This window comes from Macaca mulatta, chromosome 6, assembly GCF_049350105.2.
Source record: "Macaca mulatta isolate MMU2019108-1 chromosome 6, T2T-MMU8v2.0, whole genome shotgun sequence".
NCBI classification, from domain to species: Eukaryota; Metazoa; Chordata; class Mammalia; order Primates; family Cercopithecidae; genus Macaca; species Macaca mulatta.
In genome coordinates, this window is record NC_133411.1 from 81,636,345 (window position 1) to 82,213,060 (window position 576,716).

Sequence of the window (576,716 nt, forward strand, 5' to 3'; positions counted from 1 at the left end):
CCCTTTAATCCCTTGACAGCCTCTTTTCAAGTGTCCCCTGAGGTAGACAAACAGATAATGTTTATCAGAAGTTTTAGCTCTCAACTAATCTCAGTGATGTATTTTGTATTTTTTTTTCTCTCAACAACTCTTCGGTTACCTGAAATACAGATAGATTATGCAGGAAAGGCAGGATAGATGCTTTATTTTTTCCCCTTTTATCAGTTTTTAGAATAATAGTAATGCCTAGCAACCTCCAAAAGTAGTAAATTGTGTTTTAATGAAGTACTAGAATTTTATATATTTGATGTGTTTCAGTCTAGTTGAACATTTTTAATTCAAGCTAATTCAAAACAAAGCCAAGTGAGCTTCCACTTGCCAAGTGAGAAGGTTCAAGAAAAGACCAAGTTGTTTTCCCATAGCAAGCGTTTAGTATTCACCTTGGAGTCTCCAGCATCTGGCACATATGAAGTCTTAAGTTTTGTCATAAATGGATGGAGCTAGAGATTTCTGACTTCCCAATTCATTGCCCTTTTCACTTTATGGAGTAGCTTTGCCATTATTAATATTTTGTGTTTTTACTATTTATATTTAAGCCACTGCTATTTAAAATACTTGATTGGTGATTATCTTCTAAACTTAACTTGAGGCTGGGGGTGGTGGCTCATACCTGTAACCTCAATGCTTTGGAGGCTGAGGCAGGAGGATTGCTTGAGACTACAAGTTCAAGACCAGCCTGGGCAACATAGTGAGACCCCTATCTCTACAAAAAATTTGTTTTAATTAGCAGGGCATGGTAGCATGGGCCTGTAGTCCCTGTTACTCAGGAGGTTGAGGCAGGGGATCGCTTGAGCCCAGGAGTTTGAGGTTCTGATGAGCTATGATTGAGCAAACGCACTCCAGCCTGAGCAATAGAGTCATACCATGTCTCAAAAAACAAAAAATAAAAAATAAATAAACTTACTTGAATAAGTAACTTACTTAAATAAAATTCCTCACCTCAACTCCGTAAATTAGGCAGAACAGTAATAATATGCAAAGAATTAGACCTGGGGTTTGTTTTTTTTTTTTTTTACAATAGTCCATTTATGCCCTCCATGTCTAAATCAGACCTAAATTCCTGTCACCTTTCCTGCTCACCCACTGTTTAATTAATTCATTAGTTCATTCTTCTATGTTGCTCAAGCTGGTCTCCAACTCCTGAGCTCAAGCTGTCCTCCCACCTCACCCTCCCAAATAGCTGGAACTACGGTTTCATGCCACTATGCCCACTTCACCCATTCTTTTTAATTATCCAGCTCTGCCTTCACAGGAATTGGGGGATGCATATCCAGTAAATGGTGGTGAGTGGCTCCATTTGCCCCAGAGGGAAAGATGACTCCACCAGTAACAGCACTTGCTCCAAACAGCTGATAACAAGCTAAGTACAATAAGTCCTCACTTAATGTCTGTCAGTAGGTTCTTGGAAACTGCGACTTTAAGCAAAATGACTTACAAGAAAACCAATTTTACCATGATCTAATTGATATATATGAGAGTTAAGTTCTTATAACATATTTCTGGTCACAAAAACATTGCCAAACTTACAAATAAACACCAAAACACCTTTAATATTAAACATTGAAATAACTGTGAGCTCTATATATATTAAATATATATATTTAAGAAATGTCTTAAATATATATTTAATAAATATATATAGGAAATGCCATATATATTTAAGAAAGATTAATAAAAATATGTATTTAAGAAAGACTAATAAAAACAAATAAGATAATTATTTACCTAATCATTCCAGTTCAGGGTTGAGGGTGGCTGGAGCCTGTCCTGGCAGCTCAGGGCTCAAGGCAGGAGCCAGCCCCGCACAGGAGGCCGTTCCATTGAAGAGCGTGCTTACTCACACACACACACTCACTCATTCTGAGACCATTTAGATAGGCCAATGAGCCTAACATACACATCTTTGGGATGTGAGAGGAAACTGAAATACTTGGAGGAAACTCCACGCTGACATGGGGAGAACATGAAAACTCCACATACACAGCGGCTCTGGCTGGGAAGTATAATAATTTTCTTTCCTCATCAGTGTTGAAACACCATTGAAAGAAATGTTATTCGAGGATCTGCTATAGATAACCTTCTGGGCCTGAAATTCACATTCTTTTTAAAAACGCTTTCTCCTTTGGTGGAAAAAAGTCAGCTATTTTTGCATCATCTATTCTCCTTTTATTCAAGAGAGTTGCTATGATTCAAAGAATGAAAAATAAATGGCAGAGATGAGCCTCATAAATGCCAGTGTGATTTTAAATAAACCTTTTTTTGTTTGTTTTTATAAAATCCAAAGTTTCAGTGCAGGACAGAGGTGGAAAAATGGACAGAAGATCTGTTTTTAGGAATCTAGGCTGCAGTACAATTCAAACTGGTTTAAGCAGGTTGAGTTGAATCATGTAACTGAACCAAGGAGAGGTTTCCCAGGTATTTCAGGAATGACAGGAATCAGGTACTGAAACTGTTTCAAAGGAAATAGAGCTCAGCTTTCTTTCAAATTAGTTTGAATTTTCAAATAGATTAAAACATTGCCGAATATGTAAAAGCCTGTAAACATTATTGTTAAAAAATAATAATTGGCTACTTTTGGAGGTTGCTAGACACCATTTATTATTCTAAAATTAATAATGAAAAAAAACTTTATCCTGCCTTTCCTACACAATTTATATTCAGAATAACCATAGTTGATGAGGGGAAAAAAAAATTTTTTTTTTTTTGAGACAGAGTTTCGCTCTTGTTGCCCAGGCTGGAGTGCTATAGTGCGATCTTGGCTCACTGCAACCTCCCACCTCCCGGGTTCAAGTGATTCTCCTGCTTCAGCCTCCCGAGATTACAGCTGGGATTACAGGCATGTGCCACCTCACCCGGCTAATTTTGTATTTTTAGTAGAGACGGGGTTTCTCCATTTTGGTCATGCTGACCTCGAACTCCTGACCTCAGGTGATTCAGCCACCTCGGCCTCCCAAAGTGCTGGGATTACAGGCCTGAGCCACCACACCTGGCCATAATTTTTAAGAAATATAATTAAATTTTACTTGCTCTACTCCATTTAGGCTATAATCTTACAAGAAAAAAGTCCTCTTGGGGAATTCTTGTTGTAAAGGTGAATTAAAAATTTTTTTTTGATGATTAAAAAGAAAAAGAAGGCTCATTGTTTTGTGATTACACAATATATTTTGCTTTTATAATTAAGATTCTTCCCTGCCTATAGCTTCATATTATTTATTTCCTATCCAGGTTACTTCAGATCCTAGAACTGTAAGAGATGAGACTTTCATGGAAGATTCGATTTATCATAACACAACATGAATCTCTAAGAGACTAAATCCAACAGCCACTTTTCACCTTAGTAATATTTCTCCCCAAAATAAAGCTATATGAGGTATATCACCAAGTATTCCATAAGTATTTTAAAATACAGTTGCCCGACAGGGTACAATGGTTCATATTTGTAATCCCAGTACTTTGGGAGGCAGAGATGGGAGGATCACTTGAGCTGAGGAGCCTGGGCAACATAGACCCCCATCTCTACAAAAATAAAAATAAATTAGCCAGAATTGGTGGCGCACATTTGACCCAGCTACTCAGGAGGTTGAAGCAGGAGGATCCCTTGAGCCCAGGAGTCGCAGTGAGCTATGATTGCACCACTGCACTCCAGCCTGGATGACAGAGTGAGGCCCTATCAAAAAAAAAAAAAAAAAAAAAACTTTCCAAAAGAATAATTTTCTCAAAGACTTAGACTTCTTTGTTAAACAAAAGTAAGTTACTAATCCATTAACCCAAGCAATTCACATGTTTGGCACAAATTAAAACTGTCATGTAAACTTTTTTAATGGATGGGAATAAGTATGTAACTGAAAAATCAGGATATGTGAAATTGTAAAGGTAAACTGAGGCCAGAGCCGAACTGGGAATGAAGACACAAGGCAAATGGCAGTGAGAATAGCCTTTATTAGGGCTTGTGGGCGAGGTTCCTTGGTCCAAAGGTGCAGGCCGAGGAAGTCGCACTGAGGGAGGAGGGTAAGGACCTTTTATAGCTTGAGCGATGGGGAAGTTCATTGTGCAAAACAAGTCCTGGGGGGTCTTGAAACTGCAATGTCATGAGGAAGGGGTCTTTGGAAACTGTTTAACTGAAACGGCTGTTTACAACCTTGTGAAATGCAGGTGAGCTGCGGGTCATGGGGGAATGTGGTTGCCCAACCAGAACTCTGACGAATGTAAGTCTGCGGGTGTGTACAAGGGTGAAGGGAGTCTTTAACAAAAGGCCTGCTACGCCGGATAACGCCACCATGTTGGGTCTAGATTCCTGCCTAACAAATCTTTTCTCAAAAACTGCAAAATGTTGGAGCACACAAAGACAAGTTTAGACATGATTAAGTGTTGGTTCAGTACCTAAATTTGTTTTTATATTTATTTATTTATGAGATGGAGTTCCACTTTTGTTGCCCAGGCTGGAGCACAATGGTGCGATCTCGGCTCACTGCAACCTCCGTCTCCCAGGTTCAAGCAATTCTCCTGCATCAGCCTCCCACATAGCTGGGATTACAGGCGTGTGCCACCACGCCTGGCTAATTTTTGTATTTTTTTAGTAGAGACGGGGCTTTGCCATGTTGGCCAGGCTGGTCTCAAACTCCTGACCTCAGGTGATTCACCCGCCTCAGCCTCCCAAAGTGCTAAGACTACAGGGGTAAGCTACAGCACCCGGCCCTAAATTTGTTTTTTAGCGATTATTATAGCTGATTCCTATGTGTGGGGATATGTCAACCACAACTCCTATAGGCTGTCCCTTCTTAGTGCAGAATTTAATACATTCAATTTTAATTTAAAATGGCATGAAATAGATATAAAACACTTCAGAAAGTTAGAAGTACTGTAACCACCCAATGGGTTCTCCTTGCCTGCTGCCTAGACAGAGCCAATTTATCAAGACAGGGGAAGAGAGGGGAATTGCAATGAGAGTAATTCACGCAGAGCCTGCTATGCAGGAGACCAAAGTTTTGTTATTACTCAAATCACTCTTGCCGAGCATTCAGGGATCAGAGTTTTGAAAGATAATTTGGCGGTAAGGGCTTGGGTAGTGGGGAGTGCTGATTGGTCAGGTTGGAGATGGAATCATAGCAGGTGGAAGTTAGGTTTTCTTGCTGTCTTGTGTTCCTGAGTGGATGGCAGAACTGGTTGAGCCGGCTTAATCGGTCTGGGTGGTGTCAGCTGATCCATCAAGCTCAGGGTCTGCAAAATATCTCAGGCACTGATTTTAGGTTTTACAATAGTGATGTTATACCCAGGAGCAATTTGGGGAGGTTCAGACTCTTTAAGCCAAAGGCTACATGACCTCCAAATTGTAATTTCTAATCTTGTAGCTAACTTGTTAGTCCTGAAAAGACAGACTGGTCCCAGGCAAGAAGGGGGTCTTTTCAGGAAAGGGGTATTTTCAATTTTGTTTCAGAGTCAAACCATGGACTGAACTCCTTCCCAAAGTTAGTTTGGCCTATACCCGGGAATGAACAAGGACAGCTGAAAGGTTAGAAGCAAGATGAAGTTGATTAGGTTGGATTTCTTTCACTGTCACAATTTCCTAAGTTATAATTTTGCAAAGGTGGTTTCAGTACTGTGAAATTTCAGATGATAGCCTGTATATAATTAGTATTTCCAAGATGAAAAACCTCTGAAGAATCACTAATGGCATCTGTTATTCTGGCAATTGATTAAAAGGTATATTATAATGAAGCCCATAAAATCAGCAGAGGATGATTGAAAAAACACTTGGCATTTCACAAAGGAGAATCAGAGGACTAGACACACCTAGAGGTAAATTATAACAACCCTCCCAACCCATTGCTCCAGATGCCTGCAAGATGTTGTTGCTATTCTATGTGGTCTCTACTATTACAGTTATTCATTGTTTAGTCTATTAGACTATAAATAATGTTTCTTCAGAAGCAGAAAGGGTTAATTGTTAAGGGGCAATAGTTATACACTGATCTTCTGTCTCAGAAGAAATACCTTACAACATTGTATAATTTATTATGATGTGAAAAAAACAATATTGGAACACAGACAATAAATGATTATTATGTATCATCAAGATTTTTTAAGGATTCTTAGATTACTTTCTCCTTAGAAACACAATGTAATGTTGGCATCAAAAATTGGCAAAGTAATAAGGCCATGACAGAGTCAAAAAGAATTACAGACTCAAATGCAACAGCCTAGAGAACATGACATTGGCTTTGTCAACTAGTTTAACAAGTTTGACAGCTTCCTCCTTGTCTGCTTGTCCAGACAAGTGATACTCATTGATGGCCCAAATGCTAAGAAGTCTGTATTTCAAAGTCTTTCCATTTCTGTTCCTCCCCACATCTGGTCTTTTTCTGTGATAGTAACTGATTAAAACATTGGATTTTAAAACATACTTAACCTAAGTCATAATTAAAGAAATAAACATTAAAACAACCAATGACACATTTATTGGTTTATTTTATCTATTAGTCTGGCAAGGATTTTTAAAAAAGATTGATAATGCTCAGCACTGGCAATGATTGGGGAAAATAGGTGTTCTCCTATACTCATAGAGGGAGAACAGATGAGTTCAATCTTTTTTGGAGAGCAGTTTGGCAACATCTATCAAAGTGTTTCACATGGGCCGGGCACGGTGGCTCACGCCTATAATCCCAGCAGTTTGGGAGGCTGAGGCGGGTGGATCATTTGAGGTCAGGAGTTTAAGAGCAGCCTGGCCAACATGGTGAAAACCTGTCTTTACTAAAAATACAAAACCTAGAAGGGCATAGTGGCACATGCCTGTAGTCCCAGCTACTTGGGAGACTGAGGCAGGATAATCGTGTGAACCTGGGAGGCAGAGGTTCCAGTGAGCCGAGATTGTACCACTGCACTCCAGCCTGGGCAACAGAGAGATACTCTCTTAAAAAAAAAAAAAAAAGTTTTATATGTATATACCCCTAGAGATAGCCTTTCCACTTTTAGCAATTTATTCCTATATTACCAATATGCTTGCGCCAACTGCAATTTTGAAAAGTTGGAAACAAAGTAAGTGTTCATCATTAGGGGATTATGCTGTGAAATACTCTGCTGTCATTACAAAGAATGAAATACAGCTGTGTATTAGGACTGTCTATACAGCTAGAGATAACTGCTTACATAGCATATTTGTGGCTTTATCTTCGATTCTGTGTTTATTTGTGGTTATTTAGGAAGGTTAAAGAGATAAGAAGGTATAAATAAAGCCCTCCACACATACCAAGACACCACCTGATCCTGATACTGCAGAACAACACAATTTTTTAATTTCTTCTTTTATTGAGGTATAATGGACATACAGTGAAATACACAAATCTTATGTGTTCAGTTCAATGTGTTTTCTGAGCCATAATATTTCTATATTTATTTTGTTTAACAGCATACTCAACTCTAAAGGAAGAGAATGGGAGTTGTAGGTGGGAAAAAAAGGCAATACACAAGCAATAGCTTGAATCTTAAAAGTATAATTTACATGAATAACACATAATAAAAAGAGAAATTTTAATAACTTCTGGACTGATAAGATTGCCAAATAAATACATGATAATGGGATCTTCTTTGTGTAGACCTGAGACAGCCATATAAATAGATTTAGACTAACGTATTAGTAGGTCTGCCACTGTAGAAAAAAATACCAGCTATACCCACAAAAACTCCCAGCCACAAGAGGTTAATCAGAATCTTCACATAGTAAAAGAATGCAGTTCAATGATTTTTGACTCTCTCTTTGTGCATGCACACACACACAGAGACACACACACACTCAACCACCTAAGTACTTAAAACAAGATCAAGAATATTTCCATCACTCCTGCCTGCCCTGTCCTCAAAATCCACCTACAAATAATAGTTTTTCATATAAATGAAATCACCCTGTATGCACCTTTTCTTTTACTTAGTTTTATGTTTTCGAGATTCACCCACATTGTTTGCACCAGGTCATTCCTTTTTGTTGCTGAGCATTGTTTTATTACACAAATAGACCGAATTTGTTCAGTGCATTCTCTTGTTAATGGACATGAGTTATTTTCAGTTTGGACACTGTAATGAATAAGATTGCTATCAACATTCCTGTTGAAACCTTTTTGTGGGTGTATGGTTTCATTTCTCTTTGGGTACATAAATACCTGATGAGCAAAATCTCTGGTCATATGATAGGTATATGTTTAACTTTATTAAAAAACTACCTTATAGTTCTCCAAAGAGAGTACCACTCCCAACAGCAACATATGCAAGTTCCCTTTGCGTCATATCTTCACGATCATTTGGTATTGTCAGTCTTTTATGTGCCAGCCATTTCAATGGATATGAAATAGTATCTCACTGTGGTATTAATTTGCATTTCCCTCATGCCTAATAATACTAGCAAATTTTTGTGTGCTTGTTGGCCGTCTACACACCTTTTGGGAAGTGTCTATTCAGATTTCTTGCACACTTTTCCATTGGGCTGTTTGTATTTTTATTATCAATTTCTAACATTCCTTTACATATTCTGGATATGAGGCCTTTATCAAATATCTGTATCATGAATATTTTTTATTAGTCTCTGGCTTGTCTATGTTTTTTTTTAACAGATGGGGTCTCCCTTTGTCACCCAGGCTGCTGAAGTGCAGTGACAATGAACATGACTCACTGCAGCCTCCACTTCCTGGGCTCAAGTGATCCTTCCACCTCAGCCCCCTCCACCCTTCCAAGTGGCTGAGACTACAGGCACACACCACCATGCCTGGCTAATTTTTTTATTTTTTGTAGAGACAGGGTTTTGTCATGTTGACCAGGCTGGTTTGGAACTCCTGGGCTTAAGCAATCTGCCCATCTAGGACTCTCAAACTGCTGGAATTAGGTTTGTGCCACCACACCTGGCCTCTTAATAGTGTCTTTTGATGAGTAAAAAGGTTTTAATTAGGATACTTTCCAATTTATCAGTTTTTTTTCTTTTATGATCAGTGCAGGTATTAGTTTCCTAAGGCTGTAATTAACAAATTGCCACAAACTGGATGGCTTAAAACAACAGATATTTATTTTTTATTTATTTATGTATTTGTTTTTTAAGACAGAGTTTCACTCTGTCACCAGGCTAGAGTGCAGTGATGCAATCTCGGCTTACTGCAACCTCTGCCTCCCGGGTTCAAGCATTTCTCCTGCCTCAGCCTCCTGAGTAGCTGGGATTACAGGCACACGCCACCACACCCAGCTAGTTTTTGTATTTTTAGTAGAGACAGGGTTTCACCGTGTTGGCCAGGATGGTCTTGGTCTCCTGACCTCATGATCCACCTGCCTCAGCCTCCCAAAGTGCTGGGATTACAGGCATGAGCCACTGTGCCCGGCCAACAATGAGATTTGTTATCTCACCCTTCTGGAGGCCAGCAATCTAAAATCAGGATGTGGATGGGGCCATGCTCTCTCTGAAGGTTGTAGAGAACAATCTGTTCCATGCCTTTCTCTTAGCTTCTGACCTTGGCCACAATTCGTGGCATTCCTTTGCTTGTAGATGCATCACTCCAATCTCTGCCTTCATCATGACCTGGTGTTCTTGTCTGTTTTTGTCTCTGGGTCTCTTCTCTTCTTATAAGGACACCAATCGTATTGGATTAAGGTCCACCTTGCTCCAATATAAACTCACCTTAACTAATTACAATTGCAATGACTTTATTTCCAAATACAGTCACATTTTTTTTTTTTTTTTTTTTGGTGGTCAGAACAGAGTCTTGTTCTGTCACCCAGACTGGAGTCTAGTGGCACAATCTCAGGTCACTGCAACCTCCTCCTCCCAAGTTCAAGCGATTGTCCTGCCACAGCCTCCCAAGTAGCTGGGATTACAGGCATCTGCCACCACACCCAGCTAATTTTTGAATTTTTAGTAGAGATGGAGTTTTGCCATGTTAGCCAGACTGGTCTCGAACTCCTGACCTCAGGTGATCCACCCACCTCAACCTCCCAACGTTCTGGGACTACATGCATGAGCCACTGCATCTGGCCAAATACAGCCACATTCAGAGGCTTTGCAAAGGAAATAAATTTTGGGGGGATACTATCAAACCCAGTATAGTGTTTTTTGTGTCTTGGGTTAGAAATCTTTGCTTAAGCCAAAGTCATGAGGATATTCTCTTATTCTCTTTTGTTTTCTCCTGGAAGCACTATGGTTCTAACTTTACATTGAGTTCTGTTTATCTCAGTTTTTTTGTGTATGTAATGAGGTAAGGAACAAAGTTTATTTTTTTTCCATATTGTTACAACACCTTGGGTTAAAAAGATTAGCCTTGGGCGACTGGCAAGATGGCCAAATAGGAACAGCTCCGGTCTGCAGCTCCCAGCGAGATCAACGCAGAAGGAGGGTGATTTCTGCATTTCTAAGTGAGGTACCTAGCTCATCTCACTGTGACTGGTTAGAGAGTGGGTGCAGCTCACAGAGGGTGAGCAGAAGCAGGGTGGGGTGTCATCTCTCCCAGGAAGGGCAAAGGGTCAGGGAACTCCCTCCCCTAGCCAAGAGAAGCCATGAAGGACTGTGCCTTGAGGGATGGTGCTATTCAGCCTAGATACTACTTTTTTCCCATGGTCTTTCCAACCCACAGACAGGAGATACCCTCGGGTGCCTACACCAGCAGGGCACTGGGTTTCAAGCACAAAACTGGGCAGCCGTTTGGGCAGACACTGAGCTAGCTGCAGGAGTGTTTTTTCATACGCCAGTAGCACCTGAATGCCAGCAAGACAGAACCATTCACTCCCCTGGAAAGGGAGCTAAAGCCAGGGAGCCAAGTGGTCTGTCTCAACGGATCCCACCCCTATGGAACCCAACAAGCTAAGATCCACTGGCTTGAAATTCTCGCTGCCAGCACAACAGTCTGAAGTTGACCTGAAATGCTCCAGATTGGTGAGGGGAGGGGCATCTGCCATTACTGAGGCTGGGTTGCTGAAGAGCAACCCAAAAGTACATAATTGTCAGATTCACCAAGGTTGAAATGATGGGAAAAATGTTATGGGCAGCCAGAGAGAAAGGTCAGATTACCGACAAAGGGAAGCCCATCAAACTAATAGCAGATCTCTCTGCAGAAATCCTACAAGCCAGAAGAGAGTGGAGGCCAATGTTTGACATTCTTAAAGAAACGAATTTTCAACCCAGAATTTCATATCCAGCCAAACTAACCTTCATAAGCGAAGGAGAAATAAAATTCTTTACAGACAAGCAAAAAATGCTGAGGAATTTTGTCACCACCAGGCCTGCCTTACAAGAGCTCCTGAAGGAGGCACTAATATGTAAAGGAAAAACTGGTACCAGCCACTGCAAAAACATACCAAAATGTAAAGACCATTGACATGGTGAAGAAACTGCATTAACTAATGTGCAAAGTAACCAGCTAGTATCATAATGACAGGATCAAATTCACATATAGCAATATTAACCTTAAATGTAAAAGGGATATATGCCACAAATAAAAGACACTAACCAGCAAATTGGATAAAGGGTAAGGACCCATTGGTGTGTTGTATTCAGAAAATCCGTATCAGTGCAAAGACACACATAGGCTCAAAATAAAGGGATTCAGCAATATTTACTAAGCAAATGGAAAGAAAAAAAAAACCAGGGGTTGCAATCCTAGTTTCTGATAAAACAGACTTTAAACCAACAAAGATCAAAAAAGACAAAGAAGGGCATTACATAATGGTAAAGGGATTAATGCAAAAAGAAGAGCTAACTTTCCTAAATATATATGCATCTATTACAGGAGCACCCAGATTCGTAAAGCAAGTTCTTAGCAACCTACAAAGAGACTTAGACTCCCACACAGTAATATTGGGAGACTTTAACACCCCACTTTCAATATTAGACAGATCAATGAGACAGAAAATTAACAAGGATATTCAGGACTTGAACTCAACTTTGGACCAAGCAGACCTAATAGACATCTACAGAACTCTCCACCTCAAATCAACAGAATATACATTATTCTCACCACATCACACTTATTCTAAAACTGACCACATAATTGGAAGTAAAATACTTCTCAGCATGCAAAAGAATGGAAATCATAACAAACAGTCTCTCAGACCACGGTGCAATCAAATTATAACTCAGGATTAAGAAACTCACTCAAAACCACACACCTACATGGAATCTGAACAACCTGCTCTTGAATGACTACTAGGTAAATAACAAAATTAAGGCAGAAATAAATAAGTTCTTTGAAAACAATGAGAACAAAGACACAATGTACCAGAGTCTCTGGGACACAGCTAAAGCAGTGTTTAGAGGGAAATTTATAGCACTAAATGCCCACAGGAGAAAGCGGAAAAGGTCTAAAACCAACACCCTAACATCACAGTTAAAAGAACTAGAGAAGGAAGATCTAACAAATTCTAAGGCTAGCAGAAGACAAGAAATAACTAAGATCAGAACAGAACTGAAGAAGATAGAAACATGAAAAACCCTCCAAAAAATCAGTGAATCCAGCAGCTGGTTTTTTGAAAAGATTAAAAAATAGACCACTAGCCAGACTAATAAAGAAGAAAAGAGAGAAGAATCAAATAGACACAATATAAAATGGTAAAGGGGATATCACCACTGATCCCACAGAAATACAAACTACCATCAGAGAATAATATAAACACCTCTACACAAATAAACTAGAAAATCTAGAAGAAATGGATAAATTCCTGGACACATACACCTTCCCAACTCTAAACCAAGAAGAAGTCGAATCCCTGAAAAGACCAATAACAAGTTCTAAAATTGAGACAGTAATTAATAGCCTACCAACCAAAAAAAAGCCCAGGACCAGACAGATTCACAGCTGAATTCTACCAGAGGTACAAAGAGGAGCTGCTACCATTCCTTCTGAAACTATTCCAAACAATAGAAAAAGAGGGACTTCTCCCTAACTCATTGTATAAGGCCAGCATCATCCTGATACCAAAACCTGGCAGACACACAACAAAAAGAGAAAATTTCAGGTCAATATCCCTGATGAAGATAGATATGAAAATCCTCTATAAACTACTGTCAAGCCGAATCCAGCAGCACATCAAAAAGCTTATCCACCACGATCAAGTTGGCTTCATCCCTAGGACGCAAGGCTGTTTCAACATACACAAATCAATAAACATACTCCATCACATAAACAGAAACAATGATAAAAATTACATGATTATCTCAATAGATGCAGAAAATGCCTTCGATAAAATTCAACACCACTTCATGCTCAAAAACACTAAATAAACTAGGTATTGATGGAACGTATTTCAAATAATAACAGCTATTTATGACAAATCCACAGCTAATATAATACTGAATGGGCAAAAACTGGAAGCATTCCCTTTGAAAACCAGCACGAGACAAGGATGCCCTCTCTCACCACTCCTATTCAACATAGTATTGGAAGTTCTGGCCAGGGCAATCAGGCAAGAGAAAGAAATAAAGAGTATTCAGATAGGAAGGGAGGAAGCCAGACTGTCTCTGTTAGCAGATGACAAGATTGTATATTTAGAAAACCCCATCATCTTAGCCCAAAAACTCCTTAAGTTGATAAGCAACTTCAGCGAAGTCTCAGGATACAAAATCAATGTGCAAAAAATCACAAGCATTTCTATACATCAATAATAGAGAGCCAAATCATGAGTAAACTCCCATTCACAATTGCTACAAGGAGAATAAAATACCTAGGAATACACCTTACAAGGGACATGAAGGACCTCTTCAAGTAGAACTACAAACCACTGCTCAAGGAAATAAGAGAAGACAAACAAATGGAAAAACATTCCATGCTCATGGATAGAAAGAATCAATATCGTGAAAATGGCCATACTTCCCAGAGTAATTTATAGATTCAATGCTTTTCCCATCAAGCTACCGTTGACTTTCTTCACAGGATTAGAAAAAACTACTTTAAATTTCATGTGCTACCAAAAAAGACCTAGTATAGCCAAGACAATCCTAAGCAAAAAGAACAAAGCTGGAGACATCATGCTGCCTGACTTCAAACTATACTGCAAAGCTACAATAACCAAAACAGCACGATACTGGTACCAAAACAGATATATAGACCAGTGGAACAGAACAGAGGCCTCAGAAATAATGCCACACATATACAACCATCTGATCTTTGACACACCTGACAAATACAAGCAATGGGGAAAGGAGTCCCTATTTAATAAATAGTGTTGGGAAAACTGACTAGCCATATGCAGAAAACTGAAACTGGATACCTTCCTTACACCTTATACAAAAATTAACTCAAGATGGATTAAAGACTTAAATGTAAGACCTAAAAATCATAAAAACCCTAGAAGAAAACCTAGGCAATACCATTCAGGACATAGGTATGGGCAAAGACTTCATGACTGCAACACCAAAAGCAATTGCAACAAAAGCCAAAATTGACAAATGGAATCTGATTAAACTAAAGAGCTTCTGCACAGCAAAAGAAACTATTATCAGAGTGAACAGGCAACCTACAGAATGGGAGAAAAATTTTGCAATCTATTCATCTGACAAAGGGCTAATATCCAGAATCTACAAAGAACTTAAACAAATTTACAAGAAAAAAACAACCCCATCAAAAAGTGGGCAAAGTATAAGCACAGACACTTCTCAAAAGAAGGCATTTATGCAGCCAACACACACATGAAAAAAAGTTCATCATCACTGGTCATTAGAGAAATGCAAATCAAAACCACAATGAGATACCATCTCACACCAGTTAGAATGGCAATCATTAAAAAGTCAGGAAGCAACAGATGCTGGAGAGGATGTAGAGAAGTAGGACTGCTTTTACACTGTTGGTGGGAGTGTAAATTAGTTCTACCATTGTGGAAGACAGTGTGGTGATTCCTCAAGGATCTAGAACCAGAATTACCATTTGACCCAGCAATCCCATTACTGGGTATATACCCAAAGGATTATTAATTATTCTACTATAAAGACACATGTACACATATGTTTATTGCAGCACTGTTCACAATAGCAAAGACCTGGAACCAACCCAAATGCCCATCAATGATAGACTGGATAAAGAAAATGTGGCACATATACACCTTGGAATACTATGCAGCCATAAAAAAAGTTGAGTTCATGTCCTTTTCAGGGACATGGATGAAGGTGGAAACCATCATTCTCAGCAAACTAACACAGAAACAGAAAACCAAACACTGCATGTTCTCACTCATAAGTGGGAGTTGAACAATGAGAACACATGACACAGGGAGGGGAACATCATACACCGGGGCCTGTAGGGGTGTGGGGGCTAAGGGAAGGATAGCATTAGGAGAAATACCTAATGTAGGTGACAGGTTGATGGGTGCAGCAAACTACCATGGCACATGTATACCTATGGAACAAACCTGCATGTTCCACACATGTATCCCAGAACTTAAAGTATTAAAAAAAAAAAAAAAAAAAAAAAGCCTTTCCTCATTTAATTGACTTAGTGCCTCCACTTACTTTAAAAACAGTCACACATGTTTCCTGACAGATGACAGCTGTCAGAGTTAATTATTGATGAAATATAATTAGACTATATTGTGGATGTCAGTCTCATATTGTCTGCATTAGGAAAAAATGTGAATGTGTGTTCTTTAGTTTAAAACATCACGTGATAGAAAATGATTATGAAAGTGGAGATGTGGCTCAGTCAAGGAAAGCATTAAACAAAATGAGAGAAGATTGAAGGAGTAGTTTTCTAGACAAAGAAGAAAGAAAGGCCACACTGGGTATAAAGATTAACCACCATGGCACAGGCACTGAATGACGTAAAACCAAAGCTGGCTCTTCATTTGGAAGTGCATCCTAGCAAAGAGAAGAAGAATGTGATTTCTTTATGGCAGTTCAAAGTTGAGTCCTAGTTAATTATTATACAAGCAGTGAAGCAGTAGTCAGCCAATGCTGTCTGCAGTAACCGAGGTGGGTTATGCATAGGCAATGCAATCACAACTAACATAAGCCCAAGTAGAGTAGGCATTATTTTGTTTTGTCTCCTTTCTTCTTCAACCTTCTTTTTTATTCTTTCTTTCTTTTTTTCTTTTTTAAACCAAGTCTCATTCTGTGGTCCAGGCTGGAGTGCAGTGGCACAATCTCGGCTCACTGCAACCTCTGCCTCCTGGGTTCAAGTGATTCTCCTGCCTCAGCCTCCCAAGTAGCTGGGATTACAGGCATGCACCACCACTCCCAGCTAATTTTTGTAGTTTTAGTATAGACAGAGTTTCACCATGTTGGCCAGGCTGGTCTCGAACTCCTGACCTCCAGTGATCCGACTGCCTTGGCCTCCCAAAGTGCTGGGGTTACAGGCATGGGCCACCGGGCCTGGCCATCAACATACATTTTATCTTGTCTTTCTTTCTTACTGCCCTCCTCCAACTGTCCACCTTTTACATGGTTCTCTAATATAATGTCTATATTGTTGAATGAAGGACTAACTCACGCTCCTTCAAGTAGGGCTCTCAGAGAACTGAGATTGCTAAAACTTATTCTACATATTATTATTTATTCTTTCCTGGTTCTCCTTCTCCTTTTAGCTAATCACGAAGTCTGACCCTTTTAGTATTGGAGTGTGGGGAGGACAGAAAGATGGAGAGAGAGAGGAAGAAAAGTTCTGACTAGATTAGTGTCAATGGTGTACTGGAACCAGCTCCTACTAGCTTGTAAGAACTAATTATTAAACTTTCAGGAATTTTCAATTCAGTTATTACATACAGCCATTAATGTATATAAAATTAAATTAAATAACTTGTATTTAAAATAAATGCAATAAATACTAAAAACTCATCACTTCCTAATTATTTTGCTACATTTTACTCTGGGGTCAGAGGAGGATGAGAGCCAGGAAAGAAACAAATAATAATGTAAGGAAAGAATTTTAGAATATTTACACCACAAATAACTTACAAACCAGGGCTATCCTGACAAAGATTCTTTGCTTAGCCAAACCTTAGTCAGGAGCCTTCCCCTGGGTCCATCTGAGAGAGACATCGTAAAATCCAGTTTTAGCAAAGAGCCCTGCTATGTCAGTTTAGCGAGAACTTTTCAGTCTTAATATCTGATCACCCTTGATGTCTGATGAGGTTCCTCACCCTCCACTATACCCCCAGGCGAGGTCTGATCACACTGGCCTGTCTTTAGCAAGAATATTGTTAGGTTGGCTTAGCCAGAATCTTACCCTTGATGTTTTACCTCTTAGTAATTTTCAATCCACTGACCCCACCCTACTCCTTGGCTATAAATGCCCACTTGCGCATGCTGTGTTCTGGGGTTGAGCCCAAGCTCTGTCCCCCACTACGAGACCTTATTGCAGTGATCCTGAACAAAGTCTTCCTTACTGTGCTATAACACGTGTCACTGAACAATTTTTTTTTTTTAACAACCTCCCCCTGGTTGTTAAACATTTACCAGCACACAGCTGAGTAGTATTGTTCTAAGGCAGTTTCACACCTTCTGAGTATGGCATTGATTTAAATTTGACTCTATCATAAGGAATTCTGTAATGCCTTTAGAGACCTGACCCACCATTGGTAGGTAATCCTTCATATTCAGTTCACTTGATCTGGGAGAATGTAAATTCTTTTTTTTTTTTTTTCTTTGAGACATAGGTTAGCTCTTGTTGCTCAGGCTGGAGTGAAATGGCACGCTCTCAGCTCACCACAACCTCTGCCTCCCGGGTTCATGTGGTTCTCCTGCCTCAGCCTCCCGAGTAGCTGAGATTACAGGCATGCACCACCATGTCCAGCTAATTTTGTATTTTTAGTAGAGACGGGGTTTCTCCATGTTGTTCAGGCTGGTCTCGAACTCCCGACCTCAGGTGGTCCACCTGCCTCAGCCTCCCAAAGGGCTGGGATTACAGGTATGAGCCACTGTGCCCAGCCAAGGAGAGACTTCTTAAACAAGATACAAAATCCATCATACACACACAAGAGTCAAGACTGATTAATTGCACACAAATCATGTGGTAATATTATGCCCTCCTGGGCCAGGTCTAAGCCATGACAGACAATTCGTTTTTTTTTTAAATTAATATTTATTTTTAAAAAATAAAAAAATGATAAATTGTACAACATGAAAATTAAGAACTTCTGTTTATCGAAAGACATCATTCTCTTTTCCAATTAGAAGATACTTAAAACACATATAACTAGGAAAAGATTAAAATCCAGAATATATAAAGAATACATAGCCAGGCGGGATAGCTCATCCCTGTAATCCCAGCACTTTGTGAGGCCAAGGCAGGTGGACTGCTTGAGCCCAGGAGTTCCAGACCAGCCTGGGCAACACAGTAAGATCCCATCTCTACAAAAATTACAAAAAATTATCCGGGGATAGTGGTGCATATCTGTAGTCCTAGCTATTTGGGTGGCTAAAGTGGGAGGATTGCATGAGCCAGGAAGGTTGAGGCTGCAGTGAACCATGACTGTGCCACTACACTCCAGCTAGAGTGAGAGTGAGACCCTGCCTAAAAAAAAAAAAAAAGAATATCTGTACATCAACATCAATAAGAAAAAGATGAACAACCCAGTAAAAATTGGGCAAAAGCCTTAAATAGGCATTTCAAAGAAGAAAAGACACATATGACTAATATCATATTAAAAGGTTAAATCGGCCGGGCACAGTGGCTCACACCTGTAATCCCAGCACTTTGGGAGGCCGAGGCAGATGGATCATCTGAGGTCGGGAGTTTGGGGCCAGCCTGGTCAACATGGCAAAACCCCATCTCTACTAAAAATACAAAAACTAGCCGGGCATCGTGGAGCATGCCTGTAATCCCACCTACTCGGGAAGCTGAGGCATAAGAATCGCTTGAACTCGGGAGGTGGAGGATGCAGTGAGGTGAGATTATGCCACTGCACTCCAGCCTGGGCGACAGAGTGAGACTCCATCTCAAAAATAAGAAAATAAAAGATGAAATCATAGAAATGTGAATTAACACCATAATAAGAGGCAATTTCATAATTAGCAGATTGACAACAATTTAAAAGTCCAAGAACACCAAGTGCTGGTCGGGTCACAGAACAGCAGGAACTCTTACACACCACTAGCAGGAATATAAAGTGATGCGAGCACTGTGGGAGCAGTTAGGCAACATTTCCTAAATTGAACATGCATCCTACAACCTAGTAATTCCACTCCTAGAAAAATCCCTACAGGACACCAGGACACATGCACAACATTTTAAAATAGCTAAAAAGTAGAAACAACCCAATTGTCCTTACATGGAAGGAACAGATCTAAATATTCATCAAGAGGAGAATGGACACATAAATTGCAGTACTTTATATGACAGGGTATCTTATGACTGAGAAAATGAGTGAAGATATCAACGTGGATGAATTTTAGAAACCATTCTTACAAAGTTTAAAAACAAAAAAAAACTAAATAATATGTTATTTAGGACCCATTTATTTGTGGTAAAACTTGAAATAAAAGGAATAAATTATAAACAAAATTTAGAGTAGCAATTACTTCTTGGGAGAGGCAGATAAATGGTATGGGGAAGAAGCCTCAGAGGACTCCAAAACATTAGTAATGCCCTCCATCTTGAGTGGTATTGTGCATCACAGATGGGTTTTTTTGTTATTATTATTCATTGCTTCCACAGGATGAAGATATAATATATAATTAATATGTTATTATGTATGTTAATTGTAAAGTACATAACCGTATATAATTTATACTACATAATTAATACTAATATACTATATATAATGAATATATACTATATAAATTAACATATTGTATATTAGTATTAATTATATAGTATATTATATAAGTCATCCTGAGTGGTGGGGTTCTACATTGTAATTTTCTTTTTTTTTTTTTTTTTTTTTTTTTGAGACGGAGTCTGGCTCTGTCGCCTGGGCTAGAGTGCAGTGGCCGGATCTCAGCTCACTGCAAGCTCCGCCCCCCGGGTTTACGCCATTCTCCTGCCTCAGCCTCCCGAGTAGCTAGGACTACAGGCGCCCACCGTCTCGCCCGGCTAGTTTTTTGTATTTTTTAGTAGAGATGGGGTTTCACCGTGTTCGCCAGGATGGTCTCGATCTCCTGACCTAGTGATCCGCCCGTCTCGGCCTCCCAAAGTGCTGGGATTACAGGCTTGAGCCACCGCGCCCGGCCTACATTGTAATTTTCTACATTTCCCATGGGCCGGGCATGGTGGCTCACACTTGTAATCCCAGCACTTTGGGAGGCCGAAGTGGCCAGACCACTTGAAGTCAGGAGTTTGAGACCAGCCTGGCCAACAGGGCGAAACCCCATCTCTACTAAAAATACAAAAAATTAGCTGGGCATGGTGGCACACACCTGTAATCCCAACTACTCAGGAGGGTGAAGCAGCAGAATCGCTTAAACCTGGGAGACAAAGGTTGCAGTGAGCTGAGCTCGAGCCACTGCACTCCAGCCTGCGGGGACAGAGCACAACTCTGTCTCAAAATAATAATAATAATAATAATTTTCTACATTTCCCTAATTGCTTTAATATTAATGCAATACTTTCATGATCAAAAGATCGTGTTTTTTAATAATGTCTAGAGTGTTTGCACGTTTTTTGAAATTTGATCTGAACCTTCAGTCTAGTTTCATGCTGTGGGAGGGATAATCTCTAAAGATTTGACATTGCTATCTAGTTGACAAATAGGTGTCAAAATGCTAATGCACAAATTTCAGCTATGCCAACATTGCCTTTACTTATTTAATTTCTTTAGTCAGAATCTCACTCTGTCACCCAGGCTGGAGTGCAGTGGCATAATCTCAGCTCACTGCAACCTCCGCCTCCTGGGTTCAAGCGATTCACCCTACCTCAGCCTCCCAAATAGCTGGGATTACAGGCATATGCCACCATGCCCGGATAATTCTTGTATTTTTAGTAGAGAGGGTTTCACCATGTTGGCCTGGCTAGTCCCGAACTCCTGACCTCAGGTGGTCCACCTGCCTCAGCCTCCCAAAGTGCTGGGATTACAGGCATGAGCTGCCGTGCCCAGCCACTAACGTTGCCTTTAAACATTCAGTATTCCTTAGTCAGTATTACTTCCTTCCTATCTTTTGAAGATATACTTCCCATTTTTATGTTGAGGCTTTTATCCTTCATATTTCCAACATCTCTAAAGTTCTCTTGAACTCTGAAATTCAGTGACTCAGAAGCCTTGGATGAAAACTAAGACTCTTTTTTTCCCCTAGCCCTTTAGCAACATCTAGTGGGTATTTAGAGACAGGACAAGACAAACTTTTTCCTACATAAGGATCAACTGTATAGATGGCAAATTTGACTTAGCAAAAAAAAAAAAAAAAAAAAAAAACAGCCTTAAGTCTTCAAACAAAATCTCTCCTGTGATTAAGTAATTTGCTACATGCATGGGTGTGTATGTAAACACTTAAGATAAGTCCAGCTGACATTTCCTCATTTAGCCTGCTGTAAACATAGACAAGAGTTGTTACTACATGAGTTGTTACTACATTACATCATGTAGAACCTCATGAAAGGTCTGAAGCAAGAGTACCAGCACAGTGTGTAAACCTCCAAAAGCCAAAAGGAAGAACTTGCATAGAATGGCATCTTTCAGGAACAGAAGTCTCTAGGCATAGAAGCAGAGAGTAACAGAGGAGAGAGAGCAGGAGGGGTGGGTTAGGGAGGGAGCACAAGAAGAAAAGAATAAAGCAAAATCACTGGGACAGATAGATTTATAGAATCCAGAGTTCTTATCCTAAGATAACTGCAGCCCAGTCATCGCTCGCTTAACCAAAAGTAGGTTTCTCTTCATCCTTCAAGCCTGCTCCCCCAAAGAACTTTACCATCTTTCACTTTGACTTGCTTCATTACCTATCTCATCTCACTTTCACTGGAGGTTCTGGTCCTAGGTAGATGACGGCTGATAGCTGATGACTGAGAGAAAAGAAGCTCCTAACTTCTGTCTATAGAAGTAAATAAACTATGACTGCAACCTCTCCTATTCCCACCAATACTTGAGTCCTAACAAAAGCAGCTCTTTTCCTAGAAAGCTGGTAACACATTCCTAAAATTAGTTTGCATTCTGACCTTTACAACATAGGTGGAGACTCTGTCAACATTATCCAGTTATAAGAAGGGGATGGCCTGAGAGTCAGACACCCTGGGCTCTTTAGCCTCATTACTTTTTAACCCTATTATCATAGACACTTTATCTAATCTCTCTGTGTCTCAATTTCTCTATCTACAAATTAGATATGATTAATCATATCCTTGCAATTTTCATAGACAGTTCTCCATGATCAATTAACATTTATGAAAATGCTTTCCCCATAGAAAAAAATCCATGAAGCCTAGGTAATAGTATCAGCATTCCCATGAACACCTATGAAACAAATACCTGTTTATGGCTATCAACATATGGTGCTGGGCTGAGCTCCACACAAGTTAGGTAAACCCAGTTTTGCAATCTAGGACTATGTTGTTCCAATTTGGCTTATGACAGGAGAACATAGAACATTGTGGAGGAATTTTTGAGGCAGAATGTTGGGGAGTCAGCAAATGTGAGTTAGGGGAAGGGAGGACTTGTCCTATCAGATATTAAAATACATTTTAAAGCTCTGTTGGTTAAAATATCATAATATACTGGATCAGGGATACACAGATAGCTCACTGAAAGGTAATGGGGACCCCATAAACAGATCTATACATGTATGAAAATGCTTGGCAATGTAGATCAATAGGGAAAGGAGGAAATATTTAAGACACAATGTTGGAACCATTAGTTATTTGTGTATGAAAAATTGATTCTGGATCCATACCTCAAACTGCACACAAACTCAATTCCAGATGGATCAATGAAAAAGCCAAATTTTTTTAAATTGGAAGAAAACACAAAATATCTTTATATAATCTCAAGATAGAGAAGGATTTCATAAACCAGACACAAAAAACAAAATCCATGAAGAAATGATTGATAAGCTTTGCTCCATAGAAATTAAGAATTGTGTTCTTTGTTGTTGTTGATGTTGTTTGAGATGGAGTCTCTCTCTGTCGCCCAGGCTGGAGTGCAGTGGCATGAGCTCACTGCAGCCTCTGTCCACTGGGTTCAAGTAATTCTCATGCCTCAGCCTCCCAAGTAGTTGGGATTACAGGCATGTGCCACCACACCCAGCTAATTTTTGTATTTTTAGTAGAGACGGGATTTTGCCATGTTGACCATGCTAGTTTCAAACTCCTGACCTCAAGTGATCTGCCGCCCTCCGTCTCCCAAATTTCTGGGATTACAGGAGTAAGCAACACGCCAGCAAGAATTGTGTTTTTTGAAAAGACAAGGAGAGAGTAAAAAGGGCAATGCATAAACTGGCAGAAAATATTGCAGAACATATAACCAGGAAATTAATTTAGGTTATATAAAGAACTCTACTAAATCAGTAAGAAATCAAACAAACCAATAAAAAAAAGGGGCAAAGATTATGAACAGGCATTTCTCACAAGAGAAAGTATGAATAGTGGGCAAAATACAAGAGAGGATGTTCAACTTTATTTTCAATGAGCAAAATGTAAACTGAAATTATAAGTAACATCATTCCACATTTACATATACCTAGATATATTCCCTTGGAAGCTTTTATACAGGCACATTAAGAGACAAGTTCAGAATATTCACCAGAGCCTTTTTTTGTTAACAAAAACTGGAAAAAAGTTTATTAACAGAAGAATAAATAATAAATTGTGATATGTTAATATAATATAACAGCTAAAATAAATGAACTGCAGTTGTATCAATATAAGTGACTTGAAAACATAAAGTTCAGCCAAAAGGAAGGTATGGAAGAACGTACCCATTTATATAACCTTCAGAAAAAAATAAGACAAAGCTTCTCAAAATATATTGCCTAGGTCGGGAGCCACCAGTGGCTCAAGCCTATAATCCCAGCACTTTGGGAAGCCAAGGCAGGCAGATCACCTGAGGTCAGGAGTTCGAGACCAGCCTGGCCAACACTGTGAAACGCTGTCTCTACTAAAAATACAAAAATTAGACAGGCACATTGGTGCACATCTGTAATCCCAGCTACTTGGGAGGCTGGGGCAGGAGAATCACTTGAACCCGGGAGGCAGAGGTTGTAGTGAGCCAAGATTGCACTGCTGCACCCCAGCCCAGGCGACAGAGCAAGACTCCATCTCAAAAAGATTTATACATATATATAGGCTAAAAATACATAGATCTTGGTAATATTATAGAGAAAAGCAAGGTGATAGCAGTGACAGTAGCACAATTTTTCAGTCTCTACAAACGCCTACATAAAACAGATAAACTAGATGTTAAAACCAAAAACTCGTTGGCAACATTTGCAACACAGCCAGGTGACAAGGTCTCTCTACAAACCTCAAAACACAAGTTGGTGAAGATAGGCACAGCCACAGACCTGTTTGGTCTCAGGGTGTATGTAGGAGGAAGATGAGGAAAACAGTGGAGTGTCTAGTAGCCCTGAGAACAGGAAAACTCTAAAATAGTCAAGAATATTCACTGGACAGAATGGTGGGCCAATTCCAGAACAGCTGCTAAACTAAGATGAGTATTGTCCAATTCAATAAAGGTTAAATATAAAGGTCTTTGGTAAAGTCTTTAAAAAGCTCAAGTAGTCTGGGTCACATGAACTTGTAAAGACATCAAGCAAAACTGCCTTTCAAGACAAAGTTCCATATGGTGGAGCAACTGCTGAAAATAGAAAAGAATAGAAATTCAGAATGCATCTAATAATGTAAAAATGCTGTTTGAGAAAGCTTATTGTTTCAGTTTTTATATGTGTGTATTGCTAAAATATAAAGTTTACTTTCTTACAGTTGGTCATGAGCAAAAGTTTGAAACCATACTGCGATGGCTTTCCCAAGTCGTCATCATCTTCTTCTTGTTTTTTTAAGACAGGATCTTGCTCTGTTGCCCAGGCTGGAGTGCAATGGTGTGAACATGGCTCACTGCAGCCTCAACCTCCTGGGCTCAAGTGATCCTCCTGCCCCAGCCTCCCATGTAGTTGGGACCACAGGCACTCACCACCACACTGGCTGACTTTTTCATTTTTTGTAGAGATGGGATCTAACTTTGTTGCCTTGATGTCTCTTTGTTGCCTTGGCTGGTCTCAAACTCCTGGACTCAAGCAATCCTCCTGCCTCAGCCTCCCAAAGCGTTGAGCTTAAAGGCATGAGCCATGGTGCCAGGCCCCAAAGTCTTCTTTTTTTTTTTTTTTTTTTTTTTTGAGACAGAGTCTCGCTCTGTCCCCCAGGCTGGAGTATGGTGGCATGATCTCAGCTCACCTGCACCCTCTGCTTCCCAGGTTTAAGTGATTCTCTTGCCTCAGCCTCCCGAGTAGCTGGGACTACAGGCACCTGCTACTATGCCTGACTAATTTTTATGTTTTTAGTAGAGGTAGGGTTTCACCATGTTGGCCAGGCTGGTCTCGAACTCCTGACTGCAAATGATCCACCCACCTCAGACTTATGAAGTGCTGGGATTACAGGCGTGAGCTACCACGCCAGCCCCAAAGTCTTCTTAACTCCAATCTTTCTTACTCTGCCTTCAGAATTATGTTCCTAAAACTCTCATCTGGTCTTTTGCTTATCTCCTGCCACGGTCTGAGTGTGTCCTGAAAGTGTTCATGCATTAGAAACTTAATTCCTCAATGTGGCAGTGTTGGAAGGTGTAGCCTCATGGGAGGTGTCTGAGGGTTCCACTATCATAAAGGGATTCATGAAGTTCTCACAGGACTGTGTTAGGCCTTGAGAGTGGGTTTTCATAAAACAGGTCACATTGCCTGCTTTGACTCCCCTCTTTCCCATATGCTTGCCTGCTCTTCTGCGTTTCTACCATGTTTTGATGCAGTATGAAAGCCCTTGCCAGAAACTGCTGCCATGCCCTTGGACTTCTCAGCCTCTAGAATTGCAAACCAAATTAACTTCTCTTCTTTATAAATTACCCAGTCTCAGGCATTCTGTTATAAAGACAGAAAATGAACTAAGCCATCTACCTACATATTTTCAGGCCACTATTTCTCTAAGTGAGATCCTGTGCACAAAAATCACTGGGGATGCTCTGTTACAAATTCAAAAAACTCAGGCCTCTTCCTAGACCTACTAAATCAACATCTGGGGGTGTGATGCAGGAATCTACATATTAAACAATTCTCCCCACATATTCTTGGGCACAACTAAAGTTGGAGAACATTTAAGTCCTGTTAACTTAAGCATGACCCAAATAGGCCCCTACCTCTACTCACCAGGGATGCAGACACCATTAGATACAGGACAAAGATGTTTCTGTAGGAGATGGCAGGGGGAAGATAGGAAGAATTAGGGGTTATTTGTTGGTCTTCTCAACTAAATTTTGGGTACCACTTCTTTAAAATGGATCTAGGTCAAATTAAATACATCAGAGAACTTTTTGGTTTGAGCAATAGATCCTGACGACAATGCAGATTCAGTTTCTATTTGTTCTGGCTTAGATCTACTCGTAGACACCATAACATATATCCCTCTATTTAGGGAGAGGTGCTGTGATAATCAAGTGTCCCAAGTTTGAAAGAAATGGGAATTTAAGGAACCAATGCAGAAATGCCAAGTAGCTTTTTAATACATTAGCCGAGAAATGTTGTAGAAAATAGTGAACAATCTTGTCCTGAGACCAAGAGGGGTGAGAGACATTCCCTCTCCCCGTCTTTCCATGTTAAGATATCACACAAGTGAAGATAATTTTGAGTCTTTGAGGGAGGGTGAATGGTAGGGAGAAATGGTATTTTTCTTGAGTCCTTTCAGTGGGTTCCTGGTGCCTTCTATCAGTGCAGCTTGCATGACCAACCCCAGTTATGACATCCACTTTTGTATTTTGGTAAAGCACTTAAAAATGTATAATTAGTTCTGATATGTCAACTAACAAGAACTAATCACTCAGGAAAGATGCTCAACAATTTGAATTTTTAGCAAGCATTCCATAATGATTTTATCATCATGGAAAAATCATCATTTTATTAATTTTTATTATCAGTTTAGGAGACTCTGGCCTAAAAATGGAAAAGCTGATTAAGAGAATAACCAATGTATATTTTTTACTTTCAACATTTATCCAGATCAAAGTGAAGGCAGGTGTCCAAGTTGCCATTGTACCATAGATTTGTACAGTTTGTGTGAAGTTCACAGGTCAGATTTATTGCATGATAAAGGAAGTGGCAGTGATGTGCTTATGAGTATTTGTATCTTTATCTGGTGCCAGCTAATGGTGAAACTCATCTTCTCCAAGTCACACCAGCTAGGAGCACGGCCAAGCAGGAGTCTTCCACTTAGCTCCTTCTGGCAAATTGTGTGAACGATACCCCCCACCATCAGTTAAAATCCCTTTGAAATAATAAAGGAAGTCACTGGTGTTCTTTGACACAGTGCGACAGACGGTGGCTTAACAACAGGCATTTACTCTCCCCCAGTTCTGGAGGCACCAGAAGTCCAGGATCAAGGGTTGTGAGGACAACGCAGGCTCTGGGACTCTGGGCAGGATCTTCCTGGCATCTTCACACTTCTGCGGGCGGCCAGCAATCCTTGCAAACCTCACTATTTTCTTTATCTGTCTCTGCTGTTGGCTGAAGGATCCTAGGCCACTGTTTGATGTTGCCTGTCACTGTGTGGGTTCTACCCTAGATTTCTGAGGCCTTCTCAGGCTCCCGGTGTTGACTGCATAGATCTCCCCCAACCACAGATTGGCATATCCTCTGCCTTTGACAGCCCCCAAATGTCACTTCACCCTCATTATATTTCATAGATTTGAGAGTGGTATTGAAGGTAAAGTAGCACACTTTTTTTTTCTTCACCAGTTTTCTGCAAATCCTTAGAAAAAGTGAGGTCAGCACATTTCCTGCTGATATGGAAATTGCTGATCAATCCAACAGGCTCAATCTTTTAAGACCAAGCTCAGGTGCCCTAATCCCTTAGGTTGAAGATGAGTTATTTTCCAAGAACTTCAATTTCTTAAGGTCCTGTGCCCCACCACACTAGGATTTGCTTGAACCTGCACGATAAACACAGCTTATACTCACACTCTGGGGCTCCCACTGTATGGAAAGTCTTGAAGAAGTTGAAGCAGAGGAGAGGTGTCATTTGTTGAAAGCTGTCAAACAGCCAGATTATAGAAAATTCTGAAGATATTTATCAGGAATATTCTAAGATACTGCTACAAACAACACTATGTATTAAACACGAATATGCCAGTGGTTTTACATATATTCAACCTTACAATAATCAGGCTAGGTAAATCATCTGATTTTACAGATGAGGAAAGAGGTTCAGAGAAGTTAAGCAGCTTGCCCCAAGTCATAGAAACAGAATTCCAAATACAGAACTCAAGAATTAAAAGGACTTTCCAGTCAGTACTGCAATACTGTAGTGCCCTTTCCCCTCAACCCCTCCACATTTACCCCACCCTCCAACAAACATATGAGTGAAGGAAAAGGGAAGGGCAGAATTTATGTGTCTAATGGACAGCTTCCTTTCAAGAGGCAGAGGGTGTTGCTAAGCTGATCATGGCCAGTTTTTGCTTCCCAATCCTGCCAATCTACTAGGTCATCCCTTCTTTTCTGGAAAAGAGCAAAGGAGGGACAGAAAGAGTTGGGAGTGTTATACTCGCAAAGCCATCTACACAGGGAAGGACATATCAGGAATAAAGAAAAGTACTTATCTCACCTCCCCAACAGATCTATTCATCTAATATATATGCACACAAGTTACATTCATATGCAAAAGCTTTTAAAATAATACTGTAAATACGTTAGAAGAAAATATAGAAAAATATTTTTATAAATTAATCATGGGAGAGGTTTCCTGGAGCATAAATAAAAACAGAAACCATAAAAGACTAATCCAAATTTCTGCTTTTCTCCTTATAAGGAAATGGAAATCAGAATTTTAACTGGGTATACCCTGTGAGATAATAATTATCCAATTATTTATTTATTTATTTGGATAGGCTATTGGACATTGAAGAACTACAGTGAGAGAGAACTTTTTGAATGTTAAAAGAAATGTGGCTTTATATTATACACCAAATTAGATAAGCAGAGCCTTACAATTCTAGAAACAGTCTCATTATCGACATCCACAGATATGGTGTCAATAAAATAACACCTCTAATGAAAGTATTTGTCATATCTGAATTACAATTACACTCATTTTTAGGCATCTTCATAATTAGGCATCAATGAGAGTAATTCACATAAGTTCTAGGGATCAATATTATTTTTGTGAGATCCAACCTGATATTTAGATTTCCTCTTCTTACTCTATCAGTTCGTTATTATCTATAATCAGTAACAATTGCTATCAATTACCACTGACACATGACAAAAAGCATCATTAACAATTGGAATTCCCTGGGCTCCTCCCCACTCCTTAGTGGCCTCTTCTTTGTGCTCTTTCTCCATACCCACTGTGGTAGGCAGACTTGGGTATGGAGCCAGACAGGGTGACTCATGCCTGTAATCCCAGCACTTTGGGAGGCCGAGGCAGGAGGATTGCTTGAGCCCAGGAGTTTGAGAACAGTCCCGGCAACATAGTGAGACCGTCTCTCCACAAAAAAGAAAAATATTAGCTGGGAGGCCAGGCGTGGTGGCTCACGCCTGTAAATCCAGCACTTTGGGAGGCCAAGGCGGGCGGATCACGAGGTCAGGAGATCGAGACCACGGTGAAACCCCGTCTCTACTAAAAATACAAAATTTAGCCGAGTGTGGTGGCAGGCGCCTGTAGTCCCAGCTACTCCGGAGGTTGAGGCAGGAGAACGGCGTGAACCCGGCAGGCGAAGCCTGCAGTTAGCCGAGATCACGCCACTGCACTCCAGCCTGGGCGACAGAGCGAGACTCAGTCTATACATATATATTAGCTGGGCATGGTGGCACGTGCCTGTAGCCCGAGCTATTTGGGAGGCTGAGGTGGGAGAATCACTTGAGCCTGGGGGTTTCAGGCTGCAGTGAGCTGTGATCATACCACTACACTCCAGCCTGAGCAGCAGAGCAAGACCCTGTCTCAAAAAAAAAGATGACCCTCAATAATCCCCAATTCCTGGTACTCATAAATGTCCTCCCTTTGAGTATGGGCTGAATCTCCTTGAGTGTGACTTGTTTCTAATGGATAAGATATGGCACAAGCAAAGGTATGTCATTTTCATGATTAGACTTCTATCCTGCCAGCACTATCTCTTGCTCTCTTGGTTGGCTCACTTTGATAACATCGATGTCACATTGGGAAATGCTCTATGGAGATGCCCATATGACAAGGAATTGTGGGAAGCCTCCTGCCAACAGTTCTGGGGAACTGAGGCCTCAAACCAACAGTTGGAGATAACTCAAATGTTGCCAACAACCACAAGTGTGCTTGGAAGTAGCTCCTCCCAGCCAAGCCTCGGAATGACTAAACCCAGCTGACGCCTTGACTGAAGCATTGGGAAAGAACCTGAAGCAGAGGTCACAATATAATTGTAGTGGCATCATCGGAGTAGCTACCAGCTGCCCTGCCTGCCTCAGCTAAGATATTGTTTGCAAAGCCATTTTGTTAATTTCCAAAGAGCTGTAATTCTTATGAGAAGTGACAGTCTGTAGTTATAACATGTGAATGTGCAATAATCTGTCTTGGAAAATTACAGGCAGGAATACAAACAGTCTAAGTAAGTGAAAACCCAGCTTAGAGTTAACACACCTGTGAACAAAAGAAAATTGTGCAACTCTAAAAAAATCTAGGTGGCCCATCTCATCTAGTATAAACCCAGAGTCACACTTTTAAAAAGCCATTTAAGTAGCCAAACATAATTAATAAGAGATTCCATTATTTGCTCCAGATGCTTGAAGAAAATTATAGGACACAATGCATAATATATATTGACTGTTAACTCTCTCCTCTGTGGAATTTCTTGCATCCTGAGAAAGTTCAGAACTTCCCACACACTTAATTTCCACTTTCTTCAGGCTTAGCTCTGAATAAATTTTATTTTCCCTCTTTTCATGGCGCCACTGTTTTCTTTCCTTTATTATTTAGATAACATTAGCTTTTTAACCAACAAACAATAACCCTTTTTGGTTTTATTGAGAAAGAAGGTAAATAAGAGGAAGAAAACTGAAGAATAGTGGGTTCTCCTGAGCTGCAGGTTAACAATAAAATGTCAAAAAATTTTGTCTTTTGGAAGCAACACTGATACTTTGTCCTGCTTCCATCATGGAAAAAGGTGGAAGGCATGTTTTACATTCAGGGGAAGAGTTTGCACCCTAGGACAAACCAAAACAGACAACAACAACAAAAAAATAGGAATACCCTGTCTGGTTCTTGAAACCTTGAGCCATTCTGGTAAGTTACTGACTCACTACTAAAACCTTATTGGCCTGGGCACCATGACTCACACGAGAGGATCACTTGAGTCTAGGAGTTCGAGACCAACCTGAACAACATAGCAAGATCCCATCTCTACAAAAAAATTTAAAACTTAGTCCAGCATGGTTGTGCATGCTTGTAGTCCTAGCTACTCAGGAGGCTGTGGTGGGAGGATCACTTGAGCCCAGAAGGTCAAGGCTGTAGTGAGCTATAATAAACCACTGCACCCTAGTCTGGGGAACAAAGCAAGATCCCGTCTCTTAAAAAGTTAAGTAAAATAAAAATAACTTTATTTATTCTTGGCATTTTCAATTCTGATGTATGAAATTATACAACTATTATTAATCTATTGCCTCTCAGCTTGCTGTCCTTTGAGTAGACGTTCATTTCCTTGTTTGAATAACCTGTAATAATTCTATCTGAAGCAGTTGCCTGGCAAGGGATGTCCATTCTCCTCAAGATCTGTTCCCACTACTTGTTACCACAAGACCCACTCTGGCGTTAGGTTTCAGATTGTATCAGGAAGACAAATTGAAAGCTTGACACAAGAGGAAACAGCTTACTCTCCAAAGTCATTGCAAAATTTTGCTGTTTTATATTGGAAGAAACCCAGTGAATATGTATGTGAATGGGTTATAAGGGCATTTGACAAGAACAAAATGTAACACTGGGTAAGGTTAACTATATTGATATTAGTGTACTGACCATTGATTCTGAATTTAATAAATTAACTCATACTACTAAAAGTTACTTTAACAGTTCACTGGATTTGTTGACTAAAATTTCAACTCAAGTCTGGCCTATGTATAATGAGGTTGAGACGCTGGAACTGCCCTGAGATAATGTAAGTGAAAGCATTCAAAGGATTGGAGAAATTTGTTGAAGTAAATTATCACATGCAAAATTAATCCCTCCCTTTTCCCTCTTCATCCACTGAGAGGACCCAGAGGATGCACAATTTAATAAGCCACTGAGAAGTAGATTAGCGAGGGGAGCACAAGCATCATGGAAAAGGAAGTGTTATCCTTTGTAGGTCAGTTAGAATGATAGAAGATGGTACTGTTGAGATAGGTATCTTGATTCAATGAGGATAATGGATCCCAGAGCAGCACAGGTCAAGTGGCAGCACTTAATAGCCAAACACAAGGTGTTCGCTATCTGTGCATCAGGGAGGAAGTGGTATTAAAATGTTCTGACCTACAAGAACCTTTGATGATGGTTAGTTGATCCCAGTAGGTAGGAATAAAATAGCCTATGAACATAGTCCTTGTTCCATGTAACATGAAAAACTTCAGATCTGATGACCGGAGACCTGATCTGAGAGGGAAGTAAAGTACTAGGAGCAGACAGAGGATAAACTATGAAAGGCAGAATTCTGAGATGATCCCAATGTTTCTGCCCTCTAGCATACATGTTTTGTATAAACCTTTAAGCGCAAGAATCTGTGACTATTATGGGATACCACTCCATGACAATGTTATCATAATATGGTAAAATTAATTTTTCCAATGTAATTAAGATTCCTAAGCAGTTGACTTTGAGTTCATCAAGATGGAGATCACCTTGCATGAATCTGAGTAGATCAGACAAATTGAAAGAAGGTCCAACAGAGCTGGAAGAAAGCAGAGAGATCTTAAGCTGCAGCAAATACCCTTGCTCGTCTTAAAGAAGCAAAGTCCATGTTATATAAAGAGCCACATGGCAGCGAATGGCAGGCAGGCCTTAGAAGCTGAGAATGGCCTCAGTTGACAGCCAGAAGGAAAGCCGGAACCCCATTCCTACAACCCCAAGGGATTGAATTCTTCCACTTTGAATGAGCTTGAAATGGTACTATACACTATAGATAAGAGCACAACCATGGTTAATTCTTTGATTTTAGACTTATGAGACCCCAAAGGGAGAATGCAGTTGAGCCTAATGCAGACTTCTGACCTATAGACTGTGAGATAATAAATGGGCTTCAAAGCTTAGTGGCAGCTCAGCCTTGGGTCTCAATCCTGCTGTTTGTGAGTTTGCTCCTGGTGGTCTAATGGCTAGAAATATTTTATTCTTCTAACCATAAATGTAATATAGATTTCTAATTTTAAAACATTCAATTATTATAGAAAATATCACTTAGAAAGTCAGAGTCTCTCATAATTCAATCACAGATAAAAGCTGACAATTGTGTATATATAAATTAGATATATACAATTTTTAAATTTAGAAATGGGAGCATACTATATTATACTGTTCTGAAACTTAGCCAGGCATGGTAGCACATGCCTATAGTCCTACCTACTTGGGAGGTAGGGGCGGGAGGATCACTTGAACCTGGGAGTTCAAGACCAGCCTGGGCAACATGGCATGGCCCATCTCTACTAAAAATAGTTTTTACAAAATAGCCAGGTGTAGTGGCATACACCTGTAATCCCAGCTACTCAGGAGGCTAAGATGGTAAGATTTCTTGAGCCCAGGAGTTAAAAGTTACAGTGAGCTATGATTGTGCACTGTACTCCAGCCTAGGCAACAGAGTGAGACCTTGTCTCAAAAAAAAAAAAAAGAAAGAAAAAAAAAGAGTTGGCCAGGTGCAGTGGTGGCTCACACCTGTAATCCCAGCACTTTGGGAGGCCAAGGCAGGCAGATCACCTGAGATCAGGAATTTGAGACCAGCCTGGCCAACATGGTGAAACCCTGTCTCTATTAAAAATACAAAAATTAGCCAGGTGTGGTGGTGGACACCTGTAGTCACAGCTACTCAAGAGGCTGAGGCACAAGAATTGCTTGAACTGGGGAGATGGAGGTTGCAATGAGCCGAGATTGTGCCACTGCACTCCAGCCTGGGCAACAGAGCAAGACCCTGACTCAAAAAAGAAAAAAAAAGAGTATACCACAGTAGACAAGAAAATGAAGCCCTTTCATGAACTTTGTCTATGAAAAGGAGGAAGGAGGGTAGTGTAGGAAAGAAATGTAGGGTAAGGAAACATATTATATCTATATAAATTTTAGAATGGTATCATGCTATATATATGTTCTATATGTTTGTATATGTATATCTATATAAGAAATTGTCTTCCTGTCACCACTGCCCCAGTATGCCCAGTTCCCCACAAAAATAAATAGTAACAGCTAATGATTTATGTATCTTTCCAAAGTTTCTTTATGAATATACAAGATAATATATATTATATTTCTCCCTATTTTACACAATATATACTATATAAATTTTCTGGGTTTTTTCAAATAATATATCTTGGAACTTTTTTTATACCAGCCCATAGAGGACTTGCCCACCTTTTAAAGTTGCACAGTATTCCACTGCATGGATGGACCACATCTATTTAACTAGTCACCTATTGATGACCACTTTTGCTATTGTGAATGACACTGTGATATATCATTTTGCCCACATGAAAGCAAGGCCACTGCTAGTCCATCAGTGCTGTGTTGAGTAATCCTTCACTCCACTTTCTGCCCTGCAGACACTGAGATGAGGACTTGGGTACAGTTAGTTTATTGAGAGGTGGTTCCAGGAAACAGGAGTGAAGGAGTAGGGAGAGTGAGACAGCAAGGAAGGAGAAGCCAAGAAGAAGGTGGGTTTTAGAAGTTGTCTGGACCACCCCAAGAACTATATAGAACACCCCAGAATTGTTCAATGAAGGACAAAAGACTGAAGCATTTTTCCAGGTTGCTCCTAGATGCATTAGTTCTCCCAGACTTCCACCCTGAATTTCACCCTAGGGAAAGCTCAAGGAAGACTACTGTCAGCTGATGTGAGCCTGAGCAACCGTGAAACTGTCCACTGCAATATGTCTGAGATCCACGGTGGGCTGAAGTATCTGATAGGGTGACCGGTCTTTGTGAAAATTAGAGAAAGGTGCCCCATCTGAGCAGAAGTAATGTTGCATTCTCAGAGTTTGGTGGTAGATAGCATCTCTGTGTGAAGTTTAGAAAGGTTACTTTCTCTAAGCTCTTTACATCCCTGCCCCAGGGACAGGATATGCAGCTAGAAAAGAGCACAGACTGGATTTCAGCGTCTTGGCCAAAAGCATTCAAGCAATGAGCACAACCATACTGAGTGCCCCTGGGTGCACATGCGTCAGAGGACACATTTCTAAAATGTGTCACAGGTATGATTCTTTCCTCTACTCAGGACTTCCTCACATGTTTGCACTGATCAGGACTCAGTTAAACTTGGGAACTCCACTGCAGATCTCGAGGCTCTCTCTCTCTCTACTTCCTTCTCTCTGGTACTCTGCCTGCAAATTCTACCTACTTTTGCCTCCCCAAATTCCCACATTCTTCAACTCAAGACCACTGGGCTCTGTCTGGGTTTCTCCTTCCTGTGTCAAGCACCGACTCTGTTCTCATGCAGTGAGCTGGGACACTCAAAGGATTTACCTTTCTTGTTCCATGTGTCTTCCGGATCACCGTTCTTTGCTGCCTGATGGTCAGTGCCTTGAAAATTACTGTTTTATGTATTTGATCCAGATTTACAGCTAAGAAGTGAAGGTAATTAGAGTACCAGATATTTCTTCTTGACCTGAAGTAGAAACCTCTACGTGTGCATTTTTTTTATTATTTAATAAGTACTCCCCAGATTACTTTGCACACAGGCTATACCAATTTTCACTTCAATTAGCAATGTATAAAAGTGCTCAAGTCTTCACATGCCAGGCACAAGGCAAAATGTCATCAAAACTTGTTCATACCCTGGGCCAGAAGGGAACCCTCCGCCTTGAAGGGAAGGACCCAGTTCTGCAGGATTCATCACCTCCTGATTAAAGAGCCCTGGGGCCTTGAATAAACATCAGCGATAACCAGGCAGTACTTGCCTCAGGCCTTGGGTAAGACCGTGCCATGCCGACTTCAGGTGTGACCCATCACCTTCCCAGCTGTGGTGGCCACCGGGAGAAACTCCTTCTGCTTGAGGAAAGGGGAGGGAAGAGTAAACGGGGCTTTGTTTTGCTGCTTGGATACCAGCTTAGTCACAGTGAGGTAGAGCACCAAGCAGGCTCCTGGGCTTCTCGATTTCTGGATGGCATTTCCAGACCCACTCTATGCCAGAGGGGAGGCCATAGCCCTGAAGGGCGAGAACCAGGCCTGGTAGCATTTACCACAAGCTGACTGAAGAGCCCTTGAGCCTTTTGGGCAGCCAGGCAGTGCTTGCCACAGCTTGGCATGGTGGTAGCCATGGAGAGAGACTCATCTGCTTGAGGAAAGGAGAGGGAAGAGTGGGAAGGACTTTCTCCTGTGGCTTCGGTGCCAGCTCAGCTGCAGTAGAATGGATAGAGCACCAAGTAGATTCCTAAGGATCCTGACTCCAGGCCCTGGCCCCTGGACAGCATTTCTGGACCCACCCCTGGCCAAGGGAGTGCTCACTACCCTGAAGGGAAGGACGTAAGCCTGGCTGGATTTGCCACCTGATGACAGGCAACTCAGCATGGAGCGAGGGACTCCATTTGTTTGGGGGAAAGTAAAGGATAAGAATAAGAGTCTCTGACTACGAATCCAGGGAATTCTCTTGAATCTTACCTAAGACCAGCAAGGCGGTACTTCTATGAGTCTGCAAGAACCACAGTGTTACTAGGTTTGGGGTGCTCCCTAATGCAGATATTGCTGCAGTGACCAGACAATTAGATCACAATACTTAATTTCCTTTGAATACTTGGAAAGCCTTCCCAAGAAAGACAAGTACAAACAAACCCAGACTGCAAAGACTGCAATAAATACCAAACTCTTCAATGCCCAGATATTGAAAAACATCCACAGAATCAAGACCATCCAGGAAAACACGGTCTCACCAAACGAACCAAATTAGGCACCCGTGACCAATCCTGGAGAGACAGAGACATGTGACCTTTCAGGCAGAATTTAATATAGTTGTTTTGAGGAAGCTCAGTGAAATTAAAGATAACATAGAGAAGGAATTCAGAATCGCATCATATAAATTTAACAAAGAGATTGAAATAATTTAAAAATCCAAGCAGAAATTCTGGAACTGAAAAGGTCAATTGAAATGCTGAAGAATGCATCAGTCTCTCAACAGCAAAACTGACCAAGCAGAAGAAAGAATCAGCAAGCTTAGAGACAGACTGTTTGAAAATACACAGTCAGAGAAGACAAAAAAAAATTATAAAAAAATGAAGCACACCTACAAGATCTGGAAAATAGCCTCCGAAGGGCAAATCTACGAGTTACTGGCCTTAAAGAGGAGATAGAGAGATCAGGGTAAAAAGTTTATTCAAAGGGATAATAACAGAGAGCTTCCCAAACCTACAAAAATATATCAGTATTCAAGTTTAAGAAGGTCATAGAACACAAAGATTTAAACCGAATAAGACTAACTCAAGACATGTAATGATCAAATTATCAAAGTCCAAGGGTGAAGAAAGGATCCCTAAAAGCAGGAAGAAAAAAGAAACAAATAACATACAAAGGAGCTCCAATACTTGTGGCTGCAAACTTCTTAGTTGAAACCTTACAGACCAGGAGAGAGTGGCATGACATATTTAAAGTGTTGAAGGAAAAAAAAGCTTTTATCGTAGAAAAGTATGTCTGGTGAAAATATCCTTCAAACATGAAGAAAATGTGAAAGAAAAATATCTTGTGCCCCCAAAATCACTTAGCTAAAGTGAAAAGTCAAACTGGGAACCGCTTAGGGCAAATCTAACTCCCATTCTATTCAAAGTCACCCCTCTGCTTACCGAGACAAATGCATATATGGGCCGGTTGAGGTGGCTCACGTCTGTAATTCCAGCACTTTGGGAGGCTGAGGTGGGTGGATCACGAGGTCAGGAGATCGAGACCATCCTGGCTAACACAGTGAAACCCCATCTCTACTAAAAATACAAAAAATTAGCCGGGCGTGGTGGCAGGCGCCTGTGGTCCTAGCTACTTGGGAGGCTGAGGCAGGCGAAGGGTGTGAACCTGGGAGGCGGAGCTTGCAGTAAGCGAAGATCACGCCACTGTACTCCAGCCTGGGCGACAAAGCGAGACTCTGTCTCAAAAAAAAAAAAAAAAGCATAAATGCGTATCTGATTGCCTCCTTTGGAGAGGCTAATTAGAAACTCAAAAGAATGCAAACATTTGTCTCTTATGTACCTATGACCTGGTAGCCCCCTTCCAGCTTTGAGTTGTCCTGCCTTTCCAGACTGAACCAATGTTCATCTTACATATGTCGATTGATGTCTCATGTATCCCTAAAATGTATACAACCAAACTATGCTCTGACCTCCTTGTGCACATATTGTCAGGACCTCCTGAGGCTGTGTCATGGGCACGTCATCAACCTCGGCAAAATGAACTTACTAAATTAACTGAGACTTGTCTCAGGTTTTCAGGGTTTGCATTTTGGTAACCATGAAGGGATTCTGAGTGGAGGTGCCCCTGACTGTTGACAAATCCCCTATTGGTGCTTGGTACCAACATGAGCTAACTTTATGGCTCAAACCAATAGGATAATTTGCTGAGGCCTGAGAGCACCTGCTCCAGAGAATTCCTGATCTCCCAAAATTTGATTGAAATCTAAAGTTTATTTTGCCTTACAACTCTTTTTTTTTTTTTCTTCCATGGTGATGGAAGGCAGGTAACTCCTTTATGAATTATGAGCTCACTTCCAAAGGGGAGATGAAAATTTGGTTTTTGTTTGCTTGTTTGTTTGTTTGTTTTTCCTGCTTCTAGGATGGTAGAGAGCAGTCTTCAGCCTGAAATCCATCCTTAGGTAAGTAACTGAATTGAGGGTTGTCTTGGATAAAGCTAAGATTAACAGACAGCTGGTCTTAATTTCTCCTTACCATTAGAACACTCAGTAATCATGTAAGTTGTGCAATCATTTGTTTTGCTTAACATTTTTTCTTACTGTTGTTTGTTTCTGTTTCTGTTGTTGTTTCAATCTTTTTCCCATTGGGTTTGATCAACTCTATCCAACTCGATCAAATCCAAAGGAAGTTCTAAATTATGGGGAAAGAGGCCTCTGAGGTGGCTAAATTTCCAAACACACAAAAAAAGGGTAGTGTGGTGGGGGGAGAAAAATGGCCAGCAAAAGGATAAAAAGAGAGGAAAAAAAATTTTATTTTGACTGCTAAGGGGCTTTATTTAGATAACAAGGCCACCTTTTTGCTAGCCAGGCCAGACTGAAGAGCAGTGGCTGTACTTCTGAAATAGCAGCAATTTTTTCTAGCTGAAATATGGTAATGAGATTTAAAAAAATCTTTTTGAAAGAGCTCAGTGGTTAAAAGTCAGCTTAATTGAAAGCGAACATCCAAGGAGTGTGTGTGTGTGTGTGTACGCGCGCGTGCATATGTGTGCGTTTGTATTTAAAAGGCCTTCATGCTTTTGTTTTTCTCCTACGACCTCATCTTTTTTTTTTTTTTTTTTTGTAGCAAAAGTTTTTCCTTCTCAGTTGACTGGATTCTCCTTTTTTTTTTAGACAGGGTCTCTCTTTTGTTACCTACACTGTAGTGCAATGGCGTGATCTCAGCTCACTGCAACCTCCACGTCCTTCAAGCGATTCTCCTGCGTCAGCCTCCCGAGTGGCTGGGACTACAGGCACATGCTGCCACAACCCACTAATTTTTGGTGTTTTTAGTAGAGACAGGTTTTCATCTTGTTAGGTAGGATGGTCTTGAGCTCCTGACCTGGTGATCCACCCTCCTGACCTGGAGATCCACCCTGACCTGGTGATCTGCCCACCTGACCTGGAATTCCTGACCTCATGATCCTCTTTTGCTATGCGGAAGCTCTTTAGTTTAATCAGATTCCATTTGTCAATTTTGGCTTTTGTTGCAATTGCTTTTGGTGTTGTAGTCATGAAGTCTTTGCCCATACCTATGTCCTGAATGGTATTGACTAGGTTTTCTTCTAGGGTTTTTATGGTTTTAGGTCTTGTATTTAATCCATCTTGAGTTAATTTTTGTCTAAGGTGCAAGGAAGGTGTCCAGTTTCAGTTTTCTGCATATGGCTAGCCAGTTTTCCCAACACTATTTATTAAATAGGGACTCCTTTCCCCATTGCTTGTATTTGTCAGGTTTGTCAAAGATCAGATGGTTGTACATGTGTGGCACTATTTCTGAGGCCTCTGTTCTGTTCCATTGGTCTATATATCTGTTTTGGTACCAGTGCCATGTTGTTTTGGTTACTATAGCCTTATAGTATAGCTTGAAGTCAGGCAGCGTGATGCCTCCAGCTTTGTTCTTTTTGCTTAGGATTGTCTTGGCTATGTGTTCTCTTTTTTGGTTCCATATGAAATTTAAAGTAGTTTTTTCTAATTCTTTTTTTTTTTTTCCCAGACAGTCTCACACTGTCACCTGGGCTGGAGTGTAATGGTACAATCTCAGCTCAGTGCAACCTCCACCTTCTGGGTTAATGAGATTCTCCTGCCTCAGCCTCCCAAGTAGCTGGGATTACAGGTGCACTCCATCACACTCAGCTAATTTTTCTGTATTTTTAGTAGAGACGTGGTTTCACTATGTTGGCCAGACTGGTCTCAAACTCCTGACCTCACGATCTGCCCGCCTTGGCCTCCCAAGGTGCTGGGATTACAGGCATGAGCCACCACACCCAGCCATTTTTTGTAATTATGTGAAGAAAATCAATGGTAGCTTGATGGGGATAGCACTGAATCTATAAATTACTTTGGGCAGTATTGCCACTTTCATGATATTGATTCTTCCTATCCATGAGCATGGAATGTTTTTCCATTTGTTTATGTCCCCTCTTATTTCCTTGAGCAATGATTTGTAGTTCTCCTTCAAGAGGTCTTTTACATCCATTGTAAGTTGTATTCCAAGGTATTTTATTCTCTTTGTAGCAATTGTGAATGGAAATTCACTCATGAATTGGCTTTCTGTCTATTATTGGTGTGTAGGAATGCTTGTAATTTTTGCACATCGATTTTGTATCCTGAGACTTTGCCAAACTTGCTTATCAACTTAATGACTTTTTGAGCTGAGATGATGGAGTTTTCTAAATATACATAAATATAAATTATGTAATCTGCAAGCAGAGACAATTTGACTTCCTCTCTTCCTGTTTGAAAACCCTTTATTTCTTTCTCTTGCCTGATTGCCCTGGCCAGAACTTCCAATATTATGTTGCATATGAGTGGTGAGAGAGGGCATCTTTGTCTTGTGCTGGTTTTGAAAGGAAATGCTTCCCACTTTTGCCGATTCAGTATGATATTGGCAGTGGGTTTGTCATAAATAGCTCTTATTATTTTGATATACGTTCCACCAATACCTAGTTTATTGAGAGTTTTTATCATAAAGGGGAGTTGAATTTTATCAAAGGCCTTTTCTGCATCTATTGAAATAATCATATGGTTTTTGTCATTGGTTCTGTCTATGTGATGGATTATGTTTATTGATTTGCATATGTTAAACCAGCCTTGCATCCCAGGGATGAAGCCAACTTGGTCATGGTAAATAAGCTTTTTCAAGTGCTGCTGGATTCAATTTGCCTGTATTTTATTGAGGATATTGGCAATGATGTTCCTCAGGGATATTGGCCTGAAATTTTCTTTTTTTGCTGTGTCTCTGCCAGGTTTTTGTATCAGAATGATTCTGGCCTCATAAAATGAGTTGTGGAGGAGTCCCCTCTTTTTCCATTGTTTAGAATAGTTTCAGAAGGAATGGTACTAGCTCCTCTTTGTACCTCTGGTAGAATTCGGCTGTGAATCCATCTGGCCCTGGGCCTTTTTGCTTGGTAGGATATTAATTACTTCCTCGATTTCAAAACTTGTTATTGGTCCATTTGCTCATTAGTTGATGCAGTTTCTTCCTAGCATCGATGGTCTTTACATTTTGACATGTTTTTGCAATGGCTGGTACCGGTTGTTCCTTTCCATGTTTAGTGCTTCCTTCAGGGTCGCTTGTAAGGCAGGCCTGGTGGTGAAAAAATATCTAAGCATATGCTTATCTGTAAAGGATTTTCTTTCTCCTTCACTTATGAAACTTAGTTTGGCTGGATATGAAATTCTGGGTTGAAAATTCATGTCTTTAAGACTGTTGATTATTGGCCCGACTCTCTTCTGACTTGTAGAGTTTCTGCTGAAAGATCTGCTGTTAGTCTGATGGGCTTCCCTTTGTGGGTAGCCCGACCTTTCTCTCTGTCTGCCCTTAACAGTTTTTCCTTCATTTCAACTTTGGTGAATCTGACAATTATGTGTATTGGAGTTGCTCTTCTCGAGGAGTATCTTTGTGGTGTTCTCTGTATTTCCTGAATTTGAATGCTGGCCTGCCTTACTAGGTTGAGGAAGTTCTCCTGGATGATATCCTGCAGAGTGTTTTCCAACTTGGTTCCATTTTCCCCGTCACTTTCAGGCACCCCAATCATACGTAGATTTGGTCTTTTCACATAATCCCATACTTCTTGAAGGCTTTGTTCATTTCTTTTTCTTATTTTTTCTTTAGACTTCTCTTCTCACTTCATTTCATTCATCTGATCCTCAATCGCCGATACTCTTTCTTCCAGTTGATCGAGTCGGTTACTGAAGCTTGTGCATTTGTCACGTAATTCTCGTGTCGTGGTTTTTATCTCTGTCAGTTCGTTTATGGCCTTCTCTCCATTGATTATTCTAGTTATCCATTCTTCCATTCTTTTTTCAAGATTTTTAGTTTCTTTGCGCTGGGTACGTAATTCCTCCTTCAGCTCTGAGAAGTTTGATGAACTGAAGCCTTCTTCTCTCAACTTGTCAAAGTCATTCTCCGTCCAGCTTTGCTCCTTCTCCGTCCAGCTTTGATCCATTGCTGGCGATGAGCTGCATTCCTTTGGAGGGGGAGATGTGCTCTTATTTTTTGAATTTCCAGCTTTTCTGCCCTGCTTTTTCCCCATCTTTGTGGTTTTATCTGCCTTTGGTCTTTGATGATGGTGATGTACTGATGGGGTTTTGGTGTGGGTGTCTTTCCTGTTTGTTAGTTTTCCTTCTAACAGTCAGGACCTTCAGCTGTAGGTCTGTTGGAGATTGCTTGAGGTCCACTCCAGACCCTGTTTGCCTGGGTATCAGCAGCAGAGGCTGAAGATAGAATATTGCTGAACAGCAAGTGTACCTGTTTGATTTTTGCTTTGGAAGGTTCATCTCAGGGGTGTACCCCACCGTGTGAGGTGTGGGGTGTTGGTCTGTACCTAGCGGGGGATGTCTCCCAGTTAGGCTACTCAGGGGTCAGGGACCCACTTGAGCAGGCAGTCTGTCCGTTCTCAGATCTCAGCCTCCATGTTGGGAGATCCACTGCTCACTTCAAAGCTGTCAGACAGAGTCGTTTGCGTCTGCAAAGGTTTCTGCTTCTTTTTGTTTGTTTGTTTAGCTGTGCCCTGTCCCCAGAGGTGGAGTATACAGAGACAGGCAGGCCTCCTTGAGCTGCTGTGGGCTCCACCCAGTTTGAGCTTCCCAGCGGCTTTGTTTACCTACTTAAGCCTCAGTAATGGTGGGTGCCCCTCCCCCAGGCTCGCTACTGCCTTGCAGTTAGATCACAGGCTGCTGTGCTAGCAATGAGGGAGGCTCCATGGGTATGGGACCCGCCCTGCCAGGTGTGGGATATAATCTCCTGGTGTGCCATTTGCTAAGACCCTTGGTAAAGCGCAGTATTGGGGTGGGAGTTACCTGATTTTCTAGGTGTCTCAGTTTCCCTGGCTAGGAAAAGGAATTCCCTTCCCCCTTGTGCTTCCCAGGTGAGGCTGTGGCTCACCCTGATTCAGCTCTTGCTGGTCGGGCTGCAGCAGCTGACCAGCACCGATTATCTGGCACTGCCTAGTGAGATGAACCCGGTACCTCATTTGAAAATGCAGAAATCACCTGTCTTCTGTGTCGCTCGCACTGGGAGCTGGAGACTGGAGCTGTTCCTATTCGGCCATCTTGCTCTGCACCCCGAAAAACTATCTTTCAAAAATTATAGTACTACTATTGTTAAATTCTAGTCTTGCCTAATGTTTTTGAATTTTTATTATTTTCTACAGTTTGGACCAAATTCTAATTTTTCTTAGCTACAAGTCTTCAAAATAATGTTTTCCATTTTTTTCTTCCTTTTTTCCTCATTTTTCCTAATTTGGAGTCACTGAAAACTAAACCATGCTTTCATAAAGCCCTACAAACTGAAGCTAGACAACTTAAACCTCAGAAGAAAATAACAGCAACCAATTTACATATATAAGCCACTTTCATACCTACCTAATGATGTATGGACTTCAGAATAATGTGGCCTAATAGATTTTCTAGGATTGTTCTTTGTTTGTTGTTGTTTTTCTCCCTTCCTCACCATATTTTCTCTTCATAGGACATGCAACTTCACAACCTTCTAAAAATGAGCTTTCCTAATAACTTGGAACTGACTAGTCTAGGAATAAGCCGTCCTAGCTATGAGAGATCAGAGAAAACTTGAGGGAAGTGACTCAATTTCTTCTCAAATGCTTTCTCCAAAAGAGTTCAAAAAAGAAACGGGGGGAGCACCCAAAATGGCCGAATAAGAAGAGCTCCAGACTCCAGCTCCCCACATGAGCGACACAGAAGATGGGTGATTTCTGCATTTTCAACTGAGGTACCGGGTTCATCTCACTGGGGCATGTTGGACAGTTGGCACTGGTCCATGGGTGCAGCCTGAACAGCAAGAGCTGAAGCAGGGCAAGGCATCACCTCACCTGGGAAGTGCAAGGGGGAAGGGAATTCCTTTTCCTAGCCAAAGGAAATTGAGACACACAACCCCTGGAAAATCGGGTAACTCCCACCCTAATACTGTGCTTTACCAAGGGTCTTAGCAAATGGCACACCAGGAGATTATATCCCACACCTGGCCCAGAGGGTCCCACACCCTCGGAGCCTCCCTCATTGCTAGCACAGCAGTCTGAGATCTAACTGCAAGGCAGCAGCGAGGCTGGGGGAGGGGCATCCGCCATTGCTGACGCTTAAGTAGGTAAACAAAGCTGCCCGAAAGCTCGGATTGGGTGGAGCCTACCACAACTCAAGGAGGCTGGCCTGCCTCTGGCATAACTAAACAAAAAGCAGCAGAAACCTCGGCAGAGGTAAATGCCCCTGTCTGACAGCTTTGAAGAGAGCAGTGGATCTCCCAACACGGAGGCTGAGATCTGAGAACGGACAGACTGCCTGCTCAAGTGGGTCCCTGACCCCTGAGTAGCCTAACTGGGAGACATCCCCCACTAGGTGCAGACCGACACGCCACACCTCACATGGTGGGGTACACACGTGAGACGAAGCTTCCAGAGCAAGAATCAGACAGCAATACTCGCTGTTCAGCAATATTCTATCTTCTGCAGCCTCTGCTGCTGATACCCAGGCAAACAGCATCTGGAGTGGACCTCAGCAAACTCTAACAGACCTACAGCTGAGGGTCCTGACTGTTAGAAGGAAAACTAACAAACAGAAAGGACACCCACACCAAAACCCCATCAGTTTGTCACCATCATCAAAGACCAACGGCAGATAAAAACCACAAAGATGGGGAAAAAGCAGGGCAGAAAAGCTGGAAATTCAGTAAATAAGAGCGCATCTCCCCCTCCAAAGGAACACAGCTCATCGCCAGCAATGGAACAAAGCTGGATGGAGGATGACTTTGATGAGTTGAGAGAAGAAGGCTTCAGTTGATCAAACTTCTCAGAGCTAAAGGAGGAACTACGGAACCAGCACAAAGAAACTAAAAACCTTGAAAAAAGAGTGGATGAATGGATAACTAGAATAATCAATGCAGAGAAGACCTTAAAAGAACTGATAGAGATGAAAACCATAACATGAGAACTACGTGACAAATGCACAAGCTTTAGTAACCAACTCGGTCAACTGGAAGAAAGAGTATCAGCTATTGAGGATCAAATGAATGAAATGAAGCAAGAAGAGAAGTGTAGAGAAAAAGAAATGAACACAGCCTCCAAGAAATATGGGATTATGTGAAAAGACCAAATCTACATATGATTGATGTGCCTGAAAGTGACGGGGAAAATGGAACCAAGTTGGAAAACACTCTGCAGGATATCATCCAGGAGAATTTCCTCAACCTAGTAAGGCAGGCCAACATTCAAATTCAGGAAATAGAACGCCACAAAATACTCCTCAAGAAGAGCAACTCCAAGACATATAATTGTCAGATTCATCAAAGTTGAAAGGAAGGAAAAAATGTTAAGGGCAGCCAAAGAGAAAGGTAGGGTTACACACAAAGGGAAGCCCATCAGACTAACAGCAGATCTTTCAGCAGAAACTCTACAAGTCAGAAGAGAGTGGGGGCGAATATTCAACATTCTTAAAGACATGAATTTTCAACCCAGAATTTCATATCCAGCCAAACTAAGTTTCATAAGTGAAGGAGAAATAAAATCCTTTACAGACAAGCAAATGCTGAGAGATTTTTGTCACTACCAGGCCTGCCCTACAAGAGATCCTGAAGGAAGCACTAAACATGGAAAGGAAAAACAGGTACTAGCCATTGCAAAAACATGTCAAAATGTAAAGTCTGTCGATGGCAGGAAGAAACTGCATCAACTAGTGAGCAAAATAACCAGCTAATATCATAATGACAGGATCAAGTTCACACATAACAATATTAACCCTAAATGTAAATGGACTAAATGATCCAATTAAAAGACATAGACTGGCAAATTGGATAAAGAGTCAAGACCCATCAGTTTGCTGTATTCAGGAGACCCATCTCAGATGCAGAGACACACATAGGCTCAAAACAAAGGGATGGGGAAAGATCTACCAAGCAAATGGAAAACAAAAAAAGCAGGGTTTGCAATCCTAGTCGCTGATAAAACAGACTTTAAACCATCCAAGATCAAAAGAGACAAAGAAGGCCATTATATAATGGTAAGGGATCAATTCATCAGGAAAAGCTAACTATCCTAAATATATATGCACCCAATACAGGAGCACCCAGATTCATAAAGCAAGTCCTTAGAGACTTAGGAAGAGACTTAGACTCCCATACAAAAATAGTGGGAGAGCTTAACACCCCATTGTCAACATTAGACAGATCAATGAGACAAAAAGTTAACAAGGATATCCAGGAATGGAATTCAACTCTGCACCAAGTGGACCTAATAGACATCTACAGACCTCTCCACCCCAAATCAACAAAATATACATTCTTCTCAGCACCACATTGCACTTATTCCAAAAGTGACCACATAGTTGGAAGTAAAGCACTCCTCAGCAAGTGTAAAAGAACAGAAATTATAACAAACTGTTTTTCAGACCACAGTGTAATCAAACTAGAACTCAGGACTAAGAAACTCAATCAAAACCGCTCAACTACATGGAAACTGAACAACCTGCTCCTGAATGACTACTGGGTACGTAACGAATTGAAGGCAGAAATAAAGATGTTCTTTGAAACCAATGAGAACAAAGACACAACATACCAGAATCTCTGGGACACATTTAAAGCACTATGTAGAGGGAAATTTATAGCACTAAATGCCCACAAGAGAAAGCAGGAAAGATCTAAAATTGACACCCTAACATTACAATCAAAAGAACTAGAGAAGCAAGAGCAACCACATTCAAAAGCTAGCAGAAGGCAAGAAATAACTAAGATCAGAGCAGAACTGAAGGAGATAGAGACACAAAAAACCCTCCAAAAAATCAATGAATCCAGGAGCTGGTTTTTTGAAAAGATCAACAAAATTGATAGACCGCTAGCAAGACTATTTAATAAAGAAGAAAAGAGAGAAGAATCAAATAGACACAATAAAAAATGATAAAGGGGATATCACCATCTACCCCACAGAAATACAAACTACCATCAGAGAATACTATAAACACCTTTACGCAAATAAACTAGAAAACCTAGAAGAAATGGATAATTTCCTGGACACTTACAGTCTCCCAAGACTAAACCAGGAAGAAGTTGAATCCCTGAATAGACCAATAGTAGGCTCTGAAATTGAGGCAATAATTAATAGCCTACCAACTAAAAAAAGTCCAGGACCAGACGGATTCACAGCCAAATTCTACCAGAGGTACAAGGAGGAGTTGATACCATTACTTCTGAAACTATTCCAATCAACAGAAAAAGAGGGAATCCTCCCTAATTCATTTTACAAGGCCAACATCATCCTGATACCAAAGTCTGGCAGAGACACAACAAAGAAAGAGAATTTTAGGCCAATATCCCTGATGAACATCGATGCAAAATCCTCAGTAAAATACTGGTAAACCAAATCCAGCAGCACATCAAAAAGCTTATCCATCATGATCAAGTTGGCTTCATCCCTGGGATGCAAGCCTGGTTCAACATATGCAAATCAGTAAACGTAATCCAGCATATAAACAGAACCAAAGACAAAAACCACATGATTATCTCAATAGATGCAGAAAAGGCCTTTGACAAAATTCAACAGCCCTTCATGCTAAAAACTATCAATGAATTCCATATTGATGTGACATATCTCAAAATAATAAGAGCTATTTATGACAAACCCACAGCCAACATTATACTGAATGGGAAAAAACTGGAAGCATTCCCTTTGAAAACTGGCACAAGATAGGGATGCCCTCTCTCACCACTCCTATTCAACATAGTGTTGGAAGTTCTGGCCAGGGCAATCAGGCAGGAGAAAGAAATAAAGGGTATTCAATTAGGAAAAGAAGAAGTCAAATTGTCCCTTTTTTGCAGATGATATGATTGTATATTTAGAAAACCCCACCATCTCAGCCCAAAATCTCCTTAAGTTGATAAGCAACTTCAGCAAAGTCTCAGGATACAAAATCAATATGCAAAAATCACAAGCATTCTTATACAGCAGTAACAGACAAACAGAGAGCCAAATCATGAATGAAATCCCATTCACAATAGCTTCAAAGAGAATAAAATACCTAGGAATCCAACTTACAAGGGATGTAAAAGACCTCTTCAAGGAGAACTACAAACCACTGCTCAGTGAAATAAAAGAGGACACAAATGGAAGAACATACCATGCTCATGGATAGGAAGAATCAATATTGTGAAAATGGCTATATGCCCAAGGTAATTTATAGATTCAGTGCCATCCCCATTAAGCTAACAATGACTTTCTTCACAGAATTGTAAAAAACTGCTTTAAAGTTCATATGGAACCAAAAAAGACCCCGCATTGCCAAGACAATCCTAAGCCAAAAGAACAAAGCTGGAGGCATCACACTACCTGACTTCAAACTATATGACAAGGCTACAGTAACCAAAACAGCATGGTACTGGTACCAAAACAGAGATATCAACCAATGGAACAGAACAGAGCCCTCAGAAATAATGCCACACATCTACAGCCATCTGATCTTTGACAAACCTGACAAAAACAAGAAATGGGGAAAGGATTCCCTATTTAATAAATGGTGCTAGGAAAATTGGCTAGCCATAAGTAGAAAGCTGAAACTGGATCCTTTCCTTACTCCTTATACGAAAATTAATTCAAGATGGATTCGAGACTTAAATGTTAGACCTAATACCATAAAAACCCTAGAAGAAAACCTAGGTAATACCATTCAGGACTTAGGCATGGGCAAGGACTTCATGTCTAAAACACCAAAAGCAACGGCAACAAAACCCAAAATTGACAAATGGGATCTCATTAAACTAAAGAGCTTCTGCACAGCAAAAGAAACTACCATCAGAGTGAACAGGCAACCTACAGAATGGGAGAAAATTTTTGCAATCTACTCATCTGACAGAAAGCTAATATCCAGAACCTACAAAGAACTCAATCAAATTTACAAGAAAAAAACAAACAACCCCATCAAAAAGTGGGCAAAGGATATGAACAGACACTTCTCAAAAGAAGACATTCATACAGCCAACAGACACATGAAAAAATGCTCATCATCACTCGCCATCAGAGAAATGCAAATCAAAATCACAATGAGATACCATCTCACACCAGTTAGAATGGCGATCATTAAAAAATCAGGAAACGACAGGTGCCGGAGAGGATGTGGAGAAATAGGAACACTTTTACACTGCTGCTGGGACTGTAAACTAGTTCAACCATTGTGGAAAACAGTGTGGTGATTCCTCAAGGATCTAGAACTAGAAATACCATTTGACCCAGCCATCCCATTACTGGGGATATACCCAAAGTATTACAAGTCATGCTACTATAAAGACACATGCAGACGTATGTTTATTGTGGCACTATTCACAATAACAAAGACTTGGAATCAACCCAAATGTCCATCAGTGACAGACTGGATTAAGAAAATGTGGCACATATACACCATGGAATACTATGCAGCCATAAAAAAGGAAGAGTTTATGTCCTTTGTAGGGACATGGATGCAGCTGGAAACCATCATTCTCAGCAAACTATCACAAGAACAGAAAACCAAATACTGCATGTTCTCACGCATAGGTGGGAATTGAACAATGAGATCACTTGGACACAGGAAGGGGAACATCACACACCAGGTCTTATTGGGGGAGTTGGGGGAGAGATAGCATTAGGAGATATACCTAATGTAAATGATGAGTTAATGGGTGCAGCCCACCAACATGGCACATGTATACATATGTAACAAACCTCCACATTGTGCATATGTACCCTAGAACTTAAAGTATAATAATAATAAAAAAAAGAAGAAAGAAAGAAAAAGAAAAGGGGGAGAAATGTGAAAGGAAAATATATTGGGCCCGAAAGTCTCTAAGCTAAACTGAAAAGTCAAGCTGGGGAACTGCTTAGGGAAAACCTGCCTCCCATTCTATTCAAAGTCATCCCTCTGCTCACTGAGATAAATGCATATCTGATTGCCTCCTTTGAAGAGGCGAATCAGAAACTCAAAAGAATGCAACCATTTATATCTTAACTACATATGATCTGGAAGCCCCCTCCCACTTCAAGTTGTCTCACCTTTCCAGAATGAACCAATGTTCATCTTACATATGTTGATTGATGTCTCATGTGTCCCTAAAATGTATAAAACCAAAGTATGCTCTGACCACCTTGGGCGCATGTCATTGGGACCTCCTCAGACTGTGTCATGGGGGCATGTCCTCAACCTTGCCAAAATAAACTTTCTAAATTAACTGGGACCTGTCTCCGATTTTCAGGGTTCACAGAGAAATAAAGACTTTCCAAGACAAAAGCTGAGGGTTTTTATCCATGCTAGACCTGGTCTACAAGAAATGCTAAAGGGAGTTCTTCAACCTGAAAGAAAAGGATGTCAACTAGGAATAAGAAACCATCCAAAGTTTAAAACAAAGTTATAAAACCATCCAAAGTTTAAAACAAAGTTATAAAACCATCCAAAGTTATAAAACTCACACAGAGAATATTATAACACTGTCATTGTAAAGTGTAAACTCATATCTTGAATGGAAAGGCTAAAAGGAAAAACTATCAAAAGTAATAACTACAACAACTTTACAGGACAAAGATAGAAAACTATTATGTAAATAGAAACAGCCAAAAAGCAGTGGGATGAAATTAAAGTGTAGAGTTATTAGTTTTCTCTTTGCTGTTTCTTAGTATGTTTGTTTTTGAAATCAATGTTAAGTCATCATCAGTTTAAAATAATGGGTTATAAGATGTTATTTTCAAGCCTCATAACCTCAAAAAGCCTACAACAGACACAGAAAAAAAAAAAGCAAGAAAGTAAAACACTGCCAGAGAAAATCATCTTCACATAAAGGAAGACAGGAAGGAAGGAAGGCAGAGAAGGCCACAAAACAACTAGAAAACAAATAACAAAATGGCAGGAGTAAATTTTTACTTGTCTATAATAATATTGAATATATATGGACTAAATTCTCCAATCAAAAGACAAAATGGCTGAATGGATTAAAAACAAAAAACAGAAACCAAGACCTATCAATGTGTTGCCTACAAGAAACAGATTTCACTCTTCATAGTATCCAAAAGCCCTATCATTTTCAATGCTTTGAAAAAGAAAACTCAATATCTATGAGATAAGGTGGCTAGAAGGAGAAAAGAGTCAGATATAGACAAAACACATTAAAATTTTATGTTTAAGTTCCACCAGAGTCTATTTAAGTATACTTTTTAGCTAGCTAAGGTTGTACCTATTATTACAGACAAAAAAGAAAATTAAAATAGTAAGTATATCATGCTTCAGAAATGTCTAATAGAAAAGCTTTAGCAGCTGAACAAAGTCTCTCTGAAAGTTTTTTTTATTGACCTGTGTTAGAATAATAGTATCAATATTCATTTTCCGGGTGTGGTATAGAGTAATAGTTAAGAGCAGGGTTTTTGGAATCAGACAACACTTTATTATAATATTTAAAAAATTATTTAAACTATCTAATAAACTTTCAGAATCTCAAATTCCTTCTTTGAAAAATGCACAATTATAGATTTTTAATGACGATTAAATGAGACAATATATGTAAAGCACATAACAGTATTCCATGCATGTAAATAATAAGTGAGGGTAAGTTTTTTTAAAATAAATTCTATGGCCTAATGCACTGAGAATTTTTTTTCATGGATTTGGATCTATGAATTTTTTAAAATGTGCCTTCCTTTCATCAGCTTCGTTGGCCAACGCTATGTGGACTCCCTGCTCTTGCTTGCCCACTGGAACTAATAAAGAAAATGGTGTTAATTTGAATAGACTGGGAAAAAAATTGTCTTTGCCAGCCTGATATATGAAAATTGTATCTTATAGTAGTTTTAATTTATATTTGTACTCTGAGTGATATTGAGATTGTTTTAAGACATTAAGAACCATTTGCATTTTCTTTCTTGTGAACTCTTTATTTATATCTTTTGCCCATTTTTGCTGAGTCATTAGTCTTTTCCTTAATGATTTGTAGGAATATTTACAAATTGACCTCCATTATTTCAAAAGTCACATTACAAGTTTAAGTTCATGCCAAGTCAGAGGACAATGCTGACATTGTGGTGCATTCCACAATTGATGTTATATTTATGACATATACGAAGTAAATATTTTAGGCTTTATCTTAGCATTTCTCAAGCAAAATATGAAACTAAAAAAATCCTTCCTGATAGCCATAGTAATGATCTCAATACATGAGAACACACATATCTGAAACACATTTTCAAATAGGTACTTCAAATATAGGCCCGGCACAGTGGCTCATGCCTGTAATCCAGCACTTTGAGAGGCTGCAGTGGGCAGGTCACTTGAGGCAAAGAGTTCGAGACCAGCCTAGCCAACATGGTGAAACCCCGTCTCTACTAAAAATACAAAAAATTAGCCAGGAGGCCGGGCGCGGTGGCTCAAGCCTGTAATCCCAGCACTTTGGGAGGCCGAGACGGGCGGATCACGAGGTCAGGAGATCAAGACCATCCTGGCTAACCCGGTGAAACCCCGTCTCTACTAAAAAGTACAAAAAACTAGCCGGGCGAGGTGGCGGGCGCCTGTAGTCCCAGCTACTCAGGAGGCTGAGGCAGGAGAATGGCGGGAACCCGGGAGGCGGAGCTTGCAGTGAGCTGAGATCTGGCCACTGCACCCCAGCCTGGGCGACAGAGCGAGACTCTGTCTCAAAAAAAAAAAAAAAAAAAAAAAAAAAAAAAAAAAAAAAAAATTAGCCAGGAATAGTGTCACGTGCCTGTAATCTCAGCTACTCAGGAGGCTGAGGCAGGAGAATCGCTTGAACCTGGGAGGCAGAGGTTGCAGTGAGCCAAGTCTGCGCCACTGCACTCCATCCTGGGCAAAAGAGAAAGACTGTCTCAAAAAAACAAAAGTAAACAAAACAAAAAACAAGTATAAATACATGTATTACTCTCTGTAAGCACCTTGAGAGTAGGGACTAGATCTTATTTTTATAGTGGAAGTTCCTTGAATTTTTTAGGATCTCAATATATGTATTGATAAATACAAGCTAAATATGTGTTTTCTTTTAAGACATTTTTCTCTGCTATGTCACTCCATAACTGAAATCCCAGGTTGTTCTTTTATTTTTATAATTTTGTCTTCTGTTTTTTGTTTTATTTCTTATTTATTTATTAAATTTCATCTTTTATTTTCAATTCAGGGGATACATGTGCAGGTTTGATACATGGGGTACAGTGTGATGCTGAGGTTTGTGGTATGATTGAACCCATCAGCCAGGTAGTGAGCAATGTTCAATTTGATGGATACTCATAGTTGCATCCATGATCTCAATATGGACCCATGAAGGCCAGAGGGTGAGCAGGTTTGACTTCTTTGCTTGGAAGGGAGGAAGGCCCTCTCCTACCCTTTCTGGTAAAAAAGCCCCCAGTCCCTCTGTATGTTGCAACTGGCATACAAGTTTTGGGGAACTCGGACCTTCTCTTTCTCACTCTAAATTCTCCTGTAAAGACAGTCAGATCTCTTTCTCCACATGTTCCCAAAACAGGTGATTTCAAGTGACCTCACAACAGTGAGTCTTCCCTTACCCTCCTGCTCTCCTAGGCTGGCACCAGGCTAAATTATTCCTTTACCCCTTTTCCTCATACCTGGGCTGATCACTGTGTAACTGCTTACATGGATTGGCCATTCAGCATGTGGCCCTGGAATCAAGAGGTTTTTTCTAGTGAGAAACATGGGACGCCCCTTTAGAAAGTGCACTCAAGTGCCTCAGTGAACATGAGTGGAACCCTTTTCCTTAGCACTATGCCCCAAGAGAAAATGTGGTTTGTGTCCCCAGTGGACATTAGTCCCCAGCAGCTCATCATTTTCCAGTCCTACCATGAGACAACCCTGTCTATTCCTTCAGATTCACCTCTGGGTTGCATTTTAAAGCACTGGGATAAATTCTCAGGCTCTCAAAAGGAAACATGTAATTTTCTTGTAAAATACAGCATGACCCATATGCAGAAAATCCTCAAATTAGCCTCCTCAGCCTTTTAAAACTAAGCAGAATAAAGAGGACAGGGCTAAGGAGAAAGAAAAACACAAGGACAAGAGGCAGGCTCTAGCGTTGGCTGCTTTACAAGCCCTCAGCCCCCTCCAGCTTGCTCTAAGGACACTCCTTCAGGTAACTGCTACTGGTGCAGAAGGCCAGGCCATTGAAAAGTAAACTGCCTTAATGAAATAAATGGGGAAAAGCCCCACACAGTTTCCCCTCACTCTGCCACAAGCTTGGCCACTGGAAACAGGACTGCCCTGAGGGCTAAAGGGACTCTGGGACAGTATCCCAATCCCTGATGGTCTTGAGCTAAAGGGGCTCTCTGCTCCAGCTGGCTTTCAAATCAGACACTGTCATCAACAGGACAAAGCCAAAGGCACTCTGGAGAGGACAAATGAAATTATAAATTTCCCTTTTGAGTTCAAACACTGCCTACTCTGCACTAATCTTCCCTGAGCAACTGTCCTCAAAATCCTGTTGGGTAATGAAGGCAAATGGCATCCCCTCCCTCCAAAAAGAAAAAATTCACATCCCTTTATATTACTTAAGGGACCAATGGCCATTCTCCCACCAGTTTCTGATAACTAAATACCTCACACCCTTTTAGGGCAAAAATATGCTTTCCAAGATAGGTACCTGCTTAATATTTACCCAACCTCTGAATTCATCTCTCCCTCTAATAGCCCTGTTTCTCCTGGGAAAACTGCCTAAATTTTTAACCAATAATTTCAACGTAAACAGCCCTACTTCAAGGGTTTAAAATAGCCCACACTTATTCAGACAAACCCTAATAAAAACATAATAATCTCTTGTGGGAAGATAACTTCTACAGTATGTAGAAAACCTCCTCATTTGCTCCCCCTTCACAGAACTTGCTCAGCAACATGCAGTACAAATCTTAACTTCCTAACAAAAGGAAAATAATTTTTGTCTAATTCAAAGGTTATTTAAAGATTATATATAAAACAAGGTACAAGGAACCAGGAAATAAAAGAGACATAAGTAAGGTTATAAAGGCAAAGAGGTATTTTCGGTAAGGAAGGTTATAAAGTAAAGAAATTTTATATGAGAAAATATATTGTATGGCAAATTCTTGTCAAAAAATAAAATAACTTTTTTTTAAAGAAAGAGGTGGGCAACCCCCTTTGGGTTCCCTCCCATTTTATGGGAGTTCTGTTTTCTCTCTATTAAATCTTGCAACCGCGCACTCTTCTGGTCCGTGTTTGTTATGGCTTGAGCTGAGTTTTCGCTTGCCATCCACCACCACTGTTTGCTGCCGTCACAGACCCGCCGCTGACTTCCACCCCTCCAGATCTGGCAGAGTGTCCGCTGCGCTCCTGATCCAGCAAGGTGCCCATTGCCACCCCTGATTGGGCTAAAGGCTTGCCATTGTTCCTGCATGGCTAAGTGCCCCGGTTCTTCCTAATCAGGCTGAACACTAGTCAATGGGTTCCATGGTTCTCTTCTGTGACCCATGGCTTCTAAGAGAGCTATAACACTCACCGCATGGCCCAAGATTCCATTCCTTGGAATCCGTGAGGCCAAGAATCCCAGGTCAGAGAACAAGAGGCTTGCTGCCATTTTGAGAGCAGCTGCCACCATCTTGGGAGCTCTAAGAAAAAGGACCCCCCCCCACCCCCAGCCTGCTGCCACCGGTAATGTTTTGGCAACCACGAAGGGACCTCCAAAGTGGTGAGTAATATTGAACCACTTTCACTTGCTATCCTGTCCTATCCTTCCTTAGAATTGGAGGACAATACTGGGCACCTGTCAGCCGGTGAGAAACTGTTAGTGTGGCCACCGGACTTAAGACTCAGGTGTGAGGCTGTCTGGGAAAGGGCTTTCTAAAAATCCCAACCTTTCTGGATTGGGAGCGTGGTCTGCCTGGAACCAGCTTCCACTTTCAGTTTTCCTGGGGAAGCTAAGGGTCGACTAGAGGCAGAAAACTGTCACCCTGAATTCCTGGCATTAGCCAGTTGAGATTATGGCACAGCCAGAAGTCTCTACTCAACAATCGCCCATGAGTGTGCCCCTGCCTTTCCTTCTGACCCATACCTCCTGGGTCCTGACCACTAATTTCTTGAAAGTGTGGCCCCAAAATTCTCCTTACCTCTGAATCTACTTCCTCTGATCCCTGCCTCCTAGATACTAATGCTTCAGACTTTCACTTCCTCTCCCAAGTATTAGAACAGGTTGTATCTCCAAAGGGATCTAAGGAAGCTCTAAGCTGCAACCTTAGGCCCCTAGGCTATGAACCCAGGGAGTCTTGTCCCTGGTGTCCCACCCAATTTAGGCATACAGCTTTCGACATGGTCAGTTATGTGGGACCCGTTCCCCACCACCCTTGCCAGGGCCTTAGAACTGATAACCCAGTACTGTAACAACTGGAACTGGGTCTACAACAACGTAATAGATCAGGATGAAAGCAAATTGAATAAATAAAAGGGAGGCACATATTCCTATAGTGGCAAATGGGGGCAACGAGTGAACATCCTTCCACTGTGTTTCCAAAAATCCATCTACAAAGACAGAAAGAAGAAAGAGAGAAAGAGAAAGATAGAAGTAGTAAAGAAAAAACAGTGTACCCTATTTCTTTAAAAGCCAGGGTAAATTCAAAACCTGTAATTGATAACTGAAGGTTTTCTCCGTGACCTTATAACACTCCAATACCACTTTGTTGTCAGTGTAAATAAGGGCGTAATCCGAAAGCACTGAGGCCACTGACAACCAGTAGCCTTCCTATCAAAAATCCTTAACTCAGGAACCCGTGGGTGGCCCAAATGCATTCAATCTGTAGTGGCAACTACTTTGCTAACAGAAGAAACTAGAAAATTAGCCTTTAGAGGAAACCTCATTGTGAGCACATCAGAACTATCCTAAGTCAAAAAAGCAAAAAGGTAGCTTACTAACTTAAAAATCTTAAAGTATGGGGCTGTTCTGTTTGACAAAGATAATTTAACATTAACCACTGAAAATTCCCTTAACCCAGCAGACTTCCTAACAGGGAATTTAAATCTTAATTACCATACAAAGGTCCAACCAGACCTAGGAGGAACTCCCTTCAGGACAGGACAATAGACCTTCCTCCCAGGTGATTGAGAAAAAAACACAATGGGTATTCAATAATTGAGGGAAACTTGTAGAAGCAGAGTTAAGAAAATTGCCTAATAATTGGTCTGCTCAAAGTTCGAGCTGTTTGCACTTAGCCAAGCCTTAAAGTACTTACAGAATCAAAAAACTCTTATCTCAATCCTGACTCAAAAGGTTACCCACACCCTCTCTGAAATGAATTTGCATAAGAACTGTTGTTTGTAGGAACGCATCTGGATGGGGCAACTGGGTTACTGTGAAATACTCAGAAACCCAGCCCAGCTCTAGAACTCACGCCTGAGTGCAAAGGCAATGTCGAGCACGCTAGTAAAGGACCACTAGAATCCAGGAGCCTAGACCCCTTTCTTTGTGGTTAAGAAAGGTGGGAAAACAGGTGCAGGACTGCTACATCAGTGAATGTAACTAATCCAATAAGCAGAGGTCCATGGATGGTTATGCACCCCGGAAAGGAGTAAGTATTAGGACCATAGAGGACTCTCTAATACTAATGTTCATCAGAAAATGACTAGGGGTGCTGGCATCCCTATGTTCTTTTTTCAGATGGGAAATCTTCCCCCCAAGGCAAAAATGCCCCTAATATGTATTCTGGAGAATTCGGCCCAGCCAGAGTGTATGTACCTTTTTCCCCCTCAGACTTGAAGCAAATTAAAATAGACCTAGGTAAATTCTCAGATAACCCTGATGGCTATATTGATGTTTTACAAAGGTTAGGACAATCCTTTGATCTGACATGAAGAGATATAATGTTACTGCTAAACCAGACACTAACCTGAGATGACAGAAGTGCCACCATAACTGCATCCCGAGAGTCTGGAGATCTGTGGTATCTCAGTCAGGTCAGTGATAGGATGACAACAGAGTAAAGAGAACAATTCCCCACAGGCCAGCAGGCAGTTCCCAGTGTAGACCCTCACTGGGACACAGAATCAGGACATGGAGATTGGTGCCACAGATATTTGTTAACTTGCGTGCTCGGAAGCAGCCTATGAATTATTCAATGATGTCCACTATAACACAGGGAAAGGAAGAAAATCCTACTGCCTTCTGGGGAGACTAAGGGAGGCATTGAGGAAGCATACCTCTCTGTCACCTCACTCTATTGAAGGTCAACTAATCTTAAAGGATAAGTTTATCACTCAGTCAGCTGCAGACATTAGAAAAACCTTCAAAAGTACGCCTTAGGCCTGGAGCAAAACTTAAGAATCCTATTGAACTTGGCAACCTCAGTATTTAATAATAGAGATCAGGAGGAGCAGGCGGAATGGGGACAAACGAGATAAGAAAAAGGCCACTGCTTTAGTCATGGCCCTCAGGCAAGCAGACTTTGGAGGCTCTGGAACAGGGAAAGCCTGGGCAAATCGAATGCATAATAGGGCTTGTTTCCAGTGCAGTCTACAAGGACACTTTAAAAATGATTGCCTAAATAGAAATAAGCCACCCCCTCGTCTATGTCCCTTATGTCAAGGGAATCACTGGAAGGCCCACTGCCCCAGGGGACGAAGGTCCTCTGAGTCAGAAGCCAGTAACCAGATGATCCAGCAGCAGGACTGAGGGTGCCTGGGGCAAGCGCCAGCCCATGCCATCACCTTCACGGAGCCCTGGGTGTGCTTGACCATTGAGGGCCAGGAAGTTAACTGTCTCCTGGACACTGGCGCAGCCTCCTCAGTCTTACTCTCCTGTCCCAGACAACTGTCCCCCAGATCTGTCACTATCCAAGGGATCCTAGGACAGACAGTCACTAGATACTTCTCCCAGCCACTAAGGTGTGACTGGGGAACTTTACTCTTTTCACATGCTTTTCTAATTATGCCTGAAAGCCCGACTCCCTTGTTAGGGAGAGACATTCTAGCAAAAGCAGGGGCTATTATACACCTGAACATAGGAGAAGGAACACCCGTTTGTTGTCCCCTCCTTGAGGAACGAATCAATCCTGAAGTCTGGGCAACAGAAGCACAATATGGATGAGCAAGTTACCCTATCCTGTTCAAGTTATCCTAAAGGATTTCGCCTCCTTTCCCTACCAAAGGCAGTACCGCCTTAGACCCGAGGACCAACAAGGACTCCAAAAGATTGTTAAGGGCCTAAAAGCTGAAGGCCTGGTAAAACCATGCAATACCCCTGCAATACTCCAATTTTAGGAGTACAGAAACCCAATGGACAGTGGAGGTTAGTGCAAGATCTCAGGATTATCAGTGAGGCCGTTGTCCGCCTATACCCAGCTGTACCTAACCGTTACACTCTGCTTTCCCAAATACCAGAGCAAGCAGGGTGGTTTACAGTCCTGGACCTTAAGGATGCCTTTTTCTGCATCCCTATACATCCTGACCCTCAATTCTTGTTTGCCTTTGAAGATCCTTCGTACCCAATGTCTCAACTCACCTGGACTGTTTTACCCCAAGGGTTCAGGGATGGCCCCCATCCATTTGGCCAGGCTTTAACCCAAGACTTGAGCCAGTTCTCATACCTGGACACTCTTGTCCTTCAGTACATGGATGATTTACTTTTAGCCACCTGTTCAGAAACCTTGTGCCATCAAGCCACCCAAACGCTCTTAAATTTCCTCACCACCTGTGGCTACAAGGTTTCCAAACCAAAGGCTCAGCTCTGCTCACAGCAGGTTAAATACTTAGGGCTAAAATTATCCAAAGGCACCAGGGCCCTCAGTGAGGAACGTATCCAGCCCATACTGGCTTATCCTCATCCCCAAACCCTAAAGCAACTAAGAAGCTTCCTTGGCATAACAGGCTTCTGCCGAATCTGGATTCCCAGGTACGGTGAAAGAGCCAGGCCATTATATACAATTAAGAAAACTCAGAAAGTCAATACCCATTTAGTAAGATGGACATCTGAAGCCAAAGTGGCTTTCCAGGCCCTAAAGAAGGCCCTAACCCAAGCCCCAGTGTTAAGCTTGCCAACGAGGCAAGACTTTCTTTAAATGTCACAGAAAAAACAGGAATAGCTCCAGGAGTCCTTACACACATCCGAGGGACCAGCTTGTAACCTGTGGCATACCTGAGTAAAGAAATTGATGTAGTGGCAAAGGGTTGGCCTCATTGTTTACGGGTAGTGGCAACAGTAGCAGTCTTAGTATCTGAAGCAGTTAAAACGATACAGGGAAGAGATCTTACTGTGTGGGCATCTCATGATGTGAATGGCATACTCACTGCTAAAGGAGACTTGTGGCTGTCAGACAATCGTTTGCTTAAATATCAGGCTCTATTACTTGAAGGACCAGTGCCGTGACTGCGCACTTGTACAACTCTTAATCCAGTCACATTTCTTCCAGACAATGAAGAAAAACTAGAACATAACCGTCAACAAGTAATTGCTCAAACCTACGCCACTCGAAGGGACCTTCTAAAGGTTCCCTAGACTGATCCTGACCTCAACTTGTATACTGATGGAAGTTCCTTTGTAGAAAAAGGACTTTGAAAAGCAGGGTATGCAGTGGTCAGTGATAATGGAATACTTGAAAGTAATCCCCTCACTCCAGGAACTAGTGTTCAGCTGGCAGAACTAATAGCCCTCACTTGGGCACTAGAATTAGGAGAAGGAAAAAGGGTAAATCTATATACAGATTCTAAGTATGCTTACCAAGTCCTCCATGCCCAAGCAGCAATATGGAGAGAAAGGGAATTCCTAACTTCCGAGGGAATACCTATCAAACATCAGGAAGCCATTAGGAGATTATTATTGGCTGTACAGAAACCTAAAGAGGTGGCAGTCTTACATTGCTGGGTCATCAGAAAGGAAAGGAAAGGGAAATAGAAGGGAACTGCCAAGCGGATATTGAAGCCAAAAGAGCCGCAAGGCAAGACCTTCCATTAGAAATGCTTCCAGAAGGACCCCTAGTATGGGGTAATCCCCTCCAGGAAACCAAACCCCAGTACTCAGCAGGAGAAATAGAATGGGGAACCTCATGAGGACATAGTTTCCTCCCCTCAGGATGGCTAGCCACCGAAGAAGGAAAAATACTTTTGCCTGCAGCTAACCAAAGGAAATTACTTAAAACCCTTCACCAAACCTTTCACTTAGGCATTGATAGCACCCATTAGATGGCCAAATTATTATTTACTGGACCAGGCCTTTTCAAAACTATCAAACAGATAGTCAAGGCCTGTGAAGTGTGCCAAAGAAATAAGCCCCTGCATGCAGGCCATACATTTCAACCCCTGTATCTTTAACCTCCTTGTTAAGTTTGTCTCTTCCAGAATCGAAGCTGTAAAACTACAAATCATTCTTCAAATGGAGCCCCATATGTAGTCCACGATGAAGTTCTACCACGGACCCCTGGACCAGCCTGCTAGCCCATGCTCCAATGTTGATGACATCAAAGGCACCCCTCCTGAGGATATCTCAACTGCACAACCCCCACTATGCCCCAATTCAGCAGGAAGCAGTTAGAGCAGTCATCAGCCAAACTCCCCAACAGCATTTGGATTTTCCTATCGAGAAGGGGGACTGAGAGACAGGACTATCTGGATTTCCTAGGCAGACTAAGAATCCCTAAGCCTAGCTGGGAAGGTGACCGCATCCACCTTTAAACATGGGACTTGCAACTTAGCTCACACCTGACCAATCAGGTAGTACAGAGAGCTCACTAAAATGCTAATTAGGTTAAAACAGGAGGTAAAGAAATGGCCAATCATCTATCGTCTGAAAGCACAGGGGGAGGGACAATGACCGGGATATAAACCCAGGCATTCGAGCCGGCAATGGGTACCCCCTTTGGGTCCCCTCCCTTTGCATGGGAGCTCTGTTTTCACTCTATTAAATCTTGCAACTGCAAAAAAAAATTAAAAAAGGAAAGAAAGAGAGATGTTTAGGACAAGTCAGAAAGTCCGAGAATGTCATAGATGGTCTGTGTAGGTCATGAGAAAATTCATGAAAGGAAATTTATAAAAGGAATGTTGTATGTAATTAAGATATAATCTTTTCTAACATTGGTCTCCTATGTTAAAACAAGATTTTCTTAAGGTATTAATCTGCTCTTAATAAAATTGCAAGAAGTTTTACTTTCAATTTTCTAAATGTTTCTTTTAAAAAAAACTTCTCAGAATCATATCTCAGAAGTTCAACTTTTTCTGTGTTCTGCTGCCTTCAGCTTTTTCTCCCCTGAAGAAGGCCTATGATAATAACTCTCTCTTTCACCTTTTGTCAGGTTCTGCAACTTTTTCCTCCAGTTCTAACTGTTATTATGGCCTAATGCTAAAATATTTCATCTTGAAGGTCAAAAATTTAAGCAATGCTTACCTCAGGCGTAACTTAATTCTGTACCCTTGGCTTTTCTTGATATGTCTAAATCCTCAATGTAATAAAAAAAATTCTCATGCTGTTTCTAAGAGTCATGTATTCCCCTGCTCTACTCATAATCCTGAACACACTCTTCCTGTGTCTAATGAAATTCAAACACTTTTTGTTGAGTTTAACTTCCAAGTTATCTAAATGAGCTTCCAATGGCAAAACAGGCACACTGAAAAAGGGTTTTCTTTGCCTTTTTAGCAACTGGCTTAAAAACAATTTTTTTTTGGTCCAGGTGCAGTGGCTTACGCCTGTAATCCCAGCACTTTGGGAGGCTGATGTGGGTGGATCACCTGAGGTCAGGAGTTTGAGACTAGCCTGGCCAACATGGCAAAAGCCCATCTCTACTAAAAATACAAAAATTAGCTGGGTGGAGTGATGGTTGCCTGTAATCCCAGCTACTCAGGAGGCTGAGGCAGGAGAATCACTTGAACCTGGGAGGTGGAGGTTGCAGTGAGCCAAGATCATGCCATTGCACTCCAGCCTGGGTGCCAAAAACGAAACTCTGTCTCAAAAAAAAAAAAAAAAAAAAAAAATTATCTTCCAGAACTCAATAGTTTTACCTTGAAATGATGCTGTGAACAGGAGGATATCAGTCTCTCCCCAATGATGCCTGCTTCCTTTACGAATTTCCTCTGGATTCAACTGGACACCAGTTTTGCCATGACATGCTCCCCTTCTCCGATGAGTCCCTTCCTCTGGTAAGATCCAATATTGTAAGTCCCACAATCTGGGACAATGATCCACAGGGTCTCCTGACAGACTAACAACCATAGGTAGGATTAACTCTATACCCCAGGCCAGTGGGACATAGTTGGAAGATGAGACCTCTGCCCCAATACTAAAGATTTGTTATTGTTGGTCTGTCAGGGGGAGAATATGGAGTGCTGATAGATGAGTAAGCAGCAAGGAAGGGGCCCCACATTGAAGAGGTCCCCCATTGGGGAAGAACAATGAGCAATTTGTTCAGAGAAACAGCTACCCATAAACAGCCCACAGGCAAAACAACCTCATTCTGGGGGCACAATGACCTCATTTCACATGTAGCCCCCTCCAGCATGACCCTATAAAACTTCCCTCCAGCCCCCATCTCTTTCCAGACAGCTGCTATGCTGCCCATTGAAGTCTTGTAATGTATTTTCATATTTTCTCTAAAAAATATGCTCTTCTTTACCTACAACTGTCTTGGTAAATCCCTTTACTGCCCATGAAGCAGGCCTCAGCCAGTTGTACCCATGACAATCCCCTCCAATGTAGCAGGAAAAGCAATAATCTTGATAAATGTTTATAAAATATTAAATAAATAAATAAATAAAACTTACACTATCAGCCCACCATGGAAACAATATGCAATACCAAAAATTCCTATATTTTTCTTTTAACACTGGCAAATGAGGAAATAGCTGGGTGGAGTTTAGAATTACGTAAGAAGGTATGGTGGTATTCTATATGGAACAAAGGAGAAATAGACAATTTAGCTGAAAGCTCCATCTTGCTTTGGAGCATTATGGTTTCTCTTCATTTCACCATTTTACCTTTTTTAAAATCCAAAATAAATTGTTGTGTTTCCTTAATGATTTGGTTTTGAAATTGTTATTGTTCAGACTTGTACTTCTGTGAGGACATCTACCCAGCAACTGCCTGTCCAACCTTGACTGATGCCACTCTTATTACTGCTCCTTGTAGCCAGGGATAATGGTATCAAAACAATTGTGTAATCCCCCTCATTTTTTTCTTTAAAAACTTTTGTCTTCCTTTGACAACCACTGTCCTGAATACATCCACCATATTTCCATTGCAATGCTTACTCCCAAATAAATATAATTTTCTTTCAGAGAACCTCTCTCTGTGTCTGTTATTTAGGTTAACAATAGATAGATAGATAGATAGATAGATAGATAGATAGATAGATAGATAGATAAATAGATAGATAGATGGATGGCATCAAAGTCTTGAATGATTGTTTTTTTCAATACCTAACCCTTGATCCCCAATCATTTATTTAATAATTTATTTCTTTCCTATTGAGTTACAGTGTATATTAAATCATTGTTGTATATTATAATAATTATTTATGTAAAGGTCTATTTGGTGGCTTTTTTCTGATCCATTAATTTTTATATTCTTGCATTGTCTATAAACCTTTTATTATTGTGATTTATTTTGATACCTGGGAGTCCTAGTCTTCCTAGCTGTTCTTCTTTGTAAAATTTTCCTTGCCATTCTTACAAGTTTTTCTGTATTAATTTTAGGATAATTTTGTTAAGCACTCCCCTCTCCAAACAATTCCTGTTGGGAATTTAAAAGGGGTCACATTAAATCCACATACTACTTTGGGCTGAATTTGACATGTTTATATCCCTAAGTCTCCTCATCCAAGGATATCAATAGGATTTGTTTACAAGAAATGAAGATTTCCGCCGGGCGCGGTGGCTCAAGCCTGTAATCCCAGCACTTTGGGAGGCTGAGTCGGGCAGATAACGAGGTCAGGAGATCGAGACCATCCTGGCGAACACGGTGAAACCTCGTCTGTACTAAAAAAATACAAAAAACTAGCCGGGTAAGTTGGCGGGCACCTGTAGTCCCAGCTACTCAGGAGGCTGAGGCAGGAGAATGGCGTGAACCCGGGAGGCGGAGTTTGCAGTGAGCTGAGATTGGGCCACCGCACTCCAGCCTGGGCGACAGAGCGAGACTCTGTCTCAAAAAATAAAAAATAAAAAAATTTAAAAATGAAGATTTCCTCACATTATCTTGGAAAATTAGGCCTATCATACTCAGTTTCTGCTCACTCATGGCTCTGTACACTGTCTTCTATCTTTTGGATTCTGCACCTGCCAACTGCTTGACTCTTTCCTCTTTCCTACAGTTTAAGTTTCCTAGAAAGAGAATTGGCCTAGCCAAACATTGTCCCTATTGGAATAGAGTTTTCTTTTTACTATCATAAGAAGTAACATTTATTTGAATTCTGCGTGTATTTCTAAAGTTTGCTGTTTTCTTCATATTCTTGTTGACACATTTTTATTTTTCTTTCCTTCTTTTTTTGAGACAAGACCTTGCTCTGTTGCCCAGGCTGGAGTGCAGTGGTTTGATCTCAGCTCACTGCAACTACTGTCTCCCAGACTCAAGCAATCCTCCCACCTCAGCCTCCCAAGTAGCTGGGACTATAGGCACATGCCACTGCACCTGGCTACTTTTTTTATTTTTAGTAGAGACGAGGTTTTACCATATTGGCCATGCTGGCTTTGAACTCCTGAGCTCAAGCGATCCACCAATGTGCCTGACCACATTTCTCTTTTAAAAATAATTGCTGGGTACGGTGGCTCACGCCTATAATCCCAGCCCTTTGGGAAGCCGAGGGAGGCGGATCATGAGGTCAGGAGGTCAAGACCATCCTGGCTAACACGGTAAAACCACATCTCTACTAAAAATACAAAAAAAAAAAAAATTAGCCGGGCGTGGTGGCGGGCACCTGTAGTCTCAGCTACTCGGGAGGCTGAGGTGGGAGAATCAGGTTACAGTGAGCCAAGATTGTGTCACTGCACTCCAGCTTGGGTGACAGAGTGAGACTTTGTCTCAAAAAAATAAAAATAAAAATAAAAGATAAAGTTACGTATGATATTTCAGATATGTTGGCTGCTCATGAATAGGATTATGTTTCCTTTATGTTTTCTATAAAGAAAAGCTATTTTTAAAAAAGATGTTTTATTATATTCAACCACTTTACCATGTGCTATTATTTCTAAGTTTTTCCATTGATTCTTTTAAGGTTTCTATGTAAAAAAGAAAAAAATTTCTTTTCAAATAATGCCTGTCAAATCCTTTCATAAATTTACTTTTTAAAATTACCACTGTGGAGGCAGCATGCAAAATGGGAAAGTAGGCCTGGAAATCAGATGAGAAATTATGGTGCTTAGGAGTTATGCAGGATAGATAATAAGAGTTGAAAGGAGAGGGTGGATTTAAGAGAAATTCCAAAAGGTAGAACACGCAGGACTCTGCGATGCGGGGCAACGGACTGGGAGGAATAAAGGATGACTTCCAGGCTTCAGCGTTGCATGACTATGTAGAGAGATAGTTCATTAAGCAATTTTCATGGAAGACAGTAGTCACTCAGATTACAGCTAAGAGATTAGCAGATTATTGTATTCACAAGTAAAAATAAGGACACCAGGATTGCTGGGCTATAAGAGTAAGAATAACTTAGAGACTTAAGTCAGCTAAGGCTCCAAAGCATAAACCAGTTGTCCTTGTTGTTGTGGCAGCTCCATGGGCCCTTGTGTTTATGGTGACGGCATCTCTCTGTCCCCATCTTATTATCACCCATCAATCATTTCATCCTTTTCCTCAGGTCTATCATACTAATAGTTTCTGCTCACTCATGGCTTTGTATGCTGTCTTCTGAGTATCTTTTGGATTCTGCTCCTGCCAACTGCTTGACTCTTTCCTCAGACTTACAGTTTAAATTTCCTAGGAAGAGAGTTGGCCTAACCAAACGCTGTCCCTGTTGGAATAGAGTTTTCTTATCAGGGACTTAGCCAGCAGCGGGTTGGTTTCTGAAATGGCTGCCTTGAGGCAGGTATTCACTCTGTATCCAGTTGTGTGAGACAACCAACAGATCAGGGTAACACCGAGGGCCTCTGCAGTCAGCACAGTCTTTGCAGGGGGGACTCACTCTCACAATTTAGAAGCCTATGGACATAGCCACAAGCTGTACTTGTTCTGGCTGCACTACAACAAGAAGGAAGGGCAGGTTGTGGGAGTGGGAGGCAAGGGGACACAAGTTAAGTTCTGGTCATGTTTCATCAGAGTTGCTTACAGTATGTCCCCACAGATAGGTCCTGCAGGTGGTGGGAAATTCTGGCCCAAGGTTGGGAGCCTCTGCAGCATTTTTCAGGTCCCTCTTGTAGTACCTACTATATTATAATCTAAATTTACTTGTTTCAAAACACCAGATCATTAGCTCCTTGAAGCCAAGGCTTTGGTCCAATTCACCTTTTTGTCCTCAGTGCCTGACACACAGTAAATGCTTAGTAAATATTTGCTGAATGAATAAATGGATGAATGATTGTGGTTTGGAGACAGTTAAATTGGTAGAGATAATAATAAGCTATTTTCTCCATTTTGTACTTGAAAAATATTAGAAGGAAAAAGACATTCATTCTAATTTTGACATCTTTCCATATATATGTACAATTTACATAACTTCAATTCAACAAATTCTTTAATTTACATTATCTTTACATATTGTTCTTTTTTATGTAACATTATTTTGTACATGGATTTCCAAATATTGATGTATCCACATAATCGTTATTTTTATGAGTTTCCATTGTTTTTGTCTACTTACCCATATCCTATTTGTTGCATATTGGGAAACATAATGTCTGACAGCATAAAGACTGGTGTATATGTATAAATTAACTTTAATCTCACCAAGAGGTAATCGGTTAACATTTAAAGTACTCAGATCAGGAATCCACACTCCCCTTTCACTCCTGTTCTAATAAATTTCTTTTATTTTTGTCTTATTATAAAAATAATCGACAATCATGGTAGAAAGTATGGAAGTCACAGAAAATTACAAAGAAACAGATTTTTAAAAATCTGTTGCCTCTGGGTAATCTAACTACCCAGAGGCAAGTACTGGCATCATTTTGAAGTATTTCCTTTAGTCTCTTTTGCTTCTCTATGGTGACTTTCCACTTTCTCCACACTTGTTCTTCCCTGCATGCCATCAGTGTGTCTTTTATTTGTTTGTTTGTTTACTTGCTTTTGTTTTTGTTTTTTGAGACAGGGTCTTGTCCTGTTGCCTAGGCTGAAGTGCAGTGGCACACCATAGTTTATTGCAGCCTCAAACTCCTGGGCTCAAGTGATGATCTTCCCAACTCAGCCTCACAGGTAGCTAGGACTACAGGTGTGTGCCACAATGCCTGATGATATCGTTTGAATCTGTGTCCCCCATCCAAGTCTTATATCAAAATGTAATCCCCAGTGCTGAAGGTGGGGCTGGTTGGGAGGTGAGTTCTCATGAGATCTGGATGTGTGTAACACCTCCTTTCTTTTCTCTCTCTTGCTTCTGCTCCGGCCATGTAAGACACGCCTGCTTCCCCTTTGCCTTCCGCGATGAATAAAAGTTTCCTGAGGCCTCCACAGAAGCCGAGCAGATGCCAGCACCATGCTTCCTACACAGCCTGCAGCACCATGAATCAATTATACCTCTCTTCTTTGTAAATTCCCAGTCTCAGGTATTTCTTTATAGCAATGCAAGTATGGACTAAAACACCCAGCTAATCTTTCTCTCTCTTCCTTCCTTCCTTCCTTCCTTTTTCTTTTTCTTTCTTTCTTTCTCTTTCTTTTTCTTTCTTTTTATTTTTTTATTTATTTTTTAGCAGAGACGGGGTCCCACTGTGTTGCCCAGGCTAGTCTGGAACTCCTGGGCTCAAGTGATCCTCTCACCTTGGCCTTCCAAAGTGCTAGGATTACAGATGTGAGTCACTGTGCCTTCAGTGCATCTTGTTTGACACCTCCCAAGACACTTCCCAAGATAGTTACACAAGCATTTTAAATACAGTATCTTGCTGAAATCTGTATAAGAGTTTGTTAACTAGCTAGGGGATATTAGATATAATTTTTCATTGGCTCAAAATAGACTGTGCAGACATCGCTGCCCTTGCATGAACAATTGTAAGAATCCAGCAAGCTCCACAAGTGGTCTAAGATCTAGAGCTCTACTTTATCCAGTAGCTGTCACTTCATTAAGGAGTCTATTTCTTGAACCAACCATAGTATTGGCAGCTCCTGAGTCCTCAGAGTGAACCTCTCAGGTTAGAGAAAGAGTGCCTGAAGCCGGGATCTTCCCTGAGTTTAGAAGATCTTGTTATGTGATTGCTTGTACTTATTTTATTATTTTATTTTATTTTATCTATTAGAGACAAAGTCTTGCTCTGTCACTCAGGCTAGAGTGCAGTGGTGTGATCACAGCTCACTATAACTTTGAACTCCTGGCCTAAAGTGATCCTCCTTCCTCGGCCTCCTGAGGTGCTGGGATTACAGACACGAGCCACTGCACCTGGCCTGCTTTCTTACAAATGTGGTTTGGCAGAATTTGTTTTATGATTTGCCTTTATCATAACCTTGCTTACCACCTGGAAACAAGATTGTGAGGCAGAGGCACATAGATACTCCACCTAACCTTAATGGCCAGGTTACTGACTTTTACCTGACAATTATAGAACAAATTGGCTTATGTTGGTTCAAAATAAACTGCTTGCAAATGTTTCCTGTCATAAACAGCTGACTAGAATGATATTTTTTTGAGACAGTCTCTCACTCAGGCTGGAGTGCAGTAGCACAGTCACAGCTCACTGAAGCCTCAACCTCCCAGGCTCAAGCCATCCTCCTACCTCGGCCTCCTAAGTAGGTGGGACTACGGGTCTGTGCTACCATGCTCAGCTAATTTTTTTATTTTTTGAAGAGACAGGTTTTACCATGTTTCCCAGGATGATCTCAAACTCCTGGGCTCAAATGATCCTACTGCCTTAGCCTCTGAAAGAGCTGGGATTACAGAAGTGAGCCACCACACTTGGCCTCAAATGACAGTTTTTGGTAGGAAAGCACAATACTCTGAGATTAAAGTACAATCTACGCATATAAGTAAACTGAGGTCTCTAAAGTTAAGTGATTTGTTCAAGACTCACACAACTTGTTAGGGCAGGGCTGAGACTAAACCACAGAGTCTCATAGCCTAAAACAGTGAAAACACACATCTTCTTCCATCTTTCCAGGGTCATCCAAGTTTTTTCAACAATGGGCTATGTGGTGATTCTGAGGGTTACATGAAGGTTTAGTTGGTTAAAATCTGTGTCAAGAAGTTCCAAAGTTGGCATATGAGGGTCTGAGTTATTTGAAGTCTATGTGTATAATTTGGAGGTTTTATAAATGCTTATTTTTCTTTTCAAGTTCATTAACCTGCATCATCTCAATTTCATGGTCTAATTTTAACACTAAATTAGAACAGGATAAAGTCATCTAATTATGTTCAACTTCAATTATCATTACTGATCAGTCCAGACTGCTACCATGATTACTGGCTCTAATCAGTTACACAGCAGTTAATGCCCCCTGTGCCCTAAACTATTAATGTGAGTTACTTTACTGGATAGTTCTGAAGGTCTCATATACTTCAGATAAGCCACACATTAGATACCCAGACACTATACAATGCTCATTTTTATAATATGTCTACTAATTACATCCCAGCTGAGTCCTTGCATGAGATGTGTTTTTAGTCTGGCTCCTTTCATTAATCTGGCTGACCTTGTTTGAGTCATTTAACCTCTCTGAACTTTCTATTGAGAGAATGCAGGTAGACAATCTCTAAGAGCAATTCAAAACTACCCTTCACTTTTCACAATTTAGGAACCCTTACATTCATATTTACTTCCAAAAGGGTGCTCTAAATCCCTGCCTTCTTTCCAACTTGGCTTGAGTCTTTTGGAAGGAAACCTGAACATCTCCCTTACCATTTCCTTTGATTCTACCACCAGCCCTCAAAAGCCCCAAACTCTTTAAAGCCAAAGGCACAAATAAGGAAAAGAAAATCTTCTCCTTTCTCATCCAGTGTCTAAATCACTACACTAGTCAAGTTACTTCTTCCCGCACCCTCCAGTTTTTCTGGGATTGTAATTTTTTTTACACTTTTGAAACAAAACATATTTCTCTGTAAATGTTTTCTGCTTCTAAGGAAAGAAGAAAACAGCTACCATCTCTGCCCAAAAGGGCAGGTTTATTCCAAACTTTAACCAATTTTTAAATCTTTCTTACTGGTTTGCACTCTTTAATTCCTGTTCTGTTTAATTAAATTTATTTTATTTTGTCTCATTATAAAAATAATTAACAATCATGGTAGAAAATATGAAAGTTATGGAATACTGCAAACAAGGAGATTTTTTAAAAAAGTGATAATCTAACTACCCAGAGGCAACCACGGACAATGTTTTGACATATTTCCTCTAGTCTCTTTTGCTTCTCTGCATTGACTTTTCCACCTTGTCTCCTTACTTGTTCTTCCCTGCATGTCTTCAATGTCTGAGAACTCTCCACCTACCCAAGTAAGCAGACGAAAAGATTCAAGAACTTGGAGGGAAACTGTACTCTGGAATATGCTGGAATATGCAGAACAATTCCTTCTTTTTCAGACCATGCTTCCTCCCTAATTTTTTTGTTACAAACATTTCTGAACACACAAAAAAGTTGAAATGGTGATAAAATGAAGATCTGGGCCAGGCGCGGTGGCTCACGCCTGTAATCCCAGCACTTTGGGAGGCCGAGGTGGGTGGATCACCTGAGGTCAGGAGTTCAAGACCAGCGTGGCCAACATGGCAAAACCCCATCTCTATTAAAAATACAAAAAATTAGCCAGGTGTGGTGGCACGCGCCTGTAATTCCAGCCACTCAGGAGACTGAGGTAGAGACAATCGCTTGAACCTGGGAGGCGGAGGTTGCAGTGAGCCTAGATCGTGCTATTGCACTCCAGCCTGAACGACAGAGTGAGACTCTGTCTCAAAAAAAAAAAAGTATCATAAAGACCCCCACCATGATTATGAATTTATCTGTTTCTCCACTTAGTTGTTTCCAGTATTTTTCCTTTATCCGGTTGGAGCTATAGTATGGCATGCACAAAGATTTAGGGTTCTGTTTTCTTCCTATTGTATTGACTACTTTATCATTATGAAATGCCCCTCTTTTATCTGGTAATCCTTAATTTGCTAATGTAATGCATCGTATCTAGTAATGCTTCTAGAAGCATAATACGTTATATTTAGTAATGTTTTTGTTCTGATATTACTATAGTCATATCTACTTGCTTTTGGAAAGCATTTACTTGATATAACTTCTTTCATTCTTTTACTTATATTTAACCTTTCTTGTCCTTATATTTAAAGTAGGTCTATGATAAATAACATATGCTTGGGCTTTTAAATTCAATCTGACAGTCCTAGTCTTTTACTTGAATTTCCATGTAGTATAGCTAATGATATGATTTAATTTATATCTTCCATCTCACTATTTTTGTTTTTAATCAACCGATTTTATTTTCCTTTTTAATTCTCTTTTGCCTTCTTCTGAATGAATCAATTAGTTTTATTATTCCATTTTCCCTCTACAAACTTTTTATTTATTTATTTACTTTTTGAGACAAGGTCTTGCTCTGTCATCCAGGCTGGAGTGTAGTAGCATGATCTCAACTCACTGCAGCCTCTCCATGTCCCCGGTTCAAGTGATTCTCATGCCTCAGATTACAGGCGCCCACCACTGTGCCTGGCTAACTTTTGTATTTTTAGTAGAGATGGGGTTCCACCATATTGCCCGGGCTGGTCTCCAACTCCTAGCCTCAAGTGATCCACCCTCCTTGACCTCTCAAAGTGCTGGGATTACAGATGTGAGCCACCGTGCCTGGTCACCTCTAATAACTTTTCAGTTATACGCTTTTTTTTTCTTGAGACAGCGTTTTGCTCTTGCCCAGGCTGGAATTCAGTGGTGCGATCTCAGCTCACTGCAACCTCTGCCTCCTGGCCGGGTTCGAGTGATTCTCCTGCGTCAGCCTCCCAAGTAGCTGGGATTACGGGTACATACTACCATGCCCAGCTAATTTTGTATTTTCAATAGAGACAGGGTTTCACCTCAAATGATCCACTCAATTCAGCCTCCCAAAGTGCTGGGATTACAGGCGTGAGCCACTGCGCCAGGCCAGTTATACACTCTTTTACTAGAGATTACCACATGCCTCCTTTAATTAGTATAGTCTAACACAAATTATTGCTTTCAGTTCTTAGTTGGTAATGCAGAACCCTAGAACATATTAACTCTGTTTACATCCTCCTGCTTTTTACCTTATTGATGTCAGGCATTTTCATTTTACATATATTTTAAATTCCACACACACTACTAGTATTATTTTGTACAGTCGATTTTAATTTATATTAGCCACATACTTAGCATTTCTGTTGCTCTTCATGCTTTCCCACAGCTCCATGTGTACATCTGGGATTACTTTCCTTATGCCTATAGAACTTTCTTTGGTATTTATTCTAATGCAGCCCTGCTGGTGATGAATTCTTTCAGCCTTCATTTTGTATATGTCTCAAAACATCCTTATTTGGCCGGGCACAGTGGCTCATGCCTTTAATCCCAGCACTTTGGGAGGGCGAGGCGGGTGGATCACCTGAGGTCAGGAGTTTGAGAACAGCCAAGCCAACATGGCAAAACCCCATTTCTACTAAAAATATAAATATTAGCTGGGCATGGTGGTGGGCGCCTGTAATCCCAGCTACTCAGGAGGCTGAGGCAGGAGAACTGCTTGAACTCCAGAGGCGGAGGTTTCAGCGAGCCGGGATCGCGCCACTGCACTCTAGCCTGGATGACCAGAGTGAAACTCCGTCTCAAAAAAAGAAAAAGAAAAAAATTCGTTATTTAATCTTCGTTTTATAAGACTATTGTGCTTGACATAGAAATCTAAATTGGTAGTTGTTTTCTTTCGGCCATTTGATTATGTCATTTCATTTTTTTCTGTCTGCTATCATTTTTGTTGAAAAGTTAATTTTTTGTTAATAAATGTCAGGCACATATAGTCAAACAGGTGAAAACCAAAGACAAAATGAAATCCTGAAAGGACCTGGAATACAAAAGACTGAATTCCTTCAAAGGAGCAACCATAAGGCTGTTTTTCTGATTATTTATCTTTATTGGTAGTAAGTGTTCTTGGGGTTCACAGCTGGGGTTCACTGAACTTCCTAAACCTGTGGATTAGTGGTGTTTGTTTGTTTTCAGACAAAGTCTCGCTCTGTTGCCAGGCTGGAGTGCAGTGGTGCAATCTTGGCTCACTGCAACCTCTGCCTCCTGGGTTCAAGCGATTCTCCTGCCTCAGCCTCCTGAGTAGCTGGGACTACAGGTGTGCGTCACCACACCCTGTTAATTTTTGTATTTTTGATAGAGATGAGATCTCACCATGTTGGCCAGGATGGTCTCGATTTCTTGACCTCATGATCCGCCTACCTTGGCCTCCCAAAGTGCTGGGATTACAGGTGTGAGCCACCACACCTGGCCTGGTGTTTTTTTTTTTAATCAGGATTGAAAATTCTTGACCAAAAGATTTTCAAATATTATTTCAAACTCATTCTCTTGTTTAACTTTTGAGTCTCTAATTTGCATGTATGTAGACCTTTAATTTGCATGTATGTAGACCTTTAGATTGTATCTGAATTTATCTTAATCTGTTTTTTCCCATGTGATTTAGTGTGGAATGTTTCTGTAGATTCATCTTCCAGTTCAGTAATCCTGTCTTCAGCTGTAACCAAAACACTGTTAACACATCTATCAAGTTCTTAATTTCAGATAGTGTATTTTTCATCTGTAGAATGCCCATTTGATTTTTAATAGGTTCCTTTAATTATCCATTTTTAATTAAAATTTTTTCATTTATTTTCTTGACTATATTAATCATAGATACTTTAGAGTCTTTATCTGCTGACTCTAAGGGTGATCTGGATCACCTATATGTCTATTTATTGCTACTTTTTCTCTTGGTTATCTGTCACATGATTTTCACATGGCTAATAATTTGTATTGAATTCTGGACACGTATATAAAAACTGTAGTGGCTTCTAAAGATGCCATTTACCACCAAAGAATTTCACCTTTTCCTTTACTAGACAGAGTAGGAGCCAATTCCATTAATCTAATAATGAATGAGCTGTATTGAGCTAGTGTCACATTTTTAGTAAGACTTAATTTACCATGAGTTTTCTCTTATTCCTGGGAGGGACTCCCGAAGGCCTTCAATGGAAGCCCTGGAGGGTTTCATGTCTCACCAAGGAGAGAGAGTGGAAAAATTCACTCTACTTTTCAGAGGATTTTGCCTTAGTTCCCAGATAGTATACCATGACCAACTCTCATTTTGTTGGATGTATATTCTTAATAAATTGTTTTATAATAACGAAGAGTTGGGGGAAAATTTACTTCTTTTTCCTTGAGTTATATTTTTCTTTGAGAGTAGATTCATTATCATCTTTAGTTTGTTAGCTCCCTTTCTTTAATTCTTTTATTTTCTGAATATAGTATGTTTATCAAGTTGCCATGTTATTTCTTTCCTTGTAGCTCATAGAAGCAGTGGGCTGTTGTGTCTAGATTCTAGAGCAGTGGTTCTCAACTTAGGGTAATTTTGTCCCTAGACAACATTTGGTAATGTCTGAAGACATTTTTGGGTGTCTCAACTGTGGTGATAGGGGTGTTGCTACTGGCATTGAGTAGGTACAGATTAGGGATGCCACTAAATATTCTACAAGTCATAGGATGCCCCCTTCCCTCACCACACAAATACACACTCAAAAGAATTATCTGGCCCCAAATGTCAAGTGCTCAAGTTGAGAAACCCTGTTCTAGGACCTTCTGTTTATATGATGTATTACATGGAGAAATTGTTCTTATTATGATTCCCATACTAGAGACCTATTTGCCTTCCTCTAAGAACAAAAACTTTCAAGCTGAATGCTGAGTTCTATTCAATATTGAGGACACTGAAATGGAGAGTTCTTTTGGCACTACATTCACCTGTTACTATGTCACCTGGGCTTTGCTCTATTTTCTGAGATTTCTTATACCCAGGAAGCCTCCACCTGATTGGAGCAGGCTTCAGATTACTTCTGTAATTCAGGCCACTTTCCTAATTCAGCATGAACATAGAAAATGGTGATCCCTGGCCGTTCTTTCTGTCTTTGCTGACATGCTGTGGGTGCTATTGGCCTCTCTCCTGGGTTTCTTTGACTTTTCCCTAGGCTGTCTACTGGCTACCTCGGTTTATTTCTCTCCTAAGTGGGAGTTGTTAAGGAACGCTGGATCAAATTCCCTAATTTCTCTGTCTTGATTAATGGGAAAAGGCAGGGGTAGGTTTAAGAAGAGGTTAGAGGTAAAAAATCTCCTGTTTGGTTCCTTGAGCAATGCTTTTTAAGGCTTATGACACAACATTATACTTCTCCCCTTGCTTTGTGGCTACAAGTGAAATTTTTGCCTCTGTCTCACTATCTTTTGAAGATTTTGTCAGGTAGTGAGGAAAGGAAACTTTTGTGTCCAGCCTGTCATTTTATCCCAAATATTGTAGTAGGTATTAAAATATTACAGACCCAGCATTTTATTACCCTAATATTACCGTATTATTGATCTTAGATGGCTCTAAAATTAGGCCAACCAGGAAGCACTAGGTCTGGGAATTTACCCATGGATAACAGTGACGGGGTGCGGGGCAGAGGGGGGCTATAAGCAAGGAATCATGATCATGTGGAAAGTTTATGTTTTTTATTTGAGACAGGGTCTCACTCTGTCACCCTATCTGAAGTGCAGTGGCACAATCACAGCTTACTGCAGCTTTGAATTCCTGGGCTCAAGTGATCTTCCTACCTTAGCCTCTCAAGTAGCTAGGACTACGGATGCACACCACACGCCTGGTTTGTTTGTTTGTTTGTTTCTTTCTTTCTTTCTTTTTTCTTTCCTTCCTTCCCTCTTCCCTCTTCCCTGTTTCTTCCTTCCTTCCTTCCTCTCTCCCTTCCTTCCTTCCTTCCTTCCTTCCTTCCTTTCTTTTTCTTTCTTTCTTTCTTTCTTTCTTTCTTTCTTTCTTTCTTTCTTTCTTTCTTTCTTTCTTTCTTTCTTTCTCTCTTTATTTTTCTTTCCTTCCTTCCTTCCCTCTTCCCCCTTCCTTCCTTCCTTCTTTTCTTCCTTCCTTCCTTCCTTCCTTCCTTCCTTCCTTCCTTCCTTCCTTCCTTCCTTCCTTCCTTCCTCTCTCTCTCTCTCTCTCTCTCTCTGTCTCATGTGGTCTCACTATGTTGCCCAGGCTGGTCTTGAACCCCTGGGCTCAAGTGATCCTCCTGCCTCAGCCTCCCAAAGTGTTGGGATTACAGGCATGTACCACTGTGCCTGGCCTAATATTTTTTTACTTTTTGTGGAGGTGAGGACTCACTATGTTGCTGTGGAGGAAAAGTTAAATATTAAATTTGAATTCAATTGAACATGGACACAAACAATGGTCACCAGGTCCCAGAATAGGCTGTGTGAGTCCCTTGAGGCATTCATCCAGCACTGTTTCGGAGAAATCTCTATTTCAATCGATTCCCATACATTAGTTACTGAAAAACAACAGACAATCACAAAAACAGGTTGACCTTTTTGTGTTCCTTGAGCCCAGTCGCCAAGAACCCTCGTGACTGGGCCTCATGCCAAATAACTTGTTACAAAAAGTTAGGGTCCCAGAGTGCGCCGAAGCTTCATGAGACCTCTCATCATCTGTACATGGATGAGTGGCCGACTCTGGAGCCCAGGCTGTTGCTTCCCGGTCTAGTGGTGAATCCTCCATAGTCTGGTGAATGTAAATATCTTTTCCCTTCTCTTCCCATTGCAATTTGCTGATTATACCAATCTCCTTATTATATCATTTGCTTATTATATCTGCATTGCCATTTACATGGGATAAAGGTTGTTTACCCTTAAAGGTATTGTGTGTGTGTGTCTTTTCTTCTCCCCTCGCACGTTTCCTACACGTTGCCTAGGCTGATCTTGAACTTCTGGCCTCAAGCAGTCTTCCTGCCTTGGCCTCTTAAAGTGCTGGGATTACAAATGCAAGCCACCGTGCCTGACTGGAAGTTTTTTAGAAGAGGCTTGTAAATACCACATAACTAGGAAGAAATGGGAAAAGTCAATCTAGAAATAGACAAGTCAGATGGAATTCCTGTCCAATAAGTCAGGCAAATCAGGGTGAGAAATAGGGTCTTGAGGGTTTGACCCTCAGATTATAGCTGCTCAGGAGATTGCTCTCCTCACATACCTGTAATCAGTTTTCCTTCCTTTGGAGCACATGACACCTCTTCCTCTAATCCAGTTTACCTCCTCTTTATTTATTTATTTATTTATTTTTTGAGATGGAGTCTTGCTCTGTCACCCAGGCTGGAGTGCAGTGGCACAATCTCTGCTCACTGCAACTTCCGTCACCAAAGTTCAAGTGATTCTCCTGCCTCCACCTCCCCAGTAAGCAGGGATTACAGGCGCCTGCCACCACACCCGGCTAATTTTTGTATTTTTAGTAGAGACAAGGTTTCACCATGTTGGCCAGGTTGGTTTTGAACTCATAGCCTCAAGTGATCTACCTGCCTCAGCCTCCCAAAGTGCTGGGATTACAGGCGTGAGCCTCCACGCCCAGCATCAGTTTACTTCTCAGACCATTCCAGTCTAATTCTATCTAGCTTTCTTAGCTATTTTTAGAAAAAGAACACTGGCTTAGAAGAAGGGGAGAGATGTGTAAGTTTTCTTGCAAGTCCAGCTTTCCTACCTTGCTCCTAATTAGGTTTTCTGTTTCTGTGGCTGTGACTTCTCTACCTCCAGCTTGCTGTGTTTACTTCTCCCAAACAACAGCTCAGTATACTTACTTCTCAAATATAGTTTTCAAAACACATGGAGGAATCCACAAACCTCTGTGCATCAGAGTCCAATTTTCCTGCCCTCAAAAAGGCACACAGCTGTATACACAGCATGTTTTGATCACTGGCAAGAGCTTTCTACCTGCCAAACACTTAAATTCATTAACATTTACTGAGAATGGCAGGATGTAGGGTACCGTTTGTCAATAGCCACAGTCTTCCCATCTTCTCACCACCCTAGGAAAGAAGGCTGAGGAGAGAGATTTCTCACACAGATGACCCCAGTCAAGAGCCAAAATACCTTGGCAAGAAGCAGCCAAAAAAACACTCCACTCCCTGTAAGTTCTGCATTTGGAGTTTCTCTGCAGTTTGCTAGACTGAGTAAATAGAGCTGGCAGCCAGAAATAAATATCTGTTTTTCACAGCCAGAAGAGGGACAGCTCCACGAGCGTTCATCTGTGTCTGCCTTTGGCTCACTGGTTTTGTTTCCACAGCTTTGGTTCATGAGTGGACATCGCACGGGCCTAATGCAGGTGGAGACACTTCTGGAGGTGCGGGCCTAGGGAGGAGAGGTGAAGAGCAGGAAACGCATCAGCACTTTTTCTTCTAAGCGCTTTATGTCCCCAGAAGGCTCTGAAAATTTCAAGAAATTTTGTGAATTTCTTAATCTGTGGTCATCGCTATGTAAGCGGCCACAAGTTGAAGGGGAAGTAATTTTGCAATTAGGTGTTTCTTGAAGTTCAAGTGACTAGCCCACTTAAGGTACGCTGAGAAGATTTGGCCATATCAGATGATCAGATCCAAAATATACAAGAACTGGTTTCTAAAATTAGGAATCTGACCCTGACACTCCTGCAGATTTGTTTAAGGTGTTTGAATGTTTTTCAACAAATTGGTCAATTTGGCAAACTGACTTTTGAAGAAATTACTTTCAGAGATATGACAGAGCCCACTTTTCTCCTTGACACTGGATCCTCATTACCTCCTCGGACCCTTAGTATGACCCCATCCTGGGGTCTGACTCTGCCAAACCACTCCAGCTTTCAGTCTACTTCTCAGGCCTCTGACCTCAGCTGTACAGTTGGCCAAAAACACCTACCTCAGAGCCATTTATCAACTTGCTTGCCATGCCTTAAGCCCTTGTAACTCTTTATCCATAGCTGTCATTTTTGGTCTTTCTGAATCATGCTCTCTTTCTTAAAGCTCACTGTTGTTCTGGATTCCATGGCCACTGTCTCTGACTCACTCTTCCAAATCAAGGCTCCTATCCTCAGGCTGAGTAAGCTGGGAGGAGGCCTCTGCTGTCGCAGTGGGAGGCCTCCAGGGTCATTCTGACTCATCCTCTCTTATTTTGCTTTGTTGGTATCTATCTGTGTGCTGCTTTCACTCACAAAACTTTTGACAGCAAATGCGTGGTATCTTTTCCAACATCACTTCACCAAATTTCCAACACCACCTGGGTGTTCTACAATTCAATTCAATTCTAATACTATTTATCTGGAATTAGCTTCAGATCCCACAAGTTAATGAAGTGTAACCAAACGCAGTTTCAGCCACGTGCCGCTTACAAAGTCAAATAACAAGGACAAGGAATGGTGGAAGGAAAGTGACTTTATTCCAGAGCTAGCAGTGGGAAAATGGCCAAGCTTTGTGCCTTACAGAAACCATTTCAGGTAGGGTTCAGTGGCTCACGCCTGTAATCCCAGCACTTTGGAAGGCCAAGGCAGGCGGATTGCTTTAGCCCAGGAGTTTGAGACAAGACTGGCAACATGGTGAAATTCCATCTCTACAAAAAATACAAAAATTAGCCAGGTGCAGCGGCATGAGCCTCGAGTCCCAGCTACTCGGGAGACTGAGGGAGAAAGATCGCTTGAACCTGGGAGGTCAAGGCTTCATTAGAGAGAGGCCCTATCTCAAAAATAATAATAATAATAATAATTCAAATTTTGGACAGAATGCAAGGGGTTAAAAAGGGAAGCTTGCTATGGGTGGAGTGGGGGGTGGGGGCAGGCATGCTGAAGGGGCATGTTATTTTTTGGTCTTTTTTTTGTTTGTTTTTTCATACAGAGTCTTGTTCTGTTTCCCAGGCTGGAGTGCAATGGTGTGATCCCGGCTCACCACAACCTCCACCTCCCGGGTTCAAGTGATTCTCCCCGGTAGCTGGGATTACAGGTACCCACCACCATGCCCACCTAATTTTTGTATTTTTAGTAGAGACAGGGTTTCACCATGTTGGCCAAGCTGGTTTCAAACTCCTGACTTCAAGTGATCTGCTTGCCTCAGCCTCCCAAAGTGCTAAGATTATAGGCGTGAGCCACCATACCCAGCCGGCCGGAAGTATGAGTCTGTTACAGGACTTGCTCTGATGACTTATCTTGGATTATTGCCCCCTATGGTGGTGAATGGGCTGGTGCCATCTCCACCACAATTGGGTTGTAAACTCACTGCAACCTTGAGGTAATCTCCTGGTGGGGAGAATTCGGTAGGTGACTGGATTGTTTTAAGATTCAGTTCCTGGAATTTATAAGCAAGCATAAAAATTGATAAGGGGACACTATGCTTGGTGGAAAGAAAGAGGGCAAAGGTTACCATTTTATTCTTAAGAAGTTATACACTAGTCGAGTGCGGTGGCTCATGTCTATAATCCCAGCACTTTGGGAGGCCAAGGGGGTGCGTATCACCTGAGGTTGGGGGTTTGAGACCAGCCTAGCCAGCATGGTGAAACCCTGTCTCTACTAAAAATACAAAAATTAGCCTGGTGTGATGGCACGTGCCTGTAATCCCAGCTACTTGGGAGGCTAAGGCAAGAAAATAGCTTGAACCTGGGAGGCGGGGGTTGCAGTGAGCCGAGATCATGCCACTGCACTCCAGCCTGGATGACAGAGCAAGACTCTGTCCCCCCCAAAAAAAAAAAAAAAAAAAAAAAAAAGTTAAACATACAGTAAGCAAGGAGGAAAAAGGAAATAAAAAGAGAGAAAGAAAAAAAAGTTTTTAATAGGGTAATTTGGTGGCAGGATCAGTCCAACAAGACTACTACCACTTCAGATGCCAGCCACAAGTTCCAGATTGTCACTGGTACTTCTCTCTATCTGGCTATGAATTTGTGGCTTTCCACAACTTCCTCCTGAGGTTTGATAATTTGCTAGAACATCACAGAACTCAGGAAAGTGCTTTACTTGCCATTACTCATTTATTATGAGGGATACAACAAGCAAACAGAGGAGATGCAGAGGACAAGGTAGGGATTTGGAGCTTCCATGCACTCTGGGCACACCATTCTCCCAGCACCTCACGGTGTTTACCAACCCAGAACTTTTCTAAACCCCAATGTTTAGTGGTTTTAATGAAGTGTTCATTAAGTAGGCACAATGGATTAAATAATTGGTCATTAGTGATTAACCCCATCTCCACCTTCTCCTTCCTCCCTGGAGGTTGGAGTGTTGGCCTAAAAATTCCAACCATCTAATCATGCCTAATCATGGTCTTTCTGGTGACCAGCTCCCACCCTAACACTATCTAGGTGTCCCCAGTTGCCAGTCATCTCATTAGTACATAAAAGATGCTAGTAGGCTAGGGCAGTAGCTCATGCCTATAATCCTAGCACAGGGGGAGGCCAAGGTGGGAGGATTGCTTGAGCCTGGGAGATCGAGACCAGCCTCCTCAACATAGTGAGAACCTCATCTCTACAAACTTTTTTTTTTTTTTCTTTTTGAGATAGAGTCTTGCTCTGTCACCCAGGCTGGAGTACAGTGGCATGATCTTGGCTCACTACAACCTCTGCCTCCCAGGTTCAAGTGATTCTCTTGCCTCAGCCTCCCAAGTAGCTGGGACTACAGGTGCATACCACCACGTCTGGCTAATTTTTTGTACTTTCTTTTTGTAGTAGAGAACAGGTTTCACTGTGTTTGCCAGGATGGCCTCGATATCCTGACCTCAAGTGATCCGCCTGCCTTGGCCTCCCAAAGTGCTGGGATTACAGGCATGAGCCACTGCGCCTGGCCAATTTTTTTTTTTTTTAAATTAGCTGAGCGTAGTGGTGCGCACCTATAGTCCCAGCTACTTGGGTGGCTGAGGTGGGAGAATTGCTTGAGCATGTAAGGTTGAGGCTGCAGTGAGCTCTGGTTGTGCTATTGTACTCCAGCATGGGCAACAGAGCAAGACCTTGTTTCAAAAAAAAAAAGAAAAAGAAAAAAAAAAGCCAGTATCATTCCAAGGGATTCCAAAAGTTTTAGTTTAGGAGCTGTGTATCAGGGACCAGGAACAAAGACTAAATTTTCTTTTTAGTATGTCGTAGTATCCTACAAAAACTAACAAACTCATCACTTGCTAAATTTCTGAAACTGGGGATACATACACAACACTATTTAAAAGGGCAGTTGTCTTCTCTGGGTTTCTGGATCTGACAACGTACAACCAGTTATCACATATTAACATACCAAATTGCTTAAAATTGTATGTTATTTATACTTAATGTAAACTAAAATGTGCCATCCCTTTGCTCCAGCATCTCCATCTCCAGGGATAATCCCTATGCCGCCCTCAGGCTGGCACTGCATGACCTGACCCCTCCTGTTCCCTGACTAGGAGTGGGCGGTTAACCCACACTGACCCACTTGGCCTCTCACACATGCATTTGAGTTGAGGGACAGAGAGCAGGAGCTGGAAGCTGCAGGCTATTAACAGCAGAGCTCTAAGGGGAAGATCCCCAAACTCATGCATCAAGGTCCCTTTCCTCCCTGAATCCTGCTTATTTAACTTTTGTTTAGACTTCATGAGACCTAGTGCTCTGTTTCAGACTTGTACCATTCTAGGCATTGTTTGCAGCAAACATAAATGAGATATGTACTTCAATGTTGCAGATTCATTGGTTGGCTCTTCCCACTATCTCTTCCTTGCTGTTTTTCCCAACAGAGGTTAGAAAACATCAATATTCTATTTCTCTGCTTCTCTTGCCTTTAAGGGTGCTAGAGTTCTGGTCAAGGACACATACATTTCTATGTATGTCTTCGGAAGAAGTTTAGGGAAAGGATTTTTATGATAAATGAATCAGGTGCAGCTGGTATGCCTCTTCACCTTATTCTCACTTTGAACTAACATGTAATACTAGGAGCCTCAGCACCCACCTTGAGGCTATGTGGGAAAGGCCAACTGAATTGTAGAGGTGCTGTCCCTGACACTGTGGAGCTGCTAAACCAATGCCAGTAACCACCAACCTCCAGATTTCTTGATATAGAAGGGAAAAAATGTTTAAGCCACTGTGAGTTAGGTTCTCCATTGCCTGCTGCTGAAATGAAGAGTTCAAAAGCAATTCTGCCATGAAGACTGATTGCCCTCGTACAAAGAAATACTTCCTGCTATTTAGGCAGTAACTCAAAAAGTAAAATTCACTAGTTCTATGCTGCCTGCAATTATTTTCTAATCATTCCACATGCACTTGCACAAATTGAACTTCTTAATCATGGGAACTAAATCATCTACCTTATTCAAAATTTCCACAATCTCTGAGCAGGCTGGACAATCGGAAAAATGCTTTTAAAATTCTTTCCATGAGGCACTAGGGCTCTAAATAAAGTACATCCCCCGAGTCAGTAAGCAGTTTCAGAAAGTAGTACCTTTGGAACTAAACAAACCAAAACAAACCAAAACAAAACAAAACAAAAAAAAACCTTGTGATTCACTACAGGCAGAAGAGTTTCATACTGAGAGAGACCTTATAAACGTGTGGCTGCAGAGAACAGTGTTTTATGTATGAAAACAAGGATAAAACCACTTGGCAAAAGATAATATTGGATTTACACCTCGTACCAGAAGAATAGACTACAAAAGGATCAGAAATGTTAATGTAAAGAATGAAATCAAACAAGAACTAAAAGAAAACACAGATACATTTTTTATAACTTAGGTGTGGTGAAAGGCTAAGTAAAACTCAATATATAGATGCAATAAAAGGAAATACTACATATTTTTAAAACCACAAGTTTTTGTATGGCAAACACCACCATAAATAAGAAAAATCAAAAAACAAATGATAAACTAGAAGAAATATTTGCAAAATACATCACAACAACAAGCAAATCTCAAATCTAATAGCATATAGAGGAGTAACAGTGATACAGATTAGAGCAACCTTGTAGGCAAGTAAAAATATATATTAACACCACTTACCCAGCTCCCATTCATTTTAGGATTTATTTTACTTATTAATTTTAATTTTAATATTTTGAGATGGAGTCTTGCTCTGTCGCCCAGGCTGGAGTGCAGTGGCACGATCTCTGCTCACTGCAACCTCCGCCTCCCCGGTTCAAGTAATTCTCGTGCCTCAGCCTCCTGAGTAGCTAGGATTACAGGCACCTGCCACCATACACAGCTAATTTTTATATTTTTAGTAGAGATGGGGTTTCACCACTTTGGCCAGGCTGGTCTCGAACTCCTGACCTCAAGTGATCTGCCCGGCTTGACTTCTCAAAGTGCTGGGCTTACAGGTTTGAGCCACCATGTCTGGCCACCATTTTAGGATTTAATAGTGAAATATTAAAGGCAGAAATGTTGGAACACTTAACTATTTATGATAGACTCCTTCCAATAGTCAGGAAGTTTCCAACTTAGTGTGTATAACAATTTTTGTCAAAGCTGTAAAAACAAAAATTGCATACTGTATTTTAAGAAATATAAAGAGATTTAAATGGTATTTTTGACTCTGACATTTTTCCTCCTCATTGTTTTTAAGGCCTTGAGATCCTGTTGGAGTTAATTTTTCTTTTTGCATTGATTTTAGAACGAACCTAACTCTCACAAATAATATGCCTCCTCTGTCTGACAAAATGAGATATTAGATATTGGAAACATAGTCACCACCTATCTGTCAAAACTTCAAAAATTCCTACTTAACTACCCATTAACTCTCTTGTTCTTTCTTTGAAATACTTACTGAAAGAAATATCTGATGGTTTCACTTGGCTTGAGAAAGTCCTGCTTAATAGTATTTATAAAAAGAGTCAGAATTTCACTAATGTTAAGACCATCAACAAACGTACATATTGATCACTTTCTATGCATTATAATCCATGCTTACTTGCAAGTTTAAAAACATTGAAGGCTCTCTGTTTCTCTGTTATTGGTGTGTAAGAATGCTTGTGATTTTTGCGTATTGATTTTATATCCTGAGACTTTGCTGAAGTTGCTTATCAGCTTAAGGAGATTTTGGGCTGAGACGATGGGGTTTTCTAAATATACAATCATGTCATCTGCAAACAGGGACAATTTGACTTCCTCTTTTCCTAATTGAATACCCTTTATTTCTTTCTCCTGCCTGATTGCCCTGGCCAGAACTTCCAACACTATGTTGAATAGGAGTGGTGAGAGAGGGCATCCCTGTCTTGTGCCAGTTTTCAAAGGGAATGCTTCCAGTTTTTGCCCATTCAGTATGATATTGGCTGTAGGTTTGTCATAAAAAGCTCTTATTATTTTAAGATATGTCACATCAATATGGAATTCATTGATAGTTTTTAGCATGAAGGGCTATTGAATTTTGTCAAAGGCCTTTTCTGCGTCTATTGAGATAATCATGTGGTTTTTGTCTTTGGTTCTGTTTATATGATGGATTATGTTTATTGATTTGCATATGTCGAACCAGCCTTGCATCCCAGGAATGAAACCCACTTGATCGTGGTGGATAAGCTTTGTGATGTGCTGCTGGATGCGGTTTGCCAGTATTTTATTGAGGATTTTTGGATCGATGTTCATCAGGGATATTGGTCTAAAATTCTCTTTTTTTGTTGTGTCTCTGCCAGGCTTTGGTATTAGGATGATGTTGGCTTCATAAAATGAGTTAGGGAGGATTCCCTCTTTTTCTATTGATTGGAATAGTTTCAGAAGGAATGGTACCAGCTCCTCCTTGTACCTCTGGTAGAATTCAGCTGTGAATCCAACTGGTCCTAGACTTTTTTTGTTTGGTAGGCTACTAATTATTGCCTCAATTTCAGAGCCTGTTATTGGTCTATTCAGGGATTCAACTTCTTCCTGGTTTAGTCTTGGGAGGGTGTATGTGTCCAGGAATTTATCCATTTCTTCTAGGTTTTCTAGTTTATTTGCATAGAAGTGTTTATAGTATTCTCTGGTGGTAGTTTGTATTTCTGTGGGGTCAGTGGTGATATCCCGTTTATCATTTTTTTATTGCATCTATTTGATTCTTCTCTATTTTCTTCTTCATTAGTCTTGCTAGCGGTCTATCAATTTTGTTGATTTTTTCAAAAAACCAGCTCCTGGATTCATTGATTCACAATTGCTTCAAACAGAATAAAAAAACCTAGGAATCCAACTTAAAATGGATGTGAAGGACCTCTTCAAGGAGAACTACAAACCACTGCTCAATGAAATAAAAGAGGACACAAACAAATGGAAGAACATACCATGCTCATGGATAGGAAGAATCAATATCATGAAAATGGCCATACTGCCCAAGGTAATTTATAGATTCAGTGCCATCCCCATTAAGCTACCAATGCCTTTCTTCACAGAATTGGAAGAAACTACTTTAAAGTTCATTGGAACCAAAAAAGACCCCACATTGCCAAGACAATCCTAAGCCAAAAGAACAAAACTGGAGGCATCACGCTACCTGACTTCAAACTATACGGCAAGGCTACAGTAACGAAAACAGCATGGTACTGCTACCAAAACAGAGATATAGACCAATGGAACAGAACAGAGCTCCCAGAAATAATACCACACATCTACAGCCATCTGATCTTTGACAAACCTGAGAAAAACAAGAAATGGGGAAAAGATTCCCTATTTAATAAATGGTGCTGGGAAAACTGGCTAGCCATATGTAGAAAGCTGAAATTGGATCCCTTCCTTACACCTTATACGAAAGTTAATTCAAGATAGATTAGAGACTTAAATGTTAGACCTAAAACCATAAAAACCCTAGAAGAAAACCTAGGCAATACCATTCAGGCCATAGGCATGGGCAAGGACTTCATGTCTAAAACACCAAAAGGAATGATAACGAAAGCCAAAACTGACAAATGGGATCTAATTAAACTAAAGAGCTTCTGCACAGCAAAATAAACTACCATCAAAGTGAACAGGCAAACTACAAAATCAGAGAAAATTTTGCAATCTACTCATTTGACAAAGGGCTAATATCCAGAACCTACAAAGAACTCAAACAAATTTACAAGAAAGAAACAGACAACCCCATCAAAAAGTGGGCAAAGGATATGAACAGACACTTCTCAAAAGAAGACATTTATGCAGCCAACAGACACTTGAAAAAATGCTCATCATCACTTGCCATCAGAGAAATGCAAATCAAAACCACAATGGGATACCATCTCAACCAGTTAGAATGACAATCATTCAAAAGTCAGGAAACAACAGGTGCTAGGAAGGATGTGGAGAAATAAGAACGCTTTTACACTGTTGGTGGGACTTTAAACTAGTTCAACCATTATGGAAGACAGTGTGGCGATTCCTCAAGGATCTAGAACTAGAAATACCATTTGACCCAGCCATCCCATTACTGGGTATATACCCGAAGGATTATAAATCATGCTGCTATAAAGACACATGCACATGTATGTTTATTGTGGCACTATTCACAAGAGCAAAGACTTGGAACCAACCCAAATGTCCATCAATGACAGACTGGATTAAGGAAATATGGCACATATACACCATGGAATACTATGCAGCCATAAAAAGGATGAGTTCATGTCCTTTGTAGAGACATGGATGCAGCTGGAAACCATCATTCTCAGCAAACTATTGCAAGAACAGAAAACCAAACACTGCATGTTCTCACTCACAGGTGGGAATTGAACAATGAGAACACTTGGACACAGGAAGGGGAACATCACACACTGGGGCCCGTTGTGGAGTTGGGGTAGCAGGGGAGGCACAGCATTAGGAGATACACCTAATGTAAAAGACGAGTTAATGGGTGCAGCACAACAACATGGCACACGTATACATATGTGACAAACGTGCACGTTATGCACATGTACCTTAGAACTTAAAGTATAATTTAAAAATAAATAAATAAAAAATAAAAAATGTTGAAGGCTACCAGGTATAGAGACCAGGCCTATTCAGAGGCCAAGGACAACCAGAGTGAGAAGAGAGGCCTTTAGAATGTGGTCTGTGAATGAAATACTATTGTCCAAGCTTTAGGAAGGAATTACAAAAGTCTCAGTGGGAACAGGGCTTCTAAAACAACTTACGGCTTGCCATCTAAAGAGGCCAAATGGGAAAGTAAAAGGAAAGAAATTCTGGTACAGCAGCCCATAATGCATTCCTTATAGCAGACAGAGTACTCTGCTACATTTCCTGGCCATACCTCCCCTTGAGCTGCAGGTGTGGTAGAGTCTGCCAGGTAGACAGTTCCTGGCAAGCTGAAGGCTTCCCTGCTCAAGTGCCATCTTTCACCTTTCCTGCCTCAAGGCTTTTCTAAAGCCTAGATATTTCAGTCCTTGCACACACAAAGCTGGCAATGTTTCTTAGAGGGCATTTCTCAGTCAAAGAGGGACTGGAGTTGATGAATAAATGTCTCACGTCACATCCACCCCCATCCTTCAGGGGTGCATTCTACACTTTTTTTAGAGGGTCCCCAGCAGTATTAAGCCCAGTTGCCCACAATGGTAACTAGCTAAATAATACATCCGTCGATGGTCTTTCCTTCTTCCCTGTTAACCTTTCTTTTTATTCTTATTCTGACTTCCTGGGATCATCCCCCAAAGATACTATTACACTCCAGTTTTTTACTCAGTCCTTGTTCTGGGGTTCCCAAACCAAGACAGTCCCACTCATGGTAGAGGAGGAATAAGATGAACTGAAGAGGCTGGTCACAGTGGCTCATACTTGTACTCCCAGCACTTTTGGAGCCCAAGGCGGGTGGATCATGAGGTCAGGGGTTTGAGACCAGCCAGACCAACATGGTGAAACCCCGTCTCTACTAAAAATGTAAAACTTACCCGGCGTGGTGGTGCACGCCTGTAATCCCAGCTACTCCGGAGGCTGAGGCAGGAGAATTGCTTGAACCCGGGAGACGGAGGTTGCAGTGAGCCAAGATAGTGCCACTGCACTCCAGCTTGGGCGACATAGCAAGACTCTGTCTCAAAAAAAAAAAAAAAAAAAATCAACTGAAGAAACAGGGTGAAGTTTCAGACTCAGTTTGCCCTTCTTGAAAAGAAGAATGAAACCAAGAGAAGTAGGTATATCTACCTATGCAGAGAAAGAGTGGAAAGGAGTGCTTCTGCTGTATTTAAGTCCTGCCTTAAGGCAGGATGGCTTCCTTCTCTGTACAAAACTATATTCTTTTTCTTTTTATTTCTAGAGGCAGAGATCAAACTCTTTCACTCTCTTCATGCCGTATTAAATACATTGTTAAGCAATGGACAGATATTACCATCTGTGCTTTGAGCTCTCTACCAAAATTGGGATTATCTGGTGATCTAAGCAGTCTTAGATTCCAAAAGGTAGTTGGTTTCCTTGCTAAGCGCTAGGGTAGAGACAGAAGATTTTGATCATAGCCTATGGCCAAGCTCCAGTAGGATTTCCAAAGCAACTGTTTAAATAAATGGCTGGGCAAGAAGAGAGGCTGTCCTGGCTGCTTTCATTATCTTCTTTAGGGAAAAAATTATTGGCCCTTGGTGACACCACTTATAAATTTTTAAGTTTCCTTGGTGTACATGGGTCAAATTTCTTCCTAAATTATTTATAGTGACATATATATGTGCATGTGTGTATGTATCTGTATCCACATATGTATACCTCAAAAGAAAAGCAAGCAGGAGTTCTCAACAGAGAGGCATTGAGCAGAGACTTTGCAGGCATTTGGTGTTCTTTTCCTTTGGGGAAGATATGCAGCCTATCTTTCTGGAAGAAGCACAGACACCTTGGTAATATCTTGCTTGAGAAATATGGATAGTTTGTTAATCCATTTCCTTTTCATGAGAAGGTAAAAATTAGCTTTAGGAGTGTTGAGACCTAACTAGGGAGATTTTACCAAGAGTATCTCATAACATGCTGTCATTGAAGTAGCATGAGTTACCCAAAGTCTGGAAAGCACAAAGTAAGGGGGAAAAGTAAGATTTTAGGGATAAATCCAGCCAGAAAACTTATCAGGGTTCCTTGTGCCCCCAAATGCATGGGCTTTGGAAGCACTAATAACTGCAGCTTTGGTTCAGTGCAGCTGGGACAAATATGGAAAGAACTGGAAGCCTTCTCTGGGAGGCAGGACTCATAGGCCTAAGAAATTTCAGAGTGGGAGGCAGCCTATGATACAGGGTCAAAGAAGCACTGAGAACTTGCTGGGTATTAACAAAAATGCAAAAGAAAAAGCAAGGAATCTGGATCAGAGGGAAATCAAGACCACAAATTGCTTGGGAAGTTGCTGTAATTCATTCATTCTTGACTGTTAATAGGTACTGGAGATATAGCAAAGAATAAGACCAGTGATGCCCTTTTTTTTTTTCTATTTTAAGAGAGAGAATATTTTGTTAGTTCCCCAGATTATTTATGGTGGACCATTTGTAACGTTATACATTGATAGATTTAGCTAAAAGTCAAGTCTCAGTGTTATTAAGAATTCCATTGACATTTCAAGCTAATGTTTATAAAATAATACATCTTTGATATTAGAGTTATGTCCTTTCCTATGCCCCCAAAATCTTGATGGTAAAATTGTTTCCTGTTTTTGAGTTAGGTGATCAACAAATGTATTGTGTACTTACTATGTGCTCACCCAGTATGTGAATAGCATGGAAGATGCTTTCTTCAGTTTTGAGCTGGGCATATTGTTGCGAAAAATAAAGATTACATTTCCAGCTTCCTTGTACTTAGGTATGACCTTGTAGTTCTGGACACTGAGATATAAAATGTGAATATAAAATGAGATATAAAAAAACAGCTAAGAAGGGCTGGTGTTTTCTTCCCCCCCGCCCTTTTGTCTTTAACCTGTTCCTTCCAGAGGGACTGAAATGCAGATATGAAGGTTGGAGCTCCAGTTGCCATCTTGGACCACAAGTGACCCTGGAGATGGAAGCTGCATGCTGAGCATGGTGGAGCAGAGAGACAGGAGGGTCCCTGAAAACATCATGGGTTGCCACGCTAGTCTTGGATTATCTATATCCAGTTTCCTTTACCTGAGAAATAAATAAATGCTTATCTTTTAAAGCTTCTTTTATTTTGAGTTCTCTGTTACTTGTAGCCAAATTTGTTGCAATTTGCAGCAGATATAGAGTTCTGTAGCTTGTTTTGGCCATTTTTACTTATAGGTGACAGTAACTTTGCATTAAAAGATTGCCTAGCTAGGTATTGCCCTGAGCAATTGCTGTTAGGCTTCTCTTTCAATAGGGTTGCTCAGAAAAGCTGAGGCAGGTCCCCTTGGATGGTTATCCTTCTGTCTTGCCTGGTAGGATCTTAACCAGCTCTTTTCCAAGCTCTTCCTTACCTCCTCCCTCCATTTTCATTTCCTTCTGGTCTCTCTCAATTGATTTTGCTATCTAGGAGCTTTTTTAAAGCTAGGAATGAGCCAGGCGTGGTGGCACACACCTGTAATCCCAGCACTTTGGGAGGCCAAGGCAGGTAGATCACCTGAGGTCAGGCGTTCGAGACTAGCCTGGCCAACATGGTGAAACCCCATCTCTACTAAAAAAAAAATACAAAAATTAGCTGGGCAAGGTGGTGGGCACCTGTAATCCCAGTTACTCGGGAGGCTGAGGCAGGAGAATTGCTTGAACCCGGGAGGCAGAGGTTGCAATCCTCCTGGCTCAGACTCCCAAAGTGCTGGGATTACAGGCATGAGCCACTGTGGCTGGCTCAATGTTTGCTCTTGAGGGAGAAGTGGTGCTCATACTTGGGTCACAATTAGTTCTAATTAGTTTTTCTTTGTTTCGTTCCTTTTTTCTTTTGTTTTTTTTTTTTTTTTTGAGAGAGTCTCACTCTGTGGCCCAGGCTGGAGTACAGTGGTATGATCTCAGCTTACTGCAACCTCTGCCTCCCAGGCTCCAGGTATTCTCCTGCCTCAGCCTACCTAGTAGTTGGGACTACAGGTGCGCACCACCACACTCAGCTAATGTTTGTGTTTTTAGTAGACATGGGGTTTCTCTATGTTGGCCAGGCTGGTCTTGAACTCCTGATCCCGGGTGATCCACCCACCTCGGCCTCCCAAAGTGCTGAGATTACAGGCGTGAGCCACACACCCAGTCTGTTTCATTCTTTCTTGATCTTTCATTGACTTCTTTGTGAACCAGTCACCTTGGCCAAAAATCCCTAAGACTCTCAGATATGGACACTTACGCATTATCATAGTTATACTGTTTCTACATTATGAAGTGTTTCCCAGAGGAAAATAAATTCCTTTAAAACAAACAAACAAAAATTATTCTAATACAATTTGTTACTACTACCCAACCTATTCTACAAAGCTAGGGCAAGGTCTATAGAGAGGAATGGAGAAAACAAACAGGACCAGTTAAACAGTGAAAGCAGGCTCAGTGGACAGCAGAAATCTTTGTGTGTACTCACTCTTGTAGAGACGTTTCTTCCCAATGTCAAGAGAGGCTTCACCTATTCATTTCGTTTTTGGGAAGTTTTAGGAACAAAGAAGCAGTATTTTTAGTTTTGTTATTGAGAAGCAGGCAGCTGAGACTTTCAGTGCATGTACAATATCACCACTAGGGACTTTGAGATCTTCTGCCAACCTGCTCATGACTTCCTTACCTTTTAAATTTCTTGTATTCTATAGTACTTTAAGATTTCTACCCAATTAAATTTTCTTGTATATCTACATCACCTCCATTCTCATGCTAACAATACTAGCCTTTGTGCCTAGAATAGACTTCAAACCATTTCCTCCTCTTGTTCAAAACACAACCCAAACTTTTCTCACTGGACCCTGTGTATACCTCACTCAGAACACTGACCATGTTATCTGGGAAGGGTTTGTTTGTATATATTTTCCTATTTAACTCTCTGCCTTGAGGGCCTAACCCTTTGCCTATCACAGAGTAAGGCCCTCAGTGAATATCTCCCAACCTTTGGCAGAAGTGGTAATCAGTCATCATATCTGCCAAGAGCTATGTGTGGGCAATTATCATTTGCAATAAGCTAGTCTAAAGAAATTATCCTGAAATTTAAAATTACAAAACAAAAAAAACATTGTGCAGGACAAAGAGAAAGAAAACTGCCAAAGGCTGGAAAATACAAATTTGAACACAGCTGGGAGCTGTAAAGGGAAACAAATAAGTACAACTCTTCATTGATATTATGAAAAGTCTTTTGTAATGAAGCATCAGCAAATTAAACAATCACATAATATGTACTAATATAAAATAGTGCATATTATGCTAATACAAAAAATAAGACAGTGGAGTGGTTTAGTGTATATGCTTGGGAGCCACATTTCAAAGTTTATATTCTGGCTCTGCTACTTTCAAGCTATGTGGATTTAGGCAAATTACTTAACTTCTCTGTTTCTGTAGCTTCATCATTTGTAAAATGCAGATTCTACTATTGTTTTCCTCAGTGGACTTTTAATAAAAGGAGTTAATATATCAAAAGCACTTAGACAAGTGGCTGACATAGAAACAGCAATGTAAATATTTGTTTTAGTATTATTGCTGCTGTTATAATTCCCCATCTTTAAGCAAGACTCATGACGACTAAAACCAAAAATGTGAAGGTTGGAAGCCTAACATATTTATGTATGTAAACGGTAAAGGTGATGGATTAAGATGGCAATGCGGGTCATTCATTACTTTTAAAGGGGCTCTTAACATTATACTTTTAGGGGGGGTGCGGTAGTTCACACCTGTAATCCCAGCACTTTGGAAAGCTGAGGCGGGCGGGTCTCTTGAGGTCAGGAGCTGAGACCAGCCTGGCCAACATGGTGAAACATCGTCTCTACTAAAACTACAAAAAATTAGCCGGGCGTGGTGGTGGGCGCCTGTAGTCCTAGCTAGTCGTGAGGCTGAGGCAGGAGAATGGCGTGAACCCAGGAGGCGGAGCTTGCAGTGAGCCGAGATCACGCCACTGCACTCCAGCCTGGGTGACAGAGCAAGACTCTGTCTCAAAAAAAAAAAAAAAAAAAAAAAAATATATATATATATATATATAAATATACAAATTTTATATATATATGTGTGTGTGTGTGTGTGTGTGTGTGTGTGTAAGCTGGGCTTGGTGGTGCACCCGTGTAATCCCAGCTATCCAGGAGGCTGAGGCAAGAGAATCGCTGAACCCAGAAGGCAGAGGTTTCAGTGAGCTAAGATCGTGTCACTGCACACCAACCTGGGCTCTGTCTCAAAAAATAAAAATAAAAAAATTATACTTTTATAAACTCTTTGTTTGAATGGTTAAATACATACGAGGAAGCGGCGCATAGACTTCCTTGGCGCCTACCCCACCCTCCCTTTCTAAGTTGTGTCCATACCAAATTTTGTGATTTATCACTAAGTACAAATTATTAGTAAAGTGCTATAAAGATTCCTTTGAAATACCTTTTGGGAATGATATAGAATTTATTTTAAGACCATAAAACTAGACAACTGGCGTTTCTTTATTGCTTGCTTTTGAACTCATATTACTATTGGAGTTCTCAATTAGGCAGTTTGGGAATGAAAATTTCTAAATCTTGGGCTAAAGCCTGTTTTGGTAACAGCTTTATAGTCCTTATTTGAATTACATTAGTAGGCATGTGTACATTCAGTAACTTCTGAGATATTTGGCCCTTGAGACTTGTAGCAGCATTAAAAATATGACAGCTTCTAGGCTCTTGGTACTTATACACTTTTCTCTCTCTCTCTCTCTCTCTCTTTTGACAAGGCTGCTAAGAGAACACTGCAATCTTCGGGTAGTTCACCTGTTCTCTTTACTGTGCAAGGTTCATAAAGGCAGGCACCATATCTGTCATGTTTGTCACTATATCTCCCATGCCAACCACAGTGTAATCCACATAATGAGCATTTCAAAGGCACAACATTTGGTAAAGAGATATGAATGAAGGTCTTACACGGAAGCAGTGGGGAACAGTAGAACCAGCGTAAGCATTAGATCTGGGTTCAAATTCCAGTTTTACTCATTATGTGATCCACAGCAAGTTGCTTGACAAACTTTAATTTTTACTGTTTTGTAAAATGGGAATAATACCTATTATATAAGGATTATAACAATCTATAATCATTTATTAAAACTAGGGAGTGTTTAGTGTTTTCCTGGTACTGTTTCAAAATATGGGCTTTAAAAATTGAGTGAAATACTATTCCTGTCCTTAATACATTTCCACATACGATAGTAAGGCAAGTCAAAAAATATTACGGAAATTTTATGGGTTTTCAAGGTCGGCAGTGATGATGTGTTTGAGGGAATTAGAAAAGGAGGTGGTATATGAAAAAGCCCTTAAGGGATATTTAGGATCTCAAGTTTAAATGGGTAGGCATATCCAAGGTAAACAAAGAGAACATAAGCAGGGAGGTAAAAAGGTACTGAGTGTGACTGAAGAAGGGCCAGTTACTCCTGGTTGAACTGTAAGGTTCGCACAGGAAAGTAGAGATACGTCAGAAATGTATGGTGGGGCCATATTAGTGGTGACAGGTTCTTTCTTTAATCCAGTAGACAATGAGAAACGCTGATCTGGGTCTATGGCATAATAGGAAGTAGTATGCCACATACTGCGTGTGGGAGTTGTGCAAGAGAGGTTGGAAAGTGAATGCGTCCAAGACTGGGAAGACCAGTTTGGAGAGGCTATTGCACTGTTTTAAGTAAGAGATAATAAAGCCCTGCACCAGGTGGAGAGCAGAAGGAACGCAGAGAAGACGCAGGAGAGGCACATTTCAGAGAGAATCCAGCATGCAATGGATGTCCTACACGAGACAGAGAGATGCAGGTAACCGGAGCCATTTACACTAACGGGTAAATCTCGGGAAACCGCTGGTTTCGGCTACCGGCCAGTTATAGGTTTGAGGTGCCCGTCGCTGCCACCTTCCCTTTTTTATACTCCTCTTTTTTTCATGGCCGCCTCCACTTCCCTCCATCTCTCCCGCGCTAGTAACTGAGCTTTCAGTCATCGACCTGACCCTGCGTTTTCCCTCACGCTCAATTCTGCTTCCTATAACTGCCTCCCACTGTACTCTCACAGCCAGGACGACCACGGGTCAGGCCCTGGGGCTGTGGGACACTCCACCCGCCAGGTCCCCTATCGCCTTCGCCTAGGCAGCTGCCATGCTTGCGCCCCCACGGCTCTAGGGCCAATAGGCAGGCCCTACTGCTGGGACTCGAACGGCTATTGGTTGGCCGGGCCGTGGTGAGAGATGGTGCGGTGCCTGTTCTTGGCCCTGCAGAGAGCTGTGGGCGGTTGTTAAGGCGACCGTTCGTGACGTAGCGCCGTCAGGCCGAGCAGCCCCCAGGCGATTGGCTAGACAATCGAACGATCCTCTTTTATTGGTCGAAGGCTCGTCCGGCTCCACGCGTGCGTAAGGCGAGTGTTCCTTCCGCTCCGTGTCTCCGTTGACTGGAGACGGGCGGAGCACCGGCGCCGGGGTTTGGTGGCCTCTAGTGAGATCTGGAGGTGAGGCGGGTGGTGGCCGAGAAGCGGGGCCGGGGCGGCGGGGAGCGGGGCGAGATGGGTGGGAGCGGGGTTTGGGCTATTTTGGTGGCAATTCTGGAGCTTCCCTCGGCCCTGGGAAGTGGCTGCCGGCAGCTCCTGCGGACCTGGAGGGTGCTGCGGTTGCGCTTTGTTGGTGTGGCGGCCCGGACCCGCGGGGACTGCAAGGAATGTCCTTGAGGCCCGGCAGGCCGAGCGGCGACCGGCACCAGTGCCGGAGGAACCCAGGGTCCCGAACTGGGCTTGAGAGGCGGGCGGCGGTCTGGCCTCTTGGTGACTGCGGTCATCATCTGTGGACCCGCGGGGCGTAGCCGCGTTCATCGGCCGTGTTCAAAGTAGGCAGTGCTGGCTGCATTGTCGCGATAATCGGGGCAGAAAGGGTGTCAGGCAGGGTGACCTCGGAGGCCCCTGGATTCGAGAAATGCTAGGGGTCTGTGGGGCTTCTGGGTTGGCAGCTCGCAGGGCAGACGGGAGAAGCGCGCCTGCTGGATCCGGGCATTCACGCCCAGGAGCTGCTGTTCGTTAGCTCCTTTCTTTTACGTGACGGGAAAGATCTCTGTAAATGCTGCTAACTAACTTAGAGCCATAAAGAACCGTGGATTGGTGTAGATGTGTCCGGTTATTTACAGGAGAACGGCTTGAGAGGATGCGGAACCCAACGTGGGGATTCGCACAAGGACTCAAAAGATTCTTCTTCTTTTTTTTTTTTTTGGTAAGGGGCGTAGTCTCCTTGGTGCTGATGTTCTTTTAGGAAAACTGTATCTTGGAGATAAAAATATAGAACAGTTAATTTCTGCAGTAGGAGGAGGTCGATGTACTTCATTCTTAAGTAGTCGTTTGAAATATTTCAGGATTTGAGGATATGCCTTCTTAGACATGGTCCTGCAGAGTCCTAGGAAACATTTATTTCTGGGCTATACTAAATGTGCATGTTTTCGGCGTCCCACAAGGTAGAGAATGTACTTTTTGTTTACTTATGAATTTATTTTCGTCTCCATGCAATGAAAGGCATTTTGCAATTTAGAGATAATCTAGCAAAGGCCTGGACATTACTTTGGGCATAGACTGGATTTTGCAGGCCTGCTTTGTTGTAGTGTTCTTCCAGAACTTACGATAAACTTGGTGGTCAAGACAAATGGGAATTAGTAACATGAAGGTTAAACAAAATTGCACATAGGTTACAGCATTAACATGAAAATTGTCAGGTGTTTGGGATAACCATTTCAAGATAAGTGAGTATGCCTGCATGCACACACTCTTTGTATTATTCCTTTATGGTCTAGTTTCTAGACTATAGATAGCCACATTATGGAATCACATGGTCTACTTAGGTTGACCCATGTGAAATTGCCAGTATTTAAAATTCAGCTAACCTACAAAAATAGCAGTTTCGTATGATTCCATTTAATACTTTGTCAGAGAACTTTGGAGCTCTAGCTTCATAAGTGAATGAAGAGAAGAGAGATGACATAAAAACAGCATGTAATAGAATGTGAGCTAATTGGGTATAGAATCCAGGTTTCCTGATTGCCAGTGCAAGATTTTTTTTTTTTTCCTTCTTTCTGGAATACCAGCTTGAGCAGCAGAATGCTAGATCCTCTTGGGATTGAAAATGACTGCCATATAAGACGCAGTTCTTGCCTTCAAAGAGACAAAATGTACACATTTAATTAATTTGAGAACACTGTAAGACAGTATATAATCAAATACTGGAATGTGCAATGCAGGCGGAGTGCTGAGTAGGAGGAAGTAGGATGCCAGAACATCCTTTTCTGCAGTTGGTCATGGTAGGTGGTTTCTGTAGCAGATTGGATTGACATTTAAGAATTATCCATTCTTTTAAAGAATCTGTAAAATGTTTGGAGCATACTTTTTAGTCTGAATAAGTAAGGCATACCTTGCCTATTTGTTTTGTTTCTTTAAGTGAAATTAATTTTTATTGCAGTGTTGCATAAATACTGTCAACTCAATTTGCAGGAGCTATCCTGTAGCCTGCTTGTTCCATTTGCAACTGCTGATGAAGGAAGATTGGATTCTATGGCATGTAAATGCTTTGCATAATCACAGGGCAATGGGGAGGATGTTCATGAGAAATGAGATTGTTTATAATTATGGTTGCTTTTGACACACCCTTATAAGATTGCTCTGTTTGTTTCCAAATAGGTGGGGTTTTCTGTGTTTAGGGGTGGCTGACAGGGTCATGTGTAATTTTTTTCCTTGAATATTGCAGAGATGACTTTACACCTGGGAAAAAAGTCCCAGAATTACAATGCCACATAAAATCTTTTGAGGGAATACATAATGTGTCTAATGTATAATTATGGGTTTATGATGTTAAACCAATTTGTTCACAAGTTAGTGTTCCTACAGGGTTGCAGCTAAGATTTTAATTCAAATGAATTAACTTTTTAATAATAATGGAATCTGATTGGCATAATGAGGAAAAATCTGAGCTGAAGTGTTTTTTTGCAGGGAAAGAGAGTTAGAAATAATTTTGACCTAATTTTGAAACACATAGTTAATTTACTTTCTGGAACTTCGATGCTAGTTGATCCTGTAGAACACTTGGTAGAGTTGTGTTTTAAATGTAAGACAGAAATTATGTGATAGAATACCATCATGAAAATCTAGCCTTTTACTTTTAGTGAGTCTTTTGGTTATAATTAAGTAGAGTTCAAATCTAAGATTTGATTAAAGATTTCCAATATTTTAAGTCCAAGTACCTGCTAATTTAATAGAAAGTATTTTGTTGCTGTTGTACGTTTTCCAGGATAGTTCCAAGTTGACTGTCTCTAATCTGAAGATCTGAAATCCAAAATGCTCCAAAATCTGAAATTTCCTGAGCACCAACCTGACACTCAAAGGAAATGCTCATTGCAGCATTTGGAATTTGGATTTTGGATTTTGGATTAGGGATGCTAAGCTAGTAAATGTAATGCAGATATTACAAAATTTGAAAACATCCCAAATCTAAAACACTTCTGGTCCCAAGCATTTTGGATAAGGGATACTCAACCTGTATGTAAAATGTTTCTCCTTCCCATACCCCATTAATATATTCCCTGAATGCTCTGCATTTAGCCTTAAACTAGAGGGCATGGGTTACATCCATATCTAGGTGCCTTAAAAAAAAGTCATCTTTAGATCTGTTTCAAGATGTGTCATAAAACACATGCTACTATAGTTTAAGAATTTAAGCCATCATTTGTTGAGCAATGCTATGTGTGAGTGCAAGGTGCTGGAGGGTAAATTGATGAATAAGACTCAGGGTGGAAGGCTGAAAAAGCATGAGTAAACACAGGCAGGTACATGCCACATTTATATTCCTTTAGGTACTGCCAGCTTTTTAAAACTGACCCACGGTAGGAAATACATGTTAATTTAAAAGCCAGACACACACTTATATATGGATAGTTTCTTGAAACATAGTTTTAAGAAATAATACCTACCCATACTACCTGGCTTACCCAACAGCTATTTTTTATAATACTGTTTTCTATTTAATTTTATTTAAAAATGTTTGTTCTTATTGACGAAATTGATGTCATGATCTAATTGATCCAGTTGTTGTGGATCAACGGTTTGAAAACTATTCAGCTAGTGGCGTGGTATGGCTGAAATGTAGAGAACATGGAGTGATGCAGTGAGAGATGACACTTGATACTTTGCTTTGGTTCCTTAAAGCTACTCTTTTTTTTTTTGGTCTTTCCCCAACCCTTTATAAATAGATAAATGCTTTCTTTCTCTTACTTGATTGCCTTTTTATAGTCTGTCTTCAACAGATGAATCACTTTCTTAGTTATTACTAAATGTGAGATTCATTTGAATTCTTGCTAGTGTGGCAGTTAATGAGCTTACTTTTAAAGTCTTTTTGTTGATTTTTGCGGGTTACTAATATGCTTTATCACAGGCATTAATTTCAGTGAAAGAAGTAAGACTTGTAGGTTTATTTGTGGAGACCAATGGTAATATAAGATTTTTTCAAAATAGAATATCAGAATTAGTATTTAGCAAACAGGAAATTTAGTCATGGTAGTCACTAGATCAAAATCTTCTATGTGTTCTATTGGGAATTTTTTTGAATGCCATATACAGATACTTCAGCCAGTCATCCTCTTCTACTACTGTTCTAGCTTTTGATTAGTTGTGAAAGTTGGGAGCTTTTCATGTCTAATGCTTTTCTACTGGTCTTCTAGCACTATTGTTGATGATTCTGCTAGAAGAAAAGCAGCCACCACAGCAAAATTCTTACCCTGTTTTATTAATGTAGAAACATCTATCAGAAAAGACTTTTTCTGTTGACAGCAATGTTAGGAAGGTTTTATTAAACATCCTTTTGCTAGTGACATTCTGCCATATGTTTTATGGAATGAAAAAGTACAAGAGGTCCCTGCCCTTGAGGATCTTATAAACTAACATGATTTATAGCAGGACACTCAACAAGTAGATTCTTTGGTGTTTACCTTTTGTGTAATCAGAATGTAGATGATGAAGAAGATACTTAACATGCATTTTATATTTTGGTAATTAGAAAATGTGAATAGCTGTTTCTCACTTGTGTTTTCTGCTTGATTGCTCCTCTACTTGCAAGGCTCAGGTAATAAGGTCAAGTTTATCTTAAATGTTTGAATTCATATAATTTTAAAGAAATGGCTGCTTTAAAGTTGGTTGCCAGTGAGTAGTAAAGGATTTATTGTTTGAGTGAAGAAGTAATAACATAGTTCTCTTAATTTTATAATTATTTTCCAGAATTATAAGGAACAGTATCAAATAGTCATATGTATAGGACACTGTGCATACAAAGCAGGGTTTATAGCATACTTTTCCTTAAAATCTTTTCCTAAAACTACAGTGAGCTGTATAGCACACTCTTCCTTAAAATCTTTTCCTAAAAATACAATGAGCTGTATACTAAGTGTTCACACTTGATATTCCTTCCAGGATCCACGGATTCTGTATCTACAATGTTGTCAAGACTTTTTCGAATGCATGGCCTCTTCGTGGCCTCCCATCCCTGGGAAGTCATAGTGGGAACAGTGACACTGACCATCTGCATGATGTCCATGAACATGTTTACTGGTAACAATAAGATCTGTGGTTGGAATTATGAATGTCCAAAGTTTGAAGAGGTTAGTGAAGTTAATTTGATATTGACTAAAGTAAATTACATTTTCAATTTCTAAAGAGCCCTTAAGTCCTTATATGGTCCCTTTAGGGACCACATAATTTTTAAAAGTTATGAGTAAAATATATTTTTTTTTTTTGAGAGGGAGTCTCCCTCTGTCGCCCAGGCTGGAGTTCAGTGGCACGATCTCGGCTCACTGCAAGCTCCGCCTCCCGGGTTCATGCCATTCTCCTGCCTCAGCCTCCAGAGTAGCTGGGACTATAGGCGCCCGCCACCACACCTGGCTAATTTTTTGTATTTTTAATAGAGACGAGGTTTCACCGTGTTAGCCAGGATGGTTTCGATCTCCTGACCTCATGATCCCCCCGCCTCGGCCTCCCAAAGTGCTGGGATTACAGGCGTGAGCCACCGCGCTCGGCCGAGTAAAATCTTTAGTATGTAGGAACTTACCTCAAATTTCTGTTTATATGGAATGCACTGGAAATACTATTATTTTGCGTTCTCTTCACAAATGAGTGTAATTGACTTTATTTGAGAAATACATCTTTTATAAGTAACTAATAGTCAAAAATGAGTGTGGGCCAGGTATAGTGACTCATGCCTGTAATCCCAACACTTTTGGAGGCCAAAGCAGGAGAATTGTTTGAGCCCAGGAGTTCAAGACCAGCCTGGACAACCTGGGCAACATAGTAAGACCAAGTCTTTAAAAAAAATTAAAGGCTGGGCGCAGTGGCTCACGCCTGTAATCCCAGCACTTTGGGAGGCCAAGGCAGGTGGATCACGAGGTCAGGGGATCGAGACCATCCTGGCTAACACGGTGAAACCCGTGTCTCTACTAAAAAATACAAAAAACTAGCCGGGTGTGGTGGCGGCGCCTGTAATCCCAGCTACTTGGGAGGCTGAGGCAGGAGAATGGCGTGAACCCGGGAGGCGGAGCTTGCAGTAAGCTGAGATCGCGCCACTGTACTCCAGCCTGGGCAACAGAGCCAGACTCCGTCTCAAAAAAAAAAAAAATTAAAAAATTATCTGGATGTAGTAGCATGCACCTGTAGTCCTGCCAGTTTGGAGGCCATGGCAGGAGGATCCCTTGAACCTGGGAGGTTGAGGCTGCAGTGAGCTGTGATTGCACCACTGTACTCCAGCCTGGGTAACAGCATGTAACCCTGTCTCAAAAAAAAAAAAAAAAATTGCAGTGATGTATTGACTTACCACAGTGGTTTGATTAAAAGTTGGATTTAATTTTTGATTTGCATGTTTGATATTTTTATTGGACTTGTATTGTGCTTACATTTATGTTCTCATGACAATATATAAATGAATTGCACATGCAAAATAAAAATTCTTAGTTTTGATTGCTTATTTTAAAAGTCAGAGCTATTGGAATTTCCTTTTCTTTCTCTCCTATTAGGATGTTTTGAGCAGTGACATTATAATTCTGACAATAACACGATGCATAGCAATCCTGTATATTTACTTCCAGTTCCAGAATTTACGTCAACTTGGATCAAAATACATTTTGGGTAATAGTTTTACATGTTTAACTTCTGGTGTCATGAGATTTTTGATGTGCTGTAGAAATAAACCTGTTCATTCAAATCATGTATTTGGAAATATGTGTGTTGCTGAAAGTGTGCTGCATGCATTTAATAGTTTCCTTATTATTGGCAGTTAGACATTCTGAAACTTGAGACCTTAATAATTTGGAGAAAACTAGTATTATCTCAGAATACTGTGTGAGACTGTTATTATTTGTGTAGTAAAGGATAAAAGTTTTTCAGTATTGAACTTTTGTCATTTTAGGTATTGCTGGCCTCTTCACAATTTTCTCAAGCTTTGTATTCAGTACAGTTGTCATTCACTTCTTAGACAAAGAATTGACAGGCTTGAAGTAAGTATTTAAAACCTAAATATACTTTCTGTCAAAATACATTTTAAAAAACTTTTCTTCCCCATGCTGCTAAAGCACACATTTTCAAAAGTTAAGAAAATAAGGGGAATTTTTTTGTATAATTTTACTATTAGCTAATTTTCTTAACTATTAACATTTTGGCATATATCCTTTTCTACTGTTTTTATACTTAAAGAAAATATCTGACATCATATATATTATTTTATAATTTCTTTATGCATAATAATAGTTTATCAACATCTTTCCCTGTCCTTTTTTGTTTGAGACGGAGTTTCGCTCTCATCACCCAGTCTGGAGTGTAATGGCATGATCCTGGCTCACTGCAACCTCCACCTCCTGGGTTCAAGCAGTTCTCCTGCCTCAGCCTCCTGAGTAGCTGGGATTACAGGCACCTGCCACCATGCCCATCTAATTTTTGTATTTTTAGTAGAGACTGTTTTTCGCCATGTTGGTCAGGCTGGTCTCCAACTCCTGACCTCAAGTGATCTGCCCGCCTTGGCCTCCTAAAGTGCTAGGATTATAGACGTGAGCCATTGTGCCCGGCCTCCGTGTCCTTAATGTTAAACTAAATTGTTTGTAATGGCTATATGTATTCTCTTCTGTCTAAACATCTTGTAGTTTATTAATCATCTAATGTTGGACTGTTAGGTTATTTAATTTTTTTCATTAATAACAACTGTGATGAATGTTTTTGTAACTACATTTTTGTTCATATTCATAATCATTTTCTTCAGATACATTCCTAGGAGTGAGACAGTGGTTTTGCTTTTTTTAGAGCTTTGCTTTTTTTTTTTTTTTTTTAAGAGCTTTTTAGTGCTGTCATTGCCAATTTAGTTTCCAGAGAGTTTGTTTAGTTTATCCTTCCACAGGTGGTGATTAATGAAAATTTTTATATATTCTACTTTTTTTCCCTAATGGTAATCCAAGGAGGTACTTTTTACCAAGGATGATCTTTTGATACAAAATTACCAAAAGGTGTTTAAATGTAAATATACTTACATTTTAACATTAAAAATATTTTTAACAAATATTTTGAGCAACTGTTATGTTTAGCTTTGAGGATACCAAAGAAATATAGGGTATACCTTTTTGTCTGCAGAAAGGTACACATACTACAGGATCATACAATATAGAGGGGGAAAGGTTTTGTTCTAAAAAGAATTTTTTTAAAATCATACTTTTTCTCATTAAATTTATCTGATCATTTTGTTCTTTTCCAGTGAAGCTTTGCCCTTTTTCCTACTTCTGATTGACCTTTCCAGAGCAAGTGCATTAGCAAAGTTTGCCCTCAGTTCCAACTCACAGGTAAGTATTATTTATAAGATAGCAGTGTGAATAGTATTCTTTTTTTCAGTTTACATTAATAGGAAGGATTAATAGTTTCTTCATAGTCCAGGATTTAAGAATTGCCCAAAGTTTTAAGTTTAATTCTCAAGTCCCAAGACTGGTCTCTGTAAGTGCCCCAGGAACAGTCCCCTTTATCTAACAACTCAATTATGATTCTGTAGCTACTGGAATTTTGAATTGCCTCCATTTTTCTTTTTGAAAGTTTTCAAAAATTATGGTAATAATTTTTGGGTAAATAAGAGTATTTTCCTAGTGAAACACATCAGAGAGCAGAACAGGATCTAATGGAAGAGAACCCCAGGGCTGATTGATTGATTGATTGATTGATTTGAGTTGTAGTCTCACTGTCGCCCAGGCTGGAGTGCAGTGGCGAGATCGTGGCTCACCGCAACCTTCTCCTGGGTTCAAGGGAGTCTTCAGAGCCTCAGCCACCTGAGTAGCTGGTATTACAGGTGTGCACCACCATCCCCGGCTAATTTTTGTGTTTTTAGTAGAGACGGAGTTTTGCCATGTTGGCCGGGCTGGTCTTTAATTCCTGACCTCAAGTGATCCACCCACCTCGGCCTCCCAAAGTGCTGGGATTAAAGACGTGAGCCACCGTGCCTGGTCAGACTTATTTTTAAACCCCTTAAATTAACACTAGCGTTATTTCCTATTTTAAGTTTCTTCTTAATGTTCATTAGTCACTTTGAAGAACCTAACCTTTTTAACAATATTATATCAGAGCATTTTGAGTATAAAATAGTACACAATTCTGCCCTGATCATTTATTGATAAATGTGTATGGTCATTTGAACATGTTAACAAGGAAATGAGTTTGGTTTTATTAATACTAATATGATCTCATAAAAAATTTGCAACTAAGCTTCTGCCATGGTAGGCAAAAATATAGAATGTTGTAGGGTTTAATTATGTGGGATTTAAATGACAGAGTTAATGCGCGACCTCAAAGGAATATTCCTAAGAAATATCTTATTCAGTGGAAAGGGAATCAGGGCACTATATGTTCTTCTTTAAAAATTTGGCTGGGTGCAGTGGCTCACCCCTGTAATCCCAGCACTTCGGGAGGCCGAGGCAGGCAGATCACCTGAGGTCAGGAGTTTGAGATCAGCCTGGCCAACGTGGTGAAACCCTGTCTCTACTAAAAATACAAAAATTAGCTGGGCATGGTGGTGGGTGCCTGTAATCCCAGCTACTCGGGAGGCTGAGGCAGGAGAATCGCTTGAACCCAGGAGGCGGAGGTTGCAGTGAACCAAGATCGAGCCATTGCATGTTGCACTCCAGCCTGGGAAACAAAGTGAGACTCCATTTCAAAAAAGAAAAAAAAAATTCATTTTTAAATCCGTCATAATACCATCACACTTTCTATCTTGAATACCTGTTAGTTTTATCATATTGTATATTTTACTCTTTGAATAGTAATTTGATATTAATATAAGCCATAGGATGCTCTAACATTTAAAAAAGTTATTTTGTCCCTTGCCCTCATTGATATGTTTGATCCGTTTTAGGATGAAGTAAGGGAAAATATTGCTCGTGGAATGGCAATTTTAGGTCCAACGTTTACCCTCGATGCTCTTGTTGAATGTCTTGTGATTGGAGTTGGTACCATGTCAGGTTTGTAAGCAATTTTTGCCATATTTTAAAATAGGTATGTCACTAAAGAGGAAAAAGAACATCTTGGATTTGTATTATTTATTGTTAAATTCTGACTTTTAAATTACTCTTAAAATTTTTAATTATATTTGTGATATTTTTGTTCATTTGCTTTCTTTTGTTTGGTTTTTTAACCAACATTGCATTCCAAGGTTGGTCTGGAAGACACCTTCCAGGCCCTGCTGTTACTTAGACTCAACTGGTGACTTGGTTTTTTGTGTTTTAATTATCATGTAGGGAGAAAAGAGTCAGGAATTGGACAGATCTGAGTAAGATTCACCTAATAAGGTGATTGGAAATATTAATCCAGTAGTAAGCAGTACATCTCAGCAAGCACCCAGCATTAGCTTCAACACATGTTTCTTCATTCTTAATTTGGATAGTAGAGAATTAGATACTAATATCAAACATAGGACTTCATTATGTAGAATAAAAATTACAGCCTGGCATGGAAATTTGCCAGAAGGAATATATTATGGTGTGTGAAGGTCTCCTAATCATTAGGACCATATTTTATGACTTTCTCGTAAAGACCATACTTAGTTAACTACTGTGTATTTCCTGGTACCTTAGAGCCCTCAGTGAGATGCCTCATTCTTTCAGAAGTAATCTAACTTTTAAGGGTGTAAATTACTGTCATTAGTTTAGGCCTTTTCAGTGGATAGTATTTTAAAAATGTAATATTGCTTCTAACTTTCTGAGAGTAAATTATTATTTAGTTATTTCTTTTATTCAACAAAGATTTTATTTAGCAGATAAAATATTTTTTAATTTTAAAAATTTACTTACCTTAAAATTTACTTTTGGGAGTACAATTTTATGAGTTTTGATAATGACATAGCCATGTAACCAGCACTACACTCAAGAAAAAATGTTGATCAGGTGAAAATGTACTTGTATGATTTTATTCAAACAAAAGAATATATGAGAAGAGGATTCGCCAGGAAGTAATAGTTGGGCCATGAAACCACGGGGTTATTCATTGAAATAATAATGATGTGAAAAGCAGTTGGGCGATGAGTTTTGTCATGATATGGTCAGAAAAGTAGACAAAGGAAGTGATTAGATTTGTGGTTGGAGAAGGCAGTGAGACATTTACAGCTATACAGAAATGGTGTAAATAGAGATTTGGGTTAGGGTAGAAAAGGACAGATTTAATACATATTAACTTGGAAGTAACCCTTTGAAAAAGCCAGTACAAAAAGTAGAAAGTCTTAGCTTCTTGGATGCATGTGGATTGGTGCTGTTTCTTTGTGTATAGAGAGACTTATCTGGGGACAAAGTAAGGAAGAATGCCTGGAGAGCATATGGCAACAACATGAGTGAATATTGTGCAGAGAGAAATAGTAGATAGTCAAGTCAGGAAAGCATTGGTCAAGTATGGTTTCGATGGCCTCAAGTTTGAAAAGATTATATTCAGCTACCGTTTAAAATGTAGTTTGATTTATAATGCTTTTGTTATTGTGATTGTGTAGCCTCTTGAATTTCCACATTTGAGGGTAATTGTGGAATTAAAAATATACAATATATGCTTGTTCTAGTCAGTCAAATGATATCTTAAAATTTAGGAAATAAAATACAACTTTGAGTTTTTGTGAGCAGTTTTTATAGGACAATTTAAATTTATGTTTCAAAGCATTGTTATGTTTGACATCAGAAATATGTTTTTTATTATGCTCAAGGTTATTTGTAAAGTGAGAGAGAAGGATTTGGTGGTAATCTAAGGTATCTTCTAGCCTCTATAATTCGGTTGTTTTCTATTTGAGATTACCAAATGATACCTTAAGCATTTTGTAGTGGATTATGTTTGTTAATTTTTAATCTTGAGTTGCCATTTTGTATTATATCATTTTCCAAACAGATCAATGAAATAACCAAAATTATAAGAACTTCAGTAGCCATCATAGAGGTTATATTGAAATTAGAGTTTGTTGGTACACAAAAAATAATTATTTTGATCTTATATCAGGACTGGCATAACTGGCAGGATATTCTACTTATATAAAAAATCCTTGGTTAATTGGCAAATTGCTTTTCTCCTAACAAGTGGGATTAAATCAATAGTGTAACTGGGGTTTTGCTCCGTTAGAGTAGCCTGCACGCTCCATATTTCATAACAAGGCACTACTGCTTGACAAAAAGGAGTTGGAAACACATATGTTTATCAGTTGTGTATTAAACACTATGATTCTCCCTGGCATTGTGATATTGGGGACATGGGAGAAGGCAAGAGCTTTGCCCTTGAGGGACTTACAGTTCTGTGGTTATTCCTGCTGTTCCCTAAGGCTTGGCATCACCTCTGAGTTGCTAATTCTATTTCCAGTAAATGGCAAGGAGCTTAGTGTATTGATATTTTCATGTATTTGTCTGCCTGCAGGAAGACAAATATATCCTTGTGATACATGCAGCATCAAAAATACACACACTTTACTAGTTATATCTTTAATTTTTCTCTAACCAGGGGTTCGTCAGCTTGAAATTATGTGCTGCTTTGGCTGCATGTCAGTTCTTGCCAACTACTTCGTGTTCATGACTTTCTTCCCAGCTTGTGTGTCCTTGGTATTAGAGGTAAGACCAGTTCTTACATATGGCACTAGTAGAAGAGTAATATTTCTGCTTACCTCAGTTTACCTGAACAGAATCAGTACCTTCTAATGTCACACTGACTTAATTTGTAGCTTTCTCGGGAAAGCCGCGAGGGTCGTCCAATTTGGCAGCTCAGCCATTTTGCCCGAGTTTTAGAAGAAGAAGAAAATAAGCCAAATCCTGTAACTCAGAGGGTCAAGATGATTATGGTAATGACATAGTTTTCTTCTCCTTTTAGTATCCTCACTTCCAATCTCATTCTTTTAAGATTTCTTATTTTCTACAATTTTTGGCCCATTCGATGATATTGCACCCCCTTCTTCCTTTTTTTCTTAATGTGTTCATTTCTTTGAGGCTCCTGGTCTTTATTAGCCCCTCTCTCCTAAGCAAACTTTTTAAGTTCCTCCACCTTATCTCCCTTTGAAAGCCTGTTCTTTGGGATGTTTTCAGTAGTTCAGTGGGGTCACTACTTTATTTAGTTGCATAGCAAGCTTGGGGCTTTCTTTTTCATGGTAAGAGGAAGCTATGAGAGATAATGTCTGGTTGTCCATTTGCTAGGGATAAGAAATTTAAGTTCTGTTGATATGCAGAGGATACATTATTTTTAAAATTTTATTTCAGTCTCTAGGCTTGGTTCTTGTTCATGCTCACAGTCGCTGGATAGCTGATCCTTCTCCTCAAAACAGTACAGCAGATACTTCTAAGGTTTCTTTAGGACTGGATGAAAATGTGTCTAAGAGAATTGAACCAAGTGTTTCCCTCTGGCAATTTTATCTCTCTAAGTAAGTTAACTGATATCTACTTTGTGATATATTAATCATAGTACTCTATGCTAATATAAGTTCAGATTGTGTCCTTTACATTTCTGAATAATATTTTAATTTGCTTTCTTTTATTTAGAATGATCAGCATGGATATTGAACAAGTTATTACCCTAAGTTTAGCTCTCCTTCTGGCTGTCAAGTACATCTTCTTTGAACAAGCAGAGACAGAATCTACACTCTCGTTAAAAAACCCTATCACATCTCCTGTAGTGACACAAAAGAAAGTCCCAGACAACTGTTGTAGACGTGAACCTGTGCTGGTCAGAAATAACCAGAAGTGTGATTCAATAGAGGAAGAGACAGGGATAAACCGAGAAAGAAAAGGTAACTTGTTATTCTCTTCACTTTCAGTCCTTCATTGCTTCTTCAAAAAATAATCTGTTTTCAAAATTTTGTGCCGTGTTGTGAGATTTCTTTTGATCTCTTGAACAGTTGAGGTTATAAAACCCTTAGTGGCTGAAACAGATACCCCAAACAAAGCTACATTTGTGGTTGGTAATGCCTCCTTACTCGATACTTCGTCAGTACTGGTGACACAGGAACCTGAAATTGAGCTTCCCGGGGAACCTCGGCCTAACGAAGAATGTCTGCAGATACTTGGGAATGCAGAGGTGAGGATGATACATAAACTCCAACGTGGCAGTTTTCATTACAAAGGAGCTTTTTCAAGGAAGAAAAATCTTGCTGTGTATCTGCTGAACACTACAGCTAAGTTCTGGGCACCGTGTAACATAACTAACAGATACTATCTTCTTTCTTTATTTCCCACAATCTTGAGAGGTAGGTAGAATTATCTGTTTTCTCGATGAGAACGTTGAGGTTCCAGTATGTTTAATTTCCCCAAGTAGTACATCTAGGAAATGGTAAAGCTGATAGCAGGGTCCAAGATTTTCTGACTCCAGAGTCAAAACTCTTTCTAGTTTATTACTGTTTTATCATAGAGATGAGCGACTACTGTATTCTCATAGGTGTGTTGAGGCCTAGAAAGAGTTTAACACAGAGACAAGTTTCAAAGATACAAGAAAGTTTTTGTTTTATTTTGTAAGCTTGATACCCATGAGGAAGCTTGCTTTTTTTTCTGAGATTTGAACAGGGTCTTCTACCTACATGACCATATCAGTCTACTCATGCTTTCATGCAAATAATCATGTTCCATCCATGTCTGCTTAATATGGTTAATTCTTTCTTTTAAATATATTTTAATACGTTTATTGGTAAAATGCAATTTTTCACCAGTTTTATTGAGGTATACTTGACAAATGAAATTTTATTTTATTATTATTATTATTTTGGGAGACAGAGTGTCATTCTGTCACCCAGGCTGGAGTATAGTGGCACCATCTTGGCTCACTGCAACCTCCACCTCCCAGGTTCAAGTGATTCTTGTGTATCAGCCTCCTGAGTAACTGGGATTACAGGCATGTGCCACCATGTCTGGCTAGTTTTTGTATTTTTAGCAGAGATGGGGTTTCACTGTGTTGGCCAGGCTGGTCTCAAACTCCTGGCCTCAAGTGGTCTGTCTGCCTTGGCCTCCCAAAGTGCTGGGATTACAGGCATGAGCCACTGCACGCCCGGCCTGCATTCTTTAATCATATACTTTTTAGCTGAATTTAGTCATTGTTCTTTAAACGCAGTTCCCAACTCTGGGTTTCTATTGTTTTTGTCATCTGACATGCCTCCCCATCTCCAGGTGTTCACACCTTCAGGGCAAATGCTAGCATCTATGAAATCTATCTCAATTCCGCCAAACAGAAGTAACCTTTCTTTTCTGAAGCATCCTTTATATAGAGACTGTGCATTTTTAATGGCAGTTGTACTTTGTTGCTTATATCATATTTACATGAATATCTCCATTATTAGACATCAGGCTCTTAGAAGGCTAAGTCCATGTCTTGAGAAGGCTTTGGATTTCATAGGTGCTCAGTAAACTTTAAGAGAATGAATGAATTTTCATTGACAATACATACACCAGCTAATGTTTATCTTACTATTCTTTTGAAAAATTAGACTAATATTAGTGTTTGCAAAGAAGATCCTTGAATAAATCCACAGGTAGTAGTCACAAAATTGAATTACTGGTACCAGTTTTGTGGAAGGTGGTGACTGTGAATGTGTGTGTATATATGTATGTATGCATATGTATGTATATCACCACCACAAGCAGAGTCAAGAGACAGCTAATAAACCAAGAGAAAATATTGGCAATTTATGTTTAAGGCTAAAGGGCTAATCTCTAATATATAAAAAGCTCCTGCAAACTGATGAGACTAAATTTTTATCTAATTTTTTAAAAGCAGATAATATAATCAGTCTATTGTCAGGAAAAAAGTACATGTGGCTCTTAAAAATGTGAAAAGGTGATTAACTTCATCCTAAGAGAACTGCAAATTAAAATTGTACTTGAGATATTTTCACTCATCAGATTGGCAGTAATCCCAGGGTTTAATAACATACTCTATTGAGGTTGTCGGGAAAAGTCTTTTCTTGTTTTTTTTTTTTGTTGTTGTTGTTGTTTGTTTCTTTTGAGAAGGAGTTTTGCTGTTGTTGCCCAGGCTGGAGTGCAGTGGCGTGATCTTGACTCACCGCAACCTCTGCCTCCCAGGTTCAGTTGATTCTCCTGCCTCAGCCTCCCAAGTAGCTGGGATTGCAGGCATGTGCCACCACGCCTGGCTAATTTTTTATTTTTAGTAGAGACGGGGTTTCTCCATGTTTGTCAGGCTGGTCTCGAACTCTGGACCTCGGGTGATCTGCCCATCTTGGCCTCCCAAGGTGCTGGGATTATAGGCGTGAGCCACTGCCCCCAACCTGGAAAGGTCTTTTCTTACATTGGTGGTGAGAAGGCAATTGGACAGTGTTAATTCAAATTAATAAAGTTGTAAAAATTATAAAAATGTATAAGATTATAAATGTTCATACCCTTTGGCCCAACACTTGTGTGAATTTATACCCATATATACGCGTGCGTGTGTGTGTGTGTGTGTGTGTGTATTTATAATCATGCATAAAAAAGTCTGGATGGATACACAATAAAATAGCGGTACCTATTTATGTGTAGTTAGCAAAGAACTGGGCAGATGGTAGACAGAGATGGGATGAAGACTTTTTGTTATATCTCTTTTAATATTTAGTTTTTGTTTTTTTTTTTTTGAGACGGAGTCTCGCTCTGTCGCCCAGGCTGGAGTGCAGTGGCCAGATCTCAGCTCACTGCAAGCTCCGCCTCCCGGGTTCCCGCCATTCTCCTGCCTCAGCCTCCCGAGTAGCTGGGACCACAGGCGCTGCCACCTCGCCCGGCTAATTTTTGTGTGTGTGTGTGTGTTTTTAGTAGAGACGGGGTTTCGCCGTGTTAGCCAGGATGGTCTCGATCTCCTGACCTTGTGATCCGCCCGTCTCGGCCTCCCAAAGTGCTGGGATTACAGGCTTGAGCCACCGCGCCCGGCCAATATTTAGTTTTTAAACCATGTGAATATCTTGCCTGTTCAGGATATTAAAAATAGAAAGTTTACTAGAGTTTAAACAATAGCTGTTACATCTGACACACACTTGAAACCTTGCTAAATTCACATTTATTTTTCTTTTTACTGTGTATTAGTGCAAGCCTGTCTTTGTATTGTAAAATCTAATGATATGGTATTTATATTATTTTTGTTTGGCATTTTTTGTATTAAATGAATTGTTATTTTGCGGAGGTATCTTTTTTTTGTTTTGTTTTGTTTTGTTTTGAGAGAGTCTCGCTCTGTTGCCCAGGCTGGAGTGCAGTGGCCGGATCTCAGCTCACTGCAAGCTCCGCCTCCCGGGTTTACGCCGTTCTCCTGCCTCAGCCTCCCGAGTAGCTGGGACTACAGGCGCCCGCTACCTCGCCCGGCTAGTTTTTTGTATTTTTTAGTAGAGACGAGGTTTCACCGTGTTAGCCAGGATGGTCTTGATCTCCTGACCTCGTGATCCGCCCGTCTCGGCCTCCCAAAGTGCTGGGATTACAGGCTTGAGCCACCGCGCCCGGCCCCGGAGGTTATCTTTTAATTAAAAACTACAGTGATTTAATTTAAAAATTACATTATTTTAACTTAGCATTGTTTGTATTAAATGGTTTATAACATGAACTATAGTCTTTCAAGCCTTCTGTTTCATCTCTCTCTCTAACCCCGATTTCATTTTTTTCTCCATTTCTTTAGAAAGGTGCAAAATTCCTTAGTGATGCTGAGATCATCCAGTTAGTCAATGCTAAGCATATCCCAGCCTACAAGTTGGAAACTCTGATGGAAACTCATGAGCGTGGTGTATCTATTCGCAGACAGTTACTTTCCAAAAAGCTTTCAGAACCTTCTTCTCTCCAGTACCTACCTTACAGGGATTATAATTACTCCTTGGTATGTTGTTTTCTTGATTAAGAGAGGTTTGCTTTGTATGTTTTTAATCTTTTTCTTTTCTTGATTAGTTTCGTATATGTACATAGTTTTATAAAACATTTTCCTTTTAAATCATTTTACCCTAATTTTTTATTCTGCTCATGATGTAGGTCATAGAAAACAAAAATATTTTTCCTGTTTTTACAGTCATTACTCAAAGATTTTAGTATTTTAAACACTTTTTAAAGGTAAATTAAAAATTTTGTTTAAAAAGAATACATACTAAAGGATTATGTTTGAAGATAGTTATTAATGACAAGCTGAGATGAGTTTTTGTGCATTTTACTATATAGATTTTCATTTGGTGCCTGACTTTACCTTGTAGGTGATGGGAGCTTGTTGTGAGAATGTTATTGGATATATGCCCATCCCTGTTGGAGTAGCAGGACCCCTTTGCTTGGATGGAAAAGAATTTCAGGTTCCAATGGCAACAACAGAAGGTTGTCTTGTGGCCAGCACCAATAGAGGCTGCAGAGCAATAGGTGTAAGTTGGCATTTATATATTTGCCAGTTTTAAAATACATCATGGGCAAGGCAATGAGAAGAGTTTTAAGGACAATTAGTTGATACCTTTTGGGTCAAGCATGAGCGTTTTTGGGTAACATGTGCTTGCTTCTCTAACATATACTGTGTAGCTTGGTGGAGGTGCCAGCAGCCGAGTCCTTGCAGATGGGATGACTCGTGGCCCAGTTGTGCGTCTTCCACGTGCTTGTGACTCTGCAGAAGTGAAAGCCTGGCTCGAAACATCTGAAGGGTTCGCAGTGATAAAGGAGGCATTTGACAGCACTAGCAGGTGTGTGAGTGGATTTGTATGTACATTTATATCTATTTATTTTAGAACCAGTGTCATTTTCTGTGATTACCAAACATAATTGTTAACATATTACCTCCTTAAGAGCACATAACAGAATATCAACTTTAAAGCTATTCATTTAAAATAAGTAATATTTATGCTTGGTTGGGGGGGAAAAAAGAATCTTGATTCAAATGAATAGCTCCACAGAGGTAAATTAGTAAGAAAAAAAAAGTGTGAGCTAGTAATTTTGATTAGACTGTTACTTTGCCTAGGAGAGAACTGTCTTAGAAAAAAAGATTTTCCAGATAGGAGAGAAGTATTAGTATAATAGACTTACTTTAAATAAAGAAAATTAAATTTATAAAGTAGCATAATCAATACAAATGATAACCACAATATAGTTCAAGCTAACACATTTGTTTTTATGTGAACTGTGTAAGTTTAAGAAATAATTGTGACTGGGCGCAGTGGCTCATGCCTGTAAGCCCAGCACTTTGGGAGGCCAAGGCAGGCAGATCACTTGAGGCCAGGAGTTCGAGACCAGCCTGACTGACATGGCGAAACCCTGTCTCTATTCAAAATACAAAAATTGGCTGGGCATGGTGGCCCGCGCCTGTAATCCCAGCTACTCAGGAGGCTAAGGCAGGAGAATTTCTTGAACCTGGGAGGTGGATGTTGCAGTGAGCTGAGACCACGCCATTGCACTCCAGCCTGGGTGACAGAGCGAGACTCCATCTCAGAAAAATAAATAAATAAATAAAGAATAAAATACAATCTTTGCATCTTTTATTTATAGATTTGCACGTCTACAGAAACTTCATACAAGTATAGCTGGACGCAACCTTTATATCCGTTTCCAGTCCAGGTCAGGGGATGCCATGGGGATGAACATGATTTCAAAGGTAAGTGTAGGCAGAGTATCTGAAAGTACTTTTATTAAAAGGTAAATATTGATTGATATAACTCATGTTATATCAATCAGGCATTTGTTGATTGGTATTCCTTACATTTGATAGATTTAATTTAGACTTGGCATTACACATATCCTGAGTTTACTCAGGACTGGGAACAGTCTTAGTGTTGACATTTCAAAACTTTATCTAGTCAAGAGACCACCTTTGAAGCTGACCTCTTCCAGAGACTTCAAGATTCGTCTTTAAGAACAGCAATATAATCCCAGTACTTTGGGAGGCCAAGGCAAGGAGATTGCTTGGGGTCTGGAGTTTAAGACCAGCCTGGGCAACACAATGACATGCCATCTCTACAAGCAATAAAAAAAAATAGCTGGGCATAGTGGCACATACCTGTGGTCCTCACTACATGGTAGGCTGAGGCGGGAAGTTAGCTTGAGCCTAGGAGCTTGAGGCCAGCTTGGGCAATGTAGCAAGACCCTGACTCCATTCATCCATCTGTCTGCCCGTCCGTTCGTCTGTCCGTTTTGAATTTAGGATATTTTCTACTTATGTGGGGTTTACAGTCTAATAAACCTATCAAAAGTCAAGGAGCATTGCCAATAAACAGTATGGCAGTTCAACAACTTAAAAATAGAATTACCATATGATCCAGCAGTTGCACTTCTGGGCGTATACCCAAAAGAACTGAAAGCAGTTCTCAAAGAGATATTTGTACACCTATGTTTGTAGCAGCATTTTTCATAATAGCCATGAACTGGAATCAACCTAAGTGTTCATTGTTGGATGAATGGACAACAAATTAGATGTATTTGTATGTGTGTGTATGTATATGTCTATATAAAATGGAATATTACTCAGCTTTAAAAAGGGAGGAAATTATAGCACATGATACAACATGGATAAACGTTGATGACTTTATGCTAAATGAAATAAACCAGTCACAAAAAGACAAATACTATATCATTCCACTTGAATCAGGTGTCCAGAATAGTCAAATTCATAGAGACAGAAAGTAGAATGGTGGTTATCATGGGTTTGGGGAAGGGGAAAATGGGTGGTTGTTATTTAGTAAGTACAGAGTTTTTGTTTTATGAGATGAAAAGAGTTCTGGGAGCAAAGACATGGAACCGGCCCAAATGCCCATCAATGATAAACTGGATAAAGAAAATGTGGCACATATACACCATGGAATACCATGCAGCCATAAAAAAGGAATGAGATCATGTCCTTTGCAGGGACATGGATGAGCCTGGAAACCATCATCCTCAGCAAACTAACACAGGAACAGAAAACCAAACACCACACCTTCTCACTTGTAAGTGGGAGTTGAACAGTGAGAACACACGAACACAGGGAGGGGAACAACACACACCGAGGCATGTCGGGGGGTTGGGGGCAAGGGGAAGAGCATTAGCACAAATACCTAATGCATGTGGGGCTTAAAATCTATATGACAGGTTGATGGGTGCAGCAAACCACCATGGCACATGTATACCCATGTAACAAACCTGCACATTCTGTGCATATATCCCAAAACTTTAAAAAAAAAAAGAGTGCTGGGTATTTGTTGCATCGCAGTGTGAATATACTTACCACTGTATACCTAAAAATGGGTAGGATGGTAAATTTTATGTGTTTTACCACAATAAAATTATTTTTTAAATTGCCAATAAGTATGTTTTGGGTTATTGAGGTATGAGTCGTTAATTGAATTAATTCTATTTAATTGGAAGTCATTGGAAAGCTTATTTGTGTTTTATGTAATATTAAAGCTCAATGACTTTCCACCTCACAAGATCAACTCTTATGACTCACTTCTCTTTACAGACTGCATTACTTGGGGTTTTAGGTAACAGCTGAATAATTAGAAGATGGAATTTATTACTCATTCCCCAGTGACATATAAATATAAGTATCCTTATTGAGTATTTTTAACATTATCATTTTTTATCTACATCCTATTCAACAATGACTACAAAGAACTTGGTTTTCTTACCGAGAAAGAAACACATTAGGAATCTATACCTGACCAAGAAAGTAATTGTGATGGTTAATAAAACAGCTGTTACTTTTGTGCTCAGTTTCTTTGAAGCATAGTTATTACACTTAGAAATATATCATAGATACAAATAAATTCTTCTCATAAGGATGAATATTTCATGCATTTTAATATGTGTGTGTTTTGCGTTCTTGTTAACAGGGTACAGAGAAAGCACTTTCAAAACTTCATGAGTATTTCCCTGAAATGCAGATTCTAGCTGTTAGTGGTAACTATTGTACTGACAAGAAACCTGCTGCTATAAACTGGATAGAGGGAAGAGGAAAATCTGTTGTTTGTGAAGCTGTCATTCCAGCCAAGGTTGTCAGAGAAGTGAGTGACTGGATAGATAACTTATCTTTTTTATTTTGTAATCATCTTTAATTGTATTTAAAACTAGGGTAAAGGAGTATTAACATTTTAAATAAAGTTAAATATATGGGACAGTGTTTTCCATCAAAGATGGCTGTTGTACCTTGCCACCTGCCTATGTGTATCTAATCCATAGGAACAAACTTTACTGATTTTTTTTTAATTATTATTTTTTAATGGAGGACAGAACTTGAATGGGGCCACATCTAAACTTTGTTTTCTGGAGGTGCAGAAAGATAGATTTGGGTGACATTCCCCTGAACCTTCTAGAGGAACATCTAAATGTACACAGCTCTGTTTTCTAGGTATTAAAGACTACCACAGACGCTATGATTGAGGTCAACATTAACAAGAATTTAGTGGGCTCTGCCATGGCTGGGAGCATAGGAGGCTACAACGCCCATGCAGCAAACATTGTCACTGCCATCTACATTGCCTGTGGACAGGTGAGCTCTTCAGCCTCCACTTCCCTTGTTACGTCTTTCTGAGTGAAAGAAGTATATTGTAGATTTTTTCTTTTCTTTTTTCCAGGATGCAGCACAGAATGTTGGTAGTTCAAACTGTATTACTTTAATGGAAGCAAGTGGCCCCACAAATGAAGATTTATATATCAGCTGCACCATGCCATCTATAGAGATAGGAACGGTGGGCGGTGGGACCAACCTGCTACCTCAGCAAGCCTGTTTGCAGGTATGATGTATCAGGCAGAGTCCACACGCCTAGTTCCAACTCTGGGTTTCTCTTTCTAGCTGAGACTGTGTATCACTCACCTCTATATTTTAATTGGTCTTTTCAAAACTCTTTTGTCATATCAGCCTAATCCATTGTGTCCAAATAGGCATGTTTCAGCTTATGCTTAGATAAGAAAGTAGATGAAGAGAGCAGATGAATGTTCATCTACTGAGTAAAGGGTACTGCCAGTGAGGCTGTGAATATGATGTTAGCTATGGTGTTATGCACTGTCAGTCGTGGCTGTCAAGTCTTGGAAAGTTAGTACGTCCAGTGGAGTCTAGTTCTATTCTAATGCCATTTATAGTTGCCCTGTTTTTAGTTGATTGAGTAAGAAATTGTTCATGATTTTAAGGGTGAATCTTGCTGTGTCTCTCTCTGGCTACAGATGCTAGGTGTTCAAGGAGCATGCAAAGATAATCCTGGGGAAAATGCCCGGCAGCTTGCCCGAATTGTGTGCGGGACCGTAATGGCTGGGGAATTGTCACTTATGGCAGCATTGGCAGCAGGACATCTTGTCAAAAGTCATATGATTCACAACAGGTAATACCTAAAGATATATTTAACATGTTTTCCCTATATTTCAAAAAATATGCAGTGTAAAAACTTACTACTCAGCTACTGTAGTCCCAAGTTAAAATTCTACATTCCTGATGTTTATATATTGCTACTTTGTCATTTTCTACCATAGGTCGAAGATCAATTTACAAGACCTCCAAGGAGCTTGCACTAAGAAGACAGCTTGAATAGCTTGACAGTTCTGAACTGGAACACGGGCATTGGGTTCGAAAGGACTAACATAAAATCTGTGAATTAAAAAAGCTCAATGCATTGGCTTGTTGAGGATGAATAGATGTGATCACTGAGACAACCACTTGGTTTTTGACTCTTTCAGAGAGGTCTCAGGTTCTTTCCATGCAGATTCCTCAGATCTGAACACAGTGTAGTGCTTTACATGCTGTGCTCTTTGGAAAGATTTCAACAAGAATATTGTACGTTAAAGCATCAAAGATGGTAATCTACAGCTCACCTCTGAAGGCAAATACAAGCTGGGAAAAAAGTTTTGATGAAATTCTTGAAGTTCATGGTGATCAGTGCAATTGACTTTCTCCCTCACCCCTGCCGATTGAAAATGGATTTTAAAATTATACTATAGCTGACGAAACTCCTGATTTTGTAGTTAATTTATTAAGTCTGGGATGTAGAACTTCAAGAAGTAAGAGCTAAGTTCATATTTGTAAATTAATTCTTCATTTGGTGCTGGTCTATTTTGATTTTGGGGGGTAATCAGCATTATTCTTCAGAAGGGGACCTGTTTTCTTCAAGGGAAGAAACACTTATTCCCACACTACAGAATAATGTGTTAAACGTGCTAAATAGTTCTGTCAGGAAAACAAATCACTGCATTTATCTCCGCAGGCTATTTGTTCAGAGAGGCCTTTTGTTTAAATATAAATGTTTGTCTAGATTGGCTATAACATGTCTTTCAGCATTAGGCTTTTAAGAAACACAGGGTTTTGTATTCATTACTAAAGATATCAGAGCTCTTAAATGTTGCTTAGATGAGGGTGAGTGTCAAATGCAAGCAAGACTGGGACCTTAGAAATCAATGGAGAAACACAGTTTTGAAAGAAAAATACCATTTCTCTAAGCCAACTTTAATTGCTTAAGAGACATTTTTATTTAGTTGAAAAATCTAGCTTTTTTTTTTTGTAAACTGTATCAAATCTGTATATGTTGTAATAAACCTTCTTATGCTAGTTTATTGGAAGTGTTCAAGAAATAAAAATCAACTTGTGTACTGATAAAATACTCTAGCTTGGGCCAGAGAAGATAATGTTCTTTAAGGTTGTCCAGGAAACCCTGGCTTGCTTGCGGAGCCCAATGAAGGGGAAAGTCAACTTTCAGAGCCAGTGAAGGAGCCACGTGAATGGCCTAGTTCCTGTGGCCAGGAGGTTGGTGACTGAAACATTTACAGAGGGCTCTTTGATGGACCCATGAACGCTCTTAGCTTCCTCAGGGGATCAGCAGAGTTATTGAATCTTAATTTTTTTTTAATGTACAAGTTTTGTATAAATAATAAAGAACTCCTTATTTTGTATTACATCTAATGCTTCAAGTGTTGGTCTTGGAAAGCTGATGATGTCTCTTGTAGAAGATGGACTCTGAAGAACATTCCAGTAAACCACGGCAGCATGGAGAGCCTCTTAGTGATTGCGTCTGCAGTGTTATTGTGGAAGATTTACCTTTTCCGTTGTACGTAAAGCCTAAATTGTTTTTGTTGTGACTTTTTAGCCAGTGACTCTTTTTCTGAGCTTTTCATGGAAGTGGCAGTGAAAAATATGTTGAGTGTTCATTTTAGGACTGTAATTAATATCTTGCTAAATTAATGTTTTGTACAATTACTATATTGTATACATTTTGTTATAGAATACTTTTTTTCTAGTTTTAGTAAATAATGAAAAGGAAGTTAATACCAATAAGTGTAAGCAGTAACCTTTTTTTCTTTGGATTAATCCTAGCCCTGCCTGAGGTCTGGAAGTTTGTAAAGTCTGGTCATAGTAGTAACCTGTAATTCATGCGAGGAGTCACATGACCATTCTCAAACTCTAAAACATTGATAGCAGTATTCTATTGCATTAAAATCAGCTTTCTTAGAGCATTTGATTAGTTCAGATTTATGTCAACTAGACATCTTTTGGATAGTGAGAGTGGGAAGGCTAGTTAAGGAGAAGACGGGCAACCACAACCAAAGAGCCATTGCAAGCATTTAAGCTGTGTGAGCTGAATTGGAGAGGGGAATTTGTACAGCTTAGCATAGCTGAGGATGGCCTCTTTAGAAATTATTGTGAGTCAATAATTTACATAAAATGATAGACTACACTTTTGCTGTAGTTAGAGGTAAAAAGGTATGTATGAGCCACTAAGAAAGAACCAAGGCCCAGATACTAGAGGATCAGTTTGAGTTTTTCTCTGAAATGACCTGTGGTCACCTGTATGCTCAGCCCTCTTCAGGGTGGAACAGGCTGGACAGAAGAGAGTGAAGGATCTTCAAACCTGCTTTCCGCCTGGGTGATAAACTGAGCAATGAGATGCATGTGGCAGGACAGGATATTTGATTTCAGGAGACAATACAGGATTAAATCCAAGGGGCACATCTCACACTGAAGGATCTGAGTTTAGATAAGAGGACAAAGAACAGCAAAACACATCAATACCAATCTCCTGAGCATTATGTTCATTGTGGAGTGTTTTTCCATGACCAGTGTTTCTCGAAGTATGCTCCTGTGCTAGGTAAGTCTTGAATTTATTAATTACTTTGCCCAGTTAGCAAAAATAATGGGTAACCTCTACACTGGAAGCCGAGAGAAGATGGCAGATGATTTAGTTTGCAATTATGTGTTTAAAGCTTAACGGAGTGCATTTTTCATTTTGGTGTGCCTGGAACACAGCCCTCCTACCCCCCGTCCCTGCTGCTGTTTTCCATCGTGTGCGAGTTTGAGAGCTGCCGGGGGAGATATGGGCACTCTTGCATCAGGATGTGAGTTTTCTAACAGCTGCTCCCTAAGGCCAAAAGAAGAGCCTCACACTAACACTGGGGTTAGGAGGCTGAATGCAAAAGATGGCTTTAATACTGTGCTCTCAAATGAGTGTGCATCCACCCAGAGGACCTGCTTCAACAGACTGCTGGGCCCCGCCCCAGCGATTTCCTGTTCTCATGTTCTGGGGTGGGGCCAGAACTTTGGCAGTTAACAGGTGCTGCTGCTGCACGAATAGGTTAGAATTTCAATATGAGGTACCTGGTGGGGCTGTGAATGAATGGTTTTACAAAACTGTTTATTCAGTAGCACAAGGTTGGAAAACACCCGGGGAGTGACCAAGTGTTGGCTAATAAAAATTCAATTGGAATTAACCCAAGAGAGATGTAATAACTAACTAGAAAATGTTACTTGGATTTGGTGCTCCTCATACACCCCCTTCCTGTCCCAGAACAACAATGAAGGTCTTCTCCACCTCTTCAACCTGTGGAGTGACTGCCCCAGAGAGAAGCACTTGCCACCACCTATTCCCTTCACCCTCCTGCTTGTTCCCTGCACTCTGCTGCAAAGGGCCAGATAGGGGGAAAAATTGAGCCCCTTTTAGAGGTATGTATCACTGTCCACTCCCCATCCTCACCCCGCCTGCACTATGAAGTTTGACTACTTTGAACTGTAATGTTCCAGGATTGTAGCACTGGAGCAGGATTAGTCCCAGGCAACAGCATTCCAGTTGGCTAATTCTGAAGCCACTTGGCAGGGAGCGTAAAAGTAGGAGGGCCTTGTGCCAGCTGCTAAGCATACAGGGTGTGTATATGTGTGTGCGCCAACTGCTAACTAAGCATACGGGGTGTGTGTGTGTGTGTGTGTGATGGAAGGAAAGCATCAGGAAGTAATCCAAACTAGAAGGGCTCCGGTCATCCCCCCTGTGTTGATTATGGAAGTACTTTGCTTTCATGTCACTTGCAAATTTGAAGTGGGCTGGAGTGGAGGTGGGGGGCAGTTGAGGGGGCAATTCTGTCTCCACTCTAAAATCAGCTGGGATTGTACTAAGTAGAAGCCTTGCACACAATAAAGTGAATATAGAGCTTTGTTAGCCCTGCATGATGTGTGATGTTCTCTTGTAGCCCTGAAGCTCACAAAGGAATTAACAGAGGAGCTTCTACCTTCCTGCCCATTTCACTGTCTAGACTTGGGCTATAACCTCAAAGGGCTCTTACAATGAAATCAAGCTTTGGTGCACTTCCTCAGTCTTTTCTCATCGAGGACATAACCTGTGAGCTCTCGTTCTTAAAACTTTCATCCTCTAGCAACAAAAGGTACTCAGATCTGTGTGGAGAGCTTGCCTACCTCAGGCCAAGCCTCTTTCAACACATCTGGATGCTCTTACCCAGTGGTCCCCAACCTTTTTTGGCACCAGGGATCAGTTTCGTGGAAGACGATTTTTCTACGGATGGGGTGGGGTTGGGAGGGTGATTTTGGGATGAAACAGTTCCACCTCAGATCAGGCATTAGATTCTCATAAGTGTGCAACCTATGTCCCTCACATGCAGTTCACAATAGGGTTCTTGCTCCTATGAGAATGTAATGCTGCTGATCTGACAGGAGGCGGAGCTCAGGCTAATGCTCGCTCTCCTGCTGCTCACCTCCTGCTGTGCGGCCTGGTTCCTAACAGGCCAGGGACCAGTACCTTATTCAACTGTACAACAGTTAAATAACTGAGGCTTGCTGGTACATACCAGGAGGATGGTAATTTTAAATGGAAAGTTCTTGGGGTAAAAGCCATTTTTAACTTGCTCAGGACAGCACTTACCTATGCCAGTAGAACTCAAACCTTGAACACCCCATCAGAAAAAGTTTTGGAAACGCACCTCCAATAATTTTTTGTTTTTTGAGACAGAGTCTCACTCTGTCACCCAGGCTGGAGTGCAGTGACACAATCTCAGCTCACTGCAACCTCCGTCTCCCAGGTTCAAGTGATTCTCCTGCCTCAAGCCTCCCAAGTAGCTGGGATTACAGGCATGTACCACCGCCTGGCTAATTTTTCTATTTTTAGTAGAGACGGAGTTTCACCATGTTGGCCAGGCTGTTAATATTTATTTCTTGAGGAATTACATACATTATCAAACAAAAAATTAAATGATAAAAACATGTTTAAAAAAAGCCAAAGATTTTTTAATTCTGTACTGCAGAGATAAATCTTGCCCACATTTTTCTCCAGACTGAGGTCTCTGATGGGCAGGGACTATGTCTTTTCTTGTTACCTTCAACAAGTGCCTTACATTAAAAGGTCCTCTAAGTTTGTTGAATGGCCGAGGCAACAAGTCAATATACTTAGCACTCATACCAAACAGAAAACAGTCACAACAGAGGCAGGAAGTGTTGAGGGAGCTGGAAATCCAGAGACCTCCATTGCAGTCCTTGCTGTGAGACTTTATGCTATTCATTTCCTATCTTGTCTTCAGTTTCCTTAATTGTGAAATGAGACAGTTGGCTTCGCTGGCTTCTAAGAAGGTATCTAGCTCTACGTAGTCTATGAAATGCCATATTTATGGTGTCCTCATATAAACACAGAATCAGTTTATCATCCAAAGACGGAAACATGATACATTTTTATAGTGGATGATATGAATCTCATGTGTATTGATACTTCAGGGAAGAGCCCAGTACCTTCCACAGAGCACCACAGGGATTGTTAGCAGAGGTGACTCAGTCAATCTTTGTTTCCATCATCGCTCCTCAGCAGCTGCACAGCTAACTATCCATAACCCTTTGCAGCCCAGACCTGCTGTGGGCTCCTGGCATTTCTTTTGACTCTGCTCATCTGCCACTATCTCTGGCTGGGAGAGTTGGCATCTCTTTATAAAGCTTAAGTCCTAGGGGAAAAGAAGATAATGGTGTTCCTTTTCCCGGATCTCATCCTTGCACCTTCTCATTGAAGTTAAAATCTCTTCTGCCCCTCCAGTTTCATTTGCTCCTTCTATTCACAACCTATCCATATATATTTTTTCACTTTTTTGCCACCTTAAACATACACTCTATTGAAACTGCTCTCTGACTTTAGGTGGGGCCTTGTGTTCTACTGGTCAGTTGAGTTGATAAGCTAGAGCCTAGCTTATTAGCAGAGTTTCTAGACTAATACAACAAGCAATATCATAGTAGTTATATAATCCAAATACAAAGGAAAAGGACATACAATAGAACTGAATAGCAGTTGAGGGGGTTGATATAAGTAAGTTCAGAAGTTGGGACCCTGAAGTAGGTTTTAGCTATTGACTAAGGGGAGGATAGCAGGCATTTCCTTAGAAGGTAAGCATGGATTGCTGAGTGACACAGTAAATCTACCTGGCTGTGACAATTTATCTGTATAGAGGACCAAGGAGTCAGGCTGGTAAGATGGAGTAAGGCCAAACTACTAAAAGATGCCTTTGATATGAGACTGAAGTCAAGGAGTGTGGACTCACTCTTGGAGATAAGGGCACTATTGAAACATTTAGCAAGAGGCTGAGGCAGGACAATCGCTTGAACCCGGGAGGCGGAGGTTGCGGTGAGCCGAGATCATGCCATTGTACTCTGGCCTGGGTAACAAGAGCAAAAAACCACCTCAAAACAACAACAACAAAACCATCAGGCTGGGCACGGTGGCTTATGTTGTAATCCCAGCATTTTGGGAGGCTGAGGCAGGTGGATCACTTGAGGCCAGGAGTTCAAGACCAGCCTGGCCAACATGGAGAAACCCCCGTCTCTACTAAAAATAAAAAAATTAGTCTGGCATGGTGGTGCATGCCTTTAATCCCAGCTACTCGGGAGGCTGAGGCACGAGAACCACTTGAACCAGGGAGGCGGAGGTTGCAGTGGAAGATCACGCCTCCAGCCTGGATGACAAAGCGAGACTCTGTATCAAAAAAACAAAACCCAAATCATTTGACTTATTCCCTATTCAAACGAAACCAGGCAGCAAGACCCACAGATATTTCTAAAATGTGTACAATAATAATGCTCCAAAAAGTCCTTCAGTGTCTCCCACTGCTGGCAGAACAAAGATCAAACTTTATAGACTTCAAGGTTTTCAACCAACTGCCTGTGCCTCTCCCCCTAGTCTTCTCCCTTACTGGTTATGTCCTGGAGGTAGACTAAACCCCAGACAAGCCAAGTAACTTACGGTTCTGCTCAAAGCCCCCAAATGTTTGCAACTTGTCATTATTCCTGTCTCTTGCTCATTTTCCTATTTCTACCATTCAAAACCCAGCACCTAGCACATATTTGCAGTTGTGTATTTCCTTAATATTTGCATAGTGCTTTAAAATACATTATCTTGCTCTTCCCCAAACAACCCTGTGATGCAGCCATAGTAGGTGGCTTTGTATAATTTTATAGAAGATTACAATAGACTTAGACACATTAAAATGATTTGCCCAAGATAAAAGCTGTTCAAGTGAGAGAGCAAGAGAACCTCTGGTCTTCCTAAGTCTCATTCTTTCTCAGTATGTTGAATACATGGTACCAGGGACTTGGAAATTTACTTAGAAATAACAACAAAAAACCTACTGGATGCTAGGAATGAAAAGTGAGTCACAGACTATAAATTGTAGTTTTAAATTAAAATGAAGACCATTAATATGGTGCTATCAATGTACAGAGGCTGGTGAACTTAAAACACAGCAACAACCCATTTCCTATCTACCTTTTGAGAACTGAGAACCAAGAATTAAAAACACTTCTGTACATCTCAACTGTGGCCAAGTCACAATGTAAGTTCAATGTACCTTATTCAAATGCTTCTGATCTCAAAGCCTATTTCCTTTATTTTTTTGAGACACGGTCTTGCCCCATCGCCCAGGCTGGAGTACAATGGTGCAATCTTGGCTCATTGTAACCTCTGCCTCCTGGGTTCAAACAATTCTCCTGCCGCAGCCTCCCGAGTAGCTGGGATTACGGTGCTCACCACCACGCCCAGCTAACTTTTGTATTTTTAGTAGAGATGGGGTTTCACCATGTTGGCCAGGCTGGTCTCGAACTCCTGACCTCTTGGCCTCCCAAAGTGCTGGGATTACAGGTGTGAGCCACCATGCCCGGCCCAGCCTATTTCCTTTAACTTTGGATACATTTCTTAAAAGCTTGGTTATGACAAAAACAATGAAGGCTACATGCTCGTTATTGCTGTATCTCCAATCCTTTATGGCATGTAGTAGTTCAATAAATTCTTGTTTTGGGAACTGTTTTAGGGTGCTGGGGAATTACTGATATCCAATTTGCTAAAGTGTTTTGTACATTGACTACACCTTGATTTAGCTGCTGCACACAGATTCCCTGCTGCTGGACCCAGTTACCATTTAAACCTCTCAATCCTAACAATAATACAGAAAAGAACCACAGTAAACCAAGTTACAGTGAATCCAAAGCTTGGTTTATTTCCTCAGTGATCATTCTGTGGTAGGCAGCCAACAAAACAGTGATAGTTATATTGCAGCTCATCCTTGGGTTGAAAATCTGGGATAAAATCCTTGGGCTTGTTTGTAGTAATGTTTTATGACTCAGTTTCCTGTTTCATCTGAGCTGGAGGACAGGAAGAAAGTTTAAGCACCAAATCGTGATCAAATTTCATCTTTACTGACCTCCTTTCTGTATCTGGTGGGATTTTATAAGACACATCGTTACAAAAGCTCCTTGTGATGGGACCACATATTGATAAGCCCCACTGCAAGTTGAAAATAAGTTAAAATAATAACGCATTTCGACAGAAGCACCTCGACTTATGATGTGGCTATGTACTGATAAGCCCATTCCAAGTTGAAAATACCGTAAGCTGAAAACTTTTTTTTTTTTGAGACAGAGTCTTGCTGTGTCACCCAAGCTGGAGTACAGTGGTACAGTCTCAGCTCACTGCAACATCCACCTCCCGGGATCAAGCAATTCTCCTGCCTCAGTCTCCTGAGTAGCTGGGATTACAGGTGTGTGCCACCACACCCAGCTAACTTTTTTATTTTTAGTAGAGACAGGGTTTCATTATGTTGGACAGGCTGGTCTCCAACTCCTGAGTTCAGGTGATCCACCCGCTTCAGTCTCCCAAAGTTCTGGGATTACAGGTGTGAGCCACTGCCCCTGGCTGAAAATGTACTTTTGACTTACAGTATTTTCCGCATATGATTGGTTTACTGGAACACAGCCCCATGGCAAGTTGAAGTGTACTGTATTTGTAGTGCTTTGTATAAAGTCAAACAATCATAAATCGAACCATTGTTAAGGAACCACGTGTATTTGGAATTTTGTGAAGCCAATATTGAAGTGTGGGACTAAGACCCATACACCAAAATTGCTAGTCTTCAAGCATGTTGGTTCTTTCCAGTCCATCAAACACTATATTCTAGATATTACACACAGGCATTAAAAAGTAAAGTCTAATGGGAAGAAAACAAACTTGAGTCAATCAGTAGGTTTGGAACCCCAACCTGTTCCCTCCTCTGTAAAAGAGGGGTGGTATCACCAATCACCACTATCACCTCACTGGACTGCTGAGTGGGGAGGAGTCAGAAAAAGCAGGCACAGTGCCTGGTACAGACACGACGGAGATACCCTCACACAACACCTCATCAACCACAGAGCCTGGGTGACAGGAACATCGTGGTTTGGCATCTTCTAATAACTTCAGAGGTATTAAAGATTTGTTCTAGTACTAACCTCACAGAACTCTATACAAAGAAAGAATGAAGAGGCCAAATAAACTAGCTTCACTTATGATATCTGTGCAAGGCTATTCAAAGGATACAGATGTGGAAAGTTCACAGAAAATGTGTCTTAATAGGCAGACAATGTAAATGATAGTATGAACTCTGTAGTAACCAAGTTCAAATAATGGCAAGAAAATCTGGAAGAGCCTATAAAAGCAACCCCATTTGAAACTGCTAGGTAGAACTACACCTTATTAGCAGGTTATATTCCAAAGTCAAGCCTAAAGCAAAACCTGCAGTTAAAACTGCCCTAGAAAATCCCTCTAGGAATGAGGACCACATATTTCTCTGTCAACAAATTCAACACAAGTCAGATTTTCCCTCCAGCATCCCACCAGATTAAGTAGTTGGTTTTTATTTACAGATTACATTGTTTGGATGTCATGTATTTTTGAACACTAGGAAAGAAATATGCTCAGTGCCTTTCAATACGAATCCACTGGCTGAGTGAACTGCAAGTTCACACTTCCCATTTCATGGTTGTTCTAGGGCATAAATTCCCTGAGTGCAACAAGTGGAGCTGAGATTATTTAAATGAGATTTAAATAAATGAGATGATTTATTTATGGTTAAGTGCATACAGATCAATTACAAAATAAATGTGTATCATTCGCCAGCGCTGTGCTTCCATTTTAGAAACACCCAAGTGAATATAGCTTAATTCTCTAGCAATCTTTTAAAACTTCTGGACGTGATCCACAGTAAGAAATTCATTGTAAACTGTAACCCACTACACACATATGTATAATACATATGACAAAATACATACAAAATATTTATTACATGTCATATACTTGATATATTCCACTGTTATATTTTGTTAAAAAAAAAATCGGGCTGGGCACTGGCTCATGTCTGTAATCCCAGCATTTTGGGAGGCCCAGGTTGGTGGATCATCTGAGGTCAGGAGTTCGAGACCATCCTGGCCAACATGGCGAAACCCTGTCTCTACTAAAAATACAACAAGTAGCCGGGCGTAGTGCCTCACGCCTGTGATCACAGCCACTTGGGAGGCTGAGGCACAAGAATCGCTTAAACCTGCGAGATGGAGGTTGCAGTGAGCCAAGATCGTGCCATTGCACTCAAAGCCTAGGTGACAGAGCAAGACTCTGTCTCAAAAAAAAAAATAAAAAATAAAAATAAAAATGTCGGCTGCAACTTTGTTTTCTTGATCCCTAACTGGGTTACAGGAAGAACACTGAATTTCAAGCTCTTAACTACTCAGAGTAGGGCAATATCTCAGGGTTAAGGAAAACAAATCAAGCCAGCATATTTGTCCATAATATTTTAATACTTTTCCACTTTAAATACTGGTTTTAATTTTGTGATTGTAACATGGAAGATCCAACTTTATTATGTTTAAAAAACATCATCAGGATCATAAAGCTATTATAGAAGTTACTCTACACACTCCCAAGGTACTTTAAAATGATTATGTTTTGAGTCTGTAGATGAACCATGACAAAATCCAAATACATCGTCTGTACAACTCGGACTAAATACTGGTGAAAAGTGTTTAATTGGACAAATAACTGATAAGCTTAAAGATAACCAGCACAATTTCACAAGAGAACCAGCTCAGCCCAACTAAAAATTTCTTAATAGCAATTGACACTGACGTTGTATTAGGTGTATAAATTAGTTGATGAAACTGAACAAAGAGAAAACCCATTCCTCCTTTTCCTTATTTTGCCTTCTTACACCTCCCTTGCAGATATAACCCTCCTTTGGTTTAGCTACCCCTGTGGCAATACCAAACCAAGTACTGCAGTGATCATCCTCTACCTCAAAACCAGGAGTCCTGAATTCCAACGGAAACACTGTGCTCTCTTGTCCTGTGCAGTGGCAGTCAGGGATAAAACCCCACATCACCAATAGATTTCAAGTTTCTAACATAGCACAAAAGATAAACTGAGTAGAAAAGAGAGTAAAGGGTAGTTTTTTCTTTTGGTTTGGAGGAAGACAAATTATCTGTAGATGAGAAAACATGAATATTCAGGATGTAGGAATCAGCTTAATGAAAATAATTCTAGAGGATCTAAATGTTGTCCAGAAGGCCAGTACCTCTCCAAATTCTGACCTCTTTTGGACTCTTTCCATATTCACCAATTTATTTCTCAATCTGATTGGGTGGAATTAACTCTAGTGAAGTAAAAGTGCAGTTATCTAAAGGTAAAATGTTATCTTTTCTTCTCTTAATACAAATATTTTAGTGTAATCATTTTATTTACAGAATCAATTGCAAAAGTATATCATCACATTTAGTCCAAATGCAACTAGTGATAATTAGATTTAGATATTGCTTTGTAAACTTTCCATACTTCTGTAAAATAAAGCTATCCAATTTAGTAATGAAAGAGTTAACTGTCTGTGTTCATGACAGTTACCAGAAATGGCAAACAGAGAAACATTTATAGTGAGCATACAGAATTTTTTTGAAGATTCTTATCAGTGGCTATGGTGAATAAACCTGCCCTCCCCAACCCTCCCATTCTCCCATCCCAACCCCATAACCCACAGCTGATTGTAAAATAAAATACACATTTGAGGTATAAACTTTTCTTTTTTAAACATCACAATATAAAATGTTAACTGGTGATGTAGTAAACCAACATGATAATTTGTCTTATTTGCCTTACTAGCATTACCACCATATAGGCACTTTTCCACGTAGTCAAATTATGAACAGCATTTTTCTATAAGGCATATTCCATGCACATCATTTACAGAAAGGTAAATTAAAAAATAGAAAAGATTATGGAGCGTGAAATCTGCGTGCATGTAATGTAAGCATATGTTTTATATGTATTTTTCTCTCTGTACAGAATAATAAATATCACTATATCTGATGCAAGTAATTCACTTCCAGGATTGTGCATATTAAGCGATCAGACTAATCCCATCATTAAATTATTATCTTGCACTTATCATTAAGACTCCATTACCATGTATGTGATATATACAGGACATGTTCCATGTGACATGACTTTCTGCTTTACAAAATGGGTCCGATTTCTGTGTTTTTACAGAGCTGAACAAGTCAGCGAAGCATCTACAAAATGCCTCTGATTTGTATAAATACACTGGTGTGTAAACACAATGAAGATTTTGAAGTGGGCAGTCATTTCAACTTCAGTGAGCCCTATTCCTTGCCTCATCTCCATGCTTCAATGTTGTTCACAAGACTTAAACTGAAAAGGGTATTTTACATTTTAAGTTCATATAGCAACAAAGAAATGCATTTCAGTTTGAATCATGTGGAATCTTTACTGCTCTGCTGAAGTTTCTGATCAAGAGGCAGAGAGGCATTGCTCACATTTTCCATGTATACTTTGCAACCTATCTTTTAAACTGACCCAAACTGGAAGAACAAACATATATACCCGTTACTGAATACCAGAAATATTGAATTAAATGTCAAACTCAGTCTGATTTGCTTTAAACAAGTTATACCATATACTACCTTAGAAATTTAAAGAAAACATGAATTTATCTTGACCATTTTCCAGAAAGTAGTCTATACCAACAAGATTTGTACAGATATTTCTGTTTGGAGACAGGCAGAACCAATTTAGGGATTACCAAATTGTGTTTGTAATAAACTGAAAAAAATGTCTAGCACACAGTACACAACTAAAAAATATAATAGAAATATAAAGATATCTGGGGGAAGAAATAAAGCTTTTCACTTTCTCCATCAGAACCAAAGTTCTTCATGGGAGTAAGACTATAGAAAAGGCAAAATCACAGGTTATTGACAGCCCTCAGTTATTAAGACACACACAACATGAATCATTATAGAAATCAGCAGCAACGAATTCTATGATTATACAAAGCAAAAAAGTCAAAAAATTCTGGACACAGATTTGACTGTAGGCCTGAAAAAAGAACCTCATCCAGATTATTTGCTGCACAGAAAGCACATGCCCCATGTGCGTTCAACTTTTGTGCTTTTCTTTTGTGCACAAAACCTGATACAACAGAGGATCTTAGGCCGGACCATAGTAAATTAAAAATTCTGAAAAAGTATCCAAAAATTAAAGCATCAATTCCTAGTTGTGATTCAAAGTTGATTTTTTTTTCTCTTCTAGGAGCAAGCAAATAAAAATATAGCCATATACATGTAATTTTACATGTATTTATAGTTATATGCTGAGCAAGGAGATCTAGCAGGAGATAGCTAGTGTTAGATGTTCAGCTTTGCTATTGCAATATTTTGTCATTTTTGTACACAAGGCCAAGGTCTTGGGCCACAGACAAGGCTATAGATCCTACGTTCCAGCTTAGAGCATTCAGCTTTTTTTTTTTCTTTTTTTCTCCAACATGGAATGTCACACAGCCTTGCTTCAGTCACTGAAGGAAAAAAAAAAGACAAGTAAAAAACTCAGCAGTATGTTTGTTACTAACAGCTGCAAGACTACCAGAACACAGTTCTCCCACCCTCCATATTCATGGAATGCACAGAATCTCTATTAAAATTTATCATTATGAATGCAAAATTATTAACCTTACAAATTTGAACTTATCCTATCAGCAAGGAATCGAAGGTATATGGAATTTTTCAAAAGTTAGGGGAATAGTCCTCTCTACGGTCTGGGCCTCCAAGATGACAAAGAAAAGAAGGAACAATGGTTGTGCCAAAAAGGGCCGCTGCCACGTGCAGCCTGTTTGCTGCACCAACTGCGCCCTATGCGTGCTCAAGGACAACGCCATTAAGAAATTCGTCATTTGATACACAGTGAAGGCCACAGCAGTCAGGGACATTTCCGAAGCAAGCGTCTGTGATGTCTATGTGCTTCCCAAGCTGTATGTGAAGCTACATTACTGTGTGAGTTGTGCAATTCACAACAAAGTAGTCAGGAATTGATCTCATGGAGAAGAATCAAATACCTCCACCCCAGTTTAGATCTGTGGGTGCTGCCCCTTGACCCCCACCAAAGCCCATGTAAGGAGCTGCGTCCTTAAAGACTGAAGATGGACTATTCTCTGGAGAAAAATAAAATGGAAAGTGTACTTAATATTGCATGCTCAGTGTATTTGTGCCACATAGGGTGAGAATTTTTTGTGTGTGTCAGACCAAGTGTGAAGTGACACAGTGTATTTTCATGAGGGAGAAAGCTTATTTATGTAAATCAAATCTTAACTGTTTGTAGTCACATCCTCGGCCTCACAATTTGCATAGGTGTGTGAAATAAAGGGGGTTAGGCATCTGAAAAAAAAAAAAGGGCAATATAGGCAAGCAGAGGGGATCAGTGAAAGGTCTCCTGATTTTTACCCCACAACATGGCATTTCTTTTCTTAGCCTGCAATAAAAATTATGACATACAATACTATTTATCAAGAATTTAAAAAATGTATTCAAGCTATGAGAGAGACGCTTGCCTTATTTAATCAACAAACATGCTCTGAACTCTTTGTCAAATGAGTTTAAAAGTTTTTACTGGCTGGGCTAGTGGCCCACGCCTGTAATCCCAGCACTTTGGGAGGTTGAGGCAGGCGGATTGCCTGAGCTCAGGAGTTTGAGACCAGCCTGGGAAACATGGTGAAACCCCAACTCTACTAAAAGTACAAAAAATTAGCCGGGCATGGTGGTGTGTGCCTGTAGTCCCAGCTACTCAGGAGGCTGAGGTAGGAGGAACACCTGAACTTGGAAAGTTGAGGCTGCAGTGAGCTGAGATTGCTCCAGTGCACTCCAGCCTGGGCGACAGGAGTGAGACGCTGTCTTTAAAAAAAAATCTATATATATATATAGTTTTTACTGTTAAACAACTTTGGATCTTATTAACTCTTTACAGAACTTTATCTAAAGGTGATATACACACTATTTAATGTTACTATTTTTTCCATCACCAAAATTAAGAATGTTCGCTTTCCTAGGGTTTCAATGCTGGGTTTGACTTCATACATTTATCTTCCATAATTATTGTAAGAAAAAAAAAAATCATGTTACAGTAACAAAGATTTTTTCACATTAAGGTTTGAATTTGGATCTTTGTTAGAAAGAAACTCAATCTGGACTCAAAAAGCCAGATTTGAGTTTGGGCCAATGAATCTTTTCAGTTGTATCTTTGCACACATATACACGTATCCACAAACAATAGACCTCTCTTCCCCAGAGACGTTTTTAAGATTCCAAGCTCCTCCCTCCTAGGTCCATAAATGAAAAATCTGTGCACATATACATACACACACACAGACAGTCAATAAAACACTGCTCTAAATCCAACAGTCTAGATGCAAATGCTGCTAATATCCTACCATGTATCTTTCAAATGTTTCAAAAAGTTATTCTTCTCAAATATAATTGAGAGCATGTTTTACACAGAACTGCATTCTGATTTCTTTTGCTTTAATACAAAGTTATATTTTCTGTCTTGTTTAGTTGAATATCTGAGCCCCTTTGGTAAGGAAGTCATATAAAGCATCAAGAGGGAGGCTGTTTCAGCGAGGTCATGGTGAAGAGAGAAGACAGAGTGAAACAAAATCTGGTCTTGGATAGAGTGAAACAGCACCACTTTAAAAACCTAGTGGCTATGGCAAACAGACATATCACTAAGCAGGGTGATAAGCCTGTTTCTGTCACGTGCCATCAGTTTTCTGGTTTATTTAATAAATATGGCACAGACTCAGAAACAATAAGAAGTAATGCATCCAGATCTAGCTATAACAATTCTAAAGTACAAGATACTATAAAAATCGTGAGCACACTTAATGCAGTGCACATGTGCCTGAGGAGAGAATCCCTAAAGAGTCAGGCTATATTACAAAACACTATTTTCAAATACCCTTTTTCCTGGGAAAAAGCTAAATAAGACATCAATGTAATACACCTTATGTTAATATGGGATATTAGTTAGTATCGGACAATAAATTTAGCCTTTGCATTTTTTTAAAAGAAAGACATACTATAAACATCATTAGAAATCAGATTTGTTTAACATTATTTCATTATATAATTGACTATTATTTTTAGCTAAAGAAAAGGACTCAAGAATATACATTTCTCAGCCAATTACTTAACATTCAGTATAGGTGAGAATGAGAAGATATTCACGTGTTACTGCTTACCATTTGTGTATCACAATTGGCAATACCTAGTAATATTTTAAATATTACAAAATAGAATTTATAGAAATAGTATTATACAAAAGATTCTCAATGGACCAAAGCAGGCTTAAACTCGGTCATAAGAAGAATACAATTAAAACTACACTGACAGAGTATTTTTCACCTAATGAGTTGGGAAAGTTACAAAGTTTTGTTTTACACATTGTATGAAAAATTATGGGACACAGGCACTGCAATTCATTATTGCTGTTGAGATGGTCAATTACTATAACCTCTATGAAAAGTAGTATCTAAATTATAAATGCACAAACCCCTAGCAGGGCCAGTAGTACCACATCTATTAATTTTTCCCACATATAAACTTGCAAGTACAAAATGACATATGGATACAATTAAAACACTGTTCTAGCAAAAATTGGAAACTGTAATATTCACCAATGCAGAACTGATTAAACAAATTATGTGTATCTACACAATGGACTACTGTATAACCATCAAAATGAGGAAGCTCCTTATAAATATGTGAGACCTTCAAGATAAAATGCGAATATAAGATGTTGAATAGTGTTTACAGTATGCTGCTGCTTCTCTAACAACAAAAAAAGTGTATGTGTGTAGAAAATACACTAGTATTTGTTCATTCAAGCATTAAAAACTTTCTGGAAAAAACTAGTAATAGCATATAGTAATAGTTAATAGTATATGGCAAATGCAAGACAGGATAAATTTTACTGTGTAACTTTTTCATACTTCTTTTTTGAGATGGAGTCTCGCTCTGCTGCCCAGGCTGAAGTGCACTGGCTAAATTTCACCTCACTGCAAGCTCCACCTCCCGGGTTTATGCCATTCTCCTGCCTCACCCTCCCGAGTAGCTGGGACTACAGCTGCCCGCCACCTCGCCCGGCTAGTTTTCTGTATTTTTTAGTAGAGACGGGGTTTCACCAGGTTAGCCAGGATGGTCTCAATCTCCTGACCTCGTGATCCGCCCATCTCAGAACTTTTTCATACTTCTGACTTTTTTTTTTTAAGAGACATTACCTGTCCAGGCTGGAGTGCAGTCGTATAACCACAGCTCACTGCAGCCTAAAACTCCCGGACAAAGCGATCTTCCTGCTTCAGCCTCCCAAGTAACTAGGACTATACGTGTATGCCACCACGCCTAATTTTTTTTTTTGTCAAGATGGAACCTTGCTGTGTTACCCAGGCTAGACTTGAACTCCTGGCCTCAAGCCATTCTCCCACCTTGGTCTCCCAAAAAGTGATGGGATTACAGGTGTGACCCACTGCGCCTGGTCACTTTTGACTTTTAATCATGTTAATGTATCACTTACTTTAAAAAGTTAAAGATTCTGGGCCGGGTGCAGTGGCTCACGCCTGTAAACCCAGCAATTTGGGAGGCCCAGGAGAGCAGGTCACCTGAGGTCAGAGTTCGAGACCAGCCTGGCCAACACGGCGAAACCCCGTCTCTACTAAAAATACAAAAATAGGCTGGGCATGGTGGTGGACGCCTGTAATCCCAGCTACTCAGGAGGCTGAGGCAGGAGAATCGCTTGAACCTGGGAGGCAGAGGTTGCAGTGAGCTGAGATTGCGCCACTGCACCCCAGCCTGGGCAGCAAGAGAGAAATGTTGTCTCAACAACAACAAAAAAGGTTAAAGATTCTACCTCTTTGCATAGAGGTGTTCAGTGCTGTACTGGTTGACAGTAAAAATACGGAACCAACTCAGACATTAATGTGGGACTAGTTAATAAATTCTGCAACACGCATGTAACAGATGTTAAAAGAATGAGATATTTTACACATCTAATGTCTTATAAATATAGAAAGATAGTCAAGATACATTAAGTGAAAAAAAACAGGCTATAAAACAAGAATTTTGTTATAATAGTAAGTATAAACATTTTAACTCTCAAAAATATGTCAGTATATACGAAGAAAAATCTGGAAGATTATACAACAAAAATAACAGTTTCGAGGAAAGGAAAGAATACATACAGGAAGTTTGCCCTTCTGCAATTCTACAGTTCTATAATATCAAAATTTCTTTACATAAGCATTAGAAGAAAAAGGAAACAATAAAAAAATTAAGTTTTAAAGGCTATAAACTGCAATTCCCAAGGCCAGGCATGGTGGCTCATGTCTGTAATCCCAGCACTTTGGGAGACTGAGGCAGGATGATTGTTTGAGGCCAGGAGTTCAAGACCAACTTGGGTAACATAGCAAGACCCTTATCTCTACAAAAAAAAAAAATTAGCTGAGTGTGGTGGCACATGCCTGCGGGGACTTCCAGCTACTGTGAAGGCTGAGATGAGAGGATCGCTTGATGCCAGAGGTCGAGGTTGCAGTGAGCTGTGATGATGTCACTGCACTCCAGTTTAGGCAACAGAGCAAGACCCTGTTTAAAACAACAACAATGACAACAACAAAAACCAACAAAACAATACTCTATAGGGGAACATCAAAAAACACAGCAAATACTTTCAACAACTAAATTTTGGTATCGACAGAGTCATATTAGTCAAATAAAGTTAAAAAAAAAAAAAGGTAAAACATATCTTCTAGTACCTGTTAATACTAGAACAAAATAGGCTTTCCTGCAGTTTTTTCTTGGACGTAAGAAGTAAAACGTTTTAGAAATTTAGGATACTCTCGCTTTGCCACTGCCCTTAACACTGAGGCTGGTGCCCATCCACCAGGGTTCACTGTAAGATAAAGGAAAATTAAAATGTATTAAGATACAATTCTCCAAACATATGTGAAGCACTTAATTTGTTCCCTTGCTTTTAAAATATTCCTCACATTGGACCAATTTGCATCTTCTTTTTTTCTTTTTTTTTTTTCGAGACAGAGTCTCGCTCTGTTGCCAGGGTGGAGTGCAGTGGTGTGATCTTGGCTCATTGCAACCTCCGCCTCTGGGGTTCAAGTGAATTCTCTTGCCTCAGCCTCCTGAGTAGCTGGGATTACAGGTGCACACCACCATGCCCAGCTAATTTTTGTAGTTTTAGTAGAGACAGGGTTTCACCATGTTGGCCAGGATGGTCTCGAACTCTTGACCTCATGATCCGCCCGTCTCAGCCTCCCAAGGTGCTGGGATTACAGGCATAAGTCACTGTACCTGGCCGGACTAATTAGCATTTTTTAAGTCCCAACCTTTCATTCCTTAACACTATCCATCAGACATAATCAGACAGCAAATAAGAAAGCATTTATAACCTTTCTACAATGTTCTTGGTTCCCGAAATTACCTGTAAAAATTACTATAGCACCACTTAAGGTTATTTAAGGCAGATTTATTCATAACTCTGTACTGTAATTAAATAGTAACTTACTCAGGTACAACTGTTTCTTTAAACATACTAGCAGTTATGGCCCTATATAAAGAAGGCTTGACTTTTGATGAGAGAGGTTGCAATGATTACTGCAGGTGCAAAGTAGGTAAAGCAAGGACCCAAAGCAAGCAATGAAAAGGCCTATTCAAAGCGAAAGAAATAGGTAACTAGCAACTAATAAGGACTAGGGAAGCGCTGACTCAGAAAACAAAAAGCCTGACAATGAATGCCAAAGAGAAATAAATATGTAACTAGCAACAAATAAGGTTAGGGGAGCCCTGATTCAGAAAGTTAAAAAGGCTGACAATGAGTAAAAGAACTCTTAATTTCCTTCCCCACTGTTGCTTATATTCCTAATTATAAACACATTCTATTAGGCAAATATCTAAGAAAATGGTGCTTAAAAATGAAGGCTAGGCCGGGTGCAGTGGCTCACGCCTGGAATCCCAGCACTCTGGGAGGCCAAGGTGTGTGGATCACGAGGTCAGGAGTTCAAGACCAGCCTTGCCAAGATGGTGAAACCCTGTCTCTACTAAAAATACAAAAAATTAGCTGGGCATGGTGGTGGGCACCTGTAATCCCAGCTACTGGGGAGGCTGAGGCAGAGAAACGCTCGAACCTGGGAGGCGGAAGTTGCAGTGAGCTGAGATTGCACCATTGCACTCCAGCCTGGGCAACATAGCGAGACTCCATCTCAGAAAAAAAAAAAAAAAGAAGGGTATATGACAGTGACCTAGGGATAAAGTTTTAAAATTTACTTATCCACCTCTAGCTTCAGAAATACTCATATAGTAGTAGCTCCAGGGTGAAATTCAGACATCTGTATTTTCAAAGATTCTCTAGTAATTCTGATATACCTTTCTCCAAATTAAAATTCAGTAAACTAATGGATAAGAAAAAGGCATTTGTCCAAACTGTTGTCATATAGGTCATGATTAAGAACAGCCACATTATCAAAGAGCAAAAGCAATAAAATACATACCATTAGCTACATATGTAATCTTGCATAGAATGTTATCCCTGCTAATTTCCTGGTTTCCCTCTGGTGGGCTTACCAAGGTTTGACAAATCATAGCAACATTTATTTTGGCACGGACACATCGGTTGTTTAGCTGCCAAAACAAAAAACAAAGCATCAGTAGATACCCAGTATTTTGTAAACTCTGCTGGTCTAGTCTCATATTAGGTTAACCAAAATCATAACTCTTAAAAACTATCTCCAGTGAAATCTTATAAGCACCAAGCTGATATGACACCAGGATTCCTCCCCACCCACTTTTTTCGGGGACAGGGTCTTGCTCTGTTGCCCACTCTGGAGTGCAGTGGCGCCATCATAGTTCACTGCAGCCTCAAACTCCTGGGCTCAAGCAATCCTCCTGCCTCAACCTCCAGAGTAGCTGGGACCACAGGTACACATCACCAGGCCTGGCTAATTAAAAAAAAAAGAAAAACAAAATTTTTCTTTAATAGAGATGGGGTCTAACCATGTTGCCCAGGCTTCCCTCCTCTTAAGTGGTAAATGGAGCTAAATTGTGGTAAACCACAGAGGTTTGGCTGGTAGTTGATAATGGCTTAAGAGATAACTGTGGGAAGTAGCCTATTGCCCAGGGTACGTACTGCCCTTTTGGCTGTTTCACCAAACCTTAGAAGGAAAGGTAAATGGCCCTGGTGGAATGTTCATAGCCATGACTGTTGCCCTCAGACAACACATGGGCTATACTATTGCTAGCAGTCAATCTAACACAATAAGAAGCATTATCAAATCAAGTATTGTGTGTGGGATGTGTTTATCGTCTTTATCCTGCATTGTGTATTTAGCTTTATATTGTTTAATTATACACATTTATATATATTGTACTTACAGGAGCACTGTCATGATCCACAGAAAAATTACAAACTATCCAAGTTTCAGGGTCATTTTCAGTCAAGGCTGATATCTTTCGAATGGCAGAAAGATATAATACGTCTCGCTGAGAAGCAGGCCACACCCTCTGTGGAGAAGTAAAAATCTTCTGAAAAACAGATCTAACATGGAACTAACAGGACAAACAAATGTAATGCCAATAAATGTCTTAATTGAAGGTAAAATCTCTCAAATTTTAAACAGAAAGCATCTGAGGATATCTACCAAATGATTAATTATGAACAGAGTTAACAGCTTTGCAGAACAATATAATAAAAGGAATAATGTTCTATTTTTTAAATTATAGTAAAATATATACACATATAATTTGCCATTTTAACTAATTTTTAAGGTACAATTCAGGGACATTAATTACATTCACAGTGCTGTGTAACCATACGGCTATCTCTGAAATTTATCATCATCCCAAACAGAAACTCTGTACCCATTAAGCAACAACTTTCCATTCCTCTCTCCTCATACTCCATGATTATGGTCCGCTTAGATTCAAAGATTTAAAGAAAAAAGACTTCTTTGAATCAAATCACATTAGAAAGAATTCTAAGTCACTTAGATTGAGTATTTCAATATTAAGGTATGCAAGGGGAAACATATACTCTGGGAATGACATGGAGCCTAGGTCTTCAATAAATGGGACTCCTTTAAATGAGAAAAAAACAAAAACAAAAAAAAACCAACACAAATCTTTTATCCTGTTTGTTACTTCTGTTTTGGTTATCTCATATATGTACCTGGACTAGTCCTTATTATGCAGTGTCATTCTTGATTACTGAGAGTAATAAATAGCATACAATACAAATCATTTGCAAGATGAAATGATTCATTTTTTAAAGATACAAAATTTCATGCAGTTGACGAACACAATGTTGGGCAAATTGTGTGGGGACAGTAATACATGAAGATTTGGCAAATTTAGACCTAATGAATACAAATCCACAGGATGATAAGATAGAAATTTAAAGAATGAGAATGACTTAAACATCAAGAGACCAGTAGCCCTCTTTTAAGACCATACTGTAAAAGAAGTCAAATTTAAAGGGAAAAATATTGTAGTGTAAATAACACTATAGACTTTGAGTCTAAGCAGAACATTATCATGGAATGTGAGGAGAGGGGAATGGAGAGTTGTTGCTTAAATGAGTACGGAGTTTCTGTCTGGGGTGATGATAAATTTCAGATATAGTGTTAGTGGTATGGTCACATACATTGTGAATGTAATGTGATTTTCTTGGAAAAATTATTCCAGGACAATTTGTTTATTCCAAGAATTGGCAAATAATTATAACTAACACATTTTGTTACATATAAGATTTTAATAATTTTTAGTTTTATTTTTCAATCCTGATACAACTTATATGATCCTCTCTCCATCTACTATTTATCTAGTAGAATACCTTCAGCAGATTGTTTTCCATGATGGATTATTTTCAGATAATAAGGCTCTTTTGGTTCTAAATTATTGGTTATTTATCTTCATTCCCAATTATAGGGCGACTTATTAATATTCTGACATTTACTAAATTTTAGATTTCAAATTAGACTTCAAAATTTGTATGCTAAAACAGAATCTTAACTGTTATGCATTTCTGAGCAGCTATCATGTAAAATTAAGTATGCCTCCTAATTATTAGATACAAGATGTCTCAGATGACAAGACTGAGCTTAATACAAAACAGACTAATGTTTTCATACAATGCACTCAAAAACCATTTAAAAAAGAAAAATGAAGTACTCACTGAATTGGAAAAACAAAGTATCTATTAAATCATTATATTTCTTTTATAATGTTTAATATTGTTTTTGGTGGATCTCTCCAAAATTTTAATTCCTTTTATTATGATATACACATTATGTTATTGGGCAGTTTTCAGAAAAGAAACAGCAGAATAAGGCAAGAGAAATATTAATTCTATAATTTTAAATATCAAGAATAGCAGAAGAAGGCCGGGCGCGGTGGCTCAAGCCTGTAATCCCAGCACTTTGGGAGGCCGAGACGGGCGGATCACGAGGTCAGGAGTTCGAGACCATCCTGGCTAACACGGTGAAACCCCGTCTCTACTAAAAAATACAAAAAACTAGCCGGGCGAGGTGGCGGGCGCCTGTAGTCCCGGCTACTCAGGAGGCTGAGGCAGGAGAATGGCGTAAAAACCCGGGAGGCAGAGCTTGCAGTGAGCTGAGATCCGGCCACTGCACTCCAGCCTGGGCGACACAGCGAGACTCCGTCTCAAAAAAAAAAAAAAAGAATAGCGGAAGAAGAAATAAGGTGAAAGGGAACTAATTTATATTTCTGTGTGCTCTGGTGTATGACTAACCTCTCAAGTCATGCTCTGCGATTTTTCTTTGCCTTCAGATAATCCACTTACTTTTATATCTATTAGTCTTAACATAGGCTAATACCATACTAGCCATTACCCTTATTGTTGTTGTCACAGGAAGCTATAATTCACATTCATATTTGGTAACTATCATTTACCTCTTAATAGAGACTAGATACTAGAAAGGTATTTAAATGTATTTCAGTATTTCAGAAGGCTCTTTTCTAGACTTAAAATGTATATAAAGAAAGCTGAGAGCGTGGCATACACCTATAGTTCCAATTACTTGGGAGGCTGAGGCAGGAGGATCACTTGAGCTCAGGAGTTTGAGCCTAGCCTGGGAAACATAGCAAGACCCTGTCTCTTCAAAAATAAAAACCGCATCAAGGGAACTAACTGTTGATCTTTATCAAGCACTCTATTTCTAGATTGTCTCTCTCAGATTCTTGCCTGCACACATTTCTGCTCTGAACAGGTTGATACACCTTTCAAATATATGACATTCATGAATCATTAATAAAGTCTTTGGATTTTTGTGCCTTTTAATAACCTCCCCAATTTTACTTTAGGGAATCTGCATGTCTGTGTTTGAACTACATTGAAGTCCTTTTAGGATGAATGAAGAGATCTTTACCTTGTGTGTTTGATAAATGATGATTGCATTATCAGCTAATGTTTCCACCACATGAAAGTTTTCTATAGTTGCTGAAATGAAGAGAATAATAAAAAGATAAATTATCTTTTCCTAGAATGTGATCAATTAACTTATGATGAAAGTCACGTACGAATGGACAGTATGGTCAATTGAACAAGATCCTGCCCTATCTAGGCTACGTCCAAATGGAAGGTAGCTAACACTTAGCATTGTGGTTACAGATGAGGGATGTGAGCTCTGATCACCAGGAAGCCTCATTTTCTTTGGCCCAATATCTATCTCCCACAGCAAGAAAGCAATTCTAATCACTACTGCATCACTCAGGCACAAATAGTTCCCTAACACTAAAACTGTTCCCTTTTTCCCTAATTTATTGATGTTAAATAAATTGTTATATCTAATCTTAGGTGGCTATTTCTGTGAAAAAGGGATGTCAGACTGCCAATGATAAACATGATGTTGAGAAGTATCTATACTTAGGAGATTGTGTGTCTAAGGGGAATACACACTAAGAGTAACTCTAGGCTGGGCGCGGTGGCTCATGTCTGTAATCCCAGCACTTTGGGAGGCCGAGGCGGGTGGATCACCTCAGGTAAGGAGTTCGAGACTAGCCTGGCCAACATGGTGAAACCCTGTCTCTACTAAAAAATGCAAAAATTAGCTGGGCGTGATGGTGTACACCTGTAATCCCAGCTACTTGGGAGGCTGAGGCAGAAGAATCACTTGAACTGGGGAGGTAAAGGTTGCAGGGAGCTGAGATCACGTCATTGTACTCCAGCCTGGGCAACAAGAGCAAAACTCCGTCTAAAAAAAATTAATAATTCTAAAGTAATCACAAAAGGATTCACCTAGGATTTACCATGGAAACAGTTTAGGAAAAAGTAGATGATGAAACAGAAATCTTCAATTTCAGTCTTGGCTTCTCCACCTTGTTGCCTTTGACAAGTCACTCTGCCTATCTGAATTTTACTTAATTTGTATGTAAAATAAGCAATAATAACTACTTATCATTGTAGGATTACTGAGGTTATTGGATCAAATTACATAGTAGGAAGCATTTTGTATACTGAAAAGTTCCACATAAATGTATTGTTAGTCCTCTACATGATTTTCCAAATACTTTCTAAGTTGATTTTGTGAACTATGTATGAGATGCAGAAAACTAGGCTGGATTTGATATTAAATTCAAAATAATAATTAGATTAAAATATATTAATAATGACAGCTTACTTTCCCAGTCATTGCGAACGTCAACATTCCAGAAATAATTGCAGACCTCATGTCCTGTGACGCCTTTAACTGCATGGGTAGCTTTTAAAGGATCCAGAACAATCCCATTTTCTTCTACTTCTCTTCTGTATACCTAAAGATAACATAATTCCAAAACTGTTTGAAAATTAAAAATCAAGTCCATAAAAGCATGAAAACATGCTTTTAAATATGGCTGCTCTTTAGATTTTTATGAAAATCTATTTATAGAACATATTCTGCTAAAAGAAAATTAAAAATTTCAAATTAACAAAAAGTACTGAAAATTATAAATCCAAGGTAAACTTCATAAAAAACATGCGTATGTGATAAATAACTTACTGTGAGTTGTTTAAAAATAAATGTATCAATTTGAATTAGGCATTATTTACCAAACATTCTCAAAGACTGTTTAACATGGCTAAGAAAACCAAATAAACCTGGCTAGAATATATTCTCCTTAAAGATACTAAATTAAGGTTGCTTTGTTCAATGCTGTATCCCAACATCTAGAATAGATGTATCTGAAACACAGTAGGCACTCGGTTATTTGTTAAATCAATGGCTGAAAGCTAAGATGGCAAAAACATAAATAACAGATCTATCTTACTTTAAATACTGAGGTTATATACCTTAAATGCTAAGTAAAATTAATTATTTTAAAATTATAGTTTGCTACTTTAGATAATTATGTGATAAATACTTTTGAGAAATGAAGAAACATGTATCATGGGGGAGAACCAAGTGCCAATTTATGAAGGACCTATGGGGCTAGACATTTCACATAGTTTCTATTACAGCATCTCTCAACAGACTACCTTCCCCTACAGATTTATTACTCATATCATTGGGACCACCGTTTTCCCAGCTACCCAAACTAGAAACTCTAGACTTTTGATTCCTCCCTTTACAGTTCACACAGCTAGTAAGCTTTTTACTATTCTTCTTCTTTTTTTTTTTTGAGATGGAGTTTCGCTCTTCTTGCCCAGGCTGGAGTGCAATGGCGCCATCTTGGCTCACTGCAACCTCCGCCTCCCAGGTTCAAACGATTCTCCTGTCTCAGCTTCCTGAGTAGCTGGGATTACAGGCGCCAGCCACTATGTCCAGCTATCACTTTGTGCCTGACTCTTTTAAGTAGTCTGCTTGTTCTCCAGTTTCTTCCCTATCAGCTTGATCTTCTTAAAATTATACTTTTCTATCCCAGCACTTTGGGAGGCTGAGGTGGGCGTATCACCTGAGGTCAGGAGTTTGAAACCAGCCAAGCCAATACGGTGAAACCCCATCTCTACTAAAAATACAAAAACTAGCCCAGCATAGTGGTGGGTGCCTGTAATCCCAGTTAGTCGGGATTACCAAAAAAAAAAAAAAAAAAAAAAAGATACTTTTCATACAGTGGCTAATCTACTGTTACAGACAATTGTTATAGACAATGACTATTCTCTTTAGAGAGTAACTTTATGCTTCCCATAATCTAGGTCCAATTTCTCTAACACTGTGGGCTGTAGGAGTACTTATTTTCTATTCCTCGTTCCAGCTGGAGAGACTTCATCTAGACCATCACTCCTGGCTTCTCTTCAGTGCTTCACTTCCTCCTCCTTAGAGGTAGGTGACTCTACCGTGACTGAATGATGACTACAGAACAAATAAGGCAAGTGTGGCTCAACCCTTTCTTCCACAAAGAGCATACATCCTGGCCTGCTTCTGTAGTGAAGGTTTGTGATTATCCAGCAATGCCAGGAACATGCTTAATTCTGGAATAACAAGACCCTGTAGCAGCTGTTCTCAAACTATTTTCTACAATCACCTTATCAGAATTATAGCTAACATTCTGGTAACTCATTTATCTGTCTCTTTTATTTTATGTCTTAATTTGTTCCTTATTCAAGATGAGAGGAGATCTCAGCATCTAATATTATATCTTATTTGCTAGAATAATTCTGGTCAACACAGATTATGCAAAAATCCCGACTAAAAAGTTTGCTTTCAAGTTTTTGCTCATATCATTATTAATAAATTAATAAAAACAATTTTGTTATTATTTCCAGATGCAGTTCAAATGCTTCTCTGCATTGTAAAACAATCTAATTGTTTCAAATCACAGAGATCTTTCTTTTCTGATTTTCTCCACCACTCATCTGTACTCTTCACTCAGTACGTTATCAGATGGGGCCAAGTAATAGCATGCATACACACATATATATATATATACTATTTTTTTAGACAGGGTCTTAGTTTGTCACCCAGGCTAGAGTGCAGTGGCACAAATGTGGCTCATTGCAGCCCTGACCTCCCTGGCTCAAGGGATCTTTCGCCTCAGCCTCCTGAGTAGCTAGGACCACAGGTGTGTGGCACTGCACCTGGCTAATTTTTGTATTTTTTGTAGAGATGGGGTTTCACCGTGTTGCCCAGGTTTGACTTGAACCCCTGAGCTCAAGTAATCCACCTGCCATGTCCTCCTAAAGTGCTGGGATTACGGGTATGAGCCACTGTGCCTGGCCAATAGTACCTTTTAAATGTCAATATTCTTTTTCTTCTCTCATTCCTTGCTCTTATTTTCCGTCCCTGTGTTTAGGGATGTAAACAAGATTAACTGACCAATGTCTGAACATCAAATAAAGGTGCAGTAAGAGAAAAGAAAAGGAGGGTATAGACCAAAAAGGGAGAGAAACAAAGTGTCATCTAGGCACAACATTCAGTATGTTAAAAAAAAAAAAACAAAAGGAAATATCCAAATACAGGACCATCAGCTAATTGTGACCTTTCATATCTAATTCTCCAAATTTTATTTTCTTCATGGCCCAGTCAAAACAGAAAGGTTTAATCATATATTTATATTACAATCATAAAGAAATTTTAGTAAAGGCAAAGCCAGAAAAGCAAAAAGACATTCTATTACTCCATATATGATACTGCTTTGATCACATGTAATAATTTGTTTTAAAGGTAAGTTGAAAGTGCTATCCTTATTCATATCAATAGTAATGATAATATGACTGAAACAGAGATGCCTTTGGCAATATACAACATTTCAGGGGGAATTACCTTCATTTCTCCTTCTTCTACAACCAACTGCCAATTGGCATCTCCGCCTACATCCTGTAATGAGTAAGTCATGTGGTTCTGCACCATCTCTTCAACCTTGTGAGGGGAGGAAAAAGGCATGAGAATCCAATAGGTATGTCATAATCTCTAAAACAGAATGGTATTCAGTTAACTTCAGTTCAGAAATGGTGCTCTTAGTAGCTGAGCAACCAAATGGACAAAGGTGAGGAGGTTTTACATAGCGTTTGAAGAGTTTGGTCCACATTCCAGATATCCAGGTTAATGACAGGAGACAGAAATGAAAAGAAGGAAGATGGGTCACTCAAGTAACACATATTGGCCTAATGTGTATCAAGTGACCAATAAGCATTTTCTGGAAAAAAGAAATATTCCATTCTATATCATAAAACAGAGATAATGTGTTAAAGTATAAAATACTGGAACAGTATAGATAAAAGGGGCACAGAGATCATCCCGTCCAATGTTTCTATATTTAAGACTATGTAGAGATATCAGGAAGGTCTGATATGAACAAAGACATATATAGAGAGAGCACATCTTTGCTCTCATATGAGCAAAGATTAGCAAAGATATACATGTATATGTTAAAGATTTCAATACAAAAAAGGTGAAAAACCTTCCTTATGCCACCGATAAACCTCTGTTTTACAATGGAATATAAGCCAATTTAAAAATAATCAAACCCTTATTTATTTGATTCCAATTTCTTTGTTCTAAATTCTTTCAGGGACAATGCTAATATTCATATATTCAAGCATTTACACATAATCACCTTTTAGTTTATTTTAAAATTTCTAACAATTTCCTTTAAAAAATTTTAAATTTGAATTTATAACAACTTTTTACTGATATTTAAATGTAACTCTTAACTATCACAAATTGTCCTTATACATTTTATGTAAATAAGCAAAGTTGAATATTTCACACTACCAGAATTCTCAGATTTATTGGAGAACTGAAGTGATACAAAGTGGAAACAAAGTAATTTCATTTTATGTAATAAATATATTAGAAGACAGAAGAGCTGGAAAATATATATATATACACACACACATATATAACATACTTCCATTAAATTTTATCCTAAAGTTCGTTTGTTTTATATAAAGTCTATTCTGTTCATTAGGAATATAGAACAGGAATCAGTTTTGAACATATTTCAAAGTAAATAATCAACTCCCCACCCCCCACCCAAGAGACAGGGTTATTCTGTCACACAGGTTGGAGTGCAGCGGCACAATCATAACTCACTGTAATCTTGAACTTCTGGACTCAAGTGATCCTCCTGCCTCAGCCTCGTAAGTAGCTAAAACTACAGGCCTATGCCACCATGCCCAGCTAATTTTTTTTTTTTTTTTTAAGAGACAGGGTCTCACTTCGTGGCCCAGACTGGAGTACAGTAATATGATCATAGCTCACTGCCACTACAATTTCCTGGGCTCAGGGGATCCTCCTGCCTCAGACTCTGAGTAGGTGGGATTACAGGAGTACACCACCACACCCAGTTAATTTTTTGTAGAGACAGGGTCTCGCCATCTTGCCCAGGCTGGTCTTGAAGTCATCTTCCCACCTTGGCCTCATTAACGGTTTTAAAAAAGAAACTCACTCTGGGAATATAATTTTCTATACCAAAGGATGTTATCAATATGTTATAGTGATGTATACTTCTGCTACCTCGAGTTTGTACATCTTAAATGCATTTTTGATTACTGAAAGCAGATATGGCCTTAAGTGTCTCCTGATACATCAACCATCACAAAGAATATTTTTGATAAAAATGCTGAGATTCTATAATCTACTTTTGTACTAAATAAACACTAACAATATTTTATTCCTTTATTCATAATTCTCAAAACAGTGTGAGTTACTGATTCGACAGAAATTTAACAGGACATTCTACAATTTTACAAAGCCTTGGAAAATATAACTTTCAGTGTTGCATGGAGAAACTGTGCACCTTTATAATTTCAACATCTGCTTTGAGAGAGCAAGGATAACTAATGCAGGATTCCAAGTTACTAATACATACAAAATGTATCTGATTTCCAAAAAGAAAAGTCCCAATTACTATGCATAAATAAAAGTAGCATTGGCTTGATTCATTTGTCTGTGTCACACTGTGATTAGGAGAAATGTTTACACTCTTCAGATTCCAAAATCTTAAAAATCTTTAGATTTGAGTATGTGCTTTGAGGTAGGAAACTAGCAGTTAAGCACACCTGTATTTATTATGAGATAAGAGACAGAAAGAAATGCTTCCCCCAAATAAACCCTACTTTCAATACGTTACTTGTGAAAGAAGAAAGTGAAGAACAGAAGAATTTTATTCTGTTAAAAAACAGAATCGGGTTCAAAAAAAAATTTTTTTTTTTTTTTGGAGATGGAGTCTTGCACTGTTGCCCAGGCTGGAGTGCAGTGGCGTGATCTTGGCTCACTGCAAGCTCCGCCTCCTGGGCCCAAGCCATTCTCCTGCCTCAGTCTCCCAAGTAGCTGGGACTACAGGCACCCACCATCACAACTGGCTAATTTTTTGTAGTTTTAATAGAGACAGGGTTTCACCGCGTTAGCCAGGATAGTCTCGATCTACTGACCTCATGATCCACCCGCCTCGGCCTCCCAAAGTGCTGGGATTACAGGCGTGAGCCACCGTGCCTGGCCTAAAATAATTTTTTAATGCTACTTAGCTCTTTTGTCAAAAACAACGCAGGTAGTTGTGTTTCTGTTGGGGAGATTATTCTGAATTAGGGATTTCAAATGCCTAAGAAATGAGGTGTTTTTGATTTGTGGTTTTGTCCAAAAGAAACCAGATTCCACAAACATAAACGCACAGTAGGTAGCACAAGTCAAAAAATATATAGAAAGCATATTTAACATTGTCTTTCTAGGTAGGCAAAAAATGCTATTCCTTCAACGGTAGGCCATGAGGCAGGTCCAGGTTCAATTTTCAGCCATGCTGTATAAAAATGTTTTAAAAATAATATTCCTGTAATAGCTACACTGCATCAATGGAAAACCAGTTTTCAAAAGGTTCAACAAAGAAACAAACATTCAGTGCTATGCTCCTAAAAAACTAAAGATCTAATGAAGTACTAAATTACTGTAATAAACTCTGCAAAGCTTTCATCATGGAATCTTCATTCATTATAATATCTTCCTTGAGGTAATAACATTAAAGTTAAGAAGAGAGGTATACAGGTAAAAATCTCACTATAACAAATTTTAATGTTTGCTGTAGGAAAATATGAAGTAACCAATATTACCATAGGGGCAGTGACTTGGGCACTGGTGACCAGACTGACACTTCAGATCTAACCTAATAATCTGCTCACTTTACTGTTCAGTTATGACACTACATATTAAAAAGAAGTGGGAAGCTGGGCGTGGTGGCTCACACCTGTAATCCCAGCACTTTGGGAGGCCAAGGCCGGCAGATCACAAGGTCACAAATTCGAGACCATCCTGCCTAACACGATGAAACCCCGTCTCTACTAAAAATACAAAAAAATTAGCCGGGCGTTGTGGCGGGCACCTGTAGTCACAGCCACTCGGGAGGCTGAGGCAGGAGAATGGCATGAACCTGGGAGACAGAGCTTGCAGTGAGCCGAGATCACACCACTGCACTCCAGCCTGGGCGACAGAGCAAGACTCTGTCTCCAAAAAAAAAAGAAAATGAAGTGGGAAACAAGCAAATACTGTTTCATAAAACAAACAAACAATAAACAAATATAGCCAAATTTACCATGCTGTTAGGCTCAAAATTTGACATTCTAGGAAATAATATTATAGTAACACCTCCTGTCACTTATAAATGAAAAAGACTCAGTCAAAAACATTGAAGAAGGTGAACAGTGTTTCTAAGTTTTATTTAGGCTAAGTGTAATTTCAGAAATCATGCCCTTGATTTTTCCAGACCTAGAGTTGAAAATGATTAGCTGACATACAAAGCATCTTCAAATTAATAAACTATGAAACAACATGGAGATAAAATACATTTGATACAGAAAATTAGCTGGGCGTGGTGGCGGGCACCTGTGGTCCCAGCTACTCAGGAGGCTGAGGCAGGAGAATGATGTGAACCTGGGAGGCGCGAGCTTGCAGTGAGCCGAGATTGCGCCACTGCACTCCAGCCTGGGCTACAGACCGAGACTCCGTCTCAAAAAAAAAAAAAAAAAAAAAAAAAAAAATTGAGATAGGGGGACATTTGCTCCAATTCTAACCTTTTCTTCCATCTCATATCTAAATCACTCAGTATGATGCCATTTCTGAAGGCTACCAAGCAGGATTTTTCTAACACTATTACCCAGAAATCTGAAAAGAAAATTGCCTTTTGATAGCACAATAAAAGTCTAAGTTGGGCATGGTGGTTCATGCCCGTAGTCGCAGCAGCTTGGGAGGATCGCTTGGGCCCAGTAGTTTGAGGTTAGTCTTGGCAACATAGCAAGACCTCATCTACTTAAAAAAAAAAAAAGAGTCTAGAAGGGCTCAAAAACAGCTCAGATCTCTTTCTCTTATGCACGTAAAAGAAATACAACTATGTTGGTCAGGCACGGTGGCTCATGCCTGTAATCACAGCACTTTGGGAGGCCGAGGTGGGTGGATCATGTGGTCAGGAGATCGAGACCATCCTGGATTGGATAATACAGTGAACCCCCCTCTCTACTAAAAATACAAAAAATTAGCCAGGCATTGTGGTGCATGCCTGTAGTCTTAGCTACTCAGGAGGCTGAGGCAGGAGAATCATTTGAACCCGGGAGGTGGAGTGTGCAGTGAGCTGAGATCGCGCCACTGCACTCCAGCCTGGGCAACATAGTGAGACTCTACCTCAAAAAAAGAAAAAAAATACAACTACGCTTACTACAAACTCACAAAACCATAGAGGGGCTTGTTAGATAGAACAATTATTAATAACAAATTAATAGTGTACTGTTAACCCAAAAGAGAGATGGTTAAGAACATAGCACTTTTAGTCTACCATACTGACAAAAGTTAACTGAATTACAATATTCAGTGCTACTATATCAATAGAAAACTGACCTGGGAACGTAAGCTGGTTCAACTTTTCTAATTAAGAGTTTGGCAGTAAAAATTTTTAAAACTTGGCTGAGGCCTGTGGCGTGTAATCCTAGCACTTTGGGAGGCTGAGGTGGGAAGATCACTTGAGGCTAGGGGTTCAAGACCAGCCTAGGCAACACAGTGAGACTCCCGTATCTACAAAAAATAAAAAATCAGCTGAGAATGGTAGCCCATACCTGTAGTCCCAGCTACTCAAGAGGCTGAGGCAAAGATCACTTGAGGCTTCAATGAGCTATGATCGTGCCACTGCATTCCAGCCTGGATGACAGAATGAGACCTTATCTCTTAAAAAATAAATAAAATACCAGCCTGGGCAACATAGTGAGACCTCATCTCTGTTACAAATAAAAAAATTAGCTGGGCATGGGGGCGTGTGCCTGTAGTCCTCAGTTCCAGCTACTCAGGAGACTGAGGTAGGTGGATCGCTTGAGTCCAGGATCAAGGTGCAGTGACTGTGATCTCACCACTGCACTCCAGTCTGAGGAACAAAGCAAAACCCTGTATTAAAATTAATAAAAATAAAATAATATAATATAATAAACACTTGAAAATGTGCATGGCCTTCGTTCCCACAATTATGCTTCTAGGAATACATTCTAAGGAAATAATTAGAAAAGGGTGCAAAGATGTATATAAAAGGATGCTCACTGTAGCACTATATACAACAAAGAAAAATCAAAAATAAGCTAAATGTTCAATATTAGGTGAGTAGGTAAATTCAGCCATGCATATGCATAGACAAAGACATATAGACTTATATTTACTGATGGGAAGATGGGCCTATATATAAGTTTAAAATAAAGATTATAAAACAGTTTATATAGAGTTACCTATTTTGGTAGAAGATTTTTAAAAATCTGGCACATATGGATAATTACATACACCTTAATATTTATCTCATATACATGACAGAAGATAAATGGAATATTAGTAAACTATTATTTTAATTTTTTTAATTCTACTTTCAAATTCTGCTAAAATTAGCATGCATCACTTGTACACTAAAAAAGTGAGAGGGGTGAAATAATTACCACAACAATAATGTGCTCCTACGGACAAAAGGTGGGAAAAAGCCTCACACAGAACCATTTTTTTGCAATGATGCTCCCTATAGATTAAGCTGCAAATGTACTGTACATCCTTTGATTTCTTTCTTTTTCAACTGAGGATGATGTTCTTCCCCCTTTGATTTCTAAGGTGACACCTTTAAATGTGAACTGTTATGCAAATAAATGTGACCAAAATGATCAATTTATGAATCTAAATTCTTTCTATTCTCTGTACACCTGAAAATTATTTTCTGGTTTGTGGCTACAGTCATTATTTCAAGAACTTGCCAGCCTGGGCAACACAGCAAGGCCCTGTCTCTACAAAAAATAAAAACAATTAGTTGGGTGTGGTGGAATGCCTGTAGTCCCAGCTACTTGGGAGGCTGAGAGACAGGAGGATCACTTGTGTCCAGGAGGTCAGAGGTCAGGTTACAGAGCTATGATTGTGCCACTGCACTCAGCCTGGACAACAGGTGAGACCTTGTCTCCTTAAAAAAATAAAAATGAAAATAAAAAAGGCTGGGCATGGTGTCCCAGGCCTGTAATCCCAACACTTTGGGAGGCTGAGACGGGCAGATCACTTGAGGTCAGCAGTTCAAGACCAGCCTGGCTAACATGGTGAAATCCTGTCTCTACTAAAAATACAAAAATTAGCTGGGTATGATAGCGTGTGCCTGTAATCCCAGCTGAGACAGGAGAATCGCTTGAACCTGGGAGGTGGAGGTTGCAATGAGTCAAGATCGTGTCACTGCACTACAGCCTGGGTGACAGAGTGAGACTGTCTCAAAAAACCCAAAAAAACAAAAATGAAAAAACAAACAAACAACAACAACAACAACAAAACACAGAACCTGTAGTCCTTTACAACTTTAATTTCTCAGATCTGGAGTGACTTTGTTCCTAGTATCTGCCCATCAGACAGATTCATGTGTTGGTACTAATTTCCTGGTAGATTTATATATTTTATTTTAAGCTATTTTCAGGGCATCTCTGAGTTGTACACTTGATTATTTCAGCCAATTCAAGACTATAAAATACCATTTCAACAAGAACAAGGTAGTCATGAGCCAACACTTACGTAAACAGCAAAGTGAAATTACCAGAGATTTAGAAGGCTTCTGTATGGGAGCTGATATAAATGATCAAGAAACTAGGTATGATACATGTATCTGGACTTTTAAAGTTTGTTGGAGTAAATAAGGATTATATTATGCTTATATAATATTTTGGCAAATTATTAAAGGTGATTAAAAATGCTGACTTGGTTTATAAATTAATTATGAAGATCTTACAAAACAAAGAATTTGGCTACTTCCAATATTTCAAGTGTTGTAGAGCAACTGATGTGTATTTGTGTATTAAGAACAATGTAGGCCAGGTGTGGTGGCTCACGCCTGTAATCTCAGCACTTTGGGAGGCCGAGGCAGGCAGATTACCTGAGGTCAGGAGTTCGACACCAGCCTGGCCAATATGGTGAAACTCCGTCTCTACTAAAAATGCAAAAAATTTAGCTGGGCGTGGTGGCAGGCGCCTGTAATCCCAGTTACTCAGGTGGCTGAGGCAAGAGAATCGCTTGAACCCAGTGGGTGGAGGGTGCAGTGAGCCAAGATTGCACCATTGCACTCCAGCCTGGGCGACAAAAGCTAAACTCCATCTCAAAAAAAATAAAATAAAATAAAACAAAAATAAAAATAAAAAATCGATGTAATATAACAAGTGTTTCTAATGTTAATGAATAACCTTTGAGCCTCTTACTTTGCTTAATACAAAAGTCTCTGTAGGGTGTGAGAACTGTAAAATGTAACACTACTGCATAGTCACTACTATAATTTTACACTGTGTTGAACTAGAAGAGTTTTCCAGATAACACAATGTTTCTCAGCTAATATTAACTTCAGATCTACATCCAATGCTATATTCTCAAGTGTGACTGTACAGAATCAACTTGCTAGATCCTTTGATAATGGGTGATAAGGCAGTGTAACATCCTCTGAAACAGAAACTCTTACAATTGGGAATTAGTCATCTATTCTAAAGGAACTGCCAAACATAAGGTACACAATTTAATCACAATAGTTAACTGCTAGAGTCCATATCTGCTAATGACAACTAATGCTTTAGCAAGGACAGTAAATACTTGAAGACCTTAATGTAATTTTCTTCATTTTTACCTCTGCTGGCATACAAAACAGTACATAATCAAAAGTTAAAACAGGATCGGATCAATCATGTGCAAAATATATTAGAAAAAAAATTCAGCAAGATTTCTCTTGTTACATATGTGAGCTTTACAAAAAGTTAATATTATGAAGAAGTAAGCTGTAATTCAGCAAAATTTTGTAAAAATATAGGCACCTGCTTTCTCAGTGATATAGTTACCTGTACTTAAAGGCAATTCAGCTGTTCTACAGCACTACCATGAGGGCCCTGGTTTGGGTTCTGAACCCCTAATTCTTAGGCATTCTTTATTACTGGTTACATTCTTTCCTTGCTGTCATTATATTTTTTTTCATTTATAGCCTATGTATGCCTATATTCTTGATTAGTCTGTGATATTATTTTAATGCAATGTAGAGCTTAGCATAATAAACCAAAGTCTCCTAGTATTATGTAGTTTTGTCACAGATTCATTATGAATGGATCTCTTTTTAAAAAAATATGTGGAGCCAGGCACGGTGGTTCACACCTGTAATCCCAGCACTTTGGGAGGCCAAGGTGGGCACATCACGAGGTCAGGAGTGTGAGACCAAGCTGGCCTACATGGTGAAACCCCGTCTTTACTAAGAATACAAAAATTAGCGAGGCGTAGTGGCATGTGCCTAAAATCCCAGCTACTTGTGAAGATGAGGCAGGAGAATTGCTCGAACCTGGGAGGTGGAGGTTGCAGTGAACCCAGATCATGCCACTGCACTCCAGCCTGGGCAACAGAGCAAGACCCTGTCTCGAAAATAAATAAGTAAAATTAAAAAAAAAAATGCATAAATGGACAGGCAAAAGGTAAAATAAACTGTAGTACATTTGGTTATGGATGATTTCTGATCCAGAGTTGCTAAATCTTTTTCTTAAAAGTATTCAAGGAGAAAAAAGCTGTACAAGTCAGAAAAACACCATGCCATATTCTTCTCTATGGCAGGTTAAAAACTAATGTAAACTTTATTTATATACATAAAAATAATAGAAATCTCTTTTGACTTTTAAAAACTTTTATAGCAATACTCTCATAGAGTAAAAATAATGATGTAAACTTTTATTAGCTCAAATAAATTATGTTATAATAGCAATAAAAGCTAACATTTATTGAGCACTTATTATGTGTCAGGTTCTAGCTAAATCACAAAAATGAAGCACAAAAAAGTTAGAAAACTTACTGGGATCATACAGCTAACCAGGATTTAAACTTAGTCATTCCAACTAGAATGCTCAGGTCTTTAATATAGGATTAACATAATATAATCTAATCCAATAAAATGCAATAACCAGAAAGATAAAAAGTTGAATGGCAAAGATGTGAAGATTAAGAAAATTAAAAAAAGAACCAATGCTGACACTAAAAAAAACTTCCTCCAATGGTAATTTGATTTTATTTTGAGGGTAGAGACTGCAAGCATCCAGCTTCCTGTCTTAAATTCCCAAACCCTTACCAATGTTAAAAATTAAAACAAATTTCCATAGATTTAGCATATGAACAGAAATATTCATTTATAATACCCAAAGGTAATTTGTATAAGGAAAACACAATCTGCTCAATGGAGCTTAGTATTATAATGGAAATGAAACATATTATTAAAAAGTGATTTCTTTGCTGAATATAATTTGGAGATACTTTAAATTAGCTTAAAAGTGAGACTGCTGAAATCTGCTTTTCTGCTATAACATATCATATAGACCACATCCATCAAAACTGCTAAATCCTGACTGAAGAAACAGATATTACATGATACCAAAACCCAGTATCTTCTATTTGTTTCAATTCAGTTTGAAAATCTTTCTGGAGTACCTCCTATATGACAAAATTCCAAGCTGTGAATAGTAAAGGACACATGCAAACCTGACAGAGAAACTATTTAGTAGACAAGGAAGACCTTTTTAATGCTTAATGTTACTATTTAAAATTCAAAACTAAAATCAGTGGCCTAACCAAAAGATTTCTAGGAACTGGGAAAGCAGGCTGAAATATAGCACAGAAAGACTCAAGTCCACTCTATACATTCATACAGTACCTGGGAGCTGAATCTGTGAACATCATCAGAGGCACTGACTAGATCAATGGAAGACATGGAGGAAGAGCGACTATAGGGCTACCAGAGACAGACAAAGAAAAAACCAAGTAATCAGAACAAAGGCACAACAGAGCATTCAGTACCAACTTCCAAACACAAGATAAAGGGAAAAGAAAACAAAGCACTATATGAAACAAGCACAGCAGCAACTGCTGACTTCATGCACCTATTATGTATTATGTTCCAAAATCATTCCAAAAAAGAATGCAGTGCTTCCACTAATACAAAGAAATACCATTTAATCCCAAAGAAGAGAGAGATTTAGTATAACTGGATATATTTCTGGTTAACTATTTTGGATTAGCCACTCCTAATTTGCCCACCCCCCACTTTCCCCTTAAATAAAAATGAAAGAACTTTATTTTCAGAACAAGATTTCTAACTGTTTTGGAGGATGTATATGGAATACAATATATAAAATCAAAAACAATCTCATTACTTAAATTCATGAAAAAGGGAGAAAACTTATACTACAAGATATTTCTGGCTGGGCATGGTGGCTCACGCCTGTAATCCCAGCACTTTGGGAGGCCGAGGTGGGCGGATCACAAGGTCAGGAGATCAAGACCATCCTGGCCAACGTGGGGAAACCCTGACTCTACTAAAAATACAAAAATTAGCTGGGTGTGGTGGCGCATGCCTGTAATCCCAGCTACTAGGGAGGCTGAGGCACGAGAATCTCTTGAGCCCAGGAGGCAGAGACTGTAGTGAGCCGAGATAGCGCCACTGCACTCCAGTCTGGCGACAGAGCGAGACTCCATCTCAAATAAAATATATTTCCACCAACAGTGAAGAACAATACAAGGTGTACTTTTAGTAAACTCTGACATTAGCTTACCTTTTGGACAAATCTATGTGTCCCCACAGAAGAAAAGGCATCTCCAGATGGCAAGGATGTAGGCCAATGTAATCTCACCTTTTCACTCTGTGACTAAAAAAACATATGTTAAGATGGGAAGGTTTTAAAGTGTATTTTGCAATTGAAGAATGGATAATATAACCTGGAACTACCAACATTCGATTAGTGAACGCCTTAGTGCTTATAACCATTAGAATTATGAAACTACTTTACAGACATGGCAAATCCTGATACTTGCCTCAGATATCCCAACCTCTTCTTTCTAATTCCGCAGATACTATGTCAGGCAAGGGATAAGTTCTTTGATTTTGCTCCTAGTCAGACTCCCTGCTACCTGCATAGCATTATTTATTATAGGTCAATCTTAACACTGCTGCCAATTCTCTCCTATCCAAACCCTGGCCAAATCATTCCAATGACTACCTTATAAGGCCCCTGGAGGGCTGACCCATAGGTTTATATATAAATTGAAAATAATATCACTGTTTGCTTCAGTCATGTTCCTAAGAACATAGGTATATCACTTTGCTTCCTCTCCATGAAGGTATTCTGCCCTTCATCTCATCATCTTACTCCTGTTAAGATGCCACTTGACCTCCTTCTTCCTCTTCAGTTTGCCTTGGTTGTTCTCATTTATTTCAACCAACTGCTAAGATCTCATTTCACATGCACCAGCATGTATCTTTCCTTCCCTATGTTTGCAAATAACGTAAACTCAAAAATGTGTGATATGTCACCTGGAGAGTATCTATTTAATGGCTGTGTTGTTCAGAGATCTGTGCAATATATACTGAGTATGAAGAGGGAAATGATCTAAATCTATGGAACTGATTTTATGGATTTCTGAAGCTCTCACTACTCTATAGAATATTACCACACTGTATCTTTGTCATATCAACATGCCTGGCTATTAGGCAACAAAAACAACGCACTGTTCAATGACTATTTTGCACAGCATCTAGAACAGTGTCAAGAATAGAATGAAGTTGATTGGATGGCCCCATGAATATTTCTTTTTCTAAAGCTTACAGAAGGGTTCATCAATTCTCTCAAACCCAACTCAATTACTGCACTGATACTCAGTAGAGTAGCATTTTAGAGAGAAGAGATGTTTTGAATCATCTTGTCTACTTTGTTTCACAGATTAGAAAACCAAGGCCCAGAGAATTCAGTGATAAGTTCATAGCTACAAAGTTAGTTAGAGGTAAAACTAAGAGTAAGACTGATGTCTTGACCCATTGACTACTTTTTCCCCAAACAGCACATCCTAGACAAAAAACGAAGGGAAACAAATAAATAATGCTGCTTCGGGTAGTACTTTAGGTTTCCAAAAGTAGAGCCCATTTAGGAACTGAAAGTTCCCACTCTTCTTGAGTGGTACATAGTATCTTTTGGGTATTAAAAAAAAATGAGCAATAAGCTTTACAAATTAATGTGACACGAACTTTTTATCAGTAATTTTTTAAAAATAATGAAAGATACACATGAGAAGCAGTTACTACTGTAGGTGATTTACCCTTAGCTAGGTAGACCAATAAGAGCATAGTAGCCATGTACTGCCTTAGCAAGGACAGGAAATGAACAAGCTAACTTTTCCATGCAAATTCATTTGTACTATAAAACTGACACATACATGATTATTTGGCAAGATACTCTGTAGCCACAGTTTATTAATACTTTCCCCCCAAAAAGGTTAAGTTTCCACTATAAGGAGCATAGCTTAAACAAAGGGAGGAAATAACAAAATTCATCCTTAAGTACCATCTAGTGGTAACATACAGTAACTGTATTGTTGCCAAATTAAAGAAGACAAAGTATCAAGTTAATCTTGAAGCTAGAGTTAATGGGTTTAAGAAATACTTTTCTTTAATTTCCACAGCAGCTAGGTGTAACTACTGTAAATTCAATAATGATGACAAAACACGGAACAAAGTAAAAGTGAGAAGGAAACTGAAGGTGAAGTAGTGAAGGCAATAAAGGGGTTAATAAAAACAATGATACTAATATAGATGAAAAAACCTTAAGTTTTTGGTTATCTTCCTTTTCATTTCATACTTGGTGAAGAAAAATTCAAAGAAGCTTTTTACTTAAATATATGCTTTATATTAAAAGAATGGTTTAAGTTGGACACTTAAAAGGAAAAAAGCAAAAAGAACATTTCTATTTAAGTTCATGTTAATTATGCATGATACCTTTTAACAATTATTGGTTTTCTTTCTACTGCTTGGAAATTCACATATAAAGGAACTGACTTATAATGATTATTTTACTGCCGGTACCATGGCTCACGCCTGTAATCAATCCCAGCACTTCGGGAGGCTGAGGCAGGTGGATCATGAGGTCTAGAGTTCGAGACCAGCCTGGCCAATATGGTAAAACACCACCTCTACTAAAAATACAAAAAAAATTTAGTCAGGCTTGGTGGCGTGCACCTGTAGTCCCAGCTACTCGGGAGGCTGAGGCAGAAGAATCGCTTGAACCCAGGAGATGGAAGTTGCAGTAAGCTGAGATCGCGCCACTGCACTCTAGCCTGGGTGACAGAGCGAGACTCCGTCTCAAAAAAAATATATATATATATTTTACATTTGTGACTCAATATATTCACAGTTAAGTTTGTCGGTTACTAAGTTCACAATGTTCAAATTCTATTTACATGAAATAATATACATCAAGGAATGCCTATAGTGTTAAAATAAATCTCAGCTTAGAATTTTCAATAATAGATATACCTGTTCTTCTATTTTATCTTGTCTGTCAAGAGCAGCTTCAACAGCATCAAAGAACTCTTCTTCATTAATCAGACTGTTAGGGCCTTCCTATTCCAACACACGGGGAAAAAAGCAGTTTATTTAAAGAAACGGAAAACTCTGATAACTCTGGTACTAACTTGAGGTTGAAAATTGACCTAATAAACATTTATAGAACACATATTTACAAACCAGTCAGTAACTAGATCATATGTATGCTCTGTGTAAAATCACAAGTGTTATAATTAATTCACTTAGTACTCATATATTTACTTACTGTATATTGACCAATATTATGTTGGGATAATAGTCTAGAGCAGGGATTGGCAAAAACTGTGGCCCACAGGCCAGATCCAGTCTGCCGCTTACTTTTGTATAGCCTGTGAGCTAAGAATTTCATTTTTAAATGGCTGGAAAAAATAAAAGTAATAATATGACATGTGGGGATTACTTGAAATTAAAAGTTTGGTGTCCCTAAAGTTTTATTGGAAAACAGTGATGCTCATTCAACTATATATTATCTAGGGCTTCTTTAGTAGCATAGTTGAGACTTATGACAGAGACAACAGAGATATAAAATTGCAATGAGGTAAGTCAAAATGTGCACAAGAACTACAGCTAATAAGTATGGCTAGGCATTCAGAGGGGGATCTTCCTAAGCAGGGGTAATTGTTTCATGAGGAAATAAAAGTTGAGTTGACGCCTGATAGTCTGGCTAGATGGCAGAATAATGGCCATCAATCACTTGGGGAATTGTGTGGGAGATCTCTTACAATGAAAATTCCCAGGCCTCCATGCCCAGAAATTATTTCTCAGTAGGTCTTCAGTGGAGCCTTGGAATATACATGTTTAATAATTCCCCCAAGTGATTTCCATGTAAGTGGAACCTCAGCAGCACCAGACAATAAACATATAAAGAATAAGAAAATGTAAACAATCAACATATGTTCCTGCTGTGATGAACCAAGTAAGTGGGCAGTAAGTGGAACAACAGCTTTGTATTATGATAAAAGTAGAGGCTAAAAGGTAGGCTTGGGTTTAGAATTTCTTAAATGTTAAAATATATAAAATAAGACACATGAACAATTGGTGAAATCTTCCCAGTTAAACTCATAACGCCAAGTCATCATTAGTCCATTAAAAAATATCTAACAACATCATCCTAACCCCACCATAACCTGGAACCATACTGGAAGGGTGGGAGGTATGGGGTAACGTTCTTGTCATTTGGCATATAAGAAAAATTGACTTAATGGAGTTCTTCTTTTAGGGTTATGAGGACTCAGTCCCCTACAACCTACTTCATAAAAAACAAAAACAAACAAAAAAAAACCACCACCACAACAACAAAAACACCTTTCTATTCAGATACAACAAACATACAGAACAGTGCATATCTCAGTGAAGTATCATACAGTGAATATAACCATCTAATGACCATCTGGGACAAGAGGGTCATGAAAAAAATAGTAACAACACTTTAGAGGCCTTCCTCCTTCAGGATTCTGTTTATAAAGTCAAAACATTTCAAAGACAGTAAAACGACAGCAGGATAACTTTGCTCTCTGTTGATCAGAGAAAACACAAAATATCCAAACTCAAGTATATTTTCTAATGATTTTAAAAACTATTTAACCACATCTACATTTAAAAAATATTACCATTCATTCACTCTACAGTGATTTAGTACACGTGGATTTCTAGTCCTTAAACAATCATGTCAGAGCCTCAAGAGTCTAACTGAAAACTAAAGCATTTAAAAATTCTGGCCAGGTGTGGTGGCTCATGCCTGTAATCCCAGCACTTGGGGAGATCGAGGAGGGCAGATCACATGAGGCCAGGAGCTCTAGACCAGACTGGCCAACATGAAGAAAACCTGTCTCTATTAAAAATACAAAAATTAGCTGGGTGTGGTGGTGCACGTCTATAAACCTAGCTACCTGGGAGGATGAGGCATAATAATTGCTTGAACCTGGTAGGCGGAAGTTGCAGAGGTTGCAGTGAGCCAAGATCGCACCACTGCACTCCAGTCTAGGCAACAGAGCGAGTCTCTGCCTCAAAAATAAATAAATAAATAAATAAACAAATAAAAATAAAAATTGTATTTTGCCAAATGAAATGGTTTTTCCTTTAATGGCAAACCTTTGGGAGAAGAACTAAAGTAACTGGCATAAATTTTCTTTATTAAAAGAGACTTAAAAAAACTCCTTTTATCTCATCATGCTTACTAAGGGCAGGAGCTACTTATCTGCCCTTTAGCACAGCATTTCTTATGTTAACAACTCTCCTTGACGAGTTCTCTGACTATAAAGATCAACAAGAATTTGTTCACATCCTGAGACAACAGGTTTTAATCAAGAAAATGACATTTTCAGATTTGCAGTTTAGAAAAGTCATTCTCCCTGCAGTAGAAAGAATGGATTGAAGGTAACAATTGTGACTGGGCACTTGGACACTTTTTGTATAATAGAGATGAGAGTTGAAGGTGGCCTAAATTAGAGCCAAAGCAGGAGGAATAGAGAGGCAATGACAAATTAGATATAGTAATCCCCCCGTATCAGTGGTTGGGGGGCTCCTTTGTAGGTTTCCCCTTCTCTGCCTGTCCTTTAAATGTTGGTGTTCCTCAGGGTTCCATACTTGCTCTAAACACAGTATTCTTACTTATATACAATGCTTCAGTCATCCTTTGATGACTCTTAAATTCACAGCCAGACCACCTCTCTTCTAAGGGTTAGATCTTTGTATCTAACATAGAAGACTTCCTCATTTGACTCACCTCTTCTCTGATCTCCACACCTATCTGCAGAAACCTGGGCCTAATCTTGGATTCCTTCCTTTTCCCTCATTCAATCATCACACCCTTCAATTCTACTTTCCAAATACAATAGTCTCCCCTCTCTGTTGTTTTGTTTTCTGTGGTTTATATACAATAAGATACTTTGAGAGAGAAAGAGACTACATTCATGTAACTTTTTACTATAATACAGTATTACAATTCTATTTTGTTGTTAAAATAAAAATTAAACTTTATCACAGGTACACATGTATAGGAAAAAACACAGTACATATAGGAAAAAACATAGTGTATACAGGATTCAGTACTATTTGCAGTTACTGGGGGGGTCTTGTAATGTATTCCCCCAACCACTGATACGGGGTGATTACTATATCTAATTTGTCATTGCCTCTCTATTCCTCCTGCTTTAGCTCTAATTTAGGCCACCTTCAACTCTCATCTCTGTTATACAGAAAGTGTCCAAGTGCCCAGTCACAATTGTTACCTTCAATCCATTCTTTCTACTGCAGGGAGAATGACTTTTCTAAATTGCAAATCTGAAAATGTCATTTTCTTGATTAAAACCTATTATCTCAGGATCTGAACTAATTCTTGTTGATCTTTACAGTCAGTCTCTTAACCATTCTTTCCTGTCAATTTGTGGAGGCTCTACCTTCCAAAGAGAACTACTTTCAGTTGCCTGAGGAAAAATACTCTTTGGCTTCTGACTTCTGGAAAACACTCTCTACTCAATTTACTCATTCTTAAGGTTTCTGCTAAGAGGTTCTTTTCTCTGGAAAGACATCTCTGATTCAACACCTTCCCTGCTTTAAGTGTTTCATGACATGCGTTATGATAATTGTCTATTAGTCTTTGTTCCCATTATGCATTCAGGTAGGGCCCTTAGGCAGGATCCTTATAAGCCTTGTTTCTTGTTGTATTCTCCAAGCCTAGTGCAGTACCCTATATTATGGTAAGTCTTTTTTTTTTTTTTTTTTTTTTTTTTTTTTTTAGATGGAGTCTGTCCATCGCCCAGACTGGAGTGCAGGAGTAAGGTCTCAGCTCACTGCAGCTTCCACCTGCTGGTTCAAGCAATTCCCCTGCTTCAAACTTCTGAGTAGCTGGGACTACAGGTGCACACCACCATGCCCGCCTAATTTTTGTATTTTTAGTAGAGATGGGGTTTCACCATGTTGGCCAGGCTGGTCTTGAACTCCTGACCCCAGGTGGTCTCCCCGCCTCGGCCTTCCAAAGTGCTGGGATTACAGATGTGAGCTACCGCGCCCAGTCACATTATGGTAAGTCTTACAGAATAAATTCAAGATTATAAAGTAATTTCTGAGGCTACAGAAGTCAGAAACACTTAAATCTTTTTTTATAATTAGAACATCATGAATGTCTGATTATAACCAAAAAGAGTCATAGTTTGAAATAAGTGTCTAAAACCCATACGACTATAAAACCAATAACAAGAAAAGATAGATGATTCAAAACTCCAAAAGGAAGAAGGGGAAGTGTAAAAACAGTTCCCAGTTTACATAAGAATTGTAAATTTAACTTAGTGAGAAAAAAATAAAGTACCCTTAACCAGTTTCTTCACTAAGAAAGAGTAAAGTGCATTTCAAATAGGTGAATAAAGGATGTTTATTCAACAAATGCTAGTGGAATAAAATAGGTTTCTACATTGTACCATTATTTTAAAAACTCCAGATGTATTAATATATGTAGAAGAGACCACTGGAAAATAAAAAAATGAGAAAATATAAATAACGATTTGAAGTAGAAAATGCCCTTCTAAGCATGATACCAAATGTGGAAAAAAGTGGATCAAAGGACTGAGGAGTTAATTACACGAAGGTTTAAAACTTTTATATGGCAAAATCTACCAAACTTTTTAAGTTATGAAAGAAAAAAATAAAATTAAAAAAAGGCAAATTCTATACATCTTCTAAATCAATAGGAAAAAACCCCCCCAAAACCACTAAAGGACATGGACAAGTTATTCATTAAAAAAGAAATGTGGCAGCCATAAAAAAGAATGAAATCGTATCCTCTGCAGCAACATGGATGGAGCTGGAGGCCATTATCCAAAGTGAACTTCTCACAGGCCAGGTCTCACTAACAACTGTTTCAGTACTGACTGTTTAAGTTAAATATTAAAAGCCAGTGCCCTTAAACAAAGGCTGGCATGTAACAAAAGTCCATCACGAGTTTTGCCTAGGCCTTTCCTGGGCCTTAAAGCGTGACAAAATAATGAAGGAATTCTTAATAGGACCCACTTAGGATTAAACAAGTTTTACCGTGGGTCTGAAGAAACTCCCCAGTCCTCCACAAACAAGTTTATTAGCGGTCTGAAAGAACTCCTCAAATCTACATGATTTAGTAGGAGATATGATAAGGGTAATCACCCTAGTACTTTTCCAAGGCTCCAAAGGAAGGTCTTCAGGACTCAGATCTTAATTATAGATTAAAAGAAGTTAATAACTTAGGTCTTTAGATGAATGCACACTTACAGGTAGACATATAGCTTAGAAGGTATATAAGCTCTGGAAAACTTTGTAATTTGGAGTTGGTCTGCTGATGATGTACAGGCCTTCTCCCTGTAACCAGTTACAGAAATAACTCTCTTCCTCTCTAGTTCATCTGCATCTTGCTATTGGGCCGCAGAAATAGCAACCCGACCCTCAGTTTGGTCCCGGAACAAATTAACTCAGAAACAGAAAATCAAATACTGCATGTTCTCATTTATGAATGGGAGCTAAATAATAGGTACACACAGACATAAAGATGGAAATGACAGACACTAGGGACTCTAAAAGAAGGAAGGGTGGGAGGGAGGGGTGAGAGTTAAAAAATTAGCTATTTGGTATAATGTTCACTATTTGGGTAATGGGCACACTAGAAGCCCAATCTCTACCAGTACACAATATACTCATGTAACAAACATCTGTGTGTACTTCCAATGTAAAATAAAATTAAAAAATAAAAAAAAGAATGTCTGATAAACATAAGTTTTAAAATGCTCAATCACATACATAAAGCAATTTTTTGGCTTTGAAACTAGTAAATGAATGTACCTAGCACAAGGCCCCTCTTCCCTCCACCCCGTCCTCTCCCCCTGGGAAAAAAAAAAAACAAACAAACCTGTGTTGATCGAAGCAGAGATAAATATGTATACAAATTATACTTACATACTACTGGTAGATGATAAACTGTACAACTATTGTTAAATTTAAAACATGGGCTTTATTGGCTTATTTGTATAATCTTCCTATAATGAATATACATTTTATTTATAATATTAAAAAATAAGGTACTTTAAAAAGTTGGTATTTCTTCCAAAATAATAATCCTAAAATAGCAAAATAATTTGTTTAGTTTCAGAATAAAAATAATCATTATAATACCTCATATTAAAACCTCAGAGGATAGCTAATTATGTAATTTTAATACATTTTAGAAGGGATAAATTGAGAACAATTAAAAAATATTGCAATTTAAGTCTCATCAGAATGTACTATCACAGTTGGAAATTGATTCCAATATAAAACAATTCAGCAACAGCAGAGCAGCTGTTTAGTTTTCCTTTCTAGAGCAAAAGTAGCAAGAAATTTTTCTTCTGTTTTCATAAATATAACTACAACTACTTTATTCTTCTATTCCACCTCAATGATACTCCTTGATATCCCATTTTTAACTGCTCATTTCAGAAACAGCAACACTTTTTTTTTTTTGAGACGGAGTCTCGCTCTGTTGCCCAGGCTGGAGTACAGCGGCACAATCTCGGCTCACTGCAACCTCTGTCTCCTGGGTTTAAGTGATTCTCCTGCCTCAGCTTCCAGAGTAGCTGGGATGACAGTCACTTGCCACCACGCCTGGCTAATTTTTGTATTTTTTTAGTAGGGATGGAGTTTCACCATATTGGCCAGGCTGGTCTTGAGCTCTTGATCTTGTGATCCCCTAGCCCCGGCCTCCCAAAGTGCTGGGACTACAGGCGTGACCCACCCGTGCTGGCCAACACTTTTTTTTTTAAGAGACAAAGTCTTGCTCTGTCACCCAGCCTGGAGTGGAGTGGTGCAATCACAGCTCACTGCAGTCTTGGGCTCCTCAGTAGCTGGGACTACAGGCATGTGCCACTACACCCAGATAATTTTTATATTTTATTTTGTAGAGATGAGGTCTTGCTATGCTGTCCAGGTTGGTCTTGAACTTCTGGCCTCAAGTAATCCTCCTGCCTTGGCCTCTCAAAGTGCTGGGATTACAGACGTAAGCCAGTGCACCTAGTCTTAACGTTGTTTAATGGCAATTACCAAATATATTTCTTACACATTTTTTTCTCTTAATATAGAAAGATAGCTTATAAGATTTTAACATATGTGTGTATATACATGGAGAAGGAGATTTTATTACCTGTTTAACAAATAAACACAAGGAGAAAAAAGCTGGCATCAGATATTTTCAAACAAAGACAATAAGAACAGTTTATGTTCAGCTATGGATAAGATCTCACAGTATAGTACAGACTAAAATCTTTTGTCTGCAAAGCACTCAGAGTTTTCCTTTATAGTTTCCTTTTATGTTAAAAAAAAAGTAGATAACATTAAAAATGATCTTTACAGGGAGATACAAATTTGTCTTATGAAGTGAACAGGCCTAATACTAAGCCTTTTAAAGCCTAAACTTTGTAGGCAATAAGAAATATATATTTGAGTATGCCTGGCATTTATATATCACGAAATATACACTGAATTAACATAAACACTGAGGAAAAAATTATATATTTAGAATAAAGTTACAAAACTATTATTAAAAAATCACTTTTGTGATAGACATGACCTATGTGTTTCTCTAAGATCAAAATATAAATTCATACTTCATAATCTGGTCCTCCAAAGTGGGATTTTTTCTTAAGTTCTGTCATTGCATTTTTATATGCTTCCTCTGTTCTTCTTTTCTTCTCAGTTTCCTATTAAAAAGAAGTGAAAATTTGTAATTTGAGGCAGGTATTTTAATTACAATGAAGTCTTTTAGGTGGAATTCCTCTACATTTCACTGAAATTTTATAATTTGACACAAAAAAATTACACTCCTGTGAAAAATAGAGAGTATTATTCTGCCCAAGAAAACATTTTTCTCTAGGCTATAAATCACTTACAACCTACTATGTATGTATGTATGGATGTATGTATTTTTTGAGATGGAGTCTCACTTTGTCACCCAGGCTGGAGTGCAATGGCATGGTCTCGGCCCACTGCAACCTCTGCCTCCTGGGTTCCAGCATCTCTCGTGCCTCAGCCTCCCAAGTAGCTGGGATTACAGGCGCGTGCCACCACACCCAGGTAACTTTGCTATTTTTAGTGGAGATGGGGTTTCACTATGTTTGCCAGGCTTTTCTCGAACTCCTGACCTCGTGATCCACCCTTCTCAGCCTCCCAAAGTGCTGGGATTACAGGTGTGAGCCACTGCACCTGGCCACAACCTACAATTTAAATCATCACTAAGATCATCTTAAAAGTAGATTATGTGTTTAAATGGTTAAGTCACTGCATGTATACTTAAGAAAAAAAAAAACCCAGGTAAATTAGCATCAGAAATATCTATTATACATTCTTATATTTCCCCTTCCCACCAACCCCAGTAAGAGATACATTTATTTTGGTATGAAGAAAAACAGCAAGTAATACCAGAAAAGAACTCAGTAGGTGGGATCAATGAATTCTAAAAAGATATTCTAAGAAAGAAAACCTTATACTTTCTCACTGCTGCTTAAGACTGTATTTTGGAGTTGAAAAATACTTCAGGTCTATTTTAACACTCTCCTTTTAATGATAGGGTCTATAGCTCTAAAAGGTTAAAAGACCCAAGGTCAACACTTAAAATAACAAAGGCTGGTGCCATATAAAACTTATTTCCACAACAATGGAGTTCACTGGGTCAAAACTGATACTGGAGTCCATTATGTTTGTAAATAATCTAATGCTTTTATTCCCTCAAGTACAGTCATATGGCTTTTTTCTTTTCTTTCTTTCTTTCTTTTTTTTTTAACCTTGCCCAAATTCCATTTTCTAAAAGACTGATTTGCTTGGTCCCCCTATTGGCTAATCTAAGCATGACACTTCTGAAAGTGAAAGGGAATGTCAGTAATAATTTTGCTGAATTAAGAACTGCCTTGGTCAAACCAGGATTCATGGACACTCTGGCAATAGGAAATGTCAACAGCTCTTCCTATTTCCCCTTATTCCCAAAAAAACACTACTCTGAAGAGTATGATCATCAAAAATCATAACAGATTATGCTTGTTATCTAAAGTAGGCTGATGAAAGCCACATGAATTTACTGTCACGTGTTACTTCACCACGGGGATACGGTCTGAGAAATGTGTCACTGACGACTTAATTCTTGTACAGACATCATAGAGTGTACTTATATACACCTAGATGGTATAGCCTACCTACACATCTAGGCTATAAACATTTACAGCATGTGACTGCCCTGAATACTGTAGGCAATTTTAACATGATGGTAAGTATTTGTGAATCTAAACAGAAAAGGCACAGGAAAAATATGATATAAAGGATAAAAAACAGTATACTTGTATAGGGCACTTATGAATGGAGCTTGCAGGATTTGAAGTTCCTCTGGGTGAGTCAGTGAGTGAACAGTGAATGAATGTGAAGGCACAGGACATTACTGCACACCACTATAAACTTTTAAACACTGCATACTTAGGCTACACTAAATTTATTTAACAATGTTCCTTCTTCAATAATAACCTTAGCTTACTGTAACTTTTACTTTATGAACTTAATTTTTTAAACTTTTTGAGTCTTTTGTAGTAAGATAACTTAACACATAAACATATTGTACAGCAGCACAAAAATATTTTCTTTCTTTATACTGTATTCTACAAGCATTTTTCTACAATTTAAACTTTTTTGTTATAAACTAAGAGACAACACAAACATTAGCCTAGGCCTACACAGGGTCAGGATCATCAAGAAGTCACTAGGCAAGAGGAATTTTTCAGCTCCATTATCATATTATGGGACCACAGTTGTATATGTGGTCCATCACTGATGGAAATGTCGTTATGCAGTGTATAACTATACTTAATGGCTAAATTAAAGTCTAAACTGAACTCACAAAAAGCATACTACTTCTAAATACCACATCAGCATTAAAGACAGTGGAAATCAATGAATCGATGGGTTCATTGGACCCAAAGATTTCATTAATTGATTTTTTTGTACTAAAGAAAAAATGGGACTACAGATCCACCAGAATGACTAAGCCAGGTGCAGTGGCATGTGCTTGTAGTCCTGCTCATTCAGGAGGCTGAGGCAGGAGGATCACCCGAGCCCTGGAGTTCAAGGCTCAGTGTGCTAATGGCTGTGCCTGTGAATAGTCATTGCACTCCAGCCTGGACAACACAGTGAGACCCTGTCTCTCAAAAAAAGAAAGACTCTCCCCAAAATCAAACACCACCAACACCACACACACATACACACAGACACACACACACAATACCAAGTACAGTCAAGAGTGAACATCAACAACACCCATACACCCACACATCCCTAACAATACCAAGTGCTGTCAAGAATTAAAAGTAATTGGAATCCTCACCCATTGCTGGTAGAAATATTAATTTAATCACTTTGGAAAATCATTAGTATTCACTAAAGTTAAGCATATACCCCCATGGATAAATAAGTCTACTCCAAGGTATAAGAAATATACCTAAAGATATGCCCCAAGAACTCTCATAGCAGTTTTATTCATGATAGCCAAAAAATGAAAAAAACCTAAATGTCCACCAACAGGAAAAGCGATAAGCAAATTGAAGTCATACAATAAAAAGTTATCATATAATAAAATACTGTATAGCAATAAAAAAGAATAAACTACTATTAAATATAACAACATGAATGACTCTCACAGCCAATGTTGAGGGAAAGAGAAGGCCTGACTCAAAAGTATATTGTATGATTCAATTTATATGTTGTCCCAGAACAGGCAAAACTAATCTATAATGACATAGGTTAAAACCATATGATCACCTATTGGGGTGGTGGTATGATATGGAATAGGAAGGAGCATGAAGTTACCTTCTAGGGTGCTAGAAAAGTTACATATCTTGATCTGACTATGGTTAAAGGGGTGTATACAAACATTAAAAAAATCAAGTAGTATACTTAAGATTGGTACATTTCCTTCTATGTATGTAATACATTTTAAATGAATAAAACAAAAATGCACAGCACAGCAATAAAGACTTACAGGAAAATATTAAAGACTTACAGGAAAGTGAAAATGTCTGTAAAATTACACACCTGTAAGTCTAATAACGTAAGCAAATGTATCTTCAATGAACAGGTTATCTCTCCTTAACATTGTTAACCATAATTGCCTAATTTTAGAATTTTTGGTCTTCCTGGACATGACTGGCTAACAATTAAGTACACTTCTTCTACAGTAGAAAGGATTATTATTATAGGTAACCAATAAAAATCATCACTACAAAATAGTATTTTCAATTAGCTGAAAGAATCCTGGAACTGACATTATAAGTCTACATAAGAGTATAATATAGACAATTCTACTATTAAATAGTAGAATTTAATAGTAGCTGTTATTATCACCGATTTAATTGTTCTCATTAGATTTTAAGCCCCTAAAGAGACTATTTCCTGCTCATCACTGTTTTCCCATTCCTAGCTTAGAGTCAAGCACACAGCACCTGAATGAAACAATTTCAGTGAAACCATATTGCTATCATTGTACTTTCTTTCTCAATTCTAAGAATTACCTGAAAGACATATTTGTTGATAAACAACTTTCTCTATTCAAGGACTTTCTAGTCTTTAGTGTGTATATATATACACACACACACACTACATACAAAAGATTAGAAAGTTCTTGAATAGAGTTGATTACCAATAAATACACACATACCCTGCATATATTTTTTTTATATATATATATATATATATGAACACACACATACTGTGTGTACACACATGTGCAAATACACACACACTTACATTCCATGTAAAATGTAACTGGGATCCAGTTATTTCAACCTTGAGAAAAAATTACAGTGGAAAAAGTTAATAAAATTTGACATCAGATAGATTTGTAAGAAGACTATAAAACACAGTAGTGTCCAGATTTTAACCAATACTGCCATATTTTCTGGCTGTTCTTTGGTGAAGAGTGTTGCATGGAGAAGCAATAAAAATAGTTTTTTTCTGCAGATCTTTGGTTTGCTCTGCTCATTGCTACCCAATAAAGAAAGGGAACTGGTAAGATAAACAATGCTGAAAGCAATCAAAAATCTATCTCCCCTTTTCAACATGGCAAATAAACTTGAATGCTAAAAAAATCAGGAAGTCGTGTTATATAACGTGCAAAGGTTTAAAAAAATTTATTTTAGGCAATGTGGTTAGAGTATGTGACCAAATAATACAATCTCTTAGTGAAGGAAAAAGAGACTAAAGAGAGAGAAAGTTGCCAAAAAGTTGGAAATAAGCTAGTCTGGAGAAGTTGAATGATACTCTTGAACCATCAGTCTAATGTATTCAGGCATCAGTCTAATGTTTTTCAACACATTGTTTTTTTGTGTGAACAGGGACTCTTCTAATAATTCAATTTGATACACACTGAGTACAGAGTTGAAATCTTCGAAGATATAATAGTCTGGCTCCAGGATGATAATAAATTTTCTATACTTTAAAAGGATGTTTTCATTGCCTGTTTTAAAAGAAGACATATTCCTAATCAAAATGGCTTACTCTCACCTGCACTTGTGCATTCTGAACTGTTCTCTTTTCTTCTAAAACATGGGAACCTTCCTAAACACATACTGCTAACACTGCTTTCCTCAGTGTCCTGATCAAATTCAAAGGCCTTCAAACTCTGCAAGCAATATAACTCAGAATGAATACGATTCTGGCTGATATCTAATCTGGTATCCAGAGCTGATATATAAATATAGAGAAAAATGCCTCTAACTCTGTTACTTTTCACCTTTTGACAAGCCTCTGGGCCTCAATTCCTTCTTCTATAAAATGATGGCATTGGACTGGAACTTTAAGGTATGTTTCAATTCTAATATTTTACTATGTTTCTAAAGCTGAATTATAAATAGAAGTTTTCCTACTTAACAAATCCACTGAGCCATACTTCACACTAGAAACTAAAGAGTCATACTGTAATATTATCAGTGCTGCAGTTTAAACAAAGGTGGGAAAATGTGAACATAGGGCAAATGCTCAAACAACATAATGTATGTGAAATGATATCACTGACCATGGAAAAAACACATGAGTATTATTGTAATAAGTAAATGTTTAACTTTGTAAATTGGCATATAAGTTAGTTCGTATGCCTTAAATGCAGTTTCATACATCATACACTTGAAGGTGGGTAATGTTAAATGGCTCAACACTTCTATTCCAAATCATTACTAACATCATCACAAAAACTTTTATAGCAAATCTTTCAAGAAAGCATACTGTATAGTAATTAAACAAGTAACTGGTGAATCTTGTTAGGCAAACGAGTTTAAGATGCCCATAAAGCTTCAGAGTACTAGTATCACCTGCTATTTCTATCAACCCAAGATTTTTCCCTAAGAAGTTAGCTTGGTTTACATATTCAAACAATACATAAAACTTAAAGTGTGATTATTTTTAAAAGAAAAAAAACCTTAGTCTTACCTTATCCAGTCTCTTCTGCCAGCTGTCCTCACGTTTAACCATTAGTTCAATACAATGAGAAAGTGTTGCAAGGATTCCGGCAGTAGTTGCTTTAAAAGTTATCGCTTCCCCTTTAAAGTCTATACCATTAATTCCTTTTGGTGTCACATGTGGAAATACTGAAAATGAAAGTTATTCACTGAAAATATTTCTAATGAAGAAATAATTCATCACAATTTAAGATTAGAAAATGTTTAGAAAATTAGCAAGTCAGAGCAGATTTTGGGATTTTAATTTTCCTCCTGTAGGCCAACATTTAAAAATCTCCTATGCAAGCTCTATGAGCAAAGAAGCTTTGTGGCAGCATATGTACTTTCAAGTCCTTTTTTTTTCTAGATTCTGTTTCCTGAAATTTATTTGCTGTGCTGCACCCAATTAATCAAATGGTAGGAGGAGCAATACTTTAACAATAACATTCTGACAGCTTAGAGTAGGACCTAATTATGGCAAGAACTACCTTATATTTTGAAAAACCTAGAACTTAAAAAATATCTGAAGATAAACTAAAGAACCTAATAAAATAATATACAATTTAAAAATAAACATACAAATTTAAATCAGGACCAATGCACTTACTTAAACTCAATGCCTTTTATGTTTCAATTTTATCATTTTAATTCATGGTTAGTTTTTGAATTAAACAAAAAATCTTAAAACTCAAAGATGCAAACAAGAAAGTGTAATATTCTATAGTTAATAAGAAATCATTTTAGTAGAATCCTTATAAATGAAATGACACTTTTGACTTTAAAAACTATTAGAGAGATGACAGTAAAGGTATAACCCATTAAAGAACAAATTGTCAAACCTCATCAAAATGTAAAATTTCTGCTCTTGAAAATACTCTTAAGAGGATAAAGAGATAAGCCACAAACTGGGAGAAAATCTTGTGTGGCGTATGTTTAATAAAGGACTTCTATCCAGAATTATGAAGTAAACTCAAAGCTCACTAATAATGAACAACAGCCGGACGCGGTGGCTCACGCCTGTAATCCCAGCACTTTGGGAGGCCAAGGTGGGCGGATCACCTGAAGCTGGGAGTTTGAGACCAGCCTGACAAACATGCAGAAACTCCGTCTCCACTAAAAATACAAAATTAGCCGGGTGTGGTGGTGTATGCCTATAATCCCAGCTACTCAAGAGGCTGAAGCAGGAGAATCGCTTGAAACCAGGAGGCGGAGGGTGCAGTGAGCCGAGATCACCCCACTGCACTCCAGCCTGGGCAACAAGAGCAAAACTCCGTCTCAAAAAAAAAATAAAAAACAAAAAATAATAATAAACACCAACCCCAACATGAGCAAAAAATGTGAACACACACTTCACCGAAGAGAAGATATAAATGGCAAATAAAAACATGAAAAGATGCTTAATATCACTAGTTAGTATGGAAATGCAAATTAAAACCACAATGACATATCCCTACACACCTATTAGAATGACTGAAATTTGAAGACTGACCATACTAAGTGCCGGTGGGGATGTGGAGGAACTGGAACTCTCATATGTGGCTGGTAAAAAACAGTTCGGCAGTTTCTTTAAAAATTAAACACATATATATCTGCCATACGATGAGAACATTCTACTCCTAGGTATTTACCCAAAATAAATAAAATAAATTTCCATGAAAAGAACTGTATATGAATGCTCATAGCAGTTTTATTTGTAACAGTCAAAACTGTAACTGACCCAAATATCTACCAGTGAATGACTAGATACACAAACTATGGTATATCTATACAATAAAACACTACTGAGCAATGAGAAGAACTGATTGTGTTGATAGTTTTATGAAAATATCCAAATTTGTCAAATAATACACTTTAAATGGTATGTCAATTATATTTCAATAAAGCTTTTTTAAAGCTTGTATTTTCTTAATAAGAATAGACACGTACATCAACTCACCAGAATTGAGCGTGCAGAAATAAACACTCGCATTTATAGCCTATCAGTTTTTCACAAAGGTGCCAAGACAAGGGAAAAAAAAATTGTCCTTTCAGCAAATGATGTTGGGACAGCTGGACATCCATATGTAAATGTCACCATTATTACATAATGTCAGAATGTGATTTTTACCTACATGTCTTGGAAGCTATTTTCACTTGGATTCCAGCAGTTCTATTGCTTTTATAAAAATTAATCAATCAGGTAATTATTCTTTGTGAGTTGTTACATAACTTCTGAAAGTATACTTTATCCAGCTGAGGGGAAAAATGTATTACTTACACTTTTCTTTATTGCCGTTGGTATTATGCAAGAAGTCGCCATCAGAACGCGTTGTAGGAAAGTCATCTTCATCATCTTCTACCACTAAATAAAATATATTTAAGGAAATTAGGATGAAAAGAAACAGAAATTAATGTCTATTCTTATGTTCAACTGAGTCATTTTACTCTGGATTCTGATTTTGTGAGTATGAAGTCTTACTCATCTTTGTATTTTCACTGGTAATCAAGGTATGCTCAATAAATATGTGGTGGAATGTCTTTAGATACATTATTTTTAAACCACATTCATTCTCATTTGTGTAAGGGAAGGTTACTGAGTTATGAATTATTTCACCCTGTAGTCTTCCTATATCTTGCTCCCTTACATGGGGCCATTTCAACTCTGTAACAGGACCAGAAGGACTGAGCAGGACTATAAAAGGTACCTTCTATGCAGAAGACACCTTAGCTTGCCTCTGAGAGTTCTTTTTTGTAGATGGAGTCTCACTCTGTCACCCAGGCTGGAGTGCAGTGGCATGGTCTCCACTCACTGCAACCTCTGCCTCCCAGGTTCAAGCAATTCTCCTGTCTCAGTCTCCCAAGTAGCTAGGACTACAGGTGTGTGCCACCACAGCCAGCCAGTATTTTTGTATTTTTAGTAGAGAAGGGGTTTCACTATGTTGGCCAGGCTGGTCTCAAACTCCTGAACTCGTGATCTGCCCGCCTCAGCCCCCCGATGTGCTGGGATTATAGGCGTGAGTGACCACACCCAGCCGAGAGTTCTTAAATATACTATTTCTGGATGTGCAGGGAAAATATAATGACTTGCAGATATCAATTTTCATTCATCCCAGTGTATATCTGTACCTGGACATCCCTTTTAGCTTCTCTAATTGCAGAAAAAACAGAATCTCTTTTGTTCTACTTTAACATACCTCTTTCTTCTACGTGCTATCCCTTCTACTACCTCACATACTTTAATTCTCTGTACTATGCATCCAATCATAATGCAAATTCCTGCATCTTAGCTCCCAACATTATTTCCTGCTTTTATCAAGCTTTTCACGGCTTCTTCTTCTTCTTGTTTGTGAGACAGTGTCTGGCTCTGTTGCCCAGGCTGGAGTGCAGTGGCACGATCTCAGCTCACTGCAACCTCCACCTCCCGGGTTTAAGCAATCCAGCCTCGCACACCACCAGCCCAGCTAATTTTTGTAGAGACGAGGTTTCACCATGTTGCCCAGGCCGGTTTCGAACTCCTGAGCTCAAGCAATCTGCCCACCTCTGACTCTAAAAATGCTGGGATTACAGGTGTAAGCCGCTGCACCCAGCCTACATGGCTCCTTTATCTATCTTTTGAGGAACTCCCTTTATAAAGAAGGAATCTACATTTTAAACTAATGTCTTACTTACTGCCTTTATCTTTTTACCTCAGGAGCACCATGGCTCTATAAGGAACATCTCATCTATCTTAGCTGTCTTTTTTATGGATGCAGAGCCCAATTTGATACCTTATTTCCCTCCTTCGATTAAATGGTAGGAATCACCATAGAAAATCTTCTGTACTGCCATTTTCTAATTACTGGACTATTTCGTTTTTTAATAATCACTTGAAAATGTTGCCAATCATCTATAACAACTTTTACAAATCATAAACTGCTATTATCTATTAATACCTTGTATTCATTTCTACCTGGCTGTGATCTCAATATTCAATTCTTTGTCTTTTCCATTTCCATCATTCCTATAGACTTCAATATGAGCATACCTTGATTACCAGTGAAAATACAAAGATGAGTAAGATCTGATATGCTCAATAAATATGCTGTGGAATGTCTTTAGATACATTATTTTTAAACCATATTCAGATAAAAAACCATGCTGACCATCAGCTGAAGTTACAATACGACTATTCCTAAATTAGTCCCCTGGCATAATCCCATAAAGATGACCTTCAAGTACCTTTTGAGATCCTTACTTCCCGGGGCCTTCTCAAATTTCCCTACTTTTTTTGCATCATATCAATGAAAAATTAAAGCAGTTTGTTACTCACTCTTCAATTCTACCTTCATGCATTCTTTTCTACAGTAGCAGCAGATATTTTGTTTGCTCTAGATTTGACCTATTCTCCCAATTTGAAGGACTTGTTTTCTTGGAAAACTCAAAAGCCTTCTATATAGCATTTGTTTTCCGCTTTCTGCTGTGCTTTCCTTCTGCCTTCAGAAGGCTTGTTTATAATGCTAGCTCATAACTAGAGAGGGTATCCACGTATCAAGGAACTTTTGGTTATCTACCTATTAAGGAACTTTTAAAGAACAAAACCTTAATCTCTCTCTCTCCCCTTAACCCCTGAATATTCTGGTTTAGTTGAGACTACGGTGAAGGGTATGATACAATTATTTCTTTTTTAAAGCTTCCCGAGATGATTACAATATCAGCCAAACTACTATTTATTTTTGCCACCCAAATATTTCTCAGCCACCAGCACATTAAATCTTCCTCTACCCCTTTACCGTAACCCTCCACCCCCAAAACAGATACAGAATAGTTTTTTCAGGCTGGGCGTGGTGGCTCAAGCCTGTAATCCCAGCACTTTCGGAGGCCTAAGTGGGAGGATCACTTGACGTCAGGAGTTTGAGACCAGTCTGGGAAACAGCAAGACCTCATCTCTACAAAACAGCCCAGGAGTTGGAGACTGCAGCTATGAGTGCACCACTGCACTCCACTCTGGGCGATAGAACAAGACTCTGTCTCAAAGAAAAAACAAAAACAAAAACAAAAGGTTTTTCAAAGGTTAACTACTGTTTAATAAAATCTGTTTTTATGGTTTGCTCCCATCTCTTTCTTGACGCCTATGCTGTATTTGACACTGCTCATGCTTACATGTCAAATTTCTACTTGACAAGACCAAACAGCCTTGATGATTCTCACATCTTGCTAACATGACCCTATATTATGTTCGTTTTAAAAATTAAATTTCCCTTTACTCTTTAGCTGTGGGCAAACTTCAAGTCTCCTTCCTCAGATATTTATCCTTCTACCCCATGGGCATTTATTCACTGTTATGACTCCAACTATTTTTATGCTAATGACTCCTTATTTTCCTGTGACTTCTTATACTAACACTAGGTTCACATCTCCTATACAATTTCTCTAAAGAAATGTCTATTACTAAAAGTAGTTCCGTAAACAAACCAGCTATGCTAACATTGTTGATTAGCTTCTCTGTGCAGTTCTCTCGTCTATAAAAAGGGATTAATACTTATACCTACATAAGGTTATTATAAAATTATATTCAGATAATTAAAGTATTTAACATAGTACATGGGGAATACTATAAAACATTACAAAAATTAATCATGGTAACTCCCCTCTAATGGATTTCCTCTATTCTTCATGCTTATCTAGGGGCTCATTTACAGATGTTTACATTGCTACAATTGGTTACCACATAATTTTCCCCTATCTAAAGTCTTTCACCATTCTAATCTATGTTACAATTACCTACAATGATTAATGTTTTAAAAATATTAACTTCAACTTATATCCTTGCCTAAACAGTAACTTTTCAAATTACCAATGTGAACATTATTTTTTAGATTAAATCGCAACTGTTTCTGTGTTCAATATTCTCCACCTAATAGCCTACCAGCATCAAACAGCGATTTTCAGCTTTTTAAAGCTTTTTAAAAGATATTTTTAAGGCCAGTAATATATAAAAATGATGAAAATAAGCTAAAAGAGTGGACTTCCCTTTTTTTCCCCGAAAGAACTCCTTGTGCATCCTTGAGGCAACTTTACAGAACTCTTAGGGATATCTCACATGGTTTGAAACCATCATCCTAATACAAAGTTCCTCCATTCCAGTCACACTGGCCTCCCTTACCAACATTCAAGTCTGTTAGGCTAAATCCCACCTTTGGATCTTGTACATTTCTGCTTCCTGTCACCCCAGCAATAATCCAAATTAACTATATTAGTAACAGCTATTATTTGAGTTTTTGCTTTTAAACACAGTGCTAACATATACATTATCATTTAATTCTCACAATCACAGGTGCTAGATATAATAACCATTTTATAGCTGAGGAAACAGGTGTTGAGAAATGTTGAGAAATCTACTTCAAGTCATTAAACAATAAATAGAAGAGTAAGATTAGAAGAAATTTTACTTTTAATGTGGTATATATGTATTGTTTTTAAAATTAAACAATGTGTTTAGGTAAGAGGTGATGTCTGCCACTTCTGTAATCCCCAGAGTATCTAGACTTAAAATGTTAATTAAATCTTACTGAATGATATACATAAAGACAGACAGTGATTCTTAAAATTATTTAAGTCATAAACTTAGTTTTAATAATTTAATGACAGTATATCCACAGAGATCGTTTAAACTCAGGTCAGCAACTCTGCTCTGCCAAGTAGGAAATTATGGTCCATGTCCTTATACCCAGCATATATTCTTAAAAACATCAGTATTTCAGGCTTAGCAGGTGGCTCACACTTGTAAGCAGATTGCTTGAGCTCAGGAGTCTGAGACCAGCCTGGGCAACATGGCAAAACCCTGTCTCTACAAAAAATACAACAATTAGCTGGGTGTGGTGGTGCACGCCTGTAGTCCTAACCACTTGGGGAAGCTGAGGCGGGAGGACTGCTTGGGCCTGGGGGGTGGAGGTTGCAGTGAGCCGAGATTGTGCCACTGCACTCCAGCCTGGGTGACAGAGGGAGACCATGTCTCAAATAAAAATCAAAGGATCAATCAATCAGTTGGTATCTCATAAATAACATTTGTAGGGAAATCAATTGTTATGGGCTGAATTGTGTCTCAGAAATTCATATGTTGAAGTCCTTAATCTCCAGTACCTTAGAATATGGCTATTTGGAGCCAAGGTTTGTAAAGCAGTAATTAAGTTAAAATGGGGTCATTAGGATGGGCACTAATCCACTATGACTGTACAATATGCAGAGGAAATTTGGACATAGATACATACAAAGGGAAAGATGATGATGTGAAGATATAGGGAGAAGCTGGCTACCTATAAGCCAAGAAGAGAGGCCTGGAACAGGTTTTTCCCTCATGGCCCTCTGAAGAAACCAACCCTGCCAATACCTTTATCTCAGAACTGTGAGAAAATAAATCTGTTGTTTAAGCCACCCAGTCTGTGGTACTTTGATATGGCAGCCCTAGCAAACTAATACATCAGTCTACATTTTGCTGTTTATTTAAACATGTAGCAGAAAAGATTCAGTGTAATGTCTAATATTTTTTAAGTCATCTACACAACCTGGTTATCACTGCATCCCAACTTCTACTTTTTCACCATCACTTTTGTCCTTCTAATACTATACACTATTGGTATGGACCATTAAGATAAACACTGGCCGGGCGCAGTGGCTCACACCTGTAATCCCAGCACTTTGGGAGGCCGAGGCGGGCGGATCATTTGAAGTCGGGAGTTTGAGACCAGCCTGACCAACATGGAGAAACTCTGTCTTTACTAAAAATACAAAATTGGCCAGGTGTGGTGGAACATGCCTATAATCCCAGCTACCAGGGAGGCTGAGGCAGAAGAATCGCTTGAATCTGGGAAGCGGAGGTTGCGGTGAGCCGAGATTGTGCCATTGCACTCCAGCCTAGGCAACAAGAATGAAACTCCGTCTCAAAAAAAAAAAAAAAAAAGATAAACAAGGCATCATATTCTATATGTGCCCTGTTTTTGATTAAAGGACTACTTGCAAGTATAATAAAGCTAATCTGTAACATTTAAATTGATTAAAAGGTATTCTCTTTTAATGAAGGAGAAACAGAAGTTCAGGTGTTTTTTATTTTTAGAGGGGGAAAAAGTCACACATTAATGAACCAAAACCTTTAATAAAAGTTTTTATATTAACAAATAGAAAGGACTTCAAGGCCAGGCGCAATAGCTCAAGCCTGTAATTCCAGTACTTTGGGCAGGTGAGGTGGGAGAATCCCTTGAGGCTGGGAGTTTAAAGACCAGCCTGGGCCACATAGCAAGACCTCGTCGCTACAAAAAATTTAAAAATTAACCAGATGTGATGGTATATGCCTGTAGTCCTAGCCAGTTGGGAGGTTGAGGTAGGAGGATCACTTGAGCCCAGGAGTTTGAGGTCACAGGGCGCTATGAACATTCCACTGCACTCTAGCTTGGGCAACAGAAGGAGACTGTCTACAAAATAAATAAATAAACAAACAAATAAATAAAAACAGAAAATAACTTCCAGGCTACTAAATGTACACAAAATTGAGAAACTTTAAAAGGAATACAGATTTCTGCTTCTGTTCGAGATGAAATAACCAGGATTGAATTTACTCTCTAGCATAAAAGTAAAAACTGGACAAAATATATGAAACAATGCTTTTCAAGACACTGGCTATCAGGCAAAAAAGGACAGTGATCCTTAATAGTTGGGGAACAAATGAAGTGAACTCTATGTCTGCTCTAGCTCATTGTTTTAGGAGTTTCCAAACTGTACAGTAAGGACAGGAAACCCAGGAGGAGCCTTCTGGATTCCCTGAAATGAGATGAAGCTGAGCACCCAGAGACAAAGGCAACTAGCAATAGTTCACAAGGCAGAGTACTGGAGAGGAGAGAACTGGACAGACAGAGAACACTGGAGAATGGCAGAAGGCTACCCCTGAGTACTCTGCAGAGTACTGATAGCACATGCAAGTGAGCAAACTATAAAGGCAAGGGATAGAACCTTCTTAAAGGATTCCAAGAAACAGCACTTGAAGCTTACATGGGAGCAGGGAAAATTATCTGCTTTATAATGCAGACTGGAAAACCTTGTAATTCACAGGGAATTGGTGAGAACTCAGAAGATTCTTGCCTCAGGAGTGAGGACAAAGAAATACATTATTGGAAGGTTCTGATACTACACATAAAGTGGTATATTACTTGAAGGTAGACTGAGGTAAGTTAAATATGCAAACTATAAACCTTAAAGTAGCCAATAAAATAATAAAACCATGAGTTATAGCTAAGAAGCCAACAAAGGAGATAAAGTGGAATTTTATATATATATAAAAACTTCATCCAAAGGCGGCAGAAAAAGGGAATATAGAATAGACAAAAAGAACTTGGATCCAGATCAAACACATTTAATAAGAAAGAGAAATGAAACCATGTCAAGCCACTTAGTTATACTGGGAATGAACTTAGTCCTATTTGGTAATAATGGTAAAGTAGTTCACAATAAATTAAGTGAAAAGCTGAAGAACAATGTTGACATCAGCAGCATTTTCAGCACTAACAAAGGAAAGTTAAACTATAAACCTAACACTAAAAGTTAATTGAAGATATCTTGTTTCTTTTAAATAAAAACAATAAAATTATTTTTAAATGTATATACAATTATTATTTTGGTTTCTATTACTGATTTCTTCTTCTATGAGAAAAAGGGTAGAGAAAGGGAGAGATTGAGAGAGAGAGGAGGCCAAGCGCAGTGGCTCACACCTGTAATCCCAGCACTTTGGACGGCCGAGGTGGACAGATCACGAGGTCAGGAGATTAAGACCATTCTGGCCAATACGGTGAAACCCAGTCTCTACTAAAAATACAAAAATTAGCTGGGCATGGTGGTGCGTGCCTGTAATCCCAGCTACTTGGGAGGCTGAGGCAGGAGAATCGCGTGAACCAGGGAGTCGGAGGTTGCAGTGAGCTGAGATCACGCCACTGCACTCCAGCCTGGTGACAGAGCGAGACTCCGTCTCAGAAAAAAAAAAAAAGAGAGAGAGAGGAAAAGACAAAAAGAAAGGAAAGGGGAGAAAAAGAGAAACGAGAGGAAGAAGGAGAAAGAGATCAACTGGCTGATTTCAGACCTGAAGGATTTAACATATACTTATCTCCTCTAAGACTCATCATGGGGTAAATTTATCAGACATAATAATAATGTGAAATGCTCCATATTACCAAGATGATACCATTTTTTAATGGAATAAAGAGTATCATTTGAAAATCTCTGCCTGGTGTAGTGGCTCACACCTATAATTCCAGCACTTTGGGAGGCCAAGGTGGGAAGACTATTTGAGGCCAGGAGTTTAAGACCAACCTGACCAACATAGTGAGACCTCCATCTCTATAAAAAATAGAAAAATAAATTAGCTGGGTGTGGTGACGCACACCTGTAGTCCTAGCTACTTGGGTGGCTGAGGTAGGAGGATTGCTTGAGGCCAAGAGTTCGAGGCTGCAGTAAGCTACGATCGTGCCACTGCACTCCAGCCTGGGCTATAGAATGAGACCATGTCTCAACAAAAAATAAATAAATAAAATAAAGGTCTTCAATGGCATCTGGTATGGATGATCAAAATGAATTAGTATGTGTAACTGAAGTACCCAAGTTACAAGGACACTGAAATCTGTTTCACTGGGGGTTTGCAGCAAAAAATGACTATAGATACCTTTATCACTTAAAGACATTACCCTTTGAGATCAAGAGGCTTTTAATCCATTCATTTTCCAAGTAAAAATAGTGGTAATAGCCTAATTAACCTTTATCCCTTTGAAGTTCATCCTTAGAGACAGCATCAGCACAGGCATCAAAGTACTTCTGTAGCGTGTCAACTTGTCTACATAAGATGTCTCTAAATGTTTCCATTTCAGCCAACTTCTCACGTAAACTGTGGCCTTTCTGCAAAACACAAAATAGGGAGATGTAATTCAAGTAAAACAAAACTGGATTTTATTTGGTCCTATGGTATTTCATCAACTTTTAAGGTCTGCACCTTATAACTGAGGGCATGGGATAAGGAGAGCTGTCTAGTTCAATATAATACTTCTAGGAATAGGCTTGAAACTGACTAATCTATTGGCTTGATAGTGATAAGTCACTTAGGAGTGATAACCTTGCAAGTGATATCACTTATAAAAAAGCCTTATTTTTTATAGAAAATAAGAAAGTATTATTTATTTCTTATTAATAATAAATAATAAATAATATATAAATAATAAATAATAAATAAATAATAAATTGCAAACACCTGACAGTTTGCAAATATAACATTTGATATTTTCAAATTAAACAAAATTGTGAGGAACAACTGTGAAAGACTTTGAAATGGGCAAAAATATTACTAGTGTCCTTTCAAAGTAATGGTGAGCTGTCATTTATGGTACCCTTGGGAAAGTACTGTTTGATCATACAGACACTTTTGCCTTTCACTGCATTTGAGCTATTTTACAACTCTTCTAGTAAAAAACTGAGTAGTATAAATAATTCTTGTTCATAGAGATGCAAATGAATTTTGTCTGGTGCAGAAGCACTGATTATTAATCTGTGGATATTGACCAGTTTTGCACACATTTGCAAATCGTTTCAGTTCTTCAGATTTTCCTTTGAACCAGTTTTTTTATGTTTTACCTAATAAATGAATGAAATAAAATCAGTGACGTGTTCATTTGTATGAGTTATTATTTTATACCTTAAGTTTTTCTTTAATAAGTTCAAATAAATTATATTATTAAAAAGCTTGTTCAAAAATTATCAAGTATATTCTGTTCACAACATCCAATACTAAGCTCAATTTATGTTGGTTTAACTTAAGGCATCCATTAACTATACACCTTGAATGAAGAGGTGGATGTTGCAGAGTAGCCACTTGCTCCAGACACCAGGGACACCATTGAGCCATGTCGACGCAAGCTGGATTCAGATCCATATCCAGATTCAGTCTAAAAAAAAGATAAACTATGTGAAAAGAATTTAAATAAAAAATACTTGAGAAAACAAAAGGTTTTCTATGAATTAACAAGGTTATTATAACAATAATTGGCAGTTTGGGTACATATAAAATATATAGTCAATCCACTGACATAAGCAATGCCTTTCAATTCCTAAATGCCATTTAATTTAGAAATTTATGGAATACCTACTATGTGCTGGGCTAGTGGTCACAAAGACTGTTTAATAATAGGAAAACTAAAGTAGTCAAGTTCATAGACAGAAAGTAGAATAGCTGTTACCAGAAGCAGGGAAAAGAAGAACGGGTAGTTATTATTTAATGGACACAGAGTTTCAGCTGGGGAAGATAAAAAAGTTCTGAAGATGGATGATGGTGATGGTTGAACAATAGTGTGAATGTACTTAATAACATAGAACTGTATACTTAATAGTGGTCAAAATGGTAAATTTTACGTATTCTCACCTATTCTTAACACAACACAATTACAGCATTTACTACTCACAATAGTTTGTGTTTTGTTATTACTACTGGACTTGGATCTTTTTGGAAGCAGCTTGTATCTTTTTGATCTTTGTAACCACTTCAACAGTTGAAGGCACAAAGTTTCCAATTTTGCTAGTCTGTTAAGTTAGCATCCCATGGAAGATAACTGATGGGGATGATACTCTTCAGAGCATCGATTTTATATTTTACCTTCTCTAATACAAATGCAATATAACAATACAGACAAAGGAATAGAACATTTGAACTTCAAAGTAATTAAAACCAGGTATTTTGGATCTCTGATTATTTTCTACTGTTACTTTTAAAAAGTACAGTGAATTAGGCCAGGCACGGTGGCTCACGCACACCTGTAATACCAGCACTTTGGGAGGCCGAGATGGGTGGATCGCTTGAGGTCAGGAGTTTGACACCATCCTGGCCAACATGGTGAAACCCTGTCTCTACTAAAAATACAAAAATTAGCCAGGCATGGTGGCAGGCACCTATAATCCCAGCTACTCAGAAGGCTGAGGCAGGAGAATCGCCTGAACCCGGGAAGTGGAGGTTGCTGTGCGCTGAGATCACACTGCTGCACTCCAGCCTGGGTGACACAGTAAGACTCAGTCTCAAAAAAAAAAAAAAAAAAAAAAAGTACAGTGAATTCATAAGCTTGTGTGGAAAAACCAAGGCATCTGTATTATATCCTTTGACAATGTGTCATATCTATTATGGTTTGATTGATTTCAATCCTGCTCCTCTGTACTATTATGGTTCTAGATAAGTATTTATATTGAACAGTTTTCCTTCATTTGAATGGGGGAAAAAATCCCTAGGTTTAGTAAACATTATTTTTTTTAATACTTAGAGACCAATACTGAAAACAAAGGAACAAAAAGCTACATTGTATTTAATTTTAATTCTACTCAATAAACTTAAGTGGTAAAATAATATCTAATTATTTTTAGTGTCAAACCTATGGTTACAATGAAAAATTATTTAAAGTTACACAAATTTCAAGATCAATATTAGGAAACAAAATTACATACAATGTGTTATAGAAAATATACCCATTGACATTTTATAGCCTCTGTGGTCTAATTCCTGAAAATCCATTACATTTCCTATATAGCTGTTGGTTTACCCATGATATTATTCTAATTGTAAAATATTCTTTTTAGCTATAAGAATACTAAGCTTCTATAGTTTAATAAATAAAATTTTTATGTTCTCATTTTTATGTAAGTGATATCAGCACTAGTTTAAAACATTTTCCAGTTAGTATCATTTCATTTACCTTAACTTTAATATTCTAGGATCTCAGAAAAGCTATCAGAAACTAGATAAGTTTATCCAAATGTAAGAAAAAATGAAAAAGAAAAGCAAGGGTAAAAAGAATAGTAGAGATTAGAAGTGGCAGTAACAATGGCAAGGAATGGCAACAAAGAGGGACAATTCTGCTGAAGGTACAACAGCAACAATCTCAAAGGAAGAGCAAACTTGTCCCCACCCCCAACCAACATCAATAATCAGATGGATATGGTTAAAATGGGGGAAAAAAAAAAGACGACTAGAGGAGGAAAGGAATCTGTAACCAAAATAACAAAACTCCTCATGAAAAAAGAGATGGACATCTTCAGGCAGACACTAGGAATTTATTCATATCAAAACAAGTAGCCTCCTAAATTTCAAACTTCTAACACCTACCAGCTGTCAAAGTAAAATGGTCACATTTTTTAATAATGCTTGCTTATAAAACATTCCATCTATAAAAAGTACTTCAATACATTCTCAACTCTTAATTAACTAACAAATTACATATAATTTTAAGAGAAGGTGGAATCAAAGCTCTTCTCCAAGACTTTACATGACTCCACATCTTAAAGCAATATCTTAGTGATGAAGGAAAATAAATGTTCTGGAGTCAGGAAAACGATTAATGAAAAGGTAAACAAAAGCATGTACTTTATGGTATGCAAATTATGCCTCAAGAAAACGGATTTTTAAAAAAGACAAAACTAATCTATGACAAACAAGAGCAGGCCAGAGTACAACAAGGGCACTGAACACAAAGAGGTAGAAGAAAATGTGGGAAGTGTAGACTACATTTGTCAAAACTCAAACTGTACAATTAAAATGGGTACTTTTTAAGAATGTAAATGTAAATTGTACTCCAATAAAGATAAAGAAAAAAATGTAACCTTGTTTCAACATAACAGAATCACAGCAAAATAGAATTCTAATTACAGCAATCAGTTCACAAAAAAAGGAGTCCTTGACTAGGTGCATTACTAGGCTCATGCCTGTAATCCCAGCACTTTGGAGGCCAAGGCAGGAGGACTGCTTAATCCCAGGAGTTCAAGAACAGCCTGAGCAATAAAGCAAGACACCATCTCTACAAATTTTTTTTAAAAGTTAGCGGGGCGTTGTGGTGTGCTCCTGTAGTTCCAGTTACTTGGAAGGCTGAGGCAGGAGGATCCCTTGCATCCAGAAGTTCGAGATAGCACTGAGCTAGGATTGTGCCACTGCACTCCAGCCTGGGTGACACAGAGAGACTATCTCAAACAAAAGACTTACTGTTTTTCAATTTTAATTTTAGGTTCAGGCAGTACATGTGCAGGTTTGTTACATGGGTAAATTGCGTGCTGCTGGAGTTTGTTGTAAAATAATTTCATCACCTAGGATGTGAGCATAGTACCTGATAGGTATTTTTTTGTCCCTTGCCCTCCTCCCATCCTCCACCCTCAAGTAGGGTCCGGTGTCTATTGTTTCCCTCTTTGTGTCCGTGTGTACTGAATGTTTACCTCCCACTTTTAAGTGAGAACATGTGGTATTTGGTTTTCTGTTCCTGTGTTAATTCACTTAGGACAATGGCCCCCAGCTGCATCCATTTCATGAAGAAGCGAATTAGCACCCATTCCAGACTCACTACACTGAAGAGGTGGTCTAGCGGGCAGAGGGAACTCAAGAAGCACTTTGGATGAACCATGCTTCAGTGGCCCTATGTGAGCCCTGCCATGGCAGGAACTTTTGGCATCACCCATCTGATTCCCTCCCTGTGTTATGGGGTTGGAAATGAACTAATTAGAACTAATGTTGGACATAAACTTATTAGATAAGCTCCATGATTTGGCCCACGTGTTCTCATTATTTCGCTCTCACTTATAAATGAAAATGTGCAGTATTTGTTTTTCTGTTCCTGCATTAGTTTACTAAGGATAATGGCCACTAGTTCCATCCATGTTGCTGCAAAGGACATGACCTCACTCCTTTTTATGGTTGTGTAGTATTCCATGGGGGTATATGTGCCACATTTTATTATCCAGTCTATTGTTGATGGGCATTTAGGTTCATTCCATGGTTTTGCTATTGCAAACAGTGTTGTGATGAACATACACATGCATGTGGTCTTTATGGAGGAATAATTTATATTCCTCTGGGTGTATACACAGTAATGAGATTGCTGGCCAAATGGTAGTTCTGTTTTAAGTTGTTTGAGAAATCACCAAACTACATTCCACAGTGGCTGAACTAATTTACATTCCCACCCGCTGTGTATAAGCATTCCTTTTTTTTGAGATACAGACTTGCTCTGTCGCCCAGGCTGCAGTACAGGGGTGCAATCTCAGCTCACTGCAAGCTCACTGCAAGCTCCACCTCCAGGGTTCACACCATTCTCCCGCCTCAGCCTCCTGAATAGCTGGGACTACAGGCACCAGCCACCACACCCGGCTAATTTTTTGTATTTTTAGTAGAGACAGGGTTTTGCCATGTTAGCCAGGATGGTGTTGATCTCCTGACCTTGTAATCCGCCTGCCTCGGCCTCCCAAAGTACTGGGATTACAGGCGTGAGCCACCGCGCTTGGCCAAGCATTCCCTTTTCTCTGCAACCTCACCAACATCTGTTATTTTCTGAATTTTTAATAATAGACATTCTGATTGGTGAGATGGTATCACACTGTGGTTCTGACTTACATTTCTCTAATGAACAGTGATGTTGAACACTTTTTCATATGCTTAATGGCACAGCATGGATGTCTTTTGAGAAGTGTCTGTTCTTGTCCTTTGCCCATTGTTTAATGGGGTTGTTTGGGTTTTGCTTGATTTAAGTTCCTTATATTCTGGATATCAGACCTTTGTTGGATGCATAGTTGGCAAATACTTTCTTTCTGTAGGTTGTCTGTTTACTCTGTTGATAGTTTCTTTTGCTTTGCAAATGCTCTTCAATTAGGTTTTACTTGTCAATTTTTGTTTTAGTTGCAATTGCTTTTGGAGACTTCATGAAATCTTCACCAAGGTCTATGCCTAGAACAGTATGTCCTAGATTTTCTACTTGGGTTTTTATGGTTTTAGAACTTACATTTAAGTCTTTAATCCATCTTGAGTTAATTTTTGTACAAGATGAGAGGAAGGCATCCAGTTTCAATCTTCTGCATATGCCCAGCCTGTTACACCAGCACCATGTATTAAATAGGGAGCCTTTTCCCTATTGCTTATTTTTGTCAGCTTTTTCGAAGAACAGATGTTTGTGGTTGTGAGGCTTTATTTCTGGGTGATCTAACCTATTCCACTGGTCATGTGTCTGTTTGTGTACCAGTACCATGCTGTTTTGGTTATGGTAGCATTGTAATACAGTTTAAAATTAGGTAGTGTGATACCTCTGGCTTTGTTCTTTTTGCTGAGGATTGTTCTATTTGGGACTTTATTGGTACCATATGAATTTTAAAATAGTTTTTTCTTATTCTGTGAAAAAAGACATTAGTAGTTTGATAGAAATGACAATGAATCTGTAAACTGCTTTGGGTACTACATAAGCACGGAATGTTTTTCCATTTGTTTGTGTCATCTCCAATTTCCTTCAGCAGTGTTTTATAATTCTCATTGTAGAGATCTTTCACACTTACCTGGTTAGCTGTATTCCTGGGTATTTAATTCATTTTGTGGTTACTGTGAATGGGACTGCACTCCTGATTTGACTCTCAGCTTGGACGTTATTGGTGTATAGAAATGGTACTGACTTTTGTTTTATCGAGATAGGGTCTTGTGCTGTCACCCAGGCTGGAGTGCAGTGGCGTGATCATGGCTCACTGCAACCTCCATCTCCTAGGCTCCCGTGGTCCTCCTCCCTCAGCCTCCAAAGTAGCTGGGACTACAAGTGCATGCCACTACACCCAGGTAATTTTTTGAGTTGTTGTAGAGATGGGATCTCACTCTTTTTGCCCAATCTAGTCTCCAACTCCTGGGCTCAAGTGATCCTTCTGCTTCAGCTTCCCAAAGGGCTGGGATTACAGGCATGAGCCATGGTGCTTGGCTTGTGGTACTGATTTTGTACATTGATATTATACCCTGAATTTGTTTATTGCTTCTAGGAGCCTTTGGACAGAGACTATGGGGTTTTCTAGGAATAGAATAATATTTATTGTCCGTGAAGATAGTCTGACTTCCTCTTTTCCAATCCAGATGCCTGTTATTTTTTTTCTCTTGCCTCATTGTTCTAAGAACTTCCAGTATTATGTTCAATAGGAGTGGTGAGGGTGGACATCCTTGTCTTTTCCTGGTTATCACAAGGGGTACTTCCAGCTTTTGCCTGTTCAGCATTACACTGGCTGTGGGTTTCTCAAAGATGGCTTATATTGTTTTGAGGTATGTTCCTTCAATGCCTAGTTTGTTGAGGTTTTTTTTTTCTTTTCCGTTTTTTTTTTTTTTTTTAAATCATGAGGGGATGTTAAATTTTATCTAAGCCCTTTCCTGTGTCTACTGAGATGATCATGCGTTTTTGTTTCTAGTTCTGTTTATCTGATGAATCACATTTATTCATTTGCATATGGTGAAACAACCTTACATTCCAGGAATAAAGCCTACTTGATTGTGGTGGTGTTTTGACATGCTGCTATATTCAATTTGCTAATATTTTGCTGAGGATTTTTGCATCTAAGTTCATCAGGGATATCTGCTTGAAGTTTTTGTTTTTTTGTTGTCTCTCTGCCACGTTTTGGTATAAGAATGATGCTGACCTCACAGAATGAGTTAGGGAGGAATATGTACTCCTTGATATTTTTCAGAATAATTTCAGTAGCATTGGTATCAATTCTTCTTTATATGTCTGGTAGAATAGAGCTATAAATCTATGTGGTCCACGGCTTTTTCTGATTGGTAGGTTTTTTGTTTTTTTAAATTACTGATTCCATTTCTGAACTTATTATTGGTCTGTTCAGGATTTCATATACTTCCTGGTCAAACCTTGGAAGGTTTTGTTTCCAGGAATTCACCATTTTCTAGTTTTTGTGCACAGAGGTGTTTAATCTCTGAAGGTTTTTTGTATTTCTGTGGGATGGGTGGTAATGTCACCTTTGTCATTTCTAAGTGTGTTTATTTGGATCTCTTTTTCTTCATTAGTAGTCTAGCTAGCAGTCCATCAATCTTACTCTTCCAAAGAACCAAGTTTTCATTTTGTTGATTTTCTGCATAGATTACATGTCTCAGTTTCATTCAGATCAGCTCTCATTTTATTTGATTTCTCCTGCTAGCTTTGGGGTTGGTCTTGTTTTTCTAGTTCATCATGGTGATGTTAGGTTATAAATTTGTGATCATTCTAACTTCTTGATGTAGGCATATTTTTTGGAGGTTTTGTTCATTATCTAAAATTCTATCTCTTTTATTTTTGTCTCTCTGCACTGATTCAAAGGAGTGGTCTCCAAGCTCTGAGATTTTTTCTTCAGCTTGGTCTTTTCTGCTATTAATACTTCCACTGTGTTCTGAAATTCCTGTGGTGAATTTTTCATTTCCAGAAGTTCTGTTTGGTTCTTTCCTAAAATGGCTATGTCATCTTTCCACCCTTGGACTGTTTTACTGTGCTCCTTGGACTGCATTTCAACCTTCTCTTGTTTGTCAACGAGCTTCCTTGCCATCCAGATTCTGAATTCTCTATCTGTCATTTCAGTCTGGTTCAGAGCCATTGCTGGGGAGCTAGTGTGGTCATCTGGAGGTAAGAAGACACTGGCTTTTAGAGTTGCTAGACTTCTTGTGCTAATTCTTTCTCAACTCTGTGGGCTGGTGTTCCTTTAACCTTTGAAGCTGCTGTCTTTTGGATTGGGCTTTCTTTTTTTATATTGTTTGAGGCTCTTGAGGAATTGGCTATGGTATAAGTTGGATTTAGTTGATTGGTTTCGTTTTTGGTCACTTTAAGGGGGCCAAGGCTTAGTTCAGCACTCCTTAGCGATGTGTTCTAATCTTGGGGGACTGAGATCAGGATTACTAGCCGCTGTACTGGAGGGATAAGGTGTTCCCAGTCTGCTGGTAAGAACACTCTGATGGGGGCTGCTGGCAAAAGCACTCTGGTAGGGTGGTGGTGGCTCCCTCACCCTGCACATATGCACAGGCGGGGCGGTGGGGGTCCTCACTTGTGTGCACACCAGCAGGGTACCTGCAGGTGTCCTCATATATTTGTGTACCTGTAGGGGTCTTTGCATGCATGCATGCCAGCTGGGGCAGCAGCAAGTCCCTGTGTGAAAAATTCTTATGAAAGAATGAGGTGTATTAAAATCCTAGAGCAAAGGTATCATGTTAGGTCCTTTACCTAAAATGGCTCTAGTTTCTTTTCTGAGACACAATGTTAACTTTGTAAGTGTAGTACTCTATTTCTTATACTGGTTTTGGTAAAGGTTTCTCTCTCTCCTTCCTTCTTTCCTTTTCTTCCTTCCCTTCCTTCCTTCCCTTCCCCTCTTTTCTTTTTTTTCCTTCTTTTACTAAATATGGGAGACTACAATTAAAAATAAGAATCTCTCTGGAACAGATGAAAATATAAGGTATTTCAGAAATTACTTAGACACCTTTGTGTGATTGATTTCTAAGCAAAATCTGGATTGTTCTTTTAAATATAATAATATCCCCTACAACTTATAATCCGTATTTCATACTATTAAACACACATTTTGGACATTTATTCGAAAATATTTAAAACTCAACAGTTTGAATATACATATTTTTTCTTTTGAGACAGGGCATCACTCTGTTACCCAGGCTGGAGTGCAGTGGTAGTCATGGCTCACTGCAGCCTCGATCTCCCAGGCTCAGACAATCCTCCCACCTCAGCCTCCCAAGTATGCTGTATGCTGGGACTAATGGCATGCAGCAAGATGCCCTGCTAATTTATTTTTATTTTTTACTTTTATAAAGACGGGTCTTATTACATTGTCGAGGCTGGTCTCAAACTGTTGGGCTCAAGTGATCCTCCTACCTTGGCCTCTCAAAGTCCTGGGATTACAGGCAGGAGCCACTGTACCTGGCCCAGTATGAAGTTTAAATCCAAATGAATCCACCCTATTCATGTCCAGTATCAATGAGTCTTAAACAGAGCAAGTCAAAACTACTGATTTTTTAAATGATCTTAAAACAAAATATAAACATTAAATACTTTACTAACGGTGTCTTCACTATATGTCTTATACCCTTATGTATTTCTTCAAGTTCAGTATTTCAAAACAAGTAACATCATCTTACAACAAAGACATGATAAAACAAGACTCCATTTCAGCCAAATCGATGCAACACATTTTAAGTGATAGGTAACAGATAAATGTGGAGGCTACAAGTTTAGTACACTTACACTTCTAAGTCTAATAAAATTTCATTTACATAAGTTTCATTATAGATTTTATAAATAATTGCAATGAAAAAGAAAACAGGTCAGGCGTGGTGGCTCACACTTGTAATCCCAGCACTTTGGGAGGCCAAGGTGGGTGGATTACTTGAGGTCAGGAGTTTTGAGACCAGCCTGGTCAACATGGCAAAACCCAGTCTCTACTAAAAATATAAAAACTAGCTGGGTGCGGTGGTGCACGTCTATCATCCCAGCTACTTGGGAGGCTGAGGCAGGAGACTCGCTTGAACCCGAGAGGCGGAGGTTGCAGTGAGCCAGAATCGCACCACTGCACTCCAGCCTGCGCAAGAGAGTGAGACTCTGTCTCAGAAAAAAAAAAAAAAAAAGAAAAGATAATATACTCATGAATCCTACTTCCATTGTTATTCAATTTAATAATGAGGGTTCATTATTCCAGTAACTACAATAACTACTAATATAAAAATTTTGAGTTTTTAACAAATACACATAGACACACAAATATACCCTCATTGTTTAAAAATTAGTCATTCTGGTAATGTCTACAATTGTGCTAATGATCCTGTCATTGAGTGAAATTTCCTGAATGGTCCTACCATAACCATATTGAGAGCAATTCATTACACAAAATAGAGCTATTTCAAATCATTTTGGTGATTTTAGAATAAAAATTAAAGAAAAGTCTCATTATATTAAAGGAAGAGCTTAAGTTGATTGTATTTATATGACACGGCTCTGAATTAGTTTTCAATTTCTCTCAAAAATCAAATCTATCATCAAAGATATCAGTACCTTTAAAAAGTATGATAGGGAACAAAAATAGTTCTAAAAGATAAGTTATCAAACTATTCTAAAAAGTGATAAAAATTTGTTAACACATCTCTTTGGCTTCCCAAGATACCCACTTTGAAAAATGACAGTTTTTATTTGCATTTATAATGTCTGCTTTTTGAGAGTGAAGCAGGGTTAAGGAAGTAAGGATGAAAATGAGAAGACATTACTTAGTGGTCATAACTGATACAGTGTTAAATGTTCTTAAAACTTGTAACATGCTTTCAAAATCCCAATGGCACGAGTTGTGGGGACAATATTTTAAAGGCCTGCTGGCTTTTTCTTAATTCCACTTACTCTTCCACAAGAAAAAAGAAGGTGAACTCATTTACAACCTCTAATCACCAATCCATTATTTTGAAAACACCAAATTCTATGAAAATTAATAATCTGGAATTCAAATATAGTTACTATAGGAGTATTTTCCCATTTCAATATATCCACTTTAAGATCCCTCATACAAACTGTTTTGCAAAAAAATTGCTTCCCAAATTTGTTAGTGTTTGTAAGCAGTATTCCTCAGCATGTTCTACATAGATGAAAAATAACATCTTGGGTCAATGAAGCACTTACTGAAACACCTCCTACATAGACCAAGGTTTACTACTTCTGAATACTACAGTAATGAGACCACAACTTTGTTATATTAGGACATAACTTTTTTTTTTTTTTTAAACAGCAATACTAGCCTGAACATTTTTTTTAAATGGCAATCTTTTGGCCACTAGAGGAGGTCAGTAATATTTTTCAGTATGAAAGCTAATATGAAGGTTACCACTGGTCAAAAAAAAAAATAGTAAACTTTAGACTGAATCCAATATATATACCTTTATGCTTTAGACTTTGATGTTTTGAGAACATTTAAAAGCATTTCAAATTAAATAACATTAGTTCAAAGTTATCAATTAAAATACCAGCAATGCTTAAAAACTGATTTGAACAAAAAGAAAAAGCCAAAAAACCTCCTTAAAGTTGCAACTAAATTTGGTAGCTTGGTTTAATTATATGGAAGATAAACTCGTACATTACCATCCTGCACAGTTTGTTCATCAGTCTATCTACCCTCCAAATAAAGTGGTATAAAATATAGTAAAAAGGTTGGCTTTAAAAAAACAAATAGCACCTGCCTTTTGAAAACCTTCTTCCTTTTCCTAATAACACTCTGTAGCAAGAAGCACAGCAAAGGAATTGAGAGAGAAATTAAGTAACTTCCTCATGGTGTCAAAAATTACCTAGTTATTAATGTCATAGTTCCTCACTCCCACTCCCTCCACTTAAACTACACTGTCTCTGTCTCTCTCTATTTTAATTACGGAAAATGAGAAAATACAAGATTAAATGTTAACATAAGCACAATAAAGGATTTTTCTGAAAATAAAATTCTGAAACCCATAATAAAATCAAACAAGCTAACTGTGTTGTGAGCATCCATACATTTAACTTCAATATTACTATTTTAAAACAAACCACATGAGAAGCCAGATACAATATCTAAGAGAGCAATTTAATCAATAAAATTGTAATTTAAAATACGCAATGGAAACAATTTTAGCTTGTCCAGGTCAATATAAATATATTATCTGAGATAAAATTTAGCATGACAATTTCATGCTCATTAATATTAAAATTTATTTAGGCTTTCAAATACTTATGGGTCCCCCACTAGAGAAGTTGCAGTCTGTAGCAAAAACCCCACAAGGATATGAGTGAGAAAAATGGGCTTTTGAATCACTGTAACAGATAATTAGACACATTACTTATTACCTTCCCTGGGCTTCATTTTATCTTTAAAATGGTATGGCTAGTCCAGAAGTGTAATTCTCTATACTAAACCTAAATACCAAAACTCAGGCTAAAAATGTACATATACAGTGGAAATCAAGTTAAGACAGTCCCTTGCGGATCCAGTTGGAGAGAGAAAATATACAATTCATCAAGAAAACTAACTTTATAAGAAAAGGCTCAACTGACAATGATTTCCAGGAACTGAACCACTCACTCATGAATCAAAAAAATTTTAAAACATATATTTTCAAATAGTATTAAACAGGATTTTTATCATATTTCAATGGTCTAAAACCTAGGTACAGTACAATTAACTTCAATGAGCGCACTATTTGCTTACCCTCAAGATACTTTTCTCAAATCACGCTGAAAATCAGAACATTTGTAAAAATTAGCCCATAAACTACCACGGGAGAGCTTTTTCAAATCCTAGTCATTCCTGCATCATAATTTAAAAACTAGTATCAAATACAGCAACTCATTTGAAGGTCATTTATGGGAGTTGGTTATTCATTTGGCATTTTCTTTTACTAAACTAGAACATGCGATAAACTTTCCTTTACAGAAATATCTGAATAGGCAAAATGCTGAAGTGAGAAGAAGCTGGAAAAATTAACCAGGGCCTATCATACACCCTAGTTCCTGTGTCTTAAGCAATGACTTACCTAACTCAGGACTAAAAAGCTGAGTGTTACAAGTTTACTAGAGGGGAAGAAGAGAGTAAGACATTGCTTATGACCATCCAAAGCAAAAAAAAAGCCCAAATATAACATGGTACCATAGAAGTAGAGGGCTATAACAGCTGCCCCCACTCTCTGCTTGGTTTCAATCTTCTTTTCTTACACTTATAATTCAGGGCTTCTGATTCCATGATATCATATACCTGCATCCATGGCTCCTGTTTCTCTTAGGATCAAGTCCATGCATTGCTAATAAGGTCTTGGTAGAGGTAGAAATACAATTACACTTAAGGTCTTGGTAGAGGTAGAAATACAATTACACTTAACTATCAGCCTCTATATTCATTTAGTATCCAATATTTAAAATATGTCACAACAGTATTGGCGTATAACAGTGTTTTGTTCCAGCACGTACAATCATGCACTGCATAATGTTTTTGTCAATGACAGACCACATATATGATGGTGGTCCCATAGGATTATAATAGCATATTTTCATTGTACCTTTTCTATGTTTTGACACACAAATAATTACCACTGTGTTACAACTGTCTACAATATTCAGTACAATAGCATGTTATACAGGTTTGTAGCCTAGGAGCAATATGCTCTATCATATAGCCTAAGTGTGTAATAGACTATACCATCTATATATAAGTTCACTCTATGATGTTTGCACAACAACAAAATCGCGAAACTATGCTTTTCTCAGAATGTATTCCTATTGTTAAGAATGTGGGTATTTGTTATAAGGCTATATTACGTTGTGAAACAGTGGAACTATCTTAACCATTAAGACTGCAGTTCAGTAGTATTAAGTATATCCACTTTATTGTACAATTAATCTCCAAAACTTTTTCAGCTTATAAAAACGGAAACTCTATATCCATTAAACAGCAACATTCCATTTTTCACTCCCCCTGTCCCTGGCAACCACCATTCTACTTTCTGTCTCTATGAATTTGACTACTCTATGCACCCAATATGAGTGGAATCATACAGTATTTATCTTTTGGTGACTGGCTTCACTTAGCATAGTGTCCTCACACTTCAGGAGCATGTGGCAGAATTTCCTTATTTTTTAAGGTTGAGTGATATTCCACTCAATGGACATACCACATTTTGCTTATATATTTGTCTATGTACACATAGGTCGCTTCCATGTTTCTGCAACTGTGAATCATACCAGGAACATGGGTATACAACTCTCTTCAAGATCCTTATTTCATTGCTTTTAGGTAAATACCCAGAAGTGGTAGATCATATGTTAATTCAATTTTTCATTTTTTGAGGAACTGCCATACTATTTTCCACACTGGCTGTACTATTTTATATTCCTATCAACAGGGCACAAGGGTTCCAATTTCTTCACATCCTTCCCAACACTTGTTATTTATTTGATAATAGCCACCCTAATGGGTTTAAGGTGGCATCTCATTATACTATTAATTTGACTCTGTCACTCAGGCTGGAGTGCAGTGGCATAATCTCAGCTCATTGCAACCTCTGCCTCCCATGCTCAAGCAATACTCACAGCTTAGCCTCTCAAAAAGATGGGACTACAGGTGCACACCACCACATCCAGCTAATTTTTGTATTTTTTGTAGAGATGGGGTCTCAATATGTTGCCCAGGCTGGTCTTAAACTCCTGGGTTCAAGCGATCCACCTGCCACTGCCTCCCAAAGTGCTGGGATTACAGGCAACAGCCACTGTGCCCAGCCTTTCTGATTTAGTCTTGGTCAGTGTTGTGTTTCTAGGAATTTGTCCATTTCATCTAGGTTACTCGATCTTATGGCATACAATTTTTCATAATGTCTTACAATTTTTATTTTGTATAGTCAGTAGTACAGTAATCCTCTCTTTTCCATGGTTTCATGTGCATAGATTCAGTTACTTGTGGGAAATTCTGATCCAAAAATAGGTGAGTATAGTACAGTAACATATTTTGAGGGGAGGGGGGAACAGGGGGAGAGAAGAGAAGAGAGAACAAGAGCCAGAGTGAGCATGCACATGTGCTCACATTCATATAACTTTTTCTACAGTATACTGTTATAATCATTCTATTTTATTATTTGTCATTGTTGGTAATCTTACTGTGCCAAATTTCTAAAATAAACTTTATTGTAAGTATGTATGCATAGGAAAAAAATGTATATATATACATAGAGAGTTCGGTACCATCTGTGGTGTTTCAGGCATCCACTGGGGGTCTTGGAATATATCCCCTTGTGAATAAGGCAGGACTCCTATAACATCCCTACATTAATTCCTGATGTTAGTAATTTGAGTGTTCTTTTTTTCCTTCGTCCATCTAGCTAAAGGTTGGTCAAATTTCTTGATCTTTTAAATCAAGTTTTAGTTTCAATGATTTTCTCTATTGTTTTTCTAATCTCATTTTGTTGATTTCAGCTCACATCTCTATTATTTCCTTCCTTCTGCTAGCTTTGGCTTTACATTATTTTCCTTTTTAATTTGTAAAGCTATGTTGTTGATCTGAGGTCTTGTTTACTAATGTAGTGTTTATAGCTATAGTTCCCCCTTAGCATTGCTTTCGCTGCATCCCCTAAGTTTTGGTATGTTTTTATTCAACTCTTAGCATTTTCTAATTTCCCTTGTAATTTCTTCTTTGCTCCACTAGAAGTTATTCCATGATCCTGTAAATTTTCCAGTTTTACTTATTACTAATTTCTCAAGTCACCCAGCTGTGGTCAGAGAGGACACTTTATATGGTATTTATCTTTCGAAATGGAATAAGATTTAATCTGTGTCCTAATATATGATCTATCCCAGAAAATGTCCCATGTGTACTTGAGAAAAATGTATATATTATAGTTTGGTACAGTGTTCTGCATATGTCTTTTAGGCCTAGTTGGTATACTGCGTTAAGTTCACTGTTTCTTAATTCTGTCTGGTCTATTACTGTAAAGGGGCATTAAATTATTATTGTAGAACTGTCTATTTCTCCTTTCAATTCTGTTTTTGTTTCATATTATTTTGATGGTCTGTCTTAGTATGTAAATGTTTTTAACTGTTACAGTCTTCTTGCTGCAGTGATTTTTATTAATACACAATGTCCTTATTTGTCTCTTAAAATCTTCTCTAACTTAAAGTCTATTTTCTCTGATATTACTATAACTAACCCTGCTCTCTTTTGGTTGCTATATGCATGAATATTTTCTTCTGTTCTTTCACTTTCAATCTGTTTGTTGTCTTTGGATCTAAAGGCTCATATAGACAGCATGTAGTTGATCATGTTTTTTATTTTGCTGTCAACCAGGCAGGAGTGCAGTGGTGCAATCTTGGCTCACTGCAACCTCTGCGGCCCAGGTTCAAGCAAGTCTCCTGCCTCAGCCTCCCGAGTAGCTGGGATTACAGGCACCTGCCACCGTGCACAGCTAATATTCATAGTTTTAGTAGAGGTGAAGTTTTACCATCTTGGCCAGGCTGGTCGTGAACTCCTGACTTCGTGATCCATCAGCCTCAGCCTCCCAAAGTGCTGGGATTACAAATGCGAGCCACTGCGCCTGGCCTGATCATGTATTTTTAATTCATTCTGTCAGTCTCTATCTTTCAATTGAAGAATTTGATTCATTTACATTTAAAGTAATGACTGATAAGGAAGAACTTACTTCTTTTCACTATTTTCTATGTGCTTTATTAGCATTTTTGTCCCTCATTTCTTGCATCACTGTCTAGTTTATCATGGTTTAATTAATTTTTCTTTTTCTTTTTTTTTTTTTTTTTGAGACAGTCTCTCACTCTGTCACCAGGCTGGAGTGCAGTGGTGTAATCTTGGCTCACTGTAACCTCCACCTCCTGGGTTCAAGAGATTCTCCTGCCTCAGCCTCCCGAGTAGATGGGACTACAGGCCCACGTGAGCAGGCCCAGCTAATTTTTGTATTTTTAGTAGAGACTGGGTTTCACCATGTTGGCCAGGGTGGTCTTGATCTCTTGACCTCGTGAGACGCCCGCCTCGGCCTCCTGAAGTGCTGGGATTACAGGTGTGAGCCACTGCGCCCGGCCTAGTTGATTTTTCATAGTGAAATGTTTGATTTTTTTTCATATTTCCTTTTCTGTATTTCTATAGCTATTTTTTTGTGGTTATCATCTGGATGATATCCTGAAGTTATAACACTATAATCTGAACTTACACTAGCTTAACTTCAGTAACATACAAAAACTCTATTCTTTTGCAGCTCTGTCTTCACCCCTTTCAGTTGCTGATGTCACAAAATTACATCTTTATATTCTATATGACCAAAAAAATGAGCAAATATTCTTTGAAATCCATTAGTCTACAGAAAAATCTACAATTACAAACCAGTTACAATGCTACTAGCTTTTAGGCTAACTGTGTTCTTAAACATGTATCGTTTTCTTAAATCATGTAGAAAACAAAAAGCAGAATTACAAACTGTTACAATAATTCTAATTTTTATAATTGCTCATGCATTGACTTTTACTAAGATTTGTATTTCTTCATACAGCTTAGAGGTATTGTCCAGTATGCTGACAGTTCACTTCAGAGGATTCCCTTAAGCATTTCTTGCAGTGCAGGTCTAGTGGTAAATAGCAAAGCTAACTCCCTTAGCTTTTGTTTACTTGGGTATGTTTAAATTTCTCCCTCACTTTATCCCCTCTTTTTACTGCTGGAAAACTAATTTTTTTTCTTTCTTTCTTTAAGAGACAAGGACTTGGTATTTTGCCAGGCTGAATTTAAACTCCTGCACTCAAGTGACTCTCCTGCCTCAGCCTTCCAAGTAGCTAGGACTACAGGCACACACCATCACACCTGCTAATTCCTTCTCTTTTGAAGGACACTTTTGTCAGACATAGGATTGGGTTTTTACTGAGATGAGGTCTTGTTATGTTGCCAAGGTTGGTCTCAAACTTCTGGCTTCAAATGATCCACCTGCCCCAGCCTCCTGAATGGCTGAGATTACAGGTGCAATGCCACCATGCCTGGTTCCACAAATACGGGAATCTTGGTTGACAGTTCTTTCCTTTTAGCGCTTTGAATATATTGGCCCAACACCTTCTGGCTTCTAAAGTTTCTGACAAGAAATCTGTTGATAATTATATTGAGGATTCCTTTTATATGATAAGCTGCTTCTGATTGCTTTCAGGATACTCTATAAGTCTTTTGAAAGTTGATTATATCTGTGAATCTCACTGATTTTATCTTATTTGGAGTTCGTTAAACTTCTCACATTTATATTCATGTCTTTCATCAAATTTGGGAAGTTTTCGGCCATTATCTCTTTGATTATTCTCTCTGCTCTTTTTTTCTCCTGGCACTCTCAAAATGTGTATTGAGGTCCCCCTGATGTGTCCCACAGTTCTCTTAGGCTCTGTTCACTTCAATCTTTTTTCTTTCTGTTCTTCAAACTCAATCATATCCACTGTCCTATATTTAAGTTCACTGACTGTTCTGTTTGTGAAAATCTACCTTTGAATCCCTCTAGTGAATTTTTCATTTCAGTTACTAAAGTTTCTAGCTCCATAATTTCTTTTTGGCTTCTTTTCAGGTTTTCTATTTCTTCATTGATATTTCTATTTTGTTCACTTATCTTTTTCTTAACTTTCCCCACATCTTCCTTTAGTTATTTGAGTATCATTAAGGTAGTTGCTTTAAAGTCTTTGTGTAGTAGATCAGCCATCAAGTCTTTTTCAGGGACAGTTCCTGTTGATCTACATTTTTCCCTTGAAAAGGCCACATTTTCCTGTCTCCTTCTATGCCTTTTGTTTTTTTGTTGAAAACTGGACCTTTGAATTTACTAGTGTGGTAACTCAGGAAATCAGGTTCTTTTTTTCCTCATAGTTTGTTATTTGTTATTTTTTATTGTTGTAGGCTATTTCTGTGTCAAGGATCCAGCCTGAGGTGGAAAGGTAAGGTCTTCTTAGGGTCTTTTCTAGCCTTGCACCTTTCCCTGAGCATGCACAGTCATCACTTTCTAATTTTTCCTGTATATGCAGTTGTTTATGCATGTCCTAGTCTTTAATGTCTTGCTCCCAAAAGGAAAAAGAGAAAAGTTAAGGAGAAAGAGGGCACTGGCCCTTCAAGTCCCCTGGAAATCACTACAGCCAGAGGGGAAGGGACTTGCAACAACAATGGTCACCCACTTTTTATCTGCCCCTCTGTGATAAGAAGCCATAATTGGCAGTCAGAGAATCCTTTGTGCTCACTCTGGCTCCCACAAGTTGTGTATGGATTGCTCTAGGAACACATGTACAGCTGCCTGCCATGCGGCTTGGATGGGTAGAGGTATAGGAAGCTACTACTGTGTTAAGAGCTGAAATTAACAGCAATTTATCACTCAAGCCTTCCCTGGAACTTGCAAGCCTTTAGTAGACTCAAGAGTTTCAAAACAGTTATATTAGACATATCTGGCTAGTGTAATTGTTGTCTAGGTGGGGAGACAGATTCTTGGTGCTTCCAGCTCTGCCATCTTCCCCAAATCCTATCTCCATCCATAATGTTTTTGAAGGAAAAGGTACCCAGAAGAGAAAAATACACCATTGTCTGGATTATAAGACTGAAGGTAGTTTTTACATTTTCTTCCTTTTTTTTTTTTTTTTTTTTTTGTTAAAGAGACAGGGTCTCATTGTGTTACCCAGGTTAAAGTGCAACAATGTAATCACAGCTCACTGTAGCCTCAAACTCCAGGCTCAAATGATCCTCCTGACTCAGGTTGCCCAGTAGATGGGACTACAGGCATGTGCCACCATGCCCAGCTTGTATTTTCTTACTTTATAATTAACAAATATTACTTTAAAAAACCATGGTTGGTCGGGCGCGGTGGCTCACGCCTGTAATTCCAGCACTTTGGGAGGCCGAGGCGGGTGGATCACGAGGTCAGGAGATCGAGACCATCCTGGCTAACACGGTGAAACCCCGTCTCTACTAAAAAATACAAAAAATTAGCCGGGCGCGGTGGCGAGCGCCTGTAGTCCCAGCTGCTCGGGAGGCTGAGGCAGGAGAATGGCATGAATCCGGGAGGCGGAGCTTGCAGTGAGCCAAGATCACACCACTGAACTCCAGTCTGGACCACAGAGCCAGACTCCGTCTCAAAAAACAAACAAAAAAACAAACAAAAAAAAAACCATGGTTGAGGAGTCAATAACATTTATGTAATACAACAATTTGCAGAAATAGTTTTAAGACTTGATAAGCATTGTTAGAGCTAACTGTATGAGTATTTTAGGTTGCTGCTCTTGAAATAATAATGTTACCACATACCAATCAATAATCAATGTTCTCATAATCCATTCAATTTCATTTTTTATGTAAAATGGGGGCTTCTGGGAGAATTAAATAACACATTAAAGTGCTGAATTATTCTTCCTATCCCTCTATAGATTAGAGGAGTACTATTAAGAAGAACAAGGGGCTAAGAACTGAACAGTAATATAAGCATTCCTATATTAATCATTATTTGCCTATGAAGTACATGGAGTTCCCGTGTGACTGAACTGTTTTCAGCTAGGGTAATATTTTAACCTATGGGATACTAATTTACTTTGCTATCTATTTTTTATTATTCCTACCCCAATGTTGTTTTTCATTCTCAGTACCAGACAAGGTGAGAATATGTACCAAGCAATAAAGATAATATAATACTTTTATTAAAAAGATTTATTTGATGAAAAAGAGCAGTTCTATGTAGAATTTAGGAAACATTTTCTCCCAGCTAATGTCCTAATACTCAGCAAGTAAAACTGGAAAACAGTTTATATTGCTGTCAATATGTATAAGCCATGTCTCCCACCATTACTTTTCCATATTAAATATAGAAAAAAGCAGAATCCCATGTGTCCCAGTGACTGTCAGAAATCTTCCCTCTTCATTAAATAAAAATTTAAATACCACATTAGGGCATTGTACAGAAATAACTTCTGCAGTATATAATCTCATTTTCTTTAATATCTTCTGTAAGAATTATATGGAACAGTTATTCGACTCTAGATTAACTTTTTTTTATAACTTGTTACCTAAATAAATATTTCACAAATTACAGATGAAAAAAGGATAGAGAATTAAGCTGAAAATCTAGTAACAGTAACCTAAATTGTTAGTGGTAAACATGTAGTAAACATTATAAAAACTTGAAAATCTGGTAAACTCTATGCAAAATTATAAAATGCATTTTCAGGACATTATACTTGCATAACTGCCAATCCTACCCCTTCCTTTAAACTTTCTTTAACAACAAATAATTAACAAATTCATAGTAATGTGGTGTGAAATGCAAGTAGACTTTTTTTTTTCTTTTTACTTTGGGACATACTAAGAGATTAAGGCAGTTAGGGGTTGAAATCAAAAGACAGAAAAATGACAAACCGAGGAAACAGAAACTAAGAATAGGATAGGAGAGCAAAAGTTATGAATAAACAGGAATTTCAAAAAGGAGAAAAGAAATAATAGGATGAAACAGATATATTAACTGTAGCTGAGGGCATGTGATTGGAGTTTTGTTAACAATAAGAGCACTTGGGTTAAGTACACAATTCCACCTTTCCTTGCAGGTAGCGTATTCTAAATTTTCTTGGTTGCTGGGAATTTTCCCATTTCTCAAGGGAATACAGGCTGGCCTCCAGTCCCTATAACCTAAACAGCTTAATTAAAATGAATGGACCTATGACATCAATACTTGTGAGAGCTTCAAATTTTCAATATGCATCTGAGGCAGAGGGGATATCTATGCTCAGCTGTAGTAGATATTGAAAAATGGTTTTCCAAGTGTGTGCACAATTTACAACTTACATCAGCAATGTATGAGATTACTTGTTGCTCCATGTCCTCACCAACACTTGGTGTTTTTTTTTTCTTTTTTTTTTTTTTTAAAGCCATTCTGGTGGGTATATGGTGGTATCTCACTGAGGTTTAAATTTGCACTTCTCTGATGATTAATAGCATGAAGTACCTTTATTTATGTTTATTACCCATCTGAGCATCCTACTATGAAGTAGCAGTCAAATCTTCTGGCTTTTTCCCCCTTAATTGAACTTCCTAAACTTTTTGTATTGATTTGTAACAATCTCCCTGTCTTTTTGACATAGTATCTCGTTAAATTACATCTCTTCGATTGGTTATATTAGTTAATACGATTAGCTATCTAAATATCTTCTTCCTTCACTATTCAATGTACAATCTTCCCAATCCTTTTACCATCTTGGTAAAAGTTAAGCACCTTCTCAGACAGAAGAATCCACCTGAAAAATCACTGACCTTTCCTCTCTCTCCAAGATTTATTTTTTGAAGTATTTAGGTGTAAACCAAAAATGAAATTCTAGGCGCCCCACCAACTGGCTGAATGTACCCTCCTCCTGGCCAAGGGGACCCAACTAAACCTGAAAAACTAGTTCAGACCATGACTGGAAGAGAGGTGGGTCAGGCATGCCTCATTATACTATCCTCCCTTGGGAGTTCAGGCACAGAGCTGACCAGCATAACATTAAAATAGAGATTCTAAGACTAACAGAACAGACTCTACAGCAAGAAGATACCAAATTCCAGCCTGACTCTAGTATAGTATAGTAGGGCCCTGAAAGAAACCAAAGTATTTTACACCAAAACATATTTCTTTGACATATTTTGAAATGGCCCCGCAAAACTGTCTCTTATAGGGGAAACTTACTTCCTATAGAGAATAGAGAGCCTTTCCCTATCCAGGTCTTTTTCTGATCCTGAAGAGACTGAGTTTAGAACATTTTCAGGATCTGTATAGGAAAGGTTTGCCTTCTACTGCCTCTGGTGGGGCAGCCACCCATGAGACTTCATTTACCTAAGAAGTAACCCTGGTCTCCACAATCCCTTATCTTAACCCAACCACTTCTTTCTATTGATTCTAAGCCTTTAGATAATAACTCAACAAACTGCCAATCAGAAAATCTTTGAATCTCCCAATGACCTTGTAAGCTTCCCACCCCTTCCAAGTTTTCCTGCTTTTCTGGACTGAACTAACGTATGCCTCACATGTACTGTTGATGTTTTATGTCTCCTAAAACATAACCCAAGCTGTAACCCAACAACTTTGGGCACATGTTCTCAGGACCTCCTAGGGCTGTGTCATGGGTCATGATCCATAACCTTGACAAAATAAACTTCTAACGTCTCAGATACCAGTTTTCAAATACTGCAGGCAGGAAAAAATGACAAATACGAAGTTACTTATAAACGCTTGACAACTGAATTATTTTTATTCCAGAAGACTATAAAAACTAAAGGGGGCTGGTTGGTATCTTGTTTTCCTCTTTGATTTCACCAACCTCAAAAATGCTGGTAGTTTGATACTACCCACATTGCGGTGTTTTAAAAAAATTTACTAATGGTGTGTGGATTACTGCATGCAATTTGGCAGTTAATTCCCATTACTAGGAACCAAATTCTTGATTTTAATGACTGAAACATCCAGAGACAACATGAAGTTTCTTTGCTGGTTAATAAAAGTCAGTTGTGATTCTATGTACTTATTTTTCTACAACTTGAGAAAATGGCAGAGCCCTGACTACTGTGAGAACTATATATTCGTCCTTCCCTCAAAATTTAAAACTCTTGAATGTAAAGAGGAAGTAAAATTTGATCCTCTGTCATCATCATATGATGCAAATAGGTAAATGAAGACTTGGTTCTAATACACTCATGAAATTACTTATATGAAGTAAACACTCAAAATAATAAGTTATATTTGCATTCTTAAACACTTCCCAGTTAAATCATATTCAAATGTGAAGCTAAGTTTTATATAATTTATAAAGCAGATGAGTATAGAAAGGGTATCTGTTAAAATCTAATACTGATTTAAAATGGCACACACCAACAGTACGACTTTATATAACCTTGTTATTTAAAAACTACTAAGAGTTAATAATTCTGCCATCTAGCTATTTTAGAAGTTTCCTAAGATTATGTCAAATTTAAGACAAAAAAATGAAAGTGTCAACTAAGTAGAAATTGCTCCTAAAATTAGAAAAAAAAAAAAGCAGCAAATCAAACTTACTCTGACAGAGCACAGGGGAAATATTTCATTATGGTAAAAGCAACAAAATTTTTAAAAGATCTCTAAAGTAGGTCTTGAGCTTCACTTAGATGGCTCAATAATGGGTTTCTCTTGGTAAAAGACTTTTTTCACACTTCATTTTATTTCAAGTAAAATATATGTTCCCTTCAAAAAGTGTTTTCCATATAATTTTCTCAAAAAGAAATCTCTGAGCTTCTCAGGTTGTGAATGAACCTTTCAAAGTTCATTGATGCTTCACACATGAATTCGGCCTTCTAAAAGGGTAACAACAATTCCACAAATATTAAATGACAAGACAATTGCCTCTAGATTCCCACTACAGAAAATCAACATCTCCAAAAATTACCATTTGGATTCTTCCTCCCTAATTTTATATTTTCATATGAATCTTTGTGTCATGGATAATTTCCACAATGTGAGGAAAGTCTGTGTGGCCCACAGGCACCAACATTTTAGGATCTACTAAGGTAGATCCTAAATCTTACGGACATAAGAATGTCATATGATTACCATAAACTCTGTCAGAGGCAAGAAACTTAACTTTTTCAAGATGATTTTTAAATCTGCTAGTGTCAGGAAAGCCTTCTTGGTAGTTTAAGGGATTTGAGGGGTTGAAGTGGGGGAGTACATTTTTTTCATAGTAAGCAGAAACTTTGTTTAATCAAAATCACATGTATTCTAGTTGTAGAAGATTCTGAAAATAATCCTATAATTAAAAAAATATCAAAAGATGGTTTATTATTTATCTTTGATAAATTATATAGAAAATGCTCACAGAGCCCTTTGACAATAGGCACCTCTTTACTACAAAAATGTTAGCTTAACTTTATACAATCTTAACTTTAATTCATACAGCTTTCAGTTTTTTTAAAGAACTTTTACAAACACTATCTCATCTGAACTCAAGATAGCATGAAAGATGGCTAAGATATTTAAAACAAAACCCTATCTTTAAAAATAATTTAGTGTTGTCTCAAAATCATAAGGAGAAATGCAGAATATTAATGGACTCCACAGAATAAAGCCAGCATATTATTCCTAAATAAAATTACTGGTCTGGTATACATATGTCCTTTTCTATGTTATAAATTGAAATAGAATTTTTGAATTTAAGAATGACTTGGGAATAACTTTTTTTCTGCAGGGGCTGCTGTATAACGTCACATTGAATTACGTGATTTCTAATACATTGCGAATATTTAAATCATACAGTCATTTCGTTAAAACTTTTCTTGTAGTGAGCAAGCCATTCTAGAATGGATACCAAGGAGGTCAAAACAGTAAAGCTAGACAGAAAGTATTCTGTTAGTAATCACTGTAATACAAACCATGAGGATTTTAAGGGTAAAAAGCCTTCAAATATCACAAATTTCTCCCATAAAATCTGTTTTACAATACTGTAAATTATTTCAAATAAAAAATTTGCATGCCCAATGCTTTGCTGATTCCTACAAAGAAGTTTAATTAGAATATGTCTGAGTCTTCAAGAAGTTATGGTCTAAATAATATAGTTGTGAGGAACAAACAGAAAATATGAGAATATCGTGATTCAAGAAGCCCATGATTTATGTCAACAAATCATAATTCACAGAAATACATACTTAAAGCACAGAATTGCGTGCTGGTCAAAAGCCCTGGTTCTGGGTCAGAAAAGACCTAGGTCTGAATGCTGGCTTCCTCACTAACTAGTTGATTGACCTTGGACAAATTACTTCACCTCTCTATGCTCCAATTTCCTAATCTGTAAAAACAGGATAATAATGCTAATCTCATAAAAGTGAGGAAAAAAATGAGATAATATATATAAAAGAGTTTATTATATTAGGCATACATAAATCCTCAAAAATGTTAGCTATCTTCATCACCATTACTATTGTTTAGAAGTCTTGTAAAATAAAACTCATTTTGCTTGCACACGTGTATGTATGAGAAAGCGAGCGAGCAAGTGGAGGGTGCGTGAATGTGCATGGGTGTAATAGATCAATACAAAGAATTTATCATCAGCGTAAGGGTCTCCTGGGAAGGAAGGAAAAGAAACCCCCAACCTCTTCCTCCAGATGTTGAAAATAACTGAAATGTTCCAGGTAAGCCCTAACAAAAGGCCAACAAGAAAAGGTATTAAAAGCCCATCCAATGGCATCAGAACAGAAAAGTACAGGTCTACTAATAGCAAGTGGTGCACTGATGAAGTAACTGTGAAATGAACTGAATAAACTGGCTAACCACTAAGTATAATACTCTTGGTTTATCATGGATAGGTTATTTTGTTTGCTTATTTTTGTCGGGGGTGCTGAGGGTATGGTAACGCATACCGTAAACTATCATTTTTTCCTCCTCTAAATAACTTACCAAGGCCATTCAGCTAGTATTAGGTTGGTGCTAATGTAATTGCAGGTTTTGCATTGTTGAAATTTGCTGTTTGATACTGGATTACATTCTTAAATAAATGTGGTTATATTATACATTATTTTAATGTGCATTTCTTGCTTTATGTTTTTTGCTAATGTTATTACTTGCTGTTTATATCTATTTTAGACTATGAAAATTGATGTTAGACAAAAAGCAAATAAAGCAAATTCAAATGATTTTCTTATTTGAGTGCAAAATGGGTCATAAGGCAGCGGAGACAACTTGCAACATCAACAACGCATTTGGCCCAGGAACTGCTAACGAACGTACAGGGCAGTGGTGTTTCAAGAAATATGCAAAGGAGATGAGAGCCTTCAAGATGAGGAGCGTAGTAGCTGGCCATCAGAAGTTGACAACGACCAACTAAGACCAATGATGGAAGCTGATCCTCTTACAACTACACAAGAAGTTGCCGAAGAACTCAATGTCGACCATTCTACAGTTGTTTGGGATTTGAAGCTAATTGGAAAGGTGAAAAAACTCGATTAAGTGGGTGCCTCATGAGCTGAGTGAAAATTTAAAAAATCACAGTTTTGAAGTGTCATCTTCTCTTATTCTACGCAACAATAAAGAACCACTTCTCGATCAGATTGTGACATGTGACGAAAGTGGATTTTATACAGTAACTGGTGACCACTAGCTTAGTGGCTGGACCAAGAAGTTCCAAAGCACTTCCCAGAGCCAAACTTGCACCAAAAAAAGGTGCCAGTCTGATCCACTACAGCTTTCTGAATCCCGGTGAAACTACTCCATCTGAAAAGTATGCTCAGCAAATAGATGAGATGCACAGAAAACTGCAATGCCTACAGCCAGCACTGGTCAATAGAAAGGGCCCAATTCTTCTTCCCAATGTCTGACTGTACGTTGCACAACCAATGTTTCAAAAGTTGAACAAACTGGGCTACAAAGTTTTGCCTCATCCGCAATATTCACCTGACCTCTTGCCAACTGACTACCACTTCTTCAAGCAACTTGACAACTTTTTGCAGGGAAAATGCTTCCACAACCAGCAGGATGCAGAAAATGCTTTCCAAGTGTTTGAGAATCCCAAAGCACAGATTTTTATGCTACAGGAATAAACAAACTTATTTCTTATTGGCAAAAATGTGTTGATTGTAATGGTTCCTATTTTGATTAATAGAGATGTGTTTTAGCCTAGTTAAAATGATTTAAAAATCATGGTCCAAAACCACAGTTACTTTTGCACTAATCTAATATACAGTAGTGCCAGGATTCAAATCCACATTTGCCAGACTCCAGAATCCAGTACTGAAACAGTTACCAATATAATACACTGTCCTGTTTGACAATCCATAGGCAAAAAGAAAAATGAGCTTATATTTATCTTGCATAGGTATAGCAGAACTCAGATTATACACCATAATTTGCAGGAGGTGAACTCATGGGAATTGTTCATAAAAAATCAGTTTATTAATGGTAACAGATAGACAAGTGAATTAACACAAAATCAAATACTCAGAAATCATGAACTAAAAGACAGTACAGTCTCAGGCAAATTCCTTAATTTTAATGTAAACTTGTTTCCTCATCTGCAAAATAATACTCTATTTTTCAGGATAGCAGGGAGAAAATAAAACACACAAAGCACTGAATACAATGATTACTACTTGGTGATTCTCAGTAAGGGGTAGCTCCTATCATTATCATCATTATGCCTGTACAGTTTTATATAGAGTATCAAGACAGTAATGCATACTTAAATAGTAAAATTACTAAACTTAGCTTCTACAGTCAATATTCCTTAATGATACTGAAGAATGAATCAAGAAACATCTCACTAGCCCTGGTCTATGGGGGAAAAAAAACAATGATAACATTTGAAATTTCTCCCTCTTACATATTAAATGACTCAATAATTTACTTTTAGAATTCATATTCTAAATATGAATTCACTTAAATATTCACTAATAGGCTGCTCAGTTGGCATACATCACATATTTTACTTCAGTACATTAAATAATATTAACAACAATTAACAAAGATTTCTCCTTGTCTACGAATAAACTATCTTTAAAAATAAGAAAGGGTGGCTGTGTGCAAGGCTGACACCTGTAATCCCAGCATTTTGGGAAGCTGACGCGGGCAGAACACTTGAGTTCAGGGGTTCAAGATCAGCCTGGGCAACATGGCAAAACTCTTGTCTCTACTGAAAATACAAAAAATTAATTAGCCAGGCATGGTGGTGCATGCCTGTAGTCCCAGCTATTTGGGAGGCTAAGGTGAGAGGATCATTTGAGCCCAGGAGGCAGAGGCTGAAGTGAACCGAGATCACACTCCATGCTGGGTGACGGAGTGACCTCATCTCAAAAAAAAAAAAAAAAGAATGAAACGGCAAGCTTGTACAAGGCATCACAACCCTGCAGTTGAGTATTTTTTTCAAGAACTAAAAATCACTCGAAAATTGTTATCTCAGCTTAAATCCCACTGTTCTGAGAGAGACCCAAAGATTAAATCTATCCATTGTTCAAAGATGTAAAGAAATCAACAGTAGAGGAGAAATATATGCTTCATGCATTAATCTTCACTAAAGGAAGAAAACACAAAACAGGAACCTTGCAAAGGAACTGTCATTGGACTTAACAGAGAAAAGTGAGCAAAATAAAATATGTTTAATTAAAACAGAAAAAAACTTGCCCTGTAATAAAAATCAACTGATTAAGCCCTTAAAGGTCATCTCCATTAAAAATATAGAAATTAATTCTACTTAATAACATCTTTAATCACTAGTGAGATGGCTGGCCTTGATTAAATAACATGAAACAGGATGTTCTCCTTATATGCACATTTAGCTTCTCTCACCTAATGTAAAACTCTTCATCCAGAAACAAGATGGTATAATTTAGTGAATTTAGTTGGGACTCCAAATCTCTTGCTTTTCCTATATGCCATAAATGGGCAAATATATCAGTCATTCTGGTAAGAAACTTTGCATATTATCTCATTTATGTCTTACTACAACTTTGAGAAGTACCAACATTGACAGCTGAGAATAAACACTAAGAAGAGGTTAATTACCATGGCCAAGCTCACACATGTCATACATGGCAGAGGCTGTATGTATGGCCTGGCTCCAGAGCATTGAGATTTTTTGAATACTAGCTCATTTCTCTTTTAAATAATAGAAAAACAATAATTTTTTTCCACATTTAGACTTTTCTGAAGTAACATTACCAAGATAACTAAGACTTAGAAAATGTTTTAAAAACTTAACACTAAAGTTTAAATATATAGCCCTAAAGCTAAAACAAAAAAAGACAGGTAACAGTCAATTTTATTTAGGCTGGTAGAAATCTTAATAAACCAAGAAAGAAAAGCTAATACGATTGGATAAAGAAGTATGCAATCTCAGGTGAGACTGGTTTTTCTTGGGTGTATGGGTGTAGGGGTGTGTGTGTGTGTGTGTGTGTGTGTTGTGTTTTGCGCTTGTTAAAAATAACCAAAACAGTACCAGAGATTTCACAATCGCATACTTCTTTATCAATTGTGTTAGTTTTTCTTTTTCAGGCCAGACTGGTTTTTCTTGGGTGTATGGGTGTAGGGGTGTGTGTGTGTGTGTTTTGTGCCTGTTAAAAATAACCAAAACAGTTGTAGTGTTTCAACTACAACTCTGTGAAACTCAAACGAACAAGTACAGGCAAGTATGTAAACAAGCAAAACTTCTCTAAAGTCATACTCAAGAATGACATGGTGGATTTAGAACTTTCTCTGTTCTTTGTTTTATCATGGTATTACTGAATTAGCTAATAATACATATTTATTAATGTATTTCTTCAGTCTACTTAATATTTATTAACAAAAGTCAAAAACAAGCTTTAAATTATATGAATGTACCTTATATATTTATATAATAATACTTTCTACAGGTTTATCATTAGATAGCCTCACATTTACAAAGAATAACCGATTTACAAATGTTCATACTAAGAATTTACCCAAAGAGTTATAACAAAAATAAACATTGAAGCTTTTACAAGTTAGGGTTTTACAATCCAATGTTATTTCAAAAATCCTTTTCTTTAGATCATAAAAAAGGTATTTATTATGAAGCAAATCATAAATAAAAAATCGAAATATGTTTTATGAAAAAGAGCATATTTTTGTTTTAGTTAACAATGAACAATATTTTATCTTTTCTTTTTTTGAGACGGAGTCTTGCTCTGTCGCCCAGGCTGGAGTGCAGTAGTGCAATCTCGGCTCACTGAAACCTCCGCCTCCCAAATTCAAGCAATTCTACTGCCTCAGCCTCCTGAGTAGGTGGGATTACTGGTGCTCACCACTAAGCACAGCTAATTTTTGTATTTTTAGTAGAAAGGGGGTTTCACCATGTTGGCCAGGCTGGTCTTGAACTCCTGACCTCAGTTGATCCACCTGCCCTGGCCTCCCAAAGTGCTGGGAACACAGGCGTGAGCCACCACGCCCAGTCAAATAATATTTATCATAGTAAATACCCTTAGTACAACTAAAGCGTTAAAAATAAAATTATTTCAAAAATTTACATATGAACTGCTTTAATCTTTACCACTCAAGTAATGTTCAATGTTTCAGTAACTAATGTCACATGTCAATATTTTTTTAAGGCACTGTCAACAATCTCTTACCTAGTCCTCCATGGACAGGTAAACATCAGGGATCTTACCTTGTGCTGTTCAATGGCATCTATCCATTGCTGTCTATGATCTGGATCCTGAGCACGAAGATACCAAACACTATCATTTACACTAATATCAAATCGACATTCATCAAAATCATGAGGCTGTGGAGAAAAAGTAGAAAATGAAAAGCAAAGCTAATTATATCCTTAGACGTGTTATACCCCAAAGCCAAAACATGAACATACTCATTCTGTGGTGGGAGACTTGTTACTTTTTATTTTTCTATTCAAATAACTTATCTGAAGATGTCTCAGATAAGAATGTACAAAGGCACAGTTACCAAAAGCCATTTTTCACTCACTACTCTTACAAAAGAGTTGTCACATATGCTACAAACATCTACTTCTAAAATACAGCTAATATTTTCATCAAATGCTTTGAGTTAACTAGTGAGAACACCATGAAAAGGATAACTTTTTATTTACTTTTGAGGTGAGGGTCTTGCTCTATTGCCCACATTGGAGTGCAATGGCAGGAACAAAGGCTCACTCCAGCCTCAAACTCTGGGGCTCAGGTGATCCTCACGCTTCCCAACTGGGACTGTTGGCACACACCACCATGTCCTGCTAAATTTTTAAAATTTTTTAAAGATGGAGCCTTGCTGGCCAGGTGTGGTGGCTCACACATGTAATCCCAGCACTTTGGGAGGCCAAGGCAGGTGGATCACGAGGTCAGGATTCACGACCAGCCCAGCCAAGATGGTGAAACCCTGTCTCTATTAAAAATACAAAAATTAGCTGGGCATGGTGATGGGTGTCTGTAATCCCATCTGCTTGGGAGGCTGAGGCAGAGAATTGCTTAAACCCGGGAGGCTGAGGTTTCAGTAAGCCAAGATTGCGCCGCTCTCCAGCCCAGGTGACAGAGCGAGACCTATGTCTCAAAAAAAAAAAAGAAAAAAAGGAAAAAAAATGGAGCCTTGCTATGTTGTCCAGGCTGGTCTCAAACTCCTGGCCTCAAACAATCCCACCTTGGCCTCTCATGTTGCTGCAGTTACAGGCACGAGCTACTGTGCCGAGCTAAAAGCAGAATTTTTTTTAAGGCCAAAATAAGTTTTAGAATATAGATTTACTACTTTTTTCTTACTTCATTATTCAAGAGTAAATGCCCATTAATAATTTTATTTCATTATTCTTGATATCTTATTTATCAAATCTTATGAAATTTAACAAAGCAAGATAAAAATAATGTTAACATTTCCCTTTAAGTATCTAAAATTAACTTCCAGGCTTTTACATGTCTTTGATAGTAACAACCAAGAGCACTTCCAGCTAAAGGAAAAAATAAAATGAATATTACATAAGATCTATGTGAGCTATCTACAGAATACTCTGCACCAAAGGTGTAAACATTTAGTGAAAATGTCAACTTTTTGATTCAGTGCTCTTGACTCTTAAGAATATATAAAATGAGTGTTTTACATCCTTGTTTTTAATCTCAACAAATGAATTAAAATATGACAGGAATACATCACATTTACCACCTCTTTTTCCATCAGATACCGTAGAGAGAGACAATCAATATCCTCTCCTGAAAGATTCTTAACCTTGGAGGGAAAAGAATCCGCTCTGGGCAACACAACAGTGAACTTATTTGCTCAACAGAATTTACATCTTGTACTTCTTCCAGTGTTTATTGTTTATTCTCTCCCTCCCTTAACAACATCCACTTTTTATCTCGTCAGTTTATTTAGCAAAAACAATATAAACTAACTCTACCATTTTCTTTAGGCTATGAAACAACTTCTCTTTTAAGATTAAGATAAGAAATCATGGTTCTGACTGATTAAAGGATTCAAGTTAAATTTCCTGAATCAGTATGTGCTAGACAATAATAAGACTATAGTGAGAAGTAGAGTGCGCTAGAAAGAAGCAAAAGGGAAAAACAATGCATATCCTGCTTCAGTAATTATAAATACAGAAAGACATAAGCAATAACGAGCAACATTCATAAATAATGATCATAAATTTAACTTAATTCTAAATATCCGGGCATCTTAAGAATCAAGTCTAATTATTGAGAATAGCATCTTGGAGGAAACGAAACATATGCTGTGTAAAGCAGGAGTCCTCAAACTCTGGGTCACAAACCAGTACCAGTCCATGGACTGTTGGTAACTGGGCCACACAGCAGGAGGTAAGCAGCAGGCAAGCAAGCATTACCACCTGAGCTCTGCCTCCTGTCAGATCAGCAGCAGCATTAGATCCTCATAGGAGCATGAACCCTACAATGAACTGTGCATACAAAGGATCTAGGTTGCTTGCTTGCTCCTTATGAGAATCTAACGGCTGATGATCTGAGGTGGAAGAGTTTCATTCCAAAACCATCCCCACTTCCACGAAACTGGTCCCTGGTGCCAAAAAGATTGGGAAATGCTGATCTAAAGAACCAAATAAAGAAAGTAAAGCAGATGATCTGTCTCTTGCTATAAGTAGCACAGGAGTTTTAAACTTTTACTCCATGATCATTCCCATTATATTTCCAGCCAGTATTTCTCAAAATGTTTCACATTTTGTACTGTTAAATATCCTTATTAAAGCTTTAGAAAAATAAAAGAACATACAGCTCACAATTCACCATTTTCTCTGGCAAACACCTTCCTATGCAGACAAGGGAGCCATTTCTACCATCAATGATCTGAAGCATAGGTGGCACAGAAGAGAAAAGCATGAATTGTAAGTGGTGTAGAAAGTCTGTGAATAACACAGTAGTTTTACATCTCAACAAAGTGGAAAAAAAACGAGAGAAGAGTCTGCAGGGCAAAGGAAATGACAGATTTGGTTAAGAGGATGTGTTACGCAATAAAGCTCACATCACTGTATTACACACACGTATGTGCCCCAAACTTATAACAGATTGTTTCATTCAATAACCAATCCTATCTTTATTAAAAATTTTGATATTCTGCTCATTACACAGTAATTTAGTCCTTTAAAAAATATTGCAATAAAATATTTATCTTGATTATTGAGCTTTTTCTTGCTTCCTTAAATTTTGTGATTGAGGTAAGTCCCTCACTGGTCTTATCCTCCTTGCCTTGGTGCTGACAGGTAATTATCAGAAAGAAACAAATGTAGGATAGAGGCCAAAATTAGACGGAACACAATGAGAGGTGATAAATATAAGATATGACCTAAGGCAGAATCCACAAACTTTTTGGCCTCAGGGATCGGCTTCATGGAAGACAGTTTTTCCACAGACAGGTTGCGGGGAATGGTTTCGGGATGAAACTGTTCCACCTTGATCATCAGGCATTAGATTCTCATAAGGAGTGTGCGACCTAGATCCCTTGCATACACAGTTCACGATAGGGTTCGCACTCCTATGAGTATCTAATGTTGCTGCTGATCTGACAGGAGGCAGAGTTCAGGAGGTAATGTTGGCTTGTCTGCCACTCATCTTCTGCTGTGCGGTCTGGTTCCATGGACTGGTACTGGTCTGTGGCCTGGGGTTTGGGGACCCCTCATCTAAAGGAAAAAAAGACTAAAAAGTTTAAAGAAGAACTAAGGTGACAAGTGATGAAAAGAGGGCTGACAGAGCTAAGTTAAAAAACAAAACAAAACAAAACAAAAAACAGAGTTAAAAATGGGGGAAGCAGGTTTAAAAAGTCATGGATGGCTCACGCCTGTAATCTCAGCACTTTGGGAGGCCGAGGTGGGCAGATCACGAGGTCAAGAGATCGAGACCATCTTGTACAACATGGTGAAACCCCATCTCTACTAAAAATACAAAAATTAGCCAGGCGTGGTGGCGGGCACCTGTAGTCCCAGTTACTCAGGAGGCTGAGGCAGGAGAATGGCGTGAACCCGGGAGGCGGTGCTTGCAGTGAGCCGAGATCATGCCACTTGCACTCCAGCCTGGGCGACAGAGCAAGACTGTCTCAAAAAAAAAAAAAAAAAAAGGAATGGACATGTTAAACAGATTTGAGAAAAGCACAAAATGAAAGAAATATAATAATGTAGAGTATCAAAGGAGATAAAGCAGATAAAATAACTTTAGCTGGTGTTTTCAAACATGAGAATATAACACACATAACAGAAAGACACACTATGCCCAGGAAAAAACAGACACAGAAAGATCAATGCGAATATATATTCTGTAAGGTTAATTAATTTCAAGAATAAAGGAAATGCTGTAGGACACTGTTTCTCAAGCTTTTTGCATTACCACACCCTGTACCCCAAAATTAAATACTAAGGATAAGATTTTTGTCCATTAGAATTTTGGGGGCCATAAACCATTGTTTTATCTAAGATTTCACCCCTTCTCAAGAACCAAGTATCACCACCACTAAGAATGCATGCTACAGGAAAAAGACATCTATAAAAAGGTGGGTTCCATATTTTCTCATGTCAACATTCACTGTTAAGGACAAAAAAATTTCAAAAGGTGAATAAATCCATGGCACTTATATCCATTCCCTACCAAAATAACCTTATAGAAACAAGAGAGACATAAATGTCCAAAAGAAAAAGAAAAAACTTATCAGCAAAATTCACAGTTGGAATGTGGTAAATGACTTAAAAGGTGTTACCAAAATACCAGGGGTTTGGTCTAGGTCCTGCTGCTCACAACACAGCAAGCCAATCACTGAGACAATGATTACTGCCAGGGAAGAAGGCTTTAATAGGGTGCTAAAGTTGAGATGGGAGGTCTCAAATCCATCTCCCTGACTAACTAAAATTAGGGGTCTATAGAGCAGGGAAGAAATATAACCATGTGTGGAAACATAAGAATTAGGGAGGGGTAAGGAAAAGGAGTTGCTCAACAGGAAGCAGATGGTTGGTTAGGCACTCATGCCAGGTAAGAGTTCTGGCATTTCATTGTCCAGATGCAGTGATCTGGTAAGTTTTCGGTTCTTTGATACCACCTGGGAGGCCTGATGGTTGGCTTCCTGAGAAAGGAATTCAGATAAGACAAATGTAATTTTCTCAAGTTTCAAAACTAGAAAGGTCAAGTGCTAGGTTTATGCAAAAGAAACCATAAACATCAGTTCTATAGGAAAACTGGATCAGTTTCACAGGCCTGAGAAAACTGAAAATTAAAAATCTACAAGGGAAAAGAAGACAAAAGAATCAAGCCAATTTGCACACAACATTGGAGAAGTAAAGGAACTGGGGGCATGAGGTAGCACTAGAGGTTAAGGCATGGATGGAGCTGAGACCAGAATTGATTGAGTCATTAAAAGGTGCAACTAGACCCCTGAAACTCTACATGCCCATCCCAAGCACTGGTGACTACTCACCTACCGCCACATGGTAACACTAGAGGCCCCACTCTCCACCCTCCAGACAGACTGAATCAGACATTCTTACACAGAATAGGGTACAGGGTGCTATGGGGGATGGGGGTGAAGGGAAGCAGATAAACAAAAGTCTTCATATTAAAGGCCTCTTTCCCCTTCTTGGCACCCAGAAGGCTAGGGCTCAAAAGGTCTGGTGAAGACTTGAGCAGTGTTTTTTTTTTCCTTTTTTTTTTTTTTCTTTTTTTGTTTGTTTTTTTTTGGACAGTGTCTCACTTTGTCACCTAGGCTGGAGTAGTGCAATCTTGGCTCACTGCAACTTCTACCTCCTGGGCTCACATGATCCTCCCACCTCAGTCTCTGGAGTAGCTGAGACCACAGATGCATGCTACTACACCTGGATAATTTCTGTAATTTTTGTAGAAACAAGGTCTTGCCAGGTTGCCTAGGCACTGGTCTCAAGCTCCTGGACTCATACAACCCACCTGCCTCGACCTCCCAAAGTGCTGGGACTACAGGTGGTAAGCCACTGCATGTGGCTCAGTTTTATACTTAGAATTTTAGGTTCTCTTTCTCTGGCACTATAATTTGGGATTATCTCCTTACTATCTAGGTTCTTTTGCCTGGTTCCTACAGCTAAAATGATGGCAGGTTTTCTTTAACGGAGTTTTAGCTCTCTCACATCTCTGCCATGATGGACAGTGACTGAGATCATGGTTCAGACTGCTCTCAGTGAGGTGCACACAAGCGTGGTTCAGGAGTCAGCAAGAGACTTGGAGAGTTTATATATACAATTTTGAGATCCCTTCTTCTAGCTCTCCCTTTTTTCGAATTTTCAACTTGCTTTCTAATAGCCTTGGTTATAGCAAGTAACTTTCCCAGGTTCTACCAGTCAGAAAAATGGTTGGCTGATTTTTCTGTTAGAGTTATAGATACCTAGCACCACCATCACAATGGAGATTTGACCCGATTCTACCCTGACAGTAGGATATCTGATAATTTCCAAATATCCTGCCAAACACTTGTGAAGGCCAAAGACTTAAAACCATCCAAGTCTAGCATCTCTCTTTTCTGTTTTTACAAATAAACACAAAGCATTAGAATTTCTTTATTCAACGAGACAGTTAAATAAATCCTATTAGGTTCAAACAAGATGAATCAATCAGTGCTCTAAATTGTAAGCCACAGAAATTGATTCTTGCTCACTTAAGAAAAGGAATTCATTTAGAAGTTATTAGGCAGTTCACATTGCTAAGAAATACAAAGAACTAGATCAGAAAATGGAAAGGAGCCAGGGTAGACTAGGCAACAAAACTCCTGCTGGGACTGCACCACAGGTGTCATTTGTATGGACAGGGCTGCTTCCACTTCTGGACCTTGTAAGCCACTACTGGCACTGCTTCTACTGGAAACTGCATGCTCCTGCTGCCAGCACTATAAGAAGAAAAACTTCCTGTCTCTTGATTCTCTGTATTGGTCCTGTTACAGAATCAAAGTAAGGCTGGAGAGGAAAACAAGGAAAAGCGGGGTGGGGGGTAGAGAAGGACAGCGCAACTGTCTGATAGGTTAGGCCTAATTCATATGCCCATATGCCCTAACTAAGGGGAGTTAACAAGATAGGAGACTGTAGGATGGAGGAAGCAATTAAGTACCTGGTCTTTATAGATCATTTGAAGGAGACCTTCCACTCATATCATGGGGAATTCCTCAAAAGCAAAAAGAGAATTTTGATAAGAATGCCACTTAACAACCTATGATCTCTCTTAAATCCACCCTTCTATACTGTTTTGTCCTACTGGAACTGGGATGCTGCAAACTATATTTCTCCTTTGCCAGCCCCCTTTTATTAGGTTCTGTCAGTGTGGGACATTAGATAAGGATTAGAAGCCAGGAACAAGATAGAAGGAACTTGCACATTGCTGTACTGTTTCCATCAATATCTGCCCCGCAAAAGTCCTTAGCCCTGGCAGTGGCAGTCAGTTCCACTCAAAAGATTCTTTTAAAACTCCCTGGACCAGCTTCATCTAGACACCTCAGAGGTTCCAGTACCAGCTACTCATGGGCCACTTCTTAATTGTATGAGGTGTCGCTCCCAAGATTTCCTTTACAGATGAGTGGGATATTAGAGTATAAGTTACACAAGCTATAATTCCCCTTCTAGATGTCTGAGACCCAGCTGCACCAAGCATTTCCTTTAAGCTTCTGAGATAACAGCAGATAAAGAGCAACCCTCTCCAGCCGAGCCTCAACTCTTCAGAGATCCTTTCTCTGAGTTTCAAAAGTACTCATCAGCTAGGTGGCCTTTTCAGCTCAGAGGTTTATTAAGTCTCATTCCAGGAGGGTCCTAAGGTAATGGTACAAACACCAGCAGGCAGCAACTTTTCTCCTGAGTCCCACCTCTGCAGGACTATCCCTCCAGACTTATGGGTTCTGATAACCCAAACCACTTCCCTTTGTTCCTGTAGTCTAAGAAGTAGAAGCTGGTCCTTGCAATTATCACTTCTATATTACCTCAATGTTTTTCTTTTATTATTTCACTTCTCCCACAACTGTTTGAATAATTTCCTATATTAAACACTTTCTGCTAAAATACCTAATGTGGTTTTTGGTTCCAGGTGACCCTCTTTATTGAATGCTGAGCATAACATTCAGAAAACTAATGTCCACACAAAAACATACAGAAAAATATTCATAAAAGCTTTATTTGTAACAGCCCCAAACTGGAAACAACCCAAATGTCCTTCAATTGGTGAATGCCTAAACTGTGGTATAGAGATGGAATACTACTCAGCAATAAAAAGGAACCAATTATTGATACATTCAACAACTTAGTGGATTCTCAAGGAAATTATGCTGAGTGAAATAAGCCAATCTCAAAAAGCTATATACTGTATGATTCCACTTTTATAAAATCCTCAACATAATAAAATCACAGGACTGCAGAACAGCTTAGTGGTTTCCAGTGGTTAGGGATTAGAGAGTAGAATGAAGGTAGAAAGTTGTAACTATAAAGAGGTAGCATAAGAAGCTGGACGTGGTAGCTCACACTTGTAATCCTAGCACTTTGGGAGGCTGAGGCAGGCAGATTGCTTGAGTTCAGGAGTTCAAGACTAGCCTGGTCAACATGGCGAAACCCCATCTCTACCAAAAATACAAAAATTAGCTGGGCATGGTGGTGCATGCCTGTAGTCCCAGCAACTTGGGAGGCTGAGGCCAGAGGACCGCTTGAACCAGAGAGGCAGAGGCTGCAGTGAGCCAAGATTGTGCCATAGCACTCCAGCCTGGGCAACAGAGTGAGACCCTATCTCAAAAAAAAAAAAAAGGTAGCATAAGAAATTTCTGGGGCGATAAAACAGTTCTGTAATTTGATTGTGATTGTTACAAGAATCTAAGTGATAAAATTGCACAGAACTACACAGATGCACAGATGAGTATATGTAAAAGTGGTTAAAATATAAATTAAAGTGAGTTGTACCAATGTTAATGTCCTGTTTTTGATATTTTACTATAGCTATGTAAAATCAGACCATAGATAGAAACTGGATGAATAAATGGAACCAATTTATTCCATTTTTACAATATTTTAACAATGTACAATTACTTCAAAATTTTACAAAATTTTAAGTGAAAAACTTAAAAATTCAACAAAATGCAAAAAGCGGTTGGCCCTTAGTGTCAGAATTACAAGTGGTTTTCTTCTTTAGAAATTTTTATATTTGGTAAGAGTTTGATAATGGATAGGCATTACTTTTGTAATGAAACAAATTAATATTACAAGAAGGCAGAGCCAGATGGAGAAAGAGGACTCTCCAGTGATCATCCCCTCAAGAAACATCATTTTGAACAACTATCCATGCATGAAAACATCTTCAAAAGAGCTAAGAAAACCAAGTGAAAGTTCATAATACCTGTTTATGGCATACTAATAGAAAATACCCATTGAAGAGGGTAGAAACAATAATTTTACAGTATCTGTGTCAACCCTCCCACAATCCTACTCAGCAGAACGCAGAGATATCTCCTCTGCCTGGGGAAAAAAAGAGAAGTGTAGGATTTTCCCTTGGTCCCTAATACTGGGCCTGACACAGTAAAAATCCAGTGCCGGGCAGACTCCCCATGCTGACTGAATCCAGGTTGGTATCTGTGAATTGAATCTTCTCACCTATCCCAGTGACGGGTGGTAAACTGTAGCCCTCACAAAATGTACTCAATCTCTGGCTCCCATCACTGCTGGATGATGACAGCAGCCTCAGATTTCAGTTAAACCTCAGTAACAAGTAGGCCTCATGATTTTCAGATGCACCCCAGAGCTGTGCCAGCCATGGTAACAACAGATTCTAGTCTCTTGTTATGTTGACCATGGTAATTCTGGGTGCAGAAAGCCTAATGCTGTAACAGTTGCAATGGTCATGGGCTTAGAGATCATACCAGATGACGTGCCCAGGATCTAACAACAGGCTTACTGATAAAGAGCCAGATAAAGCCAGGCTGCAAACATTCCAGTAAGTACCTACTTCTTCAACATGCAGATATAGATGCACAACAGCAAGGATTAAGAACAATCAGGGAAACATGACCTTATCAAATAGACAAAATAAACTTCCAATGACAAACCTAAAAGAGATGGAGATGTCTCAAAAGTCTGACAAATAATTCAAATAGCTATTTTAAGGAAGTTCAATGAACTTCAAGAAAATACACAGAAACACTGAACAAAATGAGGAAAATAGTAAATGACCAGAATGAGAAAATTAATGGATTGAAATAATAATTAAAAGAAAACCAAACAGAAATACTGGAGCTGAAAAATACAATGAATAAAATGAAAAATGTGATAAAGAACATCAATAGCAAAATCAAAGCAGCAAAGAATCTGTGAACTTGAAGGCAGGTTATTTGAAAATATATGGTCAGGAAAAAAAGACGTAGGATTGAAAAGGAATAAAAGAAAGCTTACAGAATTTATGAGATAGCATTAAAAGAGCAAATTTTTGAGTCATTAGAGTTCAAGAGGGAGTAGAGAAAGGCAAACAGGTAGAAAGGTTATTCAAAGAATAAGAACAGAAAACTCTGCAAACCTGGATTCAAAATTTGGTAAAGAATATGCAATAATGATGTAAATTGTAACATCAAAAATTCAAAACATTGAGGGACAGTGTAGTAAAAAGAGTTTATTTTTCAGTTGTTATCAGTTTAAAATAATAATGTTTTTTGTAAACCTTATGGTAATTACAAAGCAAAAACCTGCAATAAATACAAAAAATAAATATAAAGCAAGGAATCAAATGTACTATTAGAGAAAATCACTTAGCCACAATGACAGTAAGAATGGAAAACAATTAGGAAACAAGTGGCAGCAGTTAAGTCCTTACCTATCAATACATAAATACCTTATATATAAATGGATGAAATTATCCAATCAAAAGATACAGAGTGATTGGTTGGATTTTTAAAAAGACCCATCTATATATTGCCTATAAGGGACTCATTTCAACATATACATACTGAAAGAAAAGAGATTGAAAAAGATATTCTATGCAACTCAAACCAAAAGACAGCAGGAATAGCTATACTTCTATTAAGATAAAATAGACTTTAAGTAAAAAACTGTAAAAAAGAGATAAAGGTCATTATATGTTGATAATTCAGCAAGATGATATCACAATTATAAATACAATATGCATCCAACATTGGAACATCTAAATATATAAAGCATATATTAACAGATCTGGAAGGACTACACACAATAGTAGGGGAATTCAACACCTCACTTTCAGCAATGGACAGATCATCTAGAGAGAAAATTAACAAGAAAATATCAGAATTAAACTATATTCTGGACCAAATGGGCCTAACACATATATACAGAACATTTTAGTTGCAGAATATATTATTCTTCTTAACTACATATGGGACATTCCTCACAATAGATCATATGCTAGACCACAAAACAAATCTTAACAAATTTAAGAAAACTGAAATCATATAGAGTATCTTTTCTGACCACAATAGTATAAACCTAGAAGTCAATAAAAGGAAGAGCTTTGGAAAATTCACAAATACATGGAAATTAAACATCGTGATCAAGGGATGCAATGATTCAACAATGGTTCAACACAAATCAATAAATGTAGTACATCACATTAACAGAATTGATGGACAAAAATCATATGATCAATAGATGCAAAAAAGCACTTGACAAAATTCAACATTCTTTCATGATAAAAACACTCAACAAATTAGTTATAGAAGAAATGTACCTCAACACAATAAAGGCCATATGCAACAACTCACAGCTAATACACGGAACAGGGCAAAGTTGAGCTTTTCCTCCAAGATCCTGAACAAGACAAGAATGCTGACTCTTACAACTTCTATTCAGCGTAGTACTAGAAGTCCTAGCCAGACCGATTAGGCAAGACAAAGAAATAAATTGTCCCTGTCTGCAGATTACATGATCCTTATATATAGAAAACCCTAAAGACTCCACCAAATTACTGTCAGAATTAATAAATGAATTCAGTAACCTTGCAGGGAATAAAGTCAACATAAAAAAATCATTAGTGTTTCTATACACTAACAGTGAACTATCTGGGGAAAAAAATGAAGAAAATAATCCCATTTAGAATAGTTACAAAAAGAAAATAAAATACTTAGGAATAAATTTAACCAAGGAAGTGAAAGATCTCTACACTGAAAACTATATAACATTCAAGAAAGAAACAGAAGACAAAAATAAATGGAGCGAGATCCCATGTTCATGAATTAGAAGAATTTATACAGTCTTGTGTCACTTGGCAATGGGAATATGTTCTGAGAAATATGCTGTTTGGTGATTCTGTCAGCTACACATATCTAGATGGTATAGCCTACTACTCACCTAAGCTACACAGTATAGCTTATTGCTTCCAAGCTACAAACCTGGATGGCAGGTTACTATACTGCATACTGTAGACAATAATTATACAAGGGAAAATATTTGTGTATCTAAAAATAGAAATCGTTATGCATTAAGCTGTGGTCTTATGATGGCTACATCACCATTAAGTAATAGAAAATGTTCAGCCCCATTATGACCTTATGAGACTATTGGCTTAGAAGTGGTATGCTGGGCGGACGTGGTGGCTCATGCCTGTAATCCCAGCACTTTGGGAGGCTGATGCCGGCAGATCATGAGGTCAAGAGACCAAGACCATCCTGGCCAACATGGTGAAACCCCATCTCCACTGAAAATACAATAATTAGCTGGGCATGGTGGCACACACCTGTAGTCCCAGCTACTTGGGAGGCTGAGGTAGGAGAATTGCTTGAACCCAGGAGGTGGAGGTTGCAGTGAGCCGAGATTGGACCACTGCACTCCAGCCTTGTGACAGAGTGAGACTTTGTCTCAAAAAAAAAAAAAAAAAAAAAAGAAGTGGTATGCTGATGACTGAAACATCACTGTGTGAAATATGATTGTACTGTTAAAATGTCTACACTACCCAAAGCAATCTACAGATTCAATGCAATCCTTCTTAAGATACCAATGACATTTTTCATAAAAACAGAAAAGGTAATCCTAAAATTGATGTGGAACCACAAAAGACTCCAAATAGCCAAAGGAATCTTGATCAAGAAGAACAATGCTGGAGGGGGTCACACTACCTGACTTCAAAATATATTACACAAAACTATAGGAATCAAATCAACAAGTAACTAGCATAAAAATAGACACATAGACCAATATAATAGAATAGAGCCCGGAAATAAATCCGTGCATTTACAACCAACTAATTTTTGACCGAGATGTGAAAAACACACATTGGGGAAAGGATAGTCTCTTTAACAAACAGTGTTAGGAAAACTGGATATCCACATGCAGAAGAATGAAATTAAATGCTTATTTCTCACCATATGCAAAATTCAATTGAAAGTGAATTAAAATCTGAAATATAAGACCTAAAACTATGAAACTAGTAGAAAGCATAGGAGCAATGCTCCATGACATTGGTCTGGCAAGAATTTTTTGACTGAAACCTCAAAAGCATAGGCAATAAAATAAAAAATAGATGAGATTTCAACAAATTTGCTGCACAGCAAAAGAAGCAATCAACAAAGTGAAGAGAAAACCCACAGAATGGGAGAAAATATATGCAAACTATATATCTGATAAGGGATTAATATCTGAAAAATATCCGGAACTCAACTCAATAACAAGAAAACAAATAACCCAATTAAAAAAATGCACAAATACCTGAACAAACATTTCTCAGAAGAAAACATACAAATTATCAACAGGTATATGAAAAAATGCTTAATGTCATAAATCATCAAGCAAATGCAAATGAAAACCATAATGAGATATTATCTCACTCCTGTTGGAATGGCTATTAGCAAAAAGACAAAATAGAGTAAGTGTTGGCAAGAGTGGAGAAAAGGGAATCCTCCTACACTTGTTGGTAATGTGAATTAGTAGAGCCACTAAGGAAAACACTATGGAGGTTCCTTGAAAAATTAAAAATAGAACTACCATATCATTCAGTAATGCCACTGCTCGGTATACATCTAAAGTAAATAAAATCCACATGGTGAAGAGACATCTGTACTTCCTACTTTCATTATAGCTCTATTCACAACAGCCAAGGTACGGAATCAACCTCAGTGTCCATTAACAGATGAACGGATAAAGAAAATATAGTATATGAACAGAATGGAATACTATGCAGCCATTTTTGTTGTTGTTGTTGTTTTAAGACACAGGGTCTTGCTCTGTTGCCCAGGCTGGAGTGCAGTGGCATGATCATAGCTCACTGCAACCTTGACCTCTTGAGGTGAAGTGATTCTCCCGCCCCACCTCAGTAGCTAGGACTGCAGGCGCATTCTACCATGCCTAGCTCATTTTTTACATTTTTTGTAGGGACAGGGTCTTGCTATGCTATGCTACTCAGGCTGTCTTGAACTCCTGGCTTCAAGTGATCCTCCTGTCTGGACCTCCCAAAGTGCTGGAATTATAGGCATGAGCCATCAAATCTGACTGATTCAGGAATTTAAAAGAAAAAAATACTGCCATTTTTGACAATATAAATGAATCTGGAGAGCATTAAATGAAATAAGCCTGGCACAGAGAGACAAATAACACATTATTTCCCTCATATGTAGAATCTTAAAAAAGTTGATCTCCTGGAAGTAGAGAGTAGAATGGTAGTTACCAGAGTTTGGAGTGTTTAGCAGGTGAGGAGGGTTAGCGAGATGTTGGTTAAAGGACACATACTTATAGTTTATATAGGAGGATTAAGTTTAAGAGATCAATTGTACAACATGATGACTATAGTTAATGATTACATACTATGTTCTTGAAAAATGCTGAGAGTGGATGCTCAGTATTCTCACTGCAAAAATGACAACTATGTGAGGTAATATATTTGTTAGCTAGACTTAACCATTTCACAATGCATATATACTTCAAAAAAGCATGTTGTATATAATAAATACATGTTACATGTCAACTTTAAAAATTAATAGATTTTTTAAAAATGTAAAAAAAAAATGTTACTTTAAAATAAAAGGGCTGGCTGTCAATCTTAATCATTGTTATAGTTTGGTGAAATAAAGTTGTAATGAAAATACCTGACAGTAGAACCCATACCTTAATCAAGTAGAAGAGCTGTTCTCTTAGTACATCACGAAAGTCAGTTAAAAATAAATGATTTTTGGCACTAATCCAATCTGAAGAATAACGAATTTAGCCTGCCCAGTGGATGACAGTCTCATGTAGTATATTAGATTCCCTCTACTAGAGGAGACCTCTAGTAGAGTCTTATAATCTCATGTAGTCTATTTGAGGGAGTCTAATAGACCACATGACATTATCATCCACTGGGCAGGCTAATGACACAATAAAGACTGTGGTGTTAAAGGAGGCCAACTAGCTATATCCAGTACTTAACATACATGGTATGATCTTGGGAAAATACCCATAGTCCAAGGCATGTAAACAAAGTTTTGCAAATCTAGAAACTAGATCTTGTCCGTGCCCCAGAAATAGAGAGATTCTTAAGTCTAACCTACGATGCTTCTATGAGATTTAGGAATGCATCAATGAACATACCATACTGACAATTTAATGATTTATAGCAAGGAACAAATGCCATGATAACCAGACATTTCAATTTTCTGGTAAATGTGCTCCTTGTAAGAATCCTATCCAGAAAAATCAAACATAAAAGTTTCAGCATGGGATAAAAATAGAGAGAGTGAAAAGACTTTTAGTGACCAGTAGCACCAAATTTAGTGTAATGTCTTTCCAATTTCCATTTTAAGTGACAGAACCCTATCTGCTGCTGCCCCACCTTCCCAAATCTTAACTTTAATACCTATATATTGTTTACATGTATGGGAATGGGGAAGGAAAGAAGAGCCCTACCGTTTTCTTTTCCCCTCAAGATCATTGCCACTCTCACCAAATGGCTCCTGAGGCATTTTCACAAAACAGGGTGAAAAACCACAATTAACATATCCTTTGACAATTATACTGTTCCTGGGGTGCCTTTTCTTAAACTTGCCAAAGGTCTGTTCTTCCAGATACTTGTTTTACTGCTTGGGAGCTTAATATTAGCCTTTCGGTTTTTTTTTCTTTTTTCAACAATTACTAATTTAGCTTTCCTTGGAATCAGTATATTCATATACAGAACTCGCTTATGTTACTCTCCAGTCTATCAAAGGTCAGAGATGGTATATAAACTTTGGTAACCTTAGGCAATTTACTTAAACTCTCCGAAGTTCCAATTCCTTATCTATGAATGTAGGGGTAACAATAAAATTTATTTCACTGGATTTCTGAGAGGACAGAATGTGATAATCCACATTTTGTATGTGCAAATAGTGAAAACATTTTGAGCAATGTTTGGAATAGCAAAAGCACTCAAATGTCAGCTATATACTTTTAAAAACCTATTTTTTATTCAATTTAAAAAACCAAGTTAAAAAAACACTAGTTTTGAAACAATACAAGCTTCTCTAAAACATCTGTCTCTATCAATTCATAGGGATTATTTATTTAACATAAAAACACAAACACAGGTGGAAAAAAGAAACATGTTTTAGATAATCTGGCAGCATAAAACATTTTAAGTTGTAGATGAATTAAATGGTAAGTTAAAGAGGTTTTTTTCTTGATTCCAATTTGTAACACTGGGCTTCAGATAACTGTATCCCAACTCTGTTAAGATATAAGAAGAGCATAGAAATCATGATTTTTTTTTTTTTGCACCTATCACTACCTATTACCATGTATTTAGTATACATAACAGAATGATTATTAAAAGGAAAACCAAATCATGTCACTCCTCTCTTCAAAGTCCTTCAATGCTCTCCATGACAAATTCTATACCCCTGACTTAACCTCAGAGTCGCTCTTTCCTCTTCCTAGAACACTCTCCTCCAAATATATCCATTGTTTAGCTGTTACTTCCTTAAGGTCTTGACTCAAGTGAATCCCTTCCTTTGCCACCTTGTCTAAAATTTCAATCTCTAACTCCCACCTATTCACACATGCTTACCATCCGATTTAAAGGCTTGAAAATAAGAAACTAGAACAAAGGTAGTTAGGTAATCAAAATGGTAACTTGTCGGATATATCAAAACCATAAAAACTGGATAATAAAATACTTCTGCTAGTCAGGGAAATCCCTACCCTAAACAACACTGGAAACAGTGAAAACTACTTAGGTTTTTCTTTTCCATGTATAATGCCCTTCCTTGGAGGCAAAACTGATGCCTTCTTCTGTGTAATTATGGAAAAGCCTGCACATTACATTCAAAAGTCAAGGGGAAAAATACTGTGTACTCTGGGATGGGGAAAAAAAATCCAGTCAATTTACTTAGTTTTAAAGTGCCCCGAATTCCCAAATTAACAAAACCTTGAGCTGTTCCTTTAACTACTGACTCCCTATGTCAGTAGTGAAGTAAGTCCCCCATTACTTAATGACTCCCTAACAACCCCTTTATCCTTGACTTCTGCAAAGGTGTTATCTGAAGATACATGATGACCTTTGCAGATATGATAATCATACGCAAAGTATGAAAAACCATTGTTTTTCCTACTATGTAGAGACTAGATGGAAACTTCGGAATCTTATTTTCGCCCCTTTAAAACTGACAGCATTTTTATTTGGGGAGTTGGTTCTACTGAAGTCTATATTCTCTTGTAAACCTTCTTCGTAAGTAAATTTCTAAATGTCTTGCCCTCATTTTGATACTGCTTATTGGCTCTCCCCTTACTTGGCTTTCTCTGATCCATAACATCAAGGGTACAGCTAGCTGGGCTGAAAAAAGGGCAGGTTGAAAGTCTGTATGTGACACAGTAATAGTCTTTTTTTTTTTTTTTTTTTAGATAAAACACAGTAAAATTGGTTAGGTTTTCTACTCTCAGTTGTATTTCCATGAAACTACATCCTAGTTCATGAACAACATGAACTATGATACTATCAAAATCTCCTCCGGCATAGTCTTTTTTTCTTTTTTTTTTTTTGAGATGGAGTCTTGCTCTGTCGCCCAGGCTGGAGTGCAGTGGCCGGATCTCAGTTCACTGCAAGCTCCGCCTCCCGGGTTCAGGCCATTCTCCTGCCTCAGCCTCCTGAGTAGCTGGGACTACAGGCGCCCGCCACCTCACCCGGCTAGTTTTTTTGTATTTTTCAGTAGAGACGGGGTTTCACCTTGTTAGCTAGGATGGTCTCGATCTCCTGACCTCGTGATCCGCCCGTTTCGGCCTCCCAAAGTGCTGGGATTACAGGCTTGAGCCACCGCGCCCGGCCTGGCATAGTCTTTAAAACCTCTTAGTGTTATTTCTAAAAATTTATGGGGTTTTGTAACTGCCTTATTGCTTACCCTCATGTCCCAACCATAATGATAGATAGCACAAATAAGTTCATAGAAGGTCACTTCAATGAGAGTAAAAGTCTAATAAGACGTAAAAAAAAAAAAAAAAAAAAAACACCAACCAAACAACAACAACAAAAAGCCTACTATGATACCTACTCCATGGAATATTACCCAGCTATTTTAATAAGCAAGTTTGTATACATTAAAAAAAAAAAATTCACATCAAGGATTAACAGTAACTACCTCTAAACTATATAAGCAGGGCTAACTGTTTTCATTTGCTAATTGTTTTCATTTGTTTACTTGTATTTTCCATAAATCGTACATAATACTTTCGTCAAAGGAAAAAAAAGTTCATTTAAAAATACATAAGACCTGTGGGCAACTATGATGGCAGATTGATATATTCACTTTCAGTTAACGAACCCCACTTAAAAGATAAAAAAAGGCATTAAAGCATTAAACTAGAAATAAGAAAATTAGAAGGAAAATGCCGGGCACCGTGGTTCACACCTGTAATCTCAGCACTTTGGGAGGCCAAGGGGGGCAGATCATCTGAGGTCAGGAATTGAGACCAGCCTGACCAACATGGCAAAACCCCGTCTCTACTAAAAATAGAAAAATCAGCCAGGTGTGGTGGCACAGCAGCTATAATCCCAGCTACTTGGGAGGCTGAGACAGGAGAATTGCTTGAACCCTAAAGGCGGAGGTTGCAGTGAGCCAAGATCGTGCCGCTGCATTCCAGCCTGGGTGACACAGCAAGATTCTGCCTCAAAAAAAAAAAAAAAAAAAAAAAAAAGGAAAGAAAAAGAAAAAAGAAAAGAAAAGAAATAGCACAACAACAAAAAAAAGAGAATTCAATCAAATTTTAGATATCTGAAAGCAAATGAGCAAATTAAGATGTCACAGGTGACTAGGGAAACCTAAGTGTGCAGGGAGGGAGGACAAATAAGATGCAATCTTATTTGTGCCAAAGAACCACAGAAATAATAAAAAGAATGAGAATCAGCAATTTCAAACTCCAGATTCCTCTGAAGCTATAAACAGAAGAACTGATTAAAAGTAAGAAGCAATTAGTCTGCTTAGACACTATCCCTAAAAATAACCAAATTACCCTTCTAGCAGAAGACTAGAGTTTTTCTATTTGGATATGTTGAATTGAAAGTAAGCACTATCAAAGAAAGCTGAGGAAAAGGGTTCAAAACAGAAAGATCAAGGCAAAGCCTATACTGAGTAGTGAAACTGTCACCCCCTACCCCCTATCTGATACTATTTCCCCATCCAAAGCAATCAAGGCTCCTCAGAAAAATGGTCCAGGACTGGGGCAGGTGAGGTATAAGATAAGATGAATCCAGAAAATCTTGAGCTTGAAAGTAAGTACCAAAAAAAAAAAAAAAAAAAAAAAAGAAAAAGAAAAAAAAAAAAAGCCACAGGGGTATGTCAAATGGACCAAGGAATCAGCTCGAAGGTGCTTCCATTAGCCAAATCTAGGACAATTTTGATCATCAAAACATGAGTACAGTAATGGATTTTAACATTCAATATTAAGCAGAAATAGGTAAGTCCCCTATGTTATTAAATGGGACAAAAAAAAAAAAAAAGACTGGGTTTTGTTGAGTTTTTAATAGTAAAATGTTGGCTGATAAAATCTGCAAAGTTTGCAGCATTAAAAAAATCACTACTTTGCAAACATTATTAAACTAAGATTGGGTGGGGCAGGCATCATAAATAATTGCTAAATAAGAGAAAAGGATGATGAGGGAATAAGATTTTTACAGTCTTTTTTCTTTTAACTTTTATTTTAGGTTCGGGGGTACATGTGAAGGTTTGTTAGATAGATGAACTCGCAACCATAGGGGTTTGTTGTACAGATTGTTTCATCACCCAGGTACTAAACCCAGTACCCAATAGTTATCTATTCTGCTCCTGTCCCTCTCACCCTCTACCCTCAAGTAGACCCCAGAGTCCATTGTTCCCTTCTTTGCGTTAATGAGTTCCCACCATTTAGTTCCCACTTGTGAGAGCACGTGGTACTGTTCCTGCATTACTGTGCTAAGGATAATAGTCTCCAGCTCCATCCACGTTCCTGTAAAAGACACGAGCTCATCACTCTTTTTTATGGCTGCATAGTATTCCATGGTGTTTATGTACCACATTTTCTTTATCCAATCTGTCATTGATGGACATTTAGGTTGACTCCATGTCTTTTTTTTTTATTGTGAACAGTGCTGCAATGAACATTCGAGTGCACGTGTCTTTATGGCAGAAGGATTTATATTCCTCTGGGTATATACTCAGCAATGGGATTGCTGGGTTGAATGGTAGCTTTGCTTTTAGCTCTGTGAGGAATCCCCACACTGCTTTCCACAATGGTTGAACTAATTTACACTCCCACCAACAGTATGTAAGTGTTACCTTTTCTCTGCAACCTTGCCAGCATCTGTTGTTTTTTGATTTTTTAATAATCGCCATTCTGACAGGTGTGAGACGGTATCTTATGGTTTACTCAGTCTTAACATATATTCCATGGACCTTACCTTCTAGATTCAAGGAGATCCAGAAACTACAAAGCAGAAAAACTAGACAACCCCTTGGCCTTTTGCTGGATTATTGAAATTACTATCAAATGAGGGTCCACTATCTATGTCTCTGATGTGATGCCCTGAGAAAAACACTCCATCATTTACATAATATTCTGAACCTAGGTACTTACAGGAGTTACCTACATTATTCTTGCAACTTTTCTATGTGAAAAGATTTCAAAATAAAAAGTTAAAAACCAAAATGATACTTAAAAATACACCATTGGTCAACTCTATTCTCCCTTCCCTCACAAAAGTCCTTTTAGAAGCTGGCTGCTTAATCTCTCCTTATATCTCATTGTTAAAGACAGCCAAAGCTCATCAGACATTTGAAGAAAACCTCTAATGATAAAATCACAGACTAAACACAAGGGGGAAAAATGGAATTCGGAAGCAATAATGATGCAAGAATCAAATGATAAACTCACACGCATACATGCCATACATAATACACACATATGTGTGCACGCATACACATAACTCCAACTGGGCCCTCTTCCCTCATCTCCAGACTTTTACTCAGTTGCTCTATTATCTTCTCGTAATGCCTAACAGGCTTCTCAACATAATCCAAAACTGATCATCTGATTTGCCTTCCTCAACTTCTCCTGCAGGCTTCCACATTTCTGTAAACGGTAACAATGCAGTTGCTTTGACCTGAATCACCTGATTTGTTATTTCTCTCACACTCTATAGGAATTCATTAGCAAATCTGCAAATCTTGTCAGCTCTGCCTTCAAAAGAAATCCAGAACCCAAGTGCTTTTCGTAATCTCCACCACTGTAACTCTGGTCCAAGCTACCAGCATCTCTCATCTGGATTACCTGCAACAGCCTTCAAAGGCTGCCTGATTCTATTTCCCTGCTTCCATCCCTTCCTCCTACAATCTATTCTTAACACAGCAGCCCAAGTGATCCTGTTGCAAGGATCAAATCACTCCTCTGCTCAAGCCTCCAGTAACTTCCCATCTCACTCAGCATTAAAGTCAAAGTCCTTATGGATGATCCACAAGGCTCTCCACAATCAGGCCTCACTACCGCTTTGCTTTCCCCCTGTCTACTCTGCTCCAGCCATACTGGCCTTCTTTAACTAGCTTTGGTTGTCCTTTACAACTGCTGTTTCTTCTTACCTGGTCACCACTTCCTCTAAATGGCATGACTCATTCCTTTCCCACCCTCAGACTGCTTCTCAAATTCCCCATTTCACTCATTATAAAAACTGCCCCAACACACACAGTTTTATATCTCTGAAATAAGGATATATCTTACAAATGATATACATTTGAACAGTTACTATAGTATATAATTATATGGTGCAACTTAAATTTGGCGGCATCAAACTCATTAAAATACAGTAATACTTTGCCAGAGAAACCTTCCCAGCCCACCCTACAATAAAAGATGTTAAAATAACAAAAGCTACTTAATAAAAATGTGCGAACAGCCTAAGAGGAACAGACTTCCAGACAAAGTCAGTCTGAATAACTGTATTATCCCCAAATGTAAAATATCTTAAACAATTTGTTTTCTGTTTGTAAATCTTAACTGCAAATTTTTCAGGAAAATATATAGGAAAGCTAATTATAACTATTAATTATTCATTTCCAATTATTTCATACAACATTGACTTGATGTATCCACTTGATTCATTTAACTCTTCAATTTTGAGAATCTCTAAATAAAACCCTGTTTTTAATTTTTGCTCTCAGATGAAGGCACAGATACTGACAATATTGCTGTAATTTTTGGCTACAATGATAATAAAAGGAAATTCTAATTTTGTGGTTATATATGATCTCTCCTCTAGTAAGAATCACAACTTAATAAGACTAGCATACAATATAATGGGATGTCAGAGATCCCGAAATATATTTTTACAACGATACTGGAATGTTACAGGACCTTACCAGAACTGATTTGATTACAATTACTTGATAAAAACATATTTTAATGAACTTAACTTAGCATCTAAAACTATTTCTTTCCTGGTATAGAGCACCAGATGGGCTCTTGGGGTCCCAAATTCCAGGCCTTGGCTCCTGGATGCCATTTCTAGACCAGCCCTGGGCCAGAAGGGAGCTCACTACCCTAAAAGGAGAGACCTAGGCCTGGTAGCATTCACCACAAGATGACTAAAGAGCCCTAGGACATTTAGTGAACATTGGCAGTATCTAGGCAGTACTCATTACAGGCCTGGGGTGGTGGTTGACACAGGAAGACACTCTATCATGAGGAAAGGTAAAAGAGTGGGAAGAACTTGTGGCTTGGGTTCTAGTTCAGCCATAGTAGAATAGAGCACCAAGTAGACACCTAAGGGTTCTGATTCCAGGCCCTGGCCCAGGGGGTAGCTTGCCACCATGAAGGGAAGGACATAAGCCTGGCTAAATTTGTCACCTACTGACTGACACCTACTGGAGAGCCCTCAGGCCTTGAGTAAACATCAGCAGTAGTCAGATGGTAGTCACTGTGGGCCTTGGGCAAGACCTAGGGCTGTGGTGGCTGTAGGTCTGACCCAGCATAGTCCCAGTGGTAGTGGCCACAGTGGTACTTGTGTCACCTTTACCCAGCTCCAGGCAGCTCAAAGCAAAGAAACTCCATTTAGGGGAAAGGGTAGAGAACAAGAGTTTCTGCCTGGTAATCCAGGGAATTCTCTTGGATTTTACCCAAGATCAGCAAGGCAGTACCTCTACTTGTGAGTCTGCAAGAGTCACAGCATTACTAGGCTTGGGGTGCCACCTAATGCAGATACTGCTATAGCAACTAGAGACTTTGATCACACCAGTCAGTTCCCATTGAATACTTGGAAAATCTTCTTAAGAAGAATGGGTACAAAGCAGCCCACAGTGCGAAGACTATAATAAACACCTAACTTTTCAATGACCAGAAATCAATGAACATCCATAGCATTAAGAACATCCAGGAAAATATGACCTTACCAAACAAACTAAGTAAGGCACCAGTGATAAATCCCAGAATGACAGAGATATGTGCCCTTTAAGACACGATATTCAAAAAAGCTATTTTGAGTTAGCTCAATGAAGCTGAAGATAAACAGAAAAGAAATTCAGACTCATCTCTGAATTTAACAAACTGTACAAATTTAATACAATCAAGTAGAAATTCTAGAGCTGAAAAATCCAATTGATAAAATGAAATATACATCAGGGTCTCTCAACAGCATAATTAATTATGCAGAAGATATAATGAGTGAGCTCAAAGATAGGCTATTCGAAAATAGAGAGTCAGAGGAGATAAAAAGAGAGTTAAGAATGTAGCAAGCCTACAAGATCTACAAAATACCCTCAAAAGGGCAACTCTAAGAGTCACTGGCCTTAAAGAGAAAATAGAAAGTGAGGTGAGGATAGAAAGTTTTTTCAAAGCGATAACAACAGAGAAATTAATAAACACAGATAAGGAGATCAATATGAACATATAAGAAGGTTATAGAACATCAAGATTTAACCCAAATAAGTCTACATCAAGGCATTAACATTAAGCATAAAGATCCTAAAAGTAGCAAGAGAAAAGAAACAACATATAAAGGAGCTCCAATACATCTGGCAGAAGACTTCTCAGTAGAAACATTATAGAACATGAAATAAAGAGCTGAAAAAAATCTTTTAGGGAGCGAAGTTCCAAGATGGCTGAATAGGAACAGCTCCAGTCTGCAGCTCCCAGCGTGAGCGACACAGAAGACGGGTGATTTCTGTATTTCCAACTGAAATGCTGGGTTCATCTCACTGGGGCTTGTCAGACAGTGGGTGCAGCCCACGGAACAGGGCGGGGCATCGCCTCACTTAGGAAGTGCAAGGGGTCAGGAATTCCCTTTCATAGCAAAGAGAAGCCGTGACAGATGGCATCTGGAGAATTGGGATATTCCCACTCGAATACTGCGCTTTTCCAACAGCCTTAGCAAACAGCACACCAGGAGATGATATCCTGCACCTGGCTAGGAGGGTCCCACACCCATGGAGTCTCATTCACTGCTAGCACAGCAGTCTGAGATTGAACTGCAAGGTGGCAGCGAAGCTTGGGGAGAGGCATCCACCATTGCTGAGGTTTGAGTAGGTAAACAAAGTGGCTAGGAAGCTCAAACTGGATGGAGCCCACCTCAGCTCAAGGAAGCCTGCCTGCCTATGTAGACTTTACCTCTGGGGGCATGGCATAGCTGAACAAAAGGCAGCAGAAACTTCTGCAGTCTTAAATGTCCCTGTCTGACAGCTTTGAAGAGAGCAGTGGTTCTCCCAGCATGGAGCTGGAGATCTGAGAACAGACAGGCTGCCTACTCAAATGAGTCCCTGACCTGCGAGTAGCCTAACTGGGAGACACCTCCTAGTAGGGGCCAACTGACACCTGATACAGCCTGGCGCCCCTCTGAGACGAAGCTTCCAGAGGAAGGATCAGGCAGCAACATCTGCCATTCTGCAATATTTGATGTTCTGCAGCCTCCACTGGTGATACCGAGGCAAACAGTGTCTGGAGTGGACCTCCAGAAAACTCCAGTAGACCTGCAGCTGAGGGTCCTGACTGTTAGAAAAAAAACTAACAGAAAGGACATCCACACCAAAACCCCATCTGTACGTCACCATCATCAAAGACCAAAGGTAGATAAAACCATAAAGATGGGGAGAAACCAGAGCAGAAAAGCTGAAAATTCTAAAAATCAGAGTGCCTCTTCTCCTCCAAAGGAACGCAGCTCCTCGCCAGCAACGGAACAAAGCTGGATGGAGAATGATTTTGATAAGTTAAGAGAAGAAGGCTTCAGACGATTGGTAATAACAAACTTCTCCGAGCTAAAGGAGGATGTTCGAACCCATTGCAAAGAAGCCAAAAACCTTGAAAAAAGATTAGACAAATGGCTAACTAAACAGTGCAGAGAAGTCCTTAAATGACCTGATGGAGCTGAAAACCATGGCATGAGAACTACGTGACACAAGCACAAGCTTCAGTAGCCAATCTGATCAAGTGGAAGAAAGGTTATCAATGATTGAAGATCAAATGAATGAAATGAAGCAAGAAGAGAAGTTTAGAGAAAAAAGAGTAAAAAGAAATGAACAAAGCCTCCAAGAAATATGGAACTATGTGAAAAGACCAAATCTACATCTGATTGCTGTACCTGAAGGTGACAGGGAGAATAGAACCAAGTTGGAAAACACTCTGCAGGATATTACCCAGGAGAACTTTCCCAACCTAGCAAGGCAGGACAACATTCAAATTCAGGAAATACAGAGAATGCCACAATGATACTCCTCGAGAAGAGCAACTCCAATACACATAATTGTCAGACTCACCAAAGTTGAAATGAAGAAAAAAATGTTAAGGGCAGCCAGAGAGAAAGGTCGGGTTACTCACAAAGAGAAGCCCATCAGACTAACAGTGGAACTCTCGGCAGAAACTCTACAAGCCAGAAGAGATTGGGGGCCAATATTCAACATTCTTAAAGAATTTACAACCCAGAATTTCATATCCAGTCAAACTAAGCTTCGTAAGTGAAGGAGAAATAAAATCCTTTACAGACAAGCAAATGCTGAGAGATTTTGTCACCACCAGGCCTGCCTTACAAGAGCTCCTGAAGGAAGCACTAAGCATGGAAAGGAATAACTGGTAACAGCCACTGCAAAAACATGCCAAATTGTAGACCATCAATGCTAGGAAGAAACCGCATCAACTAACGAGCAAAATAACTAGCTAACATCATAATGACAGGATCAAATTAACACATAACAATATTAACCTTAAATATAAATGGGCTAAATGCTCCAATTAAAAGACACAGACCGGCAAACTGGATAAAGAGTCAAGATCCATCAGCGTGCTATATTCCGGAGACCCATCTCACGTGCAGACACACACATAGGCTCAAAACAAAGGGATGGAGGAAGATCTACCAAGCAAATGGAAAACAAAAAAAAGCAGGGGTTGCAATCCTAGTCTCTCATAAAACAGACTTTAAACCAACAAAGATCAAAAGAGACAAAGAAAGCCACTCACTCAAAACCGCTCAACTACATGGAAACTGAACAACCTGCTCCTGAATGACTACTGGGTACATAACAAAATGAAGGCAGAAATAAAGCTGTTCTTTGAAACAAATGAGAACAAAGACACAACATACCAGAATATCTGGGACACATTTAAAGCAGTGTGTAGAGGGAAATTTATAGCACTAAATGCCCACAAGAGAAAGCAGGAAAGATCTAAAATTGACACCCTAACAACACAATTAAAAGAACTAGAGAAACAAGAGCAAACACATTCAAAAACTAGCATAAGGCAAGAAATAACTAAGATCAGAGCAGAACTGAAGACACCAAACACCCTTCTAAAAAAAAAATCAATGAATCCAGGAGCTGGTTTGTTGAAAAGATCAACAAAATTGATAGACCTCTAGCAAGACTAATAAAGAAGAAAATAGAGAAGAATCATATAGACACAATAAAAAATGATACACGAGATATCACCACCAATCCCACAGAGATGCAAACTACCATCAGAGAATACTATAAACACCTCTACGCAAATAAACTAGAAAACCTAGAAGAAATGGATAAATTCCTGGACACATACACCTACCAAGACTAAACCAGGAAGAGGGTAAATCCATGAATAGACCAATAACAAGTTCTAAAATTGAGGCAATAATTAATAGCCTACCAACAAAAAAAGTCCAGGACCAGACGGATTCACAGTCGAATTCTACCAGAGGTACAAAGAGGAGTTGGTACCATTCCTTCTGAAACTATTCCAATCAACAGAAAAAGAGGGAATCCCCCCTAATTCATTTTATGAGGCGAACATCATCCTGATACCAAAGCCTGGCACAGACACAACAAAAAAAGAGAATTTTAGACAAATATCCCTGATGAACATCGATGCAAAAATCCTTAATAAAATACTGGCAAACTGAATCCAGCAGCACATCAAAAAGCTTATCCACCACAATCAAGTTTGCTTCATCCCTGGGATGCAAGGCTGGTTCAACATACGCAAATCAATAAACCTAATCAATCATATAAACAGAACCAAAGACAAAAACCACATGATTATCTCAATAGATGCAGAAAAAGCCTTTGACAAAATTCAACGGCCCTTCATGCTAAAAACTCTCAATAAACTAGGTATTGATGGGACATATCTCAAAATAGTAAGAGCTATTTATGACAAACCCACAGCTTCTGACCAATAACTTTCTTCACAGAATTGGAAAAAAACTACTTTAAAGTTTATATGGAACCAAAAAAGAGCCCACATTGCCAAGACAATCCTAAGCCAAAAGAACAAAGCTGGAGGCATCACACTACCTCACTTCAAACTATACTACAAGGTTACAGTAACCAAAACAGCATGGTATGGATACCAAAACAGCATGGTATGGATACCAAAACAGAGATATAGACCAATGGAACAGAATAGAGCCCTCAGAAATAATACCACACATCTACAACCATCTGATCTTTGACAAACCTGACAAAAACAAGAAATAGGGAATTTAATCCCTATTTAATAAGTGGTGCTGGGAAAACTGGCTAGCCATATGTAGAAAGCTGAAATTGGATCTCTTTCTTACACCTTATACAAAAACTAATTCGAGATGGATTAAAGACTTAAATGTTAGACTTAAACCATAAAAACTCTAGAAGAAAACTTAGGCAATAGCATTCAGCACATAGGCATGGGCAAGGACTTCATGTCTAAAACACCAAAAGCAATGGCAACAAAAGCCAAAATTGACGAATGGGATCTAATTAAACTAAAGAGCTTCTGCACAGCAAAATAAACTACCATCAGAGTGAAAAGGCAACCTACAGAATGGGAGAAAATTTTTACAATCTATCCATCTGACAAAGGGCTTATATCCGGACTCTACAAAGAACTTAAATCAATTTACAAGAAAAAATCAAACAACCCTATCCAAAAGTGGGCGACGGACATGAACACACACTTTTCAAGAGAAGACATTTATGCAGCCAACAGACACATGAAAAAATGCTCATCATCACTCGCCATCAGAGAAACGTAAATCAAAACCACAATGAGATACCATCTCACACCAATTAGAATGGCGATCATTAAAAAGTCAGGAAACAACAGGTGCTGGAGAGGGTGTGGAGAAAAAGGAACACTTTTACAATGTTGGTGGGACTGTAAACTAGTTCAACCATTGTTGAAGACAGTGTGGTGATTCCTTAAGATCTAGAACTAGAAATACCATTTGACCCAGCCATCCCATTACTGGGTATATATGCAAAGGATTATAAATCATATTGCTATAAAGACACATGCACACGTATGTTTATTGTGGCACTATTCACAATAGCAAAGACTTGGAACCAACCCAAATGTCTATGAGAGACTGGATTAAGAAAATGTGGTACATATACACCATGGAATACTACACAGCCATAAAAAAGGATGAGTTCATGTACTTTGTAGGGACATGGATGAAGCTAGAAACCATCATTCTGAGCAAACTATCGCAAGGACAGAAAACCAAACACCTCGTGTTCTCACTGATAGGTGGGAACTGAACAATGAGAACACTTGGACACAGGGTGGGGAGTATCGCACAACGGGGACTGTCGTGGGGTGGGAGGAGGAGGAGGGGGGAAGGATGGCATTGGGAGATATACCTAATGTAAATGATGAGTTGACAGGTGCACCACACCAACATGGCACATATATACCTACGTAACAAACCTGCACATTGTGCACATGTACCCTAGAATGTAAAAAAAAGAAAAAAAAATTTTATCTTAGAATAGTATATCCAGCACAAATATCCTTCAAACATGATGGAGAAATAAAGACTTTCACAGAAAAGCAAAAGCTGAGGGACTTCAACACTAGACCTGTCTTATAAGAGATGCTAAAGGGAGTTCTTCAGTCTGGAAAAAAAAAAAAAAAAAAAAGGACATTAACAAGCAATAAGAAATCACCTGAAGTTACAAAACTCACTATTAATAGTACGTACACAATCACAGAATATAAAACACCATAATTGTGGTGTGTAAACTACTCATATCTTGAATAGAAAGACTAAAAGATGAACCTACAAAAAATGATAACTACATCAACTTTTGAAGACACAGACAGTATAACATATAAAGAGAAACAATCCGAAGTTTAAAAGTGGAGGGTGATAAAATTAAATTATAGAGTTTTTAAGAATTCTCTCTGCTTCTTCGTTTCTTTTTTTTTTTTTTTTTTTTTTTGAGATGGAGTCTCGCTGTGTCGCCCAGGCTGGAGTGCAGTGGCCGGATCTCAGCTCACTGCAAGCTCTGCCTCCCGGGTTTTTACGCCATTCTCCTGCCACAGCCTCCCGAGTAGCCGGGACTACAGGCGCCCGCCACCTCGCCCGGCTAGTTTTTTGTATTTTTTTTTAGTAGAGACGGGGTTTCACCGTGTTAGCCAGGATGGTCTCGAACTCCTGACCTCGTGATCCGCCCGTCTCGGCCTCCCAAAGTGCTAGGATTACAGGCTTGAGCCACCGCGCCCGGCCGCTTCTTCGTTTCTTTTAGTAACCAGTGCTAAGTTATCATGAGTATAAAATAATGGCTTGTTATTTGAAAACCTCATGGTGACATCGAATCTACAACAGACAACAGACAAAACCAAGAGACAAAAAGCAAGAAATTAAAACATACCACCAGAGAGAATCACCTGCACACGAACACAAAAAGAAAAAAAATAGGAAGGAAGGAAAAAAAAAAGGACCACAAAACAACCAGAAAACAAATGACAAAATGGCAGGAGTAAGTCCTTGCTTATTAATAACAATATGAATGTATATGGACTAAATTCCCCAATCAAAAGACAGAGTGACTGAATGGATTAAAAAAAAAAAAAGCAAGACCAAATAATCTGTTGCCTACAAGAAATAGACGTCATCTATAAAGACACAGACTGAAAATAAAAGAATGGAAAAAGATATTCCATGCCAATAGAAAGCAAAAAAGAGCAGGCTTAGCTATACTTAGACAGTATTTCAAGACAAAATCAACAAGAAATAAGGAAGGTCATTATATAATGATAAAGGGGTTAATTCAGAAAGGATATAATAACAGTAAATATATATGTAACACTAGACCACCCAGATATATAAAGCAAATATTAACAGAACTAAACAGACAGACCATAATACAATAGCTGGAGACTTCAACACCCACTTTCAGCACTGGACAGATCATTCAGACAAAAAAATCAAGAAAGAAACATCAGATTTAATCTATACTATAGACCAAATGGACCTAAATGATATTTACAGAACATATTATACAACAGTTGCAGAGGACACATTCTCCTCAGCACATGGATCATTCTCAAGGATAGACCATATGTTAGGCCACAAAATAAATTAAAAATTTAAAATAACTGAAATCATATCAAGTACCAAACCACAAGAAACAGAGCCGATGGTATACGTTGAAAGTAGTACTAAGAGGGGCAGTTATATTAATAAGCACTTAGATAAAAAATGTAGAAAACCTTCAAGTAGACAAACCAATGATGCATCTTAAAGAGCAAACCAAACCCAAAAGTAGTAGAATAAATAATAAAGATCAGAGAAGAGCCAAATGAAATTGTAACAAAAAAATACAAAAGATCAATGAAACGAAAAGCTGGTTTTTTGAAAAGATAAACAAAATTGACAAACCTTTGATCAACAACCTAAGAAAAAGAGAGAAGACCCAAACAGATAAAATCAGAGATGAAAAGGGAGACATTATGACTTCTACTGCAGAAATTGAAAGGATTATTAGAGGCTACTATAAGCAACTATATGCCGAGAACTGGAAAACCTAGAAGAAATGAATACATTCCTAGACACATACAACCTATCAATATTAAACCAGGAAGAAATTTAAAACCTTAACAGACCAATAACAAGTTAAGGTCAAAGCTGTAATAAAAAGTCTCAGCAAAGAAAAGCCTGAGACCCAATGGCTTCACTGTTGAATTTTACTGAACACTGAAGGAAGAACTAAACCAATCCTACTCAAACTATTCTGAAAAACAGAGCAGGAAATAACTTCCAAACTCATTCTATGAGGCTAGTATTACCCTGATACCAAAAACGGACAAAGACACATCAAAAAAAAAGAAAACTGCAGGCCAATATCCCTGGCAAACATTAATACAAAAATCCTCAACAAAATACTATCAAACTGAATTCAACAACACATTAAAAAGATCATTCATCATGACCACATGGAATTTATCCCAGGGATGCAAGGATAGTTCAACATATGCAAATCTATGTGGTACATCATATTCACAGAATGAAAGACAAAACCATAATGTCATTTAAATTGATGCTGAGAAAAACTGATAAAATTCAACATCCTTTCATGATAAAAACCCTCACAAAATTGGGCATAGAAAGAACATACATCAACACAATAAAAGTCATACACAACAGACCCATGGCCTGTATCATAATAAATGGAACAAAAGTGAAAGCCTTCCCTGTAAGATCCGAAAGACAAGGATGTTCACCTTCACCATTGCTATTCAACATAGGACTGAAAGTTCCAGCTAGAGCAATCAGAAAAGAGAAAGAAATAAAGGGTATATGAATTGGAAAGAAAGAAATCAAATGATCCTTATTGGAAATGATATGACCTTATATTCGAAACAACCTAAAAACTCCACCAAAACTATTAGAACTCATACATTCAGTAAAGTTGCAGGATACAAAAATTAATACACAAAAATCAAGAGCATGTCTATATACCAACAAAAACCTGAAAAAGAAATCAAGAAAGTAATTTCATTTATAATAACTAGAAATAAAATGATACCTAGGAGTAAACTTAAGCAAAGAAGTGAAAGATCTCTACAATGAAAACTAAAAAACAGTGATTCAAGAAACTGAAGAGGACACACAGCAATGGAAAGATACCACATATTCACGGACTGGAAGAATCAATATTGTTAAAATGTCCATACTACCCAAAACAATCTACAGATTTGATGCAATCCCTATCAAAACAACAATGACATTGTTTACCAAACCACAAGAAACAATCCTAAAGTGTATACAGAACCACAAAAGACCCAGAATAGCCAAAGACATCCTAAGCAGAAAGAACAAAACTGTAGGAATCCCACTGACTTCAAATTATACTACAGAGCTATATAACCAAAACAGTATGGTACTGGCATATAAACATATATATAGACCAGTGAAACAGAATAGAGAGCTCAGAAACGAATCCATACACCTACAGTGAACTCATTTTTGAGAAAAGTGCCAAGAACATACATTGGGGAAAGGACAGTCTCTTCAATAAATAGTGCTAGGAAAACTGGATATTCATAAGCAGAAGAATGAAACTAGACCCCTGTCTTTTGCTATACACAAAAATCATATCAAAATGGATTAAATACTTAAATCTAAGACCTCAAACTATGAAATTACTAAAAGAAAACACTGGGGAAACTTCAGAACACTGTACTGGTCAAAGATTTCTTGAGTAATACCACATATGCACAGGCAACCAGAGCAAAAATGGACAAATGAGATCACATCAAGTTAAAAGGTCCTTCTCTACAGAAAAGGAAACAATCAACAAAGAGACAACCCACAGAATGGGAAAAAATATTTGAAAGCTTACCATCTGACAAGGGATTAATAACCAGAATATACAAGAAGACGAAACAAGTCTACAAGAAGAAATCTAGTAATCCACTTAAAAAAATGGTGGAAAGATCTGAATAGACATTTCTCAAAAGACAACATACACTGGGCAAGCAGGTATGAGAAAAGGTGTCCAACAACACTAATGACAGAAATGCAACTGAAAACCACAATGAGATATTATCGCGTCCCATTTATAATGGCCATTATAAGTGTCCGTCAACAGATGAACGAATAAAGAAAATGTGGTAGATATACACAATGGACTACTATTTGGCCATTAAAAAGGATGCGATCCTGTCATTTCAAATAACATGGATGGAACTGGAGGACATTATGTCAACTGAAATAAGCCAGGCACAGAATGACAAACTTTGCGTGTTCTTACTAATTTGTGTGAGGTAAAGATGAAAAGAAATGAACTCATGAAAACAGAAAGTACAATAATGGTTAGTTACCAGAGGCTGGGAAGATTAGAGGGAGTGAGTGCGGAGGTTTAATAAGTACAAAAATATAGTTAGATAGAATGAATAAGAATCTAGTATTTGACAGCACAACACACTGACTAGAGTGAACAAAAATTTACTATACATTTAAAAGTAACTAAAAATATAATTAGAATGTTTGTAACACAAAGAAATGATAAAAGCTTGTGGTGGATGCTGCATTTACCATGATGTGATTCTTACACACTGTATGCCTATATCAAAATATCGTATCTACCCCATAAATACCTACCATTATGTACCCATAACAGTTTTAAAAAAAAACCAAAAAAACGAATTCTTGCCAATTCAAGTCTTCTAAACAACAAAAATAGTAACTTGAAAATGTTGATGTTTCTTTCAAAAGATTTATTTTTATACAGAACTTGCAAATGTTAAGTCTATCGCTAGTGTGAATTTAAAAACTAATAAATTCTCAGCAAATATACTTCATATAGTACTGCTAAACTCTAAATTTTAAGTTTTAATTTTTATCAAAGTTGTACATAGCTTATTTTAAAAATCACTTTTCTAAAGAATTGATATTTAAAGGACTCCTTGGTTAGATATAAAATCCTTGATCCACATTTTTTTTTCTAAGTTTAAAAACGCTGCTCCCTGTTGCCTTCTTTCTTAATTTTGTAAAGTGTGGTGCTAATCCAATTATTTTTGCTTTTATGATTTGTTCCTTTTGCTTGAAGAATTTTATATTTGATCTAACAGTTTTACTGTTCACAGTTTATCATTCTGGGTTAATTTTCCCAAGTACCCAGTATCCTTCTCAATGTGTACATCCAGCCTCTTTCTCTATTCTGAGACAGTTTTCCTTGATTATGGTTTTAAATAATGCCTCACTAAAAATTTTTTCTTTTCAGAGCCCATATAGCCAAGACAATCATAAGCAAAAAGAACAAAGCTGGAGGCATCATGCTGCTTGACTTCAAACTATACTACAAGGCTACAGTAACCAAAACAGCATGGTACTGGTAACAAAACAGATATATAGACCAGAACAGAACAGAGGCCTCAGAAATAACAACACACATTTACAAACATCTGATCTTTGACAAACCTGACAAAAATGAGCAATAGGGAAAGGATTCCATATTTAATAAACGGTGTTGGGAAAACTGGCTAGCCATATGCAGAAAACTGAAACTGGACCCCATTCTTACACCTTATACAAAAATTAACTCAAGATGGATTACAGATTTAAACCTAAGACCCAAAACCATAAAAACCCTAGAAGAAAACCTAGGCAATATCATTCAGGACATAGGCATGGGCAAAGGCTTCATGACTAAAACACCAAAAGCAATGGGAACAAAAGCCAAAATTGAAAAACGGGATCTAATTAAACTAAAGAACTTCTGCACAGCAAAAGAAACTACTATCAGAGTGAACAGGCAACTTACAGAATGGGAGAAAATTTTTACAATGTACCCATCTGACAAAGGGTTGATATCCAGAATCCACAAAGAACTTAAATTTATAAGAAAAAAAAACACATCAAAAAGTGGGCGAGGGATATGAACACACACTTTTCAAGGGAAGACATTTATGCAGCCAACAAACATGAAAAAAAGCTCATCATCACTGGTCATTAGAGAAACGCAAATCAAAACCATAATGAGATACCGTCTCACGCCAGTTAGAATGGAGATCATTAAAAAGTCAGGAAACAACAGATTCTGGAGAGGATGTGGAGAAACAGGAACACTTTTACACTGCTGGTGGGAGTGTAAATTAGTAACCACTGTGGAAGACAGCATGGCAATTCCTCAAGGATCTAGAAAGCAATGCCATTACTGGGTATATACCCAAAGGACTATTAATCACTCTACTATAAAGACAGATGCACAAGTATGTTTACTGCAACACTATTCACAATAGCAATTGCCCATCAATGTTAGCCTGGATAAAGAAAATGTGGCACATATACACCATGGACTACTACGCAGCCATAGAAAAGAATGAGTTCGTGTCCTTTGCAAGGTGGAAACCATCATTCTCAGCAAACTAACACATGAATAGAAAATCAAACACCGTATGTTCTCACTCATAAGTAGGAGGTAAACAATGAGAACATATGGGCTCAAGGATGGGAGCATCACACACCGGGGCCTGTCAGGAGGTTGGGAGCAACAGGAGGGATAGCATTAGGAGAAATATCTGATGTAGATACGGGTTGATGGTTGCAATAAACTACCACGGCACATGTACACCTAATGTAACAAACCTGCACATTCTGCACATGTATCCCAGAACTTAAAGTATAATAAAAAAAACTTTTTTTTTCTTCTTCAGAGACTCTAGTAATACGAAAATTAGTCCTTGTCTGTTTTCCATTTTCAGTAATTTTTCTGATCCTTTTCATCTTACTTTCATTCTCTTCGTTGTTGTCTACTCTTTCAACATCTGTACTAAATTTTCATTTGACTCTATTTTCAATATCTGGTATCTTTTTTTGTTCATTTAAGATAATCTATTGTCATTTTCTTTCATCTCTTTGAGTACAATTCTTTTTTTCATTTTTCACCTGGTTTTTGCCCATTTTTGTTCTTGATTTTGAATTTCTGACTCAAGGTGGTTCCTCTTATCTTCAAAGTGTTGTATACTTTGAGTTCTATTTGGAGTGTATACTAATAGTTTTCATTTGCTTCGTAAGCAGTTTTATGGGATTAGAGGAATTTTCCTTAGTTGATTTGTATGAAATTGTCTCTAATTTTATAAACTAAAGGAAAGGATTTCATTTTCCTTTTGTTTCTTTTTGTGATTTGGGGGCATTTTTTCAATATCCTTAGTTTAATGGCATCTTTTCCTTTCGGTTGTTTGCCAAAGTCTAGATACCTGAGTGGAGTTTTGCTTTGATAGTAGACAAGAGGATTGTGGGACTTCTAATTTTTTGGTTCCTTTTTTTCTTGCAGGTCTTTAAAATTTTTCCTTGACCATCCAATTTCCAAAGAACTCTTCTGTTTTCCTTTTCTGTCTTCCAGAAGTTATACATTCAGAAGTCTGTCTCTTTATATCACATTTAAATGGCTGTCTAGCCCTTTAAAGTACTCATACTTTGAAATTCTTTTCCTGTAATCCTGCTCTGATCTGCCTGGTTAACTTTTTGCATTGAAAATACAAAAAAAAAAAAAAAAAAGGGTAGATTTAATCTTTCTGGTGGTTCTTCCAGCTCTCCCTCACTAGTGCTCCTTCTGTCTTCTCAAGGAACATATCCTGGTCTCATTTTCCTTGCCACAGGGTCCTCTTGTGGCAATGGGGTAAAAGCATGTAGGATCACTGCACTGGAGTATGTTACCTTTTTCTTACATGATTATTTTGCAGTTTTGGCATTATCTATCTACAAGTAATGTTGAAGGTGTTATTTCATGTAGAAATGATACAGATGTGAAGTTATTTTATATCTTCTAGGGAGATAACATTTTGGGATGCTGCTTACCACAAGCCTACCACCTACCACTGTCTTCAACTACTCAGAAGCCAACCCACAAATTAAAGAGTTAAATCATTCTGAACTCTTTGAGTCAAGGTTTGATATGAAAAACAGTTGTAGCTCTTCTCACCTTTATTTCTCTCTCCCTAACCATTTTCACCTTTTTCCTGATAATACATAAAATGGCTAGCACAATGCATGTTACAGTTGCTCAGTCCTTATTTATATTTTAAAAAAATCTGATAATAATGGCCAGGTGCAGTGTCTCACACTGTAATCCCAGCAGTTTGAGAGGCCAAGGCTGGAGGAGTTTGAAACCGGTCTGGGCAACATAGCGAGACTCAGTCTCTACCAAGAAACAAAAACAAAAAACAAAAAAACAGCCAGGTGTGGTGGTGCACCTATAGTCCCAGCTACTATGGAGGCTGAGACAGGAGGATCATGAGCCCAGGAGGTCAAGGCGGCAGTGAGCCATGATTGCACCACTGCATTCCAGCCTGGATGACAGCATTAGGCCCTGTTTAAAATAAATAAATACAATTTTAAAAATTTGATGGTAGAGACAAAGATGAGAATGAGGTCTAAAGTGGTTCATTGAAAAGCTGTGGTTTAGTTGAGCCCAGGAGGAAAGACAGGCTTTTGATAGTACAGGAGGAAAAGGCATTCCAGATTAATAAAAATTTCAATTGGCAAATTCAGCAAAGGATGTCAAGGTGCCAGTTAGACAAGCAGCCAGGTTGGTACAAGGCGTGTTCATGTGTTCACCTCACACCTCTTCCTATTTCTGATACAATCACTATACTTAAGAGTTTCCTTAAATCTGAACTTTTACATCCATTGTTGAGATTGTTAGAACCAATAGCACAATACAGTATTTTTTATGTATAACAACTCAATTGATTTAGATGCCAGAGCAACTATCAAAGTCCAGAGAGCAAGCAGTTAAGAAAATGAGATGATACAAAACACCAGTCATATCCATTCTTTACTTGAGCAAAGCTATTTTTCCTGCTTTAGGAAAGTGGTTTTCAAACTTTAGGATACATTAGAATCATTTGAAGGGTTTGTTAAAGACAGAATGCTGGACTCCATATCCAGGGTTTCTGATCCATTAGGTCTGGGGCAGGGCCTGAGAATTTGCATTTCTAACAAGTTCCCAGTTTACACTGATGTTACTGCCCTTGGAGATCACACTTTGAGTACAATAACCTCTATCACATCTTCCTCTTGTTTATTTAATTCTTCCTCGTTTTGATGGGGCATATCTTTCAGCAGAAGACAGACGTCTGTGTCTGTGGATGTGTTTTACTTTTTATTATGAAAAATTTCACATATATGAAAAAAACACAGATTAATGAACCCTCTTACCACTATTTGGCTTCAACAATTCTTAACTCATGGTTATTCTTTTTTTAAATCTACATCCTCATCAATTCATATCCTTCCCAAGGCATTATTCTGAAGCAAATTCTAAACATACTATTTCATCTGTAGATATGCAAATATGCATCTCTAAAATAAAATATTTTTAAAACAACAAGAGGTAAATTCGTTGAGACTATATTTTAAAACGTTTTCAGTCTGTCCTTATACTCGCTTGGTGACCTGGCTGTATATATAATTCATTGTTGAAAATAATTATTCTTCAGAAGAATGTAGGCATGATCCATTGCATCTTAGCTTCCAGCACTGCTTTTGAGAAGTCCACAGTCATTTTGAATCCTTAACCTTTGTTGTGATGTTTTTTCCCCTCTGGAAGCATCCAAGATCTTCTTCCCAGTGGTCTGACTCAGCATAATGTGTCTTTAACGTGAGTCTTTTAAAAAATCTATTATACTGGACATTGCTTGACCCTTTCGGTGTAAAACTCCTGTCCTTTATTTCTGTGAATTTTTTTTTAAATTCTTTCACTGATAATCCCTTTCTGCTCTGTTTTCTCTGCCAGGAGCTCCTATGTTCAGATGTTAGAACTCCTAGATCATTCCCTTAATTTTACCTATGTCCTATTTATTACCTTTAAAAAACCAAAAACCTTTTCTTTACTTTCTGGGAATGTCTATAATTCTACCTTCTAACTCTTCTAATTTCTTTCATCACTGCTACCATATTTATAATTTCCAAGAGCTCTTTTTTAACCTCTTCCTTTTTTATAGTATACTTACTTTTTCATGATTTCAAAAACTCTTATCTCTTTAAAAATGCTGACAAATTTCCTTCTTTATTTTTGTTGGACATCTGAATAATGTGTTTCCCAGTGTTGCATTTATTCTCTTGATCTCTTTCATATTGGAAACTTTCCTCATATGACTGACAGTCCTTTGCTGTCTGCTCATTTTTAACAGTGAGGAATCTTCTGACTGGAAATCCAAAGGCTGTACTTATAGAGTTTACCAAAAATGGACTTCACCACAGGATAATCCAGTTGGGCTACCTTATTAGGGAAGCTATATTGTTATCTTCAGGTCAAAACTCTTATGCTGCTCAGATTCTTAGGAAAGACCCCAGCAACCTCCTATCCTGAGGATTAGTTTGTTGGCCAGAGTTTGGAAGTCAGGGAATAGTGGAGGGATAGGGTTGTGTAAGGCTCAGTAGCTAGTTTGCTTGCTTCCTGAATCTGTATTCAATGTGATACCTTGATTTCAATTGTATCTGGTGCCTACTCCTCTACCCTCCAAGACCAGAGACCCACGATTTTATTCTCTCTATAGTGGTCCAGTGTGGGGAGGAAATATCGAGATTTGATTGTTTCTTAAATTGACATATAACTCATCCTCCTTACACACTCTCCACCCTCAACACCCCATTCCAGGAGGTATCCAGAACTGCTACAATGTTATATAATTATGATGTAAATCTAGTTTTGAGCTTCCCTAACTGATAGTTTAGGATCTGGGTTTCTCAGGTTTACTAACTCACTTAGCACTTGACCACTTCCAGTTTCTACAATGCTGTCTTCTGTAGTCTCCTCTGTTGTCCACTCTGTCTTTTGGGATTTAAACAGTTTTTAGCCCCATTTCTTTTCTTCATAAGGAAGAAGATAAACTAGATGTACCTTTACCTGGATGAAATTCCTACCTTTTAAAAAGCCAAGCGAGGCCGGGCGCGGTGGCTCAAGCCTGTAATCCCAGCACTTTGGGAGGCCGAGACGGGCGGATCACGAGGTCAGGAGATCGAGACCATCCTGGCTAACACAGTGAAACCCTGTCTCTACTAAAAATACAAAAACTTAGTCGGGCGAGGTGGCAGGCGCCTGTAGTCCCAGCTACTCGGGAGGCTGAGGCAGGAGAATGGCGTGAACCCGGGAGGTGGAGCTTGCAGTGAGCTGAGATCCGGCCACTGTACTCCAGCCTGGGTGACAGAGCGAGACTCCGTCTCAAAAAAAGAAAAAAAAAAAGCCAAGCGAAACTATCTGATGTCTTTCACAACAGGAGACAACTTTACTTTATCAAACTGGGTTTATGTGTAAGTTTTCAGGAATCATTACCCTTTCTTATCTCCCATCCTTGAGACATTATCACTTTACAGACTGCCTTAAAATCTAGGTAAGATTCAACCGGTCATGGCTTCTCAGTCTTTTGGTTCCTTATAATGAATTTTTTTTTTTTTTTTTTTTTGAGACAGAGTCTCACGCTGTTGCCCAGGCTGGAGTGCAGTGGCGCGATCTCGGCTCACTGCAAGCTCCGCCTCCCGGGTTCCCGCCATTCTCCTGCCTCAGCCTCCTGAGTAGCTGGGACTACAGGCGCCCGCCACCGCGCCCGGCTAATTTTTTGTATTTTTAGTAGAGACGGGGTTTCACTGTGGTCTCGATCTCCTGACCTTGTGATCCGCCCGCCTCGGCCTCCCAAAGTGGTGGGATTACAGGCTTGAGCCACCGCGCCCGGCCTTATAATGAATTTATAAATAATCTTTTTCAAGTGGTGAATCCTCATTAGAGGGAAAGTATATTTTTAAAATACATAATTGTTGGATAATATATATTCTCTAAATTGGAGCCCAAGAGAATAGCTCAGCTTTCTTTATCAGCCACAATTTTCTTCCTTCAATAAAGACATGACCAGGTGCAGTGGCTCATGCCTGTAATCCCAGAACTTTGGGAGGCTGAGGCAGGCAAATTGCTTGAGTCCAGAAGTGCAAGACTAGCTTGGGCAATATGGTCAAACCCTATCTCTACAAAAACACACAAAAATTAGCCAGGAATGGTGGCGCATGCCTGTAGTCTTGGCTACCCCGGGGGGCTGAGATAGGAGAATCACTTCAGCCCAGGAGGTAGATGCTTCAGTGTACCGAGATCACACCACTGCACTCCAGCCTGGGCAACAGAGTGAGACCTTATCTCATAAAAAAAAAAAAACAAAGAGACCAAACCTACACAGCACTCACTCCAAGGAAGCTAAATAGGAATACCAGCTCCCCTGGTGAATGCACTACATAACGAGTTGTCAGTAAGTTTTAAAGTTAAGGCTTTGTCACTTTAAACAACAGAGTGCCACTGTAGACCCAACGTAAAAAATAAAAATTTAAAAACAGTGAGAAATGTTGCGTCTATACACATAACATAGAAAAAAAGTAAATAATAATGCTGTTAAGAACTCAGAGCAAAAAGTCATCAAAATACACATTCACATAGGTCTTAACTGTAGATAAGTTTTTAGTGTTAGTGACAAAAATCAGTCTCTCAGATTGGGAGAAAATATTTGCCAAACATGTACCTGACAAAAGTTATGGTATCCATAATACATATGAAGAATTCTCATAACTCAACATTAAGACAACAAACACAAGATATTTAAACAAACATCACAAAAGCTACAGATAAGCAAATGAAAAGATGTGCAACATCATTAGTCATTAGGAAAATGCAAATGGAAACCACAATGAGCTATCACTACATACCTACTAGAATGGTTAAGATAAAAAAAAAAAGTGACAATACCGAATGCTGACAAAAATGCCAAGCAAATGGAATTCTCACACAATGCTAGTGAGATGGTAAACTGGTACTGCCACTTTGGAAAACAGTTTCACAGTTTCTTACAAAGTTAAACACAGTTTCTCATAAAGTTAAACATATACTTACCTTACAACCTAGCAATCCCATTGGTACGTATCTACCCAGGAGAAATGAAAATATGTTTATGCAAAGACCTGCATGCACATGTTTAGAGCAGCCTTATTTATTGTATCTCAAAACTGGAAACAAACATATATCCATCAACGGGTGAAGGCATAAGCAAAATATGGTACATCTCTATAGTGAAACAGTATTCAGCAAGAAAAAGCAACAAGAAAAAGCAACAACATGGATAAGTAGTAAAAGCATTATGTTAAGTTAAAAGCCGGACACAAAGAGATGCATACTATAAGATACCATGTATGTAATATGCTGGAACAGTGGTTACCAGAGGTTGGGGACACAGAGGTAACTGACTATGATGGAGCAGAAGAGAACTATCTGGGATTATGGAAATATTTTATATACGGATGTGGTAATGACTATATGACCGTATGCATTTGTGAAAACTATAACTGTATACTTCAAAAGGGTGAATTTTACTGTATGTAAATTATATCTCAATAAATGTGATTTTTTAAAAGGCACAACATATTTCTTTTTTAAAAAAAGACATAGAATAAGGAAAACCAAAAAAAGGTAGAAAACAATAAACAGAACAAAGAAAAAAAGAATATCTAGAATACACAGAAAACATATAAAGAGTTAACTATTTTTTTAGGTTGGTAAATAGAACTGTTTGGTGGAAGAAAATTTCTGAACACAGTTGCATGAGAATCTGTTCAAACATGACACACTACATATCCTGGCTCTAATGAGTCAACTGCATCTTTGTCCCCCTTTGATAAAAGGGTTTGACAACTTCTGTCCTTTTAATTTTTTAACTGTAGGCTTTACTACCAATACAAACATTTCACAAAACAAATTTGAGAGCCTACTATTATGTGCCAAGAATTGTACAAAGTACTTTTTATGTTCTTTTAATTACATAATCATTCCATACTTAGATATTATCCCCTTTGTTCAATCAGTTAAGGAAGCTGAAAGCTCAGAGAAATTTAGTAATCTGCCAAACGTACCTTTGGCTGTAAAAAGTGATACAGTTCGGGCACGTCCCCACCCAAATCTTATCTTAAATTGGAGTTCCTATAATCCCCATGTGTTGTGGAAGGGACCTCATGGGAGATAACTGAATCATGGAGGTGATGGTTTTATAAGGGGCTTTTCCCCCTTTGCTTGGCTCTCATTCTTTCTCCTGCCACCCTGTTAAGAAGTGCCTTCCACCATGATTTTAAGTTTCCTGAACCTCCCCAGCCAAGCAGAACTGTGAGTCAATTAAACCTCTTTTCTCTATAAAAAGAAATACCCAGTCTCAGGTATTTCTTCATAGCAGCATGAGAACAGACTAATACAGTAAAATGGTACTGTAGAGAGTGGGGTGCTGCTATAAGGATATCTGAAAATGTGGAAGCGACTCTGGAATTGGTAACAGGCAGAGGTTGAAACAGTTTGGAGGTTAAGAAGAACACAGGAAAACGTGAGAAAGTTTAGAATTTCCTAGAGACTTGAACGGCTCAGAAGACAGGGAGATGTAGGAAAGTTTGGAACTTCCTAGAGACTTGTTGAATGGTTTTGACCAAAATGCTGATAGTGATATGGACAATGAAGTACAGGCTGAGGTGGCCTCGGATGGAGATGCGGAACTTGTTGGGAACTGGAGCAAAGGTGACTCTTGTTAAGCTTTAGCAAAGAGACTGGTGGCATTTTGTTCCTGCCCTAGAGATCTATGGAACTCTGAGCTTGAAAGACATGATTTAAGGTATCCGGCAGAAGAAATTTCTAGGTGGCAAAGCAGTCAAGATGAAGCAGAGCATAAAAGTTTGGAAAATCTGCAGCCTGTTGATGTGACAGAAAAGAAGGACGCGTTTTTTGGGGAGAAATTCAAGCCTACTGCAAAAATTTGCATAAGTAACAAGGAGCCAAATGTTATCAAGACAATGGGGAAAATGTCTCCAGGGCATGTCAGAGACCTTCATGGCAGCCCCTCCCATCAAATACCTGGAGGTCTAGGAGGGAAAAATGGGTTTCCTGGGCTGGGCCCAGGGCCTTGCTGCTTCATGCATTCTTGGGACATGGTGCCCTGTATCCCAGCTGCTTCAGCTCCAGCTGTGGCTAAAAGGGGTCAAGGCCACTGTGAGGACAGTTCAGGCCATTGTTTCAGAGAGTGCCAGCCCCAAGCCTTGGCGGCTTTCCCGTGTTGGGCCTGTGAGTGTAAAGAAGTCAAGAACTGAGGTTTAGGAACCTCGGCCTAGATTTCAGAGGATGTATGGAAACACCTGCATGTCCAGGCATTAGTTTGCTGCAGGAGTGGTGCCCTCACGGAGAACCTCTGCTAGGGCAGTATAGAAGGGAAATGTGGGGTTGAAGCCTCCCCACACACAATCTTCACTGGGGCAATACCTAGTAGAGCTGTGAGAAGAGGGCCACCTTCTTCCAGATCCCAGAATGGTAGATCCACTGATAACTTGCACTGTGCACCTGGAAAAGCTGCAGACACTCAATGCCAGCCTGTGAAAGCAGCCAGGAGGGGGGTTTGTATTCTGCAAAGCCACAGGGATGGAGCTGCCCAAGGCGATGGGAGCCACCTCTTGCATAAGCGTGACCTGAATGTAAGACATGGAGTCAAAGGAGCTCATTTTGGAGCTTTAAGATTTGGCTGCCTGCCAATTTCTCCCATTTGGAATGGGTGTATTTACCCACTGCCCGTACCCCCAATGCATCTAAGAAGGAACTAATTTGCTTTTAATTTCACAGGTTCACAGGTGGAGGGGACTTGCCTTGTCTCAGATGAGACTTTGGACGTGGACTTTTGGGTTAATGCTGGAATGAGCTGAGACTTTGGGGGACTGTTGGAAAGGCATGACTGTGTTTTGAAATGTGAGGACATGAGATGTGGGAGGCTCCAGCGGCAGAATGATACAGTTTGGCTGTGTCCCCACCCAAATCTCATCTTGAATTGTAGTTCCCATAATCCCCACGTGTTGTGGGAGGGACCTGCTATGAGGTAATTGAATCACGGGAGTGATGGTTTTATAAAGAGCTTGTCCCCCTTTGCCTGGTTCACATTCTGTCACCTGCCGCCCTGTGAAGTGCCTTCTGCCATGATTGGAAGTTTCCTGAGGCCTCCCCAGCCATGAAGAACTGTGAGTCAATTAAGTCTCTTTTTTTTATAAATTATCCAGTCTCAGGCATTTCTTCATAGCAGTATGAGAATGCACTAATACACACAGTTAAGGTCTGAACCCAGATTTGACTTCATAGCCCATGCATGATGTTCTAAACACTTTGGAATTAAGAGTTGCTTTATAAATATTTAACAGTCATGTTCCTGCAACCCCTACACAAAATAAAATGCACCACATATACAATTTTCTTATGCCCAGTGATGTCATAAAATAACAGATGGGAATCTAAAGACTTGGGTTCTTGAGTTAACAGACACTTTGTGTTATGGGTTGAACTGTGCCCCCCTCAAAATCATATTATATGTTCAAGTCTTATCTCCCAGTACCTCTGAATGTGACCTTGTTTGAAAATAGCAGCATTGTGGATTTAATTAGTTAGAATGAGATAACAGTGGAGTAGGTTGGGCCCCTAATCCAATATGACTGGTGTCCTGATAAATAGGGGAAATCTGGAAAAAGACAAATACATAGAAAGAATGCCATGTGTACATGCAGGCAGAGACTGGAGTGATGCATCCACAAGCCATGGAGTACCAAAGATTGTCAGCAAACCACCAAATGTAAGGAGAAACTCATGAAACAGCTTCTTCCTCACCGCCAACAGAAGGAACCAACTCTGCCCACACCTTGATCCTATTTCCAGCCTCTGGAACTGTGAAACAATAAATTTCTGTTGTTTAAGTCACCCAGTTTGTGGTACTTTCTTATGGCAACCCTAGCAAATGAATACATTTTATAATTATATAATTTAAATTATATAATTTTCTGTAAGTTATTTCTACATTCTAAGCCCCAGATTTCAACAGGTGCCCTTTTTCATGTTTTTCTTCTTCCAAGACCTCTTACCAAATATTTTAAGTACTTTCTACTTCATGCTATCTGAGTTACATTATCTGAATCACATGTTATTGAAAGATGGAATATATTGTTTTCAAATGAACTGCTAAACAGATAAATTATGAGTTCCTCAAAGCATAAATCTTAGCAGATTGAGAGTCCCACTTCTTTAAAAATTCACTGACAAATGCCCCTCCAATAAGAATTAACAACTAGTTTCTTATCTAGTGCTTTTATTTGCTGCATACCTTCCTCTCTTTCCTTTAGTTCTCACTAATACAGTTCAATATAGTAAAACTGCACACTTGAGAAAAGGCCAACTTCTTGGATTTCTCACTAATTTGGAGATCTTATAATGACTACTTAAGGCACTAATCATCTTTGGTGATATCCAATTTGCTGAACTTCATCTCCATAATGTAATTTCTCATTTTACAATTCCACATTCAAAAACCTTTTAGATCTGACTACTATCTGGCACTTTCAAAATTTACGTTTATTTTTGTGGTTCTCTTCAATTTTGAACACTTCCTTCCCTTGCTTTTACATCTCCATTGTCTGGTTTTTGTTTTTTGGGTATTTTTTTTGAGACAGGGTCTCACTCTGTCTCCCAGGCTGGAGGGCAGTGGCATCACCTTGGCTCCAACTGCGAGGCTGAAGTAACTGATCCTCCCACCTCAGCCTCCAAAGTAGCTGAGACTACAGGTATGTACCACCATGCCAAGTTGATTTGTGTATTTTTTGATGTAGAGATGGGGTTCCATCAGTTTCTTTAATTTTTCCAAGATCTTTCAACTTCCACTCTTGTGGCAAGCCCCTACCCCACCAACTTGCCTAACTACTATTTGGATTTAACTTTTTTTTTAATCCAACAGTAACATTTTCATTACCTTTCAGTTTTCCTTCTAAAATTTTAAAACATAAAACTGGCAAATTTCCCTAAAACCAACCTATGATAAGAATAATAGGAATCCTACTCATTTGGTGATTTGAGAAGTTCAACAAGATATCAGGTATACAAAGGCAGATGCCTAAGGTGAGACATGAAACTACAGAACTTAGGAAAACCAACTCTATCTGAAGATATTATACCAAAAATTTCTACCTGTTTTAATTTTAGTAACTGCAAATAAATTACTTTTATCTTCACCAATGGATCATTAGCAGTTTAAGGAACTGGTTGAAGAAATACTCACAACATAATTTTAAACAGAGGGTAAGAAGGAGGACAAGCCGAATGCCCAAAAGACAGTCCAGAAACAACCTTAAATAAACATGGGACCGTAACATATGATGAAAGTGGTGTTTCAAACCACTTGGAAAAAGATGAGTTATTTAATTAATGCTACCCAGATACACAATTAGTCATGTGGAAAAAAATTAAAAACATCCTTAAACTCCTTAAACTAAACTCCTTAAACTAAAATAACTTTCACAGGAATCAAAATTCAAGTATAAATTTTAGATGAAAATATATCTACATTTATATATAGAGAGTCTTTGACAGAGAAACACCTATCTAAACAAGTAAATATAGAAGCCATAATAAAAGATGCCAATAAGAGTATGTAAAAATCTAAGATTTCTCTAGGGCCTAATATAGACTATAAAACAAGCAAAGAAGGAACAGACAAGTGACAATGTGGGGGAAAATATTTGCAACAAATGTGCCAAATGGCTAATTATCATATGAAGAGTTTCCACAAGCCAACAAGAAAAACCAAAAAAAGTACATAAGCAACTGGAAAAGGAAAAAGAAATAAAAATGGCTATAAATTATTAAGTTACTCAACCTCATGGATAAAAAGTGCAATTTAAAATAGTAAGATACCATTTTAATGTAGCAGTTTGACAAATACTTTACATTTGCCAACACCCAAATTCCTCAATACTTGCAGGTAGGGAGAAACAGAGGCACTCATTCACTACTGGTAGGAGTGAGGAGTGGTACTGTTTTGAAGGAGTATTTGACAATAACTAAAAACAAATTTTAAAGTACATATTTGTTTCAATAATGACTGTAATAAAAATTGGCATGATTTAAGTGTGCAAAAACAAGGACCAGGCAAATAAATATATCCATACGATTCAACAGAATATAATAGTTAATGTGTAAGATTTATTAAAACAAGGTGCAGAACAAAACGCTTAATATGATACCATTTGTGTAAATATTTATGAAAGATATAAACAAATCCTTGTATAGGCTCACACATTTTCTGAAAGGATGACCAGAAATTTAAGTTTGGTTGTCCCTTGAGTGCAAGACTAAAAAGCAGCATGTACTTCTTAAACTTTTTAATGCCATGAATTATAATTTTTATCATGTGCACTTTATTTAAAAAATAGAATTTAAAAAGTAAACAGTGTAAATTTTCCATAAACATTTGCTTTTAACTGAAACAATTACAACTAACATATTCAGAATATCTACTATGTGACAAATTTTGTAGCAGGGGCTGGGTCTTCTAAGTATCAAGCTATAATAACTGAAGAATTCAACTGTCTTTCTACAAACACTTATTCTACATACAAATAGCTCTTTTTACACAAAGTAAGGGAATACTATTTTTCCTCTCACCTACTTACCGTCAATTCTTTCACATTAAGGAATAAATTCTCTCAAGACATATTTTCTTCCTTGAAATTATTTCACCCACTTTATTATCACACAACTAAAGAACATTCTTTTTATAAGACTGATTTAATCATTAAACTAAGAATGAACTTAAAATGGATCAGGCTCTATCAAGAAATGTGGGCTCAGATGCTAGATGCTTAAAATGGATTAGGCTCTATCAAGAAATGTGGCCTCAGGGCTCAAGATCCACCAACAAATAATATAGTAATGAATGGTTATAGTAAAGTCACATCAACTCTTCAAGCCCAGATTTCTTCGTATGTGAATGTTATCAATTTCATAAGGGTGCCATATAAAGAAATTAAACATTTATATTCTTTGTATTCTGACATGAAGTGATATAGGCAATAGCCCATATTTAAGGGAAAAAAATGCCAAGAGATGCCTATTAGTATTTAATGAGGAATATTACTATTACATTTATTTATTTAACTAAAGTACACACTCTAATTTGTAAACTTCATCCTGAGTTCACTGAATTCAGTTATATTTTCAATTTCCTTTAAATATGTAACATGGAGTCTGTGAATCCACAGGGCAAGGAAAAGTTCAAGTTAATAATATAAATGCTTGTGTTTTTTCCTATCATCTGTTTCATTGTATCTAAGACTACCACACAGATTTTGCTGCCTCATTCATCTTTTTACTTTTACTTCTATTATCTCTCCTTTAAAGAATTCAAATTGTTCCACATTCCTACTCATGTCTTTTACTATGTACTACAATAAAAGTTATGCATGTACATATAGCTGTAACAAAAATCATTTACAATAAAGTAACAGTTTTCTTCCTGAGAAGATGGATGTAAATGTTTATTTAAAATTTTCTTTTCTCGAAATAAGCCAGGCAATATTATTATAGTCCATAATTCAAGACAGAGTAACTGTATCTAAATCCACAGAAACTAGCATGAATACTACTACTTAGGGAACAATAAAGATAAAATTTAATTCCTCCCCATTTTTACATCAATCATTATGCTACTTTCAAACACTTAAGCATTGAAACTAATAAACATCCAATAATACGCAAAAGAAGGGGAGTGGAGGATCAAGGAAAAACACTTCAAGATCGCAAGGTACATTTCAATCCACTATTCTGTCCCCTGACATGAATAATGATCTATCTTAGAAGAAAAACACCCAAAATATTAAACTAGATACAATTTCTAAACACATTACAATGTACCACATACCAATTAAAATAAATACTGAGCCTTTATGTTAAAGCTATTTCCTAAAAATTGTCTCTAAGAATAGAGAGTAGTAGTTTCATTATCGACACTTCCAAACACTTTTTCTGTGTTTCTCTAATTTGATATTCAATTCTAAACTTTTGTTTTCAAACTTTGAATATACAAGGGGGGAAATAATGTATAAAAAATAATGTAAAAATACTGTAAGATTTTCCCTAACTGCCTAACAAACGTGTGCTAAGTTAGGATTAGATATTAACAGAAATCTGAAGTATTACATATATATATATACTCTAACTTTTGTAAGCCATATAATTCTATCACAAAATGTGACTTCTCTTTGAGTGAGTTAGTAAAATCTGTATTTTTGTTTTAACATACCCATTTTCAGATTTTAACTACAATAGCTCCCTTAACTGACCTCTATTTAATTCTCGGACCTTAGCCAACACTTTTTTTTTTTTTTTGCCCATGGCATGCTGACCATTCTTAACTAGTATGCTATTTTTTGTATAATCAGGCATTTCTAACTAGTTGGGTTACAAGCTTAACAAGTCATTGGTTGTTCCCAAATCTGTTTATGTCCGTTTACTTGTTATAGTTCTTACATATCTTAAACATTATTTATGTCTAATGACTATGAGTGCAAAAAGGAACAGTTGTTTCTATATAATAAGTTAAATGTAAATTAAGTAGGCCGGGTGTGGTGGCTCACACCTGTAATCCCACCACTTTGGGAGGCTGAGGTGGGTGGATCACTTGAGATCAGGAGTTTGAGACCAGCCTGGCCAACACAGTGAAACCCCATTTCTACTAAAAATACAAAAATTAGCCAGGCGTGGTGGCACGCAGCTATAGACACAGCTACTTGGGAGGCTGAGGCAGAAGAATTGCTTGAACCTGGGAGGTCGAGGTTGCAGTGAGCTGAGATCACGGAACTGCACTCCAGCCTAGGTGACAGAGCAAGACTGTCTCAAAAACAAAACAAAAAAACAAAAAAAGAACAACAAAATGTAAACTAAGTAGAATGACTCAACAAAAGTGAGTTATTCTTTCAAAGGGTGTTGAATTAGATAAAAGTGACATAACTGCAAAATATAAGGGGAAATCATAAAAAGTTAGAAGGAGCCTATACTTAGGGTTTTTCAAAAGTTATCTTTAGACTTTTATTCCACGTTAGAGATATCAAAACTGCAAATAGTAAATCATATGTGAGGAATATAAGAACAGCTTCTCTCAACTCCACAAAGAGATGGCATTAGCTCAATGTTAAAAAGTTTATATTTTTTAAGTTAAAATTTTAGAACGTTACCTACAAGATGTATTATTTTTAAATTTTCAGTAACCTACAAAGTAACTGTCCCAGCCTCAACAAATAAAAAGCCTTCAAACTTTTTTTTTCCCTAAAGTCCTTAAACCGGTTTGATATACCCACTAGATAAAAACTACCTGTCTATGCAAAATAACAATACGTAGCAAAAAGCACAGTAAAATAATTTTATGGAAAAAAGTATTAGAATATATATTCTTCAAGGGCAAGGATCTTTATCTTATTCACAGATGTATCCTGAACATGTAGAACAGTTCCTGGTACGTGGCTGACACTCAGTAAATATTTGTTAAATGAAGAAGAAAAGGAACTTACTGTGATGACAGCCTTGCTAAGACAGATGGATCCCCTGCAGCCATACTCTGTTTCGTCTTCAGATTTGTAGTAACTCAGAGCATTATTTTTCAAAACTACCCAACGATCCTGCCACCCATGAATGTAGTTTGTCCACTGGGAGTGGGAAGGAGAACGGAAGGGAGAAGAAAACAAAAAAGAGAAGTATTTTAGAAATCCAAACTTTTTGAAACAGCAATGTAATTTTAAAACCAAAACGTGAAAAGTCCAACTTAATTCTAGGCATAAACAGTAAAATGATTACAGAAAGTGAAAAGTTGAGATTTTCTAGATTGCATAATGATTTTCAGTAATTTTTACAATATTATAAATAAACTGTTAAGAAACAAAATATATCATTTTCTTCTAACATTTGAAGAATAAAACAAAAGCCAGATTTTGGTTAAAATTATTGTTTGTTCTCTGTGTGCTTTCATCCTCTCCTAAGTACCTTCATGATACTTGTTTTGGTCCTTGTCATAATTAACATATTCAACAGAGAAGTATGTTCAGTTAGGTATGGAGTCTCTCATTTTCTGACACCAAAGACTGCATGAAGCCTTCTAAATCAACGGAAGTATAAAGTCAATTATTACTAAACTCTACTTTTGTTGTTATTCCCATATGAAAATTTATAATGGTCATAACTATATCAAAATAAAAATAATAATCTTTAGTAAGTTGGCATCAACTTTAACTTCTCCTCTACAGAACTGAATAATATTTAAAATGGCCAATTCATTTTCCAAGTTTCTCTGAACATATATTTTTCAAACTCAAGAGTAATAAAACAAAAATAAAATTGGTTTTCAAAAACATATAGGATTGCCTTCAATACCTTAAAAGAGTTTCTGTGTTGCTAAAGTCTTGCTGCACAGTGAACATCACAATAAACTGGAAAAGGGAGAAATGTAACCTTTACAGGACTACTTATTTTTGCATGTTTTTATCTATGCTCTGGGGTTTTAAGTATAGAAAAATCTCAAAACTATCTGCCAATTCCAAAAACTAATTAAAAATGGATTGCCAAAATATACTGCATTGGCTCAGGCTCTATATCCACTGAGAAATCTTTTTCTATTCTCTAATTAAGCATTTTTGAGATTTATTCAGTTCTTAAATTTTCTTTTATTTTGTATTTTTTTGAGACAGGGTCTCACTCTGTCACTCAGGATGGAGTGCAGTGGCACCATCTCAGCTCACTGCAACCTCCCGGGCTCAATCTTCCTTCCTCCTCTTCCCAAGTGATTGAGACTACAGGTGCGTGCCCCCACGTCTGGCTAACTTTTTGTAGTGATGAGGTTTCACTATGGTGCCAAGGCTGGTTTCAAACTCCTGGGCTCAAGGATCTGTTTTCCTTGGTCTCCCAAAGTGCTGGGACTACAGGTGAGCCACCATCCCTAGCCAGTTCTTAATTTTTCTAAGCCCCATCATTACAACCCCTCTCTGAGAACTCATCCAAGCTGACAATTTAACTCATTCTAGTGGCTCCTAATCACCACTTCCTTATTTCTAACCGCTTGTGATGTACCACCACTTAGACAAAGGGTTGAAATAAATGATAGTTACCAACAAAACTGAATTTACTTCTATAAGGTGTACTTCCTTCCTATTTTCCTACTTCTTCTTTCCTGCTACTTCTGCTCAGAGTCTGTGTATTAGATATACAAACAGATTAGTGTATACAGGATTAAACAGGCTCAACTACTCTACAACTCACGTGAAGAGAGTTTTGACAAGTTACTTTTGTAAGCTTCAGTTTCTTTGCCTGTTGATTGATGGCTGAATAAAATAATGAAAATGCCTAGCATAGTCACAGAAGATACTCCTAAGTGTTCCTTCTCAATATTTATAGCCCATCACCAAAACCTGCTTATCTTTCCTTCATAGTAAACCCTTAAATTTGCCTCCTCTTCTCATTTTCAACTATTCCAATCAAATTACCCAGTTCCTGTATTCCTTACAGGACTTAATCTTTTCTCTAGTATCTTCTGTGTTTTTCATAATTTACACAAGCTTATTTACTTACTAAGCATGTTTGCTTACTTTTCTTACATGTTGACCGTATTGAGTCTCCAGCTCCAAAACTTACATGGACAACTTCCCACTGACTGTCATACAAATTGTTTAGGGCATTCAAGACCCACCATGGATTAATCTTACCTCATTTATAATTACCACACTTCATAAGGCTAAATTTTGTGATAGTGGTCAAGTTACTTACTCTGTGTTCTTTTCTTTGTCAAACTCTGTCTCTCAGAGTTAAGTTTAAACAAGAATAGACTTAGAACAGTGCCTGGACATAGTATTTTCTGAATCTGAGGAAGAGTTATACATGGCTAATGAAGCTTAACCTTCAGCATTTCTCACTAGAACAGAACTCTTTCAATATTAGAGAAGGGACCCCAGCAATTATGTATCCGTAATTCAATATTATGTTCTTGTAAGAGGCTGAACAAACTATATCAGCTTCAGGACTCTTTTCTCAGTAAGCTGTTAGCTGTTATTATGACACCTGGAAGACAAGTTTTTTGTCTTTTCTCTGCTCTCATAATGTTCCCTCACTCTTCCCCATTTAACAAATACAGACAAGGCAATATGCTAGACATTGCAGGAGAACTGAATGTTACTGTGGCAAACAGGCCAGCAAACACAAACACAAGAGAAAAAAATATATATTTAGAATAAAACAAAATGCTATGGGAATTCAAGTGAAGGAGGTCTTGAATGATGGCAAAATACAAAAAGGCTTTACGGAAAGGACAGTATTTGACTTGGACTCTTAAGGATGGATAGAATTTCAAACAGTTTAGTGTGTGCAAAAACAGAAGGTAAACCATGAAGGATGGAGGAAATTCAGAAATTGAATGAGATTATTTTATCCAGCCTTAGTTGCTCTCAAGTCCTACTAAGGCATGCATCTTTTCCCCACCATGATCCATCACGATACTTGTTATAACCAGACAGAATTATTGTCTATCAAGTATTTTTGGAATCTATACACTTAAGTGATTTATAAGAAATATGCTTCATAGGTATTTCCATATATTTCAGATTACCATATGGAAAATACCCTTTGAACTGGTATATTTCTAATATAAATTTACCCAAGCCCATTCCAAATCCACCCCATTTTGGGGGACAAACGAAACAAATTGTACCGGGACTTATTTACATTATTCAATGGAAGGAAAAGAACAAAAGCCGAGTTCTGATCCTTGTTTAAATTACCAGGTGAATATGAAGAATTCAAAATATATAATTTACATTTAAAAACATGCACCATACTCAGTATGAGTATATATATTCAATTTAGAATACCCTTGATTAAAAAGTTTCCAGAAAACACTGTATATAACCATAAATTGGTAAATCTCAGGAAAATTTCCTTCATAGCTATTAGCAAGAATACCAAAAGCTGTATTCCTATTCATTCTACATAAGAAGCAACAGTCAAAATTTAAGTTATTCACCTTCCACAGAGGTGATCAAATGCATTTGTATGCATTTAAATATCGAGATTGGTCTTCCATTTTTTGATCTATAGTATACCTACTCCACATAAAGTAAAACTCAGAGCACTGGTGACTTTTTCCCCCAGTCACTCCATTCCCCCAACCCCCAAAAAAGTAATTATCAGTAGGTCAAAATTACAATTTGTTTTGTAAAATACTCAACACATCACATTACTAATATGGCAGTCAGCTTCCCATCTTATGAGCAGTGATGAAACTATCAAAATCACTGAGAAGCAAGTAACCCACTTCCTATTATCAACTGAAAATGTGTACCTACTACACAATGTGTTCAATAGAGATTCCTAAATTACAGGATACATTTAATGTAAAGAAATCCTGAGGAGCTTCTCGTTACTGAAAACCTTGCATTGAAATTTCAAGAATGATCACAGCATCAATATACAACTAATTTTTCGGCTATACAAATAAAAGTCAACACTTGCAATCCTTAGTTCTGACTACTCATGCCTTTTCTAGTTCCCTTCTCATTAGCTTTCTACAGACATTATAAAAGCATTATATTAAACAATTCCACAAATAATGTCCAAGTGATGTGCCAAAGTATGAATACTGGAAACAGGGTGATTTCTTAATAGCCAGTAGCTGCACATGACATAGTATCTTATGACCAGCTTGTTGAGGGACTGGCCCAGCTCCCCCTCTCCAAGTTAACTGCTAGCTCCAGCCATTTCTAAAAAAGTTTAACAGGAAGGGGGAGAGAAGTCCAAAAGGCTATGTGAATCTTCTTATAGCAAAAACTTAAAAAAAAAAAAAATCCCAACCACGTAATATCAAGAGATCACCCATCTGCAGTTCTATAATGGCTGCTTTCCTAAAATTTTGATACACGGATTTTAAAAAATACATAAAAGGTAAAACATCTTTTCCTTACCCTGGACCCCTTACCGCAAAAAGAGTTTATTATTAAATAATGCTCTTCTTCCTGGACTAAAGATCAGTCTCCTTTCTCACATGTTTCAAGTTACTATGAATATTTCCTGTACCCATCACGTGCCGATTCAATATCTCTATTCTGAACTAAGGTACAGGGTGAGGGAGAAAGTCCTCCACATTAATCTGTCTCACTACATCTAACCTGGCGAGTTCAACACCTCAAATTTCAACACCAAGCTGAGTCGCTCCGGCTTCTGTCGAAACAGCTGCGTCCGCAGTGCCCCCCAACCTACTCGGCTTAGCATCCTCAGACAGACCAACCTCTTTTAAGAGGTCCGACTTGAACCGCTCCCGTGCCCAGTCGTTCGGACACCGCTGAAGCCCAACCCGGATTCCTTACACCCGGGACAGCTGCCGCCCTAGGTCCCAAGGCACGGCACGCATCTGGTCTCCCAAACTGGATCCCCGGTTGATACACCCTTTCCCTGGTCCTCGGCTGCCCCCGACGAGCCCTCGGGCAGCAAGGACAGGCCCCCTATATCCCCGCCTCATCCCTAGTCGCCGCAGCAGTACTCAGCCTCGCACCCCGGCACGTTCCGCGCCTCCCGCCAGCCCCACCCCACCGCCTCAGCGGATTGCCTCGCGGCAGGTGAGTCTGGCCAGGGGTCCCCTGGCACCACCGGTTGCTCACCTTACTGAGGACCCCGCAGCGCTCCACAGGCGGCCCAGATTCCGTCTCTGGATCCTCCTCCGAGCCCGACGAGTTCCAGCTCTGATTATCCGACATGGAGGCGCGACAGCCGAGCAGGAGACCGGCCCCCGCTCCCTCAACTGCGCCGGAGGAGGCGCCCAGTCCTCGGGGTGAAGGGTCGGGGGATGGCGAAGCGAAGAGTGCCAGCTCCGCTGTGGGGGGGAGCAGGAGGAGGGACGAAGTCCGCTCGCCGCGCCGCCGCCGCGCCTGACACCGAGCGGAGCGGGGAAGGAGGACGAGCGGTGAAGGAAGCCTACCCTTCCAGCCGTCAGCCGCCGCCGCCGTCGCCGGGACCCCTGCGTTGCGCCCGGTGCTGCCACCCGAGCTTAGCCCCCTCGATGCCAATTTCAAATAGCGAAGGAAAAGGGAGAAGAAGGGAAGAGAAAATCCGGCCGCTGAGACCCGAGTACACTCACACCTCCGCTACCGCCGCCATCTTGCTGCCTGGCCCACTATTTACCCTCCCCTCCCCTGTCCTTTCCCCTCCCCTTCGTCCTCCCATTCTCCCCTCCTCCTCCCCGCCCCGTCCCCCTCCCGGCGTCTGACGCGACACGCCAAGCGTGCGGGATCCTCCTCCCGCACCCTACCTCCGGCTCTCCCGGATGACGAGGGGTAGAAAAGTAGGAGGAGCGCAGTAAGGAGAGGGCGGGATAGGGATGCCGCTGTGCTGCATTCTGGGAAGGGCGTTGGTTCGTCGCTCGCCCAGCCTCCTGGGAGTTGTAGTCGCGATCCTGAGGTAACGGGTGAGTATCCCGCGCGGGGATCGCTTGTCGCCTTGGGGACTTGTCAGTCGGTGGGTGGGCTTCGTTTGACAGTTGCGTGACCTGCCTCTTGGCCTCGCTTCTATCCTTGCCTTGTGTGTTTATGACGAACCCTCCGGGCTTGCGGGCCAGGACGTGAGAGAGCTTTCTGCTGAAGATGACGGGCCTGCGTTGCAGGGCTGCTTGTCGAAAGCCCGGGAGCGCGTAGCCGCTTCCGCCTCAACCACGGGATGGGGTTTTGTGAGCTCCTAGTGCCAAGGGGGTTTTCTTTCCACCAGACCACCGCTGTAAATCTCGAGGGTCTTACCCATTAGAAGTTAGAATTCACATTTGACGTTTAAAGGAAGAATTTCCTTAGTACCTTCTGACAAGCACGCACTTCGCATTTTTAGATTTCTAGAATTTTCTTTGTGGAAAGTAATTTTGAGGTTGTCAGAGAATAAATAACGTTAGAAAGGTTTTTAAAGTAAAACAAGAATGTCAGATGATAGCCTGGGATTTTCTCTTAGTTGTAAATGAATATCTTACTGAGAACCACGTTAACCATGCCTGCCCCTCAAAGATAGGAAAGTTTGGATATATAGAAACTTTCTCGTATTAGAAATACGAGATTAGGGGATTAGGCAATAGGTGGCTATTTTTAAGACTAGGGTTGAATTAGCAGAAAGACCAAAAGAAGATCTAACAGCTCTTGTCAGTTGTCAAGGATAACTTTGATGGTGAGACCTTTGACTTTGTAGCTTCAGTAATTTCCTCTCGTTAGCTATTTTAATATAGTCGAGTTCCTGATAATTGCCAAGAGTAAAATTTGTTATTAAGCCTTAGAAAGAATACCTTTTTTACTACAAGGATGGGACAATAGGAGCGAAATTTCGAGTCTAAGGGAAAACGCTAGCCGAGTGCCGTGGCTCACGCCTGTAATCCCAGCACTTTGGGAGGCCGAGTTGGGCGGATCACCTGAGGCCGGGAGTTTGAGACCACCCCGTCTCTACTAAAAATACAAAGATTAGCCGAGCAGGGTGGCGGGTGCCTGTAATTCCAGCTCTTTATATCCTGGTTTCAAATCTAGGCTTGATGACCTTTTCCCATATCCCAGTTTCCTATTTTTTACTTCCTCAATGGGGGATTAATTACGATTCTAAATGTTTGGTAGCATGAAGCTAGGTTATCTCTATCGTGGCAGTGGATATTTAAGTAGGCATTGCCAATATGTATCTTGCTTTCTTTTACTTCCTTTTCTGACCATCCACACTCCATTTATATTGATGAATTCTTTTACTAATGTCAATTATTACTGTATTATGCTCATACTGCCATGTCTTATTCTGCAGCTTTGATCCTTAAGGTGACTTAGCATATCTGTCTAAGACTCCTTTATCTGTTGATTTTTACCATTTAAGGTTCCAAAGGCAGCTGTATTTTTGGAAAAGTGGGAGGGAAGAGGTAGATGGGGGTACTCATTGATACCTTAATGCACTTCACAGCTACTTGAGAATATGTCAGATCCCACAAAAAGTTCTAACATTCGAGAATAAGACAGTGATTTCAGAAATGGAATTTCAAAGGGTGTGTAGGCCACCCTTTTTATTCTGTTTCCTGTTGTACAAATGAGAGCCAGGCGAGGAATGTTTCAAGGAGAAATATTCTTACTATTCAATGAAATTGAAAAATATATTCCCTTATCTTTTACTCATATCTGTTTGGTTTATGGGATAAAAACTTGTTAGGGTAGTTGGTATTTCATAGGCTTCACTATAACATTGAAAAACCTTTTAGTCTAAAAATCACACAGTACAGTACACTGATGAACAGTATTAGTGCCCACTCTTGGCATGTACACATGTTCTTTCTTTCGTTTTTATTTTGCTTAGCTTTTGAATTGCTTTTCCTGTTAGATTGAGAAATTATTTTATTAATATTTTAAAGGCATACTATATAAAGCAGTGTGGTGGTATCTTATGTATCAGTAGAATCCTCATGATAGTTATTTTGTAAACGTGTTTTGCTTCTTGTTTTTTTCTAACCCTTTTATTGTTTCACTTCTATAATTTCAAATCTTTTTCTTCTTAGTCAAATAAGTTGAAAAAATATTTCTATAGAGCATACATGTTGCTATGGTGATAGCTTATGAAAATATAGTTTATCCCTGTTTAAGATCTTTATTAAGATCTTGCTATATGATCATCTGAGATACTATAAAAGTAAAATATAAACCATTTCTGTAGAGTCATTGTTTTCTAGCATTTTACTGTCTAGGTATTCTGACAATAATTATGTGTAGAAAGTGAATAAAGATTTTAAATTGCCTGTGACGTAGGAGGTTTTCAGTAAATAATAACCGATGAATGAAATAAGTTTAGCCTGGTTGATAATTGAAGGGAAGTTGTAGGAACTGCCATTAACAGGGCCCAAGAAAAAAATCACTAACGTGATTAAAATCAGTCAGAGACCAAAGAATCAAATAACATCATAGCTTTTTGTAAGTAGCAAGTGTCATTTGCTAAAGGCCTACAAAATGTCAAACATTGTTTTAGGTTCATTTGATTTATTCACTCGTCACAAAAATCCTGCAAGGTAGACATTATTCTTATTTTACACATGAGGAAATTAACATTCAAAGAAGTTAAGTAAATTGCCCAGATCATCGCTAGTGAATAGTCTAGTCCAGGCTTTGGACCTTAGACGCTTGTAATACATAACTTTTAATACGTATAGAATTGATTTTAGATTGTCACTCAGGCATAATGGTACATACCTGTAGTCCTAGCTGCTCAGGGTGCTGAGGCGACAGGCTAGCTTGACCCCAGAGGTTTGAGGCTATAGTGAGCTGTGATCGTGCTAGTGTACTCCAGTGTAGGTGACAAAGTGAGACCCTGTCTCAAAAAAAAAAAAAAAAAAATTCCAAAACACTATTATCCCAAATTATTTTAAATGATTAAACATTTGAGAATCTGTCAGAGCCAGATAGATTACGTTCTAGGTGTGTTACATAGTTTTTCTTTAGTTTAACGGTTTTCTTAAAAGAAAATTCACCCACATACATTTTTAAGGTACAATAACATAAGAGCCAGTTTACAATTCTTTTCTTGCTAGTGTGTACTAGCAAGTATATGTTCCAATTACCCATAAATAATTTAAATGATCTCTGGAGCCTCTTGCAACTATCACCTTGTCTTGTGTTGCTGCTAAAAGGAATAACGTGTTGATTTTAACATTTAGTATTATCAAGAAAAATAGTCATTGTCATTTACTATCATTTTATTTTTTATATTTTTGGTCATTTTATGAATAGTCCTGAGAAGCAGCAATAAAGGGATAGCGGAAAAACAACTTTATTAGAAATTATAATAAAAATAAAAATATAGCAAACTCAAATTTTTATTCCATTTATTCTTGAAATAGGGAGGCCTTAAGCAGTCCTCCTGCCTTGGCCTCCCAAAGTGTTGAGATTTGACATGAGCCAACATGCCAGGCCCGATATTCTTTTCTCTATGGCTAAATTCCATTGTGTATATAGACCACATTTTCTTTATCCATTCATCCATTGATGGTTGATTCCATAATTTAGCTATTGTGACTACTGCTGTAATAAACATGTGAGGTCAGATAGCTCTTCAATATATTGATTTCCCTTTTGGATATATATCTAGTAGTAGAATTGCTAGATCATATAGTAGTTCTATTTTAAGTTTTCTGAGGAACCTCCATACTGTATTCCATAGTGACTGTACTAATTTACATTCCCACCAACAGTGTAGCAGGGTTCCCCTTTCTCCACATCCTTGCCACCATCCATTATTCCCTATCTTTTTAATAAAAGCCATTTTAGGCTGCCCATGGTGACTCATGCCTGTAATCCTAGCATTCTGGGTGGCTGAGGTGGGAGGATCACTTGAGCTGCTCAGGAGTTCAAAACCAGCCTAGGCAACATAGTGAGACCTCGTCTCTATTATAATAATACTTTAAAAAAATTTTTAAGCCATTTTGACTGGGGTAAGATGATACCTCATTGTGGTTTTAAATTGCATTTCTATGATGATTAGTGATGTTGAACATTTTTTTAATTTAACTCTTGGCCATTAGTATGCCTTCTTTTGAGAAATGTCTATTTTGCCCATTTTTAAATCGAATTATTTTTCTTTTATTGAGTTGTTTGAGCTCCTTATGTATTCTGGTTATTAATCCCTTGTCAGATGGATAGTTTGCAAACGTTTTCTCCTGTTCTGTGGGCTGTCCCTTCACTTTCTTGATGATTCACTCTGCCATGAAGAAGCTTTTTAGCTTGATATAATCTAATTTGTCTACATTTGCTTTGGTTGTCAGTGTTTTTGCGGTCTTACACAGAGAAGTCTTTGGCCAGGCCAGGAGTTGTGCCTCATGCCTATAATCCCAGCCCTTTGGGAGGCTGAGGCACAGGATTGCTTGACCCCAGGAGTTTGAGACCAGCCTGGACAACACAGGGAGACCCTACTTTCGCAAAAAGAATTTTAAAAGTTTAAAAATTAAAAATAAAATTAAATTAAAAATTTTAAAAATTAAAAGTTTAAAAAGTTTAAAAATAAATAAAGTTAAATGAATAAATAAAATTAGCTGGATGTGGTAGCACACACCTGTGGTCGCACACACCTGTGGTCCCAGCTACTCAGGAGGCTGAGGTGGGAGGATCGCTTGAGCCCAGAAGGTCAAGGCTATAGAAAGCTGTGATTGCGCCACTGCATTCAAAGCCAGGTGACAGAGACCCTGTCTCCAAAAAAAAAAAAAAAACGAAAAAACAAAAAAACAGCATTTGGCCAGACCTATGTACTGGAGTATTTCCCAAATATGTTTTTCTAGTAGTTTCATAGTTTCAGATCTTAGATTTAGGTTTCTAATCCATTTTGATTTGATTTTTGTATCAAAAATCAAAAAGAGATGAGGAAGAAATATCTGAGAGATAGTCTCATTCTTCTGCATCTGGTTATCCAGTTTTCCCCGCACCATTTATTGAAGAGACTATTCTTTTACCATGATATGTTCTTGATTGCTTTGTCAAAAATTATTGGTTGTAAATGTGTGGATTTATATCTGGGTTCTCTATTCTGTTCCATTTGTCCATGTGTCTATTTTCTTGCCAGTATTATGGTCATTTGTTTACTATAGCTTTGTAGTATATTTCGAAGTCAGATAGTGTAATGCCCCCAGCTATGTTCTTTTCCCTTAGGACTGCTTTGGCTATTCAGAGTCTTTTGTGGTTTTATATACATTTTAGGATTCTTTTTCTATTTCTGTGAAGAATGTCACTGGTATTTTGATAGAGATTGCATTGAATCTGAAAATTGTTTTGGGTAGTATTGTCATTTTAACAATATTCTTCCAATTCCACAAGCTTGGAATATCTTTCCTTCTATTTGTGTCTTCAATTTTCTTCATCAGTGTTTTGTAGTTTTCTTTTATAAATCTTTCACTTAAGGTAATTCCTAGGTATTTTATATTATTTGTAACTATTATAAATGTTATACTTTAGCAGCAAACAATATGAAAAAGAAATCAAGAAAGCAATCTAAATAAAAAATGTCTGTACTGACTTTTGTATGTTAATTTTGTATCCTGAAACTTTACTGAATTTGTTTATCAGTTCTTAACAACTTTTTGGTGGAGTCTTTAGGGGTTTTGTAAATATAAGATTATGTTGCCTACCAACAAAGATAACTTGAGTCCTTCCTTTGCAATTTAGATGCCCTTTATTTCTTTCTCTTGTCTGATTGCTGTGACCAAGGCTTTCAGTATTATGTTAGGTAACAGTGGTGAAGGTGGGCATCCTTGTCTTGTTCCAGATCTTAGAGGAAAGGCTTTCAATATTTCCCCATTCAGGATGATGCTAGCTGTGGTTTTATCATATGTGGCCTTTATTATCTGGGATTATGTTCCTGCTATTCCAGTTGGCTGAGGGTTTTTATCATAAAGAGATGATGAATTTGTCCAATACTTTTTCAGTGTCTATGAAAATGGTCGTATGTTTTTTGTTCTTGATTCTGTTAATGTGATGTATCATGTTTATTGATTTGAATATGTTGAACTGTCCTTGCATCCCTTGGATGAATCCCACTTGATCATGGTGAAGGATCTTATTAATGTGATTAGCTAGTATTTTGTTGAGAATTTTTGCATGTATGTTCATCAGTAATATTGGCCTATAGTTTTCTTTTTTTGTTGTGTCCTTATTTGGTTTTGATATCAGGGTAATGCTGGCCTTGTAGAATTAGTTTGGAAGTATTCCCTCTTTGATTTTTTTTATTTTTATTTTTATTTTTGTGGGGTGGAGAGTTTGAGTAGAAGTGATATTAGTTTTTCTCGAAATGTTGGGTAGAATTCAGCAGCGAAGCCATCAGGTTCCAGGCTTTTCTTTAATGAAAGACTTTTTATTGCAGCTTCCATCTTGTTACTTACTGGTCTGTTCAGGTTTTCAGTTTATTCCTGTTTCAATCTTGGTAGGTTGTAAGTGTCCAGGAATTTATCCATTTCTTCTAGCTATTCCAATTTGTTGGCATATAGTTGCTCATAACAGTATATAAAGATTCTTTGTATATCTGTGGTCTCAGTTGTTATGTCTACTTTTTCATTTCTGTTTTTATTTATTTGAATTTTCTTTCTTTTCTTTGTCTAAAGTTTTGTCAATTTCATCTTTTGAAAAAAACTTTTGTTGATCTATATTTTTTAGTCTCAATTTTATTTACTGCTGTTCTTACCTTTATTATTTATTTTCTTCTACTAATTTTGAGTTTGGATTGTTCTTGCTTTTCTAGTTTTTGAGATGCATTGTTAGGTTATTTATTTGAAATTTTTCTCCTTTTTTGATGTAGACATTTATTATTGTAAACTTCTCTCTTAGTACTGCTACTTTTGCTGTATCCCATAGATTTTGGTATTTTGTATTTCCATTGTCATTTGATTCAGAATATTTTTAAATTCCCTTCTTAAATAGAGACAGGGTCTCACTTTGTCACCTAGGTTGGAGTGCAGTGGTGTGATCATGATGCACTGCATCTTCAATCTCCTTGGCTCAGGGGATGCTCCTGCCTCAGCCTCCTGAGTAGCTAAGACGTTAGGCACACACCACCAAGCCCAGCCAACCCAGGTATTGTTGTGCTTCCCAGGCTGGTACTCAAACACTTGGCTTCAAACAAGGTCCTTCCGCCTTGACCTCTCGAAGTGCTGGGATTATAGGCATGAGCCACCTTGCCCTGCCAGGAACAAGTCATTTGATTTGAACTTGCTTGAAATTAAATCAAACAATTAATTAATTAATTTTTTGTATTGTTTCCGAGGTTCCTCTTGTTAATGATTTCAAGTTTTTTTCCATTGTGGTTACAAAAGATATGTGATATGATTTCTACTTCATTGACTTTGTTGAGACTTGTTTTGTGGCCTAAGATGTGGTCTGTTCTGGAGAATGTTCCATATGCTGATGAAAAGGTTGTCTGTTCTGCAGCAGTTGGGTGAGATTTTTTTTGTCAATTAGGCCTATTTGGTCTAGTTTAACTCCCCTGTTTCTTTGTTGATTCTTTGTCTGTATGATTTGTCCTTTCCTGAGAGTAGGGTGTTGAAGTCTCCCTACTATTATTATATTGTACTCTCTCTCTCCCTTTGTGTCTCTCAATATTTGCTTTATAGACTTGAGTATTCTGGTATTGGGTGCTTAGATATTATTAATTGTTATATCCTTTTGCTGAATTGACCTGTTTATCATAATATAGTGACCTTCTTGGTCACTTTTTGGAGTCTTTGACTTATAGTCATATTTTATTTGATGTGTTAACTATTCCTGTTCTTTTCTGGTTTCCCCTTGCGTGGAATATCTTTTTCCATTCCTTCACTTACAGTGTTATATGTGTCTTTGTAGGTGAAGTGGATTTCTTGTGGGCATTGTATGATTTGGTCTTTCTTCTTTATCCAGTCAGCTACTCTGTGTCTTCTAATTGGAGACTTGAGTTCATTTACATTCAGTGTTAATATTGGTAAGTAAGAACTTATTATTGCCATTTTGTTGCTTGTTTTCTGGTTCTTTTGTACTTCTCTCTTTTCCTTTGTGTGTTCTTTTGTGGTTAAGTGATTTTCTCTGATAGTATGTTTTAATTAATTGCCGTTTATTTTTAGTGTATCTATTATAGGTTTTTGCACTGTGGTTACCATGAGGTTTATTAAAAAGTTTTAGAGTTATGACAAGTTATTTTAAAACAATGAAAACTTATCTTAGATAACGAAGAAAAAAATAGAAACTAACAAAGAAAGAAACTTAAAAACTTCTACACTTTAGCTTCATCGCCCCTAAATTTTGACTTTTTATTGTCTCAACTTACCTATTTTTATATTGCCTATCTCTTAACAGGTTGCTGTAGCTACTATTGTTTTTAACAAGTTTGTCTTTTAGACTTCATACTAGAATTATGAGAGGACCAACAACAATTATAGTATTAGAATATCCTGGGTTTGTCTGTGTACTTACTTTTACCAGTGCATTTATTTTATTTTTGTTTTCAGAGACAGGGTCTTGCCTCTTCACCCAGGCTGGAGTGCAGTGACATAATCATAGCTCACTGTAGTCTTGAACTCCTGGCTCAAATGATTCTCCCAACTTAGCCTCCTAAGTATCTGGGACGATAGGCATTTGCCACCATGCTCAGGTAATTAGAAAAAAGAAATTTTTTTAGAGATAAGGTCTTATGATGTTGCCCAGGATAGTCTTAAACTCCTAGCCTCAGTCAGTCCTCTGTTGACTCAGCTTTCTAGGTAGCTCGTATTACAGGCATGAACCACAGTGCCTGTAATAGACTAGCAGTGGGTTTTATACCTTTAAATGTTTTCTTTTTGCACATTTTTTTTTCTCTGAGATTGAAGAGCTCCCTTTAGTATTTCTTGTAAAATGAGTCTGGTGATGGTGAATTTTCTCAGTGCTTGTTTGTCTAGGAAAGTCTATCTTTCTTTTTTTGTAGTTGAAGGATAGATTTGCTGAATATAATATTCTTGAATGGCAGTTTTTTCTTTCAGCACTTTGAAAATGTCATCCGCACTCCCTCCTGGCTTATTTGGTTCCCATTGAGGAGTCTGTTGCCAAACAAATTGAAGCTCCTTTATATGTTACTTGCTTCTTTTAACTTGCTACTGTTAAGATCCTCTCTTTGTCCTTGACATTTGAGAGTTTGATTATTACATGCCTTGGGGTAGTTTTATTTAGGTCAAATCTGTTTGGTGTTCTCTGGCCTGAATATTGATAATTTTTCTTAGATTTTGGGAGGCTTTATTTTTTTGAATAAACTTTCTACTCCTGCTCTTGCTTAGCTCCTTGAATACCAGTAATTCTTAGATTTGCTCTTTTGAGGTGATTTTCTGTATCTTCTAGGCAATCTTCATTCCTTTTTATTATTTTTTTTCCTCATCTATGTGTTTTAAAATAGCCTGTCTTCTAGCTCACTGATTGTTTTTTCTGATTGATCCACTATGTTGTTGAGAGCCTCTAATGATTTTTTTAGTTCAGCAAACATATTTCTCAGTTCCACCAAGATTTGTTTGATTTTTTATTGTTTCAAACTCTGATAATTTTCTCTGATACATTTCTAAATTTATTTTTTGTGTTATTTTGGATGTCACCGAGTTTCCATAAAATCACTATTTTGTATTCATGGTCCAAGAGTTCACGAATCACTGTCTCATTAGGGTTAGTCACTGGTTCCTTGCTTTGTCCATTTGAGGAGATCATGGTTTGCTGTTGTTTCTTTTGGATGTAAATCTGTGTCTTTGCACTGAAACATTATTTGCTTATTTTAGACTTCTCTGACTAGTTTGGTTTTTATTGGACATGTTTGCTTAGAGATTCTTTGTAACTTACCTGTTGAATTTCTTTCTTTTTCTTTTTTTTTTTTTTCTGCTACGTCACTCTGCCTCTTTTTTGGCACTAGATGGAGCCTTGATTCCAGGTTTGCCTCTAGCCTAGTAAAGGATCAGATTGCTGCCTGTTAGGATTTGAGGAGGTCCCGAAGGTGATATCTCAGCAGTGTAGAAAGGCTGGCTAGGGGTTTGTACCCAGGGGACCTGTGGAACGTACCTCCTGCCTAGTGGTCCTGCCGAACAAGTACTCTGATTTGGTGTCTCCTTTGACTAAGTTAAAAGAGCAGAGTTTCCAAGACTGGGAGTGATAGTCCTCCCTTCCCCCTCTGTCTCTGAGTGTCCTCAGGGCTATCTTTCCCTTTGCATACTTATGATGCTTCCCATGGGTTGAGTCAGCGACCCCATGGGCCACCAGGACCCCAAGATGGTGAGGGAAACTGGTTGTCTACTTCAGTCTCACTTTTTCCAGTTTAGACACTGTGAGTCAGGGAAATTTTCCACATACTTGGTGTCAGGCAGGTTGTGGGAAGGGGTGTCATAGATACTGAATTCTGATTCTTTTTATGGCTGCTTGGAGTTTTTTTCACTTTTTTGTGTCCCTTGGAACCGTTTGATCTACAAATTGAGTTATGGGATATTGCTAGCAATAATCTCAGCACCATATATTTGTTTTTGGTTTTCGCTAGTGAGGGAATGAAGCCAGCTTACTTCTACTTACCGTTTGGAACCCAAAACTGGTTTCAGAACTCTTAATGGTGTTAATAAAAGCCACTGAAAAGAAGACTGCAAAAATGAGGTTTCTATGCTTTTCTGCTTTCAAAGATGTTATACTGTGGAAAACAATATGAGAGCTGAAATATGATATAAAAATGATTTCCTATTGGATCATCTTTTTAGGTGATTCCATTTTATTTTTTAATTATTTTATTTTTAGCATATCTCCCAAGAAATAATTCATGAGTAATGGTTAAATAAACCCTAGGATGATGAAATACTAAAATACAGAGCATAGGAAAAACAGGATCCCTAAGATTCTGTTATGCATTTTAAATTAATAAAGAGGATGAATACATTCAGATAGTAATTGTAGGATAGAATCAGTTTTATTCTTTAAAAAAAAAAAAGAATCCTTTTTTCTTTGGAAAACTTCTAAGAAATATGATATATTAATGTTTACAAATAAAGTTGCTCAAAGAAGAAACTCAGAAATAAAAGACCCTGGTGGTATATAAGGGCTAGTGTAACTACATTCTTCAATTTTATTTTACAACCAAACCTGAGTTGGTTTATATTTCCTTCCCCATCTCAGGGTTAGCTGTTGTAATTCATTACAAAATAAGAATAATTTGCCTAAATAAGATACTCTTTATCTTAAAGGTCAAAGCACATCGTAATATACTGCTAGTTGATTTATCTTTGTCCAATCTAGTAAATTTTTTTGCATTACAAAATAGAAAATATTATATATGAGTGTATTTATTAAATACTTATCCATTGGGATATCTAAATGTCATTTTAGTTAGAAATACCTAAAATATTAAAATCATTTTTCAGGTTTCCATATAAAAAAGGTATGTCTGTCATGTAGATCACACCATAGAAATCAGTTCGTAGTAGAACCATACTGTGTAAATTGCAATCTAAGAGAATTACCAAGAACCAAAGTAAAGTCAAGGGGATCAATGACTAATATGCAGTAATATTTACCGTAGCCCTCATGCAGATATGTGAAAAGATGTGTAAAGTTAAGAAATACCTGTAAACTCCAGATACAAAGGCTTTCTGCAAACAAAGACCTTTGCTTCTTTCTAGGGATTATTGCTAGTTTTATTGTGGAATGAGAACCCAAACTGTTTTGTGATTAAGTTAAACAGGTACATGATTCAAGGTAGGTTTTGTAGGTTATGTTCTTGAAAGAAGGCCTGGGAATTTTTAAAGCCTTGGAAAGCCTTGGTTGTTTTTTTTGTTTGTTTGTTTTTGCTTTTTTGTTTTTCACTAAAGAGTGTTTTTTGAAAACTAGAAAACAATTTAAAATATGCATAATGAGGATTCTGGGGAGGTGAGGAAGGCATCTATGTTGCATGTCAGAGACAGATAAAACTTTAAGATTGTAGGCTGGGCGCCATGGCTTAAAACTGTAATCCCAGCACTTTGCGGGCCGAGGCAGGCAGATTACCTGTGGTCAGGAGTTCAAGACCACCCTGACCAACATGGTGAAACCCTGTCTCTAATAAAAATACAAAAATTAGCTGGGTGTGCTTTCGGGCGCCTGTAATCCCAGCTACTCAGGAGGCTGAGGCAGGAGAATCACTTGAAACCAGGAGGTGGAGGTTTCAATGAGCCAAGATTGCGCCACTGCATTCCAGCCTGGGTGACAAGAGTGAGACTCCATCTCAAAAAAAAAAAAAAAAAACCTTTCAGATTGTAAAAAGGGCAGATAAGAGGAAGCAGGAATAGGAGGAGGTTCTCATAGAGAATACGAGAACCTGTTTTATCTCTGTACTTTGAAGATAGGGGTGGACAGTTCACTGAACAGGTTTAAATCTAGGAACTGAGTCAGTTCCAGGTGCCTCCCTTAAATACTTGAGGGTTGAATGACTGTGTTAACCCATCTGAAACCAACCTAGGATTAAAATTTTAGAAGAGACTGGAGTTTAATTGACTGCTCTCCTCGCTTTGGATCTTGGAGAAGTCAGTGCTGTCAGCAAACATCTGTTTAAACATGTGGAATAGCTGCACTTTGGAGAGCAAAAGTTATTTTAGTACTTTAGGAATATGAAGTAAATTATGTATAAGTTTATTTGCTTTTAAATTTTTGAGAAACTTCTTCTTCCAGTAGGGAGAAGTAAGCTGCACATGACTGAAAACCTAGAAAAAAAATACAAACATCAGTTACTTGTGGGGTCTGGAACAAAAAGCAGATAGATTTTGGAAGGTATCAAACTTTGACAAAGCATCCCTTACAGAGTGAGATTCTCATTCTTTGCAGCTTTGCCTTGAGGGCAGACACAGTATGGCACAACTAATGTTCCACTAGGAAGCCCCTCATTATTCTGTCCAAAAGAACCAGGGAAAGGGGGCCAGTGCTACCAAAGAGTAGGGAAGGAACCCAAGAGAAGAGAGAGCCAGAGAATGGAAATTCTAAATGCCATATAAAAGCTTCACCTGACTTTCTGACTGGCATAGTCTACATGCATGCCCAGGGCAAATTGAAAGCAATCTGAACTGAGATCTGAGTCTCTCTCCTCACCAGACATAGAGAGTTTTCAGTTAGGGTTTATTTGCCTGCTAAAACAAAAATATTAACACTCTTCAGAAAGATTAACCAGAATCCAGAGTTCTTACAACATAGCATTTACAATATCCAGGATACAATTACTTGATATATGAGCCAGGGAAATGTGAACTATTTTCAAAGAAAAGACAAGTCAATAGATGATAACCCCAAGATGATCCAGATGTTGGAACTATCTGACAAAGACTTTAACCCAACTATTAAAACTGTGCTTAATGAAGTAAAGAAATATGTTTGTATCACTAAAAAGAAAGGAAATCTCAGCAAAAAAGATAATATAAAAAATCAAATGGAAACTGTAGAACTAAGAAATACAGTATCTGAAATCAAAATGATGTTACTAGATGGACTTAATAGCAGAATGGAAATGACAGAGGAATTGGTCTGTCAGTTTGAAGATAGCAATACAAAATAACCAATATGAAGAAGAGTAAGGGAAAAGATTAAAAAAAAACAACAGAAAAGGAAACTCAGGTACCTGTGGAACAATAGCAAAGGAGTAATAACAGGAGTAACAGGTAATTGAACCTCCAAAGGGAGATGAGAGAGAGATTAAAGGAAGAAGAAGAAACAATCATAATGGCCACAACTGTCTCAAAAAGGGAAAACATACATAGAGGAACAACAATTTCAGTGATCATGGCCTTAGCAGAAATAATGGAGGCTAGAAAACAGTGGAGCAACATCTTTAAAGTACTGAAAGAAAAAAAAAAACTGTCGATTCAATTCTAAATCTGATGAAAATATCTTTTGAGAATGAAGATAAAACTGGCATCTTAGGCGTAGTTGTATATTTGGCATACTGATTAAGAATGCGGGCTTCAGAGACAGAATCTGGATTTGAGTTTCAGCCTGAGTACCTCTTGTGATCATGGGCGAATTATACAAATTCTCTAACCTCAATTTCCTTATGTGTTAAAGATACTTTAATGAAATATCTAAACTAATGAGTAATCATGAGTAGCAATGAGAGGATGCTTCCTAAGCACTTAGTATCTGCTTGGCAAATGGTAAATTGTTGGAAAACATTAGTTACCATTTATATATGCCTGTTTTTAGCTTTCATAGTAAATATAACCAACCTTTATAGAATTTCGTATTTTCTATTTTTATCTATTTCATTTTTGTTCAACTTTAGAGAGGTTGGCTCTATCTTGAAAAGGGAAGGGCGAGACTCCGTCTCTTTAAAAAAAACTAGGCGGGCGAGGTGGCGGGCGCCTGTAGTCCCAGCTACTCCGGAGGCTGAGGCAGGAGAATGGCGCAAACCCGGGAGGCGGAGCTTGCAGTGAGCTGAGATCCGGTCACTGCACTCCAGCCCGGGCTACAGAGCAAGACTCCGTCTCAAAAAAAAAAAAAAAAAAGAAAAAAGGGAAGAAACCACTGACAGTATTGTAAAAGAGAAATCACTTTTACTACTGCTTTGACTTCAGCAAAAACAAAATTTAGGAAGCTCTTATTTTCAGAAAAGGAAATGAGAGGGGACATTTTTCTGTCTTAGAAAACAATACCCTCAGCACCTAATTAATAAGATTTTTGCTATGTAAATTAAGCGTTATCCAGTCATTCTTTGTCCCATTTGGTGCCCTTTTGTTTGGTTTGTCTCCTTATTTCTTTTCTTTTTCAATATTTTTCATGGTATTTTAAAATGATAATTTAAACAGTTGGAGATAAACTTCTGATTTAATGTGACTTTTTTTTTTTTTTTTTTTGGAGACAGTCTTGCTCTGTTGCCCAGGCTGGAGTGCAGTGGTGCCATCTTGGCTCACTGCAACCTCCGCCTCCCAGGTTTAAGTGATTCTCATGCCTCAGCCTCCTGAGTAGCTGGGATTACAGATGTGCAACACCACACCCAGCTAATTTTTGTATTTTTAGTAGAGACGTGTTTTGCCATGTTGGCCAGGCTGGTCTCGAACTCCTGGCCTCAAGTGATCCACCTGCCTCAGCCTCCCAAAGTGTTGGGGATATGGGCATGAGCCACCGCACCTGGCTTAATGTGAATATTTTAATACCTAAAACCATTTATTTTCCTTTGAAGTAAAAGATAGAGGTATCTAAAATAGATAAAGAGAGTCAGCTAGGTATGTGGAGTTTATCTCTCAGTCTGATTGGAGTTTTAATGTTCATAAGCATAAACCATAAGATACCCCTTTTGACTTTGTTTCTGTATTTGATATGAATGGTAGTGAAGGATATTGTGTATTAAATTTGGCTTTTAAATATAATTCATTACATAAAAAAGTCTCCAAGGAGGTTATGCTTTGTTTTATTCCTTCTAAAAATAATTATATAATCAAACATGTTTTTTTTTAATTCCAGTTGTTGGAAATCTTAAGATGTTGTTTTGGCCAGGTGCAATGGTTCACACCCCTAATCTCAGCACTTTGGGAGGGCAAGGCAGGAGGATTGCTTGAGCCCAGGAGTTCTAGAGCAGCCTGGGCATGTGAGACACTGTCTCTGCAAAAAAATAAAATAAAATTAGCTAGTTTTGGTGGTACACACCTGTGGTCCCAGCTACTTGAGAGGCTGAGGTGGCAGGATTGTGTGACTGTACTCCAGCCTGGGTGACAGAGTGAGACACTGTCTCAAAAAATATTTTTTTATATATATATATACACACACACACACATATATATACATGTGTATGTGTATATATATGTAGTTTTATTCTTAGATCAACTATTTGGACTTTGCTGTTGACATACATACCTGCTTTTCTTCTCTTAACCTGGTAGTTTTGCTTTCACTTAAATTTTTAATTCTTTTTATAAGGTATCTCAAAATCTTTTTGGAAAGGAATAGATAACCAGGCAGGCTGATAGGTAAGAAGACCACTTAAGTGTTAAAGAATTCCTTGTGTATTCCTTAAAATATCTGTCTTATTAAGACCAGTGCCTAAAAATGTATGGGCACAGATATTCATCACAGCATTTTTTATAATAGAGAAAAATTAGAAACAACCTAACTGCTGTCATTAAGGAGCTGTTATATAAAATATAGTTCAACCATACAGTGTAATACTGCACAGCCATTAAAAGTAATATTAGAATATTGGTACTGTCAGACAAAGATTTTGAAGCACGAAGTTAAAGTTCAACCATCCCCAAATGGCCAAACTAAATTCAGATACCCAGACACATCATGATGGCATGGAAAATTTCCTTTCATACAGTCTTAAATAAAGAACACAGACTGCAAAACGATATGTGGGATGAAATCAACTATGTCTAAAATGTATAGATTACACACTTATACTCCATATAAGTAGAAAAAATATGGAAGAAAAAATGATTCTATAGTTCCATAATTATTTAAATAAAAATAATTCTATGATTAAGAGGGGGAAAAAGGTTACAAAGCAGTATGAATAGCAATGATGTCATTTTTGTATAAAATATGTGAGGAAATAGACATAGAAGAAAGTAATGAAGTATCCCAAAATATTATATTAATGATCATTCTCTCTGGATTGTTGCATGATATATTTATTATCTTTGTTTCCCTTTTATGCATTCTGATATAAAATTTTTTTGTAGCAAACATGAACTTTTATAATTGGAATAAACATTGATGCTATATTAGAATTAGAGTGTGTTGGAGCATGGTGTCTCATGTCTGTAATTCCAGCACTTTGAAAGGCCTAGGCAGGAGGATCACATGAGGCCAGGAGTTCGAGACCAGTTTGGGCAACATAGCAAGAACTCCACTCTACCAAAAAAAAAAAAAAAAAAATTCAGGCAAGGTGGCACATACATGTAGTCCTACCTGCTCTGGAGGCTGAGTCAGAAGGATCACTTGAGCCCAGAAGTTTGAGGTTACAGTGAGCTATGATTGTGCCACTGCACTCCAACCTGGGCAACAAAGCAAGATCCTGTCTCTTAAACAAAAATAGAGAGAATATAATGAAATAGATATTATAAAATATAAAGTTATGTATTTTCATTACATTAAGTGAATATAGTTATCCCTTGATATCCATGGGGGATTGGCTCCCGGACCTCCCACAGACACCAAAATCCATGAATGCTCAAGCCCCTGATATAAAATGGCATAGCATTTATATATAACCTTTATATAGTCTTCCATAGACTTTAAATCATCTGTAGATTCTTTAGAATACCCAATTGTGTTAGTCCATTTGCATTGCTTTAAAGGAATATCTGAGACTGGGTAATTTATAAAGAAAAGAGATTCATTTTGACTCATGGTTCTGCAGGCTATATAGGAAGCATGGGGCCAGCATCCGCTCTTGGTGAGGGCCTCAGGAAACTTCCAATCATGGTAGAAGGCAAAGGGGAGGCAGGCACATTACATGGAAAGAGCAGGAGCAAAAGAGAGAGGGGGAAGGTGCCACACTTTTTTTAACAACCAAATCTCTTGTGAACTCTGAACTCAGAGCAAGAACTCACTTATTAACACAAGGAGGGCACTAAGCCATTCATGAGGGTCATAGGTCATGACCTACCCCCATGACCCACCCCCGTGACCTAAACACCTCCCACTAGGCCCCACTCCAACATTGGGGATCACATTTCAACATGAGATTTGGAGAGGAACACACACAAACCATGGATGCATGGTTTGGATGCTATATAAGTAATTGTTATACTGTTACATAGTATATGCTATACAAATAGTTGTAAATGCGGTATAAATAGTTGTTATACTATTGTTTAGAGAATAAGGACAAGGAAAAATGTCTGCACATGTTCAGTACAGATTAAAAAAATTTTTTTTTATATACAGTGTGTTGAATACACAGATGTGGAACCCATGGATATGAAAGGCCAAGTACACAGATTATAATCTTGTAATATATATATAAACATATCAAAATGTATACTGGAGTATGTAGAGATCTTTTAGATTGAAATAGTGTAAAAAAATACTTAATACATTTCAATTATATAAGTACATACATATAATTGAGTATAAACGTATACACATAGATGAAATTGTACCCTTCATATCCAGTCTTAACGTTCCAGGAGATACAACAGAACTATCAGCACAAATTTTGCAGTAAATCTTAGTTCACTCAAATTCACATGAAATGGCTAAGAACAATAAAAACTTACTTTTTATGAATAATGCTTTCCCTTTACTTTCCCTTTTCCTTTAAGTAGAAATATAGGGCCCTATTTTCTTGATAGTTGATTTTTCAGTTTTTAGGTTAGGTAATGTCTGGAGAAAATAAGCCGTTTTAGATGCCATGATTATTGAAGAAATTATCCTCTGGATTACTGGGAAGATCTCCAGTTGATCCCAAATGTGTTTTTCTTTATGTTTCTCACATTTCAGGGTATTCAAAAAGCTGAATCTATTTGTATTTCTCCTCTATATCGATGATCTTCGTTTCTATCCATATTCTGAATTCTGTCTCTGACATTTCAGCCTAGTTAAGAACCATTGCCTGGGAACTAGTGGGTTGTTTGGAGGTAAGAGGACACTCTGGCTTTTTGAGTTGCTAGAGTTCTTGTGCTGGTTCTTTCTCATTTGTGTGGGCTGATGTTCCTTCAGTTTTTGATGTTGCTGTCCTTTGGATGGATTTTTTTGCTCTTCTCTTCTTTGATGCCCTTGGGGATTTGATTATGATATAAGGTGGATTCAGTTGACGAGCTTTGATTCTAGTCTGTTCCTGGGTCTTGGAGGAGCGCCCTCTGATTACTTTCTCTGTGCCTGCATTTTTTGGGGGGGTGTTCTGGTCCACAGAGCTTCCTCAGTCAGGGTCCTCAGTTGGCAGAGAGGCTGCATTCTTGCCACATCAGCCCTAATCTACTATCTGTGTGCTTCCTGGGGAAGCATGGGGTTGTGCCTGCCCGCAGAGTTCAGGTGGAAGTGGGAACCCTGGATTAGAAGTTCTAGTAGTTGTGGCCCATCTGGCTATAAGAGGCAGGGTGGGTAGAATTGCCTGCTCTGCTATCTGGTTGTTTCCATGGCAAAAAGAGGCTGCACCCCTTGGCACATTCAGGCAGAAGCAGGACCACTGGTCCAGAAGCTAAAGCAGGCATGGCTCACCTGGCTACCAGTGGTGGGGGTGGGTGGAGGCACCCACCCTGCCCCCTGGGTGTTTGCTGGGACAATAGGAGGCTGTGCCCATCAGTTGAGTTCCCACAGACGCAGGACCCCTGGGCCGGAAGCTCTAGCATGTGTTGCACCCCAGCTGCCAGAGGCAGGGATGGGCAGGGTGGCATGCTTTCTTGTCTGGGTGTTTACTGGGACAACAGGAAACTGCACCCTCCTGCTGAGTTCACACAGATGTGGAGCCCCTGGGCTGGAAGTTCTCACAAGCATTGCTGGCCTGACTGCCAGTGACAGGGGCGGGTAGGGTCATGTAATTTGCTGTCCCGGTGTTTCTTGGGATGACAGGAAGCTGCGTCCTTCAGCTGAGTTCACACAGAAACAGGACTGCTGGGCTAGAAGCTCTAGCAAGCATTGCCTGCCTGGCTACCTGTGGCAAGGGTAGGTGGAGTGGCCAGCCAAATTCTGGCTGAAGCAGGACCACTGGGCTGGAGACTGTTGCTGAGCCCCATCCAGCAAGGAGTAGTGGAGAAATACTGCTTTCAGGCACTGCAGTGGCGGCCTCTACTGGGGCTATAACACTGGTGCTGATCTGCTCCAGAGCCCAAGGCTTATAGGGGTCCACTTGGACTTCAGAGTTGCCTCCACCAAACATCCCAGTGGCTCTCTGCCTCAGTCTGGAAGCGTGGGGATGGGGGGCACAGGGTGGCCAGGGGGAATCTCCCATTCCCAGTCTTGCACAGGTCCCTGTGGAAAGTGTGAATCCCCCTGGGGGCTCTCACTTACCCTTTCAGGTGTGGTTCTCCTGACTCTGTGCTCAGCCCAGACAAGCTGGTGCCCAGCTTCATTCCTCTGTGCTCTCTGTGTTCCCCTGCTGCCTCGATAGATCCCAACATTGTTTCTCAGATGATCAGTCTGCAGGGTCAGTGTTCACTAGCCCTTTTGCTTATTCTCTGTGAGAGCAGTGCACATGAGCTGCTTTTAGTCTGCCATCTTGGCCCCACTAACCTAACCCATTTTTAGATGTTACATTCCATCACTTCTACTTCTGCTATATTCTATTTGTTAGAAACAGGTCACTTAATTACACATTATGACATTAGTTTGTTGTGTCTTTTGTGCTTTCCTAGCATCTGTGAAGTATTATTGAAAGTAATTATTTTAGTAGTGTTAGGAAATGTATATTTTATAATAACTATTTTAGTAGTGTTAGAAAATGTATATTTGCAGTTCAAATTTTATTTTTTAGTGTACTTTGTAGTATAGAAATAAGTACTTCATATGCTGGCAATTACCGTTAACATTTTATGAATTTTCATAATGCTATGTATACCATGTGCACATTTTTTAAGCCTTCTTAAAATAAACAGCATATTTAGATCTCATTAATTTAAAAAAAGTTACTGGTAAGTCTAGACTGCTTTTTATTTTATGAAAAAAATTAAGCTAACATAAACCACATATTGTGATAGTTTGATGAACTAATCTAGCTCGGTGTTTTGCAATATTTTTTAACCCATGCTTTCTTTCATAAACCTTCCATTAGTGTTTTTTGAAACGTCAAAAAAAAATTACTGAATGCAAACCAAGTTATAGTATCTCAGAGGAGAGAGAGATATCATCTCATCAAGCTTTCTGGTGAAGACCGGAATACCTGTTAGACAAATTCTGAAAAACTGTAACACTCATCTCATCAATTGAGAATAATTATTTTTACTAATTTAGTGTAAATCCCAGATGCTGTTGTTTATTATCAGATGCTTTTTATATAATATATGTTTCAGTGGTTCTATTATTTATTTATTTATTTATTTATTTATTTATTTTTGAGATGGAGTTGTGCCCTTGTTGCCTAGGCTGGAATGCAGCAGTGCGATCTCAGCTCACTGCAACCTCCACTTCCCGAGTTCAAGCAGTTCTCCTGCCTCAGCATCCTGAGTAGCTGGGATTACAGGGTACGCCACCATGCCCAGCCAGTTTTTTATATTTTTAGTAAAGGTGGGGTTTCATCATGTTGGCCAGGCTGGTCTCAAACTCCTGATCTCAGGTGATTCACCCACCTCAGCCTCCCAAAGTGCAGGGATTATAGGTGTGAGCCAACGTGCCCGGCTGTTTAAGTGTATTTTTATAGTGTAGTTATTTGTTAATAATAGTTTCCAAATGGACTGTCAATATTTTAAAAGTAAAGCTCTTTTTAACAGTGTAATCTTAAAAGAAAAAAAGATTATTAAGGATTTTTTTTTCTTCAAGTTATTGGGCAGGGGGAAGGTATGTGATTATGTTTCTAAGTCATTTTGGCTTAATCACTCCAAGACCACAACCTCTTGCTGATGTTTTTTAATCATGTTTGGCAAGTCCCAAAGCAGTGTTTTTGGGATGTTTAATTTTTTTTGTTTTTGGTATTTAGGCATGTATGATATGACTAGGAAGAAAATAGAATAATGATTTTCAGAGCTTATTTGCTGTGGAAACCATCTTTTAAAATTCATCAGTAGTAAACAACTGTTATTGGCAGTCTTTGAGTTGGTAACAATCGCAATGTATGTTAGTGTTCACACAAGTATTTCTTTTTCTGTTTCTTTTCTTTTTTTGAGAAAGAGTGTCTCTGTCACCCAGACTGGAATGCAATGGCACTATCATGGTTTACTGCAGCCTAGACCTACTAGGCCTGAGAGATGATCCTACTTCAGCCTCCTAAGTAGCTGGGACAGCCAAGCTACTCTTTAAATTTTTTTTGTAGAGACAGGGGTCTCACAGTGTTGCCCAGGCTGGTCTCAAAACCCTGGGCTCAAGCAATCCTCCCACCTCGGCCCCCCAAAGGGCTGGGATTATAGGCATAAGCCACCACACCCTACTCACATAAATATTTCGAAGGAATTTGGAGAATCAAATAAATGAAGTTTACTATGAGCTTTCCCTTTTTTGTAGGTTACCCATTTATTCTTTTAAATTAGTGATAGAATACATATGAAAAAATTATAGAAGAGCTGTAGAGTAACATTAGTAGAACAGAGATATAGGGAAATACTTGAGATTTTTATCTAAAATTTCATTTGAACGGGGTTATGTTGCTAAGGAGTTTTAAACCCCTGCCATACACTATTAGAGCTGTAAGAAAACTAAAAAGTCAGGAGCAGTGGATCAAGAAACAATATCACGGTTAGAAGGCAGAAGAAACTTAGGAGCAGTTTGGCAAAGGGGACAATTGAAAGGATCATTTTTCCAGGACAGGAAAATAATAATAGCTTACACAACTCTTTTTGATTTTATTAGATATTTTCCTTCCAATAGTGTGGAGTGTAGTGTAGAGATAAATAGCACAGTATCTCAATTTCTTATTTGTAGTGTAACCCTACCCTATTATCCTGGCTTCTGTTGTAATTTGTTTTTTTTGTTTTGTTTTGTTTTTTTGAGACAGAGTCTCGCTCTGTGCCCAGGCTGGAGTGCAGTGGCCGGATCTCAGCTCACTGCAAGCTCCGCCTCCCAGGTTCACGCCATTCTCCTGCCTCAGCCTCCCGAGTAGCTGGGACTACAGGCGCCCGCCACCACGCCCGGCTAGCTTTTTGTATTTTTAGTAGAGACGGGGTTTCACCATGTTAGCCAGGATGGTCTCGATCTCCTGACCTCGTGATCCGCCCGTTTCGGCCTCCCAAAGTGCTGGGATTACAGGCTTGAGCCACCGCGCCCGGCCTGTTTTTTTTTTTTTTTTTTTTTTTTTTTAGAAGACACAGGCTTCGTCGCCCTGTCTCTTAAAAAGTCTTGCTCTGCCGCCCAGGCTGGAGTGCAGTGGCATAATCATGGCTCACCATGGCCTCGAACTCCTGGGCTCAAGTGATCCTCCTGTCTCAGCCTCCCGAGGAGCTGGGACTACAGGCACATGTCAACACATCTGGCTGTTTTTTTGTGTAGACAGGGTCTCAGGATGTTGCCCATGCTGGTCTTGAGTTCTTAACCTGAAATGATCCTTCCATCGTGGCCTCCCAAAGTGCTGTAATCACAACCCTGAGCCAGGAGAAATGTTTTCTCCTTTTCTAAGGACATTAGTATGAACTGTCCCTTAAGACCTGTGCACTTCAATGAAACAAAATTAGTCTGTTTAGCATCACTTTTATATAGATAGATATTTTTGCCTATAACTAGCGCCCAAAGAAACTCCCAGCCTATCTCCTTCATGTTGATCAACATTCCAAGAAACAATCAACTCCTATAAGATAAAAAGTTAGATTTTCACACTTATTAAATGTCTTGAGTATGTTTATTTCTGAGTTAAAGTTTTCATTGTTAAAGAACCTGGAAGGCTTTTTATAAAATATGCACCTCATCATCCAAATAGAAACTTAAAAACTTGGAGGCTGGGCACAGTGGCTCACGCCTGTAATCCCAGCACTTTAGGAGACTGAGGTGGGCGGATCACCTGAGGTCAGGAGTTTGAGACCAGCCTGAACAACATGGAGAAACCCCGTCTCTACTAAAAATACAAAATTAGCCATGCCTGGTGGCGCATGCCTGTAATCCCAGCTCCCCAGCTACTCGGGAGGCTGAGGCAGGAGAATCGCTTGAACCTGGGAGGCAGAGGTTGCTGTGAGCCAATATTGTGCCATTGCTCTCCAGCCTGGGCAACAAGACCGAAACTCCGTCTTCTGTCTCAGAAAAAAAAAAAAAGCTTGGGGCTTGGGGAATTTACCTTTGAATTGACACTGTAGGTAATATGTTTATATCAGAATATTATTCATCCTGTCAAAATAAGATAATTTCCGCTTACTGTTCTATAAGAATGAATTTAATGTCTTTAGGATGAAGTAGAGTATAGGTTTTTAAATTTCCCTCTGTCCCATTCTTCTTCATTAGAACCAATTAAATGAATTTTAAAAAGGAGAAAGGCAATACATACATGGTAGAAGAGAATACATGCATGGTTCTCAGAAGGCAGGCCTTCTGTCTCTGGTGAGAAACTTGAGTTTTCTTTTAGCGTATATACTCTTGGTTTAGGATCTGTGGGGTTTCATATTTCTTTCTCTCAGTAACACATGTAAATGAGAAAATCATTCAAATCCAGTTTAAAATATTTTTGAAAGATTTTTCCTCGTATTTTGCAAAAAATATTTAAAGCTAAAAATTCAAAGTTGCACCTATACTTTCATTTTTGTCATATAAAAATTGTGGCCATATGGTTTCAGTGTATGTTTTCATGTATCTGTGTGTAAAATAATTGGAGAACATGGAAAAATAATCTGTTAAAGTCTTGAAATTGTGATTTTTTATTTTCTTGAAATTTAAAAAAGTATTTTTACAGTAAATGAAAATGAAAACGGAAATTTTAAAGTAGATCATATAAGGTGTATTGGTTTGAAAATTACTACTTTAATGTAGAGTAATATCCCCAATTCAATTCATTGTATTTAAATTTATAGAGAATAACATGAACATTTAATCACAGTCTGAAATTTTGTGCCGGGTGCTTAATCTGTTCAAAGTATTAAATATTTGAATATTTGGGAGATTTAAAATAGTATATGTCCTTAAGGTATATAAAGGTTTTCTGAGGAAATTATTACATTTGGTTATTTACAGTATATTAGAAATAGGAAACAAGCTCCACCTAGGAACTTACTCTAGTTTAGCTTTCTGTATTCCTCTCTCTCTCTCTCTCTGTTTCTCTCTCTCTCTCTCTCCCCCCCACCTCCCTTTCCCCCATCGCCTTTCTCCTCCCCTTGTCTCTTACTACTTTTGGTATATTTTGCATATTTTCTGGTAGATTAATTCCAGATGACTTTGATCACAGTGTGATATTTTTTATATAGCTTCGTTTACCTCTTACAGGTGGGAAGGAACCCTACCACACTAAAACTTTTTCCTTAGAATTCCTTCTTAAAAATTCTAAGTTTCCATCTTTATTACTACAAAAAGCAAAAGTTTGCCTTACGTGTGTGTGTGTGTGTGTGTGTGTGTGTGTGTATATATTTTTTTTTTTTTTTTTTTTGAGACAGAGTCTTACTCTGTTGCCTAGGCTACAGTACAGTGATGTGATCTTGGCTCACTGCAACCTGGCTCACTGCAACTGCCACTTCCTGGTTTCAAGCACTTCTCCTGCCTCAGCCTCCCAAGTAGCTGGGATTACAGGTACCTGCCACTGCGCCCAGCTAATTTTTATGTTTTTAGTAGAGATAGGGATTCACCATATTGGCCACGCTGGTCTCGAACCCCTGACCTTGTTCTTCTTTGTTTCATTCCTTTTTTTTTTTTTTTTTTTTTTTTTGAGAGAGAGAGTCTCGCTCTGTGGCCCAGGCTGGAGTACAGTGGCATGATCTCAGTTCACTGCAACCTCTGCCTCCCAGGCTCCAGGGATTCTCCTGCCTCAGCCTACCTAGTAGCTGGGACTACAGGTGTGCACCACCACACCCAGCTAATGTTTGTATTTTTAGTAGACGTGGGGTTTCTCTATGTTGGCCAGGCTGATCTTGAACTCCTGACCTCAGGTGATCCACCCACCTCGGCCTCCCAAAGTGCTGGGATTACAGGCGTGAGCCACCACGCCCAACCTTATTTGTTTGTTTATTTACTTATGTATTTATTTATTTATTTTTGAGATGGAGTCTTGCTCTGGCCCAGGCTGGAGTGCAGTGGTGTAGTCTCGGCCCACAGAAGCCTCTGCCTCCCGGGTTCAAGCAATTCTCCTGTCTCAGCCTCCTGAGTAGATGGGACTACAGGCATGTGCCACCATACCCAGCAAATTTTGTATTTTTAGTAGAGAGGGTTTCACCATGTTGGCCAGGCTGGTCTCAAACTCCTGACTTCAGGTGATCCACCCACCTCGGCCTCCCAAAGTGCTGGGATTATAGGCATGAGTCACTGCTCCCAGCTGTGCCTTATATTTTTAACTAGTAACCTGAATAAATTCAAGGTGATTTTGAAAGCAGAGCTCACAGGATTTCCTGATAGTTTGGATGTGGGTGTATGAGAAAGAGAGGGGTCAAGGATGACTCCTGGGTTATTTACATGAGCAACTGGAATAGATTAGAGTTGCCCTCAGTGGATACCAGGAAGGCTGTAAATGGAGCTGGTTGGAGGGGATGGAGGCAGATGAAAAGATTACTTTTGGACATGTTAAACTTGAAATGTCAAACAGGTATTTGGACTGGTGCTATAAACCTGTAAGTCATTGGCATGTGGATGATAGTCAACATATGCCTATGAAACTGGACAAAAGTTTCATGATAATTAGGTATCAATAAGCAGGAAGGTAGCAAAAAACTAACTCTACCTATCTCACAATTTTGCCTTGTCCCAGGATTGCCCATAGTCCAGTTCTTTTGACTCAAGCACCAAAACCAACTCTTAGAGGTTTTTTTTGTTTGTTTGGTTGGTTTGGTTCTTTTGAGGCAGTTTCCTGCTCTGTTGCCCTGGCCGAAGTGCAGTGGCATGACCATGGCTTACTGTAGCCTTGACCTCCCATGCTCAAGTGAAACTCCAAACTCAGCCTTCCAAGTAGCTTGGACTACAGGTGCACATCACTACACCTGGCTAATTTTTTACTTTTATTTTTGTAGACATGGAGTCTCACTGTGTTACCAGGGCTGGTGTTGAACTCCTGGGCTTAACCAGTCCTCCTGCCTTGGCCTCACAAAATGCTAAGATTACAGTCATGAGATGCTGTACCCGGTCTCTCCTCAAGAGTTTTTTGGCTAAGCAATTAATATATCATATGTAAAGAGTAGGCATTCAATAATATTTCTTTTCCATTTATACATTTCATCATTTAAAGGGCAAGGCAGCCAGGAGTTGTGGCATGTGCCTTCAGTCTCAGCTATTTGGGAGGCTGATGAGAGAGGATCTCTTGAGCCCAGGAATTCAAGTCCAGCCTGGGCAACCCACCCCTGTCTCTAAAAAACAACAGCCAGGTGCAGTGGCTCAGGCCTGTAATCCCAGCTCTTTGGGAGACTGGGGCAGACGGATCACTTGAGTAGTTCGAGACCAGCCTGGCTAACATGACGAAACCCCATCTTTACTAAAAATACAAAAATTAACCAGGCGTGGTGGTGTGCGCCTGTAGTTCAAGCTTCTTGGGAAGACTTCTTGGGAGACTGAGGCAGAGAAACACTTGAACCTAGGAGGTGGAGGTTGCAGTGAGCTGAGATCACACCACTGCACTCCAGCGTGGGTGACAGAGTGAGACTTCATCTCTGAATGAATAAATGAATGAATGAATGAATGAATGAGTGAATGTGAATAACAACAATGACAAACCCAGAAACATATGGGCAAGACAGCTTAAATGTAGGATGTTTGCATTTAGCCATTTCACTCTCTAGTAGTGAAGGTATGGTGAAATTGTGACTGAATTACATTCACCTGCTTTACTAGAAACTGACAAGTAATTGGATTAATGAAGCGTAAGGCAAAATGTAGAGTAATATTAGCTCAGTGTGATAGTTGAAGGGAAAAAATTCAAATGATAACAAAAAACCAACCTATATTCCCCCTGGGCACTACGAAACAACATCTGTACCAGTGGTTCCTATGCTTTGGGACACATTGAAATTACCTGGGCATCTCTTTAAAATACTCCTATCTGGCTACTACTCCCAGACCTTCTGATTTATTTGGTATGGGAGGACCGTTGGCGTCACAGCTCTCCAGGTGGGCCTAATGTGCAGCAAAGTTTGAGAACTACCATGATGTATACTTTTTTTCCTAGTGGAACTACCACTAATAGGCACAGTAATCAGAGTCCCTTCCAAAATTCTTTTTATTCTTTGCCAGTGCCAAAAAAAGAAGCAACATTGTTAAGGGAAGATCCTCAAGGCAGAGTAGAGTAAATTGGCGCCCTCTCTAAATCATGCAAATAAGTCACAATTGTAATTTATTTTAGATTCATGACAACTGTTCACCTGGCCACTTATTTATAGTATACGTGATCCCCAAATCGGAGGCAACTGTAATGTCATGGAGTGCATCAGAGTTGAAGTAAGAAGGCTTGCATTCAACTCCCAGTTCTTCCACTTACTAACAGTTATGATGGCAATTCATTCAATCTTGCTGAAGTTCTCATTTTTTTCTCCCTAATATGAAAATAACCAGATCTGTTTTGCATGGTTGTAAATATCTTTAAAAGCTAAGGTATGTGAAGGTAAACTACAAAGTATGTAAAGATATTAAAGATTTATTATTTGAAAGGATTTTTCTTAACCTTAGAGGTGACTTAACTTTCTAGGTTTTTTTTTTTTTTTTCTGTATTTTTTCATTGCCTTAAGAAGGAGATCTGCATATAGTAGATAATAAATGCAGTTGAACTTAACATGTGTAGTAGAGGAAGTATTATTTTGTATTTCTATACCATGTTTTAATCTGGGTAGAAACATAAGTTCTGTACTCATGCCTGGGTTCCAACACATGTGTTGCCACTTGTTAGCAAATTTCTCAATAGACATGTTCTAAGACTCAGGTTTGTTATCTTTTTGTATGGAGAATAGTACCTATCTTTCAGGGCTGTTATGACCCTCGCATATAGTGCCCTAAGCATAGTAGCTAGAATGGAGCATGCAGAAAATGCTAATTCCTTTCTTCTCTCCAAGAATATCATAATCTTGTGATAATACAGATGACCCTTGAACACCACGGGAGCTAGGGACCCTGCCCACGCACAATCAAAAATTCACATATAATTTTCGACTCCTGAAGAACGTAACTACTAATTGTCTATTGTTAACTGGAAGCCTTACTAATAAGGTATGCAGTTGATTAATATGTATTTTGTATGTTATATTTGTTCTGTACTCTATTTTTACAATAAAGAAAGCCGGAGAAAGGAAAATGTTATCAAGAAAATCATAAATGAGACAGAATATATTTATTATTCATTAAGTGGAAGTAGATCATAAAGATCTTCATCCTCATTGTCTTCATGTTGAATAAACTAAGGAAGAGAAAGCAATGGAGTTGGTCTTTCTGTCTTAAGGGTGGCAGAGGCGGAAGAAATTCAAATATAAGTGGATGCTCTCAGTTCAAACCCGTGTTGTCTAAGAGTCAACTGTAATTTTTAAAGTCTGAGTAATAATTTTTAGTAGCTAAAAATTCTTAACTGTCATTTAAAAATTTTGTTTTGCTGATTTCTATACCATTTAACGTTTTAAAAACTTTTTTATTGATGCATAATGGATGTATGTGGTGCTCCTGTCCCCCTACCCCCCACATGTTTTTTGGAGTTTTTCTCTGTTTTTTTGTTTGTTTTTTGGAGACAGAGTCTCGCTCTGTCGCCCAGGCTGGAGTGCAGTAGTGCAGTAGTGCAGTCTCGGCTCACTGCAACCTCTGCCTCCTGGATTCAAGCAATTCTTCTGCCTCAGCCTCCCTAGTAGCTGGGAGTACAGGCGCACACTGTCACACCTGGCTAATTTTGTTTGTATTTTAGTAGAGACAGGGTTCCACCATGTTACCCAGGCTGGTCTCGAACTCCTGAGCTCAGTCTGCCCGCCTCGGCCTCCCAAAGTGGTCGGATTACAGGCATGAGCCACCACATCTGGCCACAGATGGTTTTAAAAGCAGTGTTTATCTTTATACTTTTTCAGATAAGTTTATACCATGGATAGCATAAAGGAGAAATGTGACAGTTACAAAGATGATCTTCTGCTTAGGATGGGACTTAATGATAATAAAGCAGGAATGGAAGGATTAGATAAAGAGAAAATTAACAAAATTATAATGGAAGCCACAAAGGTATGTTTCCTGTTTCTTTTGATATGTGTAATTTAATGACCTTTTAACTTTCTGTTTCAAAGAAAATCATTTGAATGTCATTTTTATTTAATATTTCAATATATATTATTTTTAAACTACAAAAGAGTATGGAATAATCTCCCTTCTATTCTGTTGCTCCTACCATCCAGGTTTCTATTTCACATGCATATAATAGGCATATAAAGCCAAAATAATGTACATGTTCCTCTTCACCTTTCTTTTGTTTAACCCCAATGGGAGAAATTGTTTTGGTATTTGGATTTTTTTTTTTCAGTTAATATAACTTGGAGCTCTTTCTGTATAGGTAATTAAAGATCTTCATTCTTTGTATGCCTGTGTGTGTGGATATAATGTAATTTATTGAACCAGCCAAAAAGTTTATAGATAAATATATGTTATTTGTAGTCTTTTATTTTTACAAACATTACTAGTAAAGTAGGGAATAACTTTGTATTTTATAACTTTCTATATGTGCAAGTATAACTGTAGAAGAGATTCCTACAAGTGGAATTGTTTCACCAACTACACATAGCACAAAAGAATATATGCATGTGTGATTTTTATGAATTGCCAAATTACCCTCCATGGTGTTTCTGTCAATTCACACTTCCACCACAAATATGTGTGTATTACCGTACTGAAACTGTGCTAACACAGTGTATTACTAAACTTTTGTATTTGTCAATCTGAGGTAATACAGTATAGCATTAATTTGTATTCCTTTTATGAAAAATTAGTTGCATATCTTTTCTTTTTTTTTGAGACAGGGTCTCACTCTGTCACTCAGGCTGGAGTCCAGTAGCACAATAATAACTCATTATAGCCTCACCCTCCTGGACTCAAGTGGTCCTCTCACCTCAGCCTTTGAAGACCTAGGACAATAGGCACATGCCACTAAGTCTGGCTAACTTTTTATTTTTTGTTGAGATGAGGTCTCACTATGTTGCCCAGGCTAGTCTTGAACTCCTGGCCTCAAGCAATCCCTCTGTTCCCAAAGTGCTGGGATTATAGGCATGAGCTACCATGCCTGGCGCTCTTTTGATATTTTAAAAATTACTTGTATTTCATTTTTTATGAACTCTGATTATGTATTCTATATACATATGCACATTCAATAATTAGTTATCTTTTGACTTTGCTTATGGTAGTTTCTCCTGTTCAGAAATTTTTTGTTTGCTCCATTTTATGTAGTTGAATGTCAACTACATATGGCTTTAAGGTCATAAAAGAATTCTTTAATTTTTTTACCACTTTTTTGTTTCATTTATATATCATATGAATATATATGTATTAATGTGTTATGTGTATTATCAATGTATATCAATATTAATGTACATTAATAATATATACATAATATATAATGTGTACTAGTATGTTGTATTATATATGTTATGTACATTAATAAACACAATACATGTATTAATATACATGTAGAAAGATGTAAACTTTAAGAGAATATCCTTATTCTTAGGAAACGCATGGTGATGTCCACAGCAACTTACTTTAACATGGTTTAGCCAAAAGGAGGGGAAAGGGGTGTGTGTGTATGTATGTGTGCGTGTGTGTGTATACACTCATGCACACATACATACATGGAAGTTGGGGAAGAAATCAAATGTAGCAGGATATTAATTGATGAATCTAGGTCAGGGTATATAGGTGTTCATTGTACTATTTTTTCACCTTTTGCAGTTTTGAAAATTCCAAGATAAAAAGTTAAGGAATTACCATTAATTTTGTTAGCTATGAAAATGTTACTGTGATGAAGTGGGAAAATGGCCTTATTTTTAAATGCATACTGAAATCCTCTGTGGAATGGCTAAGTATCTTGATATTTATAATTTAAAATGTTTCACTTGTAATGAAGCATATACAGTAAAATGTTAACAGCTGTTAAATCTGAGTGATAGTTTTATACGTGTTTATTGTATTCATGTTTTTTCTGCGTTTGAGACTTTTTTGATATTTTCATCATAAAAATGTTCAAAAAGAAGAAAAAGAATAAAACCTATGAATCTAGTTTTTAGGTTAAGAAATAGAATATGTAGGTTACCCTAGATGTCCCTATCTGATCCTCCCTCTCTATTCTCTGCATCCCAGTACAATTTATTAAATAGTCCATCCTTTTCCTACTGACCTGCTGTGCTTTCTCTTCTGTTCCACTGGATCATTTGCCTATGTTTGCATGTATACAGCATGTTTTTTATTATCATGCTTTATAATAAGCCTTGATATCTGCTAGCACAATTTCTTTTTTTTACACTTTGTTCTTTTTCAAGAATATCTTGAGTATTCTTGAAGCTTTGCTTTCATATAAATTTTATGTGATATATATCAAAAATATATAGGTACATATATAATTGGCACATATCACATGATTGCTATATAAAAATACATAGAATAATATATATTCCTGTAGCATATGAGGTGAGTTTATCATAAATGGTATCTTGATTAAATTGGAATTTTCTAATTGTTACTATTCCATAGCAATACAATTTACTTTTTTAAACCTCTTATCAGAAAATTTAAAATATATAGAAAATTACAGAGAAAGTAAAGTAAATCCCCATATAATCATCACCCAGCATCAACAATTACCAACATTTTTGCAAATATAGTTTTATCTATCTTACCCTTCCCCTGCTGATTTTTGGAGGGAGGAGTGGAGTATTTTAAAACAAATTCCAATAAATTTGATGCATTTCTAGAAGTTTACAATTTTCAAAATGGACTCAAGAAGATACAGAGAATCTAAATAGATCTATATAATAAGGAAATAAATTAGTAATTAAAAATCTCCCCATCAAAGAAAAAAGACCAGGCCATTTGCCTTCTCTGGTGAATTTTATCAAATATTTAAAGACGAAATGATACCAATATTCCATAAGCTTTTCTAGACAATAGAGAAGGATGGAACACTTCCCAACTCCTATGAGGCCAGTATCACCCTGATACCAAAGCCAAACACAAGGTTATACATCATTATGAATGCGAAAGTCCTCAACAAAATATTAGAGGATTGATTTAAACAATATATCAAAAAGATTATGCACCATAACCAAATGGCATTTATCTTAGGAAAGCAAGGTTGGTTTAAGATCTAAAAATCGGCCAAGCTCATGCCTATGACCCCAGCACTTTGGGAGGCTGAGGTGGGTGGATCACCTGAGGTCAGGAGTTCAAGACCAGCGTGACCAATATGGTGAAACCACATCTCTACTAAAAATAAAAAAATGAGCCAGGCATGGTGGCATATGCCTGTAGTCCCAGCTACTCGGGAGGCTGAGACAGGAGAATTGCTTGAATCCGGGAGGTGGAGGTTGCAGTGAGCCAAGATCATGCCACTGTACTCCAGCCTGGGCAACAGAGCAAGACTCCTTCTCGGAAAAAGGAAAGAAAAAAAAAGAGACCTGAAAATCAATTAATGTAATACATCATATTAAAATAAAGGGCACAAAACCACACAATCATATTAGTAGACTCAGAAAAAGCATATTTGATAAAATCCCACCACTATTCATGCTAAAAGCTCTTAACAAACTTGAAATAGAAGGGTACTTCCTCAATCTAGTAAAGGACATCTATTTAAAAAAAAACCTACAGTAAACATCATACTTTATGGTGGAAGATTGAACACTTTCTCCCTAAAATTAGGAACAAGGCAAGAATGTCCCCTCTCACCTTTTCAACTCAACATAGTCCTAACAGTTCTAACCAGTGCAGTGAGACAATAAAAATAAAGAAAAAGGCCAGGTGCAGTGACTCACACCTGTAATCCCAGCACTTTGTTAGTCCGAGATAGGAGGATCACTTGAGCCCAGGAGTTTGAGACCAGCCTGGGCAACATAGTGAGACCCTGTCTTTAAAAACAAAACAAGGGGGCGGAGCAAGATGGCCGAATAGGAACGGCTCCAGTCTCCAGCTCCCAGCGCGAGCGACACAGAAGACAGGTGATTTCGGCATTTTCAGCCGAGGTACTGGGTTCATCTCACTAGGGATTGCCGGCCACCGGTGTAGGTCAGCTGCTGCAGCCCGACCAGCGAGAGCTGAAGCAGGGCGAGGCATCGCCTCACCTGGGAAGCGCAAGGGGGGAAAGATATCCCTTTTCCTAGCCAGGGGAACTGAGACACACAACACCTGGAAAATCGGGTAACTCCCACCCCAATACTGTGCTTTACCAAGGGTCTTAGCAAACGGGCACACCAGGAGACTATATCCCACACTTGGCCGGGAGGGTCCCATGCCCAGGGAGCCTCCCTCATTGCTAGCACAGCAGTCTGCGATCTAACGGCAAGGCAGCAGTGAGGCTGGGGGAGGGGCGCCAGCCATTGCTGAGGCTTAAGTGGGTAAACAAAGCTGCTGGGACGCTCGAACTGGGTGGAGCTCACAGCAGCTCAAGGAGGCCTGTCAGTCTCTGTGGACTCCACCTCTGGGGACAGGGCACAGCTAAACAACAACAACAACAACAACAACAACAAAAGTAGCAGAAACCTCTGCAGACGCAAACGACTCTGTCTGACAGCTTGGAAGTGAGCAGTGGATCTCCCAACACGGAGGCTGAGATCTGAGAACGGACAGACTGCCTGCTCAAGTGGGCCCCTGACCCCTGAGTAGCCTAACTGGGAGACATCCACCACTAGGAGCAGACTGACACCCCACACCTCACACGGTGGAGTACACCCCTGAGAGGAAGCTTCCAAAGCAAGAATCAGACAGGTACACTCGCTGTTCAGCAATATTCTATCTTCTGCAGACTCTGCTGCTGATACCCGGGCAAACAGGGTCTGGAGTGGACCTCAAACAATCTCCAACAGACCTACAGCTGAGGGTCCTGACTGTTAGAAGGAAAACTAACAAACAGGAAGGACACCCACACCAAAACCCCATCAGTACGTCACCATCATCAAAGACCAGAAGCAGATAAAACCACAAAGATGGGGAAAAAGCAGGGCAGAAAAGCTGGAAATTCAAAAAATAAGAGCACATCTCTCCCTGGAAAGGAACGCAGCTCATCGCCAGCAATGGATCAAAGCTGGACGGAGAATGACTTTGACGAGATGAGAGAAGAAGGCTTCAGTCCATCAAACTTCTCAGAGCTAAAGGAGGAATTATGTACCCAGCACAAAGAAACTAAAAACCTTGAAAAAAGAGTGGAAGACTTGATAACTAGAATAATCAATGCAGACAAGACCATAAATGAACTGACAGAGATGAAAACCATGACACAAGAATTACGTGACAAATGCACAAGCTTCAGTAACCGACTCAATCAACTAGAAGAAAGAGTATCAGTGATTGAGGATCAAATGGATGAAATGAAGCGAGAAGAGAAATCTAAAGAAAAAAGAAGAAAAAGAAATGAACAAAGCCTGCAAGAAGTATGGGATTATGTAAAAAGACCAAATCTACGTCTGATTGGGGTGCCTGAAAGTGAGGGGGAAAATGGAACCAAGTTGGAAAACACTCTTCAGGATATCATCCAGGAGAACTTCCCCAACCTAGTAGGGCAGGCCAACATTCAAATTCAGGAAATACAGAGAACACCACAAAGATACTCCTTGAGAAGAGCAACTGCAAGACACATAGTTGTCAGATTCACCAAAGTTGAAATGAAGGAAAAACTGTTAAGGGCAGCCAGAGAGAAAGGTCGGGTTACCCACAAAGGGAAGCCCATCAGACTAACAGCAGATATCTCAGCAGAAACTCTCCAAGCCAGAAGAGAGTGGGGGCCAATATTCAACATTCTTAAAGAAAAGAATTTTCAACCCAGAATTTCATATCCAGCCAAACTCAGTTTCATAAGTGAAGGAGAAATAAAATCCTTTACAGATAAGCAAATGCTTAGAGATTTTGTCACCACTAGGCCTGCCTTACAAGAGACCCTGAAGGAAGCACTAAACATGGACAGGAACAACAGGTACCAGCCATTGCAAAAACATGCCAAAATGTAAAGACCATCAAGGCTAGGAAGAAACTGCATCAACTAACGAGCAAAATAACCAGTTAATATCATAATGACAGGATCAAGTTCACACATAACAATATTAACTTTAAATGTAAATGGACTAAATGCTCCAATTAAAAGACACAGACTGGGAAACTGGATAAAGAGTCAAGACCCATCAGTTTGCTGTATTCAGGAGACCCATCTCACATGCAGAGACATACATAGGCTCAAAATAAAGGGATGGAAGAAGATCTACCAAGCAAATGGAGAACAAAAAAAAGCAGGGGTTGCAATACTAGTCTCTGATAAAACAGACTTTAAACCATCAAAGATCAAAAGAGACAAAGAAGGCCATTACATAATGGTAAAGGGATCAATTCAACAGGAAGAGCTAACTATCCTAAATATATATGCGCCCAATACAGGAGCACTCAGATTCATAAAACAAGTCCTTGGAGACTTACAAAGAGACTTAGACTCCCATACAATAATAATGGGAGACTTCAACACCCCACTGTCAACATTAGACAGATCAACAAGACAGAAAATTAACAAGGATATCCAGGAACTGAACTCATCTCTGCACCAAGCGGACCTAATAGACATCTACAGAACTCTCCCCCCCAAATCAACAGAATATACATTCTTCTCAGCACCACTTCACACTCATTCCAAAATAGACCACATAATTGGAAGTAAAGCACTCCTCAGCAAATATACAAGAATGGAAATTATAACAAACTGTCTCTCAGACCACAGTGCAATCAAACTAGAACTCAGGATTTAGAAACTCAATCAAAACTGCTCAACTACATGGAAACTGAATAACCTGCTCCTGAATGACTACTGGGTACATAACGAAATGAAGGCAGAAATAAAGATATTCTTTGAAACCAATAAGAACAAAGATACAACATACCAGAATCTCTGGGACACATTTAAAGCAGTGTGTAGCGGGAAATTTATAGCACTAAATGCCCACAAGAGAAAGCTGGAAAGATCTAAAATTGACACTCTAACATCACAATTAAAAGAACTAGAGAAGCAAGAGCAAACACATTCAAAAGCTAGCAGAAGGCAAGAAATAACTAAGATCAGAGCAGAACTGAAGGAGATAGAGACACAAAAAACCCTTCAAAAAATCAATGAGTCCAGGAGTTGGTTTTTTGAAAAGATCAACAAAATTGATAGACCGCTAGCAAGACTAATAAAGAAGAAAAGAGAGAAGAATCAAATAGATGCAATAAAAAATGATAAACGGGATATCACCACTGACCCCAGAGAAATACAAACTACCATCAGAGAATACTATAAACACCTCTACACAAATAAACTAGAAAACCTAGAAGAAATGGATAATTTCCTGGACACTTACACTCTCCCAAGACTAAACCAGGAAGAAGCTGAATCCCTGAATAGACCAATAGCAGGCTCTGAAATTGAGGCAATAATTAATAGCCTACCAACCAAAAAAAGTCCAGGACCAGATAGATTCACAGCTGAATTCTACCAGAGGTACAAGGAGGAGCTGGTACCATTCCTTCTGAAACTATTCCAATCAATAGAAAAAGAGAGAATCCTCCCTAACTCACTTTATGAGGCCAACATCATCCTGATACCAAAGCCTGGCAGAGACACAACAAAAAAAGAGAATTTTAGACCAATATCCCTGATGAACATCGATGCAAAAATCCTCAATAAAATATTGGCAAACCGGATCCAACAGCACATCAAAAAGCTTATCCACCATGATCAAGTGGGCTTCATCCCTGGGATGCAAGGCTGGTTCAACATATGCAAATCAATAAATGTAATCCAGCATATAAACAGAACCAAAGACAAAAACCACATGATTATCTCAATAGATGCAGAAAAGGCCTTTGACAAAATTCAACAGCCCTTCATGCTAAAAACTATCAATAAATTCGGTATTGATGGAACGTATCTCAAAATAATAAGAGCTGTTTATGACAAACCCACAGGCAATATCATACTGAATGGGCAAAAACTGGAAAAATTCCCTTTGAAAACTGGCACAAGACAGGGATGCCCTCTCTCACCACTCCTATTCAACATAGTGTTGGAAGTTCTGGCTAGGGCAATCAGGCAAGAGAAAGAAATCAAGGGTATTCAGTTAGGAAAAGAAGAAGTCAAATTGTCCCTGTTTGCAGATGACATGATTGTATATTTAGAAAACCGCATTGTCTCAGCCCAAAATCTCCTTAAGCTGATAAGAAACTTCAGCAAAGTCTCAGGATATAAAATTAATGTGCAAAAATCACAAGCATTCTTATACACCAGTAACAGACAGAGAGCCAAATCATGAATGAACTTCCATTCACAATTGCTTCAAAGAGAATAAAATACCTAGGAATCCAACTTACAAGGGATGTAAAGGACCTCTTCAAGGAGAACTACAAACCACTGCTCAGTGAAATAAAAGAGGACACAAACAAATGGAAGAACATACCATGCTCATGGATAGGAAGAATCAATATCGTGAAAATGGCCATACTGCCCAAGGTAATTTATAGATTCAATGCCATCCCCATCAAGCTACCAATGAAATTCTTCACAGAATTGGAAAAAACTACTTTAAACTTAATATGGAATGAAAAAAGAGCCCACATTGCCAAAACAATCCTAAGTCAAAAGAAAAAAGCTGGAGGCATCACACTACCTGACTTCAAACTATACTACAAGGCTACAGTAACCAAAACAGCATGGTACTGGTACCAAAACAGAGATATCGACCAATGGAACAGAACAGAGTCCTCAGAAATAATACCATACATCTACAGCCATCTGATCTTTGACAAACCTGAGAAAAACAAGAAATGGGGAAAGGATTCCCTATTTAATAAATGGTGCTGGGAAAATTGGCTAGCCATAAGTAGAAAGCTGAAACTGGATCCTTTCCTTACTCCTTATACGAAAATTAATTCAAGATGGATTAGAGACTTAAATGTTAGACCTAATACCATAAAAACCCTGGAAGAAAACCTAGGTAATACCATTCAGGACATAGGCATGGGCAAGGACTTCATGTCTAAAACAGCAAAAGCAACGGCAACAAAAGCCAAAATTGACAAATGGGATCTCATTAAACTAAAGAGCTTCTGCACAGCAAAAGAAACTACCATCAGAGTGAACAGGCAACCTACAGAATGGGAGAAAATTTTTGCAATCTACTCATCTGACAAAGGGCTAATATCCAGAACCTACAAAGAACTCAAGCAAATTTACAAGAAAAACAACAACCCCATCAAAAAGTGGGCAAAGGATATGAACAGACATTTCTCAAAAGAAAACATTCATACAGCCAACAGACAGATGAAAAAATGCTCATCATCACTCGCCATCAGAGAAATGCAAATCAAAACCACAATGTGATACCATCTCACAGCAGTTAGAATGGCAATCATTAAAAAGTCAGGAAACAACAAGTGCTGGAGAGGATGTAGAGAAATAGGAACACTTTTACACTGATGTTGGGATTGCAAACTAGTTCAACCATTATGGAAAACAGTATGGCGATTCCTCAAGGATCTAGAACTAGAAGTACCATATGACCCAGCCATCCCATTACCGAGTATATACCCAAAGGATTATAAATCATGCTGCTATAAAGACACATGCACGCATATGTTTATTGTGGCACTATTCACAATAGCAAAGTCTTGGAATCAACCCAAATGTCCATCAGTGACAGACTGGATTAAGAAAATGCGGCACATATACACCATGGAATACTATGCAGCCATAAAAAAGGATGAGTTTGTGTCCTTTGTAGGGACATGGATGCAGCTGGAAACCATCATTCTCAGCAAACTATCGCAAGATCAGAAAACCAAACACCACATGTTCTCACTCATAGGTGGGAACTGAACAATGAGATCACCTGGACTCAGGAAGGGGAACATCAGACACAGGGGCCTATCATGGGGAGGGGGGAGAGGGGAGGGAATTCATTGGGAGTTATACCTGATGTAAATGACAAGTTGATGGGTGCTGACGAGTTGATGGGTGCAGCACGCCAACATGGCACAAGTATACATATGTAACAAACCTGCACGTTATGCACATGTACCCTAGAACTTAAAGTATAATAATAATAATAATAATAATAAACCCCTTATACCATACACAAAATTAACTCAAAATAGACTTAAAAAGCCAAAACAATACAACTTTTAGGAGAAAATTTGAGAAAGCCTCTGAGACCTTCAGTTAGGCAGAAATTTAGATGTGATACTAAAAGCACAGTCAATAAAAGAAAGTTGATGAATTGGTCCTCATCAAAATTTAAAATGTTTACGCTTCAAAAGACAGCAATAAAAATAAAAAGGTCAGGTGTGGTGGCTCACGCCTGTAATCCTAACACTTTGGAAGGCTGAGGTGGGAGGATCAGGAGTTTGAGACCATCCTGGGCAACATAATGAGACCTCCCATCTCTTAAAAAAAAAAAAAAGAAAGAAAAAGATCAGTGTGCCTTGGGTAAAATATTTGTAAAACACATATGTGATAAAAGACTTATATCCAGAATATACAGAAAATGTCTACAACTCAATAAGACAAGCAACCGAATCAAAAAATGGTCAAAAGATGTGAATAAACATTTAAGTAAAGAAGATATACAAATGGCTCTAGGCACATGAAAAGATGCTCAGTATCATTAGTCATCAGGCAAATACAAATTTAAAAACCACAAAGAGATGCCATTTATACTAGTATTGCTTAGAATAGCTATAATAAGTAAGACACAGTAACAAATGTTGGCAAGGATGTGGAGAAATTGGAACCTTCCTGCATTGCTGATGGGATTATAAAATGGTTCAACCACTTTGGAAAACGGACTGGCATTTCCTCAAAAGGTTGAGTATAGAGGTACCATATGACACAGAAACCCCACTCCTAGGTACATACCTGAGAGAAATGACAACGGATGTCCACATGAAAACTTGTCCACAAATGTTTACGATAGCATTTTTCACTGTAGCCAAAAAGTGAAAATAAGCTAAATGTCTATCAACCAGATAAATGGATGGACACTATGTTCAGTGATGAAATGATGGGCAGTTTTTAAAATTATTTTCTACATTTTCTTTAATGACTTAACATTAAATATTTGAAAATACTTTGTAAGGAGTATTTTTTAATGCAAGAGATAACTGATGACCCAACTCATTAAGGCCTTTTATATGCCCTGTGGATCCTACCTAGGACATACTGTTCTTTTCTGAATGCAAATCTGAATTCATCTCAGAGAGCTTGTACTATGCTAAGTACTGCCTCACAACAATCCTGTAATTTAATTAACTACTAATAAATTCATCTTACAAATAAACTGAGATGTAGAAAGATTAAATAATTTTAGGGTCACCAATCTAGTAAGTAGTAGAGCTAAGTTTTAAATTTAATCTTCTGTTTCCCGAGTATGTGCTTTTAGCCACCAGGTTATACTACAGTGATGCTTTCTTTCAGATATTTTTCTTATGCTTTGTTTTGTTTTCCTCCATAGGGCTCCAGATTTTATGGAAATGAACTCAAGAAAGAAAAGCAGGTCAACCAACGAATTGAAAATATGATGCAACAAAAAGCTCAAATCACCAGCCAACAGCTAAGAAAAGCACAATTACAGGTATTAGTTAAATTGTTAAATAAAGTGGAAGCTGGTAGAATAGTAATTGACAGTTAAAATGTATTATCAAGTCATAACTGAAAACAAGATGAAATGTAAATGTTCAGTATATTGTAAAGCATACATATTCAGCAAATGAAAATACTTTTCTGAGTGTTGCTCTGCTCATTTACATAAAGACTCCACACCTAGACATTGTCACCTCTATTATACAGATGAGTAAATGAAGTCTTAATTAGGTTGAGTAACTTGCCCAGCTTGATAGGACAAGTAGTTGGCAAAACGAGGATTTAATCCAAAGCCTGTGTTCTTTTTATTGTATACATACTTCGCAGCTAGAAAAAGGCCACAGGATAAATGTGGCATGTTTCTGCAATACTGATGTTGCAAAATATATTTGAGAAATATGTTAACTAATTAAATTGGAAAGTAACTTAAAACATAACCATGTTATAGTAAAATAAAAAGTCACACTATAGAATGCCAAATGTACATGAACTTTTAAGATAAAACACAAGACTTCTAAAATCTTGGAAGGTTTTTGCCTTCTCCAGGATCTCGGGAAGTAAATACTCAGTTTCCTCTTCTATTAAAAGTTATTTCAGGAGAAAAGTTTGGGAATATCCAAGTTGCAGGGCACTGTGTGGTAGACTGACAACTCAAAGCAGTCAAATTTCTGATAGTAAAACAAGTCATGGCAAGAGGCGTTTACCCTTTATCAAAATCTGATCCAATGTTAACAAAGCTCTAGTCTATAAGGTAACAGTAAAATTAGATTAATCTAATATGTTACAAAATCCTTCTCTTGTGACAGAGTTCAAAGATCATAAATTTTATGCTTTCTTTACCAAACTATATAATGTGTCATTTTTTGATACATATGCCTTCTCAGAGCACAAGATAATTTTTACATGGTCTTCTATTATGATGAAAGATGATCTATTTGTCATATCATCATTTTTAATGCTTCACAGCATTCCACTGTATGGAGGTACCATAATTTATTTACCATATCCCACCTTGATTTCAGGTTTTTGTTTCATACACAACCCTGTGATTATCCTTCTTACCTTTGTACTCTAGTGCTGTTATTTTGATCAAAGATGGTATCATTTTACATTTTCAGCATGAGAGTATTGATTTTCTCACATAATTGTAAGCCATTAATATTTCCTTATTGTGAGAATTTCCTCTTTTATTCTATTTGTGAGGATATATGCTAAGTTGCTAGCACAAGAAACCAAAAATGTAATATTTTAAATAAGAGCTGCTTTCTTTCTCACATAAGTGAGTAGTTCTAGCTGGTGAGTGACTCTGATTATCATTTAGAGACCCAGGTTCTTTAAATCATGTTGTTCCATCATCCCCTGGTGTTATCCTTACCTGAATTAGCAAAACTGAATTATTTTCCATCCATATTCCATCTCCTGGTTAAGGAAGAAAGAAAGGGAAATAATTGAAGGCAAGTACAGTAATTTGCTATTAAACAAGTGCAAAAGAAGTTGCACACATTACTTCAGCTGACATTATTTGGCAAGAATTTAAGTTACATGGCCACACCTAACTGCAAGAGAAGCTATAACTTTAGCTGGGTGCCCAGCTGAAAATTCATTACTATGGAAGGAAGGAAGAATGGATTTTGGGATTCAAGTAGCAGCCTGAAGCAATGTTTTTTGCCCACATTTTTAGGGGAGTTTATATCTATCTTGATTTATAGGGTCTTAATATATTAGAGATTTTTTCTTGCCATTTGTTTTGAATATTTTTCCAATATATTATCTTTTAATTTTGCAGTTTTTCCCATATAATTTTTAATATTTATGTAATCAAAGCCAGTGACTTTAAAAAAAATTGTATATATATATGTATATATCTTCCTTTCACTTCAAAATTTATTTTTTTTAACTTTTAAGTTTGGGGTACATGTGCAGGTTTGTTATATAAGTAAACTGGTGTCATGGGGGTTTGTTGTACAGATTATTTTGTCACCCAGGCATTAAGCCTAGTACTACCCATTAGTTATTCTTCCTGATCCTCTCCCTCCTCCCATGGTCCACCCTCCAGTAGGCCCCAGTGTATGTTGTTCCCCTCTATGTGTCCATGTGGTTTCATGATTTAGCTCCCACTTACAAGTGAGAACATGCCGTATGTGGTTTCTGTTCCTTTGTTAGTTACTAGGGATAATGGCCTCCAGCTCCATCCATGTCCTTGCAAAAGACATGATCTCATTCTTTTTTATTGCCGCACGGTATTCCATGGTGTATATGTATAAAATTTTCTTTATCCAGTCTATCATTGATGAGCATTTAGATTGATTCCGTGTCTTTGCTGTTGTGAATTGTGCTGCAGTGAACAAACACAAGCATGTATAAAAAGACCATATTTTTCAAAGCGGTTTTAGGTTCACAGCAAAATTGAACAAAAGGTACAAAGATATTCCATATACTCCTTTCTCCCCACAGGCATAACCTCCCCCACTATCATCATCCCCCACCAGAGGGGTACATTTGTTACAGTTGATGAACCTACGTTGACACCACCTTATCACCCAAAGTTGATAGTTTACATTAGGGTTCAATATTGGTGGTGTACATTCTGTGGGTTTCGACAAATGTACAGTGAGGTGCATCCGCCATTATAGTATCATAAAGAGTAGTTTCACTGCCCTAAAAAAATACTCGGTGCTCCATCTATTCATCCCTCCCTCCCCCAGTAACCCCTGGCAATCACTGACCTTTTTACTATCTCCATAGTTTTCCCTTTTCTAAATGTCATATATTAGAATCATACAGGATGTAGCCTTTTCAGACTGACTGTTTTTACTTATGCAGTGTAAATGCATACATTTACATTTCCTTCATGTCTTTTCATGGCTTAATAGTTCATTTATTTTATGTACTGAATGTTATTCAATTGTCTGGATGTACCACAGACAATTTTTTTTTTTTTTTTTTGAGATGGAGTCTCTCTCACTTCGTTGCCCAGGCTGGAGTGCAGTGGTGCAATTTTGGCTCACTGCAACCTCCTCCTCCCAGGTTCAAGCTTTTCTCCTCCCTTGGCCTCCCGAGTAGCTGGGATAACCAGTGCCCACCTCCATGCCTAGCTAATTTTTGCATTTTTTAGTAGAGACAGGGTTTCACCATGTTGGCCAATCTGGTCTCCAACTCCTGGCCTCATGTAATCCGCCCGCCTCAGCCTTCCAAAGTTCTGGGATTACAGGTATGAGCCATACCATAGACAATTGAATAATATTCAGCACATAAAATAAATGAGCTATCAAGCTATTTGTCCATTTACCTACTGAAGGTTACTTTGGTTGCTTCTAAGTTTTGGGAATTATGAATAAAGCTGCTGTAAATATCCATGGCCAGGCTTATGTATGGACATAAGTTTTCAACTCCTTTGGATAAATACTAAGGAGTGCAATCGCTGGATAATATGGTAAAATAAAATTATGTTTAGCTTTATAAGAAGCTGCCAAACTGTCTTCGAAAATGACCATACCATTTTGTCTTCCCACCAACAATGAATGAGAATTCCTGTTGCTGAATATCATTGCCATCATTTGGTGTTATCACTATTGTGAATTTTGGCTATTCTAATATATGTATAGTGGTATCTCATTGTTGTTTTAATTTGCATTTCCCTGATGACATATGATGTGGAGCATCTTTTCATGTGCTTATTTGCCATCTGTTTATCTTCTTTGTTGAGGTGTCTGTTAAGGTCCTTGACCATTTATAATCAAGTTGTCTGCCTTCTTATTTTTGGTTCTTAAGAGTTCTTTGTGTATTTTGGACAGCAGACCTGTATCAGATATGTCTTTTGCAAATATTGTTTCCCAACCTGTGGCTTTTCTTTTTATTCTATTGGCAGTATCTTTCACAGAGCGGAAATTTTTAATTTTAATGAAGTCTAGTTTATCAATTATTTCTTTCATGGATTGTGCCTTTGGTATTGTATCTAAATAGTCATCATTAAATCCAAGTCCATCTATATTTTCTCTTGTGTTATCTTCTAGGAATTTTATAGTTTTGCACTTTACAGTTAGGTCTGTGATTCATTTGAGTTCATTTTTGTGGAGGATATAAGTTCATCTCTTTTTTTTTTTTTTTTTTTTTTTTTTTTTTTAACATGTGGATATCCAATTGTTCCAGCACAATTTGTTAAAAAAAAAAAACTTTTCTTGCTAGGTGTGGCGGCTCACGCCTGTAATCCCAGCACTTTGGGAGGCCAAGGTGGGAAGATCACTTGAGCCCAGGGGTTCAAGACCAGTCTAGGCAACATAGCAAAACCCTGCTTCTACAAAAAATAGAAAAAAATAACTGGGAGTGGTGGCACAGGCCCATGGTCCTAGCTGTTCGGGAGGCCGAGGTGGGAAGATTGTTTGCGCCTGGGAGGTCGAGGTGGCAGTGAGCCATGATTGCACTCCTGCCTGGGCAACAGCATGAGTCTCCAGAAAAGAAAAAAGAAAAAAAAAAAAGAAACTCTTATCCGTGTTACTGAGTCATTGCTCCTTTTTCAAAGACCAATTGTCTGTATTTATGTGAGTCTATTTCTGGGCTCTGTATTCTGTTTCATTGATCTATTTGTCTGTTCTTTTGCCAATACCACACTATCTTAATTACTGTAACTTTATAGTAAGTCTTGAAGTCAAGTAGTTTCAGTCCTTCAGTTTTGTTCTTGTTCTTCAATATTGTGTTGGCTAATTGGATCTTTTGCCTCACCATATACATTTTAGAATCAGTTTGTTGACATCCACAAAATAAGTTGCTGGGATTTTGACTAGGATTGCATTGAGTGTATAGATGAAGTTGGGAAGAACTGACTGGCATTTGATCATAGAGTCTTCCCCTTCATGAACATGGAATATCTCTCCATTTAAGGATGCTCCTTGGCTTACAATGGAGTTACATTTGGATAAACCCATTATAAAGTTGAAAAATTGTAAGTCAAACCATCATAAGTCTAGATATTCCCTGACTTAATGGTGGGATTATGTCCAGATAAAAACCCTTCATAAAGCTGAAAAATCTTAAGTTGAACCATCATAGGCCAGAGACTGTATTTAGTTCTTCTTTGCTTTTTTTCAGACTTTGTAGTTTTCCTCATGTTGATCTTGTACCTATTTTGTTACATTTGTACCTAAGTATTTCATTTTTGGATGTTTTAATATAAATCGTAATGTGTTTTTTGTTTTGTTTTGTTTTTGAGACTGCCTCTGTCACCCAGGCTGCAGTGCAGTGGGATGACCTCAGCTCACTGCATCCTCCTCTTCCTGGGTTTAAGCGATTCTCTTGCCTCCACTTCCCAAGTAGCTGCGATTACAGGTGCCCACCACCATGCCTAGCTAGTTTTTGTATTTTTGGTTGAGACAGGGTTTCACCATGTTGGCCAGGCTGGTCTTGAACTCCTGAGTTCAAGCGATCCACCCGCCTCAGCCTCTGAAAGTGCTGGGATTACAGGTGTGAGCCACCATGTTTGGCCTCTAATGTGTTTTAAATTTTAAATTTTACTTGTTCATTGGTGGCATATAGGAAAGTGACTGACTTTTGTATATTAACCTTATATCTTGTAACTGATTATTATCACTTACTGATTCCAGAAACGGTATTCTTATAATGGTTTTTTTGTTTTTTTGTTTTTTTGTTTTTAATTTTTGGTCTTGGTATTGTACTTGGAAGATTATTCCTCAAAGCCATGCCTGTGTCTTCTTTTAGTATTTTTTTTATAGCTCTTGGCATACTCATATCTTTAGTCAATTTGGAATTTGTTTTGATGTAAGGTGTGAAGTATGTTTTTCTTAAATGGTGTTATATTTTCCCTACATAGTATTATTTTCCCTAAATGGTGATTCACTTGTCCCAACTCCATTTATTGAATCATGAATCCTTTCTTCACTGAGTTGAAATGAGGCACTTCCAAATAAAAAAATTCTCAATTTTCTTTGATTTATTTCTGGACTGTCTTCTAATAAGTTCAGTCTTTTCTTGTATCAGTAACATACAGTTTTAGTTATTGAACAGCAGGAATATAGTTTAATATTCTCCCTTGTAATGCTTCTTTAAATTTTTTTTTTCTCATGCATGTTTCTTTCAAATAAACTTAGGCATCATTTTATCAAGGTTTTAAAAAAAATCAGTTCTATCCATAATAATATTATTTTTAAATTGATATTAATCCTTAAGCAATGTACTTTCTGGACGTTTTCATTTTATTGATCTATAACCTACAAATATATTTAACAGTTTTAATGATACAGTATATAAGTGATGCTAACAACTGTTAGCTATTCATACTATTTTTAAAGCTCATATCCTTAAATATACTAATAATCTGAAGGAATAGAAAGTATCTTCCATTGTGTAGCAGAATATAAGATTTTGTTCCAGTGTTGGTTGACTATTTCATCAGAGGCTCTCTGGCATCTTTTGCAACAGGAATGGCAGGAAATGTGTTTTATGTTGATTGTTTAATTGTTTCATTTGTTGAGCTTCCTCCAAAAGAAGTTGTATAAATGGGAGGGGATTGAGGAAGTTTGAGTCAAGAAGGCCTGAGAGAACAGAGTTGTTTCCATAGGAAATGTGTTTCTATTTTAGAGTCTTAAAATTTCCAAGTACTCAATTTTATTATGTGTGATATGATAGTATGAACTATTGCTAGTTGAGCTGAGGTAAGCAACTTCTACAGGCATGAACCCCCAGGGTGTTCAGAACCTCTCTTAAGTATACTTCACCCTTTCTCAACCTCAGTGGACTTCTTAAAGGCACAATCTTTTTTTTTTTTTTTTTTTTGTAACTGACAAATTGTTGTATAAGAACATCGGTTCGTAAATCAAGTAGACAAATGTTCATGTTACATTGCATGACAGCTATACAGCAAATCAGTGCATTTTGACCATTTTCGCAATTTATTGATTTGGGGTTTTTTTTTTTTTTTTAAGAGACAGGATCTCTCTCTGTCACCCAGGCTGGAGTGCAGTGGTGCCATCATGGCTCACTACAACCTCCAACTACTGGGCTCAAACAATCCTCCTGCCTCAGCCTCCCAAGTAGGTGGGACTATAGGTGTACACTTTCATGCCCAGTTAATTTTTTAAATTTTTTGTAGAGACGGGATCTCGCTATGTTGCCCAGGCTAGTCTCAAACTCCTGGCCTCAAGCTACCCTTCCACTTAAGCGTCCCAAAGGGGTTACAGGCATGAGTCACTGGGGCTGGCCAACAATTGATTTTATTAACTCAAATTTATTCAATAGTCTTGGGGAAAACTAACTTAAGAAAACAACAACAACAACAAAAACCACATTATTTCTGAGTCTCTCAATGTAATAGAAATGGGGGATTTTTAAAGAAAATAAGACATAATATGGATAGAAAATACACCATTACAGTTCAATTTGAGTGTATTTCAACATTACAGACTTTAAAAAATCTATTGTAGGGAAGCATCATAACATAATCAAAAACAGACTTCAGAGTAACTTGGTTTCACTGTTTAGTGCTAACATTTACTAGCTGTATGACTTAGGGCAAATTACTTACTCTTACTGAGCTTTAGTTTCATCTATAAAATGGGAACAATAATTATGATCTCAGAATTACAACCAGTAAATGATTTAACTTAGAAAGCACTTAGCATATTATATGACACATATACTCAATAAATGTAACTTCTACTTTTATAATTATAGATAATTAAGCCCTTATTGTATCCCTAGATAGGTGCATTATATGGGTGTCTCTTTTAATTCTTTCAATAACCTATTGAGGTTGGTTTAGTACCACTTTACAAATAAGGAAAGTAAGCATGAAAGGGGTTAAATTGCTCCCTGTCCTGTAACTAATGTAGTTAAATTGCAGTGCTACAGGACCCAAACCAAACCTGTTATTCTGTTTTTTGTTTCTTTAAAAAAATCTATTATTATTATTATACTTTAAGTTCTGGGATACATGTGTAGAATGTGCAGGTTTGTTACATAGGTATACATGTGCCGTGGTGGTCTGCTGCACCCATCAACCCATCATCTACATTAGGTATTTCTACTAATGCTATCCCTTCCCTTGTCCCCCACCCCACAACGGGCCTTGACGTGTGATATTCCCCTCCCTGTGCCCATATGTTCTCATTGTTCAACTCCTATTTATGAGTGAGAACATGCAGTGTTTGGTTTTCTGTTCCTGTGTGTGTTTGCTGAGAATGATGCTTTCCAGCTTCATCCATGTCCCTGCAAAGGACATGAATTCATTTTTTATGGCTGCATAGTATTCCGTGGTATATATGTGCCACATTTTCTTTATCCAATCTGTCACTGATGGGCATTTGGGTTGGTTCCAAGTCTGATATTGTGAATAGGGCTGTAATAAACATACATGTACATGTGTCTTTATTAGTAGAATGATTTATAATCCCTTGGGTATCTACCCAGTAATGGCATTACTGGGTCAAATGGTATTTCTGGTTCTAGATCCTTGAGGAATCGCCACACTGTCTTCCACAATGGTTGAACTAATTTACACTCACACCAACAGTGTAAACGCGTTCCTATTTCTCCACATCCTCTCCGCATCTGTTGTTTCCTGACTTTTTAATGATCACCATTCTAGCTGGCATGAGATGGTATCTCATTGTGGTTTTGATTTGCATTTCTCTAATGACCATTGATGATGTGCTTTTTTGTTTGTTGGCTACATAAAGGTCTTCTTTTGAAAAGTGTCTGTTCATATCCTTTGCCCACTTTTGATGGGGTTGTTTTTCTCTTGTAGATTTGTTTAAGTTCCTTGTAGATTCTGGATATTAGCTCTCTGTCACATGGATAGATTGCAAAAATTCTCTCCCATTCTGTAGGTTGCCTGTTCACTCTGCTGATAGTTTCTTTTGCTGTGTAGAAGCTCTTTAGTTTAATTAGATTCCATTTGTCAAATTTGGCTTTTGTTGCAATTGCTTTCAGTGTTTTAGTCATGAAGTTTTTGCCCATGCCTGTGTCCTGAATGGTATTGCCTAAGTTTTCCTCCAGGGTTTTTATGGTTTTAGGTCTTATATTTAAGTCTTTAATCTATCTTGAGTTAATTTTTGTATAAGGTGTAAGGAAGGGGTCCAGTTTCAGTTTTCTGCATATGACTAGCCAGTTTTCCCAACACCATTTATTAAATAGAGAATCCTTTCCCCATTGTTTGTTTTTGTCAGGTTTGTCAAAGATCAAATGGTTGTAGATGTGTGGTGTTATTTCTGAGGCCTCTGTTCTGTTTCATTGGTCTATATATCTGTTTTGTTACCTGTACCATGCTGTTTTGGTTACTATAGCCTTGTGGTATAGTTTGAAGCCAGGTAGCATGACGGCTTCAGCTTTGTTCTTTTTGCTTAGGATTGTCTTGGCTATACAAGCTCTTTTTTTGGTTCTATATGAAATTTAAAGTATTTTTTTCTAACTCTGTGAAGAAAGTCAGTGGTACCTTAATGGGAATAGCATTGAATCTATAAATTACTTTGGGCAGTATGGCCATTTTTACCATATTGATTCTTCCTATCCATGAGCATAGAATGTTTTTCCATTTGTTTGTGTCCTCTCTTATTTGCTTGAGCAGTGGTTTGTAGCTCTCCTTGAAGAGGTCCTTCACATCCCTTGTAAGTTGTATTCCTAGGTATTTTATTTATTCTCTTTGTAGCAATCGTGAATGAGAGTTCACTCATGGTTTGGCTCTCTGTTTGTCTATTGGTGTATAGGAAAGTTTGTGATTTTTGCACATTGATTTTGTATCCTGAGACTTTGCTGAAGTTGCTTAGCAGCTTAAGGAGATTTTGGGCTGAGACAGTGGGGTTTTCTAAATATACAATCATGTTATCTGCAAACAGAGATAATTTGACTCCCTGTCTTCCTAATTGAATACTCTTTATTTCTTTCTCTTGCCTGGTTGCCCTGGCCAGAACTTCCAATACTGTGTTGAATAGGAGTGGTGAGAGAGGACGTCCTTGTCTAGTGCTGATTTTCAGAGGGAATGCTTCCAGCTTTTGTCCATTCAGTATGATATTGGCTGTGGGTTTGTCATAAATAGTTCTTATTTTGAGATACCTTCCATCGATACCTAGTTTAGTGAGAGTTTTTAGCATGAAGGGATGTTGAATTTTTTCGAAGGCCTTTTCTGCATCTATTGAGATAATCATGCGGTTTTTGTCTTTGGTTCTGTTTATGTGATGGATTTCATTTATTGAATTGCATGTGTTGAACCACCCTTGCATCCCAGGGATGAAGCTGACTTGATTGTGGTGGTTAAGCTTTTTAATGTACTGCTGGATTCGGTTTGCCAGTATTTTATTGAGGATTTTCACATTGATGTTTGTTCATCAGGGATATTGGCTTGAAATTTTTTTGTTGTTGTTGTCTCTCAGGTTTTTTTGGTATCAGGATGATGCTGGCCTCATAAATGAGTTAGGGAGGAGTCTGTCTTTTTCTGTTGTTTGGAATAGTTTTAGAAGGAGTGGTACCAGCTCCTCTTTGAACCTCTAGTAGAATTCAGCTGTGAATTTTTGTACAGATGGGGTTTCTCCGTGTTGATCAGGCTGGTCTTGAACTCCCGACCACAGGTGATCTGCCCACTTCAGCCTCCCAAAGTGCTGGGATTTCACACGTGAGCCACCATGCCTGGCTGTGAATCTGTCTGGTCCTGGACTTTTTTGGTTCATAGTCTGGCTAGCAGTCTGCCTATTTTGTTTATCTTTTCAAAAAACTAGCTCCTGAACTCACTGATTATTTTAAGAGATTTTTGTGTCTCTATCTCCTTCAGTTCTGCTGTGATCTCAGTTATTTCTTGTCTTCTGCTAGCTTTTGAATTTGTTTGCTCTTGCTTTTCTAGTTATTTTAATTGTATTGTTAGGGTGTCAATTTTAGGTCATTCCTGTGTTCTCCTATGGCCATTTAGTGCTATAAATTTACCTCTAAACACTGCTTTAGCTGTGTCCTGGAGATTCTGGTACGTTGTGTCTTTGTTATCTTTGATTTCAAAGAACTTACTTATTTCTGCCTTAATTTCGTGTTTATCCAGGAGTCATTCAGGAGCAGATTGTTCAGTTTCCATGTAGTTGTGCTATTCTGAGAGAGTTTCTTAATCCTGAGTTCTAATTTGATTGCATTGTGGTCTGAGAGACTGTTATGATTTCTGTTCTTTTGCATTTGCTGAGGAGTGTTTTACTTCCAATTATGTGGTCAATTTTAGAATAATTGTGATGTGGTGCTGAGAAGAATGTATATTATGTTGATTTGGGTGGAAAGTTCTGTAGATATCTATTAGGTCTGCTTGGTCCAGAGCTTAGTTCAAGTCCTGAATATCCTTGTTAATTTTCTGTCTCAATGGTCTGTCTAATATTGTCAGTGGAGTGTTAAAGTCTCCCACTGTTATTGTGTGGGAGTCTAAGTCTCTTTGTAGGTCTCTGAGAACTTGCTTTATGAATCTGGGTGGTATTGTATTGGGTGCATATATGTTTAGGATAGTTAGCTCTTCTTGTTGCATCGATCCCTTTACCATTATGTAATGCCCTTCTTTGTCTCTTTTCATCTTTGTTGGTTTAAAATCTGTTTTATCAGAGAATCAGAGACTGGGATTGCAATGCCTGCCTTCCTCCTCCTCTTCTTCTTCTTCTTCTTCTTCCTTCTTCCTTCTTCCTTCTTCCTTCTTCCTCCTCCTCCTCCTCCTCCTCCTCCTCCTCCTCCTCCTTCTTCTTCTTCTTTCTTCTTCTTCCTTCTTCCTCCTCCTCCTCCTCCTCCTTCTTCTTCCTTCTTCCTTCTTCCTTCTTCCTTCTTCCTTCTTCCTTCTTTCTTCTTTCTTCTTTCTTCTTTCTTCTTTCTTCTTTCTTCTTTCTTCTTTCTTCTTTCTTCTTTCTTCTTTCTTCTTTCTTCTTCTTCTTCTTCTTCTTCTTCTTCTTCTTCTTCTTCTTCTTCTTCTTCTTCTTCTTCTTCTGCTCCTCCTCCTCCTCCTCCTCCTCCTCTTCTTCTTCCTCCTATTTGCTTGGTAAATCTTCCTCCATCTCTTTATTTTGAGCCTATGTGTGTCTCTGCATGTGGGATGGGTCTCCTGAATAGAGCACACTGATGGGTCTTGACTCTTTATCCAATTTGCCAGTCTTTGTCTTTTAATTGGGGCATTTATTTTGATCCTGTCATTATGATGCTAACTGGTTATTTTGCCCATTAGTTGATACAGGTTCTTCAAGTGTCAGTGGTCTTTACATTTTGGTATGCTTTTGCAGTGACTGGTATCAGTTTTTCCTTTCCATATTTAGTGTTTCCTTCAGGAGCTCTTGTAAGGCAGGCCTGGTGCTTGTCTGTAAAGAATTGTATTTCTTCTTCACTTGTAAAGCTTAGTTTGGCTGGATATGAAATTCTGGGTTGAAAATTCTTTAAGAATGTTGAATGTTGGCCCCCACTCTCTTCTGGCTTGTAGGGTTTCTGTAAAGAGATCTGCTGTTATTCTGATGGGCTTCTCTTTGTAACCCGACCTTTGTCTCTGGCCTACCCTTAACATTTTTTCCTTCATTTCAACCTTGGTGAATCTGATGATTATGTGTCTTGGGGTTGCTCTTCTCAAGGAGTATCTTTGCGGTTTTCTTTTGAATGTTGGCCTGTCTTGCTAGGTTGGGGAAGTTCTCCTGGATAATATCCTGAAGAGTGTTTTCCAACTTCGTTCCGTTCTCCCCATCACTTTCAGGTACACCAATCAAATGTAGGTTTGGTCTTTTCACATAGTCCCATATTTCTTGAGGCTTTGTTCGTTCTTTTTATGCTTTTTCTCTAATCTTGTCTTCACACTGTATTTCATTAAATTGATCTTCAATCTCTGATACCCTTTCTTTCGCTCATCAATTCAGCTATTGATACTTGTGTATGCTTCTCGAAGTTTTTGTGCTGTGTTTTTCAGCTCTATCAGGTCATTTATATTCTTCTCAAAACTGGTTATTCTAGTTAGCAGCTCCTGTAACCTTTTATCAAGGTTCTTAGCTTCCTTGCATTGGGTTAGAACATGCTCCTTTAGCTCGGAGGACTCTGTTATTACCCACCTTCTGAAGCCTACTTCTGTCAATTTGTCAAACTCATTCTCCGTCCAGTTTTATTTCCTTGCTGGCATGGAGTTGTGATCCTTTGGAGGAAAAGATATGTTCTGTTTTTTGGAATTTTCAGCCTTTTGGCACTGTTTTTTCCTCGTCTTTGTGGATTTATCCACCTTTAGTCTTCGATGTTGGTAACCTTTGGATGGGGCTTTTGCGTGGTCATCATCTTTGTTGATGTTGATGCTGTTGCTTTCTGTTTTTTAGTTTTCCTTCTAGCAGGACCCTCTTCTGAAGTTCTGCTGGAGTTTGCTGGAGGTCTACTCCAGACCCTGTTTGCCTGGGTGTCACCAGCAGAGGCTGCAGAACAGCAAAGATTGCTACCTGTTCCTTCCTCTGGAAGCTTTGTCCCAGAGGGGTACCACCAGATGCCAGCTGGACCTCTCCTGTATGAGGTGTCTGTTGACCCCTACCATCAGGAAGCATTGGAATCAGGGACCCACTTGAGGAGGCAGTCTGTTCCTTAGCAGAGCTTGAGCGCTCTGCTGGGCAATCTGCTGCTGTCTTCAGAACCAGCAGGCAGGAACGTTTAAGTCTGCTGAAACTGCGCCACAGCTGCCCCTTTCCCCAGGTGCTCTGTCCCAGGGAGATGGGAATTTTATCAATAAGCCCCTGACGGGTTGCTGCCTTTCTTTCAGAGATGCCCTGCCCAGAGAGGAGGAATCTAGAAAGGCAGTCAGGCTACAGTGGCCTTGCCAAGCTGTGGTGGGTTCCACCCAGTTCGAACTTCCCGCTGGCTTTGTTTACGCTGTGAGGGGAAAACCTCCTACACAAGCCTCAGTAATGGCAATGCTCCTCCCTTCACCAAGCTGGAGCATCCCAGGTCGACTTCAGTCTGCTGTGCCAGCAGCGAGAATTTCAAGCCAGTGGATCTTAGCTTGCTGGGCTCTGTGGGCATGGGATCCACTGAGCTAGACCACTCGGCTCCCTGGCTTCAGCCCCGTTTCCTGGGGAATGAACAGTTCTCTCTCTCTGGCGTTCCAGCACCACTGGGGTATGAAAGAAACCTCCTGCAGCTAGCTCAGTGTCTGCCCAAATGGCCACCCAGTTTTGTGCTTGAAACCCAGGGCCCTGGTTGTGTAGGCACCCAGTGGAATCTCCTGGTCTCCAGGTTGTGAAGACAGTGGGAAAAGCGTAATATCTAGGCCTGATAGCACCATCCCTCACTAACAGCACAGTCCCTCATGGTTTCCCTTGGCTAGGGGAGGGAGTTCCCAGACCCCTCATGGTTCCTGGGTGGGTCAACATCCCACCTTGCTTCTCCTAACCTTTCTTGGCCTGCATCCACTTTCTAATCAGTCCCAATAAGATGAGCCGAATACCTCAGGTGGAAATGCAGAAATCACCCACCTTCTGCCTTGGTCTCACTGGGAGCTGCAGACAGGAACGGTTCCTATTCGACCATCTTGCCCGGGAATCCCAAAAGCCGTTACTCTTAACCAGTGTGACACACACTAGTTTTGAGCAGTAGCAAAAAGAACAATGTACGTGTTGGAGACTCAGATAAGAACTTGAAAGTCATTGGAAAATGGAAGAAAGGACAATATGAATGGGGATTTCAGTTGAAGAAACTTTTAAAAGCAGTAGTGGCATGCATCTGGTTGATGTAGAAAGAGAAGAGTTCAGACAAAGGTGACTAATGAGAGATAGTAAAAGGAAAGTAGAATGTATGAGTCATGCAGTGGGGAGATTTCCTTTTGGCAACTACTCTTGCTTTAAGCACACAAAAAAAGAGAATAGCTTGCTGAAGACATTTTTATAGCATTAATATATGAGTCTGAGGAGAATTTTTTCCCATTTGACTTGCTTTCTATTCATCATCTTTTTCTTTTCTAGATGATTCCATGTCAAGGTATTTCAGATGCCACTTTCTTATTCTCATGTGACTGTTATATCTTAGGTATATTTTCTGGATTAAAATAGAGTAGTTTTTAGTTTACATTTGTTTTTATTAATCTCCATAATTTGTTTACATGTGGTCATGATGCTATTCTCTGGTTCAGAATTGAGGTACTAAAAGAAGTAGGTTTTAATTAGCATGTTAAATTATAGTAATGTTGAAAGGTTCCATTTATTACCTATGGGATTTTACTGTAGGAAGTTACTCTTCTTCAAGATTTTTCTACTAGTACTGCTTTCACTTTTTAAACCAACTTTAATATACTGCTGTGAATTCATAATTTTTCTCCTTCTAGTCTCCCCTCCCCATCTCTCTTGTGAGAAAATAATTTGAAGTCAGATAAGGTCTTTCTTCTGAAGGAACTGACAATTTAGTATCTAACACAATAATGCCATGCAAGAGCAGGGAAACAAGGAATATTAAATTCTGTAGCACAGAGGACAGACATTCTATTAAGATACCAAGATATATTTCAGCTGATCCTTGAAGGCTTGTGACAGAGCTCGGAAAGGCAATGTAGACAGAGGAACAGCCTGAGGAAGGCATAGAGCAACCCAGGTCATTCAGTGAGCTGTAGCCTAAACAAGGGGGAGCCTTCTACAGATTTCACTGTACCTCCTGGAGACAAACATGAGTCAGGGTGATTGCTTCTAAAAGAGGAGTTATAGGTTTAACCTGCGACTAGTGTGCAGCTGGTGTCTCTATAACACTAAGAAGGAAGGACATAAAAAAAGTTCTGCAGAATGGAGGCAAAGCTGGAGTCCAACATGAGGGAAAAAACATATACACCTATAGCTCTCCACCTTTGAGAAAACTTGCTAGAGGGAACTCCACATGACAGAAGTTATTTCCATTCCATAGATCACCCCAGTTGCTCATTGCTGGCTGTTTTTCTCTCAGTTTTTGATGTTTTATTATGCAGCTATCCATTGATCCTTTTAGTGATAGATGCATTTATTGAACTTGTGCCATGTACCAGGTACTGTTCTATGTTCTGTATGTTTTCCAGCTTATTTAATAGCTTTCTTCTCTTACGATTTTACTTTAATGGTCTTGGTAACTTCCCTGTGTTGCATAGATCACAGCTATTACACAGCCACCCCCAGCTGCAGGGTAAGCTGGGTAAGTGAGTATTTAGCCTTTCTTGCCTTGATAGTAGAGGCCGGCCACAAAAATGGAAGTTAGAAATGAGTATGTCTGCTACATAATCACTTTTCTTACTTGCTTCCTTTGTTTAGTCTATCCTCTTTCATTTCTTTCTTGTAAATCTAACTCTTTTTCTCTGAAGAAACTAAAATTCTTTAAAGATTAAGAATCTTCACTATTATATTTGACATATAAAAGTTCATGAAGAATAAATTACAGCTTGGGTTTTAAATTTTACTTGTATAGATTAACATCAAATTTTAGCATTATAAAAGCAATTCTACAGAGGGAACATTTACATTATGCTTCAGTATCTTCAGTTGTACCTTACTGTTCAGCATAAACATCATATGCCAAAGAGGTATAATCTTTTGTTGTATATTTCCTTTGTTGATTTTTAAAGACATTATTATTATGAATCAAATGGCAGTTGTTTATTTTACCTACATTGAAGCTTTTAGTTATAGTGAGTTGAACTCCAAATTTATAAAGCAGTAGAATCATTTAATAAAATCAGTTGGATTAGCTCATTCATTCATTAAATATTAAGTTCCTGTTATGTGCCTGAGGGTATGGAGAGATGAAAGAGTTGGTAGGGAATGATATTTGAGGATAGGCTGTCTCTATGAAAATAAAAGCAATTACCAATTTTAATTTAAAAATAAAATATACATAGATAAACACTTATAAATAGTAATAAAATATGAACCCGTAAACACTCATGAACAACAAAATACACACCCATAAAAGTAAATGGATGGGTGGATGGATGGATGGATGAATGGGTGTGTGGACAGAGACTGATAGACACTTAATAAATTAAGATTAATGTAGTTAATGGTGTTTCAATATTATGTTGTCTAAAAGTATGTTAACTTTTTTAAAAAATTAAGGTTGACAGATTTGCAATGGAATTAGAACAGAGCCGAAATTTGAGCAATACCATAGTGCACATTGACATGGATGCTTTCTATGCAGCTGTAGAAATGAGGGACAATCCAGAATTGAAGGATAAACCTATTGCTGTAGGATCAATGAGTATGCTGGTAAGTAAAGATCAAACACAAAAAGGAAACTTTATAACATATTCAAGTAAGCTTTACTGTTTCACGAAGGGGGAATTCTTTATTGAGGTCTACCAGTTTGCTGAGTATTTTTCTGGGTGCCTTATATATGACTCAATTACTGAATCCTTTCAACATACTTTAAGGCAGGGGACTCCTGCCCCTGGTTCACAGATTGGTATTGGTCCATGGCCTGTTGGAAACTGGACCTCGCAACAGAAGGTGAGCGTCAGACAAGCGAACGAAGCTTCATCTGTATTTACAACCACTTCCCATCACTTGCAGTATGCCCGAACTCGGTCAGATCAGTTGTGGCACTGTATTCTCATAGGAGCACAAACCCTGTTGTGAACTGCGCATGCGAGGGATCCAGGTTACATACTCATTATGAGAATCAAATGCCTGATGATCTGTCACTGTCTCCCATCACCCCCAGATGGGATTGTCTAATTGCAGGAAAACAAGCTCAGGGCTCCAATTGATTCTATATCATGGTGAGTTGTATAATTATTTCATTATATATTACAATGTAATTATAATAGGAATAAAGTGCACAATAAATGTAACATGCTTGAATCATCGCGAAACCATCGCCCCACCAGTCCGTGGAAAAATTGTCTTCCACAAAACCAGTCTCTGGTGCCAAAAAGGTTAGGAACTGCTGCTTTAAGGTACTAGTTTTTATTTCCATTTGGCAAAAAAGAAAACTCAGAGAGATGCTTAATAACTTGCCCAAAGTTACAAACCTAGTAACTTCCATGGCAAATTAAATTTTTCCATAAGTAACCATTCTAGTTAAAGAGAGTTGAATAAGAAAGCAAAGGAAATGTTATTATAAGGTATTAATAGAGATTTTCAAACTGGTCTGCAGGCCAAATCCAGCTTTTTATTGGAGCAAAGTCATACCCATTTATTTATTACTATTGTTGCACTAAAAGAGCAGAGTTCAATAATTCAATGATCTGCAAAGCCTAAAATGATTACTATCTGGACTTTCACAGAAAAGAAAAGGTTTGCCAACCCTAGTTCTGGAATAACATATTTCATTAATAGAGTACATTTAGAATGCAGTTAAATTGTTTCTCCCATGACTTAGAACTTTGCTTTTCTGATTACTGTGTTGCTGTTCCTTTTTACACTCTAACTTTAGAAGGTAAAAATGACCAGGATAGCTATGTGTGGCTGAAAGTGTGTTGGGAATTAAAAGTAGCAACTGAAATAGATGGGCTTTGGTACTTAAAAAGTATTAGATAAACAAGAAGAGTTCTTCTCTGTTCCTAACTCCTTCCCATGCCTTAGATAGCTACAAAACTAATTCTTACTGAGTGATTATTTTATTATAAAACTATAATCTGTTTGTTTTTTATCTCTGCCTCTGTGAGTATGCAGGCAACTGATAACTCTGTTTCCAAACCACTGTTTTTTGAAAGGAAACTCCCCTTTCCTACAAATCATCAATAAATATTTCAAAAAAATATATTTACTTTTATTAAGATGTAACACCATAAATTTATGTATGTTTATGTATGTGTATACATACAAACTTGCTGTAGCCATGTTAAAGCTAAACCGACTGCTTTTGAAATCTACAAAATATTTTCTTTCCTACAGTTTCTGTCCTCCTAAAAATCAGTTATTGTTTCTAAATTCAAAATTACTATTTGTTATATTTAAACAAAGATTACTCCCTTTGTATGTTGAACAAATAGGTTTCCCTTCTTTTTTTTTTTTTTTTTTTTTTGAGACGGAGTCTTGCTCTGTCGCCCAGGCTGGAGTGCAGTGGCCCGATCTCGGCTCACTGCAAGCTCCGCCTCCCGGGTTTACGCCATTCTCCCGCCTCAGCCTCCCGTGTAGCTGGGACTACAGGTGCCCGCCACCTCGCCCGGCTAGTTTTTTGTATTTTTTAGTAGAGACGGGGTTTCACCGTGTTACCCAGGATGGTCTCGATCTCCTGACCTCGTGATCCGCCCGTCTCGGCCTCCCAAAGTGCTGGGATTACAGGCTTGAGCCACCGCGCCCGGCGGTTTCCCTTCTAATAAGCATAACTTTTTGTCCTATTAAACATATAAAAGTATATCTACAAATTAATGGGAGTCGTTTCATTATTCCTACTGATAGAATTCTTTTTTGGTGAATTTGATGGATTTTTGAAATGTTCTAACTTGGCACTGAGAGTTGCAACTGAGATCGTATAGCAGTTATCTATTGCTGCATAACAGCTTCCCGCAGTATTTAGTGGATAGCCAAAATTTATTAGCTCATGATTCTGTAATTTGAGCAGAGTGCAATGGCGATGGCTCAACCCTGCTCTACCTGGATTTGGCTAGGGCAATTTAACTGAGGTTAAAAAATCCAAGATGGCTTCATTCACATGTCTGGCACTTGGACTGAGGAGATCGGAATGGATTCCAGCTTCAGAACTTTCTCCTCTCCATTGTTGCTTCAACATTGAGTAATCTACCCCGAAATATTTACAATAGTTGCTGGATTACTAAAAGCAAAAACTTAGGTTTCGGAACACAGTGTCACTTCCCTCACATTATTTTCATCTAACCAAGTCACAAGGCAAGTCACATGGCATGAGGAACTAGAACTCACTTTTGATAAGAGTAACTGTAAAGTAGTGTGGCTGTGATGTACAATATACCACAAATTTAAAAGTTAGAGAAATTCTTATTTAAAAGTTTGTTTCTCCTCTACTATAGATCTAGCTTTTATGTCGATTCTATTAAACTTATTTACTAAAGCATTGGTTTTGTTTCTAGTGCTATCTACATTTTCTGTTTCAGAACACTGACTAAGGATTAGTATAGTTCTGAGTACTATCAAGATGTTTTAAGTGCCATTTGAAAATCATTAGAGGAAAATTCATATTATCGTGAAATAATTCCTTCATTTGATTCTGTTTTGCATTTCTTTGAAATTTCACTTGAGATTCCAAATAAGGATTTAATTTGTGATAGAATTTGTTTTATAAATAGTCCTACGGTCTACCACATTCACATAGACTTTCATCAGATATCATCATCAACAGGATTTAATAAGCAATATTCTCCTTTTTTTTTTTTTTTTTTGAAATGAAAGGCCTCACATATTTATTACTGAACCCAGCCAACCAACGCATTCATAATAGATTCAGAGAGGAAAATATGTCGAACTCTCCAGAGAGTGGTGACATTTTCAGTTTGATATGGTAATATGATCGTGACCTTCAGACAGCACAAATATATGTGCCATCTCATGTGCAATTCCTTATAGACCCAGCTTGGTTCTTCCCCAGTGTCTCCTTTTGGAGTTGTACCTTATTTTATTTCCAGTTTTCATCCGAATCCACTGGGGAATGGGACGATTTTGCTTTTGTTTCTTGGCCAGGAATCGCTTAATCCTGAAAGTCTTGTGAGAAGACATGGCGAGAAGTGGAGGCAAGAACCAATATTCTCCTTTTTACTCTCATACTTTTGTAGTTCCATCTCCTAGTCAAAATGTTTTCAGCAAAAAAGATAATTAAGCCTTAAGAAAAAACCCTTAATTTCTAAACTTATTTTAAGCTTTAATCACTTCATTTTGGAGACTTAATTTGGCTGACCACATAGTAGACCTTTTATTTTTGTTCTAGATGAAGTTTCCAAAATCCCAAATAGAGCAAATTCCAAAAGTTTACTATTATACTATACTATAATAGTATACTATACTATTACTTTCTATAATGTAACGTCTTTACTATTTGTATACTATTATTTTATGACTATTCTGTACAACTTAGTATATTATTACTTTCATGTAGCATAACTCACCATCATTCAAACTTTGATATTCATTCTATAACAAGTATGCCTTCAAACCAATGACGTTTAGTTAGTAGAAATTTAAAAAAATCTTTTTATTAGCACAGTCTTGTTTATATCTGGTATCGCATTATAAATATAGGGATAGTAATGGGAGAGGGTCATGGTATCAAAATACTGTGACAGAATAAGTCAAAACTTGGATTAAAACAGAGGCCTATAAATGAAATGTCCTTGAATTGAAAAGGCACATATTAATGTATTTCCTATGAATGCATTGATCAATATGTCCATTTAGGTTTGTATATTTTTTTCCATGTGGTCCAATATCTTTCAGTCTACTTCAAATTACCATGCAAGGAGGTTTGGTGTTCGTGCAGCCATGCCAGGATTTATTGCTAAGAGACTCTGCCCACAACTTATAATAGTGCCTCCAAACTTTGACAAATACCGAGCTGTGAGTAAAGAGGTAAGTTAATGTCTCACCCCTACTTTAGGCTTTCACTGATTTCCTGTCACCTGCAGACTCAAGTCTGAGTGCCTTAGCACATAGGATTTGGTCTTAGCTTACGCTTTCAGTCGAGCCTCCTATCACTTCTTCAGCTTGTATATTGAATACTGAGCTGCATATAGTATCCAGAATACATCATTCTTTTTCCCAATTATTTGCCTTTCCATGCAGTTTTCATTTGCTTAGAAAACTCTTCCCATTTCCTCCAACTTTGAACTGCCTTAATGATAATATAAAATTAAATTTAGCTCTTTTTTCTTAACGTACAATATACATTTTTTCTAGAACCACATTTTATTAATAACTTACAGAATCTACTCATCATTAATGTCAACCTATTATCTGAATAATTATTTGTTAATGTTGTTAAACAGTGACAAAATTCATGTATTTTGATTAGCCTACTTTTCTTGCCCTATAATCATTTACTGTCTAAGACTGATAATTGAAAAGAGAGTAATCCATTGCTTTGAAAAGGATCTTTGAAGTAGATTTGATTATTTACTAAAATTGCCAAACTGTCATATGTGAAAATTTTCATTTTTTCTATTTTTTATGACAAGTGGTTTATCATGCAGTGCTGGAATAAAATTTTAGACTGCTATATCAAATACTTTTAGACTGCTGTAGTAAAATGTGTTTAAGACTACTGTCTGAATGGAAACACTTAAAAAACTGTGGCCTAATACTTATTACTCTTTTGTTATGCCAGGGGTCTTTAAATTCACCCCTCTTATTTTTATTCCACCTCATTTTCCCGAGAAATGACACTATTCCAAGTTTAAACACAGGTTTGTTTTTTTTTCTGTCCAAGGCGGTCTGTGACAGCAAGTGCTTTGTGTATACCTCTGAAAAGGCAGTGTAGGAGAGGGGAGCACACTCACATTTGGTTACTGTTTATCTCTTTCATTGTATTCCTAATTAAAAAGAGATAAAATACTAATCATAAATATAGCGTTTTAAGAAGTTTTAAAAATCCTACAAAAATTTAGTAAGAGAAGGCATTTTTTAAAGTCATGCTTTAACTCAGCAATACTTCTGGCAGTATGCCAGTGAAAAACAAAGTGTTTTTAGTTATTTTAGTCTGGTTACTTATGTAAGTCAGAGAACTCTTCAAATTTGAGCCGAATCTAGCTAGTTTATTTGCAGATAACAAATGAGTTCTTATGTGTAAATGAACTATAGAACAAATTCATCACTGCCTATGGATACATTAATATTCATGACTTGGTTAGAAAGTTTAAGAAAAAGCCCTCCCTATTTTTTGAGACAGGGTCTCACCCCATAGCCCAGGCTCAATGCTGTGACTCGATCATACCTCACTGTAACCTTAAACTCTTGAATTAAGCAATCCTCTGGCCTTATCCTCCTGAGTAGCTAGAATGACAGGCATGCATCACCACACCCTCCTAATTTTAAAATTTTTTTGCAGAGATAGGGTTTCGCTATGTTGCTCAGGCTAGGTTTAAACTCCTGGCCTCAGAAAATTATCTTGCCCAGGCCTCCCAAAGTGCTGGGATTACAGGCATGAGCCACCATGCCCAGCTAGCCATTTTTGTTTTATCCAAGATATTGGAGCTTTAAGTGCTTGATTTTTACTGGAACATGTCTCTTTTAATTCTTATAGCAATATCCTATGTAAAGGAAGTTAATAAATACTCAACAGTGTCTCTAGGGAGTACTTCTCATTCAGAATCTTAGTTGGCTGCCAGTTATAGACTTCACAGGGTTTCATTTTCATTGGAAAGATTCTATTTGAGCACATTATAACAAGAACAAAGCTAATTAAGGCACACTCTGAGTAAAACTTGGCCAAGTTTATATCACCATTTTCTAAAATTCCCTTTGACTCAGCTGTTCATAATTATATTAAGCTAAAAAGCTTTCTTTTTATAAAACAAGAAACAGTTTTCTTGTGATACAGTAGACAGTTTTAAAAGCTAAATGGAAGCATAGCATAATTCAGCAAATATATTTTCTAATACACATTTTTTTTTTGAGGCACGGTGTCACTCAGTCACCCAATCTGGAAAATGTGCATATTATATTGACAACCATTGCCTCTAATTATAGCTAATACTTAAGTGGTTAGAAAAAAAAGTCATAGTTTTATGTAAGAACACTATCTTATATAAAAGGCGTTTCTGAATTATAGCAACTATAATTCTAATCTTTATATGTATTTCTTTTATCCTAAGATGTAACTCCAGACTTTTCCCCATCATTTAAGGTAATCATGGAAGTACACTATAGATTTGTCATTTTTTTCCATTCCAGATCTTAATAAGTAACAGGAAATAGAGAACATTCATTTTCCTGTATGGATTAATGCATTAATTAATGTTAAGTGGACTTTTATGTGCATGTTATAATTAATTGAAATATTTTCTAAAGCAACATAGTACCTTTATATAAGATTATTCCTTTTTAAAATGAACCAAAAACAATAAATCACAAAAGGCAGGAGGGAATAGAATCCTATCATTCCCACTTCAGCTTCTGACGAGCTACCTAAATTTAACCTTAACCGTTTTTTTGTATGTGCCTACCAGATAATGTTGTCTGAGATTTATTTGAATTGCTTATTATAACTAGATATAGGTAGCTAAATAGAGATTGTATCAAATGAAGCTATTTTGTGGTCTTCTGCCTTCATGGTCTATTTTAATACAAAAAGAAATTTTGAAAATATTCCCTGGTAGGCTGGGCGCGGTGGCTCAAGCCTGTAATCCCAGCACTTTGGGAGGCCGAGACGGGCGGATCACGAGGTCAGGATATCGAGACCATCCTGGCTAACACAGTGAAACCCCGTCTCTACTAAAAATACAAAAACTTAGCCGGGCGAGGTGGCAGGCGCCTGTAGTCCCAGCTACTTGGGAGGCTGAGGCAGGAGAATGGCATAAACCTGGGAGGCGGAGCTTGCAGTGAGCTGAGATCTGGCCACTGCACTCCAGCCTGGGTGACAGAGTGAGACTCCGTCTCAAAAAAAAAAAAAAAAAAAAAGAAAATATTCCCTGGTAGTGGATTATTTATTCCTTAAATCCATGAGCTATTGACTGCAGGATTGTTACTGTAGTTGCAAACTAAGAATATTAACGTTTCTTATCAGCTACATATGACAGAAGAAATTTGCTATCACAGCAAAATTTAAACTTCTTTTTGTTTCCTTTGAAGGTTAAGGAAATACTTGCTGATTATGATCCCAATTTTATGGCCATGAGTCTTGATGAAGCCTACTTGAATATAACAAAACACTTAGAAGAAAGACAAAATTGGCCTGAGGATAAAAGAAAGTATTTCATCAAAATGGGAAACTCTGTAGAAAATAGTAAGCAACTTATTAAGACTATCAAACCAAGAAGCAGTGAAAAAAAAAACCCACAACTCTTTGAATTGATCCAATTAATTTATTAGCCTGTATAGGTAGAAGGCATAGATGTACCTTTATAAAAATGTAAAATCAGAAAATTTAAAAAATACCGTGGGTTTTCTGCATTAAACATGTAGAATATCACATATAAACGAAATGTGATTGTTAAATCTCTAAGCTTAAGAGTCTGCAGAATCCCTGAACAAAGTAATTTTATAGCAGTTATTTTCCTAAGGTCTAACTAACTTAAGAGTTTGGATGGCATTGAAGCTGAGGAAGTTATCTGTTTAAAGTGGCCTTTTGTTGTTGTTAGAAAAGACTAGCCTCAAGCATATCAAAACATTGGATGATTCTATTTTTCTTCATTTTCCTAATTTTCCTAATAATCTAATTATTATAGCAATTATAACGTTTTTAACTCTGCCAAAATTAATGACTTCTCACTCCCTTCTTTGCCTTACACTGTATAATTTCAAGACTCCAGGGTTTGTTTTTTTTTTTTTTTAATCCCTTTATTACCTATCCAAAAGCAATGCCAAGAAACATGCAGATATTACATATACTGCTTTCAACATTTTGTCAAAGGTATGATTATATCTGAGATGTCCTGGACCCCTGAACAAAGTTCACCTGGATGAAAAAGTGACACAGAAGGGTTTGCTCACAACCCACAGGAACATTTCATGTGCACAACTCTGCTTCAGACGGGCCAGACAGTGCTGGGGAGACCTGTTTGTAACTTTCCCTGAAGCAAAAATGGTAGATCCCCAATGACATTAATCTAACTCTCTCACATTGTTTGTGACTCACATCATTTGGAGCAAGTTTAATATGGGCACCAAGTCACAGCTTCATTACCTTATTTAAAGCCCTAAGGGATTGGTCTCTCTTTTCTTTTATAGGAACATTAAATAATAATCATCATTTCTGGACACAGAGGCATAGAGCAAAAGGTTTTCCTTATTTCGTGTAACTTTATTGTTTGAGGATGTGGTACATAAAGCCTGATGTCACTTTGTATAAAATACTTTACTAATTCCTTACTTTCACAAGAGAATGAGGGAATATCATTAAATAATTATGTCAAAGCATCCCCTGAGGGCCTCCCATAACAATTACTTGCATGATATGTTTTAAAATTTTTACATTGGGATTAAAGTAAATATTTTCATTTTCTACTAATTTTTTTTTTTTTTTTTTTTTTAAAAGAGTCTCACTCTGTTGCCCAGGCTGGAGTGCAGTGGCATGGTCGCAGCTCACTGCAGTCTCTGCCTCCTGGATTCAAGCAGTTCTCCTGCTTCAGCCTCCTGAGTATCTGGAATTAGAGGTGCCTGCCACCACACCTGGCTAGTTTTTTGTATTTTTAGTAGAGGCGGAGTTTCACCATGTTGGCCAGGCTGGTCTCAAACTCCTGACCTCAGGTGATCTGCCCGCCTCAGTCTCCCAAAGTGCTAGGATTACAGGCGTGAGCCACCACGCCCGGCCTACTAATGTTCTTTTCATTTCTTATAATGTCCAAACTCACTATGATTATGTGAGTTTTTAATATCTATTGCTTTTAACATATTTACTTGTACAGCGCCCTCTTCATGTATTTTCATATTCCTAAGCAATTGGAATAGTTTAAATTTTCTTCTCATGTATAAATACCTGTGGGCTGGACTTTCAGGCATGTCTCATCTCACATCATGCCATGGGAAATTGTCAATAGTGCATTGACTGTGGCAGGCAATTGATATATCTTCCTCTAAAGTCCAAGACATTTTTTTGCTGTTTCCCCATTTTCTAAAAGGTGTTTGTCTTTGGAAATATATTGCTAACTACCATCTCTACATACAAATAAAATTTTTAAATGTTTACTCTCCCATCTAAATCTGGATGGTGAGTGCCAGATAATAAAAGAAACTGAAATGCCATTCACTTTTTAGCGCTTGTCGTTCAAATGAAATGCTTTAATCCTAGTGTTACATTGTGATTACCTCAGTTATGGGGATTATAAAGATGTTTCTGACACAAAGCAAATAAGAAACTAGTCCAACTGTTGGTTGCACAACCAGGCCTCACAGAAAAGTAGAATGTAGTTCAGATTGAAAAGATACTTGAGCATTCTGCAGCAGCTCTGATAATGTACTAGAAGGCAGCATTCTTTGCTTCCTGCTGTATAATTCTGCTCTCACAGTGACTCACCTGAGGGCTGGGTGGTTGAGGCATGAGGTACAAAACATGGCATAAAAAACTCGGCAGAAGGGACTTATGAATGTGACAGATAACTCATTTGGTTTGCAGTTTTTCTGTAGCTCTCTTTACCTTTACTTCTACCCATCCAGATGAGGAAAAGGTCTCCAGGTAGATACCGTTTCAACTGTTTCACAGTCTTTTTTTTTTTTTTTTTTTTTTTTTTTTGTGAGATGGAGTCTCACTCTGTCACCCAGGCTGGAGTACAGTGGCACGGTCTCAGCTCACTGCAACCTCTGCCTTCTGGGTTGAAGTAATTCTCCTGCTCCAGCCTCCTGAGTAGCTGTGCGCCACCATGCCTGGCTCATTTTTGTATTTTTAGTAGAGATGGGGTTTCGCCATCTTAGCCAGGCTGATCTTGAACTTCTGACCTCAGGTGATCCGCTCGCCTCAGCCTCCCAAAGTGCTGGGATTAGACGTGAGCCACCGTGCCTGGCCTGTTTCCCCTCTGAATTGCTCTACATTTTAAAACCAGAATATTAAAAAGTGACAGGAACTGAAGCACATAAATATCAGCTAATGTAAGTTTGAAAATAAGGCTTATTGGCGAGGCAAGTTGGTTCACATTTATAATCCTAGCACTTTAGGAGGCTGAGGTGGGAGGATCAGTTGAGCCCAGGAGTTGGAGACCACCCTGGGCAAGATTGTGAAACCCTATCTTTACCAAAAAAGTATAAAATTAACTAGGTGTGTTGGCTTGCGCCTGTAGTCCCAGCTACACTTCAGCCTGGGCAAGAGGGAGACCCTGTCTCAAAAAAAAAAAAAAAAAAAATGGAGAGAAAGAAAATTGGCTTATTGTGTATGTGCCCTGGGAATTCAGATTTGGAAAACATCTGACTGAATTAACATCTATGACTTAATTCACACTACATATTTTAAATTTTTAAATTTATCAGATGTCTGTCATATTTATTTTATATTATTTTTAAATTTTTTTCCTAAACAGCCAAGTTCATTTTTCAAGTAATATACATTCATATGTGTCTTAAAACTAGAAATTTAATTTTTGCTTCTGCATTTACCTTAATCTGGAAAATATTTATATGTAATAAAATTATGAGATGGGATCAGAAAGCTTTTTTGCTAACCTTGGTTGTTACAAATGCATTTAAATTGTATTTCTTCTACATTAAGCCCAGAAAATAGGCTTTAATAGATTTGTTCATGGAGACATTTTTAGTATCAGTATAGATTTAAGTATATTTTATAGAGTCCATTTATGAAAAATATAAATATAAGGAGGTAATAACCAGATTGGTATTTTTACTTTACTTTGTAATAATAGTTTATAGCCTATTAATAATAACGTCTCTTTTTCTTAAACTTGGACCATCCAATCAGACCTTAAGAATTTGTATATTCAAAGCATAACTTTCAGAGGTAATTTCTATTTATTACAAATGTGCCCTTAATCAAAGTGATACTTCATAAACAAGCAAATCAAAATTAAAATCAGCATTTGAAAGAAGAAAATTCAGATTATTTTAAAATCTAAAAGTTTTCTTCCATGAATGAAGAAAAGTTAAGTGTTTTTCCTTCTAAAAACAAAACTTTATTTTCAGGTGTAATTATTATATATTGCTTAAATGCCTTTTTCCTCATTCCTAAATTCTAATTTTAGAAGATTCTTTTTCTTCCTAAAGGAGAATAAAGAAAAGATTTCCTTTTTTTTTTTTTTTCTTTTTTAAGGAAAAGGTAATGTGAACTGAAACCCAATTCTGAATTTCAATTAATTTAGGTACGAACATTAAAGAGTTTTACACAGAATATTTTCTTTTAATATTTATGTTGTGGAAATGGATAATAGTCTTGTTAGGAAAAATTCATAATCAGTGTTCTCTTTAACAGTTATAAAACAGCAAATGATAAATGATGGCATTTCTGATCTTGGATCCTAGAAACTAAGCTAAACTAGATTTTTTTTTTTTTTTGTCTTCAGAAATAATGTAGGGAAACCTAACTTATAAAGTATATACTTCTTAAAATAAACGTGAGTTATTGTTCTTATTTATGATTTAGATAATCCAGGAAAGGAAGTTAATAAACTGAGTGACCATGAACGATCCATCTCTCCACTACTTTTTGAAGAGAGTCCTTCTGATTTGCTGCCCCCAGGAGATCCTTTCCAAGTGAACTTTGAAGAACAAAACAGTCCTCAAATACTCCAAAACTCAATTGTTTTTGGAACATCAGCCGAGGAAGTGGTAAAGGAAATTCGTTTCAGAATCGAGCAAAAAACAACATTGACAGCCAGTGCAGGTATTTAAAAGGGTATTGGTGGCCACTATAGTTATAATTTTCAGACTGGCTAATTCAAGTGTAATATTAGTAGTTTCTCATTATAAAGTATTTAGTAACATTTTACTTATCTAGTCTTTGATTCAACTTCTAATGACTTTACCTATTCAGAATAGCTGTGAACCTAGTAAGTAAATTGGAGTTAAGCAGACTATGAGCCTGAAGAAAAAAGAGATTATAAATTTCTTTCTTTTTTTTTTTCTTTTTGAGATGGAGTCTTGCTCTGTCGCCCAGGTTGGAGTGCAGTGGGGCAATCTCATTCAGCTTATTGCAGCCTCTGCCTCCTGGATTCAAGCAATTCTCCTGCCTCAGCCTCCTGAGTAGCTGGGACTATAGGCGCATGCCGCCATGCCCGGCTAATTTTTTGTATTTTCAATAGAGACGGGGTTTCACCATGTTAGCCAGGATGGTCTTGATCGCCTGACCTCGTGATCCACCCACCTTGGCCTCCCAAAGTGCTGGATTACGGGTGTGAGCCACCATGCCTGACCCATAAATTTCATATAGCTATCTTTTTCTAGCACAAAATATATTTTTATTGTTTTTGCATGTAATACTTGATTATTAGTTTTTCCTTGGGATGTCCAAGATTACATTGCAGGAGAGAACCCGGATGGCCACAAGGTAGGAGACAAAAGGAATACTAACTAGCAACATAGCAATCCAGGATCATCTGGTAAAGTTAAAACAAATTGACATATGTTGTTAACCCATGAGGCCATCACTGTCTCTTAGCATAATAACTATTTTTCATCATGAGGACCCTGAACTATCTTGTAAAAGCCAAACTGTGATTAGGTAAATCTTTTCTTTCTACACCAAAACATGAGAATGAATAATGCATTTTAGGAAGATCTATATAACAATTGACATGAACTGTTTAATTAATCTATTTGAATATACCTATTTCAAATTATCTTAATCAGGATTCCTAGAAATTGTAAAACATCTTTCTGAAAACTAGTAATCTGTTCTGTGAATAACATAAAAAGGATACACCAATCTAATTATTATTTTAAATATACTATAACCAGAATCTTCGATTTTTTGCTTTATGTGGATAATCTATGCAAAAGACCTTTTCGAAGAGTAAACATCCACCCTAAATTATATTCTGGATCTTTTCTGAGAGGTAGATATAGAACCACTATAAAAACAATCTGGGCTGGGCATGATGGCTCACGCCTGTAATCCCAGCACTTTGGGAGGCTAAAGCTGGTGGACCACTTGAGGTCAGGAGTTCGAGACCAGCGTGACCAATATGGTGAAACCCCCGTCTCTACTGAAAATACAAAAATTACCCAGGCGTGGTGGTGCATGCCTCTAATCCCAGCTACTTGGGAGGCTGAGACAGGAGAATAACTTGAACCCAGGAGGTGGAGGTTACAGTGAGCCAAGATTGCGCCACTGCCTCCAGCCTGGGTGACAGAGCAAGCCTCCATCTGGAAAAATAAAAAATTCTGTATTCCTACTAAAGGTAGTAAGTAAACTAATAATTACACTTAATATTACTTAGCTCAGAAATTACTCTTACTTTTTTTTTTTTTTTTTTAGTAGAGACAGGGTTTCACTGTGTTAGCCAGGATGGTCTCGATCTCCTGACCTCATGATCCGCCTGTCTCGGCCTCCCAAAGTGCTGGGATTACAGGCTTGAGCCACCGCGCCCGGCCTACTCTTACATTTTAAAATATCATGGAGAATTAAATATTTCTCATTTTTGCTGCCACAATAACTAGTACAATTTCTTTTCCTAAGACCATAGCAAGCCCTGGGGACATAGATGGTAATCAATTGTTATTTTTAAAGTACCATTATATATCATTTGAGATTTTTTGCAATTAACATTTTTTTCTGTTTTGTTATTGCATTTTTAAAAGTCACACATATCAACTTCTTTGAGTCATCAGAGTATTCTTCTTTTAAGGCATTGCCCCAAATACAATGTTAGCAAAAGTATGCAGTGATAAGAATAAACCAAATGGACAATACCAAATTCTTCCCAATAGACAAGCTGTGATGGACTTCATCAAGGATTTACCCATTAGAAAGGTAAGATTTTTACATACAGTTTATTTTTGTATATGTCCTCTGAATTCTGAAGAGATACTATGTAGGTCAATAGTTAATCATTCTTTGCTAAAATGTTTTAAAACAATAGATAACAAGCAAGAACTATAATGGGTGATAGAATTTGAACTTGAAGAAACCTTTCTGTGAAACCCTGAAAGTGAGATTTAGCTTATTTGCTGTAAACTTTTAAGAAAGTAATAATCACAGATTTTTAAGTGAATTCCTGCCAAGGAGAAGAGAAATTAAAAGAATATTTCCAACAGTCCCTTCATCTGTAACTTAGTGCTATCTTAGTTCTAAAGTCTAGATTGCTGCTAGATTAATGGGCATGATGCTTCAAAGAGATTTAGAATTTTAATTGTTTTTGACAAAGAATAAACCAAAATATTTTGCCATTTTAAAAATGGTAAAATTATCCCTCAGGGGTTCCAGAAAGTGTATACTTTATTATTTTTTAGAGCTTCTAGATTTTTCTGCATATATATACTTTTTTTTCAATAATTGCACCATACACTACTGTATATGATCTAGGACTTTCTTTTCTCATTCAACATAATGTACATGAATGAATTTAAATATTTTTCAGTGCTCAGTATGTAATATATAGTGATTACTGACTAGTATATGTAAGGTGTAGCTGCAAAGCCGTGTTTTCCAATGTTTTTCAAGTATGAATAGGTATTCCCTTTAAAAAGGTTCTGGGTTCAAATACCTTTGGAGTGTACTACTCTTGATGTGTCACTATGCATATTAATATATTAAAGATTCATAAATCTTGGAATAAAAAGTTTCACTTAAATTTGTTAATCCCACCATTCCCCAAGTTTATATGAACACAGCACTCCTTTTTTAATGCCTTTTGAACTTACATGAAGCCCTAGTTTAGTAAATGTGGTCAAAAAGTAATTAAAGCAGTTTTCCTGCATGACTTGTGAAGATAGTCACATTATTCATACCTTTTATCGATTATAAAAGATAAAATGAGCACTTTGGGAAGCCAGGGTGGGCGGATCACCTGAGGTCAGGAGTTCGAGACCAGCCTGACCAACATGGAGAAACCCCATCTCTACTAAAAATACAAAATTAGCTGGGTATGGTGGCGCATGTCTGCAATCCCAGCTACTCAGGAGGCTAAGGCAGGAGAATCGCTTGAACAACCAGGGAGGCGGAGGTTGCCGACGTGGCGCCACTGCACTCCAGCCTGGGCAACAAGACTGAGACTCCAATTCCCCCGCCCAAAAAAAAAAAGTGTAATGAGATTGTAATCTCAATTTTTATCTTAACTTTAAAATCTATTAATAATAAATATTGATTCTTTTCTAGGTTTCTGGAATAGGAAAAGTTACAGAGAAAATGTTAAAGGCCCTTGGAATTATTACATGTACGGAACTTTACCAACAGAGGGCATTGCTTTCTCTCCTTTTCTCTGAAACATCTTGGCATTATTTCCTTCATATCTCCTTGGGTCTAGGTTCAACATACCTGACAAGGTATCTATATGTATTGTCATTCTGCTTTTTCTTAACGTTTGCTGCAATATCAGTTTTAACCATTGAGATGAGGCTATCTGGATAACATGTTTTAAAATTCTTTCAGGCTAGTTTAATTCAAAATATAATGTTTGAATTAGAGTCAACAGATTGGATGTAGGAGGAAAGGAAAAGAAGAATAAAGAATCACTCCTAGGTTGTGGCGTCAGCAATTGGGTAGAGAGACAAGAGGAATAATAGCTACTTTCTTTTTTATCCCTACCTTGTTCTTTGTTCAGAACCTAAGAAATGCCAGTAGTCAGGTTGTTGTGAAAAGAAAGATGGCCATATTCTGTAATTCACCCTTTAAGGAAGGAGATGTAATGATTCTTTGAAAGCTTTAAACTACATTTCTTTTCTTTTCCAGATTTGTAAATGATTCATTCATTTAGTACTGAGTACTTTACTTTGTGTTAGGTACTATTCTAGGCACTGTGGATAACAGCAGCGAATAGGACAAATTCCTGCCCTCATGGAGTTTACAGACTAGTATGAGCGATAGAAAATAATTGTAAAGCAGAGTGAGGGCATAGAAAATGACTGGGGAGTAAGTGTGAAGGGTTAGCAACCATCATCCAAAGGCAGAGAGACCTGAGGGAGCCTGCCATGCAAAGGCTAGAAGAGGGAACAGCTGGAGGAAATACCCTGGGTTTTCTTCCCTGCCACTCTTTCATGTAGGTCTTAAAAAGAGGAACCCTAGAGGTAGAAGGTAAATTGTTGTGGGATAGTAGGTGAAAAGAAGGAAATTTTAAAAGACTGGGAATCATGGAAGTCAACACTGGGCACTATTTTTACAATTTTGTCATCACCTTGTCAGCCTGTCCTCAAAATGACTCCTTTATATTCTTGTATTTAAACTGAAGGACAACAATAAAAATCAATGAGGATGCATGTAAAATTGATGGACCAATTAAGCCTACTAAATTTTACAGAGAGTGCAAGGCTTGTTGTATTGCTTTTCTCGTCTCTTCCTGCTCTTCAATCTTTTGAGTCCACAGTTAGCTGACTTTAATCTTCAGTGGACATAATGAAAGATAAAGATATCACAGCACCATAAATAATTATATTTGAAGATAGCAGGAAATAAAACTTCATTTTTAATCCAAAATTTTTTTTATTTCCATAGTGCTTGAAAACAATATAGTTCTGATGTAACATAACATATATTAACTTGTGGTATTTAGAGATGCAGGTAAGGCTTTTACATGAAATTCATAGGTAATTTATAATAAAAAATACAAAGCCTGCCTTTCCCTCTGCCCATATTCTCTATTCGCCTATTCTGCTTTGCTTTTTAATCAGAGTACTTCTCCCCTTCTGACCTGTTCCATATTTACTACTATATTTGTTTATCTGTCTCTCTCCAATGGGATATATACATTTCCTAAGGGCAAGTACTTGGTCTGTTTCCTTCATTACTGTATCCTCAAGTTCTAGAACAGTGCTTGAATCATAATAGGTTCACTAAATATTTGGAAAATGAGTACTCTACATGTCATTTCAACTTTTTGGTTTTAACTAATCCTGTCAGAGCAGCTAGAATACAGCCAAACTAGGTGGTTCAGATTCCCAATCTTCATCCTATAGCTGTGTACTAAATTCTGACTGAGGTTCTATATAGTGGTATAAATGAATAATGAATAGGCTGTGGGAGAAAGAAGTTAATATACTAAGCCAAAAACTAGATAACTGATTTTAAATTATTTAAAATTCAATTATATTTTATAACTGGAAGATATTACATTATCACTTCCTATTTGTTTTTATAAGTTGTGGTTTTTGATAGTCAGATTTTTAATAGAAGCAATTTCTAATATCTACCTATTTTCAAGTTTGTTCTTTTCAATAGATATAGACTTGATTCATAATCATATTAGCATCTTACCTGTCTATGTTCTTTGCTGATTTATTTTTAGATAAAAATCTGTTTTTCATGATGTATAAATTTTAATTAAAAATTTGAGATCTCTAAAAGGTAATTGATATGTTAAATCCTCTTCGTTAACTAAAAACAACTCAGTCTTTGAAAAATAAAGTCTTTTTTTTTCATTTCAAGGGATGGAGAGAGGAAGAGTATGAGCGTTGAGAGGTAATGTTTTATTTATTAATTATTGTTAATTGTGCATAATTCGTGTTATTTTAAACTAATATTGAATTAATTTTTAGTAAATATCACTGAAATAAGAAATCTATTTGCAAATTACTATAACAATTTTTAGTAGTTTACACTCCCTGCAGTAAATGCCTTGGTATAAGACTATTATTTTCAGTTGCTATAATCTCAGAAATTAACTTCAGCTATTTTTTAATGTTGGTTTTAATCCTACCTAGTGAAAACCAAGCATTTTAGAATTTCATATCTTAATTTCTAGCTTGTTTATAAGGACAATTGAGTATTTACTTCAGAAATTTAAGAAGTAACAATTGGAATTCTTCCTAAAATTATTTCAATATTGATGATTAAGCAGAAGCTTAAACAGTAAAATATTACTGATGAAAGAGAGCTTAAAGATGATCTAGTTTAGTGGTTTACAATCTTGTTTGAAAACCAAACGAAATAATGATGGAAACTTACTGTTTGGGGAAATAAGTCATTGTTTGAAACGTCCTTCAATTATCTCCTCAAAGCAGCAAGGTTCCACTGAGACATTTAAGAAACACTGACCTAGGGCCCGGCAAGGTGGCTCGCACCTGTAATCCCAGCACTTTGGGAGGCTGAGGTGGGCAGATCACTTGAGGCCAGGAGTTCTAGATGAGCCTGGCCAACATGGCAAAACCCTGTCTCTACTAAAAATACAAAAATCAGCCCGGCATGGTGGCTTACACCTTTAATGTCAGCTACTTGGGTGGCTGAGGCAAGAGAATTGCTTGAACCCGGGAGGCGGAGTTTGCAGTAAGCTGAGATGGCACCACTCCACTGCAGCCTGGGCGACAGAGTAAGACTCTGTCTCAAAATCAAAACAAGACAAAACAAAACACTGACCTAGTACAAGGTTGTGTTCATATTCCACATATGTTATTTGTGGTCAGAAAAGCTGAATAACTTTTACAGGACAGCATAATAAATGGCTTTGATAAAAATTGCTATTTTAGGTTTTGGTCCATATGAAAGCAAGCAAAGAGAGATTTTAAAAAAAAGCATCCAAAAGCAAAATAGTATTGCCCTATTTGATAAATTTCTCTGCCATTTTCTCTGTTATTGGGAGCACTATTTGATGTACAGGAATGTGTTCTCCACTTTTTTTTTTCTGGAAACTGTCTCCTCTTGGCTTTTTAAAATGGGCAGTATAACATCAAATTTGGTATGAAGTTGGGGGAAAGGAGGTTGCAATTTATATCACAAACTAACTTCTCTAATACAGAAGGAACTCTTATAATCAATAAAAAAAGGGACAGTAAGCCAACAGAAAAAATGAACAAAGGTCTAATTAATTAACAGAAAAGGAAATACAAATGGCTCTTAAAACAAGTGAAAATATTACCATTTTCATTTATAATTAAAGAAATACAGATTGAAAGTTCTCTCAGATATCTTTCTTTCACTAATCAGGTTGGCAAAGATTCTAACATACTCTGTTGGCAAAACTGTAGGAATGAAAATGTGTAAACTTTAGAGGGAGTACATTAGGTTTTTTTTATTGCTATTAAAACAAGTTTCTACAAATTTAGTGGCTTAAAACAACACAGATTTATTCTCTATCATTCTGAAAGTCAGTGGTTCTAAAGTTAATGTATTGGTAGAGCTCCATTTCTTCTAGAAGCTCTGGGAGAGAGTCCATTTCTTTATGAAAAGGTTCTAGAGGCCATAGAAGCTTTGGCTCATAGCCTCAGCAACTTCTTTCTCTGACTGTAACCCTCCTGCCTCCTTCTTATAAGGACCCTTGGGATTACATTGGGCAAAGCTGAACATTCCAGAATAATCCTCAGTCAGAATTTAATCACATCTACTAAGTCCCTTTTGTCATATAAGATACTAGGTTCACAGATTTCAGGGATTAGGATGTGGACGTTTTTAGGGACCATTATCTAGCCTACCACAGGGGGTAAGAAATTTGATAATATGTGTCAAAATCACAGATACATGTATTTGATGCCATAATTCTTTTATTAAGAATTAATTCCAGAGATGTAGTCACATGTCATTTTACATATATACAGGGTTACTTATTGCATTTTTTATGATAGAAAAAAACTGTAATATCCATGAATAGAGAATTGGTTAAATTGGCCGGGCGCGGTGGCTCAAGCCTGTAATCCCAGCACTTTGGGAGGCCGAGACGGGCGGATCACGAGGTCAGGAGATCGAGACCATCCTGGGTAACACAGTGAAACCCCGTCTCTACTAAAAATACAAAAACTTAGCCGGGCGAGGTGGCAGGCGCCTGTAGTCCCAGCTACTCAGGAGGCTGAGGCAGGAGAATGGCGTGAACCCGGGAGGCGGAGCTTACAGTGAGCTGAGATCCGGCCACTGCACTCCAGCCTGGGTGACAAAGCGAGACTCCGTCTCAAAAAAAAAAAAAAAAAAAAAAAAGAGAATTGGTTAAATTACCTTACATCATTAAATTAGAATATTATGCTGCTATATAAAAATGAGGAAATCATTTACTCATGGGGAACTCTCACCATGATAAATTGAGAAAAGCAGGGTATTAAACAATGTATCTAAAATTCTACTGTTTATATAAAACATGAGAGGAAAATGTCTAATGATTTGCTTATTTTATATATATATATATATACTTGGAATATTTCTTTTTTTTTTTTTTTTGAGACGGAGTCTCTGTTGCCCAGGCTGGAGTGCAGTGGCATGATCGTAGCTCACTGCAAGCTTCGCCTCCCGGGTTCTCGCCCTTCTCCTGCCTCAGCCTCCCGAGTAGCTGGGACTACAGGCGCCCGTATACGTGGAATATTTCTAAGGAATTCTTAAGAATAAGAAGCTGACACATTGGTTGCCACTAGGAAAGAGAACTGAGTAGCTGAGGTTAAGGTTAGAAGTAGAAAGGGGACTCTTTACTGAAGAGTTACTTGCTCAGGGTCCATACTCATCATTCTGGTCTCTTTGTATTATCCTCTTTTATGTTAATATCACTTGTCAACTTATTTCAACACTCTTTTGTAGATGAATTCAAAATACCTACATTTAGTCTTATCAGCCTTCTATTTTCAGCTGTCTATTAAACAACTCTGCCTAGGTTCCATGAGCCAACCCCTTAAATCTACTTAAAGGTGTTTCTCATCCAGAAAATCCATGTACAGTAATTGGAATGATGTTCTCATTTGGACTTTCTTAACATAATCCTCTGTAACAAAGTCTATATATACATATACCCTAATCTGTTTTAAGTTCTGGAGGCATTACCATTATCTGTTGGTAATTTTAATTATCTTTTTTGTGATATAATAGAGCAACAGCATAAAATTGTTTCTTGGCTACTCAAGCTTTCCTGTTTAAGTGGGTTTCCATTATTTATATAGATCTTAGATGTTTTTACTTAATTAAATTTTAGTTCATTTGAAAACTTTATTTTGTACTGCAGAAAATATAACTTCATGCTAGCCATATAAACATGCATACCATTTCCAAATTATCCTGGATTATAGTTTACTTTGTGCACCAAAATTATTCTTATCTTTCTAGGACATTCAGTGAGATAAATAAAGCGGAAGAACAATACAGCCTATGTGAAGAACTTTGCATTGAACTTGCTCGAGATCTACAGAAAGAAGGACTTAAGGTGCTTTATTTTGATATGATGTCCTTAGTTTTTAAGTTTTTTAATAATAAAATGCTACCTTAAAGCTAGAGTTAGATTACACATTATTCTTAAAGGTGAATACAAATTAATAAACGTCAGAATAGTGCAGTCCTATCACCAACAGTCAGATACAAATCCAATTCTGACCTATATCTGGAGTCTGTGATGGGGTGATTCTATGAAGAAGCAACTTGTGAGGATAGTGTGGTTCAGTATAATTCAGAGGACTTTACTTCTGTACCTCAGGAGTACATTTGAATAAGTTAAAACCAGAGTTACACTGGCATTAGAGAATAAGGCAGAAGAAAGAATTTGCAGAGAATTGTATTCACATATTACAAATGTCTTTCCAATCATCCTTTAATGTTTTTCTTACTTAGACAATGACTTTCTAAAATAGCCATTTTGTTTCAAGCTTGTAATCCAGGTTGCTTAACACAGGACAACAAAACCTATAAGACTTTGAACTTGCTATTTTATAATCTTCACTCACAACAATTTATATTTAGAGTATTCCCAACACTCTCAAACCAGAGGCAGAATCAGTACAAAGCGTAATAAAAAGGTATTTTTAAATTGCTACACAGGTACAAATACCTGGTTTGATAGAAGAAATGAGACCTAGTGTTCAATAGATCAGTAAAGTGATTATAGTGTACAGTAATCTATTTTACATATCAGAATAGCTAGAAGAGAACAATTTGCATGTTTCTAGCATAAAGAAAATGCAAATATTTAAGGTGGTAGATATCCCAAGTACACTTATTTGATCTTTACAAAGATCAAAACTATGAGGTACATGTGATAACTTACTATGTTCATATAATGCATCAGTAAAACTATTACGCTAATCAGTGAAAAATTTGTTTTAAAAAAATTAGTACCAAGAGTGGGATATCTTATGAGTATTTTTCTCATAGTCCTTCTCTATCATACCTTGAGTTTAAATAATTTTCTTTTTAAAAAATGTTTAATAAACATTTAATTTTATGATCATTTTAGGTTTCCAGAAAAGTCACAAAAATAATAGAATTTCAGCATACTCCTCACCTAGTTTCCTCCATTATTAACATATTACCAGAGTACATTTGTCAAAAGTAAGAAACTGATATTTCATTCATTGCCAATTATTAAGTCAACCCTAGACTTTATTTGGAGTTTACTAATTTTTCCATTAATATCCTCCCTGCCTTCTAGAGTTCAATCCAGGGGACTACATTGCATTTAGCTGTCATGTCTCTCCGGTTTCCTGGTCTGTGATAGTTTCTTAGTTTTTCCTTCTTTTTCATGACCTCGACAATCTTGGGTATTACCATACAGGTATTCTGCAGAATGTCGCCCAATCTGGGTTTGTCTGATCATTTTCTCATAATTAGATCAGGGTTATGGATTTTTAGAAAGAATATCACAGGCCGGGCGCGGTGGCTCAAGCCTGTAATCCCAGCACTTTGGGAGGCCGAGACGGGCGGATCACGAGGTCAGGAGATCGAGACCATCCTGGGTAACACAGTGAAACCCCGTCTCTACTAAAAATACAAAAACTTAGCCGGGCGAGGTGGCAGGCGCCTGTAGTCCCAGCTACTCGGGAGGCTGAGGCAGGAGAATGGCGTGAACCCGGGAGGCGGAGCTTGCAGTGAGCTGAGATCCGGCCACTGCACTCCAGCCTGGGTGACAAAGCGAGACTCCGTCTCAAAAAAAAAAAAAAAAAAAAAAAAAAAAAGAATATCACAAAGAGGAAGTGCCCTTCTCATAACATCCTATCATGGGGTATATAATAGCCACATGATGTCATGGATGATATTAACTTTCCTTACTTGGTTACTGTTTGCTAGGCTTCTCCACTGTGAAGTTAGTGTTTTTCCCTTTGGAAGTAAGTCAGTAAATCTAATCTACCCTGAGATGAGAGAGAGCAGGAATTAACTTCCTCCTCCAGGGGATACTAAAATATACATAACATAAAATTTACCATTTTAACCATTTTTAAGTGTACAGTTCATACTGTTTTATAACCATCACCACCACCCATCTCTAGAACTGTTTCATTGTCTCCACTGAAACCCTGCACTCATAAAACACTTAACTGTAAAAGGAATTCTTACATTTAAATTGTTTGGCATAGCATCTGACAATGCAGAAGGCACACAATAAGTGTGAGCTATTCATAAGTCCTTTTCAGTGAGACACTTTTAGAAATATTTTTTTCCTTCCTTTGTAGATAATGAATCAACCTCCAAAAGAGATTCAGTAAAAGTAAAAGTGATCATTTAACCTTTCCCTTAATGTAATGGCCTTTCATAAAAATTCAGTTGTGGGGCCAGGCACAGTGGCTCATTCCTGTAATCCCAGCTTTTTGGGAGGCTGAGGTGGGTGGATCACCTGAGGTCAGGAGTTTGAGATCAGCCTGGCCAACATGGTGAAACCCCATCCCTACTAAAAATGGTGGCGGGCACCTGTAATCCCAGCTACTCTGGAGGCTGAGGCAGGAGAACCATTGGAACCTGGAAGGCAGAGGCTGCAGTGAGCCGAGATCCCGCCACTGCACTCCAGCCTGGGCAACAGAGTGAGACTCTGTCTAAAACAAAAAACAAACAAAAAAATTCAGTTGGGAAGGGGAATAATAATTACTGGCTAAAATGGGATTTTAGGTTAGGCATAGTGGCTCATGGCTGTAATCTCAGCACATTAGGAAGCTGAGGCAAGAGATTGCTTGAGCCCACGAGTTCAAGACCAGCCTGGACAACCCAGTGAAATCACGTCTCTACAAAAAAAATTTTAAAATTAGCTGGACGTGGTGGCACGAGCGTGTAGTCCCAGCTACTTGGGAGGCTGAGGCAGGAGGATAACATGAGCCTGGGAGGTCGAAGCTGCAGTGAGCCATGATCACGCCACTGTACTCCAGCCTGGGCAATAGAGCGAGACCCCCATCTCAAAAACAAAATAAAATGGGATTTCAGCTTGTGTTTGGAAAGGGGAGTAAAAGTTTTTGGCTGAAATGGTATTTTAATTTTTTTTTTTTTTTTTTTTTTTGAGGTGGAGTCTTGCCCTGTCACCCAGGCTGGAGTGCAATGGTATGATCTCGGCTCAATGCAACCTCTGCCTCCCAGCTTCAAACTGTTCTCCTGCCTCAGTCTCCCCAGTCGCTGGGATTAAAGGCGCCTGCCGTCATGCCCAGCTAATTTTTGTATTTTTAGTAGAGACAGGGTTTCACCATATTGGCCAGGCTGGTCTTGAACTCCTGACCTCGTGATCCGCCCTCCTCGGCCTCCCAAAGTGCTGGGATTACAGGTGCGAGCCACCACGCCCGGCCTCTTATTCTTTGTGGTATTTTTATCACCATGTTTTATAAATAATTGGTTATACTTCCATAATCTTATGTCCATAAACCTTTCTGAATTTTTCTAACATGTAAATGACTTTTTTCTAGAAGTTAGGAAGTCATACAGAATAATGTATTCTGGTGGGTGCAGTAGCTCATGCCTATAATTGCAACACTTTGCAAGGCCAGGATCGCTTGAGGCCAGGAATTTGAGACTAGCCTAGGTAACGTAGTGAGACTCCATCTCTACAAAAAATAAAAAATTAGCTGGTGTAGTGACATGCACTTGTAATCTTAGCTACTCAAGAGGCTGAGGCAAGAGGATCACTTGAGCCCAGAAGTTGAAGGCTGCAGTGAGCTACAGCTGTGCCAGCGCACTCCAGCGTGGACAACAGAGAGAGACTCTGTCTCATAAATAAATAAATAACATATTGTATATGTTGTAGGGTAGAACTGTTACCATTAAGTTGAAGAATGTGAATTTTGAAGTAAAAACTCGTGCATCTACAGTTTCATCTGTTGTTTCTACTGCAGAAGAAATATTTGCCATTGCTAAGGAATTGCTAAAAACAGAAATTGATGCTGATTTTCCGCATCCCTTGAGATTAAGACTTATGGGTATGACTTTTTTATTTTTTTGTTTTTCCTTAAATCTGCTAGGTTTTCCTAAATAATTCACTTTGGGAATACAGGGGGCCCCCAACTTAACAATGGTTCAACTTAATGATTTTTCAACTTTGCGATGGTGGGAAAGTTGTATGCTTTCAGTACACTTTTGACTTACAGTGCGGTTACATCCTGATAAACCTGTCATAAATTGAAAGTATTGTAAGTTGACTTATTATGTTTTCAATTTACAGTGGGTTTATCTGGATACAATCCTATTGTAAGTCAGTGAGCACCTGTATTCTCGCCTTCATTTTATTTCTTAAATCTGTTTAGGAAGTTCTTCCTTTGCTGCTGCCATTTATCTTAATTATTAGACCCTGATGTGTGAAGCCATGATCATTAGTTTAATTCCAGTAAGAGCCAATTAAAGTTGTTCTTTTCCTCATAACTTAATGAAATTCTTGTGGCCAGGTATCTTTCAAAATTCAAAACTTTTCAGATTTTGGAAAGCAAATTCAGTGCATGTAGAGTATATTATGTTGTAATACTTCTTTGTGGATCTGGGGCAACACCCCCTATTCAAACATATTAATATTTCTATAGCAAAACAAAATATTCAGAGACTGTAAAGACTGATGACTTTAATTTAGTCATCAAATATCACTTGTTGCTTACAATTTTCAGAACTTTTTGGATTTTGGAATTACAGATAAAGGATTGTGACATTGTGAAATCACATCTCCAAGCCATTACATGGTAAAAACTAACAAGCCATGTTTCCAAAGTGAACTGGTTGAAAGTATGTATATGGATCAGCACTCCAAATGCACATTTTACTAGTAAGGAGTGGGTCACTAGCCATACTTTCATTTATGAAAGATATAGCACACACTGAAATCTACTGAATAAAGTGTTAATTCAAAGAGCCAGGCCAGGCGTGGTGTCTCACACCTGTAATCCCAACACTTTGGGAGGTCAAGGCAGGTGGATCGCCTGAGGTCAGGAGTTTGAGACCAGCCTGGCCAACATAGTGAAACCCCATCTCTACTAAAACTACAAAAAATCAGCTGGACACGGTGGTGGGCACCTGTAATCCCAGCTGCTCGAGAGGCAGAGGCAGGAGAATCGCTTGAACCTGGGAAGTGGAGGTTGCAGTGAGCTGAGATCACACCATTGCACTCCAGCCTGGGCAACAAGAGTGAAACTCTACCTCAAAAAAAAAAAAAAAAAAAAAAAAAAAGCCAAGAGCAGGTATCTATAGAAGCTTAATTCATAATTGCCAAAACTTTGAAACAAGCAAAATGTCCTTCGGTACATGAATGAATAAATAAACTGTGGTACATACAGACAGTGGAATAATATTCAGCACAGAAAAGAAGTGAATTATCAATTCATGAAAAGACATGAATGAAACTTAACTGCATAATGTTAAGTAAAAGAAGCCAATCTGGGCCGGGCGCGGTGGCTCAAGCCTGTAATCCCAGCACTTTGGGAGGCCGAGGCGGGTGGATCACGAGGTCAGGAGATCGAGACTATCCTGGCTAACATGGTGAAACCCCGTCTCTACTAAAAATACAAAAAACTAGCCGGGCGTGGTGGCGGGCGCCTGTAGTCTCAGCTACTTGGGAGGCTGAGGAGGGAGAATGGCGTGAACCCGGGAGACGGAGCTTGCAGTGAGCCAAGATCACGCCACTGCACTCCAGCCTGGGAGACACAGCGAGACTCCGTCTCAAAAAAAAAAAAAAAAAAGAAGCCAATCTGAAAAAACTAAATACTGTATGATTCCAACCATATGAGATTCTGGAAAAGGCAAATATGAGTACCATAAAAAATAATTGATTGTCAGGAGTTAAGAGGAGAAGAAGAGATGAATAGGCAAAAACACAGGAATTTTAGGGCAATGAAATGATTCTGTATGATTCTATAATGACACGTCATTATAAATTTGTCCAGGCACACAGAATGTATTCCAAGGGTGAACCCTATGTAAGCTATGGACTTTGAGTGACAATGTTGTGGCAATGTAGGTTTATAGATTGTAACAAATGTACCACTCTGGTGCCACATGTTGATAGTTGGGGTGGAGGGGTATGCTTGTGTAGGGGAAGGGAATCTATGGGAACTCATTGTACCTTCTGCTCAATTTTGCTGTGAACCTAAAATTTCTCTAAAAAATAAAGTTTATTAGAAAAAAAAGAGCTAAAGAGTCTGTATAGTTGACTCCGGTTAGTTACTGGTATTAATGTAATGGTATGTGTCATATATGAATTAAAATCCTACATCATTATGCTAACTCCAAATAGATAGTTAATATTTAATGATATTCTTTTATAAAGGAAGGTAAATTTGTACTTATAATAACAGCTTTGAAATGTGACTTATTTTTTCTCTCTAGCCAACCTTTTGCATATGTCATAGCACTAGACAAAATGTTTTTATGCATTATGAGTGAATTGGCTTTGTTCAATATGAAATTGATTGTGATTGGTTTAATTTAGGTGTTCGGATATCTAGTTTTCCCAATGAAGAAGACAGGAAACACCAACAAAGGAGCATTATTGGCTTTTTACAGGCGGGAAACCAAGCCCTGTCAGCCACTGGGTGTATACTAGAGAAAACAGACAAAGATCAGTTTGTAAAACCTCTAGAAATGTCTCATAAGAAGAGTTTCTTTGATAAAAAACGATCAGAAAGGAAATGGAGTCACCAAGATACATTTAAATGTGAAACTGTGAATAAACAAAGTTTCCAGACATCACAACCATTCCAAGTTTTAAAGAAGAAGATGAGTGAGAATTTGGAAATACCAGAGAATTCAGATAACTGTCAGATATTTACCTGTCCTGTTTGCTTTAGGGCACAAGGGTGCATCAGTCTGGAAGCCTTTAATAAACATGTAGATGCATGTCTTGATGGATCTTCAATCAGTGAAAACTCTAAAGTGTTCTCGTGTTCACATGTTTCTGCTACCAGAGTTAACAAGAAAGAAAATGTTCCTGCTTCTTCACTTTGTGAGAAGCAAGATTATGAAGCCCATCCAAAAATTAAAGAAGTGTCTTCAGTAGATTGTGTAGCTTTAGTAGATACTATAGATAACTCATCTAAAGCAGAAAGCATAGATGCTTTAAGTAATAAGCATATCAAGGGAGAATGTTCTAATCTCCCAGGCAAGTCTTTTAATATTGAACACTGTCATCAGAATTCTTCTTGCACTGTTTCGTTGGAAAACGAAGATGTTGGATTATTAAGCAGACAAGAATCCTGCCAGCCTTACTTATGTGAAGTGATAACAGGCCAAGCTCTAGTTTGTCCTGTTTGTAATGTAGAACAAAAGACTTCAGATCTAACCCTGTTCAATGTGCATGTGGATGTTTGCTTAAATAAAAGTTTTATCCAAGAATTAAGAAATGACAAAGTTAACCCAGTTAATCAACCCAAAGAAAGCTCCAGAAGTACTGGTGAGTGTGTAGTCGTTTTAAACTGCATGATTTTCTAGGAATATGTTTTATTAAAATTAATGAGATTGTTAAATCTGAAACATATACTATTAAATGGGTAGTTTGTGTATGCCACCATTTAGGGAAATGTTGGTTACCTTGCCATAGGTTAGAATTAACTCAAGCCTATAGATTGTGAATTTAGGGAAAACTTTGGTTTGATCTTGATTTAGCACAGAATGAACTCAAAGGTTTAAGGAGCTGAGTGATCTAATCAAAAAAGAAATTCCTTCAGAGAGTATCTGCGAAGACACAGTGGTAAATTAACTATAACTGCATAACCAGAAAGCCTCTTTAACTTATTTTTTGGTAGTGCTGACTCTACCCAAATTTCACCAATAAAATTAAGTGTAATGCTAATAAAATTAGTAAATTACAAAGAAATTATAGTTTTTGGTGTGTTTCCATATGAACTATATAGTACCACGAAAGTTATTATCTTTAATCAATAAGTTTTAACTTTTTAAATTTTTGTACAACTTTTTAATTATCTCATATTATTCATTATGGAATTTCTTGACTTTTCTTTCCTCTAAAGGTAGCTCAAGTGGAGTACAGAAGGCTGCAACAAAAACAAAAAGGTACGGCTAATTAGAGCTTTAATAAAGCTGGCTACAATATGAAAATTCAATCATTTTATAAATTATTAAGTAATCAATGTTAGAAATGAATTATTTTCTAGAATCTCTTCCTGCATTTTAATTGTGTGTTCCTTTTAATTCTAGGCCAGGATTGATGACAAAGTACTCATCAAAGAAAATAAAACCAAACAATCCCAAACATACCCTTGATATATTTTTTAAGTAAACATTGAACATTTTATCATTAACTTTAAATTGAAACTTGTTATTTTATAATCAATGAATTTGTTCTTTCTGATTTTAAGTTTGCAGATTTATTTAGTGAAGGCAAGTGCAATAATCCTTCCTCAGATGATGTTTACTTTTCTAAGATATATATATATTGATTGCGTATATCTTTTTTATAACCATGAGAATTTTACTTCCATTATACATCAATTGGAAATTAATCCTGTTATGAGATAATTTTTAAAAGGGAAATTAGGAATGAGATAAGAAGGTGGTTTTTTTTATTATTTTTATACTGAATATAAAAACATATTTGTAAGGGCTCTCAAAGATTTACACAAACCTATATTATCATAAGAATTTTTCAGCACTTAACTACTTTGTTGGCATTGATCCTAGTATCTAAATACTTCATGAGCATTCATAATTAAAATTTATCTTAAGTTCTGTGAAGAGTATTAACATAACTAGTACAAGTGGTTTTCTTCAGGAAAATAAATATCACAGTTATTATCTGCATTAAAATGGTTTTTGCCTAAAATACAATTTTTTTTTTTTTTTTGAGACGGAGTCTTGCTCTGTCGCCCAGGCTGGAGTGCAGTGGCTGCATCTCAGCTCACTGCAAGCTCCGCCTCCCGGGTCTACGCCATTCTCCTGCCTCAGCCTCCCGAGTAGCTGGGACTACAGGCGCCCGCCACCTCACCCAGCTAGTTTTTTGTATTTTTTAGTAGAGACGGGGTTTCACCGTATTAGCCAGGCTGGTCTCGATCTCCTGACCTTGTGATCCGCCCGTCTCGGCCTCCCAAAGTGCTGGGATTACAGGCTTGAGCCACCGTGCCCGGCCTAAAATACAATTTTTAATCTGACTTTTCTTATTTAGAATTCCGTTATCTTATGAATAAGCACTTGAATCACTTTTTAAAATATTTAGTCTTAAGATGATTCAAAGTAGTTTTATTTTAATACAGGACCTTTAAATGGCAGTATTTCATTTCTTGTCAATTATGTTGGTACTCTCCACAAATCTATAAAGAAGGATGAATTGTACAGTCATTTTTTAATAATCTTCAAGAGAAAATGTGTAATTCAAAAGATTAATGTGTATTAAAACACATTACATATCTTAGTTACATTTCTATCAACATTTTTATTAATATTTGTGAAAGAAGAGAGCTTAATAGTAGTTAGCTTAAGTAGTTTCTCCAAATACTTTTGTGCTATCTATGAGTTCTTCTCAAAAAATAATTATTTAGGCCAGGCACAATGGCTTATACCTGTAAGGACAGCACTTTGGGAGGCTGAGGTGGGCAGATCACTTGAGGTCAGGAGTTTGAGACCAGCCTGGCCAACATGATAAGACCCTATCTCTACTAAAACGAAAAAAAAAAAAAATTAGCCAGGCTTGGTGGCACATGCCTGTAATCCCAGCTACTCAGATGGCTGAGGCAGGAGAACCTCTTGAACCTGGGAGGTCGAGGCTGCAGTCAGCCAAGATCTTGCCACTACACTGCAGCCTGGATGAAGAGCGAGACCCTGTCTCAATAATATAATAATAGTTATTATTACTATTTAATTGTAACATGAAGTTGGAAGCCATTTTATGTTACTTCTTTAAGGAGCTAAATCTTTTGTTCTCTTATATTTTTGTTTTCTCTCCTCTTGCTTTTCATATTTTAGCTTATGATCTAAATATATATTTTATATATTATAATATTTTAGGAATAGCTTAATTAAGAACTCATAGACTTTGGCAAAGTGGTAACTGGACTTTTAATTACTAGATTGTTTAAATTAGGCTTAATGCCTGTTAGCATGCCAATCCAATCCCATGACTGATGTTATTATACACTGTGGCAAATACAAAGTTGTAGTGTTATGGTTCTTGATCGTGTGATTTACTTATGTAAATTCTGTACAAATTTAAGTTCAATGAAATATTTAATATACTGAAAGGTAAATAATACCATATTGAATTATTTTCTGTCTTGCCTTAAGTTTATTTTTATTATCTTCAATATTAGATTAAATGCTAAATTATTTTCATTTAAGGATTTATTTAGTTGAATGTTAATCATTTAGTAATATTTAATAATCATTTGAAATCAAATTTAAAACTTTTATAGATCTAATAGAGATGGTTTCCTTACTTTTCCACTCTTCCTCCCTCTTATGCCTTCATTTTTATTTTCTCTGCCCAGAATTTTCTTCACATTCGTTACTACCTGTTTTGTCTATTATATCCAACCCATTTTCTTTTTATTATAATTTTGATTTGGGGCATTTGAAGAAAATACAGCAAAACTACAAGGACTGGTAATAAGCATGCATAATTTTACCTACTTAGTGAACCTAATATAAACCTAATATAAAGAACCACCATATTTGCAATATATATAACTGGTGAAAAACTAGTGTCCAGAGTATATAAATGATCCCTATGAATCACTAAGAAAAAGACAGTCAATAGAAATTTGTACAAAAGACTTTATATGGCATTTCAAATGAAAGGAAATCCAGATGACCAAGAAACATGAAAATATTCCCAGCCATATTAATATTTGGGAAGTAAAAACTAAAACTACAAGGAGGTATCATTACATCTCTACCTTATTTACAAAAATGAAATGATCTAATGATACTAAATTTTGGTGATGATGTCAGCTCTTACATTGAAAACAATCACTGGAAAAATTTGTCCTTCAGTAAATAAAGATAAACGTGCTCAAAACCCAGCAATTGCACTCTGAAGTATACATCTTTGCAGGCTGTCTTTCATTACAGTTATTTTTTGCCCTGTCAGGACCCTAACTAATACAATGCCTCGGGAAAACTACTGAACATGTATCCTAGAAAGCATGTACAAGAAAGTTCTGCCCAGTCAGGAAGATGGCCTAGAAAAAAATTTTTTAGTGTTCATAGCAGCACTGCAATATCCAAAAGTTAGAAATGAACCAATTATTCAGCAATGGTAGAATGGTTAAATTCTACCATGGCATTTGTGTTGAAACAATAGAATTCTACACAATGGTGAAAATGAAGGAAATAGCTAACCACAACATGGATGAATATCACAGACATAGCATAGAGCAAAAGAAGCGAATCACAGAGGGATGCCATCAACATGATTCCATTTGTGTAAAGTTTAAAACAGTAAAAACTGAACAACTATATTGTTTTAAGGGGATAAAACTGTAAAGAAAAGCAAGTGTTTTCATTAACAAGATGATATTTTCCTCCATCTCTGCAAGCTAGTTTCAGTCAAGAAAAAAATACATTTCTTTCTTCCAGGACCTTGCTGAACACAGCAAGAAAGAGCCATCCCATGCCAAATTTTTAATTTTTCTCCTAGCATTTCCCCTAAGGCTACCGCCTCAATCAGCATTTGGTCTTCTTTCCAAAGACAGCTGTAGACAGTTTGACCAAATATTTTGTTACCGCTTGTGATGGTTAATATTGAGTGTCAACTTGATTGGATTAAATAATGCAAAATATGGCCGGGCGCGGTGGCTCAAGCCTGTAATCCCAGCACTTTGGGAGGCCGAGACGGGCGGATCACGAGGTCAGGAGATCGAGACCATCCTGGCTAACACGGTGAAACCCCGTCTCTACTAAAAAATACAAAAAACTAGCCGGGCGAGGTGGCGGGCGCCTGTAGTCCCAGCTACTCGGGAGGCTGAGGCAGGAGAATGGTCTAAACCTGGGAGGCGGAGCTTGCAGTGAGCTGAGATCCGGCCACTGCACCCCAGCCTGGGCGACAGAGCAAGACTCTGTCTCAAAAAAAAAAAAAATAATAAAATAATGCAAAATATTGTTCCTGGGTGTGTCTATGAGGGTATTGCCAAAGAAGATTAACATTTGAGTCGGTGGGCTCAAGAGGCAGATCCACCCTCAGTCTAGTTGGGCACTCATCTGATCAGCTGCCAGCATACCTAGGATAAAAGCAGGCAGAGGAACGTGGAAGGACTACACTGGCTAAGTCTTCTGGCCTCTATCTTTCTCCTGTGCTGCATGTTTTCTGCCCTGGAACATCACACTTCAAGTTCTTCAGCTTTTGGACTCTTGGACTTGCCAGGGACTATGAGGCCTTCAGCCACAGACTGAAGGGCTGCACTGTCTGCTTCTCTACTTTTGAAGTTTTGGAACTCAGACTGGCTTCCTGGCTCCTCAGCTTGCAGACAGCCTGTATGGGACTTCACCTTGTGATTGTGTGAGTCAGTTTTCCTAAGAAACTCCCCTTCATATATACATCTGTCTTATTAGTTCTGCCCCTCTAGAGAACCCTAATACACCACCAAACAAGTCACCAGTTTTCCAGTCTGTGATATTTGTCTCCCGACTCCCTGAAGTCTTCTCCCCAACCCTAAGTCAATTCGTTATATTAGGCTTTGTTATTTGCAGTACCCTATTACTTTATCATTTCAGTCACAAGTTTCCTGGTGCCTCTTCCTCGTTGAGTCACATGGGGACATGCTTAATTCTCCCAGAAATGTGTGACAGCATGTGTAAAATATTGCCAACCAGGGAAGCTCAACCAATCCTTGGTGTCCAAGGTTTTTACTGGAAGTCAGTCACACAGACACGCATCACACATGTGACTGACCTTACCTATTAAGTCTCAAGACCCCAGAGGTGTAGTGATACCTCATGGCCCAGGGCTTCAGCCATTCAAAAACAGACATTCACCATGAGTCATACTGTTAGCATAAACTATCTCATCAAACTAACAAAATGCAGCCCAAGGCCTCAGGCATACTAGAACACTATTATCAAACTGGAAATTCCAAGGGCTCAGGTCATTTCCCAGGAGCTAGTTAAGGAAGGGCCAATACCTGAAGACACCTCTCTTTGAAAAGTGCAAGGCTTGAGTAACCTGAGGCTGCGGGGTTAACCCTTTACTGCATAAATGTCGAATTATTAGAATTGTATTCAAATAAAATATAAAAAAGAAAGATCACTTAGAGTAACTTTTTCCTGCCTCACTTGAATAATGCAGAGACACTTCAAATTCATAACATGTTTAGGAGGTCTCAAGGAGGATGGGCTATGCATTTGGAATGTATGCATATTAGAGTATAAAACAACAAATGACATAATTTCTTTGCATGTGTATAATCCTCTCTTCAATGTAGTTCAAAGGTCTCTTTTTTAATATCAGTCTTTACATTGTCCCTGTAATATAGAGCTATATACCTTTCCTCAATCTTATGTGATAGTAGGAAAAGTAACATTATAAGAAGTATTTATAAATTAATTCACTCCCCCAGAAGTGCTTTATTTTAAAGTTAGCATGGGAATTGCAGTATCCGCAAGGTCAATGTCCCCACTGAAGAAGTGACCTTCTAGAGGAAGAAGTTTCAGCATCACCGTGGGTAATGGAAGCCATATAACAGAATTTAAGAAGGAACTTTGTGCTAAGAAAATGTAGACAGTGGTTATAGGCATTTATGTAAGAAGGCTGTAAGTTAAAGGCAAGAGAGATGTAGCAATTAATAGGAGATATTTTTTCTGCCCTCATTAACAAATGTGTTTATTTACTACTCCTTACCTTTTAACTCATCCCCCCTGTATCCACTGCTACCTCTGCCAACCCTATATCTGTTACTGAATTCTGTCTACTCTTGTGGGGCCTCTTGAAAATATCCATTTCTTTCCATCTCTTTTGTCAAGCCCTTATCAGTTGTCTAAACTCTGACTTTCCAACTGATGTGTCAGTTTTCCTTGCTCTAAACCATCTCACGCATTTTTTTACAGATTAGCCATAAACAGCGTTCCCATAATAGCACTCTCATGTCAAAAAAAACAAAGCAATTTTCAAAAGCTCTCAACTGTCTCCAAGATTAGCAGTGGAATGAGTAGGAAAAGGGAGTGATTTTTAGTGTATGATTATTTCTGTGGTGTAAATACTCGCACCATGACAGATTTCAAGTTATGTGATGTCAACCAGTTCACAAAATTCCTGAAACTTTAACAGCTCTTGCAAGCCAGTACAAGCCAGCTCCTATATATCACTGTCCATGATGCACTCTAAACACTGGCTTGGCATTCAGGGTTTCCTGAACAGACCAAGCTGTTTCTCCTTTCTGCCATCTGTGCTCCATTGCTCCCTCTGTCCAGAATATGCTTCCTGAATGCCCCTTTTCTATCTCCCACCTACATAGTCACTCGTCTTTCAACTCAGCTCAGGGGCCACCTTCAGAAAACGGTTCCTTGCCCTCTGGAAAAACTGATCAGTCACTATTTTGTGCTGCTGTTTCTCTACAAAGATCCTGAAACATTCTTTGCATGGCCCCCGATGTTGGTTTCTCCCTACCAGATTGTAGGCCCCAAGAGATCCTGGGCTTTCACTTATCTCTGAATTCCAAGTATGAAGTGTATGGCCTGGCACACAGTAGATACGGAGAGTCATTTGTTGACATGTAAATGAATAAATAGTATGTGTCCAAGAGTGTTTACTACTATCTTACTGTTTTTCTCTGGGAAGACAGAATGGCGGCTAAGTGGCTGCACTCACACTAGGTCCTAAAGAGTGGGCGTTCCAGAAAGAGACAATTGTATTTATTTCCCTTTATTAGATAGTGGCTTGCTTTATACATGTTTTATTATTATTATTATTATTATTTTTTTTTGAGACAGAGTCTCGCTTAGTCGCCCAGGCTGGAGTGCAGTGGCGCGATCTCGGCTCACTGCAAGCTCCGCCTCCCGGGTTCACGCCATTCTCCTGCCTCAGCCTCCCGAGTAGCTGGGACTACAGGCGCCCGCCGCCTCGCCCGGCTAATTTTTTGCATTTTTAGTAGAGACGGGGTTTCACAGTGTTAGCCAGGATGGTCTCGATCTCCTGACCTTGTGATCCGCCCGCCTCGGCCTCCCAAAGTGCTGGGATTACAGGCGTGAGCCACCGCGCCTGGCCACATGTTTTATTATTATACTGTGTCCTTTTGGAGTGGCTTGGAAGTATTTGCAAGAAGACTTAAAATACGACTATTAACCTGGGGCTAATAAAACTGTTTTTTGAGGAAATATTTCATTTAAAAAATCATACCTGGTGTACCTGGTGCTGAACTGTTGTTTTTAGAGACAAGGTCTGATCGTCACCCAGGCTGGAATGCAGTGTCATGATCATAACTCACTGCAGCCTGGAACTCTCGGGCTTGAGATCCTCTCATCTCAGCTTCCTGAGTAGCTGGGACTACAGGCTGGTGCCATGATGCCCAGCTAAGTTTTTGTAATTTTTGTTGAGATAGGATCTTGCTATGTGGCCTAGATTGGTCTTGAACTCCTGGCTTCAAGCAGTCCTCCTTCCTCAGCCTCCCAAAGCTCTGAGCCACCATGCCTGGCCCTGGTACTGAATTTTCTTTGACGTAATGTTCCATTTTGAAAAGCAGTGATATATTTGAACACACTTTGTGTTGCTAGGATTTTAGTAAACTTCACAGAGAGGTGATGTTTATTTCCCTGGAGAAAAAACTGTTTTTTCATTGTATAATTAGGGACTAATCGCTTTTGCTTTGTAATACATAACTGAATTAGGTTGTTAAGAAAAACTCCAATGACATTATGGTGACTATTGGAAACATGATTCCATTTATTAAGCAAACCATAATATTGAACTGTTCCCCTTACCAGTATGAGGCAATTGTGATAGTGTTACTTTGTAACTGCTGCTGTCTACAGAATGCTCAGGGAAATTAAAGATAATTCAGAGACAAATGGTACTAACCCTTCTAACCTGTCGCTAAAGTGTAGAGGACTCTTTCCTGTACACACACACACACACACACACACACACACACACAACCTCTGCCAACCACATACCTATCATTGAGTTCCGTCTACTCTTGTTGGGCCTCTTTGAAAACACTTCTTTCCATGTCTTTTATCAGGTTCTTATCAGTTGTCTAATATCTAGCTGTCTAACTCATTGCTTAGCTTTCACCAGTTGCTTTCCCTGCTCTAGATCATCTTGTGCATTTTTATATACAATACTTTCCTAATATCACTCATGTTCTTGGGTGTCTGTGGAGAGAGTGAGAGAGAGAGACAAAAAGAAAAAAAAAGGTTGGGTCAGCTCTAGGATAAAATCTAGTTCTCTTTTATGAAGGCTCAAAAGTTTTTTCCTCTTAGAATATGCTAAACATCAAATGTGATCTCTGAAACCATCCACAAGTGTGAGATATGCCAAGGTTTTTTGGGTTTTGCTAGCAATTCTGGGCAGAGATCCTGGTTGTCCTTCAACATTCTACTTTTCTGCCATATTATTAGAATTTTAGTTTGGCACATGATCACCCAGAATAGACTACTGTATTTCATCAATTCTTTATAAACCACTAAGAAATAATACCTAAGATAGGGAGTCTAATAGGTTACCAGTGCATAAATATGGGACACCAAGGTTTATACCTTCAGAGCAAGGATAAAGGAGAAATCCTCCATGAAGAAAGAGGGAGCAAAGCAACTTGCCTGCTCAACCTTGGCACTGGTTGGAAGGAGGGACTGCCAGTGAGAATTTGAATCACAAACCAGCACACATGTAGGCTTGTAATCTGAATTCACACAAATGGTATCATCCTGAAGAGCTCAAGCAGAAAATGTAATTAAAGTGAGGTTAGTATTGTCCCTAGTGACTGGCGGAAGCATATGCAAATCCTTTCTGGAATAACTCAACTTCAATTCAGGTGGACAATTTAGTATCTCAATTAAAAATATGTGATAGTGTGAAAAATAGAGGTTACAGAATTGATGACTACAATATATCTCCCATCCTTGCAGCTCACACCCTCCCGGCTAGGGGTAGCCACGTGACTGAGTTTTGACTAATATAAAAGGAAGTACTGGCTGGGTGCGGTGTCTCACACCTGTAATCTCAGCACTTTGGGAGGCTGAGGCACGTGGATCACCTGAGGTCAGGAGTTCCAGACCAGCCTGGCCAAGATGGTAAAACCCCGTCTCTACTAAAAATACAAAAAGTAGCTGGGCATGGTGGCACGCTTGTGATCCCAGCTACTTAGGAGGCTGAGGCAAAAGAATCGCTTGAACCCGGGAGGCGGAGGTTGCAGTGAGCTGAGATTGCACCACTGCACTCCAACCTGGGTGACAAAGCTAGACGAGACCTTGTCTCAAAAAAAAAAAAAAAAAAAAAAAAAGGAAGTACTATGTGTGGTTGCTTTTGGGAAACTTCCCTTCTTGCAGCTGTAGCATTCTCTTTGCCTCTTCTATTTCTCTGTTCCATCCTGCTGCCTGGAAGCAGATGCTGTCGTTTACACCTAAACATAAGGGCTGCACATGGGGATGGTGGAGTAGTGGGCTGCAGAGGCTGATTCCTGGGGGCATTGTAAAACAGAGACATATCAGCACTGGCCTGCACACTTTGAGACTTTCACAAGAAGCAAATAAAAAAACTGTTTAAGCCATAGTTACTTGGGTTTTCCTATTAATTATAGCTGAATCCTAGTGGATAAAGGACATAAAGATTATTAAGACATGTTTGTCCTCAAAAAATGGACAGCCACTCCAGGGACAGTTTCTATTCAATGTAGGGAGGGCTATAATAGGTGAATATACAAAGTGGGAGTCTAGGGAGAAATCATCTGGTAGAGGAGGGCAAAGAGAAATCTAGGAAGATGTTTTTAAAAATATGGAATCCTTGAACAGGATCTGGTTTTAAAGGTTTACTTCAGAATTGAACATATTTTTTTAGTCTAGACCTTCCTTTAGGGAAAAAACTAAAGCTTTCAGGACTCAAAGACAAGTTACTGCTCACATGGCTAAATTGCGTTCCATATTTATTTGACAAATACTTATTGCAGGTTGGGTAGCTGTTGGAGATGCAGTAGGAAACTTTTTTTTTTTTTTTTTGAGACAGAGTCTTGCTCTGTCACACAGGTTGGAATACAGTGACATGATAACAGCTTGCTGCAGCCTTGACCTCCTTGGCTCAGGCCATACTCCCATCTCAGCTTCCCAAGTAGCTAAGACTACAGGTGTGCACCACCAGCAGCAGCTAATTTTTAAATTATTTGTGGAGACTGGAGGCTCACTAAGTTGCCCAGGTTGGCCTCAAACTCCTGGCCTCAAGCCATCCTCGACTTCAGCCTCTCAAATTGCTGGGATTATAGGCATGGACCACCACGCCTGGCCCAACAGACTTTTAAAAATCACTGTATTCATGAAGTTTACCTTCTGGTTGTGGAAACAGACACTAAACAAATACAGACATTTCAATGGTAAGTGCTACAAAGGAAAGTGACAACAGCACAAGAGAATGGAACATGAAGGTAGGGGACACTTTTAGAATAAGATGATCCGAGAAGGCTCCTCTGAGGAAGTGACATTTAACCTGAAACCTTACTGATACAAAGAATCAAAACTATTTTAAAAATTCGGAAGTGGAGGTGGGGGAGAGAGGTTCTAGGCAAAGGGAGGAAATAAAAGCTGGATGGCTCTCCACCAGGAAACACTGGATGAAGAATGGAGAAGAATTGTAGGGCCCAAGATTAGAGAGATGAGTAGGGCCAGCTCATGTGAGCAAGCTTTTATGTATTAGTACACTTAGAATTAATATTCTGCTTGAGAAGTAACCTGATATTTGAAACACAGTGAAAAAGAAAATACCTCCCACAGTATACTTCGTAACTTCTCATTTAGCCCAAGCTCTCAGGGAAGTAAAGTCCAGCTATGGCTGAGTTTCACATAATGCACTGCTTTGGAGTTTTTGTCTCATCTGGTAGAGTAAGATAAGTACCACATACTATTTTTTTTTTTTTTTTTTTTTTTTTTATACGGAGTCTCTGTCACCCAGGCTGGAGTGCAGTGGCCCGATCTCAGCTCACTGCAAGCTCCACCTCCCGGGTTTATGCCATTCTCCTGCCTCAGCCTCCGGAGTAGCTGGGACTACAGGCGCCCGCCACCTCGCCCGGCTAGTTTTTTGTATTTTTTAGTAGGGACGGGGTTTCACCGTGTTAGCCAGGATGGTCTCGATCTCCTGACCTCGTGATCCGCCCGTCTCGGCCTCCCAAAGTGCTGGGATTACAGGCTTGAGCCACCGCGCCCGGCCACAGTACCACATACTATTATAAGGCTATATAGCATAAAATGATGATGCATTTTCTCCGGTCATCGATAAGAAGATTTTTTAAAAAGTCAATTTCTTGGTTTAGAATTTGAAAGCAGTTTCAAACTTGGATAACACAATTCAGATCTTTTTCTTCTTATTATTATTATTTTATTTATTTATTTATTGAGATAGGGTCTGGCTCTATCACACAGACTGGCACACAGTGGCACAATCTTGGCTCATTGCAACCTCTGCCTCCCAGGCCATCCTCCCACCTCAGCCTCCCAAGTAGCTGGGACTACGGGCATGCACCACCATGCCTGGCTAATTTTTGTAGAGAGGGGTTCTCACTTTGTTGCCCAGATTGGGAGATCTTTCTGTACTTGACTGTATGCTTTCCATTGATCTGCTGCTGTTTTCACTATTATTCCTTCTTTTGTGTGGGTATTTTCTTCTGATTTTTAGAATTTTACTTGTAAACATGCTACATACACATATAATTTGTGCCCTGTTTTTCCATTTACATATTATACTTTCCATATTAGTACATTGTCTGATATTTCTGCATAATACTCAATTCAGCTTATCTGCTGTTGTTTTTATCATATCCCTATTACAAACATGAGGCCCATTTCCCTTTTTTAAAAAAGGAAAGTTTGAGGTTACGGGTGGTGTTCTGATAAATAATATTTTGTCATTTGTTTTCATTGATAAGGAAACATTGTTTTGAATTCAGTGCCTCATGGGTGCACAATAATTTGAAGGAAAAAGCTGACAAGTTTGAAATGAAATTGATATTACATAATTTACATTAAAATGATACATCTTTTGTAAATTTGTAAGAAGAATAAAAAATAAATGAAAACCTGATTACCTTTCTTATTTGAAGTTTATTTGGGGGGTCAGAATTTGACTTGCTTCTGTAATATTTCACTTTTCAAAAGAATCCGCCAGGAGAGATTATAATTGCGTGGTCTTCAAATGAGAAATCAAGTCTGTCTTTATTCAAAAGAAAATGTTGGAAGCCCATTTAGAAATCATGTAATATTGAAGTTCCTATAGTGTTGGTTATAAATTCAACCTTGACATTTCTTAAAAATTTTTTTTTTTTTTTTTTGAGACGGAGTCTCGCTCTGTCGCCCAGGCTGGAGTGCAGTGGCGCAATCTCGGCTCACTGCAAGCTCCGCCTCCCGGGTTCACGCCATTCTCCTGCCTCAGCCTCCCGAGTAGCTGGGACTACAGGCGCCCGCCCCTGCGCCCGGCTAATTTTTTCTATTTTTAGTAGAGACGGGGTTTCACCGTGGTCTCGATCTCCTGACCTTGTGATCCGCCCACCTCGGCCTCCCAAAGTGCTGGGATTACAGGCGTGAGCCACCACGCCCGGCCGACATTTCTTAAAATTGTACAAAGAAGTGGTAGAGTAGAAGTGGGAGTTCACTGGGGCTTGTAGATTTCGCAGGATGTTTTATTTCCCGGAGAACCAAACCTTAAGCACAGTGCACGCCACACCTGAGGGCGGATTCTCCCAGGCCGGCCCAAGTCAGGGCAGGGCTGGAGAACCAGGGGCTTGTTGCCCAGCGAACCGCCACAACAGAGAGCGGTCTGCGCTCCGGCGGGGCTGACCTGCCAGCGTCCAGCCTCGCGCCCTGGGCCTGTCTGGATCTGGGTCTGGGTCTGGACCTGCGCTCCGGGTCCGCGGAGGCGACCATGGACCTCGCCGGGCGCGCCCGGGGCCACGGGGCCACGGTAGGGGGGCTGCTGCTCGGGGCGGCTGCTGCCGCCAAGGGTCTCAGGGAGGACCTGAGGGGCGCGGACGCCCTGCCTTGGAGGGCCCTGTCCCGGATCCCGAAGCGGAAGGGGCTTGGAGAAGAGGACACGACAGTTGCCGGACACGAGCTCCGTGAGTCCCGGAAACGAGGTCTCAGAAAATCAGGTTGCGGGGCGGGCTGGGTCGAAGGGACTTAAAAAGGTACCCAGTGCAGCGCCTCCGGAAGCTGCGGGAGTGAAACTGGCGCGGCGACTCCGCCCTGGGACCCCGAGTCCCAGCCTCCACCGCTGCACCCCTTGTTGGCTGGTTTTCGGCTTTGGAATCCACTCCCACCATGTACTGTGGGTGGAAGGACAGTATTATTCTTCCGAATTAAGGAGGAGGCTTTTTAAAATAATGATTAAGTCCTTTTGCAAATAAGAGTTTCATGTGCTCTTATCTCCTATATCGTGACTCATGCGCCGATTTATTGTCTGACTTTAAATAAATCACTTATCTTTCTGCGCTTAAGTTTTAAAGCATGGAGTGGATCATCTATGCCTTGGGAATAATGTGCAGTATAAACTAAGGCAGCTGTTAAGCAGTTCAAAAGCTGAAAGCGAGTCAAGTCTCTACCCGGCACCCTCCACTCCCCACCCGCCTCCGACCCCGGCCCCCCCGCAAGCAGGGTCTTGTTGCTCTGTTGCACAGGCTGGAATGTAGTAGTGCAATCACAGACCTCCTCAGGCTCAGGTGATCCTCCCACCTCAGCCTTCCCACTACTCAAGTCTCTCTTTTTTTTTTTTTTTTTTGAGACGGAGTCTGGCTCTGTCCCCAGGCTGCAGTGCAGTGGCCCGATCTCAGCTCACTGCAAGCTCCGCCTCCCGGGTTTAGGCCATTCTCCTGCCTCAGCCTCCCGAGTAGCTGGGACTACAGGAGCCCGCCACCTCGCCCGGCTAGTTTTTTGTATTTTTTAGTAGAGATGGGGTTTCACCGTGTTAGCCAGGATGGTCTCGATCTCCTGACCTCGTGATCCGCCCGTCTCGGCCTCCCAAAGTGCTGGGATTACAGGCTTGAGCCACCGCGCCCGGCCCAGTACTCAAGTCTCTTAACGGGGCACACCATCCAAGCCTACTGGCTAGGACGGCCTTATTTCCTAAATTAGGCTTGGAAGCTGTACACCAGTTCCTCAATATAGTGTTCATTCAGTCATTCCGGAAATATTTTCAAGAGCTTAACTATTTTCTAGGCATGTTCTAGATGTAGGGATGGAGAGAACAAGACAACCCCTATTCTGGTGGAACATTCTGTTGTGGTAGAGGGGTGATAGACAATAAAGTAAGTAAGCAAATAAATGAATAAGATAATTTAAGGTAAGTGCAGTGAAGGCCATGAGACAGGGTGATGTGGTTGGAGTCAGGCTGCCTAGGACAATTCTATCACTTATAAAGCATGAACAAGTGGTATAACTTTTGAAAATCTCAGTTTCTTCATCTGTAAGATGGAGGAATCATGCCTACATCAACAGGTTATTTGTTTTATATAAACCCTGGGGCATTCCAATAGTTGGAGATCAAGCAAAGGAAAAAGAGCAGGTAGAAAAGACTAGAAAGCAACAGTTGGCTTACCAGACCTCTAGAGAAGAACATGTTACAAGGGGTGTGTGTTCCTCTGTGTCACAGTTGCCAAGAGCTCAATGCACTTGACAGGGTATGATGACTGGGTTTTGGCAAGACGGAGTGACCTCAACAAGAGCAGTTTCAGTAGAGGGGTGGGAAAGATGTCTGATTAGCATGGGTTGAGACAAGACTGAGATGAAGAAATGGAGACAGCAATTATAGAATACTTAAGTTTGGGGTAATGGAAAGTTGAAAAATGCAGCAGCAGTTGGAAAGGAAGCTGGGGTCAAAGGAGGGTTTTTTACACTTAGGGTATTATGACATCTCCGTATTTTTTGAAGGAAGTGATCCACTGGAGAGAGATTAAGTGATCTAGAGGAAAGAAGACATAATTTCCAAGAGACTGACATATGAAACACTTGAAAAGATAAAAAGGGGATGGGGTCCAGAGCCCAGGTGTAGAAGTTGGCCTTTCCTAGGTACAGGGATGCTTCATCCTGTATATACAAATGAAGGTAGATTGGTAGATTCACCTAGGTGGGAAGATGTGGGAATTCGTGTCCTACTACTTCTGTTTTCACTATGAGGCAACGGTATTGACTGAGAATTAGGTGATGGTAGTGGGAGGAAGTAAATTAGGTAGATTAGTAAATTCAGATATTTGAGGAGAAAGGAAAGGATATGACATATTGAAGAAGGGAAGACTAGGGAAATGTAGAGGCTAGCTAGTCGTGCTGAGATTAGTGGGGAAGAATTTAAGAGACCTGTTAGCATGTGTATCAATCAGGACAAAGTAAGCTTTTCCTGCAGCAATAAATGACTCCTACGTCTGAGTGACTGGACATAAAAACAATCTATTTCTGGCTGGGTGTGGTGGCTCACACCTATAATCCCAGCATTTTGGGAGGTCCAGGTGAGAGGATCATTTGAGGACAGGAGTTCAAGACCAGCCTGGAAAATGTAACAAGACCCCGTCTTTAAAAGAAAAATCTATTTCTTGCTCGTGTAGCATGTCCAAAATAGGTTGGCGAGGGTCTCTCAGGAACCCAGGTGTCAAGGACCATAAAGGGGTTGAGATTTTACCCTACTTATAATCTCACAAGTTAGCTTACTAGGTGATAGAGATGCTGGCAGAAGACACTTTTGGATCAGAGATGATGGATTTCATTACTCACAGCAGTAGCAGTAGCCAGAGTGTTAGCATTTGTGTCAGTTCTCCAAGCCCCAATTCCCACAGGGAGATATAAAGATGCCAAATGACACCTGCACACACAGTGGGTTGTGTTACAGAAAAATCCTGCACTTAGGGAACCCAAATCGTTTGTAATAGTCAGTAAGCATGCCTTACCATTGCTTTCTTCCAAGGCTGCAAGCAAACCTGCCCTTTGCTCCAGAGGAAAAATATCTCTATTTGTCAAGGCTTTTCACTATACAAACATCCTTGAAAAGATAGTAAAGAGCAAAGCCAGTCAATGCTTTTGCTTGTAAGATGTGCAGAAATGTGAGAGACCCGGAGAGAATTATCTCCCAATACCAAGTTGATGGAGGTACCACCATCTTGTGACCCCTTCATTTAAACACATGGCTTCCAGTGTTGCTAAGGCAGGGAAAAGAGACCTAGAGGGTGACACAGGCTTTTCACTGACTCAGCCCCAAAGTGACATGCCATCACTTCTGCTTTCAGTCCATTGGATACACCTCATCTAGCTGTATCCAGGCTGGGATATGGGCTTACACATGTGACCAGGTAGAAGAGAAAAAGCAGATATTGATGAACACTAGCAATGTTTACCACAGCATGGTTGTGTGTTTTTCTCCAGTACCGTTTAGCTGTTCAGGTACAGAAACAAAGCAAGTAGCAGTTGGATTTAATCTCAGAATTAGGATTCTGACCAACTAGTCTAATGGAGGAAAAGAATGGTGAGGGAGGTGTTTGCATAGAAGTGATTTCATAGGTGGACCATATGCTATGGTCTGAATGTGTGAAATACATTTCTGTTTTTTAAAAAATTACTCAGTGTCAGGTAATTTGTTACAGCAGCAAAAACAAACTGGCACCATGGAATCTAAACATGGTAAGGAGGGAAGTAAGGGCACAGAAATGAAGAATATGAGAAAGGGTTAGAACTGTGGACTGGAGGACTTCATAAGTTTGCAGAATTTCTGGACTTGGAGAACTAGAGCAGCTGAGCTGAATGGATGAGAAGTTGTGGTCAAAGAATAGGATTCTGGAAGTCAAGATTTCAGAGGTAGTGCAGTTTGAGTGATGATTAATTCAGGAATGTGTCTCTGAAATTTGATGACTGAGGTCAGATCTGCGGAAGATTATTAGAGGGAACTAAGAGGCCAAGGTGTTGGATTAATCATCTGTGAGGAGGTTGAAGTCACCTAGAATGGTGACAAGAGTAGGGGTAGGAAGGAAGAGAAGGATCCAGGTAACAGAAAGAATGAACATGTGAATCTGTATGAGTCTGCTCAGGCTGCCACGACAAAGTACAGCAGACTGGATGGCTCAAACCACAGATGCTTATTTTCTCACAGCTCTGGAGGCTACTAGTGCAACATCAAGATGTTGGAAAAGTTGGATTCTTCTTAGGCCTCTTTCCTTGGCTTATAGATGGTCACCTTCTCCCTGCCTTCACCTGGTTTTCCGTGTGTGTGTGTGTGTGTGTGTGTGTGTGTGTGTGTGTATGTGTGTCCGTCCTAATCTCTCTTCTTTTAGGGACACCAATCATATCAGATTGGAGCCCATTCATATGACCTCATTTTACCTTCATTACCTCTTTAAAGGCCCTATCTCCAAATATAGTCAACATTCTGAGGTACTTGGGGTTAGGAGTTCAACATATGAATTTTGGAGAGACACAATTCAGCCCATAACAATATTTCCCAAGAAGATACTCCTTGGTTGGTCCTTGATTGGACTTGGCAGTATCCTTAAGGGTCTTTGCTTCGGCAAAAACTTGGGGAACATTGAATGTCATGATAGTATCATTTAAAAACAAGCAAACGCTTAGGAAACTATTCAGCAACACACATACAGAAACCTCTCTTACAGGTCCTTTCTGTTTGGAGATGGTCTGTTATTGACTCCTACTTAACCTCAATTCTGGTGTTATCCCTTCGTGTTGGGCTGTCCTCTGAGAGCCCTCTACTCCCCTACATAACAAAAAAACTCAATAAACCCTGGAATCTTCTCTATGACAGTTAATAAAGCTTACCATATGAATGTGTATATGTATGTGAAATATGACATTTATAATAGATGTCAATCTACTTCTCCGTGTTTTTATATCAATGAGAATAAAACATTTTCATCCCCTTTACCTTTGTGTCTGTATGTGTGATAGGCTACATTTTGAAATTTTCTTCATGCAGGCCTGGCGTCTGTATAGAGTTCTGAAGACAACAGTTTTATCTCTGTAAGCTGTAGGAGCATTTGGACTCCTCCCTGCCTAATCTTGTACAAGGTTTTTTACAAACAATGTCCCCTGGGAAGTCTACCGCCTTCTGACCTTCTAAGCCAGATACCACATTACTGACTTCAGGGTGGTCCTCATGAATAATGTTTTGTTTGGGGCCAGGAACATTTTTAAGGGTGTGAAAACCCTTGCAGCATGAGGAGAAAATTGAATCTTGATACTACCGTTTTATAAGATATTGAAGCAAAGTTTCTGTGTCCCAAATAAAAATAGCGAAATGTGAAAGACTCAAGGCTGTTGTTTCGTTTCAAGGCTGTTGTTACAAGGTTTGCCCTATAAATATGCTTTCTCTTTGGCCTCCTTAAATTCCCTTAGTTCATGCTTGCCTTGCTTTCTTTCAGTACTGCCAAATGAGAGAAGCTTTCAGAATGCTGCTAAAAGCAATAATTTGGATCTTATGGAGAAGCTGTCTGAAAACAAGGTTAACATTAATGCTGTGAACAATGTGAGTAGAAGTCATAAATATGACAAGTGACTACTCCAGTAATGGCTTGGGTTTACACAGGACATCTGAAATAATAATAAAAGTAAAAATCATGGTGCTAGCTGAGATAAGGGAGCGCTCCTTTGTTGGTAATCCCAGGGTGTTTAAGCTAAAAGGTGGAGTCAAACAGTGGAAGAGGCTCTGTGCGTTTTAATTCCTCTTCCAAGAAGGGCAGTGCACCGAATCTTCATGCGTATCTATTCAGAGTCTGTGGGTGGGCAGTAAAGCCAGCTGTCGGGGTTATAGGCCTGGACCTGGTCCTGGATTGTCGCCTGCGGATCAGCTTGGCCTCACACATTCTGGAAAGGCAGAACATTTTTTGCTACACAGTCTGGGTTGTTTTCTTGCCAATGATGTCCTGTGTGGTTCTGTTTTTACAAATTTAAAAATCTAAAGAGGCATATGGATTTTCATTGTACTGGTTTTGAAATGTAGTGTGTCTGCCTCTTGGGCAATGAGGCCTTATCTAAAACCTGGCTCTTACTTGTTCTTTAAGTCCCTGGGTTTTAGCAGAGGGAAAGTCCACTGCCATAAATTTGGATTCTCTACTGCTTGCTTTTGTGAGGATTTCCTGATAGTCCTTTGAGGCCAGGTTTATCAAAGTGAAGGTTGGAGGCTGTGTCAATTGCTTAGGACAATTTGTGGAGTGGTTCCAGGTGGGTGTGGCACCCACCTGGGTGGTGGGTAATTGTATTTAATGGTAAATTTAATGGTAAATGATTTGCTATTTAATGGTAAATGAAGCATAAGCTTCAGGGCCCTTGCTTGTACAGGCCCCTTGTAAGGCACTGAGAGGGCTCTGGTAATATATTCCTATGACTATATGATTTTATAAAATCTGAAAAATTATAAGGCATTTTAACTGCAATTATTTAAGCTTTCTGACTCTGGCTTTAACGAAGACTCCCTAAATAGTCTAAACTCAGGTTTCACAAAACCTATATCTATCGCAGGCAGTAAGGTCCTAGAAACTGAAGCTGCAGAATCTGAAATCATGTACCAGATGCAGTGGAAGATGTTGTGCATGTGTGTCGGGAGCCTTTGTGCTTATGTGTGGGGATAAGTGTGGGGATTGATATGTCTATGTGTATAATGTGTGTGTGTGATGTGTTATGAGTGTATATAGTGTTCATGTTCCATAGAGATCCTAGAATAGGAAAGCAGCAAAATTTTGTAGCGTAACAATTTTAGGGACAAAAAGAAAAAAAAGGAATCAAGAAAGGAAGGAAAGGCAGAAAGGAAAAAAGATGGAAAGGAAGGAAAAGAAAAGAAGTAAGCAAGTCTCTTTGAAGGGGATATTTGCATAGTTTCAAAAATATTTATGGATAGGTATCTTTGAAGATTATTTTGACCATGAAAGGTTAATTGTGGGAGTAAGTGAAGCAATAATCACTTTTCCAAGTAGCAGGAAATAGATTATCTAGTATACTGTTTAAACCATTTAACATTTTTCCATATTCAACTTTCTGTTTTGTTTTAAACTTTTTTTTAATATTAAAGTACTTGGAGAGATAGTACAATCGAATACACTTTAACTTACAGCGTGGCAAGTTATTATAAATTCCTAATGAACTGTATTATGCTTTCTCATGACATCTGTTTGCTGTTTACAGCAAATCGTTGACATGGTTACTTGGAGAGTTCCTTAAAACCAGTGACGATGGAGCTTTTTAAAATATAAGTAATTTTATTGAATTATCTTGGGTGAAATTTTGGCTTACATCCTTATTCACAAGTAAAGTTAATAGTGGAGCTTATAAGCCCATATTTGACATAGTAGAGCAAAGCTCCAGATTTCAGACAAAGTCATAATAACTCATGGGGTTTTTTGTTTTGTTTTGTTTTGTTTTGAGACGGAGTCTTGCGCTCTTGCCCAGGCTGGAGTGCAGTGGCGCAATCTCAGCTCACTGCAACCTCTACCTCCTGAGTTCAAGCAATTCTCCTGCCTCAGCCTCCTTAGTAGCAGGGATTACAGACGCACGCCACCATGCCTGGCTAATTTTTGTATTTTTAGTAGTTACAGGGTTTCACCATGTTGGCCAGGCTGGTCTCAAACTCCTGACCTCAGGTGATCTACCCACCTCGGCCTCCTAAAGTGCTAGGATTACAGGCATGAGCCACCGTGCCCAGCCATAACTCATGTTTTGTCGAACTTATTTTATCACTGGTTTAGCTATTGTGAAAGTTTTCAGAATCAAAATGGGGTCACCGATATTAAGAAAACCTTGACAAATAGAGCTGGGGAAGGCCATGAAGACAGGGTTCTCATGCTTGTATACTTGATAACAAAAACTATCACAAAAGACTGCAAAACCCACAACCTCACACAAAGGCCATCACAACCTTACACAGAAAATACTTCTGCAAGGACATCTGCCCAGAAACTGCCTGTCTAATCTAAGACTGGTGTCAGCTTGTTGTTGAACTTTGCAGCAAAGGATAATTATTTCAAAACAGTTATGTAATCCTCCTCATTTTTTTTCCTTTAAAAACCTTTGTCTTCTTTTACTTCCCTAAATACACACATAGTTTACTATGACATGCATATTCCCGTTGCAATGCTTTATTCCCAAATAAATATCTTTTCTTTTGAAAGTCTCTCTTATTATTTAGGTTGACACTACCAAGAAAATCAAATATTTAAACAGTTCTCATTTTTTTCTTATTTATGTGTAACAAAGAATAGTAAAGCCATGCCCAGACATCTTCTTTGGAAGCAAAAACAGTGTCTAGAATATGGGAATTATGACTCATATCACTTCCAAGCAAAACTTTCATTGTCTGAAATGTATTAGACTCTCTCTGGGTATCCCAGGAGCACCACATGGACTGTCCTTTGGAGCAAGATGGTCATAGCTTTTCCTCTGCCTTTCTGTCTTTCCTTCCTCTTTTCTTCGCTCTTTTATCCCTTCCTCCCTTCCTTCTTCCTTTCAGAAGGAATTTATTTGCTTCAGTAAAGTTTACAGTCCAAAAACTTAGAGAAGAATGAACATGAGTGGATTGAATACCTAGGAAAATTTCCGCTATGCATTATTAGGATATTCTAAGCAGAAAAATTTACCGTTATTAATGATTATATAAGGGGGAAATCCAACTTTTACTTTCTAAACAAAACCCATTATGTTGCCACAACATAATGCTACAATACAATATAAGTTGAAATAAGAATTTCAGCTCGAGGCGTGTCCTTCAGTGGATTGCCAAATTCTCTGCTGTTATCTCATAATGAAGGCAGAATTCGGCTGGACACAATTCTCACAACTTTCAAAGGTAAAGGCAAAGAGTGGAGCCAAACAATCAAAATAGAAACACCTAATAGAAAACTATGGCCATTCAAGAAACAGGAAACCTAAAAGCACTAAATAATGATCAGTGACTAAAAACATAAATTATGCTTCCTCAGATGAACCGCACAGCCCTGCATTTTGCAGTGGGGAGAAATCATTTATCTGCAGTGGATTTCTTGCTTAAACACAAGGCCAGGGTGGATGTTGCTGATAAGGTAAGCTCATCTTGAGTAGAACAAATTGGAGCATAACCAATGTACAGGGAGAATCTGATCACTCCAGACATCTTTTCTTCACATACATGCAAAATATTTTAATTGGCAGTGTTTGTTCTGGAAACGTCTCTTCAGAGAATATACATATATGTGCTCTTTGTATTTGGGGACTAAATTGTTTCCCTTTTACCTATGGGACCTGGGTTTTTGCTTATTTTCTCATATTGACTTTATGACCAATAGCATGCATTTGTAAAAGCAAGATCATTGTCCAGAGTAGAATCTGGGATGTGGAAGACAGAAGCTAACTGGCCCCAGAGACATTAAATATTGACTTTGCTCTATGAACTCTGATACTAAATAGGCTTATTAAACAGCTCAGGGGTGAGCCCAGGAGCACACACACAACTTTATGCCATCCCTTTCTCAGGCTCCATCTTCTCCATGATCAACTCCCCTACATTTTCCAGCTCCCCACCCTCTTTTCCTGGTCCTCTGACTGGAAAGCCAAGGCTGTGGTCTCCCGGCCCTGCTGTGTACTTTCCACAAATAGGTCTGCCTCCAGGACCAAGTGGGGGAGGGTAACAAGAGAACATTTGGATTCTTCCTCCACCGTGCTTTATGACCACAGTTCCTCTGGCCAGAGAGAAAGATTCCCCTATGTCGGACTTTAAGGTGCTTGCCCAGCCACTGCTGCTACCCTTACCACTGTCAAGTTGTAGCTTTGGGAGTGGGGCTTGGCTTGCGGGAGGGGGGCAGGGCCTGTAGAGAAAAATGAAGCAGAGAATTTCCCCTGCCTTCTCTGTTCTATAGGGGCTCCCTTCTCCTTAGACCAGAATGAGAGAGCTTCTGTTGGAAATCTTTCTGACTGTGCCCAGGGCACAGTTCCATGATTTGCACTGCCTCAAGTCCAAGTTGGAAGGTATGGGAGGAAAAGAAAAATCTGGAAAGTCACAGCAGGATTGTCCTTACTTTGAGTTCTGATTTTTTTTTCCCGAATCCACCTGATACCATTTACAGAGTCCTCAGCTGTTCCATGCATTCTTTGTTTTTACTTTTTAATTTAAAATGTGTGTGGGTATATAGTAGGTGTACGTTCCATGCATTCTTTCCAGAGATTTTATTTGTTTTGGTGGGAGAGACAGAGTGGACTGTGCTTACTTCGTTTTAACCAGAACCATAACCCCAAATCTTTACTATAGCAAAGTAGAGGGAATCATACAGCGAACATCTATGTATCCATTGCCAGATTAGATTGCATCTTTTCTTTTAAACAGCATATCTGAGGATTGCCATGTTTCTAATATATTAAATATAGATCTGGTTTGTGTCAGAGTGCAAATCAATTATGTAGGGAAAAGAAAGAAAGATCAGACTGTTACTGTGTCTACATAGAAAGAAGTAGACATAAGAGACTCCATTTTGTTCTGTATTTGAGATGCTGTTAATCTGTGACCCTACCCCCAACCTTGTCCTTGCAAGAGTCATGTGCTGTGGTGACTCAAGGTTTAATGGATTTTGGGCTGTGCTTTGGTAAACAAGTGCCTGAAGGCAGCTTGCTGGTTCAAAGTCATCACCATTCTCTTAATCTCAAGTACCCAGGGACACGTACACTGCCAAAGGTCACAGGTACCTCTGCCTAGGAAAACTAGGTATTGTCCAAGGTTTCTCCCCATGTGATGGTCTGAAATATGGCCTCGTGGGAAGGGAAAGACCTGATCGTCCCCCAGCCTGACACCCGTGGGGGGTCTGTGCTGAGGAGGACTAGTACTAGAGGAAAGAAGGCCTCTTGGCGGTTGTTGGCAGTTGAGATAGAGAAAAGCATCTGTCTCCTGCCCGTCCCTGGGCAATGGAACATCTCGGTGTAAAACCCGATTGTATGCTCTGTTTCCTGAGAAAGGAGAAAACTGCCTTAGGGCGAAAGGCGGGACTTGCTAGCGCAATGCTGCTCTTTATGCACTAAAAAGGTATATGGAGATGTTTACATATGCATATCAAGGCACAGCACTTTTCCTTAAACTTATTCATGTCACAGAGATCTTTATTCATATGTCTTACTGCTGACTTTCTCCCTACAATAATCCTATTATCCTGCCACCTCCTTTTCTTTAAGATGGTAAAGATAATTATCAATAAATACTAAGGGAACTCAGAGACCAGTGCCAGCGTCGGTCCTTGGTATGCTGAGCTCCGGTCCTCTGGGCCCACTTTTTCTTTCTCTATGCTTCGTCTCTGTGTCTCATTTCTTTTCTCAAGTCTCTCATTCCATCATTTCTTTTCTCAAGTCTCTCGTTCCACCTAACAAGAAACGCCCACAGGTGTGGAGGGGTAGGCCACCCCTTCAAATTATTCCTGAAATGATGGAGAGATATTTCACCAACTTGTTCTCCTTGAGGTTTTTCTAAACATATGTTTGCATTACCTTGTCTCTGAAGCATGACTGTTTCTCTTAACTTTGCTTGAAGATTGAAATAATGTCAGGTGGGAAATAGAGTAATTCCTGATGTGTCTCTTTTTCCTGCTTTGAAGGTTTCACTAAGTTAAATATGTTTATAACTGATTAAATCATCTACAGTGGCATTACTCCATAACTAGTCAAATGTTTTTCATAATTCAAGCAAGGTCACTTTTGACCCAATCTGGCAGCTTCTTTATCTGAATGATGAGCCTTGAGTTTGACCTCTTCTAAGTTCTAACACCATTTGCAAAGAGCTAACAGTTGATCCCCTTCACCCTCAATATTTGTTCAGTGGCTGTTGTGCGTATGTCTCAGTGTCAACTACTGAGGATTCAACTAGACAGAAGTCCTTGCTATTTAAAGTGTGGTGCCAGGACTTGAAGCATGTACATCACCTGCAAGCTTGTTAGAAATGCAAGATCTTAGGCCCCACCCAGGCCTGAATCAGAATCCGCATTAAAAAAAAATTCCCAGGTGATTGTTTTCGGGAAGCACTGGTATGAGATAGAGTCATGGCTTTGCAGGGCCTACAATCTCTCTGGGGAGCAAGGATAGAGACTGTACTAGCTGAGTGCCATTCAAGGCACTGCATGCTAGGGACCAAAGTGAGCAGCACCCCCAAGTCCTGGGAATAGGCAGACTGGATAAATGGAGGGCCTTACTCCAGACAGGAGTAAAGAATCCCAGGTGGGTGCAAGTGGTGCTCAGAGGATAAAAACATCTGCTCACAGAGCTTCTTATCTCTGGGAAGCTCCTAACATAGAATTGTTCCCCAAAGGAAATTATTGACCTCACCTATGACGAGACTGGCAATGAGGACAGGTTGTCAGTGACTGTTGGGCAATGTACACTTCACAGAGCTTCATGAGTCACCTGTGAGTGTGATTTGTGACACATGGTCTTAAGTAGTCTCAGGCATGCCAGTTTCACACCAGAAGAATTTGTTTTATGGAGGTTCTTCTCAGGGAGTTTACATCTGTGAGCCGTGATTCATTACCTCTGAGGAACAATGGCTCCATTCTGAATTTGTGGTTTTAGAGACTTAGGTTGTTTGCAGCTTGAATTCCCAGCTTTTAGATTTTATGATTGGAGCTTGGAATTTTAAAATATAGGCTGCTTTGAAATTAGGAATTACCTCTTAGGGAAAAAATAGATCTCCTATCAAAGAGTGATTTGTCACCTGTCTCAAATATTTCTGGCTTTTTTTTTTTTTTTTTTTTTTTTTTTTTGAGAGGGAGTTTCATTCCTGTTGCTCAGGCTAGAGTGCGATGGTGCAATCTTGGCTTACCGCAACCTCCACCTCCCAGGTTCAAGCGATCCTCCCGAGTAGCTGGGATTACAGGCATGCACCACCATGCCTAGCTAATTTTGTATTTTTAGTAGAGATGGGGTTTCTCCATGTTGGTCAGGCTGGTCTCGATCTCCTGACCGCAGGTCATCTGACTGCCTCGGCCTCCCAAAGTGCTGGGATTACAGGCATGAGCCACCGCACCTGGCCTTCTGGTCTCTTTTATATTTGAAAGCAGATTTAGTATTACTAAACATAGAGCATTGACTTGTAGGGAAGTCCAAATTAAGAGGTGGAATTGTGTTTAGGGAACATGCTTTAAAGAACCTCAAGTAGTCAGTCATTGTACATCATTTCTTTTTGGGACAAGGAGTCCAGAAATGAAGAGTCTTCTTCATGCTGGAATTGTAAACCTACAAATGGACTAACTCACCCTCTAGAGTGACAGCTGAAATATAAATTTGATAGGATATGCACATTAAGAGCAGGGTTTCTCAACAGTGGTGCTTTTGACATTTGGGGCCAGATAGTTCTTTGTGGTTGGGGCTGCCCTGTGTATTGCAGGATGTTTAGCAGCATCCCTGGCCTCTATCTACTAGGTGCCAATATTAACCTCCCCCCACCCACAGCATGACAGTAAAAAATGTCTCCATACATTTTTCCAAATGTTTCCTGGGGGCAAGATCACCCCCAGTTGAGAATCACCAGTTTAGAGTTATGCCTCAATAATTTGGGACTTGCTGTTTTACTCTCCCAATGTGAATTCTACTGAGAATAAGAGAATACATTAATGCAACTTGGGGGCAGCCAAAATAAATGCCAAAAGGCTTATGCACTTCACAAGTAGAAGTGTGCTGCAGGCCCTCATTCCTTACGCATTTACTCATACTGTGTACATCTGACAAACAGTTTCCAGATCACAAACACAACTGATTAGAAGAGGGAAATAAAATGTAGTGTGAGAGCTTACTTTGGGCAGGCACTTGTACTGAGGAAATGGATTACTTTTTCGTGGGGCTAAAGGAAACAGAAAAGCACACTTGAGTTTGCAGATAAGGAAGCTGAAGCTGACAGTTAGAATTAAGTTCACCAAGATCCCCATACTTGAAAGTGATAGAAAGTGACCAGAATTTGAGATTAGTTCTGCTTGATCCTGAAGATCAGGCTCATAGTGTCTGCCCTATGCTGCTTCTCTAACTTAGGGCCTGGCGTGCAGATGCATGTTTTTGCTTATGTCCCTCGAATCTCACCTCCCTAAAATAGCCAATGTTAACTGCTGGCTACGCTTCCTTCCACACTTTTCTCCCTGCTTATTTGGTAGACAAGTCAGCATACAACTGCCCACAGCATCCCTACGGGTCAGTAAATCCTGGTCTCTTTCAGTCTGACAACTTTGTGCACATGTGTTTGCACACAGACAAATCGAAATAATTTTGTATAAATAAAATATTTTAAGTAGCATCTATATAAATGAGATGCTTTTTATAACTTGTGTTTCTTTTACCTGTGTGTTCCCTCTCCTCCTCTGGTAACTATACTTAACAATCTGAGATATATATGTTTATTTCTGTACTTTTCTCCTGCTCACATAGACATATCTATATTAATCAATCTACCTACCTACCCACCAACACACCTATAGATGGATATAGATATGTACATATACATGTATGGGGTTTTCTTAATCACTCCTTTTTAACAAATGGGATTATATCATATTTATTCTCAATCTTATTTTCCATATTTAGCAAAACTCATGGAAATCTTTCCAAGTCAATTGTTGTAGCACTAATTCATTATTTTTAATGCTTGCATTATATAGTCTGACTATTCCATAACTTATTCAGCATTCCCATGTTGATAGGCCTTTACCTTGTACCCAGTTTTTAGTATTGCACTTAATATCCTTATATATATAGCATTAGGTAATGACATTTTTATTTTTATGGGATAGATTCCCAGGAGTGGGATTGCTGGTTGTATTTTCAATTCTAATAGATATTGCCAGATACTTAAACAATAATCATTTCCATTTCCTTTCTTTGTCCATTTTTCTGAGTTTGTCTTTTTCTTCTCCAAAGGTAAGTGTGCTTCATGGATTAGAGAATAACCATTTATCTTTATTAAAGATACATCTTAAAAAATCTGTCATTTTTAATTGACTTTGTTTATTATCTGTCTGTTCTCACTCTGAATTAAGAGACTGTACATTATAGTCTGGATTTTATTCTAATATGTTTATTGTTTGTGTGCTATTTTGTGAGTGTGGTATGATACAGCTTTTCATTTTATTTTCTTCCAGATGGAGAACCACTTGTGCCTGCACCACTTATTAAGTATACCCTTTTTTCCCCATAGAACCGAAATATCACTTTTGCTGCGTATTAAATTCTCTATTTCTTAGTTTTCAACAATCTAGTATTAATTTGGCCTTTGTTGATGAGGCAGTATATGCTGTGGCTCATCAGAGTGATAGATTCTCTTTTTCTGTCTTCTTGGGGAAGCATGGCTTGACAGTAATTCACCTTGCAGCCTGGTCTGGGAGCCTTGAGGTCATACTCATGCTGGTTAAAGCTGGAGCAGATCAGAGAGCCAAGAATCAGGTAGGTATGTGGGTCACACCTGGACAAAAGCTCTTACCTCACCATTGCAGGAGAGAGGAAGTTCTGAGGTCACTGTGTATCTCCCCCACCCCTGGCTCTCTTCAGGATGGAATGAATGCCCTCCACTTTGCTGCTCAGAGCAATCATGTGCGCATCGTGGAGTATCTTATTCAAGATCTGCACCTCAAGGACCTGAACCAGCCTGATGAGGTGTGTTTACTTTGGTTGTATAGGTCTTGCATCCACCCCTATCAAATTTCACTTTCTCCTACCTCTGGTACAGCTGTGAAAGCAGCCAGCACAGACAGACCCTGCCCTATAGCCAGCTCCTCCATCACGTTGGCAGACCACAGAACCAAAGAGGAGTGTTGGTATTAGTGGCGATCCTGGCCCCTGCTTGTAGGGAGAACAGGAAGTGTTGAGGAAGCAGCCAGATTCCTTCTTCCCATTCTACTCCCTCATCCTGGCCGGAGTGTGGACAGTATCCTATCCCCTTTAGTAATCAAAATGTGTATCTAAATTTTATTTTATTATGCTTGGCCTTTTGGTAATATATTTGACCCAAAGCTATGCAGTAATGAGCCATGAAATACAATGCAGTTTTATTGCATTTGTCAGTATTTCTTTTCTTTAAATAAGGGGATACATAACAATACTAGCTACTACTTAACAAGTATCTGTTAATGTAGGTACAGAGGAAAGCTATTTACATACATTATTTCAGTAAGAGGTCTTGGACCTGACACCTACTGATGCTCAACAAATCATTGCTGAATGAATGAATGATCTCACTAACCCCTACAATAATCCTATAAAGTAGAAAATATTTTGCTCATTTGTAGAGGAGAGGAAGTTGAGGCTCAGAGAGGCCAAACACCTGACCAAAAGTCTCACAACTAAAAAGTGACAGAGCCAGGACTTGACGCCAGGTCTGGCTGAATCCAGCCTTCATGCTGTGCCGTCTCCCTCCTCAGACTAACAGTGGGTATTGTTCATGTCAGGGACTGTCCTTCCCCTGGAATATTTCCCTCTAGGCATTTTTTTTTTTCTTCATAGAGGAGTAGCCTTTGTGCAATTGGCATTTTGATTTCTCAGCAGTAGAATATACTTCATGAATGGGACTTCCTTTTCTCTGTGCCACGAGAATACTATACTATAAAAGTTTCTTTAGAAGCTGGTCAGTGATAGTCACTTCATTTCACCTCTTTTTAAAAATTTTTACATTTTTTTTCTGACCGTAATCTCAAAAACAACAATATTAACAATAAGAAGTATTTCTTCAGATTAGGTCTGTATACTTCTTTGACTTCCTCTACATATGATTAAACAACTATACATTTACAGCTTAGAGGAAGATAGACTTGGGCTTTGGTCTGGTCAGTACCACCATGCACTAGCTGTGTGGTTTTAAGCAAGCTCTTCAATTTCCGAAACCCTCAGTTTCTCCATCTATACAATGGAAACAATAAAATCTACTTTATGGTAACAACAGGGTGACAGGAGAAGTCTTGTCCCACATATAATTTTTTTAAAATCAGCAAACCTCCATTCTTTGGTATATAATGATTGACATTTCCTCAATCTTATGTAAAAGTACCTATGCAAATGAACTTCATGATGAGCCATTCCATAACCCCTTTTCACTTATGCCATTCCTATGTAGGAATGTTGGAATAGCTGAGATGCTTAAATGAGCTAATGACTATAAAGCACTCAGCAAGGAGCCAGGCACATTGTAAGTGCTCACTGTTGTAACAATTGTTATAGGATAAAATATCCTATCTGATTTTCTGAAAGTGACAATCATAGTCAAATGCCATTTAGTATCAAGGTGAGGAAGCTGGATCTTTCTAATTTTATCCATGCCAAGTAGAGACGTGGCCAATTGATGAATTCTATTCAGTTCAGTTCAGCAGATATTCGTTGACGGCCTGTTATGCATGAGACACACAGTTATTTTCCCCTTCAATGTGCTCTGATTGCTTCCATGAGAGAGAGTAGTGTATGGGAAAGACGGGAAGGATCAGGCAGGCTGATGGGATTCAGAAACCAAAGCACCTTTGCAGGGAGCCTTCCCCATTTCTTGAGTTTCTGCTGGCCAGCAGCCTTCCTCTCCGTAACTCTTTTCAGCTGATTCTGGACATGTCCTCTCCTCTCACCTTCTTCCTCCTCTGTCTGTTGGGAAAAAGGGTTCAGGAGCACTGGCAGCAAACTGCAGAGTGACATGTCCAGCTGCGAGATCTTAAATTGAGTTCAGAGACATACAATGAATGAGCAAATAATGAGTCCACTGGGTCATCTAGGGAAAGAAGACTCTGAGTCTGAGCCCAACTTTAGTCCCTTCAGAAAACTAAATTGATGAATAGAAAAGAAAAAAAAAAAATCTACTTTTTTTCCTAAGATCTGTGAGTGGGTCACACCTGTTGGCAAACATCAGTTGGAATGGTAGTTGCCAGGAACTAGGAGGAAGGGAAAGTGGGGAATTATTGTTTAATGAGGACACAATTCCAGTTTTACAAGATGAAAAAGGTTATGGAGATGGATGGTAGTGATGGCTATCCTTATGAGTATCCTTAATACCACTGAACTATACACTTAATAATGGTTAAGATGATAAATTTAGTTATGAGTACTTTACCATAATAAAAAATTATGGGGGGAAATTCCAGTTGCAGCTGTGATCAGAAGCTCAGGTTCTATCAATTTACTGTTGGGTTTCCCATTTGCATCTGCTTAAAGGTATTGTGGAGTTTGTAAAATACATTTGATATTTAAGACGTCTTCACCTTCACAGTGTTACTCTCTTGCCTAGTTTCTTATCAACAGAAAGTGATTGAGAGCCTGTGTACCTGCCAGGGTTGGTAAAATCCATCTCTCTGGCCTGGAGGGAACTCCAAAAGCTAACAAGGAAAGCTTTCCTGGAAGGAGGCCCTTAACACAAAATGGATTTAACTAGGCCAGGGGGAGTTTGGGTGGGGAGAGATGGAGGATGCTGGGAAAACTTTTGAGATTTCCCCCAGCTCCACAGCCATAAAAATCACTGAGGCCTTTCCAGGGGAGAGAGATTAGCGCAGCAAGGAGTTAGGAATAAAGTATAGACATTTTGAATCTACATATAAATGTCCATCTGGTGATCAAAAATAAATACTCAGACTGACATGTTTGGGGAGGGAGAGAAATAGGAAGGCCTCACATGCCATTCATGTATTTGTTCAATATTTACAAGAATTTGGGGGTACAATGTTGCTTTGGTTTCAACTACGAATATGGTAGACTTCCATTGGTTTAAAGTCTCTGGAAGTCAAAATGCATAGAAGCTTCTTTTTCTGGGAGGGAAGGGGATAGTGAGTAGAAGGGGACTTGAGAAGACACCTGTTTTCTTATACAGACCCAAGGCAACATTTAACAATTTTAGATTTAATCAAATCTCTTGTTTCCTGTCTGTGAGGGGAGAACTAACCCACTGTCTCCCACCCCACCAGTGCCACTTTTTCATATTTAACATGCTGCTTTTTCTTTTTTTTAACCTCATGACACATATTTTTTACCTGTGAAATTTCTAGTTATTCAGGGTTTTCCCCTTCCTCAAGTGCCTGACCCTGGGGTGATGGGAAATGCTGTGGGAGGGAGCATGCACTGGAGGCCCACCCAGCGCCTCTCCTCAGAGGCTCCGGAGAGCGACACATCTCGGGGATCCCTGTGGTAAAGGAAGGTCAGGTTGGTCTTTGGATACCCACTTAATGGCTATTTATGAAATTTTTGCTGAATTTCATAACATCAAATTTGATGATTTCATCTTCTCAGTAAACTTAAAAATAATTTATAATAAACAATTCCAATCCCTCAGACTTACATGCCAAAAAAAAAAAAAAAATTAAATGCATTGAGTTAAAACATATCAGGTTAGCCATGCACAGTGGCTCACACCTGTAATTCCAGTACTTTGGGAGGCAGAGGTGGGAGGATCTCTTGAGTTCAGGAGTTTGAGAACTAGCCCGGGAAGCATGGTGAATAACTGCCTCTACAAAAAAATACAGAACATTAGCCGGCATGTGGTGGTGCGCACCCGTGGTCCCAGCTACTCGGGAGGCTGAGGTGGGAGGATCACTGGATTCCAGGAGATGGCAGCTGCAGTGAGCTGAGATCATGCCACTGCATTCCAGCCTGGGTGACAGAGTAAGACCCTGTTATAATCAGGTTAAATAGATATTGAGTTAATAGAGGAAAGAAGGAACAGGAATCCTGGACCCTCCTTATTTTAGTACTTAAACGGACAGGATCCTGAGCCAGGGAGTCTTTGTGATTGGCCCAAGGCCTGGAGCCCAGGGCTCTGACACCAAGCTCCACCATCCTTCTGGCTGGAAAAGCTTCCTGCCTTCCAAGTAAGGGAGGGCCTATGAGACTGCCCTGGATAGAGGCCTACTTGAATGTGATGAAAAAGGATTGGGAAGTTAAAAAAAAAAAAAAAAAGGACATAATAAGAAACTATTTTTAAAAAACCACATATATCTTTGAAATTCCTGTTATTTTGTCTAATAATATGTACTCAATGAGAGAAAATATTTATATCTCACTATGCTATAATCTCACCTTTCTTTATGCTACCTTTTCATATATTTATTATAGGTTACTTTAAATGTCTTTACTTTGTGTAATTTTGCTTTTACATCTTTTTCCTGGATGATAACTGTTTTAAAGGGCTTCCAAAGTTCAAACTAATAGTGTTTCCAAAGGAAAGGAAAGATCTTTCATCTGTGGTAACTGTAGTCTTTTCTCAGAACCTCCCATCTCTTAGCAGGTGAAGCTTTCTTTCACTTTGTTATCTACGCAGTAATGCAAAACTTTGTAGCAACCACGGGTAAAAGAAAAGCACCATTTTAAAATTGAACAGATTAGTATTGTTACCAAACTGATAAATATGTGTTAGTTAGAATTCTTTCTGTTGCAAAGACAAAAATCCATCTTGATTGAGATTAAGCAAAGAACGTAATTTATTAACTTGTAACTAAAGAGTATGAGGGTGTATCTTTCCAGCTTCAGGCATGGCTGGACCCAGCTCTTTTTCTTTGTCCATTTCTTAGCTGTCTGCATGTTGGCATTATTCATAGGTATACTTTTCATATAGTAGGAAAGATAGCTGTTAGCAGCCTCAGGTTTAATATCCTTATGGATTTCAATCCATAAGAAATAGAAATAATAATCTGTCATTAAATGTTTATGTATAAATCTCAGGAACAACTGGCCCTACCTGAATCATATGCCCAATCTCGAACCAATCACTGTGACGGCAGGTTATGTAATCACTTCATGTGGCAGAAGGCAGGCAGATAAGGCTTGGAAATGGACAGCACTAAATGGGCTAAATGACAGGGTGTGTGTGTGTATGTGTGGTTGTTCTGCAAAGTAAAACAAAGTTACTAGAAGAAAGGTAAATATAAAGGCAAAAGCAACAAATGCCACACTAGGGCACAACACCTTCATGTATTATTTGTGGTCTCTGTGCATAAAGAGCTAACAAAAGCCCTTTCCTTCTGCATGAGCCGGGGGTCATTCTCCAATGTAAAAGATAACAGGCAAGAATCAGGTAACAAGTTCTCTTTTCTCCTGTTCCAGTGCATTAGCAACCTTTAAAGGCCTTCTTCCACCACTTCTCACCACCTACCTTTCCAGCCACAAACACACTTAAATGCTGAGTTATATAACCCCATATATCACCAGCACTAGGTTACTACATTACATTATAATTACTTGCTTATGTGTCCATCTCTCCTTTTGGACTCTGAACTTGAGGATGGGCAATATATTTCTCACCCTGGTCACTCTGTTGCTTAGCACATTATCTGGCATATTCATAGGCATTCAATAATTGTTGAAGAAATTAATGAATTATTTATGAGGATATGTGATCAGATGTTTTCATCTAGTATATAATCACTGTCTCTTGTTCCCTCTTTTATGATTTGTTTACATGAACCTTTACCTGTAGTCACTATTTGCACATATTTGTATATCAAACACAATAATTTTTGGTCTGTCGTTTCCAAAGAGTTGCTCATGACTCAAGATTAAATTTTACTCTACAATTAGTGCAGAAAACTAGGGTTCTAAGCAATCTCTGTTTCTTTCCTTTGCCATTTCTAGGGATCTCCTGAGAATGAAATCACTGAACCCTTTAAAGGGTTGGAGATGTAGATCTCATTGGTGACATATGTGGCCCAACAATGATGAATTAGGTGAAGTTTTTGGTGCAAATTTGTTTCTCCAGCTCCCATACATGCATAAATACAGACCTCTGTAGGACTGATCTTTATAGATTTGTTTTTGTTTTTGCTTTTTACCGTTTGTTATTTCAGCATTATTTCTTCCTTTTTTCTCCAGTTACTGGGAGCTCCTATGTTGTTATCTCAGGTTAACAGTGGCCACGATCTTTTCATTACCCTATTTTATCAAGTGTTAGATGAGGCTTGTATCTATTTTTTAACATTAAGACACCTTGCTAAGCTTTCAGTTAGTAACACACTAAGCCAATTTGTGAGTGTTTTCTCTTTAATTGAAGAAAATACTTCTGCTATCATATTGCCACCACAACTTCCTTTTCCTTCTTTTAATTTTCTCAAGTTACAACATTACATTTTCTGTGGATCTGCTATAGTTTGGCTATGGTTTGTCCTCACCAGAATTCATGTTGAAATTGGATCCCCAATCTGGTGGTGTTAGGAGGTGGGACCTCTTGGAAGATGTTTGTGTCATGAGGGTGGATCTTCATGAATGGCTTGGTGACATTCTTCAGGTAGTGAGTTCTCACTCTGGTGGGACTAGATTCATTCTCATAGGAATAAATTAGTTCCCACGAGGGTGAGAGCTAGGATGCCTCTTGGGTTTTGTCTCTTCACACATGTTCGCATCCCTTTGACTTTCTCTGTCATGTTATGACACAGTGTGAAAGCCCTTGCCAGAAGCCAAGACCGTGCCCTTGAACTTCCCAGCCTGCAGAACTGTGAGCTAAATAAACCTCTTTTCTTTATAAATTACCCAGACTGAGGTATTCTGTTATAGCAACACAAAACAGACTAAGACAAGTCTTTCACTTTTCTTGATGACATTTTGGCTATGGAAAATATAGTCTCCATTGGCAACATAAAAAGTAGGAGGAATTCCATAATCAGAAAATTCTATATTTGAGCTTATCTTCTAAAAAAATCAAACCTAAACATTTCTCTTAAAATGTCACTAGCTTTGTCCACTGTCATGCTTGTTCACTAAGAGTGTAATAAATGCTTGAGGTTTGTGATTGATTTTTAGAAAGGAAGAAAACCATTTCTTTTGGCAGCTGAGAGGGGCCATGTTGAAATGATAGAAAAACTTACCTTCCTAAACCTGCATACTTCAGAAAAGGACAAGGTGAGTTGGACTTTTATTTCTTTGCTGAGAACAAGAGAAAGGGGAGTAACAATTGATGTAGAGGGGTAACAATTGGCCTGTAGATTTGGTGAGGGACTTTTAGTCAGCAGAAGAGTTGTAAGTTGTTACTGTACTCAGAGAGAATCATGAACTATCCAGACAAAATCCTTCCACTGCTGCTGTGGGTTGTCCAGATTGGCAGTTTTTGCTTCATAATGTTTGTGAAGTCAATAGACCACATGGATTTTTCCATGATCAACTCCACCCCTCTTCTCTCCTCCCATGAGGTCTCCTGGAGCCTCAGCCTTACATGAAAGGGGAGGGGAAAACCCTGGGGTAGACATCGTATCTATATGTACACCTTTGATGACTTTCTTAGGAGAAATTCCTAGATGTGGAATTGTGGGTCAAAGGCTTCTGCACATTTTAAAATCTTTGGGTATATAATATTGCTAAAATGACCTCCCAGAAATCTTTCACCATTTTACCCTCACATAGGTCAAATGGAATTTCTTCTGTTGCTCCATGTTTTGCTAGCAATTGGTAGCAAAGTTAGAAGAAGGAGCATGGATGATTTTTTTCCTACTGGTTCAGAAAGCTATACCTTTTTATTTAAAACTTAAAAATGTATAAATTTCACTTAAAACTGCAGATACAGTGGTCCACGCTCTGGACCGTGCTTTAACCAAAATGAAAACTTCCAGAAACTCCATTGCAGCCCTTACTGTTGAAGGAACATGCTCTCCCAGCACAGGGCATTCTACCCCGAGTGTGTCTCTGTTGCAGGAGGGAAACACTGCCTTGCACCTCGCTGCAAAGCACGGTCACAGTCCTGCAGTGCAGGTGCTGCTAACCCAATGGCAAGACATAAATGAGATGAATGAGGTATGTGGAAGTACGCATTACAGGCACAGGACTTAAATGGGGAAGGGTTGGAGGAATGGCTTTCAAGAAAAGAGTGGGAGGAAAACAAAGGTGTTAGTGCCATAGGGTGTAAAATGTGATGCTGAAAGATTCTTACTTTATTCTTCAAAGTATTCCACAGCACTTCATTTGTTAATCCATTCATTTATTCACCCGTTCATTCAAATAATATTTGTTCTATATGTACTGTATGCCAGATGAAGTATGTACTCTTATTCCAGAAGCCTACAGGGTAAGAAGGGCATGCAAAACAAATAATGTATCGGGCTACATGCAATAATAGAGGTCTATAGAGAATGCCATGAGAACACAGAGGAAGATGTTTTTCAGAAATTACAGTTTTCACAGAAGAAGTGATATATTATCTGGGTCTTGGCATTGTAATGAATGTTGGCAGGAAGGATTTTGAGGATGGCACAAGTATAAAGTATTTCAGAGGGAAAAGTCCAAGGAAAAGAACCGAGGCAAGAGTATGGTGTGTTCTGGGCTGACAAGCTCAGGGTGGCAGACATTGTGACTAGGAGGGCTGGGAAAGCTGGAAGCCTAGTGGGCCAAGGCAGACAGATGACGAAAGGCCATGCTTTACAGGAGGGAGGGTTTGGCTTTGATGTGGTTGCCAGCAGAGACCTTGAAGGGTTTTAAGTAGTGAAAAGGGATAGAATTCATCTTAGGTGTGGGCAGGTAACTGTCACAGCCGTTTGAAAGGTAGACCGGGTGCCAGGAGAGCCCAGAAGTGGGGAGGACCAGTCAGGTGACTGCCAAAATGGGGAAACAAGACCTATGGAAGACCTCTCACTGAGACACTCATGAGCAACAAACAGGATGAAGTGGTAGGAGGAGGCAGAGTCCACAGGACTTATGACCAGGACTTAGAGAGAGGGAGGACTTTCTGCCCCCAGCTATCTGACTTGGGCTGTTGCTGGGGAGTACAGGTGTGGAGCAGGTGAGTGGGGTAGGTAATGAGGGCTTGAATGGGTTTGTTTGAGGCACTTGGGAGGGGGGTACATTCAGGTGGAGTGTTAGTGAGCTGGAAACTGGTTCTGGGGCCGGGTATGGTGGCTCATGCCTGTAATCCCCGTAATTTGGGCAGCCGAGGTGGGTGGATCACCTGAGGTCAGGAGTTTGAGATCAGCCTGGCCAACATGTGAAACACTGTCTCTACTAAAAATGCAAAATTAGCTGGGTGTGGTGACAGGTGCCTGTGATCCCTGCTACTCGGGAGGCTGAGGCAGGAGAGTTGCTTGAACCCGGGAGGCAGAGGTTGCAGTGAGTCGAGATTGTGCCACTGCACTTGAGCCTGGGCAACAGAGCAAGACTCCATCTCAAACAAAACAAAACAAAACACAACCAAAAAAGTAAAAAGAAACTGGTTCTGGATTTGGTGGAGGCGATGTGACTGTGGCTATGCAGGGCAAGTTTGTGAGTCATTTGCCCTGGATGGTCACTTCTTAACCTATGGTCCAGTGATTTTTTGTCTGGCTCTTTGGAAACTCGGGTCAGTGGGGTCCTCTTGGATTTCACAGTTTAATGTTCTGATCATTTCTAAACTTGATGCCTCACCTGAGAGCTACCGAAAGAACTAATATCATAAGCATTTACCTTAAGATACCATTGATTGTAAAGCACACCATTATTTTATGTAACACTCAGAAAAAATAATGCTGCCATTTAACTGTGACAAAAAACTTTATTGTCACTTAAAATATTTATTTTATGCTGCCTATTTGAAGATGTTTTTAGACTGTTAGTTTTTTACGTGCATATATAAAGGAAAAAAATAAGCAAGATAACTCGGTTGATTGTAAACTTCAAGCTGAATTAGATTCTTCTAAATCACTTATTCAGTCTTGATGATTTCTTTCTTTTTTCTTTTTCTTACTTTATTTTTTTTCTTATAGCGTCAGGGTCTTGCTTTGTCACCCAGGCTGGAGTACAGTGGCATGGGAGATGCAGCATTTCTTAAAGAATGCCCCACTGTTGTTTCTAAGATTTTCTTCTAAGCCACTGATACCCATTCCAGTGTAATGCATGTGCTCAAACAACAACAATTATATCCACCTGGTTGACTGAGCTAGCCCTCATGATTTAATCACCACATAAAAGCCACCTCTTAATCTTATTGCATTGGGGATTTAAGTTTCAACATGAATTTTGGAGGGACACAAACATTCAAACCAAAGCAGAGATCAAGTCCTGTAGTCACAGGATTTATAGTCTTATTTATAGTATTAGTTATGCTTTCCCTGTTCTATTAAAACATATTTAAACCACTGGAATGTGTGCATGCATGTGGATTTCATCTTCCTTTTAGCAACTTTGGAGTCAGGGCACATTGGGGAAAATTCATAAAGCCCAAAAAACTTTAATTTCAGATTATGATAGGTTTAATTTGCACAAAATTAAGGGCACAGTGATAATAATATCATCTTTTTGCATATGATTCATAATGTTTGTCCATTTGTGGACAGCCTCTGCTTCCTGATACAAGCTGTTGCCAGATCAGTTAGAGGGACCCATGTGAATGTGCTCTAGAGCCGTGGTCTCCAGACATTCTTGGCAGCAAACTCATATCAGTAAAGAAAGTTTGAGCATGTGGCTATCACATATACATTTATAATTCAATTAATTCATTATAAAGTATATGCTAGAAATATAAATGTTTAAAATTCAAGATAAAAAATAAATAGCAGTTTTGTATTTTCTCTAAACTCACAGAATTATTATTATTTATTATTATTAGAAATAGGGTCTCATTATGTTGCTCAGGCTGGTCTCAAACTCCTGGCTTCAAGTGATCTTCCCATCTCAGCCTCCCATGCAACTGAGATTACAGGTGTGAGCTACCATGCCCAGCTCAAAGGATGATCTTATACACATCTGATGGATTTTATTGTGTTCCTCTGCATATATGTACAATATATTTTTCATAGCTGTCCCAAATTCACTTAACTATTCTTTAGCTCTTGGTTATTTAGTTTCAGTTTTTGTTTATTATAGGTTGTGCTGTCACAGACCTCTTTGTATATAAACCTGAGTCTGATTTCCTCACAATTGCCTTGGAGTATATCCTTAGAGGCAGATTGCAGGGTCCAAGATATGAAACCTTATCAGGCTCTGGATATGAATTCTTTCCTTTACACATTTTTTTAACAAATATTTTCCCCACTGGGATTTGTCTTTTTGCATCCATTTTCCTGGAAAAATGAGAAGGAAGATTATGGGGAGAAATGCCTTTTTTGTTTGTGTGTTTGTTTGTTTTTTTGAGATGAAGCTTCGCTCTTGTTGCCCAGGCTGGAGTACAGTGGTATGATCTTGGCTCACTGCAACCTAAGCCTCCCAGGTTCAAGTGACTCTCCTGCCTCAGCCTCCAGAGTAGCTGGGATTACACGGGCCCACCACCACGCCTGGCTAATTTTTGTATAGTTAGTAGAGATGGGGTTTCACCATGTTGAGTAGGCTGGTCTTGAACTTCTGACCGAGGTGATCCGCCCGCCTCAGTCTCCCAAAGTGCTGGGATTACAGGCATGCGCCACCATGCCTGGCAGAGAAATGCCTTTATAAGCAGATGGCTGTCCCAGGCACCCAGGTAAAGCAGCCTGGAATATGATTTTCCCACCTTGTTGGAATGGGAACACTGGTTTCTATACTCTTGTGTTCCTGTTAACATGATTGTTCATACCTAATTCACTATGAGTAAAGCCTTCTGAATTTATCCTAAAGTAGTTGTTAAGCAGATTAATGTCCAAGGAGGGAAATGGTTAGGGAATGGGGAAGGAATTCTGCATTTCTTCCCAACATTTTTAGGAAAGAGTCTGCATGAGGAAAAGGAAATAGCCAAGTAGCTATTGTGTGGGACCAGCTCCTTCTTTTTCCTCATTTTGGCCTGAATTAAACTCTTACTTCGTCCTCCTAGTATTTATCTTGAGTTTCAGGAAACTGAAGTACTGAGATTTTTTAAAGTAATGTTATTTTTTAAAATGTCATGTAACATTTAATCAGTTGTAAAGATTAAAGTTATACTTGGTGCAAATGGACTTCTAATTTTGTGTGTTTCATACTGTACTATAGTTCCTTATTTCTGAGATTATCTTTCTTTCTTTTTTTTTTTTTTTGTTTTTGTTTTGAGACGAGGTCTCACTCTGTTGCCTAGGCTGGACTGCAGTGATGCAGTCCTGTCTCACTGCAGCCACAACCTCCTGGGCTCAGGTGATCCTCTCACCTCAGCCTCCTAAGTAGCTGGGACTACAGGCATCCACCATGCCTGGCTAATTTTGTAAACTTTTTGTAGAGATGGGGCTTTGCCATTTTGCCCAGGCTGGTCTCTAACTCCTGGGCTCAAGTATCCTGCCTGCCTCAGCCTCCCAAAGTGCTGGGATTACAGGCTGAGTCACTGAACCCAGCCACTTTGACACTTTTCAGCTGAGGTTTAGTTTTCTTATCTGTAACATGTGGATAATATTAACCCTGCCCTTATAGCATTGTGTGATTTAACTGTGCCAAAGCATATAGTCTTGGCAGTACAAGTTGACACATAGTTGTTCAATAAATGCTATCCATTATTAAGAGTAATGCACAAAAGGCATAGAGAAAGCATGTTGTTTGTCAAGTAATTTCATTCCATGACAAGGGGCAATTAAATTTAACTTACTTTTTCTTTTGTTAGAATGGAGAAACACCATTCTTTCTGAGTGTTGAAGGAGGTCATGAAGAGTGCAGCAAAGTGCTGCTGACAGCAGGAAGTGACATCAACATTCCAAATAAAGTATGTGTTCCAGACCATGTTCACTCATGCAGTGGGAGGGAGACTTAAAATATTCTTTGGAAACTCTGGTCCTACATTGATCCACTCACTGGTACTTTAGAATTAATATTTATAATACGCTTTGTTTTTGGTAAGAATTAGTGATTTACCTCCAATATTTCCCAGTTACTGTGTCCTCAAAAGCAATGCTATTCTTTCTATTCTTCTGGGGAAGGAATAATTGAAAGTGGGGCAAAATGAGCAAGTACTTGTCACTTCTTAGAAACAGACACTCTATTCTACTTTGTTTTCTCATAGCAACTAGTGCACACCTGGCTTATACAGAGAAGACGCTGAAAAAAACTTTATTGTGTGAAAGCTCAAGTGGTCAGCCTGGTGCATGAAGAAGGAAGGATGGTGCCTTCCTCTAAATGCAGAATACTTTTGTATGTAGTCATTGTGCTAAGAACCTTTGAAACTTTTGAGACTGTGTTATTATTTTCATTTTTTTAGATCACAAAAATAGAATTTGGAAAAGTTAAGGAAATCATTCAGCATCATACAACTAGTCAATAGCAGTGCAAGGATTCAAACTCCTGTCTGATGCCAATGCCTCAGCTTTTAACCCCTGCGATGGCCTTGTCTTCAGATGGTTTAGTTTCTTTTCCTGTTTTTCTAATTAATTATAATGAAAACTCATGACAAAAAATTTGAATAGCACCAAAGGGTATATGATAAAAAAGTGTCTTACTCCAACCCCACATCACAATTTTACTCCCCAGAACTAACATCCTTAATAGTTTATTTAGTCTTCCAGGAATTTTCCATGAATCCACATGGAAAATGTGATTAAATCCATACACATATATATACCAACACCATATAAACAGTAGCACAGTATGTAATATATGCTGCTCTGCACCTTGTTTTCTTTTGATTGCCAATATATTTTAGAGATCTTTCTATCTGCACAATGTATAAACAATTTCTTTTCAACAAGTACAAAGTTAAACATGTAAGAATAAAGTCCCAATCAAGAATAAAGTCCCAAACTGGCATGTTTGATACCCTGTATTCTGCTGGTGGGAGTGTATATTTGTATAATCTTTCGAAAAGCAATTTGTCACTTTCCTTTTACCCACACATGGTGGATTATGTTAAGAAAATAATTTGAAAGGTGGAAAGCTAGCTGCATGCATTCAGATAGATGATAAAGTTAGCTCCAATTGCCAAGAATTAGATATAACATATACGTGGAATTAATGGTAGGAGAAGGCTGAAAGAAGGTCTGGTGCTTCTACTTCTTGGAAAATTATGTAGCTGTTAAAAATTATAGTGATAAATACTAAAAATATATTGCAATATTGAACATGTTAATCATAGAACACTAATTGAAAAATATATTATAGTCGAGTAGATATTAATGTAATATTGGATTTATATATACATGGACAAGGATTGTCAGACAGGAAAATCAAAGTAGCATGAGTTGATTCCCACTTAAGTTGCAAGGTTATTGATGCAATAAATAAACAGAAAGTTAAGAATTCATGGGAGCCATGAAATATTCAGAATGTGGAGAGCTGTGCTGCTGTTCAGTCATTGCACAGGTGCCTCCTTGTCCCCAGTCTGTATCCCCCTTCAAGTTCCTGGGAAAGCTTCCCAGGTTAGCAAGACTCTCAGGCTTACTCCATTATTTTGTACCCTGCCTCACCCTTGTCCTTAATTATTTTGCCCTTAAGTATTTTGCTTTGTAGTGATTTTTCATATGCACACATTCTCCCCATCCGACTAAGACTGCAGGCTCCATATTGCCCCTGTCCTTACAGCCAGTGGCCTCAGTTGCTCTAGGCAGCCTGGAAATGATCGCGAATCCATTTTTTTAGCTTTTACTTCTAGAGTTTTTCCCGAGTTCATCAGCTCCCTTCTGAATCAGCAACCTCAGCCCCCACTAGCTATCCACACCTATCTGTCCAACCCGGTGAAAACCTTGGGGGGGAAAAGCAGTGTGAAGCAAGAAGCCAACAGCAAGAACACACATGAGCCCGGGATGGGTTGAACTTTGTTTTGCTTTCACATTTGTAGGTGATTGCTATGTTTGATCTTGGAAACGCTTCACCTGCTGACACTGATGAGTCTTGGTTTCCAGGAGTTTGCTTTTGTGCTCCCTCCCACCTTGCCATCAGCAAGGGGAGCGGGTAAAGGGTTAAGTCGTTTCTTTCTTTCTTTTTTTTTTGAGACGGAGTCTCGCTCTGTTGCCCAGGCTGGAGTGCAGTGGCTGGATCTCAGCTCACTGCAAGCTCCGCCTCCCGGGTTCACGCCGTTCTCCTGCCTCAGCCTCCCGAGTAGCTGGGACTACAGGTGCCTGCCACCTCGCCCGGCTAGTTTTTTGTATTTTTTAGTAGAGACGGGGTTTCACCGTGTTAGCCAGGATGGTCTCGATCTCCTGACCTCGTGATCCGCCCGTCTCGGCCTCCCAAAGTGCTGGGATTACAGGCTTGAGCCACCGCGCCCGGCCCGGGTCAAGTCGTTTCTAAGGAGGTTGTTGGAGTGAGATTATGAATGTAGTTGACAGCCGGCTTTCTCCGTTTATGTTGGGTGGAAGAACTGCCCAGAGTTAGGGCAACAGGCTCTCTTTAGCGCCCTATTAACTGCCCTGGGTCCAAAAAAGGCTTTTGTAGGTCCTAAGAACTCATATTCCTGGAGGTCCTACCTCACATTTTATCATACATATTTAAGTGCTCCCACATTCCTCTTTACTTTTTTTTTTTTTTTTTTTTTTTGCTGTTAATTGCTCTAAAAGGCTTTTTTGTTTTTGCTTTTTGCAATTATTTGGCTATGACAGACTCACCTAATTTATGATTGACTCTGATTTCTTAGAACTCTGTGTGCATAATTGGGAATTTGAGGGAGGTGAAAAAATGCAACCTGCAAATTGTTTATAAATATAATGAATATTTTATGAACATTACATTTAACAATCAATGAAGTATGAATGTCAATTAAATATTTATTCACTTCAATTTTGTGGTTTTCTTTTGGTATCGTGGAACCAATAATTTTTTTCCTTTTTACATTTTAACGGTTTCTTTGGCTCGTAAAGTCTGTAGGCCCTATACACAGAGCCCATGATGCCTAGAGGTAAATGCTGTGGACTCCCGCAGCTCTTCCTACTACAGGGTTCCTGCTTTGAGTTTCTCAGAAATTTGTTTCTGCTTTAGGTGGCTTCTGATCTTGCCAGTGAGGGCACTGCTGACCATTCTGATCTCAGTTTAACTGTCACCTTATCCAAGAAGGCTTTGTTGATCAGCCATGAGAAAGTAGCCAACCAGTCATGCTATTTTATGTCTTGTTATAGAACTTACAACTAGCTGATGTTATTCTTCTAACAACATCTATAATCTAATAAGCATATTTAAGTCCACTGATTTGCTGATCTACCAGTCTACCAATCAATGGATCAATTGATTGTCCACCGCCACTGAAATGTAATGTCTGAGATCTTATCAGTTTTGTTTACCAACATATCCCTCCACTATCTAAAATAGTGCCTGGTACAGAATAAGTGCTCAATGTTTTTTGTGTGTGTGTGTGTGGAATGGATAAAATAATAGTTACGGTTACCATACACATTTACTGGCTCGTGTATCCTCCCAGTAGTACTGTGATTTCAGAGAAAGAGGTAGGATGATGTGGTAGGCAGAATCAGGCTCCCCACCCCAGAGATGTTCACATCCCAGTTCCTGGAACCTATGAATATGTTATATTACATGGCAAAGGAGAATTTAAGTTGCAGATGGAATTAAGGTTGCTAATTAGCTGATCTTAAAATGAGATTCTCCTGGATTACTAGGTGGGCCCAATGTAATCATGAAGAGTCCTTTAAAGTGGAAGAGTGAGGCAGACGAGGATGTCAGTGATGCAGTGTGAGAAGGACTCAGCTAACTGTTGCTGGTTTTGACAATGGAGCAAGGGGGTGTGAGCCAAAGAACATAGGAGGCTTCTAAAACCTGGAAGAGACAAGGAAGTGGATTCTCCTGAGAGCCTCCAGAAGGGAACATAGATCTGTGAACATTTTTTTTTTTTTTTTTTTGGTTAGCCCAGTGGGATCCATTTCAGACTTCTGACCTCCAGAACTATAAAATAATACATTTTATTAAGCCACTAATTTTGTGGCAATGTCTTATAACAGCAATAGAAAACTATTATGGGGACAGTTTTGCAGATGAAGACAAAGAGGCCCATACTTGATAGGCCACTTATCCAAGGTCATATAGGCATTTAGTATCATGCAAGCTAGATTTCAGTTGGTCAGAGATGCACAGGTCATTGCTGTTGGCATCTGTTCCATTATCTATTGCTTCCTGACAATCCAACCCAAAGCTCAGTGGCTTAAAACAACAATCTATTATTATTTTCACGGCTCTGTGAGTTGACTGGACTCAGCTGAGAGGATTCTTACTTTGAGTTTATCATGAGATTCCAGTTGGAAGTCGGCCAGGATTTTGAAGGCTTACCTGAGCTCGATAGCCAAGAGAGTGCACTCACATGCCTGGCAGTTAATGCTGGCTGTCTGCTGGGAGCTCACCTGGGCCTCACCATGGGCCTCAACCTACAGCCTGGGAACTGGCCTCTAAGAGGAAGGATTACAAGAGCAGGCATTACAAAAGGCAGAGAGCAGCAGCTGCCAGGCTAGTTAGGGGCCATGCCTGGAACTGGCACGCTGGAACTTCTGCCATATTCTATTAGTCAAAGCAGTTACAGGGTCGACCCAGATTCAAGGAGGTGGAGAAATAAACCCTGCCTCTTGATGAGGGGAGTGGCAAGGTCATATTGCAGAGGAGCCTGTGGGACAGGAGATACTGATGCAGCAATTTTGGGAAAGTAATTTCCAACAGCATCCTTATTTGAAAGACCTGCAAATACTTTGTAGCAATCTTACAATTAATCAGTCAACAATGAATTACCTAATAACCTCCGAAAGGCCCCACCTCCTATCATCATCACATTGACATTAGAGTTTCAACATATGACTTTTGGGAGGGACACAAACATTCGGTCTATTGCACACATGTTCCCTGGGGCTCTACACTTCTATGGGAGACACTTAGAAAAAAACAGACAATTAGGTAAAAACCACAATTGCTTTTGTACTAACCTAATACTAGCTCCCCCTCAACCCAGTAATTAAAAACACAATGGGTTTTCTTTTTATTTATTTAGAGACTGGGTCTCACTCTGTTGCCCAGGCTGGAGTGCAGTGGCATGATCTCGGCTCACTGCAGTCTTTGCCTCCCAGGCTCAAACCATCCTCCCACCTCAGTCTCAGCCTCCTGAGTACCTGGGACCACAGGGACACACCACCAAGCCCAGCTAATTTTTGTAGAGACAAGGTTTCACCATGTTGCCAGGGCTGATCTCAAACTCCTGGACTCAAGTGATCTACCTGCCTTGGCCTTCCAAAATGCTAGAATTACAGGCATGAGCCACTGTGCCCAACCAGATTTTCTTTTTAAAATACAGCCATGCATCTCTGAATGACAGGGATATGTTATGAGGAATGCCTGATTTCACTGTGTAAACATAAATAGAGTGTACCTACATAAACCTACATGGTACAGCCTACAACACACTATATGGTATATCTATTGCTCGTAGGCTACAAACCTGTACAGCATAGTAACATAGTAATGTAGTTAAGTACTTGTGCCATAGGAATTTTTCAGCTCCATTGTAATCTTATGGGACCACTGCACGTCTGTCATTGACCAAATCACTGTTATGTGATGCACGACTGTAGTTGTACTATTTCATTGTATTAACTGATTACCATGTGATAAACACCAGAAAGCATGCTGAATTATAATGGGAGTTCCTCCCTGCCCTCTCCATTGTCTCTTGCAGCTCAATATCAGTAGTTTGCAGATAGCAACCAGGAATGGCCATGCATCCCTTGTCAACTTTCTTCTCAGTGAGAACGTTGATCTGCACCAGAAAGTGGAAGTGAGTTTATTCCAATGACATGGGCTTTGGTCCTGGCGCCATGAGGTTGGCCGTGCTAAGGAGATGCCCCTTGCAGATACATGTAGGAGATGAGATGTTTCACAAGGGAGGAATTATTTCTGGGAAGGCTGGCTGACTTCTTTTGGAGGCTGAGTCTTAATCTTGAGAAATAAAATCCAAGGGATGAATTTTAGAAAGTCATTGAAGTTCCTGAACAAAATGAAATCTTTGTGTTTTAAATATTTGTATTTGCTGCAAAAAAGCTTTCTCATATGTCTAGAGATGCCATTACTCTTGTATTAATTTTATCAGTCTGGGAAAATAATGAAGCAGCTGTACATATCAAGAAGAGTGATAATTTTTCTCCCTTTACTGAATGTTCTTGTTTTTCTTTTGAAAGCCAATTCTTTATACTGATTTAGGTTTTCTGACGTTTGAATTAGCTTTGGCAGAATTAACAAAGGCCCTCTGTGCTGGAATTAAACAAGAAACATGCCTCTATTTTTCCACTCTATTTTCATTTCTCTGTTGAGAATATGATTTCCTCTGATCTTGCTGAGCCATTACTATTTATTGTATTAACTCAAGAGGAGGGATGTGATTTAAACCATGTCAGATAGCTTTTGGAGCATGGTATTGGGGGAATTGGCTCTGAACTTACCTGGTTCAGTCCAAGGACACTTCCTGTTTCTCAGGAGGAGCTGGGCCCAGCAAGGCGGGTGGCCCCAGCAAGAAGGACAATGCCCACTTCTTTGCAATGTGGGATGCTTTCTCATTTTTCACACTTAGTGCCTCAAGGAGGTTACTCCTGGGCAGAAGAAACCTACACAGAAATTCTTCCCTTCACGCTGCCCCCACGGCCCTGCTCACACCATCTGTCTGCTTTGACCCTTGCTGGCCTCTGACAGTCTCTGACTTCCTCAGCTGTGGTCTTCTACCTGTCCCCTCATCTCCCCTCCCTCCATCTGCTGGTGACACTCTTGCCAACTCACTATGGTCTCTCTTCCATCCATCTACCCCCATCTCCTGAGACAGAGCCTGGTGCAGATGGTAGAGTCAGAAAGGTCTGGGTTCACGTCCTGTGTCTGCCACTTCCTTGCTGCATGGCCTTGTGGAAGTTACTGATCCTCTTTGTGTCTCATGTATGAAGTGGGGAATATGAGATTGAATGTCTAGGGTTATTGATGTGATCTCTGAAAAACTGTCAGCCTGGTGTTTAAAACAGAGTATAAACTGTTAGGGCAGCCTGGGCAACATGGCAAGACCCCATCTCTACAAAAATTTAAAAATTAGCCAGGCACAGTGGTGCATGCCTGTAGCCCCAGCTACTCGGGAGGCTGAGGTGGGAGGTTTGCTTGAACCCAGGAGTTTCAGGTTACAGCGAATGACAATGGCTCCATTGCCCTCTAGCCTGGGCAAGAGAGTGAGACCCCATCTCTGAAAAAAAAATAAAAGAAACAGTTGGGGAATTGAGCGTGTAATAAGCACCACGATGAGAATGTGCTGAGTGTGTCTGATGCATATCATGAATATCAGCTGTTCCACTTGAGCGACGCTGCACTTGCCCTAGTCACTCACCCTCGTAGGCGCTTGTTCTCTCTCGCCACTCGCTCCACACTCAGCTTGGCTCCTGATCTGCATGGTGTCACTGGATCTTCAGCCCTTGCTGTCACACCCCTGTCCACCTCCCCCTGGTGTCCTCCCTCCCTCATCATGCTGGATGCCCCTCACTTCCCTCTCTCTCATGCCTTAATCGCTTCTGCCCTCACTTCCCTTCATTGCTTCTTCCCTCCCTTTTCCCCACTCTCAGCTGACTCTACTCCTGGAGGCATGTCTCCTCTCATGTCTCCACAGGCCAGTGGCAGCTGGGTGGGACTGCAGCAGCACGGGAGCCTGGAGGCAAAGTGTTGGGGGTAGACATAGGCACTGCGACCTAGCAGGGCCGGGTAAGAAGCCAGTGATGGGGATGGGTGAGAGGGGGCTGTGGCTGGGAAGACAGGTTGTAGGTGTTTTAGCCACAAAGGAGAACAGGAGAGCAGGCTGCAGAGGGCTTGGGGAACATCCTGTGGCTGGACTCTATGCGGGGAGAGCTGAGCACGAGGATGGTGCCCCTGAGTAAGGGGGACTCCAGTCCTATAGGACACACTAAGGAGTAAGGGCTCCACAACAAATCAATTCAGGAAATGCCAACTGTGCAATGATTTTGCCCTTGTGGCTACTCTTCATTGCCCTTTAGCTCTTTGAAGGCTCTGAGAAGTCCTGCGGTTTGGCCTATTTAACACTTACTTCTCCTTCATATTTGAGCTTAAATGTCAGTTCTTCAGAAAAGTCTTTTCTGGCCTCCCGAAAGGTCAGCCTTCCCCCTATCCCCACACTGGCTCTTCTACTTCTAAAGCACTTAATTGTATACCGTATTTGTGTGACTTAAAAAAAGTTAATATTTGCTTACCCCACTAGACTGAAAGATTCCTGAGAATGAGCTTTGTTCATGTTAAATCCCTGGCAACCTGAAAAGAGCTTGGCCCATAGTAGGTGCTTAGTATGTTGCTCCAGAAAGAACGAAGGGGGTGAGCTGATTGCTGGGGAGCGAGTTTGCTTCAAAGCCTTGGGATGACCACAAATGCTGAATACTTACTAAGGGTCACCACTGGGATGGGTAGTTTCAGTACTTGGGAGATCATCAGGAAATAGCTGCTGAAATGAGTTGCTTTTTGATTTGAATGATGAAACCAGAACCTTTTTGATTTGAAATTTTTATTTCTCTCTGCAGCCTAAGGAGTCTCCTCTTCATTTAGCTGTTATCAACAACCACATCACGGTTGTAAACAGCTTATTAAGTGCACAGCATGATATTAACATATTAAATCAGGTAAGCCAAGAAAATCAGAGCCTGGAGGGTCTCTTTTCTTATATTTCAACACAGTGGGTGTTTAGGGGGAGTTTTGATCAAGTTCGAGGTACCTAAAAATTCCTGGGAGGAACGTGTGCATCCTTTTTATCCTTTTCCTTGTGTAACTCTCACTCCATCCCCATGACCACACACATACTTTTGTCTTTCTCAGCCACACAACTGGAGTTCAGCCAGTGCATGATTAAATCTTACATGTTTAACAGGCCCAGCACTTTTGATAGAAAAACAGTAGCTCAGAGCTAAATGGCCAGAGGCTCTTTAAATCAAAAGCCACTCCCCCAGAGTGAAATATTGTAATTGGCAGGGAGCCTTTCCCCCACAAGAAGGAAGCTTTGTTTCTATATTGAAGACAGTAAATGTGTCTTCTCTTTGCCTAAAGGCAAAAGAGACCTCTTGGAATAAAAGAAAAATCACCCCAAGTTCAGTCAACTGAAGCAGAATCAAATGACTCATTAAAGCAATCCATTACTGGCTGGAAATGGGAATGCCGCAGCGGAAGGACGAAGAGAATGGGGGTGGGCACTGATGAGCCTGCTCTCTGGGGCTCTTCTGGGGCTGGCCTGCCCTCTTCCAGGATACGTAGGGGAGTGGAAGAGGAGCCTTTCCAGGGTCCTGAGGCCAGATGAGACCTTCCGGCTGCCTCTTCCCAGAGAAGCCTCTGCGGCGCCCCTCCGGCTTAGGGAGGAGCCACGGTGCAGTGGGCGTGCCTGCCTGTCCTAATGCACTGTGAAACCAGAGCATTGACTCAGATCTCTTCAGTCTCCTCCCATTCCCACCTATGAGCTCAATTTTGCTCTGAGCTGAATGAAGATTTACCTGTACTTCTGTCCCTTCTCTCCTCCAGGGAACCTAGCCTCCTCCTTTGCCTTTACCTATCCCAAAAGTTTTTTGGGGGGGAAAAAAATCTCCTCTTGTTATTAAATATGCTTATGTATTCAACTATGTTAATATCTAAAATCTTTCCCAATGGGCAAAATCTTTGCTAAATACACAGACAGAGCCTTGTGCTCACATGTGATACTGGTTTTGACAGAACTGGCTAGAGGTACTCTAGGGAAGGAGTGTTTGTTAGGCTTGCTATCCTTTTACAGAACCAGACTTCATCACTTTAATTTTTTATTAGACCAAGAATAAGCATAAAAAATAGGAAATTTTATATTTTAAATGTAAAATATGTATGTAAAATTTTTTAAAAAGCTAAAAAGACTTAATGTGTTTTAAGTACCCAGCAAAGAAAGATAACTCTTGTTAATGTTTTAGTGCATTTCCTGCCTTCCAGACTTGTAGCATTATTGTTAAAATGGGTGTTGTTGGATTTGATACATTCCATTTTCACCTTTGTTCCATGTCGGTAGAGATCTTTGGTAGGCGTGTCAGTATAAGTGTAATGTCTTCAATGACAAACACCTAGACACACTGACATTTGAAGGTGAGTCTTTAAGAAATGCTTTTTGGGGCGAGGTGCGGTGGCTCACGCCTGTAATCCCAGCACTTTGGGAGGCTGAGGCAGGTGGATCACGAGGTCAGGAGTTTGAGACAAGCCCGGCCAACATAGTGAAACCCTGTCTCTACTAAAAATACAAAAAATTAGCTGGGTGCCTGTAATCCCAGCTACTTGGGAGACTGAGGCAGAAGAATCGCTTGAACTCAGGAGGTGGAGGTTGCAGTGAGCTGAGATCGCACCACTGCTCTCCAGCCTGGGCGACAGAGTGAGACTCCATCTCAAGAAGAAAAAAAAAAGGCTTTTTGGAGGCCAGGTGTTTTGGGTCACACCTGTAATCCCAACACTTTGGATGGCCAAGATAGGAGGATCACCTGAGGCCAGGTTTGAAACCAACCTGGGCAACATAGCGAGACTTCATCTCTACAAAAAAAAAAAAAAAAAAAAAAAAAAAAATAGTAGAGCCTGTAGGCCTGTAGTCTCAGCTACTCAGGAAACCGAGAAGGGAGGATTGCTTGAGCCCAGGAGTTCCAGGTTACAGTGAGCTACTATCATGCTACTGTACTCCAGTCTAAATGACAGAGTAAGCAACTGTCTCTCAGAAAAAAATAAAAATATAAATAAATAAATGTTTTTTGGTAATATCCCCAGCATACTGGCCCTGTGCTCTGGTGGGAGGAGTAGTGGGCCACGTGCTATTGCCCAGCTCTGTGACCCTGGGAAGCTGCTTCCCTTTTCTGGTTAAGGAGTTGGGCTGATCACATCTAAGGCTCCTCTCTGCCCTAATATTTTAGAAATCTCTTCACAACTGCATTCCTTTTGGTGAGAGGTTAAGATGGGTGATTTTCTTGGGATTTCGGATATTTCTTTTGAAACTCTTATCATCTTAATAGGAAAATGATTACTCCAGAAGGAAATTAGAAGTCTTGAACTCCTTTATACATTATAATGTAGAAAATTTAGAGAACAGAGAAATGCATTCGGAAGGCAATAAAATAAACTCTAATCCCTTCATCTAGACCTTAGCATTAGCATTTTTCTGTACTGTATTTTCTTCTCTTTCTCTATATGTAGTTTTAATTAAATCAAGCTCAACTAGATAGTATCATTTCCTGAAGTTTCAAACATTATATCAAAAGCATTTTTTATTTTCAAAAAATCTTTGAAATCATTTTTATTGTAGTAAAATACGCATAACAAAATCCACCATTTTAACCGTCTTAAGTGTACAGTTCAGCAGCATTAATTACATTCTTTTGGTATAATATCACCACCATCCATCTCCAGAACATTTTTCATCTTCTCAAACTGAAATTTTATATCTCTTAAACAGTGACTTCCCTCCTCATCCAGCTCCTGGGAACCACCATTCTACTTTCTGTCTCTATACATTCGACTACTTTAGGTACCTAATATTGAAATCATTTTTAAAAAAGTAATTTTTAATGGTTGCCTATTATTCCAATATACAGATGTATCATAATTTATCTAGTGAGTCTCCTTGTTAAACATGTAATTTCCTTTCAGTTTTTCACTATTGAAAATAATACTGCAATGAATGCCCCAGTATCCATTAAAGAATGTACAACCTGTGTTTTCCCTTGAGCCTAAATAGGATGGCTATACTTTCCATTTGTCTTTTCACCGTCCAAGTTTGTTCCCCTCCTTAATTTCATGGCAGAAGCAACAAACCCCTCTGCATGTAGCTGCTGATTGTGGAAATGTGGAACTGGTGGAAACCCTGCTGAAGGCAGGCTGTGACTTGAAGGCTGTTGACAAGGTAAGTGCATAGACTTAATCCATTCAGCTGAGATGGTTGCTAAGACCTTCCCGTTGGCTCTCAGCCTTGAGCAGAGGCATTGGAATATCTTTTGTGAAATGGGCACAAACTGGAGAAACCGTGTATCTTCATAGTCAGTAAAATATCCCAGTTTTGGTTGAGCTATGTCAGTAAGAATTTTTACTTTGAATGACAAATATGTGTTTTTAAATTCAAATTCTTTATTAAATTTTTGAAAAGATTATAGATTCATATGGTCCAAAAATAAAAGAATATAACTAGTAAGGGTTTAACAGTAAAAATTTCCCACCCACCCCTGTTCCTACTTGTCTGGTTACCATACCACCCTGCCTATATGTATCTGTTATTATAAATTATTTCTGTTCCTTCCAGAGTTTTTTATGCACATGCAAGCAAACATAAACACATTGTACTCTTATTCCCTTCCTCCATCCTTTTTAGACACTGATGGCTTACCTATAACTAGTATACTGTTCTGCATTTAGCTTTTTTAGCATTATTAAGTGGAGATATTTGCATATTAGTACATAGAGAGTTCCTTCATTTTTTTTTTTTTGAGCTGCATTGTATAGCATGGCACAGACATATCACAACTTGTTCAACTAGTCCTCAATTGACTGACATATAAGTTGTTCCTAAGGTTTTGCTCTTATAAACAGAGTTGCAATGAATGACTTTACATACGTCTAAATTTTTTTTTTAATTAAAAAATTTGTGGTAAAATACACATACATAAACACTGTCTTAACCATTTTTAAGTATATAGTTCAGTATGGTTAAGTATGTTCACATTGTTATGCAACTGGTCTCCAAAACTTTTCATCTTGCAAAAGTGAAACTTTATACTTGTTCAATAACTGGCCATTTCTTCCTTCTCCCAGCCCCTGGGAACCACCATTCTGCTTTCTGTTTCTATGAATTTGACCACTCTAAGCATCTCATATAAGTGGAATCACATGGTATTTGCCTTTTTGTGACTGGCTTAGTTGACTTAGTGTAGCGTCTTCAAGGTTTATCTATGTTGTAGCATGTGTCAGAATTTCATTTCTTTTTAAGGCTAAGTAACATTTCGTTGTATGTCTCTACCACATTTTGTTTAATCATTCATCCATTGATGGACATTTGGGTTGTGTCCACCTTTTGGCTATTGTGTAAACTTGTTTTTAAAGAAGGACAATTTTGTTTCTTTCAAGTGGTGCAACAGTGCAGGCTAAGCCTCCGGAGGGTTGTCAGAGAGCTGTGTTAGGTTTCAGCTTTACTGAAAGTTATACAGGAGGCCCCTGGATACAGCCCTGTCAGGTACTCATGCATGCCATATTACTTCAATCCTCACATCTCAGTGAGGTGGACAAAATTACTCCAGTTTTCAAGAGTAGATTGGACAGATTCTGATGACATTGGGTCACACACATAGTAAGAGGCAGAGCTGGCTTCAAATCCAAGTAGTGGCTGCTCTGCCATCTGGTGCTTTGCTACAACTGTCAGCAAAGATGACTGCTTCCGAAACTTGCAGTTTTCCCTTCCTCATTTTTACCCACATAGTTCAATAGCCAGCACCTCCCTAATTCACAGTGCAAGCCTGAATCCACCCTACTCTAGTTCAGAATCATCCATTTTACATGTGTAAGATCTAAAGTAGTTATATGTTATATTACTTTTCTCTGTGTGTCAGTTTCTAAAATTAGATTTTTTTTTTTTTTTCTGATCATAAAAGTAACACAGGCCGGCTGGGCGCAGTGGCTCACTCCTGTAATCCCAGCAGTTTGGGAGGTCAAGGCTGGCACATCACGAGGTCAGGAGTTTGACCAACATGGTGAAATCGCATCTCTACTAAAAATACAAAAATCAGCCAGGCGTGGTGTTGGGCGCCTGTAATCACAGCTACACGGGGGGCTGAGACAGAAGAATCACCTGAAACCTGAAGGCAGAGGTTGCAGTGAGCCGATATCGTGCCAATGCCCTCCAGTCTGGGCAAAAGAGCAAAACTCCACCTCAAAAAAAAAAAAAAAGTAACACAAGCCCACTGTGGACAATTTAGAACACATAGAAAAGCTTAAGGAAGGAAAACACAAACCCATAATGTTATCACTTGTGTGGAATTCCACCACTTTCACCAGTTGTACCTGGTTAACTTGGTTTAATATTTAGCAGTAATATTTTCTAATGCTGTTGTTTTGTAATTTATTTTAGTTTTTCATGAATACTTAATACACCCAGAGCCATTCTGTGGGTACAAAATCTATACCATTGGGCAGGGATTTACATTGGGGTCCCCGGTGCTTAGTGGACTAGATATTCCAGTAAACAGTCAATGCTACCATTTGACTTTGTTTTCAAAACAAGAACTCACAGTTTACTGGGCCTCATAATTTGATTTTCCCAGATTTCCCTTCTTCTCCTTTCTTTTCAAGGTCTGGCACATAGTTGGCACCCAATACGTAGTTAATTAATGATTAAAAAATATCTTTTCTATTGGCTCCCACAATTTATTTTTATTTTCATTTTTGCCAAAGAAAAGTGTTTCTAGGACCATGTTAGGGTCTGGTTAGGAAATAAGGAACCAAAGTTTGGTATAAATTTGACTTTCCCAGCAGCTTGTTCTCTGCTTGTCCTCTTGGCCTGAGGTGTCAAAAAGCTCTCAGAGAACCTTCTATCCATGCTACCTCCCAACCCCTAAGGGCAGAAGTGTTTGGATTTTCACTCCAGCATATATTCCCTAGGAAAATTTTCCTATGAACTTGGAAACTCTGGCTCTCAGAATGCTGCCTTCTCAAAGCAGGCTAATTATGGTGATTCAAATGGCTTTACAAGCCAGAATGTAGACAGCATACAATTAGAGGCTTGCTAAATGCCTGCAAAATGCAGTTCTTCCTAATTTCATTACTTTCTCTTTTGATTAGAGGCTGATTACTTTCAGCCCTAATTTTCCTGCTCGCCTGGGTCTTAGTGCCTAGACTATGAACCAAATCATTTATATTGGTGGGAATTGCACTCATTGCGAATATCTAACCATGTAAGATAATACTTGGGATATATTTCTGGAAGCATAAGGGTTCCTGAGATTGGAACTTCTTGGGTCTTTTCTGACTATTAATTTTCATTGTTTTCTGAGCAAATTCTTCATGGGGCATTTGAAAAGGAAATGAGAACGAGCATCCTTTGCTCAGGGTAAAATGTTTAGATGTAGAAGTGGTGCACTTGATGAAATCCAGAGGATTCTGCTTGCAAATCTCTATGCCCTGGCTTTGAGCTCTGTCCATCTTGAGAAAAGTGTACCTTTTTGTAATTTGTCTAAAATACCATGTGGGCTCCAGGCAGTTCATTCTCAAAATTATGTCCAGAACAGCGCTTGTTGATCATTCCATTTTTAAGATTCAAACCTCTCACGTTTGGTTGGAGGCAGTATGGTGTAATAGAAAAAATTTTAGATAGGGGTCCACTGACCTATGAATTACCAGCGTTGCCATTATTGATATTATTCTTAATAAGATCCAGCCATTTTCTGTCTTATTACTGAATGCTCCTCAAAACGTGACTTCTACTTCCTGGTCTAAAGTGGCTGTTCAGGCTCCTGCCATCATGTCAGCATTCCACTCAGGAGGGAGAAGAGAAGAAGGAAAATGCCGTTCATCCCTCTTCTGTTTAAAGATACTTCCCAAAAGTTGCATGTCCCACTTCTATCTAAAGACTGTTGGCCAGAACTTAGGTCACATATCTAACTGCAAACGAGGCTAGGAAATGTTCAGGGTAGCACATGTTCTAAAGGCTTTATATGCATTATCACATTTACCCCTGACCACTCCACTATGGGGTAGTTATAAAGACCCAAAGAAGCAAAGGACTGGCCTAAATTTACCCAGCATGGGCTGGTAGAATCAAGATTTGAACCCAGGCCCCCTTGTTCCAAAACTAGAGCTCCTAATCACTAGGACATACCACCTGAATTTTTTTTCTTTTTTAATTTTAGCAAGGAAAGACTGCCCTGGCTGTGGCCTCCAGGAGCAACCATAGCCTTGTGGTGGACATGCTCATTAAAGCAGAGAGATACTACGCCTGGAGAGAGGTAAGGAAGGCCGATCCCAGCACAGCAGGGGCTCTCCTGGCAACACTCTTCTTCTTGAGGGGCAGTGCAGGGTCTGTGCCATTCTTTGCTCTAATGAGCAGAGTCCTGGTCAGTACAATTATAACTCTCCCTTCTGTCTTGTTCTGCCCCATTCACGGAATGAACATCTGCCTCTTCCTTTGCTGACATCAGACGTCAGAACTGAGTGCGTAGAGTTCACTAGGGCCAAGGGGCATTGTCCAGGCTGGCTCTAATGGACCTAGCGTGTAAGCCCTGATGGGTGACGCCCTGGTTGTGCCCTCTGTCCAGAGTCTGGCCATGAGCTATTCCCAGAAGCACGAATGAGTGGTTTAAAAAACTCCTTTCTGTGGCTCGGCAGTTTTCAACACACCCCTGTGCGTGCTTTCGGGCACTCAAGTATTCTGTGAGAGTCACGAAAACCTTATTCATCTAAGAACGCAAAAAAACTTGTCTGTAAGTCATTCTTTTTGCTGTTCTTTTATTTTTATTTTCTCTGATATCTGCTACCCATGCAGCTTCTCAATAGACTGCCCTCCCCTGCAAGATTCAACTCTATGCCCTCAGGCAAGAATGGCACTGCCAGGCACCATTCTTGACTTACAGTGATGTGTGGTTTCCATTCTACTGATGTGTTGTTTCCATTCTAGGCTGCATGGCTACCCCTGGCCCAATGTGTTAGCTCCAGAATTCAGGCCCTAATCACTTGAGGCCCACCCTGAATTTCTACGAACGTGGATTGCTGTCCACCTGGCCAGTCCTGGGAAATTTCCCTTAAATCCTTAAAGCAAAAAGCATTTACTCATCTCCTTCTCTCTCACAATCCTGTTTAATTAGCTTGGTAGTCTTGATATATATGGATTCTTTTAAAGGTCACACCATCCTCCTTGCAACTTTTCTTGCCTGTAAAACAAAACAGAAAAAAAGGTGCTTTGCTTGTAAAACTTTTTTTTTTAAATTTTAACAATTGGAACTCTCTGTTTCTTCTCTCCCATTCATCATATTCTACGTTCTTCCATCTCCTCCCTTTACCTCTTCCTCTTTTCCTATATCCTCAGGCTCAATTTCTTAAATTACCATTGTATTTTATTGAAGACAACTTTACCAAGTTCCATCTTTTCTCTTTCTCTTTAACTTGCTTTCACATTTTCTTTGGAAATAGAAATATTCATTGGTTCTATTTTTAATTCCTGATAGCTTTTTAAAAATTATTTTGGGTAGATGAGAATAAATTACTTTCCCACCAAATGAATACGCCCTCTTTCCTAATGAATCTTTAAGACATAAGAGGTAGGTATACTTTGAAAACCATACATAATACATGAGTATAGCTAAAGGAAACCCCCAGAAATGGTAAGAGTTGTTAACTCTGGTGACAATTGGGATCCTGGGGTCTGGAGTGGGAGAAATACTGGTTTTTTAAGATGTATCTTTAAACATTTTTTTAACCAAATGCATTTATTATTTTAAATTATCTTTGTTCATTGAACAAGTTTATATCCTTGGCTAATATAAAATGGTTCCTAGTAAAAGGATTAAAGATATGATTTAAATTCCTCTCTTATATTCGTTTATCCTTTAACCTAACCACCCAATCATCCATCATTGAATTCAGTGGTTCAGAGGCAAATGGGAGCTTCCTAAAACCTGACTTATGTTATTTTAATTTCCACCAGTTCTGGCTCATGTTATTCCTGCAAATAGTTCAGTGCTTTGGCAGGCAAGCTATTTAATGCTTTCACTGGCTGCTGAAAAAGACCTAGACTTTCCAAATCTCCTGCCCTTTTCAATGGAAGCCTAAGGGACCACACAATCCAATCCTGAAATGCACAAACCATGTAAGTTTCTTGAAGAACTAAAAATGTTATCGCACAAAGATAAATGCAGAAGCATTTTGTGTTCTTCCCTTTCCCTTGTGACGTTTAGGCTTTTGTTCTTGTTGGATTCGTCATTGTTTCAGGAGATGGAATGAGGAGAGAAGGACAAAGTGAAGTGGGCTGCAGCTCCCAAGTTTGTTGGATCTCCCCATCCTCAACCTTACTTCTTTTGGAATTCCTGGGAGCTAGGCACTGTGGAAGTAAAGCTGAGGTTGGGTTGGAGAAGACCCTGCTTTTTACAGTCCCTAAAACAATTATGGGTAGTTCACACCTCCCATTCCTCTTCCAACTTCTATACACAAAGTTCAGATACTAGAGGAAGATTTTGCCCTTCTTGGCCAAGCTTCCCAGGAGGAGCTTATTGTGCTTCCCTTGTTGAGCTTCCTGGAGGAGGTTGCTGATGCTGTGAAGGATCCATGGTGGGGGCCCATCAAGTTCTTCTCATCAGTGTTGAAACCCAGGGTCCTAGACACTTTTGGTTCATTTCCTGCCCCAGCCTTGATTCCCATCTTGTTGTTAAGAACATTTTCATTAAGATACACCTCTATTTAAGGGAAAGACAAAAATAGAAGTCACTATACATGAAAAAGGAGAGGTAAGTAGGAAGTCCCAGACTTCTTGGTGGGCCGCGTGTCCTACGCGTCCTTAACTGATCTGCAACCTTCTGCAGGAGGATAACCTGGAGACCTACTGGCATAAGCACAACATACAGTTCTAGGAAGCGGCGCTGCCTGCTTTCACTCAGTGATTTTCTCCAGTGTTTGTGGTTTGATTCTGCAGGACTCTGGTGGATTCTGCTGAAGGGACAAAAGGAACCTTGCCAATCTAGGCATAGCGCTGTTGGGCTGAGTCTGGCTGCAGTGACTTTAAATGACGTCCACTCCTGTCCTCTCCACCCCCTGGGTCACCTCTTCCCCAAGCCCCACCCTGAGCTAGGATCCTAGTTTGCTCTCCTCATGCTCACCAGAGAGCAGGATGAATGAGGGACCATCTATGGGGTCTTATTAAGGATACAGCCAATCTGGGCTCACCGAAGCTTCGATATGAGAACATCAAATACCCAAAAGAAGAAAAGGGGGTGTGGGTTCAAACAAAGGCCATTAAAGATGGTTTTGTTGTTGTGACACATCCTTTCCCAAGACAGCCTCTCTGTTCTCATTCTCTGTTCTAAGCAGCATGGGACACAATAGGCAAAATCCCTCACATTTCCTGTGTCAGACAGACGGTACCCAAGCTTTTAATTTCAAGCATTTGTTTCCATTTTGGATGTCAAAAAAAAAAAAAATGATCCAGTGACAGATGGCATTGAAAACATAGTCTCAGTGACCACCTTACTAGTTATGTATGAAAAACATATATACTCTGAAATAAGGTAATCAGTAGAACATGTCTGAAATCTTCTGATAAATTATTTTCACTTTAGGAGCATCATGAGAGCATCGGGGACCCATCAACAGGCTTTCCTCTGACATTCAAGCAAGACCACAGTCTGGAGACCAGACACATTCGCATGCTCCTCTGGGGCCTGGCTTACCATCAGCTGAAGGCCAATGAGTGGCAGAGGCTGGCCCGTTCGTGGAACTTTACAGATGACCAGATTAGAGCCATTGAGGCACAGTGGTCAGGTGAGTACGGACCAGGTGATGTGGGCAGGAGGAAGTCACTGTTAGGAACAGCAGTGCCTCCTGGTGTGGGGTCTTCCAAGGAAGTGCGTGGCACTCACAATAAGCCGCAGTCTTCGAGGGGCCCAGGAATAGGGGCAGCTAGCTTAAATCCATACCAGTGATTTGGGTGTTAAGATTTGCAGAAAGTGAATGTGCATGGTCTGCAGTAAACTGAAGTTTGCAAGGGATGATTATATTTATTGAGCCATATCAAACATGTGGCATTTAGCTTAGAGAGAAATTAAGGTTCCCAACTGGACAGTCACTTAAGGAAGCAAGGATTTAACAGTTGGTGTGTCAGTGGGAAGCCAGTCTGATTTCTATGTTCCTTGAGACTGTCCTGGGGTGAATGGGTTTATTCTGTAATCAATAGACTCACTGTTTAAATCCGCGCTCCAGAAAGAGGAATTCCTTAAACCAGGTGGGTGGGAGAGAAACGGTTCTCGTAGGACGCTGCCTTAGGGGAGACTTGGCTGTCCCATGAGAGACACGGGGAATATAGACTTAGAGGGCTTTCTTGGCTAGATGATTCCAAGCAATGGAATCATTTCAGGTGGACTCAAACTGTCAGAATTAGTGAGGTCAGGTCAGCTAGATTCCTTAATTTTGCTTTTTTGTAGTTAGACGAAAACCTAGGAAACATAGAAAGTTTACTTGGCATTAATCAACTAATTAGCTTTGAAAACAATGAAGCAAACACGTTTCTTGGCAAAGTGTTTTATTCAGAGCACAGCCCTCTCATGGACATCCTAAGACGAGAAGGTGTCCTTGCTCAGGGGTCGATTTGTACCAGGGATTGCTGGGAACTGGGGATAGCAGAAGCACAGCCTGTGAGCACACACTATTTATACCACATACAAGTATATGAGACTTCGTATTGCACATTCTTAGGATTCATTTTCATGTGAAAAATAGACGATAATATATTGAAAACATTAAATACTAGTTTCTAACTAGAAAATTTTTTTTATTGTTGAGATTTCTTTTTTGTCATTAGTTAGGCTTATAGTGTTGTGTGAAGTCTTTAGGAAAATTGAGTTGCCTCCTGGAACTCTATCTTGACCAAAAGAGATGACTGGAAAATACAGTGTTATCTTCAGAGTACTTGCCAGCAGGACAAGGGAGATTTTAAAGTGTTTCGATGGAACCTTTATGGAGGGCCTGGAGTGTTTCTCTGCTGGATGAGGGACAGATACATCAGCTCTCTAAGCCATGCATGTTTGATGGAGTTTATAATCTAGTTGGCACAATAACAATGACATTTACAATTCAATTATATTGTAAATGTCCAGGGTACATTATATTGTAATGTACCCTTATATTCAGGGTAAGGTTGCCGGCAATGGGGAGTTTGTGGGCTTTTGAGCAGAGGAGTAACAAGACTCATGATGGTATTTTAGACAAATTAGTTTGTCAAGAGCAAGATTAGGAAAGGAACAGAGGACTTGTCCAGGAGTACATTCTGTAAGCATGTAGTTCCCTCTCCCTGAAAAGCCTGCCTCTCTGTAACAGTCTGTCCAGTGAACTTCTCCCTCACCCCTGCAGAGCTCAGGCCCTTCCTTTGCACAGCATGTCTGCTCCTGCACACTGTTTCTCAGAGCAAGGAGCCTGTAGTGACATCCTGTTGGGAACCACAGTGGCTTTGTGGCTCCCTATCCCAGTACTTCCCCCAACACCTGTCCAGGCTGAGACATCCAGTGAGTATTTGTCAAATGCATAATCCTGGCCCAGAGATGCAAACTTCCCTCAGAGTAGCTTTCTTGAAACTGGAGTGGCAGAATGAATGGTGCGTGCTTGCTGCTCAGAGTGGGGAATATGGAGCAGCAGTGGCAGCAGCACCCGGGAGTTTGTTAGATGCATGGATTCTTACCCCAGACCTACTGAATCCGAACATGCATTTTATTAAGATACCCAGGTGAAATAAGCACTGGGAGTTTGAGGAGCATTGGTCTATGAGAAGTTGCACATCTCATTAAAATTGTTACCACTGGGCAGGCACCACAGCTGTCCTCTCTCTTGTACATTCCTTTGGGTGTGTGCCAAGCACAGTAGGTGCGAGCCAAGAGTTGGAGGGAATGCAAACGCTGGTCATCATAAAGCAGCACAGCGAGGGCAACTGGAAGGGCTTTTTTCGAAGAGGAACAGACATGTGCAACCACAGTCATTCAGAAAGTTTAGTTGGAACCGAGATCACAATGGAAAGAGATAGCAGCTCGTGGTGTTTTACCTCGGACCTCTTGTGCTTGGCACAGGAAATGAAAGCTTCCGTGAACATGGCCACAGGGCTCTGCTTATCTGGCTACATGGGACCCTGATGACTCAGGCTGATCCGGCCAAGCACCTGTATGAAGAGCTGGTACACGCAGGTTTCCCAAAACTAGCTGGTAGGTGACAATTTCAACAAACAGAAATTCTTTCTCCCTTAAAATGTCAGAAAGCAGTCTACAGAAACACCATCCTGACCAGCTGCAGTCCCAGGGTGGTGTTAGCTGTGGCTCACATGGAGTATGGAACTATGGAAGGGGCTTGTAAGCTGTCAGCAGCTTCTCCTATGGGGAATGACCCAGTCAATACTGGTTACTCCTTAGCCGGGCAGTTCTGCGTCATCCCCCTACTCGGCATTTGAAAAAGTGTGGGAGTGTTTCTGTTTATGCATATGTGTGGTGGGGGCGGGTGGGGCGGGGAAGAAGTGCTAAACCATCCCATACAGTTACAAGATTGTTCTCCACAACTACGAGTTGTCTTGCTCAAAATGCCATTTTACCCCAGTTGAGAAACTGCAGGTTAGTGTATTTGAAAATGTTATCTCTAGGTGGAACAAAAAGAGCAGACAGGCTATTACTTTGCCACCTGTGGTTATTGCTAAAAATCACTCGGCCGAAATCACTGACCATCTTGTCAGGAAAGATCCTTTAAGAGCTTATCAATAAATTAGGAGGTGTTATAACTCTCATATAATAACAAGCATTCAAGCAAAAAACAGGAACATCTGCCATTATTTTCACTGAAGCAGTTTTACCTGGAGCAAGAAGATAAATGAGTGAACACCGACTGATCCAACAGTTTCTAGCAGTAGTAGGTACAAGGAACAGTGTGTGGATACCTACCTTCCATCACACCATCTCATAATATTGGAGTTGTTCCCTCAACTTTAACCCTGTTCCCATTGGCCCCGAGAATATTCGCCAGCGGTGCTTGCAGCATTTACCCCGAGAAAACTTTGCCATGAATTATCTTGCTTTTATTATTATTTTTGCATTGCTCTAGTATATCGACTTTGGAAACAAAATACATCATTCTACTTACAGCATTCTGTTTTTAGTAGTGATATTTCCATTTACAAAATATGGAAATTCTTGATGGTTGAAAATGTCAAGTCCTAGAAAATGTAGCATTCCTACATGTGATGTTGACGTCGTTCTCAAACAATTGTTGGCCAAAGATTCATTCAGTGAATCCGATTTTTCGGAAATTGACGATTCGGATGATTCAGACTATTCTGATGTTAGTTCTGTTTAGAAATAACTCCAAGAACAGTTTTTATATTTGTTTTTCACATTGAAAATCAGTCAGATTTGCTTCAGCCTCAAAGAGTGTGTTTATGTAAAATTAAAGAAGCACTGGCAGTGAGCTGCACTTTTTTTCTAAAAGGGAAAAGGGTTAAATGTATTCTTCCTATGAAAGAGGTTCCATAAGAACTCTCAGAGAAGACACAGATGCAGTCCACTGAACTGGCTAAGGGTATGTATTCTGACGCAAGGCTGTGTGAGCTCACTCTTGAACTCCAAAGCTGACTGCTTGTAAATCTTGAGCAAGTTCTATGACCTCCCTGTGACAACCTTCTCATTTATTAACTAGGAAAGAAAATAAAAATGTTTACTTCAAAGGGCTGTTGTGGGATTTAATGAACAATAGTGCCTAGTAGACAATAAGTGCTTTAAAAACGTTAGGTATTAATCAATGTTATCTTATTTTTTTCCAGAAAAGACTCGTCATTTCAAAAGCAAAACTGACTTAAACTCCAAGAAATGTGTAGTTTCATAAATGCCCAAAGAAATTGTATTTACATGATCTTCCACTCAGCATTCAGTTCTTTTAATGCCATAAATTTCTCCTAGCAGTAGCACTGATTTTCAACTATGATGATGGTGGTGACAGGGTACTGTGACAGGGTACTGTAAGAGGTGAAAGAAGAGTAATACCATGATACTTTTCAACCTCTAAAAAGCCAAATACAGTTTTTTTGCTGAGGGCAAGTTATATATCATTTTCCCATTTCTGTCATTTGATGTAACACATGTAATAAGATAATCTAGGAGGGTTTTGTATGTCATGTTTTTTTCTAAAAATTCATGGGAGCAGCATCATGGTACAGTAAAAAACCAACGGTTTTTACAATAGACGAATATAGTTTTGAACTTGGTTTTGCCACTTATTAGATGTGAACCTTTGGGCATGTTAATGTTGTTTAAGTTCTTAGATCTTCAGTTTCCTTCTCTATAAACTGGGACAAATGTCTATTTAATCCACAGGGTTGGAGTAGAGATGAAGGGAAAATGCCTGTGAAATGCCTAGCCTCATGCCCACAGTATGGAAATCAACTGTTATTTCTCTTTCAGTAAGAGAAACTGGGTTTGGAAATTTATAGTCATTGTTGACTTTAAATCACACATACTGTGTAATATATTACTTAGGAAAGACCAGAAGTATGTACACCAATTTTTTTTTTTTAATCTTGTGGTGATGTAATTACTGATGATAATTTTCTTTGTACTTTTGGGTACATTCAATTTTTTTCACAATGAACATGCATTATTTTTGTAATCTGAGAGTTGTGAAATAAATGTAAAATCGAGTATCAATTTGTGTCGGTTTATGCACCTATTCATTGGAATTTAAGACTCTCCATTTTCGGATTCTGACTCTAAATTTACAAGGCACATAATAAAACCATAAGCAATTTCAATCCAGTTATTCTGTCATGAATTTAGTTTTATGTCTTTGTCTCATACTGATTATAAGTGGCCCACTTAATCTTACGAATTTTTAAAACAGGTAATAGATTCATATGATTCCAAAACATTTTTCAAAAACGTATTGAGTCTTGTCCCATCTGTTCTTCAGTATGACCAGTTTCCACTGACCTCTCTTTATCACTGCTCCCCACCAGATTGGAGTAACCTCTTTATGCAAAAAGAAACAAATATGAATACATACTATAACTGTGTAAAATGTTTAATTGTTGAATTTATGTTAACTTAGGCCAACACTAATTGCTTGGTGCTTTAGACAACATACATTTCTAGAGCTTAAAGCTTAAAAAGATGTTTATAATATTCTTAATCACACATTCATAATATTCACTTTAGTTTGTCCATATTGTTTTGGCTTGGATACTGAAAACCATTCCTGGTTGTAGTCTAGATCCTCAAAAAGTAGAGCTTGTCTAAGACCGAAGTTTGTGTGCAACAACTTTTACAGAAGTGTGCATCCGGGGAAGCAGGAGTGGAGGAAAAAGGCGAGTTGTCCACGGAAGGAGGGAGAGTGAGAACAAAGTGAATTACCTAAGTGGCCATCACTCGGTACAGGTATAGTTGATTATTTAATCTCGAGCTACTCTATTCTGAGAGACATAATATACTAACGCATTTCAGGACAATTCATACAGGGGAAGAGGAAGGGAGAATTGGTCTGTTTACCACAATGCCAAGTATTAATTCTGTGCTGCATGAGTGGGCTCCCCAGTGGAGCCTGCACTCTCCTGACTCAACTGGGAGTGAACGGAGAAGCCCAGGAAGAGCAAGCACACGCAAAGGGCGCGAGATGAGGTGCTGGTGGTTTATGTTCATGAAAAGCTTGCTGAAGCCCATGAGGGGTGGAGCTGTTTACCACAAGGGTAGCTGGGCCAGAATCCAGAACAAGTGTTGTGTAAATATCTAATACCCTTTAAGAAACAGCCTGATAATAATTCAGAAAGGCCTTAGCGGGCCCCATTAGGAAATGGGATTCTATTTGCCTATGTCACACTTATTCGCTGATGTCCTGTGAACAATGTGAGGCAGCAAGAAAACCTATTTCCCATAATAAAAATTAGTGTAAGAGAACTTATATTCAAATTAGAAGAGGCTTCAGATGATTAAGTCCATCCACTCAGTTAAAGATATGGAAATTGAGGTCCTAGACAGACTCTTTAGAACCTGTTTATTTTTATGTATTCCATAAGTACTTGTGAAATAGTAGGTAGATTTTACGCTTATTTCACAGATGAGGATCCAGATATTCATTTAAATTGTCTGGTCCACACAATCAGTCAGCAATAAAACCATTAGAAGCCAAGTCTTGTTCACCAAAATCAGTTCTGCCCAGATGGTTTCTTTGTACTGGACAGCCATTGAAAAATTTCTGCCCAGGCCTAGGTTTGCTGAGTTGCACAGGGCCACACCACCACAGAACAGTGTTTAGATGTTCAGGGAGAACAAGGTAGGTTCAGTGCTGCAGAGTTTCAAATAAGGTGAGAAAGAAAACCAGAAACAGGATCATTCTAACAAGACATTTCTAACACTTCTGTAACTCTAGTGCTAGTATTACAAATGTTTTCCCTTTTGGCATTAAAAAATGATGCATAGATGTTGCCATTTCCGTCTATTTTCAACTGTTAGAGTCCTGGAAAAATGAAGACTAACACGCTAAAGCCACAAAAAACCTGGGGCCTGGAGTGGTGGCTCACGCCTGTAATCCCAGCACTTTGGGAGGCTAAGGCGGGTGGATCACTTGAGGTCAGGAATTCGGGACCAGCCCGGCCAACATGATGAAACCTCGTCTCTACTAAAACAGATACAAAAATTAGCCAGGCTTGGTGGCTGGCACTTGGAATCCCAGATACTCGGGAGGCGGGGGCAGGAGAATCGCTTGAACATGGGAGGAGGAGGCAGTGAGCCGAGGTCACACCACTGCACTCCAACCTGGGCGACAGAGCAAGACTCTGTCTCAAAAAAATTAAAAAAAAAAAAAATCATTATTACACTTGGTCTTTAACTTTTTAAAATAAAAATAAAAATATCCTAGTTTCTACTAGTTCTAATACTTTGTTTTTAGTAAGGTTCCCTCTCAACACTTTGAGTGAATTACAGCTGTGTAATATTGGAAATAATTTAGTGTTTTATAAATAGTGAAAATAAATTTATATACTTTGATGATGTAATCAGCAACAGGCTAAACATATTAAAAAAATAAAATCCAGTTTTTTTTTAATTTAAAAAAGTTTTACTTAATTGCTTAAATAAAAAATAACATTAAAATAATTTCTACATATAGTTACAAAGCATGGTAGAGTTTGAAAAAGTCTCTTGTTAATTTTGAACAGATGAACGTGATGTATCCATGATGTTCTAACAATATGAAAAAGTTAAAAACAAAAGACTTCTAACCCTTGGTAAGACCAGAGGGATTAAAAGACCCCACTATGGACATATTCACTTTAGTCAACCACTTTTATGGACTGAACGCTTGTGAGAGACGGGGTGTGAGCTGATCTGGTTCCAAGTGATCTGGAAGCTGAGGTACTACTTTCAGGATGAATGGTCCGGGGATATTTTGCTGCAGTTGCTTGAGGAATGGTTTGCTGAAAAGACAAAAATCTGCTTTAATAATACCACAAAATTATGTATACTATGTATCATTTCATCATCTATCATCTATAATTTAACCCAACAAACATCTGTTAAGATCCAGTAGAAAGAAGCAATGAGGGAGTGAAGCAGCTGTTAAATTAGACGAGGCCCTTCTCTGTAAGGAACCCCAACCCAGCCTGACTGACATGTTCAACACCCACAATGTAATATCAGAGCTATATCCACAAAGATCATTAAGAAAGCCATGGGAGCCATTCCTCCAACAGGGCCCAGTGGAATCTTGTAATGTGTACAGAGGCTTTGTATATAGACAGAAACTGTGGTAATTGGAAGAGGGGTCAGCCTTGAGCCCTCCCCTCATTCGATCCAACTTCCTTCTCTCTACTTGACTGTGGAAACCAATCCCAGGGGCAGAGGGAAGCCCTCAGGATGCAGTCTGGTCCTTTCTTTAAACCAGAGCCCTCATATTTAACCTGGTTCACCTGGGAGCAGACTAAAAGTTTTATGCACATCACCTCGGAGCTCAAAGGAACACCTCAGACATGAGCACTGAATCATTAATGTCAGGACACACGCGACTCAGTCCACACATATAATATGCATGTAATACATGTAAGTACACACTATGTATACAAGTACACATTACATGTAAACATATGAACAATATGTATCAGTACAAGGCTTTTCCCTATTAAACCCGATAAAGCTTCTTAGTAGCCAGCAGTGGGATTTGTTATCAAGGTAAGTTATTAGTCCATGCCACTGACTAGGACATGCCAATTTCTATTAGGATCTTCCACTTAGAAAACTCATCGTTAAAATACTTTAAGTAAAACTATATATATTTGGTCAAAACATTCACTATGTATTTAAAAAACTCCAAACTGTAGTTTTTGCTTAAAAAAAAGAATGACACCTCTTAAAAACACAAGATCCTGTCAGATTCTGTTTTAAAAAGAACAGAACTCCTTTTTAAAGAAAAATAACCTCTTTTCTTAAAGTATCTTATAAAAATGTTTCTTTGTATATAAATAACTGGATAACCATTATAAATAAGAGATACTCTTGCAACAGATAGGAAATTTTAGTTGCCAGTCACCTAATCTGAGCCTACTAAAAAGGCTTTCTCTTTGGGAAGGATGGGCAAGAGGAACTGTAGAAATAAAAGAAGCCACTGAAATTATGATACACAAAATATGACAGAGAATGAAGTGGCCCTAGAAGCATGCAATTGTCCAGCAGAAGAGGCTACGGTGTCACAAATCGCATCCTTGGTTTTTTAGTAAAAACCATTTCTGGTAGATTTAGATCTTGACTCCCAGGGTAAAAAGAAATACAGTACAGATGACTGCCACTGTGTCTGTCACATAATCCAGGAAGCTGATGGCTATCCGATTCATATGCAGTTAGTGGGGAAGGAATGCACGTACTGAATAAAGGGAGGGCAGCATGGGAGATAAGTATCAAAAACAAGGGTTCTAAATGTTTAGTTCTTTGTCTTCTGTAAAATATGAATTCTTATTATTACAAAAGGTTGTCTAATAAAAAATAAACACGTATGTGCTCTCTTTACGCCTTCTTTACCTCACAAATGGACAGTCTCTCACCATCTCTATACATTTTCTACATCTGAAAAAACAGAAATGCATTCATTTCTTCTCATTTTTGGTAACTTGTCTTCCATATTCAAAAATATATAGAAAAGTCTTCTATGAACTTTCAGAGTCTGTCCAACTTATGAAACATGAAACCTAAGATAATCCTAAAATAAATCCTCCGTCATCTCCATGTGTCTCTCTGGACTTGGTGCTTCTATCTCCAGCATTCCACCTCGCTAAGGTCCCACTTCACCTGAAGTTCAGTTCAAATCAATCCAGCTTGTCTTCATTTAATCATCTAGTGACCAGCTAGTACTCAGGAAAAAAGGATTTAAAATCATTCCACGTACTTTTGTTTTTGCTAATACTTAGTAAGTACATAGGAATGTTGTCCAATGCTGAGAATTCATAGAGGGCATTCTCTCTCTTTTTTTTTTTTCCCTGCCACAATATTTTTAATTACGTACAAAGGTCTGACATGTCACCCAGGGACCCATTTCACCCACTGCTCTGTTTGGCCGCCAGTCTTTTGTCTCTCCCTTCAGCAATGGTGAGGCGGATACCCTTTCCTCGGGGAAGAGAAATCCATGGTTTGTTGCCCTTGTCAATAACAAAAATGTTGGAAAGTCGAGTGGCAAAGCTGTTGCCATTGGCATCTTTCATGTGAACAACGTCAAAAGATCCAGGGTGCCTCTCTCTGTTGGTGGTCACACCAATTCTTCCCAGGTTAGCACCTCCAGTCACCATACACAAGTTACCAGTGTCGAACTTGACGAAATCAGTAATCTTGCCAGCCTCCAAATCAATCTGAATGGTATCATTCACCTTGATGAGGGGATCGGGGTAGCGGATGGTGCAGGCATCATGAGTCACCAGATGAGGGATTCCTTTTGTGCCCACAAAGATCTTTCTCACTCTGCATAACTTGTACTTGGCCTCCTCAGGTGTAATACGATGTACAGCAAAGCGACCCTTGGTGTCAGATCAGACAGAAATTCTCTCCCGTCTTGTCAATGCTGATGACATCCATGAATCCAGCAGGCTGGGTTATATCAGTTCGGACCTTGCCATTGATCTTAATGAACCGCTGCATGCAAATCTTTTTTACTTCATCTCCTGTCAGGGCATACTTAAGTCTGTTCCTTAGGAAAATGATGAGGGGGAGACACTCTCTCAACTTGTGGGGACCGGTGGATGGACGAGGAGCAAACACACCACTCAATTTATCCAGCATCCAATGCTTTGGAGCTGCTACCCGCTTCAGATGCTTCTTGGGACCACGAGCCATGGCTGCGTTAGGCAAGGAAAGAGTGGGCATTCTCTTTTAAAATCAATCCCTGAAATTAGCTGGCTGTGGTGGCGGGCACCTGTAATCCCACCCACTCGGGAGGCTGAGGCAGGAGAATTGTTTGAACCAGTGAGTGAAAAATTTTTGTCTCTTTTTAAACGGATAATAAATCCTTTACATATTTTACTCTTTTGACCACAAACACACTGGATTACTTTTAGTATTTTATAATTTTTACAGTTTGGAAGAAACGATGTTTCTGAAATTAATTTCCCAACAGCAGAAAGGTAGATTTATAGCAGGTTGGAGAAATACAAGTATAAAAACAAACAAACAAACAAACAAAAAAACTGTATCAGGAAAAGGCAGAACAAGTACCAGTCATCATAAATTCTTATCTTCTCAACATGTTATGTAAGTGTTTACTAGTCTGTGAACTCTCAGGAAAAAGACTTTTTGACAAAAGGTCATCAAATGTGGACTCACCACTGTGACTGGATGATGTTTTTCCACAACAACTGAGCTCATGGGAGGAGAAACTCCCATTATAGCTAAACCGCTGCTAATTCTATTTTTTGAAGCAAAATCACATCTTCCTGTGATCCGGGCTGTAATAGTTCTTCCTGCTTTCTGTTGTGCAGAGGTTACAACTCTTGGCACATACTAAGAAGAAAAAAAAAAATAAAAGAAGTAATGAGGTGGCAGAAAATCCACAGCAAAACTTCTATTAATTTGATTCCATAAATTACGAAGAAAACACACAGGCACTTAAAATAATTGTACGTTCAACCAACTTTAACATGGAAAAAATCAAACAAAATCACAAGACAAAATGCAAAGCACAAAACCGAACACCCCAAAATATCCCTTTAACCTGAGTATGCCAACAATTTTATAAGATTTTAGAAACTTAAAACACCAACTTTTTATTTTGAAATAATGATAGATTTACAGGAAGACACAGGGATCATATTGAAAAGTACTGTGTGCTCTTTACCCAGTTTCCTGCCATGGTTACATCTGACATAATCAGAATATAACAAAGTCAAAACCAGGAAGCTCAACATGACATAATGCCTGTATATAGATCTCTGTCATTTTATCACCTAAGTTCCCATTAACTATCACTCAATCAAGATATAGAATACTCATCACCACGAAGATCTCCCTCGGGCCACTCTTGACAGTCATACCCATCTCTCCATTCCTTCCCCAACCATCCTTAAGCCCCGGCAACCATTAATCTGTTTTATGGACTTTTTCATCCTTAAGCATAATTAATATTATCATTACACATATGTTTCTGTGTTCTGCCTTTTTTCCATCTCATTTTATCAATATATTTTTTTCATGAGGTAATACAGAGACCTGCTATAGTTCTTAATGAGATGGTTTTTATACCAACGAACTACTTTGTCTTTCTTTTTCTATTACATTTAGCACATTTTGCAAAAGAAAAATCCTCTTTTTAGTTACTTCTGTATAATATATTGCAAACAATGGAACGATCATATCAAAAAGTATTATCAGCTTTTATAGCTTTTGTTGCTTACTGCTGGATGATACTCCAGAAAAATATTTACAGCAAGAATAACACATAAGTGGACTATTTTTGCACTGTCAATCAATTACACACCTGCTCGTTTAAGTCTGAGGTGAAATCTACTATTCAATTTGTGGTTCCTTATTAATGTTTCATATTTGTATTCCATTTTGTCAACTATCCATCTTATTTGCTAAGAATTGAAAGGATATTAATATTTAAATTTTAAAAAATAGTTCCTGATGAATAGTAAACTCATTTAATAATTATAGATACTTATCTAAAAGTGTAAACAATTTCCTCATTTCATTTATTTGTCTTAATCTTCAATGCACATCCATTTTTTTAAGTTGTGGTTAATCCTGTCATTAATTTCCTCTTGCTTCCATGATGAAACCAAAATCAGCTTTGGACAGCTGAGGTAGTTATACTCTCACAACATTTACTTATTTTGGCTTAACTTATTAAAACATTTGAAATTTCAGTGTGAAGTATTAATCTAAATTCATTTTTTCTCTAAACAGTTTTTCCAAAGGCATTTATTAAGTATCAATGTTTTCCCGATTATTATAGTTCATCTGTGATTCTCCATATTCTGTGTGTAGCTAGATTCTGCACCTAGCTACACATAGTCACAGCTATACATTGAAATGGGAAGAGAGTGGGCTTCAGGAGAGATGTCTCGGGGATAATTAAAAAGACGGAGTATTGATGTTTTTGGAAGACCCTACGGAAAACAGCATTCAGTAGGGTTCCGTAATCCCTGGAGAGTTCGGAAATAATTCACTACAGTTGGAGAGAAAACCGAAGATAAAAATGAAGCAATTAATTCTAAAACAAAACATTATACCAGAAAGGAAATGTAGTCATAGTATACATTCATGGCTTAGCTATATTAGTCATCATAAATGATTTAATCTGAAATTGGAATATCTATAACTAAATATTTACATACAGGGAGGATGAGGAAAGTGAAGAGAGAGAGAAGGAATAAGGTGGCATAAGGAGGCCAAGTCCTTTTTATCTGTAATAAGTTAACAGATGTTTGAAATTAAGAAATGTAGAAATAATGATATAGACATATTATTTAGGAAAAAATGGAAACAGAAGAAATAGCTGACAGAGTTAGGGAGAGGGATTTAGAAGACTGTTTCTCACTATAGTCCTTGTAAAAATGATTTGGCTTTTTAAACCATAAACTTCTATGGATCTTATGAATTTGATAAACTAAAAATCTCAGATTTAAAAATATTTACAAATATGTTTTTGTGGACTAAATTCATGCTTCTGGCCTGAGGGGAACTTTATCTTATTACTTATTACAATAAGGGACAAAAAATATTTTACAAACTCCTAAAGATGCTTAAATGCTATTTTAAAATACAAAACTAATTGCTGGCAGGAATATTCTTTGCCAAAATGTGGAAAATGAAGTACAACTGAGTTTGTAACTTTCCTCCTGCCCAATCACACTTGAGGGGTGTCCTCTCAGTAGCCGTGATTCTCTCCTGGAGCTTCAGGTGTGAACGAAAGACTAGAGAAATCGGGACTAAAGAAAATTAGAGTAGTGGGAAAATTGCTCATAGATGATAAATTTCATTCAACTCAGCTCAGAATTGCTTTAGAATGCCTTCAGTAATTTGAAAATATATACTCCTGTAAATAAAATGACTTCTAAAAGAAATCTCTACGCGCTCATTTGAATTAAACAGAAGTTGTCTTAAATGCATGTTTACTGTCGGCTGCTTGTTTTCAGATGGTTTGCCATTTGTACTTGTTAATGTTTATTTAAGGTATTAAAAATTGTGTAAATTGATAAAAAAGTTTTGAAAATGTATAAGAACATTTTAGAAATAATTCATAAAGATAAATTATTAGAAAAAAGTTGCTACTAAATCAGGGGGAGGAAAGAAAAACCTAGAAGGATTCTATAATCAGATTGTTCGGGAAGTTTTGTTAGGTTCATGCTTTACAGAAACTGTAACTGGAGAACACAGAAAATATATTGGGTGTAGTTTATATTAAAAAAAAGATGAAAATTACAATCTTTGACCCCCACATTCAATCTGGCTCCACATTAAAAACTAGTAAATTAATACATATTTATGTTTTAAGATACAATAATGTATTAGATATGTATCATTCTCTGCAAATTAAATGACCGCTTACTGGTACCAATCATGTTGGAGTTCATTAAATTTATCAGCCGACTTTAAAAAATGCTATAAAAATAAAAATTCTAGCATTTTAAGCCACATCAACATAAGCAACAAAATTGAAAGGAGTAAGAAAAAAAGAAAATGACAGGCCAGGCGCAGTGACTCACGCCTGTAATGCCAGTACTTTGGGAGGCTGAGGCGGGCGGATCACGAGGTCAGGAGATCGAGACCATCTTGGCTAACACGGTGAAACCCCGTATCTACTAAAAATACAAACAATTAGCCGGGTGTGGTGGCGGGCGCCTGTAGTCCCAGCTACTCCGGAGGCTGAGCCAGGAGAACGGCGGGAACCCAGGAGGCGGAGCTTGCAGTGAGCCAAGATCGCGCCACTGCACTCCAGCCTGGGTAACAGAGTGAGGCTCCGTCTCAAAAAAAAAAAAAAAAAAAAAAAAAGGAAATGACATTAAAAACAGTATTTACACCTTAATATCTGACAAAGAGACAGTATAGATTATTGCTTAAGACTAAGAGGTCTAAATCAGATTGTCAAAGTCTGAATTCCAACTCAGTTACTAACTGTGTCCCTAGGGAAGCTGCATACTCTCTAAGTCTCAATTTCTTCATTGATAAAATGGAGAAAGCAGTACTAACTCCCTAATGACACCCTTTCACTTTCTATTCGAATGAAGAGGAAAGTTGGAAGAGAAACTTTACTAAAGGTCTTTACCAAACAGCTTTAAAATTCAAGGAAAAATATTTCCCCTCAATTATTCCAATTGGAGTTAGAAAAAGAATAAAATGCCATCTACTGTTCAACTTTATGAACTGCAATATGCTTGCTTGTATAACTGTCTAGCCTTTTTTAAAAAATGGTTTTCACCATGAAATTCTGCTATTCTTTAACATACTGAGGATGTCTGCATTAAAGAAAATCATTTTAAATACGAAGATATTACTTTATTAGCGTCGTAATCTTCCTTTCTCCAGTTATTTGTTTGCCAATTCTCTGTACTTTCTACACCTAGCTCTTTTTAGCTACTGGAAATACCAAGAAAAATTGAAACAAATTTTGAATGTTTATACGAAGCCTCTGTCATTAAAATGAAAAGAAAGATAACCAAGCCAGGATTGCAAATCTCTCTCTTCTTTTCCTATTCCCAATGACGACGGTTTCACAGTAAGTTAGTCAACTACTTACTGGATTTATTCCTAGTTTTGTTATTAAGTTTCTTTTAAAAACAAAAACACATATTTGAGGTGAATCTGAGTATTTTAATTACATAAGGAAGGAAGAAAACTAAGATTATACTTAGAGATTTAATTGTGATTCTCTTTTTCTCCCTGGCCCTAAAGGCCACTTACTTATATGACTGAAATGGAGTGTGTACCTGTTTTTGAAGAAGTGGATATAGTGGGGTGGGGCAGATGGGGAAGGGCTGTCTACAGAATATTATGGTTTTCAGGTTTCAACGACTTCAACACTATCTCCTGACCAGATTATTCAAAAAGTTAGCAACAAAAAGGGTGCTAAGCAAACTCATTCACTCAGTTCTTCCCATACATATTCAGGTTTACATATAAATGCAGATGTACCCATGAAGTCACATTTTAGGAAGAGAATTTTGAAAAAATCTAGCTCTGCATGTGTTAACTGCATATGCAAGATGAATGAGAAACCAGAACATAAACACAGTGAATGAATGTTTAAATGAGGTCATCTGTGCAGGATCACACTTCAAAATGTGTAATCATGGAAAACAAACACATCTGAAAAATATGTCAGATTTGAATTTTAGTGTTTTATTTTTTTTTTTTTGAGACTGAGTCTTGCTCCATCACCCAGGCTGGAGTGCAGTGGCACGATCTCGGCTCACTGCAACCTCTGCCTCCAGGGTTCAAGTGATTCTTCCACCTCAGCCTCCCGATTACAGGCACAGGCTACCAAGCCTGGCTAATTTTTTTGTATTTTTGTAGCGACAGGGTTTCACCATGTTGGCCAGGATGGCCTCGATCTCCTGATTTCATGATCCACATACCTCCACCTCCCAGGGTGCTGGGATTGCAGGCGTGAGCCACTACGCTCGGCCAGTGTCTTATTTCTAGGTCAAAGCTCCCCCACACAAATTTCTCTTAGCCATGTGCTATTCTTCAACCTCTTTGTGTCAATATTTGGTAAATAACTGATCTCAATGTATTCTCTGCCAAAGTTAGTAGCTCTCGAAAGGTAAAAATTCAAATCTGGTAGAATACTAAAGGTGACTACTTGTCTGTCTCAATACCTCCTTTAGCTACAGACAGCCGTCCAGAGCAATGGCTCCTTCTAATGGCCAGCCAAGGGAACTTTAAGACCTAAAACTTTCCCTCTTCTTGCCTCTTATGTAAGTGGTTAGGAGTTGGGGAGAAGAGGAAGACAAGCAAATCAGAATCATCTCAGGAGCTTTGTAAAACTATACATGCCTTTATGCCAGACCCACACCACAGCGGGAGAGAAATTAACAGTGTTTTGTTTTGTTTTTTGAGACAGTCTCGCTCTGTCGCCCAGGCTGGAGTGCAGTGGCATGATCTTGGCTCACTGCAACCTCTGCCTCCCTGGCTCAAGCAATTCTATGCCTCAGCCGCCCAAGTAGCTGGGATTATAGGCGCTCACCACCATGCCTGTCTAATTTTTTGTATTTTTAGTAGAGACAGGATTTCATCATCTTGGGAAGGCTGGTCTTGAACTCCTGACCTCGTGATCCACCCTCCTCGGCCTCCCAAAGTGTTGGGATTACAGGCGTGAGCCACCGTGCCTGGCTTTTTAAAAATAAATACATACATACATACACACACACATATGTACATAAATAACTGATCTCTGCTAGCTCTGCACACGTGAGTCTAATAAGCTTGGCTTGCATCTGTACTCCGCCCTTTCTTGAGAAACATGGTTTGTAGAATACAAGTTTAACAACAGGAGGCTAAGGAGTTACAGCCACAATGTGCTTCATCTGAAACTCCAGTTGTGTCGGTCCCAACTACTCGGGAGGCTGAGGCAGGAGAATGGCGTGAACCCGGGAGGCGGAGCTTGCAGTGAGCTGAGATCCGGCCACTGCACTCCAGCCTGGGCGGCAGAGCCAGACTCTGTCTCAAAAAAAAAAAAAAAAAAAAAAAAAAAAAAAATTTTTTTAGAGACAGGGTCTCGCTCGTTGCCCAGGCTGGAGTGCAGTGGTGCAGTCATAACTCATAGTAACCTTGAACTCTTGGGCTCAAGCGATCCTCTTGCCTCAGCCTCCTGAGCAGCTGGGAGTACAAGTGCACAGCACCATGCCTAATTTTCTACCTTTTTGTAAAGATGAGGTCTCGCTATATTGCCCAGTCTGGTCTCAAACTTCTGGCCTCAAGCAAACCTTTCACCTTAGCCTCTCAAAGTACTGGGATTACAGGTGTGAGCCAACATGCCCAGCCTCTTACCATATTAACAGCTTGATCAATTTCACTTCAGGCAAGTTCTCACACAAATCTTCCATCCCCATTTAACACTATCCTCTTGGCACTTCTCTAATAGTAGCTGACTGATTCTAAGAAACACTGTTCCTATCTCCATTCCAATTACAAATTACAAATTAAAACTCAATCAAGATGGAGTTACTACAGAGCAGTGTTAGTGATATATCTGCATTTAGAAAAAAGGAAAGCTGTTCGCTGAATAGAAAATATAAAATTAAACATACATTAACCTCCCAGACCTTTGAAAACACCCACTAGTGTTCTTCAAACGTAAAGTCTGTCATCAACTCTTTCTCAAATTAAATCTACTTTTCCTACATAATTTTTGAAAAATATAAAAAAGTTCTTTGTCTTAATTATCACTACTATGACAGCACTTTCAGGTATTTTCATTACAATGTAATGTTCTAGTCACTTTGTGTATTAAATATTTTCAGTGACTTTGCCTAAATACCACACAGATTTTTTTTTCCTCCATAGGAAAATATTTTATGAGTTCAAAATATTAAATTTACAAACAAGTGTTTTGTTTTGTTTTGTTTTTTTGAGACGGATTCTCACTCTGTTGCCCAGGCTGGAGTGCAGTGGTGCGATCTTGGCCCACCACAAGCTCTGCCTACAGGGTTCATGCCACTCTCCTGCCTCAGCCTCCCGAGTAGCTGGGACTACAGGCACCTGCCACTGCACCCGGCTAATTGTTTGTATTTTTAGTAGAGACAGGGTTTCACCGTGTTAGCCAGGATGGTCTCGATCTCCTGACCTTGTGATCCGCCCTCCTCGGCCTCCCAAAGTGCTGGGATTACAGGCGTGAGCCACTGCATCTGGCCGCCCTTTTCATAAGGTGGGACCTCTATAAACTGTACTAACCATTTCTTCTGATGCAGCAGTAGCTGCAGATCCTGCACCAAGAACAGAAACAGGAACATGAGCAGAAGATGCGGAAGCAGCCCTGGTAGAAGTCATCGAAGCAGCAGAGGGAACAGCAGTCGCGCTGGCTCCTCCGACTGCAGCTGGCGGGGATGGCAGCAGTGGTGATGCAACCGGTAAGGGCATCGGAGGAGCTGAAGGATCCAAATGAGCAGAATGTTCTTTTCCTTGAACACCAGGACCATACTCTTCCTTTTTATTATTCGTGGAGTCTACCCCTGTAAGTCACAAATTAATTCCACTCAAATTCTTCCAGGTTAGGACTACTATTATCTTCCAAACAAGGAAAACACATACTGGCTAAAGTTTGGTCCTAACAAAAATTTAGATGTTTGTTTATAGTATATTAGATACAATGTTCAGTTAATACAGTTTGTCAGCATTAACCACTAAAAACTTCAGACTACTTCCTTCCACATGCGAAAGCGAATGGATCATTCGCTCTTATATAAAAGATGAAAATAAATTATGTACTCAGCTGGGACCTTAACTAAGTAGAGTATATTGCCATCACAACTCTCACAAAAATATGATCACAGTGAGCCCAGAGATCTAGGTTCCTTTGTATTAGTTCATATAAATATCCTGATAAATGGCCGAAATGATCTGGAATCCATCTTTAGAATCACTTTCTGATATCACTATACTCCCTAATTTTCATGTATTGCGTCTATCCTAACAATTTATTTTTGTCCTTGAGTTGTCAGAAAACAAAAATAAATCAATAAAACTAAAATCTTCACTTTTTACATTGTAAAAAAAATGGGTTCTTGCAGATAAATTATATAAATCATAAATCAACGGCATATTTGTGCACCTAACTGATTTGTAGTGACACCCCAATCAGTAACCTTCCCTCAAAACTGAGCCTTAATCTTGATCTAAGGAGCCAATAATGTCAAATTCCAGAGGCTAGTACAAAGGGTTTCTTCCAATATTAGATGTTTTCTCTCCAGTATTATAATTTCGTTAGTTTCTGCTTAAGACTGTATCTGTGTGGTACCAAACAGTGTGGTGTTTCAGTCAATGAGCTGTTTCAGAACATCTGAACAGAGCGCATTATGTAAGTCCTATGTTTAAATGGTTTCTACGCAGTTCTCTTTCCATCCAGAAGTTTGGGCCTCTGCATAAGTCCTTTCCTTTTTTTTTTTTTTTTTTTTTTTTTTTGAGACGGAGTCTCGCTCTGTCGCTGGGGCTGGAGGGCAGTGGCCGGATCTCAGCTCACTGCAAGCTCCGCCTCCCGGGTTTACGCCATTCTCCTGCCTCAGCCTCCTGTGTAGCTGGGACTACAGGCGCCCTCCACCTCGCCCAGCTAGTTTTTTGTATTTTTTTAGTAGAGACGGGGTTTCACCGTGTTCGCCAGGATGGTCTCGATCTCCTGACCTCGTGATCCGCCCGTCTCGGCCTCCCAAAGTGCTGGGATTACAGGCTTGAGCCACCGCGCCCGGCCAGTCCTTTCCTTAGACTACCTGTATAGAAAATTTGTAGAGTATTAGTTACCTTATTTAAGAAGTTTAACAATGATTACAGTGCCTACCTAGATCGTTTGAACTCCTCTGATGAAAGGGACTAATTCAATATAAAACACTGCTAATTTGAAAACAAAACACACACTGAGTTTTAACATGTTTTGGTAGAGATTCTGAGTGTCCACCTTTAGATGGTGGCAAATATTACGAGACGTAGAAACATTACGAGATGTAGAAAGAGTGTGAAGGTCAGGGAAGAGAGGCAGGTGACCAATTCTTGCTAATACAGGCTGATTTATGCAGTTCCTGTTTATCAGACAACTCTTAAGTTTAATAATTAATCTCATTTTAGCTGGAATAAATTTTTCAGTTGTCAAGTATTTTTTTTACTGTGCCTAAAATTGCTTTTAAAATTGGCAGATATAATTTTAAGGACTTCTTGTCATGTTCTAACTTCTTCATAAAACCTCTAACTTGGAAGATTTAAGATACTGTACAACATGAGAGGCACTGCAAATTACAGACAGCAAATAATACGTACAAATAAAACACCAAATATTTATTTTGCTCTAACAAGTCAGGTGCATTAGGAACTTTGCATTATTAAAAACTGCATTATAAAGAACTTTTTTTTTTGAGATGGAGTCTTGCTCTGTCACCCAGGCTAGAGTGCACTGGCAGGATCTCGGCTCACTGTAACCCTGCCTCGTGGGTTCACGCCATTCTCCTGCCTCAGCCTCCCGAGTAGCTGGGACTACAGGCGCCCACCACACGTCCGGCTAATTTTTTGTATTTTTAGTAGAGACGGGGTTTCACCGTGTTAGACAGGATGGTCTCGATCTCCTGACCTTGTGATCCACCCGCCTCGGCCTCCCAAAGTCTGGGATTACAGGTGTCTGCCACCACACCCGGCCTATAAAAAACAACTGTTTTAATAGAAGAGGGCCAGAAGTAATTTTTTTCTTATGAGAATTAAAAAAAAAAAAAGGTGTCATTAAAATGTCATAAAACCTAAATATCACAAAGCAGATCCACTGAATTATACTGAACTTTTTTGCCTTTGGTAGCTCTACCAACATTATTGCTAATGCATGTTTTACTATTCTTATCATCTTTCTCATCCATTGTTTTTAAAATAACAGGAGCAAAACAAATCATGTTGTATAATTAGCAGAAGATATTTTCTTCAAATCCTCTTAGGGATATTGGCCTTTAGGAGACACAGTTGTATTTCAATTTAAATTTTAAGATGGTAAATTTATTAAGGTGGGAAACACTCCTAAATCAATTCAAAATCTTTTTAAGCAGGTTACAAGAAACAGGTTTCTTGTAATTTAATGTAAGAAGTTCTAATAGGAATTTGTCACTTTACTTGTGAAACCCATATTTCTCCCAAGTAAACAATTAAATTTCTCAATTTGCGACATACAACTTGCTAATACTTAGAACTGAAACAGACTATTCTATCATTGAAGGTGGTGAGTTTGTTTTCAACATTGATACTCAAATAAAAGACCATTTATTGGAAAAATCAAGTACTCACCTAGGTATTACCAAGATAAACTATTCAGCCTTGAATAGATTCCATGATTCTCAGTTTCTAAATTAAATACGGACCACAAACCACAACCACTTCAGACAGAAAGCAATTTGCCTAAACTTACTCCTATCCACAATATGCATGCTTTAAATAATAAATGTTTGTTGATGTTTTAAAATAGGGGCATCACAAGCACAGAGAAGTTATTCATTGGATTGAAATCATCTTAATGATTTACAAAATCTTGAGAGGTTGACTTGAATTAAAACTATAATAATTATATCATGACTGTCATCTTACACATTAAAGTGCATTTTGTCTTTTAAAGTGTTTTCAGATGTTTTACTGCATCCCACAAGAAGCCCCTAGGAAGCAGGTAAGGAAGGTTTATGTTATCTCCTTTGCTCAGAGAAGAAATCTAAGGCCCAATGAGGAAAATAGGCCCCTGAGTAAATTGGTGGCAAAGGAGTCCAGTTATGGGCTTTTCTACGCCATGCTGACAAATCTACTACACAAACCACTCCTATGTCAAACAATATGTGGATTTAAAAAAAACAAAATTACTTCTCTAGATAGGCCTATATTTACATTTGCTGCAATGAGCTTAGTTGAGGCTTTTCTTAAACTGGAAAATTAGGAATTTTTAAAATGAGAAACCATGACTAGATAACTACTTACCAAAATAGTCCAAGATACTTGGCTACTTAAGAAAAGACAAAATGATAAATTTTGTACTTAAAAGGGCATTAAAATTCTTAGTTAAAAGAGATTTAAAATGTTATACATTAAAATATTAAACATTTAGCTTAAATACTTAGGAGTGACAGTTCACTTGATCAGATCTAAGATACTATAAGTAAACATGACTGAGCTCATTTTCATGGCAGATTTAAGGCTGGATATGACACCACTGAATTAAGAATAGCTGCACCTCGATGAAACATACCTACTGCAGATTATTAATACTGTAGACCATATCAATCACCAAAATCCCAAATCCCTTTCTGAAAGTAGGCAGAGAATCTTCAATGAAATACTAACCTGTATCATTTCTGTTTTGAAATATAGTCATGGCTTCAAGATTTAACGCACATACACCCCTCATGAAAGCTTTTTTCATGGAATCTTCAAAGTGCTCTTTTTCATGTTGCATTCTTTGAATTTCAGCTTTTGCATTTTCCAAAGCTCCAGATAACTAAAATAAGAACGTTTAAAAAACAAAACAATTTGAGATACTACAAAGAATACTGTCAATAGATATATACTCTGAAATCATTCTCATGTGAAATATTAAAAAGTTTGCCACTTACCTCTTCTGCTATGTGCAATTTATTTTAAAAGGTACATATTACCTCTATCATCTCCATCAACAAATTGCTTTCATTCCTAACCCTAAAATCAAGGCTCAAACAAGGGGAATTTTATCCAGTCCCATTGAAGATTGCTGATGTATTTTCATTTTACAAAAAGATATGCCATTTTTTACTGTAAAACTTATGTAGGATGTTAAACAAAATACATTAAGAGCCACAGGTAGCCCTTTCAGGAAAAAAAAACAAAAAACAAACAAAAAAAACATACACAAAAAACTACATGCCTGCAATATTAACAGATTTTTTTATAAAATAAATGTTACCTTCAGAATTTGAAGTGCAGAGTGACCCTACATACAACACACTTTCCCACAGGCCAAACCTCAAGGGACTGCATTTTTTGCAGGTCATATTGAATTGCAGAAAAGTATTTGTATTATGGATTTATTTTTAATCTTAAGAATTTAATGCTGTAATGATGAGTCATTTTTTCATTTTAATATTTAACTTCAAGAGGCCTATTGCATTCTTTAGAATGGTTTTTATTTCATTTGAATTCCAAATGTTTTCCCATGAAAACAATGTTAATTTTATTATTGAAAGTCAATGGGAAAAAATAATTTCAATTTCTTGTTATTCTTTTTTGAGACAGATTTTTGCTCTCAATGCCCAGGCTGGAGTACAATGGCATGACCTCGGCTCACTGCAACTTCTGCCTCCCAGGTTCAAGCAATTCCCCTGCCTCAGCCTCTGGAGTAGCTGGGATTATAGGCATGCACCACCACACCCAGCTAATTTTTCTTTTTTTTTTAAGTAGAGATGGGGTTTCACCATGTTGACCAGGCTGGTCTCAAACTCCTGACTCAGGTGATCCGCCCGCCTCAGCCTCCCAAAGTGCCAGGGCTACAGGCATGAGCCACCGTGCCCAACCAATAATTTCAATTTCTATACAACTACTTATATCAACCATGTAAGAATATACAATAAACATTAAATTAACACAAGAATAAACATTTTCATTTTTTTGTCTTCATTCTTGATTAAAGATCAAAAGAAGAAGTCTATTAATTAATAGTGAGTCTACCTACCTTTTCACTGTATTAGAAGAAAGTGAAAAGCAGGAAAAAAGATGCTTACCATAGCAACTTTGGCTTCATAATCATTGGAGATCTGGACACAAACTTCTTCAGCTCTTGCTTGACAAGCTCTTTCCACCACATCTTTCCATTGCTTTTGGACTACGGAACGCCAGCCTTTCCAGACTTTCTTCAGTAAAGTTCTCTGGTAGTACTGGTCAGCTAGTTTACCTTCATAAACCTAAATAAAAGTAAAATATAACTTCAAAAACAGTGGGCTGATAAATATATTGGTAGTATTAATAAACATAACATGGTGGTAAGTGTACATACATTATTTAATCCTGTGTAATCATACTATTCTCATCTTGCACATAGGAGAACAGGTTTAGAGAGGTTAAGTAACCTATGGAGGTCACACAAAGAGGATGAGTAAAGCCAGACTTGCCTAATTCCAGAGACTGAGTTCTATCCATTACATCATTGCTTTGCGCAACTAATCAAGTTAGAGAAAAAGAACACAATCAAATGAAAGAAAATGAGCAAATTACCACTTGCCATCTTACTTATGAATTTAGCAGGACTAGGAGAATAACAGTGGCTAGAAGGAAGGAAAAGGTGGTGGCTCTGGCTTCAGATGACACTGCTTTCTCTTCAGTTTGATGGCCACCACAAGCAAGATTAATGTATAAACCTTGCCATCATATATGGTGCTAATCCAAATAAGAACATATGCTATTTTTCTTTCATCAATGAATTTAAATTCTTGAAGAAGTAGTTCCAATTCTCAATTTCTTAAGTTTGAAAAACTATCCAAAAAGTGACAGTAGCCTCAACTATTCTGGCTAACATTTAAAAATAAATATGCATTCTCATTATTTTACTTGACAAGTTTCAAAATAGAGTATAAATATTCATTTTAACCAGCTTAATGTGGATTTAATCTATTGGGATTAATTTAAAAAAAAAAAAAGAAAAAAACCAGAAAGTATACTTAAAGGAGAAATCTTATTCCAGGATAAAGTAGGTTGAGCATCCCTAATCCAAAAATCTGAAACTTTCTGAGTGCCAGCATGACACAAGTGAAAAATTCCACATGGAAGTACTTAACACAAACTTTGTTTCATGCACAAAATTATTAAAAATATTGTATACAATTACCTTAAGCTATATGTAGAAGGTGAAAAAATATGAAACATAAATGAATTTTGTGTATAAGGTGTGATACGAAACATAATCTAAAATCTACAATTCTCCTGGTGCCAAACATTTTGGATAAAGGATACTCAACCTATACTAGCTTTTTCCTAAAACACTAATCTCTTGGAAACTAAATACACAGAGATTACTCCATAGCTCACATGAATATACATGGAAAACATATATATATATATATATATATATATATATAAAAAATATATATTTATCTCCTATACTCATGTGTCTCTAAACTCTGTCTTCTTGTGGGATATACTCTCATACTTTTCCACTTCTGATACAACAATTTATTATTCTCTTTCAGTTCACTATTTACTGATATACCAACTCAGTTCTTTCTTAAAGGGTGTTCAAGTTTAAACGATATACTACAAGCTAAGGATAACTTTAAAAAAGCTATATAGGTATGGCTTTCTCTGACTCTCACTCTAACACAAGTCTATATAACAAACATTTATATTGTGATTTAATGTACATAGTAAAGCCTCTTTATGAAAAAGTTGTATTCAGGCATTTTAAAAGTAGAAACAATATAGGAAGCATTTGATATGTTAAAGGTAATTTCTTTCTCCAAAAACCTCATCTGAGGGGTTCTATTACTAGGGCATTTACAATTTAGGAACAATCCTTATTAACCCACTATGAAGCAGGAAATGATGTATCTATTGTAATATATATTATATGTCTATAGGACCTAAAATGTATTTTTTCCAAGCTATATCAAAATCAAATTCCTTTGAAATAAGAGGAACATTAAATCACAAATTCATTTTGACTTATTAGAAAACAACTATAATAAGTGATCCTGAGCGCTTCTGAATTCAGAAGTCTAACATCCATCAGCTGTCTTCTGCTTTGACACTTACGTCCTGTCTGGCTCTGACATGGCCGATTCGCCAGTGGAAGAATGTTCTCATCAACTCTATCTTTTCCTTTTGCTTGCCTATGGCATGAGACAAGCTAGAAATCACCTGTGAAAACAGCAATTAACCCAATTATTGTGATACTACAATAACAGCAGTTGGTAAAGTGATTTTCTCATACATCAAAAAATGCTAGAGAGGATAGGTATGGATCACTACTATATTCATTCAGTTAACCTTATTATTATCTTTAAAAAGACAATAAAACTTTCTCACATGAATATACTAGATATCAACTAATGAAAGGGAACAAAAAAAATCTTCATTATGTGTATAGGGTAATCACCAATAAAGAGTTTATGTATATGCAAATTAGCTACTGACATTCAATTCAGGTAAACAATTATACATTTGAAAGTTCTTCTATATACACCATGTCTTCATTCGCTAGATTTGAGGGCAGGGGCCAGAATATTTAGATATCTAAGTATCTTTCTGGTCCCTACTACTACCTTGGATATAGAAGTTCCTCAAAAACTGTCCAATGATTTTCTGGATTAAACAAACCTATAAAAGCAAATAATAGTTATATTATTTGCTTATTAGTTATATGTTATATATATAAATTAATAACATGTTATACATGTAACTATTAATAACATGTTATATATAACATGTTATATATGTTATTAATATGTTATATGTAGATGTACTTCTTCATGGATATTACTCTTGTTCTTAAAAAAAAATTCAGAAGGCTTTAAAATCCTAAGATAATATTCTCTCTTATAAAATAACTGAATAACTGAAATAAATTTCTAAAAATAGTCACATTAGAAAGAGATTTTGTAAATTGGGCACATTTACCAAGAGATATTTATACCTGTTCTTTAAATAATTTCCAAAGAGGAAAAGGGCATACATTCTAAGATACTGGAAATATTCTATGCATTAAGATGAATGGTAGAACCTGTCTATCCACTTTACTCATTCTCATAAACTGAACATATGATATCTATATTCTTTGTGATACTTCAAAATTAAAAAATTAAACTTAAAATATTTCAAAACCACAGAACAGAATTTTGAGTATAACAAAGAAAATGACATTAAAATCCATTGTTTCAAAAAAAGCAAACTCTATAAAACATTCAATTTTATACGAAATCAAGATATGTTTTTAAAAATTATAATCTTTAATACATGAAAACACTTAAGTGCTGCTTCTGCAGACAAGCAGCTGAGGTGTCTGCCCAAGTCCTCCTTTTCTGAACACCACCACTCTCCTATCCATAAGTGGATGCCTATCTGGACATTCACTTATAGCAGGGCACAGATTTGTTGCCCATCTGCTTTGTTCCAGGTACTGTGTCAGGAGGCAAAAAATTAGCACAGACTTGAATTACCCTCAAATTCTTAAGAAGCTAAAGGAAAGTGAAATAAAAGATGTTTTCTGTGTTTATCAATAAAATGAAGAAAGACTTCATTAATGAAAACACACCCATCACTGACAGAATTTGAGATGCTTAAACCCAGGCTTGGTGGTATGCACCTGCAGTCCCTGGCAGGGGCTGAGGCAGGAGGATCACTTGAGCCCAGGAGTTTGAGGTTGCAGTGAGCTACTATCATGCCTATGAATAGCCACTGTTCTCCAGTCTGGGCAACACAGCAAGACCCCATTTCAAAAAGAGAGAGAGGCCGGGCGCGGTGGCTCAAGCCTGTAATCCCAGCACTTTGGGAGGCCAAGACGGGCGGATCACGAGGTCAGGAGATCGAGACCATCCTGGCTAACACCGTGAAACCCCGTCTCTACAAAAAAAATACAAAAAACTAGCCGGGCGAGGTGGCGGGCGCCTGTAGTCCCAGCTACTCGGGAGGCTGAGGCAGGAGAATGGCGTAAACCCGGGAGGCAGAGCTTGCAGTGAGCTGAGATCCGGCCACTGCACTCCAGCCTGGGCGACAGAGCGAGACTCCGTCTCAAAAAAAAAAAAAAAAAAAGAGAGAGAGAGAAAAAGAATTTGAGATGCTTAAAATGACCCCTAAAAGGATGGTTTAAAATGTAGATAATGCTGATTCCTTCATGTTCTCTTAAGTGTAGTTAGGATTAGAAAGAAAACAACTAGTGTACTTACATTTAGCACATACTCTTTTAAAAAAAAATTTAAATTGACAAATCATAATAGTTTTATATATTTATGGGCTACAAGGTGATGTTTTAATATGGTTTACAAAGCAAACACTCTTTGTTTTCTAAAACATCAAGAACATCAAGAACACTGAAGTCAATGGTGAGGGTAAAATGACATTACGCTGATATGTTTAACAGGAAGAATAAATCAGATGGCCACGAATTTTTCTGTCAGTTTCTGATAGAAACTATCTTGTATGAGGTAATCATTCCTTAGAATTTATTATTTAGCAAGACATTTACTGAATCTCAATTAAAAAAAATATAAAAAAGAAGACCTCATCTTTTCTCCCAATGGAGATTTCAAAGGTTTTTTGCAGCTCCTTCAAGTCATTGATCTGATTACACAGTTGTTTTAAATGTGCTGCATGTTTTTCTTTCTCTTTTCTCATTTCCATTCGGTGCCAGTCAATAAAATTAAGTCTCCATTTACTTAGCTCAGATATGATGTTTGTCTGAAAAATTAATATAGTGACAATTAAGTAGTTTGTTCATTAACGTCACTTCTTAAAACTACACTGAAATTAAGAAACATTAAAAAAATCAGAACAATCAACACAAAAGCCATTAAAACAATTGGAACACACTAATGAAAAACATGTAAGTTCAACAGTTACAGGTCTGTGCAGTTCACAGTCATCATACTAGGGAAGCTAATTTTTTCCTATTTTAAGTAATTTTGTATGAAATCTTGTTGTCATTTCAAAAAAATTTCAGGCTTCATTCACTATGTTCCTTTGTTTATTCAAGGATTAAATGTCCATATGAAGACGGATCAGGAATAAAGGGAAACACAGAACAATGGCATAGGCTAAGCTCATATAAGAGTCAGAAGTTATTTAGAAATGGGTGATGGAGGAAACCATGGATACTTTTTTTCCCAAGCCATTTATTACAGATTATTATCTGTATAATGGACTGCTAAGTTCTGCCACCCTACTGACTGGCATAAATAAAAAGACCAAATAATAATTTGTTATAAAAAAAAAACTGGGCCGGGCGCGGTGGCTCAAGCCTGTAATCCCAGCACTTTGGGAGGCCGAGACGGGCGGATCACGAGGTCAGGAGATCGAGACCATCCTGGCTAACACCGTGAAACCCCGTCTCTACTAAAAATACAAAAAGCTAGCCGGGCGAGGTGGCGGGCGCCTGTAGTCCCAGCTACTCCGGAGGCTGAGGCAGGAGAATGGCGTAAACCCGGGAGGCGGAGCTTGCAGTGAGCTGAGATCCGGCCACTGCACTCCAGCCCGGGCTACAGAGCAAGACTCCGTCTCAAAAAAAAAAAAAAAAAAAAACTGGACAACATATTAACTAAACACAATTTAAATGGTTGGTGGTACAATACTCCAATTGACTTATACTATTATAAAGTATGAAACCCGTTCCAGGGGGAAAGTGGTAAAATTACACTGAAGAATTATTTCTAGAATTTAAGGTTCCAAATGAGGGAAAAATATAAATGCCACAGAACTCATATGGCCATAATTTCTCTATATATGTGAATATGCAACTTAGTTTCCTCAAATTATATGTTTCAGAAAAACTGTCATTTTCTCCAGTTTTTTAATAATAGCAAAAAAAAAAAAAAAAAACAAACCCCAAAAAGCAAACAAAAATCCCACTTGCCATTTCTGCAATACTTTCTTTTACTTAAAGGCCAGTAGTATCAAAATAAAAATCAACTTTTATAGATTTATCACTTCTACATCATGGTTGCTATAGGAATGGCTATAAAATGAATATCCATTGCTAAAATTGGATCTTTTGTATCACATAAAAGGAGACATTTCCATTAGTCATAACTATGAGATGGTAAAGGCTCAGTATGTTTCAGTTACACACAGGCTGACCATTCAAAGTATCTGCGAAATTCTGTGGAGCATGTAGAACCGTTCCAGCAACCACTTAAAACCTGGCAACTCAAAGTACAGTTTCTGAAGCAGTAGCCTCACCTGGGAGCTTCACAGAAATGAGAACACATGGACACAGGGAGGGGAACATCACACACCGGGGCCTGTCAGGGGATGGGGGGCAAGGGGAGGGAGAGCATTAGGACAAATACCTAATGCATGCGGGGCTTAAAACCTAGATGGCTGGTTGATAGGTGCAGCAAACCACCATGGCACATGTATACCTATGTAACAAACCTCCATGTTCAGCACATGTATCCCAGAACTTAAAGTAAAATCAAACAAACAAACAAACAAGAGTCAAAAAAAAAAAAAAAAAAAAAGAGTCTACTGCATATGAAGCTGCAGCTTAACAGGCTCCCCCTATGATTCATAAATACATTAAAGATTGAGAAGCAAGACTTAAGACACTGAACTGATCTCATGAAACAAAAGATTTTTAAAAAGTTTAACTCAAAAAACCAAAACAAAACAGTATAAACGAGAGTAAAACTATTACATTATATATTAAACCATCGTAGTTGAACAACTGCTGTACCTTAAGACCTGAACTCCAAAGATCAAGTACATTTTCCATCTTCTGAAGGTTTTCATCAGAAACAAGAAAATCGCCCACAAGTATTTCATGGGCATCTGTATGACTAGAATTTGTTGCTGGTGAGGAAGAGTCAGCTAAAAGATGTGAACTGAAAAAATCCATGACCGGATGAGAAGCCTTCCTCGGCGATAACACTGGTGATGACTCTAGAATAAAAGAAAAGTTGTAGCTGTCAAGCCAAATTGAAAATAACTCAAGTTGGTAAGGAACCATGTTGGAAGGCTAAAAGATGTCTGCTACCTATGGAGGCTGAGAGAAATGCAGAGAAACTACCTTTCAGGTGTACCTTAATCTATTTTTAATTTCAGTACTGTCACTGATTTAGCACTGGCATGAGATAACCTCCTATACTCCCAATCCCTTCTCCCCCAGCAAATGACCTCTATCCCAAATAAGGATCCTTCATATATTCAGGTCCAGGCTCAGCTGAAACTATCATCATCTGTATTATATCATCATTAATGAAGTGTTTTCTGTTTCTGTAACAAAAACATTATAAAGATTAGTTCTCATAACACATGCTACCCTAAAAAATAGGTATTATTATCTCCATTTTACTGATGAGGAACTGAGGTTCAGAAAGAGTTAAGTAATTGACCAAGGTCAGTGTGGTTGTATATAGGTCAATATTACTCCATAAATTTAACACTGGGATTGGTTTTAATACTATTTAAGTTTGGCCGGGCGTGGTGGCTCATGCCTGTAATCTCAGCACTTTGGGAGGCCAACGTGGGCGGATCACGAGGTCCAGAGATTGAGACTATCCTGGCCAACATGGTGAAACCCCATCTCTACTAAAACTACAAATATTAGCTGGGTGTGGTGGCACGTGCCTGTAGTCCCAGCTACTCGGGAAGCTGAGGTAGGAGAATGGCGTGAACCCAGGAGGCGGAGGTTGCAGTGAGCTGAGATCATGCCACTGCACTCCAGCCTGGTGACAGAGTGAGACTCTGTCTCCAAAAAAACCCAAACCCCACCCCCCAAAAAAAAATCCATTAAAATTAAACAATATAAGTAGAAAGAGACTCATAATTTAGTTTTGCACATACTCTGTTGAAAGTACCCTGTTAGGCTTCAATATATAGGTGAGAAATATACACATCTCTATATGTATGTGCATATATATAAAACACTCATCCCCTATCCATATACAGGGAGGTGGGGTAGAGTCAGGGCCCTAAAGAGAACTGGTATCTATTTCTAAAAAAGCACTGAAAGGCTGAGCGCGGTGGCGCATGCCTGTAATCCCAGCACTTTCGGAGGCCGAGGTGGGCGAATCACGAGGTCAGGAGTTCAAGACCAGCCTAGCCAACAGGTGAACCCCCATCTCTACTAAAAATACAAAAAATTAGCTGGGCGTGGTGGCACATGCCTATAGTCCCAGCTACTTGGGAGGTTGAGGCAGGAGAATTGCTTGAACCTGGGAGGCTGAGGTTGCAGTGAGCTGAGACCACGCCACTGCACTCTAGCCTGGGTGACAGAGCGAGACTCTGCCTCAAAAAAAAAAAAAAAGTACTGAGACAGAAAAGTTCATATTTTCTCACATATTTATGCCGGAATTAGAGACTATCTGTCATCACTTGTCACATACCTCACATTTGCTACGAGCATCCTAATAACAGAGATGGAAGAGCTTTCTTCTTATTGAATGAAAGATGAATCTATGATAGAAAACTTGTTACTTAAAAGTAAACATTTCAAGAATTCTTTTTTAAAATTTGTAAGATTTTAATTTTTTTGCAAACATATTCTGCTTATGTAAAGACTTCTTTGCAAAAGGGAAAATAATTCCTTAAGATGTGTGTTTGGTATAAAAAACAACACTAGGTCTGGGCTAGTCACACTATGAAACACTACCTGCATGTTCTGAGGATGGTTAAGAAACCCAAAGAACAGGTGGAATGACAATGTACATGAATATTCTCTTTTACTTGATTTTGCCAATTAGATCTGTACTCACAAAGAAAGCAATAGACTCTGCTTTTCAATTTAAAAAATATCTCAACACTCACCTTTTAAGAAATCAAATCATGTAACTTCAGAACTTGGAAGGGCTGTCAGAGATTATGGTGCCTAAGACTACTACTTACAAGTGAGGAAACTAAGGGATACAGGCATTACTTATGTGGTGGCAAAAACGGTTACCACATTAAATAACATTAAATAGAAAAATATTCCACAATATTACATTTTAATTATTTTAATTATTCTGTCAAGAAAAAAGTTCAGTCCAGTTCTAAAAAAAGCTCCAGTTCTTTTTTTTTTTTTTTTTTTTTTTGAGACGGAGTCTCGCTGTGTCTCCCAGGCTGGAGTGCAGTGGCGTGATCTCGGCTCACTGCAAGCTCCGCCTCCCGGGTTCACGCCATTCTCCCGCCTCAGCCTCCCAAGTAGCTGAGACTACAGGCGCCCGCCACCACGCCCGGCTAGTTTTTTGTATTTTTAGTAGAGACGGGGTTTCACCATGTTAGCCAGGATAGTCTCGATCTCCTGACCTCGTGATCCACCCGCCTCGGCCTCCCAAAGTGCTGGGATTACAGGCTTGAGCCACCGCGCCCGGCCAAAGCTCCAGTTCTAAAAAGAGCTTTTAAAAGCTCTTTAAAGCCAGGCATGGTGGCTCATGCCTATAATTCCAGCACTTTGGGAGGCCAAGGCAAGTGGATCACTTGATCTTAGGAATTTGAGACCAGCCTGGGCAACATAGTGAGATCCCAGCACTACAGAAAATTTAAAAATTAGCTGGGTGTGGTGGCATGTGCCTGTAGTCCCAGCTACTGAGGGAGGGGGCGCTGAGGCAGGAGGATCACTTGAGCCAAGCAGGTTGAGGCTGCAGGGAGCCCTGCACTCTAGCCTGGGTGACAGAGTGAGATCCTGTCTCAAAAACAAAACAAAATAACAAAAACAAAAAACAACCCCCCCAAAAAGCCTCTTTAAGATTTGCTAATCTTTCCTTTTAACAAAGACAAAGCAGACTTTTAAAGAAAAACACTAAACGATAGAACAGGTGGCATAAAGATAGGATGAAAATTCTTACATTGGTACGCAAATGCCTGAAAGTTGGGAAACAGTGCATTGGTTTACATAAAAACTTGAATTGGTCAAACTATATAATATGCCATTAAATCTTTTAAAAGACTTGCCCTCTAACTTAGAAATTTTAAGAAAGGATACTACATACTATAATGCATTGACCTGTCTTAGTTGTACTATTTTGGAATCTTATAAAATTATTTTAAATATTATCACTTAAATTGGTAACAATAGCATTTTAAAATCCTGCCAAAAAGTAATATGCTGAAATTATTCCTCTTACTACATAGATATTATTCATCAAACCACAAAATATTGTATATTAATACAAATAAGCTAAAGAAAATTAATACCATCTGTCTTTGAATGACTTGAAATATTGAAATCACATCCTTTTCCAACTTCTATCGCAGTTTCTCTTACTTCAGAGTTATTTCCTGCCAAAAGGAAAGCTTTTTAAAATTAAACGGAACCGCTCTTAAATAAAATGCCTAATCACGCATAATTTAATAAGGTAGCAGTACATAAAAAAGATTTTAGAACAAACAAAATACAACATGCCGAGGATATAGGAACACTAAAACAAAGAACAAGAAGAGATAAAAATCTGAGACTAGAAAAAGACTTACTATATCATTGATAAGCTCCAACTTACACACCAAATATAGATGAGAGATAATGTAGTCTACTATAGCATTCAATTCACACTAAGAGAGTAAGTGGGTAAATGACATTAGAACTTGGAAAAGGATCTGCTCTCTTATGACACTGGGTATTTCCAGAGGCCCACTGCTTTTCACTAGCCACAATCAAACTAAGGTGGCACTGGCTCCCCCAAACAAGGACTTTCTGGCTTCCACTTCAGGAACCTGTAGTCAACAGATGGCAAAAAGGAAACTGGGAAAAACCTCTCAAGAATGACTGTTAGAGGCTTATTCATATGTTGTCAATTTCCACATATCATGCCTTATATCAAGCAGCTGAGATATCAAGAATAAAGAGAATGTGGGATGATGAATTTACATAGAAGACTTTAACAAAGTCTACTTGTGAATCTCAAGATGACTAAAGAATATCTAAACTTACTACATATTGTGTGTTTCAATCTCAAATCCTTTTTGGAAATGGTAGAGAATAAATAAATGCTATTTTACATAAGAGAAAAGAACAATAGTCTTAAATCCCAGGTGATTACCTTGAACTGTTGACTACAGCATCTCGAAAGTTTTTTCTTTCTTTTTTTTTTTTTAAACAGAGTCTTGCTCTGTTGCCCCGGCTGAAGTGCAGTGGCATAATCATGGCACACTGCAGCCTTGAACTCCTGAGCTCAGGCAATCCTCCTACCCCAGCCTCCTGAGGTGCTGGGACTATAGACTGCTCTGCCCGGCTAATTTTTTAGTAGAGATAGGGTCTTGCTATGTTGCCTAGGCTTGTCTCAAACTCCTGGGCTCAAGTGATCCTCCTGCCTCAGCCTCTCAAAGTACTAGCATTACAAGCATGAGCCACTGCCTGGCCTATATTTTAAGGCTCTCATCCTGTGGTCCCATTTGTTGTTCCACTGCAATAGGCCAAAGACTGAGAAGCAGTGAAAATTCCATGTCTACAGACAGTGAGAGACAACAGACACTAGAGCTATGACTTAGCAGAAGCCCAGAAGCCTTTGGCCTCTGAGTAGGCTGTATCATGTGCCTTCAAGGACAGGGATCCTTGGAGTTATGCCTATAGTGTGATAACTGTTCCTTATCAGGACTGTTTTAGGAAGGTTTTCTGTGCCCTTTGAAAGAACATTTATTTAGAGTTTGGGATGTTGTCTTCACCTGAATAAGGAATGGAGGTTAACGGAACTTTACCTCTTCTCTCCACCTTTCACTCATCTATCAACACACATCCTGGTTTGTAGTAGCTTTCAGTTCTGTTGCTGACATGGTCCACAGATAGGTTCACCTTTGTGATAATTATTCAAACAGTTCTCCATGCCCATATAAATACCGCTGATAAAGCACTAGCATGAGGTTCGTGAAGTAATTTAAGAGACTCTCAGGGCTACCATCTTTAATTTTAGGCTTGGGCATTTAGTTTTCAAGTTAATCCTGGCATAAAACTGTTGGAACAAGTACTGAGATACAACATACCTAAAAGCCATGTAGTTGCCATAGTGCTGCTTCAACTTTATTATTCTTCATAAAAGTAAGAGTCAAATGAAGTTCAAAGAAAAATCAAGCTGTCATAAGAGAGTCAGGAATAATATATTAAACTATAAAAAGCTCCCCTAGATGATACTAATACACACAAATGGTCGAGAAGAATCCCTGATCTGGACAGGCATTTTCACAATCCTGTCAGGATCATTAATAAACTCAGTAATATGTTAAATTAAGAGATATCTTAAAAAATATATATAACCTTGACTATGAAGAATATCATGAATTGTAGAAATTCTGACATCTGGCACCAATTCTCCCTTAGGATGAGATGACTGTGAAGCACCGGGTTCAATATTTGGAGTCACTATAGCATAACGAAGCAGCTCTTCATATTCTTCCTAAGAGAGGCCAATAATCAATAATGTAGTGTAACAATTACAATGTTATATTCAACTGAATTTCTTTTTAAGGAATTTAATTACCATAATAGAGTCACATGCTTATTATATTACAAAGTTTTAGTACTTATTCCCAGCTTGAGTTCTTTGAGTGCTTCTTGTGTGATTTTCACATTTATGATTAACAGTTTGAAGAGGGCAGGGTGCTGTGACTCATGCCTGTAAACTCAGCACTTTGAGAGGCTGAGGCAGGAGGATGGCTTGAAGCCTGGGCAACAAAGTGAGAGCCCATCTCTACAAAAAATTTTTTACAAAAATTTGCCAGGCGTGGTGGTGTGTGCCTGTAGTTCTAGCTACTCAGGAGGCTGAGGCAGGAGGACCACTTAAGCCTAGGAACTGGAGGCTGCAGTGAGACAAGAGGGCACCACTGCACCCCAGCCTGGGTGACAGAGCAAGATCCTGTCTCTGGGGAAACAACAACAAAGTGTGAAGAGGTGATAAGATTCTGTGAGTGACTCAACACTGAATCAAAAGTGTTCTATCACTTAATTTTAAATGTCAGATCACTTTAATTGAAGATGGGACATGCTATTAAAAAGATACCATTTTCAGAATTAAAAAAAAATTATGTAACGCAAACAAAATATAGAAGCAAATTGGATACTTAAGCTTATAAAACCACAATGGCCTTCTATTACCCGCAATTTCAAATGTACATTTATCAAGGCAGCTTAACTGCTTTTATTAACTGACTTTGTGAGAAATAAATGTCACGTATTTGAATTTACAAAATAAGTCTACACTACTGTAGTTTTGTTTTCATCTGTTTTTTTATATTGGAATTTTAAGTAAAATTGTTTTAAAAAAGGTTTATGCTTTTATATACTGAAAACTGATAGCTTTTATGGCAATTACATGTACCAGAGTGACCTGGTTTGCGCTTCTACCTTAATTTACATTTTTTCTTTTTTTCTTTGTTGTTTTTTTGAGATGGAGTCTTGCTCTGTCACACAGGCTGGAGTGCAGTGGCATGGTCTTGGCTCACTGCAACCTCCGCCTCCCAGGTTCAAGCAATTCTCCTACCTCAGCCTCCTGAGTAGCTGGGATTACAGGTTTGTACCACCATGCCTGCCTAATTTTTGTACTTTTAGTAGAGATGGGGTTTCACTATGTTGGACAGTCTGGTCTCGAACTCCTGACCTCTTGATCTGCAGCCTTGGACTCCCAAAGTGCTAAGATTACAGGTGTGAGCCACCGCACCCGGCCTGATTCACGTATTTAACATAGATACTTACATGCAGTAAACGTTAGGTATAGCAAATACTGATTTTTATATACTTTAAGGCTAACAACAGAAGAGGAAGAGAGAGATATTCCAAAGAGAAAATCTTTAGAAAATTCAACCAGAATCTCCTTCATATTGCCATAATCAACCATTTTTGTTAGCAATGTCACCTTCATGAGAATAAACATCTGTCTGAGTTTTAAACTTACATTTCCTAGTAGCAAATAAAAATTAGTATTTTACATAATGGTTATCACCAAGACGGAAGGCTCTTAATAGGAAACAAATCATTTAGGATATCACAATACAACATTGATTTGTATTATAAAACTTAAAAAAATATTTAAAAATTTTAGAACAGTTCACGAATTTGTGTGTCCTCCTTGCACAGGGACCATGCTAATCTCTGTGTGACTCCAATTTTAGTTTATGTGCTGCTGAAGCGAGCAGCAACATTTAATTTTTACATTGACAAAAGTAACTATAGTTATTTAGATTTAAATATCCTTAACTTAAAAAAAAATACACTTCCCAAAGCGTATTGCTTTTCCAATTATCAAAAGGAAATTCCCAGAGAGTTTGATAAATTGGGGCCATACACAAGATATTTACTAGTTCCTGTAAATCTGAATGTGTGAGTTGGTTCTAATAAACTAATACATAAAATTTCAAGTGCATAGAGGCTGTAACTAATCCAGCAGCATCCATTGCTTTTTAATTTCTTTAACTTAATAAAGCCCCAGGGTTTGATTCGGGCAAATGGCCATCCAGCTACATTTCCCAGCCTCCTCTGCAGCTAGGTGTGGCCAAGAGACCTGGTCTATGGGTTTCGAATGGAAATGATGCATACAACTTTAGGTGAAGTCCTTAAAAAGGAAGCTGCTTCCTTCTAGTCCCCTCTTCCCACAGGCTAGAGGTGGTGCACTGTCAGTGCACCAGTACCTGAAAATGCAAACACGGTCAACAGCTCATGGCACAGCAACAAGAGAGAAGGGATTCGGTCCTCAGATGATCTCAGGACTATGTATCAGCTCAGAATTTACGAGAGAGAGAATCAAACTGTAAGGAACCCACTTAAGCCACCCTTACTTGGTTTCTGTTAAAGCACTATTATACTTCCCAAACAGCCAAAATAAACTTTTGATTTTGGCTAAGAATATATAAAAGTGTGGCTGTTATGGAGTTATGGACTCTGAATGTTTGTGTACCCTCAAAATTAATATCCTGAAGCCCTAACAGCCAGTGTGGTTGTATTTGGAGATGAGGCCTCCAAGAAAGTAATTAAGGTTAAATAAGGCCATCGGCTGGGGCCCTGATAGCATTAATGTACTCATCAGAAGAGACACCAGGAAGCTTGTGTTCTCTCTCCTCCCACCTGCACATACTGTACTGAGGAAAGGTCATGTGAAGACACAGCAAGAAGGCACCTGCCTGCAATCCACAAAGAGAGCCCTCACCAGAAACTGACTCTATTGGGCTGTGATCCAGAACTGTGAGAAGAAAAATGTCTGCTGTTTAAGCCTATGAATTTACAGTATTTTGTTATGGTAGCCTGAGCAGATTAATATGATGGTGATCTTACATTGTGAGGTTCATAAGCTTTTAATAATGTCCCTGCTGTGGTGTCAGTCACAACTAGATTTAGCCAAGTCAGCTCTGCTCAGAGTTAGCCTATTACCACCTTCAGCCTGTAGGAACGGAGGGAGAAGTGGAAGTCAGTGGCTTTCACTTGTGGCTTCCCTAGTCTGACTTCTGTTCTGGATAAGAGAAGGAAAAAAAAAGATCCAAACATATATTTCAAATAATATATTTCATACATATTCATATATTTCACATATTTTACCACAATTGCTATGGCTTACAGGGGAAATAAATAATTATATGTCAATAGTATTCCATGATCATATATTCCAACTTATTTCAAGAAAAACATTTTAAAAAAGCAGTTATTTAAATGACTATTTTAGAGTTTCATATATGTAGATACAGGCCAAATGAGTTATTTAAAAATAAGAATCCAAAATTAAGAATCAAAATAAATAATTTGCCTTTCTTAATTGCCAAACATAACCTGTGTTAACATTCAAAACTTGTAATTTTGCCCTCCTCCCCAATCCCCAAGAGCTAAATTGATATGACCCTGAAATATAGCTCCACCCATGCCTCAACCATTAGAGTCAGAGCAACTTGGCTGATAGGAGCTGTGGTTAGAGGAAATTTTCAGTGTATAAGCACTATGGATGCCGCCCATCCCTCAGCATTTGCCACCCTCTGGCTTATGAAGCATTTGCATAACAAAGAGAGTAACAAAAAAGTCCCTTAAGAGGAATATTGATTTATGAAGGGCTTTTGTATTAAATGTTTGGATTTATATATTTACTACATATGTAAAAATATGTATTTTATGTTATTTTTAAGATTATTTTTTGTATTTATATTTTGAAGTGTTTCCAGTAGTGAAACCCAAAGTAATAACAATGTACGTACAGGGAATATGGAGAGGCTTTCAACTTCAGTCCAAGAACCAGGAGGAATATTAGTTGAAAGTAAGAGACTGTCAATTGGGCTTACATTATAGGTGGGTAACCAATAACACAAAATAATTTCTGGCAGGTTCTTCTTCCATCTCTCTAAAATTCCACTCTAGAGATTTATTCTTTTGATTTAAAGCTTTGTCTCTTGACAAAATGACAACGTGAACGCTCAGGAGGTGTTTACATTTTAGTATAAATGAGTTAATCAGTTCTATCTTCAAGTTTCAATCAGAGAGCCATGAAGAGTGGAGGAAGTACTGTCACCTGAAGAGAGGACTGCATGGGAGAGGTACCATCAAAAGGGAAGGCTAGAGTACAAAAGCTCTGCCACAACTCCAGACTACTTTTATCCTAGTAAATATTCAGATATTTTCCCAATACCTTCCCCATTTTGAAATCCATAATTTCAATTAAAGTAGAAAATTTGTTTCATAAAATATTTTCCTAAAGCTTTTCTCATATTGTACAGAATCAATAACAATTTCGTATGCTTAGGCATAAACAGCCTTTCCCCTTGAGTAATATAACTGTAAAATTTAAGATATACCATGTCATTATTCTCTCATTTAAAATCTACTCTAGAAATCTAAATCCATATTTTTGATGATGAAATATTTAGAAATAAGAGAAATTTAAAACATTTCATGCAAATACCACATCTTCTGTAGTCAACTGACCCATTTCATTTTATCTATCAACGTACAGGGCCTGGGCAGCAGATTGTATTGAATGTTGTGACAACAGAGACCAAACCTCAGCAACTAGAACACAAGGGAATCTTGAGCTCTAGAACTTTGGATGGTTTGATATTGTATTAATTTGCATTAAAAGTGAAAGCAGCATTCATGAGAGGTAGCTAAAATGAAAAAAAATTAAAAGAAAAAAATGTTTCTTGAACGTTTCAGCTTCGCCTCTGTGTTGGTTGAAGCCTTTGTACAGAGTGTTTGAAGAGTTCATCAATATTTTCTGAAAAGTTAAAACAATGTAAAGTAACTCCTAAAATATGTACAGTAATTCCTAAAGTTTGATATTATTATAAATTGAAAAACTCCCTTGCAAATTGAATGAAAATTTTTTTTTTAAATCCTAGTTTTCCCTTACATTCATTTGTTTAAAATTAAAAAAAATCATGATAAATTTAGAAATTTTTTCCTACCTGAAGATTCGAAGAGACAGAACTGCCTGGACTGGAGTCATTTTGCACAACTGGAAGTGAGTATTTCTCCTCATCTGATGACATTCTGCACAAATGCTCTAAAACAGTAGAAGCTAACTTTAGCTTTTTTCCTTGATATTTAGGATAAAATCCTTTCCAGATATATATATAAGTGCAACAGTATCCAAATCTGCAATCTTCATGTGATATGTTAAAATCATTCATTCAACATATTGAGTACCTATAGGCAAAAATCACTGGGCAAAAAATAATTGAAGATCCAGTCCCAATATTAGTGAGTTTATAATGTAGTCAGGGAGATGAGAAAACATGAAAGGTTAAAGAAAAATAGAGGATCTTCAGAAAAATCCCCAGTGGGGTCTGTTGAGCATAAGAGATTGTATCACTGTTCTTGAGCAACGTGTGACAACCTGGGTGCTGTGTACTTTCCTCTAAGATACAGAACCAAGAGAGAACAAACAATTTGTGCAAATTCCCTTCTTGGGAAACTTACCTTTGGAAACATTATTTTAAGAAAAGTGAGCTTATACAGAACAACAGAATCAAATACATGCATAATTTGTTAAAAGTCCGAATCAAAAAATTATTAAAAGTACTTTTAGTAACAAGTAGCCAAACTATTTAAAGAACAAATAGTGACTATTCGAACTATCTGAATATCAGTAATATGTAAGACATTGGTGAGGGATGTAAAATGAAGTCCTTATTCTTAAGGAGTTTACAATCTGTAGAGAGGTCCAGGCATGTATATTATATAAGTGACCGACTGCTGAATAAACTGCTGATAGGCCCTAAAATAACAGATACAAAGTAGAGAGGTAGGAGTAGCTATTTTTCATGGAGTAAGATTGCATGACTCTAAATAAGCAGGAAAGGAGGCAGAGAAAGTTTTTAGAGAAGATGACCCAGGTGCTGAGAGATGAGAAGGTCTCATCCTGAAAGATGGATAAAAGGTATAAACACAGTTGAAGATATTCTAGGCAGTATAGCAATGTAAGCAAAGACACAGAGTCATGGACATGTATGCCAGGAACAGCAAGCAGGTTGGTAAGGCCAAAGCAATGGGTGCAAAGCAAGGATTGGCTAAGGATGAAACAAAAAGTAAGGAGCAGCCAAGATCATGGAAGGTCAAGATTTGTCATATTAAAAATCTGGGTGTTTATTTTAGACAAGTTATTGAAATATTTTTTAAAAGTTACATGATCAGAAAGATCATCCCAGCAGCGTTGAGGATAAATGTGGATATTAGGAAAGAGAGATCAGGCCAGGTGCGGTGGCTCACGCTTGTAATCCTAGCACTTTGGGAGGCCGAGGTGGGTGGATCACCTGAGGTCAGGAGTTCGAGACCAGCCTGGCCAACATGGCGAAACTCTCTCTCTACTAAAAATACAAAACAATTAGCCGAGTGTGGTGGCAGGTGCCTGTAATCCCAGCTACTTGGGAGGCTGAGGCAGGAGAATGGCGTGAACACAGGAGGCGGAGCTTGCAGTGAGCTGAGATCGCGCCACTGCTCTCCAGCCTGGGTGATAGTGTGAGGCTCTGTCTTAAAAAAAAAAAAAAAAAAAAAAAAAAAACCAAACATAAAAACTCCCAAAAAACTGCCCCAAAGTGGGTAATTTATAAAAAAAAGAATTTTAATTGACTCATAGTTTCACATGTCTGGGGAGGCCTCAGGAAACTTAAAATCATGGTAGAAGGGGAAGCAGGCACATCTTAGATAGTGGCAGGCGAGAGTAAGTCAGAGAGTGCAGGAAAAACTACCATTTATAAAACAATCAGATCTCGTGAGAATTCACTATCATGAGAAAAGCATGGGAGAAATCACCCTTATAATCCAATCACTTCCCTTCCACTACATGTGGAGATTACAATTGAAGATGAAGTTTGAGTGGGAGGAGATTACAATTGAAGATGAGGTTTGAGTGGGGACACAAAACCTAACCATATCAGGTCCCTACACCCAACTTGCATGTAATATTTTTATCATAAATGCGAATGTGTATTTTTCTAGAAAGAAGATCTTTAGCTTTAAATATGTGTTCAGAGGGGACCATAGCCCTAATAAAGTTAAGGACTACGACTGTGAATGAGAAGAGGGTTAAAGCCAGAACCACTAACATCTAAAGGGCAAGAGAACAGTCAGCAAAGAAGAGGAGTCAGCAGTCAGAACATTAGAACTATGGGAGCAGCATCACAACTTTGAGAAACTTTGAGAATAGAGTTAGATGCCAAAGAACCATGAAGATTGGATAGAATTTGGTGATTAGGAGGTTGCTGTGACATTTGCTTGAACAGTTTCAGTGGAAAGTAAAACAACTTCAGGTCTCAGTTACAGTGGGCTGAAAAATAAATGAGAGATGAAGCAATTGAAGTAGAAAAGTAAGATACAGGGAAAAGTGCAAAAATAGAATGGAAACACAGGCTGGAACTAGATTGTGGAAAGGAAAGTTCAACTTTTTCCAGTGAGTATCACTGTGCATACACATGCTAAGTAAACTAAATCTCAGCATGACTGTCTTTAGTTAAGCCAATTAGGGAGGATAAAATAAGAGCATGTATCTGCAGCAAAGAATGGCTGCTTCACTGACTTCAAGTCTACCACTGTGATAACTTGGTCCATTTATATTTTTATTCACTTCTTCCTTCAGGATTTGAGACCAGGCAGGTAACACGGGTGGGGAGTGGGGTGGTGCTGATTATTTTTAAAATGAGCTAGAAAGTACGATCAGATCTCAAAAACTGTTTCTTAATACGGACACTGCAGACACAAAAAAACCCACTGCACTTTTGGAAAATATGCTATCTCCCATCTGCCCTGCTTTATGCCAACAAAGTATGAGTTATTTGAAACTCTAGAACAGTAGCATTTTCCTGTTTCTAGGTTCAGAAACGAAGGAGAAAAATGAAAACTGCTTTAATGGGTGGCAGATGTACATTAGTTCACTACATTTTCAGTAGTTTCTAATCCAAGGTATCAGAAAACAAGACCAAAACTTTTGTGAGCTTCTCTGTTGCCAGAAACATAAAATAACATCTTGGTAATTACCTGGCTGACAGGAAAACAGGGGTCTGGGAATTCAAATGGAACCACCAAGAGTCAAAGGAAGAGCGAATTAACATGCAGACTAGCAGCAGGGTGATGTGCCCTGTGCCCTTCATCAGGCCTAGCTGCACGCAAGGAGAGGGGGTGCGCCAGCCCCTCCCCAAGGCAGGGACTAGAAGCAGAGGAGAAAAGTCACTGCAGTAAGCAAAAGGCCAGAAGTTTTCTTCCATCACCTTCCGACCCAGCCTGTTTAAAGAAAAATCTTACTTAAGCACAACAGAGCTTTATACATGGTTATTTTTTCTCAACGTTTTAAGTGACAGGAGCCTCTGATGACAGTAACCGCTTAGCATCCCTCACACCTGCTCTCTTCCTCTTCCTGCACGCCTCGGAGGGGAACTTTGAGACCTTCCGGCACAACAGCTGAATCACCCGTGTCCAGGGAAGAGCCCCGGGGGAGGAAGCCCGCGCCAAGGAACTTTAAATCGCACTCCACTACTTTCGCCAGGGATGCAGGGACGCAGGGTGTGCCCGCAGCGCTGCTACCCACCGTCGCCGCTCGCGACCAAATCCCGACTCCTCGCTCTGCGCCTCCTATCCGCGTCGCAGCTGCAGTCTCAGCAAGTGCAGACTCAGCAAGCACAGCCGCTACCCAGGGAGCAACGTGACAGTTTCAAACTGCAGGGAGGAATTAAGGACAGCTCTGTGCATTGGTCCTTTTTTCCAGCAATCTGCCGTTTGATTGGTCCGAGATCTGGGGGCGGGGCTTTGGGCCGGTGCCGCGAGAAGCCGGAATTACTTTGGAGAGCCCCGCCCCCTGGCTCCGCAGGTCAGTAGGGGGCGGGGTCCTAGGGAGCCCCACCCAGCGACAGTGGGGATTAAATACTGCGCGTGCTCAGTTCTGTTCAGTGGCTGCAGGCTGCTAAGCGGCTGCGGGAGCTGATTTGGTTAGAGGCTGTGGAGCAGGGATAAAGTTGGCTAATGCCCTGTGCTGTTGGCTTTCAACAATTCCGGTAGCCTAGGTATGAGTCCTCATGCTTTCGTCTGCATAAGAACAATAAGAAATTCTGAGCCAGGTGTGCTGGCTCATGCCAGTAATCCCAGCACTTTGGGAGGCCGAAGTGGGAGGATTGCTTGAGCCCGGGAATTCGAGACCAATCTGGGGAACATAGGGAGACCCTTTCTCTATAAAAAATTAAAAACAAAAAAATCTGCGTCATCCACAGATCCCCTGCAACAGAATCACTTGGAGGTGCTTTTTTTTTTTTTTTTTTTTTTTGAGGTGGAGTCTCGCTCTGTCGTCCAGGCTGGTGTGCAGTGGCACTATCTCGGCTCACTGCAACGTCCGCCTCCCGGATTCAAGCGATCCTCCTCCCTCAGCCTCCCGAGTAGCTGGGATTACAGGTGCCTGCCACCACGCCTGGCTAATTTTTGTATTTTTAGTAGAGATGGAGTTTCATCATATTGGCCAGGCTGGTCTCAAACTCTTGACCTCAGGTTATCCGCCCGCCTCGGCCTCCCAAAGTGCTGGGATTACAGGCGTGAGCCACCACGCCCGGCCGGAGGTGTTGATTCCTTCGGTCGTGGACACCGTCAGGAAGTCCGAATTTTTAATACACACTGCCAGTGATTCTGATGCAGGAGTCTGCAGACCATGCTTTGAGAAATTGCTAGTCTGGGCTGGACGCGTTGGCTCACGCCTGTAATCCCAACACTTTGGGAGGACAAGGCCGGTGGATCACCTGAGGTCAGGAGTTCGAGACCAGGCTGGCCAACATGGTGAAACCCCATCTCTACTAAAAATACAAAATTTAGCCGGGTGTGGTGGCTTATGCCTGTAGTCCCAGCTACTCCGAAGGCTGAGGCAGGAGAATCCCTTGAACCCAGGAGGTGGAGGTTGCAGTGAACCAAGGTTCCGCTACTGCACTCCTGCCTGGATGACAGAGTGAGACTCTGTCTCAAAAAACAAACAAACAAAAAAACAAAATTGGCAGTCTAGTTTTAACTAATCTCAAATGTGTCAGACTTCAAGATAGAGCCTTCTAGTGAAGTTTTGACCTTAGAATAAGATCATAATTATAATATAGCTTTACCATCTACTCACTGTCACCTTGGATAATACTACTCACATAGTAAGGTGGTAGGAGATTAAAAGAATTAATACATCTAAAACACCTAACACACAAACATATAGTCTTTCAACTTATATTGGCAACAGATAGGCTAGAGGTATAAGGACCCCGATGGCAAAGGTGCTTAAGTAGCCCAGACTGGGGTTCTCCAATCTGAAGAACAAATACTGAGATCTGGGTGAGTTTTCAGTCTCCTTTCTGTTATCTCCAGGATAAGGTTTCTTTTTTCTGTAGATAAAAATGGCATAACCTGGGTCTCACTTTCATGTTGGCAGAACCAGACTCCTACAAACAATGAAATAAGAAAGAGCACCAGAAGTTTCTTTGGCATAAGTTATGTTTGTTCTCCCGCCTTTTTTCCCCATACTTATTATATAGGACAAATCCCTATTAATAGCTGCAAATTCATACTTGGTTCTAGTATTTGTTTTTAAATTGAATTGCCTTTTGGTGACCCCATACACTATAATTGATACTGAATCACGCTTCTGGTGCCCTTCTGCCAGTAGGTTCCAAGTTTCTCATTTCTGTCTTCCTTTTGGGGAAGGAGAGATTTTTATTGAAAACCATTTAGTCAGCAATCCCCATTCTCCTGTAAAACTATAGAGAGAAAGAGACAGAATCTTGTCTGGATGTTATGAATTTAGAACTGATATCTTTTCTCAATGTTCCTAGAGAGGGAGGGAAAGAGAGGGAGAGAGAATTTAAAGCCCCCACAAACCCCTAATAACTTGGTTGCCAGTTTGAACCCTTCATAATTATTTATTCGTTCAACAAATATTTAACATCTGCCATAGGCAAAGCAAATTTTTGTTGGTGCTGGGGATAGAGTGGTGAGCAAAACACAGTCTGCCCTCATGGAACTAAGAGTCTAATGGGACAAACCAGTATCAAACCAACAAATCCACCACACATATGAATACATAACAGCTGTGTGAACCTGGGCAAGCTGCATAACGTCTCTGTACTTCAGTTTCTGTATCTGAAAAATGAGGACAGGAATTCGTTCACTGAGAATTAAATTAATGTAGGTGTTATTCCTATCCTCATGTTTCAGATAGAGAAACTGAAGCACGGAGAGGTTATGCAGCTTGCCCAGGTTCACGCAACTGGTAAGAACAGCATCGGAGTCCATGTTCTTATCACTCAAGATGTTCTGTTGGGGACAGCATGCCGTGGTCTTGAGGTAAGAAAGGGCTGGTATCTGGATAGTAACAAATACCAGTAAGACTGGACTTAGTGAGGAGAAAGTGGCACAGGATGAGGCTGCAGATGGAGGTGGGGGCCCAACTATGCAGGACTTGTTAAGGATTTGATATTTTAAGTTCAATAGGATGTATTTCAGATGTTCAGGAGAGAGATGAGGACAACTTGAACTAGAGGAGTGGCAAAGGAGATGGAGAGAAGACAGAAATGAGATGCAGTCATCACTTGCTATTCCTAGGGATTGGTTCCAGGACCACTCCCAATGTCTTCCCCTCCCCACCCCACCCCGCCAATGTAAATACCAAAATTGAGGATGCTCAATTCTCTTATATAAAATGGTATAGTATTTGCATGTAACCTACACACATCCTCCCATATACTTTAAATAATCTCTAGATTACTTATAATACCTAACATAATGTAAATATATGTATATAAATGGTTGTTATATTTTATTGTTTTTTTATTTGTATTATTTTTTACTTTAAAATTTTTACTTTTTTGAGTATTTTTGATCTATGGTTGCTTAAATCTGCTGATGTGGAACCTGAGGATATGGGGGCCAACTGTATGTTTTGGAGGTATAATTGATGGGACTTGGTGATAGGACTTGGACTGTATCTGAGATGAAGAAAAGTGTTAAGGACTCCAGGTTTCAGATTTCTCGCTTGAGTGGATGGCAGCATCAGATATTGAGAAAAACACTGGAAGAGGAGCAGGTTTTGAAAGGGGAAGATCAAAATTCAATTTTAAACATTCTTTAAACATGAAATGCCTGGAGATACCCAAGTGGAGTATCCATTAGACCATTGAACTTAATGTCTAGAGCTCAGAAAAGAGGTCACTGCCTAGATATATAAACTGGGTGGCTTTTGCATATAGATTTTGTGGAGGATTGCAAAAATGGCTCCAATTCTACATCTCTCTAAGGACTGATGTCCTGTGCCATGTAACCTCACTTGGAGTTCTTCTCTGCTAATGACCAATAGAATGTTAACAAATATGATGCAAGCAGAAGTTTCAAAATACTTATGTGCTTGGCTTAGCTTGCTCTTGCTCTCTGTTACAACCGTGGAAAATATGCCTGGGCTAGCCTACTGGAAGATGAAAGACATATGTAGTAGAGCCAAGTTGCCCCAGTCATCCTAGCCAAGGCTATCCTAGGTCAGCCTATAGCCATTTGACTCCCCAACAGGTATGTGAATCTAAGAACCACCCAGACAACCTACAGAGACATGAACTCAATTAATATTGATTGTTTAAATCACTGTGTTTAGGGTGGTTTGTTACATGAACTTATTATGACAACCGACAACTGATACAGATGCAATTTAAAGTCAAAGAACTAGATGAGACAATCTAGTGGGGGAGAGCAAAATGAGTAGAGAAGAGAATTTGGAACTGAACCCTGATGTCCTCTAATGTTTAGAGGTTGGGTAGCAATGGAGGAGCCAGCAAAGGAGACTGAGAAGGAGGTGCTGGAGAAGTGGGAGGAAAACCAGCAGAGGCTTCAGTAAAATGCTAGTGAAGTGACTATTGTGTTTGACAATATGGAGGTCCCCCATGTCTTGGCCCTTCCATGGGCCCCAAGTTCTGAACGTCCTCTAGTGCCTGTCTTCTTTCCATCTCTAATGTTTTTGGTTAAGCCACTGCTGAATTTGGTTTGGACTGTTTCTTGATTGTATACCTTCATTTCTTCTTTCTACCACTCACTCTTCACACTGCTGATAACTATCTTCTTAAAATAGCACTGGATTGCATCACCTATCCAAAAGCCTTCCATGGTATTGCATGGCATCCAAAGCTCTCTTAAACCAAGCCCCACCAAACACCAAAAGGACTATGCTGGAGTCCCCAGATGTACCACTTATCAGGTAGAAAACTTTGGGACAGGTGTACATTCTTTATATGCTTGAGTTTTATCTCTTTAAAATTGAGAAAATATTAGAACATATAAAATCTAACTCTATATCTAAACTAGGACCTGAACCTAAATCTATTGTGTCTCACTCTCTTTCTCTGTCTCTCAATATCAGTTCCCTCCTGCTCTAGTAAAATAATTGAAGCTGAGCATATGGCTGCATAGCAAGACTACATTTTCTACCTACCTATCAATTAAGTGAGACCAGAAGCCATAGAGTGTGAGTGGAAATGCAGTGTACCACTTCCTGAACTGGGATTTAAGACATTAGGTCTGCTTTCTCCAAGTCTTCTCTTTTCCCACTATGTTGGGCTGCATGACCATGTGGAATATAACTCCCCTGCTAGTTCTGTAGTATGAGAAAGCATCATTTTTTAAAATGTCCTGGCCGGGCGCGGTGGCTCAAGCCTGTAATCCCAGCACTTTGGGAGGCCGAGACGGGCGGATCACGAGGTCAGGAGATCGAGACCATCCTGGCTAACACCGTGAAACCCCGTCTCTACTAAAAATACAAAAAACTAGCCGGGCGAGGTGGCGGGCGCCTGTAGTCCCAGCTACTCAAGAGGCTGAGGCAGGAGAATGGCGCAAACCCGGGAGGCGGAGCTTGCAGTGAGCTGAGATCCGGCCACTGCACTCCAGCCCGGGCTACAGAGCAAGACTCCGTCTCAAAAAAATAAAATAAAATAAAATAAAATGTCCTTATATTTGAGGGTCAATTTGTTATGGCTTTTAACTAACACCACATCTACACCTCTGCAGATGGGTATATAAAGTTGTTGAGAAGTCATGTATGTGAAAGCACTGTGCAAAATTTTAAAGTAAGGCAGCCAGGTGAGGTAGAAAGAACATAGAATTTGGATTCTTAAGATCTGGGATCCAGCCTTTCCTAAGATATAGGCATAAAGTTAAGATGACTTTAGGCACCTGTTGGAAAGCATCTAATAATTTCCACTAATATGATATTAGTGGAATAATAATAATCATATTAGTGGAAATTATTATTATAATAGTAATAATAATATTAGTGGAAAGAGTTGATACCTACGTTACTTTTGCTGGACGTGTGTTAGGGCACTGATTTGAAACCTGTTTCTTTTTAAGGTCATCCATGATTCACTTAAAAATCCTTCACCGTATTATCTCTTCACCCTATTATTTGTTTAGCTGGGACTTTAAGAGAACATTCCTCACTCTAGAGATCTTTAAAACTGGTGACTCTTGTCCAGGGTAGCAACCACAGTCTAGTCTGTTACTTTCATTTTATGAAGGAGGAATTTAGACCAAGAGGGATCTATATTTGCTTTATCTGAGTTGCAAATCTGGAGAAAGAGAGAGAGATTAAGAGAGAGAGAGAGAGAGATCCGGAGTGGGAGTGGAGATGGGTGCAGATTTTAGGGACAGGGCCCTTACTAGGGCCTACATCTAGGTAGAGGCTGCCGTGATGTTCCCTAAGAATTTGATTTTTTAAAAAAAATATAATTTCAACTTTAATTTTAGATTCAGGAGGTACATGTGCAGGTTTGTTACATGAGTATATTGCATGATGCTGGGGTTTGGGATATGAATGATCCCATAATGCAGGTAGTGAGCATAGTACCCAATAGTCTTTCAGCCCTTTCTCCCCATCCTGCCAGTAGTCCACCAGTGTCTATTGTTGCATCTTTACACCCATGAACACCCAATGTTTAGCTCCCACTTATAAGTAAGAACACAAAGTATTAGGTTTTCTGTTCCCCTGTTAATTTGCTTAGGATAGTGGCTTCCAACTCCATCCATGTTGCTGCAAAGGACATGTTTTCATTTTTTTTTTTTTTTTTAAAGACATGGAGTCTTGTTATGTCGACCAGCCTGGTCTTGAACTCCTGGCCTTAAGTGATCCTCCCATCTTGGCCTCCCAAAGTCCTGGGATTACAGACATGAGCCCACCACGCTGACATGATTTTATTTTTTTATGGCTGTGTAGTATTCCATGGTGTAGATGTACTGCATTTTCTTTATTCAACCCAACATTGATGGGCACCTAGATTGATTCCATATCTTTGCTATTTTGAATAGTGCTCTGATGAACATATGAGTGCAGGTGTCTTTTTGGAAGAACAATTTATTTTCTTTTGGATATTTACCCAGCTATGGGATTGCTGAGTTGAATGGTAGTTCTGTTTTAAGGACTCAATTCTTTACAAGCTAGCCCCATATCTGCTTTTCTGCCAGGCTTCTAGACTCACAGATTGTCTTCCCTTCTTTTTCATCTTACCCACTCATCAATTCAAATATACCTGCCTTTGTTATAGCCTCTCAGGCTGGACTTTGTTTCTCCAGGGTGCAAGTGGCTGACAAAATAACTTAATCTCCACAGGTGAGAGAAGCAAAAGCCTCCAGAGCTTTCCGTTCCCTGTGAACTTTTTAGCACTGGCCTCCTGAAAACAATGCCCTGGTTTTTCTAAGTCAGAAAAGTGACTTGATGGTGAAATCTGAGTTCAAGTAGGACGATGTGCAAAGATCGTGGTAAATTAATTTTGACCAAGTGACTCACAATACAGGTCCCAAAGAGAACTTCTGTAGTTAGAATACACAGTCTATTTACAACCTCTTCACACTCCGAGAGCCATTTAACTGAGGCAGAGCAGAAGGAGAAAGACCCTATCAATAAGGCAAAAATGTAGAGTAAATGATGGTTTTTATGGACACAGTGGTCTACATATGAGGCAGTTCACCGCTTTGCTGTGGACTAAGGGCTTATTCAGAGTATTTTGATTCTCTGGATTCTACAGGCCTGGCTCTGTTATTGCAGAAGGGAGTTCATTTCTTGGCCCTCATCATCAACCTTCTTTTCTTCCTAATTATAAACACTCATTCTTAAACCTCTCTAGTAGTCTCTTCTAGCCATATAAAAACTTCCTTACCCTTAGCATTTCTTTCTCCTGATAAAACACTCTAGCACTAGCTGTGAGAGGCAGGATTAATTAGCTTTTCAGAGAACAATATTACTGAGTTTGAGTACCATACAGATGCTGTATTCTTGGATCTTTAGGGCTTCTGAGGGTGAGTTTGCAGATCAGGGTCATTCAGCTCAATAAAAAGAATCTATGCAATTCAAAATTATGACCCTTCCTTCCTTTATCCTTTCTTCCCCCCTTTTTTTTAATGGAAGGAAGGGAAGAGAGGCTAGATCTGGTATTTTAAAGCGGATTTGAAATGTGAAAGAATTCGTTTCCTGTCTTTGAAAGCACCATTCTAATTGTTTTTTTGTAGTTGCCTTTTGTGTGCGAGGGGTCATGCCAATCAATCTACCTCACATCTATAAACATATCCCAAAGCTTAATTGTAGATCTATTGTTTGTAACTTGAAATGCATCTTCCTACAGAAAAATGAAAATGTTGTAATTCCAAGGTCAGCTCAATTATGAGTCCATAATAGGGCTGAAACATTGTTTGCAAGCATTGTTTGTAGTATGGTAGAAAACCATACAGTTGCAAGGCTAGTAGATTTAACCAACAGGAGGAATAATGCTAAATGAGAAAAATCTTCCTGTATTTTTATCTTGAATGCCTATGAAAAAGAAAAATGGCGATATGGTAGGAGTGGTGATACACTTGTTTACTTAGAGGAGGCTACAAAAAATGTATTGAATTTAGGGAATTGATGGGGAGGTAGCAGGAAAGGAGTAGACATGACGAGCTTAGTGGGAAACAGATACATGTTTTCTGCTCTGAGACGTATCCTGTGGCTGCCATGCTCCTGGCCCCTTTGGAGCATCTGTATCTCCCAATCTCACAGAAGTTACTGTGTGAGCTGAAATATTAGTTTCCCTATACACAGCCTGTGTGTGTCTTAATATGTCTCTATTTCACAGTCTGTGGGAGGATAGATAAAAGGAGATTGGGGATCCTAGGTCACAGTCTCCATCCTGTAGCTCACCAGTTGGGGTCTATTTTAAGTCTGATTAATGGAGACACTAATCTTCATTAGCAGGGTCTTCAGGTGACTTGTCTTAGTGGAATAAGTGTGGTGATAAGAAATGGAAAACTCAATTTAAATGGCCCTGAATCCATCCATTAGCACTCAATATATGAAACTGGTTAAAGGATGAATTAGTATGGCTAAAGTAAATAACCATCATTGCCTATTGCATTTGGCAAGTCAATATGCTGAGACACTGGGTTGCAGAAGAGAAAGAGATTCAATTACAGGGCAGACAAATGAGGAGATGGGAGGAAATCTCAAATCCCATCTGCCCAGGAGTTTGGGGCTAGGGTTTTTAAAGGTCTTGGAGTGGGCCAAAATGTGGAGATTGTTGATTGCTTGAAGAGTGCAAGGTGAAGTCCTGGGACAGGGAGATGAAGAAACTGTATTCTCATGCTTATTCCTCTGTGAGGGTCTTTGAACTGTTTCCGTGGAACTCAGGATCTGAAAAATCTCTTAAGCAATCCTTAAACAGAAGCTTTATGATCTGATGTCAGCAATTCTATCAATAGGAACAATGGGGATACAAATGGTCAGTATCTAGTGACTTTCAGTTACAAGGAAGTGGGCCGAAATGCAGCTTGATTAATATAATTATAACTATATTTCTGTCTAGAATTCTTGTTAACTCTGTGGGAGGATGGCTTATTGACTTTTCTTTAGTTTTTTAAAATTTTTAATTTTTGTGGGTACATAGTAGGTGTATATATAGTTATGGGGTGCTTGAGGTGTTTTGATACAGGCATGCAATGTGAAATAATCACATCACGGAGAATGGGGTATCCATCCCCTCAAGCATTTATTTTTTGTGTTACAAACAATCCAGTTATACTGCTTTAGTTATTTTTAAATGTACAATTAAGTTATTGTGGACCGGCCGGGCGCGGTGGCTCAAGCCTGTAATCCCAGCACTTTGGGAGGCCGAGACGGGCGGATCACGAGGTCAGGAGATCGAAACCATCCTGGCTAACACGGTGAAACCCCGTCTCTATTAAGAAATACAAAAAAAAACTAGCCGGGCGAGGTGGCGGGCGCCTGTAGTCCCAGCTACTCGGGAGGCTGAGGCCGGGAGAATGGCGTGAACCCGGGAGGCGGAGCTTGCAGTGAGCTGAGATCCGGCCACTGCACTCCAGCCTGGGCGACAGAGCGAGACTCCGTCTCAAAAAAAAAAAAAAAAAAAGTTATTGTGGACCACAGTCACCCTGTTGTGCTATCAAATAGTAGGTCTTATTCATTCTTTCTATTTTTTTGTACCCATTAACTGTCCCCATCTCCCTCGCCAGCCCCTCAATACCCTTCCCAGCCTCTGGTAACCATCCTTCTACTCTCTATGCCCATGAGTTCAATTGTTTTGATTTTTAGATCCCACAGGTAAGTGAGAACATGTGATGTGTGTCTTTCTGTGCCTGGCTTATTTCAGTTAGCATAATGATCTCCAATTCTATCCATGTTGTTGCAAATGATAGGATCTCATTCCTTTTTCTGGCTGAATAGTACTTCATTGTGTATATGTACCACATTTCCCTTATCCATTCATCTGTTGATGGATACTTAGGTTGCTTCCAAATCTCAGCTATGGGGAGCACTACTGCAACAAACATGGGAGTGCAGACATATCTTTGATATACTGATTTCCTTTATTTGGGGTATATACCCAGCAGTGGGATTGCTGGATCATGTGGTAGCTCTAGTTTTAGTTTTTTTGAGGAACTTCCAAACTCTTCTCCATAGTGGTTGTACTAATTTACATTCCCACTAACTGTGTACAAGGCTTCCCTTTTCTCCACATCTTCGCCAGCATTTGTTATTCTCTATCTTCTGGATATAAGCCATTTTAACTGGAGTGAGATGATATCTCGTTGTGGTTTTGATTTGCATTTCTCTGATGATGAGTGATGTTGAGCACCTCTTCATATACCTGTTTGCTATCTGTATGTCTTCTTTTGAGAGATGTCTATTAAAATATTTTGCCCATTTTTGATTAGATTATTAGATTTTTTTCCTATAGAGTTGTTTGGGCTCCTTATATATTCTGGTTATTAATACCTTGTCAGAGGGGTAATTTGCAAATATTTTCTCCCATTCTGTGGGTTGTCTCTTCACTTTGTTGATTATTTCCTTTGCTGTGCAGAAGCTTTTTAACTTGATGTGATCCATTTGTCCATTTTTATTTGTAAATCTTTATGTTGAACTCTGACGAAGAAATGTGCTATTTTATGTAAATGTTTATGTTTAACTTTGATGAGGAAATGTGTTATTTTATGTTGCAGAAGCACAGCCTTCTGTTGAACGATCTTTTAGAAGGAAGTCCCTTTCCTGTCTTGAGTCTTCATAAAATTAACTTGCTTTCTTCTAAAAATATCTGCCCATCACTATTATTTAGAATTCTTCTTTTTCCGAGACTGTTCATATATTAGGATTTTCTTTCCCCCAGAGTCCTTGTTTCTTCCTTTACTCCTAATGAAGAATAGACTGTCTCTTCATTGAAAGATTTTTAAAAAACATAAATAAATTATGATAATTAGATTGGAGTTTAAAAACCAGTTTGTGCAAGTTACAAAAGTTCCTGAAGTGTTAAAAACCCTCATAGTAATTATTCACCATTTTCAATTTCCTGAGTTCTGAGGTCGTAGATACTGAGTCCAGGTTTTGGTTTGCGAATCAGCTTATTTGTCTGGCGTAGGTGCCAAACTAAACTAGTATTACTATAACCTGGAGTTGATATAAGTTAGTTTTATGGATAGGTCTGAGAGATGGTCCCTTTGAGAACATTCTTTCAGCTTCTACCTTCTGGGGATGGTTTATTCTTACCCCCATGTGTTTCCCTCCATTTTCCTCCCCTATGTAAACTTCCCCTGACCCAACATTGCTTGGGTCTCATGTGTTCCCTAGTGTGCATCAAAATAACCTGTGTTGACCTAAAAGGAAGCAGCTGCAGCAAAATTAATATAAGTAGAGAGAGTCAATTTGGGCCAAGTTTGAGGATTGCAACTTGGGAGCATAGATTCAAGTTGTCCTGAATATACACTCCAATTAGTAGCAGTTACAAGTAGGTTTTTAAAGGCAGAAAGGGGGGGCAGGGAATGGGCTGATACAAAGTCATCTGTCAGGAATTCTCATTGGTTTACAGAAATAACATTGATTAGTGATTGGCTAGACATTGTTAAACTATAGGGTGTTGGTTATAGTGCCCAGTGTGGCATTAGGTTAATTTATATCAACTTGTGGCAGTAGCAAGCCGTTTCAAGAGATGAATACATAGCTCAAAGAAGGGAGTAGGGTGTGATTGCTGTCTCATTTCAGTGCCTCTCTGGGCCTAATAATTTGGAAAGGCTCACATTCCTCAGATCAACCTCTTTTTCTTTCCTCACCTTGACAGTTTACTAGGACATGGGTTGCTGGGCTTCATTGTGGGAGTTTCTGATTAAGGGGGTCTGAAGTTGGGCCCAAGAATGTGCATTTCAAACATGTTCCCATGTGATAACGATGCTTCTGGCCACAGAGCCACTTTGCCCTAGGTCAATTAGGGTCCTAGCTTCTAGCAAGAGCAGTATTCTCTCTGGCTCTAAGCTTCAGCATTGTTCACCCTATCACAATCAGGCCTCTCTATAACTTTGCTCTGGACACTCCAAGCTTCATAGCTGGTTCCCTGGAGGTTGAAGTCAATTTCCTACCTAAACCCTGAAGACACTCTTCCAGACTTCAGATTGTAGAGTCCAGTTCTGACAGCTGTGCACGTTGGAAGTCTCCAGGGTTCTGGGCTTTTCAAGTCTCAACCTCTCTTCATTCCAGTTCCCTCTGTTCTTTTCAGTGGCCAGCAAATCCACCCTGCTGAAGCTTAGCTTTTCACCTCCTCTTCTAAGTAGCACCTCATCCTAATTCATTCATGATGGGTGTGTGATCCTGAGAGCCGTTTTTCCTTCCATAGCTTATCTTTTCATCTTTTCCTTCCATAGCTTATTTTAGTCCATTTTGTGTTGCTGCAACAGAATACCACAGCCTGGATATTTTATAAAGAAAATGATTTTATTTATTACAGTTCTGGAGGCTGGGAAGTCCAAGATTGACAGGCTGGCATTAAGTGAAAGCCTTGCTGCATTAGCCCATGGTGGAAAGGGAAAGGGCAAGAGAGTGAAGGAGAGTAAGAGGGGGCCAAACTCGCCTTTGTAACAAGGCTACTCTCTTGATAACTAACGCACACCTGCAATAACGACATCAATCCATTCCTGAGGGCAGATCCCTCACGACCTAAGCACTTCTTGTTAGGCCCCACCCGCAACACTGCTGCATGGGGGTGGGGATTAAGTTTTCAGCACTTGAACTTCAGGGACACATTCAAACCGGAGCATAGCTTTGAGCAGATGTTCATCGCCTGCCTCAAAGCTGCTGTAATTGGAGGTGGGGACTGGGTTCCAGGGCTTACTGCGGCTCCTAGATCTGTAAGTTAAGATACGTCCCACGTGCTATTCCATTACTCAGACATTGATCTTTCTCCCAGGGAAATGGTTTTGCAGAAATGCAGTTTCAGGCTGATAGCAGCTTTGGAGTAAAGCCAAGGTCCCAGGAATATTTCTTTTATTTGATTCCCAACAGTCTGACAATAAAGCTTTTGTTCTCTAGAGAAACAGAATGTGTGTGTGTGTGTGTGTGTGTGTGTGTGTGTGTGTTCATTATAAGGAACTGGCTCATTGGTTCATGCAATTATGGAGGCTGAGAAACTCTACAATCTGCCATCTGCAAGCTGGAGACCCAGGAGATCCTGTGGTGTCCAGTCCAAGTGCAGGAGAAGACTGATGTTCCGCCTTGAAAACAGTCAGGCAGAGAGAATGAATTCTCCCTTTTGTTCTATTCAGGCCTCCAGATGATCAGATGAGGCCCACCCACATTGGGAAGGGCAATCTGAGACTAAATCAGCTGATTCAAATGTTAACTCTTCCAGAAACCCTCACAGATTCACCCAGAATAATGTTTAACCAAATATCTGGGCACTCCATGTCCCAGTCAAGTTGACACAAAAAATTAATGATCACAGCCTTACTCGTAACTAATTCCTGTTAATCATAGGGGTCCATACAAATGAACAGTCACACAGAGCATCTTCTCAGGTACAATGAGAAGCTTGCCATATTTTTCCTCTCCTTCAGGATCTCCCCCTTCTCAGATGACCTGCTGCTGACCTCAGATACCTATAGAGACTCTGCTGGTGCCTGTCAAAGGTGCTGTAACCTCCCACTCCCAGAAAAAGTGCCTCTGCGCTCTCTCATCTGCTGAAAGTAGCGCTGCTGGAAGTCTTGTATGAAAGTGGAAGATCGGATGTCTTTGCTGCATGTATTGGCATCTCTGGTTGAAAAGGTTGCTAGTGTTCCACTCTGCTGATGCAGGCACTGGTGGTGGCATTGATGTGATAAAGACTTCAAAGCACCAGTAAGTTCTCTACTGAAGTGGAAAGGAGCTTTTTGTGTCTTTTGTCTTATATTTCTCCTGGGCTCCAAAGTCATGCTTCCTGGTGTTGCCAGTGAGCAGGGAGAATTTAGTGAAGAAGCTTTTTGCAGAGACGACTAGCTGCTAAAATTCCGTTATGTAGAATGAGTGCCAAGAAGTAGCCACACACACATTAAAAAAATTCGGAACCTCTGTACCCCACCTTTGCATTTAGTGGAGTCATAGGACTAGCTCACACCCATGTGAACAGAGCTGATGTGTCTCATTTCGGGGTCAAGGAGTTTAAGAAGTGGGGTGTGTCTCCTTTACAATCTCTTTTTCCTCTTCTGCCAGCTCTCATACCTCAAGGAATGTCAGAATAGGGCACAGAAAGAGCCAGGACATCCACCTTGCACTGTTCTGGGAGCAAGAAATGCATTTTCTGGGTTGGGCATGGTGGATCACGCCTGTAATCCCAGGACTTTGGGAGGCTGAGGTGGGCGAATTGCCTGAGCTCAGGAGTTTGTGACCAGCCTTGGCAACACAGGGAAACCCCATCTCTACTAAAATACAAAAAATTAGTCAGGTGTGGCAGCGTGTGCCTGTAATCCCAGCTACTCAGGTGCTGAGGCAGGAGAATTGCTTGAACCCGGGAGGCAGAGGTTGCAGTGAGCCGAGATCACGCCACTGCACTCCAGCCTGGGCGACACAGTGAGACTCTGTCTCCAAAAAAAAAACAAAAAACAAAAAACAAAAAACAAAAAACATTTTCTGTATACTTGAAAATAATTAAAATGATAAATTGTATCATTGTGTTATGTGTATTTTACCACAATTTTAAAAAATTACATTTCTACTGTGACAAGTTGCTGAACATTTGAAGTCTGTTACAGCAGCTAACTAATGTTACCTTAACCGATTCTCAGCTGCTTACATTTGTTCTCATTTAGGATTCATTTACCAGAATCTTGGCACAAGCCACACACAGAGTGCACTAAGAGCAATACTCAAAATTTCCTTTCTCTTTTCACGTTGGCCCTTTGCCCTTGGCAAGTGCCTGGACTGCCTTAACACTCCTTTAAGTATCTTTCTAGAAAAAGACTCTTGAGTCAAAATATGTAGAGGTCACATACCTGCTAGAGTTCACATAACTGCTTCACAACTTTTTTTTTTCTTTGAGACGGAGTTTCACTCTGTTGCTCAGGCTGGAGTGCGGTGACGGGATCTTGGCTTACTGCAACCTCCACCTCCCAGGTTCAAGCAGTTCTGCCTCAACCTCCCAGGTAGCTGGGATTACAGGTGCCCATCACCACACCTAGCTAATTTTTTTATTTTTAGTAGAGATGGGATTTCTCCATATTGGCCAGGCTGGTTACAAACTCCTGACCTCAGGTGATCTGCCTGCCTTGGCCTCCCAAAGTGCTGGGATTACAGGCGTGAGTCTCCCTCTGTCACCCAGGCTGGAGTGCAATGGCACAATCTCGGCTCACTGCAACCTCTGCAAGCGATTCTCCTGCCTCGGCCTCCTGAGTAGCTGGAATTACAGGCGCGTGCCACCACGCCCAGATAATTTTTTTGTATTTTTAGTAGAGATGGAGTTTCGCCACATTGGCCAGGCTGGTCTCAATCTCCTGACCTCAAGTGATCTGCCCACCTTGGCCTCCCAAAGTGCTGGGATTATAGGCGAGAGCCACCACACCCAGCCTGCCTTACAAGTTTTAACTCTGTTACTGTTGATGTACCTCCCAGACCCTCCAGTCATGCCACATGTGAATCTTGAGTGTGCAATTTAAGTTTGAGTTTCTTCCTAGAAAATAGTAAAATACTATAGGAACAGCAGATGTAATTTCCAGAGATAGGGCAGAGGACTTTCTTACATTTTTTTGGGTACTCAGTCCAAAAAGTACTTGGGTACTTGCTATCCATCAAGCAGTGTGCTAGCCCATTTCACATATATTTTGCTACTATAATAGTTGTTACAAAGTTCTGCATAATTAAACCATAGGACCAGAAGATTATACTCATAATAAAAATTTGGTTTGAAAATACTTGGAGAACTGTGATGCAATATTAACTGTTATTTTATATTACAATATTATATTATGCATGTATCTCTAAATTATAAGTATTATTTTATACAATGTTGTTTGCCCTTTAGAATTTTTACTAATAAGAAAAAAAGCAAATACATAAAACCAGATCAAATAAAGGTTATTCATATTCTAGAAATGCACCAAAGGAGAAATGACATTTAAAAATGAGATTTCGCATTCCTCCTCATGTCATTTTTGTTCTTCAGGATACGAAGATAAAGAATCTTAACACTATGTAAAACAAGCTTGATCATATCCTTTTAACAATTAAATAGATTTTGTTAATACAAAAAAAAACACGTTTTTTAAAGTTATGGGTTGAGCTGGGTGCAGTGGCTCCACCTGTAATCCCAGCACTTTGGGAGGCCAGGGTGGACAGATAGCTTGAGCCAAGGAGTTTGAGACCAGCCTGGGTAACATGGTGAAATCCTGTCTCTACAAAAACAAAACAAAACCAAAAAAACAACAAAATTGGCCGGGCATTGTGATGCGTGCCTGTAGTCCCTGTTACTCGGGTAGCTGAGGCAGGAGGATCCCTCGAGCCTGTGAGGTTGAGGCTGTAGTGAGCCGTGATGGTGTCACTGCACTCCAGTCTGGGTGACACAGTGAGACCCTGTCTCAAAAATAAATAAATAAATAAGTTATGGGTTGATGGAGTTTTATATTTAAAAAGCATTTTGCATAGGTAATTATTCAACTTACATAAATCATTATTTTTGCAAGATGAATGTATATGTGTTTTAGTCCATTCAGGCTGCTATAAATATAAACTGAATGGCTTATAAACAATGGAAATTTTTTACTCCTAGTTCTGGAGGCTGGGAGGTCCAAGGCACTGCTTGATTCAGTGTCTTGTTAGGGCTTTCTGGTTCACAGATTGTGCCTTTCAGCTGTGTCCTCACATGGTGGAAAGAACAGCCAAACTCCCTCAGGTCTTTTTGATAGGGCACTAATCCCATTCCTGAGGGCTCCATCCTATGACTTTATCACCTTCCAAAGACCCCACCTGCTAATACCATCACCTTGGGCGTTAAGATTTCAAAATATGTATTTTGGGGAGACAAACATTCAGACCACAGCAGTATATATTCAAAGACTATTCTAATAAAAATTCAACAGTTATTGCTTTCTTATTACATTGAACATTTATAAAATTTATGTAAATACCCTGAATTCGAAGAAAAATATGCCAGGAACATATTTGATAAAATCAAAATTTAAATTCAAGAGTGCATGATAGCCCTGTCTAGACTAAAATTCAAATAATTGAAATCACCATTGGAGAGGTTGATAAAAAAGTACAATATCAAAGCACTGATTTTACCATAAGAATAAAAAAGAGGATGATGTTGATTTGCTGAATTTCTAAGAATCAGCAGTCACATAGATTATCTGAACATCTTTTGAAAAAAGCTTGAAAAGCGAACAACTATTCTTTTATGTCCTGTGAATATGTAACGTATATTAATGTAATATGTATTATGTGATAATGATAATATGAATATTTAATATAACTTATTTAACATTATACATCATCCTATCTTAATAAAATTTTGGAAAATTTATTTGGGTGAGTTTTTTTGTCTTTTGTTTTTTTGAGGCAAAAATGATTTGAAGAAAACTTAGTAGCAGAATTGCTACCAAACTTTATCATTCATGATTCACTTTTTAAGGAAAGAAAAATTTAAATGTTAGTATTACAAATTGAGTATCTTCCACCGTTCTGATAACCAAATCCTAATCACAAAATGGCTGTGAAAATTATAAATTTTCTCATGTATACTTTGCTGATAAAATAATAAGAGAAAAATAAGACTCATTTTTAAACTAGAGGCTTTAATTTATTATTATTGGTATATATTTTTCCCCATCCTCCTCAATTCCCTTGCAAAGTTCCAAACTTCCTTTAAGGTTATCCCAAATGCCACTCCCCCTAAGAGGTCTATTTTTGGGTTTTGTTTGTTTGCTTTTATGTTATTTCTCGTGATCTCTTCCCCTCTAAAGCATATTGCATGCTTACCTCCTGTTATATTCTGCCTTTAATTACTAGATACTCTAGGGCAGGGATTGTCACTTCCTCATTCTTGTGTCACCGATGGCACAAAGCACAGACTTTAAGTTCAGTGAGCCCTAAGTAAACATTTGCTGAATTAAAATGCTAAAGACTCCTGATTTTCCCTTCCTGTATAAAATAATTTGTGTTTGCTGTTGGTCCAAACCTCTCTCCTCATTTTATGTAGATCCGCAAATTCAAGAACAAAAGTCAGCCTGTGGCATGACTCAGTAATGCTGGGTCAGTGTGTCGACCCTGCTCTGGTAGCTTCCAGAGAGTTGAAGAAAGTTTGTCCCAGCCACACCAGGTGGCAGTGTGAGCCATGTCTGCATGGCCACCAAAGCTGGAGTATGAGCAAAACAATGCAGACATTCTACCAAAAAAGACATTTAAAAGCAGTTTAACACAAAAGGGATAAAGTCAATTTTCTATATTTTAGTGAGAGATTCAAAGACCCACATGATTTATACAACTGCTGTTGACACAGAAAAGTGAAGAAAATAAGTTTTATTATTTGCACTGTCAACAGGTACAGAGAGAAAGAAGTATGCATCCTGGCAGACAAGAGTAAATCTTGGCGTTTATATAAAGGAATGGAAGTGATCATATTGAAAGTTAATATTATTATACTATTTTGTAAATATGAGAATAGCTGTAAAAGGCACCATTATTCCTTGAAACTCAAGTGGTCAGAGTATTTCACTTATTAAAAGATCAAGAGATTAATCTGATTTTAAGATATAACTGATTTTGGCATTATGGTTGAATTTTGGTACAGGTAAATGATTTGTGCAAAATGCTTTTCATGTATATGAGTACCTTTATTGTCTTAAAAGTTGGGATTCCAGGTTAAGCCCTACTGAATTTGGGATATGGAGAAATAAGAAACAATTGCGTTATTCTGGTATCAGTAACATATTCTTCCATGAAGTAGCACACTCTGCAGTACTTGATAGGTATCAGCACTTCCACCTTTCAGTTGATCTTCTGAGTATTTTTTGCAACTATAACATAGAGGAAGCACTAACAGGGATAAATCTCTCCTTTAGGGCTTATTGTGGACACTTGTTATTGTGGTCATTCCTGATTGCCCAGCACCCCTTGAATGCTCCTTTAATGCTTGGAAAATTTCCTGTCATAGGAGTTCCACTTCTCCAGGTTGCAGCAGGAAACTCTCTTTCCCTGCTTCCCTTGGGGTCATAGGTGTGTGTCCTAGATTCTACCAATCAGATGCACTAGTGTGTGGCTTTCATTAAGAAGTGAGCAAGCAATGGGAGAAAGGAGGCATGTAGAATTTATCCTTCGGCAAGGTTGGCAACAAAGATGTTGGGGCTCTTTAGGATCATCGGTGCCAGGGTTTCTGGCATCTGATCCCGAGAATCCCCACGTGAACTGAGCAGCATTTGTGCAAGTCATGGTACAGACGCTGACCATGCAGCAGCGGTGTTTTGGTTGTAGTGGCTCCTGCAGAGTAATTGGACATTGTTCCTGACTGCCCAGCATCCAAGCCTTGTTCTCAAGCCCTCTCAGAGCATCTGTGAGCTACCTACCAGCCTTTAATTCCTTTTTCATTTAAGCCACTTAAAACCCTGACTGAAACAGGAAGAAGAGGATATACTCTTTTTTTCTAGACAAAGCTTTTGGGATAACTTGTAAGATTTTGTTGTGTTATAAACCTAGGGAAATTTTCATATGAAATTCCTGGCTTCAAGAAAGGAAGAAAGAATGAATACAATATAATGGCTGTAATCTGGAATTGATTAAAGATCCAGTAAATGAGATAAAGCAATCTCAACTGAGTAAAGGTAAAGTCATTTCAATGTTTATAAGTAGATGCTTTCTTTAAAAAAGGGAGAAGTAATTTTAATGTTTAAAACTAGAGCAATACTAAGAAACACCTAAATTTGATATCAAAGAATAATTTAGCAAAGTAACACTTTAAAAACAAGCAGAGTAGAAGACTATTGTTTTTGTCTAGCTAGTACACTATTTCCCTTCTATTTATGGAATCCTTCTTTATTATGGGGAACCCTTAGCATGGGACTAGCAACAGGCTATTCCACTCTGTTTCCCCATTGCCCCAAGGAAGGCAGGTGACCCAGCCCTGGCCAATCAGAATACTCTCCTTCCTGTCCTGCGTTCACATATGGGCACAAGATCCAAGCAGGGCACATCAGAGTCTTTCCTGGGATTTGATATGTAGAATCTGGGAGATTCTCTAGTCCACTGGGATTGCAAGCTCTAAGGACAATGTAACTATTCTCCCTAGCCATTTGGAAGAAGTTGCTTATTGTAGGAGGAAAGAGGCAACAAACAAAGAGAATGGGCATAGAGGAGAGATGGAGGGCCTAAGACCCTTAATAACATTTTTTGAGCCTCTAGTCCAGCTGTGCCTGGGCAATTTCAATTAAGCTTATTTGATTGGGTTTCTGACGCTTGGCAATCAAGAGTCCTGGTTATATGACGAAACCTGTTATTCTCTATTTCTTTTTAATTTCTTTTTTATCTTTTCTTTTCTTTTTTTATAGAGATGGGCTCTCACTATGTTGACCAGGATGGTTTTGAACTCCTGGCCTCAAGCCATTCTCCCACCTTGACCTCCCATAGTGCTGAGATCACAGGTGTGAGTCACTGCACCTGGACTTATTCTCTATTTTTTTTATTTGCTCTTTTCTTACCATTATGCATAGTGGGAACAAAACTAAAGAGAAAAAAAAATGCTTCTAGCAGTTTTTTTTTCTGATTATAAAAGTAATAAATGCCTTTTATAGAGAAATTGAAAGACATTAAAAAGTGCATGGGCATAAGCACACAGAGAAAAGCTAAACAAGTCAACCCGTAAGCCCACTGCCCAGAGAAAAAGCACTTTCATTTATGTCATCCCACATATCTATGTATATAAGCCACTGGGAGCATACTGTACTTTTGTAATCTGCTCTTTTCATTTAATAATACATTGTGAACATTTTCTTGCATCATTAACTTTTTTCTCCTGCAAAATTAAATTGCTAAACCATTCTGGAGAACCATGGTAAAAACTGTCACTTGACAAGCACCAGGATAGTGAGTGTGGGGTAGACAAGTTTTCCAGCAGACTTATTAAATCTGTCTCTCATCACCCATCAGTCTTGTCCTAACAACTCTCACTCATTAAACACATTTTAGGGCTTCAGAGAGTAGAGCGGACTTGTTGTTGAGCCTCCCACTGACCTGACTACAGGGCATCAAACAGACACGATGGCCTCCTGTGGTAGAATGATGATGGAATGGGGTTTGGGGAGAGAGAGGAGTGTGTGGAAAGACAGCTCATGTGCTAGTGGGCCTACTAGTGGGGCTTCTGTGTTGCCTTATGAGAAGACAATAAGCCTTCCATGTAATGTTCCAGTACTAGCTCAGAAGACGTAGAGGCTGCACTGACTAAGGAGGATTTGATTGCATTTCCTACTTAGGACCTATCGAAGGTAAGGCTAGATGCCCCATTCATTGGTGTCAGTAAGTACCAGAGAAGCTATCAAAAATAAATTTAAGGAATATAAATGTATGCGTGTGTGCATGCATAGTATGTGTGTGTATGTGTATGTTTATACAGTCATGTGTCACTTAATGATTGGGATGCATCCTGTGAAATGTGTCATTAGGTGATTTTGTTGTTGTGTGAACATCATAGAGTATATTAGATAGTACTAGACTATACTACTGTAGTCTACACACCTAGGGTATATGGTAAACCATTGCTCCTAGACCACAAACCTGTACAGCATATGACTCTGCTGAGTACTGCAGACAAGTGTAACATAATGGTAAAACATATCTGAACATAGAAAAGGTACAGTAAAAATATGGTATTATAATCTTATAGGACCACCATCATTTATGCTGTCTGTCATTGACCAAAATGGTGTAATACAGTGCATGACTATATGTATGTGTATGTGTGTGTATATCTATATATGAGATTCTTGCAGGTATAGAAGGTATAGACTGAAGATAACCTCCTCACATTAGATCTTGTGAGTACTAAATTGGATGCTGTAGGGTAGCTCTGGTTTGCTACAATGATAGACCATAATTTCAGGGCTTGTTATTAGTAGGGGTTGAGCAGCAGAGATGCAGATGCTCTCATCTATTCAAGCACTCCCTGAGTCACTGAAAACATAGTAAGTTCAGAGGTTTGGAAAAAGGGTCATATTCCCTGAAGGGCAGGGTGTAGTTCACAGACCTTGGTTCTCTCAGTGGCTATGGTGAGTAGAGTCATTAATCCAGAGGAGGATAGAGGATTGGTTTGATCTAGACCTCATGGGAAGATTTCCCTTGCCATTGTGGAAGGGGAAAAAAAGCTTTTCCCTGCGAGAATGGTGCAAAAAGTTTCTCCAAAGATATGTGAGTTCTGATTGAGAATTGGAAAAATTTCACTCAAATTCAACAAATATTTATTGAGTAGCTGTTATGAGCCAAATACTGTCATGGTGCCAGGAATTTCAGTTGTGAATAAAAACTAAGTCCCTGCTCTTATGCAGTTTACATTTTAGTTGGTGGAGACAGACAATACGTTAACCATCACATAAATATTTTATTTGTGGCTAGTGGAAAGTGATACAAAGGATAAAGCAGAGAAAGGGGATGGTGATGGAGGCAGACTGCTATTTTCTATGGGGTGATAAGGTGGTACCTGAGCATAAACCTGAATGAAGTGAGAGAGCACATCACGTGGGCCCCGTGAGGGGAAGAGCATTCCAGGCAGAAGACTCTGCAGATGCAAAGGCTCTAAGGTTGAAGAGTCTTGGTATGTTTGAAAAACAGCAAGAAAGTGAATGTGGCTTAAGTAGATTGGGCAAGAGGGGATTAGCAGAAGATGAATTCACAAAGGTAACAGGAGCACTAGATCTTTCAGAGCCTTTTAAAACAATGTGAGGGGCCAGGTGCGGTGGCTCATGCCTGTAAACCCAGCACTTTGGGAGGCCGAGGCAGGTGGATCACCTGAGGGGTTCAAGACTAGCCTGGTCAACATGGTGAAACCCTGTCTCTACTAAAAATACAAAAATCAGCTGGGTACGGCAATGTGTGCCTGTGATCCCAGCTACTGGGGAGGCTGAGGCAGGAGAATCGCTTGAACCCAGGAGGCAGAGGTTGCACTGAACCGAGATTGTGCCACTGCTCTGCAGCCTGGGCGACAGAGCAAGACTCCATCTCAGAAAACAAAACAAAACAAAACCAAACAAGACAAAAAGTAAGGACTTTGGCTTTTACTCTGACTGGGATGGGAAGCCATGGGAGCATTTTGGGCCAAGGAGTGACATAATAGAATTAGATATTACTTTGATTGCTTTGTTAAGAATAAATAGTAGGTGAAAAACAATGAAGTAGGGAGACCAGTTAGGAGGTGAAAATGCAGTAGTAATCCAGGTGAGAGTTTATGATAGCTCAGACCAGGATGTGGTGGTGAAGATGATTGCATGATGGATGTATTTTGAAGGTAGAGTCCAGATTATTAACCGATAGGATGCAAGGTACCCGGGAAAAAGGGGAGCTAAAGATAATACGGCAGATACTTCTAGATGCATCTTCTTTTTTCCCCTTACTGGTGGAATCCTGAATTTGTTGGGGGTGGCAAGTTAAAAATTACATCTCCCAGTTGAATATGGAAGTCATGTTGTAACCATGAGGAGCAAGCCAAAATAATTATACAGTCTTTAGTTCTTGAGCCACTAAAAAAGATTCCAGGAACTGTCTACTTACAGACTGCTTGATAAAAGCAATATGATTGTTGAAGTGATTTGGGTTTTGTAATCTCAACTGAAATCAATTCCTACCTGAGATAACATCAAGGTTTTTGGCTTGAGAAGCTGATATAATGGAATCATCGTTTCCTAATATGGGAAAAACTGGGAGAGAAGTGAGTTTGGGTGGGAACTTAAAGTTCTGATTGTAGACGTGTTAGCATGTGTGGCTGTCCATTAGGCAGTTGACTCTACAGCCTGCTGTTCAGGGAATGGAGAGAAACGTGAAAGTAAACAGTGTCCACATGGAATAGAAAGCCATGGGGTGGGAGGAGATCTTCTAGTGAATTAATAAAGAGAAAACAATAGGTCCCATTGTTGAGCCCAGGAACACTCCCAAGTTTAGAGGTTGAGAAATTTTTAAGAGTAGAAAAGGAAACTGGAAAAGAGTGGCTATAGAAGTAGGAGAAGAACTGAGAGACAGATTCAGGCAGCCAAAGAAAGAAAGTGATCAGTTGTGACTTTGAAGTTGAGAAAAACCCATAAGAGTTGGCTACGTGGAGGGCACTTTGACCTTAACAAGAGCAATTTTAGTGTACTGATGAAAAAGAGCCCTCACTGGTGTGGGTCAAGAGAGAAAAGGAGGTGAGAAAACAGAGATGGCAATTATAGAAAATTATTCTATAGGAGTGTTTCTTTTTTCTTCTTTGTTTTTGTTTTTGTTTTTGTTTTTTGTTTTTTGTTTCTTGTTTTTTTTTGAGATGGAGCCTTGCTCTGTCACCCAGGTTGGAGTGCAGTGGCGCGATCTCAGATCACTGCAACTTCCGCCTCCCAGGTTCAAGTGATTCTCCTACCTCAGGCACATGCCACCATGCCCAGCTAATTTTTGTATTTTTAGTAGAGACAGGGTTTCACCATGTTGGCCAGGATGGTCTAGATCTCTTGACCTCATGATCCGCCCACCTTGGCCTCCCAGAGCGTTGGGATTATGGGCGTGAGCCACAGTGCTGGGCCCAGGAGTGTTTCTATGAAGGGGTACAGGGAAATGCAATGGGATCTGAAGTCAAGGGAAGGTGTTTTTCTTAATGATGGAAGATATTGAAGTGTGTTTATATGCAATTGGAGATATTCAGAAGAGGTGAAAAGCCTGATGTTGAAGGATAGAGGACAATTGCTGGAGTGATGTCTTTGGCAGGTCCACAAGCAAAGGGGTGGGCATTAAGTAGGTACATAGACAACCAGTTGTGTGCAGCAAGTGTGTGAAGGCCGAGATGCAGGTAGATTTCATGTTGGGAGTGTGCTTAGAAGTTCTCCTCTGATCTCTTCTACTTTCTTAAGCAAAAAGTAGCAAAATTTCGTTGAAAGTGAGGAAGTAGAGAGATATTTGAGTTTTGAATATCCAAAAAGAGATGACATTGTTGTTGAGAAAAGCAGGGCAGAGCATTAAATGGAGCAACGTCGGCAGCAGTGAGGACCTCCCGGGGTTGGTGATCATGCATTTAGAATGAGTCCTGTCAGCCTGGTTGTGTGGTTTTCTTCAACCATATTCAGCTGATTAGGTGCAGGTGGAGTAGGTAGAGTGATTTAATCTGGGAAATGGTCTAGCCAATTGAAGTGCAGAGCAAGGATGGTGAGGGATGCAAGGGAGTGATTTACAGATCATGAAATTTAAGTGGGATAAGGGATAAAAGGAGGTAGGTCAGGGAGAGTGAAAAGCTGGAGAGCTCACTGGGGACAAAGAGTTGTTGCATTGGTAATGTAAGGACTGAGTACGAAAGAAAGAAGGTGGTGGTCAGAGAGTGGAATCATGGAAATTGAGATAAAAAACCTTTCTGTAAAAAGATATTGCTTATTCATCACTTTTCAATAATATTTTCTTTAAATAAGCTCCTTAAGGCATAATTTATAGTAAAAGTCACATATTTTAAGTATATACGTTGATGATTTTTAACAAAACTGTACACTTATGTCATTGCCATCAAAATTAAGATATAAAAGAGTGCCCTCTCTCCAAAATTCACTTTTGCCACTTTGCAGTCTCCCTCACCCCACATCTCACTGAAACGCGGGTCTTTTTTTTTTTTTTTTTTTGAGATGGAGTCTTGCTCTGTCTCCCAGGCTGGAGTGCAGTGGCATGATCTCCACTCACTGCAACCTCTGCCTCCCAGGTTCATGTGATCTTTCTTCCTCAGCCTCCCAAGTAGCTGGGACAACAGGCGTATGCCACCACACCTGGTTAATTTTTGTATTTTTAATAGAGACAGGGTTTTGCCTTGTTGGCCAGGCTGGTCTCAAACTCCTGAACTAGGGTGATCTGCCCTCCTCGGCCTCCCAAAGTGCTGGGATTATAGGCATGAGCCACTGTGCCTGGCCAACACTGGTTTAGAAAAAAAAATCACCATAGATGTATTTTAACTATTCTAGAATTTCACTTAAATGAAATCATACAGTATGCACTTTTTAAATGCCAGGTCACTTTTGCCTGGAAAAATGTCTGTGAAATTTATCCATGTTTATTTTGTGTATCTGTACTTTGTTCCTTTTTATTGCTGAGTGGTATTCCATTGTATAAATAATACAATTTCGGTATCCATTCGCCTGTGGATAGACATTTGGGCTGTTTCCACTTGGGGCTGTTATAATATTAATGTTCATATGCAAGTCTTTTTATGAGCATATGTTTTCATTCTCTTAGGTAGATACCTAAGACTGTAATTGCTGCTATGTATTATCCGTTTTTACATATTTTTGGATTTGACTCACTAACATTCTGTTTAGGATTTTCGGGTCTATATTCATAGAACTGAGAAGTCACCACGACAATTAGTCTAAGAGGGAAACATTTAGTCCTTTGTTCGGAGATGGGGGCAAAACTAACCCTTTGGCTCTTCCTTGTGTTGGAGTCATTGTAGCAACAGTGTCTTGATCCTATAAATAATGGTAAACTGAACCAGAATGCCTATAAACCAGATGCATTCATCTGCCACAAAACAAAAGGCATAAAAATGCATAATAGGGTCATGGCAATGAGGGATCATGCAGAATTTCAGAAGGCACCACAGCCCATCCTTATAACTAAGTAGCTTTGTCCTGTACTCTTTCCAATCTCTATTTTTTCGGGGTCTCTTTAGGTATATTCTTGGACAACCAGTCCTTAAGTTTATCACCTTCTGATGGAAACACAGACAGTCAGATAATCCACACGGGGATACTGTTTTAGGGGAACTAATGGCATAATTTTAAATGTTGTTATGTGGCAGATCATTTTCAGCTGTGTTGCAGCAATGTCTCTACTAAACCACCACAGCTAAAGGTGTGTCCAGAGAGAAGCACAGGTGTCCTGGATCCTTGGAGTTATAGCTATTGACACTTGGATGAAATATCCTCTTCCTTAAGCGTGAAGTGTCTCTGGAATATCACAGCTTTGAAGACTGTCAATTTCCCAAAAAATAAAAATTACTTATTTCATAGTAAATAATTCAATTTGTACGTTAAGTTTTACAACAAATTTACTGGAACTACTCTTTCCTACGTACTCCTTAAATACCCCACAGAACCTCTGGCAGGTATTGAGGCAATCAGTAGATTTTTAAGAAAGCAATATTCCAAAATGACTCATCACAAAATTAGAAATTATGTAAAGATAATTGAAGTAAAAGAAAAATAACACATTGTTCTCTTGACTCATTTCGTTTCTTCCCTGACAATGAATTTTCATGAGCTTCTTGGACTGTTAAGGTAAATTGATATTTTAAAGTCTGTGATTATGTGTGACAGCAGTACAATATTTGTAAGCTTTTATTTGTATATTTATATTTATACCAAATATCTATGAGCAATTGTGAGTAAAATACCTTCTGTCTTTAAATTGCTCACTAAGTAGAATACTTGCCAAACATCATTTAAATGAATACTTATTATATGTGAAACACAAGTGCTTTGTAACTTGCTTTTAGAATATTTAATTAAGAAATGGAAGGGAGGGCTGGGCACGATGGCTCACGCCTATAATCTCAGCACTTTGGGAGGCCGAGGCAGGCAGATCACCTTAGGTTGCGAGTTTGAAACCAGCCTGGCCAACATGGTGAAATTGTGTGTCTACTAAAAACACAAAAATTAGATGGGTATGATGGCACACACCTGTAATTCCAGCTACTCTGGAGGCTGAGGCAGGAGAATCGTTTAAACCCGGAGTCAAGATTGTGCAACTGCTCTCCAGCCTGGGCAACAGAGTAAGACTCTGAAAAAAAAAAAAAAAAAAAAAAAAGAAAGAAAGAAATGGAAAGGAAAGTATCTTAAAGCACAATATGTTATGTGTCAATAGGTTATATGACTTTGGGGGAAGGATCTGTTAGAATAAGTTTTCTGAACACCTAGAACTTACACTTTCAAAAGCTTTTTTTCTTTTAACCAGTTAAGAAACTTTTTTTTTTTTTTTAAAGCATTGTTGGGTTTCCTGCCATCTCAAGCAGACCATATAGAATACAATCTACAAATTCTACAGGTGATGATTATGTGTTTCAGTTCACCAAGGGTGCACACCTTGAGGTTGATTAAAGTGCATAGACACAAAGGAGGAAATCGGGAAACAAAGCAGCGTAGTAGTTTGAGGCCATGTATTAAATGGGTCTGCCTCCTCTCTCCTTCCATTCCCCTCCCTCCCACACCCATTTGCTTCCAATCATACACTCATTTAAACTCAGAAAGATGGAGGGTGGATCCAAGAGGTCAGTCGACCTTGGTTATTCCATCACTAACTTCGTTTTATGTTGTTTTACATTTTGGTTTTGGAGGAGGTCCCAAGGCTGAATAAATACATCCATATGAGACTCAAGTGATATGCTCACAGAACTTTTTCTCTCATTTTTGTGCATCTTGGTCCTCTAGTTTCTTAAAGTTAGCAAAAGAATGATTTCTGGTTATGTGGCACCTTGCTGGAATAAGCTCTGTGTACTTCAAAGTGCAGGAAAAGCATGAACGACTTGCTCAATACAAGCCTTTTCAATTCTTTTCTCTCTCTTGTCTTAAAAGCAGACCCTGAGATAAAGATCCAAATAAAAGCATTTTGTTTGGCAGGTGAAGGAAACACCAACAGGTGAGTGGGATGTGAGAGAAGATGAAGGTAACTGGTAAAGAGTGTGTTACAAGCCAGCCTCCACCCTGGGCAGCTGGAGCTGAAGCCTACTCTGGAAAACGATGTTCCACTCACCCCGCAGAGTCACCAGGACCAACTCCTGTAAGTCAATAGTTGAACATTGATGGGCTGTTAATACTTTCACACTTTCAGCCTGCCTGCATGGGTGGACAAAGTGTGCTTAGGTGGCCGAAGAAAGTGGAAGATAGGCACCATGAGCTGACGTGGTAATGGTGAGGAGATATGAGCAGGGCACCTACAGTGCAGCTGGAATTGGTGACATGAGAATGGCCCCTATTCTCAGTCCATTGATTTGGAGACTTGCATTTCAAGAATGAATTAAGAGACAGCTATGACTTTCCTTTAGAGTAGTATCTAGAAATGCTGGTTTCCAATGTTATTGGAAGAAAAATATAATCGCTACTAAGTAGGACCACATTCTACCTATCTGTGCAGCATTTTCTGGTTTATATCCTGAATGCATTATCCCATGAATTGCCTTACTCAACCTTATTTTACTTTTATAATAATTTGACTGCTGACAATTTGAATTTCTTTCTTCTCTCTTGAATGGTCAGATAGGAGTTCGTAAGAGGTGATTGATTTCCTAGCGTCAGTTTACTCCACTCCCTCAACCCAGACATTTCTTGAAATTATAGAGTAGTGATTTTGAAAACTATAAGTCAAACATTGCTTATTTCTAAAAACTTTCTGTTGTCCTTATAAGGTTCTTAGCTGTGGGAGCAGGGTGTACAAATATACAGGGATTCTCTCTCATGTTGTAGTGGGACGCTGTTTTATTCTGCCAGCATCTTTTTCTTGTGGATCCGTTTTTCCTCAAATTCATTTGGCTGTGTGTGTGTGCATAATGGGTCTCATAAATATCCCACTTCCAGGGTTGGCATGTGACTGGGACTGGACCCATCTTACTGTAGCATTGACTGGACACACAGAGGTGGAAACATGATGCAGTCATGGCCAGAGTATACAGTGTGTGTAAGAGAGAGAAAGAGAGAGGAACTATGGGTACTATGGATACTGGGGGACTGAAGCTCTCCTTCTTCCTTGTTTGCTCATCTGGGATAACATAAAGCTAGGGATGACTGTGGCCACTTTCGTGACTCCTCTAGGTGGAGAGGCATAGATAGCATGCCGAGTGTAGCCAAGTGGAGACAAATAATAGAGATGAAAAGTCTGGAGGTTTAGACCCTGGATCTGGCTTGACTGAGCTTGACCTCAGGGCCTCTGAACCAATTTATCTGTGAGCTAATTCTTCTTCTTCTTCTACTTCTTCTTCTTTTTTTTTTTGCTTAAGCTCATTTAAACTAGGGTTCTAGCACCTGCAGTAGAAAGGCTTTTGACTAAAACAGAGCTGGCAAGAAACTGAAGATGAAAGAGAAAGTGTATCAGAAAAAAGTTTTGAGATACCTAGCTTAATAATGAAAAATCTCAAACACAATAAAATGCATTCAATATCAACTAATGAGATTTTTTATGAAACTAGAGTATGTATAAAATTATGACACGATGGCCGGACATGGTGGCTCATGTCTGTAATCTCAGCACTTTGGGAGGCCGAAATGGGTGGATCCCTTGAGGCCAGGAGTTCAAGATCAGCCTGGCCAACATGGCAAAACCCTGTCTCTTCTAAAAATACAAAAATTAGCTGGGCGTGGTGGTGCACCCCTGTAATCCCAGCTACTCACAAGGCTGAGGCAGAAGAATCGCTTGAACCTCGGAGGTGGAGGTTGCAGTGAACCAAGATCGCGCCATTATACTCCAGCCTGGGCAACAATACAGAAACTCTATCTCAAAAAAAAAAAAAAAAAACAAAACACACACAAAAATTATGACACAACTGGCCAAGAAACACTGTCTGTTATTTTCCTTAAAATGACTGCAATACAAGGTAAAATGTCCACCAATACCCACATCTGAATAACCATACTTTGCCAGTCAGTGTTTTTTCAAGAAAATATGGTGTTGCATGAAAAAAGTGTCTAGTTCAGTGTGCAACTCCAATACTCACACAAATTGTTTTCCTCAAGTCAATCAGTACTTTAACATGCAATAAAGGTGCCTTATGAGGACTTTCCATTTTATAACAGAATATTAAAAAGCAGTACACTCAAAGGTTGACAACAATTTTTAGTGCTTTATCAAGGACATTCCTAAGCGAAACTATTTTTCTTTAAATTTTTTTTCTATAACCTCATATTAGAAGTCATTTTCTTTTCCTTTTAAATCATGAGTGCCATGGCAGTGAAGAATATGACTATTTGGCCAGGTATGGTGGCTCATGCCTGTAATCTCAGCACTTTGGGAAGCCAAGGTGGGCAGATCACCTGAGGTCAGGAATTCGAGACCAGCCTGGCCAACGTGGTGAAACCCCGTCTCTCCTACAAATACAAAATTTAGCCCAGCGTGGTGGCATGTGCCTGTAGTCCCAGCTACTCAGGAGGCTAAAGCAGGAGAATTGCTTGAACCTGGGAGGTGGAGGTTACAGTGAGCCGAGATTGCACCACTGCATTCCAGCCTAGGCAGCAGAGTAAGACTCCATCTCAAAAAAAAAAAAAAAAAAAAAAAAAAGATTATTACAATAGTTTGGTGCCACTGCCTTGATGGGTGTGAGGATTCTAGCAGTTGTATCCACCAGTGCTTTTGCACCTTCAATGCAAATGTCAACCCAGAGAGTGATATAGTTTGAATATTTGTCCTCACCCAAATCTCATGTGGAAATGTAATCCCCAGTGCTGGAGGTGGGGCCTGGGGGGAGGTGTTTGGGTCATCAGGGTGGATCCCTCATGGTTTGGTGCTGTCCTTGCAGTAATGAGTAACTTCTTGTCAGATCTGGTTGTTGTGAAGTATGGCACCGTCCCCCCATTCTCTTGCTCCTGCTTTGGCCACATGATGTGCCTGCTCCTGCTTCAACTTCTACCATGAGTGAAAGTTTCCTGAGGCCTCCCCAGAAGCAGACGCGGGTGCCATGCTTCCTGTACAGCTTATAGAACCAATTAACCAATTAAACCTCTTATTAATTACCCAGTCTTAGGTATTTCTTTATAGCAATGCAAGAACTGCCTAATACAGACAGCAAGGCATATCCATTTCAATATTATTATGAAAATAGTTTTGATCTGGCAGATTCCTTGAAAGAATTTGGGGAACCAACAGAAGTGGGTGGACCATACTTTGCAAATCACTAATTTAAAATGTGCTATTATTCTATCAATGAAAAAAAGACTTACCGAGTCCCTATGATTGCCAGGCACTTTTGAGAGCATGGAATATGTCAGTGAATAAAACAAGGAACTCTGCCTTCATGGGGGCTATTTTCTAGCAGGGTGGCAATAGACAATAAGATAGGAAATATAATATGTAGGCAAATTAGGAAATGCCTTAGGAGATGTTAAGTGCTATGGGCAAAATAAAAAGCAGAGCAAGGTAAGAGTGACTGGGAGTGCTGGTGGGTGACAGGCAGCAGGTTGAAAGTTTAGAGTGGTCAGGGTAGGCCTCATTGCAAAGGTGACAATTTTGAGCAAAGTCTTAAAAAAGGTGAAGGAGTTAGTCATGTGGCTTTCTGGTGGAGGAGCATTTCAGTTAAAGGAACAGCCAGTACAAAAGCTACAAAGTAGGAGTATGCCTGGTATGGTTAAAAAACACTAGGACACCAGTGGGGAGGGAGTGGAGAGATTAAATGTAAAGTACTAGAAAATGTGGTCAGAGAACTAAGGGATGGAGCACATCATGTAGAGAAATGGGAGACACTGGAGGGCAGAAGAGTGACCCAATTTCTCTTATGCCTTAAAAATGGTCAATTTTGGCCCGGCATGGTGGCACATGCCTATAATCCCAGCATTTTGGAAGGCTGAGGCAGGAAGATCACTTGAGCCCAGGAATTTGAGGCTGCAGTGAGCATGGTTGCACCACTGCACTCCAGCCTTGGTGACAGAGTGAGACTTTGTCTCTGAAAAGAAGGAGAGGAGAGGAAGCCGTGTTGAGGATAGAGAACAAGGATAGAAAATGGTTGAGTGATAATAATGGGCCAGCCCAAAGTGGTAGATGTGAAACTGTTGAGAAGGTAGACTCAGTAGAAATTCCTAATGGTTTTGATGTGGGGTACAAGAGTAAGAGAGAATTCGAAGGTAACTTCAAAGCTATTGACCTGAGTAACTGAGAAGATGGTGAATCTCTTATACAAAATAATTCAAAATTTTCCATAAATCAAAGTGTAAAATTATAAAACTTTAGAAAGAAAATACTGAAGATCTTCATGACCTATAGATAAACAAATAATTCTTAAACTTGACACCAAAAGCATGATGCATAAAAGAAAACAAACAATGTATTGGACTCATCAAAATTAAAATTTTTTGCTCTGTTTAAATATTCTGTTAAGAAAATAAAAATAAAGTCATTGCCTTGGAAAAATTATTTGCAAATCACATATCCCACAAAGGCTTTGTATCCAGTATCTATCTGTCTGTCTGTCTATCTATCTACTTATCTATCCATCCATTCATCTATCTATCTGTGTATATATATATACACACACACACGCACTCTTTAAACTCAACAAGAAAATAAACAATCCCATTTGAAAATGGGGAAAAGATCTGAACAAATACATATCCAAAGGATGGCAGAGAAGCACATGAAAAGATGTTTAACATTATTAACCCTTGGGGAAATGCAATTAAAGTCACCATGAGATATTCCAGCATACCTATCAGAATGCCTAAAGTAAAAAATACAATATCAAGTGCTGACAAGGATGAGGAACAACTGGGTCTCAGATATTGTTGGTAGAAATGTAAAGTGGTATGGCTAGTCAGGAATACAGTTTGGAATTTCTTATAAAGTTAAACATATACTTCCCATATGATCTGGCAACCCCAGTCCTGGATGTTTATCCCAGAGAAATGAAAACTTATGTTAAACAAAACCCAGTACACAAATTATTCACAGCAGCTTTATTTCTAATAGGCAAAAAGTAGAAACAACACAAATGTCCTTCAACAAGTGAATGAATAAACAAACTGTGGTGTGTCTATATAAGCAAATACTGCTCAGACAAAAAATAAAAAGAATGCATGTAACAACTTGAATGGATGTCAAGGGTATCAGGCTGAGAGAAAAAAAAAATCAGTCTCAAAAAGCTACCTACCATGTGATTCAACTTATATAACATTCTCAGTATGACACAATTATAGAGATGTGGAATGGATCAGTGGTTGCCAGGGGTTAGGGTTGGAGGGGAGAGGGCATGAGGGAGCTTGTTTGGGGTAAAGGAATAATTCTACATACTGATTGTATCTACTGCTGGTTACAAATATCTCAACATGTAACAGCATCTCTTAGAACATTTCATACATGAAGAAAAAAAGTGCATATAAAAACTGGTGAAATCAAAAAAGGTCCATAGTTTAGTCAATAGTATTGTACCAATGCCAATTTCCTGATTTTTTATACTTGTACTGTAGTTATGTAAGATGTTATTTTGGGGGGAATCAGGGTGAAGGATTCACAGGAACTCTGTACTATTTTTGCAACTTATCCATGAGCCTAAAATTAATTCAAAATAAAAAGGAAAAAGCTAGGGTTTCCATTAACCAGGATTAAAAAGACTGCACATAGAGTAAGTTTTACAGGAGGAGATGAGGGGTTCAATTTTGACGTTCTAAATTTCAGATTTCCAGTACAAATGCTTATGTACAAGCCTGGAGTTTGGGAAGGGAATCTGAATGAAATATGCATTTGGGAAATTATATTTAAAACCGTAAGACTAGATAGGCTCATCCAGGACAGGAATGTAGATCAAGAAGAAAAGGGGAGCAAGGACTGGCCTTGGGTTATTCCACTACAAGACAACAGGAGAGAACAGAGTGAACTCTTAGGAGGTAATAGTTCCACGTTTACGATTTTCCTTTTTGTGGAAGCTTTTTAGGGTGAGTGTGTGTGTGTGTTGACAGAGCTCTGTTCCAATTCGATTGTTCCACTCTACCAGATTTACTGGTAGATTTGAACCTCTTTCAGTTACTGTGGATTTCTTTCTCTTTGTATCTTAGATATTTTTATTTGTTCATATTTGTTACTTATCAGGAATGACTGAAATAAAAAATGTAATTCAGTCCCATAATCATAATCATAATCATCATTACCACCGTCATCATCATGGAAATGGCTTTAAGTGAGAACTGGTCATATGAATATTATTGCTTCTGATTTTCAACAGTAAATAGTTGCCATTAATGAATGCACAACCCAGAGTCTATCAACAAGGCTCAAGATATTTTATATAATATAACATGCCTGTTCACAGGGGGAAAACCCAGGAAATAACTTATGTGTACTTCTTGATTTTATCACAAAAGAAAAGCACAAAAGCACCACCCATACCTCTGAGAATGTTGGACCATGCACCTTTGAGAAAAGCTTTGTCTCCTTCATGAGCAATTTTCCTCCAGCAGTCAAGGATGCCTGTGTACAGAATATCAGTTCCTTTGCACCCTGACCACATCATCTTGTGGTGGCAAACAGTGTCAAATGGATAGGAATGACTTTCTATCCCAGCAATGCTAGTGACAGATTGTGTGATCATCCAGCTGATGAAGATGTTAGTGTTCTTGGGATCTGGAAGAATTCCTTTTGCAATGTCACTGATACCAAAGTAGGAAGCTTGGTAGATGATAATACCCCACACTGACACATTAAAGCCTTGGTGCAGTCTCTTAATTCCATCGGATGTGTAGATCTTAACCAGGCAGTTACTGAGGCTTCTGGATTCCCTTCAGCTCTAGCTTTACCCACAGTAGCTGCTAGACGGGTACAAGGTCAAGCAGCTGCAAAAATCAAAAGGGTACACCACACACAAGGATGTGGCCCAGTGGCATCAGTGGGGGCCAGATAGCCTGCAATGTAGCGCCACAGCTGAGGCCTCTTGTCCACCCCACCTGGGAAGATCTGCCTCTATTTACCTTGGGCAAAGTTGACAGCCTAGGTGGGTAAGTATCTGATGACACTGGCCAGGTTACTGTGGCAGAAGGAAAGGACTCCCTGCTCCTTGGTATGAACCACAGAGTCTGTCAAGCCCTTGCATTGCTTATCTGCAGTAGTCTGCTTTCTGGCATGCTGTACTTGCTGCAGCAGCAACTTGACCCACTTGATGGGCACTGCTGTGGTCTTGGATATGGCCGCAGCCACCCCACCTGCCAGAAAGTCCTTGGAGAAGGTCACAGTGGCATCTGTCACATTGAAAGGAAAGAGGAGGCTGGCAGCTGTAAGATGGGACTGGACTGGGAACCAGCTTTGATTCTGGGGCTCTGGGCAGACTTCCTTCTCTTTTCCTCTGTATTTCATCAATTCTGGTAAAAATTAACAGGATATCAGAAGGAATGCCCCTCACTTCCCCTCATCTATTGAACTCAGCTCAATGATTTTACAAACTGTTATTTTTTTTTCAATTCCTGCTACCACTAGGGATCGCGTGTGGTAATATCAGTGCTTTGGGAAAAATGAACATTGGTTCCATTAAAAGAGGATGGAACATATGTTGTGAGACTACTTCCCCTAAGGGGAAGATAAACACAAAATCTGATTCACATTTAGGAAAAATTTTTTTACTTTCCTGAAATCACTGCTCATTTATGATCAGTATCTACTCTTACCATTTTATTTTGAAACAAAAGTTCTATATACTTTGTCACCATTTTTCCATTATCATTGCTGTTAAAAAATTAATCTACCTAATTAACTAACTTTCACTTAATAGGCAAATCATGATAATTGTTTTAAGGTTTAGGAATGCAGCCTTGCTTAGAGGGAAGCTTATAATAACTAATACATGTGTTAGGAAACAAGAAGGGGTGAAAATCAATGATCTTACCATTCATCTCAAGAAGTTAGAAAAAGAACAGCGAATTAAAACCAAACAAAGGGGAGAAAAGGTATAATAAAAATGAAAGCAGAAAATAATGAGATATAGAGCAAACACATAATATAATAGAAAAGTTCAACCCAAACAAAAGTTATCTCTGTGCAGGAAAGTTTGATAAAGACAAAAAAGAAAAGCTATAATTGCCAACATCAGGAATTAAGAATGGAACATCACTTTAGATCCTATTGGTATTAAATTATGTATGAGGATACTATAAAAATTTATTCCAATGAATTTTAAAAATGGCACAACTTAATTACTAGTAAAGAATGATTTACCAAACTGACACCTATTTCTGACATGAGTAGAAACAGAATATATGAGCCATCATTTTGTAACTCACCTATTCACATTCTCAGTCTGTATTCAAACGGGATGTTTGTTTTTTAAAAAATTGATTCATGGAACTTCTTTAGTTTGTTGAACTTTTTCTTTCTAAATTTTTTTTGCTATTATTCTCAGTCTATCCTTATATGTTTTCTTCCAGTTTATGATGATGACGATGATATGTTTTTAAAATTAATTCTTTAAAACTTCTGGAACTACATTTGATGTGTGATGTGAAGCAAAGGATCACTTGCTTCCCCCCCGCCGCCCCGGCCCTGTAGCTGATTTTCTCAACATCATTTAAAATATAATCAATATTTTCTTCCACTCATTTCTGATGCTCCCTTGATCAAACTCCCTTAAAGTTTGTGTATACTAGTGTCTGTTTCTCTTTTTACTTGTTTGTTAATTCTTCTGTAAAATTGCTCCTTAAGGTTTTTCTTCTGCCTTTCACACCTTTTAGAACATTAATTTTACCATGTTAAAAAAATCCCATGGAATTTATTCAGTTGTTTTTTTAAAACTATATGCTTTGGAGGTGAAAATCCAGACATTTTCACAAAGTTAATGTGTCAAACTTAATAAAAGATCAGATTTTGTACTCTGACATGCATTATCTCTAAAATGTCAATAGTAATATTTGATAGATTTGTTGGAAAGATACAATAAAATATAAAATATATAAAATCCCTTGAACAATCCTTGGTATAGCTGGGTAATAACTCCCAATATTCATTGCCTTCAGTGAATGCTGACTATTGGCTCACACTTCTGTTGATAAAATAAAAAATAAAATAAAATTTGCCTTTTATTAGTATTAGAAGTATTTGATCTTTACATCCTTTTATGCAAGCATCTCTCTTCTTTTATATACAAAATTCAATTTTTTTTCATATTAATCACAAACTTTTTGGTTAGGTTTATTCACAAATATTTTATGCTTTATACTGTTGTTTTATATAAACTGGGTTTTCTCTTGTTTTGTCTTTTTGATCATTGATGCTATTAGGCAAGACTGAAAATGCATATTTATCTTGTATCAGATTACTTTGCTGAAGTCTAAAAAATTAATTTGAGACATTTTCAATTCTCATATGGGCTGTATAAGATGATCTTGTGTCCTTATTTCTAATAAAGTGTTTATTTTTTGTTTCTATTCCTTAATTTTTGAATTGAATTCAAAAGAAGAATGAGAGTGATGTATTCTCTTGTTTTGATCCTTAATTTTAATGGAAGTGCCTCTATCATTTTACTCTAAGTTACTGTGTTGGCTGTTGGTTTAAAGTAGGTATTTGTTACCATGTTGAGAAAGTACCAGCTATGACTCTCAGGCTGCAAACTCAGGTGGGCAAGGAAAGTGACTAAAGTAAATTTGTATTTTGAGCCTTTATTCTGCCAGATGGCAAGACCTTCATCTCAGTTAATTAAGGGTTTTCTCTCTCTTTTTTCCAGGGAACTTACATCGTGCCAAGGCACGCGGGGAGAGTGGGGATCTGATCCTGTGCAACCTCCTCCTCCTTTTACCTATTGCTCTATTTCTGTCCTCCCAGTTATTCTTAAATCAATCAGCAAAGGTGGGAGAGGCTGGGTAGGGAGGAGCAGCAGGGGTTGGGATATTCTTTCTTGTCTGTTTCTCTCACAGATTGCATTGGGGTATGGCAGAAAGCAAGGAACATTCAGAGAAATTTTCCTTGCCCTGATTCCTCTTCTCTTTCCTTGACAGCTTGTCCCCTACCATAAATTTCACAACTCACTAGCTGTGGGGTGAAGTCAAAGGTGGAGCATGGAATGTGGAATGGTGGGGATGAGAAGGTCGGGGAGGATCTGGGCAACTGTAGGAGGAGAGGGGAGGATAGAAGAAAGGACAATTCCAGTAGCAAGTAGAAAGCAGGCATAGGTCTAGGACAGCATAGGCTGGCTGCTCTTCTGTTGATAACATTAGAAAAATAAAATAAATTTTGGCCGGGCGCGGTGGCTCAAGCCTGTAATCCCAGCACTTTGGGAGGCCGAGACGGGCGGATCACGAGTTCAGGAGATCGAGACCATCCTGGCTAACACGGTGAAACCCCGTCTCTACTAAAATACAAAAAAAATTAGCCGGGCGAGGTGGCGGGCGCCTGTACTCCCAGCTACTCGGGAGGCTGAGGCAGGAGAATGGCGTGAACCCGGGAGGCGGGGCTTGCAGTGAGCTGAGATCCGGCCATTGCACTCCAGCCTGCGCGACAGAGCGAGACTCCGTCTCAAAAAAAAAAAAAATAAATAAATAAATTTTGCCCTTTATTAGCATTTCACATAAGGAAATTTGCTGGCTGTTCCTAGTGAGAGACATCTTCGATTTCAATCAGAAATTATGAAAAAGGAAAAAGTAGGTGTAACTTAAATAACTTCCCCTTTTTAATATTTCATGTATATGTAAATATAGATCCCATATACGTATACATACATATATATATGTGAATGTAGATTTCATGAATTGTATATATATGTTCTATAAATATTCTGAAAAAATATATAAATTTGTATTTTGAGCTCTCATTCTGTATGAACCTTCATATATGTGTGTGAAACTTTCATATAAAGGGCAGCTTTGACATATGCCATTGATTTTGATACATGTCACTTGGAAGAACAGAGGTAAATGATTTATTTTGCGAGAATGTGTTTAAACAACAGAGTGTTTTGATTTACTTTGGAAGAAAAGCCTGCTCTCCGTTCTACCTGTCCCTTGGAGAATGCAGCAGGCAGGATGGCTGCACTGGGCGACCATGCTCAGCAATGCAGTCTCATTTCTCCAGATCGCACATTGTCATTTATTTTTGAAGCTGCAGTTTTGTGCTGTTATTTTTTCTTCTCCATCTGATTCATTCTGAGTCATGGGAAGCACATTCTCATTGCTATGGGGTGCACTGCAGAGAGGGCTCACTTGCTTGTTCTGCACCATTAAATTCTTGCTGTGTCTTTCTATCAGAAATGGTTTGAGGAGTCACAGCACAGAAAAAAAAAAAGGGAGTATGAGCATTGTGCTTGGGAAGATTCAGACTAGGAGAAATAGGATTAATAAAGTGTTCTTTTTTTGTGTGTGTGAACTAATGTGCTTGATGGACAACTAAATCACTCTGTCTTTCATTGTTCTCAAGCAAACAAGGAACCGCTCAACAATGGCATTCTCTACTGGTAAAGGATTTCATTCGAGCATGCCAATTTCCCAGGCAAGGGGTGAGGGGTCTGTGGGATCACCTTAGTGTCAGAACAACATTATCAAATGTCGGATGTCCTTGGTCATCATCTTCCCCAAATGTATTAGCTTATAATCTGTCAGCAAGGAATTGAAGGCTATCATTCCAGTCATACTGAAGGGTCATGATTTTCCAAAATATAGGAGGTTTCTGTTCATTAAGAACCCACCGGTGCTGAGCATAGCTTGAAAATTTTAATTTGAAGAAAAGTGGTCCTGTTACTACCAAGGAGATAGAACGAGGGCAATATACTTTGAGGATATTAAAAGCTAGACTAGAATGAAAGTATGGTGCAGTTATCTCCTTTTCTCCCTTTTTTCTGTGCTTAATACAATTATTTTAAACATAAATATGGTGCATTTTAGAACATGGAGACAGTGAATCAAAAACTCATTATTTGACCTCTCTTTTGCCTCAAACGTTTAAATCTAATTGATTTGCTATAGTAGTAATAATTCCATTCACAAGAGACAAAAGCCATAACATCAATAAAATGATAGACAAATGCAATTTGTTGCATTAGTGGCAAGCAACTGGAACAAAATATATTAGTAATTTAGAAACCATTCTGTATTTATGTGCATGCTTCCTATTAAAAAGAAATGCACAGAATGGAAGGACATAGGGGATAACATATTTTCCCATTGAGATGAGTCCTTTTATTTGAGATTTCTTCTATTGTTGTAAGTTATAAAAAAGCATATTTGCCCCTGTAACTGCAGCTTGCAGTAGAATCCATTTTCAGCACTTTTGAATTCAGCTCACATAGCCTTCTTGTAGGCTACAAGGAGGTTCAAGCTGTTCTAAAATAGTCATCACGATCCATTACACTCTGTTCCCTGTAGCTTTTGTTCCCAGTTGCGTGTGATACTGTACTTTTGAAAGAAAATTTAAAATACATGCTGAGTTTACACATGGAAGGGTTATAGTTTCATTTGTTCAAAGCATTTTTGCATATACTATCCAAAATCTAGTATGAATAATCCAGGACAAAGGTAACATCTCAAAACAGAACATATCAAATTAATATTTCTTTATGTTAAAATAAGCACCTTAGGAGAAAAATGCCAAGTTTACATGTGGCATTTTGACTTGGTTTACATATGGGAAATAGAAAATTAAAGTCAATAATTTAAACCCTAAAGATTGACTACAAATACCTGTATCACCAAAGTAAAAGCATTTTGCCTAAGAACACATTAAAAACTTCTTTAAAAATTGTATTCTTGGCCAGACGCGGTGGCTCATGCCTGTAATCCCAGCACTTTGGGAGGCCGAGGCCGGTGGATCACCTGAGGTCAGGAGTTTGAGACCAGCCTGGCCAGCATGGTGAAACCCTGTCTCTACTAAAAATACAAAAAGTAGCTGGACGTGGTGGTGGGTGCCTGTAATCCCAGCTACTCAGGAGCCTGAGGCAGGAGAATTGCTTGAGCCTGGAAGGTGGAGGTTGAAGTGAGCTGAGATCACGCCATTGGGCTCCAGCCTGGGTGACAGAGCAAGACTCTGTCTCAAAAAAAAAAAAAAAAAATAATAATAATAATAATAATAATAAAATTGGATTCCGGGAGACTGTGTTTATTCCATTTCTAAATAATAATGAAAGACATAATAGATGATATTTTAGATTATGTTTGTAATAAAATTATCCTGTTTTTGGATGTTGTAGCTTAGAGTGAAAGACTTTAAGAGTATTAGAAAAACAATGAAGAGAAAATACTTCCATTCTAATTCCTGACTTCATACATGTTTTAGGGAAAGCTCAATTTTTTCTCCCAGGAACTGTCTCCTATTCCTTATGCTCGTTTTTGCTTGATGTCTTCCAGTCATCCAATCTTCCTTGACATCCTTCACTTTTCCCTTCTTTATCCAATCAGTTATCAAGTGCTATTGCATCTTCTCTTGCAAAACTGCTCTCCTTTAGAGAATCTCAGAATTTTATGCCTTTGAAGGAGACTCCTACCGTCCAGTTTTTCTCAAAACTTTTTAAGTATCAGAAACTTTTCTCCAAGTGTTACACAGAAGTCCCCAAATTGATAGTAACGATAAAAATAAAATAGATAAAAGAAAATTTGATTTGGTTGAAGCAAGACTTGGGTGGCACAGACTCTTACCTGTTTGGTCCATTCATGCTGCCTTGCTATTGTCTCCAAAGATGCTTTCCCTAACCTTGAGGGATCCTTGGAAGAGAAAATGAAGGTCCAAAGAGATTAAGTGACTTGTCCGGGATCATGAAGCCAGTTAGTGCAGAGCTGGTCCCAGAAGTCAAGCTAAAGTTTAGTGCTCTTTTGGCTACATCAGGCAAACTCGCTATCATTACCACCACCTGACACAGCTTATTGTAGTCTAGTCTCTCCTGTTAAGCTTCTCTGTTTACAGAACATAAGGTATTTTCCATCCTTTGTATCTGTCCCCTGTGCAATAGGCTCCCAGAGCTCTCCACTGCCTCTGAGATCAAGTGCAAGTCTTTATAGGTTCATTTCAGGCTCTTTATAATTTGCACAATTTCTTTATTTTATTATTATTATTATTATTATACTTTAAGTTCTAGGGTACATGTGCACAACGTGCAGGTTTGTTACATAGGTATACATGTGCCATGTTGGTTTGCTGCACCCATCAACTCGTCATTCACATTAGTTATATCTCGTAATGCTATCCCTCCCCCAGACCCCCAGCCCCCAACAGGCCCCAGTGTGTGATGTTCCCCACCCTGTGTCCGAGTGTTCTCATTGTTCAATTCCCACCTGAGTGAGAACATGCAGTGTTTGGTTTTCTGTCCTTGTGATAGTTTGCTGAGAATGATGCTTTCCAGTTTCATCCATGTCCCTGCAAAGGACGTGAACTCATCCTTTTTTATGGCTGCATAGTATTCCATAGTGTATATGTGCCACATTTTCTTAATTCAGTCTATCATTGATGGACATTTGGGTTGGTTCCAAGTCTTTGCTATTGTGAATAGTGTCACAATAAACATTTGGGTTGGTTCCAAGTCTTTGCTATTGTGAATAGTGTCACAATAAACATACGTGTGCATGTGTCTTTATAGTAGCATGATTTATAATCCTTTGGGTATATACCCATTAATGGGATCGCTGGGTCAAATGGTATTTCTAGTTCTAGATACTTGAGGAATTGCCGTACTGTCTTCCACAATGGTTGAACTAATTTATACTCCCACCAACAATGTAAAAGTGTTCCTATTTCTCCACATCCTCTCCGGCATCTGTTGTTTCCTGACTTCTTAATGATCACCATTCTAACTGGCATGAGATGGTATCTCATTGTGGTTTTGATTTGCATTTCTCTAATAACCAGTGATGATGAGCATTTTTTCATGTGTCTGTTGGCTGCATAAATGTCTTATTTTGAGAAGTGTCTGTTCATATCCTTTGCCCACTTTTTGATGGGCTGTTTGTTTTTTTCTTATAAATTTGTTTAAGTTCTTTGTAGATTCTGGATATTAGCCCTTTCTTGGATGGGTAGATTGCAAAAATGTTCTCCCATTCTATAGGTTGTCTGTTCACTCTGATGGTAGTTTCTTTCGCTGAATTTGCACATCTTCTTACGTTGCTCTCCAAGTCAAAGCCACTGTGCCAGCCTGGTTGATTTCTTCACTGACCCTTGAAGCACTTCTAAAGCTTTCTTACACTGTTCTCTCTGGCTGCAATGCTGTCCTTCTGTCTAAGGCGCCCTTCAAGGCTCCAATCAAGATTTTTGGAGCCTGTTCTGAGTATACCAGTTAAGTTACCCCTTTTATCTTTTGACAAACTGTAATTCTGCACCTTTTTTTGCTTTTAAATTTCCCATGGGTAAGAATATATGAAAACATACGTTCTTCCAGGACTGTGGCTTATTTTGCACATACTGCTAGCATGCCGCTTTGTGAATACCAGCTGTGTTTTGTGGGTTAATTACAGTGGACTGTGTGATGAAAAATGATACCCGTTTCTTGGTCACCACACAAGAATCCACTGCAGTCTTTTTCATGTAACTGATAGTTACTGGAGTTTACTATTGTCCATTTTTCTTTTCCGCCATAGGAAATAGGGTCTAAACAGGCTTTCTATTTGATCTTACTCTGTAACTATGCCATCAGCCTAATTATTAAATAATTTTAATTGAATATGAATAAATGTCACTAATAATAATTTAAATGTTCTATGCAATTACCTATTTCTATACGTTTTCAATAAATATTTAAAGTTTTACAGTAGAGTGATTATAATTGCTTTTCAGAATATAAAGATCACACCAAAAGCCATATTTGTTCCTGAAGCAGAGGCTATCCATGCTTCACTCTTATCCAGATGACAAACTCAGGCAGGACTCCATTCCCTATTACCTCTATAACTACAATTAGAACTAGACTGGAGTTGCTGTCACAGGGTTATTTGAAATAAAAAATGAAGTCAGAATTCTGATTAGTTATTTAGTTTGACAATGATGAATAGCTTTACTAATTAGATTTCTGTAATAGGTATTTTTAATATACATTAATACACTTAATAAAACTTCAAGCTACAGATTTAACTCAATTTATTAAAAGCATGTTAATAATATTCAATATACTAAACAATATTTTAGTTTTCCCAACCTTTTCTGAGTATACTAGGTTAAACAGGATGTCTCTCAATGAGAGACTGAGAGGTGTAATTAATAGTTTTTTGATCAATCTTGGAAAAGTCTTTTTGATATATTTCCCAGAAATTGTGAAATTGATGTCTCTAATGATGGGTAACAAATCTCTTCACAATTCAGGATGATTTCCATTTCTTTGCTTTCAACAAAATTGAGGAAGACCTAATTGAGTTGTCAGCTGATGGATCACAAAAATAATATTTGAAGATGTGCCACTGTGTAGTTTTGGCATATAAAGTGGAAGACATTCAAAGAGTTGGATGACATTTCTATAGAAAATTTTGCCCCAATTACATCTATTTTTAATTGTGAACAAAGATTCTCAGAGCTTACAAAAAACACATTAGAACTGATACTAAACCCAGTCTCATTATAGCAATAAATAATATTCATCCACCAGAACATAAGTGAAATTAAAAATCTTCACCTGTCCCGTGAAGAAAAATAATTTCTAATTTTTTCTTTTTATGTTTGAAATTTAAAATACATTTATATTGTAGCTATATGTAATAATAAGTATGATAATAATACTGAATAAATTTTTTAAAATTTAATTTAATTTTTAGTTCTGGGACAATGTGCAGGACATGCAGGTTTGTTAACAGGTAAACATGTGCCACGGTGATTTGCTGCACCTGTCAGCCCATAACCTAGGTATTAAGCCCTGCATGCATTAGCTATTTATCCTGATGATTTCCCTCCACCTGCCCCACTGACAGACCCCAGTGTGTGTTGTTCCCCTCCCTGTGTCCATGTGCTCTCATTGTTCAGGTTTTTTTTTTGTTTTTTTTTTGCTTTTAAATTTCTCATGGGTAAGAATATATAAAAACATAAGTGAGAACATGTGTTTGGTTTTCTGTTCCTGTGTTAGTTTGCTGAAGATAATGACTTCCGGCTCCATCCATGCCCCTGCAAAGGACATGATCTCATTCCTTTTTATGACTGCATAGTATTCCATGGTGTATATGTACCACGTTTTCTTTATCCAGTCTATCATCGATGGACATTTGGGTTGATTCCATGTCTTTGCTATTGTGAATAGTGCTGCAATGAACATACACATGCATGTGTCTTTATAATAGAATAGTTTATATTCTTTTGGGTATATACCCAGTAATGGGATTGCTGGGTCAAATGGTATTTGTTTTTCTAGGTCTTTGAGGAATCGCCACACTGTCTCCCACAAGGGTTGAACAAATTTATATTCCCACCAGTAGTGTAAAAGTGTTGCTATTTCTCCAAAGCCTCACCAGCCTCTGTTGTTTCTTGACTTTTTAATAATCACCATTCTGACTGGTGTGAGATGGTATCTTATTGTGGTTTTGATTTGCATTTCTCTAATGATCAGTGATGTTGAGCTTTTTTTTCATATGTTTCTTGGCCACATAAATGTCTTTTGAGAAGTGTCTGTTCATGTCCCTTGTCCACTTTTTTAATGGGCTGTTTTTTTTTTCTTGTAAATTTGTTTGAGTTTCTTGTAGATTCTGGATATTAGACCTTTGTCAGATGGATAGATTGCAAAACTTTTCTCTGATAGTTTCTTTTGCTGTGCAGAAGCTCTTTAATCAGATCCCATTTGTCAATTTTTGCTGTTGTTGCAATTGCTTTTTGATGTTTCTGTCATGAAATCTTTGCCTGTGCCTATGTCCTAAATGGTATTGCCTATATTGTCTTCTAGGGTTTCTATAGTTTTGGGTTTTACATTTAAGTCTTTAATCCATCTTGAGTTAATTTTTGTATAATGTATAAGGAAGGGGTCCAGTTTCAATTTTCTGCATATGGCTAGCTAGTTTTCCCAGCACCATTTATTAAAAGAAAATTATTTCCCCATTGCTTGTTTTTGTCAGGTTTGTCAAAGATCAGATGTTTGTAGATGCGTGATCTTATTTCTGAGATCTCTCTTCTGGTCCATTGGTTTATGTGTTTATTTTTGTACCAGAACCATGCTGTTTTTGTTACTGTAGCCTTGTAGTATAGTTTGAAGTCAGATAGCATGATGCCTCTGAAGGAAAAATTTTCACCCTCAAAAGCCTTACAAGTTATTGAATTTATATATTAATACATATATTTGGTTGCAGAGAAACATGAAAGGTGATCAATAAAGTATTTTCAAGTATGAAATATTTTACATGAAGATATTCTGTGGGGAAAGTGGAATAAAATACAAATTCAAGGAGAAAAAATGATGTAAAATTTATGAGCATTAAAGAAGAGCTTTTTATAACATACTTTTTCTTTAATATTTTATTATTTTTATCATTACTATTATTTTTATTTGAATAGGTTTTTGGGGAACAGGTGCTGTTTGGTTACATGGTTAAGTTCTTTAGGGGTAATTTCTGAGATTTTGTTGCACCCATCACCTGAGCAGTGTTGTGTACCCAATGTGTAGTCCTTTATCCCTCACCCCCCTCCCACCCTTTCCCCTGAGTCCCAAAAGTCCATTGTATCATTGTCATGCATTTTTGTCCTTATAACTTAGCTCCCACTTACAAATGAGAAGGTACAGTGTTTGGTTTTTCATTGCTGACTTACTTCACTTAGAATAATGGTCTTGAACTCTAACCAGGTGGCTGCAAATGCCACTATTTTTTTTATGACTGAGTAGTACTCCACGGTGTGTATCTACCACATTTTCTTTATCCACTTGTTCATTGATGGGCATTTGAGCTGGTTTCATATTTTTGCAATTGTGAATTGTGCTGCTATAAACATGCATTTGCAAGTATCTTTTTTGTATAATGACTTCTTTTCTTATGGGTAGATACCCAGTTGTGGGATTACTGGATCAAATGGTAGGTCTACTTTTAGTTCTTTAAGGAAACTCCACACTGTTTTCCATAATGGTTGTACTAGTTTACATTCCCACCAGCAGTGTAAAAGTGTTCCCTTTCACTACATCCATGCTAATGTCTTATTATTTTTTGATTAAGGCTATTCTCGTAGAGTAAGGTGATATCTCACTGTGGTTTTGATTTGAATTTCCATGATAATTAGTGATGTTGAGCATTTTTTCATGTGTTTGTTGGCCATTTGTATATCTGCTTTTGAGAATTGTCTCTTCATGTCATTAGCCCACTTTTTGATGGGATTGTTTGTTTTTTTTTTCTTGCTAATATGTCCTTTGTTGGATAGATACTTTGCAAACATTTTCTCCCATTCTGTGGGTTGTCTGTTTACTCTGCTGACTATTTCTTTTGCTGTTCAAAAGCTCTTTAGTTTAGTTAATTCCTATCTATCCTTGTTTTTGTTGCATTTGCTTTTGGGTTCTTAGTCATAAAGTATTTGCTAAGCCAATGTCTAGAAGGGTTTTTCTGGTGTTATCTTCTAGAATTTTTATGGTTTCAGGTCTTAGATTTAAGTCTTTGATCCATCTTGAGTTGATTTTTGTATAAAGTGAGAGATGAGGATCCAGTTTCATTCTTCTATATTGGCTTGTCAATTATACCAGCATCTTTTGTTGAATAGGGTGTCCTTTCTACACTTTATGTTTTTATTTGTTTCATCAAAAAACTGTTGGCTATAAGTATTTGGCTTTATTTCTGTGTTCTCTATTCTTTTTCCTTGGTCTGTGTGCCTGTTTTTATACTAGTATCATGCTGTTTTGGTGCCTATAGCTTAATAGTATAGTTTGAAGTCTGGTAATGTGATGCCTCCAGATTTGTTGTTTTGCTTAGTCATTTGAAAATGGTCATTTTCATAATATTGATTCTACCCAACTATGAGCATGGGATATGTTTCCATTTGTTTGTGTCACCTGTGATTTCTTTCAGCAGTGTTTTGTAGTTTCCCTTGTAGAAATCTTTCACCCCCTTGGTTAGGTATATTCCTAAGTATTTTATTGTATTTTATTTTATTTTATTTTATTTTATTTTATTTTATTTTATTTTTTGGCTATTGTAAAAGGGATTGAGTTCTTGATTTGATTCTCAACTTGTTGCTGTTGGTGTACAGCAGTGCTACTGCTTTCTGTACATTAATTTTGTATCCTGAAACTTCACTGAATTCACTTATCAGTTCTAGGAGCTTTTTGGATGAGTTTTTAGGGGTTTCTAGGTATACAGTCATATCATCTGTGAACAGCAACAGTTTTCAGTTTTACTTCTTCTTTACTTATTTGGATGCCCTTGATTTCTTTCTCTTGACTGATTGCTCTGGCTAGGAATTTCAGTACTATATTGAATAAAAGTGAAAGTAATACTGAATTTTCCCCATTCAGTATTATGTTGGCTGTGGGTTTGTCATAGATGGCTTTTTATTACCTTAAGGTATGTCCCTTCTGTGCCAATTTTGATGAGAGTTTTAATCATAAAGGAACGCTAGATTTTGTCAAATGTTTTTTCTGCTTCTATTGAGATGATCATGCAATTTTTGTTTTTAATTCTGTTTATGTGGTGTATCACAGTTATTGACTTGCATATGTTAAACCATCCCTGCATTCCTGGTATAAAACTTGCTTGATCATGGTGGATTATCTTTTTAATATGCTATTGTATTTGGTTAGGTAGTATTTTATTAAGTATTTTAGCATCTATGTTCATCAGGGATATTAGTCTGTGTGTGTGTGTGTTTTTTTTTTTTTTGGTTATGTTCTTTCCTGGTTTTGGTATTAGGGTGATACTGGCTTCATAGAATGATTTAGAAAGGAGTCCGTCTTTTTGTGTCTTGTGAAATAGGTTCAGTAGGATTGGTACCAATTCTTCTTTGAATATCTCACAGAATTCAGCTGTGAATCAATCTGGTCCTGGACTTTTTTGTTGGCAATTTTTAAAATTCCATTTCAATCTCACTGCTTGTTATTTGTCTGTTTGGAGTTTCTGTTTCTCCCTGGTTTAATCTAGGAGGGTTGTATCTTTCCAGACATTTATCCCTCTCCTCCAGATTTTCTAGTTGGTGTGCAAAAAGATGTTCATGGTAGCCTTGAATGATCTTTTATATTTCTGTGGTACCAGTTGTAATATCTCCTGTTTCATTTCTAATTGAACTTATTTGGATCTTCTCTCTTCTTTTCTTGGCTTATCTCACTAATGGTCTATCAATTTTGTTTATCTTTTCAAATAACCACCTTTTTGTTTCATTTATCCTTGTTTTTGAATCAGTTTCCTTTAGTTCTGCTCTGATCTTGGTTTTTTTTCTGCTGAGTTTGGGTTTGGTTTGTTCTTATTTCTCTAGCTCCTTGAGGTATGACATCAGATTGTCTATTAGTGTTCTTTCAGACTTTCTGATGTAGGCATTTAATGCTACATACTTCCCTCTTAGCACCACTTTTGCTGTATCTCAGATATTTTGATAGGCTGTGTCACTATTATTGTTCAGTTCCAAAAAAATTTTGAATTTTCATCTTCTTTCTATTGTCCAAATGATCATTCAGGAGCAGGTCATTTAATTTCCATATATTTGCATGGTTTTGAGGGTTCTTTTTGGAGTTGATTTCCAGTTTTATTCCACTGTGGTCTCAGAGAGTCCTTGATACAATTTCAGTTTTCTTAAATTTATTGAGACTTGTTTTGTGGCCTATAATATGGTCTATCTTGGAGAATGTTTTGTGTGCTGATGAGTAAAATGTATATTCTGCAGTTGTTGGGTAAAATGTAAATATCTGTTAAGTTCATTTGCTCTAGGGTATGGTTTAAGTCCATTGTTTCTTTGTTGACTTTCTCTCTTGATGACCTGTATAATGCTGTCAGTGGAGTACTGAATTCCCCTATTATTATTATGTTGCTGTCTATCTCATTTACTAGGTCTAAAGTAGTAATTGTTTTATGAATTTGGGAGCTCCAGTGTTAGGTGCATATATATTTAGAATTATGATGTTCCCTTGTTGGACTAGTCCTTTTATCATTATAAAATGTCCTTCTTTGTCTTTTTTAACTGTTGTTGCTTTAAAGTCTGTTTTGTCTGATATAAGAACAGCTACTCCTGTTCACTTTTGGTGCCCATTTGCATGGAATATCTCTTTTGACCCCTTTACCTTAAGTTTAGGTGAGTCCTTACGTGTTAGATGAGTCTCTTGAAGCAGATACTTGGTTGGTGAATTCTTATTCATTCTGCCACTCTGTGTCTTTTAAGTGGAGCATTTAGGCCATTTACATTCACGTTAGTATTGAGATATGAGGTACTATTCTATTCATTGTGCTAGTTGTTGCCTGAATGCCTTGTTTTTTTATTCATTGTGGTATTGTTTACCAATCCTTTGAGATTTATGCTTTAAGGGGGTTCTATTTTGTTGTATTTTGAGGATTTATTTCAAGATTTAGAGCTCCTTTTAGCACTTCTTGTAGTACTGGTTTGGTAGTGATGAATTCTGTCAGTATTTGTTTGTCTGTAAAAGACTGTATCTTTCTTTCATTTATGAAGTCTAGTTTTGCTGAATACAAAATTCTTGGTTGGTAATTTTTTTTTTAAGGAGGCTAAAAACAGGCCCCCAATCCCTTCTAGCTTTTAGGGTTTCTGCTGAGAAATCTGCTGTTAATCTGATAGGTTTTCCTTTATAGGTTACCTGATGCTTTTGCTTCACAGCTCTTAAGATTTTTTTTCCTTCATTTTGACTTTAGATAACCTGATGACAATGTGCCTAGGCAATGATCTTTTTGCAATAAATTTCCTGGATGTTCTTTGAGCTTCTTGTATTTGGGTGTCTCAATCTCTAGCAAGGCTGGGGAATTTTTGCTTGATTATTCCCTCAAATATGTTTTCCAAACTTTTAGATTTCTCTTCTTCCTCAGGAACACCAATTATTCTTAGGTTTGGTTATTTAACATAATCCCAAACTTCTTAGAGGCTTTGTTCTGTTTTTTTTTTTTTTAAGTATTCTTTTTACTTTGCCTTTGTCAGATTGGGTTAACTTGGAAGTCTTGTCTTCAGACTCTGAAGTTCTTTCTTTTACTTGTTCAGTTCTATTGCTGAGACTTTCCAGTGCATTTTGCATTTCTTTAAGTGTGTCCTTCATTTTCAGAAGTTGTAATTGTTCTTTATTTATGGTGTCTATTTTGCTGAAGATTTTCCCTTCATATTCTGTATCATGTTTTTATTTCTTTAAGTTGTACTTCACCGTTCTCTGGTGCCTCCTTGATTAGCTTAATAATCAACCTTCTGAATTCTTTTTCTGGCAATTCAGAGATTTCTTCTTGGTTTGGGTCTATTGCTGGTAAGCCAGTGTGATCTTTTAGGGATGTTGAATAACCTTGTTTTGTTATATTACAGGATTGTTTTTCTGGTTTCTTCTCATTTGGGTAAACTATGTCAGAGGGAAGACTTGGGACTCAAAGGCTACTGATCAGATTCTTTTGTCCTATGGGGTGCTCCCTTGAAGTGGTGCTCTTCCCCTTCCCCTAGGGATGGGACTTCCTGAGAGCCAAACTGCAGTGATTATTATTTCTCTTCTGGGTCTAGTCACCCAGCAGAGCTACTGGGCTCCAGTCTGGTACTGGGGAGTGTCTGCAAAGAGTCCTTTGATGTGATCCATCTTCAGGTCTCCCAGCTGTGGATACAAGCGCCTGCTCCAGTGGAGGTAGCAGGGGAGTGAAATGGATTCTTTGAGAGTTCTTGGTTGTAGTTTTGTTTAGTGTGCTGGTTTTGCATTGTTTGGCTTCCAGCCAGGAGGTGGCACTTTCAAGAAAGCATTAGCTATGGTAGTATAGGGAGCATACAAGCTTGCCCTAATGTCTCCTGGATAAGTATTTGGGTTTCTCAAGTTGTGGATGGGGCCATAGTGCTCCCATGAGATTATGTTCTTTGTCTTCTGCTACTAGGGTGGGTGAAAGACCACCAGGTGGGGACAGGGTTAGGCCTGTCTGAGCTCATACTCTGCTTGAGTGGGGCTTGCTGAGGCCACTGTGGGGGATGGGGCTGTGGTTCTCAGGCCAATGAAGTTATGTTCCCAGGGGGATTATGGCTGCCTTTGCTGCTTTGTACACACCACCAGGGAAGTGGGGGAAAGCCTGGAGTGACAGGCCTCACCCAGCTCCCACACAGTCCAAAAGGCCAGTCTCATTCTCACCATGCCTCCCCAATAGCACTCAGTTTTTTTCCAGGCAGCTGGAGAGCAGGGCTGAGAACTTGCAACAGGCTACAAGCCTCCCTGCTGAGAAAGCAAGCAGGGTTTTCAGGTTTCATGCCTCCCTGCTTGCTATAGCTTCTGTGCTGGTATCTGCAGTTCTGGTTTGTCCTCTCCCAGATTCTGTCCAGGCAACTTTGCATTGGGTCAAAATTGTTACAAAGTTCAGCAAGAAGTTCCCTTCTCCCTGTGGTCTTTTCCCAATTCCACTGGCAGCCCTCTCCACGGACCCCTGTGAGACAAAGTCAGAAATGGCTTCCCTGTGGATCCAGAGTGCCACAGGGCTCTTCACATTGCTTCCTCTACTCCTATATTTTGCTTGGCGCTTTAAATTCATCTCAGCTGCAAGTAAGGTCTAATCCTTCCCCTGTCATCTTGATTTGCAGGTTTCCCAGTGAGGATGTATGTTCAGGGACAGATGTTCCCCCCTCACACTTTAGGCACTCACAGCTGTCTCACAGAGCCTGCAGAGGCAAGCTGCTTTTTTCAAAGGGTTTGTGGATTCTCTCGGCTTTCCTCATATGTTGTTCTGGTATTTCTTGGAGCAACAGTTTATGATGTGAGTCTCCACATGCTGCTCTGTCCAAGGGGGAGCTGCACGTTAGTCCTGCCTCCTATCTGCCATTTTCCTGCTTCTTTCCACAATATATGTTTTCAATGGGTGGTGTTACATATCAATAGCTTTGGTATTTATATATTTCTCAGATACATTATTCCCTTATTTTTATTTATTTTTAATATTATTTAAAATATCAATACTTATACCAGAAATCAAATCCTTTGCAACTATGTATTTGAATTTAAAATGGGAGAATTTAGATATGAATTGCCGATATATGAGTGGATACATAGTTTTTCATAATTATTTTAGAGGGATACAGAAGCAAAATCTTGGAAACTCCTCTGGCCTAGAAGCGCTGAGTGATATAGCCTCTGTCAGCCTGACCAGCCCTATCCGGTGCCTCCCTCTCATTTGATGGTTTATATTAACACCTACTTCACTAAGAGTCTGTTTCCTTTTTTTCTTTTTATTTTTTTTTTAAATCAGGAAGAAATGTTTAAATTTTTTAGGAATATAATTCTGTTCCTTCTTTTAGGAAACTCTTCAGGATTTATTAGTAGTAGTTTTCAGAAAGTGGTAGCTCCTTTATTTTTTGTCCTCTGCTTTGTGACATCAGACCACATGTTGACTGTTCTTTGTCCCTCATATTTATTATTGTCATAAGGTTGCTTTTGTCTCTGTCTTTTATCTCCTCCCTTGTATGACTTTCCCCAAAGCTGTCTTATAAGTCACTGACTTGGATTTCTGCCATGTTGATTATGTTCCTTTCTGCATTTAGCTTATTGCTTGGTCCTTAATCATGTTGTTTTTATTCTTGATATTTTTTTCCCTTTAATTCTGCAATCTCACTTAAAAAAATTAAATTCTACCATCTATCATCTGATTGTGATCCTTTAAAACACAGATTTAATATTTTCTTAAATGTGGAGAATTTATTTAAGGGCAGGAAAGATTTGTGTTCCTGAATTTTGTTCTGTTTCTTGGAATATGTCTTCTGCCTGAGTGTATTGTATGCCTGTATTTTTATGCAATGTTCAATTCCATCCTCCGTTCTCTCTTCTACTCCCCTGCCTTGTTTTATTAATTGCTTCACGTACTTTCTTTTCAGCTCACTCAAATTTGTTGGGGGCAGCCATCATTAGGCTTTCAATTTACTCTCTAAATATCTTAGCTTTTTAAATTTACTTATTTGTTTATTTGAGGTGGAGTCTTACTCTGTCACCCAAGCTGGAGTGCAGTGGCACGATCTTGGCTCACTGCAACCTCCGCCTCCAGGGTTCAAGCAGTTCTCCTGCCTCAGCCTCCGGAGTAGCTGGGATTACAGGCACCCACCACCACACCCAGCTAATTTTTAAATTTTCAGTAGAGACGGGGTTTCACCATGTTGGCCAGGCAGGTCTCAAACTCCTGACCTCAAGTGATCTGCCTGCCTCAGCCTCCCAAAGTTCTGGGATTACAGGTGTGAGCCACCGTGCCCGGCCAATATCTTAGCTTTTTACGAATAATAGGTATTCATAAACAAAGTAAGGAAAATAAAAATAGAGATCTCATTTACTCCTTGTATCAGGTAGAAATTTGTTTACAATTGTGTATGACACAACTGGACTACAGTTGGCTTAAACAAACAAGGATTTACATTTTAAACCTAACAAGAAGCCTAGAGGTAGGCAGCCCAGGGAAGGTAAGTAATGGTCCACTGTGCCTGCACAGATGCAGGTTGTGCACTTGTGAACTTCAGTTTTTGTTGCCTTTGAATTGTAAGATGGCTGTCTCTCCTATGACAGAGGGCAAAGGCTTGCTAGCTGAGTCTTCCATCTTTATATATAGAGCATTTCTGGGAGCTCCACCCAGTGACTTGTGCTTTCATCTCATTGGTCAGAACTCAGTTACACAGACACTGCTAGCTTCAAGGAAGGCTGGAAAACGTAGCTTATCAGCTGTGCACATTCAAAATTAGAATTCTGTTGGTAAGGAAGAAGAATGAACGTTGACAGACACCCAGCAGTTTCTGCCATATTCCTGTTCTTAGCTGTTTTCTGTTTGTAATGATGAGATTAGAAACATCTGATTTTCTTATTTAAAGTAATATTAAGGTACATTCACACTCTTCAATTCAATGCCACCCTTTTTGATAGGAACCAGTTTATATGCAAATGTGTGAGCTAAAACATATGATCCCAATAAGAATTGTATCTATTGTCTTTTCTTGTGAACAATCATTGGGAAACACTAAGCTTTTTCTGCTTTGTTCACATTTTACCCAGTGACATTCGTGGCATATGTCTATTATTCTACTTACTGAACATGAACTGAAGATTGTAAATTTGAAAGAAATAGGAAAGTGGCAAAGAAAATGGGAACAATAAGGGAAGTTTCTCAAGGCTGTATATCCACACTTAATTGTTAAATAGCACTGGTTAGAACTTTACTGCACAATGCTTTGACTATAAAATATGGTTGAAAGAATAAAACAAATGTATAAATGATGTTAAATCAGAAATGTTAATAATTTGTCTAGTGAGTATTGTGCTGCTAATAGAGACTGCAGCAGCATGCACTAATATTCATGAGAATGTTGTGTTATTTTCCTCCAGACATCCCCTGGGAACATACGATTTTCTCATTGCAAGGATTTCTGTCTTGAAAGACACTCTAGCCATTATGGACCTCTAATACAGTAATAATAGTTTGCACATCTTTTTTTCAAAGTGTGGCTCTCATGGGTGGATCTAGATTTTGTAGTGCCTGAAGATTAGTAAAATGTTTAGTGTCTCTTTCAGAAGATAATGCACAATCAGATACAAATGTGATAATTTATTTAGAATAAGAGAAGATATCAAAAAAAACCTGACAAATACACAAGCATCACAAAAATCTAGAAAAGTAACATAATTTAATTAATTAACTGTTTGAAATACCTCTATAGCACTTTTCTCCCCTATGATTTTTAGGCTGCATAATCTTTGATCATTTTTTTTTTTTTTTTTTTTGAGACGGAGTCTCGCTCTGTCGCCCAGGCTGGAGTGCAGTGGCGTGATCTCAGCTCACTGCAAGCTCCGCCTCCCGGGTTCCCGCCATTCTCCTGCCTCAGCCTCCCGAGTAGCTGGGACTACAGGCGCCCGCCACCTCGCCCGGCTAGTTTTTTGTATTTTTTAGTAGAGACGGGGTTTCACCGTGTTAGCCAGGATGGTCTCGATCTCCTGACCTCGTGATCCGCCCGCCTCGGCCTCCCAAAGTGCTGGGATTACAGGCGTGAGCCACCGCGCCCGGCTGATCATATTTTTTATATGAAAATAATTTTGTAATATTATTTTCTCTGGCGAGAATAGAAAGATTATTTAATCTTTCTTCTATCATGGTTGATTAAAATTTATTTTATAATAGCTTAGTAAAGATTTGTTCCATTTCATTACTGATTGTTGGTAATGTCATGTACTATCTAGGATTGTTGCTAAATTTTGGGAAATCTGGCAATTTTCTTTTATATATGAACTATAAGATTTTAGGGCGTTTCAAATTTTCTTGTGTAGTAACTAATCTTAAATATTCTTTGAATTGATGACACTCATTGGCCAATTTATCATCAGTTGTCTTCATTGTCATGGCATATTATGAATTTTATGTTATCTGACAGAAGAGAAATTTCATTTCGACTAGGCATTGATGAGAATCATATCTTTTACTTGTTATTTTATATGTCTGATGCTGAAAAGATTTTCCACATATGCTTCTGGCTCCTTACATAGCACCCTTCCCCAACACAACCCATAAAATTCCAGTGCCGAACACCATAGAACACATTCACATCTCAGTGTGACATCTGCCCTTGCACCACTGTGTCATGACACCATTCCCACAATAGAATAGCTATCCATAACTTGTCTATGCAGGAAGTGCCTGTGATAAAGGTATCCCACCAACCCAGATAAAATATATCCCATACTCATCTTATACTTAACGGAATCTCCAAATGCCCATAGCTTCTCTACCACCTCACAACATGATGAGAAGAGTGAAGGAGTAGATGTTGAGATAGAAAGAGACAGTAATATTAACCAAATACAGTTAAAGTAACTTACTTTTGTCAATTTTACACATTTGCTGCATGAGTAGGTATAAGATTAGCGGCCCAGGTTGGCTCTCCTGGGAAGTATACTCTCAGAAAAAATGCAGTATGTTTATTAGCAAGTGCCTCTGGGGTTCTCAAAGGATGAAATCTCAACAAATTTAGTTCAAAGATCTAATTTTCTTGATTTACTTGCTTACTAATAAAAATTATATATATCTATCATCTAAGTAACATTGTTTTGCAATTGTAGAATGGCTAAATTGAGCTAATTATATGCATTACCACATGTACTTTTTTTTTTTTGGCATGGTGAGAACACTTAACATTTATTCTCTTAGCAACATGTATAAACACAATGCATTGTTATTAACTATAGTCACCATGTTGTATGATATATCTCTTGAACTTCTTTTTTTTTCTTTTATTTTTGAGGTGGAGTCTTACTTTGTCACCCAGGCTGGAGTGCAGTGGTTTGATCTCGGCTCACTGTAACCTCTGCTGCCCTGGTTCAAGCAATTCTCCTGCTTCAGCCTCCCGAGTAGCTGGAGTTACTGGCTCCTGCCACTGTGCCCGGCTAATTTTTGCATTTTTAGTAGAGATGGGGTTTCACCATCTTGGCCAGGCTGGTCTTGATCTCCTGACCTTGTGATCCACCCACCTCAGCCTCCTAAAATGCTGGGATTACACGCGTGAGCCATTGTGCCCGGCTGAACTTATTTCTTTTATCTAACTGATAACTGGCTTTTTATAAGTTTGCAATTTGTGAGTAGGGCAGCATCTCCTCAGAAAATTTGGAAAGAGTGCTTTATTAGGCATGGCTACTTTTTATACGGTATCTTGAACAGGAACAAAGAAACAGCATAATACAAAAAGTGGTTTGGTTAACATCAGGTTACTTCGGGTTACTTTTTCACCTCGTAAAGGTTAAAGCAGAGGGGACTTCCTTCTCATGCCACTTTTAAAAACTGGCCTATTGGTGAGTTGGCTATTATCTCTCTCTGTCTCCTGATTTCTCAGAAGGTGAGGTAAACAACTTAGTTTTAGTTTGGTGCCATGGAACTTTAGTATCAGTTACTCAATTTTGCTTTGGTCTATTGGGGTGTGGTGCAGGAGCTCAGTCCAAATCAACAGTCTCCCATAAATTTTATTTAGCAGGGTCAATACCTGTGGATGAAAATAAAAGAAAGCAGGGCCAGGTGTGGTGGTTCACATCTGTAATCCCAGTGCTTTGGGAGGCTGAGGCAGGAGGATCACTTGAGGCAGGCATTCAAGACCAGCCTGGGACACATAGCAAGACCCTATCTCTACAAAAAAGTTAAAAAATACTTGGTCATGTCTTGGCATTTAGCATATGCCTGTCATCCTAGCTACTCAGGAGGTGGAGGCAGGATGATCATTTGAGCACAGGAATTTGAGGCTGCAGCGAGCTATGGTTAGGCCACTGCACTCTAGCCTGAGAGACAAAGCGAGACCCTATCTCTAAAAAAAAAGAAAATAATTGGGCAGAAAGAGAAATTGAGTTGCCTGTGCTGACTTCATGAACTCTAGAATTAGAACAGCCCTTTTAAGTTGTTGTCTAGTTTTTCATTTTAATTTTTTTGAATCAGTAAAATATTTACATTGTAGAAAATACAAAATGTTCAAAGAAGGTATCTCAAGAAAATTCATTTTTCTATCCTTGACCTTCAGCCTCCAGGTCTCTTCTCTAAAAGTTAATCTGTGTTATCAGTTTCTTGTGTGTACTTCCAGGGATATTCTAACCATATAAAATTACATTCATGTTTCTACTTCTTTTCTCCTGTTTGTATACAAATGGCAGCATATTATGCACAAGGTTCTGTACCTTGCTTTTATTTATTTATTTATTTATTTATTTATTTATTTATTTATTTTTGAGACAGAGTCTCACTCTGTCATCCAGGATGTAGTGCAGTGGCACAATCTTGGCTCACTGCAACCTCTGCCTCCCAGTTTCAAGCAATTTTCCTCCCTCAGCCTCCTGAGTAGCTCGGATTACAGGTGTATGCCACCATGCCTGGCTAATTTTTGTATTTTTAGTAGAGATGGGGTTTCACCATGTTGGCCAGGCTGGTCTTGAGCTCCTGATTTCAAGTGATTCACCCGCCTCAGCCTCCCAAAGTGTTGGGATTACAGGTATGAGCCACCAGGCCTGGTGTGTACCTTGCTTTTTAAAAGAACTTTTAATTTTTAGTTAATTTTAGACTTACAGAAGAGTTGCAACAATAGTAGAGTTCACACATACCTTTCACCCAGCTTTCCCTTATGTTTAAATTTTACATAACAGAACAATTGTCAAAGCTTGCTGAATTTCCAAATACACTAATCAAACTTACCAGCATAAAAAAGAAGCAGCAGGGCTTGGGGGTAGGGGAGGATGTAATTAAGTAAGGCATTGCTATGGTTTGAATGTTTGTGTCCCCTTCAAAATTTCTGTTAAAACTTAATCCCCAATGTATTAAGAGGTAGAACCTTTAAGAGGTGATTAGATCATGGGGGCTGGGCCTTGATGGATTGGATTCATGCCTTATAAAATGAATTGAGGGAACTAACTGGCATTTAAAAAAAAAAATTTTTCCCTTCCACATCCTGCCACATGAGGACACAGCAAAAAGGCACCAACTTGGAAGCAGAAAGCAGTCCTCATCAGACACTCAATCTGCTGGTGCCTTGATCTTGGACTACCCAGTCTCCAGAACTGTGAGAAAATAAATTTCTATCCTTTGTAAATTATCCATTCTCAGGTATTTTGTTATAGCAGCAAAAATGGACTAACACTTGGAAAAGACATTTACATTTCTAGACATTTCAATTCCATCAAGTCCATTTAAAAAATAGAAGTGGGGTTAACATTACCAATGAAGGCAGTTTTTATGAGTGACTGTAGATTTGAATATGGGCATATTTTGTCCTCATTCTTGTGTTGCAACTCACTCAGAAAACAAAAATAGAAGACACCCTGCCTCTCAACGTAAGCTGCATAAAATAACTCTTGGTGGAGATTTAGTTCAGAACATACTTTGGAATTCTAGTTAGTTTTTAGCGACTACAACATCCCATCTCTCTTTTCAAGAATATACCTAGGAAGGTAAATATTCCTATATACTACATTTTCACTAGTGGTAGGTAGGATCAAAATCAAGTATTTTTAAGAAAAATTATGCTGAAGAGGAGATGGAGCAAGATGGCCAAATAGAAGCCTCCACCAATCATCTTCCCCACAGGAACACCAAATTGAATAACTGTCCACAAAAAAGCACTTTCCTAAGAACCGAAAAATCATGTGAGCAATCATAGTAGCTGGTTTTAATTTCATATCACTGAAAGAGGTACTGAGAGGGTAGGAAAGACAGCCTTGAATTTCCAATGCCACCCCTCCTTCATATCCTGGCATTGGCCACATGGCACTAAGAAAAAAATCTATGCACTTGGGGGGAGGGAGATTGCAGTGATTATGGGACTTTCCATTGGAACTCTGTGCTGCCCTGTCACAGCAGAAAACAACACTGAGTAGAACTCATCTGGTGTCCATAGAAGGAGCATTTATACCAGCCCCTAGCTAGAGGACAACTTCCCATCCCAGTAGTTGGAAACTGAGTTCTGGCAAGCCTTGCCACTGTGGGCTAAAGTGTTCTGGGGTCCTAAATAAACTTCAAAGGCAGTCTAGGCCATGAGGACTGCAATTCTTCAGCAAGGCCTGGTGCTGTGCTGGGCTCAGAACTGGTGGACTTCTGGGGCATATGATCCAGTAAGACACCAGCTGAGGCAGCTAAGACAGTGCTTGTGCCACCCCTCTGGCAACTCCAGGCAGCACAGGCCACAGCAAGAGAGTCTCTGCTTGAGGAGAGTAAAGAGTACTTTGTCTTGATTCTTGGATGCCAGCTCTGCCACAGTAGGATAGGGCACCAGGCAGAGTCCTGAGGCTGTCATTCAAGGCTCTAGCTTTCAGATGACATTTCTCAACAAAACATGGACCAGAAGAGAACCTGCTGCCTTGAAGGGAAGAACCCAGTCCTGGCAGAATTTATTACCTGCTGGCTAAAGAGCCCTTGGGCCCTGGATAAGCAGTAGGGGTAACCAGGCAGTACTCTCTGTAGGCCTTGGGTGAGACTCAGAGATCTGTTGGCTTCAGGTGTGACCAGCATGTTCCAACTGGTAGCTATGGGCAGAGGCTCCTTCTGCTTGAGGAAAGGGTAAAGGGGACTTTGTCTGCAGCTTAGATACCAGCTTTACCGCAGTGGAGTTGAGCACAAAGAGGGCCCTTGGGATCATTGATTCCAGGCCTCAACTCATGGGCGGCAGTACTGGACCTGCCCTAGGCCAGAGGGGAGCCAGTGCCCTTAAAGGAAAGTCCAAGCCTGGCAGCATTCACCACAACCTGACTGAAGAGCCCTTGAGCATTGAGTGAACATCAGCAGTAGTCAGGCAGTATGCACCAAGGGCCTGCGGCGGTGGTGGCCATGGGGAGAGACTCCTCTGCTTGTGGAAAGTGGAGGGAAGAATGGGAAAGTCTTTGTCTTCTGACTTGGGTGCCAGCTCAACCACAGTAGAATAGAGCACCAGGTAGATTCCTAAGATTTATGACTCCAGGACCTGGCTCCAGGATGGCATTTATGGACCCATCTGGGGCTGGGGGCAATTGCCACCTTGAAGTGAAGCCACAAGCATGGCTGGCTTTGCACCTGTGGATGGTAGAACCCTAGAGCCTTGGGTGAACTTAGATGGTAGCCAGGCAGTGGTTGCCACAGGCCTTGGGCAAGAACCAGTGCTGTGCTGGCTTCAGGTATGACACAGCACAGTCCTGGTGGTGGTGGCCACAGGGGTGCTTGTGACACTTCACTCCTAGCTCTAGATAGCTCAACACACACATGGAGAGACTCCATTTGTTTGGGAGAATGGAAGGGAAGAGAATAAGAGCCTTGGCCAGGTGCGGTGGCTCATATGGAAATGTTACTGATTTTTGTATACTGATTTTGTATCCTGCAATTTACTAAAGTTCTTTATGAGTGCTCATAGATTTTTATGGAGTCTTCAAGGTTTTCAAAATATAAAATTATACCATCTGCAAACAAGGATAATTTGACTTCTTCCTTTCTAATTTTGATGCTCTTTATTTATTTTTCTTCTCTGATTACTCTACCTAGGGCTTCCAGTGTTATGTTGAATAAGAGTAGTGAATGTGGGCATCCTTGTCTTGTTCCAGAAGTTAGAGGAAAGGCTTTTAGTTTTTCCCCATTAAGCATTACACTAGCTGTGGGTCTGTCATACATGACTTTTATTGTGTTGGGATATGTTCCTTCTATCCCTAGTTTTTTGAGGGTTTTCATCATGAAGGGATGTTGCATTTTATCAATGCTTGGTCAGCATCAATTGAAATGATCATGCAATTTTTGTCCTTCATTCTGTTGATATGAAGTATCACATTTGTTGATTTGTGTGCGTGGAACCATATGGCACATTTCCATATGCCAACAGCAAACAATCTGAAAAAGGAACCAAAACTTAATCCCACTTCCAATAACTACAAATGCAATAAAATACCTAAGAATTAGCTTAGGCAAAGAAGTGAAGCTTCTCTACAATAAAAACTATAAAACATTAATGCAAGAAATTGAAGAGGACACAAAAGATGGAAAGATATTCCATGTTCATGGATTGGAAGAATCAATATTATTAAAATGTTCATACTATGCAAAGCAATTTACAGTCTCAATAAAATCCCTATAAAAATACAGGCCGGGCGCGGTGGCTCAAGCCTGTAATCCCAGCACTTTGGGAGGCCGAGACGGGCGGATCACGAGGTCGGGAGATCAAGACCATCCTGGCTAACACGGTGAAACCCCGTCTCTACTAAAAAATACAAAAAACTAGCCAGGCGAGGTGGCGGGCGCCTGTAGTCCCAGCTACTTGGGAGGCTGAGGCAGGAGAATGGCGTAAACCCGGGAGGCGGAGCTTGCAGTGAGCCGAGATCCGGCCACTGCACTCCAGCCCGGGCGACAGAGCGAGACTCCGTCTCACAAAAAAAAAAAAAAAAAAAAAAAAAATACCAATGACATTCTTCACAAAAATAGAAAAACCAATATTAAAATTGATCTGGAGTCAAAAAAGACACAGAATAACCAAAGCTATCCTGAGCAAAAAGAACAAATCTGGAGGAATCCATTACCTGACTTCAAATTATACTACAGAGCTATAGTAACCAACACAGCATGGTACTAACATAAAAACAGACACATAGACTAATGGAACAGAATAGAGAATCCAGAAATAAATCTACATACCTACAGTGAACTTATTCTTGACAAAGGTGCCAATAACATACATTGGGGAAAAGACAGTCTCTTCAATAAATGGTGCGAGGAAAACTGGATATCCATATGCAGAAGAATGAAACTTAATTCTCTCACTTTATACAAAAATCAAATCAAAATGGACCACAGACTTAAATCTAAGACCTCAAACTATGAAACTACTACAAGAAAACATTGGTGAAACTCCAAGGACATTGGTCTGGGCAAGAAGTTCTTGAGTAATATTCCGTATGCACAGGCAATCAAAGCAAAAATGGACAAATGGGATCACATGAAGTTAAAAAGTTTCTGCACGGTAAAGGAAATAATCAACAAAGTGAGGTGACAACCCACAGAAAGGGAGAAAATATTTGCAAACTATCCATTTGACAAGGGATTAATAACCAGAATATGTAAGGAGCTCAAATAACTATAGGAAAATATCGAATAATTTGATTAAAAAATTGGCAAAGGGTTTGAACAGATATTTCTCCAAAGAAGTCACGCCAATGGCAAACAGGCATATGAAAAGGTACTCAACATCATTAATCATCAGATAAGTGCAAATCAAAATTACAGTGAGATATCACTTCACCCCAGTTGAAATGGCTGATTAGACAGGCAACACGAATGCCAGTGAAGGTGTGGAGAAAAGGGAGCCCTCATACACTACTGGTGGCTGTGTAAATTAGTATAACCACTATGGAAAACAGTTTGGAGGTTCCTCCAAAACTAAAAATAGAGTTACTGTAGGATCTAGAAATCTCACTACTAGGTATATACCCAAAAGAAAGGAGATTGGTATACAGAAGAGAGATCTGCACTCCTGTGTTTATTGTAGCACTATTCACAATAGTGAAAATTTGGAAGCAACTGAAGTGTTCATCAACAAACAAATGGATAAAGAAAATATGGTATATATATACACAATGGGGTAGTATTCAGTCATAAAAAAGAGTGAGATGCTGTCATTTGCAGCAACATGGATGGAACTGGAGGTTATTATGTTAAGTGAAATAAGGCAGGAACAGAAAGACAAACTTCACATATTCTCACTTATTTGTGGAAGGTAAAAATTAAAATAATTGAACTCATGGAGATTGACATGGTTTGGCTCTGTGTCCCCACCCAAATCTCTTCTTCAATTGTAATCCCCATAATCCCCATGTGTCAGGGGAGGGACCAGGTGGGAGGTGATTGGATCATGGGGGCCGTTTTCCCCATGCTGTTCTTGGGATAGTGAGTGAGTTCTCATGAGATCTGACAGTTTTATAAGGCACTTTCCCTCTTCTTGCTCACGTCATCTCTCTTGCCTGCCACCATGTAAGATGGGCCTGCTTCCCCTTCCTCCATGATTGTAAGTTTCCTGAGGCCTCCCCAGCCATTCAGAACTGTGAGTCAATTAAACCTTTTTTCTATATAAATTATTCAGTCTTAGTTATTTCTTTATAGCAGTGTGAAAACGAACTAATACAGTAAATTGGTACCAGAAGTGGGCATTGCTATACAGATACTCAAAAATGTGGAAGTGACTTTGGAACTGGGTAATGGGCAGAGGTTGGAACAGTTTGGAGAGCTCAGAAGAAGACAGGAAGGTGAAGGGAAGTTTGGAACTTCCTAGAGACTTTTAAAATGGTTGTGCCCAAAATGCTGATAGTAATATGGACAATGAATTCCAGGCTGAGGAGATCTCAGATGGAAATGAGGAACCTATTGGGAATTGGAGTGAAGGTCACTCTTGCTGTGCTTTAGCAAAGAGACTGGTGGCATTGTGCTCCTGCTCTAAGGATCTGTGGAGCTTTGAACTTGAGAGAGATGATTTAGGGTATCTGGCAGAAGAAATTTCGAAGGAGCAAAGCATTCAAGAGGTGATCTGGGTGCTCTTAAAAGTTATAAACTCTCACAAAGAGATGGTTAGAAATTGGAACTTATGTTTAAAAGGGAAGCAGAGCATACAAGTTTGGAAAATTTGTGACCTGGCAATGCAATAGAAAAGAAAAACCCATTTTCTGGGTAGAAAGTCAAGCTGGCTGCAGAAATTTGCATAAGCAATGAGAAGCCAAACATTAATCACCAAGACCATGGGGAAAATGTCTGCAAGGCATGTCAGAGGTCTTCATGGCAGCACCTCCCATCATAGGCCCAGAGGCCTAGGAGGAAAAAAATGGTTTTGTGGGCTGGGCCTAGGGCCTTGCTGCTTTGTGTGAAAATGAACTAATACAGAGATAGTAGCACAATGGTTACTAGAGGCTGGGAATGGCAGTGGGTTTGGGAAAGTGGTGATGTTTAGTGAGTGCAAAAATATAGTCAGATAGAATGAGTCAGATCTAGTATTTGATAGCACAACAGGCTGACTACAGTCAACACAAATTTATTGTACATTTTAAAATAACTAAAAGTGTAATTGGATTGTTTGTAACACAAAGAAAGGAAAAATGCTTGAAGTAATGAAACCCCATTTATCCTGATGTGATTGTTATGCAGTGTGTGCCTGTATCAAAATGTTTCATATACCCCATAAATATATACATCTACTATGTAGTCACAAAAGTTTAAAGTTAAAAAAGGGAATTCTCTATATTTTAAGAAAATAAAATATAAATAAATACAAGTGTCTATGACATTGAATACCTGCACTTTAAGTCTGTAGTTTGGCATTAGTATTTCAAAAATTCCAGTTTCCTGTGTCTGGAGCGCTCTACAAGATAATCTACTTCTCCTCCCATCAGCATTATCACCAGCCCTTCAAAGGACATGCTCTCATTCTTTTTTATGGATGCATAGTACTCCAGGGTGGGTATATATGTACCACATTTTCCTTATTCAGTCTGTGATTGATGGGAATTCAGGTTAATTCCATGTCTTTGCCATTGTGAATAGTACTGCAGTGAACATATGTGTGCATGTGTCTTTATAATAGAATGATTTCTATTCCTTTGGGTATATACCTAGTAATAGGATTGCTGAGTCTAGTGGTATTTATGTCTTTAGGTCTTTGAGGAATCACTACAGTGTCTTCCACAGTGGTTGGACTAATTTACACTTCCACTAACAATGTATAAGCATTCCTTTTTCTCCACAACCTTGCCAGCCTCTGTTAGTTTTTGACTTTTTAATAAAAGTCATTTTGACTGGTGTAAGATGGCATTTCATTGTGGTTTTGATTTGCATTTCTCTATCAGTTATGTTGAGCATTTTTTCATATGATTCTTGGCTGCATGAATGTCTTCTTCTGAAAAGTGTCTATTCATGTTCATTGCCCACTTTTTAAAGGGGTTGTTTGTTTGTTTGTAAATTTGTTTAAGTTCCTTATAGATGCTGGATATTAGATTTTTGTTAGATGCATAGTTTGCAAAAATGTTCTCCCATTCTGTAGGTTGTCTGTTTCCTCTGTTGATAGTTTTTTTGCTGTGCAGAAGGTCATTAGTTTAATTAGAGCCCATTTATCATTTTTTGCTTTTGTTGCAATTGCTTTTGGCTTCTTCATCATGAAATCTTTGCCTGTGCCTATGTCCTGAATGGTATTGCCTAGGTTGTCTTCTGGGGTTTTTATAGTTTTGGGTTTTACATTTAAGTCTTTAATCCATTTTGAGTTAATTTTTGTATATGGTGTAAGGAAGGGGTCCAGTTTCAATCTTCTGCATATGGATAGCCTGTTATCCCAGCACTATTTATTGAACAGGAAATCTTTTCCCCATTGCTTGTTTTTGTCAAGTTTATTGAAGATCAGATAGTTGTAGGTGTGTAGTCTTATTTCTGGATTCTCTATTCTGTTCCATTGGTTCATGTGTCAGTTTTTGTACCAGTACCATGCTGTTTTTATTACTGTAGCCCTGTAGTATAGTTTGAAATCAGGTAACATGATGCCTCAAGCTTTGTTCTTTTTGCTCAGGATTGCATTGGCTATTTGGGCTCCTTTTTGGTTCCATATGAATTTTAAAATAATTTTTCTAGTTCTGTGAAGAATGTGAATGGTAGTTTAACAGGCATAGCATTGAATCTATAAATTGCTTTGGGCAGTATAGCCATTTTAATGATATTGACTCTTCCTATCTATGGGCATGGAATATTTTTCCATTTGTTTGTGTAATGTCTGGTTTCTTTGAGCAGTGATTTGTAGTTCTCCTTGTAGAGATCTTTTACCTCCCTAGTTAGCTGTATTCCTAGATGTTTTATTCTTTTTATGGCAGTTGTGAATGGAAGTTCATTCCTGATTTGGCTCTGGGCCTGACTGTTGTTGGTGTCCTGAAATTTGCTGAATCTAAACTGTTGTTTGTATCCTGAGACTTTGCTGAAGTTGTTTATCAGCTCACAAAGATTTTGGGCTGAGACTATGGGGTTTTATAGATATAGGATCATGTCTACAAATAGGGATAGTCTGACTTCCTCTCTTCCTATTCGGATACCTTTATTTCTTTCTCTTGCCTGATTACCCCGGCCAGGACTTCCAATAGTATGTTGAATAGAAGTGGTGAGAGAGGGCATCCTTGTCTTGTGCCAGTTTTCAAGGGGAATGCTTCCAGCTTTTTCCCATTCGGTATGATGTTGGTTGTGGGTTTGTCATAGATGGCCGTTATTATTTTTGAGGTATGTTCCTTCAATACCTAGTTTATTGAGAGTTTTTAACATGAATGGATGTATTTTGTATTAGCCAGGGTTCCCTAGAGGGACAGAACCAATAGGATATATATATACATACACTATTGTTATATATATATTATTGTTATATATAATAATAATATATAATATATAATTATATATATAATATATATGAGAGTTTATTAAGTATTAACTTACATGATCACAAGGTCCCACAATAGGCTGTCTGCAAGCTTGAGGAGCTTGAGGAGCAAGAAGAGCCAGTCCGAGTCTCAAAACTGAAGAGCTTGGAGTCCGATGTTTGAGGGCAGGAAACATCCAGCATGGGAGAAAGATGTAGGCTGGAAGACTAGGCCAGTTTTGCTTTTCACGTTTTTCTGCCTCCTTTATGTTCACTGGCAGCTGATTGGATTGCACCCACCAGATGAAAGGATGAATCTGCCTTTCCCAGCCCACTGACTCAAATGTTAATCTCCTTTGGCAAAACCCTCACAGGCATACCCAGTAACAATACTTTGCATCCTTCAATCAAGTTGACACTCAGTATTAACCATCACAAATTTTATCAAAATTTTTTCTTGCCTTCATTGAAATAATCATTGGTTTCTGTCTTTAGTTCTGTTTATGTGATGAATCACATTTATTAATTTGTGTATGTTGAACCAACCTTGCATCCCAGGGATAAAGCCTACTCAATCATGGTGTATAAGTTTTCTGATGTGTTGCTGGATTCTGTTTGCCAGTATTTTGTTGAGGATTTTTGCCTTGATGTTCATCAAGGATATTGGCCTGAAGTTTTCTTTTTTCGTTGTATCTCTCACGTTTTGGTATCAGGATGATGCTGGCTTCATAGAATGAGTTATGGCCTCTTCAATTTTTTGGAATAGTTTCTGTATGAATGGTACCTCTTTGTACACCTGGTAGAATTCAGCTGTGAATCTTTCTGGTCCTGGGCTTTTTTTTTTTTTTTGGTTGGTATGTTCTAATTTCTACTCATACAATCACTGCAGCCTTTCTGCATCTCACTGAATGAGCAATTACATTTTGGGGGCATTGTTTTTAGGCTTCCTAAATTTTGAAACATTACTTTGAATTGGTTGAAAATGTATTTTCATCTCTGTTTTGTTTCCTTTATTTCCTGCTGATTGAAAAACATCTCATTTCAGTGAGCAGGAATGTTACTGTTGTGCAATTATTTATTCTCTTACCATTTTCTTATTTAATATCACATGATTTCTATTCTGAAAGACAATATAATTTTTTTTTTTTTTTTTTTTTGCCAAAACCACAAGTGATTCTTCTAAAGGCTTTTTTTTTTTTTTTTTTTTGGCATGCCTTAAATTGAGCTGTCATCTAGTTCACTGATCCAACAAAAGAGTGATAATACACTTTATATAAATAATTTAGGAGGATGTCTCCTGTCAAAACAAAAAGTGCATTTAAAAGTAAACCAATATTAATGGTAATAATTCATAAAAATACTACAACAAATCCTAAATTTGAAATAGATTATGTTTCACATTTATCTTATGCCTTATGTGTGAAAACCATATTGCATATTGCCAATAATTAACTCTATTTTAACATCAGGTTCTCAATATACAATATTATGTAGCAATTGAAGGGATTGAGTGAGAGCAAAAATTTTTTGGACAGAAAATATGACAAAAAACAATCACCAAACAAGTAGATTAAGAATTTTACCCAAATGGCTACCATATGAACAATACAAATTGGAATCTGGATATTCCGATATTTTATATTAACTCAGAATACTTGACAGCCTTTACTGGTGGTGGACACATTTTTCTGTGAAAGGCCAATCATAAGTATTTTAGACTTCGTGGGACCATTTGTTCTCTTGCAACTACTCATCTCTACTGTTGTAATGCAAAAGAAGCCATAGGCAAAAAGTAAACAAATGGGTGAGGATGTGAACTGATAAAACTGTTTACCAAAATAAGGGGGTAGGAGGACTGGAGTTTGTTGACCCTTGTCCTATATGATAGATATGACATATAGGAAGTGGAGCTCCAGGATGTCACTGTAAGTCCAGAACTTGATTGTTGGGAAATATAGGAACATTTGTAAAAACATGTTACAAAAAGTAGGAAGAAACTATACATTGACATGGTTAAAAAAAAACATAGGGAGATAAAGTCTGAAATAATGTCATAAAAGCTTTTTCTTCCCCCCCCCAATACATCATGATGCGCAAAATAGAAGTTTTAAAAGCTGAATGAAAGATATGAGAAGAGACCAAGATATAACAGAGGAGCTTATCTTCCTTCAAGCCAAGAGGAAAAATGGTTCAGAGGGTGCAGGGTGTGGGCCAGGACTAGGGACTGTTACTCCTGCATAGACTGCAACCTGGTCTTAATGCCAGAATCCCCATGAGAAAGGACCTTGTTTCCTTAGGTATCTAGGGGAGGAAAGAGCTACTGAGATGGACTTAGCTTGGTGTGTAGTGAATGGTTTCTACTTGATCTCACTCTGTTCTTCCCATAGTGGCAATCCTAGGGGCCAGCAAGGAAACTGTTACTCAAACATAACCCAAATTATGGTGGCCCAAGATCGACTGGCTTTATTTATCCTCCTTAAGGAATATCCAGATATGTCAGAGAGAACCTGGTGTGCTGCCTCATGTGTGGTAAGCCCCACTTCGTCACACTGTTACTCTCCAGTGTCCCTGTCACCTCTGCAGTACTGCCTCTCTGACCAATGGAGTTCATAGTCTGCGTGGCACAGCTGTCCCTCCACTGGTGAGCCTCACTGCCTCAGGAGAAAAGATGTTTTTCTCCTTGTAGAGATGGCATTTGGCTTTAGCTAAACCATTGTGGCTTAAATGGATACAGATTTATTTTTGCTACAAAACAATTACACACACACACACACACACACACAAAGACTCCTTTTTCCCACAATTCTTAGCCTATGGTTTTTATCCTCATGATTGAAAAGTGGCTGCTTATACTTCTAGGTCATGTTCACAGTCCAGGCAGGAAGAAGGCAGCAAGGAAAGAATTGGCACCAGCAATCTTCTACTCACATATTTTTGGCCAGAATGTGTCAAATGGCCATATTTGGTTTCCATAGAATCTGAGAAATTTGTGTGTGTGTGTGTGTGTGTGTGTGTATGCCTCTACAAAATGGTAGTTGGGTTAGCCAGTTGTACCGAATGCTCGACTTCTTGTCTACTTCATTCCATGAGTACGACAGGCCCTTCTCCCAAATTTCCCAAAGTATAATAAAGCTTAGGCTATAACTTTTAAACATAGCTTTGTATTTTGAAATACAGTCATGAGTTGCTTAATGACAGCTGTACTGAAATCTGAAGAAAAATTGTGTTAACAGAGTATAAGATGAAGAGGCTAGAGAGTGAGCAGTTACTGAGTAAGAATTTGTTTAGTGTTCAGCAGCAGTACTGAAGACCTTGAAGATACTGCACTTTGAGTGTTTGGATTTTGGCCTCTATGGTTTCGATAGCTCTCATTTTCTCCATAACAGGAATAATGAGTTAATGTGGGGTGAGGGGAGAACATGTTGATTTCTTCAGATGAAATGAACAGCTTCATTTTCAAGCTCATTAAGCATTCTCCCATTCCTTTGTGAGTCTTCTTCAGCTCAATAAAGAAGGAAACCCATCCTGAAGTGCACCAGTACTATAAGTATTGATTTGTTGTCTGATCACTAAAGCGGATTTTACTTATTTGTTGGTGAGATTCAAAATGACCAACAGTGAGGAATAACATCTGCTAGTTTTCTCACCAAAGTATACTCAGTAACAATGACAAAATAATAGAATTCAGCTTATCTCCATTCCTCTCCCACTCTTCTCCAGATATTTGACAGGCTAAGTAATTGGTCACGTTTATATTCCAATGTAATTTATAATAGCAATATAGTTTCTGACTTGGGAAAAGTAGATATTGATTTATGACTTAAAAAATGTTAAAACATTGATGTGCCAAAAACAGGTTGAATAACAAATGAATCATTAAGACTGACTAGGAATTCTGGATGTATTTAATTGGATATGGAATACCAAGAGGTCTTCGATAGTGACCAGAAGACAACAAGGAGAAGGAAGAGGTCCACGTCTCACCGTTCACTCTTGGTTCTAATGAATGAGGCTCGATGAAGCACTTCACCTTTTTAACATCGTGGTCTTTTCATCAATAAAACACAATGTGAAGACTGTCTCTGACCTTCTAAGTAAGGATTTCTTGGCAGTGCTGAACCCAAAATGTTCCAAGGACTTAATTCAAGAAAGATGGGCTCAGATAGCTTGAGAATATGCCATATTATTAACAGTTGTGGTATCGGGTGATTTTTATTTCCTGTAGTTGTCAAAATGTCTGCCATGAATAAATATTGGTATTATAATTAGGAAAAATTAATACATATAATTTAGACAAGAAAAATGGATTCAAGCCTCACCAGTGAGCATTGTTATGTCTAGAAAGGCATGTGAGTGCACAACATTACAGAAAGAGGACAGTCTGGAGTCCAGAGGAGGATGTCTGATGTTGTTTGCTCTTTGCAGCCCTTCAGACCCAATTGCAGGCTGATTCCCTCCCCATCCTCATAGCCTTCCTTCTTTGCTTTCCTATGTTCTCCGTTTCTCCACATGCCCACTTTTATTTCCCTAGCGGGGTAAAGGCTGGGGGAGTCATTGTTCTTGGCTGAGATACGCTAAATAATGGCCCCCAAAGACATCCAGATCTTAATTCCTGGAAACTATAAATATAACTGTATAGGGAAAAATGGATTTTGCAGCTACGATTATGGATATTGAGATGGGGAAGTTTATCCTGGATTCTCTAGGTGGGCCCTAAATGTAATCATAAGTATTCTTAGAAGAGGGAGGCAGAGAGAAATTGGACCAGAAGTAGACAATGTGAAGGCTGAAACAGGATGCTACTCTGCTGGCTTTGAAGATGGACAAAGGGGCCTTGAGCTAAGGAAAGCAAGGAATGCAATCTAGCAGCTGGAAAGGGATTCTTTCCTAAAGCCTCTGGAGGGAGTGTGGCCCCGCTAACACCTTGATTTTTCTCAGCCCAGTGAAGTTGATTTTGGACTCCTGACCTCCAGAAGTGTAAGCTATAAGAGAACACATGTGTGTTGGCTTAAGCCATCAAGTTTGGAATGGGCAATACAGGTTCTTGGAGTCAGCAGCTTCCTCAGGCCCTCCATTGCAACAGGAACACCCACAACACAAGCAAACCTTTCTATTGCTAGTAAGGATCAATTTTCCTGGCTTTCAATTTTACTAAAAGTCTTCTAACTATGTAGGAAGGAATGAGACCGCTGAAGGGGACTGAAAACCCTACCAGGCCACAACATAGGCTGGACACTTCTCACCCAGTGCCTCGCTTCTATACATTAATGCTTGTTCTGGCCCTGTTTCTCGGCCTGGTTAGGGAGATGTGGAACTGTCCAAGCTGCTCTAGTTGGCAGGCTGGCAGCATGCCGAGATTGTCAATTCCTGGACAGCCTCTCTAGTAGAACCTCTTAGGGCAAGTTTGTTGTCAAGTATTTGTTCTGATTCTCTGTCGGTGCTAGATGTTGTAATTGATAACAGTATTTTTCCCCACTAAGATGGACCTTGGGCTCTGAATGCCTCTCCGTAAAGAGCTCCCAATGGCTACTGCCACATGAGGGAGAATCAGGAGGTTTTTCTTCCCAGCTCTAGGGCCTGCCAGTGCCGAGAGCACTCACGACAGTTCTAGGCAGACCACATTCCCTCCAGCAGGCAGTGGACTGAAATGACTTGATTATATTTATAAATGTTTTTTCCTTTTAAAAAAGATTCCTTCAGTGTCTCATCTATGACTCATGAATAGCATCCCTGGAAAATCTTAATTATATGAAACTTCAAACTGTGAGGACTAATTAGCTGTAAGTGTTAATTGTTCTGCACTCATCAGATAAAGAGGTGTTATAGAAATAAAGATTTTTAGCTGTTTTTTGTTAAAGTTGCAAACAAGTTATTTAAGATTCATTCTCTTTGTTGGTTGGTTTTTCCATGTTGGATATCAAATATTATTGTGTGCCGCTCTGTCTACTCTGTTGAGTACCTTCCCTCTCAACTTTGAGTCACATCAAATTCTGATTTGCTTTCTACCTAAGGTATCCAGTGTCCTGCCTGTGCCTCTGATGGCCTCCAGCTCAGCACTGCATCTCCTAATCCAGTTGTGTCACTATCCCCAGTGGCCTTCAAGGTCATGGGACATTTGTTACCTCTACTAGGTCCCTAGGAGCCCAGAAAATGAACTCTCTAGGGTCACTGGATGCCTGTAGCCATGCCTTCTTGATCTCTACAGAGGAACTTGAACTTGGCTAAAATAGGTTTGATTCACTTGAAGGGAAGACACAATTTATGAGCTAGGCTTTCCATTTTGGTGAATTCAAGTCTAGCAGAGCTGGCTTAATTGAATTTCTTTTCTGTCTCTACATTTTAATGCATTTCCTTTGTACATAAGTAGTTTAAACATGAGTGTATTTTGTAAGTACATATGAGACAAAAATTTTAAGTGGGAGCATGCTTTCCACATTTGGAATTGGTTCACTGCAAGTGGTATATTCCTGGAAGTCACAAAATGGCATTCATTTCTTTTGGACAACTTTTCTCAGTACCTACTATTTGCACCCTAATAGCCGCTATTCTAGAAAACTAGAGTAATTCTGGAAACTGTAGTCATCAGATAATTAAATCTGTATGCATAAAGGAAAAGCTGACATCTCAGTTTTAAAGAGAAAAATTTCTTGACAGGTTGACTGCTACTGTTGAGACCTCTTTTATTATTGTTCTTAAAGACCCAAGTTTTAACTTGATGGGAAGACTGAACACATATAGTTTTAGGAGAAATTCACAAAACAGGATGGCTATGGGTAAATTTACTAAAAATATCCCTGAGTGTTTTTAAAGGAAGCGTGTCATGTTGTGTATATTTGCCTATAGAGAATATGTGTATATTTTTAGTAGAGATGGGGTTTTACCATGTTGGCCAGGCTGGTCTTGAACTCCTGACCTCAAGTGATCTGCCTGCTTCAGCCTCCTAAAGTGCTGGGATTACAGGCATAAGCCACCATGCCCAGCCAAATTTCACTTTTGATTCTATTCTATTGATTTAGCCTAGGCTGCATTGGGGAACTTTCATCATTTGAAAGTCTGCTTTCTGTCCTCTTGGCTCATCCTTGCCCATCATCTTCCATCATCACTAGCTGTGCTAAGAAGATGGAAACACTTTAGATTGGGTTGACCAGTTCAAGTGGCTCATCAATTTGGGGAGTGTGAGTCTGTCTGCGGGGTGGTCCTTCAATTGAAGAACTGAGGGATGTATATTGTTGCAGTGCATATACAGCCATGAATCTTGCATTCATCTGGGACCTAGGAACAAACAGCAACAATAATAATAGTAGTTATGATGGGAATGCTAGCTGCCCTAGGTCACACTTCCCAAGATGGAGATTTGCATGCAGGGGTTTATGAGGATGAGCTCTCGGGGACAATATTTATAAGGGAATGAGGGAAGCAGGATTGGGCGGAAGAAGAAGTTGAAATAAGATGCAACTGCAATAGAGGAATCTGCCATTCCCACTGGGAGCTCAGGAGTTGTCCTGGTTGAAGCAAGGGAGCTGAGCATTGATAGTCATTGTTTACTGGTTGGTTCCAACTACCCTGTGAGAAGAGTATTATTGTTGTTATTCCTATTTTACAGTTGGGAAACCAGGTCCAAGTGAAATTTAGAAACTTGCCTGGTGGCAAATGACTAATAAGTAGCAAAGGCAGATTTTGAATACAGAGCTCAGGTAAAGGACCCATAATTGTAACACTTTCTCCACTTGTCTTATATTTAGTCTCCTGGAGACAGTCACTTTCGTTAAAAATTCTTTATATTAAAGTGGTGATTTTTTTAAATTAAATTTTTTTTTTTTTTTTTGAGATGGAGTCTCGCTCTGTCACCCAGGCTGGAGTGCAGTGGCGCAGTCTCAGCTCACTGCAAGCTCTGCCTCCCTGGTCCACACCATTCTCCTGCCTCAGCCTCCTGTGTAGCTGGGACTACAGGTGCCCGCCACCGCACCCGGCTAATTTTTTGTATTTTCAGTAGAGATGGGGTTTCACCGTGTTAGCCAGGATGGTCTCCATCTCCTGACCTCGTGATCCACCCATCTCAGCCTCCCAAAGTGCTGGGATTACAGGCGTGAGCCACCGTGCCCGGCCTTATTTTTTTTTAATCTCCATAGGTTATTGGGGGAACAGGTGGTGGTTGGTTACATGAGTAAGTTCTGTAGTGGTGATGTGTGAGATTTTGTTGCACCCATCACCCAGGCAGTATATGCTGTACCCTATTTGTAGTCTTTTATCCCTCACCCCCTTCCCACCCTTTCCTCCTGAGTCCCCAAAATCCATTGTATCATTCTTATGCCTTTGCATCCTCATAGCTCAGCTCCCACTTCTGAGTGAGAACATATGATGTTTGGTTTGGTTTACTTCACTTAGAATAATAGTCTCCAATCTTATCCAGGTTGCTGTGAATGCCATTAATTCATTCCTTTTTATGGCTGAATAGTATTTCGTCATATATATATATGTGTGTATATATATATGTGTGTGTGTGTGTGTGTGTGTATATATATATATATATATATATATATATATATATATATATCTATCTATCTTACTGTTTATCCACTTGATTGATGGGTATTTGGGTTGGTTCCGTGTTTTTGCAGTTGTGAATTGTGCTGCTATAAACATGCATGTGCAAGTGTCTTTTTCATATAATGACTTCTTTTTTTCTGGGTATATACCCAGTAGTGTGCTTGCTGTATCAAATGGTAGTTCTACTTTTAGTTCTTTAAGCAGTCTCCACACTGTTTTCCATGGCAGTTGTGCTAGTTTACATTCCCACAAGCAGTATAAAAATTTTCCCTTTTCACCACATCTATGCCAACATCTACTTTTGATTTTTTGATTATGGTCATTCTTGCAGGAGTAAGATGGTATCACATTGTGGTTTTGATTTGCATTCCCCTGATCATTAGTGATGCTGAGCATTTTTGCAGATGTTTGCTGGCCATTTGTATATCTTCTTTCAAGAACTGTCTCTTCATGTTGTTAGGCCACTTTTTGATGGAATTGTTTAGTTTTTTTTTTTTTTTTTTGCTAGTTTGTTTGAGTTCATTATAGATTCCGGATATTGGTCCCTTGCCAGGTGCATAGATTGTGAAGATTTTCTCCCACTCTGTGGGTTGTCTGTTTACTCTGCTGACTGTTCCTTTTGCTGTGCAAAAGCTCTTTAGTTTAATTAAGTCCCAGCTACGTATCTTTGTTTTTATTGCATGTACTTTTGGGTTCTTGGTCATAAAATCCTCACCTAAGCCTAAGCCAATGTCTAGAAGGGTTTTTCCAATGTTATCTTCCAGAATTTTTATAGTTTTAGGTCTTAGATTTAAGCCCTTGATCCATCTTGAGTTGAGTTTTGTATAAGGTGAGAGATGAGGATCCAGTTTCAATTCTCCTACATGTGGCTAGCCAATTATCCCAGCACCATTTGTTGAATAGGGTGTCCTTTCCCCACTTTATGTTTTTGTTTGCTTTGCTGAAGATCAGTTGGCTATAAGTATTTGGGTTTATTTCTGGGTTCTCCATTCTGTTCCATTGGTCTTTGTGCCTATTTTTATATAGTCCCATGCTATTTTGGTGACCTTGAGCTTACAGTATAGTTTGAAATTAGGTAATGTGATGTCTCCAGGTTTGGTCTTTTTGCTTAGTCTTGCTTTGGCTATGTGGGCTCTTTTTGGGTTCCATATTAATTTTAAAATTGTTTTTTCTAATTCTGTGAAGAATGATGGTGGTATTTTGATGGGAATTGCACTGAATTTGTAGATTGCTTTTGGCAGTATGGTCATTTTCACAATATTCATTCTACTCACCCATGAGCATGGGATGTGTTGCCATTTGTTTGTGTCATCTATGATTTCTTTCAGCAGTATTTTGTAGTTTTCCTTGTAGAGGTCTTTCCCCTCCTTGGTTAGGTATATTCCTAAGTGTTTTATTCTTTTTGCAGCTATTGTAAAATGGATTGTGTTCTTGATTTGATTCTCAGCTTGGTTGCTTTTGGTGTAGAGAAGAACTACTGATTTGTGTACATTGGTTTTATGTCCAGAAACTTTGCTGAATTCTTTTATCAGATCTAAGAGCTTTCTGGAAGAGTCTTTAGGATTTTCTAGGTAAACGATCATATCATCAGCAAATAGCGACACTTTGATTTCCTCTTCACTGATTTGGATTCCTTTAATTTCTTTCTCTTGTATGATTGTTCTGGCTAGGACTTCCAGTACTATGTTGAAGAGGAGTGGTGAGAGTGGGCATCTTTGTCTTTTTCCAGTTCTCAGAGGAAATGCTTTCAACCTTTCCTCATTCAGTATTATGTTGGCTGTGGGTGTGTCATAGATGACTTTGATTACATTGAGTCATGTCCCTTGTATGCCAATTTTGCTGAGGGTTTTAATCATGAGGCGATGTTGGATTTTGTCAAATGCTTTTTCTTCATCTATTGAGATAATCATGTGATTTATGTTTTTCATTCTGTTTATGTGGTGTACCACATTTATTGACTTGCAGATGTTAAACCATCCCTGCATCCCTGGTATGAAACCCACTTGATCATGATGGATTATCTTTTTGATATGTTGTTGGATTTGGTTAGCTAGTAGTTTGTTAAGGATTTTAGCATCTATGTTAATCAGGGATATTGTAGTTTTCTTTTTTGGTTATGTCCTTTCCTTGTTTTGGTATTAGGGTGATATTGGCTTCATAGAATGATATAGGGAGGATTCCCTCTTTATCTATCTTGTGGAATAGTGTCAATGGGATTGGTACCAATTCTTCTTTGAATGTCTGTTAGAATTCTGCTGTGAATCCATCTGGTCCTGGACTTTTTTTTTTGTTGTTGGTAATTTTTGAATTACCATTTCAGTCTCACTGCTTGTTACTTGTCTGTTCAGGGTATCTAATTCTTCCTGATTTAAGCTAGAAGGGTTGTATCTTTCCAGGAATTTATCCATCTCCCCTAGGTTTTCTAGTTTATGTGCATAAAGTTGTTTATAGTAGCCTTGAAGGGATCTTTTGTATTTCTGTGGTGTCAGTTTTAATATCTCCTGTTTTGCTTCAAACTGAGTTTATTTGGATTTTCCCTCTTCTTTTGTTGGTTAGTCTTGCTAATGGCCTATCAATTTTATTTATCTTTTCGAAGAACCAGCTTTTAATTTCATTTCTCTTTTGTATTTTTTTGTTGTTTCAATTTCATCTAGTTCTGTTCTGATCTTGGTTATTTCCTTTATTCTGCTGGGTTTGGGGTTGGTTTGTTCTTGTTTCTCTAGTTTCTTGAGGTGTAACCTTAGATTGTCTGTTTGTGCTCTTTCAGACTTTTTGATGTAGGTATTTAGGGCTATGAACTTTCCTTTTAGCATCACCTTTGCTGTATCCCAGAGGTTTTTATAGGTTGTGTCACTATTGTTCAGTTTGAAGAATTTTTTAATCTCTATCTTGATTTCATTTTTGACCCAATGATCATTCAGGAGCAGGTTAATTTCCATGTATTTGCATGGTTTTGAAGGTTCCTTTTGGAGTTGATTTCCAGTTTTATTCCACTTTGGTCTGAAAGAATGCTTGATATAATTTCAATTTTCTTAAATCTATTCAGGCTTGTTTTGTGGCCTATCATATAGTCTATCTTGGAAAAAGTTCCATGCACTGTTGAAGAGAATGTATATTCTGTGGTTGTTGGGTAGAATGTTCTGTAAATATCTGTTAAGTCCATTTGTCCCAGGGTATAGTTTAAATCCATTGTTTCTTTGTTGACTCTCTGTCTTGATAACCTGTCTAGTGCTGTCAGTGGAATATTGAAGTCTCTCACTAATATTGTTTTGCTGTTTATCTCATTTCTTAGGTCTATTAGTAATTGTTTTATACATTTGGGAGCTCCAGTGGTAGGTAGTAGGTGCATATATATTTGGGACTGTGGACAATGCCTTTTATCATTATATAATAATGATGATTTTCCTGTTGGACAAGGCCTTTTATCATTATATAATATCCCTCTTTGTCTGTTTTAACTGGTGTTGCTTTAAAGTTTGTTTTGTCTGATATAAGAATAGCTACTTCTGCTTGCTTTGGTGTCCATTTGCATGGAATGTCTTTTTCCACCCCTTTACCTTAAGTTTATATGAGTCTTTATGTGTTAGGTGAGTCTCTTGAATACAGCAGACAGTTGTTTGGTGAGTTCTTATCCATTCTGCAATTCCACATCTTTTAAGTGGAGCATTTAGGCCATTTACATTCAACATTAGTATTGAGATGTGAGGTACCATTGCATTCATTGTGCTATTTGTTGCCTGTATACCTTGGTTTTTTGTTTTTTCAATTGCATTTTTGTTTTATGGGTCCTATGAGATTTATGCTTTAAAGAGGTTCTGTTCTGATGTGTTTTCAGTGTTTGTTTCAAGGTTTAGAACTCATTTTAGCAGTTCTTATAGTGATGGCTTGATAGTGGTGAATTCTCTCAGCATTTGTTTGTCTAAAAAGACTATATTTCCTTCATTTATGAAGCTTAGTTTTGCTGTATACAAAATTCTTGGTTGATAATTGTTTTGTTTGAGGAGGCTGAATATAGGGCCCTAATCTCTTTTAGCTTACAGGATTTTTGCTGAGAATTCTGCTGTTAATCTGATAGGTTTTCCTTTATAGGTTATCTCATGCTTTTGCCTCACAGCTCTTAAGATTCTTTCCTTTATCTTAACTTTAGATAATTTGATGTAAATGTGCCTAGGCAATGATCTTTTTGTGCAATGAATTTCCCAGGTGTTCTTTGAGCTTCTTGTATTTGGATGTCTAGGTCTCTAGCGAGGCAACGAAAGTTTTCCTTGATTATTTACTCAAATATGTTTTCCAAACTTTTAGATTTTTCTTCTTCCTCAGGAATGCCAATTATTCTTAGGTTTGGTCTTCTGACACAATCCCAGACTTCTTGGAGGTTTTGTTCTTTGTTTTGTTATTCTTTTTTGTCTCTGTTGGATGGGGTTAATTCAAAGACCTTGTCTTTGAGCTCTGAGGTGTTTTCTTCTGTTTGTTTGATTCTATTGCTGAGACTTTCCAGAGCATTTTGCATTTCTGTAAGTGCGTCCATTGTTTCCTGAAGTTTCTATTGTGTTTTATTTATGCTATCTATTTCATTGACTATTTCTCCCTTCACTTGTATCATTTTTTTTGATTTCCTTAGATTGAGCTTCGCCTTTCTCTGTTGCCTCCTAGATTAGCTTAACAAGTAATGTTCTCAGTCTTTTTCAGGTAAATCAGGGTTTTCTTCTTTGTTTGGATCTATTGCTGGTGACCTAGAGTAGTTGTTGGGGGTGTTAAGAAGCTTGTTTTGTCATATTACCAGAGTTGGTTTTCTGGTTCCTTCTCATTTGGGTAGGTGCCATCAGAAGGAAGGTCTAGGATTCAAGGCTGTTCTTTAGATTCTTTTGTCCCATGGGGTGTTCGCTTGATGTAGTAATCTCCTTTTCTTAGGGATATGGCTTCTTAAGAACAGAGCTGTAGCGATCGTTATCTGTCTTCTGGATCTAGCCACCCAGCAAGTCTACTAGGCTCTGGGCTGGTACTGGGAGTTGTGGGCACGGAGTCCTAGGATGTGAACCATCTGTGAGTCTCTCAGCCATGGATACCAGCACCTGCTGTGATGGAGGTGGCAGGAGGGTGAAATGGACTCTATGAGGATTCTTAGCTTTGGTGGTTTAATGCTCTATTTTTGTGCTGGTTGTCCTTCTGCCATGAGGTGGTGCTTTCAAGAGGGCATCAGCTGTGGCAGTACGAGGAGGAACAGGTGGTAGACAGGGCCCTATAACTCCTGAGAGTAGATGAGAATGGCACTTCACTTCTGTGACCTTTCTTCCCAAAAGACTACTCATGAGGAAAACATCAGACAAATAAAGGGAAATCCTGCAATTTACCTGATCAGTACTCCTCAAACTGTCAAGGACGTCAAAAACAAGGAAAGTCTCAGAAACTGTCTTAGCTAAGAGGGTCTAAGGAGACATGACCCCTAAATATAATGTGGTATCTTAGATGGGATCCTGGAACAGAAAGAGGACAACTAAGGAAATCTGAATAAACACTGGGTTTTAGTTAATAATATTGTATCAATATATGTTCATTGATTATAACAAATATATCACATTAATGCAACTTTTTTTTTTTTTTTTTTTTTTTTTTGAGAATGAGTTTCACTCTTGTCACCTAGGCTGGAGTGCAGTGGTGCAATCTCGGCTCACTGCAACCTCCCCCTCCCAGGTTCAAGCAATTTTCCTGCCTCAACCTACTGAGTAGCTGGGATTACAGGCACCTGCCACCATGCTGGGCTAATTTTTGTATTTTTAGTAGAGATGGGGTTTCACCATGTTGGCCAGGCTGGTCTGGAACTCCTGACCTCGGGTGATCTGCCCGCCTCAGCCTCCCAAAGTGCTGGGATTACAGGCGTGAGCCACCGCGGCAGAAACTGGGTACCCAGATGTATGGGAACTCCTCGTGCTATCTTTCCTATTTTTCTGTAAAACTAAAACTGTTCTAAAAAATAAAATTTACTTTGAAAAAGATCTATTATCCAACAAAACACATTTTCAGATTAATTGAAGTTGGAAAGTCTGGAAACAACTAGCAGGGTTAGTCTACTCTCATGATCTACTAGTAAGTAATCTAATACAGTCTCCAGCCTAAGTGGTATGTGGGGGGACAGGTAAAAGTATTTTGTTTCAGCCTTTTTGTATGTGTGAGTTATAGGTTTATTCTATTTTGAAAGTCAAAATAGACTATAAAGAGACTATGTGTTTCTCCTGCTAGTCTGTAATGCCCAAACATAAGCCTTAGAAATATCTCAATTGCACCTGTTTGTTTAGGACTGAGATTTGAACAGATTTCCTTTTCATTAGCATCCTCAGATATACATTTCTCTATTAGAATAAAAGGTGGTGAGGTTTCAGTTCAAAACGTCCATTTTGGAAACTTTAAAAATTTTGAAATACTGTAACACCATTAAGCTGGTAATTTTTTATATGTAAAACACTAAACACTTGTAAGACAGCCAGGCTTTGGGGGAGTCTTGCCAGTAGTATGGGAAACCTTTACAGTAACAGCCTATGTCACCAAAATGATTCACTGAATCCACTCTATTCTTTTGATATGTCTTGACTACAGTATCTCTTGACCAAGACAATGCTATTGTTCATAAATAGGTTTCTTTGAAAAATATAATGATGGTATTGTCAGCAGCTGCTGCCATAGTTCCTTGATCATTCAGGGCTGCCAATCATTCTGTGAGGAGAAAGATTATAACTCTGGAATTGTTAGATTCATGATACAAATTAATAGATCTACTTGGTAAGTGAAAAATAGAACATTAAGGATATCATATTTGAAACCAATGAGACAAAGACACAACATACCAGAATCTCTGGGACACAGCTAAAGCAGTGTTTAGAGGGAAATTTATAGCACTAAATGCTCACAAGAAAAAGCAGGAAAGATCTAAAATCAACACCCTAATATCACAATGAAAAGAACTAGGGAAGCAAGAGCAAACAAATTCAAAAGCTAGCAGAAGACAAGAAATAACTAAGATCAGAGCAGAACTGAAGGAAATAGAGACATGAAAAAGCCTTCAAAAAATCAATTAATCCAGGAGCTGGATTTTTTTGAAAAGACTAACAAAATAGACTGCTAGTCAGACTAATAAAGAAAAAAAGAAATGGACACAATAAAAAATGATAAAGGGGATATCACCACTGACCCCACAGAAATACAATCTACCATCAGAGAATACTGTAAACACCTCTACACAAATAAACTAGAAAACCTAGAAGAAATGAATAAATTCCTGGATATATACCCTCCCAGGACTATACTAGGAAAAAGTCAATTCCCTGAATTGACCAATAACAAGTTCTGAAATTGAGGCAGTAATTAATAGCCTACCAACCAAAAAAAGCCCAGGACCGGACAGATTCACAGCCAAATTCTACCAGAGGTACAAAGAGGAGCTGGTACCACTCCTTCTGAAACTATTCCAAACAATAGAAAAAAAGGGACTCCTCCCTAACTCATTCTATGAGGCCAGCATCATCCTGATACAAAAACCTGGCAGAGACACAACAAAAAAAGAAAATGTCGGGCCAATATCCCTGATGAACATCAATGTGAAAATCCTCAATAAAATACTGGCAAAGTGCATCCAGCAGCACATCAAAAAGCTCATACACCACAATCAAGTCTGCTTCATCTCTGGGATGCAAGGCTGGTTCTACATACACAAATCAATAAGCTTAATCCATCACATAAACAGAACCCATCTCAAAAATCACATGATTATCTCAATAGATGCAGAAAAAGCCTTTGACAAAATTCAACGGCCCTTCATGCTAAAAACTCTCAATAAACTAGATATTAGTGGAATGTATCTCAAAATAATAAGAGCTATTTATGACAAACCCCACAGCTAATATCATACTGAATGGGCAAAGGTAGAAGCATTCCCTTTGAAAACTGGCACAAGACAGGGATGCCCTCTCTCACCACTCCTATTCAACATAGTACTGGAAGTTCTGGCCAGAGCAGTCAGGCAAGACAAATAAATAAAGGGTATTCAAATAGGAAGAGAGGAAGTCAAATTTTCTCTGTTTGCAGATGACAGGATTGTATATTTAGAAAACCCCATTGTCTCAGCCCAAAATCTCCTTAAGCTGATAAGCAACTTCAGCAAAGTCTCAGGATACAAAATCAATGTGCAAAAATCACAAGCATTCCTATACACCAACAACAGACAAGCAGAGAGCCAAATCATGAGTGAACTCTCATTCACAATTGCTACAAAGACAGTAAAACATCTAGGAATACAACTTACAAGGGATGTGGAGGATCTCTCCAAGGAGAACTACAAACCGCTGCCCAAGGAAATAAGAGAGGACAGAAACAAATGGAAAAACATTCCATGCTCATGGATAGGAAGAATCAGTATTGTGAAAATGACCATACTGCCTAAAGTAATTTATAGATTTAATGCTATCCCCATCAAGCTACCATTGAGTTTCTTACAGAATTAGAAAAAACTACTTTAAATTTCATGTGGAACCAAAAAAGAGCCCATATAGCCAAGACAATTCTAAACAAAAAGAACAAAGCTGGAGGCCTCATGCTACCTGACTTCGAACTGTACTATAAGGCTACAGTAACCAAAACAGTATGGTACTGGTACCAAAACAGATATATAGACCAATGGAACAGAACAGAGGCCTCAGAAATAACACCACACATCTACAACCATCTGATCTTTGACAAACCTGACACAAACAAGCAATGGGAAAAGGATTCCTTATTTAATAAATGATGTTGGGAAAACTGGCTAGCCATATGCAGAAAACTGAAACTGGATGCCTTCCTTATACCTTATACAAAAATTAACTGAAGAGGGATTAAAGACTTAAACGTAAGATTTAAAACCATAAAAACCTTAGAAGAAAACCTAGGCAATACCATTCAGGACATAGGCGTGGGCAAATATTTTACTTTTTAAAGGTTTTAGTTTTAAGACACCAAAAGCAATGACAACAAAAGTCAAAATTGACAAATAGGATCTAATTAAACTAAAGAGTTTCTGCTCAGAAAAATAGACTATCATCAGAGTGAACAGGCAACCTACATAATGGGAAAATTTTTTGCAATTTATTCATCTGACAAAGGGCTAATATCCAGAGTCCACAAGGAACTTAAACAAATTTACAAAAAACCCCATCAAAAAGTGGGCAAAGGATATAAACAGACCTTCTCAAAAGAAGACATATATGTGGCCAAGAAACATGAAAAAAAGCTCATCTTCACTGGTAAGTGGGGAAATGCAAATCAAAACCACAATAAGATACCATCTCACGCCAGTTAGAATGGCAATCATTAAAAAGTCAGGAAACAACGGATGCTGTAGAGGATGTGGAGAAATAGGAAGGCTTTTACACTGTTGGTGGGAGTGTAAATTAGTTCAACCATTGTGGGAGACAGTGTGGCGATTCCTCAAGGATCTAGAACCAGAAATACCATTTGACATAGCAATCCCATCTCTGGGTATATACACAAAGGATTATAAATCATTCTACTATGAAGACACATGCACATGTATATTTATTGCAGCACTATTCACAATAGCAAAGACTTGGAACCAACCCAAATGCCCATCACTGATAGACTGGATAAAGAAAATGTGGCACATATACACCATGGAATACTATGCAGCCATAGAAAACAATAAGTTCATGTCCTTTGCAGTGACATGGATGAAGCTGGAATCCATCATTCTCAGCAAACACAGGAACAGAAAACCAAACACCGCATGTTCTCACTCATAAATGGGAGTTGAACAATGAGAACATATGGTCCCAGGGAGGGGAATATCACAAACTGGGGCCTTTTGGGGGATGGGGGGCTAGGAAAGGGATAGTATTAGGAGAACTACCTAATGTAGATGATGGATTGATGGGTGCAGCAAACCACCATAGCACACATGTATACCTATGTAACCTGCACATTCCGCACATATATCCCAGAACTTATATACATATATATATACACACACACACACATATATGTATGTGTATATATATTTAAAGGGCAGAGAACACCAAATCCCTCTGGAAAATGTGAAAATACTGGAGGTGAGATGGCAACCCATTTAAGCAATTTATTAAATGATAACCCATGATAAAACTTGTGCATGTTGAGCATGGACATGGTCGTTTTCCAGTAGCATCTTTTACTACTTTGCCAAATTTGAAATGTATAGTGTTTCAACAAAAATTCATGGCCAGACACGGTGGCTCATGCCTGTAATTCCAGCACTTTGGGATGCTGAGGTGGGCGGATCACTTGAGATCAGGAGTTCAAGACCAGTCTTGCCAATATGGTGAAAACCCATCTCTACTAAAAATACAGAAATTAGGCAGGCATAGTGGTGGGTGCCGCCTGTAATCCCAGCTACTTGAGAGGCTGAGGCAGGGGAATCGCTTGAACCCAGGATGTGGAGGTTGCAGTGAGCCGAGATCATGCCGCTGCACTCCAGTCTGTGTGACAAAGCAAGACTCCATCTCAAGAAAAAAAAAAATTTATGGCCAGTCAGACTGCTGTAACATATTTGGGGGACAAATTATACTTGGCTCCTACCTCCCATAGTCAGGGAGGAAATCAAGTGATTAGAATTTGAGCATGGCACAATTTATTGGCAATTAATATAGAATGCTTTGTTATGTAATCCAGGACAAGAAGGATCAAATATTATCGTTATAACAATGCTATGATATTTGTTACTATGAAATAAGATCAAAGTTATGCTATCAGTTTACTGGGTGGAATTGAGGGTGAAAATTAATCCTATGATGATGAAATATGTTCAGTAGTTTACATCCTTTAAGAGAGAATGAGCTTGAGCCCAGAGGAGAAGTTTCCTTCTTTCAGTGGAGCCCCCTCAGTTGAGAACTAACAGAGCTCACCCTTGCCCTCTGCAGACCAGTGGTAAATGGACGCAATAGAAACTCTCTGGCATTAAAAATCAGCTGGGGTTGTGGAAGCTGCAAGACTTGGAGGGAAATGATGGTGGTTGAGGTAAGACTATTTCTTATGGGGAGTTGTGGTAAACCCCAGGGGAGAAGCTTGTGGAACAGGGATACCAGAGAAGAAAAGAGTTAAAGGAAGAGGGCTGTGGGAGTAGGAGGAGAAAGTGGGAGAATTAGGAAAGAGGAAGTGTCCAATGAGACACTCCCCTAACACGGTCACCCCCATCTTGAGTTCAGGCCCATCTTCAAGGTCTTTTCACCTGTGTGGGAGTAAGGAGTCAGAAGCATGAGGCACCAGATTCTCATTCCATCACACCCTTAGCTGTCAACAGGTGGCTGCAGTGACTTCCCTATTGTGGATGGCTATATAGCAAGGGCTATTTCTACCTGCAGGCGCCAGCCCAGCGAGGGAAAGAGAAAGGCCAGTGTCATGGACACAGCTCTCTCTGGAGGACAATTCAAGGCATTCCTGGTCAGGGGGCCCACTTCAGTGCAGAGAGCAGATCCAAGGAGCTACTTCTCACAGAAATGTGGCCCTCAGCATTCATGCGGCCACTGTAGCCATAAAGATAGAGAAGTATTTTGACTTGTGGGTTTGGTTAAGCTATTCTGACATGGGAGACATTTGATGATGCCATAACAATGTAGCTGTTTGGAAGCATAGAATAAAAATGACTGAGTCTAATACAGGCAGCCAACAAACATATGAAAAAATGCTCAACATCACTAATCATCAGAGAAATGCAAATTAAAACCGCAGTGAGAAAACATCTCACACCAGTCAGAAGGGCTATTAATAAGTCAAAAAAAAAAACAACAGATATTGGCCAGACTGCAGAGAAGAGAATGCTTATATACTGTTGATGGGAATGTAAATTAGTTCAGCCTCTGTAGAAAGTAGTTTGGAGATTTCTCAAAGAACTTTAAAAACAGAACTACCATTCAATCAAGCAATCCTATTACTGCGTATATACCCAAAGGAAAATAAATTATTCTACCAAAATGACACATGCACTTGTATGTTCATCGCAGCACTACTCATAAAGAAAAGACATGGAATCAATCTAGGTGCCCATCAGTGGTGTATTGAATAAGAAAATGTGATACATATACACCATGGAATACTATTGCCATAAAAAAAAGTCATGCCCTTTGCAGTAACATGAATCCAGTTTGAGTCCATTATCCTAAGCGAATTAATGCAGGAACAGAAAACCAAATACCACATGTTCTCACTTATAAGTGGGAACTAAACACTGGGTACTCATGGACAAAGATGGGAGCAACAGACACTGGGGACTACTAGAGTCGGGGGAAAGAGAGGAGGGAATGGGTTGTAAAACCAACTGTTGGGTACTAGGCTCACTAGCTGGGTGATGGGATCATTTGTACCCCAAACCTCAGCATCACGTAATACATGCATGTTACACACCTGCACATATAACCCCTACATCTAAAATAAAAGTTGAAATTATTAAAAAAAACAAACCAACCAGCCGAACAAAAAAAGACCCAAATAGCTGAGTCTAAATGTTAAATTGTTGCCTCTTATTACATAGTATCGAACACAGTAGACACCTTACACCCTAACCCCGAGTTATAGGCAAATTTGAACCTAGGGGACAGGCTAGGCATGGAGCAACAGTATTTTTTTCCTAATAAGATAAATGGTGGGCCTTTAGTTCCATCCTTGTACCAGTACTCTTTCCTTATTGACTCTTCCAGAAGCTATGGTGCTAAAGAAGCCGTAAAGCGTGGCTGTGAACAGCTTCCATAAGAATGTTCCATGCAGCGGATTCCATACATAAAAAATATGGAACTATATAAAGATTGCCTAACCGCTTATTTAGAGCCAGAACTGAGGGAAGTGGGATTCAGAGGAGCTAGGTTGCAGCCAAAAATTATTCCAGGAGGAATGCGAGAGACTTCTATGGCTTAGAGCTTAAATTCTGGGCTCAGCTTATATGTTTAGTCAAGTACTTTCTTTGCAGTATAAAAAGTGTGATTTAACTTACAGGGAAAATGGGTTCTGTGTTGCTGAATTACTATTCTTCAATTAAGTGCTTTTTTTTTTTTTTTTAACCAGATGATTTTAACATTTCTGCTTATCTAATGGATGTGATATGGCACCACATCATAGTTCTTATTTTTCTCTCTCTGATGGTAAACCTTAGGTACCTACTTTTGGGAGGTAACATATATCAATTCTAGGCAAGATTATTTGGAGGCCTCACAACAGAATCTACAACAGAATTAGATCAGTGTTTCTTTCCAACTTTTGCTGGCCCTGGATATTGGAGCATGTTATTGTGACTGATACTATAAAAATTTTATCCCTGCCCTATTTCTTTGTATCCCTTGCTATACATCTAAAATTTTAGTTTCTATATCTGATGACTTTCTCCTGGGTCAAACGCCCTAGGTCGTGTGCCTACCACTAAGACTCATCAGGAAGGAGATACAGAAAGTTAGCTCCAAATCCCAATGCATTCCTACTATAGTCCATAGTATTTGGCTACCTGACATCAAAGCACACCTTACTTCACATGCTCAGTTCCTGAAAAAGGAAGGAAAGAAAAGAAAAAAAACTGCCTTCCTTACATCATGCAATTATCTCTTCATACATCTGAAAGTATACTTGTATCTTTCCAGAGGTAGACAGGTCAAGTTTCACCAGTTACCACATTTTCAAATCCAGCTCCATCTAGCTCTGCACAACTCACATTTGTGTTCCACTATGTATATTCAATAATGTGAAGTTAACCACCAGTAACACATTATATGAGATATTGAGTCCCGTTGCCTCTCCCCACTTGTAAATGGAGCCCATGACCAGAAACAGTATTTTATGGGCAACCATAATGGTGAATGAGCCATTCAATAAGACCAGGGATAGTTTTGCTGGCAGAAGCATAGCAGGCAGGGACAGCAAACCTAGATCCAAAAGATCCAGAGTAAGTACCAATTATAGTGATTTTAAATTGCTACCCCTTTCATGACAGAGGGGATCCAATGTAATTAATCTGCCACCAGGTCAGTCTTGGGCTCTTTGGGGATGCTGGCATCACTTTTCATATTTTTGTGATTGTACCCAAGATTTAAATTCCCAGTAAATAGAGATTGAATTCCATGCCCAACAACTGATCAGGAATGGAGGTTTAAGGGGATTATGATAGACAGAAACAAAAGGTTTGATTAACAAATAAAAGGATAGGGATGCTTGGCAGGCAAAAAGAATAGATCCACACTCCACCACTTTGAGGCTCACTTACCCTCCCCCTACATCACATATGAATTTTCATGCATTTCGGTTTTTAAATGCCTCATTCTAATATAAAGAAATTTATCGTATGCACAACCAAGAATACTTTAGCTGTTGTATCTAGCTTCAAGTTCAGGTTCTTGGGTTGAAGTGCAGCCTTCTTCTAGTTTCATTGTGATTCTGCCTTGATACTCTGAAATCTGAAACTTGATTAAAAAACAACTTAATGTATTGGAGAGTCATCTATACTGACACATGTAACTCAGAATCATCCCTTTTTGCTACTATATGAACAGTCTATGATTTACCCATATTTCTGTTGGAGGGCATTTGAATTTTCTGTCAACAATTATAAATAATAGAGCAGTAAACATTCTGTGTCTCTCTGTTTACACATGCAGGAGTTTTTCTCAGGGAAATGTTTACCTAGGAGAAGAATAGCTGAATCAGTGTGTGCATTTCTAACTTGTTTGATTTTAAAATTACTTTCCACTTTATATTGCTATTAACGTTGTATGAGAACTATATTTCTTGACTTCCCTAGCAACACTTGTTATTAAATTTTTAAACATTTGTGCTTCTCTGATGGGTGTGACATGGCACCGCATTATAGTTATTATTTTCTTCTCTCTGATGTCAACCTTAGATGGAGGGTATTTTTGTGAAGTCCATTTTACAAACAGGGACTCTAAGGCGGAGGAAATAATTTGTCCAAGGCCTTACTAATTATAATTAGTAGGAGACTGGAAGTCAGGAATGATCCTGGAACAATCTGACTCCAAAATTCATGCTGTTAATTCTCTTGCTGTAACTTGTTAGCTTACACTTCACTGTTAGGCCAGCATGCATCCTTAGAATGAAGAAACAGAGCCTAGAGTTGTATTTTTCTCCTCATTTTGTACTCTTCCAGTAGTCTGCTGTCTGCGTGTTTTGTCTGTGCCTTTTTCCATTCATCTTTTCTATCCTTTCCTTATTTCCTTTCACCCATCTTTTCTCTTCCCTCTCTCCCTCCATCTTCATATTTTAAAAAGTGACTTTAGCTTGGTTATTCTGCACAGCTATTCATAAGATTGACAGAATAGACACAATAAATCTTGAGATATTAACTGATTTTTTCTTTACATTGTATGTGAAAAAATTACAAACCTACCCATATCAAGGTTGAAGTGGAAAGGAACAACGCGGAATGCCTTCGCGTGTGTGTATTTGGAAATGACTGTTGGCAAAAAATCTCTCTGGAGCAGCTGCTTCTGATCACACCACTTGTCTCTTATAATTAGAAAAAAAAGTAAGCTTTTTTTGTTTTTGTTTTTGTCTTTGAGATGGAATCTTGCTCTGTCGCCCAGGCTGGAGTGCAGTGGCGCGATCTTGGCTCACTGCAACTTCCGCCTCCTAGGTTCAAGCAATTCTCCTGCCTCAACCTCCCGAGTAGCTGGGACTACAGGTACCCGCCACCACACCTGGCTAATTTTCATATTTTTAGTAGAGGTGGGATTTCGCTATGTTGGCCAGTCTGGTCTTGAACTCCTGACCTCAGGTGATCTGCCTGCCTTGGCTTCCCAAAGTGCTAGGATTACAGGCATGACCCACCACACCTGGTCAATTTAAGCTTCTTTAGGAACTGAAATTATGCAGCAAATTTATAATTAACAATAAAATGTTGAATGGAGAGTTGCCCCACCATTCATTCCTGCATTAATGTCTTTTAAATTTCTTTTAAAGTTCTATTATTAGCTAAATAAGAATTACCACCTAAGCAGGTAATATGAGAAATACCAAAATTACAAGCTCAGGATGCTCTAAACCTTGGGGTTGAAGAGCAGTGAAGCAAATTAGCCTCAGTCACAAAGCACCAAATTCAGCAAATTTCTAGGCCTCGGGGTTTGTTAGAAAGAAGATACAGAAGTTAAATCAACATTTCGATACAGAATGTTAAAGTTTTGTCTTTCTCGTGTTGCTCTTTTTCTTACCTAAATAGGAACTCTTCCCTCTGTGCCCACACAGACTCTCTGTGCCCCTCAGGACATTCTGCCTTCCATGAAACTTTTGCTTTATATGGTTGCCATTGCCATAGAATGAAAAAATTCATGAGAACAGAGCTGTGACTTCTTCATCTTTGACTCCTCATAGAAATTAGCACCTTGGCTGACACATCGTAGGTGTACAATATATGATTCTCAAATTGAGGTGAACTGAATTCATTCAAGGTAACAAACACCTGCTTTCTAATTCTGAGCGTGACTGTGAAGAACTAGCACTGAGTACATGCTATGAGTGATGGTATGAATACAGCAAATCTTGCAATCACCAAAGCCCCAAATTCTGGCATAAAACTCTGTTAGTAGAAAAATTAAAGTGCCTTGGGTAGGATATTGGGAGTGATGTTGTGGTATAGATTAGCGGATAGCCAGTAAAAGCAATTCTGTTTCCTGTGGTATACCTTAATAAATGGAGATGATGCCTTATCTCTGTATAGATAAATTCAGTCTTGTATAAGATGTATTCTCTTTAAATTAATACTTATAAGAGTTTTAGGAGATTTAAATGATTATTCAAAAGTTACTTTGGAATGCAGGAATTCACCAAAATAATTCTGAAAAAGTAGAAAGCATTGCAGACTGGCCAGACAAGGTATTAACAGTAATATAAAGTGTAGTTATTAAGACCTGATGGCACTGGTGCAGGACTAGATCAACTTGTTTATTCATTCTCATTTAATAGACATTTGGATTGTTTCCAGTTTTCAGTTGTTATGAATGGAGCTTCTATGAACATTCTTGTACAATTCTTTGTGTGGACAAAGAATTGAGTAAATACCTAGGAGTGAAATTCTAGGTCTTATGATAAGAGTAGGTTTAATCTTATAAGAGATTGTTATACTGTTTTCCAAAGTGATTGTACAATTTTGCGTTTCCACCAGCAATGAATGGAATTTTAGTTGTTCCACATATTCTCCAATGTTTGGTAATGTCAATATGTTTACTTTTAACTGTTTTGTGGCAGTATAGTAAATCTCAATGTAGTTCTAATTTGCATTTATCTGATGACTAGTGATGTTAAGCATATTTTCATGTGCTTATTGGCCATTTGTGTATCTTCTGTTGTGAAGAATCTTTTCAAACATTTTGCCGAATTTTGACTTGAGTTGTCTTCTTGTAATTGAGTTTAAGAGTTCTTTATATATTCTGGAAACAAATGCTCTTTTAGATGTATATATCATGAATTTTTTCTTCCAGTCCATGGTTTACCACTTTGTTTTCTTAATGGTGTCTTTAGAAAAGCAGAATTTTGAAGTCAGGTAGTGTGATGCCTCCAGCTTTGTTCTTTTTGCTTAGGATGGTCTTGGCTATATAGGCTCTTTTTTGTTCCATATGGATTTTAAAGTAGTTTTTTTTTCTATTTCTGTGAAGAATGTAAATGGTAGTTTGATGGGAATAGCATTGAATCTATAAATTACTTTGGGCAATATGGCCATTTCATTCTTCCAATCCATGAGCATGGAATGTTTTTCCATTTGTTTGTGTCCTCTCTTATTTTCTTGAACAGTGGTTTGTGATACTCCTTAAGAGATCCTCCACATCCCTTGTGAGCTGTATTTCTAGGTATTTTATTCTCTTTGCAGCAATTGTGAATGGGAGTTCACACATGACTTGGCTCTCTGCTTGTCTGTTGTTGGTGTATAGGAATGCTTGTTAATTTGGCACATTGATTTTGTATCCTGAGACTTTGCTGAAGTTGCTTATCAGCTTAAGGAGCTTTTGGGCTAAGATGATGGAGATTTCTAGATCTACAATCATGTCATCTGCAAACAGAAACAATTTGACCTCCTCTCTTCCTATTTGAATAAGTTTATTTCTTTCTCTTGCCTGATTGCCCTGGCCAGGACTTTCAATTGTTTTGTTTCTCTATTACTACTATTAATAGATGCAAAGACTAAATATCAATAAAGGCCAAAACGAGCGAAGAAAGTGGCAGCCTTTTATTTGCAAATATGCATACACTCTCGGATGAGGTTCTCTGGTCCTCAGGTGTGGGGGGGCCAGGGAAGTCACGCCGGCGCTCTCGGGTGATGTTCTCCGGTCCACGAATGTGGGGGAGCGAAGAAGTCATGCTGGCTCCTGCCGGCGGTGGACTTTTATGCCTGGGAGCTGGAAGGGGAGGAGTTTGGGGCGTGTGTGTAGGAGTGTCTTCTTGAATTTCGGTGTCCCTGGCTTGACGTCATTCTGCGCAGGCTCAGTTGATTTGGTTCTTTTCCCGGGCATGGGAATTTTTCCCAGGCGTGGGAAAATCTGTGATGAAGAACCCGGAAACAACAGGGACTGCTCCATCTTGTTCACCTTTCTCCATCTTGTCCCTTTTCCCTCACCCAAACAGTCCAACCTCTTATTGATTATAAGAATTTAGGGCGCCATGGTCTGTCTGGCTGCTTCCTGCTGTTAAGGGGCATAGTTAGGGTCTGAGGTTGGCAGTTGGGTGTAGGGATGCAGGAGCATTTGGTTGAAGGTGACTCGGGTGATCTCTTGGACCCTGGCTCGGAGAAATTTTATTAGAATGGGAGCAAGACATAACATAAGACAGAGGATTAGTATGGGAATTAGGAATGGAAGCATCTGCTGTACTATAGGCAGCAGCCATACCGGTGGTCCGGGGGTTAAGGGGGCATTAAATTGTTGAAGCTCCTTTTTGATTTTGTTTAATGTTTGGACATTGGTGTCAACCAGGCCTGATTCATTTACGTAGTAGCAACACTCCTCTCCTAGGAAGAGGCATGTTCCCCCTCTTTCAGCAGTAAGAAGATCTAATGCCCATCTATTTTGTGCTGCTACCTGGGCCACTGAGGTGATTTGACGTTGTAAAGAGGCTAAGCTTTCAGCTGAAGCTTCTATGGCTGCCTGAACCTGAGTGGAGAGGGTCTGTGTGGATTGAATCGAGTGGGTGAGGGCCCCTGTTCCAAGTCCTGAGGCTACTAGGGGCGATGCTAGGGAAACCCCGATAATTAAGGGAAGAAAAACAGCCCACTTTTGGATGTTATTGCTGGAGCTGAGCTGGGAAGCTAGTTCAGACAATTCTCCTTCGCTATATAGGGTTAAGCTAGGCACTAAAGATACTGGAACACAAAGGGACTGGGTGATGGAGGTATGGTTAAGAGTTTTAGATAGAGTTTGGTTACACCAAAAGTAGCCTCCAACGAGGGCCGTCTGGGTCCTGCTGGGAGCTTGTGTGCGATCACACCACAAAGAGTTTGGAGTAGAGTAGCAAAAAGGAAGGGTTTGACTCTGTGGATTACGGTATAATGGGACTTGAGGCAAGGATGTTGCTTGAGAGGAGCTGGTAGACTCGGTGGTGATATTGAAAGTGGTTGGTAGTGGGACTGCCACTAAGGGAGCTTTTCCGAGTACAGCGCAAAGGAAGCAGTGGGAGAGGTTCCTTACTCCAGCAGCCTGGGTTAAGTCCCTGGCGAATAAGTGTTAGCCATGAGAATGGGTCCTCATTGTTAAGGGGGTTTGGGGGGCTTAACAGCTTCTGTATTTTCTGTTCATGAGATTTTACAACTGAGGTTAAATTTTGTAGGGCCTGTACACTCTTAGGAGGATATACTTGTTTACTCTTAGGGAGGGGTACTTGTTGCACGTATACTCTCTTTATTTGGAGGGTTGCGGTGGGATATGAGGACCAAGATGTTGCATATAGTCCACCTTTAACTCCCTGAGCCCACCAGGGTTCCCAGGGATCCTTAATAGTAAGAATATATCCTCCTGATGTTCTATTTCTTACAAAAGGTCGATCATTGGGGGTGCAAATGCCATTTGCACACATTAAACCTATCTTATGCATGTTGCAATAGTTGTATGGACACCCCAGGTTGGTTTCTTGCCAGTAGTTCTTACAATTATATTCTGTTTGGTCGTACAAGAAACATATGACTGGGTGGTTGTAGTTGCCGACAGAACTCAGGTGAAAGTTAAGGAGGAGGGCAGCTTGACAGCCCTGGGGGGAGCAATCTGCAGTATCTTGCGTTTGTGAGTGAGCCTGGTTGTCAGTAGACCAGGTTTCAGTTATAGAAAATCTCCATACAAATTTAGGATTAGTAAGGCTAGCAGGAATAATTAGAGTGAACCATAATAGTGGTAACAAAGGTGTAGATGGTAAGTTCAACATTGCTGAAATCATAAAGGGCACCTTACCAAGCTAGGTCTTCTATGAGAGTAAAAAGTTGGGAAACCTACTGGTCGGGGGAAGGGTCGGGAAGGAAGGTTTCTAGAGGGTCTATGAGGGGAAATTCAGTTAAGTTGAGATGGAGAATAGTGAGAAAGCGAGAGAATTTCAGAAGTGCGTAGCTCATTTAGTTTGTATTAAGTCTGGTTATTCTCAGACGGGTGGGTGACAGTTCAGTGGACTGCCACTGAGTCTGAGGGGGTGGGGCTCTTTTCAGTTGAGTAAGGTGGACCCAAGAACTGTGGCCTAAGAGTTTGGCTGCTGTGGAAGTGGTAAGAATTACTGTGTATGGACCTTTCCACTTAGGGGTAAGGCCTTTTGCGTGCAGGTCCTTGAGTAAAACCTGGTTGCCTGGTGAAAGGGCTGAGGGGGCTTCCGAATTTCCTTGTGTAGGGTGGGGAAGTGACCTCTCAGCGTGTTCTCTAAGTAATTGTCTTAAGAGAGAAAGGTGGCCGGGCACGGTGGCTCAAGCCTGTAATCCCAGCACTTTGGGAGGCCGAGACGGGCGGATCACGAGGTCAGGAGATCGAGACCATCCTGGCTAACACAATGAAACCCCGTCTCCACTAAAAATACAAAAAAATTAGCCGGGCGTGGTGGCGGCGCCTGTAGTCCCAGCTACTCGGGAGGCTGAGGCAGGAGAATGGCGGGAACCCGGGAGGCGGAGCTTGCAGTGAGCCGAGATCGCGCCACTGCACTCCAGCCTGGGCGACAGAGCGAGACTCCGCCTCAAAAAAAAAAAAAAAAAAAAAAAAAGAGAGAAAGGTATGGAAGGTAGGGTGCTAACGGCGTAGGGAGGCTAGGGAGTTCTTGTAGTGTGAGGGGGCGCCCGTATACTAATTCAAAAGGACTGAGGCCTGTGGGGCCTCTAGGTGTAGCTTGTAGCCAGGTAAGTGCAAGGGGAAGCAAGGTTACCCACGATTGACGTGTCTCTATGGAAAGTTTGGTTAGTTGTTGCTTGATGAGTCCATTTGCCCGTTCAACCTTTCCAGATGACTGGGGATGGTATGGAATATGTAGCTTCCCAGTAATGTTGAGAGAATCTGTCACTAGCTGGATCACTCTGGAAATAAAAGCCAGGCCGTTATCAGATTGGATTGACCGGGGAAGCCCAAAACGAGGAATGATTTGTTCTATGAGAATGGAGGCTACAATGGATGCACTTTCTCCTGTGGTGGGGTAGGCTTCTATCCATCCTGAAAAGGTATCTACCAGGGTGAGTAGGTAACGAAGCTTTTTGTGCCTAGGCATGTGGGTGAAATCAATCTGCCAGTCCTCTCCAGGTTGATGTCCTCTAAGCTGATGGCTTGGATGGGCGTTGCGTATTCCCCCTTGAGCATTTGCCTTTAGGCAGATTAAACACTGTTGGCTAATTCTCTTGAGGTGAGAAAGAAGGGATGGACACTCAATGATGGGGTTTAAAAAGTTGTATAGGGCCTGGTGTCCAATGTGTAAAGAGTTGTGAATATCTCTTAAGATGTGTTGTGTTTGAGCTTCAGGGAGGACGACACGGTTATGGATAAAGATCCATTGGTCGGGGGTAATAGTTGCATGTGGGTTCTTTAAAAGCTTGTTTTTCTCTTCTGAGGAATAAGAAGGGGTGTATTGAGGAGTTAAGAAACATAGGGATCGAGGGTTTTCTGTAGATAGTGCTATGGATTTTGCAGTGGTATCGGCCAAGTTGTTGCCTTGGGCAATGGAATTGGTAGGTTTTTGATGTCCTCTACAATGAACTATAGCTACCTCTTTAGGGGAGGTTAGAGCATCTAGCAACCGTTGGATATGTTTCCCATTTATGATAGGGGTTCCTTTGGTGGTTAAAAACCCACGTTCTTGCCAGAGGACGGAGTGTGTGTGTGCTATCATGTATGCATACTTGGAATCAGTATATATATTAACTGTTTTTCCCTCAGAGAGATGGAGTGCCCGGGTTAAGGCAGTGAGTTCTGCCTTTTGTGAGGTTGTGCCTAATGGTAGAGGCTTAGCTTCTATCACCTGTGTGTTAGTGACTACTGCATATCTCGCGTGTCTGTTTCCATGGGGGTCAATGAATGAACTCCCGTCCACAAAGAATGTCAGTTGTGGGTCTGGGAAGGGTTGATCCCGTAAGTGGAGATGGATTGGGAGAGCTAACTGGATAATCTCTGGGCATGAATGTTCTGGGATGTGTGAGGTATTTGGAGTAGGCAGGAGAGTAGCAGGGTTGAGAGAAGAACAGGTGGCTATTTTAATGTCAGGATTTTCTAAAAATAGGACATGGAATAACTGTATGTGGGAAGGAGTGAGATGACTGATGCATTTGTGAGAAATTAAGTCTCGAAGACGATGTGTGGAATGGACCGTAAGGGGGCCTCCTAAGGTAAGTTTTAAAGCTTCTTTGATTAGTTCTGCCGCTGCAGCAAGAGCGCGTAGGCAGGGCTGCCATCCCTGTACTGTGGTGTCTAGTTGTTTGGAGAGATAAGCGACCGGTCTGAAGGTTGTGCCTATTGGCTGGGCCAGGAGACCTGTAGCTATCTTGTGACGTTCATCAGTGAAGAGGTAGAATGGGTACAGGGGGTTAGGTAAGGAGAGAGTAGGGGCAGACTGGAGACATGATTTAAGGCATGTGAAGTGTGTAGCTATTAATTTTGGGTCTGATAGGGGTCCTGTTGGGGATTCCTTGGCAGCTTGGTAGAGGGGTTTGGCCAAGACCCCAAAATTTGGGATCCAATGTCGGAAGAATCCTACAAGACCTAAGAAAGATAGGATTTCTTCTCCGTTAGATGGGGGGGTGAGACTCTGAATGAGACTTAATCTATCTGTAGTCAGCGATTTGGACACTGGGGTAAGTTCTATGCCTAGGTATATAACCTTGGGAAGGCAAAGTTGGGCCTTTTGTTTGGTAATCCTATAGCCCAGCCTACCTAAGAAGTTAAGTAGGGTGGCAGTATCCTGTAAGGAAATGTCATGTGAGGGGCTACATAGAAGTAAATCATCAATATACTGGATAATGGATAATGGTGCTGGAGTGGAATGGGCACTGGGCTAGGTCTTTAGCCAATGCCTGCCTAAAGAAGTGGGGGCTGTCTCAGAAACCTTGGGGAAGAACCGTCCAAGTGAGTTGAGTAGACACATGGGTTTCGGGATCTTCCCAAGTGAAAGCAAAGATAAAGTAGCAATCAGGATGTAAAGGAATAGAAAAGAATGCATCTTTTAGATCAAGGACCGTGAAGTGGGAGGTCTCAGGAGGTATGCGTGAAAGAAGGGTATAGGGGTTAGGGACTACTGGGTGTGTTGGGATTACTGCCTCATTAATGATACGTAAGTCTTGAACTAGTCTGTAAGCTCCTGAGGGTTTCTTAACAGGGAGGATGGGGGTGTTGCATGGAGAATGGGTGGGGATTAAAATCTGCTGTTGAAGTAGACGATCGATGATGGGTTTAATTCCTTGCCGGTGACGCAGTGGGAGAGGGAACTGAGGGTGAGACGGGAAGTGGGTAGAGTCCTTCAGGTGGATAAGGACTGGTAAGTGATGTCGAGCAACAACTGGGGTAGATGTATCCCACACCTGAGAGTCAACTGGCACCGGGAACACCGGGGAAGGTGGATTGGGGCCCTGATTATGGGTACACAAAGGCATTATTAGGGTAATGTTGGAGCTGGGCAGGGGATGAGAGGGCAGGTTAATGGAAGCCTTGAGCTTGGTTAAGATGTCTCGTCCTAAGAGAGGGGTGGGACAGGAGGGCATGATGAGGAAAGAGTGGGCAAAATATGCATAGTCCAGGCAACAGTTTAACATTGGGGTCTGGCGAGGGTTAGATGGCTTACCGTCTACCCCACTACTGAAATAGTGGAGGGTTGGCTAGGTCCACTATAGGATGGCAAAACTGAGTAGGTAGCCCCCGTATCGATGAGAAAAGAAATTGGCTTACCCGCTACCTGTAGCGTTACCCTGAGCTCGGCGAGGGTGACTGGGGTCTCTGAGTGAGGGCACCGTCAATCGTCGTCGAGGTGTAGGAGCTGGAAGGAGCCTTCCGACCTTTGAGGAGAGGCACCATGTTGAGGTGCAGGGCCTGTCCTGACAGTGGGGCAATCAGACTTCCAATGCGCTTCTTGATGGCATACCGGACATGGCGCAGTAGGTGAGCGAGGATTTGGGCACTTACTGGCCCAATGCCCAGTTGTGCCGCACTTGAAACAAGGATTGGACGGTAGACTCCCCTTTGTCTGAGGGCACTTATCAGCCCAATGCTTGGGGTCTCCGCATCTGAAGCAAGCGCCCTTAGGAGACTTGCCCTGTGTCTTCCCTGCTGGCAGAGTGGGCAACGCTGGTTGGAGGGCAGCCACTAGAGCTTGCGCCTGAAGCACAGCCCTTCTTTTCTCCTTGTCTAGCTCTGCAGCCTCAGCTGCTGCTTCTCTGGAGTTAAAAACTTTAAAGGCCAATTTTACTAAGTCCTGTATGGGGGTTTGAGGCCCATCTTCAACCTTTTTTAGCTTTTTTCGAATATCTGAGGCTGACTGGGAGATAAAATAGGAGGCTAGGACAGCTGCTCTGGCTGGGGAGGTGGGGTCTAGCCGAGTAAATTGGGCTAGTGCCTCTGTAAGGCGATTTAGGAAGGAAGCCGGGTTCTCATCTGAGTGCTGGATGATTTCCTTTAGTTTATCAAAATTGACCACTTTGTTAGAGGCTGCCTGCATACCGGCCAAGAGACATTGAACCATAATGTTCAATGGCGGCCGGGCTGCTGTGGTTGGTAGTCCCAATCTGGTTCTATGGACGGGACAGCCATCTCTCCTAACAGGACAGTGGCGTCAGTTAAATTCCATTGATCTGCATGTTGCCTGGCAGCTGCAAGAATACGCTCTCTTTCCTCTGGGTTAAGGGAAGAGGACAAAATGACCTGTAAGTCATGCCAGGTTAAATCATATGCCTGACATAGGTATCGAAACTCCTTGGAATACAGGGTGGGGTTAGCAGAGAAATCACCGAGCCATTTTTCAATCTTGGAAAGATCTGCCAAGGAAAAAGGGACATGGACTCTAACTAGTCCTTCGGCTCCGGCAACCTCTTGGAGGGGGGCCAACAAACTAACAGGGGAGGTTGAAACAGACTGACCAGTTGGGTAGGTTGAGACCAGCTGACCAGTAGAGGGGGTTGAGGCAGGCTGACTGGTAGAGGGGGTTGGGGCAGGCTGACTGGTAGAGGGCTGACTAGTGGGGGCCGCTATCGTGGTCTTGGATCGAGTGTGGGCGGAAATGGGAGAGGTAAGAGGAGTGGCTGAGGGAGGGGCGGTAGGAGGAGCATAGGGAGGGGGGTTGGCAGGTTGGGAGGGAGGTGCCCCGCCGTCGGCCTCGTCTGAGATGGAAGTAGAATCTTCCTCTGCTTGTGGT

General features: G+C 38.9%; 5 protein-coding genes, 1 long non-coding RNA gene, 2 other non-coding genes and 3 pseudogenes across 38 annotated transcripts; 3 read left to right on the plus strand and 8 right to left on the minus strand.

The window, feature by feature from the left end:
• The first annotated feature begins 97,487 nt into the window (after positions 1-97,487).
• Positions 97,488-123,395, plus strand: HMGCR (3-hydroxy-3-methylglutaryl-CoA reductase). 3 transcript variants are annotated; one of them, XM_002804417.4, is made up of 20 exons: positions 97,488-97,873; positions 103,532-103,719; positions 105,124-105,235; positions 105,516-105,603; positions 106,845-106,929; positions 108,483-108,588; positions 111,089-111,195; positions 111,306-111,422; positions 111,835-111,995; positions 112,114-112,361; positions 112,470-112,648; positions 116,207-116,401; positions 116,766-116,924; positions 117,076-117,233; positions 118,033-118,138; positions 120,351-120,521; positions 120,866-121,006; positions 121,092-121,250; positions 121,678-121,832; positions 121,981-123,395. In XM_002804417.4, exons 1-20 carry the CDS (start codon positions 97,837-97,839, stop codon positions 122,033-122,035), a joined length of 2,727 nt encoding a protein of 908 aa, XP_002804463.4. In that variant the 5' UTR covers positions 97,488-97,836; the 3' UTR covers positions 122,036-123,395. The 3 variants fall into 3 exon arrangements, 2 of the variants coding, with proteins under 2 accessions (XP_002804463.4, XP_001104607.4); XM_001104607.5 differs by lacking the exon at positions 97,488-97,873 and adding an exon at positions 98,475-98,554; XR_013418385.1 differs by lacking the exons at positions 120,866-121,006; positions 121,092-121,250; positions 121,678-121,832; positions 121,981-123,395 and adding an exon at positions 119,246-119,465 and having other exon boundaries at positions 97,490-97,873; positions 120,351-120,490.
• Positions 123,396-130,210: 6,815 nt separating this feature from the next.
• CERT1 (ceramide transporter 1) lies at positions 130,211-278,564 on the minus strand. Of its 10 annotated transcripts, none has more exons than XM_015140287.2 (18): positions 278,047-278,564; positions 272,926-273,060; positions 221,088-221,204; positions 190,488-190,595; positions 189,417-189,555; positions 180,926-181,009; positions 178,661-178,818; positions 172,813-172,905; positions 165,146-165,232; positions 162,396-162,488; positions 161,498-161,575; positions 151,135-151,230; positions 148,075-148,207; positions 146,824-146,894; positions 143,813-143,941; positions 142,933-143,062; positions 141,187-141,323; positions 130,211-130,381 (listed from the first exon to the last, which is right to left on the minus strand). In XM_015140287.2, exons 1-17 carry the CDS (start codon positions 278,140-278,142, stop codon positions 141,196-141,198), a joined length of 1,875 nt encoding a protein of 624 aa, XP_014995773.2. In that variant the 5' UTR covers positions 278,143-278,564; the 3' UTR covers positions 130,211-130,381; positions 141,187-141,195. The 10 variants fall into 10 exon arrangements, with proteins under 10 accessions (XP_014995773.2, XP_077861014.1, XP_014995772.2 ...); XM_015140286.3 differs by lacking the exon at positions 130,211-130,381 and adding an exon at positions 132,826-135,906; XM_078004888.1 differs by lacking the exon at positions 161,498-161,575.
• Positions 278,565-278,820: 256 nt separating this feature from the next.
• On the plus strand, positions 278,821-367,378 carry POLK (DNA polymerase kappa). Of its 8 annotated transcripts, none has more exons than XM_078004881.1 (16): positions 278,821-278,849; positions 286,747-286,861; positions 308,604-308,751; positions 320,244-320,363; positions 337,396-337,548; positions 341,689-341,820; positions 345,037-345,190; positions 349,487-349,726; positions 351,690-351,814; positions 353,159-353,325; positions 355,421-355,453; positions 359,003-359,099; positions 362,883-363,054; positions 365,544-366,503; positions 367,081-367,123; positions 367,268-367,378. In XM_078004881.1, the coding sequence occupies exons 3-16, from the start codon at positions 308,617-308,619 to the stop codon at positions 367,347-367,349; spliced, it is 2,613 nt and encodes an 870-aa protein (XP_077861007.1). In that variant the 5' UTR covers positions 278,821-278,849; positions 286,747-286,861; positions 308,604-308,616; the 3' UTR covers positions 367,350-367,378. The 8 variants fall into 8 exon arrangements, with proteins under 8 accessions (XP_077861007.1, XP_077861011.1, XP_077861010.1 ...); XM_078004885.1 differs by lacking the exon at positions 286,747-286,861 and adding an exon at positions 338,003-338,060; XM_078004884.1 differs by lacking the exon at positions 308,604-308,751.
• Positions 299,668-299,728, minus strand: LOC114679138 (U7 small nuclear RNA). The gene has a single exon (XR_003730816.1). It is a non-coding gene; the product is annotated as a U7 small nuclear RNA (small nuclear RNA).
• On the minus strand, positions 340,628-340,996 carry LOC106998813 (large ribosomal subunit protein eL39 pseudogene; annotated as a pseudogene). Its single transcript, XR_001445352.3, has one exon. The product of XR_001445352.3 is annotated as a large ribosomal subunit protein eL39 pseudogene (transcript).
• On the minus strand, positions 365,772-369,325 carry LOC144341454 (uncharacterized). The gene is made up of 2 exons (XR_013418387.1): positions 368,195-369,325; positions 365,772-367,886 (listed from the first exon to the last, which is right to left on the minus strand). It is a non-coding gene; the product is annotated as an uncharacterized LOC144341454 (long non-coding RNA).
• A 10,276-nt stretch (positions 369,326-379,601) lies between these two features.
• On the plus strand, positions 379,602-433,290 carry ANKDD1B (ankyrin repeat and death domain containing 1B). Of its 11 annotated transcripts, none has more exons than XR_013418386.1 (16): positions 379,608-380,319; positions 385,591-385,694; positions 389,137-389,235; positions 395,486-395,584; positions 395,690-395,794; positions 402,887-402,985; positions 403,772-403,870; positions 408,573-408,671; positions 414,555-414,653; positions 417,424-417,522; positions 420,687-420,785; positions 424,774-424,869; positions 426,564-426,725; positions 428,188-428,389; positions 430,681-430,812; positions 432,411-433,290. XR_013418386.1 is itself a non-coding variant. In XM_078004897.1 (16 exons), the coding sequence occupies exons 2-16, from the start codon at positions 382,255-382,257 to the stop codon at positions 432,470-432,472; spliced, it is 1,521 nt and encodes a 506-aa protein (XP_077861023.1). In that variant the 5' UTR covers positions 380,043-380,301; positions 382,109-382,254; the 3' UTR covers positions 432,473-433,290. The 11 variants fall into 11 exon arrangements, 10 of the variants coding, with proteins under 10 accessions (XP_014995776.2, XP_077861022.1, XP_077861026.1 ...); XM_078004897.1 differs by lacking the exon at positions 426,564-426,725 and adding an exon at positions 382,109-382,282 and having other exon boundaries at positions 380,043-380,301; XM_015140290.3 differs by lacking the exon at positions 426,564-426,725 and having other exon boundaries at positions 379,602-380,301.
• Positions 433,291-435,668: 2,378 nt separating this feature from the next.
• On the minus strand, positions 435,669-473,517 carry POC5 (POC5 centriolar protein). 2 transcript variants are annotated; one of them, XM_015140291.3, is made up of 12 exons: positions 473,394-473,517; positions 469,780-469,877; positions 464,666-464,804; positions 462,616-462,699; positions 459,176-459,381; positions 457,006-457,182; positions 454,543-454,647; positions 452,520-452,699; positions 451,111-451,264; positions 447,001-447,278; positions 439,432-439,608; positions 435,669-436,049 (listed from the first exon to the last, which is right to left on the minus strand). In XM_015140291.3, exons 2-12 carry the CDS (start codon positions 469,861-469,863, stop codon positions 435,906-435,908), a joined length of 1,728 nt encoding a protein of 575 aa, XP_014995777.2. In that variant the 5' UTR covers positions 469,864-469,877; positions 473,394-473,517; the 3' UTR covers positions 435,669-435,905. The 2 variants fall into 2 exon arrangements, with proteins under 2 accessions (XP_014995777.2, XP_014995779.2); XM_015140293.3 differs by lacking the exon at positions 462,616-462,699.
• Positions 438,085-438,968, minus strand: LOC706082 (small ribosomal subunit protein eS4, X isoform-like; annotated as a pseudogene).
• On the minus strand, positions 466,436-466,539 carry LOC114679104 (U6 spliceosomal RNA). The gene has a single exon (XR_003730786.1). It is a non-coding gene; the product is annotated as a U6 spliceosomal RNA (small nuclear RNA).
• A 35,310-nt stretch (positions 473,518-508,827) lies between the features above and the next one.
• Positions 508,828-569,240, minus strand: LOC711535 (ADP/ATP translocase 2-like; annotated as a pseudogene).
• Positions 569,241-576,716: the final 7,476 nt, after the last annotated feature.

Bases quoted from the DNA above. Each gene is read 5' to 3' on its own strand.
- HMGCR (XM_002804417.4), top strand. From the start codon at position 97,837: ATGCAATGGATGTCCTACACGAGACAGAGAGATGCAG. The intron at 103,720-105,123 runs GTTAGTGAAGTT...CTCTCCTATTAG, and splicing joins AATGTCCAAAGTTTGAAGAG to GATGTTTTGAGCAGTGACAT. The intron at 111,996-112,113 runs GTAAGTTAACTG...TCTTTTATTTAG, and splicing joins TGGCAATTTTATCTCTCTAA to AATGATCAGCATGGATATTG.
- CERT1 (XM_028849517.2), bottom strand. From the start codon at position 278,142: ATGTCGGATAATCAGAGCTGGAACTCGTCGGGCTCGGAGGAGGATCCA. The intron at 181,010-189,416 runs GTTAATTAGGCT...TATTTTATTTAG, and splicing joins TGAACTTCAAAGGGATAAAG to TGGTAGAAGATGATGAAGAT. The intron at 135,907-142,932 runs GTATGTATTTTA...TTTTTCCTTCAG, and splicing joins GATTACATATGTAGCTAATG to TGACTGAAGCAAGGCTGTGT.
- POLK (XM_078004881.1), top strand. From the start codon at position 308,617: ATGGATAGCATAAAGGAGAAATGTGACAGTTACAAAGATGATCTTCTG. The intron at 341,821-345,036 runs GTAAGTTAATGT...TTTCCTTTGAAG, and splicing joins ACCGAGCTGTGAGTAAAGAG to GTTAAGGAAATACTTGCTGA. The intron at 349,727-351,689 runs GTATTTAAAAGG...TCTTCTTTTAAG, and splicing joins AACATTGACAGCCAGTGCAG to GCATTGCCCCAAATACAATG.
- ANKDD1B (XM_078004892.1), top strand. From the start codon at position 380,109: ATGGACCTCGCCGGGCGCGCCCGGGGCCACGGGGCCACGGTAGGGGGG. The intron at 414,654-417,423 runs GTGAGTTTATTC...TTCTCTCTGCAG, and splicing joins ATCTGCACCAGAAAGTGGAA to CCTAAGGAGTCTCCTCTTCA. The intron at 424,870-428,187 runs GTAAGGAAGGCC...TTTTCACTTTAG, and splicing joins GATACTACGCCTGGAGAGAG to GAGCATCATGAGAGCATCGG.
- POC5 (XM_015140291.3), bottom strand. From the start codon at position 469,863: ATGTCATCAGATGAGGAGAAATACTCACTTCCAGTTGTGCAAAATGAC. The intron at 459,382-462,615 runs GTATTAATTTTC...CTTTTATTCTAG, and splicing joins AAGTCATTCAAAGACAGATG to AGTCATCACCAGTGTTATCG. The intron at 454,648-457,005 runs GTCTTCTTTTTT...CTGTTTTCACAG, and splicing joins CCATTGGGAGAAAAGATGAG to GTGATTTCTAGCTTGTCTCA.